Source organism: Drosophila tropicalis, unplaced genomic scaffold (assembly GCF_018151085.1).
Source record: "Drosophila tropicalis isolate 14030-0801.00 unplaced genomic scaffold, ASM1815108v1 contig_1002, whole genome shotgun sequence".
NCBI classification, from domain to species: Eukaryota; Metazoa; Arthropoda; class Insecta; order Diptera; family Drosophilidae; genus Drosophila; species Drosophila tropicalis.
In genome coordinates this window covers 2465120-2882173 of record NW_027172360.1, presented here as the reverse complement: position 1 = coordinate 2882173, position 417054 = coordinate 2465120, and the positions used below count along the sequence as shown (strand labels likewise).

The window sequence follows — 417054 nt, the reverse complement described above, 5'->3', positions numbered from 1 at the left end:
CCCCAATTGTTTGCGTTTTTTCTGTAGGAGTACCAGGCCTCTCAATTATTGTTGAAATGAAGCAAGTAAGTCGACTCGTCGACTTGGGTATACCATACACCTGGTGAAACAAATATTTCAAATTTCGAAGACCAAATGTATGTCTATTAAATTGTTTTTACATGTCTTATACTATGTGCTATCTCGCTCACTCTACAAACACACGAGCACTCTAGCGCCGCTACTAGCCAACGTCCAATTCTGGCCTTGTGGACCGCGTAGTAAAATACGTTCATACGCATATTTTACATGTTTCTAGTCCGATTTCAATAAAATTTGGTAGTTTTGTAGAAATAGATAAGATAAATTAGTTTGCCAAATTTAAATGCGATAGTCAAAAAACTAAAGGAGGAAATCGTTTTTTTCTTAATTATGGAGGCGGAAGTAGGCGTGTCAAAATGTGAAAATATCTAAATTCTCCGCGCATACTATGCCAGTATACATACTAAATTTGGTGACTTTAGCTTTGTTAGTTTTGTTTAATTTGCGGGGGCGGCAGTGGGCGTGGCAAAATGTTTAAATAGCCAATATCTGCGCGTCTATTATACATACATATACATATACATATATCAGCTGTATATTTATACATATATGTATATATACATATACATATATCATATACATATACATATACATATACATATACATATACATATACATATACATATACATATACATATACATATACATATACATATACATATACATATACATATACATATACATATACATATACATATACATATACATATACATATACATATACATATACATATACATATACATATACATATACATATACATATACATATACATATACATATACATATACATATACATATACATATACATATACATATACATATACATATACATATACATATACATATACATATACATATACATATACATACATATACATATACATATACATATACATATACATATACATATACATATACATATACATATACATATACATATACATATACATATACATATACATATACATATACATATACATATACATATACATATACATATACATATACATATACATATACATATACATATACATATACATATACATATACATATACATATACATATACATATACATATACATATACATATACATATACATATACATATACATATACATATACATATACATATACATATACATATACATATACATATACATATACATATACATATACATATACATATACATATACATATACATATACATATACATATACATATACATATACATATACATATACATATACATATACATATACATATACATATACATATACATATACATATACATATACATATACATATACATATACATATACATATACATATACATATACATATACATATACATATACATATACATATACATATACATATACATATACATATACATATACATATACATATACATATACATATACATATACATATACATATACATATACATATACATATACATATACATATACATATACATATACATATACATATACATATACATATACATATACATATACATATACATATACATATACATATACATATACATATACATATACATATACATATACATATACATATACATTTTTGTTGATTTTTATTGATTTTCAGAGATTCACATGAAGTGTTTCACATTTTAAATTTATACGAGTTTATAATTTTATCTAATTGTATTATAGCAGACCTTATTTGAAGCTTCTGATCGTCGAAAATTCAGCACTAAAATATTATCTTATATGTATGTATGTAGTTTAAAACGTTCGAGTCTAAAGAAACTAATCGATGCACATACAAAACAATCACTCTATGTCACAAAATCAGCCTGCCTGAGTTTTATTATATGCGCATGCGGTCTAGTGCCGGTATGTACACAAATACAATGAAAGCGTAGACAGCCTGAAATTTGTAGACATTGCTAAATTAAAATCATTTAAGTTTTATCTTACTGTAAAGATCTTTTTCCTGCAAAGCTAAAGTCATCTAAAATTAAACTTCTTGTTAAATATAATATATTTTAAAGTAGTTTATATAGAATAAAATTGACTGGGTTTGAAGCGCAAAGTAGAAAAGCTAGACGACTGTAAAAAAAACTGTCACTAAAGCGAAAACTGATATCAGAAATTTCATCAAAACAAATTTAAGGCTTTATGCTTGTAGTGTTATGGCTACGGTGTAATTTTTACTCGTTTATAAAGTCACATGTTTCCCCAATTGTTTGCGTTTTTTCTGTAGGAGTACCAGGCCTCTCAATTATTGTTGAAATGAAGCAAGTAAGTCGACTCGTCGACTTGGGTATACCATACACCTGGTGAAACAAATATTTCAAATTTCGAAGACCAAATGTATGTCTATTAAATTGTTTTTACATGTCTTATACTATGTGCTATCTCGCTCACTCTACAAACACACGAGCACTCTAGCGCCGCTACTAGCCAACGTCCAATTCTGGCCTTGTGGACCGCGTAGTAAAATACGTTCATACGCATATTTTACATGTTTCTAGTCCGATTTCAATAAAATTTGGTAGTTTTGTAGAAATAGATAAGATAAATTAGTTTGCCAAATTTGCGATAGTCAAAAAACTAAAGGAGGAAATCGTTTTTTTCTTAATTATGGAGGCGGAAGTAGGCGTGGCAAAATGTGAAAATATCTAAATTCTCCGCGCATACTATGCCAGTATACATACTAAATTTGGTGACTTTAGCTTTGTTAGTTTTTGATAAAATCAGTTTTGTTTAATTTGCGGGGGCGGCAGTGGGCGTGGCAAAATGTTTAAATAGCCAATATCTGCGCGTCTATTAAGCTAGTCTACATACTAAATTTGATGTCGGTAGCTGTCATAGTTTTTAAGGAAATCACTTTTATGTAAATTCCGGGGGCGGAAGGGGGCGTGGCAAAAAGTTTAAGCAATTAGTTTCTGCGCGCTAACTAACCGAGCATATAAACCAAATTTGATGTCTCTAGCTATTATACTTTTTAAGAAAAACAGTTTTGTGTGATTCCTGGGGGCGTAAGGGGGCGTGGCAAAAAGTTTGAGCAGTTAATTTCTGCGCACTAACTAATCGGGTATACAAACTAAATTTGATGTCTCTAGCTGTCATACTTTTAAAGAAAAACAGTTTTATGTGATTCCTGGGGGCGTAAGGGGGCGTGGCCGAAATCCAATTAACTCTGAACATGTGCATACTACACGAGTATACATACCAAATTTGGTGGCTCTAGCTCTTATAGTCTCCGAGATCTGCGTGTTCATACGGACGGACGGACGGACGGACGGACGGACAGACGGACATGGATAGATCGACTCGGCTGTTGATCCTGATCAAGAATATATATACTTTATAGGGTCGGAGAAGCTTCCTTCTGCCTGTTACATACATTTTGGCGACTTTAATATACCATTTCACCCTATGGGTGTATGGTATAAAAATAGAAAATAAAGTTTAATGTATGTCAAACAGTGCATTGTAAGTGCTAGCTCAGCCTTCACACGCTGGCTTAGTCCTGGCTTATGTTACGGATGTACTTGGTTTTTTTTTCAACATTTTTTTATAACAAAGATATATATAATAGTGGGGAAGAAATAGTAGTAGGAAAGGAGCAGTGTGGAGATATAAATTGTTGTGCCAGATTGGCTTTCGGGACTTGTTTCGCAGGCCAGACGAAGAGTGCCCAACACGTCCTTCGAACTCTTTTAGTCGCGGGCATCGAAAAAACATATCAGCGTCCACTATTGTGCCCAAATGCCCAAGTTGGTGCAGGTAGGAATTGAAGCACCCACGGTTACTTAGGAGTTGTGTTAACTCAAAATTTACTTCGCGGCGTCTCTTCGAGAGCTAGGACTCCAGACTCCAGCCCGAATAACCCTGCTTTTTCTCTTTTGTAGGTAAACTCGGCTTCCTACGCCAGAACGTCAATAGGGGTCAGATTAGATTTAACCAACGGAGCCTCGAAAATTGTTTTGAAAACTGGACACACTCTTATGGCTCCCAGTCTGCGCGTGGTTTCAAGCCCACGACGATATGTTGAGTTCTATTGTTTTTCAAGTCCGAAAAGTTTTGAATTTCGAAATGTTGAGTTATACCAGACAAGCATTTAACGTTAGATTCAGTAGAGATCATAATAAAAATGGAATTTTATAATTAAATGTAGAGATTTAGCAAACAACCCCCACCCCGCAACAGCTACGGAGATCGGTCAATTTTTCGTCCCGGTGATAGGAAGGTTACACGCATATATATTTATTAAATTTTTTGCAGTTAAAACTGCTTCGCACCAAACATTTTTTTTATTTTTTATTTAGCTTCATTAAGCATGGGACGAGCCTTTTCCGTACACTTTTCAGAAACACTATTGAGCTGTAAAGTCTGAAGAACAGTTAAATTATAGCTGATACCTTTTACGGACAAATATTCCCTTGCATAATCAATATATAATTTCACCACTGTTAAATAAAAATGGCTTTCTCCTTTGGCAACAATATTTTTAAAGATCGAAAATAAATCATATTTATCGTTTTTAAATACGTCACACAATACTGTGTAACTTAAAATATTGGGTCCGTCCACTGGTTCCCGTCAGGGTTGAAAAAAAAACCAACTTAAATGGATGAATTAGGTAGACTAGGGTGAGATACGGTTAAGTATCTAGATAACTGTCCTTCTGGCTCTTCAAAGATAATAAAATGTAATTACAGCCAAGTGCCGGAGCAACATATCTTTATTGTTTATAGATTGTAGATTGTCATTCGCTGTAGCAAGGGTAGACTTAACACATGATCGTGTCCCGTAATATGCAGCAAAGGGGAAGCCGGAATCAAGGAACCTTGTTTACGACCTTGTTGCTGTTAAGGTAAGATGAGTTCCGTTGATGTGTAACATGGTGCCGTCATCTACGCTAATGCTCGCAAACTTATTGACAATAATTATCCCCTCGTCAACCCTTGTAATGGCTTCAATTTATTTATTTTCTTACATAAAATATATGTGGATGGTGCTATCAAACTGAAATATTTTAATGTTAGACACTGTCATTAAACTGACTATGGTGATGATGTAAACTGTTCGGTAAAAATAGATTTTAAATCTTCTAGATCGACTAGCGTTTACTATGTGTATTTCGAATTGATTTTTCAACGTCGAAGTAATCGTCTCTGAATTAAACGATGCTTCGTTTGCACAATAAATTGTCTTTATTTGTGGAAAAATGTTGACTATTGAATATATCAATATGCAACATTTCGCCGGGATAAGACGGAATGGGCGTTTCCCCAAGTTCTTGTTTTTTTGGGTGGCGGTCGTACTTGCCTGTAGTGCAGTCTTTGCAGTTTAAGACGATTTCATTGGTTAATTTTGCCATTTTTGGCAAGTAATACTCCCGAAGTATTTGGAGATCGTTCGTTCAGGCCTGTCCGTTGTCTCGATTGTGTAGATCAAGGAAAGCTCACTGTGGACCGTGGCAGCACATGATTGCATTTCATCTTTTACGACATTAACAAAAAATCGTCTTTTCTTTTGACATTTTCATGTTGGAGCACAGTGTCAATGAGTTTGATATACTCGGCTTCGTTTTTAGAAAAACGTTAATTTGTATGCTTGTGTTTATTGTTCCCGTTCTTGATAAAATTTGACACAGTCGTTGTTTAAGAATAAACATCGTGTTCATCTGAAGCGGCTTCACCAAATCACTAATGAAATTATAATACAACTGTACTTTTGTCACAAACAACAAATATAGCATATGACTAAAATTACAATCAGCCACACATGTTGTGGAAAAACACTTGTAATTCTAAACTAACCCAAAAGATCACAACGGCAGGATGTCAAGTGGCCGACGCCGTGCCCAAAACAATAATAATTTTCAACCCTTGAAATCTTGGGTTTGAGTCTCATTAGAATAAGATATTTTAAAAACAATTATTACCTCCTAGAGCCTAAGATTCCCTATATAAACTGCATACTTTTGTTAATAAAATCAGTTCATATTTTGAATTCAACGAATGAAGATTGGGTATTTTTTCCTTCTCTCCGGGAATCCCTATTCAGTCGTTTATAGGTGTAATAAACTAACTAATATTAGATTTCAATAGTTTAGAAAATAAAGAAGTCACTCTTCGTGACTTTGTCGTTTGTATGGGAGATATATGATGTATTGGTCCGATCCGGCTGAATCCGAGATATACAACCTATGTAGTATAACAAGCCTACACGCAACATTACAGCTCATACGGTCTAGGAGGAGTTTACGCTGATCCAGACGGACGGACATGGCTATTTGAACTCATCTCGTCGTGCTGATTAAGAATATGTATCTATCCACGAGACGTGGGCAGAAATCCTGCAGTGCTTTATAATGCTTTATATTGAAAAAAAACTAGTGATACTGGGGATACTGCCTAGGCAGAGTGCTGCTCGTTTACAGCTTGCAAACAAATACAGAGGTTGTACTCTCAGTTTGGACTGAGTGGAAAATATTCTTTTTAGTAACCAAAAATTTTTAATTTAGATGAACCCAAAACAAGTCCATGTGTCTAGAAATTTGTATATGATTATATGGACAGAATTTCCGTTAAGTTAAAGGACTCTAAAGATGTTTTACTACGCATAAAATAAATGCACATAGTTATGTTAATTTTTACAAGATCGTTTTTGCTATATGCACACAAACATATAGCAAAACTCACAGAAGCTTATTGAAAAGTCTCTCAAATTCTTATTTCAGACTGCTCAATTTCAGACTACCCACGGAAAGCAATTGGGAAATTTAAAGGGCTTAAAAGAAGCCATTATTTAAGAATCGAACAAATTGACATCTAAACGCTACAAAACACGGTTAATTTAATGGCTGCTCGGATATTTAAACTGGTAAAAAGCAGAGGAAAGTGCTATTCAATAGTTTAAAGTTGTATTAGTTGGTTTTAATTTTTTATTTGCTATGCTAATATTGTGGGCCGTTCTTTCGCATTTCTTTTCCATTTTGATGTCTATGGGTAAGGAAAGAGTAACAAACAACTTGGTACCTTGCCGGCGGTCGAAGTTAGCCGTCGCCCTCTGGTTTTATTGTGCATATGTTTATTTGTGCATATGTTTATTTATATCTATTTGTGAAAACTATTCTGAATGCGTAGGCGGTGCCAAGCGCTAACTAAGTTGAATTTATATTTATTGATAATAATAATCACAAAATATAGTCAAATGTTTGGAAGGTACATAAATGTTTTACATTATATGGCTTACCTTGGGCATGTTCTGTTCAAATAAAGTGCCTTATTATACTTTTTTGTTTTTTTAAAAAACATAGCTGGATAAAATCTTAATTGCTTTTCAAAATAGACGAAACTGTAATAACGCAAGTCGCAAAATGCGAAACTAACATCTCAAGGGAAACGTTATGTTTTTTACTTTGCTTAAAAATTTAAGATTAGCAAAAAAAAAGTTTAAAAGTTTTGAAAAATAAATACTGTACTGGATCATACATAAGCATTTTTTGAATCAAGTCTACACCGTTGGCATCAAGATTCTTGAGCTGGTTGGGATTGACCAACGAGTAAAAGTATTCTTATAGTCGGGAAGTGAAGTAACATCTCTTTTTAATACTATTATTTATACCTTTACAGACCCCATAAGTATATAGTTTTTAATCAGCATGAGTTCTAATCAGCATTGTCCGTCCGTCCATCCATCCGTCGGTGCGAATGCGTACTCCGCCAATTTAAAAGCTATTCGAAACAAACATTTTTTATTAAAATCAAAACATTAACAAACGTACTTAACATCGCGTTTGTGACAAGTGTTTGTTGTTGTGTAAAAATTATATATTTTGCGCTTTTTATACATATTGATTAATCAATTGTATAATGTATATATCTGCTGCAATATAATTGCAATAATCCCAGCAAGATCGGTGATTTTTTTTTACCGTTGGCTGTGTGGCAATGTAATGTACTTGAAATGTGCCGCTTATATAGTCAAAGTGCGGGATATTTTTGCACTGGGTGCTGCGCTGCCCTTAAATGGGGCTGCGATTTGATCGTGGATTTCAGCTCGAGATGCAAAGACTGGAGGTTAAAGTCAGAAGTTTTAAACTTTTGATTGAATCTGCGACGTGAAAGGAGGCAAGACTGCAGGGCGCGTCTCGCTTCTTACCAGTTCCGTCTTCCGATAATGACCAGATTTCACCAAATGCACAGCAGCTGATATGTGGAGTCTCTTCTTATTTGGCTGCCTCAATTGCTGCTGCTGCTACTGTTGTGTCTTGCACTTCTAGTTCCCTGGTTGTATCCCCACTCAAAAAGCAAATTTTTCCGTTACTTACTCGTTGTCAAGTCAAAAAACCAATTTCGTCCCTAACTCGGTCCATCAGAACGGACCAAAATCTAAACTCTCTGTGCTCTATATAGATAGCTTATCTTTTGACTTTCAAATTCCTGTCTTTGAGTGAGCGAAATAGCATATGGTATGAGGGCATGTTAAAACAATTTAATAGACATACATTTGGTTTTCGAAATTTAAAATATTTGTTTCACATGGTGTATGGTATACACAAGTCGGCGAGTCGACTTACTTACTTTATTTTTAACAGAACATTGATCATTTATTTTCAAATTTTTTTTATCATTAGCTGGTCACATTTGCAAGGCAAAAGTTATTTTTCTGCGGGAAAAATTTGAAAGTCATTAAACAAAAAAAAAAAACATTTTATTTTAATTTTTTCAATGTTACTTTTCTGGACACCAAAACATTGTGATATATTTATTAAATACTGAACAATTTCTTCGTATAGTAGTTTAAATACAATCCGCCCAATGGCCCCAGAGAAATGATGACAGGCAAAATAAGAGAATATAGAGATCAAGAAATGACTCTACAAATAAAAAACGAATACATCAATCAGTCGGAAAAGACGATATGGAATCAACATTTCAGGATAAAAATAAATTGGAAGCGGATCAAATAAAAAGAACAAGGAATGCAAACTTGGAACAAAAGGCATACAAATTCAGTAGAAAAGCTATTAATTTATTAAACCTCAGTGCTACTATTTTTAAACAAAAAATTAAGAATATATAATATATATAAAGATACAGGATATAAGCCGAAAAATCTGAAACATTTTATTTACAAAACGTGTTTTAAGTTCCAAATTCCAGTAAGGTTCTTTGACTATATTTACCTATTGAAATACATGAGATTATACAACCCCTGCAGTATATACAAGCCTACATGCAAAATTTCAGCTATGTACGGTCTAGGAGGAGTTTGCGTTGATTTGTGCTGATCAGGAATATATGTATATACTTTTTATGGTCGGAAATGCTTCCTTCTATGCGTTGCACACTTCTGATCACAATTAATATACCCTTTTTGCAAGGGTATAAAAGTACCAGTTTTTAAACTTAACATTTGTGTCTGATGAATCATAAATTAACTTTGCTGGTTCGATTAATTATAAAATAACCTTTATTTTTCGGTTGGCCAATAAGCAATTAACTGAACTCAACACACATTCTCGTTTTTCACCAGACGCTTGATATTGCATCAGCCAAAGAAAGTGTGACTATGCAAATTAAAGTTCAGAATAACAAAAAAAGATCGTTTACATTTAAATTTAAATTTAGGTTTAAGAATTCAGCAACCGTTCCTCAACATACCGCCGGGCCCTGAAACAATGTTTCTGAACCTGGCAGGGGAGCCACCTTGGTTATGGGACGGGTCATCTCTCCTGTAGCTGTTCTTAACTTAAGGGCTCGTACTAGACCGTCTGGGCCAGGAATCGTCTCGATAATGCGAGCCAGGATCCATGAAGCCGCAGGAGTATGAGAATCCTTTACTAATACGAGGTCATCAGGCTTCAGGTTTGTCGATATCATTAACCATTTTGGCCTCTGCTGCAACGACGTAAGGTACTCAAGATGCCACCTTTTCCAAAAGCCTTGCAACATGGCCTGAGATTGCTGCCAGTAATCCAATCGGTTTGTCGGCACTTGGTCCAAATCTCCATCTGGCACTGTGGTGTAAGGACGACCGATGAGCATGTGAGCGGGCGAAAGATATCCAATGTCTGTATCGGAAGTGGCACAAAGAGGCCGTGAGTTGATCACAGCTGCCACCTGTGTTAACAACGTATGCATTTGTTCGAATGTAAGAGCGGCGTGGCCGATTACTCGGTGTAAATGAAGCTTCACAGAGCGCACAGCCGATTCCCATTTGCCTCCCCAGTGAGGCGCATGTGGCGGTATGAACTTCCAGTTGATGCCTTTGATCGATTACGCCTCTGCTATCTTGTTATTGTGCAGCTGGGATTGAACTGGGATTATTCCATTTCGTTAAGACTTATTTTGGCTCCCACGAAATTTCGTCCATTACCGCTGAACATCGTCACACATTTGCCTCGCCGTGAAATGAAACGTCCAAGAGCAGCCAAAAAGGTATCAGTACTAAGGTCTGTAGCCAGCTCCAAATGTAAAGCGTAGGTTGCCATGCATACGAAAAAACATATGTATCCTTTTTCCTTTCGAGCGTTCCTTCCTTTATGTGTCTTTATCATGATTGGGCCAGCATAATCACAGCCAGTATTTTCGAACGGAAATGTTTGCCGAACACTCACTGCCGGTAGTGCGGCCATTAGTTGGTTGCTGTTATGTGCTCGCTGTCTGAAGCACTTGAGACAGTGGTGAGTAACTTTAAGAATCAGATTTCTGGCTCCCATTATCCATGCTCGTGTTCCAAAATCAGGTGAGATACGCGATGCTTCCTCGGCAAGATGAGCGGATGCTTGGCTGAATATGATAACTTTGAATTATTGAGGCGACCTCCTACACGTAGAAACCCAATGTCATCTAATATCGGCGTCAGGGTACACAGCTTTGAGCCTTTTGGTACGCATCCTTCATTTCGTAGCGATTTTCGTTCTTCACGCCATTCGTCTTGAGCTTGCTGCAAACATAGGTTCCTGGCTGCCTTATACTCGTCATAAATTACCGCGAAAGTGTCTGACCTCTCTAGGAGGTTTTTCATGTGTCGGATGAATCGTAAAATGTATGCCACAATGCGCACAAGTCTCGGCCAGGAAGAAATACCACCAATGAGTTCTTCGAGGGGAGTAACTAATACTGTAGCCTTCAACTTTTTTCGGTACTCGTCATCTGAAATTACGTTAGAGATTTGTCTATCATCTTCGTTACCTAAATTAAGATGTGTCTCAGCCAGCCAGTCAGGACACTTCCACCAGAGAGTAAACGGGAGTAAGTCCTCAGCCAGCATTCCTCTAGAAGCGCAGTCTGCGGGGTTCTGCTTGGTATTAACATGGCGCCACGAGTCCCTTGGTATTACTTCCAATATTTCGGCAGTACGATTGCCAATAAATGTCTTCAAACTAGCTGGCAAATGGTTCAGCCATGGCAACACAATTGTCGAATCACACCAAGCATATACGGTGCTTTCTACATCCTTCCAAGCTAACTTGATTGATGGGATCAGCCGACTTAGCAGAAGTGCGCCGCATAATTCCAAACGAGGGAGCGATTCCTGCTTAAGTCGAGCGACCCGTGTTTTCGCCGCGATTAGTGAAATCTCTATGCTGCCATTCTGGTTCACGATCCGAGAGTATACGACTGCTGCGTATGCTTTTACTGAGGCGTCTGAGAAGGCGTGTAACTCTATTCGTTTGCCGACATACCCAATATGACGCCGTATCTTCAACTGCCTTATGTTGTTAATGTCTTCGTGATACTTACGCCATCGGTCTGGCAGTTTAGTTGGAAGCGGTGAATCCCAATCTAGGTTAAGAAGCCAGAGCTCTTGGAAAAGGATGAACGATGACCGGCGCCAGTAGACCAAGCGGGTCAAATATGCGAGATACGTCTGATAATACTTCTCTTTTTGAACTTTCTGTGCATTCGCTCAACTTTATACCATATGTGAAGATGTCAGACTTTGGTTCCCAATGTATTCCTTATACTTTGACGGAGGAGGCATCTCCAGTCACACTTGTTGCTGCTGCTTCTTCTAAAGAACCGATTCCGTAGGTATTGGATACCCGGTCAGGACATCGTCCACATAGAAATCTTTCAATAGAATCTTGGCAGCTGTTGGATATTTATGCTTTAGATGTATGGCAAGTTGTTCTAACACACGTACGGCTAAGAACGGTGCACAGGCTGTTCCATAGGTTACCGTACAAAGCTGGTAATGTTGCAGCTCTTCAGTTGGGTTTTCTCTCCATACAATTCGTTGATAATTTCGGTGATTTTCAGAAATCCATATTTGCCTAAACATTTTAATGATGTCTGCGCAAAAAACAAACTTATAAAGTCGAAAGCGTAAACACACATCCATTAGGTTACGCTGAATACTTGGGCCCACTAGTAACTCATCGTTTAGTGATCTGCCACTCTTATCTTTATAAGATCCATCAAATACAATTCTCAATTTCGTACCAATAACCGGATGGTAAGGGATATAAAACATGTGTTCTTTAGGTGCACTCGTCTTCTCTGTTTCATCAAGGATGCGCATGTGTCCCAAAGCGATGTATTCGCGCATGAACTTGTTATACTCTTCCTTTAACCTTTTATCTAAAATCGTTATGTTGCTCCCTGAAGAGTACCTGCAAACTTAACATCCGAGTTCTTAAATGGAAGCTCAACGCTATACCTTCCATTTGAGTCTCGAAAGTGTGTAGAGCGAAAATGATTCTCGACCTTCAAATCATCAGCAGTGGGCGGTAAACTGCCACTTAATTCTTCCAATTCCCAAAATCTTTGGAGCGATGTATTTATTTCGATCGTTGATAACAGAGATGCTGTATTTGATCCTTGTTTAGCTGCAATTGAGGTGACCACCCACCCGAATATTGTGGATATTGCAATTATGTTTCCATGTTTATCTAATACCTTCTCTCCTGTGAATGCGGACCACACGTAGTCGCTACCCAACAAAATGTCCACATGCTTAGCACTGGTTTCCGGTGTATCAGCCAGTTTTAACCCATCGAAAATTTTCAAAACGGCCGGGTCGACTTCATCCTTTGGGAATAGAGTAATTATCTTACCTAAGACATGAGCTGTAATATCTAGTGTATGATTCGAAAACCTTGATTTCAAATGTACTGCGCTGACCCCTTTTGTAGTATCGGCCTTGATTGACGAAATTCCTGCGACAAGTATTCGAGATGATGCGCGTAAGAAGCCCAGTGATTGTATGCAATGCTCCGAAATGTATGATAGTTTTGATCCACTATCAAAGAGAACACGACAAGTGGTGTATGATCCCTTTGAATTTAATTCCAACACTAGAGCTGTGGGCAATACACTCCTTGGTTTTCCTCGCGGCTGTAGATTTGCCGCAGAACGTGCTAAATAACTCTGTGATTCTATAGATTGGACTTCCATTACTTGCTTAGCAATCATGGCTACTGTGGGATTAATGCTCTTCTCTTCGACTTGGCGATGTAGCAGCGTGTGGTGTTTGTCCTGACAATGCTTGCATCTATACTTGGATTCACATCTTGAAATACCATGGTCAGGCCTTAGACAACTTTTTTTTTTTTTTTTTTTTTTTTTTAACGTTTAATATATATTTGTTGAATCTACTCTTAAATTAGAGCCTAACAACAAGTTTGAGATATTTTTCTTAATCTAGTACTTAATATAAATCCTGGGGATATTGCAGGCGGCCCGAATCACTTGTTATTGGGTTGGTCTGTCATTTCTTTTAAGACGAGTTCTATTATTAGTTCGCGTAAGGGAATTGGCAAGAACATTTGGGTGTGCATCCAGTTTCGCAGAATACTTTAGTTGTTGACTACCTATTTCAGATTTTACGCTAGGTATATTTAAATCATTTTGAATGTTGTCGTTCCGTATGTACCACGGGGCCCCCGTGATTGATCTTAAAATTTTTGACTGCGCTCTTTGTATAATATCGACATTGCTGGTACTTGCCTTCCCCCATAGTACGGCTCCGTAAGTCCAGATGGGTTTCAGTACGGAGTTGTATAGGAGGACTTTATATTCCAGACGTAGAGGGGACCGAGCATTGATGATCCAATGTAGGCTACTTGCTTTCAGTTTAAGCTGTGACTTTTTTGCCTCGATGTGCTTGCGCCAAGTTAGTCTTCTGTCTAGGTGGATGCCAAGGTAAGTGACATCCTCGGCTTGAGGAACTGGTACGTTGTTTAGCATTAGAGCTGGACAGTTTCTTCTGTTAAGCGTAAATGTAACATGTTTGCATTTCTGCTCGTTGACCCGGATACGCCAGGTTGCTAGCCATTCCTCTACCACCTTGAGGTGTTCCTCTAATTTTGCAGAGGCTTGTATTGGGCATTTGGATCTGCTGAGGATTGCCATGTCATCGGCAAAAGTGGACGTTGTAAGTCCTAAACTCGTTGGTAAGTCTGCAGTGTACAGTAGGTAGAGCAATGGGCCGAGTACACTGCCTTGCGGTACACCAGCTTTGATTTCAAAATCAGCAGAGACGGAGCCATTACATCTTACAGCGAATTGCCTATTGTAAAGGTAAGATTCCATGAGTTTGTGGGTGTACTGTGGCAGTTTTTGCCGGATTTTGAACATCAGACCCTCCAGCCAAACTCTATCGAAAGCCTGGGCAACGTCGAGAAAGACAGCCGCACAGTATTCTTTTAGTTCGAATGCTGTTCGTATTTCGGATGTTATGCGATTGACTTGTTCAATTGTACCATGTTTTTCGCGGAAGCCGAACTGGTGTGAAGGGATTGTGTTCTCCGATGCCAGAAATGAGTTTAGTCGGATCTGCAGGACCTTTTCAAAAAGCTTCGAAAGACATGGCAGCAAACTAATTGGCCTATAGGATGATGGCTGGGTTTTGTCCTTTCCCACTTTAGGAATCATGATGATAGTGGACCTTTTCCATGTTCTTGGGAAGTAGCCAATTCTTATTATAGCGTTGAACAGTTTGCAGATGTATTGTATGGCAATGATAGGGAGTTCCAGGATCATTTTCGGTGTGATTAGGTCATGGCCAGGGGCTTTTTTGGCTTTATGTGGTTTTTAATAACTGCAGTGATCTCGTCCGATTGGAGTTCCGAGTACTCACTATCCGTTAGTGTGCTCGAAGGGGGAAGTACAGATGAGTTTGATGTTGGATTTGGCTGGAAAACCATTTTAAGATGTGTGGCAAATACGGATGCCCTCTCTTCGTCACTGCGGGCCCATCCACCGGTTGGACTCCTTATCGGTGAAATTGTCTCTGCAGGAGCGCTTAAAGTTTGGTGGGCTTTCCACAGAGGATGTTTAGTGCTGGTTGGGCTGAGCTTTTCTATGTATTTTCTTTGAGCCCAGCTTTCCTCTTGTCTTAACGCCTTGGAGAGGTTGCGATTAGCATGCCTTAGGCGAAGTTTTGCTGCTGGTGAGCGAGTAATCTGCCATTCTCTTCTTAGACGTCGTTTTTCCGTTACTAATTGTTCTATCCGCCGGTTCGTAGGCCTGTCAACAGGTTTAGTGTAAGAAGAGGCAGGTGGAGTAGATACTTTTGCTGCAGCTGCCATCATAGACTCAAGTGCAGAGACGCACATATCAATGTCCTCTGCAGCATCCAGTTTCGGCGAACAGTCAATGTGGGCACTCATGTACATTTTAAATTTAAGCCAATTTGTTTTGTTGTTTGTAAGCCTATATGGGCGATCAAGTACTTGAGGTCTTGTTAATAGTGTGAATAATACTGGAGAGTGATCGGAATTTAAATCTAGCAGTGTATCCGCAGTGATCCGATTACGTGGAATCCTCTTGGTTACTGCGAAATCAATCAAGTCAGGCACTTTCTGTGGATCTGTAGGCCAATAAGTAGGCCTACCCGGTGAGTCGCAATCCATCTTATTGAGAGGGTTGACTATTGTGTTGTACAACTGCTTGCCTTTAGGATTTACCAGGCGAGATCCCCAGTGCGTATGTTTGGCGTTATAGTCCCCTGCTGCAATGAAGCGATCTCCGAGTGTGTTAAAGAAATCGGTAAATTCCTTTTCAGAGATTGAGAAGCGTGGTGGGCAGTACAGGGCAACCAATGTAGTGTTGCCGCAGCTGGTTTGAACGGTTATAGCAGTTGCTGTGTTTCAAATCTGTTGAGGAACGAGTGTTTTATACGGTTTTTGATTAGGATACCAGTCCCGCCATGAGCTTTTCCGTCTGGATGGTTTGTTGCATAGAAGGTATATTTTGGTATTTGAAAATTATTTTTTGATGTTAAATGTGTTTCCGAAATCAGCAAAACGTCGATTTCACTTGAGTCTAGGAATAGTTGCAGTTCATTTTTGTGCTTGGAGATGCCGTTAGCATTCCAAAGACATAGACGTAGGGAAGCCATTATTTATTCTCGATAAGCTTCTGAATAAGCAGGTTTTGATTCCGCATCAGTTCTTGCATACAGTTTTGCATGAACGTCATAAAAGTGGTCATGTTTTGATTGAGTGAGATCAATAGGGCTTCTAAGCCACTTGGAGTTTGCTGGCCAAGCTCTGGTGCGCTAGGTTGCGGATTCTGTAGATGGTGAAGTGACGGGGTCTCTTTTGCGGGCTCCGTCTGTCCAGTTCGGAGCACACTAGCGAAGGATACACTAGGACTGTATGTAGCAGGCAAGTTAGATGATCTAACAGCCTTGGCGAAGAATACCTCGGGTGTAGTTTTAGAGGCGTTGACGGTGATTTTTGGTCCAGCTGGGGGTTTGCGCCCGTTTAGGTGAGATTTAAGATCCTTGAAGACAGGACATCCTCTGTAGTTGGCCGTGTGGTTCCCTCCACAGTTACTGCATAATCTTAAAGCGACATTGTTTCTGTCCTTGGTGCAAATGCCATCTTTATGATGTTCGCCACAGCCAACACACACTGACCTGAGATTGCAGTTGTTAGAGGTGTGGTTGTATTCCTGGCAGTTTTTACACTGCGGTGGTTGGTGTCTCTTATGGGGCTCCTCTACGGTGATTCTTCTGTGCAATAGGAGCTGTAGGTTGTAGATTGGGTGCACTTCATTTGGCTTCGACCGCTTTGCATCTGGTTGGAGCTCGATTTTAAAGAGCGGCTGTGCGACTTTGTTCCTGTTGATGATGTTGACAACGGATTTGACCGCAAACCCTTTTTCGACCAACGCGTCTGCTATTTCTTGAGTAGGGACCGATGGCTCAATCCCCTTCAACACAACCTGGAGCCCTTTACTGCTTTTTAGTTGGTAGGTATAGAAGTTGATGTTAGCATTACGGAGGTACTTTTCAATGATGCGGAAATTGTCCTCAGTTTGGGTTTGACATTTAATTTCTTTAATGTTACCCCTATTGAGAGGGGTTACAACAAAGTTATTTGCCCCTACTGTTTCTACTAGCTTCGAAATCAGGGCGCTGCAGTTGGCTCCACGGATGTATAAGGGGGGTGGTCTAGCCGATTTAACTTTATCTACAGCGCCGGCTTGATCATCTTGCTGATCGGCAAGAATTTTAAAACGATTCCCGCTAAGGAGTGCTACTCGTTCATTTGGTTTGGTTATTTTCGGCGTGTTGCCACTTTTTTTCTTTTGCGGGCTTAGCTTCCGCTTAGTTATTTTAATATATCTATCCATTCCAGTTTGGACAGAAGTCGTTGGGTTTACTATTGTGGCTGACTCACGGCGACTTGTCGTTGACGGCTTGAGGCAGGTCAATACTTCGGCAGACGCTGCAGTAGTTGCTGTCAACGAGCTGACGGTGCTGGTCGGTGCAATCGGTGACCCAGTTATCGTTATTGATGGAGAAGCACACTGCTCTCTCCACGGTAAGTTGCTTTTGATTGCTGAGTGGCTGGCACTTTCGGTGTTATTGCTTACGTTAGCATTCAGTGGGGTCGGCGACACCACCGAAAAGTATGCGTTGTTGCGTTGGACCGAGAGTCGACGCTCACGTTGTTGTTGTACAATTAGTTCTTGTAGCTGTTACAACAACAAAGTTGGGGATCGAGAGAGCTTGGGCCCGAATTGGTGGATATGGCTTTTGTAAAAAATTACGCACTTTGTTGTTGCAACTTAGTATTTATTGCTATTAGAGCAATCTAATAGCAATATGATTGTAAATAGGCGTCTCTGGGGCGACTGAGAGCCTTACACAAATTTTTGCAAACGCGGTCTTTTTTTTTACACTCAATTTTTGCGGAGTGCATTAAAAAAACACGTCTGTACACGGCGGCAGTTAAATTGACAATGCCTTAGACAACTGAAACACAAACGTTTCTCCTTAGCAAATGAGTAGCGCCTCTCCACGGAGAAGGCCAAGAACTGGTCACAGTTGTATACATTATGCTCCTTAGACTCACATTTAAGACACCCTCTTGAGTCTGTGGAAATCAGTATCCGAGTATATTTCTTAACGTTTGATTGTGCAGCTTGTTCGCAGCGGCTTAATTCGAACTCATCACAACGTTCTCCGAGAAAACTAAGAAAATCCTTAATGGTTGGAGATGTCCCCTCACGGCTGTAGGACACCCATTTGCATTGCGACTCTGCATCAATTTTATCCAGTAGAAAATGGATCACTCAGCAGTCGCGATTAGTTTGACCAAGTGCATCTAGGCCACGTACAACTTCACTTGCCCCATCGGCAATCTTTCGTAGAACGGATACATCTGTCACTCTTGTTGATGGTAGACGTCTAAAATTATCCAATAGCGAGTTAACGACATGACGAGGTCGATCATAACGTTCCATTAGCCCTGCCCAAGCAGTCTCGTATGCCGCTCGAGAAAAGAGCTGAGCTTTATCCAGATTCACCCTGTTGTGAATGGTACTCTCGTATAAATCCTTAAAGGCTGGCCACTCCAGGTAGTCGCCACCAAAAGGCTTGATGTGTAATTTGGGCAGCTGGACCTGTCCCCCTAACGCCGAACAGGCAGCTCCACTTACTGTCATGCGTTCATAAAACTTGCGTTGAAGTTCCATCTGCTTGTGTAGTATCTGCGACACTACTTCGTTGACTCCCTCACTGGAGTCCACGACCTTAGTTGCTTTTACTGGGTTAACCAATGTTCCCAGTTCCTTTAAATGCAGCTGTTTAGTTAAGTACTTCATCTCATAGTCTCCGTAGTCACCCATGGGGTCGACGTACCCTTGCGATTCTTGAAATTCAAACATATCATCAGTGGACCGATCCTTCCACACGGTGTCGAGTCTGGTCATCATAGTATCCACCACATCCGCTGTGCAGTTCTCAGGGGGATTCTCCGAAAGTTTCAGCAGCCGCGAGAGACTTTAACTTGGTGCGTGTTGCCTTTAGTTTTTCCATCTTCACCTTGAGTAGAATTGCCTATCCCAACAGAATCCAAATCCGGCTCGAAGGACCAAATTTATGATGAATCATAAATTAACTTCGCTGGTTCATTTAATTATAAAATAACCTTTATTTCACTCCATGTGATGGTTTCGGTTGGCCAATAAGCAATTAACTGAACTCAACATACATTATCGTTTTTCACCAGACGCTTGATATTGCATCAGCCAAAAAAAGCGTGACCATGCAACTTAAAGTTCAGAATAACAAAAAAAAATCGTTAACATTCAAATTTAAATTTAAGTTTAAGAATTCAGCAACCGTTCCTCAACAGTGTCCTTTTTGACACTTTATTAAAACTAAACAAATCCGCTGAAAACCAATCAAAATTGACCTGTTTCTAATAATGAAAGCTTCAAAAGTTGTAATTAGAACCAAAAAGTGTTAAAAACCCAATGGTTTAATAAAGCCAACTTGGAACAATTTTTTTAAGCCAAAAACTGTGATCTTTATCCATTTAAGCAGGTTGGCAGGTGCAGTTATAGTTGTTTTGGGCAAAAGCGCCCTGGGTTTAATTTTTTCAATGGGGTTTTCGTAAAACAATAAATTAAATATTATTGTTGGTGTTTAGATTATATAAAATAATATAATACTAAGACAATTATATTTAATATAGAACAAATGGAAATGTATGTCAAAATAAGTATGTAACCCGATTATAGATAGCGATGGCTCATCAGTCATAAGTAGATCTGATATGGTCAGCAGTAACAACAAAGACCTAGTTAATTAAGCTGTTATGGTTAGCGATTATCAATAAAGACGTATTTTGCTGACCTAGCACTATGTCGAACTATGCACTGGTGAGCTCTCTATTTTTACTATAAAAGAAATGCATTATTCTAAGTAAGATCAGATACCAAGTGTAGTTACATCGGGTGTACATCGCTGTGTCTTTGGCCCCCATCTCTACCTTTGTAATCTCACTCCGAAGTCCACCCAATTTATGTGTTGGTTGCGACAACCTTGAGTCACTGGTTTATGTGCTAGTGCCTATTTATATATAAATAAATAAACATTTAATTAATTCAAGAAATACTAACCTCTTTCATTGAACAGAGGCTATCAAGAAAAACATGTTGAGACTGTAAACTCTCTATTATATCATTAATTAATCCCTTAGGATTGTCTTATTATTTTCGGATTTTGTTATCTGTTTTTATTGCCTATATTTTTGAGAGAGTGTGCCCGTACCCCGCCTTAGTGTATTATACCCTTTTAGTGTGACCAAATTCGGTTATCGGGAATATTCACTTAGACGAAGAGCGGGCTTATTTTATATATTCTTAATGTTTACAAGACAAACGAATTTAGAATAAGAGATTATCATCAACCAGCCAAGAAATATTACGCAAGTTAAAATAACCTAAGACTTAAAGGAAATCACAATCTTTACGATGACTAAAAATGATTTGCAGATCATCAGAATGGGGAATGTCATGATATCAGAAGATGGAGGAATATATGGACGAGAAATATAAAAGCTGAAGTTGAAACATCTAACTTCAACGCAAATAAACCCAACATCTAAGGGCAGATCAATCGGGTCAACACGCAAGTTGACAGGAATGAGTACTCTACCACGACGACCAACACGATCAAGCCTATAAGAAATAAAGTTATAAGAAAGAATTTTATTATCCAAAACAGAGGAGTTGAGCCAAGTTTTAGAAAAAGCTAATATGTCAGCCGAAAAGGTTTGGCTCTCACGGAACAGTTTCGAGAGCTTGGTAAGAAGTCCTCTTACATTTTCATAATTAATGCAACAGCAAGATGTTATTAGTTTTTTGAAGCAGACCATGAATAAGATAAATTAGGAAGGGGAACAGGCAACGTACGGGAGCGCTTATTAGGAGCAAACTCGTGTACAACTAGGCCCTCTGACAAAAATAAGGGTCTACCATAACTGAGAAATACTCATTTGGTACAGTAATTTTAAAAGAGGATATTTCGCGAGGCATAGAAAACTTAAACTTTTGAATAAAGATCTTAGCAGGTCATATATAACCGTTGTAAGCTACCGCAGATGTCTCAGAAGCATCGGAGCAAGCCTAGAGATAAATAATTGTTTGCGATGAGGCACTACAGTTACTGAAGGCGGAGGAGCATTGGAATCAACAAGTGATTGGGAGCCAGCATGATCTTGTTATTGATCAGAGTTCCTGTGAGGGAAAGATTGAGGTACACTAGGTAAAGAGGGTCAAGATGATGGTGTAGGCGAAAGTAAAATGGGAGAAGATGTAATAGAGTGGGCTAGAGACTGCTTATGAGTTAACTCAAGGGCATACTTCTTGGGAATTTTATGAGAAGGTGGAACGAACTTGAATTGCGGCAATAAATGTGCGTTAGAGTCACACTCATTGGACAGCTGTTTGGCCAGTTTGTTTAATGAAAAAAACTTTAATCGAAGAACCCTGCACATACGGCAAATAATTACAAATAAAATAAAGAGACAGCTAGAGTGCAAAGCACAAGAAAGAGTGGAAGAACAGTTATAAGCCAAGCTTTGAGATGTGGCGTTACAAAACTGATTAAGCAGGAGAGAAGCTTCTCTCAGCTGAGCACAAGCAATGACGAGAGAGAAAAAAATAAAAAACAGAAACAGAAAAAAAAAACTATAACATAACAAAATCAGGTGTTCAATTATCCTCAAACTATTCACTATTCATCTATTCATTCTTTGATTTATTTTGTTTATTGATTCTTTTCACATCTTTTAGTTTATTCTTATTTTTTTTTATTCATGATTATAATTAAAACAACATTAGAAGAATATAAAACATATAATTTATTTTGTTTTTATCACTTTTATTTTTGTTATCATTTTTTGTGAACCACAGAAATTTGTTGTTTTGTTTATTCGTGTTAAATTTCTGTTAATTTATTTGATGTATTAATTTTTTTCTTTAAATTTTTAGTGTGTGTTACCACGCGGCTTGACCCAAAAAGGTTGTTTTTGCACAATGTGGATCAAAATTATACTTTTCGTTTTTTTCTCATTTTCTTTACTATTCCTTTTTTTTATTACAAAGACTTGTAAAAAACCCTTTTAAATAAAACTTGTTCTAGAACCTAATTCAAATCTAATTTCAAATTTTTTTCTGACTTAAATGCAAAATTTTATTAGCGATATTACTAAAATTTAATTAGCCGAAATAGAGAACACTCATATATTTCGTTTAATCATATTGCCGATAGAAGTCCAAGATGGACAACAAAAATAAAAAGTTAGTTTATTAACTTCCTGAAAAGTGCTGTTCCACTCGGTTGCCAATTTGAAAAGAATTTATGTAGAAATGCCTATGCTCTAGGCCTCGCTTTGATCAATTGTCAAAGTAACATTAACCGCTATTGGCATAATGGAAATAAAAGGAATGTATCACTGTGGTAATATTTATTTCTGCAATCAAGCACTGCATAAGGGGTCTTTTAAATTCAACCGTCGTTTCTTTTTTGACTTCTTCAAGTTTTACTCAGGGCACAGGTTCCATTTCCCACAAAAGTGAAAAATTTGGTTATATTTTTGCAATCTTTAAAAGCGGTATTACACCTGCAAAAGCTTAGCCTTATTGGACCCGGCGGAGGTGGTTTATTTTTACAAGGTGCCAGCTGTGCCCCGATTCACGGTCAATGTGGTCAGATAAGAGTTGCAAGTAATGCGATGTCCAAAATTTATTGAGCGGTTCCATTGTAGATTATTGAAGAGTATAGAGCAAAGAGAAGTGACAGAAAGATAAGGAGAAATAAGGTGAGAAAGGTTGTTAAAAGATTGGCAAAGAGCACGAAATCCAAGAATACTGCATGCTCTATTAACGATTGAAGATATATGAAAAATAAATGAAAGTTTTGGTTCAAAAATAACGCATATCTCTTTAAATGATGATACACAGTCTAACAGATTAGACTTAATAGAGTATTGAGCTAGAAACGGAGAGAAACGACTGAATATCATAAAAGAACACTTTGAGGCATTAAGGTGTAATTTATTAACGTGCCCCCAATCATAAAATGCATCGAGATCCGATTGCAAGTACTGTGGGAGAGAAGGATCATTATAGGAATAACAAATCTTGAAATCATGGGCACGCGTTAATGAACCAGGGCCAACGGCAAATTTTTTATAAACTGGGTAAATAACAGGTGGCCCAGATGACTGCTTTGGGGGACACCTGAGGTAACTCAAACAGTTTTAGATATTGAGGAACGAAAAGACCTTTTGGGTCCTACTAATAAGATACGATTTTAACCAAGCCAATAGTATCGTGGAAAAGCCCATAATGTTAAACGGAAAAAGAAAACACTTTTTTCAAACATCAGGAAACGTACAAGTGTCACTCGATATAAAGAATAACCGAGATAAAAGCTTAGATAGGGAAATCATACACATTTTAAGGTATATTGTAGGTATATTATCAGGCCTAGGTACGAGGGAAGACGTCATAGATGATAAGCTTGAGATAATCCAGTCTTAAGTAATTCTACGAAAAAAAACACAATTAAAATGTGGAATTGAGAAGAGATAGGATGTGGGAGGTGAAGCAGTAGTAGAATAAGTCGACTGAAAGAATTCATTTAACAGATCTGCAATATCTGAATCATTGTTAGCTCACTGGTCATTAATTCTGAAGGTGTAAGGTAGTAAATTAGAGCGTCGTTTAGAACTAACAGCGGACGATATAATTATTGGTTTTCATTTTACGGAAATTAGATAGCCTCTTCTGGACCAGACCAGCGTATTGGAACGCATTTATCAAATAGAGAATTCAGAAAAAATTTACTGCAGAATTTATGTCACAGCACTCAAATAGAAATTACCAATCAAAAGAGGAAATAAGGTTCTTAAGAAGACTGAAACTTGTTTTACGAAAACATCTACGACGTGAAACTAAGGCAGTTGGTGTTTAGATTATATAAAATAATATAACATCAAGACAATTATATTTAATATAGAACAAATGAAAATGTATGTCAAAATAAGTATGTAACCCGATTATAGATAGCGATGGCTCATCAGTCATAAGTAGATCTGATATGGTCAGCAGTAACAATAAAGACCTAGTTAATTAAGCTGTTATGGTGAGCGATTATCAATAAAGACGTATTTTTCTGACCTAACGCTATGTCGAACTATGCACTGGTGAGCTCTCTATTTTTACTATAAAAGAAATGCATTATTCTAAGTAAGATCAGATACCAAGTGTAGTTGCATCGGGTGTACATCGCTGTGTCTTTGGCCCCCATCTCTACCTTTGTAATCTCACTCCAAAGTCCACCCAAATTATTTGTTGGTTGCGACAACCTTGAGTCACTGGTTTATGTGCTAGTGCCTATTTATATATAAATAAATAAACATTTAATTAATTCAAGAAATACTAACGTCTTTTATTGAACATTTTGGTGACCCCGACATAGGCGGCTCCCAGCTGAAAGAGTAACAGACTTGCTGAAACCGTCATCAAGGAGAATAATTGGTCAACTCAGGCGACCAAACTCTCAACAAAAAGGAAACTGGTCGACTACTTTCTTTGCACGCTTTGGACACAGAACAGTCCTAAGCGAGGGCACAAATCGATGAACATTTCAATCTGGGGTCCCGACTAAAAACATCGCGATTGATTAACTTGGCAATCATTGCGTAGCCAACTTGGCGACTAAAAACAATTCATTGGAAAACTAGGAGTTGGTTTTCCGCAATAGGGTAGCAATGCATACCCATTGAATAAAAATTGATCAACTAGGCGATCACTTTGTCCAAAACCATTTATCAACGATTTGTGACAACAAGGCGAACAAATCATAAATTTATTTTTATATAAAATAAAGTTTGTTCAACCCTGTTGCACTCCCTTAAAAAATTTAACGTCAGCAATGTCTGACCTAGTGCACTCGGTCAGTATCCCAGGTAGTAGGCACGAGTTTGGCATCAGTCAGCAGTTTTTGAATATAACAAATAAAAGAAACTGAAATAAAATTGTTTTCACTGTTGTAGCGCTTATCAGTGTAAAAGATTAAGTATATTGGAAATAAAAATCAACTATTGTTAAACACTAAAAAAAAGGCGACTTCTATTTTCTTTCTTATTCTTTTTAGTGCTAGACTTGACCAATTGTAGGAACGAGACGGAGCGTTCCCTGTCTTTGACAAAATAAATAAACTCCCATGGGGTCAAGTAATGGTACAAATAAGCAAGTACATAAGAACAAAAAAGAACATGGAGGAGTTTTATAAGCAGCAGACAGAAAGCGAAGAGGCGGAAGCCATCTTATTTCGAGGAGAAACTTGAGCTCCTGGAATACATGTGGGAGAACTTCGAGAAAAGTTATCCGGAGCTAATGGACAAATTAAATAATGTACCAACAGAAGATGACTACTTTGTAACGGACTATTTCAACAAAATGAATTCGGTTGTAACTAATATATTGGAAGATTGGAAGGACCATTTGGCAAAGATACAACTAGAGAGGCAAGCTCGCCAACGAGAAGAAGAGCGAGTCATAATCAAACCACTGATTCGCAAGCAAACTGCGCTACTGGATTCATTGTCCAGGACATTAAGACAAATAGTGCCTAAAGAAAAGATGAATTATGGACGCAAATTGAAGAAATTCATTATGAGATTCATCGGCTACCTAAAAATCCAGCCGAAGCCGGATATAATATAAATGCGTTTGTGGCCGCAGAAAATACAATGCTCAAATTCTGTGTGGCAAGCCTTAAAAAACGTAGGCGTTAATATGGAATCATCAGATGCTGTCATAATGTTTCATATGACAAGAAAATTGGATAGATTCAACCACGCACTATATGAGCAATCTCTATCCAACACAAGGGATCTGCAAGAAGTAAAAGATTTCCTATCATTCTTGCAACAGCTCTTCCTAACATTGTAGGCGATCGGGAAACCAAGAAACGAAAATCGCAGCATTGAAAAACTAAACCCAAAGAAGACATGCGCAACAGCATCTGGGACAAACAGTTCATTGTGAGCTTTCTGCGAAAAAGCAAAGCATGAACTCTTTCAATGTGAAAAGTTTAAATCAAATCCGCAGCTGAGCGGATGTGTGTCAATTGCTTCAAGCCGGACCATATGGCAAAAATTGCTCTTGAAGGGTATGCTTTAAATGCGATAAAAAACATAACACAATGTTGCAATTAGAAACACGCAACCAAGTTGCTTCCTCCGCTTCTGCAGCTTCTGCGTATGGAATTGGCAGATAATACCCCCTGTTGGCAACGGCCAAGGTAGTGGTAAAAGGGATCAATGAAAGGAGAGGAGAATTTCGAGCACTCCTGGATAGCGGCTCTCAAGTAAATCTCGTTTCAGAGAGACTGGTAAAAAAGTTATCGTTAAAAATTAACGAGACTCATGTGCACATAAATAAAGTGGGTGGTCAACCACAGATAAGCAAGGCGCGAGTAAGCTTGGTTGTAAGGTCAAGATACAACAAGTTCGCAATGCTAGTTAAGGCATTTGTATTGCCACATATAATAGGTGACCAACCCACAGAACAAATAACGCAGAAAGTCACATTAACAGACAACATTCACTTAGCGGACCCAACATTTGATAAACCACGAAAAATTTATATGCTGTTGGGAGCTGATGATCACTATGCTATACTGTTACCAGAAAGAAGACGGGGCAATTGAAACCGTCCAACATTACAAAAATTCAGAGTTGGGATGGATTGTTGCTGGCAGAATTAATATGTCAACGTCAGCTGCAATTACATGTATGGTTGGCATTACGAATCCAGAGAAATCTCTAGAAAGATTCTGGCAGCTAGGCACACTAGAGCCAATGAAAACGTACAGGAGTCCGGAGGAAGAGTATTGTGAAAAATTCTTCCTTGATAACCTACACACGGCGGGGAACAATCAACTAATTGTATAACTTCCATTTGCTGAAGAGGCTTCATCTCTTGGAGAATCTTGGGAAGTAGCCATAAGAAGATTAAGCCCTGACATAAAAATGGGGTATGTAAAATTTATGTCAGAATATGAACAGCTTGGACATATGAAGCAGGTAATGGTAGAACAAATTCCCAAGAACCATTACTTTATACCGCATCACTGTGTACTAAAGCCAGAAAGTACCACAACCAAGCTAAGAGTGGTGTTTGATGCATCATGCAAAACGTCATCAGGAAAATCACTGAATGACATTTGATATCCTAGACTAGTTGTACAGAGTCCACTTTTCTCAATTCTTCTGCGGTTCAGGACACACAAATATGTGTTCACTGCGGATATTGAAAAAATGTATCGACAAGTTTGGATAAACCCTGCCGTTCAATTTAATCAGATTTAGCGACGAAGTGTCTGGAATATTTGGCACTAAAAAACATGGAAAAATTGTCGGCTGATGATTGTCTCATAGGAGCAGACAGTTTACCAGAAGCCCTGCAAATAAGACAAGAGCTTCTAAAAATACTTAGGCCTAAGTGTTTTAACTTACGAAATTGGTGTTCGAATAGCAGTCAAATTCTTAAGGAAATCCCAAAGGAAGACACGATTGCTGATATCAACTGGCACACTGGAACAAACAAGTGTGAAAACATTGGAAATCGCATGGGCACCCAAAGAAGATCAATTATGTGGAAAGGCTCAAAAGCATACAAAAGGAATAACCAGACGAGTGGTGCTATCTGAAGTCGGTCAAATCTTCGATCCTCTAGGGCTGTTCGCACCGGTAGTAGTAGGAGCGAAAATGTTTCTTCAACATGTGGCTACCGAACGAATTGAGATGGATGATGACCTGCCGCCGTATTTGCAAAAGCAATAGGAAGCCTACAGAGAGGATGTACAGGCATTAAACCACATGAAAATTCCAAGGCATATTTTTGATGGCAAGGTCCCCACTACAAAAGAATAAAGGCGTATGCAGCGGCAGTTTATGTAAGATTAACCTATAAAAATAGCCAAATTTTGGTCAGATTGTTGTGCGCCAAGTCGAGAGTGGCTCCCCTTGAAAAGCACACACTACCCCGGCTGGAACTATGTGCAGCTGTGCTTGAAAATGAACTCACAAATAGAGTTCGACAGGATCTCCAATTAAGATCAGAAAGTGTTGAATCATTTCTCTGGTCAGACTCAACAGTATTACTGTCTTTATGGCTAATCGGTTGACCAAAATTCATGCAGTATCACATCCAAGGCAATGGCGTCATGTGTCATCAGCGCTCAACGCAGCTGATCAGCACCCCAGCTTAGCACACATCCATTATGGTTGTATGGACCTCAATTTTTGCATGGACCACAACGTGGCTGGCCAGCACCATTTGAGCCTACAGAGCACACGATGGACCCCGCTGAGAAAAAAACCAAGATATTCAGCATGGTGGCTGCCACTGCAAACAACACGAGTGAATGGATATACATATACGGTAAATCACAGAAAATCAGAGAATAGTGGCTACAGCGAATAGTGGCGTATGTGCGACGCTTTTGTCACAAGCAGAATAGAAAACCAACAACTCAGTTAGAGTTGGAAGAATTGGAGCAAGCACGAAGAATAATCATCAAGAAAATTCAAGAAACAGGATTTGCATATGAATTACGACACTTAAAGAAACGACCTGATCAACTGCTGGATCGCAAAAGCACGGTGGCATCATTGCCACTAATTGTGGATGAACATTCAAACATACGAGTAGCAACTCGGCTACAACAAGCACCAGTATCAACGGAAACAAGGAATCCATATCTCTTGCCGTATAATGATCCGGTGGTGAAAATGATACTGCAGAAACTTCATAAAGAGAATCTTCATTGCGGACATGAGGCACTACGCGGGATATCTCAGCAACAGTACCACATCATTAAGATAAAACCGATGATTCGAAGTGTGATCCAGGGCTGCGTAGCATGCATGAAGTACCGGCCTCAGTTCTTTAAACAAGGCATGGGTTACTTACCTGAGCACCGGGTATCTCAAATTCTGGATCCATCATAAAGTTCGAGGAAAACGTCCCGACAAAGCTTACAAAGGCAGTGCACTTGGACTTGGTCGGAGACCTGTCCACCTCATCATTTGTGGGTGCGCTTCAGAGCTTCATTGGGCGCGGAGGAAGGTGCCAGACATTTTACTGCGATAATGCAACAAACTATGTTGGAGCAAACATTCAACTAAAGAAACTAACAGATACAATACCCTCAGAAAAGGCAGCAGGTACTATCAGTGAATTTTGCAACCAAAAAGGATTGCAATTTAAGTACATACCACTACGGTCTCCACATTTCGGAGAATTATGGAAAACTGCGGTAAAGTCCGCTAAGCATTTACTGTTGAAAAACATATCGACAGCAAACTTCGATCATTGTCAATGTTGAAGCAGTGCTGAACTCTCGTCCATTAACGCCAAACTCAGACGATCCCAACGACTTCACAGCTTTAACCCCAGGCCATCTATTAATTGGAGAACCATTAGTAGCCCAACCACATGCAGAGCCAGTAATACAACGATCGATTCCAGAGCAATGGGAATTAGTGCAACGACTTAGGCGTACATTCTGGACACAGTGGTCTCAGGAGTACCTACAGGAATTGCAGGGTACATCTAAATGGAAAAATCCATATAACAACGTCGAAGAGTCGCGATCTACCTTCTGAGAAGAACGGACGTGCCTTTGCACCGACAGTCTCGAGTACATACAAACCAACAAATCAAAACTGCTGTGAAGAACTACCGCTAACCGCGAGCAATTGCCTCCCACGCTCGTTCTTACGAGTGAATGCCTACTTGAGCGCATTCAGCACTCAAGTTACTTAGGCAAAAAAAAAAAAAAGCAATAAAAAAAAAAACTAAGCCCGCATTGGCGGTGCCCCGCCTAGCGGTACAATTAAAGGTATAATCAAATAAAAATAAGCAGCAAACGAAAAAAAAAAAATGAGTACCAGTAAAACATATAAACAAATTTACGATAATATGTTTCCTCCCATGGATGAAGATGCAACACCCATATTTTGCAACCCTCAACTTCTAAGAGTGGATACTAATGAAAAATCTAGCAGCATTCTACAAGCTTGCACTATAACTCTGAATGATTTTATAACTATCCCCCACAAACGTTCACAAAAAAAACGTAAAAACTTATACAGCCCACTGCTGACCCCCAAAGTTGTCAGAACAAACTCCCCACAATCAATTCAACAACAAAATAATAGGTTCGGAGAGTTATCCACTGACTCATCTGACGATGAAGATCCAGAAGAAAACGAAGTTGATGTAAGTCCCTCAACAAGTAAGGCGGCCTTACACAACATTCAAAAATTAGTGCAAACTACTGGCAGACAAAACAATAGCAATAAGGAAAGCAACAAGCATAAAAAAATTCCTCCAATTGTTATTCGAAACAACATAGGAAACATTGTGAATTTTCAAATATTGTTGGATAGCTCGGCCAACGATAGATATTCTTCGAAATCCTCGGCAAACGGCGTCAGAGTCCATTGCGTCGATAGTGATTCCTACCGGAAAATAATTGACAAGCTAGAATTAATTTCTTGCGAATTCCACTCTTACCAATTCAATGAAGATAAACCATTTACGCTTGTGTTCAGGGGCCTTCATTCTTCGACACCAGTAAATGATATACGCGGTCAACTTCACGAACTTGGCCATGAGCCAAAAACATTTATAATCCTAAAAGTAAAGTGGACAAAACTCCGTTAAACCTATTCTTTGTAGACCTTGAGCTCAAAGCAAATAATAAGGAGGCAATGCTAATAAGAGTACTCTGTAGGCAGCGCATCACTGTTGAACTACGTAGACGCTTCAACGACCTTGTCCAGTGCCACCGATGTCAGGACTTTAAGCATACTGCGAACAACTGTAATGGCAAGTTCAAATGTGTAAAATGTGGCGGAAGGCATCCGTCTACAGAATGCCCAAAAAAGAAAAAGGAAACTCCAAAATGCGCTAACTGCAAGGGCAACCATACGGCTAACTACAAAGGCTGTGAGAGATATCAACTGCTCTATAAGTCCAGTATCCCGCAAAAACCAAAACCAACTTTCATACCAGTTGGCCAGAACAGCTGGAACACAGGACTCTCGTACTCTCAAGTCACTAGTGGAGTCACCCAAAATCAGTCTCATCATTCGGAACAACCGAATGATCAAAAAAACGCCCAAAGCTAAGTTATTAAGCAACTCCTTGCCGTACAGCAGCAGCAAAGAAATGATATGATGGAATTTATGAGAGAAATGCGTAATAGCTTCAATATGATGCTACAGCTGCTTCAACAGCAGCAGCAATTGATGATCCATAAATAATGTTTAAAATTGTTTTTTGGAACGCCAATGGCCTGCTTAGCAAACATCAAGAGCTGGCGGAGGTCCTTCAATGAAGAGACATTGACATAATGATATCTGAAACATTTTCGTGCCCAAACTTAAAATTTCCGGAATACACACACTATAATGCTCATAACAACCAATCCAATAGAAATGGCGGGGCTTCCATAATTAATTCCGAAATGCAGCTATCCCTTATTCGCGTAAATACATCAAGAGGTAATTTGGAGGTTGGTGCAATATACTGCCCACCTCACTCTTCTATTAACGAGGCTCAATTTACAAGTCTTTTAGCTAAAATGAGTCACAAATTCATTCTCGCAGGAGACTGGAACGCTAAGCACTACTACTGGGGCAACAAAAGCTGCGATCGCCACGGAATAGAACTGTACAAATCCCATTACTTTGGTCGCTATGAAATCCTCTGTTCTGGAGCTCCGACTCACTTCCCTAGGATTATATCGCATAGCCCATATGCCATTGATTTCTGCATTTACAAGGGCATCTTGCCAGAAAGACTAAACATCACTGAAGTTAATGACTTAGTTTCTGATCATTTGGCACTTATGGTTCAACTCCACGAGGAACCAGTTATGGAAGCACCAAGATTTCAACTATTGCCTATTGGAATATTTAAAAGAGTGCTGAGTGACACAGTTCATCCTGAAATAGAAATTACCAGTAAAGAGGATATCGAATTTGCGACTGAGAAATTGGTTGAAATGATCAATAATGCTGCATCACAGGCAAGACCCCGCACACAAACCTTATCAAGGAGAGGAACTCATTTTGCAGTTTCTATAGAGGTACGTGATCTCATAAGAACCAGAAGAAAACTGTACAAGCACGCAAGACGATACAAAAGGCCAGAAGACTTAATACTACTGAAAGAAGCCTCCAGGCTCCTAAAGAAAATTCTATGTGAAGCTAGAGCTGAACACTTTGAAAAACTTCTTCAAGACGCAGATGTTATGGCGCGTCCTACTGCATTTAGAGAGCCACGAAAGCTCTCAAAAGACAAGCTCCACCATAACACCCTATAAAGGGAGCGGATGGCCGTTGTGTCTCCTCCAGGTAGGAAAATGCCGAAGCCTTTTCTCTTCATCTGGATCAGAGATTTCGGCCTCTTAACACAGTACCTCTCTCTGTCGCGGAAAACAGAACTGGATCTACAAGTGCACCTACATCAACTAGAGAAACTAACATCAAAGAAGTCACAGCAACTATCAAAGCCTTAAAGCTTAAGAAATCCCCGGGATTGGACAAAATCGACAGCAAGAATATAAGGGCACTTCCAGAAAACTGAATAGAGTTTTAGTTAAGCTCTACAATGCCATGCTAAATCTCTCATATTTCCCAAAATCCTGGAAACATGCTGAAATCAAAATGATCCCAAAACCAGGTTGTGACGAGTCACATTTCCATTGCGGCTTAAACTACGCCCATGTGGGGACCCTCTGTATTATTACTATTATTCTTCATACGCCCATGGAGGGCACATTAAATACGTCAACATAAAAAATTAACTGTAGTACTTTTTTCTAATAGCCAATACTTGCGATCGACGCCTCCCTCTCTTTGTAGCTACCGTCTTGATGCGGCTGCAGCGTCGACGCGTTGCGGGGAGAACAACTTCCCGACAGCGGACGCTGCGCTGCATGCCGACGCCAAAGAGCCCATGACAAAATTGAAAGTGAGAGAGAGAGACGGCGATCGTGACGCGTGCCAAAGCACAAGACGCACCGAATGTTTTCACCGTTGGGACATAAGTAGGCAGAGCAAGGGTGGATTTCGACAGCGAACTAGAATGAGTTGAAATTCACTTCGCCAGTAGCCACGGGAGTAATCAGTCACATTGTGAAGAAGTGAGTGCAAATCAACAAGTGTAACAAAGTATAACCAAGACTAGAGACCGAGTACCAGAGAGAGATCCTTCAGGAATGGCAGGTGAGCTCATGACCAAAGTTCCCCTTTATTTTTACTTGAGTGCGGTAGGGACCCAGATTTCCAAATATGTTTAGGATTAATTAATTGTTAATAAACATTACAACATGATCATTTAACCTAACCCGGCATTATTTCTTTATTCGCCACCGAATTTTTGTATACCATTTCCCTTCTCTTCTCCTTGTCCACTTAACCATTTGAGTGGAGCCGAAGGACCAGCGGAATTCGGCAGGATGAGTTATTCTCCTGCAGACGAAGTCAGTCGCTGGTCCCTAGGCTCGGTCACTCAAGGTGAGGAGGAAACGGATCTTGGGCAAGCGGGCTTCGCTTGGCAGACGAGATCAGTCGTTGCAGTTCCTCTTCACCATCCCTTTCCCCTAACCACACTAACATTTCCTTTCCCGCTTCCCTTTCCCGTCCAAGAGGCAACGGATCTTTGTCAAGCGGGCTTCGCTTGGCAGACGGGATCATTCGTTGCTACTCCTCTTGGACTATCCTTCTACTCCCTTCCCTTCCCTTTTCCCCCTTTTCATGTGGTCTCAGTCCCCAATCCTAATACTCGTCAAGGTCTCCAGATCAAATAAATGTTCTGTAGACTGGACCCTGGGAGTGAGAGATGGCGCCCGAGCAGGGACCTTGACGAGTATTATGGGGGAAATGTTAAATTATATATATACATATATGTATGCACATTCATAGATATATATATATATATACATATATGAGTCCACACAAGGGTGAAAATTTTATATGTATGTCTATTCATTAATATATATATATATCGGCGTCAACACAGAGGCAAAAATTATTTTTATATATATATATATATATATGTGTATATTTGTGGTTAGGGTATTTAAAAGTCGCATATACGTTGTCGATGTGCCACGTGCTTTTAGTTTTCTTTGCAAGCAACAGTTACATGCGAGAGAGAGACAGGGACACGCGAGTGGCCAGTAAGAATGAGAGCAGACAATTCACCGTTTGATTCGGGTCGTGTGTCAGTCACAGCGGCGGTAACAGCAGGGGAGCAAAAGAGACAGAAGAGTGACGCACAAGGGACTATTTAAAACCAAGCCTATGCACTGGCAAAGGCAGTCAGTGTTTGGAACTCAACAAGGATACATCGAAATAATAGCTTCAATCCGGAAGGATAGCAACTGGACAAGGATCATTATCAGGACTACTCACCAATACAAGGATTAACAACTGGACAAGGATCAAGCAACCGGACAAGGACATTCATCGCCAAGCTGAACTAAGCTTCAAGGACCCAACGGAGATTAATGCAAAGGACATCAGAAAATTCGGCAGCAAGGACCACTGCAAAGATTTTGTTCAAAATATTTAAACCAAAAACCACCTCGAATGTTGCCCGGCGGCGATAATTCTCCTTTACGCGTCACCGTTTCTTACTCTTCTTTGAACAAACATATATACATTTTTTATATTTTCTGACCCCTCCCTTGCAGAATTTATTAAAAATTAAATAAAATATATATGTATATACGCATTGGTCAAATTGCATGTCCACATCATAGTCTATCGGTTTACCGTAGCCATCCTCAACCAGTATCGCGTAACCTACTGCGCAAACTTCGAGATCCTGAGATAGCTGGTTATCACCGGTGCCACAAGACACCAACTATCCTTCTGAATCGCATTCTGGTTCTCGTTCCGGTTCTCCGACACCTTTCGGCATGGCTGGCTCAAAGATTTACATCGAGCCCAGTGAGCGGAGTCGAGTCCATGAATCTATGGTAGGCCGTACTACTGGGAGCTATGCCTCGATCGTGGAACGTATAACTAAGTGGGGAATTGCCTTTAGCGGATCTACCGACCCTATCTATTTCATAGAGCATATAGAGGCTCGAGCCGCGACTTACCGTTTGAGTTTGAAGACGCTGCCTCCGATGATAGCCATCCTATTGACCGGGCGGGCCGAGAGCTGGTGGCAAACCAGCGGCTATCCGGAGATGACATGGGTCGACTTCAAGTCCGAATTCTTAGAGTTCTTTCTACCCCCACGCTATTTTGAGAAACTAGAGGATAGTATACGCGCTCGAAAGCAACGCCATCAGGAACCATACAAGGAGTATCTAGTAGACCTTCGTTTGATGATGAAGAGAGCCCATTACTCTTTTACCAGACTACAAGCTGTATACCCGACGAAATGATTTCCAAACGTTACCCGGCCTAACCAAGTTGGTGGTAAATTATGAGACTATTCGGTTGGAGCAAGGCAGTGAGGACTCAGCGAATGTTTGGAAAAGAAGCAACACCGTTCAGAGTAAGCCCGTGGATCGTACGCCTTCCAGCCTAAGCGGGACTGCTATATGTCAACTCTCCGAAGCACTAGTAGATACCAGTACCGCTTGCCGCAAATGTGCGGGAGCTGGTCACTTCGCACGAGAATGCACGAAGCCCCGTGTTTTGTCCTGTTGGCAATGTGGACTAAGGGGGGTACGTAACATCGAATGTTGCCGTCGTTCGGGAAACGGGCCAAACCTCCGTCTCAATCTGGGCCAGACGAAGGGACCAGACCAGGACCTCAGCCCAGTAGCCCACTCCTCCTAAAGAAAGACCGCATCCAACTCCATGTCTTCTTCAATAGAAAACCAATGGTAGCTACCTTGGATTCAGGAGCGAACAAGAGTTTCATAAACGAGGAAGTGGCTCTTCAACACTTCGCTCCGGTCCTTCTGCGAGACATTCATACTAATATTAACCTTGCCGATAATACTCGAGCAGCAATCAAAAGCTCTCTTAGGGCAACCATCAGCCTCGGGGCACAGACCGTGCATATGACCTTGTTAGCGATGCCATCGATGATGGATCCCCTTATTCTAGGAGTGGATTTCCTTCGGAACATAGGAACTTCTATACGTTGTGGAGGTTATCTATTACAATTGCCTCGTTTCGATAAGACCCACAGCCCAGTCAATTCTACAATTCAGCCATCCTTAGTGGCGGATGACCACACGCAGCCGGATGCTCATATAGATCAACTGGATCCTGCAGAAACGTCCACTATGTCCAAGGATACCTCTGACTCTCAGCAGTCTCAGTTTTGCCGCCTCCAACACCTGACGCTGTCCGTAAAAACCCATTTCGCCAGCCCGGCGGCAAAAACGAACCGGTAACCGAGGTGGACGCCCGATTAGCCTCAGTAGAAGCTGAGACCCGTGACGAGGAATTAAAGCCAGAGCAACCATCCAGTATGGAACAGGAGACACTAGAGCCGGAACTTCAAGCGGTTCTTGACGCGGAAATCACTAAGTTCGACGGGCTCAACGGCGTTACCCAAATAGCACAACATGTCATTGTATTGAAGCACGACCGACCCATGAAGCAGAGGTATTATCCCCGTAATCCGGCCCAACAACAAATTATCAATGAAACCGTAGACGCACTGCTGAAGGAGGACCGTATTGAACCATCCAAAAGCCCTCACAGCGCACCAATCGTGTTGGTAGGTAAGAAAACCGGTGACACTCGCATGTGTATAGACTTTCGACACCTGAACTCTCAGTCAGTACGTGATGCATACCCTTTGCCCCATATACACCATATCCTAGAGAAATTGAGGAACGCGAAGTAAATTTCTACTCTAGATTTAAAGAGCGGATATTGGCAAATACCCTTAGAGGTCAAAAGTAAAGAGTGTACAGCCTTCACAGTGCCCGGACGCGGGTTATTCCATTGGAAAGTCATGCCCTTCGGTTTACATTCCGCATCCGCCACGTTCCAGAGGGCTTTGGATAGTGTGATTGGACCCGAAATGGAACCACATGCTTTCGCGTACCTAGACGATATTATCGTAATCTGAAAGACGCTCGAGGAACATCTCTCACACTTGCTTGAAGTCTTCCGACGTCTACGAGAAGCAAATTTAAGGATCAACCGAGACAAATGTCGTTTCTTCAAGAAGCGGATTCAATTTCTAGGTCATGTCGTCAGTGAGGATGGTATCCATACCGACCCCGAAAAGGTAGCAGCTATCCGCAACCTTCAGCCCCCAACCAATGTCAAGGAGTTACGACGATGTCTCGGCATCGCCTCTTGGTATCGTCAGTTCGTACCCAATTTCTCCGACACGGTACAACCTCTCACAAGTTTGTTAAAGAAAGGTTTGAGTTGGTTTTGGAACGTAAAGCAACAACAGGCATTCGATGCACTCAAGACACGTCTCACCACTGCCCCTGTCCTAGCTTGTCCAGATTTCGCTGTAAAGTTTTGCTTACAGACTGATGCCAGCGATGTTGGCCTCGGCGCAATGCTCACTCAGAGTATCGACGGTACAGAAAGAGTCATTGCGTACGCTAGTCGACGTCTCTTGAAGGCGGAAGAAAACTACTCGACTACTGAGAAAGAATGCCTAGCGATAGTCTGGGCCATCAGGAAATATCGTTGCTATTTGGAAGGCTATTGCTTCGACGTGATCACGGACCATTTAGCTCTCAAATGGCTAAACTCGATAGAAAATCCCACAAGGCGTGTGGCCAGATGGGCGCTGGAGTTGCAACAATACGAGTTCGAGGTACATTATAGACGAGGTAAGCTGAACGTGATTGCCGATGCCTTATCGCGTCAACCTTTCTTTCCAGCAACGTCGTTAGACTACAAGAAACGCAGGGGAGTGAACGATGTACCGCCGGTCTGGCTGACTTAAAGGTCTTCAATAGTGACGACAGCGAACCACCAGAATTTGGTCCTTCGACGACATCGGCCTCGGGACACCGCGTTCCCGCGGCCCGCACGAGGCCACTGATTAAAGATCTTTCACGGGGGACCACTTGTTAGTGGGTGCGCCTGCCCAACGTCCCCCTCCCTTCTAAAGAGGGGTTCTTCGCACCAATGCTAGGCAAGAATTATCTAAAACCATTGTATCTTAGTTTTAATTTTAAAACTTTTGTAAACCGCACTTTTAGAGTTCAGGGTAGTTTTAACGCACTTTATATTTCACAGTATGTCACAGCAAGGAGAATACGACGGCGATCGCGCGGCAGATATAGCCCGGATCGTCGAAGAGATGATAGCCGTATGGGAAAGGGAACACGGCCCTGTCATGCCCGTCCCCCTCACGGGCGACAGTGCACCGGAAGACCCTTTCCGGCTTTGCCGCGTAGTGTTGGACCCGACAGAAACCCTATCAAGCGACCATCAGGGAGCAAGGGCCACCAGGGCGACCGAAAACCACCCGACGAGGCTCAACGAGCTGCAGATTCTGCCCGACCGGAGCGCGCCGTGATCCTGTCGGTGGTCAACCTCCCCTCCTTGGCACAAGATATTGGACCCTCGGAGTCTGCCGGCCCCATTCATATAAAGGAACCGACGATATCCACCGACCCGGTGGGGAAAGCCTGCCCGGAAGAGACGATCGTCTCGGCCGCAGCTACGTTCTTTGGGTCAGTCCCGGTGCCCGTGTGTCCCCCAGATATGGCACTCGGACAATATCGACAAAATATGGTCACACCCCCCGCTTCCCCAAACGGAGCCCCTCGTCTGGCCGGCAGAGCGCGTTTTCCGGGAGGAGATGTTCGTCCTGCCGTACCCAGGGCCGGACCCTGGTGAAGTACTCGCCGTCCCGATGGAGGACTACAGAGTCCCAGCCGTCGATGACCAGGGATCCAAGTCCCAGTCTCCGTCCCACCGTGTATCGGACACCCCTCCGCGGCCTGTACATGAGTCCTCCAAAGCCCGCGCAGACCCAGCTCCACTCACAACGGACACCCCTCCGCGGCCCGTTTGTGAGTGTCTGGAGAGACGTCCATCTCTGGCAGTCGTAGAAGTAGCCATGCCGGACACCCCTCCGCGGCCCGCGTATAAGCCGATAAGTCCCCCAACCGTCAGGGTCCGTAAGTGTCCACCTGTCAACGAGGAGATGCCTCTGGATCTCTCTGGGCCCCGCCCCCGACCAGCGCTCGCCCCAGCAAACGAGACCGCTACCACACCAACTCACGCCAGCCTTGGGCTAAGGCCACCACGGCAGCTTCAATGGATCGTCAACACCTCGGATAGGGGAGTGCCCGCTGAGGTCCGAGATCGGGTGGCGATAATCCATCAAGAAGGACCCCGCCGAAACCACCGCTTCCTCATGTGGGCGGAAGAGCATCTGTTCCGCATCGAGATCAAGCTACATGGGCGAGTCACGATCCGTTTCGTCCGGTCGTAGTAGGGTCACCGTGTGACGAGTCACACTGCTTAAACTACGCCCATGTGGGGCCCCTCTGTATTATTACTATTATTCTTCATACGCCCATGGAGGGCACATTAAATACCTCAACATAAAAAATTAACTGTAGTACTTTTTTCTAATAGCCAATACTTGCGATCGACGCCTCTCTCTTTCTAGCTACCGTCTTGATGCGGCTGCAGCGTCGACGCGTTGCGGGGAGAACAACTTCCCGACAGTGGACGCTGCGCTGCATGCCGACGCCAAAGAGCCCATGACAAAATTGAAAGTGAGAGAGAGAGACGGCGATTGTGACGCGTGCCAAAGCACAAGACGCACCGAATGTTTTCACCGTTAGGACATAAGTAGGCAGAGCAAAGGTGGGTTTCGACAGCGAATTAGAATGAGTTGAAATTCACTTCGCCAGTAGCCACGGGAGTAATCAGTCACATTGTGAAAAGTGAGTGCAAGTCAACAAGTGTAACAAAGTATAACCAAGACTAGAGACCGAGTACCAGAGAAAGATCCTTCAGGGATAGCAGGTGAGCCCATGACCAAAGTTCCCCTTTATTTTTACTTGAGTGCGGTAGGGACCCAGATTTCCAAATATGTTTAGGATTAATTAATTGTTAATAAACATTACAACATAATCATTTAGCCTAACCCGGCATTATTTCTGAATTTTTGTATACTCTTTCCCTTCCCTTCTCCTTGGCCACTTAACCATTTGAGTGGAGCCGAAGGACCAGCGGAATTCGGCAGGATGAGTTATTCTCCTGCAGACGAAGTCAGTCGCTGGTCCCTAGGCTCAGTCACTCAAGGTGAGGAGGCAACGGATCTTGGCCAAGCGGGCTTCGCTTGGCAGACGAGATCAGTCGTTGCAGTTCCTCTTCACCATCCCTTTCCCCTAACCACACTAACATTTCCTTTCCCGCTTCCCTTTCTCGTCCAAGAGGCAACGGATCTTCGTCAAGCGGGCTTCGCTTGGCAGACGGGATCAGTCGTTGCTACTCCTCTTGGACTCCTAAAATATTCGAAAGAATACTTTTAACGAGGATATTGGCGGAGCTCGATAACCAAGATATATTACCAAACCATCAATTCGGTTTTAGAGGTCAGCACGGTACTCCTGAGCAGATTCACCGAGTCGTCCAACATATTGTGGAAGCTTATGAAAAAAAACATTACTGCCTAGCTGTGTTTTAGGATGTGAAACAGGCGTTCGACCGCGTGTGGCGTACGGGCCTCCTTACAAAACTTCAGTCAATTCTCTCCCAGCCGCTCTTCAAAACTATTGAATCCTTTCTAGATAAGCGAACTATCCAGGTGTCCATTGAAGATACATTTTCATTGACACGCAGTGTGAATGCCGGTGTTCCGCAGGGCAGTGTTCTTGGCCCGGTCTTATACACCATCTACACAGCTGACATTCCCAAGCCCAACGATGAACTGAGTACAGTCGAAACAGACATGATATTGGCAACATTTGCCGACGACACTGCTGTGTTGGTAAGATCGCAGTGCCCATATTACTGCACTGCCAAGATTTAGGATAATCTAAATAAATTCCAAGAATAGGCCAGACATTGTGGATTCGGAATTAACACAAATAAATCTCAAAGCGTTACATTTACGCTACGTAGAGAAAATTGCCCCGAAAATTGCCCACAAACAAGGCAAGCGACATACCTGGGAATGACCCTTGATAGAAGGCTAACCTGGAAACCCCACATATGTGCACTAGTAAAGAAACACAACTATAGCATGAGCAAACTAAACTGGTGTCTGCATTACAAAATTGGACTAAGCCTGAGATGCAAATTAGCCCTGTATAAAGCAGTAATTGTACCCACATGGCATACAAATTTGGGGGGACAGAATCACACAGCCAGATAAAACGCCTACAAGTTAAGCAAAATATGGCCCTGCGCACCATGACAAGCGCCGCATGGTTCGTACGAGGAAGCACATCACACTGCGATCTTGACATTCCCTACATTGCTTCGATCGCCAGCAAAATGGCAGAGAGGCACAATCACAAGTTACTGCAACACCCTAACAATCTGGCAAACGAGCTTGCCAATGACAAAGCAAGAAGACGATTAAAAAGACTCCATCCATCGGACATTTAAAAAAGACAATGGAACCGTATGCACCATCCCCCGTGAAGTAGCTGTTTTTAATTAGACCTACGTATGTGTAATTATTTCAATACCATTATAAATATCATCTTTTTTTATTTTTGATACGCCCATGGAGGGCACATTAAATACTTCAATACTGAAACTAACTGCAGTTCTTTTTTTCTGATAGGCAATACTTACGATCGCCGCCTCTCTCTCTTTCTAACTACCGTCTTGATGCGGCTGCAGCGTCGACGCGTCGCGGAGAGAACAACCTCCCGACTGCGGATGCTGCGCTGCATGGCGACGCTAAAGAGACCATGAGAAACTGAAAGTGAAAGAGAGAGACGGCGATCGTGACGCGTGCCAAAGCACAAGACGCATCGAATGTTTTCACCGTTAGGACATAAGTAGGCAGAGCAAGGGTGGGTTTGAACAGAGAGCTAGAATTGGGGAAAAATCACTTCGCCAGTAGCCACGTGAGTGATCAGTCGGATTGCGCAACAGTGAGAAAACCAACAAGTGCCACCAAGGGGAAAAAAACTAAGAATAGAGAGAGATCCTTCAGGAATAACAGGTGAACCCGTGACCAAAGTCCCCCCCTTATTTCCACTTGAGTGCGGTAGGGACCCAGATTTTCAAAATGTTTAGGATTAATTAATTATTAATAAATATTACAACATGATTACTTAATCTAACCCGGCATTATTTCTTCATTCGGCACTGTACTTTCGTATACCCTTTCCCTTCCCTTTTCCTTGTCTACCTAATTATTTGATTGAGCCAAAGGATCAGCGGACATCGGCAGGATGAGTTATTCTCCTGCAGTCGAAGTCAGTCGCTGGTCCCTAGGCTCAGTCACTCAAGGTGAGGAGGCAACGGATCTCGGCCGAGCGGGCTTCGCTTGGCAGACGAGATCAGTCGTTGCAGTTCCTCGTCACCATCCCCGTCTAGTAACCCCACTAACATTTCCTTTCCCTCTTCCCTTTTCCCAGTTCAAGAGGCAACGGATCTCGGCCAAGCGGGCTTCGCTTGGCAGACGAGATCAGTCGTTGCTACTCCTTTTGGACTCTCCTTCTACTCCTTTCCCTTCCCCATCCCCCCTTCAGGTGGTCTCGGCCCTTTATCCTAATACTCGTCAAGGTCTCCAGATCAAATAAATGTTCTGTAGACTGGACTCTGGGACTGAGAATTGTACCCCAGCCAGAGCTTCCTTACAGATGGCGCCCGAGCAGGGACCTTGACGAGTATTATTGGGAAATGTTAAATTATATATATATATATATGCACATTCATAGATATATATATACATATATGTATATATATACATGAGTCCACCCAAGGGTGAATTTTTTTTTTTGTATGTCTATTCATTAATATATATATATATATATCGGGGTCCAAACAGATGGCAAAATACACAGAGGCAAAAATTATTTTTTTTATATGTATATATATGTGTATATTTGTGGGTAGGGTATTTAAAATTCGCATATACGTTGTCAATGTGCCACGTGCTTTTAGTTTTCTTCGCAAGCAACAGTTACGTGCGAGAAAGAGACAGGGACAATTCACCGTTTGACTCGGGGCGTGTGTGTAAGCTTCGAGCATTCTCTCGCCATTTCTCTCTCACTCTTACACATAGCTTTGATTCAACCGTTCTTTTTGTCTTTCCTTCATTCACACTGACTTGCAAGTACAATCGTGCGCAGAATTTCGAGTGAGTTTTTTTTATCGAGCGGAAAGAAAAGAGTTTTCAAAATGCGAGTGTGAAAAGCTTTGATTCAACCGTTTTTTTTTTGTCTTTCCTTCATTCACACTGATTTGCAAGTACAGTCGTGCGTAGAGTTTCGAGTGAGTTTTTTTGAGCGGAAAGAAAAGAGTTTTCAAAATGCGAGTGTGAAAAAAAAAAACTGTTATGTTCGTGTGCATTGGCTCTCACACGTGTGATGCTACATTCGATCGTGTGAGTGTGTATGAGTGTCGCTGACTCTCTTGTATGTGTGCGCTCACGACACGAATCGCAGAGATTGGCCTGAAAGTGTCGGTGTGTGACAATTACGTCACACACTTCTTTCAAGGCATAAAAATCTCTGGTTCACTCGTGACGTAAATATGCCTGAAGAGGCGACTCATAGGCATTGACACAATCGTATGGGTATTCGTATGAAAGGGTGTACACAGGTATATCGCCTAACACACACATGAGCAAAAGAAAACCATTTGTTTTATGCGGACTTGCATGATTGTTTTTTTTTTGTTGTTGTTTCATTGAGAACAGTGGAACAAAAGCAACATTTATTTAAAAAAAAAAAAAAAAAAAAAAAAAATCTATATTTACATACGACACGTACACCTTCATGCCATGCTAGGTGAGAAAATCGGCAGAGTCTCCGGCAGGGTTTCGACAGAATCATCAGCAGAGTCATCACCAGAGTTTTCGACAGGATTAATAGCATCTTCAACAGCATAGTTCGGAGGGAATTATTAATGAAGTCAACTGAGCTACCGACAGAGCTAACGATAGAGTCATCAAACGAGCCATCGACAGAGTCACACATGGAAGTCAATTTCAAAAAAAATATAATATATATATATTTATAACACGCTCAAAGCCAGGTCATGCTAAGGAAGAATATCGGCACAGTCTCCGGCAGGGTTGCTACCGAATTATCAGCAGAGTCATCAACAGAGTTTTCCACAGGATTAATAATCTCATCAACTGCATATTTCGGAGAGAATTATTAATGTAGTCAGCTATTAAGTTACCGACAGAGCTAGCAATAGGGTCATCAACGGAGCCATCGACAGAGTCGCATATAAAGATTAGTCTTATTAAAATAAAATAAAAAAAAAAAATTCGTTTTTTTTACAACAGAAGAGAAAAATAGCTAAAGTTACCAGAAGCAGACAGAACGAGTCTAGGAGTCTCTCTCAGAGAGCCATTAGTGAGGTTGTAACCTACCGCATTACGAGGCGAACGGGACCTGGGCATGGGTAACCTAAAAATCCACCACTCTCACCCAAAACAGCAGCAGAAGTCACAGCAGCAGAGGGAAAGAGACAGAGGAGTGACGCACAAGGGACTATTTAAAACCAAGCCTATGCACTGGCAAAGGCAGTCAGTGTTTGGAACTCAACAAGGAAACATCAAAAAAAATTGCTTCAATCCGGAAGGATAACAACTGGACAAGGATCATTATCAGGACTACTCACCAATACAAGGACAAGGATCGGCACCCGGACAAGGATCAACAAGGACATAGGACAAGGACATTCATTGCCAAACTGAACTAAGCTTCAAGGACCCAACGGAGATTAAAGCAAAGGACCACTATTTTCTCAAGGATATTCGAAACAGTAATCGGAGTAAACTTTTATTTTTTTTTGGACAACATCGAGGGAGAATCAATCACATCCCCAATAACTATATTCTACGTTCAAGGATTTACCTATTTCAAATAAACAAACTGGATCGAATTTTACCAACAGGCAAGATCTTTCTTATATACATTTGAGCCATTGCAAAGATTTTGTTCAGACTATTTAAACTACCTCGAAAGTTCTCCGGTGGCGATAATTCTCCTTTACGCGTCACCGTCTCTTATTCTTCTTTGAACAAACATATATACATTTTTATATTTTCTGACCCCTCCCTTGCAGAATTTATTAAAAATTAAATAAAATATATATGTATATACGCATTGGTCAAATTGCATGTCCACATCATAGTCTATCGGTTTACCGTAGCCATCCTCAACCAGTATCGCGTAACCTACTGCGCAAACTCCGAGATCCTTAAGCTGGTTATCACTTATACTACGACTCCGAGTCCTTACTAACATACTAGCAATGGGCGTTCATTGGATAAATCATCGTCGCAAAGCCGAATTGGAAGTCCTTTGTGACGAATTCGGATTAGATACCGGTGGAATAGTGGAAGAACTAAGAAATCGGTTCCGTGAGTTCGCCTCAAGGGAGGATCATCATCCTGAGGTATTGAGTCGCCTCGCAGAAATCGAAGCCCAATTTAGTGCCGGGGACAAGAAATTAGATGTAAAGCCGCAATCCAGAGCACCGTCGCCTACCCACGAAGGAATCATTTCTCAACTACCGGTGCCACAAGACCCCAACTATCGTTCGGAATCGCATTCTGGTTCTCGTTCCGGTTCTCCGACACCTTTCGGCCCATGGCTGGCTCAAAGATTAACTTCGAGCCCAGTGAGCGGAGTCGAGTCCATGAATCTATGGTAGGCCGTACTACTGGGAGCTATGCCTCGATCGTGGAACGTATAACTAAGTGGGGAATTGCCTTTAGCGGATCTACCGACCCTATCTATTTCATAGAGCAAATAGAGGCTCGAGCCCCGACTTACCGTTTGAGTTTGGAGACGCTGCCTCCGATGATAGCCATCCTATTGACCGGGCGGGCCGAGAGCTGGTGGCAAACCAGCGGCTATCCGGAGATGACATGGGTCGACTTCAAGTCCGAATTCTTAGAGTTCTTTCTACCCCCACGCTATTTTGAGAAACTAGAGGATAGTATACGCGCTCGAAAGCAACGCCATCAGGAACCATACAAGGAGTATCTAGTAGACCTTCGTTTGATGATGAAGAGAGCCCATTACTCGACGTTACAAGAACTCGACCGGATCTACGAAAATCTTTTACCAGACTACAAGCTGTATACCCGACGAAATGATTTCCAAACGTTACCCGGCCTAACCAAGTTGGTGGTAAATTATGAGACTATTCGGTTGGAGCAAGGCAGTGAGGACTCAGCGAATGTTTGGAAAAGAAGCAACACCGTTCAGAGTAAGCCCGTGGATCGTACGCCTTCCAGCCTAAGCGGGACTGCTATATGTCAACTCTCCGAAGCACTAGTAGATACCAGTACCGCTTGCCGCAAATGTGCGGGAGCTGGTCACTTCGCACGAGAATGCACGAAGCCCCGTGTTTTGTCCTGTTGGCAATGTGGACTAAGGGGGGGTACGTAACATCGAATGTTGCCGTCGTTCGGGAAACGGGCCAAACCTCCGTCTCAATCTGGGCCAGACGAATTGACCAGACCAGGACCTCAGCCCAGTAGCCCACTCCTCCTAAAGAAAGACCGCATCCAACTCCATGTCTTCCTCAATAGAAAACCAATGGTAGCTACCTTGGATTCAGGAGCGAACAAGAGTTTCATAAACGAGGAAGTGGCTCTTCAACACTTCGCTCCGTTCCTTCTGCGAGACATTCATACTAATATTAACCTTTCCGATAATACTCGAGCAGCAATCAAAAGCTCTCTTAGTGCAACCATCAGCCTCGGGGCACAGACCGTGCATATGACCTTGTTAGCGATGCCATCGATGATGGATCCCCTTATTCTAGGAGTGGATTTCCTTCGGAACATAGGAACTTCTATACGTTGTGGAGGTTATCTATTACAATTGCCTCCTTTCGATAAGACCCACAGCCCAGTCAATTCTACAATTCAGCCATCCTTAGTGGCGGATGACCACACGCAGCCGGATGCTCATATAGATCAACTGGATCCTGCAGAAACGTCCACTATGTCCAAGGATACCTCTGACTCTCAGCAGTCTCAGTTTTGCCGCCTCCAACACCTGACGCTGTCCGTAAAAACCCATTTCGCCAGCCCGGCGGCAAAAACGAACCGGTAACCGAGGTGGACGCCCGACTAGCCTCAGTAGAAGCTGAGACCCGTGACGAGGAATTAAAGCCAGAGCAACCATCCAGTATGGAACAGGAGACACTAGAGCCGGAACTTCAAGCGGTTCTTGACGCGGAAATCACTAAGTTCGACGGGCTCAACGGCGTTACCCAAATAGCACAACATGTCATTGTATTGAAGCACGACCGACCCATGAAGCAGAGGTATTATCCCCGTAATCCGGCCCAACAACAAATTATCAATGAAACCGTAGACGCACTGCTGAAGGAGGACCGTATTGAACCATCCAAAAGCCCTCACAGCGCACCAATCGTGTTGGTAGGTAAGAAAACCGGTGACACTCGCATGTGTATAGACTTTCGACACCTGAACTCTCAGTCAGTACGTGATGCATACCCTTTGCCCCACATACACCATATCCTAGAGAAATTGAGGAACGCGAAGTACATTTCTACTCTAGATTTAAAGAGCGGATATTGGCAAATACCCTTAGAGGTCAAAAGTAAAGAGTGTACAGCCTTCACAGTGCCCGGACGCGGGTTATTCCATTGGAAAGTCATGCCCTTCGGTTTACATTCCGCATCCGCCACGTTCCAGAGGGCTTTGGATAGTGTGATTGGACCCGAAATGGAACCACATGCTTTCGCGTACCTAGACGATATTATCGTAATCTGAAAGACGCTCGAGGAACATCTCTCACACTTGCTTGAAGTCTTCCGACGTCTACGAGAAGCAAATTTAAGGATCAACCGAGACAAATGTCGTTTCTTCAAGAAGCGGATTCAATTTCTAGGTCATGTCGTCAGTGAGGATGGTATCCATACCGACCCCGAAAAGGTAGCAGCTATCCGCAACCTTCAGCCCCCAACCAATGTCAAGGAGTTACGACGATGTCTCGGCATCGCCTCTTGGTATCGTCGGTTCGTACCCAATTTCTCCGACACGGTACAACCTCTCACAAGTTTGTTAAAGAAAGGTTTGAGTTGGTTTTGGAACGTAAAGCAACAACAGGCATTCGATGCACTCAAGACACGTCTCACCACTGCCCCTGTCCTAGCTTGTCCAGATTTCGCTGTAAAGTTTTGCTTACAGACTGATGCCAGCGATGTTGGCCTCGGCGCAATGCTCACTCAGAGTATCGACGGTACAGAAAGAGTCATTGCGTACGCTAGTCGACGTCTCTTGAAGGCGGAAGAAAACTACTCGACTACTGAGAAAGAATGCCTAGCGATAGTCTGGGCCATCAGGAAATATCGTTGCTATTTGGAAGGCTATTGCTTCGACGTGATCACGGACCATTTAGCTCTCAAATGGCTAAACTCGATAGAAAATCCCACAAGGCGTGTGGCCAGATGGGCGCTGGAGTTGCAACAATACGAGTTCGAGGTACATTATAGACGAGGTAAGCTGAACGTGATTGCCGATGCCTTATCGCGTCAACCTTTCTTTCCAGCAACGTCGTTAGACTACAAGAAACCCAGGGGCGTGAACGACGTACCGCCGGTCTGGCTGACTTAAAGGTCTTCAATAGTGACGACGGCGAACCACCAGAACTTGGTCCTTCTGACGACGTCGGCCTCGGGACACCGCGTTCCCACGGCCCGCACGAGGCCACTGATTAAAGATCTTTCAAGAGGGACCACTTGTTGGTAGGTGCGCCTGCCCAACATCCCCCTCCCTTCTAAAGAGGGGTTCTTCGCGCCGATGCTAGGCGAGAATTGTCTAAAACCATTGTATCTTAGCTTTAATCATAGCATTTTTGTAAACCGCACTCATAGGGCCCCGTTAGTACACTCAGAAGGCAGGGTAGTTTTAACACACTTTGTATTTCACAGTATGTTACAGCAAGGCGAAGACGACGGCGATCGCGCGGCAGATATAGCCCGGATCGTCGAAGAAATGATAGCCGTATGGGAAAGAGAACATGGCCCTGTCATGCCCGTCCCTCCTACAGGCGATAGTGCACCGGAAGAACCTGTCCGACTTTGCCGCGTAGAGTTGGCCCCGACAGACATCCCTATGGAGCGTCCATCAGGAAGCAAGGGTCACCAGGGCGACCGAAAACCACCCGACGAGGCTCAACGAGTTGCAGATTCTGCGCGACCGGAGCGCGCCGTGATCCTGTCGGTGGTCAACCTCCCCTCCTTGGCACAAGATATCGGACCCTCGGAGTCCGCCGGCCCCATTCATACAGAGGAAGAGACGATCGTCTCCGCTGCCGCTACATTCCTTGGATCAGTCCCGGTGCCCGTGTGCCCCCCCGATATGGCTCTCGGACAATATCGACAAAACATGGTCACACCCCCCGCTTCCCCAAACGGAGCCCCTCGTCTGGCCGGCCGTGCGCGTTTTCCGGGAGGAGATGTTCGTCCTGCCGTACCCCGGGCCGTACCCCGAGGAAGTACTCGCCGTCCCAATGGAGGATTACAGAGTCCCAGCCGCCGATGACCAGGGATCCAAGTCCCATTCTCCGTCCCACCGTGTATCGGACACCCCTCCGCGGCCCGTACATGAGTTTTCCAAAGCCCGAGCAGACTCAGTTCCACTCACAACGGACACCCCTCCGCGGCCCGTTTGTGAGTGTCTGGAGAGACGTCCATCTCTGGCAGTCGTAGAAGTAGCCATGCCGGACACCCCTCCGCGGCCCGTGTATGAGCCGATAAGTCCCCCAGCCGTCAGGGTCCGTGAGTGTCCACCTGTCAACGAGTAGATGCCTCTGGATCTCTCTGGGCCCCGCTCTCGACCACCGCTCGCCCCAGCCAAAGACACCGCTACCCCGCCGACCCACGCCAGCCGAATACCAACGTCGCGAGGTCCTTTGCGCCGATCTATGGCAGTTTATGTGCCGGAGGCCACCCCCGCGGCTTCCGATTGGGTCCTCACACCACCGGAATGGCTCGTCGACACCCCCCGATAGACGAGTACCCGCCGAAGTCCGAGATCGGGTGGCGGTACTACGTCAGGATGGACCCCGCAGAAACCACCGTTTCCTCATGTGGGCAGACGACCGGCTATTCCGCATCGAGGTCAAGATGCACGGGCGAGTCACGGTCCATTTCGTCCGGTCAAAATAAGGACACCGTGTGACGAATCACATTTCTTCTGCTGCAATCCCAAACTACGCCCCTGTGGGGCCCCTTTTTATTGCTCGTTTATTTTTGATACGCCCATGGAGGGCACATTAAATACTTCAATACTGAAACTAACTGTAGTTCTTTTTTTCTGATAGGCAATACTTACGATCGCCGCCTCTCTCTCTTTCTAACTACCGTCTTGATGCGGCTGCAGCGTCGACGCGTCGCGGAGAGAACAACCTCCCGACTGCGGACGCTGCGCTGCATGGCGACGCTAAAGAGACCATGAGAAACTGAAAGTGAAAGAGAGAGACGGCGATCGTGACGCGTGCCAAAGCACAAGACGCATCGAATGTTTTCACCGTTAGGACATAAGTAGGCAGAGCAAGGGTGGGTTTGAACAGAGAGCTAGAATTAGGGAAAAATCACTTCGCCAGTAGCCACGTGAGTGATCAGATTGCGGATTGCGCAACAGTGAGAAAACCAACAAGTGCCACCAAGGGGAAAAAACTAAGAATAGAGAGAGATCCTTCAGGAATAACAGGTGAGCCCGTGACCAAAGTCCCCCCCTTATTTCCACTTGAGTGCGGTAGGGACCCAGATTTTCAAAATGTTTAGGATTAATTAATTATTAATAAATATTACAACATGATTACTTAATCTAACCCGGCATTATTTCTTCATTCGGCACTGTACTTTCGTATACCCTTTCCCTTCCCTTTTCCTTGTCCACCTAATTATTTGATTGAACCAAAGGATCAGCGGACTTCGGCAGGATGAGTTATTCTCCTGCAGTCGAAGTCAGTCGCTGGTCCCTAGGCTCAGTCACTCAAGGTGAGGAGGCAACGGATCTCGGCCGAGCGGGCTTCGCTTGGCAGACGAGATCAAACGTTGCAGTTCCTCTTCACCATCCCCGTCTAGTAACCCCACTAACATTTCCTTTCCCTCTTCCCTTTTCCCAGTTCAAGAGGCAACGGATCTCGGCCAAGCGGGCTTCGCTTGGCAGACGAGATCAGTCGTTGCTACTCCTCTTGGACTCTCCTTCTACTTCTTTCCCTTCCCCATCCCCCCTTCAGGTGGTCTCGGTCCTTTATCCTAATACTCGTCAAGGTCTCCAGATCAAATAAATGTTCTGTAGACTGGACTCTGGGACTGAGAATTGTACCCCAGCCAGAGCTTCCTTACACAATTATACGGCTTAATGAAGGCACAAAGCACAATCGCAAACAACCATTTGATATTTAAAGTCACGTTTCCATTAGTGGCTACGCAGGCAGTGCAACTGTATAACCTGATACCCATTTCAGCAATTGGAACTCATGGAATTGTAATCATGAACATTAAAATTCCCATTATTGCTGCCAACAAAGAGCAGAATCAATACATTGGGCTCTCAAGAGCAGATTTGGAACAATGCCATCAGCTCAACAGCAAGCAATATATTTTTTTGATAAACAAACGACGCTTACGGCTATTAGGAACTGTGAGTTCCAGCTGTCAGATACAACACACAAACAGGTCTTTCGTGTAATACGACATGTATCACAAAAATCAGTGGATTTTTGTCAAGATGTCACTGTCAAGAAAACTGGATTGTTAACCCTATACCCGACGTGTACAGCAAGGAGTACTGCGATCTGAATAACAGGTCCCCGTATAGCTACGTCAGACACAATGAAATTGTCATATGTCCGATTTGGCAACTTCACCATTGGCCCAACAAAAGCAGCGCCAACAACAACACAATTTACGAAGATGCAGCTAATCTACGACGAACTAAGCAACATTCAAGGAAAACTGGAAACTTAGCTAAACTGGAAATTACCAGAAGACCCCAGCCAGCCGACACACCATGTTATCGTCTCCTACGTAGCGCTTACAATACCATTGGTTCTCGTGATGGTATACGGAATAAGGAGATGCTCTCAACCCCCAAGGCATAATGGTCCAGAGCAAACAGCCGTGAGGATCGTCAATCCTATACCGACTCCTTCTGCAGAAAACCCAGCCCCCAGCAATTTTGCAGTCAACGTTGGATAACGTTGAACAGGTGTTTAACGGCCGGGAGTATGTTGGTGTTTAGATTATATAAAATAATATAACACTAAGACAATTGTATTTAATATAGAACAAATGGAAATGTATGTCAAAAAAAGTATGTAACCCGATTATAGATATCGATGGCTCATCAGTCATAAGTAGATCTGATATGGTCAGCAGTAACAATAAAGACCTAGTTAATTAAGCTGTTACGGTTAGCGAGAAATGCATTATTCTTAGTAAGATAAGATACCAATTGTAGTTACATCGGGTGTGCATGGCTGTGTCTTTGGCCCCCATCTCTACCTAATTTATGTGTTGGTCGCGACAACCTTGAATCACTGGTTTATGTGCTAGTGCCTATTTATATATAAATAAATAAACATTTAATTAATTTAAGAAATACTAACGTCTTTCATTGAACACCCACATTTAGCGATCGATAAATTTCACATCTTTGCAAAAATTATTAAAGTTTATTTCAGCAATGATTTATTTTATATCAATGTCGCAATAACTGCAATATTAACCAAATATTGGAGAAAAAGCTGGGAGATTTAAAATTTGGCACGCGACATTTTTGCCACACCCACAGTTGCTTTTGGGTTAGTTTTAAGTTGTTATCGATTTCTGTGACAAACTTGTATTTGACAACCAGTAGACATTTTTGACAATGATGCTTTTTCTGCTACTCAAAACCACTGCAAAACGGGGGCAGAAAATACTCATAGATTAAGTCAAATAACAAGGTTGTACGCAACAGTTTCGACCAAATCAGGGAAAGAAAAACGCACAACATACCATGGACATATGGAAAGATGTTCTTAAAAAACATGGATACAACCTGAATCAAAAACATGTGCCTTCTCGAAACTTCCAAGAGCCAAGTCAACGCTAACATCCAGTGGAAAAATCAGTTTAAGAAATAGCTAAAATAAGTCTAAACGAAATTTCGTCAAACACATCATAGTGCCTTATTAACAATAACTCCAGTTTAACATCAAATATCAGCTGATTTCTACAAACTATTAGATCTAATATATCATCATCAAATACTATGATTAACACAAGGAAGTTCTATACTTTAATCTAACATCTCATATTAATCCAAGTAAAACATCATTTATAAAAGTCCAGTGCTTAAGGAGTTACAACTTTACCTTATGTAAGGGAAAAAATAAAATTTAAAGTCTGCTATAGCAACTCCTAGTTCGAATCAAATGGCATCACAACTAATAATCTGAAAAAAAACTCAAAGTCTTTAGCAATTATTAATTTTCCAATTTAATGGACAGTCTTTCTTGGGCATTTCTTCTCATGATATGAAAGGTCTTATTTTGGAGCAGCTGTTGGCTTTAGACTTTCAATGCGTTAACGATGGCAATGATATGATCGTACAACAAAATGGATCTATCAAAGCACCATGCAAAATTAGTGAATCCAGTGAGACGAAGACATGGAGGAAGACGCAAATGTTAGTGGAAGCCTTTCGGAGACGATTTATTAGGGAATATATCCCAAGTCTAATTAACAGATCCAAAAGGGAAATGAACTGCGACAACCAAAAAGAGGGTGAACTCGTCGTAGTAAAATGCATGACACCAAGAGGTGAATGGGCAATTGGAATGGTACTCGAAACACACCTAGGAGAAGATGGAATAGTGAGAGTAGCAGACATAAAAACTTCAAAAAACACTTATCGTCGAACAGTAAGAAACCAATGCAGCTTAGGACTGCAATCGCGCGACATAAAGGATGGTGCGGAAGACTTGGTTTAGCACTAGGGGTCGAAATTATGTCGCAGAAAATATCATTTTTTCTGTTCTTGAATCTAGTAAATAAATCAGTTTATCGTTTTGTTTAAAGAAAGAGATATTCAAACTCTTGGAAAAAACGATGGCGAAGAAACACGTGCCTATAAGAATTGAAAAATAAAGCTCTTGTAATATGTCTTCATTAATTATATTGGTAATTTTTAAATGAGAGACACAAGCAGGTCTTTCGCTATTGGGTTTATTGAATAATTCTTAATTCGCTAATAATGGTCAAGTATAGATAAGACGACGTAGCTCCGCTGCCAGTCACGCCGCTTATGTATAAATGTTTGAATTTATATAAGTATGCATGCTTGCATAAAAGTGTGTATATACATAAATACTTGTATGTACTGCAGGGGTCGTATATCTTGGTTTGGCTGGATCGGACCACTATATCATATAGCTCCCATACAAACCCCAAAGTGACGAACAGTGACTTTTCTCAATAACTTCGTTATTTTTTATTGTCGTGAAACTTTATTACGCCTATAAACTACTGTGCCAAATTTGATCAAGATCGGGTGACTATATCATATAGCTCCCATAGGAACGATCGGTCGAAAACAGTGACTTTTGTAAATACCTTCGTTACTTTTACCGCGATTGCTTTCAAATTAAATAAATTAAAAATTAAATTTAATACTTGTATGTACTGCAGGGGTTGTATATCTCGGTTTCAACAGGATCGGACCACTATATCATATAGCTCCCATACAAACCCCAAAGTCACGAATAGTGACTTTCTCAATAACTTCGTTGAGCTATTGTCGTGAAATTTAATATTAGAGAGTTTATTACGATTAAAAACGACTGTGCCGAATATGATAAAGATCGAGTGACTATATTAAATAGCTCCCATAGGAACGATCGGTGGAAAGCAGTAACAATATCTTCGTTATTTCATATGATTGTAGGCCATTCTTTCGCAAACATACGCGTTTATGGATAAAACGTTCTTTCACATTGATGGCTAATAGGTAAGGAAAGAGTTACCAAAATAGATGCAAGGGTATACAAACTTTAACGCGGTCGAAGTCAGCCCCGGCCCTCTGGTTTTAATTAAATTATATCTTGTTGTATGGATTCAGCATCAGCTGGTCGTCGCCGGTTGGCACACTGATGCTCCATCGATGGCGTAAAAGGCGGCCTACCTATCACACTTGTAGTCTCGACTGCTGATGTCCGGGTACTATGGGCTCAGGCGGTACTGGTGCCGGTCATCGCACCAGTTTTCTTCAGCGGCAACTGTATTCACAATATTGTGAATACAGCGGTCTAGGGACACTTCTTTTCTTCTTTGGGCATTGGCTTTTCCTTTGGAGGAGTTTTCTTATAAACGTTTGTTTTTTGAATAGGTATTTCTGAGTGAGGTTGAGATTCTGGCTTTTTGTTTTTGTGTGACTTTAAAAAGTTAAATTCTTGCTATAGCTTTTGTGCTACTGCCCATGGAGGTGGTGCTTGATTAGAATATAATAGCCACTTAATGTGTGCTATTCTTTTATTTTATTTTGCACTCCACTCCTTTTTGCTATCTCACACTCTACTCACTCAGAATTATTCATTGGTTTTGTTTTTTTTATTTTTTTGAACATCCTTCGCTCCTCCAAAGCAGATTTTATTTTGGGTCGCCACTTCTTTTGTTAATTTGCCTCCAGCTGCAGGTTTTTTTTTTTTTTGTTTGCTAGTGCTAGTGCCTATTTATATATAAATAAATAAACATTTAATTAATTTAAGAAATACTAACGTCTTTCATTGAACACCCACATTTAGCGATCGATAAATTTCACATCTTTGCAAAAATTATTAAAGTTTATTTTAGCAATGATTTATTTTATATCAATGTCGCAATAACTGCAATATTAACCAAATATTGGAGAAAAAGCTGGGAGATTTAAAATTTGGCACGCGACATTTTTGCCACACCCACAGTTGCTTTTGGGTTAGTTATAAGTTGTTATCGATTTCTGTGACAAACTTGTATTTGACAACCAGTAGACATTTTTGACAATGATGCTTTTTCTGCTACTCAAAACCACTGCAAAACGGGGGGCAGAAAATACTCATAGATTAAGTCAAATAACAAGGTTGTACGCAACAGTTTCGACCAAATCAGGGAAAGAAAAACGCACAACATACCATGGACATATGGAAAGATGTTCTTAAAAAACATGGATACAACCTGAATCAAAAACATGTGCCTTCTCGAAACTTCCAAGAGCCAAGTTAACGCTAACATACAGTGGAAAAATCAGTTTAAGAAATAGCTAAAATAAGTCTAAACGAAATTTCGTCAAACACATCATAGTGCCTTATTAACAATAACTCCAGTTTAACATCAAATATCAGCTGATTTCTACAAACTATTAGATCTAATATATCATCATCAAATACTATGATTAACACAAGGAAGTTCTATACTTTAATCTAACATCTCATATTAATCCAAGTAAAACATCATTTATAAAAGTCCAGTGCTTAAGGAGTTACAACTTTACCTTATGTAAGGGAAAAAATAAAATTTAAAGTCTGCTATAGCAACTCCTACTTCGAATCAAATGGCATCACAACTAATAATCTGAAAAAAAAACTCAAAGTCTTTAGCAATTATTAATTTTCCAATTTAATGGACAGTCTTTCTTGGGCATTTCTTCTCATGATATGAAAGGTCTTATTTTGGAGCAGCTGTTGGCTTTAGACTTTCAATGCGTTAACGATGGCAATGATATGATCGTACAACAAAATGGATCTATCAAAGCACCATGCAAAATTAGTGAATCCAGTGAGACGAAGACATGGAGGAAGACGCAAATGTTAGTGGAAGCCTTTCGGAGACGATTTATTAGGGAATATATCCCAAGTCTAATTAACAGATCCAAAAGGGAAATGAACTGCGACAACCAAAAAGAGGGTGAACTCGTCGTAGTAAAATGCATGACACCAAGAGGTGAATGGGCAATTGGAATGGTACTCAAAACACACCTAGGAGAAGATGGAATAGTGAGAGTAGCAGACATAAAAACTTCAAAAAACACTTATCGTCGAACAGTAAGAAACCAATGCAGCTTAGGACTGCAATCGCGCGACATAAAGGATGGTGCGGAAGACTTGGTTTAGCACTAGGGGTCGAAATTATGTCGCAGAAAATATCATTTTTTCTGTTCTTGAATCTAGTAAATAAATCAGTTTATCGTTTTGTTTAAAGAAAGAGATATTCAAACTCTTGGAAAAAACGATGGCGAAGAAACACGTGCCTATAAGAATTGAAAAATAAAGCTCTTGTAATATGTCTTCATTAATTATATTGGTAATTTTTAAATGAGAGACACAAGCAGGTCTTTCGCTATTGGGTTTATTGAATAATTCTTAATTCGCTAATAATGGTCAAGTATAGATAAGACGACGTAGCTCCGCTGCCAGTCACGCCGCTTATGTATAAATGTTTGAATTTATATAAGTATGCATGCTTGCATAAAAGTGTGTATATACATAAATACTTGTATGTACTGCAGGGGTCGTATATCTTGGTTTGGCTGGATCGGACCACTATATCATATAGCTCCCATACAAACCCCAAAGTGACGAACAGTGACTTTTCTCAATAACTTCGTTATTTTTTATTGTCGTGAAACTTTATTACGCCTATAAACTACTGTGCCAAATTTGATCAAGATCGGGTGACTATATCATATAGCTCCCATAGGAACGATCGGTCGAAAACAGTGACTTTTGTAAATACCTTCGTTACTTTTACCGCGATTGCTTTCAAATTAAATAAATTAAAAATTAAATTTAATACTTGTATGTACTGCAGGGGTTGTATATCTCGGTTTCAACCGGATCGGACCACTATATCATATAGCTCCCATACAAACCCCAAAGTCACGAATAGTGACTTTCTCAATAACTTCGTTGAGCTATTGTCGTGAAATTTAATATTAGAGAGTTTATTACGATTAAAAACGACTGTGCCGAATATGATAAAGATCGAGTGACTATATTAAATAGCTCCCATAGGAACGATCGGTGGAAAGCAGTAACAATATCTTCGTTATTTCATATGATTGTAGGCCATTCTTTCGCAAACATACGCGTTTATAGATAAAACGTTCTTCCACATTGATGGCTAATAGGTAAGGAAAGAGTTACCAAAATAGATGCAAGGGTATACAAACTTTAACGCGGTCGAAGTCAGCCCCGGCCCTCTGGTTTTAATTAAATTATATCTTGTTGTATGGATTCAGCATCAGCTGGTCGTCGCCGGTTGGCACACTGATGCTCCATCGATGGCGTAAAAGGCGGCCTACCTATCACACTTGTAGTCTCGACTGCTGATGTCCGGGTACTATGGGCTCAGGCGGTACTGGTGCCGGTCATCGCACCAGTTTTCTTCAGCGGCAACTGTATTCACAATATTGTGAATACAGCGGTCTAGGGACACTTCTTTTCTTCTTTGGGCATTGGCTTTTCCTTTGGAGGAGTTTTCTTATAAACGTTTGTTTTTTGAATAGGTGTTTCTGAGTGAGGTTGAGATTCTGGCTTTTTGTTTTTGTGTGACTTTAAAAAGTTAAATTCTTGCTATAGCTTTTGTGCTACTGCCCATGGAGGTGGTGCTTGATTAGAATATAATAGCCACTTAATGTGTGCTATTCTTTTATTTTATTTTGCACTCCACTCCTTTTTGCTATCTCACACTCTACTCACTCAGAATTATTCATTGGTTTTGTTTTTTTTATTTTTTTGAACATCCTTCGCTCCTCCAAAGCAGATTTTATTTTGGGTCGCCACTTCTTTTGTTAATTTGCCTCCAGCTGCAGGTTTTTTTTTTTTTTTGTTTGGCTCCAGGTCACATTTATTAGATTGCCACGGTTGCCATGTAGTATGTCTTCATTAATTATATTGGTAATTTTTAAATGAGAGACACGAGCAGGTCTTTTGCTCTTGAATTGGGTTTATTAAATAATTCCTAATTCGCTAACAATGGTAAAGTATAGCTAAGACCGCGTAGCTGCGCTGAAAGTGACGCCGGCAGAAAAGCGGTCTGCTTATGTATAAATGTATGAATGTATATAAGTATGCATGCTTGCATAAAAGTATGTACATATGTATGTATATAAGTGTATACATAAATACGTATGCCGCCGCAATGGATGGGTGAGGATGTATCATGTCGCATATTGGGGACAGAGTGGTCGCGCGTGTTAGACTCGCCGACTCAGCTATGTCCAGCACCATGCTATGGGGACATGACACTTGACGGTTGATTTTAGATTAGATTTTTTAGATTTTTGCATTGCTTTATTTCCATATTATTATATATAGCTTAAAGCTAGCTTATTGATTTATTTACAGAGTTTAGACTTACTTTTTGTCTGATCAGCTGAGATATTTTATTTACATGTTTAGAAATAAGTTGTTAATAAATTTAGAATATAAAGGAAAATGGATGAAAAAAAAAAACCTTTAAATGCAACTTAGTTACTATCTTAAAACTGCAAAAAAAGGCACTTAAGGCATTGACTATATATAAATACTAAGGCAAAGGCCCTATTAGCTCAAAACCTGAGCTATCTGAGATTTTTTAATTGTAAATTTGGTTTTAGAGTGACTGATGCGCTCATCAATCATTTTAATAACAGCTATTTTATGTAGAGATGTGGTTCTGTGAAATCGTGGTAGGTTGAGGATCATTTTTAAAATTTTATTTTGGGCAACTTGGAGTTTTTTCAAATGAGTTACTGCCGAGCAGTTCCATATTTCAGATCCGTACATTATAAAGAATACGAACAGTTTTGTTAATTTTATCTATGGTGTTACTTATTGGGCTACTAAATAACAATTTTTTGTCTAAAGTAATTCCTAAATATTTAACATATTCCTCCCATGAGATTTTAATTCCATTCAGTTCAAGATCTGAAGTGGGTAGCGAACAAGGCTTACGTTTTTTGCTAAAAAATAGTGGTTTGGTTTTGTTGGCATTCAGCTTAATTTTCCAACTATAAAAGTATTCATATATGGAGTTTAGAGTGTTTTGTAAACTATTGTGAATATCCGAGTAACATGTACCAGAAGAAAATAGTATGGTGTCGTCTGCAAAGATTAAGGCCTTGCAACTTGAAGTCCTAGGAAAGTCAAAGGTGTAAATGTTGTATAAACTAGGGCCGAGAACAAAGCCTTGTGGGACTCCGGCACAGATGAATTTTTGGCTGAAAAAGTTTCGTTCAAATATACGCAGAAGTGTCTATTAAACCGTCGTGCCATACAGTGTCGAAAGCAGTTTCAACATCCATGGTTACCAAGCCAACAGATTGCTTTTAAACGAACTTAGTTTTGACAAAGTTAGTCAATTTATCCAAAGGGAAGATACAGCTATAGTGCTCTCTAAATACATATTGCATTGATGGTAAAATATTGTTTTCTTCAAGGTGGGTGTTGAGTCTGATCTTGATGATCCGTTCAAATATTTTAGATAAACCACACAGAAGGCTAATCGGACGATAACTCAAAGGAGAATTTGGAGGTTTACCTGGTTTTCCAATTGGAATAATCTTAGCAGTTTTCCATTCATGAGGAAAATAACCAATTTTCAGACAACTATTAAAGATCAGTGTAACAAATTCAACTGCACCTGCTGGTAAGTTTTTAAGACAAATATTAGGTATTTTGTCTATCCCAGGTGATTTTTTGTTTTTGAGTGACTTTATTATGGATTTTACATCTGTAGTTGAAATAACGCAGTCACATGTGATATTGGTCTAAATAGCGAGTTCAATGAGAGAGTTATGCACTAGCTTAGAGGTAGCACTATTAGAGAAGGTTTCTGTAATGTGGTGTTTGGACTAAAATATTTCACTAAGAGAGTTTGCCTTTTCTAAGTTTGTAGTGTAGATCTTGTCATCATGGTTGAAGCAGGGAATAAACGGCTTTTTGTTTTTTATTATTTTTGTAAGTTTCCAGAAAGGGTTGGAGCTATAAACCAGTTTAGACAGCTTTTCTCCCCAAATAGTATTATTATGATTAAATAATTCCTGCTTTATGATTCTATTTAAGTGGCTCAATCTAGCTTTGCAGATTGGCAGTCTCGTTCTGATCCATTGTCTCTGAACAGCATTTCTGGTAGCAATAATGTCTGTTATTCTGGCTGGAAGTTTTCGGGCTTGTAACTTAACTTGTATTCTTGGGGTGCAGTGTTCAATTGCCTGTGTTATTTTTTCTGTAATGGTCTTGGTCATACAGTCAACTAATACTTTATCTGGGACGCAGTCTTTGAAGGCATTTAGGTCAGGCTGGATTGATTGATTGCAAGTGTACGTCTAAACTTTTCCCAATTGGACCTAGAATATTGCAGATAAGTTTCAACAAAGTTTCAGTTAGTATCAGTAGCAAGTTTGCAGGTAAATGGCAGATGATCAGAAGAGAGATCATTGTCTACTTTGGGATGAGAGAGCTTTCTGGGTTCATTTGTTAGAAAAAGATCAAGAGTTGATGGCTTTCCTTTGTAGTTAGGAGGTATGTATGTAGTATCATTGGGGTGGAATAAAGTGAATTTTCCCATAGAAGAAAGGTCATTAAGGGTATTGCCAAAAGTGTTTGCTCGAGAGCAGTTCCAGACTCTGCTTCTGCAATTTAAGTCCCCTCCTACAATATAGTGGTCTTTGATTCGAGAAATCTTAAAAAGATCGGCTTTAAACATATCTTTTATGTGAATTGACATTTAGCTGAGATGCCAGGGAAGTAGGCTGCAATAACAAGAAGACATGTTTGAGCATCTAAACAAACTTTTATTGCAACATTTTCAATAAGGTGAGTGTCAATGCTCTGGATCTGAGAGTTTTTAATGGATTTCTTAACAATTATTGCAACACCCCCTCCTCTAAAGGCAGAGCGATCGTTTCTATAGACTGAATAATTAGGGATGAAGAATCTGTTTGTTTGCGTCAGCCAAGTTTCGCTGACAAGACATATATGTATTTGGTTATCGTTCAAAAAGTTAATAAGTTCTAGATGTTTATAGAAAACGGCACGTGAGTTCCATGCCATGATATTAAGAGCGTTTGGTTGACTATTTGTAAACATATTTAAGAGCTAGTTCAGTAATAATATTAGATTGATCGCTTTTAGTTTTACAAAGACTAAGTTTGTTTATCAATTCCCTAGTAAGAGTAGTAATTTCCTCAAATGTGAAAAGATATCGACGTGAACGTATATATTAAATTGGGTGGGGTATTTCACAATGGTTTAGAAATTTTATAATTAAGGTAGTATTTGCAGTAGTTGGTTCGTTAAGCAGTGTTGAAGGTGGTGAGAAACCGAAGAGCCTTATCCTCTCCCGTTGAAAGCTTGGACATTGATCCAGAATGTGGTGAACTGTTTTGCGTGTGTTGTTATTGTCACAGCTGCAGAGGGTGGGAGCTGAACCTGTGAGTAGGTGGTCGTGTGAGAACTTGGTATGTCCAATTCGAAAACGAATAAAAGTAGACCACCCCTGTTTACTTGCATTAGGAGGATAAATGCAGCCCAATCCAGTAGGGTTGTCATAGTCATTGGGAAGCAGGCCGTTGGCTATAATTGCATTCCTGCTACAGACTACTGCGAAGGATGTAAAGTCCCTGGACTTCGATGCGTCTGTAAAAGGCCAGATCCGATTTGGGTATTTATCTCTTTCTGATCTAAACAGTTACTTAAATTGGTCTTTGCTAGTGTCACTCTTCCTACCAACATCAATGCCGAGATTAATATTAGAGTTTTGCAGTAGCCAGGGAGCCTTGCACGGAAGTCTCTTAGAATGACTAGGTATGTGGATATTCCAAAGACCTTGCATGGTTGCTCATCTCCTGTTAGCAGACATTATTTATTAGTTCTCCTTGGATGCTATCGCGCTCTTTAAGCATTTAGATAGTAATGAGTTTGGGGTGGAGCCAAGTTTAGCAATAAGTCTTGTTGTTGATGCCACCAGTCCATCTTTGGTGGAACACCTTCCCGCAAAGCCTGAAAAGGAGGACGACGTGTTCTGCGAGGGAAACTTCCAGGAGGCTACCCGAAGAAGGAAGGATGGCCGATATGTTGATCATGATCAATTTCGGTGCGGCGCATTTATAAAAAAACCAGAGGGCAGGGGCTAACTTCCACCGCGTCAAAGTTTGTATACCCTTGCAACTTTTTTGGTAACTCTTTCCTTACCTATTAGCCATCAATGGCTAATGTTTGAAAAAGAATGGCCTACAATCATAGGAAATAACGAAGATATTGATATAAGTCACTGTTTTCCACCGATCGTTCCTATGGGAGCTATATGATATAGTCACCTGATCTTTATCAAATTCGGCACAGTCATTAACAGATATATTAAATAAAGAAATGTTTAATTTGACAGCAATCGCGTTAAAAGTAACGGAGTTTTTCAAAAAGTCACTGTTTTCGACCGATCGTTCCTATGGGATCTATATGATGTAGTCGCCCGATCTTGATCAAATAGCACAGAAAATAACGAAGTTATTGAGAAAAGTCACTGTTCGTGACTTTGTAGTTTGTATGGGAGCTATATGATATAGTGGTCCGATCCGGCTGAATCCGAGATATACAACCCCTGCAGTATATACAAGCCTACGTGCAAAATTCAGCTCTGTAGCTCTTACGGTCTAGTGTAATGTACACAACCGGAAATAATTCCAGATCATGTACATCCCCTCTTAGTCAAAAAAAAAATAAATCTATCTTGATCAAAGAGGAGGTCGGGTTCGGCCTAAATAGGTGGCCTCTCTCTTGCAGTCCCTGTACATCAGATGTTACGATAGGCAAGAGCACCACAAATCAGGCCGAAGCCAACACATACGGGCTTAATGTATTGAGAAGTTTGGATCCGGTTGGGACTTCTGGCTGTCGGCTAGCAAACAGTCTTTGGGGGGGTTCTTTGGACCAACATGTTCTCAACACACCCGTATTACATAAAATAAAACAAAGTCCCTGTTGCACTAATATTACACAATTACTCAATTGAAAGAAATGAACTAAGAGATAGAGAAAAAAGGGATATTAGTATCGCACGAATAGGGAAGCTACTAAGATGTTATTGTAGCTTCGCGTCTTAACCCACCCAACCAATGATTTTCCCATCGCAAGATTCTGGAAAATCCCAATATAATCAGCTCACCGCTCACATTTCGCCACAAGGAAGATTACGCACTCTTTACTCAAACATTATAAACGATATTTATTCACGAGGGTTACGGAATACTAAAATACTTCGATAAGTCGGAAACATAATCCGAGTGAACTAAACTAAAATGATGATTATTATAATAAACGATACTCAAATTAAATATTTGGATCATTTCAGGCATCCAAAAGCCAAATTGGGAATAATATGTTTTGTTTTGTTGAATCTTAATTGTAAGGTGGATATATGTATATAAAATTATAGATATTCAAAATAAAAATGACAATTGAAATTTGTAAATATTCAATTTAAATTATGATTTCAAATATAAATGGCGACTCTGCTCACACAGTCAAAGGCGATTATCGATAGCGATTTAAGTTTAACACATGGATTGACAATTTCCTTTTCTTTTCAATACTTCCAATACTTTTTAACTTTACCGTACTCGAGATGGTTTTTCTTATTTGCAGATTAATTGACAATGAACTCTCTTTCTTTTTGCATAAAAAAAACAGGGAAATACCAGATCGATCATGATTTATGGTTTAGAACTTAGGACTTACCCATCCGTCCGGTCCGTCGAAGGCCTTCGTCGTCCGCTGGATGATGCTTAGGAATAAAATATTAGGTTAAATCAAGCGACTGGCATTCCTTTGCAACAAATTCGGTCCACGGGACTCTCAATCCGCAACGAAAAAACTTTCTCTGCCCGTATCCGATTCGGGCGGCTATTCCAAGCTAGTCAACTTCCTCGAAAAGTCTCTGTGCCCTTCACGGTGTGCAGCTTTTGAGCGGTGTCTCAACAGAAAAATATCTTTTGCAAATTTACAGAATTCCAACTGTGATTCCTTTTTCCAGGTTTCCAAAATACAAATCAATTATGGCTAATTTTTAAACGAACTTGTTAGAAATTTACAATGATTCAAATATCCACAAAAAATATAACTTACGATAATAAGATTCACAAAACTCTAAATTAATAGTTGTCCTTGATGCTCCAAATTAGTATAAAGTTCATCATTAGGCTTGATGGCCGAGAAAATTTCAGATTTAATTTTATATATTTTTTCTTGAGGAGCGGCGTGGTTAAGGCGTCTAGCCAGAGCGGAAGTTCGTCAGAAAAGAGTGTGACCAATGCATGCGATCGCGCATGATACCTATTCGCTAGGGTTGCACTAGTAGAACTATCGAACTTCTAAGCTCAGCTGATCATTATTATCGACGCACTTACCCAACCCTTACTGAAATTCAAATTAACGCCTTAATTTTTAAAAATAAAACTAACGGCAGAAACTGGGCACTACAACCACAGGATAATACTAGAGCTTGCTTCGGAGTATTAACCTGAAAAAAGACAGTTACTGCCTAATGTCCTTAGCATGATAAGTTCCTAACAGTTTGCCATTCAAATCTTCCAACACGTAATAACAGTTTCCTAATCTCTCTCTTATTCGGGACTTTAACCATAGCAAGTTCAATTTGGCATTAACACATTTTTGAAAGTTGCTTTGACCAAAATTACGTCTAAAGACTTCTTGTCCAACCTTGAAATTAACCTCCTTGGTTCTCAGGTTATACACCTTTGCATTGTGCTCCGCTGTTTTTGCTATTTTTTTCTTGAGTAAATTACGGTGTAATGCTAACTGATCGTCCTTTCGCATTACGTTATTCGGTTCATTTAGCATATTTATTCTTTCGAGAAGAGTGTATTGGGAACCATGTGTGGCCATGTCAAAGCCAAACAAAGCATGGAAAGGAGAGCATCCTATACTCTGATGATACGAATTCCTTAGTGCACAGCTTATAGCGGGTATATGTAGATCCCATTCGCGCTGGTCCTCTTTGAGGTAGGCGCGGATTGCTGCAATGATAGATCTGTTCACTCTCTCAGTGGCATTCGACTGTGGGGAATAAATTGCTGTATACACATGTTTTATGCCCAATGTCGTTAACCATGCATTAAATTCGCTTGCCTTGAATTGTGAACCATTGTCGCTAACCAATATCTCGGGAACTCCATATCGAAAGAATATATTATCTTGCAGATACTCTTGAATCACATTGCTCTTAAATACTTTAAGGGGTTGAAGCCAATGATACTTAGATAAATGATCAACCACTATCAGAAGTCCGATGTGGCCACGTTTGCTTCTCGGATATGGTCCCAAAAGATCAATATATAATCGTTGAAAAGGTCTCTCTGATACTACAGCTTTACCCATCGGTGGCTTTAAGATTTGGTTGGGAGCTTTCGTTGACTTGCACGTCTCGCAATTCCGGATATAATCGCGCAATTGTATCACCATGCCGGGCCAATAGAATGTACGACGTATGAGCTCCAAAGTTTTTGCCATCCCGCCATGTGCAGATATTTTATGTTCATGCGCTCTTTTGATAACTTCCTTTGATAAACTTTGTGGAATCCATAGTTTCCAAATATTGATTTGGCTGAACTCTGTTCCATCATCATGTTCCGTGCGTATATATACAAACTGATCCATTATTTTCAAATCCGGATATCTGTTTTGTTCTTTTTCAATTTTCTCTCTCAGTTGTTGATATTCGTCGTCATTGAAACTAGGTGAGTTCAAATCGACTAAGGGGCGGAGTTCCTCCAAAGCACACAAATCTTCCGAAAACATTCTGGACAATGCGTCTGGTACTACATTATCTTGACCTCTTCGGTGACTTACTTCAAACTTGTACCCTTGCAGTTTCATCGCCCATCTCGCAAGTCTTCCTTTCAAATCCGATTGTCGCATTAACCAAACTAAACTGGCGTGATCGGTTATAACTTCGAATTCTTGTAGTTCAAGATAACAGCGGAATTTTTCTATTGCCTCCAAAGCAGCCAAGCACTCGCGTTCTGTCACGCTATAATTTCGTTGAGCTGTCGTTAACTTCTTCGACATAAACGCTATAGGTTTCTCAGCTCCTTCTTCGTCCAATTGTACCAACAGTGCGCCAATGGCGTAGTTGCTTGCATCACAATGCACGTAGAATTTCTTGTTAAAGTCTGGATTGATCAAGATCGGTGCCGAGGTTAACTTTTCCTTAAGTTCTTCGAAGGCAACTTGAGCTTCCTGTGTCCATAAAAATTTCTTTTTCTTGGTTAGCAATTGGGTAATCGGAAATGTAATGTCAGAAAAATTATCAATGAATCTACGATACCAACCAACAACACCCAAGAAACCTCTGGTCTGTTTTATAGTTTTCGGAACCGGCCAATTTTTTATTGCTTCTATTTTGGCAGGGTCTGTTGAAATTCCTACTCTTCCTATAATATAGCCCAGATATGGTACTTCTGTAACACAAAACTTGGTCTTTTCTATATTTAACGTTAGATTTGCCTTTCTAAATTGCTGAGACATACGAATCAGAATCTCCAAGTGAGTATCAAAGTCTTCTGAAACAACGCAGAGATCGTCTAGGTATCCGAACACACAATATTTCAGATCTGCTGGGATTAGAACGTCTATCAAACGCGCCATGGTTTGCGAAGCGTTGCATAATCCGAACGGCATTACGGTGAATTGGTAAAGGGGGCGGCCGGGTATCGTGAAAGCTGTTATGGGTTTGGATTTTTCTGAAAGAGCAATTTGCCAGTAGGCATCTTTCAAATCGATTTTTGTTATAAAATTGGCCTTTGGCAGTCGCGCGAAAATTCCATCTATGCTTTGCAGAGGGTATGCATCCTTTTTTGTGACTTCATTTATTTTGCGTGCATCCAAACATAATCGTACTTTTCCGGGTTTTACCACCATACGCATAGGAGAACTCCAAGGACTATTGGCTCTCTCGATCACTCCCATTTCTAACATTCGGTCGATTTCTTTATACATCAACTTTTCAACCGCTGGCGACACAGGATAGAAGCGTTGCTTGATTGGAGTTGCTTCTTTGATCTCTATGTCATGAACAATAAGTGGAGTTCGACCTAATCCTTGTTGTTTAAAATCCGGAAACAATTGAATAACATCACTTAATCTTTTCTCCTGCTCTGGTGTTAATACACATTTCTTTTCGTCATCAACCGAGTGAATATTTTTGTCTAAAGTGGGAGTCTTACAACGAAATGAAAATTCTGGACATAACTCAAAAGATTTCCAGAAATCGATTCCCAAAATAAGTCGTTTTGCTAATGACGGGATAATAAAAAGAGAAAGAGGTTTTTGCTTGCTTTCGTATTGCACCTCTGTTCTTACTATTCCGGTAACTGGATGTCTTTTCCCATCAGCTGTGGCCACACTTGATATAATAGTTGAAAATCCAGGGTATTTCGTCCAGTCTTTTGCTGCTAAATCTGATCCGATGCAACTGATATTGGCTCCAGTATCTAATAGACCAAGCTCAGAAAATTCGAGAAATTTAACTGGAGCGTAGAAACGGCCATCTGCGGCTTCATTGATCATAGACGATATTATTAGTTTTTGGGCATCTTTTACTTTCTTCCAAAAGCGACGCATACGTTCGCTCGAGCGACTTCTACTGAACTGGGAAGTTGCAACTTCCTGTGCAAAGATTTTGTCTCGAATCGCTAAATAGTTTTGCAGACGTTGATGGTATGGTAGTCTGGGATATGGCTGTATTTTATTTTCTCGCCGATTCGTTTCGTTATTATCTGTCAACTCTGGTGTTTTTTTGTTCGTCGCTGCATTACTGCTAACATCTACTGAGGGTCCACTCGATTGCGACGGAATGATGGGCCCTGATTGGAGTTTTTCGAACGAGCTAGACATACATCGCATTGTGGTTTGTAAACATTTTTCTTTCCACATCCGTAGCAGAAAATGCGGCGCTCTTCTAAGCACATGTCCCATCTGTGTCCTTCGATGTCACAATTCCAACAAATGTATTTCTTTTCCTTGACGTGAATTGCATTTAGCTCAGGTTGAATATCTTCCTCCTCGGGCTCTTCATCTGTCTCTTCAAGTAAAGCGATATTCTTTCTAACGTTTGTATATTTTGTGATGCGTTTTCCTGATTCTTCACGGAGAAATTGCTCTCGGCGGTGCACCAATTGGCGAAGTTTAGATACCGATTCTATGGGAACGTATAATAACGCTTCTCGTACTTCAGAAATAAGGTTTCTTTGTAGCTGATGAACGAGTCGTTTTTCCTCCATAGGTATTGTCAATCTCGATACCAAAATCATTACGTCTTCGTAGTAAACATCAAATGCTTCACCAATCCTCTGTTTTCGGTTGCGGATTTCTTCAAGAATCAAATCATCATCCTTAAAATCGTCATATTCCTGTTTCAAATCCAGACAGAATTCTTCCCAAATAACTTCGTCATGGTCTTTTCGATAGCGCCAATACCATTCCTTGGTTCTTCCGGTTAATAATAGGTGCAAATTTCTGCACACGGGTGTAAAATCACTCTGAAAGTTATCTACAGTTAACGCTTTTATTCTGTAAAGAAATTCTGAAACTGTAGGACCTTTAGGAGACGCATCAAATTTAATACCCCAACTTTGTACTAGTTGGGCAGCTTTTCCAGGATTAATGTAATGGTGAGATGTTGAATTCGATATTGGCGTCGGAGCGCGATGCTGATCGTGGTTACTAGATTGTCCAACTGAATTATTTAAATTCAAATTTCCTAGTCTCTGATCAATTAAATATTCCATTCTCTCAAAAATTGCATTCACATTTACCTCAGCTGCTCTGCCTAAAGTTGATTGTTGCTGCGACCGAGCTGAACGCTGGTTGTGTTGATTCGTGTTCTCCTGTTTACGTGCCGTTGAAGCTTTTGGTTTTCTTCCCCTAGCTCCTGATTTTAATGGACAAGCCGGAGATGGTACATTATTTGACTGTAAGTGAGCTCTAGTATTATGGGTCTTCTTGTTTCTATTATCTATGTGACCCTCCGCTTGCTCAGACATTATGAACTGGACTAAATCTTTCTGGTGGCATACTTTCTTACAGCAATGACATTCCTGATGTTCTTGTATATAACTTTCTATACACTCTTGGTGAAAAATATGATTACATTTAGTAATCCTAAGCTCTTCTGTTTCAAAAATTACTTTCGAACAAATTGTGCATTCTGCTTCTGGTAGCACACTCAATTCTTCATTACTTCGAATTACTGGCATTTTGATTATTTTTCCACAAAAAAATTACTTTAGATAGTTTATTTAATTTGTTTTTAATATATTTAAACATATAATTATTATCTTCCTTGTTTTGAAAGTGAGGGTGAGCAAAATTATAGGTGCTGTACTAATATCGAGGGAGAAATGAACTAATCGATAGTTCAATCTCAAGAAATTTTTTTGTGAAGGGATAGAAAAATCTTGTCGTCCTAGACCTAATCATCTATATCAAATCCAAAACGAAAAGACTGATCTCAACAAACTCCTAAACTGAACTAGCTTTGTTTCATCGGTCAGAATTCGGACCTCGCCAAATATCTGCAGTTCCAGATGATTAAGCAGTCACTTCAATAGTATATGCTGAAATATTTGTTCTATTGTTATTAAAAGAAATGGACAAAATCAATAAACTACAATGCCAACGCCGACATCACAAGCTTAATATGCCTTACTGGTCGTAAATTCGAAATAATCAAATTGACGAATTCCAATAAAAACCACAGCCTATAATATACGTCTGTCATTATATTGTAGAGTTTGTATATGTTTCTAAATATATTCACCAATTCATGTTAAAGCTCCTCATCACTGGTCAGAACTCGGATTCTCCAAATATCTGCATTCCTAATAAATAAGTTACTCAAACAACCATCAATGAATACAAAAAGAAAGCGAAATGAAAAGAAAATAAAAAATTTGATAGCAAAGGAATAGATAAAAAGACTAGGGATTTCATTAAGAGATAGAATAAGAAGTAGGAGAAGGAAAAAAGGAACCTGAAATTCTTGAACAACTCAGCTCAGCCTGAATCCTATAGAGAAACACGGTTGAACCGAAATACTGTAACAAGTCTAACAAGCCTCTTAGTTGGGCGCCAAAATTATGTAATGTACACAACCGGAAATAATTCCAGATCATGTACATCCCCTCTTAGTCAAAAAAAAAATAAATCTATCTTGATCAAAGAGGAGGTCGGGTTCGGCCTAAATAGGTGGCCTCTCTCTTGCAGTCCCTGTACATCAGATGTTACGATAGGCAAGAGCACCACAAATCAGGCCGAAGCCAACACATACGGGCTTAATGTATTGAGAAGTTTGGATCCGGTTGGGACTTCTGGCTGTCGGCTAGCAAACAGTCTTTGGGGGGGTTCTTTGGACCAACATGTTCTCAACACACCCGTATTACATAAAATAAAACAAAGTCCCTGTTGCACTAATATTACACAATTACTCAATTGAAAGAAATGAACTAAGAGATAGAGAAAAAAGGGATATTAGTATCGCACGAATAGGGAAGCTACTAAGATGTTATTGTAGCTTCGCGTCTTAACCCACCCAACCAATGATTTTCCCATCGCAAGATTCTGGAAAATCCCAATATAATCAGCTCACCGCTCACATTTCGCCACAAGGAAGATTACGCACTCTTTACTCAAACATTATAAACGATATTTATTCACGAGGGTTACGGAATACTAAAATACTTCGATAAGTCGGAAACATAATCCGAGTGAACTAAACTAAAATGATGATTATTATAATAAACGATACTCAAATTAAATATTTGGATCATTTCAGGCATCCAAAAGCCAAATTGGGAATAATATGTTTTGTTTTGTTGAATCTTAATTGTAAGGTGGATATATATAAAATTATAGATATTCAAAATAAAAATGACAATTGAAATTTGTAAATATTCAATTTAAATTATGATTTCAAATATAAATGGCGACTCTGCTCACACAGTCAAAGGCGATTATCGATAGCGATTTAAGTTTAACACATGGATTGACAATTTCCTTTTCTTTTCAATACTTCCAATACTTTTTAACTTTACCGTACTCGAGATGGTTTTTCTTATTTGCAGATTAATTGACAATGAACTCTCTTTCTTTTTGCATAAAAAAACAGGGAAATACCAGATCGATCATGATTTATGGTTTAGAACTTAGGACTTACCCATCCGTCCGGTCCGTCGAAGGCCTTCGTCGTCCGCTGGATGATGCTTAGGAATAAAATATTAGGTTAAATCAAGCGACTGGCATTCCTTTGCAACAAATTCGGTCCACGGGACTCTCAATCCGCAACGAAAAAACTTTCTCTGCCCGTATCCGATTCGGGCGGCTATTCCAAGCTAGTCAACTTCCTCGAAAAGTCTCTGTGCCCTTCACGGTGTGCAGCTTTTGAGCGGTGTCTCAACAGAAAAATATCTTTTGCAAATTTACAGAATTCCAACTGTGATTCCTTTTTCCAGGTTTCCAAAATACAAATCAATTATGGCTAATTTTAAAACGAACTTGTTAGAAATTTACAATGATTCAAATATCCACAAAAAATATAACTTACGATAATAAGATTCACAAAACTCTAAATTAATAGTTGTCCTTGATGCTCCAAATTAGTATAAAGTTCATCATTAGGCTTGATGGCCGAGAAAATTTCAGATTTAATTTTATATATTTTTTTCTTGAGGAGCGGCGTGGTTAAGGCGTCTAGCCAGAGCGGAAGTTCGTCAGAAAAGAGTGTGACCAATGCATGCGATCGCGCATGATACCTATTCGCTAGGGTTGCACTAGTAGAACTATCGAACTTCTAAGCTCAGCTGATCATTATTATCGACGCACTTACCCAACCCTTACTGAAATTCAAATTAACGCCTTAATTTTTAAAAATAAAACTAACGGCAGAAACTGGGCACTACACTAGGAGGAGTTTGCGTTGATCCAGACGGACGGACGGACGGACGGATATGGCTATTTGAACTCGTCTCGTCGTGCTGATTAAGAATATATATGTGACGAATTCCACATAAGCATAAATACGCTGACACAGCGTCTGACCAAGAGCTCATAGCAGGACCATACGCCTTACATATTTACTTATTATGTATTTAGCTTTAGATTCTTATTACCACTTATGTATTTAGCTTTAGATTTATATTCCCATTTATGTACTTAGGTTTAGTTCTCTTTTATTTCCTCCAACTGATTCAGTTTTGTATAATCAATTAAACAATAAAGACGCATAACTCCGACACTTGGCCTTAACACGATTTATAAAATCTAATATATTGCTGATCGACAAGGACGGTGATTTAGATACTTAGTCGTATCTCATCCTAATCAACCTAAATCATCTCATAAGGTCGGATCCTATCAACAGTAACCCTCAGGAACCAGTGGATGGACCCAACATCCTAATTGGCGCCCAACCGGAATTGGATTACCCCCTAAGAATCCACACCCTACCAACATGTAAGTGACTGTTCGGAAAAAATAAAGAAAAAAAAAATATAATATATAAAATTTAAAACCAAACAAATATAAAAATAATAATAAAAAAATAAAAGTGGCAGCGTAAAGTAATCTTGTGAGTAATTTCCATTGCATTGAATTGAATTGTGAGTTTAGATTTATTTCGCTAAGACACTGTGTTAGACAACTGCCAATGAGTTGGTCCTATAGAGTCATTAAAAAAAAGCATCTGATAGCGACGAAGATATTATAGTACAATCTAGGCCACAGAAATGGATCCACCAATGTTAAAAGCTATAATAAAGAGCGCAGTCAGCACCGCGCTTAACGCACAAGAACAACGCATAAGGGCGAGATTCACGCCGAACTCGAACATTTGAGAAACCAACTAAGCTCACTTAGAATTGAAGCTCCCCAAGTACAGGTGTACCACAGCATTGACCCCAGCATTAGATGTGAGGTTAGATTAGACGCTGCGAAATCGGTGCTGAATTTTAATGGTAACCATGAAGAATATGTGTCTTAGAGACAATCAGCCATAGAAGCATATCAGGCCTACAAGTGATAGTATGAGAGTGAAACACATTACCAGGAAGTGATCATTTTAAAAAATAAAATGTGTGGTACCTCACATAACAATGTGCTAAATTTCGATGCAATCATTGCTAGACTTGATTGCACATACGCCGATAAAACGTCTTTGCGCGTTCTCAGGTATCAATTAGAAATGGTCAGGCAAGGCGACCGAGACTTAATGCAGTACTATGATGAGGTTGGGAAAAAACTCACTCTTATCACGAATAAAATTGCCATGACGCATGAGGAACAAGGCCTGAGGAGGCCTATTAAGGCACTGGTTATACCAGCACAGCCCAAATATTTGCCGTCGGCTTTAGCACTGGCTAGCGAGGATGAGAACAGCATAGAAAGGAACATATTCGCTGCTACGTATGCTAAAGCTATTGACGATTGGAGCCATCCAGGAGAAAATAATAGACAAGGAAATCGCTCAATGCCCAGACAGGGAAAACATTTTGAGAAAAACCCAGACAGAGTCGCCAGAAAGTTAACAATATTTCTCAAAAAGACTTGACCCAAGACCAACAATACGCGCGTATAGCAGAGTCCGCAGACGCAGATGCTAGCGATGAGAACGACTCTATACCGGACAATGATTTGTTAAATTTTTTAGGGAACGCTCCCAACCCGTAAAGTAGTTAAGAAACATAACACTTGTGGACACCCCATTTACTGTGAACTCTATACATGGGTCCGGTAAAATTATAGAAAAATGCATCATGAGAATTTTCGGAAAGAATGCCCCGTTTTTTATTTTAGACACCCTTGATAGTTTTGCCATAATAGGCTTCGATCTGCTAACGCGGGCAGGGGTAACCCTAAGCTTTCACAGCGGTAGTATTACATATGGCAATATGACAGAAGCATTACAACACCATACTTGCGATAGCGTTAATTTCACACGCATTGATGACATAACAGTTCCTGATAGCGTAAGAAAGGAATTTAGAAGGGTAATACTGAACAGGATCGTCTTCATTCATTGCCACAAATTACACGATAGACAACCAAGAAGTGTACTCCAAGCTTTACCCATATCCTATGGGTGTAGCCGATGTCGTTAATAACGAAATCTCAGCTGTTGAAAGACGGTATTATAAGACCATCGCGGTCTGCGTAGAATAGTCCTGCATGGGTTGTTACCATTTGACTCAAATGGTAATAAAAACAAACGACTCGTCATTGACTTTCGAAAGTTAAACGAGCGGACCATTGCCGACCAGTTTCCAATTCCAATGATTCTAGCGAATCATAGAAAGGCAAAATTTTCACGTCATTGGACTTCAAATCCGGGTACCACCAGATTTATCTAGCTGAAAAGGATCGCGCGAAAAAGGCGTTGTCAATAAACAGCGGGAAATACGAATTCTTACCCTTTGGGTTGAAAAATGCATGAAGCATATTTCAGACAGCAATCGATGATGTTCTAAGGGAACAAATCGGTAAAATATGCTACGTCTAAGTAGATGACGTGCTAATATTTTCTGAAAATGAAGCTCCAATTGCTTTATAACGTCGAAAGAAAAGAAAAAATTTTTAAAGAAAGCGTCGAATATTTGGGTTTCATAGTTAATTAAGGATTTCGCATCAATCGCCAGACCTTAACCGACATACTGAATGGTGAAAATGGAAAAATAGGCAAGCACATGTCCAAAAAGGTGCCAATCGACTTTGATGAATCGCAACGTCACGGGTTTGACCGCTTAAGAAACATTCTGGCATCAGAGGATGTCATACTCATGTACCCGAACTTTCAAAAAATTTCGACCACCCAGCCGACGCTTCTGCCGACGGGATTGGAGCAGTGTTGTCCCAGGGCGGAAGGCCAAAAACAATGATATCCCGAATATTAAAGCAAAGTGAATCACTTTACGTCACTAATGAAAGGGAGTTGTTGGCAATCGTGTGGGCTGTTGGAAAATTATAGAACTACCTGTATGGAACCAGAGAATTGTACATTTTCACCACACATCTGCGTCAGAAAAAAACACAAATGCGAGAATTAAAAAGTGGATGGCATTTATTGAAGAACGTAACGCTTAAATTCATTACAAGCCAGGGAAAGAAAACCTAGAGTCAGATGCCTTATCAAGGCAAAATGTGAATGGCCTACAAGATGAAATTCAATCATGTGCTGCCACCGTCCACAGTGAGCTTTCCTTGGCCTACACAATCGAGACAACGGACAAGCCTGTTAATCTTTTTAGGAACCAAGTAATCATAGAAGAGGCGCTCTACAACTTGCATCGGAGACTAATTCTATTCGGCAGCAAAACTCGACAAGTGATACAATTCACAGACAAGAACGATCTCCTTGAATCCTTAAAGCTTGTAGTGAACCGTGATGTTGTAAATGCATTATATTGCGATCTTCCTACATTAGACGCCTTTCAACATAGTGCGACTTTTCCCCACAACAAAGTTTTGGCATTGCAAGAACATGGTTACTGATATAACCAACAAAGATTATCAGATTCAGATAGTTAATACCGAACATAATCGCGCACATAGAGCAGCGCAAGAAAATATAAAACAAATACTTCAGGAGTATTACTTCCCAAAAATAGCAAAATTAACCAATGAAATCGTCTTAAAGTGCACTACGTCTGCACTACGACCAAGTACGACCGTCACCCAACAAAACGAAACGCCCATTCCATCTTATCCCGGCGAAATGTTGCATATTGATATATTCAATAGTCAATATTTTTTTCCATAAATAAAGACAATTTATTGTGACAACGAAGCATCGTTTAATTCAGAGACGATTACTTCGATGTTAAAAAATAAATTTGAAATAGACATAGTACACGCACATCATTGTATAACTGCTCGAATAGACAAGTGGAACGATTCCACAGTACATTGCAAAAAGGGTATATTAATTTTGGTCAGAAGGGTGCAACGCAAAGAAGGAGGCATTTCCGACCAAATAAAGTATATACATATATTCTTGGTCAGCACGACGAGACGAGTTCAAATAGCCATATCCATCCATCCGCCTGGATCAGCGCAATTTGCATGTAGGCTTGTATATACTGCACAGGTTGTGTATCTCGGATTCAGCGGACCACCATATTATATAGCTCTCATACAAACGGTAAAGTCTCAAACAGTGACTTTTCTCAAAAAAGTCGCTATTTTCTTAGCTATTTCCGTGAAATTGATTATTGGTTAGTTTATTACACCTTTGTACATATGGGCGACTTTTGCCCAATTTGACAAAGATCGGATGACTATATCATATAGTTCCCATAATAACAATGAGTATAAAACACTGACTTTTATGAATTACGTCGTTACTTTTGATACTATTGCTTTAAAATTAAATATTTTTTAGTTGATCATAGATATTAATGACTGTGCTAAATTTTATAAAGATCTGGTGACTATATCATATAACTCCTAAGGAACGATTGGTGGAAAACAGTGACTTTGATCAATAAATTCGTTATTTTGCCTACTAGGATTGTAGGCCGTTCCTTCGCAAACGTTAGACTTTTTAGATAAAAAGTTTATCCACTTTGACGGCAATAGGTAAGGGAAGATTAACAAAATAAACTAGCAAGGGTATATTTAGTATTATTTGTCTTGAATTCCATGGCGTCCTTCATGCCGAGTCTTTTTATGTAATGCATCCATAGGGTGAAATAATATATTTTAAAAGTGCATGGTATACTAAAGTCGGCGAAACAAGTTACTTACATTATTTTTAATATTTTCACAATAAACTTGCGCAATCCGTACAAACGGGAGTTTAAAGATGAGCATATTGGTCTAAGAGGTACACTCTCTTTATGAATTTTGGCTGTAACGAAGTAATTGTAGTTAACTTATTTATTTCGATCCCTAAAATAATTCCCGTTCCAATAAATAGTAATTTAAAAATACGTCTAATATATTGGGCTATTTTTACTTCATCTTTATTGTAACATGGAAATTGTGATAATCATTCAAAAAACTGGGGGACATACGGGACGGATATAAATTTAAAGCTGTATTATCGATTGTGGAAATGGATGGTGCTTATACACCTATATTTCTGCGCATGTCAGCAAAAATTATGAAGAGTGTGTATACCTCAACTTAACTTGGCCCAATAACAATGCACGTTTTTCTTTATATATGTAAATTGTGCATTTAAAGAGATTAAAAAAAAGTATAAAATGCTTTATTTTTGGAAAGTGCGAATAGTGATATATATTTGTAAGTTATATGAACTTTTATGCCTCTTATTAATGTCAATTAGTTTCATTAATAGGTATAGATATCCAAATATTGCCATTTTTTTAAGTTAACTAGTAGCACTTGGTTTAGTAACATTATAAATATTTTCAAAGTACTTTCTAGAGAAATTGTTGGTCTACATTCGTATTTGGAGCAAAAGATAAATATTACGAGCACTTATGAAGTCCACGGTGAAGATGCAGAAAAATTAAAAAAACCCTTTGATAGAGGCCCATACTTTGATACATCTGCAACAAAAAATGTCACATCGCTAGTTGGCAAAACCGGACACCTCAATTGTCGAATAAAAAATTTGGGCAACAAAACAGTAAATAAAAGTCTAAACTGGCTTCTATAATATTAAATGATTCTATTTTAAGGTATCGTGGATACGTCATAGAGACTTACATCTTTTAACAGTGTCGGAAAGTACATACACATCAGATCAGCGTTTTTCATCCATTTACAACAAAAAAACTGGCGACTGGTCGCTGCAAGTATGTACTAAATTTATTGTAATAAAAACGTACATAGTAGCAAGTCAAATGTTAACTGAACCGAATTTGGTACAGATTTCCAATAACTAAAAATGTTTTTATTTAAAGGTTTTTGTACAGATATTTATAACTTCTTCTAACATCTGCAACCGCTTATTGATAAACACTCAAGAAACTTAACCTAGAGGTTTAATAGAACAGCTATTGTCAAGTTTTTGGAAATAGCAACATTAAGAATTTACTTCCCCAAAGAAAAGCATAATCAAGCCCAACCGCAAGTGATAAATTCTTGTCAGCTTCTGAAACTCTACTTCCTTGTTTAGAGTCATAAATAATCAAGCATGTCGCTGTCTCCTCTCCTGTCTTCAATTCGAATGGAAAATCTTTAGATCTTTTATTTGGAGTGGATTCCTCCAATTATTATATTAGGTCGGAATCATTAGTTCTTTATGAATACAAATTTCATCCTACATTATATTTAAAGCCGATAAGCCATTACTTGGTTCTAATGAGGTACCCTTAACTCGGTGCTTTCGTAAGACTGACTTTGACAGGGTACAATTGTAGAGATACGAACTCAGCTGTTCCCTTGTTGATACTTATTATACGTGAGCGGTTTAACAAACCTTGACTATTAAAAGAAGTTTCAAAGAACACGACGTTGGTTTAAAATTCATGGTGCTTACTACACAATGCAATAAGAATTATTTTCAGCGTTGAAAGCTTCAGTTTCTTTTGACCCAAAACAAATTTATAATTTTGTTAATTCTAAGCGTAATTTATTACTGTTGTTTCATAGATGGTCTGCTTGAGTTGTCCCTAACTCAAGTAAATCCTTTCCGAAATAAGATCCCTAGATCCTGTATTTGTGTTGGATTTTTACAACTGCGATGTTTCCAGGACTGTTCCCTTAGTTATCCCTAAAGACAATGTCTATCCAATTCTGGATGCAACCATTGACCATCCTCTTGAGGTTATGGCTAACGATACTAACTTTAACCCCACGTTTTCACAAGACAAACTTTATTTAACCTAAAAAACTTTTTTAATTTATGATTGGTTATAACTGTATTCTTGCACGGATGTGGACTCTACCATTTTTGTCTTGTATAAAACAATTGAGTATCATAACTATCATTGTGAAATATACTAAGTTGCGAGAAAATAAGACTCGCCTCCACCTCTTACACACTTTTTCCCACCTTATATATATTAATTTGCTCAGACATGTGCAACGCTCACAAGGAAGCATTTCTGACCATATGTATATATTCTTGATCAGCACGACGAGACGAGTTCAAATAGACATGTCAGTCCGTTTGTATGTCCGTCCGTCCCTCTGCACAGGTTATACATCTCGGATTCAGCTGGATCGGACTACTGTATCATATAGCTCTAATACAAACTGCAAAGTCAAAAATATTTACTGAATAGGATTTCAGCACCGCAAACTAAAACACCATCTTTATCTGTTGAATTCAAAATATGAACTGATTTTATTAAGAAAAGTATGCAGTTTATATAGGGAATCTTAGGCTCTAGGAGGTAACAATTGTTCTTAAAATATCTTATTCTAGTGAGACTCAAACCCAAGATTTCGGGGGTTGAAAATTATTATTATTTTGGGCACGGCTTCGGCCACTTGTCATCCTGCCGTTGTGATCTTTTGGGTAAGTTTAGAATTACAAGTGTTTTTGTACAATGTGTGTGGCTGATTGTAATTCTAGTCATATGCTAGATTAGTTGTTTTTGACAAAATTACAGTTGTATTATATTTTCTTTAGTGCATCTGATTTGGTGAAGCCGCTTCAGATGAACACGATGTTTATTCTTTAACATTGACTTTTCTCAATTTCGTTCTTTTCTGAGCTATTCTCGTGAAATTTTATATTGGTGAGTGTGTATTGAATCGGGTGACTTTACCTTATAGCTCCCAAAGGAGCGATTGGTGAAAACTGTCACTTTTATTAAAAACTTCGTTACTTTTGGTGAAAAATTAAACATTTGTCTGTTCTAAATGTCAGTTAACGACTATGCCAAATTTGATCAAGATCGGTCGACTATAGATTTAAAAGGAACTATCGGTGGAAAACAGTGACTTTGGTCAATAACTTCGCTATTTTGCATTCAGAATAGTAGACCGTTCTTTCGCAATTATTAGACTTTTTAGATAAAAGGGGTTTTTACTTTGTTGGCCATAAGTAAGAAAAAAGTAACAAAAAACTTGCAAGAGTATACAAACTTTCACGCGGTCGAAGTGGTTTTTTCCAGTTTCCACTTTGAAGCGTGATATAATAGATAATACCTTATTTACCCCACGCCAACTTCGATTAAGGGTTCATCCGAAGCGTTGTGGATGAGTGTAATGGTGTAGGTAGATTTTGCATGTACTGTGTTAATAGCTGTGATTTTTCTTACTTACTTTTTGTTTTTATAAAATATCAAAAACTGTTCTGGGACGTTGGTACCTCATTTATATTACTGGGTATATAAACTCTTTTTTTTTTTTGTTTTTTTATTTAAATAATGTTGCGACCATGCTTTTAATCGTTCAATATCTATCAATATCATTCACTCCGACTCTTGGAAAGTAGATTCGGACGAAGAAAGCTCTTATAGAATCGTTAACGAGCTTAGGCAAAACTTGATTGTGGCTCAACTAAAGTTTTTAACTTTGATATGTCGTGCCTATACAGACTTTTTTTGCATTTTTCTTTGTCGTCTCCATTGCATGGGATTTGGTATAGTGCGTTGCTCTTATTTATATGATTATGAAATATATTTAACATCTGTATATCGAGTGTCGTATAATAAGCACCATGTCTTGCTTCTGTTTTCATTACTTCTTATCTATGTTTTATATATATTGTCCATAGTTGAAAATCTAAGTCTATAACACCTATTTCGATTCATATGATTAAAGTAAAAATTCATTTTGAACAGTTTTCAAAGGATTCGAACTTGTACCAAAGAATAATAAAAATAGTTGTTTTTTTCTTTTGTCTAAGCCGCGTTATTTCAAAAGATATTAAGAAAAATCAAAATATTTCTATGTTCTGAATGTGATTATAAAAATATTTTACCTTATATAAATCTTTGATTCATAACGCATCGAATACGACAGTGCGGCGAGATCGGACGGCACGATCGTGTGGAGAAATGCAAATTAAACGGACAAACAATTAAAATATGATTAACTACAGCTAATAACAAGCTAAGTGTGTTAAAATAGAGCTTTTCACAAGAGAAATAGAGCACTTAAGATTCTTCAGTTTTGACAGCCCAGGCGTAAACCATGGTGATTTTTGCGTCACCATAGGAGATACTAGGGGTATACAGTCATTAAAGATTGAGTCAGCAATGGTATAAAATACAGAAATGGCGGAATTCATATCCGTACAAGTGTATAAATTAGTCCAATCGGTGTTAAGAAAGGCATTGCTTAGTGCGAAAAAGTCAATCAGTCAGCCGTAGAATCACACTCTGAGATGGGCTCGCGGCTGGGAAACTCAATAGATAACTCTCACATCCAGAAATCTGCCAGACGTATTTGAAATCGAATTTAGCTGGGTCAACGAAAGCGCAAGCATTAAGTGTTGACCAAGTTATAGTGGGCAGGTTCTAGTCCCCAAGGACAATTAAAGAGTCTCTGTCAGAAAATAGTTCAAGTAAAATAAATATGAAATTAATAGATTCTAAGTGTAGTAAGTATGTAGGTTGGCCATTCCGATTGGGGCGGAATGTAAGAACAGGTAACAAAAATGGAAAAACGGGTAAAAGACTATTTAACGCATATAAATTCGATACTACTTGAGATAGGTTTTTTTATCAGACCCGATGATTGCGCGGCATCTACAGCAATAAGAACTGGCCCCGTGTCTTCCTTTTTCTAAATATAAACACCTTTACAATTAAGCTTTTCCTCCAGAAGCTAGAACTGCTGGTACTGTCAAAGAACTCAATTGGAACACTGTTTTTAAAAGATGAAATTTCTATAGCATATGAAAATTTAAACTTTTCTACCGATATATTACAGACATTTAAAGTAGCCGGAATATGGGCCATGGCCATGGGCCAAAACAAAAATGTGTTTTTTAGGTGGCACTCCCACCAATGGTTTTGGCATTCCAGGTATTGGTACAGACAAAATGGACACTACAGACATTTGCATTGGAGTTTGCATTGGTTGAGAAAGGGTCGGAACATACACTACAGACATTTGCATTGGAGTTTGCATTGGTTGAGAAAGGGTCAGAACAGATATAGATGTGGAGACCGTACAACGCAAGGACAAATCAGAAGTGTGTTCTCCCGCCTTCTTTCGCTTTCGAGACTCAGTTAGTAGCGTTAAACTACTAAACTAAGACTCGACAGCTTTAAACTCTTGCGACAGTTTAAGAAAACTGGCGGACAGACTCATCAGGTTATCCTTTGTTTGCCACTTTAAAAGTTCCATTTCATCTTCCACGATCCAGCAAGACTCACATTCCTATTCAAGACCCTTTTTTGATCTAAAAGATTCTTTACCTTGCATGTAAAGCCGGCGCACTTAAAATGTACTTGTAGTTCTACACAACCAACAATAAATAAAACTATTTAAGGATGGGGCGGGCTGAAAACAATTTTTAACCGAACAGACAGGCATTATGGGGTAATAAGAAGAATGAGTAACCCAACAAATAAAAATGAGAAATGTTTTGGTATTAAAATATAAAACTCACTCTGAGGTCCAGAAATAATAAGAAAGAGAGATAGTCTATATTATAGACACGCAACAGACTACAATATGAGCGCTAATAACGGCGACGAGTGAAAAAAAACGGGGAAAAAAAGTTAAAGATCGCGAGCGCAGGAGCTACAACAACAAATTATCGCTGCTTGTGATTTACAAGAAAGAAAAAAATGAGTTTAAGGTGGGAAAGAGAGTAAGAAAAGAAAAATAAACCAACAAAGGTTTTTAGAAAAGCAATAAACAGAAATTCAACTTGTTAAAATTATTAACACAAACACACAAAAACGCAACGAGCGGTACGGAGCAAGTTAGATTTAATAATATAATATAAATTGCGATCGCGATGCCGATGAAACAAGAGAAAAAAAATTTTAAATCAGTTAAAAACGCGGGAGCTTAAAAAAGACGTCCGTCTTTGCCGAGTAGTTAGGGGGCTGTGCACAGCTGTGGTCTGTTTTGCTGTGGGTTAGTGGCGGATGAGGGGGTGGAGCCCCAAACAGCTGTGCTTCTTATAATTGAGTATATTTTTATTGTTCTGCCGGTTAAATCAATAATCAAAATTTTCACGTTATTCTCTTGATTTTGTGATCCATTAATTCATTATTTTAATTTTGGACTTAGTCTTGTTAAATATTTGGGTTATTGTTCAGTCAGGTCTATGAGGTTTTTTTACTTCATCTTTATTGAAACATATGGATTGTAATAATCTTTCTGATAATTGGCGGAAATACGTGACAGACATTAACTTCTTTTGTTTGTCATTAATTTCTGGCTTTTGTCCCTTGATTAGTTTTCAGCAGACTAATTAATCTTATCTATTTCTACCAAACTACCAAATTTTATTGAAGTCGGACTAGAAACATGCAAAATATGCGTATGAACGTATTTTACTAAGCGGTCCACAAGGCCAGAATTGAACGTTGGCTAGTGGCGGCGCTAGAGTGCTCGTGTGTTTGTAGAGTGAGCGAGATAGCACATAGTATAAGACATGTAAAAACAATTTAATAGTCATACATACATTTGGTTTTCGAAATTTGAAATATTTGTTTCACCTGGTGTATGGTATACCCAAGTCGACGAGTCGACTTACTTGCTTCATTTATTATAAATTTAAAATATTTGTTTTACTGGTGTATGGTATACCTAAATCTACTAGACGACTTATTTACTTCATTTATTAATAAATTTAATATTTTGGTTAGGAAAAAGTGTATCTGTCACGTTGTTTGGTAATGTCTGGGTGTAAGTCATTGTCACAGCAAAAAATTTGCCGCATTTTGTAGTTGCATTGATGAAGTTCGGAACTAAATTTGAATGTCTGCATTTTAGGAGGAAACTAATACTCGTTCTTAATTTGACTAATTTTTTTAATTTTGCCTTCCATTGGTATCTTTGTGTTTTGTTTAGCGACTTTGTGAAAATGTTGTAAAAATAAATGCAGTTTCGAAATCAATTTTTTTGGTTATTGATAAAAAATAAATACAGTTAAATTTCGGGTGTTTTCCCTCATCTTTTGGGCGCATTATTAATTTTAAATCGAGACCCCTTATAACAATGATTTGAAATACTGCATACAGTTGTATACGTCGGATGCTTAATACTTCTGACGCATCAAGAAATAAAAATGGAGATAACCATGTAATTAAAAAACTAATCAAGGGACAAAAGCCAGAAAATAACTAATCGGGTATACAAACTAAATTTGATGTCTCTAGCTGTCATACTTTTTAAGAAAAACAGTTTTATGTGATTCCTGGGGGCGTAAGGGTGCGTGGCCGAAATTCCAATTAAGTCTGTACATTTACATACTACACGAGTATACATACCAAATTTGGTGGCTCTAGCTCTTATACTCTCCGAGATCTGCATGTTCATACAGACGGACGGACGGACGGACGGACGGACGGACAAACGGACATGGCTAGATCGATTCGGCTGTTGATCCTGATCAAGAATATATATACTTTATAGTGTCGGAGAAGCTTCCTTCTGCCTGTTACATACATTTTGGCGACTTTAATATTCCATTTCACCCTATGGGTGTATGGTATAAAAATATCAAAAAAGCTAACTTCGGCTATGCCGATGTTATATACACTTGCAGTTCTTTATTATATTTAATCCGATAACAAAGGTGAAATTTCATACATCAACAGAATTAGTTGTCGTATTATTAAAATGTTCAAATATGTTTTAAACTACTGAATTCAAAACAAATTTAATGATTAAACAAATTAAAACTTTATATGAAATTATAAATTATTCAGACGTTTCCTTGGCCCAAAGAAATATTGCTGGTTATGCGGTGTGCGAAAGCGAATAAAGGGTTAAAGAAAGTTTATAATACTAGATTAGGTTTAGACTTTCCTTAGAGCGATATAAATATTTTCTATTCAAAAGATTGGTACATTTCTCTTGTTCTGTAGGCAAAGTTGAAAAGAATAAATTTATACCATTCTTAGCCCAGACAAAAATAACTTTTAACATCGGGTGTTTCGCTTGGTTCTGAAAATACTATTTGAAAAAGTTAAAGAGAGGGAAAATAATAGTTTTAAGATTATAAGTATACTTTCCTTAACCCAGACCAATATTCCTTTTTAATTAGATCGGGAAGACTCGATCTGCTCTGAAAATAATAACAAAAAGAGTTAAAGAGTGGGAAAATAATATTTTAAGAGATTATATGTATACTCTCCTTAACCCAGACCAATATTCCTTTTTAATGCGATCGGGATGCCTCGACCTGTTTTGAAAATGATAACTTAGAGAGTTAAAGAGAGGGAAAATAATAATTTAAGTGATTATATGTATACTTTACTTAGACCAGACAAATATTCCTTTTTAATACGATCGATCCTGAAAATACTATTTGAGAGAGTTAGCGAAAAGGAAAATGATTGATTATGAGACTTATACTTTCGTTGGGCCAGAGAAATATTTCGTTTTATTCGTTTTAATAAGTTAAGGATGCTTCGCTACGTTGTGAAAATGTCATCATGCTCTGTCGAACGATGATCAGGATCTTGGCTAGCAACGAAGTGGGCTTCTGCATCCCGCTCGCGCTGCCTGCACGCGTTATCCTGTCTTTGAGCACTATGCTGAGCAGTGTTGTCCTCTTGCTCCATTGAAGCATAAACAGGATCTTGGCGAGCAACAAAGTGGGTTTCCGCATCCCGTTCGCGCTTTCGCTGCCTGTACGCGTCATCCTGTCTTCGAGCTGAGCAGTGTTGGCCTCCTGCTCCATCGAAGCATAAACAGGATCTTGGCGAGCTACAAAGTGGGCTTCCGCATCCCGTTCGCGCTCTTGCTGCCTGTACGCGTCATCCTGTCTTCGAGCACTATGCTGAGCAGTGTTGGTCTCCTGCTCCATCGTTCGATAATCAGGATCTTGTTGTGTAATACGACGGGTCCGTGTTTTTCTGGCCTGCTCCTGCAGCCTGTGGACTCTATCGGCTCGTCGTCCAGCACGTGCCAATGTGTCTTGCCTATGATCTCGTTTGATGTGGGGTTCGCGGATACTTGAAAATGCCCAGTCTACTTCGGTCAATTGTTTTGTTGGGATTTTATCGAGAACACCTTATAATCCCAGGCCATTCAGCGTGGACTCTAATTGATCCTGGCCTGTTGAGCGACATATGTTAAAGTCGCACAAAACAACTATTTTATTTAAGCGTACTTGCAATTCTTCTATCAATGTCGTTGTTGCCGAAATTCGGGCCTGCGAATAAACTTTGTACCACTGTAACACAAAACGGAACTCTGTCCGAACAAACAGAATGATGCTCTTTAAAAGAACTCAGAACTTTCACTCGTTGCAGAGGACGGACGTGTTTTTTTTGCGCTTATCAATTTTTATTTTTTTTTTATGATTAAATACTTTTACAAATTTCTTAAATTCATTATCGGTTTAATTAATAATAATTTCAACATCCGAATTTTATTTTCATTTCGCGAATTCTTGCTGTCGCTTTTGTTTAAATTTAAATAAAATCAAAACTTACAACAATACTTGCATTAGCGGTGTTGTTGTTTTGCTTATCTCTTTTGCGTTTGTGTCTTTACCGTTTTAACTAACTCTCGCGCTCTTGCGTACAAATTGTTGTTACATGTGTTCAATTTGACGCGCTCTCCCGCTCTTTCCTATTCTTGATTGATTTGCGCTCTCGTCTTTTGCCTACCCGCGACTTTGTGATACGTGTTTTTGTTTTTGTGCTTTCATCTCTTTTTATTCTCTAGTTGTGAAGGCTTACTCTGCACATTAACCCTTGTGTCAGAACTGGTCAGTATATTCTTATACACAGAATTTTAACCCTTAGAATTTTTATTTTTTATTTTTTGTATTTCCTTTTTTTAATTAAATTAAACTTTTTGATAAAATGGTTGTCTGCTCAAAAAATAATTGCATAGTTGCCACTAATGCGGTTGACTCCCATGATTATATTCTGTGTTGGTTGTGTGACAATGCGGTTCACGTTAAGTGTGCAGGTTACACAGGCAGAATCAAGGAGTCTATTGCTAAAGGTGGTGGCTTAAAATATGGATGTGATGCTTGCCGAGAGGTCGAGAATGAGATGCGCTCTTTCATGAGGCGGACTAGAGATAGTTTTGACACTTTAAGGGCAGGTTTTAATAAACTCCAAGCGGAGTTTACTGCGGTGGAGACTCAGTTCAGAAGTTTATCGCTTATGAATGAGTCTCCGAAACGTAAAAGGACCAGTCCTTGGGGTGTTTCTGCATCTGTAGACCCGCCAGCGTCTCTTATCGTCCCCGACCGGTCTCATGCACCGTCCACTCCTAATGTACAGCAATTGATTTCGTTTAAGAGCCCGGTTGTGAATGCTATTAGTAAGGAATTACCGGTATCACCTGGGAATGATCTCTTAAAAACGATGCCTATTGTAGTGTCCGATGTGTCCGGGCAATTACCCATTCCAATGGAAATTGCCGTTAGTTCTAAAAGTATCGAGGGCCCCGTAAACAAGTTGACTGCTGCAGTGGGTGACTTGTCCAACGTTACTGCTGCGGCTGACGCTTCGGGACCGCGGCCTCTCGTTGGCATACCACCAAAGAAACATATATTTGTTTCTAGGCTAGACCCTGTTGTCACATCTGATGATGTAATAGCCTATATTCGGAAGAAAGTTAACGTCTCGAATATTGCGGTGGAGAAGTTTAAATTTTCTTACTCTCGGGACATTTCGTCCTTTAAAATTAGTGTTTCTGCCAATATCTTCGACACTATATGTCGAGAAGATTTTTGGCCAAAACATATACTAGTTAAGGAATATACTGTGAAAAAGAAAAATCGGAAACCGATTCGCTTGCCAACAACAACAACTAATACCATTCCTGCCACATCAGCATCTGCTGGTGTGTCAAAAAACTAGCTTCGTCCCTTAACCTGGGTTACCAGAACGTTAGAGGGCTGAAATCTAAACTTTCTAATCTCTATGTAGATAGTCTTTCTTTTGAACATATATTCTATATTCCACCATTGTCAGACATGGTGGTATATTTAAATCATTTAGAGGCAATTCAGTTTGTCTCCTCTTTAGTTTCCAGTCAAGACTTGCTCATAGTTGTAGGTGATTTTAATTTACCCGCTTTAGCATGGTCACTAACAGATGAATCTACCACGTTGCTGCCCTCTTTGTCACATGACTTTATTGACGGCCTTCTAGGCTTATCTTTATCCCAAGTCAATCCCGTCTTAAATTCTAATAGAAAATCGTTAGATCTTATTTTTGTATTGGATTCTTCTTATTGTGAGGTTTCTAGGATCGAACCATTTGTTCTTCCAGAAGACAAATTTCATCCTACATTAAATTTAAAAATTGATTTGCCCTTGCTTTCACCATTACTTGGTTTAAATAAGTTACCTCTAACTAGGTGCTTTCGTAAGACTGACTTTGCCAGCCTTAATGAAAACATTGCTACTACCGATTGGTCTTATCTGTACAATTGTAGAGATATGAACTCAGCTGTTCGTTTTTTTCTATGATACTCTGAATTCACTCTTTGATATTTGTGTGCCTCTTGGTAGGCTGGAGCGGCTTAACAAACCTCCCTGGTTCTCTCGTGAGTTATCCAATTTGAAAAATGTGAAGACACGATATTATAAGAAGTTTCAAAAAACACGTCGTTCATCAGATTATGCTCTGTATACAGTCGCTCGTTCAAAATTCATGATGCTTAATACACAATGCTATAAGAATTATCTTCAGCGGTGTAAGCTTCTGTTTTCTTCTGACCCTAAACAATTTTATAACTTTGTTAATTCTAAACGTAAGACCTCTGTGCACCCATCTTTTTTGTCTTTTCAAAATAAAAAAGCAAGCACTGATCAGGCAATTGCCGATATGTTTGCGAGTTTTTTCAAAACAACTTATTCCTCAACGGAATATCGAGCAAGTCCGTATCCTTATCATTTAAAAAAGCCTAATTGCATTTTCAATCCAGTGATTGATGAAAGTTCTATTCTTAGCGAACTTAAATTAGTTAAACCTGTTTATTCTCCGGGGCCAGATGGTCTTCCTGGATGCGTACTCAGGTTCTGTGCAAACGCATTATGTAAACCCATTTTAAAATTATTTCTATTGTCTGTCGAATCTTTCTCTTTTCCATCTATTTGGAAGGAGTCGTATATCATTCCTCTGCATAAAAATGGCAAAAAGTCCGAAGCCTCTAACTATAGGGGTATCTCAAAATTGTCCGCTATTCCGAAAGCTTTTGAGAAAATTATAACTTCTCAATTGCAACATTTTTGCAGCTCTATTATTTCGCCATCCCAACATGGGTTTGTGAAACGTAGATCTACAACCACTAACCTTTTAGAATTTACATCAGTAATTATCAAGGGGTTTTTAAAATGGTAAACAAACTGATGTAATATATACTGACTTTAGCAAAGCCTTTGATTCCGTTAATCATACCCTATTACTTTCTAAGCTGAGCAACATTGGGTTTCCACCCCTTTTCCTTTCTTGGGTTCGTGAATATTTAACAAATAGAAAACAGAAGGTACTTTTTAAGTCTTCTTTTTCCGCTTCCATTCCTGTGACTTCTGGTGTACCTCAAGGTAGTCATCTTGGCCCTCTGCTCTTCACACTATTCATTAACGATCTTCCATCAGTCATTGTTCATTCGCGTGTGCTTATGTATGCTGACGATGTCAAGATTTGTCTTACTCATAAAGATACAGATTCATTTAGTCGGCTACAAGCTGATCTTAAAAACTTTCAATCCTGGTGCCAGTTTAATCTACTAAATCTTAACACTACCAAATGTAAGGTAATGACTTTTTTCCGTAACTCTCCCCAACTGGTCACTTATTTTCTAAACAATAGCCCTTTAGAACGTTTAAATAATATAAATGATTTGGGCGTACTTATGGACCATAAGTTAAATTTTAACACCCACATTTCCACCACGGTCGCAAAGGCCATGAGTGTCCTGGGTTTCATTAAAAGATGGTCAAAAGAATTTGATGACCCCTATACAACTAAAGTTCTTTTTACTTCGCTTGTCCGTCCTATTTTAGAGTATGGATCTTGCATTTGGTCACCTCAATATGAGTCGCACCAGATTAGACTTGAATCCGTTCAAAAGCAGTTTTTGCTATTTGCTCTTCGTGGCTTAAGCTGGGATCGCAATGTCAATTTGCCTTCGTATTCTAGTAGACTTCTCTTGATTAACCTTTCGTCCCTAACTAACCGTAGAATTATGCTTGGTGTCATTTTTATGCACAAGCTCCTAATTGGTGATATCGACTCGCCTGAGTTATTAGCTCAGGTGAATCTGTCGGTACCATGTAGACGGAGTAGACATCCTTTGATACCTTTATCCCTTAGTCGTTGTTCTTCTAACTATGCTATGCATGAACCTTTTAGGGTCCTCTGCTCTGATTACAACCTTCTATTCCCTGTAATCAGCTCAGAGTTTTCTATTAATATGCTTAAAACATCTATCCTATCCCATTTAGTTAATAGATAGCTATAGTATTATTTGTTTGTCTGTTTTTTCTATTGTGTATTTGTCCACGCGATTCGTGCCGTGCGTTATACGGCTGCACCCCTCGGTCGGTCGGGTGGGAGGTGGGCAGTTATCTGCTTGGGCTCGCGCGTAAAAAAAAAAAAAAAAAAAAAAAAAAAAAAAAACTTTAAAACTCTCTCTCTCATTCTACTCTTGCGGTACTTTATTATACATAAGTAGACACATAAGCGCGAAAGAAACATACATAAGAACCGCGTGTTCAGTAGTTTTTTCGTAGCCAAGAGGCCAAGACTAGAGTAAGTGGAATGAGATTGTATAATTATTAGTTATAAGAAATTTGTAAAATAACCTGAAATTACTTGCAGAATTAAAAAGCTTACGCTGACCTAACTTGAGGATTAAATGGATTAAATTTATTTCAAAGGCACTGGCGGAGCTAGATTAACTAGTCGAACGAGCAACAATTCTTTTTAATTTCTATGTGAAATTCTTTTAATTTCTACGTGAAATTAAATGTTCTCTTTCGTAAAGAATTTTGAGCAAATTCTTTAATTCCTACGGTGTAGTAGAGCTACGGAGACCTAAAGAGGAGGGACTAATACAAATCCCAAGGAAAGAACAAATTTTAATTTTACCACGCCACTATGGGCGATTAGTTGATTAAAGTCCACACACAGAGCTAGGCGCTTAATTTTTTTTTTTTAATTGTTACTAATATTTTAGTTTGATTTCGGATTTTTTTTTAGTCAATTTGACCACGCCTTTATTTTCCGCCCCTTTATAACCCCGGCACCTGTACAAAAATTTCAATTTTTATTATAAAGCAAAGCATAAAAATAGAAAAAATAATATTTTACAATGTTTTAACAATATTCCAAACTCAAAAAATCAAAAAGTTAATAATCTTCTTCATCAAAAACAAAAGAATTCTCATGTTTGTCATCGTTTTCGTTGTCTGATTCGGTGTCTTCATCATTTCCAAAACTGTATGAACTCAGCTCTGATGTTGGATACTCTAAAAGGTTTATAACTTCTATTGGAAGCGGTTTCTTTTTCAAATTTTGCAGCCTCTTATTTATATAGTAGCTTGATATTAATGGATCAGATGAGTCCATGGCTCTATTAAAAACGTCAGCCATATTACTTAATCTAGAATTTTTTCTGGCATGAGAACGTCGGTCCATTTTATAATGTTTGTTACGAGCTTCTGATGCATTTTCACCCAAACATCCAACTGGAACTATACACAAATTTATAATGTCTGCTCCGTGAACTAATATTTTATGTACAGTTTGAGACATTGGGTACCACGGATATGTTTTCATATATAGATTAAAAGTGTCATTACAAAATTGTCGGTACTTTTTTTGGGCTGATTGAGAATTCACACGGTATTGCTATTAATATATAGTAAAAATTATTCAAAATGACCTCATCAAACAGTGTTATGGATGCAAACAGTTTTGTATTTGCAAAGATTCGTCTCGCCGTGCTACCATCATTGCTGTTACCACTTTCGTTCTGTTTTGGTATGCTAATATGCAAATTCATTACCTTCCATACTGTTTACTGAATTTCCTTCTTTTGTATTATCATTTTATTTTTATCATTTTCCTCAGTCATTACATTTCGCATATTTATTTCCATACATTTTGCAAACCATTGTGTGTAAATTGACTTGAATCGCTCAAGATTTCGATTGTATTTGCGCAGGTATCGTTTTATATAATATTCAAAATTAGTCACTTTTGCCTTAATTTGCTGTATGTTTGATTTGTTCAAATTATCTTCATTTATTTCTTCCATTATGTACGCTGCGACAGCATCAGCATTGCGATTGTAGTTGTTCCAAATATCAACAAGCGTGTTGTTGTTGAACGTAAATGAAAACTTCAAGTGCAATTTTTTTTAAAAGGAACAAAAATGAGCACAAAAAATGATTACTACAATAAACTAGACTCATTCGTTAGTAACTTGCAATTTTTAGTCGCATGTTTTGATATGCAATTTTCAATAAATACTCCACGGAACACAATTAAAATTGTTAGATTTTTGCTAAAAATACAATCAACAATAACACTGGACATTAAAAACACCACGAACATTTATACACATTTAGCGTAAATAAAAGATTCTAAATACCTTAAGCTTTGCTATCCATATTACACTTATTTATTTAAACGAAACCAATAATAATTTAAGCACTTTCAACAGCATGAAATTTTTAGCGCGAATTTAAATAATTGCGAGCTTCAACAGATCTGCTGGTTTGAAGGGCTGCCACAAAAAGAGAGTTGCCACCCGAAAAAAAAAAATTGTTTTTCAGCTAACTGAAGTGTTTACTATTAATAAAAAATAACATTTTCTTAATATTTCACCATAAATTTGATGACTTTATGCCGCCCATTATGAAAAATCGCCCATAGTGCACGCGTAAAATTACGTACATATAGATATGGCAACGACTGGAAACTGTGGTCTGTGCCAGGAGCCGGCCAACCAGAAAATGCTCACATGCTCCAAGTGTGCATCTCAATTCCACTGCACCTGCTGCGGATCGAAAAACAGTGCCACCTCGAGTTCCTGGATGTGCGAGACATGTCGCCACGTGTCTGATGAAGGTGAACATAACCTCGAAACTGAATCACATTTCAAGGTTAACCACCCAGGCAACAAAGATCAGCACGTGGATGATGAAGCAATGCCGGAAGACCAGCAAATACTTTTGCAACAATTAGAGGACGAAATGTGCCTCGAAAGAGAATATCTGCGCCGTAGGTACGCCCTACTCAACCCGAGAGTACAATCAAACGGAGAAGCGAAGGATCATCCACAACATGCTGCTGGAATACATCGATAAATAATGATGACGAATGATAGTGCCACCAATACTCCACAGGCGACGAGTACCAGAGCGCAGAGCATGCCGTGCAAAACCAACGGCATAACACCACAACAAGTAGCTGTTTGACAATCAATGCCGAGGGAATTACCAGTTTTCAAAGGAGATCCAAGAGAATGGCCACTTTTTATAAGCACCTATGAAACTAGCACCCGGATCGGTGGATACAGCAACGAGGAGAACGCTATGCGTCTGCAGAGATGTCTGAAAGGTAGGGCCCTTGAATCCGTGCGAGACAGCCTACTGTTCCCAGAAATGCTGCCGAGCGTTATAAGTATTTTGAGAATGTACTTTGGACGCCCGGAACACATAATAAAACTGTTGATGGAGAATGTGCGAAATTTGTCTCCTCCAAAGGGCAAGCTAGAACCGTTGATCGAGTTTGCATTTGCGGTGGAAAATATGTGCGCTACCATTAGGGCAAGCAAGCTAGATGCGCACCTGAACAACCCTACGTTATTACAAGAGCTTATCGAGAAGACGGGACCTGATATGATGCTTAACTGGGCCCTACATTCAAAATCCATACCCTACCCGAACATACAGCACCTAGCGGACTGGTTGTTTGAATTGGCGGAAACGGCGAGTCGCGTATCTACGCCCAACATATTACTAGAAAGCGACAAGAAGAGAATCAACAGAGGAGTGATGCATACACTTACCGCAGCGCCTACAGATAACCCTAAAAACACAGTCTGTGCGATATGCAAAGGACACCACAAACCAATGTCTTGCGAAAAGTTGTTGCGGATGTCAGTCGAAGCCAGGTGGAACGCGATAAATAACCATCACCTATGTGCTCAGTGCCTCAAAAACCACAAGGGATCCTGCTGGAGTCGCGTAGCTTGCGACATAAATGGCTGCAAAGCAAAACATCACCGTCTCCTTCATAAGGATGTGACGGAAAGCGTTCTGCACAATCATCGTGGGTCACTAACCAACCAGCCAGAATGCTATGTTCGAATCGTTCCAGTCACTTTGCACTCCAATTCGAAATCCGTCGATATCTACGCATTTATGGACGACGGATCGACTCTAACACTTGTAGAAGAAAAATTGGCTGATGCGCTCGAAGTGAAAGGTTTCGCCAATCCACTATGCATTAGATGGACCGGCGATGTTAGTCGGCAGGAGCCGGAATCCAAGCAGCTGAACTTAATAATCTCAAAACAAGGACTGGGCAATAAATTGTTTAAAGTAAATGAAGTCTGTACGGTTAAGTCCATTGGTCTTTCATCCGAGACGATGATAGCAGATAGGATAAAACAGAGATATCCGCATTTAAAAAACCTGCCTATCCCGAGCTTCATTAACGCAATGCCTCAAATGATAATCGGCAGTAATAATCCGAATCTCATAGCTTTGCTAAAGGTGCGCGAAGGAAAATGGCAGCAACCAATAGCTACAAGAACGAGACTAGGATGGACTATATATGGCGGATCGGGACGATCTCGGGGAGGACTCAACCTGCATCGGTGTCAATGCGATCTGGATTTGCATGAGATGGTTAAAAAACATTTGCTAACGGAGGAAAAATCACCGCCGATATTTACCAAGTCCCCTGATGAAGAGCGATCTCTACAGATTCTGGAGGACACTGTTAGTTACAGCTCGCGGACGTACACCACGGGATTGCTTTGGAAAGATGGCCCCCGTGTATTTCCAAATAGCCTGCCGGTAGCAAAACGACGCATGCAAAAGAAAATGGCAGCAGACCCTCCTTTTGCAAATGAGGTACATAATCAAATACAAAACTTGATAGCCAAAGGCTAGGCCAGAAAGTTGCCAGAGGAAGAAATCAGGGAGAAACCCGAAAACGCATGGTACTTGCCCATTTTTACTGTACGAAATCCACATAAACCTGACAGGGTCAGATTGGTGTGGAACGCGGCAGCTCGATCATCAGGAGTAGCCCTAAATGACTTTCTTCTAAAGGGACACGATTTGCTCGTGCCCTTGCTGCAGATTATGTACAACTTTAGAATGAGAGCAATCGGCGTGAGCGGTGATATCCCCGAAATGTTCCATCGAATAGCAGTACGAGAAGAAGACGCTGAAGCGCAACGATTCCTATGGCAAAATCAAACAACCGGAGTCGTAGAAACTTTCCAATTAAATGTGTTGACATTTGGAGCCACGTGCTCACCCTGTATAGCGCACTATGTGCGCGACCTGAACGCTAAAAAACACGCGGAAGAGTTTCCTGCGGCAGCTAAAGCTATTCAGTCAAGTCACTACGTAGACGACTACATTGATTCATGCCATTTAGAAGAAGAAGCCATTACATTAGCAAAGGAAGTTAGAGAAGTTCACGCAGGCGGGGGCTTCCATATGCCCAAGTGGTGTTCGAACTCCAAACGGGTACTCGCTGCACTTTGCGACACAACAACCTACGACGAAAAACAGTTCTTTAACAGTGAAGAGATACACTCTTATGAGAAAATATTGGGTATGCGGTGGAGCCCACATCAAGATGCCTTCACCTATGCACTAAAGTTTGTACGCCTGAAGCGCAACATAATATCGACAAAAGTCGCACCAACCAAAAGGGAAATTTTACAAGTTTGGATGTCAGTTTTTGACCCCATGGGTTTTGTATCCTGTATAATGATGTATTTCAAAATACTGCTTCAACAAGTTTGGCGATCGAAGATTGATTGGGATGAGGAAATACCACCCAATCTGCAGGATATGTGGCAATCATGGCTGTCCTTCTTACCCTTGATAGAGAACGTGCGAATTCCGAAATGCTATTTTAAAAATTGGCATGCAAAAGACTGCCGAGTTCAAATTCACGTATTTGTGGATGTGGGAGAAGACGCCTATTCTGCCGTTGCGTATTTCCGTATCGAACAAAATAACCAAATACTTTTGAGTCTCGTTTCTCTCCTCGACTTTGAGGAATGTTACTTATGGACCGACTATAAAACGGTACTAGCGTGGCTCGATGGAGATCCACGACGATATCAACAATATGTAATGTTTAGGATAGCCGAGATATGTGAGCTCACAGATGCCAGAAACTGGAGATGGGTACCAAGCAAACTAAACGACAACATAGGCTTGAAACATATACACAATGGTTCGAAGGACCCAAATTCCTAAAACTACCGCCGGCAGATTGCCCGACGGAAACTACCAATGAAAGGACAGTCACTGAGGAACTGCGTCCTCGTTTCCTTCACATGCGAACGGAATCAGTAAGAATCAATTACGGTACTTTTCAAAATGGAATCGATTGACAAGGGCAATAAGAGGAAATTGATCAAGAAAATACGTAAATCAAATGAGAATACAAACCGACCGGCATCCCAAATTAATGAAGCCAGAATGTTTCTTTACCGGAACATACAACAAGAATGTTACAACGAAGAGTACACAGCCATCGAAAACGGCCACCACGTTTGCCGGAGCAGTCTACTATGGAGGTTACAACTCTTTCTAAATGACCATGGGGTATTGTGTGTACGCGATAGAGCCAGTCGCTTCGCTGGCATCCCTGAAGGACGAATCGCTCTACCCACCCAACACTGGGTTACAAAGCTGATAGTCCGGCACTACCATGAAAAGTATTATCACATGAATCATGAGACAACAGTAAATGAGGTGAGGCAAAAAAATTTATTCCAAAACTAAGACCTCTCCTTAAAGGGATTCGTCAAAATTGCCAGCAATGTAAGCTGAGTAGTGCTCGACCCATGGCATTCTTAATGGCGCCCCTCCCGAGGGCTAGACTGGGTGCATTCATGCCAGCGTTTACGTATGTAGGAGTTGATTATTTTGGGCCGCTAGCAGTTATCGATGGAAGAAAATCATTGAAAAGATGGGGCATGCTGATAACCTGCCTTACAATGCGAGCAATAAGCATTGAGATCGTGCATAGTCTAACCACAAACTCATTCCTAATGGGCTTAAGACGCCATATATCGCGCCGAGGCACACAAGGAAATATATAGCGATAACGGGACTAATTTTCGAGGGACCGATGCTTTTCTTAGAGACAAACTTCAACTGGATGATGCGAAAATGCACCGAGAATTGTCGCAGGAGGAAATATCGTGATACTTTAACCCACCGTCAGCTCCTCACATAGGAGGAGCCTGGGAGCGCTTAGTGCGTTCCGTTAAAACCGTGTTATACCGTATAACACCAAATCAAAAATTCTCAGATGAAAGTCTTCTTACCGCAATGGCAGAGGTGGAAATGACGGTCAACTCCAGGCCACTGACATACGTGTCCCTGGACGACGAAGATCAAGAAGCTCTTACGCCAAATCACCTGTTGCTTGGCTCATCAAATGGAGAAAAACCGATTTGCGATCCGGAACAAATCGACTATAAATGGTCGCTCCGCCAGAGTGAGATGTTCGCCAACCTATTTTGGAATCGCTGGGTCAAAGAGATGCTACCAAACATAACACAAAGGTCCAGGTGGCATAAAAAAGTAAAGCCAATTGGTGTAGGCGACATCGTACTTATAGTGGACGAAAATCAGCGTCGTAATACCTGGACAAAGGGTCGAGTGGTCGAAGTGACCACCGCAGAAGATGGTCAAGTCCGTCAGGCGAAGGTACAGACACAACTAGGTGTCCTCTCCAGACCAGCAGTAAAGTTAGCAGGCCTCGATGTCGGGAAAAATGAAGCAAGCACCAGTGGCTCGCTTGCTGGAAGGGGAATGTTGCCGAAATTCGGGCCTGCGAATAAACTATGTACCACTGTAACACAAAACGGAACTCTGTCCGAACAAACAGAATGACGCTCTTTTAAAACTTTAAAACTCTCTCTCTCATTCTACTCTTGCGGTACTTTATTATACATAAGTAGACACATAAGCTCGAAAAATACGCAGCTGCATTGATCAAAGTACATACATAATGAACCGCGTGTTCAGTTGTTTTTTCGTAGCCAAGAGGCCAAGACTAGAGTGAGTGGAATCAGATTGTATAATTATTAGTTATAAAAAATTTGTAAAATAACCTGAAATTACTTGCAGAATTAAAAAGCTTACGATGACCTAACTTGAGGATTAAATGGATTAAATTTATTTCAAAGGCACTGGCGGAGCTAGATTAACTAGTCGAACGAGCAACAGTCGTAATTGTAGTTCTATATTGCGTTACAGGAAACGATGGATTTCTGTACGTGACAATATAAGCAGTTTCCATGTGCTTGAATACTACAAGTTGGCATATCTGACTCGGAGTTTCCGTTTCCAGGATTCTCTGTTCAAAAACAAGCAGGTTTTGTATACTTTCCGTCTTCGCGTACACAATAATTCCATTATGGGATCTTTTGTTGTCCACTCGGACGGATCCATTTATCCTTGCAATTACATCATATCCATTTAGGCCACATTTATCTTCCTCTTTAGTCCAGCTTTCCACAAACATAGGATATCTGCAGAGTTTACATATATATCTGTCAACATATCGGCACTTCGCAGATGCACACCTTGTATATTGTGATAATATACCAGACATTTTCTGATGGTTTATTGAGAATCCAATTGTTGCAAGGAGAAAAAAAGTTTCGCGGTTCTGAAACTGTGTAGCTCAATGTAGACTGGGTCAGATTCTTAAATTTGCCTCGGTGGAGAAAATTTTCCAATAATGTATAATCCCGATGCATTGGTTGCTCTACTGCAAGCTACATAAATGGCTGATCGGCTCATGCCATAATGCAAGGGCACTGCTACTTTGTTATAAGTGGCACCTTGGCTTTTATGTATTATTATCGCTTCAGCAGGCACAACAGGAAACTGGCTGCGTTCTATTGATACCTTTTCATTCTTTCGATATTGGAAAGCGCTTAGAAAAGCTTCAATAAGGGTCCAATCAGAATGGGCCGCATTTCTTTTTTCGGACCTGGCTTCAGCTCAAACTGACTCCTCAACAAACTTAACCCAAAATGTCGATATCTTTCCACTTGGTAAGCAGTCAACTCCCATAAATTGTCCACTTGCTCCATTCACTAATCCGTCACTTGTGTTGATATTCACTATTGTGAGGATGAGCGTATATGGGAGGTCTTGGGTATCCGAGGTTTTGAATCTTTTAACGTTTTCCAAGATGCAGGTCTTATTGTATCCTTATGTTATAACTGTCTCTGCATTTAAATAGAATAGTCGTATCGCTTCATCAGGGATTGTGCTCAACACTCCAGTATTGATTTTCCTTCCTTTTCTTAAACCAATATCGCTATCGGTCATTCAACTTTCTGACATATTATTCAACGCTACTGCAAAAGCACAATCTTTGCGTTGTCGCATGATTTCTCTGAGTTCATAAAACTTAAACAGATCCCAAAGTGCAGTCCCTTCAATAACGACGTAGTTGTCTCTTGGGTTATAATGGAGTATCCATCTATCACCCACTGGAGAAAGTTGTTTTAAGTCTCTCACCATTGATATCTCATCAATTATTATTAGCTTTAGGTCCATAAGCTTCGATCAAATGGTGTTGAGAACATCGTTGTTTAAAGGCCGGAGTCCAACTGAATACTGGTTCACAGGTAATGAAAAAGCGAATGCAATGTGACACCTCCGATTCCAATGGCGGCTTTTCCTGTTGGAGCACAAAGCATTATTTTAGTCACTTCTGGGTTGCTACCCGCCACGGTGGTAGACCTCAACATAAGCGACTGATAAATTGTAGAAATAAGTCTACAAATTTCCCACACCTGCACCGCCGCCCACATAAAAGGCGTTTTTCGCGTTGACTCTCTGCATTACGTGGGCATAATATTGACGCTGCTTTCTGTTGAGTGACCGAACCAGCTCAAACAAATCGTTTTCAGGTATCAGCGGTAGCAGTTTTATAACTCTGGGTCCATTTTCATCAGAGTTATGATTGGTTTCGCTTTCTTAAAAAACATTTTGGTCTCTTGCTACTTCTGGGATGCAAATCCTCCGAATTCTTCATCGAAAAGTTGCGAAGCTGAAGATTCCTGGTTTCATTATCTTCAGTATTTTCCCTTTGAACATCCTGTAATTCAAATAATTCTTCTCTCATTGTATCATTTCCTGTTGGCCTTAATTATGATTTTGTTATTATTACTTGTAATTTCGTTGTCCTGGTTTACAATGTCAATATCTTCGCTGCTCCAGGGAAAAAAGAGCGTCACGAGTTCTGTTCTGGATAAATTTTTGATGAACCTTCTCCATCTCAGAACATATGGATGCTTTCGTTTCCTCATGTATCCCGATGCATTTTGCAGTTGATATTCGTCAGGCGCTCCAATGATGTTGCTATCTTATTCAATAGTCCAATTATTTCCTTCTGCAGGATTTCCTTCTTCGATGTTATCATCATCCTTCATGACAGTCTTATCAGACACTTGGTTTCTATGAGACAACTTACGTTCACGTTGATGAACTTGCTACCAAGATGCTGCAGTTTTTCTTTAATCGATCGATCTCGATTACCACCTGCAGTAATTTCATCCATTGCTTCGCTTAGCAGTTTTGATACTCCTCTATTTGATTTATTTATATAATTTTTAATATAACTACAGCAACCATATGCATTCAATATGAATTGAATATACATATTTGCTCTGTGTAGTTTTAAAATATTTTCATTTTATACGTTTAGCATAATATCAGTGAACTATCCTCGAAAGAATATTTGAGGCTTTTTTAAGCTTGTTCGTATGGCTTGGATATAATCCGCATATTCAAGGTTCAAACGACTAAGGAAATTTTCAAAATTATTTAATTCCATTTGTTCATTATTTGATGCGTTCAGCGTTCCCAGTATTGTTTTACTGTTCTTGGACAGTTTCCTCCTCACCAAAGGGATTTAAAATTCTAGTTTCTGGCATTGGCGGGTAGGGAATGTAAAACCGACATTTGCTTTCTCTACGAATTTCTCTTTTGCATGTGGCACTATGTTTATGTATTTGTCGCCGGCAGATCGTGCTGTCTATGAGTGTGAGGCATTTCGCAGGAATGTTATTTCAGTTATTTCTTCATAATGTGAAGATTTCATCAGCCTTTAATTGAGTTGCGATTGGCTGATGGCATTTTGTAGTTTTGGAAAGTACCGTTTTAGCGCGGCGACAGCGCCACGACGCTGTCGCCAAGCGTGGTTCGATGGTAGGCACAAAAGAATAAGTGTGCGACCCAAGTCAGTTCTATGCTGGACTTCGGCCACCGAAACTCGCTGCGCGATTAGAAAATGGAACAGTTTAATGACGCGTTTATATCAGAAGTGGGATCGGGCTCGGGCTTGCAAAATAAAAACTTAACAGAACTCGTTAAAACATTTCAAGCAACGATTTCCGAAAAAACAAATAAAATCGCGGTTGTGCTGCCAAAATTCAATGCAGACCTTGTTGGCGCCGATGCGTCGGCATGGTGCTCTACTGCGAACATTATTTTGGCAGAAAATGATATAAAAGGTAGTGCCCTTGTGACGGTGTTAAGTGCAGCGATGGAAGGTAGTGCCTCACAATGGCTTGCGCGGACTTGTTATCCAGAAATGAATTGGCCTGAGTTCAAGCAACTATTCATTCAACAGTTCACTAATGTTGAAACACCAGCGGCTATGTTTCTGACAATGCTAACTAACAGTCCGAGCGACGGTGAATGCCTTTCGAATTATGCTGGTCGTATGATGACGTCGCTTATTGTGAAATGGCGTGAAATGGAGTAGAGGAGATTGTAGCTTCCGTAACGCTTGCAAGGCTGGCTCAAGTTGATAGCAGATTGCAGCGCATGACCTTCACCTCAAATGTGCGCACCAGATGTGATTTGCAAACCGAGTTAAAAGCATTCACATTCAACAAAAGGAAGATGACGTCGCGGGAAGAAATGTCTTTGCTCGACATCAAGAGGCAAAAACTTTCAACAGTTAAGTGCCACTTCTGTGGAAAGACAGGCCACAAGATCAACGAATGCAGAGCTAGACAGCAGCAAAATCTTTCGTCTCCTGTTATGGACCGTAATGGCAGCAGCGCATGCGGTCACCGTCAAAAATCTGATGTAACCTGCTTCAAGTGTGGAGAGCGTGGCCATATTTCTTCACAATGCAGTAAACCCAAAACGGACAACAGCAAGGATACACATTCTGAAAAGGGAGTGCAACTGTGCGAAGTTGTTGAGCCTAAAGGAGAGATGGTTCATCAAGGAATGACATTTGCTACAACGTATAAGTGCTAAGCTAGCTGGTAAAAGATTAAATAATGTTGTGAGGTTAGAAGGCATTGGCAATGGCGGCGTTTGCAGCACATTGCAAATACTTACCAACGTAAATATTAATAATTATCAAATTAAGATTTTGTTTCATGTTTTAGACAATAATTATATGAAAAATCAAAGAAGCTAACATCGGCTATGCCGAAGTTTGTATACCCTTGCAGTCCTTGGTAATAATAATTTACATGTTCAAAATTTGTTTTTTGCAACTCAATTCATCAATATACAAACAAAACAATTTTAGTCTCATATATGTAAATTTCATAGCATACTCGATTATTATGAAAATGTTTCTTCTAGTTCTTCTATTATATAGTGGTCTGATCCTTATGGTTTTCATACTTTATTTTTGCCGGGTAATAAAAACCCACGAAAAAAAATTTCAGCCCGATAGCTCTTAAGACGGCTGAGTAAAACGCGTACGCACAGACGGACGGACAGACGGACATGCAAGCACCAAAAGAATTTCGTGAGCGAGAGAAAACAAAAGTGAGGGCCAAGCAAGCCCGAAAGACGGGTGCGGGGAATGCTTGGTACCGAAATGAAACCAAGTGAGGGATGTGCTTATGAAACGGGGAGTAGGGGGGAGAGCAAAGAAATTGTAAAACGAAAATGTTTTGTGGATTTGTGAGGGGAATATGCAAGCCGAAGGGGGAGGGATGAGCCATGGGGAAGCCCTCTATCTAATAGATACGAGATGCACATGAAAGCGTTTTGCGTGGGGAATTAAACAATGTTATATTTTAAAGTAATCAAGCTAATTATCTTTAAACATTAATTTAGTTAATACAATTAGCATATATGTATGTAGATGATAATATTGAGTAAATGTGGGTGAATTTGGGTATGACGAGTGGATCAAAGGGAGCGACGGGCGACGGCAGCGTTGGCAGAGAAAGCAGAGAGAGCCAACGGGATACGGAGGGCGGCCAATAGAAAGGCGACGCCAATGCGAGAAAGTGATGCAAGTCAAGATGTACAAACAAGAAAGACAAGGACAAGGCGTAAATGGGCGCTCAGCCACAAAGAAAGTAGTTATATGCGCCAAGGATTTACGGGACTTTCACCACGCATAGCAACAAATGGATGCGTGGGTGAAAGCAGAGGGCCGATGGAAATGTACCAGCTGTATAGCGGTACCACACCAATGTGTTCCTGAGGCCATGGGATCTGCCTATATAAAGACAACGGCTGTCAATCAAATCATCAAGTCGACAAGTCGTGATCAAGTAATAAGTAATTAAGGCCTTACGAGTAACCTTAAGAAACTTATCAAGGAAACACAAGAAACAACAGCAAAATTAAGAACTATACAGGCCTTACGAGTAACCTGTACAGCTTCATTCAAGTATAACAAGTCCTTAGACAAGGATACCAAGCACCGTACCCAAGCCAAAGTAAAGTTGAGAGAAACAAAGGAATCTCAACAAATTTAGCGGAAGGGGTGCAGAGGTGTATCGCAAATCAAGCACATTGTACGGATCGAGGCAGTAGCCAGCAACGGCTACAGAAACAAGAGGAAGACACAGACAGGACAACGAGGGACTCAAAGTAACTCACCAACGCTATCCGAGCCCAGCACTACCATCGAGAAACCGTCATATCCAACCAACTCCATTAACGATTTGAATAAACGTACAATTAACATCGGCACTTGAAATCGAGTGTGTTTTAATTTCACCGGGGCACAAAATAAATTTGTTGTGCCGAACCTAGCCCAAGAGATATTGTAGATATCCCGAAGGACGAAAAAGGATCGTTACACGATCATTCCTATGGGAGCTATATGATATAGTCACCCGATCTTGATCAAATTTGGCACAGTAGTTTATACGCGTAACAAGCTGTATAATATTAAGACTCACGACAATAGCACCGAAAATAACGAAGTTGTTGAAAAAAGTCACAGTTCGTGACTTTGGGGTTTGTATGGGAGCTATATGATATAGTGGTCCGATCCGGCTGAATCCGAGATATACAACCCCTGCAGTATATACAAGCCTACGTGCAAAATCAGATCTGTAGCTCTTACGGTCTAGGAGGAGTTTGCGTTGATCCAGACGGACGGACGGACATGACTATTTGAACTCGTCTTGTGGTGCTGATCAAGAATATATATACTTTGTATGGTCGGAGATGCTTCGTTCTATGCATTGCACACTTCTGACCAAAATTAATATACCCTTTTTGCAAGGGTATAAAAACACAAATTTAAATCAATTTTGGCCAGAATTTTTGTTGCAGAGTTTTAATTTGTCAAAGATCGATTTTGTTTGACAGCATCGAACTTTCGAACATAAAAATATTTGCATTCGTTTTATGTATTGATATTTTCTTTTTTTAATTTTTCCAAAAATTAAATTTTACATTTGGAATTATAAGATATTTAATACCTGATTTCCTTGTACTTGTAATTTGTTTCTCCTGAGTGTATCTAAAAATTAAGAAAAGATTTGTATATATCTAAATATTTTGTTTCTACCCTATCCAGTTCTTGCACTTGTTTTAGCCGGGTGTTTACTCTGCCACGTTTTCCTTTGGGGACTGCTCATCACCTCTACTCACTCAGTACGTTTGTGTTTCTATCCCAGACAAGTCCGCAACTTGCAAGTTTAGATCAGCTATCACCTAAATATTTTACTTGTTGGCCACTAATTTAACTTTATCGCTTTCGGCCTAGTCGGCCTCCCCCTCGTATGTATTACTCCCTTCTCTTCAAGAAATGGTCTGTTCCATCGAGATTTAATCGATAACGACTCTTGTCGACGGCATCATGAAAACCACACTATCTCCGAGTCAGTTCATCAATGGGAGCTGGAAATTGGTATACAATTATCTAATTGGTATACTTGTATCTATTACAAGTTTAAGTAACAGGCTAAGTAAAAGAGCGGCGTTGAGTTCGAGACGGGAAATAGAGATTGGCTTAAGCGGTGCTACTCCAGTTTTGGCACCCACCAACCTACTCTGGTAACCATTTGATGTAAGAACACTTAGTTGCAATAGATGTATTAACAAATCGCTCCTCTCGACCAGGATTCCAAGGAATGCCCAATACTTTGACGATCTCATCGATCGTCGCATGTCCATGTAAACAATTTTTTTTTTGCTATCGATTTCGAGAAACTCCAACTATTTGAACCCTATTTTCGCAACTTAAAGTTTTCCTCATGTAATAAAGAAATCAATTGCTGTTTTAATTCCATAAGTTCGCAAACTAAATTACATCCATACCCATCGCACACTAGGTATCGCGCGGCTAGTTGATTTTTCGCTTCATAGTCAAAACCCGTACCGCCAAGAAGGATGAAGGCGCCAATCTGAAGCTAACAGTGCTCAATCGAAAATGCCATACAGGGTCTATGGTGAAACTGCGCCAGATGATTCCTTGACGGCGTGATCTTTAGCGGGCGTTGACGATACTATGCGCGATACTACGACACCAGATAACTGCCCACCTCCCACCCGACCGACCGAGGGGTGCAGCCGTATATCGCACGGCACGAATCGCGTGGACAAATACACAATAGGAAAAACAGACAAACAAATAATACTATAGCTATCTATTAACTAAATGGGATAGGACAGATGTTTTAAGTATATTAATAGAAAACTCTGAGCCGATTACCGGGAATAGAAGGCAGAGGACCCTAAAAGGTTCATGCATGGCACAATTAGAAGAACAACGACTAAGGGATAAAGGTATTCAAGGATGTCTACTCCGTCTACATAGTATCGACAGATTTACCTGAGCTAATAGCTCAGGCGAGTCGATATCACCAATTAGGAGCTTGTGCATAAAAATAACACCAAGCATAATTCTACGGTTAGTTAGGGACGGAAGGTTAATCAAGAGAAGTCTGCTTTTGAACGGATTCAAGTCTAATCTGGTGCGACTCATATTGAGGTGACCAAATGCAAGATCCATACTCTAAAATAGGACGAACAAGCGAAGTAAAAAGAACTTTAGTGTATAGGGGTCATCAAATTCTTTTGACCATCTTTTAATGAAAATCAGAACACTCATGGCCTTTGCGACCGTGGTGGAAATATGGGTGTTTAAATTTAACTTATGGTCCATAAGTATGTCCAAATTATTCATATAATTTAGGAGTTCTAAAGGACTATTAAAAAAAAAAATCAAATCATCAAAACTTACAACAATACTTGCATTAGCGGTGTTGTTGTTTTGCTTATCTCTTTTGCTTTTGTGTCTTTACCGTTTTAACTAACGCTCATGCGTACAAATTGTTGTTGCATGTGTTCAATTTGACGCGTTCTCCCGCTCTTTCCTATTCCTTTTTGATTTGCGCTCTCGTCTTTTGCCTACCCGCGACTCTGTGATACGTGTTTTTTGTTTTTGTGCATTCTTGTTCTTTTAAATCTTTAGTTGTGAAGGCTTACTCTGCACATTAACCCTTGTGTAAGAACTGGTCGGTATATACTGATACACAGATTTTTTACCTTTAGAATTTGTATTTTTTTGTATTTTTTTTTTAATTAAGTTAAACTTATTGATAAAATGGTTGTCTGCTCAAAAAATAATTGCTTAGTTGCCACTAATGCGGTTGACTCCAATGATTATATTCTTTGTTGATTGTGTGACAAAGCGGTTCATGTTTAGTGTGCAGGTTACACAGGCAGAATCAAGGAGTCTATTGCTAAAGGTGGTGTCTTAAAATATGGATGTGATGCTTGCTGAGAGGTCGAGAATGAGATGCGCTCTTTCATGAGGCGGACTAGAGATAGTTTTGACACTTTAAGGGCAGGTTTTAATAAACTCCAAGCGGAGTTTACTGCGGTGGAGACTCAGTTCAGAAGTTTATCGCTTATGAAAGAGTCTCCGAAACGTAAAAGGACCAGTCCTTGGGGTGTTTCTGCATCTGTAGACCCGCCAGCGTCTCTTATCGTCCTCGACCGGTCTCATGCACCGTCCACTCCTAATGTACAGCAATTGATTTCGTTTAAGAGCCCGGTTGTGAATGCTATTAGTAAGGAATTAGCGGTATCACCTGGGAATGATCTCTTAAAAACGATGCCTATTGTAGTGTCCGATGTGTCCGGGCAATTACCCATTCCAATGGAAATTGCCGATAGTTCTAAAAGTATCGAGGGCCCCGTAAACAAGTTGACTGCTGCAGTGGGTGACTTGTCCAACGTTACTGCTGCGGCTGACGCTTCGGGACCGCGGCCTCTGGTTGGCATACCACCAAAGAAACATATATTTGTTTCTAGGCTAGACCCTGTTGTCACATCTGATGATGTAATAGCCTATAGAAGAAAGTTAACGTCTCGAATATTGCGGTGGAGAAGTTTAAATTTTTTTATTCTCGGGACATTTCGTCATTTAAAATTAGTGTTTCTGCCAATATCTTCAATAATATGTAGCCGAAACATTTATGCAGATAGTCTTTCTTTTGAACATAACATTCTAGCTTTTACAGAAACGTGGCTAAAACCTGACATTTCTAATGCATCGGTTTTTTCCACAAACTTTTCTATATTCAGACGTGACCGGATTTCTCGCATAGGCGGTGGCGTTCTGATAGCTGTTGATGCTGCTTTATCATCTGAAATGTCGGTGTTAAAGTAAATTTTAAATCTTTTAATGCCTTTATAACTTGTTACTATATTCCACCATTGGCATTAATTGTCCCTGAAGAGATAGAAGCCTGAAATTTTTTATGTATATTAGTATGAGTTTTTAGTAATTTCGGATTTTGAAATTGGCCACGCCCACACCTCCGCCCTTTTTTAAAAATTTATTTTAATATTAAAATTAATATTGTTGCTTACATATTCGTTGTGTATATGCTATGTTAATTATATTATAACCTATATATATATTATATATATATTTTATTAAACATTAAATATATTTATGTACTTAGATGTCTACATTAAGGCTAGTTTTGATTCATTTAGATTGCTAGAAAAAACAAAATAGATTAGCAGAGGTCAATGAAATATTTTTTCAATCTGCTTTTCTTACCTGGGCAAATGCTTCAACTTATTCATTATCTTCTTCTTCTGATTCTTCTTCTTCCAACTCAATACAATTAACTTCAATGTCTTCATCATCCTGGGAATCATATTCCTCTTCTTGGCTTTCTGTTGAAACAGCATTCTTTCCAAGTGTCTTAGAAGATTCGTAAGAATGTTCCTCTAAAAGTTCAAGAACTTCTGCGGGTATTTTCTTCTTCCTATTTGCTTTAGCTCGTGCTTTTAAATTAAGGCTTGAAATAAGTGGGTCAGATGAGTCAAGTGCTCTGTTGAATACATCACTTATATTTTCCAACCGGCTGTACTTTCTAGCATGTGATTTTCGATCGTTTTTATAAATTTTATTTCGAGCTTCAGAAGCGTTTTCTTCCAAAACTCCAACCGGAAGTATACAGGTGTCCATTATTTGATGACCATGCACCAAAATTTTGTGTATAGTTGGAGGCATTGGATACCAAAAATATTTGCCTAAATACATGTTAAATGTCTTCTCACATAGATCCTTAAACTTTCTGGAGTTCACTTTATACTCGCAAGAGATAGCAATTAATATTATATAAAAGTTTTTAAGAATTTCCTTATCAAAACTTAAAATGCTTGAGAAAGTATTAACATTTTCAAAAGCTCTTCGTGCTGTATTGCCATCATTTGTATTCCCACTTCCATTTTGTTTGGGACTGTCCACATTAAGACCCATTTCATTCCAAAGCCTTTTTTGGATGTACTGTTTTCGTTGACTTATTTCTTCCTTTTCACGCCATTTTTTTATTTCTAATCGGTATGATATTTTCAATACAAACTCCAGAAATCTAATCCATGCATGTAGAGGGCTAATTCCATATTGCAGACTTTTGGAATTAACAGCAAATATTCCTGATTTGAAGTCAAAGGTCTTTAGCACTTGACTTGGCTTTGCTCCACATAATGGGCATACTTGGCATGAATTCGTACCAGTTAACACGTTTAAAACTTTTCCGTCAATTAACGTCATGTGGGGTTTATAATCAACGAGGATCCTTTTTTCTTTGAAAATATACAAATGACTTTGAAGATTTTTTATCTGTTCATCCAAATTAGATTTTTCTTGTAGTATGAGTTCGGTTGTTTCCTTAATAAACTGAAGTTTTAATGGCCGACAAAATCTTACAGATTGTGGAGTAGAATTACGCCAAATGACTTCATTGAACTTATCAACCAATTGTAATGGGATCATCGTTGTAACAAATAGTGAATGGTCTAATCCGATAAGGTCATTTTCCTGAAATTTCTGTTTGTAAATGCCTTGTCCAGTAGAACCATCGAAGCCGTAGCTTAACATCAATGTACAACGTGAAGAATTGGATAATCAAGAACGTCTTGCTGCATCTCCAGAATACGATCCACTGTGTGGTTTAATAAATTTTGAAACGGGACTTCCACTTTAGTTTCTGAGTACATGATTTCTTCAGGTCTACATTTCAGCTTACTTTCTCTCACTTTTGCGTAAAGTGGATAAATGTCACATCCTTGCTGTTTGTTAAGGGCCTTGATGCTCAGGTATTGCTGTTTAGTCAATCCGTTTTCAATCAGAAAAGCTAATGCTTTATCAACACTTAGTGGCAATGGGTCACGTTTCTCCAGTTTTTTTTTAATCTCACTTAAATTCTCGTTGCTTATGGCTTTTTTCAGAACAAAGGATGTATCTGTCTCTTTTATTTTTTTTGACGAAAGCAATGCGGCATGTATTAAAAGAGGATTCGAGTTGTCGTTCTGTGAAGCAAGTTCAGATGCTAATTTCCGTTTTAAACGAGGACCTGCATCGTTATAGTTTAAATGCTTTCGACCTGCTCTTTCAAGTTTTCTATCACTCGAAGTAACTTTGATACTTGACTCCAGCCAACGTGTGTGCTTTGTTTTAAAGCGTTCCACCATCCGATTGCATTTTGGCAAATTAAATTTGATGAATTTGACGAATTGTTTTACTTTAAGCTTAATTACATTTTGTTGATCCACCGATAGATTTTCCTGACCTATTTGCTGCACAATATAGTTTTGAACAGCGTTTTCTTCGCGACTGTTGCTGTTCCACACTTCCAACAAAATGGAATGGCAGAACTCGTGTGTAACTGCAACATGTCGATTATTTCGAAAAGGGGCAAATATGAGAAGAATTGTCTTTTCAGTATTGGATTAGTCGAAGATTAGTGTACAACCTGTTATTTATACATTTTCTAACCTTTTCTCGCTTCAAAAGTTAGGTCTGACGAAACACACAAACAAGTTTTAGTTTTGATCTATAAATACACATAGCAACACATTGGACAATTGGACAATAAATAACAAAAACTACAAAATCTACACAAACATCTCATTTTACATACCTTCGTTGATTTTTTCCATGATAAAACTTTTTCACAAATGCAAATACTTTTGTTTTGTTTACTTTGAAAGTCAAAGAAGCTTTCCCGCGTTTTTTTCGATAACCAATGCAACCCTGAAACAGCTGACTTTGAATAAGCGTAAAACATTAAGGGCACTCCCTAAAAATTTTTAAAAATAATTTGTACACTTATTGGAATGTTTTTAATTAGAAACAAATAAAAAAATCAGATTTTCCAAAAAAAATTTTTTTAATTTATGCCAAAATTTTGGGAATTTTACCCAATGTGCATCGTTAAACATGGTGGTATATTTAAATCATTTAGAGGCAATTCAGTTTGTCTCCTCTTTAGTTTCCAGTCAAGACATGCTCATAGTTTAAGGTAATTTTAATTTCTAGGATCGAACCGTTTGTTCTCCCCGAAGACAAATTTCATCCTACATTAAATTTAAAAATTGATCTGCCCTTGCTATCACCATTACTTGGTTCAAATGAGTTACCTCTAACTAGGTGCTTTCGTATGAAATATAGTTCAATAATTCTTATATGAAACACTGGTCTATCAGTAAAAGTTTTTTTGTTTTAAACATCTGTCATTTTTGACATCTACATGCGTACTCTCTTATTGCCCAAGTGTTTAATGGTATCTATTGAAGTTGATTCAACCACATTTCTGCTTGGTGCCACTTTGATCTGGATGATTTTGAATATACCGGCTTCTTTTTTGAGCCTTTTGAAAAACCAATCGAGAATTAGTATATATGTACATACATGGCTAACTTTAATTCTTGCGATTACTTTGTTTTCACGTATAAATAAGCATTTAGATTGTGTTATTCGCAAGGCAACTATTTCCAAACTCCATCATTTGTAATGACTTGACGTACGTTGGCCTTAGATACATTTTGATGACCTTGCCTTGTTAAAAGTATCATTATTTCTTGTACAGATTTTTTCTTGTCTACTTTGTCGCCTGGTAGTGAATTAGGACTTTATTTTAAATGTCTTTCAGTTCTTTTATAGTAATAAGCGAAAGTGCGTCTGTGAGTCTGTGGGTCTCGGGTTGTTGGTCTTCCTTTGCTACGAAGGCTGGCTTAAGTCGGCGACGTCGGTGTCGAAGCTGACGAGGCGATGCTTTTTCAGTTTTTTGGTTGAAGGTATAAACAAGCGGCTTATGATCAGTCCTGATGATAAAGGTTCGTTCCTCTACGAGGTGTTCAAAGTATTTAATGCATCGAAGACTGCTAAGAGTTCTCTATCGTACATGCTGTAATTTCGTTCCGTGTTGCTCAGTTTTTTGGTTGAAAAAACCTAGTGGCTTCAGATGTCATCTATCTGTTGTTCGAGGGCCGCGCCAAAACTGAGATAAAAGCGTTGCGTTAGCCATGCTCTGCTTACAATTTTCAAAGGCAGCAATAAGTATCGGTGTCCGTACCATCCTTCGTTGGTCGTTCTTCTTCACATCTCTGAGCAATTTAGTCAATGGCGCTTCTATACCTGACGCATGTTGAAGACATTTCCGATATTAGTTGATCACACCCAAAAACCGACCAAGTGGGCATATTGCTTCAGGTTTTGGATAGTTAAGGGTAGCGTTTATCCGATCAGTTGGTGGCTTAATTCCACACTCGTTGATTGTGTATCCAAGAAAGGTGATGTCTCGTTTTTCAAATTGACATTTACTAACATATGCTCTGTATAATATATGAAGTAGAACCGCTGGGCGTCACAGAGCAAATGGCACTAGTTGTGTTTCCCACGGCTTCGATCATTTTGTCTGCTATTTTGGCAAGCTTATCTTAGTCGGTGTCGTCCCACACTGCCAGCATTGGACGTATACTTTCACTTGCCGGATCGGGGAGGCACCCCATGTTTTCCAGAATTTCGGATGGTTTTAAACCAGATATTCCGTGAAGTAGGCGTCGTAGTTTGGATTCGGAAGATTCGGCGAATTTTTTAAGAGGACGATTCTTGATAGCGAGTTATTTGTCTGTCGCCGGTGGTCGTAAAACCACGTCGTCGTCAATGTCGTGCAAGAAAAATAAGCGCTCGATTTGAGCGAACCACATATGGGGGTTGTTTCTTGCGAATCGTGGCAAGCGGACTTACAAATCGTAGCGTCGCTGTGTCATAAACCCGCCAAACAAATTGGTGGCAAGTTTGACTTCGGATCACGGAAAAATTTGCTAGTAGAGCGGAACCTATTCCAAGGAACGTTTTGGAATACTGAACATCACGTCGGGGTCTATGGCTGCTGGTGATTTAATAAGACAGCCAAATATAATTAAAATCGAAACGTTTATTAGGAACGCGGTCTAAGCGTCTTCGCAAGTTTTACAAGAGAGAGGTAGTGTTGACTAAGATTAATAATACTAGTAATTCCGTTTAGAATTGGGAAACGATGAACAGACCCAGTATTTTCGGTGTCGCCACAACACGCTTTAGTGTGTCATTTTGTCGGTGCACGCATAAAAAATTAGAACACAACAAAGCATAACTTTTAAATACATTAAACTCTGTAATACTTGAAGCTATACAATATTTTTTGTTTTTCTATTCCCCGCGTAAATATAAAGGCTATCTGGTTTACCGATACTGGAACAAGCAACATACAATTATCCATATGAAAAGCAATCCACATGTAAATCTAAAGCACATAATTTCAGAGATTGACCTAAAGCCAATCGAATGGGAATCTGCAATGATTTATATTCCGGAGCATGATTTTAGATACATCTATTTTTAATTTCAATACGTGTGGTGGGATTCCAAGCAGATCAAGTGAGTTCAAAACTAACGTTGGATAATTAACCCCTTCTGTGTCTATCGACTAATATGTAATTTCCTCTGTTTGTGACCTGGATTGGATGACATGATTAAGTTAATAGACATCTTCATGATTGACAGCAAGGATCGCTTGTTCACCGAGCCAATCTTGATTAAAATAATTCATTTGAATATCAGTGAATACTAATTCGATCAGTTCTTCCTTCGATGCAACTAAATTACAAAAACTTTCGGCTAATGATATTGTCTGAGGAGACGTCATCGTTAACTTAGATTTGTATATATTAAAATTTCTTATATTATTTGTTTAAGATTATTGGAATTTCTACCACTGTATTTACATTAACATGTTCTAAAAGCTTCTGTTACATGGCTCATGAAGAGCTTCAAACTCATGAACACGAAATATAAAAATGACTTCTTTCTGGAATTCGAAGAGGAGAAGACTTATTTTTCCTTACTCCATTCCACATACTATTGAGCATTGGAGTTTTGTACCATCTGCAACTGGGCAGATCAAACATTGGCGACCGTGACAGGATCTTGCACTTCGCAAGTCCCAACGTAAAAACTTAAAAACTATATAAAGTCGTTTATTCGTTCATTATATTGCATTCATCGTTACATCTTCTTGAACAGTCATCATTGGACTTCTCAGCTTACATCATCATCTTGGACATTCATCACTGGACTTCTTCATCATTACATAATCATCTTGGATAGTCGTCATCGGACTTCTTCATCATTGGCCTTTGCGAGAAATATCATCGTGGGACATTTACATTGGAGCCCTGTCATAACCTATCATAGTCAACTTGAATGTGTAAATTTACATTATCAATTTTCACTCATTAGCGATCGTAAAGCTTTCACATGCTTTACACTCACATGTAAAACACTCGTAAGCTTTAACACGTAATAAGTATTAAGCACAGCGGAGTAAGTACTCAAACTGTCATATAGTGAAACGATCTACATATTAAAGCGTACCTACTTATTAAGCTCTTGAGCGAAACTTAATGCATTTGAGTGTTTTTTTAAAAACTAGAACTCGTTTAGCTCACGTTTAATTCATTTCTAACTTTCTACATTTCTTTCGTTAAGGGCCCAAAATGTCTCCACCAATTGAAACGCAGCCTTCTACCTCTTAGACAACAACGTTATCAACTGCAATGTAATATTCAAAGTTTAAGAGCTATAATCGATCTTGAAAATGACCCTATTATATTAGATTGTCAGTCTCAAATTGTTGAGTCGTATTTTAAACAGTCATTACAAGTTCTAACCAATATTGAGAAGCTAGATCCAGCAGACGCGAATCGGGCAGAGATAGAAAATGTTTTTATCGAAACAATAGCAATCATATTACGGCGCATCGGCGCAAGTAAAAAGGAAAAACCAAAAAAACTTAGTTTCTTTAATTCATCTACTTATCATGGGGGACATCATAATCGGCTTCCATCCCTCGAGTTACCTAAATTCGACAGCAAATATGGGGAATTCAAAAAATTTATTACTTCATTTACAAATATGGTACATGAAGACAACTCATTGTCCTGTAGTATATTACTACAAATAATCATTCAATACAATGAGCTCAACTTGTAACACTTTGTTGCAAGTATAAACAATTAAACATATACGCATTAAAATATAATTAATATATATATGTTTATATATATTCATTGATGTATGTACATAAACATATTCTCATAAATCTACAGCTAAGCATGATCATATATGTATGTACATTTGTATATGCACATACATATATTCACATAAGCAATGTATGCACAAGCGTAACATGAGCTAGAGCCAGGCCAGCGTGTGAACGCTGACCAAGCACTTTGATGCAAACGCTCCAACAATATGTATGTATGTACTGACACTCTCCCTCTCTTTTGTAGCTGTCGGATAAGTCGCAGCATAAGAATATATATGTAAACTTAGCTTAAGCAAAAGAATAATTTGGAATAAAGAAACAATCTGAAAACTACAATGAATGGACACTGACGTGTCTGTCTTAACAATTAATTCATCCTAAAAGAACCCGGTCCTTGCTCTTATCACATTGCGACCGTGACATGGTCCTAAAGGACCTACAAGGACTCTGCAAGGAAAAACTATTCTCTAATGGAATTATATATATATATACAAGTATATAAATACTTGCTATAATTATTCTGCATTGGAGAGAAACTTGAAGCTGCTAATCAACAACAAAAAAAAAAAAAAGCGTTTCCTTTTTTTTGACTATGCAAATATTATTCAGCAAAACTAGAAAGCAAACAAATTATGATATAAAATTCAAAAAAAAAAAGGAATAAATTTTTTTTCCAAGTCGATAATACAACAACAACAACATCAAAAATAAAAGAAAAACAAAACCAACAAGAAATACGTATGAACAACAGTGAAGATATTCCCTTTGCGGAATCTGCTCCTATCGAGCAAAGGGATGCACCGACGCTAGAAGAAGCGTTAGAGCTTTTTTTTTTTAGTTATTTATTTAAGCGTTGAATCCATACATACAAAAATAGTATCATAACAACAGAAGTAGATGATATAAAAAGGACCAAACCTCATTGGTGTACCCAAGAGGACTATATATATTATTGTTAATGTTGGTTAGCTAATATTTTTGGCGAAGCCCTTTTTTTAGCCGTCTAAGAGGCCTGGCAGGTAGTAACCGTCTTGCGAGGATACTGCGGTGTTTATTAAGCCGGTCGCTATATCTGCTGGTGTGTCCCCCGATCTGTTCTTCCACTGTGTGCAGGTTGAGGTCACGGTGTAATGTGGATCCACGCACATACCACGGACAGTTCGTTATTTGGCGCGCAGCGCGATTTTGGAGTACCTGTATGCGTTTGTAGTTGGATTTAGACGCCATTCCCCAGATCTGCACGCCATACAGCCAGATTGAAGCAATGCAGTGCACGTATACTGCTCTTTTGGCCCTGAGCGACATAGTGCTTTTCCTTTTTATCAGCCACCTTAATTGTTGCATTCTTTGGCCACATTTTTTTGCTGTAGCTTTGAGATTTTGGCCAAAGGTAAGGCGTTTATCGAGCGTGATGCCAAGATACCTAGCTTGCGAGGGCTGTTCGAGAGTTACGCCTTCTAGTTGTATAGCCGGTGTGTTATTTCTGAGCGTTTTTAGTGTGTAGCAGGGATTTATAGTCTACTGTGCGTTGATTTTTAAGTTCCATCGCTTACACCAAGCTGAGAACGTGTTGAGATACTCCTGCATACCAGAAGCTGCCTCAGAGCGATATTTTGAGCTGTATAGAAGGGCGATATCGTCCGCATAAGTGGCAAGGAGAGCTTTGCTAGGGGAAACCATATGATTTTCGTTAGGACTCGGTATGTCTGCAGTATACACTGAGTAGAGTAGTGGCCCCATTACGCCCTGTAGGACTCCAGCTCTCATAAAGTAAGCATTGGAGTATGTGTTCCTGACCTTAATCATATACTGCCGGCCTTCTAAGTAAGATCGAAGGACACTATAGTGTGGTGCTGGGAATAATTTCTTTATTTTGCTCAGCAAACCCATATGCCAAACTCTATCAAAAGCTTGCTGCATATCAATGAAGACTGCGTTGCAATATTCCTTGTCATCAAAGGCTTGTAGTATGTGTTTCGCCAATCTATGAACATGTTCCACAGTGCCTCGCGAAAGCCAAACTGGTGATCCGGCAAGATATGGCGTTCATTAATGATATATTTATGATATATTTAGAGAGTGAGGGCAGGAGACTTATTGGCCGATACGATTCAGGATCGTTTTCTGATTTACCAGGCTTATGGATCATTATGATTGCAGCCATTTTCCACTGCTTAGGAAAGTGCTGCACTCTTAAAATAGCGTTAAATATTAGTGCTATGTAGATAAGAGCCCGTGTTGGCAGGGCTTTTAGAGTGGCATTGCACATCCGGTCTATGCCAGGAGCTTTATTTCTCGGAAGGTCCTTGATGACTTCAGCAATCTCTTCCGTTCTTGCAGGCTTGATGGGTAAAGACATTTGCAGTGCTGTCTGCAGGCTTTCACTAGTCTCGCTAAACTGGTCGTCTGTGGTATATTGGTAGTGCGTGAACCGAGCTTCTAAATGTTGCGCAAACGAATTGGCCTGCTCATCTTCGCTTTTAGCAAGCTCAGGGTCTTGGGTTTTAATTGCGCGCCTTCTAACCTCCTTTTCTGCACCAGAAGCTCTGGCTTCTCTTGTTAGTGCAACACCATATTTATTGCCTCTAACATTAGTCTCAATAGGCGTTGAAGCGGCAGCAGCCCTGTGTATACACTTTGTTATGTGATCTACAGCCATATCTTCCCCAGAATTAAATGTAGTGTTTAGCTGGATTGAGTTTTCCAAATGCTGTCCAAGGGCTCGCAAGTCGGTGGTTTTGGTAAAAGGGCGAGGGCTTACATTGGCATTATAGCAGTGTGTGTGTATACTGCCGATTAGAGCCAGATGGTCCGATTCCAGATTCCAACTCTGGGTTATGTTTACCTGACAGTACGGTATTCCGTGGTAGACTGCAAAGTCAATACAGGAGGGCGTATGATGCGGCACATTTGGGTACCTGGTTGGTGACCCAGTAGCAAGGATCTTGGCCTAGTTGCAGATATGGCCTCTGCTAGTTCACGACCCCTGGGTGAGTTGTATGTGTCTCCCCACAACCAATGTCTTTCGCCACCGGCTCTTAGTATGTTAAGAAAGTGCTGTTCCAGAATCCTAATGTTTGGGGTGCAGTAGATAGCACTGAATTCTATGTCACCCATCTCTGTGGCCACTTCAACTGAGGACACTTGTATGCTACGTGTCTCAATAACTTTTTAGGGAAATGGCGAAGAGAATTCTTCACCAGTACTGCTGCCCCTCCAACGCTGTTATTGTTCCGCGATGGTTTGTAAGCAGGGTAGAAGGCGTAGCCAAATATTTTTTCGATGTTATTAAGCCTGAATGGAGGGGCAGAAATCATCTGGGTACCTAACGAAGCTTGACCCAGCCTGTTTGGGTTATTCTTCTTATTTTTTGTGGATCCGGTTGATCTGCGAAGAAATTCCTGATACCTCTGACAACCTTTGTAGCTTGCCATGTGGGCTCCAGAGCAGTGGTAGCAGGTTGGTTGTGCATCAGGGGGCAGCATACACTGTGAGGTGAAATGATCTTCACCACATCTTGCACAATTGGGATGTCGGTGGCAGTACTTAGCTGTGTGACAGTGGTCTTGGCATCGCCGGCATTGGGCGATTTCAGTGGCTTTCCGCATCCTTTCAATCTAACTTTTTGACCGCAAAGGTATTTAACTTGATAGATGTCATTTATTTTGGCACTCGGCTTTAATAAAAAATAAATGTTGATAAAAAATAAATTAAGTTTTTCATCTTTATATCAATAAAATCATCTAGAACTTGGGCAATGTATGTGGAGAACCTCAAAACCTAGTCTTTTAAGATCAGCAGTAATGTTATGATTCAGTGTGCTATGGTTTAAATTTTTTACAACAATTCTATGTTGCTTTTCAGTTACCATTTGATAAGTGTGAAATTCAAGTCCAATATTGTCCATATGGCTGACAATGGCTCTGTAAGTTTCGCTGTCTTTGGGGAAAATTCGGATCGTTTCCCCTTAGTTGCATTGAACAGTGACTTTGTTCACATCTGCTACTTCCTTGATTACTTCAAATAGGTCATTTATATTGCTGGCTGTGACGACAATTTGCGGTGGTTTTGGAAGGCCCTTAAGCGGATTACTAGGGTTTGCTGTCTCATTTTGCGACTTCTGGCCACTAATAGTTCCTTCGTCGATGGGGTTGTTTTCATCGTCGTCTTCTGTATTCATCGGGCTGTCTTCCTCAGCGCTGTCAATATCTGTGTCAAGAATGGCATATCTGTTAGCGGAGTTTGCTTCTTGACTTGTAGTAGCGGTGGAGACCATAAGCCGTCCACTCGCCCTCTTCGATTTGGAAATGGGTGAAAGAGTTTTATCATTTTTTCTCTTAGCCCCTCTCTGTTTTTGGGCATCGAGCAATTTTCCCGCAGCTTCGCTAAGAGTTCCACCTTTTTACCATTGGGTAAACAATCTTGTCGATCAGTGCTAGTTGTTGTTTTTGTACAGATGGTTGTCGTGTTGATTTGGCTAGCTTCTTGCAATTGTGAGCGGCACTCAGCCCGAATATCAGCTAGAGTTTTTCCTGATATTGAGAACATTTTGTTATGATCAATCAGCTTATTTCTAAGCGGAGGGTCATATTCATAGTTCTCTGACATAGTATAATTATATATATTTTACACTCTACGGTAAAAAAAATATATAAAGAGAAAAAAGAAAAAAGAAACATACAGAGCAAAAAGAGTTTTATTGCCCTTCTTGTGTGCCCACGCACAGAATGTCTTGCCCAACGGGCAGTTGATGATAACAAACAGTACTACTATCAGTGCTTTTGTTTTTGTATAAGTTGCCGACACTGCACCGAAAGTACCGGTGCGGGCTATGTTGTTTAGCACAAAAGCGAGTACACGCGTAAAGCGGAGTTTACAAAATAACTTTAATCAAGCGCGACACGACCGTTCTCTTTGAAGGTAGATAAGAAACTAATCAGCGTTAGAGCTGTATCCCAACTATGGACCGCGCCCGCTGAGTACCGGGCCCGCAACACAACATCTACAAAGCCAAAGAAGACCAAAAGAGGAGGCCAAGTACGTAAGCTACTCCGGCAGAAGAAGCTGGAAGTAGACTTACTGGCCATTCTGAAGACAGAGGAAGACCGACAACGCTGCATATTGACATCCTAAAAGCTGATCTTCGCCTAAGAGCAAAGAAACGCAAGGGGGCCGCAGAAATGCGCAAGCCTTAACTTGCCTTTAATTTAATAATTATAATTATAACCTTAATAGCAAGTTGAAGCACGAAAGTGCAACTTGCGAAATACTAACTGTCTGCTTTTACTAACAATGTGGTTGGAGATTTTTTTTTAAAACAATAAAACAAATGAAATGTATACCTGAATTGTGAGCCAACCACATTTTCTATAATTTTTCCACATCTCTGGCACGCTGTGCAAGACACAGTTGAGATAAATTTTATTTCTCTCTTACTTTTTTCTTCACGAATAATTTAATTAAAAATAATATTCATGAATCCATAACAATTTAATTTTAATATTTCAAATAATATTCAAATTCAAGCAAATATGTACCGGTCAAAACATAATTATGAAAAAAAAAATTGAAGTAACAAAAGGTTTTAGCCTGTCTTTATGAACTTTATTCCGTATTTTTGCATACTTGTAATAAATAAAAACAAAAATCCCATACGTAAATTCGATAAGAGCATAAGTAAATGTGATGATATATCTCTTATACCGACAATGGGGTTAATAGAAACAAAATCAGTGGAGTCCACTTGGAATGTATAAACAAAAACGAATCATCAAATACTAACATGAGATTAACGAACATATTGTTATTAATAATTGTCGTAATAATGTGCGCATATGTATTATATAAGGCTTACCTGTTACACAATAAATGTGTAACAAAAAGAGCTCTAAGCCAAGCTAATGATCTAGATAAGATCTAAAAATACATATGCACACAAGCAACTATAAATCAAGACAATTTTTAACAAAAGAATAAATATATATGTAAAAAAAAAAATGACTCATGTTGACAGGTACTTTGGAAAAATAAACAACAGGCACCCTACCATGGTCCAAGACTTAATTGAGGTTTTTAGGAACGAGGGAAGTAACTCACCTCAACGCTCCATAAACTTGGTACAAATTTGGTTAGCTTACCTTGACATAACGGGCGAAGATTTCCCAGTCACAGGAGGCACTATGGTACAGATGAGTTTCATTTTCACGGTACAATATGTATGCTGTTTTTCAAACGCAGCAGGCACACTGTGTTTCTACCTAATGGAGGAACCACAGCAGTAAAAAAAAAAAAACAACCACAAAATATATATTTTTTTCTTCTCAAAGAACTAAACACATCCATTATCAGTTTAATAGGCTTAGGCAGTTAGTGTAGAATATGTATAAAACAGAAACAGAAAAGCTACAAAAATATTTACCTTTCCTTGATTTCCTGATACAATCAGGTGAAACAAATCACAAATACAAGGAAATAAGGTATTGGATAGCCCACATTCACAAATTTAAAAAAAATATTGTAGATCTTATGGAAAAATCCATTAAAGTAGCTTATAGTAGATTGTTAGCTAGAACTCCTTTAAGAAAAGACGTGCCCGGATGGGTCCACGAACTTTTCAAGGACTCAATCGCATTGATAGATATAGCAGAATCAAGTTTAGAAACAATAGATTTAACAGACTCATTGTCAGATGTAGAAATAATAGATATACAGTAGTAAAACCATAAATATTTTCAAAATTTTTCTTAAATTAAGAACAGGTCTGAACGACCAATTTTTTTTTTTTAAGTAAAATGTGTTCTCAAGAATCCAAAATAGAAATAGAAATTAATCTTAGTAGCCATAAATCTGGCTTCGAAAAATAGAATTCTACCCGCCTGGGTACAGGAACTATTCGACCAACCCATAGAGACAACTCTTCTGGGAATTAAAACAAAAAGTAGATATTTTTTTCTTTTTTTTTTTAACAAACTATGGTTACTTGGGATGATATAATAGGAAAAGCTAGAATACACGCACAAGAAATAACTTAATCTTGTAAGTGCCTCTCGCAGAATAGAGAAACATCCCAAGACACAGTAACCAAACACACGAAAATAATAACCGAGAATCTCCGAGCTATTAGAGCAGTATTAACTGAACACTATAGCAAACTAAAGATATGGCGAAGAACAGCCGCAAGTGCGTTCTACAGTGATTACCAACAAAAAGCAATAACTGTGTTTAACAGACACAATATTGAATTTAAACAAACATCTGATTTGGAAACTTCAATAGTACTGGAAGAAAAAACACAACTAATGGCTGATGAAGAAATAGGTCAAGAAGAACCAACAGTGAGCTCTGATCAATCAATCATAAGCCTGAACAAACCAGCAATTCCAAAAGAAAACAACAAAATGACACAAACAGTGGTAGAATTCATAAACACAGCCACCAGGCTGCTACTATACTTCGATGGTGATATTAAAAATCTACCGGGTTTCCTTGGAGCGCTTCGCATACTTAACACCATAAAAAAAACGCACGAAGCAGTAGCCAGAGGAGATTACTGAGTTGACCGACGCCCTTAAAGGCGCATATATTTCGGATGGTCTTCCAACTGGACAAGCAATAAAATACACTACCAAAGTGGCAGTAAATGCTATGGTAAGTCATACCAAAAGTCAAAGAGTCCAGATATTAATGGAATCAGAAAACTTTGATTCAGCTAAAGAAGCCATCACTAGATTTGCCACTCTTTCAGTAGAGTCGGGCTCCACAGAAAGTTTCCAAAATAATACCATTTTTTATGCCCAGCATAATGACCGCGGTAGACGCCGCTATAACAATAATGGTAACTGGAGAAACAAGTCGAATTGGAACAATAACAACTCGAATTGGAGCAATAACGATGCCCACAGAGCCCAACGAGGCCGAAATTATTCACGCTACCGAAGAGGCGGCCGTGGAGGTGCACACAATAATAATAGACAAAAAACAAAACCAACAGAATGGTAACAACAACACAAATGTCCGAATTACCCAAAGCGACCAGGGAAACGGACAAGCTCCTCCTCGGTCATTGCCTCTACAAGCCCCCTCCAAATGCTCAAAATTAAAAAATAAAGTCTATTCTATTAACCTAAGTTTTAATAATTTCGTATCATTTAAGAATGTTAAAACAAGTAAGTAAATAACATTCTTAATTGATACCGGTGCAGACATTTCAATAATAAAAGAAAATTCTGATGTATTTCACGACATCCAAGTAAATATAACTGTAGACATTCGAGGCATAGGAGAAGGAGTAATAAACTCCAAAGGCCTAGGCTCAATAGAATTGCAGCAGATAAATATATTATTCCATACGAATTTCATCTGCTTCATTCAGATTTCGCAATCCCATGCGATGGAATAATAGGATTAGATTTCATAAAAACTTTTAATTGCAAATTAGATTACAGCGATTCAGAAGATTGGTTTATACTTAAACGAAAATTAACGTACCCAATTTATGTTCCAATATCATTCAGTTCTGGTAATAACTCAACACTTCTACCAGCGATATCCCAAGTGGTACGCAAAATAGAACTATCTTCAGCAGAAGATAACATTTTAATTCCGCATTAGGAAATTAAACCGGGCGTTTATGTTGCAAACACTATTGCAACAGCCCAAAGTACTTTTGTCTGATTCTTAAATACCACAGATAAATGCCAAAAAGAAGGCTTTAACAATTTAAAATTTGGATCACTTTCGAACTACGATATAGTTAAAAATACAAAAGATATAAGAATAAGATATAATTCATAAGTTGAAGAAAAATTTCCCAATACTATTCAAAGACAAACTCGAAAAGTTATGCACTGAGTATAGTGATGTGTTCGGACTTGACACCGAACCGATCACAACAAATAATTTTTATACTCAAAAATTAAGTCTCAAGGATGATGAATCGGTATATGTGAAAAATTACCGGAGTCTCTTAATAGTCCCAAAGAAAACACTTTCGGGATCTAAAGAAAAAACTGGCGATTAGTAATTGACTATCGTCAAATAAACACAAAATTGCTGTCAGATAAGTTTCCGCTTCCCAGAATTGATGATATTCTTGATCAATTGGGAAGAGCAAAATATTTTTCTTGCCTTGACTTAATGTCAGGTTTTCATCAAATTGAACTAGAAGAAAAATCAAGAGATATAACGTCTTTGTCAACGAGCAATGGCTCATATCGTTTCACACGATTACCTTTCGGTCTAAAAATAGCACCTAATTCATTTCAGAGAATGATGACAATAGCATTCTCGGGGCTTGAGCCAAGTCAAGCTTTCCTCTATATGGATGATTTAATCGTTATTGGCTGTTCTGAACAACATATGATTAAAAATTTAGTAGATGTTTTTAGACTTTGCAGAAAAAACAATCTAAAACTGCATCCAGAAAAATTCTCATTTTTCATGCATGAGGTGACATTCCTAGGTCACAAATGCACAGACAAAGGAATCTTGCCAGACGACACAAAATTTGACGTCATCAAGAATTATCCAGTCCCACATGACGCAGATAGTGCTAGACGTTGTTACATTTTGCAATTACTACAGAAGTTTCATAAAAAATTTCGAATGTTCCATTCGAATGGACAGCAGAATGCGAAAATGCACTCCAATACTTAAAAGAAAAGCTCTTTCAACCTAATCTATTGCAGTACCCGGATTTTAGCAAAGAATTTTGCATAATCACAGATGCAAGCAAACAAGCATGTGGAGCAGTTTTAACACAAAACTATAATGGACTCCAGCTTCCAGTTTCATATGCATCAAGAGCATTCACTAAAGGTGAAAGCAACAAGAGTACTACAGAACAAGAGCTAGCAGCAATACACTGGGCAATAACATATTTTCGACCATATATATATGGAAAACATTTCACAGTGCGAACAGACCATAGACCATTAACATATTTGTTCTTCATGGTCAAGCCGAGTTCAAAACTAACACGCATGCGGCTAGAATTGGAAGAGTACGACTTTACAGTAGAGTATTTGAGAGGTAAAGATAACTTTGTGGCAGACGCCCTATCAAGGATAACAATATCCGATCTAATTGACATGAACAAAAAAGTCCTGAAAGTCACTACCAGGTACCAAAGTAGACAAAACAATTTCTGCGCAGAAAATAAACAAGAACTATTGCCAAGGCAAAGTCTTGAAAAAGCTTCCAAGCCCGTTATTGTAAATGACGTTATTGTAAATGACGAAGTAAGAAAAGTAGTGACCTTGCGAATAACTGATTCCTCGAACACATTCTCAATGGAATTCTCGACTTAGGTCAGTTTTTTCAAGGGCTCGAAAAAGAAGCCGGTATACTTGGGATCAGCAATGTCAAATTGGCACCGAGCGAAAAGATCTTTGAAACTATTTCAATAGAATCTTTCAAAAATTTGGGCAATAAAATTTTATAATTTTTAAGAGTAGCGCTACTCAAGCCGGTGACCCAAGTAAATAATGAAAAAGAAAAAGAAGCTATATTGTCTACATTCCATGACGATCCAATTCAAGGAGGTCATACAGGCATAAATAAAACAATTACAAAAATAAAGAGACGATATTATTGGAAAATCGCGTATTGTTTTAACACAACACCATCAGTAACACATAATAATTGTCCATATGAACAAGTAATTGGTAGACAAAGTAACCTATCAATTCAATTTAATAGCGTTAATACTATAGATCCAATATATAATATAGAAGACTATTCTAAGGAAGTTAAGTTTAGATTAAAAAAACGCGTATAAAAGAGCTAGAATACTTTTAGAAAACAATAAAATTAAGCAAAAGGAAATAAATGATAAAAAAGTATCAGATTTTAAAATAGAAATAGGAGACAAGGTTTTCTTAAAAAACGAAACTGGTCATAAGCTTGATTCAGTGTATTTAGGACCCTTCGATGTTGTAGAAATAGGTAAAAATAACAATACAAAAAGTACATAAAGATAGATTAAAAAAAAAAAAAAAAAAAGAAATATATAATATCAAGTATTTACAAAAGTAACTTGTTTTCGACGGATGGTTCCTATGGGAGCTATGTGACATAGTCACCCGATCCTTATCAAATTTGGCACAGTCATTAACAGATATATTAAATTAAGAAATGTAAAAATTTTGATCAGGCTTTAGGTCATTTTTTTTCCAAATAAAAATGAAACATTGTTTTTAAGTTTATTTTTATTTATTTTCCGATATATTTCGGTTGCGCAGCGGCAACTGTCTTCAGGGCAACTACAATAAAATACAAGAACATTTAACAATTATGTGACATTTAACAAAATTTTCTTTATACCCTTGCAAAAAGGGTATATTAATTTTGGTCTGAAGTGTGCAATGCATAGAACGAAGCATCTCCGAACCATCCACGATCGGTGGAAAACAGTGACTTTGATCAATATCTTCGTTATTTGCTATGATTGTAGGCCATTCTTTTGCAAACATAAGCCTTTTTAGATAAAAACGTTCTTCCACATTGATGGCTAATAGGTAAGGAAAGAGTTACCAAAAAAGTTGCAAGGGTATACAAAATTTGACGCGGTCGAAGTTAGCCCCGGCCCTCTGGTTTTTTTTTTTTGTAACATACATTATTTAACACGTCAGCACCGTTTGACGTGGAGTTACGAACTAATTCTTGTCAAGTAAATGTCTGTATATGTGAGCACAGTTGTCAGTATCTGCTTAAAGTTAGTCGTGTGGCGCTCGGTGTATTGATGATATGTAGCATCTCCATGGTGAACCTTTTGTTGTAGTGCCGCTCTTCAATTGTTGTAGTGCCGCATCTAATATTGTCGTCTCTTCGAAATTCGGTGCATGGCCACTAGTTGCACAGTGTGTCATTAGTGCTGTTTTTGGTGTGTCTGTGTAATGCCTCATTTTATAGTCCGATTTTTGTTGGGAAATCCTAGTTTTTAATTTTGATTTTGTCGTCCCTATGTATATCTTATTGCACGGTATGTTTCCTTGTCCATTGCATGGGATTTTGTATATCACATTGCTTCTATTACACATCTTGGATTTTGTTTTGTTGAATACATGTTTGAGGGTATTGTCCGGTTTATGTGCTATTTTTATTCCATCTTTGTCATAACAATCCGAATGTGATAGTCTTTCCGATAATTTGGGTACATAAGTGACCGATATATATGTTTTTTCATTCTTAGTTTTGTCAATGGTGGATTTATGTTTTTTAAATAATGTCCTGATTACGTTATCCGGAAAATCGTTGTCCTTTAAAATATTTATTATTTCCATCTTCGTTTCTTCATGGTATATTTTATCCGAACTGTTCAGCATCCGTTGGATACAGCTCCTTGCTGTATTTATTATCATCGTCTTGGGGTGTTTTGAGTTGAAATTGATGATTCGTCCTGATGCTGTTGGCTTCCTGTACCATTTTAGTTTTAATTCGTTTCCTCGTCTGATGACCAAAGAGTCCAAATACGCCAGTTTTCCATTGTCTTCCAGCTCCATAGTGAATTTTATATTCCTGTCAAATGAATTTAGGGTGTCCAGTGTTTTATCAATGTCATCTTGGTGTATAATTGAAAAAATATCGTCTATATATTTCGTCAATAATTTTGGTGGTCTGGTTAGTTTATTCATTGTAGTGTCCAGAAGATTTTCCATTACGATGTCCGCGATCACAGGTGAGGCCGGAGATCCCATCGGCATTCCATTTAATTGTATAAATGTTTGGTCCTTTTAGGTAAAATATTTATTCTCCTGGATGCAGAATTGTACTATTTCCATAAATAAAGCTTTTGGTATCTTTGTGTATTCCTGTATTTTAGTCCATTTGTTCCTGATTGTGTCTAATGCTAAATCCGTTGGTATGCTTGCAAATAATGATACCACGTCAAACGAAATTAATTGTTCATCGTCACAAATGTATGTGTTATTTATGCGTTGTTTAAATTCAGTTGCGTTTTTAATGTTATATTTCGAGTCCAATGTTATATTCCTTAAAATTTGTATAATGTATTTACAAAGTCCATAGGATGGTGAGCCAATTGATGAACAAATTGGTCTCAATGGTGTTCCTTCTTTGGTTATTTTTGGTAGTCCATATATTCTTGGAGAGATCGCCGTAGTTGTCGTCATTCTGTTCTTTTCAATCTTTGAGATAACCCCCATCTTATGTAGTTTGTCCACCAGATTGTTGTTCTTTGTCTGTAATCGTGTTGTTGAGTCTTTCCTGAGGATTCTATAGGTGTTTGGATCCGACAAAATGTCCATCATTCTATGGTCATAATTAATCTTTTTCATTGCTACCGTTTTATTTCCTTTGTCAGATGTTAGTATCAAAATATCGTCATGTTGTTTAAGAAATTTGTATGTCCGTTGAGTTATATTTAATATTGCACGATCTGTTGCATTTATGTATTTCATCGCTCTATGCTCTTTCACCATTAAAGAGAATGCAGTACGCGCTGCCTCTTGTTTCTCTTTTTCCTTAATTGTCTGAACTATTTCTTCTCCATCGGCAATGTATTTAATGAAAGGGAGCTTCTCGTGTTCTATAGAAAGAGCAAACTTTGGACTTTGAGAGTAATGATTTTATATCCGGCGGGAATTCCAATTCTGTCTCATTTACAAACCAATCGTCAGTTCTGTTGTTGTTCAAGAGAGCAAAGTTCCGTTTGTTGTTTAGTTTCTCATGTTTCATTTCATGATGTTCCCGCAATGTTTTTGTTAGTCTTTTTACTGCGTTTTGTTCTCTCTCCAAAAATGCGCGGATCGTGCAATATTAAATATAACTCAACGGACATACAAATTTCTTAAACAACATGACGATATTTTGATACTAACATCTGACAAAGGAAATAAAACGGTAGCAATGAAAAAGATTAATTATGACCATAGAATGATGGACATTTTGTCGGATCCAAACACCTATAGAATCCTCAGGAAAGACCCAACAACACGATTACAGACAAAGAACAACAATCTGGTGGACAAACTACATAAGATGGGGGTTATCTCAAAGATTGAAAAGAACAGAATGACGACAACTACGGCGATCTCTCCAAGAATATATGGACTACCAAAAATACACAAAGAAGGAACACCATTGAGACCAATTTGTTCATCAATTGGCTCACCATCCTATGGACTTTGTAGATACGTTATACAAATTATAAGGAATACAACATTGGACTCAAAATATAACATTAAAAACGCAACTGAATTCAAACAACGCATAAATAACACATACATTTGTGACGATGAACAATTAATTTCGTTTGACGTGGTATCATTATTTCCAAGCATACCAACGGATTTAGCATTAGACACAATCAGGAACAAATGGACTAAAATACAGGAATACACAAAGATATCAAAAGCTTTATTTATGGAAATAGTAAAATTCTGCATCCAGGAGAATAGATATTTTACCTACAAGGACCAAACATTTATACAATTAAAAGGAATGCCGATGGGATCTCCGGCCTCACCTGTGATCGCGGACATCGTTATGGAAAATCTTCTGGACACTACAATGAATAAACTAACCAGACCACCAAAATTATTGACAAAATATATAGACGATATTTTTTCAATTATACACCAAGATGACATCGATAAAACACTGGACACCCTAAATTCATTTGACAGGAATATAAAATTCACTATGGAGCTGGAAGACAATGGAAAACTGGTGTATTTGGACTCTTTGGTCATCAGACGAGGAAACGAATTAAAACTAAAATGGTACAGGAAGCCAACAGCATCAGGACGAATCATCAATTTCAACTCAAAACACCCCAAGACAGCAAGGAGCTGTATCCAACGGATGCTGAACAGTTCGGATTAAATATACCATGAAGAAACGAAGATGGAAATAATAAATATTTTAAAGGACAACGATTTTCCGGATAACGTAATCAGGACATTATTTAAAAAACATAAATCCACCATTGACAAAACTAAGAATGAAAAAACATATATATCGGTCACTTATGTACCCAAATTATCGGAAAGACTATCACATTCGGATTGTTATGACAAAGATGGAATAAAAATAGCACATAAACCGGACAATACCCTTAAACATGTATTCAACAAAACAAAATCCAAGATAGAGATGACTAATAGAAGCAATGTGATATACAAAATCCCATGCAATGGACAAGGAAACATACCGTGCAATAAGATATACATGGGGACGACAAAATCAAAATTAAAAACTAGGATTTCCCAACACAAATCGGACTATAAAATGAGGCATTACACAGACACACCAAAAACAGCACCAATGACACACTGTGCAACTAGTGGCCATGCACCGAATTTCGAAGAGACGACAATATTAGATGAAGAGCGGCACCAAAGGTTCACCCTGGAGATGCTACATATCATCAATACACCGAGCGCCACACGACTTAACTTTAAGACTGATACTGACAACTGCGCTCACATATACAGACATTTACTTGACAAGAATTAGTTCGTAACTCCACGTCAAACGGTGCTGACGTGTTAAATAATGTATGTTACAAAAAAAAAAAAAAAAATTTTTGTTAAATATCACATAATTGTTAAATGTTCTTGTATTTTATTGTAGTTGCCCTGAGGACGGTTGCCGCTGCGCAACCGAAATATATCGGAAAATAAATAAAAATAAACTTAAAAACAATGTTTCATTTTTATTTGGAAAAAAAAATGACCTAAAGCCTGATCAAAATTTTTATATAACAACACAAAGGTCGCAAAAACTACCACAAATTAAGAAATGTTTAATTTGAAAGCAATCGCGTTATAAGTAACGAAGTTATTTACAAAAGTTACTGTTTTCGACCGATCGTTCCTATGGGAGCTATATGATATAGTCGCCCGATCTTGATCAAATTTGGCACAGTAGTTTATAGGCGTAATAATCTCTCTAATATTAAGTTTCACGATAATAGCGCAGAAAATAACGAAGTTATTGAGAAAAGTCACTGTTCGTGACTTTGGGGTTTGTATGGGAGCTATATGATATAGTGGTCCGATCCGGCTGAATCCGAGATATACAACGCCTGCAGTATATACAAGCCTATGTGCAAAATTTCAGCTCTGTAGCTCTTACCATTAACCATAGAACACATAGATGGGACAAACTCATGTTTTTTTGATTGCAAACGCTAGCCTAGTCATGGAACCCCAGAGAACTTCGGGAAAACCCGAACGCTCGTACTCTCAATGAGAGCGTAAAGTGGATAGAGGGCCAAGCAGCTACGAAAATAATTTAGTGTAGCACAAACTACAGAACGACGAAGGCAGGCCTATGTCGCTTGTGATTTCGTTCTGTCTATGTATGTGTACACTCGTCGGTACATGCTCAGGCTTCGTAGTGTGTGTGTGACGTGAAGTTGTACAACATCGCATTTCAATAGCTCGCTCGACCAAAATTTTTAATTTTCGACAAAACAGCGACAATGCCCCTGCGGCGGATATGCCCCTGTCGAAAGAATATCAAGAAATATTGGCATCAGCTTTGTATGTATTCCGGTGGCTGTGCCGATTGAGTGTTCGCTTGGCGATCGGAATATCCCTGGTTCGAATCCCAAGTCGATTATCGTTAACGAAGGTTTTTTGTCTATTTTTATTTATTTATATAAAAAGAAAAATAAAAAAAAAAAAAAGAACAACAAAAACCAACAAGAAAAAAACAAAACAAAGAAACATTATTTATATTATTATTAGGATAACCCCTTAAGACTTCAACAAAATAAAAATAAACAAAAAGAAAAAAAAAAAAAAAATAGAAATAAATAAAAAAAAAAAAAAATAAACAAAAAAACCTTCGTTTTCGACGGATGGTTCCTATGGGAGCTATGTGACATAGTCACCCGATCCTTATCAAATTTGGCACAGTCATTAACAGATATATTAAATTAAGAAATGTAAAAATTTTGATCAGGCTTTAGGTAATTTTTTTTCCAAATAAAAATGAAACATTGTTTTTAAGTTTGTTTTTATTTATTTTCCGATATATTTCGGTTGCGCAGCGGCAACTGTCTTCAGGGCAACTACAATAAAATACAAGAACATTTAACAATTATGTGACATTTAACAAAATTTTTTTTATACCCTTGCAAAAAGGGTATATTAATTTTGGTCTGAAGTGTGCAACGCATAGAACGAAGCATCTCCGAGCATACAAAGTATATATATTCTTGATCAGCACGACGAGACGAGATCAACTAGCATGTCCGTCCGTCCGTCTGGATCAACGCAAACTCCTCCTAGACCGAAAGAGCTACAGAGCTGAAATTTTGCACGTAGGCTTGTATATACTGCAGGCGTTGTATATCTCGGATATCTCAGCCGGATCGGACCACTATATCATATAGCTCCCATACAAACCCCAAAGTCACGAACAGTGACTTTTCTCAATAACTTTGTTATTTTCTATGTTATTATCGTCAAACTTAATATTAAAGAGTTTATTACGCTTATAAACGACTGTGCCAAATTTGATCAAAATCGGATGACTATATCATATAGCTCCCATAGGAACGATCGGTCGAAAACAGTGACTTTTGTAAATAAGTTCGTTACTTTTAACGTGATTGTTTTCAAATTAAACATTTCTTAATTTAATATATCTGTTAATGACTGTGTCGAATTTGATAAAGATCGGGTGACAATATCATATAGCTCCCATAGGAACTATCGGTGGAAAACAGTGACTTTGATCAATATCTTCGTTTTTTGCTATGATTGTAGGCCATTCTTTTGCAAACATAAGCCTTTTTAGATAAAACGTTCTTCCACATTGATGGCTAATAGGTAAGGAAAGAGTTACCAAAAAAGTTGCAAGGGTATACAAAATTTGACGCGGTCGAAGTTAGCCCCGACCCTCTGGTTTTTTTTGTAACATACATTATTTAACACGTCAGCACCGTTTGACGTGAAGTTACGAACTAATTCTTGTCAAGTAAATGTCTGTATATGTGAGCGCAGTTGTCAGTATCAGTCTTAAAGTTAAGTCGTGTGGCGCTCGGTGTATTGATGATATGTAGCATCTCCATGGTGAACCTTTTGTTGTAGTGCCGCTCTTCATCTAATATTGTCGTCTCTTCGAAATTCGGTGCATGGCCACTAGTTGCACAGTGTGTCATTAGTGCTGTTTTTGGTGTGTCTGTGTAATGCCTCATTTTATAGTCCGATTTGTGTTGGGAAATCCTAGTTTTTAATTTTGATTTTGTCGTCCCTATGTATATCATATTGCACGGTATGTTTCCTTGTCCATTGCATGGGATTTTGTATATCACATTGCTTCTATCTTGGATTTTGTTTTGTTGAATACATGTTTGAGGGTATTGTCCGGTTTCTGTGCTATTTTTATTCCATCTTTGTCATAACAATCCGAATGTGATAGTCTTTCCGATAATTTGGGTACATAAGTGACCGATATATATGTTTTTTCATTCTTAGTTTTGTCAATAGTGGATTTATGTTTTTTAAATAATGTCCTGATTACGTTATCCGGAAAATCGTTGTCCTTTAAAATATTTATTATTTCCATCTTCGTTTCTTCATGGTATATTTTATCCGAACTGTTCAGCATCCGTTGGATACAGCTCCTTGCTGTATTTATTATCATCGTCTTGGGGTGTTTTGAGTTGAAATTGATGATTCGTCCTGATGCTGTTGGCTTCCTGTACCATTTTAGTTTTAATTCGTTTCCTCGTCTGATGACCAAAGAGTCCAAATACGCCAGTTTTCCATTGTCTTCCAGCTCCATAGTGAATTTTATATTCCTGTCAAATGAATTTAGGGTGTCCAGTGTTTTATCAATGTCATCTTGGTGTATAATTGAAAAAATATCGTCTACATATTTCGTCAATAATCTTGGTGGTCTGGTTAGTTTATTCATTGTAGTGTCCAGAAGATTTTCCATTACGATGTCCGCGATCACAGGTGAGGCCGGAGATCCCATCGGCATTCCATTTAATTGTATAAATGTTTGGTCCTTTTAGGTAAAATATCTATTCTCCTGGATGCAGAATCGTACTATTTCCATAAATAAAGCTTTTGGTATCTTTGTGTATTCCTGTATTTTAGTCCATTTGTTCCTGATTGTGTCTAATGCTAAATCCGTTGGTATGCTTGGAAATAATGATACCACGTCAAACGAAATTATTTGTTCATCGTCACAAATGTATGTGTTATTTATGCGTTGTTTGAATTCAGTTGCGTTTTTAATGTTATATTTCGAGTCCAATGTTATATTCCTTAAAATTTGTATAATGTATTTACAAAGTCTATAGGATGGTGAGCCAATTGATGAACAAATTGGTCTCAATGGTGTTCCTTCTTTGTGTATTTTTGGTAGTCCATATATTCTTGGAGAGATCGCCGTAGTTGTCGTCATTCTGTTCTTTTCAATCTTTGAGATAACCCCCATCTTATGTAGTTTGTCCACCAGATTGTTGTTCTTTGTCTGTAATCGTGTTGTTGGGTCTTTCCTGAGGATTCTATAGGTGTTTGGATCCGACAAAATGTCCATCATTCATGTTTTTGTTAGTCTTTTTACTGCGTTTTGTTCTCTCTCCAAAAATGCGCAGATCGTGCAATATTAAATATAACTCAACGGACATACAAATTTCTTAAACAACATGACGATATTTTGATACTAACATCTGACAAAAGAAATAAAACGGTAGCAATGAAAAAGATTGATTATGACCATAGAATGATGGACATTTTGTCGGATCCAAACACCTATAGAATCCTCAGGAAAGACTCAACAACACGATTACAGACAAAGAACAACAATCTGGTGGACAAACTACATAAGATGGGGGTTATCTCAAAGATTGAAAAGAACAGAATGACGACAACTACGGCGATCTCTCCAAGAATATATGGACTACCAAAAATACACAAAGAAGGAACACCATTGAGACCAATTTGTTCATCAATTGGCTCACCATCCTATGGACTTTGTAAATACATTATACAAATTTTAAGGAATATAACATTGGACTCGAAATATAACATTAAAAACGCAACTGAATTCAAACAACGCATAAATAACACATACATTTGTGACGATGAACAAATAATTTCGTTTGACGTGGTATCATTATTTTCAAGCATACCAACGGATTTAGCATTAGACACAATCAGGAACAAATGGACTAAAATACAGGAATACACAAAGATACCAAAAGCTTTATTTATGGAAATAGTAAAATTCTGCATCCAGGAGAATAGATATTTTACCTACAAGGACCAAACATTTATACAATTAAAAGGAATGCCGATGGGATCTCCGGCCTCACCTGTGATCGCGGACATCGTTATGGAAAATCTTCTGGACACTACAATGAATAAACTAACCAGACCACCAAGATTATTGACGAAATATGTAGACGATATTTTTTCAATTATACACCAAGATGACATCGATAAAACACTGGACACCCTAAATTCATTTGACAGGAATATAAAATTCACTATGGAGCTGGAAGACAATGGAAAACTGGTGTATTTGGACTCTTTGGTCATCAGACGAGGAAACGAATTAAAACTAAAATGGTACAGGAAGCCAACAGCATCAGGACGAATCATCAATTTCAACTCAAAACACCCCAAGACAGCAAGGAGCTGTATCCAACGGATGCTGAACAGTTCGGATAAAATATACCATGAAGAAACGAAGATGGAAATAATAAATATTTTAAAGGACAACGATTTTCCGGATAACGTAATCAGGACATTATTTAAAAAACATAAATCCACTATTGACAAACTAAGAATGAAAAAACATATATATCGGTCACTTATGTACCCAAATTATCGGAAAGACTATCACATTCGGATTGTTATGACAAAGATGGAATAAAAATAGCACATAAACCGGACAATACCCTTAAACATGTATTCAACAAAACAAAATCCAAGATAGAGATGACTAATAGAAGCAATGTGATATACAAAATCCCATGCAATGGACAAGGAAACATACCGTGCAATATGATATACATAGGGACGACAAAATCAAAATTAAAAACTAGGATTTCCCAACACAAATCGGACTATAAAATGAGGCATTACACAGACACACCAAAAACAGCACCAATGACACACTGTGCAACTAGTGGCCATGCACCGAATTTCGAAGAGACGACAATATTAGATGAAGAGCGGCACTACAACAAAAGGTTCACCATGGAGCATCTCCATATCATCAATACACCGAGCGCCACACGACTTAACTTTAAGACTGATACTGACAACTGCGCTCACATATACAGACATTTACTTGACAAGAATTAGTTCGTAACTCCACGTCAAACGGTGCTGACGTGTTAAATAATGTATGTTACAAAAAAAAAAAAAAAAAAATTTTTGTTAAATATCACATAATTGTTAAATGTTCTTGTATTTTATTGTAGTTGCCCTGAGGACGGTTGCCGCTGCGCAACCGAAATATATCGGAAAATAAATAAAAATAAACTTAAAAACAATGTTTAATTTTTATTTGGAAAAAAAATGACCTAAAGCCTGATCAAAATTTTTATATAACAACACAAAGGTCGCAAAAACTACCACAAATTAAGAAATGTTTAATTTGAAAGCAATCGCGTTAAACAAAAAAACCTTCGTTAACGATAATCGACTTGGGATTAGAACCAGAGATATTACGATCGCAAAGCGAACACTCAATCGGCACAGCCACCGGGATACATACAAAGCTGATGCCAATATTTCTTTCGACATGGAAATATCCTATTCGCATTGTCGCTGTTTTGTCGAAAATTAAAAATTTTGGTCGAGCGAGCTATTGAAATGCGATGTTGTACAACTTCACGTTACACACACACTACGAAGCCTGAGCATGTACCGACGAGTGTACACATACATAGACAGAACGAAATCACAAGCGACATAGGCCTGCCTTCGTCGTTCTGTAGTTTGTGCTACACTAAATTATTTTCGTAGCTGCTTGGCCCTCTATCCACTTTACGCTCTCATTGAGAGTACGAGCGTTCGGGTTTTCCCGAAGTTCTCTGGGGTTCCATGACTAGGCTAGCGTTTGCAATCAAAAAAACATGAGTTTGTCCCATCTATGTGTTCTATGGTTAGTGCTCTTACGGTCTAGGAGGAGTTTGCGTTGATCCAGACGGACGGACGGACGGACATGGCTATTTGAACTCGTCTCGTCGTGCAGATCAAGAATATATATACTTTGTATGGTCGGAGATGCTTCGTTCTATGAGTTGCACACTTCTGACCAAAATTAATATACCCTTTTTGCAAGGGTATACAAAATTTTTCCTTATATACACATTTACCTTACCTTTATTTTACCTTTACTTAATTATCTAATGATTATTAATAACTCCATAATATTACGTTATTCTCTAAAAAGGGGAGGTGTAGTATATTCATACAAATAATCATTTAATACAATGAGCTGAACTTGTAACACTTTGTTGCAAGTATAAGCAATTAAACATATACGCATTAAAATATAATTAAGCACTTGAATATGTTTATATATATACAAGTTACGAGTTTCCATTTCCCTTATGAGGGAATTCTTACCATTTCCATCCTTAGGAACAAGGATCGGACTGGAGAAACTCGGGTTTTTATACTGAGGCACAACACAACACTCGATTTACAACGTTATAAGATTTTATTTGGTTTGTGATTGGTTTAGTTAGTTCTACGTCTAGACTAAGACTGCCCGCTCTGTCGAGCGTGGTCCCTTAAATATAAGCTGAGATGCCCTAAAGGTGCTGGCCGCGGCGTCAGCCCGCTGGCAGCGGCGTTGGGGTCGTCTCCCAAGTGGGTCGCCTCTTCCGGCGAATTCCACTTATCGGCAATATCCAAAGAACGGCTAGGCTAGATGATACAAAAGTGATTATGCTAAGAATGGGAAGTGAAGTGTCTAGTGTGACCCAACATGGGTCGTCTCGGTCACATATCTGCTTGGGTCGTACTAGGAAAACTGCTTACTTGGCTAAGCGTGTTAGAGTTTACAGGAAATAAAAGATGTGGGCTGCTTAGTGGACTAAAGTGAGGAGTGATATAGGTCGCGATGCACTTAGGTCATGCGCGTGTGTGTGGTCTGTTAGTGTACCTAGAATGTGTAGGGGTGTGTGTGTGGTCAAGGGCTAGTGTTACTTAGATTGAGGGAGGGTATTTTACCCGATACTCGTTCAGGCGTTTATGGTAAAGTGTGCCGATCGAGTCCCTTTGTAATGTGAGAAGCCGGGGTGCGGGGCATGGTTTGTCCAATGAAGGGAAAGGCGACCCAGGGGCGCTAGTTGTGTGAGAGGAGGGGAAGGAAGCCTCATGTGAGGATGGGTGTGCTAACTCCTCCCCCCTCAAAAATCGACGTCTCGGAGATCCTTTGTACTTATGGGCGGTGATCCTGGGGGGTGGTGTTTCTGGTTTTTGGAGCACCTTCTTCAGAATCCAACCTATGGAGATGGCGAGGAGTACAAAGATTAGCGTCGCACAACTGGCTGTGATGGTGGTCCCTTTCGTTAGAGTGTCGAGGCGGCGTAAATTGTTTATGTGTAAATTGTAAATGTATTCCACATTTAACCTGTGCCCTTCGTTTATGACTTCTGACAAGGTAGAAGGAATTGCTACCATTCTTGTAATCGTCTGGCTTTTGAAGGTTTTATTACCAATTGTCACTGATTCGTTTAAGAATTGAATAACAAAGGTATGTCAAGTTGCTGATTGTTTGTTACGGTTGGCCTGATGGTCCGCACTGAATATTCCTGTTGTAGTACCTGCGGCATTGCTATGTTGTAAAGGAGCAAGGTGCCGTTCACGAAGATGGTTGGTTGAGCGAATTCAATGGCCTCTATGATGTTGTTGTAAGGCAGGCTTGGTGTAGTGTTGATGATATCCTGCAACTCCTCTAAGTCCAGGTTTGAATTTATTACGCCGACTTTAGCGAGTTGGCATACTCGCACAATTTCGTCCAGCTTCCGTTCAAGCAATAAGATTTTGTTTAGTAGGATGTATAATTCCGAGTCGTTATCCTTGCTGATCGTATTCAAGGCTCCTGCCAATTCGTTTATTTTGTCGAATGTTTCTTGGATGCCGGGCAAGAATTGTTTATTTATGGTGAACTGTTGGTTATTCTCTCTAATTAGAGAATCATGGGATTGTACAATCTGGTCCCAGTCAGCTGCGTCTGGTGATCCTGCTATCCATTTCCAAGCTGAGCCTAACCATCTGATTGATCGTCTAGCCCTCTTGTTGGAGACCGTGAGTTCCTCGATTTTAGTTTTTAAATCTTTAATTTTGAGAGAGGCCAGTGTTTTCAGGTCACCTGAAGGGTATTGGTCCAGGGCTAATGACAGGTTCTCAGCAAGGCCAGCGAATGAGTCAAGAGGAATTACATGTACCAAGTTTGAGTGTCCTTCTATTCTCCATCCTTTTCCTTGCTGTAACATCACGATTGGGGACTCATATTTAAAGACCTTGTAGCTCTCTACCGATGAGAGACACAAAATGAGGGGGCTTGTATTGGAAGTAGAAGGGTGTTTTTAGTGTGATATTAATTTTAACTTAGCATCTAGTTGCTTAAATGCTATGTGTATGAGTGTTTTTTTTTTACTTAATGTGTGACTTGTGTAGCTTCTTCCCTGTCTGTGTGATTACCGTAACTCTTTTGTCTTGAGCGACTCTTTCCTGAAAAAATCTTTTTGCGTGTTTCCCTTTGATTTGTTTGTTGGCCACGAGAATTTCTTGGTCAACCTCATATGACAAAGGGTTGTCCCTTTTCAAGTTTTTGGCCCTATTTGTGACTGATTGTTGATGTTCGAGCAATCCTCTAACATTCTCCAGGAGTTTTTCTTTGGGATTGGTGTTTTCGCCCACTCCCTGAGCCGATGTTCGATTAAAGAAAAGGTCGACAGGTTGCTGTTTGGTTACAGAGTGTATGGATTGGTTGTACCTTGCGACCGTCAACTTTGCCAATTGAGCAGCGCTCAACTTTGGGTGCTCCATGCGTAGACATCGGTATATTTCCAGGAATGTTTAGTGGAACCGTTCTACCTGTCCATTCACCTCACTTTTTTGCGAAGGGGTACGGTAAATTTCAATTTGTAGCTCGTGCAGATAGTTGACGATGATGGGACATAACAATCTTCGCTCGTTGTCCATGACTATTAATTTGGGTAATGAGAAATATGCTAAAACGTCTATAAGTTTTTCTTTGAGGTGTATAGACGATCTGTTCTCGATAGGGAACAGCATTGCGTACTTAGAGAATTTGTCAATGCAGGACAAAAACCATAGTTTCTCAATTACGAAGAGATCGATGTGTAGAATTTCGCATGGCATACGAGGCATTGGTGTCGGCTGCAGGTGTGGCTTTTTTGGTCGTCGGTTGTATTTTTGAGTCCCACATATAGTGCATTTTGACACATAACTTTTGATTTTGGCCGCCATTTTTGGTAAATAGTACTTTAAGAGAATTTTTTGCTTGTTCTCCAAGTAATTCCTATGGGCTCTTCGGTGTTCCATTTGGATTATGTCTTGGATTTGATCCTCTGAAGTTACATCTTCCACGATTCCTTGTGCTAGGCGGATTTTATAGTCGTTAAAATATTCCCAGATTATGGGTTGTATTTCAGAAACGGCGATTTCCGGGATCTTGATTCCAATTATAAGAGTTTTGCAGCTCTAGATAAGGCAATGTCTTCGGTCAAATTTATGTATACAATATGTCGTTGGAATCCAGGGTATGGTTTGGTGGAGGTGTCCATACCTGTCCCTATGATGACGATTTTCTGATTTCGGAAAGAGTTGAGTGGGGTGTCGACCCTGTGCAATGGAAGGCGGAGTGTTTGTCCCGTCGATTGTGTAAGCCTGAGAGGGTTTAGGTGTGAGGTAATGCGTGACAAGGCATCGGCCACTACATTAGCTTTTCCAGGCTTATAAAACAACTTGCAATTATACTCCTCAATCCTCAATTGACATTTGAGTTGCGGTTACCCAGGGCAAAAGTCAATGGTTGGTGATCGGTGTATACCCTGATTTCCTCTGCTCCGTACAAATATGAGCGCAAGGTCCCCATAGTATTGCTAGCATTTCTTTTTCGTTCGTTGCATAATTTTCTTCTGTTCGTGATAGTCCCCTAAGAGATCGGCCGATCCTTCTCATCCTGTAACTGGGACAGGACACCACCTAGTGCCTCGTTGGATGCGTCGGTCGTAAGGTTGAACGGTTTGTTGAAATCAGGAAAAGCTAGGACTTCGGATGAAACTAGCAGTGCCTTAAGATCTTCGAAGACCTTTAATTCGTTTTCCCCCAAAGTGATTTGTACCTTCCTTCATTGACTTGCTCTAACTTGCCCCAGGTCTCCCCTCGTGAGGTTAGTGAGGGGTTTGGCTACCTTGGCGTAGTCTCGGATGAATTTCCTGTATTACGACGTCATTCCCAAGAAGCTCTTGAGTTCCTTTAGGTTTGTTGGGGGCTTCATTGCGGCGACGGCTGCCACTTTCTTCTCATCAGTGCGTATTCCCTCGCTTGACACCGTATATCCTACGAAATTTACCTCGGTTTTCATGAAGGTTGTTTTCTCCAAGTTAACCCGAAGGTTGGCCCCTGAAACCTTTTTGAAGACCTTTTGAATGTCGATCATATGTTCTTCTTCGCTCCTGCTGAATATTATAATATTATGTCCCGAAGGACATCGTCTATCATACGTTGAAAAATGGCAGGGGCGTTTTTCAGTCCAAATGGGAGTCTTAGGAATTCGTATTTCCCGTTTAAGACGGAGAAGGCGGTTTTCGGTATGTCCTTCTCGCGCATCCGAACCTGATGAAATCCCGAAGTCAAATCCAGAGTGGTGAAGAATTTGGCCTTACCCAGGCTGGCCAGCGTAGAGTTAATGTCAGGAATGGGGTACCGGTCGGCGATGGTAACGGTGTTCAATTTCTTGAAATCGATTACCAGCCTATATTGTTTCTCGCCGTTTGGTTTTGGCTTCTTGGGTACCACCCATATGGGAGAGTTATACGGACTTTTTGAAGGCCTGATTATTTTTTTGTCTCTTTTACCTCGACCGTCTGACTAGGCATATTCTCATTTGTGTTTCTAGTGGTCAAAGCTGGTGTAATGTTTAATTTAGTATCAGCCAAGAACATGGATCGATTGGACGAAAATTTCAACCCAACTACGCAAACGGAAATAATTTATTGCGACTCCTCTTCTGATGACGAGAGCATGGAGGTGGAAATCATGGAGGTAGATTCAAGTTCTGAATCTGATGGGGATTCAGACTCAAGTTCCGAATTATTCCCTCGAGTCATCAGAGGTGGGTCACCAATTACTGTGCCTGTTCCGGATGAAGATGAGGAAACAATTCCCTTCCCGTTTCCTATGCTGATTAACGTTCCTGAGTTGGTCATACACGAATATCTGGATTATCCCCCACCATTGGAGGAGTCGCTTTCCACTATTCCTAGATTGAAGAGACGATCTCTGGAGTCAGTTTTCCGTTACGAGGAAAATAGAAGGCCAGCTGGGTGTCCCAACTTAAGGGGTATACTCAAGTGGAGGCATCCCACTCCTGCCCGCAGGAGGCCAAGATAACCTGATTAATAAAGTAAATCAAAGAGCAAGAATTTGGTTGATTTTTATTTTTTCTAATTAAGGTACTAGCTTCGTATTTTTGCAGCTCCTTATGAGGGCTTGGGTTTTCAACCAAAAATGAACTTTTTCCACCACTCCCTGAAGGAGGGCTTGGCCTTTCAACCATTCATTTGCTGTACCAGGGCTTGGTCTTTAAACCAAAAAATGAACTTTTTCCGCCGCTCCTTGAAGGAGAGCTTGGCTTTTCAACCATTCACTAAAAATGAACTTTTTCCGCAGCTCCTTGAAGGAGAGCTTGGCTTTTCAACCATTCATCAGATGTTGCAAGACACCGGAAGGGGGAGTTTAAATGGCATATTCGCCCATGGGGTTAATTCGATCTTGCCACTGCATGTGGCTAGATTTTCGTTCTTTTTTTATTGTTTTTCTTTTCTTTCTTTTGTTCTAGGGCCCAACGCTCCCCTTCCGGTTTCTTCAATTTGAATTAACACCCAAAAATGCAAGAGGCGCAAAAATTTTCCCTTCGTTTTTGCTAATTCCACTTTGCCTCACACTGCTGGCGTGGGAAATGCAGTGGTTAGCAAAATGCGTTCGGGATTGTTACCTGAAGAGTCAGCAGTTTTATGCAAGCCAAGGCACGAGTTGGTTTCAAGTGTCACCATAATTAGGTGAAGCATTTCCGTTGGCCTGGTAGCCTATATTATATTCTTTTTTATTTTAAAAAAAATTTTGGGATAGGTCAGGTTTGTACCTGAACAATTAATTGTTTTACTTTAATTTTCGTTTCTGCTGGCATGGCTTGCATTTAACCGTGGAGCTCTTCCTAATATTGTCTTGACCCGTAATGTTTCTAGGTTCTCCCTGAAGGGTGGTTAGCACTATTATGGCTTCTAGAAGAATTACGGGTTCCTGCTCGGGCGCCAGTGAGGAGTTTCCATTTCCCTTATGAGGGAATTCTTACCATTTCATTCCTTAGGAACAAGGATCGGACTGGAGAAACTCGGGTTTTTATACTGAGGCACAACACAACACTCGATTTACAACGTTATAAGATTTTATTTGGTTTGTGATTGGTTTAGTTAGTTCTACGTCTAGACTAAGACTGTCCGCTCTGTCGAGCGTGGTCCCTTAAATATAAGCTGAGATGCCCTAAAGGCGCTGTCCGCGGCGACAGGCCTCTATGTGTCTAGTGTGACCCAACATGGGTCGTCTCGGTCACATATCTGCTTGGGTCGTACTAGGAAAACTGCTTACTTGGCTAAGCGTGTTAGAGTTTACAGGAAATAAAAGATGTGGGCTGCTTAGTGGACTAAAGTGTGGAGTGATATAGGTCGCGATGCACTTAGGTCATGCGCGTGTGTGTGGTCTGTTAGTGTACCTAGAATGTGTAGGGGTGTGTGTGGTCAAGGGCTAGTGTTACTTAGATTGAGGGAGGGTATTTTACCCGATACTCGTTCAGGCGTTTATGGTAAAGTGTGCCGATCGAGTCCCTTTGTAATGTGAGAAGCCGGGGTGCGGGGCATGGTTTGTCCAATGAAGGGAAAGGCGACCCAGGGGCGCTAGTTATGTGAGAGGAGGGGAAAGAGGCCTCATGTGAGGATGGGTGTGCTAACTTACATACATTGATGTATGTACATAAACATATTCACATAAATCTACAGCTAAGCATGATCATATATCACAAGCGTAACATGAGCTAGAGCCAGGCCAGCGTGTGAACGCTGACCAAGCACTTTGATGCAAGCGCTCCAACAATATGTATGTATGTACTGACACTCCCCCTCTCTTTTGTAGCTGTCGCAAGAATATGTATATATGTAAACTTAGCTTAAGCAAAAGAATAATTTGGAATAAAGAATCAATTTGAAAATTACAATGAATGGACACTGACGCGTCTGTCTTAACAATTAATTCATCCTAAAAGAACCCGTTCCGCATTCGAAGCAAACTTCCTTACAAAACATATTTGGTCATATTTGTTTGCTTTTATTCAAAAGCTATTCATACAGCTGGATTACTGGTCGTGTGGTCGAAGCCATACTTGGTGCAGATGGAAGGGTCAGAGTAGCCTATGTTCGCACCAAGAAAAGAATTATTCGCCGCCCAATCTGCAAACTTACTCCATTGCATTTGAAAGATGACGTTTATGTAAATTGAAGGAGTCATACTTCATCCTTCAATGGGGGAGTGTGTTGGAGGAAACGTCATCGTTAACTAAGATTTGTATATGTATATTAAAATTTCTTATGTTATTTGTTTAAGATTATTGGAATTTCTACCACTGTAATTACATTAACATGTTCTAAAAGCTTCTGTTACATGGCTCATGAAGAGCTTCTAACTCATGAACACGAAATATAAAAATGACTTCTTTCTGGAATTCGAAAAGGAGAAGACCTTTTTTTCCGTACTCCACTCCACATGCTATTGAGCATTGGAGTTTTGTACCATCTGCAACTGGGCAGATCAAACAGATATTTTTCTTGACGTCTCATCGGCTGGCCGCTTCCCGTTCCCAATGTCCAGTTACTGTTGTGAGAATACCTTAGCTGATTAATCGTTCTACAACTCGACACGCATATGTACGCAATGTACGTACGTGTCGCCACAATGTTGAATATTTCAGGCAAGAATTTATTTCGTTCGCTGGTGTCGATCGAGAAATTACAGGCAACGTTAAGCTGTCTTGAGGTCAATAAATCTTACTAATTTATAAAATTTTAAAACGCAAGTAGCACAAAAGGTGAGCAGGTCTGAATAGTCAAGTTCTATCATCAGCAGATTTCGACAATATAGTCTTACCCAATTTAATAATCGCATCAACACAATTTGATTAATATTTACTTTCGCTCTGTAAAGATAATATTTATTAACGTAAACTTCCAGCTCACCACAATGTTGCCTTCTCTCTCTCTCTCTCTTATTGCCTCGCCAGCGCCGTTTAGTCGCCAGTGCCGACGCCGCCAAACTCGTGCCTCTAATGCTTTCTCGCTCTTTCCGCCAATTTCTAAATTTTAATGACTTTTTGTTTTAATTTTGAGTGTTCTTTATTTGACCACATTTTTTCACCGCACGCAAATTCATCCAATGCACAATGTTAATGCATTCCACTTCTGACACCAAATTTGTAGGATTCTTATTATAATCCCACTTTTTCCTTACCTATTAGCCATCAATGTGGAAGAACGTTTTATCTAAAAAGGCTTATGTTTGCGAAAGAATGGCCTACAATCATAGGAAATAACGAAGATATTGATCATAGTCACTGTTTTCCACCGATCGTTCCTATGGGAGCTATATGATATAGTCACCCGATCTTTATCAAATTCGGCACTGTCATTAACAGATATATTAAATTAAGAAATGTTTAATTTGAAAGCAATCGCGTTAAAAGTAACGAAGTTATTTACAAAAGTCACTGTTTTCGACCGATCGTTCCTATGGGAGCTATACAATATAGTCATCCGATCTTGATCAAATTTGGCACAGTCATTAACAGATATATTAAATTAATAAATGTTTAATTTGAAAGCAATCGCGTTAAAAGTAACGAAGTTATTTACAAAAGTCACTGTTTTCGACCGATCGTTCCTATGGGAGCTATACGATATAGTCATCCGATCTTGATCAAATTTGGCACAGTCGTTTATAGGCGTAATAAACTCTCTTGGGGTTTGTATGGGAGCTATATGATATAGTGGTCCGATCCGGCTGAATCCGAGATATACAACCCCTGCAGTATATACAAGCCTATGTGCAAAATTTCAGCTCTGTTGCTCTTACGGTCTAGGAGGAGTTTGCGTTGATCCAGACGGATCGTCTCGTCGTGCTGATCAAGAATATATATACTTTGTATGGTCGGAGATGCTTCGTTCTATGCGTTGCACACTTCTGACCAAAATTAATATACCCTTTTTGCAAGGGTATAACAACAAAGCCTTTTTTTCGAGCAGCTATGAGAAACACACACCCGTCACGACTTTTCTGAACTATGTCTTGTCGATGATATCGATTGTTTGTAATCGATATCATTGCTAACTTTTTTTCTTATGCACCTTAGAGCTGGTTAAATACAATCGAATGCTTCTTGCATTTGGTTCTATTCCCGCATTCGGCCTGGCTAATACATTATTCGTCTCGAATGATGCGTCGCAAAGTTGGGCCTCTGCTCGGATAGCGTTGCAAAAATACGTTTTTTCATGATCGCGTTTGGCAAAAATGATATACGCAATCGATAGGAAATACTTCAGAGATTATGAATCCGAAAAATTTTTGAAATCGGTTGAGATTCATGGGTGCTAGAGGCGCCCAAAGTTGGGACATTTTTAGTGAAAAGGAAAAAATGATAATTTTTAAAAAAAAATCGCAACTTTAAAACTGAATATTGGGCGATTTCAACAATCGATCTTGGATATTTTGGTTTTATCTGAAAAGTATGTTCTTTATTAATAGCATGTTTCATAAATTTTAATAATTACTTAAATAGTTATTGAACTAGAAGCGTTTAAAAAATGTACTAAATATTGACATTTTTTGAACTTTGATGGAATAAAACTAGCAAGACTCAACGAGTATCAATACCGGACTACATACACTAGGTAGGTGAAATATTTACCTATCAGATGTATATAGTCCCAATATGCGGAGACGTGCGACAGCGATGCGTAAGCCATAAAACTAAGGCAACCTCGCCTAAAAAATGCGCTGCAGGTATAAGGAAGAAGAAGAGCGCATGCGTATTGGCCTGTAGCTTCTTTGTATTTAAATGATAACATTGCGTAATGCTGTTTTGCAAATACTACCTGTTTACCTTTCTACAATGATAAATTGTTAATTAATTAATTCCTCGGTCAGGAGAAACAAAAACGGATAAAACATCTCGTGAGGATATTCAGAGCAGGAAGGAGATTATACAAGCTGAATTCTCTCGCAAGCTGGGACTGAAAGTTGACTGCCCAAAGTACGGATACGGAAATACGAATGTTGGAAATACTTCAAGAAGATTTTTTTGAAAATGATGAAGTGACATCTTTTATAACAGGTGTTAGTCAAGGGATCATTAAAAGGTTGGCTGTTATCTTGAATGTTATAAATTGCAAGGAAACGGTAAATGGTGAAAAATTTGCCGAATATACTTCAAAGACTGCTCATCTTTTGAGTAAATTGTATCCGCAAAAAAAGCTTACCCCAACGGTACATAGGATTTTGGCTCACGGAAAGGATTTAATAGAATATCAGTGTTTACCACTTGGAGAGCTATCCGAAGAAGCACAGGAATGTAAAAACAAGGACTACAAAAGGTTCAGATATACTAATACATTAAAAACTTCTCGTGTTAGACAAAATGAAGACTTTTTTAACATGCTAGCAGCCTCTTCGGACCCACTTATTGCATCACTGAGACACGTGCGATCACGAAAGTATTTGGAAAATAGCAACTATAGTCCCGAAATGTTGAGTTTATTAGATATTGATGTAAATATTGAAAATTATTTTGAAGAAAATCAGCCATCAATAGCAAATTTTCAAAATTAACCTAAAAAAAAATAAAAAAAAATTTTTTTTTCTTTTTGTAATTATGTTAAAAAATCAAATTAAAACATAAAAAAATGTTACACAGTCGTCTAAAACAATGAAAAAATCCATTTGTGATTGAAAAAAACCGGGTTTCGATCCATTTTTAAAGGAAAAACATGCTTGGAAATATTTTCTGACTTTGACCTTGAATATTACACCACGAACACCTAGCACTTTTGACAAACATTCATTTTGAAGCTTAAGGTATTCTTTATTATCTGCTTTTTAAATTGTTGGAATCGCTTAATTGGTTTAGACGCTATGATTTTTGCAATGCTAAATGCCAGAAGGCCCCACTGTGCGTCGTCTGAAGAATCCACTTGACCATTCCACAGATTCATATTCTCTAAGCAACTGTGCTAAATTTAATCAAGATAGTGTGACTATATCATGGCATTTAAAAGACTTAATCTTCAGTCACTCCCTCGACAAATGTGATACTTCGCCACAGATGAAACATTTTCTCGTCTGTTTAGATATTTATACTTTTCTATCATCCTTCTCATTCTGATTTCGTTTTATATTTACCACTTGAGGCCGACCAAAGTAAACCTTTTCGTAAATTGTAATCTGTTCCTTAAGCTGAATGACTGTCTTTGCCTGAAACAAGTTACTTTTGTTAGCTTTTGAATCGGGTATTCCTTTTATGAAATATTCTATAAGAGTAACTTCATCCAAATTTATGGAACTGCATCTCATTTGGGTGTTTGCGCCTGTTACGCAACAATTTATGTACTTTAATTGATGATATTTCTGAGCCGATTTTGCTTAACAAAATTCTTTTTAATGATATCTTCAAAATCCCGTAACCAATTCTCTATTGACGGTTGACCTGATCTACTGAACGAAGAAAGAGAATCCTTAATGTCGCGCAAAGTAAAATTATTTTTAACTAGAATATAATCTTACACTATTGTTAGTAATTTAATTTTCGCTCTGTTCAGCAATTACAAAATATAATTGTTTCTTTTCCATATATATGTAGTTATAAATCCAATTCTTTTATTAATTAAAAAAAAATGGATTGGTGAGACTCAAAAACGATCTTTATTGAAACAAAGCGTCTTTAGAACTAACTTATGATTATTCATACAGATATAATTAAAGTTCGGTTAAAAAGCTTTTGATATTAGTATTGGGAGCTTTTGATCTGGTGACAAGGGATCTGGATTTTGATTGGCTTATTGATTTTTGCCTACTACGCGCTCTCACGCTTGAAAGATTTGTGGACATTTGTTTATAGGATTTTTGTTTAGTCTCGGTTGCAGTAAACACCCGCTGTTTTCTAGACTAAAGGGGGTTAAGTTATGTGGGTGATTGAAGTGGGAAATTGAGTGGTGTGAGTGGATCGAGTGGCGGATATATTACTCCCCCAACACGTAGAAAATAGACTGTGCTCAAGCGGGAAATTCAGGGTATAGAGTTGGAAGTGCTTGCTGTGTTTCAAGTGAAATTTCTTGGGATGGGGACAATTCATGTAAAACGGGATTGTCAAAAGCTGAGTCACTTGATTGTACAAAAGTTTCATTCTTAATTTGTGTAATAATTATTTTTTTTGATATTGACTTAAATTTATAGATAAGATATAGGGTTAAACGTATTAGTGTAATTATAAATGTTGTGGTAGTTATGATGTTAAATATTTTGTTATATGCAGTTTTTTCGGAAATGATTTGTTTAGCTTGGATATAAGAGTTTGGTTCTAGTTTGGTTTGGTTCTAGATAAGATATAGGGTTAAACGTATTAGTGTAATTATAAATGTTGTGGTAGTTATGATGTTAAATATTTTGTTATATGCAGTTTTTTCGGAAATGATTTGTTTAGCTGGGATATAAGAGTTTGGTTCTAGTTTTGTTAAATTGTTGGTTACACAAATATTTTGGGTATAATCTTGTAATGTATTTACCATTGATATTTCATTTAACTGCATAGCACAGTCGTATACTTTTATGATATTGTTTCCTTCTATGAATATCTTATTCTGGTTACAATTGTGTTTTAAATTTGTCTTGGGCAAGTTCCAAGTTACGATAATATTGGGTTCTACATAACTAATTGAATTTGTTTTGAACATCTTTGTGTATTTGCATTCAGCTGGTTTTTGTGTAATAATGCCAACTATACACTCATTTATTTCTTGTTATACCCTTGCAAAAAGAGTATATTCATTTTGGTCAGAAGTGTGCAACGCATAGAACGAAGCATCTCCGACCATACAAAGTATATATATTCTTGATCAGCACGACGAGACGATCCGTCTGGATCAACGCAAACTCCTCCTAGACCGTAAGAGCTACAGAGCTGAAATTTTGCACATAGGCTTGTATATACTGCAGGGGTTGTATATCTCGGATTCATCCGGATCGGACCACTATATCATATAGCTCCCATACAAACCCCAAGAGAGTTTATTACGCCTATAAACGACTGTGCCAAATTTGATCAAGATCGGATGACTATATCGTATAGCTCCCATAGGAACGATCGGTCGAAAACAGTGACTTTTGTAAATAACTTCGTTACTTTTAACGCGATTGCTTTCAAATTAAACATTTATCAATTTAATATATCTGTTAATGACTTTGCCAAATTTGATAAGGATCGGGTGACTATATCATATAGCTCCCATAGGAACGATCCGTCGAAAACAGTGACTTTTGTAAATAACTTCGTTACTTTTAACGCGATTGCTTTCAAATTAAACATTTGTTAGTTTAATATATCTGTTAATGACTGTGCCAAATTTGATCAAGATCGGGCGACTATATCATATAGCTCCCATAGGAACGATCGGTCGAAAACAGTGACTTTTGTAAATAACTTCGTTACTTTTAACGCGATTGCTTTCAAATTAAACATTTCTTAATTTAATATATCTGATAATGACTGTGCCGAATTTGATAAAGATCGGGTGACTATATCATATAGCTCCCATAGGAAAACAGTCACTATGATCAATATCTTCGTTATTTCCTATGATTGTAGGCCATTCTTTCGCAAGCATAACCCTTTTTATATAAAACGTTCTTCCACATTGATGGCTAATAGGTAAGGAAATAGTTACCAAAAAAGTTTTAAGGTTGGTTGATTTTGCATAAATTTTATTATTTTGAATATAGCAAGTTTCTTGAATGATTTCTGTTAAAGTGTTTTTATTTTCATCTGGATAGGATATAATTTTGAATAGTGATGTTTTAGATATTTGTCTAGGTATATGCGAAATTATTAATATTTCATTTGTGTCTGATTTTAGCCAAGTAGATGTTTTTATGTTTAAACGTTTTTCTGAATTTATGTTAAATTTTTCTTGATGGTTTAAAAGTTTTGGATTAAATATTCCTAGTCTTGTTAACTGCATTCCTAACTCTATGTCTTCTATGTATTCTGTGAAATGCTCTAAGTTGAACATTAGTATATTTAATTTTTTGCCTGCATTCTGTTGAATAGTAAGGTTATTTAGGAGTTCTATATTTTTGTTGACTGCTTCAATGATATGATTAAGTTCATTATTTTGGGCGCTACTTGCTGATAGACTATCAATTTTTTGTTCAGTAACATACAAAGTTCTTATTTTATTAACATTAGATGTAAACTTATTATAGTACAACACTGTACGGCCCTCCTGACCATCACACGTCCTCGTGTGTTACATTAATAACGTTACGACATGCATTGTTCAGTCTGAAATGACAATTTGATTCAATCTTATTATAAAGGATGTTAAAATAAAGCTTAGTTTTTATTGTTCTATGGGTTGTACCAGTGGCAGAACACAGGATATAGATCTGGCTATTACTCTATGCACCCGGCGTTCAGTGATTTCCCACTAGTTTTTGAGTCTCTCGTGAAGTAATATATGTCCCGGACACCAACCATATTGGGCTCCTATCGCCTCACCTCTCCAAATTGATACTGAACAAGAAAACACAGTAACTCGTGCTCTTGCCACCCGCAAAGTAGTGCTTCAGGTAACCACCAATGTCTCTCTCTCGTTAGAATCGACTAACGCATCACCAGAGTCTCTTTCAAATCTGTTATTCTTGACGTCTCTTTTAACGCCGTCTTTCTTGACGTCTCTTTTAACGCCGTTTTACTTGACGTCTTTTTCAACGTCGTGACCCGTATTAGAATCCACTAATACATCACTATCAACACACATGTCCAACTCAGTGGGAATCCCTTCCGCCGGCATACCTCTCAACGATTCGTGCGAATATTTATAAGTTCGCTTATTAGCCATGAATTTTAAAACATTTCTGTCGCCGTCGAGTATCTCCGCCACTTGGAATGGTCCCCAGAACTTTGGGTCTTGCTTTGTCTTTAGCACGCTCATACCGCGCTCTACCTGACCGTTCGCGCGACTAGCACCCGTTGCAATCAAGTGTAAACCTATCTTTTGCATGGTGCAGAACTTGCTAAAATCCTTTCCAGTAAAACATCTGCCCTGGTCAGCAATGATTCTATTCCGTACGCCGAAAAGTGATATCGATGACTATAAAGCATTGACGCAACTTTCAGTATTTATATTTTCAGATACAAATAAACAAACTTGGTAAACGCATCGATTTGTACTATAAGGTACTCCTTTTTACCGCTTTTTCCACTCAGCTTGCCAGTTATATCTATGTGCACCGTGTGCCATGGTGTATCTACTTTAGGAATGGGATGGAGCTCTACTTGTATTTTGCCCGACGGCGGCTTAGTGAGTCTGCAGGTAATACAATTATCTACAAATTTACGGCATTTTGAAGTCTAGAAATGATCGAAGAAGTTTCAGAATCTCTTTGTTGCTCAGCAAGAAGCTGATATCTCAGTTAAAAGCACACGTTTAATGGGAGCCTGAGCAGACAATTTAATAGGTAATAGATTACGAGAAAAGAAATTCACATGGGCCATCTTTACACCAGGTCTATACTGAATTTCAAAGTCAAATGACTGCATATAAGCCCACCATCGATGGACTTTCGGCGTCAGGACGACTTTACTGCGTGAAGCCTTTAACGAATTACAGTCGGTGTAAACAACAAAATGTAGGCCCTGCAGGTAGTGACGAAAATGCTTCATGGAATTGAACAATGCCAGCGTCTCTAGTTCGTATGAATGATAACGAGATTCTGGAGGTGAGGTTCGTTTGCTGTAATATTCAACATTAGGTTTATTATCGATTTTATGTAATAAGATCGCTCCGTAGCCATCCATACTACCATCTGTGTGTAATTCGATAGGGTGTTTAGGATCAAATATAGTGAGCACAGGCTCATCTGTTAATGTTTTTATTACACTCTGTCGAATTTGCTCGTGTTCCAATTTCCACTCGAATGTCTTATTCTTGCATGTGAGACAATACAACGGCTTCATTGTTTGTGAAATTCCTGGCATAAACTGCCTAAAATATGACGCCAGGCCAATGAACTGTCTAACTTGAGTAACAGACTGTGGAGGCGGTAAGTCTATTAAAGCTTGTTTCTTGCGAGGATTGGGTCGAATTTCTCCTTCCCTGACCTCAAAACCTAGGTATTCTACACTCGACTTCAGAAAAGAGCACTTTGAAACATTAAAGGAGAACCCGGATCGTGACAAAACCTTCAAAACAGTTTCTAGTCTTTGAAACGCCTCTTCCTTTGTTTGAGAAACAATCATTATGTCATCCGTGTAAACTATGACAAACGAGTGGGCAAGGTCACCCAATGCATACATTACAGCGCGCTGGAACACAGACGGCGCATTTTTAAGACCGAAAGGCATCGTCAAAAACTCACATTGTCCCTTTGGTGTAACGAAAGCTGTACGCTCAATTGAATTTGGGCGAATAGGAATCTGATGGAAACCACTTGCCATGTTCAGACAGGAAAAATATCTTGCCCCACCCAGGCTAGAGATTTGATCATTAATTAAAGGCAACGGATACTTGTCGGCCACAGTATTTAAATTCAACGCGCGATAGTCAACGCAAAGCCGGTCAGAGCCGTTTTTCTTTTTGACAAGCAGTATAGGGCTGGCAAATGGCGAACAGCTAGGCCGAATAATTTTTGACTCTATTAACTCCTCAATCCTACCCCGGTATGGTCGTCTCTGAACAGTTTTTTTGGATCAATCAAACGAATTTCCAATTGGCCGGTTGTAACTCGACTCTTTGGAATTCCGTCAATAAAAAAACTTGAATATTCACTTAGAATGTTCAGTAAACAAGACTTATCAACGCCACACAACTCAGTATCGATATTAGCCGGATTTGAAGAGGTATCAGAGACAGAGACATACCGATATTGTTTTCAGAAATTCGACCTTTTCAGATGATATTATGACCTTAAAATTATGATAAAGAATTTCACGACCTATTATAATGTCATAATTTAAGATATCGCTTAGAACAACATGAAACAGAACTTCAAGGAAATTACTTATGTTTACATTTGACAAAATTTGTAAAGTACTAGTTACTGTATGGTTTCCAATGCCCTTCAAGAGGACTAAATTGTTAATTCGTTTTCCTGAAAGCTTATGGGATATTGCTTCCTTTACAAGAGAACATTCAGCTCCGGAATCAAAGTAAAATGGGTACGACTCAATGGATTGGGTTAGGGTACCAATGGGTTCTTTACCTTGGCACAAATTTACACGTCTTTCTTCAATTCTTTTCGGTATCAATGATGACGATCCTTCAGGGCAAGCAGACTTCATGTGTCCAGCAACTCCGCATTTGAAACAAATAATTGGTCCTCTCTTCATCTCTGGTGGACAGGCAGTGTGCTGAGAAAATCTCTGGTTTCCTTGTTTTCTTAAACGGCAATCCGCTATTTTTTCCGCAAAGGTGACATTTCACAGCAGGTTGTAGTTGTAGTCGCATTCGCATGTTCTCAGCGTCTACTGGAACGGAATGGTCTTTCCTTTTACCAACAGCAAAGGCTTTTAACTCATTTAGCATCTCGTTGCACGTCTAGGTGTTGGTTGTAAAAACTGTTCGTTGCAGCTTCGGCTCGACCTGAGCAACTTGCTCTATAGTCATCCCTTTCCATTTTGACAGCAGTGACGTGAGTAGTCGGCTTCCGTACAATGACTAGCACTCTCCTTCGTTTGGACGGCCATTGAGAATGTTGAAAATTGTGGCAGCAGGGGTCTCAGTGCCTTCAAAGTGCTGCAGAAACAATTCCTTAAATTGGATCCACGTCATACCAGCAAAAGAAATTTGGGGTAGCCAATTGGACGCACTCCCTTCCAGCGATTTGCTTAGGACCATGAGAAGTGCGTTTCCATCCAACGAATTCTCCGCCAGTATTAGGTCCACAGTCGAGCACCATGCAGCAGCACTTGATCCCAAAGAGTCAGGGTCAAACTTTGGCAAGACAACTGATTTTGTACGACCTTGCTCCAGTCGTCCACTTTTTACTGCACTGATCACCTCGATTAAACTACGGTGTTGCGCTTCCAAAATCATGCAGAAGCGGTCGTCAGGATTAATGTGCGGTTGAGACAATCTCACTTCTGATGTCGGGGCGTAACCTGTTTTATTTAAATCACTCATTGTCTGTTTACCTTTTTTTTTTACCTTGCACTACTTGCACTAGTTCTCGGGGAGGTTGTACACTGAGCTCTCTAGCCCGAGGACCCCCTTTATATAGGACCTAACCTGAAGACAGCTCTCAACATTAGTTGCTAAGGTTGCTTAGATGCTCAACCAGGGATACAAATGACGCACCTGTCAATATATTGGAACTAACTAGTAGGCTTTGACTTATTAGTCAGGTGTCAGTCTGCAAACGCTGCACGGCAGTGTTGTAAACTACACAATGCACTGACACCTGACAATTCTCAAAGCACCATAGTACGCTTTGATTCATTGACACCTGATAAAACAACATAGTATGCTTCGATTCATTCTCCGACAAGCATAAATATTCCTTAATAATTTGTTTAGCAAACTGATTGGTCATTTCTACATATGATATTTCTATCTTTGTTTTGTGAAAATAGTGAGTAACGTTGATTTTTTTTTCGTAGCATTTATTGAATTCTATTTGACGATTGTAGAAATTCAGAGGTTTTTCTGAAATGGCTATTAGGTTTTCGTTATATTCTTTAGCACTATGTACTGTAGCTTTGGAACTACTTATTTCTTCACGTAAAAGATTTTCATCTATTTTTATTCCGGAGAGGGCGTCTGCCACATAATTCTCTTTTCCTGGTAAGTATTTTATTTTGTAATCAAATTCGTTCAATTTTATTTTTCATCTCTGTAATTTCATGTTAGGTTCTTTGATATAGTCCAACCAGACAAGAGGTTTATGATCACTTAGGATCTCAAAATGTTTACCGAAGAGGTATGGCCTGAAACATTTGGTTGCCCATACGATAGATAGTAGTTCCTTTTCTATGGCTGAATAATTATGTTCATGATCGTTTAGTGTTCTACTGGCATATGATATAGGTCTATGTTTCCTGTGAGATGAACGCACCTAAAGCTATATTGCTAGCATCAGTGGTTAGAAAAAATGTTTTTTTAAATCGGGATATGCAAGTATGGTATCGTTCATAAGAAGGCATTCTAATTTTTCAAAGGATGATATGTAATGTGGGTCGTTTATGTTAATCTTAGCTCCTTTCTTAAATCCAATTCTGTTTGCTTTTTCTAGAACTCGCATTTATTTATTTGCATTTATCTAATTGTAGTTTTAGATTAGCATTGCGCAATTTAGCAAAGACCTTTTTTAGTGATGCCAAAGGTTCTTCTAATGATTCTAAACAAAAATATCGTCTAATATTTCATCCCGACAGTAATCTAATTTAGACTACGATAGTCGATTAGTAGGCGGAACTTTTGTTCCTTGGATACGTCCTCTTTTTTAGGTACGATCCAGATTGGTGAACAATAGGGCGATTTCGATTTTTGAATGATTCTCTGTTCTATCATTTCATTAATTTGTTTATTGACTTCTTGGTCAAAGATTTGTGGGTATTTGTATGGGTGTTTGTAAATTGGGTCTTCGTGCTTACTTCTGATGTTATGTTTTATTGTACTGGTAAAGGTCAAATTTTTACCTTTTCTATACTGGATATCGCTAAATTCATGCAATATTTTCTTTAACCTTTCTATTTCTTCTGAATTTAAATGATCAAGTCTAAATTTTCTTTAACCTTTCTATTTCTTCTGAATTTAAATGATCAAGTCTAAATTCGTTTTTTCCTCGATACCGTTATTTATTTCATGTGCGAATGCTTCATATTCGAACTCTGGGGGAGGATAAGGTATTGATTCTTCTTTTTCTTCTTTATTGGTGTATTTGAAATAGAATTTGTGATTTGATAATGATACACTATTTTCTTCGTAATTAATAACGCTTTTATTAAGCTCAATTATTCCTTTTATTGGTTGAACATTTGAATTTTCTATTGTTTCTGGAAAATTGAAATAATTTTCTTTGATAATATTTATTGAAGAGCCTGTGTCTATAACGCACTTAAACGTAATGTTATTGACTTTTAGGGATTTGATTGGAGGTATTCGGTTGATCTATTTGATCCAACTGTGCTGTCTGAGCTATCTGATCCGATCCTGATTAATGAAATTTTTCGGACCATTCCATTTTACTCTGACCACTGGTACTCTCTCTTTGCCTTTTAGTGGGTTGATTTACCACAGGGTTTTGATTCTAAATCTGATTATTAAGGCATTTTCTTGTCTGCCCTGATTAAGATTTTGTAGAAATTCTTCTCGAAGATGTTGGTTATTTTGGGAATTGGTATGATTTGAATTATTGTATTGGTGGTTTTGCTTATAATACTGCCCTGAATTGTTTTGGTTTGATTTGTAATTCGAATTTCCTGAATTACTTTGATTTTTAGTTTTGGGTTTCTCTGTGGAGCTGTTTTCATATTGACCCTCTCTTTGGGTTACTTGTTGCAAATTAGACACTGTTGAAATATCAAACTTCGCTAATGTCACATAAAGCTTGTCTGGTAATCTTTTAATAATGACTTCTATGACTGTGTTATTCATGGCATTTGTGTATAAAATGGTATTGGCGGCATCGCCTTATAATTCTAACTTATTAATTATAATAAAAGACTTATGTTCTAAAACTTACAAAGGTTTCCTCCAAAGGAAGTATGGTATAGCCGTCATAGTAACTCCTCATAAGGCGTTTGCACCTTATATTCGCTGATGAAGGCGGCCCGCAACTCGCTCCAATTGTTGGCGTGCGCTAGTTGTGATGTCCGCTGTGCTTATCCAGCGCATCTCTATAGTGCCGTACAACATAGAATTCTAGAATATAGTCAACTGTCCGTATGAACGTGCTCAGGGTCAAAGCGTTACCATCGAAATTGGGAAACTGTCTAAGCATGGTAAATGCCTGGTTCAGATGTGTTTCTGATAGTTCCAGTGTCATATTGGATTAGAATATATTTAGAATTTCAAGATTCGATGTCGCGCTTTTGACTGCACGAAAGGTTCTTTTTGCGGATAAAACGAACAAAAATATTTTCGGGGGCTTTGGGCCTTAGTTTCTTACAGCTCGTTATATTTTTTTTTCGAGGGCTTTGGGCTTTATTTGCTTACAGCTCCTTTACTTGTTTTTAGCACAAAAAGTCTTGACCACGGGCCAAGCTTAGATTTGATATCTGTAGCGGTGGCTTGACACAGGTTTCGCACATTTATTTATTTAATGATACAAAAAAAGTTTTGCTTATTACGCAACCTTAGATTCGATATCCGTAACGCTCGCTTATACACAAAGTTTTGCATGCACTAAATTATTTCGTTTTATCGTACCGACTGCGACAGTTATAAATCCAATTCTTTTATTAATAAAAAAAAAATGGATTGATGAGACTCAAAAACGATCTTTATTGAAACAAAGCGTCTTTAGAACTAACTTATGATTATTCATACAGATATAATTAAAGTTCGGTTAAAAAGCTTTTGATATTAGTATTGGGAGCTTTTGATCTGGTGACAAGGGATCTGGATTTTAATTCGCTTATTGATTTTTGCCTACTACGCGCTCTCACGCTTGAAAGATTCGTGGACATTTGTTTATAGGATTTTTGTTTAGTCTCGGTTGCAGTAAACACCCGCTGTTTTCTAGACTAAAGGGGGGTCAAGTTATGTGGGTGAATGGAGTGAGAAGTGGGAGTGGATGGAGTGGCGGATTTATTTCTATATATATATTTCATTTCCAATATTACCATTTACCTTTCTTTTAATTCCAACTTTTTGGAATTTACATTCAATTCACATTAACTTACTTTACTTTTGAACTAACATTAATTTACTTTACTTTCATTCAAGCCAATCTGTAAATTAGTTATAATTTTGACATAAATTTGTATTGATTTAATTTTATGATTGCATCAACCCAATTTGAACTATAACTTCTTTTGATCTGTAAACATAATGTTAATTAATATAAATATTTAGCTCACCACTATGTTGCCTTCTCGCTCTCTCGTGTTGTCTCACTAACGCCGTTTAGTTCCCGCCACTCATGCTGATATGTCGATCTTGCACAAATGCTCGCAATAAAGCTGTCTCGCTTGTGTCGCCAATGCTGATATATCTTTCTTGAACAAATTTTTCGCACTGACGCCGCCAAACTCCTGCCTCTGATGTTTTCTCGATATGATGCCAATTGTTGTAGCTTCTTTTGCCACCAAATGTTAGCTTCTCTCTCTGACAATTTCACAAGCTTCGCTTGCCGCCAAGTTCTCAAGACTTGTCCACTCCAATACAGCTGTTTAACACAAAGATTCTATAATCCGGGCCATTTACCACTTAATCCACCATCTCAGTGAATATTTCCGACGACGATACTCCAACGCATTTACAAAAATTACGCTACACCAGGCTCATTGCCACGTACATTTTTGCAAAATTAAAAAGATCGTCAATCTCTTTGCGCTTCCAGCCTTTTTGCCGCGAAAAGTTCAGGGTTCTCTCTATACAGCTCGCACCTCCACAATTCTCACTCTCACTTAAACTTGTACGTTTCGCTGTCTCTCTCCAATTGGTGGTTTTTTGCCGCTCTTTGTAACGTTGAGGTTAAATCAAACACACATCTTTTTTCTCGAACTTTCTCCGTCTTTGGCGACTCAATTTTAATGAAGTTTTTGACACTTCGAACTTTTCATTTTTATACCCTTGCAAAAAGGGTACATTAATTTTGGTCAGAAGTGTGCAACGCATAGAACGAAGCATCTCCGACCATACAAAGTATATTTATTCTTGATCAGCACGACGAGAGGAGTTCAAATAGCCATGTCCGTCCGTCAGTCCGTCCGTCTGGATCAACGCAAACTCCTCCTAGATCTACAGAGCTGAAATTTTGCACATAGGCTTGTATATACTGCGGGGTTGTATATCTCGGATTCAGCCGGATCACACCACTATATCATATAGCTCCCATACAAACCCCAAAGTCACGAACAGTGACTTTTCTCAATAACTTCGTTATTTTCTGCGCTATTATCGTGAAACTTAATATTAGAGAGATTATTACGACTATAAACTACTGTGCCAAATTTGATCAAGATCGGGTGACTATATCATATAGCTCCCATAGGAACGATCGGTCGCAGTGACTTTTGTAAATAACTTCGTTACTTTTAACGCGATTGTTTTCAAATTAAACATTTCTTAATTTAATATATCTTTTAATGACTGTGCCGAATTTGATCAAGATCGGGCGACTATATCATATAGCTCCCATAGGAACGATCGGTCGCAAACAGTGATTTTTATACCATACACCCATAGTGTGAAATGGTATATTAAAGTCGCCAAAATGTATGTAACAGGCAGAAGGAAGCTTCTCCGACCCTATAAAGTATATATATTCTTGATCAGGATCAACAGCCGAGTCGATCTATCCATGTCCGTCTGTCCGTCCGTCCGTCCGTCCGTATGAACACGCAGATCTCGGAGACTATAAGAGCTAGAGCCACCAAATTTGGTATGTATACTCGTGTATTATGCACATGTACAGAGTAAATTGGAATTTCGGCCACGCCCCCTACGACCCCAGGAATCACATAAAACTGTTTTTCTTAAAAAGTATGACAGCTAGAGACATCAAATTTAGTTTGTATACCCGATTAGTTAGCGCGCAGAAATTCATTGTTCAAACTTTTTGCCACGCCCCCTTACGCCCCCTGGAATCACATAAAACTGTTTTTCTTAAAAAGTATAATAGCTAAAAACATCAAATTTGGTATGCAGACTATTTTAATAGACGCGCAGAAACTGGCTATTTAAAAACTTTGCCACGCCCACTTCCGCCCCCGCAAATTAAACAAAACTGATTTTATCAAAAACTAACAAAGCTAAAGTCACCAAATTTAGTATGTATACTGGCATAGTATGCGCGGAGAATTTATATATTTTCACATTTTGCCACGCCCACTTCCGCCTCCATAATTTAGAAAAAACCGATTTCCTCCTGTATTTTTTTGAGTATCGCAATCAAATTCGGCAGACTAATTATTCTTATCTATTTCTATCAAACTACCAAATTTTATTGAAATCGGACTAGAAACATGCAAAATATGAGTATGAACGTATTTTACTAGGCGGTCCACAAGGCCAGAATTGGCCGTTGGCTAGTGGCGGCGCTAGAGTGCTCGTGTGTTCGTAGAGTGAGCGAGATAGCACATAGTATAAGACATGTAAAAACAATTTAATAGACAAACATTTGGTTTTCGAAATTTAAAATATATGTTTCACCTGGTGTATGGTATACCCAAGTCGACGAGTCGACTTACTTGTTTCATTGTAAATAACTTCGTTACTTTTACCGCGATTGCTGTCAAATTAAACATTTGTTAGTTTAATATATCTGTTAATGACTGTGCCGAATTTGATAAAGATCGGGCGACTATATCATATAGCTCCCATAGGAACGATCGGTGGAAAACAGTGACTTTGATCAATATCTTCGTTATTTCCTATGATTGTAGGCCATTCTTTCGCAAACATAAGCCCTTTTATATAAAACTTTCTTCCACATTGATGGCTAATAGGTAAGGAAAGAGTTACCAAAAAAGTTGCAAGGGTATACAAACTTTGACGCGGTCGAAGTTAGCCCCGGCCCTCTTGTTTTTATTTTATTTTCAGACAAAAATGTATTTTTTTGTCTTAGCCTGTGTGTATATTATATTAGATCTTATCCAGTTCTTTAGCTTGGCTTAAGGCCCTCTTTGTTACACAATTATTATGACAGTTATCAATAAAAATATTTGGGTTTGTCAATTTTAGATCAATATTTGATTTGATTTTATGTATCGAATTACCCCATTGTGGTTGTGTTATATGTATCATCAAATTTACTTTTACTGATATTAAACATATGTCTTCAAATTTAAAAAAAATTTGACATATGTATTACAGTATCTATCTGTTCGAATAGCTTTATGCCCTATACAGACATTGGCCAAATAAAATTCCGCTTAATTTAACAATATTTTTCTTATATATATATAGTTAAAAAAATGTTTTTTTTCTTTTCTAGCAATATGTTTTACAATTAGTACTAAGTATATCTTACTCTTACATTCGTTATGCAGTGGTACAGTGCGAGGAAAAGTGTTGTCTCACTTATTACAAAAAAAAAAAAAAAACAGGGAATCAAATAAAATAATGAGAGCGGAACAGTTTTGGCAGTTTGGCCGTTGGCTAGTGGCGGCGCTAGAAAAAAAAAAAAAAAAAAAAAAATTATTCGCACAATCGTTTCCATTATCCCCGACGGAACTACCTTTCAGTATTGCTTCATCGGGGGGGAAACTCCACCTATGTCGGGGTTCGAACTCGAGCACAACAGAATTGTAGTTTTAGTAGGTCTCCATTGAGAGTGGCGGCGCTAGAGTGCTCGTGTGTTTGTAAAGTGAGCGAGATAGCATATGGTATGAGGCATGTTAAAACGATTTAATAGACATACATTTAGGGTAAATGTTTACTATTACTACTCGAGATTTTAGTGTTGGAAAATAAAAAACGGCTAAAAAATTCGATAAATTGAATTTTAGTGTGGGTTAACGCAGTTATTCTAGGTTTTGGCGTTGCCAGACTGTCTTGATTTTTGGCGCGTATTTTGAACAGTGCTTTTTTTGGCGGGCAATTTAAACCGTATTGTTAATTTTAATTTTTTTCCCCCCAACTCAGTACTGCTAGAAAAAAAATGAAAAAAATATTACTTAAAAATAAGACTTAAAATACTGATTAAAATTAGATCTTAAAATATTAATAAAAAAATTATAAAATTTCAAAATAAAATTAAAAATGAAAACAAAACCAAAAATAGGAAAATTCAAAAAAAAAAAAAATCATCAACAATGACGGATGATGTGTTGCTCGAATTTTTGTTTGGTCATGGAGTACCAAGGAGGACAGTAAAATGTACCTCCTGTGGTAATCCAGCGACATTGAGCAAGGAATTTAATTTCCGATGTCAACGTCAACACCGATTCGTAGAGAATCGGCGGCAAATTATTAAAAGGTGTAAATTTTTTTAAAAGTATTAGGAAAGACACGATTTTTGAAAAATCGAATTTAAGTATGGGAAAGATCTGCTACCTTATAGCGCTTATGGTAATATGGAGCACATTTGCCCAATTGTAGTGAACACATGGTGTAACCGAGTAGTAATAGTAAACATTTACCACATTTAGTTTTCGAAATTCGAAATATTTGTTTCACCTGGTGTATGGTATACCCACGTCGGAGAGTCGACTTATTTACTTTATTTTTTAATAAAATCTGTTTTTATTGTCTTTATTACTGAGTGAGCGGGAATTATTCGCTTTTTTGTATAAGGCTTGACATTGCCATGCAAATTAACTGCGATTTAGTTGTTAATATAAAGTGGCCGCGGCAGAGAGGAAGTATTTGTTTTTGTTTTTTATATAACGAATTTTTTTTCAAGAATATTTAATTTATCCAATAATACTACATTTTCAATATCTTCCTTATCGCTCGCATACTATTCTCTCTGTTCTATTTTATTTAGACAGCTTGGCGGTAGCTGGTAATAAAAAAGGAAATTTTTTTTTTTCTGTGCAGTCCATCCCTAGCTGTTTGGGAATTAAACGACATTAAATAGTTTAAGTCAATATTCATGTACACGAACCACTGTATATTTTCTATTGTTCTTTACGTTAGCATTTGTTTGTGAACGCAACGTTGGTACATCCGTTATTCTCAATTTGCACAAACCACGCTGCTTAGCATCAAATGCATGCGTACGAAAAACACTTACATTTTGACATTGGTACAGACCAGTCGCGTTCATTGTTAACTATCGTTAATTACACTATAACCGAATAAAGATTAGTACAGTCCACACATTTCTAAACACTAACATTTTCGATAAGTTAATTTCTAATTTAATGAAGTAAGTAAGTCGACATGGGTATACCATACACCAGGTGAAACCAATTTTTTTAAATTTCGAAAACTAAATGTACATATGTCTATTAAATTGTTTTTACATGCTTCATACTATGTGCTATCTTGCTCACTCTACAAACACACGAGCACTCTAGCGCCGCCACTAGTCAACGGCCAGTTCTGGCCTTGTGGACCGCTTAGTAAAATACGTTCATACGCATATTTTGCATGTTTCTAGTCCGATTTCAATAAAATTTGGTAGTTTGGTAGAAATAGATAAGATTAATTAGTCTGCCGAATTTGAATGCGATAGTCAAAAAACTACAGGAGGAAATTATTGAGGCGGAAGTGGGCGTAGCAAAATATGAAAAGATGTATGCTCTGCTCGCATACTAAGCCAGTGTACACGCTAAATTTGGTGACTTTAGCTTTATTAGTTTTTGATAAAATCAGTTTTGTTTAATTTGTGGGCGTGGCAAAAAGTTTGAACAATTACTTTCTGCCGCTAACTGAACGGGTCTACAAACCAAATTTGATGTTTCTAGCTGCTATACTTTTTAAGAAAAACAGTTTTATGTGATTCCTGTGGGCGTAAGAGGGCGTGGCCAAAATTCCAATTAACTTTATACATTTACATACAACTACACGAGTATTTTTACCAAATTTGGTGGCTCTAGCTCTTATAGCCTCCGAGATCTGCGTGTTCATACAGACGGACGGACGGACAGACGGAAATGGCTAGATCGACTCGGCTGTTGATCCTGATCAAGAATATATTATATACTTTATGGGGTCAGAGAAGCTTCCTTCTGCCTGTTACATACATTTTGGCGACTTTAATATACCATTTCACCCTATGGGTGTACGGTATAAAAATATATATAAATATAAATCTTATGCTTAATACAGCGTTTAACGTATCAACGCTCATCCTATTTCGGATTTTGGATTTAACCAAATTCACTTGGCTAAAAACCCATTCCACTTCGGCATTCGACCAAGGCAGTAACAATATTTGAAGAGCAACTAAAGCCAATTCATGAAATCTGCAGTTTCCACAAGAATCCCGGTATTTTATTACTTCATTCCAGAACTTAACCGTGTCGTCGACATTTTCCTATTGTACTTGCCTAACTTCATAGTACTGACGTTCAATTTGGTCAATATTCGGAGTATTAAAATACTTCAGGATCGGAGGGATGCTTTTGTTTTTCATATTCAAGATGATTTCAACAGAAAAAGCATCAATCTGTTTTAATATATTAAAGTTGTCCGGCAATCTAAAATTGACAAAATTGTATTTATAACAATTAAATAAAAATATTTAAATATTTACCTTTGCTTCAACTGTTTGACCAGCTCCACTACAAAACCCGTGCAGCTTCTTCTAAGGATTTTATCCTCAATGCGTTGATTTCTTTCTCGAGATATAAATCGGTTTGTACGTGTTTCTCAAATTGATCGTCATTAATAATGCCTATTTCACTATCAGGAGTAATTTTTTTTTTTGTTTTAATGAGCTAATTGCTAATATGAGATCATTTAACAGCTTCGTGGCATTAGTTGAACTGCTTTAAAAGCATTTATTTATTTTTTGCATGTCTTGCAATATTAACTTTAAAAATAGCAAGTACAAATGTTTGTTTGTTTGTTATAAGTATAGGATATATGTAGTTGTAAACTATCAACCTAACTACATATATTTTACAAGCACTGGCAGCTAAGGCCTTCGGCTTACAATTAGACGAAAACTACATCCATACACTAGCCTGGGATTCGAACCCGGGTCCTCGTTGTTCAGTTGCCCAAATATGTAACTGGGTCACTTAGACAACTCATCTACCGAGGACTGCAAGTACAAATGTATTTTGTTGTCACAAAACGATTCATACAAAATTTTAGATGTTTTGCATTTTTCCTGCAGAGCAGCTATTCCAAAATGCGTTTTTAGGTCATGCCACTGATCCAAAATTCTTGTAACTGCCATTTCAATGGATAACCATCTAGTGTCACAAACCCTTGGAATTTTCAGGGGAGCCTTTTGGTGAAAAATATACTAATTAATTTTATTTCATATTAATCAATGTTTAGGACAATCACTTGTACATTAGACACTTGCTATGGGAAAACATCCACTTGGCATTAGCAGAAACCAAATATTTGGAACGATTTAAAAATATTGGTACATACAACGATTAACTACATATAACAGACATACTTATGTATGTATTCATTTGTACCAAATATACCTTTTCGTCATTAATACACTCATACATTTTTTAATATATGGACTGCCGGATCGAGGAAAACCAGTTATAGGTTTCGTAAATTAAAAATTCCAAATCGTCTGGAAAGAAGCGCTTACAAGCGTAGTTGACAGCCAATTGCACCCAATCACAAACGCATTTAATCAATATAAGAGATGGTGCATCCTTCTTTAATTGAACGTATACGCTATTCTTATTGCCAATCATGACACTTGCGTTATCTGTGCCAATGCCGATTAATTTTTTGATGTCGAGTTTCAATCGCTCATCGAACTAATGTTCTTTTTTGTAGCACCATGTGAACGAAAATTACATAATTTTGCAGTTATGCTGCACTTACAGTAGCTACAATACGCCCGTGTTAAGTCTGTGCAATCCTTCATCAGCCACTCCTTAAATTCTTTGCTCTGGAGCCACACATCTCGCAATTTTTGGCTATAAATTTCTTTCGGCATCGCTAACATTTATGTTGTGTGGCAAACGAATTTCACACTTTTAGCGATGGAAGACGCACATATTTACATAGGTGGGAATTTTTCCGATAGAAGTAAATATCGATAATTTACTGATAGATTTACATTTTTAACATTTCAATCGTCAAATGCGATAGAAACAACTTACCAAATTGAGAAAAAGTAAAATTAAAAAATATACATTATTTCAATTTGCTAAAAAAGCTAGAATTCCTGCCGACCGCTGTTTTCAAATTTTTCCCGCAATCTCAATTCCACAACAGCCAGATTTGACTGGAAAAAAAGCTAAAATGGCATTCAAAATTCAATTTTTTTTTTTTTAAATTTAACAAATCCGAAAATTGTATAAGGTTAATGAAAGACATGTCGTGTCCCCCACCGAAATGGCTCTTTTTATCGCCTCTACTACACCAGCAACTAACAAGCCCGTATTCAGGTGAAAATTATATTCACCACCTCAAAAGACTTTTAAAGACTTTGAATCAAAATCCATGTTGTTTCACTGGCATTAAAATTAAGAATCCTGTGTAATATTAAGTTAGAAGCTTGCAAACATGTGCTCACTTATGCACGCTACTGTATGTATATGGCGATACACATTAGAGTTGCTAGACCGCGTTCTTCTTGCTGTTCCCTCGGCGGCATAATCAAATGTGACATACGTATATAAACACTGTAATAGTTAAAAAAAAAAAAAACATAAATATATACCTACATGGCAAAACTCGATGGTTTTACCCAATTTCGGGTCCTGCGAATCGAGTTTAGTTAGTTTTTTTTTATGCCATACCCATTGGGTGAAATGGTATATTAAAGTCGCCAAAATGTATGTAACAGGCAGAAGAAGCTTTTCCGACCCCATAAATCATATATATTCGTGAACAGCATCAGCAGCCGTGTCGATTTTTTTTTTTTTTTTGATTCATTTATTTGGGAATAAACATACAGAATAAGTTAACAAAAAAGAGAAAAAACAGGGGGCAACAAATAAAAGAGAGTTTTGATCAAAGAACGACAGTGAAATATTGTAGGTCAGGTAGACTGCGGGACCGCCTGGGGGTATTGCAGCGCAGGATATGTGGGTGGGGGGCTGTGGACTTCGCAGACCCCGCCTGTATTAAGCTGCCTTTCACGCGCGCGAAGCTTGGATATCACCTGAGCCGCAAAGGTGCAAATAGCTGACCAATTTGGCCGGCTTACTGTCATCAGTGCAACGAGATTCCCCGCTGAAAGTGTAAAATAGGCGAAGGCAAGGTTTGACTTAAAGTGATTTATTGGGGCCGCATGCCTGGACCCTTCAGCTCAGCAGGACTCGGCGCTGACTCCGTCTTGATGTCGTAGATTCGATGTGCTTCATATGCTAGCAGGTCGATGGGCGTCATACCTGCTCTAGGCGTCTCCTGTATGTTTTTAGTGTCATAGCTTGAGCCCAGGCTGATGCCCCATAGAGCATAGTGGACTTCATAACGTTTATTAATAACAGGCGCCGTCACTGTTTGGGGCCTCTGCTGTTGAGCATGATGCGACTAAGGGATCGTTCCAGCTCAGTTGCTCTGGCTCCAACAAGCTCCAAATGCTCCTTGAATAATAGGCGCGTGTCCAGATATATGCCAAGGTATCTGATGGCCCGTGTGGAGTGATTGTAGCAACCTCTACCGTTTTGCGACTGCTTATTAGCATCGCGTCAGTTTTTCGCACTGCAATTTCAAGACCTGAAGAAGCGAGCCAGTCCTGAGCTAGTCCGATGGATTGCTCCGTTATTTCCTCGGCGTTTGCCAAATATTTTGCCACCACTACTATGGCAACATCATCAGCAAACCCTACCAGTCGCGCGCTGCTCGGGAGTTGGATGCGCAGGATGCAGTCATACATGGCACTCCATAATAGAGGGCCTAGAACAGAGCCTTGAGGTATGACTCCTTTAACACTATGTGCATGCGTTCCGCCATGCGATCTGTAGAACAGCACTCTGTTCTTAGGAACAGAGTAGTCCTCCATGACTCTTAAGAGATAGGCCGGGACTCTTAAGTTGCGCAATGATGCTAGAATGTTGTCCAATTTGCTGTATTAAAAGCGTTTTTTTTTTTTTTGGTGACGAGGCAGTACTACTTATGCTCTCCTTTCCAACGTTGCCCCTCTATAGCCTTGGCAGCAGTGTCGACGACAGATTTAATGGCATCAACAGTGGACATGGCTCTGCGGAACCCATATTGCATAGGCGAGAGGTCACCAGCCGCCTTAATTGCTGTCTCTATTCTGGTGCTGAGTTGTTTTTCAAATAGTTTGCCTGCGGCATCAAGAAGACAAATTGGCCCATTTGCAGAGGGATCTTCTGCCGGTTTGTTTGGCTTAGAAATCAGGTCCAGATTCTGACTTTTCCATCTATCCGGAAATGTGCCTTTTCCACGTAAGCGTTAATAACTTCAGCAAATCTTCCTGGTTGTAGGTCAATGGCAAGTTTTAGGGCCTTGTTGGCGCACTATTCGGGCCAGGAGCCTTGTGGTTTTGCAGTCTCGCTGCCGCCAGTATCACCTCTTCTCCAGTGATGGGTTAATCAACTGGCAATGCAGTAAGCAGCATCTATTTTGGGCCTTTTGATGATTTGGCAGGAAACAGAGTTCCTACAATCGTAGCTATGCGCCTTTCATCTGGAGCCGCCGGCCTAACATCCCTTAGCTTTTTCATGGCTATTTTGTAGGCCAAGCCACAGGGGTCATTTTCTGCTGAATCGCAAAGCTCGATGAAACAGTTATTTTTCTGACTTAATACGCTCTTTAAGCTCCCTTCTTCTAGCTGCTATTTCCACTTGCATCAACAGGAACTCCGATTTGGTAGAGCCTTCTGGCTCTTTGCATTGATGCATTGCTACTGGTGCAAATAATGACCGGTGTAAGAATCGCATGTGGCACTTGTGAATGTAATATCGATTACAGAGCCACATCCCGTTTTGCCAAACGTATACTTGGAGCCAGTGTTTAGCACAGCAATATCAAGTATCGCCCAGGCCTCAAGAAGTGTTCTGCCCCTAGCATTTTATGAGCTGCTGTTCCATTCTTCGGACCAAGCGTTAAAATCACCTGCGATTGTAACATATTGCTGTCCACATGCGTCAGTGGCGATGGAGTCAACAATCCCCTCGAATTTAGTGAGGCTTAGGCCAGGGGTTAGGTAGCAGCTATAATACCACATTTCCCGGACTTTCTCGCGAACGTAGCTCGCTCAGAATCGCTATATCGGCGAATACTTCCCGCCCTGATTGCGCCAACAGATCCTGTGCAACTGCACAATGGTTGAGATTAAGTTGAATAAACTTCATCCTGATTTGTTTGTTGATAGAGCTCCAGATCTTGTTAACGGGCAATCTTTGCTGCCGGCAAAATGCTTCCTGTCGACGCGGTTTGCTTCAGCGCAGTTGTAGCAGTTTGCGTCGTTATCGCAGGCCGCAGCTTTGTGTCCAGGTTGCCCACATCAAAAGCACCAGCTAGTACGGTCAACTGTGCTCTTGCAGTTGAAGGCCACATGCCCAAAGTTGAAACATTTGTAGCATCACTGCTGGGCCACTCTTTGCCTGATCTGGCAGCTGAAGCATCCCACCACCATGGCTCTCTTTCTCACTAGAGAAGCCGCAGACGTATGTGGCAAACATACAACTGCCATTTAGGCAGTTAGCCTTTGTAATGGCCACTACGATGTCGGTTGCCGTTACCAGGCAATCTAGCTTCCGCAGTTCGATGTGCGACTCGTCGGTTAGTGTTCGGAATTCACAAATGGAATTTTTCATTGTTTTAAAGGACTATGTAACATTTTTTAATGTTTTAATTTGATTTTTTAACATAATTACAACAAAAAAAATTTTTTTTGAAATTGTTTTTAGGTTAATTTTGAAAATTTGCTATTGATGGCTGATTTTCTTCAAAATAATTTTCAATATTTACATCAATATCTAATAAACTTAACATTTCGGGACTATAGTTGCTATTTTCCAAATCCTTTTGTGATCGCACGTGTCTCAGTGATGCAATAAGTGGGTCCGAAGTGGCTGGTAGCTTGTTAAAAAGTTCTTCATTTTGTTTAACACGAAAAGTTTTTAATGTATTAGTATATCTAAACCTTTTGTAGTCCTTATTTTTACATTCCTGTGCTTCTTCGGATAGATCTCCAATTGGTAAACACTGATATTCTATTAAATCCTTTCCGTGAGCCAAAATCCTATGTACCAAAAGTTGAGCAGTCCTTGAAGTATATTCGGAAAATTTTTCACCATTTACAATTTCCTTGCAATTTATAACATTCAAGATAACAGCCAACCTTTTAATGATCTCTTGACTAACACCTGTTATAAAAGATGTCATTTCATCAATTTCAAAAAATCTCCTTGAAGTATTTCCATCATTGGTGTTTCCGTATCCGTAATTTGGGCAGTCAACTTTCAGTCCCAGCTTCCGAGAGAATTCAGCTTGTATAATCTCCTTCCTGCTCTGAATATCCTCACAAGATGTTTTATCCATTTTTGTTTCTCCTGGCCGAGAAAGTGTGTAAGCTAGCTTCAAAGTAAAATCCATACACTTTATTCTGCAATGCAACGGAGAAATTTCATATTCGTAGCAGTTCTCCCCACTCGTTGAATCGTTTAAGTCCTGAAATTCTTTCTTGAACATATTTTCATCAGAAATAGCTTCGTCTTCTGTGTGTATAATCTGTTTGTAGGCGCTTTGTCCAGATGATCCATCACATCCCCCTTTGTTGAGTATTGCCAAATTTTCGGGAAGAAGATCCAAATCTCCATCATGCATACTTTCAACAAGACGCCTCGCAGTGTGATCCATTAAATCCTCCTTCAGCAATCCGATTTCAAAATCACTTAATTATTCACACTCGTGGAAAATTTTCCAAATTCTTTCATTCATTAACAACATTTTTGCACAAACAAATAAAACTGTCTTGAATTATATTGACAAATACTATTCAGATCGGATCTAAGGTGTTTCCACTTATGGAGTTAAAAATAAATTGTCGCAAACGAGAGGAACAATTAGCTCTTTATGTTTTATTTTCTTATTTAACTAGGTAGAAGGACAAATCGGTATTACCTTTTTATATTAATTAGGTAAAAACCAACTTAACTTAATATTTACATCCAATTAGGTAAACGGATATAAAAACGACCAACCTGCAAGTAGGATAAATTTTTCATCAACTTAAATAACATTTACCTGCCTTGTCAGTTTTTCCAAACATTTCCAAACATCTAACATTGTAGAAAGGCATATATATCAACAGGTATTATTTGCAAAACAGCATTACGCAATGTTATCAATTAATAACAAACAAGCTCCAGTCCAATACGCATGCGATCTTCTTCTTGCTTGTACCTGCAGCGAATATTTTAGGCGAGGTTGCCTTAGTTTTATGGCTTACGCATCGGTGTCGCAGTTCTTCGCATATTGGGACCATATACATCTGATATGTAAATATTTCACCTACCTAGTGTATGTAGTCCGGTAGTGATACTAGATGATCCTTGTTAGTTGTATTCCACCAAAGTTCAAAAATGCCAATATTTAGTACATTTTTTAAACGCTTTTAGTTAAATAACGTGCTGTTAATAAAGAACATACTTTTCAGATAAAACCAGAAAAAAATCCAAGATCGATTGTTGAAATCGCCCAATATTCAGTTTTAAAGTTGCGTTTTTGTTTTTAAATTATCATTTTATCCTATTTACTAAAAATGTCTCAACTTTGGGCGCCTTTAGCACCCACGAATCTCAACCGATTTCCAAAATTTTTTGGATTAATAATCTCTGAAATATTCCCTATCGATTGCATATATCATTTTTGCCAAACGCGACTATGAAAAAACTGATTTTTGCAACGCTGTCCGAGCAGAGGCCCAACTGGCTCATATGCTTGAGTGAGCGAGATACTGAGTTATGCTTGTAAAAATCATTTGAGCAGATTTTTTTTTTTATTTTTACATAAATGCATTTCTTATTATACATAAATTTAAGGTGTATTTCTTTTACTGGTGCATAGTATACCAAATAATTTTCCTTTGCTTCAAACTTCTTATATGTATATTCGTTTTTCTAAAAAAAAAAATTTCGAAAACGTCTTTTAGGATTGAATGGGCTACAATTGTTGTTCAGCTTATGTAAAAGTAAAGCAGTTTGCCTTTGTTTTTTAAAACCTTGAATTGGAAAGTAAATAAAAAAGTATAAGGCTGGGTGTGGTAGATTTGTTCTTCACAAACCCATGCCGGTATGTCAAAAAATAGATTTACAGAAATGCTGTATTTGAGAACTCATAATTTTCTCAAAGAGTTAAGGTATCGCTGCGAATTTTGAAACTGCTCTATAATTACTGACGTTAAAATTATTGCATCCTTTGTGAAGAGGAACAATAAGCGGATCTTAGAAACATTATTAAAACCTGCACACAATGGAAGACTCATAGAATTTCGTTTTGAGTTAACGAAACTACAAAAGAATTCTTAGACTCTAGGAGGCGACAATTGTTCTTAAAAATATCTTATTCTAATGACCCACGTTTTTAGGGGGTTGAAAATAGTTTATATTTCATGCTCAGCGTCGGTTCTTGATACCGCGCCGCTGTCACAATCTTAAGTGTTTTCCACAGAGTGTGTGGATGCATGTTTTGTTTGGTTTTTGAGCCATACTTGAAATATGAATTTGTATCAGCTATTTTTGTTTTTGGAATTAAGCAATAATTCTCAAAGGAATCTTTATGACTTATTTTTCTTGTATGTTTTGTATATTTCTTTGTTCAATCTGATTTGGTGAAGCCATTTCAGATGAACACGATGTTTATTCTTAAACAGAAACTATGGTACTCCTTTGGATTTTCGGAGAATCGCTACCTGCAACGTTGTAAGAAATTTTTATAGTATTCACTTTATACTTTTTGTAATACCTAGATGTCAGAATCTTCAGTTTTTCAAGATACCCTAGGGTACACAGTCAATTCATATTGGAATTCATATCCGCCATTCATTATTCATATTCATATTCCCATGAATTAGTTAAATGGGTGTAAAGAATGACATTGTGCAGTGTGACAAAGTCAGTCTTGGCTGGAAAACCCAATAGATAACTCCAAAGTTGGATGGAAACTCTCCTCTGTTAATACCATTTGACTTGTTCTTGATACTTCACAAAAATTGAGAATAGAAAAAAATCAGATGCAGAAGTCTGCCAGACTGGGATCCCTGCCGGCAATACCCATGGATGTAGATTTTTGCCCAGACAAGTCGGACACTACAGACATCGTCTGCGGAATAGAAGTTTGCATTGGTTGAGAAAGGATCGGAACCGATTTAGTAGGGAAGACCGACAATCGCAAGAACATATCAGAAGTCTGTTCTTCCTCCTTCTTAAGCATTCGAGACTTACACAGTAGCATTAAACTACTAGACTAACACTCACATCCCGACTCACATCCCCATTTGAGACCCTTTTTCTGATCTAAAAGATCTTTTATACTGCATGTAAAGCCTGCACACCTTACATGTACTGCAGTTTGACACAGCCAACAGTATAAAAACTACTCAGTGATGGGGCGACCTTTTTTTTTTGTTAACAGGTTGGACAGGCGTTATAATGTAATAATATTTTTACATGGTTCAAACTTTGTGTCCTGATCCTAGAGATTTTCATACTTTATCTGCTCCATATAATGAAAACCACAAAATTTCAACCCGATAGCTCTTAAGCTTTCAAGCTTTGTGCTCTCTGACGTGACGGTCGTGTTTTTGCATAGCTCCTGAGATTTTATTAATATTTATTGTTTTTTCTCAATTTTTAAATGTGCTTAGTTTGTTTACACTTTCGCTGTTGTTGTTCGCTTGACTCCTTTGTGTTTTATTTCCATAATTCGCCAAATTAATCAGTTTAAACAGTTTTTTCTTTTTCGTGATTAGCGTTGTGCGCATTTACATATTTTTTTATTTTTTTGAAGTGAAAACTTCTTTAGAATCGTTGGGAGTGATTTCAGACTCGATGAAACGAAAAAGCGACACTAAAAAGAGACACATATAGATCATATAGTATTTAGCCTGCGAGAGAATGAGATGCAAATATATAAAAAGCATTATGAATAAATAGCGACAATGCGAAAATGAGATGCGTGCTTAACTACAGAACTCGACGGCAATTTACAAAGTGTCGACGTGGCTCTGTTGTTAGTGTGCTCGCTTGGCGATCGGGCGGTCGGGTTTCGACTCCCAGCTTGGTCAAAGTTTTTCATAATGCTTTTTATATATTTATATATTTTTTTATTTACTTTTTATACCCTTGCAGAGGGTATTGTAAAATTGGTCAGATGCTCGTAACGCACAGAATGAGGCGTTTACGACCCCATAAAGTATATAAATTTTTGATCAGCATGAGAAGCTGAGTTGATATAGCCATGTCCGCAAAATAATGAATGAATGCACAGCAACTAGAATCACTGTCTGTTCAGCTCTCTAAAGTGAGAGAAATATGTGCATGCGAAACCAGATTGAGCAATGGAAAAACAGTTTTAATTGTGGCAATTTATATTTCACCGAATCAATCAATAAATAGCATCACGGAATTCATTCATGAAAATTTAATAAAGTATACACCAGAAGTATTGCGGATACTTAGAAAAGATTACGATAAAGTTCCAATGATTTTAAGTGGCGATTTTAAATGGCGATTTTAACGTAAATTTTGCATTGGACACAGCGGTTCCTTTAATTGACTTTCTCAATACAACATTCAGTTTAAAAATTTGTAACAATCGCACTGAATCAACAACACGATCAAAAACAACAATTGACGCGGTATTTCAAAGATATGTTGACAACATCGAAACCAAAGCATTTGTATCATATTTTAGCTATCATAAGCCACTCGTATCATTTGTTGAAATTGAAAACATTGAGGATTAATAATAATAAAATGAAGAAAATAAAATATGACCTTTATAGCAATATTATAATGAACCTATAATTATCCCGCTCCTAATGCTGCTTTCGTCTCATTCTCTCTCAGTTTGTTTTACGGAAGGTTTCACTTCTATCGTGTCTAACCGTTAGACGCCCTCTTTTTTTCTTTCGTCATTGCTTCTGCAGTTGCTCCCCTCATCGCCCCCATCATACCATCAGTGCTAGTGGCTTTGTTGTTCTCTCTGCTTTGTGCTTGTGCTCAGCTTCTCTCCCGCGTAATCACTTTTGTAAGGCCGCCACTCAAAGCTCGGCTTATAACTGTTCTTGCACTCTCTGCTGTGCTGTGCACTCTAGCTGTCTCTTTGTTTTATTTGTAATTATTGATTATTTATCAATAATTATCTTTGTGCTGTGAATTTAATTTTTCTATACATTCTTATATCTATATAATTTTTTTTGCCTTTCTTTCGACTTTTCAATGGCTTGTTGTCTACCTAATTGCAAATATTCTGATCGTTTTGATGATCAGTATTACAGCAATATCTTGTTGTTCACTTAAAATGTGCTGGCCTCAATGGCCGCGACTACGACAAATTTTCTGGTTTGTCTCTGTCTAAGCCTGAGCTTGGCTTAATGCGCTGGACTTGCCCATCTTGTGCCAGCCAGCAGCTTGATTTTAGCCGTATGTATAAGGATCTTCGTTTAAGGTTTCTTTCTTTAAACAAACTGGCCAAACAGCTGTCAAACGAGTGTGACTATAGCGTTCAATTATTGTCGCAATTCAAATTTGTTCCACCTTCTGAGAAATTGCACAAGAAATGTACCCTTGAGTTGCCTCGTAAGCAATCGCCAGCTCTCTCTATTACTTCCTCTCCGATTTTACTTTCGCCTACACCATCTTCTTGTCCCTCTTTATGCTCTTCTTTTCAGATTGAAGTACCCATTACAAGCCCTGGTGTACCTCAATCTATCCCTCGCGGAAACTCTGATCAATCACAGGATCATGCCGGCTCTCAATCACTTGCGGATCCCAATGCTCCTCCGCCTCCACTAACTGTAGTGCCTCATCGCAAACAATTATTTATCTCTAGGCTTGCTCCAGATACTTCTGAGTCGTCTGTGGCAGCTTACATTGGTAATATTTGCCCTGCTAAGGTTTTAATTCAAAAGTTTAAGTTTTCTAAGCCTCATGAAATCTCCTCTTTTAAAATTACAGAACCAAATGAGTACTTCTCAGCTATGGTTGACCCTAATTTTTGGCCAGAGGGCCTAGTTGTACACGAGTTTGCTCCCAATAAGCGCTCTCGTCCGTTGCCTGTCCACCTTCCTACTTTATCTTCTGCTTCAAAAAACTAATAACGTCTAGTCTTTGCATTCATTATCAAAATGTAAGAGGACTTCTTACCAAGCTGTCGAACCTGTTCTGTGATAGCCAAACCTTTTCGGCTGACATATTAGCTTTCTCTGAAACTTGGCTTAACTCCTCTGTTTTAGATAATGAAATTCTTTCTAATAACTTTATGTCTTATAGGCTTGATCGTGTTGGTCGTCGTGGCGGTGGAGTACTCATTGCTGTAAACTCGAATCTGTCTTCAAGTGTGGTGCCGATTGATCTCCCCTTAGGTGTTGAGTTTATTTGCGTCGAAGTTACATGTTCTAACTGTAGCCTATATATCTCTTGTTCATATATTCCTCCAGCTTCTGATATCATGATCTACGTGCTGAGGCGTTACGAACTATTTTTGGTCGTCTTAAAGATCGTGATGTTCTTATAGTTTTAGGTGATTTTAACTTGCCTAATATTTCTTGGCTTGTTGATGATAATCTATCTTTCTTAATTCCTTCATCTCAACATGTTTTTCTTGATAGCCTACTTGAATGTCCACTATATCAGTTGAATTCTTTCCTTAACTGTTCTAAAAGAATCCTTGATCTTGTTTTTGTCTCTGATCCCACTGTTAGTGCTGTATCGCAAACACAGCCACTAGTGAAACCTGAAGATCCTTATCATCCTACCATTGAAGTTACTATTTCTTATAATTCCGTCACTAATTTATTTAAAAACATCTCAAATTCTTGTCGTAGATGTTTTCGTAAAACAAATTTCAATCTTCTTAACAGCCTTATTTTCTCTTTTGATTGGTCGTTTCTATTTGAGTGCTGCGATATAGATTGTGCAGTGAAGTTTTTCTACTCTGCTCTTAATTCTCTAATTGATAAATGCGTTCCTTATGTGAATGTCTCGACCGTCTCCAGCTCGCCAGTCTGGTTCACACGTAGGCTCTCTAATCTTCGTAACATTAAATCGAGATATTTTAAAAGATTTAAAAAAACTGGTTTGCGACTTGACTATGCAAATTATTGTATAGCCAAATCTCAATTTTGTCTTTAAATACTCAATGCTACAACAATTATCTCGTTCGTAAGGTTGAATTTTATAAGAACCCCAAAAGATTTTACAACTTTGTCAATTCCAAAAGACGCTCTAATGTACTACCTTCCACCTTCAGACTTAACGACCAGTGTGCTAATAATGATTTAGATATTGCAGATCTGTTTGCTAAATTTTTTCAGTCGACATATTCTACTACTGTTTCGGATCCCACACCCTATCCCTTTTCAATCCCACATTTAAATTGTATGTTTTTTCCCAGTATTACTGAAGACTGTATTCTCTCTAGCTTGTCATGTATGAAGTCTTCCTTCGTTCCCGGGCCTGATAATATACCTAGTTGCATCCTTAAAATGTGTTCGATTTCCCTATCTAAGCCTTTAGCTCGGTTATTCTTTATATCGAGTGAGACTTGTAGATTTCCTGATATTTGGAAGTAGTCTTTTATTATTCCGCTTTTTAAAAAGGGTAGCAAATCGGATGTTTCCAACTACCGTGGCATTGCCAAACTTTCGGCAATACCTAAACTGTTTGAGAAAATTATTACGTCTTCCCTTCAACATCTATCCAGATCCACTATTTCTCCTTGTCAGCATGGTTTCATGAAAGGTCGTTCGTCGCTTACCAACCTTTTAGAATTGACTACCCTTGTTCACCATGGCTTCCATAAAAAGTGTCAAACTGATGTTATTTATACTGACTTCAGTAAGGCTTTTGATACGGTTGATCATTCTATGCTTCTCGCGAAACTTAACATCATGGGTTTTTCACCAAAACTATTGGGTTGGTTAAAGTCGTATCTTATTGGCAGAACCCAAAAGGTGTCTTTTCGTTCATCGACATCTAAAACTTTTCGAGTTACGTCAGGTGTACCACAAGGCAGTCATCTGGGCCCACTATTATTGACATTGTTTATAAATAATTTGCCTTTGGCCTTGGCTCATTCACGCGTGCTCATGTTTGCGGATGACGTCAAGATTTGTTATTCCTATAATGATCCTTCTTTCCAACAGTACTTGCAATCAGATCTCGATGCGTTCTGTGATTGGTGCCACGTTAATAAATTACACCTTAATGCCTCTAAGTGTTCTTTTATGACTTTCAGTCGTTTGTCTCCGCTCCTAGCTCATTACTCTATTAAGTCTGTTCTGTTAGATTGTGTTCCATCATTCAAAGACTTAGGCGTTATGTTTGACCCTAAACTTTCATTTAATGTTTATATTTCTTCAATTGTCAACAGAGCAAGCAGCCTTCTCGGCTTCATTAAACGTTGGGCCAAAGAATTTGATGATCCCTATGTAACAAAGGTTTTATACACTTCGTTAGTTCGCCCTACTCTAGAATATTGCTCGCCAGTATGGAACCCGCAATATGATGTTCACCAGCGTAGTATTGAATCGGTACAGAAGCAATTCCTTAAGTTTGCGCTACGCGGTCTAAATTGGGACCCGGGTCTTCGCCTACCTTCTTATTCTGACAGACTTCTTCTTATTAATCTTTTTTCACTTTATAACCGTAGGCTTGTTTTTGGTATTCTCTTTCTCCATAAACTAGTCAATGGCGAAGTCATTTCTACCAATTTACTAGATATGCTGTATTTTTGTGTTCCCTCACGTCGGACCAGAAACTTTTTTCCTATTCACCTTAGTAGATGTCTGACTAACTACTCTCTTCACGAACCTCTTCGTGTTCTTTGGCAATCTTTTAACAACCTTTCTCACCTTATCTCTCCTCATCTTTCTGTCACTTCCCTTCGCGCTATACTTTTTAATCATCTACAACGAAACCAATGAAAATATTCTGGACTTGGATTGGCTGCAACTCATCCCTGGCCACATTGGCTGTGAATTGGGGCATAGCTGGCACCTTGTGCAAATAAAACACCTCCACCGGGTCGGGGATGTTTAGTTGTGTATAAAGCTAAGCTACCTTCTTCATTTAATTACTACCTGTCTTTAGCTTAAGCTTTTTCGTCGACTGCTGTGTTAGTTGACGTAAATAAATAAATAAATAAATAAAAAGACGGCTGAGTAAAACGCATACGCACCAACGGACGGACATACGGACATGGCTATATCGACTCAGCTTCTCATGCTGATCAAGAACATATGTATATACTTTATGGGGTCGGAAAAGTCTCTTTCTGTGCGTTACACACATCTAACCAACTTTATAATACCCTCTAAAAGGGTATAAAAATGTATTTAATAACCAAGAACACTTCACATAATAACGTAGTATTTTTTCTCTCCGTCGTACAATGTTTTTACAGCTTTATTTTGCACACATGTGTCTGACAAGACCCATACATGCTACAGACTTATTTACACCCTTGCAAAAAAGGTATATTAATTTGGGTCAGAACATTGAAACGCATAGAAGGAAGTATATATATTAATGATAAGACGAGTCGAGTTCAAATAGCGAAAAGTTCTAGGACGTAAAAGCTACAGAGCTGAAATTTTGCATATACGTGTGTGAATACTGAACAGATTGTATACATCGATTCAGCCCTCGCGGGCTACAATGTCATATATCTCATATACAAAATGCAAATTTACGAACAGTGAATTTTATCAATAACTTGGTAGTTTTCTAAGTCATTGTCATAAAAATTAATTTGTTAGTTTTGTATAACAGTGTACCAAGTTTGATCAAGATCGGATGCTATATAAGTTAACAAACAATCTAGCGAACTGCCCCTGCACTAAGTCTTAGAAGAATCTGTGCAGCTGCAACGTCGACGTGACGAATTCCACATAAGCATAAATACGCTGACACAGCGTCTGACCAAGAGCTCATAGCATGACCATACGCCTTACATATTTACTTCTTATGTATTTAGCTTTAGAATCATATTCCCACTTATGTATTTAGCTTTAGGTTCATATTTCAATTTATGTACTTAGGTTTAGTTCTCTTTTATTTCCTTCAATATATTCAGTTTTGATATAACCCTTTAACAATAAATCTCTAATATATTGCTGATCCACAAGGACGGTGATTTAGATACCTAATCGTATCTCATCCTAATCAACATAAATCAATACATAAGCTGGATCCCACCAACGGCAACCCCTAACAGGAACCAGTGGACATATTCAACATCATAACTTATATATGAAATAGCTCTCATAAGAGCATTTGGTAAAAAACAGTGACTTATAAATAACTTCGCCGCGATTGTCATAGAAAATAATGTTTGTCAGTCCAGTAATCATTTTAATGACTGCTTCAAATTCTATCTGAATCGGATGACTTTATGATATAGCTCAAATAGAAACGATTATTCGAAAACAAAAACTTTTATTAATAACTTCGTTATTTATTATACTTCAGTGTATTGAAGCTGGTAATGATCAAATTTAATATTATTTTTATTATATAAATAGCTTCCACATAAATATATAGGCTGTTCTTTTACGAACTTTCGACTTTTTATGCAAAAACTTTTTCTCGTTGACGTATAGAGTAGGAAGTAAAACAAAACAAGCTTGCAAGGGCGCAATCGAAGTTAGCACCGGCCCTCTCTTTGGTAATTTATGGTAAATGTGGAGTCATTTAATTAATTTACTTTGTTTTCTTCTGTAAGGCCGCTCTAGCTGGGGTACAACTCTCAGTCTCCAGAGTCCCGTCTACATAAAATTTATTTGATCTAAAGACCTTGAGAGTATTATGAATGAAACGGAGGCTACCTGAAGGGATGAAAAAGAGAAAGGAAAGGCCAAGATCCGTTGCCTTTTGGACTGGGAAAGGGAGAGGAGGGGGAGACGTGGGAATAACTGTTAGCGTGATTAAGAGATGGGGGTGGTGAAGAGAAACTACAACGACTGATCTTGCCGGCCCAGCGAAATCCCGCTGACCAAGATCCGTTGTCTCTTCACGTTGGAGCGACTGAGCCTTGAGACCAGTGACTGCCTTTGATTGCGGAAGAATAACACATCCCGACGAAATCCACTGATCCTTCGGCTCCACTCCAGAATGTTACAGGACAAAGGTAAAGTGGAGAGGATAGGGTAGACGTAGTTTTTGTAAAAAAAAGCAAAGCGTGCCAATTAACAGTAACAAATCAGATTTTATTTGTAGTTGACTAATTTCTAAACATTCATTATTCATGGGGCAAAAGGGGTCCCTACCGTACCCAAAATTAAAAGGACAGTCTGAGTAATAAGCTCACCTGGTGTAATCCTTGTTTAAAAAGAATGTTCTCTTATTTTGCTGCTGCTGGTTTTATCCCTTGGTCATTGCACTACGATGGTCACTTGCTAAGTGATTTTTGTCTAATTCGATGTCTCTGTTCAAACCCACGCTTGCACTGCCTAATTGTTTCCTAACGGTGAAAACACACGACCCGTCTTACGCTTTGGCACGCGTCACGATCTCCGTCCCTTTCTTTCACTTTCCAGTTCTTTGCTTTTCCATTTGGCGTCGGCATGCGGCGTATCGGTTAATGCTGAGAGATTGCCCTCTCAGCGACGCGTCGACGCCGACAGTTAATTTTATATTGGAATATTTTAATATGCCCTCCATGGGCGTAACGAAGATAATCAGCAGAGCGGTCCTGCATGGGCGGAGTTTAACTTAAATATATATATCAGGAGGGGAACGGTAATGAGGTGTCAGACGCTGCCAAGTATAGTGACTTGTCACACTTCTTACATAAAAAAAGAATTCAAAATATACACCTGGTATGCATAAAAATTATTGTGAAGTTGCAATATATGCAAATGCAAACGCTTGAAAATGCAGTGGTCTGGCCAGACCATAGGAGTGCAAAGTAGGGTGTTCATTTTCAAATCACGAATTCTATCATGGGTAAAGCTTCCCCTTGGGCGATTTAAACGAGGCGGTTAATTAAAAAGTATTAGATAAATTGGTAATTTTATTCGTATATTGGTGTATAAAATTTAGGTGTTTCAGCGACGCTTTTATTAAAGCTTCTTTGTTGCTGGTTCAAGCCGCATGAGTGAGAACACAAGGTTGCTTTTCATGCTTTTTTACAGGTAGTCTGCAAAAAAAAAAAAAAAAAAATAAATAAAAATATGGCGTGTAAAAAGATAGGTTCGTGGTGCCGTTTCGTGCAACCCAGCGTCATTACGGTAAGAACATAAAAACTAAGACACAAACCTTACCAGAAATTGTAATAGTTCTGTGTAATTTTCCACGTCGGCCAAAACAGACGTCAAACGTGTAAAATCCAAAGCCTCAGTCTGCGTCTTTTCGATTTACGTCGCATTTCTAAATTACTATTATTTCGGTCTGTGTCGATGAGAAATCGATTTGCGTCGTGATTCGATTGGCGTTTGCAATGAGGTTTGTTGACTTAGCTGCTGCAGTTGAATATGATTAAATAGGAGAAGAAGACATTATTGTTGTTTTAAAACGAAGAAGAACTATACAACAAGCTTTGCTTGCCATTGCGGCGGGCAATGAATTATAGTATAATGTTGAAACAAGTGATTTCATACCAGAAGAAACAAAATTAATATCTGCAAATATTTCTGGTGCAATGCAAATTATTGCCCAAGCCATGGATATTTTGGTCATGGGTCATGCCGATATAAAAAAAATTCGTCTTGGGCCGTTTTGGATTCCTTATAAAAAAATTGGCATGTTTTACGCTGACAAAGTCTATATGACAGTAGTCACGGCTGCCAAGAAAAGCACGGTACGGAAAGAGCGACTGTCAAGATTTTGAACTTAAATATGTATACTTAGCTTTATCGCTTGTTTGTCATCTTGAGCTGTAATTTATAAACGCTTACAGCTGTGTTCACAAAACTAGCAGTGTAGTAGATGCTAACCAAGATACCAACATTTTTCACATATTCCTTTTTATAGATTCAGTTTTTGAAGTGAAAACTTCTTTAGAATCGTTGGGAGTGATTTCAGACTCGATGAAACGAAAAAGCGACACTAAAAAGAGACACATATAGATCTTATAGTATTTAGCCTGCGAGAGAATGAGATGCAAATATATAAAAAGCATTATGAATAAATAGCGACAATGCGAAAATGAGATGCGTGCTTAACTACAGAACTCGACGGCAATTTACAAAGTGTCGACGTGGCTCTGTTGTTAGTGTGCTCGCTTGGCGATCGGGCGGTCGGGTTTCGACTCCCAGCTTGGTCGAAGTTTTTCATAATGCTTTTTATTCATAATGCTTTTTATATATTTATATATTTTTTATTTACTTTTTATACCCTTGCAGAGGGTATTGTAAAATTGGTCAGATGTTCGTAACACACAGAAGGAGGCGTTTACGACCCCATAAAGTATATAAATTCTTGATCAGCATGAGAAGCTGAGTTGATATAGCCATGTCCGCAAAATAATGAATGAATGCACAGCAACTAGAATCACTGTCTGTTCAGCTCTCTAAAGTGAGAGAAATATGTGCATGCGAAACCAGATTGAGCAATGGAAAAACAGTTTTAATTGTGGCAATTTATATTTCACCGAATCAATCAATAAATAGCATCACGGAATTCATTCATGAAAATTTAATAAAGTATACACCAGAAGTATTGCGGATACTTAGAAAAGATTACGATAAAGTTCCAATGATTTTAAGTGGCGATTTTAACGATTTTAAAATTATCCAAATAATTTAAAGGTACAGTCCACTGTTAGACCAAATCATATTTGGTCATTCGAGCCGAATAGGGGAATCGGTTTTCGGTCGAATAAGGTGCTTTTCGTTTGGATCTATTGGAAAGTTTGGTGGGTTATTACTCTGGAATAGTTCTTTGCAATGGAAGAACTAAAGGCATTGGTGGGTCGACGGAGCCGACTCAAGGCCAGCATCACAAGAATTCTGGATTGGTCGGAAAGAACCCAAACTACATCAACTACTGAGGTAGCCGCTCGGATGGATCAACTCCAGTCCGTGTGGAAGGAATTTAATGGAATAGGGGATTCCATAGCCCTACTGGAAGATGTGGACGGCTATGTGGATCCAGAGGTCGATCACGTGACCTACGAAGAGAAGTACTCGAAGGCATATTCTTTACTTCTGGGAAAACAACGGCTAGTACAGCAACAAGCATCATTGTCTGGCAACAGCAATGGCGCCATGAGTCTGCACGCATATAACGACGACATCGTTCATTTGCTGCAGCAACAACAACAACTCTTTGAACAGCTAGCTACAAACCAGAGCAGTTCAAACTTGTCGATGCCCGCTCGCAATGAGGTGGCTGCTTCGGGTTCAACTTCGGGAAACAACACGACGGCATTCCTACATGGCAGCGAATTGCCGAAGATTCAAATAAAAGGGTTGGCTGGACTCTACACAGAGTGGCCAGCTTTTCAAGATATCTATGAGAGCATGATACATAAGAAAAGGGAGTTAACTACACTCAAAAGTTTCATCACTTGAAAACACTGCTTGTCGATGATGCTGCCAACTTGGTGCGGCACCTGGCGATAACTGACACGGCTTACAACACAGCTTGGGAACGCTTAAAGGAAAGGTACAATAGGCCACGCCATATTGTAAACTCGTTTTTGGAACAATTTATGGGTCTACCAACGACAAAAAAATTGATGTATCCATCTTACGCAAGGTATCAGATGGTACAAATGAGATTATTCGCGGTCTGGATGCGGTCAATCAAACAGGGCGGGACTGCTGGATACAATATCTGGTATTGGAAAAGCTTGACGCTGATACACGGCGCAGGTGAATTGAGCGCAGCATGGGCAACGAGGCGCCCACAATGGAGGAATTCTTCAAGTTTCTAGATGATCATTGTGAGGAATTAGAGCTCAGCAAACGGGAGATTGCGTCTGGAGGCAAAACGCCGGCGCAAATCATACATACAAAAAGGGTCACACATTCGATGGTTGCAGTTCAAGCTGGCAGCTGCACCAAATGTCAGGCGAAGGATCATAAGTTGTATGGCTGTCAACAATTCATGGATTTAACATGTGCAGAACGTCGTATGTTTATCAGGGAAAAGGCTTTATATTATAACTGCCTGAAATCAGGGCATATGGTCAAAAACTGTCCATCATCATTCTCATGCAAATATTGTAGAGGTAAGCACCATTCGCTGGTCCATGATCCAGGTAACTCAATGGCTTTAAGGAACTTGCAACAAGGTAAAAGGGAGAAACAGCGGAGTCCAAACGCTTCTCATCACAATTTGTCTACAAAAAGTCTAGTGGCTCATAATGGGAGTGCACCAGCAACGGTTTGTTCACAAAGCACTGCGAAATCGAAAACAGGACAAGGTTTAAATCGAAGCATATTGCCTACTGCAACGGTTTATGTTCAAAAGGTAAATGGAAACTACATCACATGTCGTATCTTACTAGATACTGGTTCGGAACTTTCATATGTATCAGAACGATGCATACAAGCACTTGGACTGCCACGGTCGGCATCATCCATTTTGGTCACAGAAATCACTTCTGTTCAGGCTGACACCACAAGGGGAAGCAGCATGCTTCAGATCAAGTCAAAGTATTCAAACAATCACTTAACTGTACAGGCTCATGTTCTTGGCAAAATTACATCAACACTAGAAAGGCAGAACATTGACGCATTGGCACTTGATGTCTTTAGCGATCTTCAACTCGCCGACTCGGAATTCACCACAAACGCTCCAATCTTTACCGATCTTCAACTCGCCGACTCGGAATTCACCACAAACGCTCCAATTGACGTTCTTTTGGGTGGTGAACACGCGAAATCTAGGTTGGCTTCGCTAAAGTAGCAATCTCTGCCTCGCCTAGAGCTTTGCGCGGCATTGCTCCTAAGTCAACTCATACGTTCGATAAAGGCGGCACCTCCACATCAAAAGGTCACGGTTTTTGCATGGTGCGATCCCACAATCGTATTCTATTGGCTATCATACGCACCCTCTCGACTAAAGACATTTGTTGGGAACAGAACTTTCGAAATTCGTGACACCATTCCAAGGCATAATTGGCGTCATGTGGACCCCAAATCAAATCCAGCTGATTGTGCATTCAGAGGTCTCATGGCTGCAGACCTAAAGGACTTTCAGTTATGGTGGAATGGCCCGTCATGGATACGTGACGCGGATCAGTTTATGGTAAGGTTAAACAACTCACAAGTCTGTTTGGATATTTCAGAAAAGAACATACAAAAGGAAGTCAAAATCAATTGCCTGACTGCATTAGTAAATGCAGCTCCTGATCATCCACTCGATCATCTTGTTCAACGAGTATCTTCATGGTTGACGCTCGTTCATACGGTTGGCTATGTCATACGCTTTCTACGGCGCACTAAGGGTCTATTTGGAGACAAGTGCTCAAGTAGTCTTACGTTTGAGGAAATCACCGCGGCACGCATTGTATGCTTGCGCCACGCGCAAACCTGCTTTCAGGATGACTACAAATTGCTACTTGCGAATAAACCATTGCGAAGTCGATCTCGGCTGGCTAAACTCTCGCCAATGATAGACAAGGACGGACTACTCAGGGTTGGAGGACGCTTGCACCACTCGCAATTGTCCACAGAGGCGAAACATCCAGTTTTGCTACCGAAATCTCATCGCGTCACCAAGCTGGTACTTGAATACGAACACAGGGTTTACCTGCACCCTGGTGTCTCATCACTTTTTGTTATGGTACGCCAAAGATTCTGGATATTTGGCGCAAGGAACTTGATAAGGAAAGTCACACACGACTGTTTGGCTTGTTTTCGACAACGGCATCATACATCACAACAAAGGATGGCTGATCTACCCATCATTCGTGTCACTCAGGCACTTCCATTTGTAAACACTGGATGTGACTATGCTGGTCCAATCCTTCTTAAGGATGGAAAGGGGCGCAAATCGCGCATTGGTTAGGGCTACATATGCCTATTTGTTTGTCTGGTCACATCGGCAATCCATCTGGAACTTGTAACGGATTTGAGCACCGACTCATTCTTGGCCGCGCTAAGACGTTTCGTCTCTTTGCGTGGCAAGTGCAACAAAATCTATAGCGACAACGGAACGAATTTCATTGCAGTTAAACGCGCTCTTGATGAAATGCAGAAGCTGCTGGCATCTCAACCACACATCGAAAAGGTTACGAACACTCTGGCGAATGATGGCATTCAATGGGTATTCATTCCGCCACATGCTCCTCATTGGGGAGGAAAATGGGAATCTGCAGTCAGATGCGTAAAGCTGCATATTCGCCGAGTCATTGGGAAATCTATTCTCACGTACGAGCAGATACGAACTCTACTTGCACAAGTCAGTGCAGTGGTCAACTCACGACCCTTGTGCTACAACTCGGACACAGATGTCAATTATTTGTCACCAGCACATTTCTTGATCGGCAGGCCTCTCACAACCATACCAGAGGCAGACTTAGGCCACATCCCCGTGGGCCGACATGGGTACTGGCAAAGTATCCAATCTATGATGCAAGGCTTCTGGAAGTAATGGCACCAGGAATATCTTACCACATTGCAACAGCGTCCAAAGTGGACCACTACAGCACCAAATATATCCGTCGAAGATGTGGTACTCGTAAAGGAATCTAACACCCCACCAGCTCACTGGCATCTGGCGCTGGTTTTCGAAGCCTACCCAGGCAAGGATCAATTGGTTCGAGCGGTCAGACTCAAGACCTCTTCAGGAGAATTAACTCGGCCAATCACCAAGGTTGCGGTATTGCCCCGTTCAGAAACTTTGTTTCAGGGCGGGCCGGTATGTTCATGAACGGATTGCGTTTATCGATAGATCACATGTACTTATAAGAATCGACACATATAGAAGCATTGTACACACACACATATCTGTGCGCTGCTGCGTCAGCACTTTTTTGCTCTTTTCGTTCAGTAATAAATTGGCACTCAACTGATTCAGTAGCAAAGAATCACAAGGTAAAATTATCCAAATAATTTAAAGGGACAGTCCACTGTTAGACCAAATCACTTTGGTTGGGTGTTCTGCATAGATGGTCTCTGCTGCAAGATTTCCAAAAAAAAAAAAAAAAAAAAAAACCCTAAAAACATGATTGATCTAATACTATAAGTAAGAAATGTCACTTATCTGCTAAACGTGCGAAGTACAAAGAATGTCCCACTCTAAGCTCCAAAAACAAAGACAAAACTCCAAATGAATCTTGTCACTGCAAAGTGCATGGTCTAAAATATACAGAATACTACCAAAACCACACTCAAACAACGGTTAGGCAATGGGGAATGGTTTAGGCTTGTTTCTCATATATTGGACTTGGTCTAATTCATAAGATTGGTGGGTATGTGAAACGAAATGTCTACGTAACCATCATGAAGAAGGTTATGCTCTCGTTTATCATATGGATCATGGCCATTAAATGGACTTATCACCAGTGCATCACCAACACATAGGAGCACCTCGAAAAAGTTGTTTTTAATTTAAAAGAATCGATGTTATATCAGGGCCAGCTCAGCGTCACAAAAAAAAAAAACCGCCCAATACAGCTTAACATTGGGAAGTTATCCAAGAAACATGACAACATATTACAGTTCAGCATTGCTGAAGTCGGTGCGGAGCAGGTGCTAACTGAGTATCACTAAGTATTAAGTCCTAAGAACCAAAGATGATCTGAATTTAAAGTTTCAAATAATTTGGAATCGACAGATTTTCATTCTTAGTTTTCACTGCTATTTTTATGAACAGCTCAAAATGTCTTTTTTAAGGTTAAAAACCATTTTTTTTTTTAATCTTTAGCAGTGTGAAAATTTGGAGGAATTCGACCAAGATATAGCGCTTCAACTGAGTGGCCTTAAGTGAAGCTGTTCGAGTAAAAAACATTAAAACAAATTTTGAACAGCGTGTTTCATGTGGAATAAATAAAAGCATATAAAACCAAAAGTCTCAGATTGAACATATGTATCGTCTCAAAAAATGTTTGAAAATGTGTTTTTTTTTTGGGCTACCTTTAGCTGGTCTTAGCATTTACACTTGCATAAGAATTTAGATTTTAAGAACTAAGGGTTCCAGGGAGAAGGAAACTTACGCGATCTTCATTTGTTAAATTCAAAATATAAACTGATTTTATTTACCAATGTGTTGTGTACTTATTCAGTTAAATAATTATTGTAATGCACCTTACATAAGGAGGTAAAAATGACTATATTTCAATCGTAACGTTGGCTACTTGATATACTGCCGTTACTAAGTACTAAAAAGTTTACGTGCAGATTCGTTTTGTTTAAAATATTTTTACATGTTATCAACTCTTTTTCTGTAAGTCAATTCAAAAATTCACAGACAAATCCTTCCAAATATCATTTCCATTTCTTGTTATTTTTCTCCATTCCATTTTACATGCCGCGATTCGCACGCATACACATTTTTTTGTGTTTATTTCTTTAGAAAATTACAACATTAATTACAAAAATTACAATGAACAGGGAACACAAGCGACAACAAAAATATAGAATAACGGTTACTGAGTGACGACTTGTCGGTATTGCATCGCAGACCGTTGACTTATTTATTGCGCATTCCTTTCCCTCGCTAGCTTCCTAAGATTTTCATTATATGCACGGCGAAGGCATATAATGTCTCCTCGGTCTCCTCCGACACGTCTGAATCTGCAATCATCATCAAGGTCAGATTACTCGCCGTCACCAGGTCACCCATAACGCTCCGCAATCGGTTCTTTTCTATGTCGAAACGTGGGCAGTGCTGAAGCACATGGCTGGCAACCTTTACCATGCCAGCTCCGCACCATGTGCATTAATCTTGCACGTCGTAGTTGAATTTCTTCAAGTAGCTTCTGAAGCACCGGGCACTCAGGGACTGTGTGAGGGAATACAAAAATTAAGTAAAATATTTCGAAACAAAAATGTATGTCTTTTAAATTATTTTATAATGTATAAAATCTCGCTCACACTACAAACACACGAGCACTATAATTATAATAATATACTATAATTTGAAATAATAGAAATATATAAGAATTTGGTTGCGATAGTCAAAAAATTGCAGCTGGCAATCGATTTTTATACCATACACCCATAGGGTGAAATGGTATATTAAAGTCGCCAAAATGTATGTAACAGGCAGAAGGAAGCTTCTGCGACCCTATAAAGTATATATATTCTTGATCAGGATGAACAGCCGAGTCGATCTAGCCATGTCCGTCTGTCCGTCCGTCCGTCCGTATGAACACGCAGATCTCGAAGACTATAAGAGCTAGAGCCACCAAATTTGGTATGTATACTCGTGTATTATGCACATGTACAGAGTTAATTGGAATTTCGGCCACGCCCCCTTACGCCCCCAGGAATCACATAAAACTATTTTCTTAAAAAGTATAACAGCTAGAGACATCAAATTTAGTTTGTATACCCGATTAGTTAGCGCGCAGAAATTCATTGTTCAAACTTTTTGCCACGCCCCCTTACGCCCCCAGGAATCACATAAAACTGTTTTTCTTAAAAAGTATAATAGCTAAAAACATCAAATTTGGTATGCAGACTAGTTTAATAGACGCGCAGAAACTGGCTATTTAAAAATTTTGCCACGCCCACTTCCGCCCCCGCAAATTAAACAAAACTGATTTTATCAAAAACAAACAAAGCTAAAGTCATCAAATTTAGTATGTATACTGGCTTAGTATGCGCGCAGAGTATATATATTTTCATATTTTGCCACGCCCACTTCCGCCTCCATAATTAAGAAAAAAACGATTTCCTCCTGTATTTTTTTGACTATCGCATTCAAATTCGGCAGACTAATTAATCTTATCTATTTCTACAAAACTACAAAATTTTATTGAAATCGGACAAGAAATATGCAAAATATGCGTATGAACGTATTTTACTACGCGGTCCACAAGGCCAGAATTGGACGTTGGCTAGTAGCGGCGCTAGAGTGCTCGTGTGTTCGTAGAGTGAGCGAGATAGCACATACTATGAAACATGTAAAAACAATTTAATAGACATACATTTGGTTTTCGAAATTTGAAATATTTGTTTCACCTGGTGTATGGTATACCCAAGTCGACGAGTCGACTTACTTGCTTCATTTTATTTCTAAATTATGGAGGCTAAAATGGGTGTGGTGACTTTTTGTTAGCTTTCGAGAAAATCAGTTTTATTTCATTTTTGGGGGCGAAAGTGGGCGTGTCAAAATTTTTAAATAGTCAATATTTGCGCGTCTATTACGCTAGTTTACATACCAAATTTAATGTCGATAGCTATCATAGTTTTTAAGAAAATCAGTTTTATGTAAATTCCGGGGCCGAAGTGGACGCGGCAAAAAGCTTGAACAATAAGTTTCTGCGCGCTAACTAAACAAGTATATAAACAAAATTTGATGTGTCTAGCTGTCATACTTTTTAAGAAAAACAGTTTTATGTGATTCCTGGCGGCGTAAGGGGTCGTGGCCAAAATTCCAATTACCTCTGTACATTTACATAATACACGAGTTTACAAGTTAACAAACAATCCAACAAACTGCCTTCGCACTAAGTCTTAGAACAATCTGTGCAGCTGCAACGTCGATGTGACGAATTCCATATAAACATAAATATGCTGACACAGCGTCTGACCAAGAGCCCATAGCATGACCATACGCCTTACATATTTACTTCTTATGTATTTAGCTTTAGATTCATATTCCCATTTATGTACTTAAGTTTAGTTCTCTTTTATTTTCTTTAACATATTCAGTTTTTGGATAACCCCAAACTTTCACAGCGGTAGTATATGGCAGTACGGCGAAAGCACTGCAACACCATACTTGCGATAGCGGTAATTTCACACGCATTAATGACATAATAGTTCCTGATGGCGTAAGAGAGGAATTTAAAAAAGTAATACTGAACAGGATCGGCGCATTTTCGACCTCTAACGTGGCATTGCCATATAACACTTCAGTTATTGCCACAATTCACACAGTAGACAACCAAGAAGTGTACTCCAAGTCTTACCCATATCCTACGGGTGTATTTTGTTAATAACGAAATCGCTCAATTGTTGAAAGACGGCATTAGAAGACCATCTCGGTCAGCGTACAACAGTCCTGCATGAGTTGTTGACAAAAAAGGCTTGGACTCAAACGGTAACAAAAACAAACGACTTGTTATTGACTTTCGAAAGTTAAACGATCGAACCATTGCCGACCGGTACCCAATGCCAAGCATTCCAATGATTCTAGCGAATCTTGGAAAGGCAAAATTTTTCACGACTTTGGACTTAAAATCTGGGTACCACCAAATTTATCTAGCCGAAAAGGATCGCGTCGAATATTTGGGTTTCATCGTCTCTAGTGACGGAACAAAAACTGACCCCGAAAAGGTCAAGGCAATTCAGGAGTACCCCGAGCCAAAGAGCCTCTATTCACTAAGATCGTTTTTGGGCCTTGCTAGTTATTACAGGGCGTTTATTAAGGATTTTGCATCAATCGCAAGACCTTTAATCGACATACTGAAAGGCGAAAATGGAAAACTAAGCAAGCAGATGTCCAAAAAGGTCCCAATCGACTTTGATGAATCGCGGGAGGGGCGGGAGGCCATTAACAATGATATCCCGAATATTAAAGCAAAGTGAATCACTTTACGCCACTAATGAAAGGGAGTTGTTGGCAATCGTGTGGGCTCTTGGAAAACTACAGAACTACCTGTATGGAACCAGAGAGTTGCACATTTTTACAGATCACCAACCGCTCACATTTTCCGTGTCACAAAAAAAACGCAAATGCGAGAATTAAAAAGTGGATGGCATTTATTGAAGAACGTAACGCTTAAATTCATTACAAGCCAGGGAAAGAAAACCTAGTGGCAGATGCCTTATCAAGGCAAAATGTGAATGCCCTATAAGATGAAATTCAATCATGTGCTGTCACCGTCCACAGTGAGCTTTCCTTGACCTACACAATCGAGACAATGGACAAGCCTGTTAATCTTTTTAGGAACCAAGTAATCATAGAAGAGGCGCGCTACAACTTGCATCGGAGACTAATTCTATTCGGCAGCAAAACTCGCCATGTGATACAATTCACAGACAAGAACGATCTCCTTGAATTCTTAAAGCTTGTGATGTTGTAAATGCTTTCCATTGTGATCTTCATAAGTAGCTGCCTTTCAACATGAATTGGTGCGACTTTTCCCCACAACATTGTTTTGGCATTGCAAGAACATGGTTACTGATATAACCAACAAGGATGATCAGATTCAGATAGTTAATACCGAACATAATCGCGCACATAGAGCAGCACAAGAAAATATCAAACAAATACTTCGGGAGTATTACTTCCCAAAAATAGCAAAATTAACCAATTAAATCGTCTTAAAATGCAAAGTCTGCACTACAGCTAAGTACGACCGTCACCAAAAAAAAAAAAACAAGAACTTGGGCAAACACCTATTCCGTCTTATCCCGGCGGAATGCTGCATATCGATATATTCTCCACTGACCACAAGCTATTCCTGACCTGCGTGGACAAGTTTTCCAAATTTGCTGTTGTACAACCCTTGTTATCCCGAACAATAACGGATGTTACTATCCCCATATTGCAATTACTCAATATTTTTCCAAAAAAAAAAGACAATTTATTGTGACAACGAAGCATCGTTTAATTCAGAGATGATTACTTCGATGTTAAAAAATCAATTCGAAATAGACGAAGTAAACGCAACTCCATTGCATAGCTGCTCGAATAGACAAGTGGAACGACTCCACAGTACATTGCTAGAGATAGCTAGATGCATGAAAATTGATAAACAACTCAATGATACGACTCAAATCATAGTAATAGCAGCAATAGAATATAATAAAACAATTACACAATTACAGTTACAGAAGAAAAGCCAAGTGACGGTATCCATGCACAACACACCGATTTGCGGGAAAATATAAAAAACAAAATAAACAAAGTACAACAAGATCAACTCAACAGATGCAACCCAGATAGGCAAAATAGGGTATTTGACGTAGGCGATAAGGTATTTATTAAGAACAATAAAAGGTTTGGAAACAAATTATCCCGGTTGTGTTCTGACGGACTCGTACAAGCTGACCTGGGAGCTTCTGTACTCATTAAGGGGAGGGTGGTCCATAAGGACAATTTGAAGTAATTTTGATCAAGTTCTTTATTTGCTACATCAAACCACAAAGTCACTATAGTCATTGTTTACATTCCCCACAGGTTAATCACCATAATACTGTCAGTCCTAGCCGCAGCAGGGGCACGCATTACCGACTACTCCAATGCAAATTACATTCCCGTGCTAGACGGCAATGTTTTAATATGGGAGCAACGCAGCCACCTAAGACATTCGACGAACCTGACTGAATTCACGAAAATCATAGACGATACGATAAAACTGGCTGAGTTATTTCCCTTGACGAACATGCGAAAACTTATAGAAGTAGACATAAAACATGTTAAAAATCTTTTGTCCGCGTTAATGATACACCACAGGATAGCAAGAAGTCTAGATTTTTCGGGCACAGCGCTAAAGGTTGTGGCAGGAACGCCTGATGCGGCAAATTTGGAAAGAGTTAAAATAACAGAAGCACAGTTAATTCAATCTAACAAGAGACAAATAATAATTAACACAGAAACTCAAAGACAAATTAATTTACTTACAAATACTGTTAATAAAATAATTCAGTCCCATATCGCACACTTATACGAAACTTTACTAACAAGAAATAGAATGCTAATTATCAGCGTAGATGATGGCCCTACTTTACACGCCAACGGAACCCGTCTTATAACGTTTGACAAAAGCGCTACGATACACGGGACCATGTACCTCAACGACAACAAGGTCGTAAGCAAGGTTCCTGGCATACCGGATTCCCCTTTGCTGCATATAACGGGACACGATCATGTGTTAAGTCTACCTCTGCTACAGCGAATGAATGAACTCAACCTAAACGCCATCCGGGAGTTGAATGATGATATGATATCCAACGGATCGCCCAAGGTTTGGTTCGCGATCGGAGTACTTGTAAGCTTCTTGCTCTGTAGCCTCGTCGTAGCTGGTCACTTCAGGTACCAGAGGAAGTCAGCTGCTAAACTGCAAAGATTCGTCCAAAAGTCATGCATCACCGAGGACGGCAATGAACTTAGAAGGGGAGAAGTTAACAAACAATCCAACGAACTGCCTTCGCACTAAGTCTTAGAACAATCTGTGCAGCTGAACGTCGATGAGACGAATTCCATATAAACATAAATATGCTGACACAGCGTCTGACCAAGAGCCCATAGCATGACCATACGCCCTTACATATTTACTTCTTATGTATTTAGCTTTAGATTCATATTCCCATTTATGTACTTAGGTTTAGTTCTCTTTTATTTTCTTCAACATATTCAGTTTTCAGTTAACCCTTTAACAACAAAGACACATCACTCCGGCACTTGGCCGTAACACAATTTATAATCGCAAATATATTGCTGATCCACAAGGACGGTGATTCAGATACCTAATCGTATCTCATCCTAATCAACATAAATCAACCCATAAGTTGGATCCCACCAACGGCAACCCCTCACAGAAACCAGCTCTTATAGCCTCCGAGATCTGCTGGTTCATACAAACGGACGGACGGACAGACGGACATGGCTAGATCGACTCGGCTGTTGATCCTGATCAAGAATATATATACTTTATAAGGTCGGAGAAGCCTAATTCTGCCTGTTACATACATTTTGGCGACTTTAATATACCATTTCACCCTATGGTATAAAAACAAAACGAAAATCTTTTTTTCCTCAAAGAACTAAACAGATCCATAATCAGTTTAATAGGCTTAGCTAGTTAGAAAACTGCAAAAATATTTACCTTTCCTTGATTTCCTGATACACTCAGGTGAAAAAAATTACAAATACAAAGAAATTAGGTACTGTATGGAACAAACCATTAAAGAAAAGACGTGCCTGGATGGGTTCACAAACATTTCATGGACTCAATCCCATTGATAGACATAGCAGAATATAGTTTAGAAATATTAGATTTAACATATTCAGATGTAAACATAATAGATCTAGAAACGTAGAAAAGTAAAATACAATAAAAAACAATAATACAAACCGGGCTTAACTTCGACCGTGTCAAAGTTTGTATACCCTTGCAACTTTTTTTTGTACCTAATTTTCGACCGATCTTTCCAATGGGAGCTATATGATATAGTCACCCGATCTTGATTAAATTTGACACAGTCGTTTATAGGCATAATAAATGTTCGATATTAGCGCCAGCTGTTTATTTCAAAGTGGCAATCTGGCATCCCTAGTATTATTAAGGAGATCTGGCGGCGCTTAACAGAGAAAGAGAGTTGTCTTCTGTTAACTTCTAATAAAGTTACATATGTATATTCGCAAATAAGTGTATTGACCTATCACTTATACATAGCTGCGCGATCAATATCGCGGGGACTCTCGGAAACATATTTTCCAACAAGTTATTGGCCCAGACTCATATGTGTAATTGAAAAGACAATAAGTGAATGCAAAAGCTGTGCAAAATGGCAAGTGCACTCATAAAGATAGAACCGCTCAACGCGGAAAACTATAACACGTGGAAATTGCGAATGCGTGCCATTCTCGTGAAAAACGGATTATGGCAATATGTGAACGGCTCCACGGTATGCCCAGCGGCAGCGGATCGAGCGGCGTGGCAAACACAGGATAAAAAAGCTCGAGCAGACATTTTGCTGCCCATCAGTACAGCAGAACTGGAACTAATTGAAAGCTGTGGATCAGCAAGAGATTATTGGTTGAAATTAGAGGAAACATTTCAATCCCAGGGGCCGGCGAAAGGCCAGTTTACTCAAACGAGTGGCGCTATCCCGGATGTGTGACGGTGGTGATGCGCGTCATCATATAAATGACTATAGGCGACGACTTACTCGCCATTCTATTATTGTATAGTTTACCGGATACCTATGAGACTTTCCGATGCGCAATAGAAACACGTGACGAATTGCCCAGCCCTGATATTTTGCGTGTGAAGATATTGGAAGAGTCAGAAGCGCGACAAGCCAAAAAAGCGCGCGAAGAGCAGAGTGCGCTATTCGTAAACCGCCGCAAAGGCAGCGACAGAGAGGGAAGCACGAAAAAAGAAAAGACACGAAAATGTTTTGCGTGTGATAAGATCGGACATTTCGCTCGTAACCGTCTAAACTAAAGCGAGACCGCATGCAAAAAAAGAGAGAGAAGAGCCAAAAGAGAACAAAAGGCAAATGTAGAACGAAGCAATCAACATTGCAGAATGTGCGTACAATGCGAAGAGAAAAAGAAACTTCTGGTGTCTAGACAGTGGCTGTACCGCACACATGAGTTCAAACAAAAATGCATTTGATCAAGTACAAGGTATTGATAAGACATTGCACTTGGCCAACAACAACACCGGAGAGGTGAAAGGCAAAAACTATCGCAGTGTGAGATTTGCATAAGCGAAAAGCAGGCGGCAAATGCCTACAAGAGGTCGACGGTGAAAAGGTCAAAGCAGACACTGGAGATTGTGCTCAGCGACCTGTGTGGACCAATGCGTATCCAGTCAATGAGTGGATATAAGTATTTTATCACATTCACAGATGATTTTTCCAGATATTGTTCAGTTTATTTTCTCAAGCGAAAATCGGAAGTTTTCGAAGTATTTAAATCATATAAATCTTTCGTTGAGAATGTCACAGGTCACAAGATAGAAATGTTACAGACTGACAATGGGACGGCATATCGAAACAATGGATTCGATGAGTACTTGAACAAGCATGGAATTGGCCGACGACTCACTGTGCCCCACACACCCCAAGAGGGAATGGTATAGCTGAAAGACAAAATCGTACACTGGTAGAGATGGCCAGGTGTATGATGACACAAGCGGGCGCTCCACCATCATTTTGGGCAGAGGAAATTAACACGGCGTGCTATATCAGGAATAGATGTCCCACAAAAGGATTATTTGGAGAGTTGCCATACAAGTATTGGACTGCAAAAGTTCCTAGTGTGAGACACATGCGTACTTTTGGCACAAAAACGTATGCACTATGGAAGGGCAAAAACAAGGCCAAGTTCGAGTCACGATCGGAGGAATGTATATTATTGGGATATTCATCAGATAAGCAATGATGTTAAATTTATGAAGAGCCAGACAGATTGGGATGGCAATTTAACGGACCGCCGCTCCTAGTCTTGGCAAGCGTTTATATTGGCTGGTGCCGCCATTAGCTGGGAGGCACGAAGGCAACGTACTGCTGCATTGTCTAGTACGGAACCAGAATACTTGGCAATGTCGGAGGCAGTAAAGGAGGCTCTATACCTGAAGGCCCTACTAAACAGAATCGTTATAAAATGTGGATCTGTGCGTATTTTTAACGATAATCAAAGCGCACAATATATGTCCAAATTTTGGATTCCATCCACGCCCAAAACATATTTACGTGCTTAACCACTTCATTCAAGCGATGTATAAGAGTGGTGATATTTCCGTGGAGTATATGCCTACGGATTTAATGGCGGCGGACGTCCTAGGGTTTAAACGGCAAGAAACATAATGAATGTATCATTTCGTTAGGTCTTAGCTGTATTTAAGATTGCAATTTTGTGGGGGTGTGTTCGATATTAGCGCCAGCTGTTTATATCAAAGTGGCAATCTGGCATCCCTAGTATTATTAAGGAGATCTGGCGGCGCTTAACAGAGAAAGGGAGTTGGCTTCTGTTCTTGGCACTGTACAGACGTGTAGTTAAGTTCTAATAAAGTTACATTTGTATATTCGCAAATAAGTGTATTGACCTTTCACTTATACATAGCTGCGCGATCAATATCGCGGGGTCTCCCGGAAACATATTTTCCAACAATAAACTATATAATATTAAGTTTAACGACAATAGCTCTGAAAATAACGAAGTTATTGTATGGGAGCTATATGATATGGTATTCCGATTCGGCTAAATCCGAGATATACAAACTGTGCAGCAAATACAAGCCTACATGCAAAATTTCAGCTCTGTAGCTCTTACGGTCTAGGTCTTGCGTTGATCCAGACGGACGGGCGGACAGACATGGCTCTTTGAACTCAAACCGTCGTGCTGATTAAGAATATTTATTATTTGTATGGTCGGAGATGCTTCGTTCTATGCGTTGCACACTTCTGACCAAAATTAATATACCCTTTTTGCAAGGGTATAAAAATATAAATATAAGTTAATAATTAATATACTCAGACTGTTTACTTGTGATCTCTGCACGAAGTTAAATCAGAGAGATAGAATTATACTTGTTCGTTTATTGGTCAAATCCGTACTGAAATATGAATGACAAAATATTCTTAACATAAGCTAGCCCTGACCTATAATCGCTGTGTCAGCGATTATGCTGAATGGATTATGTTTCAACGTCGCGACGGCGCATGGAATGTTGACGGCAACGTATTGTGCAGTTTGGCATAGTTGGCATTAAGCATTGTTGCGGCTTTGCTGATCGTGCAGAACTGCAGTCGTTGACTTTGTTTGACCGGACGTGTTAACTCCTCCCTCACTAGTTTGAAGGCCGTCCTCGGTTTTCCTCAAAGTGTCGATGACAGCTCGTATCGAGATTTGTTGTTTATTCTCTTTGCATTTTTGATGAACCTTGAAGACGACGAGACCGATGATCAGAGTGACAAGGAATGCTGCAAACATCATAGGCCATATTGCCAGTTTTTTTTCGATGTTTCCAATATATTGAAGATTCTCAAGGTTCAGCCTCTGAAGATAGGGCATGCTTAAAATTTCTCGGTGGCCAGTTATGTTTAGGGTTGTCGATACTGCTGGGCCTGGGTGACGCCTGAGTATGTTTTTGGTATTTTCAAAGAGAGACCCACTCACGTAGATTTCCTCATCAAACGTCAGCAGGTGTGTGCCGTGAATGACTCTATCAGTGTTGTTATTCATCTGTATTGTAGCTGTAGCTTCGTTGATAACGATGATACCATCGTCAATTATCATCAGCGGCTGCAGATGGCTGGGACGAGTCCTACAGTGTGCTATACCTCCAGAATGTAGTTGTTGCGCGCAAGTTGCTGATTTCAGCTGCTTGCAGAATGTAGAGGTGAGAGTAGCGGTGCAGTTTCCGATTGCTAAGATATTGTTTCCACAATCTGCGACGTTGTTATTTTCTTCGAGGTCAAGTATCGTTCCATTATGTTGGACGGGGAATATGGTTATTTTCTTACATATTACGCTAGGATTTGGGTACTTGATAAGAAAGTGTACAAAATTATGATCTAAAAAGACTTTTACATAGGCTATTTCAATTAAATCTGTTATAGTTAAATTTGTAGAGTGCTCATTTAAAATTTGACTTAGGTCATTAGAGTCAAGAATTGTTGGGTTTATAATTTGAATCTTTGCGAGCGTAATAGACAATATTAATGTTTCGAGTTCGGAGATTATAATTCTATTTCTTGTGAGTAATACTTGATAGAGGTTTTGTATCGATCTGTGTCTCTTTTGCAAATCTAATTATTTTATTTACGGATTCTGTTAAGTTATTAATTTTTTCTTGTACTTTTGTATTTATAACTGCCTGCTGTTCAATTGAGTCAGTTAGTTTTTGCTGGTGAAATTTCAGATTTTCGAAGTCATCAAAGTCAGGAGTTCCTGCTACTATCTTTAAAGCTGTTCCTAAAATATTTATACTCCTAGCTTGCCTATGGTGAGTGTTAACTGTTTCTAGCAGTGTCCTAATATGACCTAAATCTGATTCAAGAATTTGTCTCATATGAGACTGTGGGAATTGTGAATTCATAAGTGAATTAGTTTCCTCGGCAATTTCCGAGTACATTGTGAGATTAGAAGAGTGTCTTAAAATTTTAAAATTTTCCCAAATAACTACGTTTCCGTCCATGATGGGAATATAGTCCGAGTTCGAGTAATTAATAATCTCTCCAGCTGCTGTTGCTACTAGGAGTAGAAAGCGAAGAATCCAAGCCCTAGTAAAGATAGGATACAAAGCAGAATAAGTACTGGAAGGATAATTATTTTTTCTTATCTTATGTTATCCTTGTGTACCTCCCTCCCCTTTATAAGAACCGTTGACCCCAAATCGGCTTCCACAATGACTTCCTCAAACAAAGGTGTTAGCTTGTTACCAAGTCTTTTATTTAATTTCATAAGTACCTTGTCGCCTACTTGAAAAGTTCTATTTCTTCTGTCCGCGTTTTGTCTTTTCAGTAGCAGATCTTGCGCTTTAGATATTTTTCCTCTTATTTCTGCTTCAAATTCTGGTGGGGATGCATGAATTATATCGATTGGTTTTTTATTAACGACTGAGTGAATTGATTTATTGTATTCTATTGTTGCCTGAAGTATAATATCGGTAGTGTCATTTAATTGTTTTTCTAATTTCAAGCACCTGGCAATTTCTGCAAGAGTACTGTGAAATCTTTCTACCTGTCCATTTGAAGTACTATGTAATGGTGGCGAATTTACAATATCAACATTAAACCGGTTTTTTAAAAGAGACCTTATTGTTTCTGAATTCAGTGATGGTTCGTTATCGCAGTAGATAATTTTAGTATTAGGGTAGAAATTCATGAGCTGTAAGATGGGGGACTCGATATCTATTATCGTTCTGGAAGCTATGGGCTGAACAATGGCAAATTTAGAAAATTTATCAATACAGGTTAGAAAATACTTTTTATCTGTAGAAAAAATGTCAATATGGAGAATTTCCCCTACTTGATTAGGTACTGGCGTTTCGCCAATGTACTGTTTTTGTGGGTGTCGGTCATATTTTCCTTTGCTACAAGTCTTACAATTTGCAACTACTTCGTTTGCAAGACGGGTCATTTTTGGGAAAAAATAGTCTTGGAGAATTTGTTTTACATTCTCTTGCGCTGCTCTATGTGCTCTGCCATGTTCTGTGACTATGATTTCTTTTTGCTCATTCCTATCATGAACATCGATGACCAATTTATTTGAATGACAAAATTTGGTTGAAGGGAAAGTCTCAACTAGCTTGTTTTGTATGAATGCTAGTATCGGCAGGTCGCATTTGATTGCATTCACTACTTCTTTTTTAACCGCATCACACACTTTTTCTATTAAGTTTTCTCTATTCGAAAAATGTATGATATGTCTTGTTTTTTGTCCGAACATAATAATAATTTTTTCGGAAGCTATAGTGCTTTCTTCAATAATTATTTGGTTCCTGAAACAATTAATCGGTTTTTCAGTAGACTCTATAGTGTATGTCAATGATAACTCACTATGTATAGTGGCTAAGTCTGATGGAGCATCTTCTTCAAGAGCGTAAAGGTTTTGTCTTGATAAAGCATCGGCGACAAAATTTTCTTTACCGGGCTTGTAGAAAATTTGAGCATTGTGTTCATCGATAAAGGATTTCCATCTCTTAATTTTTGCATTAGTGTTTTTGTCTGAGACTGCAAATGTTAGTGGCTGGTGATCGGTATAAATACTTAAATTTTTTACACCGTACAAATAGTTTCTTAGGGATTTTAGGGCCCACACTATTGCCAGTAGCTCACGTTCATTTGTGGCGAAATTTAATTCGTTGTCTTTTAAAGTCCTGGAAATCATGGTTATCGGCTTCTTGTTTTGTGACAAAACAGCGCCTAAGCCAGAGGACGAAGCATCTGTCGTCAAATCGAATGGCTTCTGATAATCAGGGTATAGGAGCATTACATCTTCGGAGCTTAAGATATTCTTTAATTTCTCGAAGCTGGCTATCTGCTCTTTATCAAGGGTAACAGGAATTTTTTTTTGATTGTCCTGCACTTGTTTTACCATTATCACCCTTTAGTATATCTGTCAGTGGTTTGGCTATAGATGCAAAATTTTTTATAAAGCATCTGTAATAGCTCGCTAGACCAAGGAATGATCTAACTTGGAACAAATTGGAAGGCTGTTGAAATTTGCTAAGTGCTTCAACTTTGCTGGGATTAGTTGTTATACCGCCACGGGAGACCACAAATCCAAGATACTCGACCTTTTCTTTAAAAAAATAAGATTTTTCCCGTGATACCCTCATGTTAGCGTTATACAATTTATCTAGTACCCAGGCGATGTGGTGAACATGACTTTGCATATTTTCAGAGAATATGATCACGTCATCCACGTAGACGTAGCATGACTTCCCAATCTGTTCTCTAAGTACGTCGTCAATTGCTCGTTGGAAAATTCCGGGGGCATTCTTCAAACCAAAGGGAAGTCTGCAAAATTCATTCTTCCCATTTCCTACAGAAAATGCAGTTTTTTCTCTATCTTTTTCTGCAAGAAGTATTTGATGAAATCCTGATTTCAGATCGAGCGTCGTGAAATATTTGGCTTTACCAAGGTTTGAGAGAATAGCTACAATGTTCGGTATAGGGTATTTGTCATCAACAGTTTTTGAATTAAGCTTCCTAAAGTCAATTACAAGGCGTTTTTTTCTATTTCCTTGTTCGTCTAGACCCTTTTTATCTACTACCCACACCGGATTATTATACGGTGAATTAGATGGTCTGATAATATTGTTTCTCAGCATGTCATTAGTTTCGTTATTGACAAACTCTGACACTCCTAATGGGTATGGGTAAAGTCTAGAGAACACTGCTTTTTCGTCTTCTGTTCGAATTGTAGCGGCAATATTTGTGTTGTAGGGAAGAGATTCGTTAGGGTCAGCAAAAACGTTTATTTTTTCTTGTAACATTTTCTTAAATTCTTTTTCAATTTCTTGCGGAACTTTAATATTTTCTACTTCGGTAAAGTTAACATTTGGGCTTTTTTTATATTGAATTATTTCAGATCCATTTTTTGTTTTTAAGACGTTATTTTTCAAATCTAGATTTGCGTTAATTTTTTTTAAAAAATCAAGTCCTATTATTCCATCAAAGCTTGACAAGCTAGGAAGTAAAAAAAAATGTGGTTGTTGTATTAAAAATGTGCATAAGACATTTCTCTTGGACGGCATTAAAGCCATGAAGTGACTTAACTAAAAATTTTTCTTTAACTTTAGTTACATTTTTAAGTTCCGGGCTTGGTTTTATATAGTTTTTTGAAGCGCCTGTGTCTATAAGTAATTTAATCTGTCTACCTGCTATCGTTCGCTCTACAAACGGTAACAGGGAACAATTTCTAAAAAATTGACCTCTTGAATCTGATCCTCATCTTCTAAATCTGATACCTCAGCCTCCGCTACTGCTTGATACTCCTGCTCCGATTGACCTTCAGAATTTTCATCTTGTGAGAGATGATTAATTCTCTGTTGTTTGGGACCTGTAGTTCTAGCTGTTCCACTACTTGCTCTTTTTGGCACCTGATTTTGGTAGGAACCACCTTGGTTTGGGTATTGAGTTGTTTGCTTAAACCGAGATGAAGTGTCAACGTCCATAGGTTGTGGTGGTTCTTGTTTTATATTCGGGCTATTGTTTTGGGTTTTTTGTTTGTAAAATTGAGTTTTTACTTGGTTTGGGGTATTTTCTACAGTGGGCTGCCTTTGCTGTCTCTGTTCCTGACGCTGAGCTCTTTCTTCATTATTCCTAGCAAAACAACTAGCGAATTGGAAGCGTTCATGATTAGATTCAACTTCCTGTGCAAGTGCCAGTGCTGATGGCAAATCTTTTGGCCTTGCTGAAAATAGAATGTCACTGAGAGATTTCTTTGTGCCTGAAATGAAGACTCTCAATGCATCTGCTCTGTATTTTTCGTTTAAAGAAGCAGCTAAAGTAGAATCGTAAGTCATAATTGTTTTGTTTATGAGTAGTGTTAATTTCTTTTCAATTTCCTCATAATATTGGGTTATTGTCAGGGTTCCCTGACGTAGAACGGACAACTCTTGCTCGATTATATAGATGGGACGTTTATCGGCATATGTAAAGTCAAGTCTATTGATAATTGCTTTAAAATTTAATGGAGTGTCGTATGACGACAATACCATATCAGCGGGGCCTTTGATTTTATTCCTGATTATACCCAGCGCCTGATAATGCTTTGAGCTTCCTACATAATTTTCAAAGATTTTATATGCAGTGTGTGCGGCTTTCCGCCACGAAACATAAGTCTCGATTTTTCCCTCAAAGTCTGGTACTGATTTAATTATGTCCAGTGTTTCGTCACATTTAATACCTACAATAATTTCTGCATCTTTAAATACTTCAACCTCGGGTACGGACACTTTTGTATTTCTAAACTGGTTTCTCATTTCCTCCATTTTTCTTTCAAATAATTGCGCTTGATTTTCTAATGCACTGTTTACTGCATACTCGAGCAGCGCTTTCAAATTTTCTTCACTCATTGCCATTTTATTTTTTGTTTGTTCCGACACTAGTTTGTTTTTTATATCTTTTATTAGTTCTTCTAGTTCTAAGTCATATACTTCTTTTTTACTCATAAGATTTTCAATTTAATTCAAAAATTTTCTGTCGCAAAGACTCTTTACAAACACTTTTTGTTTAAATTTTTGTATTTATTTACTTTAAATAAGCACTCTACTCACATTTCTTTTAAAACTATGGTTTTTATATGTTATTGTAAATCTCCTTTTTCGTCTGTTTATCCCGTCTGCAAGTCCAACGATGTCGATCCAACGATGTTGCCTCCTTGCTTGAGATTTCTTTGGTGAGCAGGTTCTGCCAGTTGGGCGCCAGTTAATAATTAATATACTCAGACTGTTTACTTGTGATCTCTGCACGAAGTTAAATCAGAGAGATAGAATTATACTTGTTCGTTTATTGGTCAAATCCGTACTGAAATATGAATGACAAAATATTCTTAACATAAGCTAGCCCTGACCTATAATCGCTGTGTCAGCGATTATGCTGAATGGATTATGTTTCAACGTCGCGACGGCGCATGGAATGTTGACGGCAACGTATTGTGCAGTTTGGCATAGTTGGCATTAAGCATTGTTGCGGCTTTGCTGATCGTGCAGAACTGCAGTCGTTGACTTTGTTTGACCGGACGTGTTAACTTATATATAAAACAAAAAATTCGCATTTATAAAAAACATACTTTTGCCCCTGCATTATGATAAAGTTATATCCTGAGAGCATGATCAAAAGTAAAATATCACTTAATAAGAACCTTTAAGGATGAATAGAGAAGAATTAAATCTCAAACTCCGTGAAATTACGGAATCTTTTCAAAATCCAAAATGAAACTTTGAAAAAACATTCATTGCGCTTTATAATTATTATAGACGTTTTATAAAAAACATTGCCGAATAGTCACGGCACATAACGAGATTATGTAAAAAGAATGTCCCATTTGAATGGACAACAGAGTGTGAAAAAGTAATCCAGTATCTAAAAAAGAAACTTGTTGGACCAAATTTATTACTGATTTTAGCAAAGAATTTTCATAATCACGGATGCAAGCAAACACGCATGTGGAGCAGTTTTAACTCAAAACTATAATGGACTCCAACTCCCAGTTGCATATTCATCACGAGAATTCACTAAGGGTAAAGCAATAAGAGTACTACAAAACAAGAATTAGCAGCGATGCATTGGGCAAAAATACAATTTCGACCATATATATATGGCAAACACTTTACAGTTAAAACTGTTCACAGACCTTTAACATACATATTTATTTTCTATCGATAATTCTAAAAAGAAGGGTATGATTTTACGATAGAGTATCTGAGAGGTAAAGATAATTTTGTGGCAGACGCCCTGTCAAGGATAACAATTTCCGATCTAATTGACATAAACAAAATATTCCCGAAAGTCACTACCAGGCACCAAAATAGACAACACAATTTCTGCGCAGAAAATAAGCAAGAACTATTGTCAAGGCAAAGTCTTGAAAAAGATTCCAAGACCAATGTATACGAAGTCATCACAAATGACGAGGTACGAAAAGTAGTGACCTTGCGAATAACAGATTCCACATGTTTATTGAAACATGGCAAAACAGTTGTAGCAACAATTAATGTCAGCAATTTATTTTCCAATGGAATTCTCTACTTAGGTCAGTTTTTCCAAAGGCTTGAATGGCAAGCCGGTGTATCTAAAATCAGCCAACTAACAGTCGCACCTAGCGAAAAGATTTTTGAATTAATTTCAATAGATACTTTTAAAAAATATGGGCAATAAAAATTTAGAAGTATTAAGAGTAGCGCTACTCAAGCCGGTGACTCTCATACAAAACGATGAAGAAAAAGAAGCTGTATTGTCTACATTCCATGACGATACAATTTAAGGAGGTCATAAAAGTATAAATAAAACGATTGCAAAAATAAAGAGACAATATTATTAAAAAAACATGACTAAATATGTAAAAAAGTACATTAATAAATGTCCAAAATGCCTGACGTCGAAAACGACGTCACCTTAATATATAATTTGACAAAGTATTTAGTAGCAATTCCCGTTGCAAATAAAAGTGCAAAAACTGTCGTAAAAGCCATATTCGAATCCTTTATTCTGAAGTCATTTGGATAACTATTTTAAAAAAGTTTAAAAAGTAAATAATATAATTGAGGTGTTTCAAAGTGAGCAAAGCCAAGTGCAAATAAGAAATGCCTATTTCGATATAACTGGAGACGAATATCCAGCAGGAGGAAATACAAGAGTACAAATGTGCTTCTTGTTAACTGTACCAAATATCCATTTTTATTTATTGGATTAAAAAAACACACACATACACACACACAAAAGAAAAACCAGAGGGCCGGTGCTAACTTTGACCGCGTCAAAGTTTGTATACCCTTGCAACTTTTTGGTAACTCTTTCCTTACCTATTAGCCATCAATGTGGAAGAACGTTTTATCTAAAAAGGCTTAAGCTTGAGAAAGAAAGGCCTACAATCATAGGAAATAACGAAGATATTGATCAAAGTCACAGTTTTCCACCGATCGTTCCTATGGGAGCTATATGATATAGTCACCCGATCTTTATCAAATTCGACACAGTCATTAACATATATATTAAATTAAGAAATGTTTAATTTAAAAGCAATCGCGTTAAAAGTAACGAAGTTATTTACAAAAGTCACTGTTTTCGACCAATCGTTCCTATGGGAGCTATATGATATAGTCACCTGATCTTGATCAAATTTGGCATAGTCGCTTATAGGCGTAGTAAACTCTCTAATATTAAGTTTCACAATAGCTCAGAAAATAACGAAGGTATTGAGAAAGTCACTGTTCGTGACTTGGCCGTTTGTATGGGAGCTATATTATATAGTCACCCGATCTTGATCAAATTTGGCATAGTCGCTTATAGGCGTAGTAAACTCTCTAATATTAAGTTTCACGACAATAGCTCAGAAAATAACGAAGTTATTGAGAAAAGTCACTGTTCGTGACTTTGGGGTTTGTATGGGAGCTATATGATATAGTGGTCCGATCCGGCTGCATCCGAGATATACAACGCCTGCAGTATATACAAGCCTACGTGCAAAATTTCAGCTCTGTAGCTCTTACGGTCTAGGAGGAGTTTGCGTTGATCCAGACGGACGGACGGACGGACGGACGGACGGACGGACGGACGGACGGACATGGCTAGTTGAACTCGTCTCGTCGTGCTGATCAAGAATATATATACTTTGTATGGTCAGAGATGCTTCGTTCTATGCGTTGCACACTTCTGACCAAAATTAATATACCCTTTTTGCAAGGGTATAAAAAGGGCAGCAAAATAATTAAATCAAAACGAAGAAAGCTCGTGCTGAGAACCAACACCAACCCGTCTCATCAGGAGGACTTGGATTTCCTGACGGCTGTACCTACCGTACAAAGGGACGCACACCTCCTAGAAGAGGTATTAGAGGTATGTCCAAACGAGGGACCACTCCCACTCATGATAGCTGAGTACCGCTAGGAAGAACCGAAGGAAGAGACCAAAAAGAAATACAGAGGAGGAAAATACGCCAGGCTAAGGCGTTAAAGGAAGTTACTACAGGACCTCCTCCATACAGGATTGGAGGACAAGGACCTACAGCACTACACAGTGTGCCGTTAAAGGAAGTTACTACAGGACCTCCTCCATACAGGATTGGAGGACAAGGACCGACAGCACTACACAGTGTGCCTTATGAAGAAACGCAATGAGAAAATAATTCTCTTGCCCTTAATTATAATTGAAATTTTTCTTAACATTAAGATAATATAAATACGTACGTGTTTGCACTTGTTGCTCAGTACACCCACTAACACATTTTGGTCAGGCTATACTAAAAAACATGCGTAGGCATAGATTTAATTAAACATTGTTCAAGCTGTAAGCCTACGCATGTCTACTCTTCTATCTTTCCACGTCTCTGGCTTACTGTCCAAGACATAGTTGAGATAATTTTACTCTCTTCAAAAATTTTATTCCATAAACATTTTTCAAAAATTTTCTTAATAATTGAAAACAGGTGTAAACGACCAAAAAGCAAGAATCCAAAATAGATAATCCAACAGCTTAATTACATACAGCGGGAAAATAATAAATCATAGGTATAATTTAGAAGATATAGGAATACTATTGTTAGCTATATTAATTTAAGTGACCATAAATCTGGCTTTGAGGTTATATGTAATGCATAATAAGGTTATCAAGAAATAAAATCAGAGTAGAGCAGACGGCCAAACAAATAGGTTCCATTTCTAAACTTACTCATTATCAGAAGTGAATCCAATCCAAAGTATAAAGATATCAAATTTTGGATGGTGCATAATAGAAAATTTGAATCAAGAATAGCCAACTTCATAGAAAAGTCAATGGAAGAAACTTATAACCGCCTAAAGTGGCAAAATAGAATTCCACCCGCCTGGGTACACAACGTATTCGACCAACCCATAGAGACAATTGATCTCTCAAGGAATAGAAACAAAGCAATTTTTTTAACATACTATGTTTACTTGGAATGAAATAATAGAATAAGGTGAAAAAAGAGCCTCTATAATATTAGAACAGTATTAACCGAAGACTATAGTAAGCTATAGTGACTGCAAACAAATGGCAATATCTGTGCTATAAAGACACAATATTGAATATAAACAAACTGACTTGGAAATTTCACCATTACTGGGAGACTCCACCCAGTTAACGGCTGAAGAAGAAATGAATCAAGAAGAACCATCAGTGTATTCAGATCACACCAAAATAACTTTTAATAAATCAGCCATTTCAAAAGAAAATACAAAAATGACTCAAGAAGTCACTGATTTTTTGAAAATGGCCTCAAACCTAGTTCCAGAGATTCATGGATGCATTGAGATTGATAAATTCACTAAAAGGAAACCATTGTAGTATACTTTTAGGGATAGGATTAGGCCACATGCTTTTAGGGATAGATTATAAGTAATTAGAACTTAAGCATAATGTTTAGCTTTAAGTACCGTTAAGGACACTAGCCATAAGACCAATGTAAATGCTCCCCTATAAATACCGGGCTTGCGGCCCCAATAAATAACTTCAAGTCAAACCTTTCCTTCGCCTATTACACCATGAAGAAACAGCAGTGTGCCTAATAAAAACAGAATTTAAAGGCTACACTAAGAAATTTAATCACCTCTTAACAGACAATGGAAGCAATAATTAACCGTATTGGTACTAATGTAAAAACAGAATCAGTAGCGTCAAAAACTCAAAAACCTACCACAGAGGAACAAAACAGCAAGCCAGTACGCCCAAGATGTTGAAAAGGTTACTGAAGCTCTGGAAGGAGCCTTTATACACCATGGTACACCAGTCGAACTAGCTAAGAAGTATACATTTTCAATCGCTGGAGAGGCTCTAACAAAGAATTGCATAAACAATCAGGTACGTAAAGTACTAAAAGCAGGCATATTCCGTGAAATGAACGAACTAACAACAAAGTTCGTAAACAGTTGCACTTTGAAAAGACAGTTGCAGACGAACTCAGTCCTGCACTATACAACAGAAATGGACAAAATAATTACCGAGGCAGAGGTAATTATCAAAATAACGGTTATAGAAGTAACAATAATACAGGTGGATGGTAGCTCACGATACAATAACCGAGGAAGAAACAATTTCCAATTACCTAAAGTAATTTGGAAAACCAAAAAGTCCCTACAGATATTCAGGAGCAACTGAGCTAGTCAAAGACAAATATTTTTCATGTCTACATTTAATGTCCGGATTTCACCAAATAGAACTAGGAGACAAATCGCGAATCATTACATATGGTGTGAAAATAGCACCACATTTCTTTCAAAGAATGATGACATGATGATGATAAAGGATATTTTTGACATATCACTATGGTCTGGATGTCGATTTTTTTGGCATAAGCTACAGTTTGAATGCTAAAGAGTTGAAATTTTGCAAGCATGCTGGAAATACTAAAAGAAAATTTCAATTTTTTTTTTTTTTGGAATTGCACCATATCTTTACCGCGATTTGTCGAAAACAATAAAATTTGACCCGATTGCATACTTTCAGGCTGCAAATATTCGGGTCTGTTTTGACCAATTAATAATTATAAACATGCACAAAATAGATAGTTTTTGGTAGTGTAGAAAAGTGGTATGAAGGAAATAGATTACAAAAATTTTTGTTGTGTTTAATTGGTATCGTCTTCTTCTTCTAGCTCTATGTCGTGAATGTCCTCCTCAGAATTAGAATCACAATCAGATTGTAAGTCCGATTCATTTCCAGATAAATCTTTATCTTCAGTAGATGGCAACTCCAGAAGACTTAAAACTTCTTTGGGAAGATGTTTTTTCGGGGTTTTCCTTTCCCTCTCCTTCAAACAGACACTCGATAGTAATGGATCCGAGGAATCCATGGCTCTATGAAAAATGTCACTCATTGTATTGACTCGACTATCTTTCCTTCAATGTGATCGCTGTCTTTTTTGTAGATTTTATTCCAGGCTTCCAAACCATTTTCGCCCAAGCATCCAAGTGGAATTAACGTCGAATTGTTTATTTGAAAACCGTGAACTAACACTTTATGAATCGTTGGTGATATTGGATACCACGGATAAATATGCATATATAAGCAAAAAGTTCTCTCACAAAAGGAACAAAATTTATCCGAACTTAAATAAAAATTACATGAAATTGCTATTAAAATAATGTTAAAATTTTTTAAAAGGGCCTCGCTAAAACTGGTTATGGATGATAGTATATTTTCAATCAGCTTGTTAGTTCTATTCCCCAAAACACAGAGAACGCAAAACAATTTTTTAAAAAAATACACATTTTTTGGACATTACACAACACTTAAATCCTAAGGCTACACATAAAATAAATATATACATTAAAAACTACATACCTTGACGTATATTTTCCATATTTTAAATTATTTTTATGTGCAAAATTCCACAAATGGTGGCACTTTAAACTTTAGGTTTTTTTTTTCACTTTCCAAATGTCGATTACGTACAAAGCACATGTCTGACTTTGAGACCCTGGTACGAACCCACTGATGCCATTAAAAAATTTTTTTTATCGATATTTTGTGCTCAGGGTATCTACTTTCATAATCAATTACCAAAACCACCGAATCTTTTCATGAAAATTTGGAATTTATGCCAAAAAAAACGACATCCAGACCATAGTGCATATGCAGAAAACACAGCCTAAAACTACGTTCAGAAAAGTGTTCATTGGTCACAAGTGTGCCGACAAAGGAATATTGCCAGATGACACCAAATACGATGTCATTGAAAAATTCCCAGTACCAAATGATGCAACTACTATGTAAGAAAACCGTAGATTTTGCTTGGTCTGAATAATGCCAAAAAGAATTTGAGTACCTGAAAAAAGGTTTAATAGAACCAACACTGCTGCAGTATCCAGATTTTAGCAAAGAATTTTCTATAATGCTAGCAAATATGCATGTGGAGCAGCTTTGACTCAAACTTATGGTGATAAGCAGTTACCAGTAGCATACGCTTCCCGTTCATTCACTAATGGTGAATGTAATAAAGGCACCACTGAACAAGAACTAGCTGCGATACACTGGGCTATTACACACTTCCGCCCATACATATATGACAAACACTTCAGAGTCAAAACAGACCATAGACCACTAACGGATTTATTCGCTATGGTAAATCTAAGTTCAAAATTAACAGGAATGAGACATGAGCTAGAAGAATACGAGTTCACAGTAGAATATCTAAAGGGAACAGATAATTTTGTTGCGGATGCATTATTCCGCATTACAATACAGGATCTAAAAAATACAAAAGCAAATATCCTGAAAGTCACTACCAGGCAGCAAAGTAGACAAAATAATATTTGGCCAGAAAATAAATATGAAAATACAATTCTAAGCCCAAAGTACATGAAGTACAATGCATTGATAAAGTACGAAAAGTAGTGACCTTGCGTATATTACATAATTTATGTTTCCTCAAACATGGGAAAAAAGTTATAGCAAGAATTGAGATTGGAAATCTGTACACCAATAGAAATCTCGACTTAGGGCAGTTTTTTTTAAGGCTTGAAAAACAAGCCGGTCTACTTGATATCAAACAACTAAATTGTCATCGAGTGAAAAAACCTTTGAAACCTTTTCAATAGAATCTTTTAAAGAAATGGGCAATAAAATATTGAACATACAGGCATAACAAAAACTTTGGCCAAAGTTAGAAGACACTATTATTGGAAAAACACGACAAGTCATGTAAAAGACTACATTAACAAATGTGAAAAATGCATAAGTAAAAAACGACATTACCGAAACCCCCATGCATGCTTTTAATAGGGTAATAGTGGACACCATTTTTCCACTACTAAAGTATGAAGATGGTAATGAAAACTTAGTAGCAATACCAGTTCCAAAGAAAAACGCTACAACAATTGCAAAAGCTATATTCGAATTCTTTATTCTAAAGCACGGTCCGATGAAGCCGTTCATTACGGACTTGTGAACGGATTACAAAATATCAGTAATAAATGAGCAAATATTTTAAAATTCACAACATTACGTCTACTCCACACCACCACCAGACCTTAGGTTACAATATTTTGTGTACTGTTTTAACAGTAACACATAAATATTGTCCCTAAGAACGGTTGAAAGAAGTCATAACACATTCAATGAGTACATTCGTTCATATATGTATATCAGTAGATAAAACTGATTGGGATGTATGGTTACAATATTTGGTGTACTTTTTTAACACAACTATGTATATCATTAACACAAATACTGTCCCTATGAACTTGTATTTGGTAAACAATATAATTTACCAATCCATTTTAATGGCATAAATAGAATAGAACCTTTATATAACATAGACGATTATGCTAAAAAAGTTAACTGGGTGGAGTCTCCAGTAATGTTGAAATTTCCAAATCAGTTTGTTTATATTCAATATTGTGTCTTTATAGCACAGTTATTGCAGTCACTATAGCTTACTATAGTGTTAGGTTAATACTGCTCTAATATTATGGAGACTCTCAATTATTATTTTCGAGTGTTTGGCTACTGTATGGGACTGACTTGGGATGTTTCTCTATTTTGCGAGAGGCACTTACAAGTTTTATTTAATTCTTGTGCGAATTTTCCACCTTTTGCTATTATTTCATTCCAAGTAAACATAGTATGATAAAAAAATTCCTTTTTTTTTTTAAATCCTTGAGATATCAATTGTCTCTATGGGTTGGTCGAATACGTTGTGTACCCAAAAGGGGAGAATTCTATTTTAAGCTTCTACCATAAACCTTTCCATCAAGTTGGCTATTATTGATTCAAATTTTCTATTATGCACAATCCAATATTAGATTTCTTTATACTTTGGATTGGTTTCACTTCTGATAATGAGTAAGTTTAGTAATGAGGCAAGGATCGGGTTTCTTTGGTCGATAAAGAATGTTTAAGACGGACACGTCAGTGTCCATTGATTGTAGTTTTTGGATTGATTCTTTATTTTTTTTTTTTTAACGTTTAATGTTATTTTTAAATAAGAGCCTAGCAACAAGTTTGAGGCCCTAATCAATTATTATTGGGTTGGTCTGTCATTTCTTTTAAGACGAGTTCTATTATTAGTTCGCGTAAGGGAATCGGACTTCAGTTGTTGACTACCTATTTCAGATTTTACGCCCCCGTGATTGATTAGCCGTAAATGTAGTATGTTTGTATTTCTGCTCGTTGACCCGGATACGCCAGGTTTCTAGCCATTCCTATACCACCTTGATGGTTTTCCTGTAATTTTGCAGAGACTTGTATTGGGCATTTGGATCTGCTGAGGATTGCCGTGTCATCGGCAAAAATGGACGTTGTAAGTCCTTAACTCGTTGGTAAGTCTGTAGTGCACAGCAGGTGGAGCAATGGGCCGAGTACACTGCCTTGCGGTACACCAGCTTTGATTTCAAAGTCAACCTAGACGGAGCCATTTCATCTTACAGCGAATTTTCTATAGTAAAGGTAAAATTTCATGAGTTTGTGGGTGTACTGTGAGAATTTTTGCCGAATTTAAACATCAGACCTTCCCGCTACACTCTATCGATAGCCTGGGCAACATCGAGAAAGACAGCCGCACAGTATTCTTTTAGTTTGCTGTTCATTTTTTTTTATGTTTTTCGCGGAAGCCGAACTGGTGTGAAGGAATTGAGTTTAGTCGGATCTGCAGGGCCTTTCAAAAAGCTTCGAAAGATATGGCAGCAAACTAATTGCCCTATATGGCGGGGTTTTGTCCTTTCCCACTTTAGGAATTATGATGATAGAGGTCCTTTTCCATGCTCTTGGGAAGTAGCCAATTCTTATTATAGCATTGAACAGTTTGCAGATGTATTGTATAGCGATGATAGAGAGTTCTAGGATCATTTTCGGTGTGATTAGGTCATGGCCAGGGGCTTTGTTCGGCTCTATATGGTTTTTAATAACTGCACTGACCTCATCCGATTGGAGTTCCGAGTACTCACTATTCGTTAATGTGCTCGAAGGAAGAAGTACAAATGAGTTTGATTTGTTGGATTTGGCTGGAAAACCATTTTAAGATGTGTGTGGCAAATACGGATGCCCTCTCTTCGTCACTGCGAGCTCATCCACCGGTTGGACTCCTTATCGGTGAAACTGCTTCTTAGCCGAAGTTTTGCTGCTGGTGATCGAGTTATCTGCCATTCTCTTCTTAGGCGCCGTTTTTTCGTTACTAATTGTTCTATCCGCCGGTTTGTAGGCCTGTCAACAGGTTTAGTGTAAGTGAGGCAGGTGGAGTAGATACTCTTGCTGCAACTCCCAGCATTGACTCTAGTGCAGTTTGATTAGGATACCAGTCCCGCCATGAGCTTGTCCGTCTGGATGGTTTGTTGCGTATAAGGTATATTTTAGTATTTGAAAATTTTTTTTTGATGTTAAATGGGCTTCCGATATCAAGTTTCACTTGAGTCTAGGAATGGTAGCAGTTCATTTTTGTGCTTGGAAATGCCGTTATTTACCACTATTTATTATCGATGAGCTTCTGGATAAGTATTGTTTAAGTGAGATCAATAGGTGCTCAAAACCACTTGGAGTTTGTTGGCCAAGTTCTGCTGCGTCAGGTGGCGTATTCTATATATATGGTGAAGCGACGGGGTTTATTTCGCGGGCTCTTTCTGTCCAGTTAGAAGCACGCTGGCAAAGGACCTAACAGCCTTGGCGAAAAATACCCCCGGGTGTAGTTTGTGCTGTAGGTCCAACTGGTGTATTGCGCCCGTATAGGTGTCATTTAAGATCCTTGAAGACAGGACATCCTCTGTAGTTGGCCGTATGGCTCCACAGTTTTCTGTCCTTGTTGCAAATGTCATCTTTTTAATGTTCGCCACAGCCAACACACAATGACCTAAGATTACATTTGTTAGAGGTGTGGTTGTGTTCTCGATTTTAAAGAGAGGCTATGCGACTTTATTTCTGTTGATGATGCTGACAACGGACGTATCCGCAAACCTTTTTTCGGCTCAAATTGCTGTTGGTTGCTGAGTGGGCTGCATTTCGGGATCGGGCCCGAATTGGTCAACATGGCTTTTCCAAAATTACGCAGTTTGTTATAGCTATAAGATCAACCTAATAGCAATATGATTGTAATTCCAAATAATACCTTATCTTTTGGATGGCTATTATAACTGCTATACATTCGCGTTCAGTTAAACTATAATTGAGTTGTGCACGACTCAAAAACAATTTTCAGCCTGAGTCTGATATTTGGACAAGTACAGCGCCGACACTGTAATCGCTGGCATCACAGTTTAAAAAAAAACTTCCTATTAAAGTCTAACTTTTGTAAAATGCGAAAAAAAAAGATCCTTCAACAACGGAGTCGAAACAAAATGTTCTTTTTGTTGACAAAAGTTTCGCTATAGGATAAGTGAGGTCCTCGAAATTTGGTATGAAACGGCGATACCAACCGCATACTCCAAGGAATCCTCCAGTTTGTTTCAAATGTCTAGATGGTGATCAATTTTTTATACATATATGACGGATCGGTGCAGATGCCCCTACGGTCTATCACGTATCTTGAATAACTAATACTTGCTACACAAAATGTCTTTTCTCTAAGTTAGTGGACAAATTGGCTTTCTGAAATTGCTCCGAGATTCTTGGTGTCGGTGTGGCAAATGCGCCAATATATATTTTCTCTTCCACATAAGCCCTAAGAAAGCACTCATAAGTGGTCTGGTTGTAAGCTGTTGCCGAGCATGCCAAGTCGGGCTAGAAAGCTCTCTACCTCTCTACTCGGGAGTCAATCTTTCGGCGTTCAAATGCTGCATACTTTCAGGTGGCGAGTTTAACCACTTCACCCCTGCCCAACACTATATTGCAGTACCAGCCTGACAACAGGCAACGTGAGCGGTGGCAGCGTGGCAGTCTCCAACCATAAAGGGCCCTGGTTCAGATCCGATGAGTGTATAGAAAGAATCCAATTTGAAATATAATATTTTTATTTATATATTAATTTTATATTTTTATTTTTATATCGAAGAGATCGCTGATCAAACCAGAGAACGAAGGTGGCAGCGGGCAATCATGGATAGGCGGAAGGAGCTCTAGTTAGAAATAAGCTCCTTGCTTAGCGGAAAAGTGGTCCAGCCAGTGGTTCCTAACATTTGGCAAAACTGTGCAAAAGGGTAGCAGGACGAGGCATAACCTCCGGCAAATAAGGTCGAACAAGACCGCACGCGATCTTAATCGAGGGTAGCGGCAGTGGTGACCAAGTGCACGAATAGCAAGCTGCTACACGAGCTTGACGTACTGCAAACGACGCGCTGCTTCTGGAGCTTCAATAAGTCCGAGCAACGGACATCAAGTCACTCAGAGAGAAAACGCGCTTACCGTAAAGAGCCAGGCCAGGCTTTCGGAAATACCAGAAGGCAATATTGAGGACTACAGAGGCGGTAATCCGGAATTTCACAGATCTGGATACTGCCCCATTAAAGTACTGAAAGAAAGGCCACTGCGGTGTTTTAAGTGTCTTGCCGTCGGCCATGAAGGACAGGTCACGGTGCGGCTTCAAATGCGTCGAAGCAGTCCATATAGCAGCCCATCGCTGCATCATTTGTGCTAGACTAGAGATGTCAAAGAACTGATGCACGGGGTCGTATCCTGTTGGAGGCTTTTGCATCCGGTTAACCTGGTGACACGAAATACAGGGCGCAAGAATACCTTCTGCAGACCGGGAACTAGTTCCATAATAGACCTGACATTCGCAAGCGAGACCATTGCCAGGTTGTCATTAAGGGGTATTGGTGATATCTACACAGCGAGCTATCACGAGGCCCTACTGCTTACCTTGGTAGGAGGTCCTAGAGTTTTGCAAAAAACCTTCCGCTCTGTCACTCTAAACGTACCAACTTTTCGAGCCAAGCTGGTGGGTCTGCAAGTATGCTTGAACGCAGAAGACTGCGGAATCCATGTCCACAATAAGAGCAGCCAGCGAATGCAGCTTGGCACGTCGTACGTCGTACGGCAGAGTGTAGGTAAGTGTGCTGGTATAGGCAAGTGTGCTGGTAGAGCAGAGCCATTGATGATGCCAGGCTGAACTGCCTTAGAGCGAGAAGGTCAACGTTCCAGAGGAACCGCTCAGCTTGAGACTCTAAAAAGTCAATACCAGCTCCGAAGGAGACTTCTGAAGAAGGAAATCCGCTCAAGCAAGAGAGAAGCATTCCTAGCACTATGCGATACGAAACCATAGAACGAATAGTGGCGACACTGTTTCCCAACTGCGAGGATATAGCGCTTTGCCAGAGAATGGTAACTGACAGCACCAGCGGCCACGTAGCATTCCTTTACCGCGCTACGTTGAAGCGCGATGGAGCTTGTGCGAAGAGAGAGTCATGAAGGACCCGAGTTACTCGCCGGCTGTTCTCCTACCTAATCCAGTTTAAATCAGAAACGTTTATGCATATCTCTATCTTTGCGGTAAATTTAATAAGCGAGATAAAAATAAAAAAACGCAATGTTTTTTCTCACCGAGTAGGGTCGCGTAGTCCAAGTCGTTCCGAAATTTCGTCAAAATAAAGAAGCTTCCTGTGACTTAAGAATATTAGCACTTGTTCTTAAAGTACCTGCCTACTGAGTCGGGACCATAGCTCCACCAGTTTCATCTTCACTGCCGGCGCCCTACACAGTAGCGGCCAGACAGAGGGTTGAGATTTTTTTGCCGCCTTTCACTTGCATCTTTCGTGGATTTTGGTGAGAAAGTTTTAACTTCTCCCGCTCCTTCGCCAATTTTACTTTGCACTCGATAACATCAGATGTTTAGCAGTGTTGGTGAACGTATACGGACACAGATGATACGTGTAACAGACACTGCACACTGGTCCAGATATCAAAAATTTTGGCATAAACTACAATTTTAATGCTAGCGTATTGAAACTTCCCTGGCAGGTTAATAAAACTAAAAAATAATTTACATTTTTTTTTTTGCAATTTAATCATTTATATCTTGTAATTTGCAGAAAAATGTATTTTTTGGTAAAATTGCATTTTTTTTTATTGTTTAATATATTATATAATTACGATCCATTAAATTGATAACTAAAACTATAAACATATTGGACAAATTTGATCCAAAACTCGAGCATTTTAGCATGATTTTCATCGATGTTCCCTGAATATAGTGGACTTTCACAAAATCGTGAAAAAGGCCAACAAAAATTATTATTATCGCTTAATATACATGTAGGAAATGAAGTGTCAGGCAGGCATAATCATGGCAATCGTTTGGTACCGAGTGAGCGAGACAGAACGACACGCAGCGGCCGTACCTATCTGGTCGACTCACTCATGAAAATAAAGCAGAAGCGTCGATCGAAAAGCACTCGCAATCGTACTCTCGCCTCGATCACATCGCACACCCAAATTTGTCGCTAAGGCCATTATAATAATTAATAAAATAAGGAAATCACATCCTGTGAGACGGTGAGCGGTCGGACGACGCAAGAAGAGCGTCACCCAGAATTTTGGCGCCGTTTCGGCAAAAGTCGGCAGCTGAAGTTGAGAGCAGCTCGAGAAGGGTGGTGACTCGAGAGGAAAAGAGAAAGCAGACAGCGGACACGAAATTGATGAAAATTAGTGTTCACTGTGGAAGCAGACAGACGGAGATAGCAGACAGAGGGCACGAAGTTGATGATAACCAGTGTTCACTGTGGAAGCAGACAGACGGAGATAGCAGACAGAGGGCTCGAAGTTGATGATAACCAGTGTTCACTGTGGAAGCAGACAGACGGAGAGAGCAGACAGAGGGCACGAAGTTGATGAAAATTAGTGGTCACTGTGGAAGCAGACAGACGGAGAGAGCAGACATAGGGCACGAAGTTGATGATAACCAGTGTTCACTGTGGAAGCAGACAGACGGAGAGAGCAGACAGAGGGCACGAAGTTGATGATAACCAGTGTTCACTGTGGAAGCAGACAGACGGAGAGAGCAGACAGAGAGCACGAAGTTGGTGATAACTAGTGTTCACTGTGGAAACAGAAAACCAAAGGAGAACAGAAAGCGGAGAACAGAAACCGTTACAAAAGCAGACGACGCCGACAAGACCAAACGAGAAGGCAGCAGACACGAAGTTGAGACAATTGGTGTGGAAGCAGACAAAGAGAGATCACGAAAACGAGTGGAAAACAGCCGAGTGAGTAACGACAACAGAGTGAGTGGCAACAGAGAGCGAACCGAACAGTTGCTACAGAGATATTGAGTGGCCCCATAGAGCAGGACGACTATAGTTGGGTGAGCTGTTTAATTATTGTCTTGAGTGTGAGTTACTTTGCTTGCACAGCGAAACCAGACTGGTGGCAAAAATATCGACGAAATTGATGCGAGCTGCAGAGAGCACATTTCTAAGAATCGTCTGAATTAAACCATAACTTAACACAATTTGACCTACATTAACATAGTGTGTAAATCTTGTTAAGTCGTAACAAATTTGATTGATTAATACTACCTATATATTACTATACCAATCTTGTTAAGCAATATAACTGTAATTGAGTGAAATGGATCGAGGTGAGATTCTAACGTTGCGTATTGAGGAGTTGCGCACTAAATTGAGAGAGTTAGGGCTAGAGACTACAGGCCTTAAAGCTGAGCTGCAAACGCGTCTACTCGCTCACTACGATCTAATAGAAATTGAGAATGACGGGCAGGAGGCAGATTTCGCCTCGGCTAGAACAATTCGAGAAGTCCCGAACACAGATGGGCAAAGGTCATGGTTCACACTAAAAGATGTGGAGGGAAGCGTTTCAGAGTTTTGCGGTTTAGGTTCGATTGATGTTGTACAATGGATTAGGGAGCTAGAAGAATGCGCTTTAACCGTACAGTGGAGTCAGTTACAGCTTTTTGTGTATGCAAAACAATTGTTAAAGGGAGCTGCATTATCGTTTATACGTAGTAAGAGAGATATTTGTAGTTGGGAGTCCCTGAAAGTAGCTTTGAAAAACGAATTTAGAGTAAAGGTTTCATCAGCAGAAGTTCATAGAAGACTGAGCAATCGACAGTTAAAGAGAGGTGAGAACTTGTATGAGTTTTTGTATTCGTTAATGGAAATCGCTAAGCCAATCGATTTGGATGACGAAAGTTTAATCGAGTATTTCGTAGAAGGTATACCAGACATGAGAGCAAATAAGGCATTATTGTATCAGGCGAGAACAGTGGATGCGTTAAAAGTTCAAATAGAGACCTACTTAAAATCCTATGATCCTAGAAAGTCGTCAAAGAAAACAACATTCGAGTCATCTGTTCACAAGCAAGGTAGAGATAATAGAGAGAAAAATTCGACAACAAAAGATGATCGCAAATGTTTTAAGTGTGGTGATCCTTCACACATGATGAGAGACTGTAACAAGAAAACGTTTACTTGTTTTAAATGTGGCAAAACAGGCCATCGTTCGTTTGAATGTAAAGATAAAGATACCACCAAAGTTGAAAGCACCAATGTTGTAGAGGATAAATTAATAAAAGCATCAGGTAAATTTACTGATTCGGGTTTGGAGTTGAAAGAAGTAACTTATAAATCGATTAAGTTCAACGGTCTAATTGATAGCAAATTTAAGTCTCATACGTAAAAGCGTGTTTGTTAAACTCGGAATTAAGTCACTAACTGGATATTCGAAGACCCTTACAGGCATTGGTGGAAGTCATGTGATGACCTTCGGTAGTTTTAGCATAACTGTCAAGTTAGATGGCATTGAGATGGAAGTCGAGTTTCATATCGTTCCTGATGAAGACATGGCATATGAGGCAATTTTGGGTAGAACCATATTAGATCACGTCGATTTGGTTGTTACCAAGAAAGGTACAAAATTTGTGAGCATCAACAGAAAAGAATCACTGTGTAATGCGAATAAATCTTGTGCTGAGTTGTTTGAGGAATTTGAAGGTATGTGTATGCACAGTGCAGAACAGAATAAATTGGAAATCAAGAGTGAATTGTCACATATCAGTGCAGAAATCGGTAGTGAAGTCAAGAAGTTGATTAATAGTTACAAACCTATTAGAAATACAAACACTCCTATAGAAATGAAGATTGTACTAACGGATGAGTTGCCAGTTTATCAGCATCCAAGGCGTCTAGCAGAGTCTGATCAGAAAATCGTTGATAGTATAGTACAAGAATGGTTAGAGGAGAAGATAATAAGGCCAAGTTTTTCCGAATATGCTTCGCCTGTTGTACTTGTAACAAAGAAGAATGGGAAAAAGCGTCTGTGCTGCGATTACAGAAAGCTAAATGAGAAAGTGGTCCGAGATAATTTTCCTATGCCACAAATGGACACCGTATTAGAAAAACTTCAAAGTGCGTTGGTTTACACTACTTTAGATCTAACAAACGGGTTTTTCCATGTTCCTGTTGAGGAAAAATCTCAGAAGTACACTGCATTCGTAACTCAGAATGGTCAGTATGAATTCCTGTACGTACCATTCGGAATTTCCAACTCTCCAGCAGTTTTTACCAGATTTATAATGGCAGTAATGAGAGAATTAGTAAAGAATGGAGATGCAGTGGTGTATATGGACGATATAATTATACCAAGTGTTAGCGTGAATGATGGTCTAATTAAACTTAAAAGGGTGTTGAAGATAGCTGCGGAAAATGGGTTAAGAATAAATTGGGAGAAATGTCAGATACTGCAGAGTAAAGTAAATTTTTTGGGCTATATAGTTGAAAATGGAAGTATTAAGCCAAGTAAGGAGAAGACTGATGCCGTTTCAAGATTCCCGATCCCACATGATAAGAAGTCAGTTCAACGATTTTTAGGGTTAACATCGTATTTCCGTAAATTTATCGAAGGATACGCAGTAACAGCTAAGCCCTTGACTGACATTTTGCGAAAGGACAACAAGTTTGAGTTTAAAGAATTGCAAATGGTAGCGTTTGAGCAATTGAAATTAGCATTGATCAAAGGTCCTGTTTTAAAGCTATACAATCCTAAGCTAGAGACTGAAATTCACACTGATGCCTCGAAACACGGTTTCGGAGCTGCGCTTTTACAGAAAGATTCAGAAGATGGTTTATTCCATCCGGTACAATATATGAGTCGGAAAACTAAACCTTGCGAAGAGAAGTATGATTCATATGAACTTGAGGTTTTAGCAGTTATTGGAGCATTAATAAAGTGGCGTATATATGTGTTAGGATTGAGATTTAAGATTGTCACAGATTGTAATGCGATCACGATGACAATGAAAAAGAAAGAGGTTCCGTTGCGTGTAGCACGTTGGGCAATGTACCTACAAGATTTCGATTATCAGATCGAACATCGTTCAGGTTCAAAGATGCGGCATGTGGATGCTTTGAGCCGTTTATCTTGTTTTCTGCTAACTGACACTATAACCCATAAATTAAGGGAAGCACAGTTGTCAGATGATTGGACCAAATTGATTAGGAGCTTAGTTCAACATGCAGGATATGAAGATTTTTACATTGAAAACGAAATATTGTTAAAGGACCCTAATCGAGAACTTATTGTCGTTCCCTCGCAGATGGAAAAGGAAATAATACAGATTGCACATAAACAAGGACATTTTGGAGCTAGAAAGACTCAGAATATCGTAGAAAAATCGTATTATATTCCAAAATTAAAAGAGAAGGTAGTCCGTGTTATTGAGTGTTGCGTGGAATGTCTTATTGTTAATGCCAAGACCGGCAAAAGGGAAGGATATTTGATGCCAATAAGTAAAGGAGATCAGCTATTGATGACAGATCACATTGATCACGTTGGCCCGATGGAGGTCACAACAAAGCGTTACAATCATATACTTGTTATTGTTGATGGGTTCTCTAAGTTTGTATGGTTGTATCCGACTCGTGGAACAGGAGTCGAGGAAGTACTTAGTTCTCTTGAAAGGCAGGGCAGAATTTTTGGTAACCCGATGAGAATAATTTCTGACAGGAGAGCAGCATTCACGTCCAATGCGTTTAAGGAAAATTGTAACAGACAGGATATACAGCATTTACTGATAGCAACAGGTGTACCCCGTGGCAACGGCCAAGTAGAAAGGATGCATAAGATAATAGTTCCAATGATTTCAAAGTTAAGTCAAAAGAATGAGGGAAACTGGTACAAGTATTTAGGTCGTGTGCAACAATTTATTAATAATACTGCTCCAAGAAGTACAAGAGTTACACCTTTTAAGATTTTGACAGGAATAGAGATGCGTAGTCCTGATGATCCCAAAATGAGAAAGCTGATAACCGATTCGTTAATAGAAGAATTAGACTGTGGTCGTGATGAGATTAGAGCGGAGGCTCGAAAGAATATCGATGAAATACAGCAGGAAATGAAAAGAACGTTCGACAAAAACAGGAAATGTGAAAGAAAATACAATTTAAACGAGTTAGTGGCGATTAAACGTACGCAGTATGGAACAGGTCTAAAGTTGAGAGGCAAATACTTAGGACCATATAAAGTTACGAAGGTGAATAGGCACAGTCGATACGACGTCGAGAAGGTTGGCGACGGTGAAGGACCTTGTAAGACCTCAACAGTGGCTGAGTTCATGAAACCTGGGCTAGGATCATTCGGGTCGAATGACTTGTCAGGACAGCCGATTGTAGGAAATGAAGTGTCAGGCAGGCATAATCATGGCAATCGTTTGGTACCGAGTGAGCGAGACAGAACGACACGCAGCGGCCGTACCTATCTGGTCGACTCACTCATGAAAATAAAGCAGAAGCGTCGATCGAAAAGCACTCGCAATCGTACTCTCGCCTCGATCACATCGCACACCCAAATTTGTCGCTAAGGCCATTATAATAATTAATAAATATATGTATTCTTAACACAAAGAAACATTGTTAATAAATAAAAAAGTTTAAATAAGGAAATCACATCCTTAAATAATATTGAATTAAATAACCAGAATAATTCCAATTCTACATACATGTTGGAACCGGTGATAAGGAACCGATATACAATGAGAGAACAAGAAGCGGTCATCGTTTCTTCGTAGTGTTAAGCCATCATAAAATAATAAAAGACGGTCACACTTGACGACATCAAGCACATGATTGGAACAGACCTGCAGTCAGTTTGATCATTTTTGTTAAAGTGATAATATTAAAATTGTAACACTAACATCATTGCCAATAAAGGAACATACATATTGGCTGCGCAATTTTTTACAACAAACCCATCTTACTATTACTCCAAGAAACTTGAGAGCAGCAAGACAAACTTTGCAGACCGAAAAGCTTCTTCTTCATAGCACTGAAGGGGTCTCGTATAGCGACATGCTTTAAATGGTAAACAGAAGCCAAAATAAGAGAATGAAAGCCGTGGGAGGCAATGTTAAGAAGCTTAAACAAGCTTAAAGAGGATATTGGCAATGTGCTGCAGGGCAATGGGCGACTAGTTCGAAGCTCGGGATTTCAAAGACATCACAAGGCTGGAAATACTGCACCTAGATAAGGAGACAACCGTAGAAGAGATAGTGACAGCCTTATCTACAGAGTTGAAAATTGATCTGAAGACTGTCAAAAGTGTCCGTGCATCATTGGTTTCGCGGTATGATGCACGGACACGCGTGGTCAGTGTGCCAACTTAGAGTAAATGCCTTAATGGGGTCCGAAAACGTGCGGTCATCCAGCGACCCAATAATGATGATTAAGTTAAACCAGCTCAATCCTCATCACTGCTGGATACTACTATCACAGACGGGGAGTGAGTTTAGTAATGACATAGCCATTACAAGCGAACCATTCAAGGCGACAACTGGTCCTGCAGTATTTCAGGGAAGACAGCGATCTGGGCTTGCGAAACGTCATCCCTATTATAGCTGGGATTTTAACATCTATGCTTTTGAATGGGGCAGCAATGCCAAAGAGCGCTTTTAAAAGGCATTCGCAACGCTCTACATAGCTCTGCTTAACGTAGGAAAATACCATCACTAGAACGGGCCTTGGTTCTATAATAGACCTGACTTTCGTCGGTGATTGTCTGTATAGGTCAACTAGCAGGGCAATAGGTAATGCATATACTGATTGCGATCCCGAAGCCATAACCTTTTCGGTCCGGGAAGCACAGCTTGCACCCGCAAGACTTTCTTGTATCGAAAAGGCTTTCAAAAGGGGACGCGTTTTTGAGACTTTGCGACACAGCAGAACGTGACCACTGGGGACTGGCAAATAAAATTGTTGTCAAGCGCATATACAGTAACAAGAAGATTGCACCGCTTGAACTCGACGACACCTAAGGTAGAAACAGCAAAACCTAGTGCTAAGCCCAAAGCCCGGAAAACCTATTCGGGAAGCATAATCCTATAGACCGATTTGTCTAGTCGATTCTATGGGAAAGTTGTTAGAGAAACTTATAGATAATAGACTGAATGACGCGATTCGTGCTGGACACCTCTGTCTTCAAATCAATTTGGTTTATAGAATACTCTGCACGACTGACATGTAATGCTCAGCATGCCACAAGGATAGAAGACTGGCTGTGCTCAGTAGGTTTGGCGCTGGCTGCCCACAAGACCAAAGCGGTGCTTGACCAGGTAGCATGAACTATTATTGAATCAAAAGAGCCATTCGATACCTCGGCGTATAGATAGACACACGACTATAATTTGGTGAACACCTCATGCCCCCTCTGCTTACATTGTGCTAAATACGAGGTGACCCAAACAAGAGAGACGTATATTTTTGATGAGCATGACCAGATCGATAATTCTATATGCAGCACCAATATGACTATTGCGAGATATAACAGAGGCATCTACCTATCGCCTTTGCCTTCTTCGAGTATGCAGTGCATTCCGCACAGTCATGGCAGCAATGGTGCCAATTGATCTGTTTGTGAAGGAAGAAGCATTCGTCGCAAATGAAGTGACCAGAGCAGAAGGAAAAAAGGAGACTCGGGTGGCGTAAAAGTTAAGATGGACACATCGCCTTATTCCCAACCATAGTCGATGGACAGCAAGAAAGTATGCGAAGTCAACTACTACTTGACACAAGCCCTTAGTGGTCACGGATCTTTCTGACAATACCTACACAGGTTTGGTTAAGACGCGGAGCATTCATGCCCTTGCGCAAAGGGATTAACCGAGGATGCAGAGCATATACTGTTTACCTGCAGCCGCAACTGGAATGCCGTCAACGCTTTTGTAGGCATAGTTATGCGCAGCCTGCATGAAGCTGAACGCCAAAGATCGGGCGCACTTTAAATTCCGCTAACGCCTTCGTTCCACAAAGGACAGCTGTTATAAAGCCCATCCCAATTATATGTTTCTTGTTAATGTTTTTTAAACGATGTAATGTATATATAGTTGGATTTTTAAATTGAAATAAAATAATAAACAATACAGACGCAATGCTACATAAACTCTATGAGTATGCGTGCCGTGGCTTGCTTTGGGAATAGGGGAAGAAGAAGAAAAATTGAAGTAAAAAGAGTAATAGACTTTTCTTTTTATATAAATTAAGTTGCAGAAAATAAATTTTAAACATGTAAAAATATAATTGCCAAGGACTGCAAAGGTATATAAATTGCGACATACCCGAAGCTAGCTTCTTTGATATTTATACCCTTGCAGAGGGTATTATAAAATTGGTCAGATGTTTGTAACGCACAGAAGGCGACGTTTCCGGGTCCATAAAGTATATATATTCTTGATTAAAATGAGAATATATATAGCCGATATATAGTCCGTTTGTCCGTCAGTCTGTCGGTGAGCAAGAGATTTACTCAGCCTTCTTAAGAGCTTTTTTTAAATTTAGTATTTGAGCTACTTATAACCGGGGTAAGATAAAGTATGACAACCACCTGAATCGGTCCACTATATCATACATATAGTTCTAGAACAACATAGTTAAAGAAATTGAAGAATCCCTATGAATTTTATTAATATGATAGTTTTTTATATGCAACATCAGATACCAAATTAAAAGAGCACACGCATACGCACACTGTATGTGAATGCGTGCCAATCGCGGCATTCATGTAAAACGCGATGGGGAAGAGGAAGATATGAAAATTATATATGGAAGATTTTGTCTGTGCATTGATGAATTGAGTTACAAAAAAGAGTTTGGAACATGTAAGGATACATAAACTTCGGCACAGCCGAAGAAGGCTTGTTTGATATTTTCATTAAATTTAAAGAGCTCAAGCATGATAACACGCATTAATGAATTATTGAAAAGAGGTTTTAATCCTGTTGGTGTTTAGATTATATAAAATAATATAACATTAAGAAAATTATATTTAATTTAAACAAATAAAAATGTATGGCAAAATAAGTATGTAACCCGATTATAGATATATAGATAATATGATCAGCAGTAACAACAAAGACCTAGTTAATTAAGCTTCTATGGTTAGGGATTATCAATAAAGACGTATTTTGCTCACCTAACACTATGTCGAACTATGCACTGGTGAGCTCTCTATTTTTACTATAAAAGAAATGCATTACCAATTGTAGTTACATCGGGTGTACATAACTGTGTCTTTAGCCCCCATCTCTACCTTTGTAATCTCACTCCGAAGTCCACCCAATTGATGTGTTTGTTTGCGACAACCTTGGTTCACTCAGGCGACTAATCTCCCAACAACAAGGAAACAGGTCAGCTAGGCGACTACTTTATTTGCACGCTTTGGACACAGAACAATCCTAAGTGAGGGCACAAATCGATGAACATTTCACATCAATCTGGGTTCCCGACTAAAAACATCGCAATTGATTAACTTGGCAATCATTGCGTAGCCAGCTTGGCGACTAAAAACAATTTATTGGAAAACTAGGAATTGGTTTTCCACAACGGGGTAGCAGTGCATACCCATTGAATAAAAATTGATCAACTAGGCGATCAATTTGTCAAAAACATTTAACAACGATTTGTGTCAACAAGGCGACCAAATCATAAAAAATTATTTTTATATAAAATAAAGTTTGTTCAACTCTGTTGCACTCCCTTAAAAACTTTGGCGTCAGCAATCTCTACAAGAAAGCAAATACATAAGAACATAAAAGAACATGGAGGAGTTTTATAAGCAGCAGACAGGAAGAGGAGAGGCAATTCAGGCCTTTATTCGGAGTAGCAAAAAGGATTCTATCGCTAGGAAAACGAAGCCATCTTATTTCGAGAAGAAACTTGAGCTCCTGGAATACATGTGCTAGAACTTCGAGAAAAGTCATCAGGAGCTAATGGACAAATTAAATAACGTGCCAACAGAATATGACTACTTTGTAACGGACTATTTTAACATAATAAAGGCGGTTGTAACTAATACAATGGAAGATTGGAAGGACCATTTGGCAAAGATACAACTAGAGAGGCAAGCTCGCCAACGAGAGGAAGAGCGAGTCATGATCAAACCACCGATTCGCAAGCACACTGCGCTGCTGGATTCATTGTCTATTACATTAATACAAATAGTGCCTAAAGAAAAAATGAATTACAAATCGGTAGTCGACAAACTATGGATGCAAATTGAAGAAATCTATTATGAGATTAATCGGCTAGCTGAAAATCCAGCCGAAGCCGGATATAATATAACTACGTTTGTGGCCGCAGAAAATACAATGCTGAAATTGTGTAGGCGTTAATATGGAATCATCAAATGAGCAATCTCTTTCCAACACAAGGGATCTGCAGGAAGTAAAGGATTTCCTATCATTCGAGGAACAGCGCTTCCTAACATTGGAGGCGATCGGGAAACCAAGAAATGAAAATCGCAGCATTGAAAAACTAAACCCAAGGAAGACATGCGCAACAGCATCTGGGTCAAGCAGTACCTTTTGTGCTTTTTGCGAAAAAGCAAAGCACAAATTCTTCCAATGTGGAAAGTTCAAAAGCAAATCCGCAGCAGAGCGGGATTTTGCTGCAGAGACACAAATTTGTGTGCCGGCTTCAAGCCGGACCATAAGTCAAAAACTGCTCTTGAAGGGGATGCTTTAAATGCGATAAAAAACATAACACAATGTTGCATTTAAAAACAGGCACCAAGTTGCTACCTCTGCTTCTGCAGCTTGTGCGTATGGAATTGGCAGAAAATACACCCTGTTGGCAACGGCCAAGGTAGTGGTAAAAGGGATCAATGAAAGGAGAGGAGAATTTCGAGCACTCCAGGATAGCGGCTCACAAGTAAATCTCATCTCAGAGAAGTTATCGTTAAAAATTAACGAGACTCATGTGCACATAATTGGAGTGGGTGGTCAACCACAGATAAGCAAGGCGCGAGTAAGCTTGGTTGTAAGGTCAAGATACAACAAGTTCGCAATGCTAGTTAAGGCATTTGTATTGCCACACATAATAGGTGACCAACCCACAGAACAAATAACGCAGAAAGTCACATTACCAGACAACATTCACTTAGCGGACCCAACATTTGAGAAACCATGAAAAATTTATATGCTGTTGGGGGCTGATGATCACTATGCTTTACTGCTACCAGAAAGAAGACGGGGAAATCGAAACCGTCCAACATTACAAAATTCGGAGTCTGGATTGTTTGTTGCTGGCAAAATTAATATGTCAACATCAGCCGCAATCACATGTATGGTAGGCATGACGAATCCAGAGGAATCTCTAGAAAGATTCTGGCAGCTAGACTCTCTCCTTACCTATACGCCATCAATGTGGAAGAACGTTTTATCTAAAAAGGCTTATTTTTGCAAAAGAATGGTCTACAATCATAGGAAATAACGAAGATATTGATCAAAGTTACTGTTTTCCACCGATCGTTCCTATGGGAGCTATATGATATAGTCACCCGATCTTTATCAAACTTGGCACAGTCATTAACAGATATACTTAACTAACAAATGTTTAATTTGAAAGCAATCGCGGTAAAAGTAACGAAGTTATTTACAAAAGTCACTGTTTTCGACCGATCGTTTACATGGGAGCTATTTGATATAGTCATCCGATTTTGATCAAATTCGGCACAGTCGTTTATAAGCGTAATATTAAGTTTGACGATATTAACATAGAAAATAACAAAGTTATTGAGAAAAGTCACTATTCGTGACTTTGGGGTTTGTATGGGAGCTATATGATATAGTGGTCCGATCCGGCTGAATCCGAGATATACAACGCCTGCAGTATATACAAGCCTACGTGCAAAATTTCAGCTCTGTAGCTCTAACGGTCTAGGAGGAGTTTGCGTTGATCCAGACGGACGGACGGACATGGCTAGTTGAACTCGTCTCGTCGTGCTGATCAAGAATATATATACTTTGTATGGTCGGAGATGCTTCGTTCTATGCGTTGCACACTTCTGACCAAAATTAATATACCCTTTTTGCAAGGGTATAAAATAAATTATTCGTTATCCACAATCGTTTCCATTATCCCTTACGGAACTACCTTTCAGTATTGCTTCATCGGGGGGAAACTCCACCTATGTCGGGGTTCGAACTCGAGCACAACAGAATTGTAGTTTTAGTAGGTCTCCATTGAGCCACCGACTCAGTTGAACCAACTTAAGAGACATCTTCCGTTTGGTTTGGATTTGCCAGTTCCAGATAACGACGTCTTGCAATTATATGGCCTAATGAAGGTGTTCAATGAAAGACGTTAGTGTTTCTTGAAGTTATTAAATGTTTTTTTATTTATATATATATCTAGGCACTAGCACATAAACCAGTGACTAAAGGTTGTCGCAACCAACACATAAATTGGGTGGACCTCGGAGTGAGATTACAAAGGTAGAGATGGGGGCCAAAGACACAGCGATGCACACCCGATGTAGCTACAATTGGTATCTGATCTTACTAAGAATAATGCATTTCTTTTATAGTACAAAATAGCGAGCTCACCAGTGCATAGTTCGACATAGTGTTAGGTCAGCAAAATACGTTTTTATTGATTAACTAGGTCTTTATTGTTTACTGCTGACCATATCAGACCTACTTATGACTGATGAGCCATCGATATCTATAATCGGGTTACATACTTAATTGACATACATTTCTATTTGTTCTATATTATAATTGTCTTAATGTTAGCTTATTTTATATAATCAAAACACCAACATACTCCCGGCCGTTGAACACCTGTTCAACGTTATCCAACGTTGACCGCAAAATTGCTGGGGGCTGGGCTTACTGCAGCAGGAGTCGGTATGGGATTGACGATCCTCACGGTTGTCTGCTTGGGGGTCGTGAGCATCTTTTTATTCCATATACCATCACAAGAACCAATGGTATTGTTAGCGCTACGTAGGAGACTATAACATGATGAGCCGGCTGGCTGGAGTCTTCTGGCAATTTCCAGTTTTGCTTAGTTTCCAGTTTTCCTTGAATGTTGCTTAGTTCATCGTAGCTTAGCTGCATCTTTGTGAATTGTGTTGTTGTTGGCGCTACTTTTGTTGGGCCAATGCTGAAGTTGCCAAATCGGACATATGACAATTTCATTGTGTCTGTCGTAGTTATACGGTGACCTGTTATTCGTATACCAGAACTCCTAGCTGTACACGTCGGGTCTAGAGTTAACAATCCAGTCTTCCTAAAAGTGACACCTTTTATATTATCGTCACAGGTCACTGCGAGTTCAATTGGTCTAGTGGTGGCAAAAATCAACTGATTTTTGTGATACATGTCGTACCACACGAATGATCTGTTTGTGTGTTGTATTGGGCAAGTTGATGATTTTGTGTTTTTGAATAGCTGGAACTCACAGTTGCTATTAGCCGAAAGCGTCGCTTGTTTATCAAAACAAATATATTGCTCGTTGTTGAGCTGATGGCATTGTTCCAAATCGGCTCTTGAGAGCCCAATGTATTGATTCTGTTCCTTGTTGACAGCAATGATGGGAATTTTAATGTTCATGATTACAATCCCATGAGTTCCAATTGCTGGAATGGGTACCAGGTTATACAGTTGCACTGCCTGCGTTGCCACTAATGGAAATGTGACCTTAAATATCACATGATTGTTTGCGATTGTTCCTTGTGCCATATAGTTGCAAGACGTCGTTATCTGGAACTGGCAAATCCAAAACAAACGGAAGATGTCTCTTCAGTTGGTTCAGATGTTCCCGAAGCTGGCCTGGTGATAGTAGTCACGGGTTTATTTTGCTATGGTGGGCATCTGTAAATACTCGGGAAATTTCGGTTTGAATTCGTTGCAAATTCCCTGCAATAACTGGCATCTGAGTAGTTAGCGTGATATACCATTGCAACGCCTTTACCGCATTGTCCTGGACCTTGGTCATGTCGTTCATTTGTTGTTCCATTAGTTTCATCTGATTTTCAATTGTGGCTTCATCTCGCTTAATGATATTTATCGTTGAATCAATTACAGATGTCTGATTTTGCAGCAAGTTCAATAAGTAATCTTCATTTGATTTAACCTTTCTTATGGTGCCTGACATCTCTGTTGCATACTTTGAGTCCAGCACACCAAATAAGCCGTTCGCAATGTTCCCAATTATATCTAAAGGCGATCGTCGTTGGCGTTCTATGTGAAGAAGATAATTTCCTGTCCGTAGCTCTGAGTTGACATGCTCGAAGTGCCTCTGCATTGCGGTGCAAGCCTCTGGAACCTTCATTAACACGCATATTTCTCCAACCTTTACTACTCCGTCTGAAAATGTCTTCAGGTCGGCCCAATATGGTTCGAGATCGTAGAATGCCACAATAGTGCAGTCAGACGTTGCCATCCTTCCTGTGCCAATACTTTCATAGTATATGCCTGGTTTGGGGTTGAATCGAGTTATATTAGTTCTTTGAGCAAATGCTATAGGCAATAACAACAGCATTAGGCAGATCGTCATTGCCAACGGTGGCAGACCGATCGATAAGCGTCTTTTTGTTTTTGGTTCTGCGTTGTCCTCGATACCAGGGTCTTTTTGGGAAAAGCAAGGGGGCCAATTTATGGATAGCCCGCTTGTAGGTGCCTCTGGCTGTTTTAACGTCTACCACGCGGACGTATCCATCCAAGCCTGGATATAATTTAACAATTCGTCCAATTTGCCACTGCAAAATTGGCACATTATCCTCCTTTAGAATTCCCATTGCTCTGGAATCGATCGCTGTGTTATTGGTTCTGCATCTGGTTGGGCTACTAATGGTTCTCCGATCAATAGGTGGCCTGGGGTTAGAGCTGTTAAGTCGTTGGGATCGTCTGAGTTTGGCGTTAACGGACGAGAGTTCAGCACTGCTTCAACATTGACAATGATGGTAGACAGTTGTTCGAATGTTAAGTTTGCTGTCGATACGTTTTTCAACAGTAAATGCTTAGCTGACTTTACCGCAGCTTCCCATAATCCTCCGAAATGTGGAGACCGTGGTGGTATGAACTTAAATTGCACTCCTTTTTGATTGCAAAATTCCTTGATACTACCTGCTGCCGTTTTTGAGTGTATTGTATCGGTCAGTTCCTTAAGTTGGTTGTTTGCTCCAACAAAGTTTGTTGCATTATCGCAGTATAATGTCTGGGATCTTCCTCTGCGCCCAATAAAGCGCTGAAGCGCGCCCACAAATGAGGAGGTGGACAGGTCTCCGACCAACTCCAAGTGTACTGCCTTGGTTGCAAAGCATACAAATACTGCAATGTAGGCTTTGTCGGGACGTTTTTCTCGAACCTTATGGTGGATCCAGAATGGTCCACAATAGTCTACTCCGGCATTGAGAAAGGGTCTATTCTGAGATACCCGATGCTCAGGTAAGTCGCCCCATGACTTGTTTAAAGAACTGAGGCCGGTACTTGGTGCGTACTACGCAGCCCTGGATCACATTCCGGACCATCGGTTTCACCTTAATGATGTGGTACTGTTGCCGAGCTATTCCGCGTAGTGCCTCATGTCCACAATGAAGATTATCTTCATGAAGTTTCCGTAGCATCATTTTTACCACCGGATCATTATACGGCAAGAGATATGGATTCCTTGTTTCCGTTGATACTGGTGCTTGTTGTAGCCTAGTTGCTACTCGTATCATTGAATCTTCATCCAGTATTAGTGGCAATGTTGCCACCGTGCTTTTGCGATCTAGCGGTTGATCAGGTCGTTTCTTTAAGTGCCGTAATTCATATGCAAATCCTGTTTCTTGAAATTGCTTAATGATCACTCTCCGTGCTTGGTCTAACTCTTCTAACTCTAACTGAGCCGTTGGTTTCCTGTTCTGCTTGTGACAAAAGCGTAGCACATACGCCACTATTCGCTGTAGCCGGTAAAACGAATTTCTGTGATTTACCGTATATATCCATTCACTCTTGTTGTTTGCCGTGGCAGTCACCATGCTGAATACCTTGGTTTTCCTCTCAGCGGTATCCATCGTGTGCTCTGTAGGCTTAAATGGTGCTGGCCAGCCACGTTGTGGTCCATGCAGAAATAGTGGTCCATACAACCATAATGTATGTGTGCTAAGCTGAACTGCTGATATGCCTCGAGACAGAACATCAGCTGCCTTGAGCGCTGATGACACATGCCGCCATTGCCTTGGATGTGATACTGCGTGTATTTTTGTCAACCGATTAGCCACAAACGTGTGCAAATGTGATGCCCGTGAATTAATCCACGAGAGTACTACTGTTGAGTCTGACCAGAGGAATGATTCCACACTTTCTGATCCGAATTGGAGATCCTGTCGAACTCTATCCGTGAGTTCAGCTCCAAGTACAGCTGCACATAGTTCCAGCCGGGGCAGTGTCTGTTTTTCCAGGGGAGCCACTCTCGACTTGGCGCACAACAATCTGACTGAAATTTGTCCATTTTTATAGGTTGATCGGACATAAACTGCCGCACCATACGCCTTTTCTGATGCATCAACAAATGTATGCAATTCCTTTGTAGTGGGGACCTTGCCATCAAAAATATGCCTTGGAATTTTCATGTGGTTTAGTGCCTGTACATCCTCTCGGTAAGCTTCCCATTGCTTCTCCAAATACGGCGGTAGGTCACCATCCATCTCAATTCGTTCGGTAGCAACATGTTGAAGAAACATTTTCGCTCTTACCACTACCGGTGCGAACAGTCCTAGAGGATCAAAGATTTGACCGATTTCAGATAGCACCACTCGTCTGGTTATTCCTTTTGTATGTCTTTGAGCCTTTCCATATAATTGGTCTTCTTTGGGTGCCCATATGATTCCCAATGTTTTGACACTTGTTTGTTCCAGTGTGTCACCGAGATTGATGTCAGCAATCGTATCTTCCTTTGGAATTTCCTTTAGAAGTTGACTGCTATTTGAACACCATTTTCGTAAGTTGAAACCCTTAGGTTTCAAGATTTCTAGAAGCTCTTGTCTTATTTGCAGGGCTTCTGGTAAACTGTCTGCTCCTGTGAGACAATCATCAACATAAAAGTAATTTTTTAATGCTGATGCTCCAGACGACAATTTTTCAATGGTTTTCAGTGCCAAATATTCCAGACACTTCGTCGCTAAATATGGGTCTGACGTGGTTCCTTAAGTTACCGTTTTTAAACGATAAAACTTTAGTTCTTGACTTGGATCCTCTCTCCACACAATCATCTGATTGAATTGATCGGCAGGGTTTATCCAAACTTGACGATACATTTTTTCAATATCTGCCGTGAACACATATTTGTGTGTCCTGAACCGCAGAAGAATTGAGAAGAGTTGACTCTGTACAACTGGTCCAGGATATAAAATGTCGTTCAGTGATTTTCCTGATGACGTTTTGCATGAAGCATCAAATACCACTCTTAGCTTGGTGGTGGTACTTTCTGGTTTTAGTACACAATGATGCGGTATAAAGTAATGGTTCTTGGGAATTTGTTCTACCATTACTTGCTTCATATATCCAAGCTGTTCATATTCTGACATAAATTTTACATACTCCTTTTTTATGTCAGGGTTCATTCGCCTCTCTAACGACATGAATCTTCTTATGGCTACTTCCCGAGATTCTCCAAGAGATGACGCCTCTTCAGCAAATGGAAGCTTTACAATTAGTCGATTGTCCTACGCCGTGTGTAGGTTATCGAGGAAGAATTTTTCACAATACTCTTCCTCCGGACTCCTGTACCTTTTTATTGGCTCTAGTGTGTCTAGCTGCCAGAATCTTTCCAGTGATTCCTCTGGATTCGTCATGCCTACCATGCATGTGATTAAAGCTGACGTTGACATATTAATTCTGCCAGCAACAATCCATCCAAACTCTGAGTTTTGTAATGTTGGACGGTTTCGATTGCCCCGTCTCCTCTCTGGTAGCTGTATAGCATAGTGATCATCAGCTCCCAACAGCATATCAATTTTTCCGGGTTTATCAAATGTTGGGTCCGCTAATTGAATGTTGTCTGGTAATGTGACTTTCTGCGTTATTTGTTCTGTGGGTTGGTCACCTATTATGTGTGGCAATACAAATGCCTCAACTAGCATTGCGAACTTGTTGTATCTTGACCTTACAACCAAGCTTACTTGCGCCTTGCTTATCTGTGGTTGACCACCCACTCCATTTATATGCACATTACTCTCGGTAATTTTTAACGAACTTCTTTACATGTCTCTCTGAGACGAGATTTACTTGAGAGCCGCTATCCAGGAGTGCTCGAAATTCTCCTTTCCTTTCATTGATCCCCTTTACCACTACCTTGGCCGTTGCCAACAGGGTGTATTTTCTGCCAATTCCATACGCAGAAGCTGCAGAAGCAGATGTAGCAATTTGGTTGCCTGTTTCTAAATGCAACATTATGTTATGTTTTTTATCGCATTTAAAGCATCCCCTCCAAGAGCAATTTTTTGCCATATGGTCCGGCTTGAAGCAATTGACACACAATTTGTGTCTCTGCACCCAATCTGCTGCGGATTTGATTTTGAACTTTTCACATTGGAAGAGTTTGTGCTTTGCTCTTTCGTAGAAAGCACACAGGGTACTGTTTGTCCCAGATGCTGTTGCGCATGTCTTCCTTGGACTTTGTTTCTCAATGCTGCGATTTTCGTTTCTCGCTTTCCCAATCGCCTCTAATGTTAGGAAGCGCTGTTCCAAGAAGGATAAGAAGTCCTTTACTTCCTGCAGATCCCTTGTGTTGGAAAGAGATTGCTCATATAGTGCGTGGTTGAATCTATCCAATTTTCTTGTCATATGAAACATTATGACAGCATCTGACGATTCCATATTGACGCCGACATTTTTTAAGGCTTGCAATGATTCAAAAATGTTATCATGCAAATTCTTTATAGAAGCTGCGTCATTTCCCACATTTGGGTGATCAAACAGCTTAAGCAGTATGGCTGTTGCTACTCGTTTGTTATTAAAACGTTCCTGCAACACTGACCAAGCAGTGTTGTAATTGGCTTCTGTTAATTCCAGGTGCCGTATCAATCTCTCTGCTTCTCCAGAAAGGTTTGATTTTAGGTACCACATTTTCTCTATCGTGGATACATTTGACTCATGAACCACCTTTTTATAGATGTCATGAAATTGTTGCCATTTCAGATAATCCCCATCAAATTTTGGAATGGGAATTTTGGGTAGTTGCAATGATTGTATCGATTGCAATACAGGTGGTGATTGTATTACTACATTTTCTGCTGGTGCCACACAGAATTTCAGCATTGTATTTTCTGCGGCCACAACGTAGCTTTATTATATCCGGCTTCGGCTGGATTTTCAGCTAGCCGATGAATCTCATGGATTTCTTCAATTTGCACCCATAATTTGTCGACTACCGATTTGTAAGTCATTTTTTCTTCAGGCACAATTTGTCTTAATGTCCTGGACAATGACTCCAGCAGAGCACTTTGCTTACGAACCAGTGGTTTGACCATGACTCGCTCTTCCTCTCGTTGGCGAGCTTGTCTCTATAGCTTTATTTTTGCCAAATGGTCCTTCCATTCTTCCACTATATTAAATCTTCCATGTTCTTTTATATTCTTATGTAATTGCTTATCTGTACTAGTACTTGACCCGATGGGAGTTTATTTATTTTATCAAAGACAGGGAACGCTCCGACTCGTTCCTAAAATTGGTCAAGTGTAGCACAAATAAGAATAAGAAATAAATCGAAGTTGCCTTTTGATTAGTGTTTTAACAATAGTTTTATTTTTATTTCCAATATACCTATTCTTTTACACTGATAACTGTCACGACAGTGAAACCAATTTTTTGAGTTTCTTTTCTTTGTTTAAAAAATTGCTGATCAATGGCAAAATCTATACTCGTGCGTACTACCTGGGTTACTGACCGAGTTAACTAGGTCAGATATTGCTGACGCCAGGGAATGCAACAGAGTTGAGTTGATCAAACTTTATTTTATACAAAAATAACTTTTTATGATTTGGTCGCCTCGTTGACACAAATCGTTGTTAAATGTTTTTTATAAGGTGATCGCCTAGTTGATCAACTTTTATTCAATGGGCATGCACTGCTACCCCGTTGCGGAAAACTACTCCTAGTTTTCCAGTAAATCTTTTTTATTCGCCAAGCTGGCTAGGCAATGATTGCCAAGTTAATCAATTGCGATGTTTTAGTCGGGGCCCCAGATTGATGTGAGATGTTCATCAATTTGTGCCCTCGCTTAGGATTGTCGTGTCCAAAGCGTGCAAAGAAAGTAGTCGCCTAGTTGACCAGTTTCCTTTTTTTGAGAGATTGGTCGCCTGAGTTGACCAAATGTTCTCGCTTGATGACGGTTTCACCAAGTCTGTTATTCTTTTAACTTGGAGCCGCCAATGTCGGGCTCATCAAAATGTTCAATGAAAGACGTTAGTGTTTCTTGAAGTTATTAAATGTTTATTTATTTATATATATATCTAGGCACTAGCACATAAACCAGTGACTAAAGGTTGTCGCAACCAACACATAAATTGGGTGGACCTCGGAGTGAGATTACAAAGGTAGAGATGGGGGCCAAAGACACAGCGATGCACACCCGATGTAGCTACAATTGGTATCTGATCTTACTAAGAATAATGCATTTCTTTTATAGTACAAAATAGCGAGCTCACCAGTGCATAGTTCGACATAGTGTTAGGTCAGCAAAATACGTTTTTATTGATTAACTAGGTCTTTATTGTTTACTGCTGACCATATCAGACCTACTTATGACTGATGAGCCATCGATATCTATAATCGGGTTACATACTTAATTGACATACATTTCTATTTGTTCTATATTATAATTGTCTTAATGTTAGCTTATTTTATATAATCAAAACACCAACAGAAGGCACAAGGCACAATCGCAAACTATCATGTAATATTTAAAGTCACGTTTCCATTGGTGTCAACGCAGGCAGTGCAACTGTATAACCTGATACCCATTCCAGCAATTGGAAGATGCCAATTCATGATTATTAAATCATAATTACTAAAATTCCCATTATTGCTGTCAACAAAGAACAGAATCAATACATTGGGCTCTCAATAGCAGATTTGGAACAATGCCATCAGCTCAACAACGAGCAATATATTTGTTTTGATAAACAAACGACGTTTACGGCTAATAGCAACTGTGAGTTCCAGCTATTTAAAAACACAAAATCATCAAGTTGTCAGATACAACACACAAACAGATCATTCGTGTGGTACGACATGTATCACAAAAATCAGTTGATTTTTGCCACCACTAGACCAATTGAACTCGCAGTGACCTGTGACGATAATATAAAAGGTGTCACTTTTAGGAAGACTGGATTGTTAACTCTAGACCCGTTGTGTACAGCAAGGAGTTTGGCGATCCGAATAACAGGTCACCGTATAGCTACGTCAGACACAATGAAATTCACCATTGGCCCAACAAAAGAAGCGCCAACAACAACACAATTCACGAAGATGCAGCTAATCTACGACGAACTAAGCAACATTCAAGGAAACTGGAAACTAAGCAAAAATCGGAAAGTTACCAGAAGAGCCCAGCCAGTCGGCACACCATGTTATCGTCTCCTACGTAGCGCTAACAATACCATTGATTCTTGTGATGTTATACGAAATAAGGAGATGCTCCCAACCCCCAAGGCACAATATTTCAGCTCAGACAACCGGGAGGATACCGACTCCTGCTGCAACAACCCCAGCCCCCAGCAATTTTGCGGTCAACGATGGATAACGTTGAACAAGTGTTCAAGGGCCGGGAGTATGTTGGTGTTTAGATTATATAAAATAATATAACATTAAAACAATTATAATATAGAACAACTGAAAATGTATGTCAAAATAAGTATGTAACACGATTACAGATATCGATGGCTCATCAGTCACAAGTAGATCTGATATGGTCAGCAGTAACAATAAAGACCTAGTTAATTAAGCTGCTATGGTTAGCTTATCAATAAAGACGTATTTTGCTGACCTAACACTATGTCGAACTATGCACTGGTGAGCTCTCTATTTTTACTATAAAAGAAATGCATTATTCCTAGTAAGATCAGATACCAATTGTAGTTACATCGGGTGTGCATCGCTGTGTCTTTGGCCCCCATCTCTACCTTTGTAATCTCACTCCGAAGTCCACCCAATTTATGTCTTGGTTGTGACAACCTTGAGCCACTGGTTTATGTGCTAGTGCTTATTTATATATAAATAAATAAACATTTAATTAATTCAAGAAATACTAACGTCGTTCATTGAACAAATCCTTTTCTAACAATCGCAAAGTCAAAGACTTTATAATGTCTCTTTTTTTTATTTTAGATCAAATTTCCCCAAATAAGAGACACAGGGGTTTATGAATGTCAAGTGTCGACTACACCACCAGTTGGGTATACCATGATATTTTCTGTTGTAGGTACGTAAAATTCTTATTTTAGTTTTACCTCTAATGTGATAATGATTAACTTATAAGTTTAACAATCGACTTTGAAATTATTTGTCCCATTTACAATTTGAAATTAAATACCAACAAACTCCATCATAAAAAAACTAAAAATTTTCATCTATGCACCTCTATGGTAAATTGGTATTTAAAAGTAGACAAATGTGTGCAACATCCGTAAAGCTTTTTCTATCCGATATATGTATGTATGTGTATATGTGATGTGGTGTAGTCCAGATCTGTATTCTTATTCCGATGATTGGTATTTAAAAACGTGTTGTTTCAGAAGAATACAAAGATAATGTGGGTTCAGTAATCAAGTAATCAAAGAAGTCAGTTTTAAAGATGACTATATCAGTTGTAATCTTTATTATATGCCAATTAACGATAGTGCTGTTATCGATGGTGCTGACTCCTTTGCTAGTTTCTAACAGGAAATTTGGCAAAAAATAATACCCGGAATAATTCGGAGAGCGATTCCGGTCCCGAAGAAAATTTTGAATATTAGGATATCTAAAATTTTTTTTTGGAAAAATAGGAAGAAAAAAAGCTTCTACAGTGAAGGTGACAGAAACAAAACAAAGAGACTAAAAAGTTCGTGTGACAAATTAAGAGAAAACATCTCCACCCACTTGAGAGTCCAGGATTCCGCAGCAGATATGTAGCATGCGCTAGTTTAAACTTTCAAATTTTTAAACTAAACGACTTTACGCGCCACTTTGCCAATATCGATCAATCAAAAAATAAAAATATTGGTATCGATCAATCGATAAACGCATAATATGGGGATAGTGATAAGTGATCTATCGTTTTTCTTCAGGTGGCAACGCACTTTGTTTTTTTTTTTTTTGCTAGGCTTGATTTCATTTTAATACTGAGAAGAAAAGTTGTGGAAAAAAAAACTGTGTCCCAAATCTTTGGTTATAAATTATAGCAGGTACGTAGGTTATTTAAAAATTTTACCCCGCCTTCCGTTTTCTGACCAATATTGCTGATACATAGCTTTTGTTTGTGAGGATTATTTTCTGGAAAACCGGCGAGTTTTCAAATATTTCTAGTGCCGGAGCACGTGTAGCCGAATTTCGGGTTGTTGTAGCATTCTGGAATTGGCATTTGGACATTGGAAAGACACCGCCAACTAACCACCGGCAGTGCCACAACGTTTTTGTGTTAAGGCTTACGGTGCGGTCAAAAGTGTCTCATTTTCCTTCGGTGAACCGGATTTTTTTGTACGGCAAGGCTTTAAAGGCGAGTGGCCTATCCAACCTTTTGCCGCTGCTGAGCCAAATAAAGCTTGGTTTTTATCCCTTTTCCCTTATCCCTTATCACCATCAATTCAGCGATGATCATTATAATTTAACTGCCGCCGTGTACAGACGTGTTTTTTAATGCACTCCGCAAAAATTGAGTGTAAAAAAAAAGACAGCGTTTGCAAAAATTTGTGTAGGGCTCTCAGTCGCCTCAGAGACGCCTATTTACAATCATATTGCTATTAGATTGCTCTAATAGCAATAAATACGAAGTTGCAACAACAAATTGCGTAATTTTTACAAAAGCCATGTCCACCAATTCGGGCCCAAGCTCTCTCGATCCCCAACAGCAACAGCTACAAGAACTAATTGTACAACAACAACGTGAGCGTCGACTCTCGGTCCAACGCAACAACTCGTACTTTTCGGTGGTGTCGCCGACCCCACTGAATGCTAACGTAAGCAATAACACCGAAAGTGCCAGCCACTCAGCAATCAAAAGCAACTTACCGTGGAGAGAGCAGTGTGCTTCTCCATCAATAACGATAACTGGGACACCGATTGCACCGACCAGCACCGTCAGCTCGTTGACAGCAACTACTGCAACGTCTGCCGAAGTATTGACCTGCCTCAAGCCGTCAATGACAAGTCGCCCTGAGTCAGCCACAATAGTAAACCCAACGACTTCTGTCCAAACTGGAATGGATAGATATATTGAAAGAACTAAGCGGAAGCTAAGCCCGCAAAACAAAAAAAGTGGCAATACGCCGAAAATAACCAAACCAAATGAACAAGTAGCACCCCTTAGCGGGAATCGTTTTAAAATTCTTGCCGATCAGCAAGATGATCAAGCCGGCGCTGTAGATAAAGTCAAATCGGCTTGACCACCCCCTTTATACATCCGTGGAGCCAACTGCAGCGCCCTGATTTCGAAGCTAGTAGAAACAGTAGGGGCAAATAACTTTGTTGTAACCCCTCTCAATAGGGGTAACATTAAAGAAATTAAATGTCAAACCCAAACTGAGGACAATTTCCGCATCATCGAAAAGTACCTCCGTAATGCTAACATCAACTTCTATACCTACCAACTAAAAAGCAGTAAAAGGCTCCAGGTTGTGTTGACGGGGATTCAGCCATCAGTCCCTACTCAAGAAATAGCAGACGCGTTGGTCGAAAAAGGGTTTGCGGTCAAATCCGTTGTCAACATCATCAACAGGAACAAAGTCGCACAGCCGCTCTTTAAAATCGAGCTCCAACCAGATGCAAAGTGGTCGAAGCTAAATAAGTGCACCCAATCTACAACCTACAGCTCCTATTGCACAGAAGAATCACCGTAGAGGAGCCCCATAAGAGACACCAACCACCGCAGTGTAAAAACTGCAAGGAATACAACCACACCTCTAACAACTGAAATCTCAGGTCAGTGTGTGTTGGCTGTGGCGAACATCATAAAAATGGCATTTGCACCAAGGACAGAAAGAATGTCGCACTAAGACTATGCAGTAACTGTGGAGGGAACCACACGGCCAACTACAGAGGATGTCCTGTCTTTAAGGATCTTAAATCTCACCTAAACGGGCGAAAACCCCCAGCTGGACCAAAAGTCACCGTCAACGCCTCTAAAACTACACCGGAGGTATTCTTCGCCAAGGCTGTTAGATCAGAAACCGTATAAAACACTCGTTCCTCAACAGATTTGAAACACAGCACCTACAAGCAACTGCTATAACCGTCCAAATCAGCTGCGGCAAGGAATTTACCGATTTCTTTAACACACTCGGAGATCGCTTCATTGCAGCAGGGGACTATAACGCCAAACATACGCACTGGGGATCTCGCGTGGTAAATCCTAAAGGCAAGCAGTTGAACAACACAATAGTCAACCCTCTCAATAAGATGGATTGCGTCTCACCGGGTAGGCCTACTTATTGGCCCACAGATCCACAGAAAGTGCCTGACTTGATGATTTCGCAGTAACCACGAGGATACCACGTAATCGGATTACTGTGGATACACTGCTAGATTTAACTTCCGATCACTCTCCAGTGCTATTCACACTATTAACAAGACCTCAAGTACTTGATCGCCCATATAGGCTTACAAACAACAAAACAAATTGGTTTAAATTTAAAATGTACATGGGTGCCCACATTGACTGTTCGCCGAAACTGGATGCTGCAGAGGACATTGATATGTGCGTCTCTGCACTTGAGTCTATGATGGCAGCTGCAGCAAGAGCATCTACTCCACCTGCCTCTTCTTACACTAAACCTGTTGACAGGCCTACGAACCGGCGGATAGAACAATTAGTAACGGAAAAACGACGTCTAAGAAGAGAATGGCAGATTACTCGCTCACCAGCAGCAAAACTTCGTCTAAGGCATGCTAATCGAAAAAGAAAATACATAGAAAAGCTCAGCCCAACCAGCACCAAACATCCTCTGTGGAAAGCCCACCCAACTTTAAGCGCTCCTACAGAGACAATTTCACCGATAAGGAGTCCAACCGGTGGATGGGCCCGCAGTGACGAAGAGAGGGCATCCGTATTTGCCACACATCTTAAAATGGTTTTCCAGCCAAATCCAACATCAAACTCATCTGTACTTCCCCCTTCGAGCACGCTAACGGATAGTGAGTACTCGGAACTCCAAACTCGATAGAGTTTGGCTGGAGGGTCTGATGTTCAAAATCCGGCAAAAACTGCGACAGTACACCCACAAACTCATGGAATCTTACCTTTACAATAGGCAATTCGCTGTAAGATGTGATGGCTCCGTTTCGGCTGATTTTGAAATCAAAGCTGGTGTACCGCAAGGCAGTGTACTCGGCCCATTGCTCTACCTACTGTACACTGCAGACTTACCAACGAGTCTAGGACTTACAACGTCCACTTTTGCCGATGACACGGCAATCCTCAGCAGATCCAAATGCCCAATACAAGCCTCTGCAAAATTAGAGGAACACCTCAAGGTGGTAGAGGAATGGCTAGCAACCTGGCGTATCCGGGTCAACAAGCAGAAATGCAAACAGAAGAAACTGTCCAGCTCTAATGCTAAACAACGTACCAGTTCCTCAAGCCGTGGATGTCACTTACCTTGGCATTCACCTAGACCGAAGACTAACTTGGCGCAAGCACTTAGAAGCAAAAAAGTCACAGCTTAAACTGAAAGCGAGTAGTCTACATTGGATCATCAACGCTCGGTCCCCCTTACGTCTGGAATATAAAGTCCTCCTATACAACTCCGTACTGAAACCCATCTGGACTTACGGAGCCGTACTATGGGGGAAGGCAAGTACCAGCAATGTCGATATTATACAAAGAGCGCAGTCAAAAATTTTAAGATCAATCACGGGGGCCCCGTGGTACATACGGAACGACAACATTCAAAATGATTTAAATATACCTAGCGTAAAATCTGAAATAGGTAGTCAACAACTAAAGTATTCTGCGAAACTGGATGCACACCCAAATGTTCTTGCCAATTTCCTTACGCGAACTAATAATAGAACTCGTCTTAAAAGAAATGACAGACCAACCCAATAACAAGTGATTCGGGCCGCCTGCAATATCCCCAGGATTTATCTTAAGTACTAGATTAAGAAAAATATCTCAAACTTGTTGTTAGGCTCTTATTTAAGAGTAGATTCAACAAATATATATTAAAAGTTAACAAAAAAAAAAAAAATTCAGCGACTTTTAACCAAGTTTTTGCGAACTATGGGGTGATGGTAGTCAATTGATACTCTGATTTCTTGATGTAATTTCTGTTTCAGCGTTTTGTGATCAACCAAATAATAAAATAAAAAAAAAAATAGATTTCCGTAAATAATGTTTGACTTGAATATGATTGTAAATAGGCGTCTCTGAGGCGACTGCGAGCCCTACACAATTTTTGCAAACAAGGTCTCTTTTTTAGACCAAATTTTTTTGAAATATTTTTTTTTTTTAAATTTAAATATGATTATGTATGTCGGGGCGTAGACTGTTTTATTTAAATCACTCATTGTCTTTTTACGGTTTTTTTTTACTTTGCACTACTTTCACTTTTTCACTTGTATTTTTGAACTGTACGGCTATTTCCCGGGGAGTTTGTACACTGAGCTCTCTATCCCGAGGCCCCCCTTTATATAGGACCTGACCTGAAGACAGCTCTCAACATTAGTTGCTAAGGTTGCTTAGATGCTCAACCAAGGCTACATTTGACGCACCTGTCAATACATTGGAACTAACTAGTAGGCTTTGACTTATTAGTCAGGTTTCAGTCTGTAAACGCTGCATGGCAGTGTTCTAAACTACACAATGCACTGACACCTGACAATTCTCAAAGCACCATAGTAGGCTTGATTCTGTAAAAATAAAACAATTAATCGTTGTGTTTATTCTTGACGGTAAAAACCGAATGAATTTTATTTAAAAAATGTTCTTGTGCTTAGCCTAAGAATTCTTAAGTATATAAGTTCTGCTATCTATGTATGTATGTATATATGTATGTATATGTATATGGCATATATATTTGGCAGGCGCATAAGGCTTAGAGAATATGCTGACGGTTCAGATCCCACGCTGGTGGTCAGCCACACATAAGTGGGGTCGCATTACATTTGTATATATGTATTATGCGCTCGCCTTGTTTATGCATAGCGACAAAGTGTCACTATGTGAACATGTAGTATCCCATATCATTTCTTCAGCATATGACGCTTTTATATGTAGAATACTCTACATTGCGTCGGGTATTATTATTTCATTACTGAACATACTACGGCACCCTCGTTTTAAAATTATCGTAGCATTTATACGTAGTTATTTAATTAAATTAAATGTCTTCTTTTAATTTTTTGTGTTTCCTTTTTTTTTTTGTAAAATTACTTAATTATAATGAAAATTATAAAATATATATATGTAAACTCTCTACTTTTTAAAGTAATTAATCCCTTGGGATTGATTTTATATTTCCGGATTTTATTTATTTTCAAATTAAGTGCACATGCGGTCTTATTCACTATATTCAAGAGAGTGTGCCCGTACCCCGCCTTAGCGTATTATACCCTTTTAGTGTGCCCAAATTCGGTTATCGGGGAAATTCACTGAGACGAGGAGCGGGCTTATTTAAAATACTCCTAATGTTTACATTCTGCCAATCCTGACATTTGATCGACCTCGATCATACAATTCAACAAACATAAAACATACAATATACATATATACAATACATACAATATACATATAAATACTGCTTATCAGATACATATTACAAACAGAAACTCACAGTTTTATCACACGCATGCATCCACGGCTTGAGTCGGGCTGATTCTAAGATACCTTTGTAGGGCAATTGAGTAAGTTGACAATCGTCAATATCAGAGACTTCGTAACGGTCATTTGGAAGAACTCGATTTATTTTATAAGGACCACGGTATTTAGGAGCGAACTTTTTGCACGACCCGGGAGTGACATCTACATTGCGAATGGCAACAAAATCATTGACTCTATAGGATAATGGTGCCCTATGCCTTAAGGCGTACCGCTTTTCATTGCGCTCCTGCGATAATTGAATTTTCGTACTTGCCTCTTGCCTAGTGGCCTCAAGGTTACAGGGGTTTTCTGAACTAAATTTCTCGTCAAGATACTCGGTTAATTCGTCTACTAAGGGGCCTCGCTGATCGCAACCAAACAACAACATTGACGGAGTTTTACCGGTACTACACTGCACTGAGTTATTAATAGCGAACTCGACACGATTAACTAATTTATACCAATCGGCTTGGGCTAAAGGTTCTGACAGCTTTCCCAACATTGGGGTCAACACACGGTTCACACGTTCGACCTGCCCATTGGCTTGAGGGGCAGCAGTCGCTACTTTAATGTGGTCAATATTTCGATTTTCTACAAACTCAGCAAACTCAAACGACGTAAAACACGTACCTCTGTCGGATATAACTCTTCTTGGTCGGCTATAATAATCAAAATATTTTTCTAACGCGGCGGTTACTTCTTTGGTACTAGTGGAATTTACGGGATACAATTTGACAAACTTTATAAATGCGTCAATCACTACCAAAAGGTGCTTTCTTTTTGATGTAACACTCGGTAAGGGACCTAAGTGGTCAACATGGATAGTATCAAATGGAATCGGACTTTTCGGAATACTATGCAAGGTTCTATTATGTATAGTTCTTGGAACACTATGTAGAATACACGGCAGACAATCTTTTATAAACGACTCAACCTTTGGATTCATTAATGGGAACCAGTACTTTTCTTTCAAATTGTTTACACATTTCTCAACGCCTAAATGACCTAGTTTCTCGTGACACCTTCTTATTAATTCCCCTTGCATGCGAGCCGGTGCATACAAACACAGTCTTTCCTTAGCATTTCTTTTGTACACTATACCATCTATTAACTCAAATCCAACATCATTGGATTTTTCTAACTTTTCTCTTAGTTTACGGATATCCGGATCTCTTATTTGTTCTGACTGCAATAATAAATCAACATCTTGCGGAGACGCACCCACTACACCAACCAGGTTTGTCGACTCATTTCGATCGAGCTGGTCACTTCTTTCGATTTGGTTACTCAATCTCGGATCAACAGAACTTTCATTTAAAGAAACGCAAGGTTTATTCTTAACCAGTTTTAGCCGACTTCTTTCTAAACATAGCTCACACGGTCTGAAACAACTCTTCGCTAAATGAACACACGGGTTTGTCCCGAACGGTCCTAAATAATTCTTCCCTAAAGGAGCACATGGTTCTATTTTACACGGGTTTATCTCACACGGGTCTATCTTACACGGGTTTTTCTCAAACGGGTCTATCTTACACGGGTTTTTCTCAAACGGGTCTATCTTACACGGGTTTTTCTCACACGGGTTTTTCTCACACAGGTCTATCTCACACGGTTTTGTCTCAAACGGTTTTATCTCACACGGGTCTATCTCACACGGTTTTACGCAACTTTCCTCAAAAGTAATATGCGGTTCACAAGGTTCAATTGGGGCATTCTGGTCTCTCTTCACTAATAAATCGCAAGGATCAAAATCACCTTCTACAATATTCTCTAACAACTCGGTTTGCCGACTTAATGCATCTACATGGCCCATGTTTGAACCGGGTCTGTGAGCAATGGTATAATCAAAGTTTTCCAATTCCAACGACCACCGCGCAATGCGGGGATTTATTGATTTTTTACTCAAGGTTTGGACCAATGAATTACAATCGGTAACGATCAAAAATGGTCTGTGTTCTAAATAAACGCGAAATCGGCGCACGGCATATATTATGGCCAAAGTTTCAAGCTCAAAACTGTGATAACGGGACTCGGCGGCTGTCGCCTTTCGGGAATAATAAGAGACTGGATGCATTTTGCCATCAGTCTGTCTTTGCATCAAAGAGGCACCGAAACCATTTGAACTGGCGTCAGTATGCAACTCAGTTTCGTAGTTAGGGTTAAAGATAGCTAATATGGGCGGACTGGATAAGGCGGATCTTAATGTAAGAAATACATTTTTAGCGGTTTTGTTCATCGGAAATGGACCACCTTGTTTAAGCAACTCAGTTAACGGTTTAGCTATGCTGGAGAAATTCGGAACAAATTTGCGAAAATAAGAGAATAAGCCTAAGCACGAGTGTAACGCTTTGCTGTTAAGTGGTTCTGGGTATTCTTGAATAGCTTTTAAATGTGTATTATTTGGTAAAATTCCCTTTTCACTGACTTCATATCCTAAATAATCTATGCTCTTCTGTAGGAAAATGCTTTTCTTCAAATTGAGCTCTAAATTGTACTGAATAAAACGATCTAACAGTTTTGCTAACAACTTAAGATGCTGATCTACGGTGCGGGTGGCAAGAATAATGTCGTCCATATATACTACAAGTTCTCGATCTCTAATCATATCACTAAGTATGTTCGATATAAATCTCTGAAATACAGCTGGTCCGTTCTTTAGACCAAAAGGCATTCTCAGATATTCGAACTGCCCATCGGGTGTAACGAATGCTGTGTATTTAATTGAATCCTCTTCCATGCCTACATGGTAAAAGCCACTTTTCAAATCTATGACGGAGAAAACGGTCTTGCTCTCCAGGTATTCTAGGCAATCTTCTATCAAAGGCAACGGAAAATTATCCCTCACAGTCTTCTTATTTAAACCTCGATAATCAACGCACATTCGTATATTGCCATCCTTTTTTCGCACTAGGACGATGGCGGACGCATAGGGGGAGTTGCTTGGTCGGATTACATTATTGGCTAACAACTCACTAACCGTTTTAGAAACGATTCCTCTTTCATAATATGATAACCTTCTAGGACTACTATGAAATGGTGTTGTATCTGTCAGACATATTCTCATCATATATTTAGGCAACCCGTAATTAATTGAAAATCGGTCAATGTAATGCTCATGCACAATGTCTCGGCACTCACGCATCGCGCCTAATCCAAATTCACTGCCAACAGTAGTATTCCCGGTATCTGACAGCGTTGCACAAACAGTTTGCAACTCTGTTAGCCATTCTCGAAACGGGGATGCATTCGTGTTTACATTAGGGTTATTACAATTACTATCTAGATCAGTGGTGTTATTACTAATGGTATTATGCTTAGGATATTTAGTAAACAGGGATGCACAGAAGGATTTGTAAACAAAAGCAATGGTACTCTTTAATGATGCAGAATTCTTTTCATACTTTCTTACATTTTCAATCAATGAGAACTTAAGACCTATTTTATTCAAGGCGTCTCTACCAAGAAGTAGTTGCGTCGGCATAATATTATCGGGAATAACTAAAAATTGAATTTCATAATATTTTTTGCAAAACAGAACTAAACATTTGACTGTTCCAAAAGTCAGAATAGAGCCACCGCTCAGTCCATGAAAAGAACTTTTAACTAATTTATCGCAATCTAAATGCGGCATCAACGCTCTACTGGCAAAACTTACTGGGCTTCCGGAATCTAATAGGGCAAAAATATTATTAACATCAGTGCATCCCTCTTTACAAGATATTCTTAAACTTACTAATTGAATAAATGACTTATCATCAATGGTGTCCGGGTCTTCACTAGAGCTCATAGCGGCGATCTGGGTTCGCATTGGACAACTCCGGTACTGATGGCCCACTTTGAAGCACCGATAGCAACTTCCTTTTGGTCTCTCCGGGCGTGGACAGTCAAACATTAGGTGACCAATCTGGCGGCAATTGAAACATCTCTTATCCTTTGCAGCAGGCGTAATGGCCTGCAAACGGTCTGAAGTCTGACGAGCCTGAGGAACGTAGTTTTTGGCTGGTGGCTGAACTGATTGAAAACGCATCATCTTCTCTCGCAATTCATTCAGAGAAGTACAATAATACAAAGGAGCTGACAATCCGGTTCGATCTTGTAGTCCGTCAACAATGTATTTGACCACATCGGTGTCTTCAAAATTGCCCTGCTGAGCAATATTTCGCATAATGATGAAATACTGCAAGAGTGACTCTCCTTTGCCAATTGAGCGCTTCCTCATCTGGTTAGCAATCTCGTAGTTTGTCATTTGTAGGCCAAATACCTTCACAAGGGCATCCTTCAGCTCGTTCCAGGTTGTAGTCTTTTCATATGTCATGTATGCTTTAGCAGATCCCTCCAGCAGTCGGTTGCCCAACGACCAACATTGGGCATCACTCAGTACATACACTCTTGCTGCTTTCTCCAGCTCACGAATCCATACGTGAATGGACAGATCACCATCACCAGAGAATTTAGGTACAGTAGTTTCGACATCTTTCAAGTTCATGCGGCAATTATATTGCGGTCCGCCTAAGTTCTCCTCCAGCTCCATAACACGTGTTTTTAGCTCCGCCAGGTTTTTACGTGCTGTATACAATTCGATGCTACTAAGAATCGAAGACAATTCGTCGGTTTCGCTCGCTTGTGCGCTTTCACGAACATGCACGTTCGCGTCTGGTCCTACAGAGGTCTCACGAGACATCGTCGGCGACTGGTTAGCACCCACTTGATCCGGTGTACCGGCGTACTACGGTGTACGCTGCTCAATAAGAGGCTCCGGACCAACATCCACAAGTTGTCCGGCAAGCACATTTGCAGACACTGCTGGGCTGACTGCCTGCTCTTCGGGTACATCACTCTCTCCAGACTGATTCTGTGCCATGACTTGTTTTACCAATGCTCGCAATTGGTAAATTGACGCTTCTTTGTCGCAAGGTACTTCCTTGGCCGCTAGCAACTCAAACAATGCGGTTTTGTTTAATTTAATATTCTCGGTGTATTTCATGAAAATACGTTTTTTAGGGCAAACTCCACACCTGATTTGTAAACTCTCTACTTTTTAAAGTAATTAATCCCTTGGGATTGATTTTATATTTCCGGATTTTAGCCTTAGCGTATTATACCCTTTTAGTGTGCCCAAATTCGGTTATCGGGGAAATTCACTGAGACGAGGAGCGGGCTTATTTAAAATACTCCTAATGTTTACATATATATTTTTTTTTTTAAATTTTTTTTTTTAAATTGTAGAGATAAAAAAAACCGTTATTATATATATTTTTTTTTTAATTGTTATTATTATTACGGTTGATCATTCCGATTTTTATTTTATAAATTGTTTTAACCTGTTTTTATGAACTTTCTGGTTTTTATTTTTATCATTTGCAATTATTATATTATCATTTTCTTCTATACTCACTATCTTATAAGGCCCTATATATTAAGCATCTAGTTTATGACCTATTTCTTTTCTTAAAAAGACTTTATCTCCTATTTGTAATCTGAAGTATTTTTGTCGTAGTATTTCTTATTCTTTAAATTATGGTTTTCTAACATTATTCTAGCTCTTTTATATGCTATTTCTATTCTAAATTTTATTTCCTTAGAGTAGTCGTCGAAATTGTAAATTGGATCTATTTTACCTATTTTGTTAAAATCTATGAACTGATTTGGTAGTCTTCCAAACTAGTTGGTATGGACAATATTCATGCACTACCGAGGGTGTTGTGTTCTAACAATAAGTGAAATATTGTATCCAAACATCCCAATCGGACTTATCTGCTGATATGTAGTAACACGAATATATTCGTTGAATGTTCTATGACTTCGTTCTATTGTCCCTATTGTCTGGTGGTGGTATGCTGTAGATGTTAGATTTTTAATCTTCATGTACTTGCATATATCTGTTATAATCTGATTTTTATACTCAGTTCCCATGTCATTGGACCGTACTGTAATATAAGATTTTCGAAAATAGCTTTAGCTACATTACTTGCACTATTGGCAGCAACTGGAATGGCTTTTAAGTATTTTGTCAGATCGCATATCAATGTGACAATATACTCATTTTCATTATCTCATTTTGGTAGCGGACCTATTGTGTCCACTATCACTTTGTCAAAAGCCTTTGCTGGTGTTTCTGTTATTATCATGGAGGTCTTCGTATGTGTCGTCGTTTTTGATACCCGGCATTTATGACATCTACTTATGTACTCTTTGATATGGCGTCCCATATTTTTCCAATAGTAGCGTCTTTTGATTTTTGCCAGCGTTCTAGTAATACCAGTATGACCTCCTTGAATTGGACCATCATGGTATGTAGACAGTATTGCTTCTTTTTCATTTTCTATTAGGGTCACCGGCTGAAGTAGCGCTACTCTTAATGTGTTCAATATAGAATTGCCCATATTTTTAAAAGAATTTATTGAAATAATTTCAAAGATCTTTTCGCTCGGTGCCACTTTTAGTTGGCTGATTTCAAGGATACCGGCTTTCATTTCAAGCCTTTGGAAGAACTGACCTAAGTCGAGAATTACATTGGTATACATATCGCGAATGTCAATTCTTGCTATAACTTTCTTGCCATGTTTGAATGTGTTCGAGGAATCAGTTATTCGCAAGGTCACTACTTTTCGTACCTCGTCATTTGTGATGACTTCGTATACATTGGGCTTGGAAGCTTTTTCAAGACTTTGCCTTGGCAATAGTTCTTGCTTATTTTCTGCGCAGAAATTGTTTTGTCTACTTTGGTACCTGGTAGTGACTTTCAGGACTTTTTTTCATGTCAATTAGATCGGATATTGTTATCCTTGATAGGGCGTCTGGCACAAAGTTATCTTTACTTCTCAAATACTCTACTGTAAAGTCGTACTCTTCCAATTCTAGCCGCATGCGTGTTAGTTTTGAACTCGGGTTGACCATGAAGAACAAATATGTTAATGGTCTATAGTCTGTTCGCACTGTGAAATGTTTTCGATATATATATAGGCGAAAATATGTTATTGCCCAGTGTATTGCTGCTAGCTCTTGTTCTGTAGTACTCTTGTTGCTTTCAACTTTAGTGAATGCTCTTGATGCATATGAAACTGGAAGCTGGAGTCCATTATCGTTTTGTGTAAAATCTGCTCCACATGCTTGTTTGCTTGCATCTGTGATTATGCAAAATTCTTTGCTAAAATCTGGGTACTGCAATAGATTAGGTTGAACGAGCTTTTCTTTTAAGTATTGGAATGCATTTTCGCATTCTGCTGTTCATTCGAATGGAACATTCTTTTTACATAATCTTGTTATGTGCCGGAAATATTCGGCGTAATTTTTTATGAAACGTTTGTAGTAATTGCAAAATGCAACGAAACGTCTAGCACTATCTGCATCATGTGGGACTGGATAATTCTTGATGACGTCAAATTTTGTGTCGTCTGGCAAGATTCCTTTATCTGTGCATTTGTGACCTAGGAATGTCACCTCATGCATAAAAACTGAGAATTTTTCTGGATGCAGTTATAGATTGTTTTTTCTGCAAAGTTCAAAAACGTCTATTAAATTTTTAATCATATGTTGTTCAGAACAACCAATAACAAGGCTAGGCTCAAGCCTTCCAACTGCTATTGTCATCATTCTCTGAAATTAGGTAATCGCGTGAAACGATATGACCCATTGCTCGTTGAAAAAGACGTTATATCTCTTGATTTTTCTTCTAGTTCAATTTGATGAAAACCTGACATTAAGTCAAGGCAAGAAAAATATTTTGCTCTTCCCAATTGATCAAGAATATCATCAATTCTGGGGAGCGAAAACTTATCTGACAGCAATTTTTTGTTTATTTGACGATAGTCAATTACTCGACATTACTAATCGACAGTTTTTTTCTTTAGATCCCGAAAGTGTTTTCTTTGGGACTAGTAAGAGTGGGCTATTATAAGGCGAAACAGACGGTTCAACAATACCTTGTTCGATTAACTTTCCAACTTGTCGCTGGATTTCTTTTATTTGGCTAAGCGGATTCCGGTAATTTTTTACATATACCGGTTCATCATCCTTAAGTCTTAATTTTTGTTTATAAAAATTATTTGTTGTGATTGGTTCTGTGTCAAGCCGAACATGAATTACAGATCCTTTTCTTATATCTTTGTTATTTTGAACTATATTGTAGTTCGCAAGTGATTCAAATTTTATATTGTTAAAGCCTACCATTTGGCATTTATCTGTGGTATCTAAGAATCGGACAAAAGTACTTTGGGCTGTTGCAATAGTGTTTGCAACATAAACACCCGGTTTAATTTTCTGATTGGGAATTAATATTTTATCTTCTGTTAAGGATAGATTTATTTTGCGTACCACTTGGGATCTTGGTGGTAGAAGTGTTGAGTTATTACCAGAATTGAATGTTATTGGAACATAAATTGGGTACGTTAATTTTCGTGGTCTGAGTATAAACCAATCTTCTGAATTGCTGTAATCTAATTTGCAATTAAAAGTTTTTATGAAATCTAATCCTATTATTCCATCGCATGGGATTGCGAAATCTGAATGAAGCAGATGAAATTCGTATGGAATAATATATTTATCAGTCTGCAATTCAATTGAGACTAGACCTTTGAAGTTTTTCACTCCTTCTCTTATGCCTCGAATGTCTATTTTATTTTTTTTTATTTACTTGTATGTCATGGAATACATCAGAATTTTTTTTTATTATTGAAATGTCTGCACCGGTATCAATTAGGAATGTTATTTTCTTATTTGTTTTAACATTCTTATATGATACGAAATTATTTAAACTTAGGTTAATAGAATAGACTTTATTTTTTAATTTTGAGCATTTGGAGGGGCTTGTCCGTTTCCCTGGTCGATTTGGGTAATTCGGTCATTTTTGCTACTGTCACTATTATAGCCGTTCCTATTCTGCTTGTTGTTTCGGTTTGAGTTATAACTACCTCAGCTATAACCTCGTCCTCCTCTATTGTTTCTTCTATCATTGAAGTAATTGTTATTACTATAGGAGTTGTAGCTACCTCGGCCATTGCCTCTACCTCTTTGAGTGTACTAACTACCTCCTCTATTACTTCGTCCGCGCTGAAATTGTACTGTGCTAGCACTTCCAGTCATTTCAGTGGTGCAATGGGTAAATATATCCATAGAAGAATATGGATATATCAATATTCTTGATCAATTGGGAAGACCAAAATATTTTTCTTGCCTTGACTTAATGTCAGGTTTTCATCAAATTGAACTAGAAGAAAAATCAAGAGATATAACGTCTTTTTCAACGAGCAATGGGTCATATCGTTTCACGCGATTACCTAATTTCAGAGAATGATGACAATAGCAGTTGGAAGGCTTGAGCCTAGCCAAGCATTTCTCTATATGGATGATTTAATTGTTATTGGTTGTTCTGAACAACATATGATTAAAAATTTAATAGACGTTTTTGATGTTTGCAGAAAAAACAATCTAAAACTGCATCCAGAAAAATTCTCAGTTTTTATGCATGAGGTGACATTCCTAGGTCACAAATGCACAGATAAAGGAATCTTGCCAGACGACACAAAATTTGACGTCATCAAGAATTATCCAGTCCCACATGATGCAGATAGTGCTAGACGTTTCGTTGCATTTTGCAATTACTACAAACGTTTCATAAAAAATTACGCCGAATATTCCCGGCACATAACAAGATTATGTAAAAAGAATGTTCCATTCGAATGAACAGCAGAATGCGAAAATGCATTCCAATACTTAAAAGAAAAGCTCGTTCATCCTAATCTATTGCAGTACCCAGATTTTAGCAAAGAATTTTGCATAATCACAGATGCAAGCAAACAAGCATGTGGAGCAGATTTAATACAAAACTATAATGGACTCCAGCTTCCAGTTTCATATGCATCAAGAGCATTCACTAAAGTTGAAAGCAACAAGAGTACTACAGAACAAGAGCTAGCAGCAATACACTGGGCAATAACATATTTTCGACCATATATATATGGAAAACATTTCACAGTGCGAACAGACCATAGACCATTAACATATTTGTTCTTCATGGTCAACCCGAGTTCAAAACTAACACGCATGCGGCTAGAATTGGAAGAGTACGACTTTACAGTAGAGTATTTGAGAGGTAAAGATAACTTTGTGGCAGACGCCCTATCAAGGATAACAATATCCGATCTAATTGACATGAAAAAAAAGTCCTGAAAGTCACTACCAGGTACCAAAGTAGACACAACAATTTCTGCGCAGAAAATAAGCAAGAACTATTGCCAAGGCAAAGTCTTGAAAAAGCTTCCAAGCCCAATGTATACGAATTCATCACAAATGACGAGGTACGAAAAGTAGTGACCTTGCGAATAACTGATTCCTCGAACACATTCAAACATGGCAAGAAAGTTATAGCAAGAATTGACATTCGCGATATGTATACCAATGTAATTCTCGACTTAGGTCAGTTCTTCCAAAGGCTTGAAATGAAAGCCGGTATCCTTGAAATCAGCCAACTAAAAGTGGCACCGAGCGAAAAGATCTTTGAAATTATTTCAATAAATTCTTTTTAAAAATATGGGCAATTCTATATTGAACACATTAAGAGTAGCGCTACTTCAGCCGGTGACCCTAATAGAAAATGAAAAAGAAGCAATACTGTCTACATACCATGATGGTCCAATTCAAGGAGGTCATACTGGTATTACTAGAACGCTGGCAAAAATCAAAAGACGCTACTATTGGAAAAATATGGGACGCCATATCAAAGAGTACATAAGTAGATGTCATAAATGCCGGGTATCAAAAACGACGACACATACGAAGACCTCCATGATAATAACAGAAACACCAGCAAAGGCTTTTGACAAAGTGATAGTGGACACAATAGGTCCGCTACCAAAATGAGATAATGAAAATGAGTATATTGTCACATTGATATGCGATCTGACAAAATACTTAAAAGCCATTCCAGTTGCTGCCAATAGTGCAAGTAATGTAGCTAAAGCTATTTTCGAAAATCTTATATTACAGTACGGTCCAATGACATGGGAACTGAGTATAAAAATCAGATTATAACAGATATATGCAAGTACATGAAGATTAAAAATCTAACATCTACAGCATACCACCACCAGACAATAGGGACAATAGAACGAAGTCATAGAACATTCAACGAATATATTCGTGTTACTACATATCAGCAGATAAGTCCGATTGGGATGTTTGGATACAATATTTCACTTATTGTTAGAACACAACACCCTCGGTAGTGCATGAATATTGTCCATACCAACTAGTTTGGAAGACTACCAAATCAGTTCATAGATTTTAACAAAATAGGTAAAATAGATCCAATTTACAATTTCGACGACTACTCTAAGGAAATAAAATTTAGAATAGAAATAGCATATAAAAGAGCTAGGATAATGTTAGAAAACCATAATTTAAAGAATAAGAAATACTACGACAAAAATACTTCAGATTACAAATAGGAGATAAAGTCTTTTTAAGAAAAGAAATAGGTCATAAACTAGATGCTTAATATATAGGGCCTTATAATTGCTACTGTCACTATTATAGCCGTTCCTATTCTGGTTGTTGTTTCGGTTTGAGTTATAACTACCTCAGCTATAACCTCGTCCTCCTCTATTGTTTCTTCTATCATTGAAGTAATTGTTATTATTATAGGAGTTGTAACTACCTCGGCCATTGCCTCTACCTCTTTGAGTGTACTAACTACCTCCTCTATTACTTCGTCCGCGCTGAAATTGTACTGTGCTAGCACTTCCAGTCATTTCAGTGCTGCAATGGGTAAATATATCCATAGAAGAAACAATAGAGGAGGACGAGGTTATAGCTGAGGTAGTTATAACTCAAACCGAAACAACAAGCAGAATAGGAACGGCTATAATAGTGACAGTAGCAAAAATGACCGAATTACCCAAATCGACCAGGGAAACGGACAAGCCCCCTCCAAATGCTCAAAATTAAAAAATAAAGTCTATTCTATTAACCTAAGTTTAAATAATTTCGTATCATATAAGAATGTTAAAACAAATAAGAAAATAACATTCCTAATTGATACCGGTGCAGACATTTCAATAATAAAAAAAAATTCTGATGTATCCATGACATACAAGTAAATAAAAAAAATAAAATAGACATTCGAGGCATAAGAGAAGAAGTGATAAACTCCAAAGGTCTAGTCTCAATTGAATCGCAGACAGATAAATATATTATTCCATACGAATTTCATCTGCTTCATTCAGATTTCGCAATCCCATGCGATGGAATAATAGGATTAGATTTCATAAAAACTTTTAATTGCAAATTAGATTACAGCAATTCAGAAGATTGGTTTATACTTAGACCACGAAAATTAACGTACCCAATTTATGTTCCAATAACATTCAATTCTGGTAATAACTCAACACTTCTACCACCAAGATCCCAAGTGGTACGCAAAATAAATCTATCCTTAACAGAAGATAAAATATTAATTCCCAATCAGAAAATTAAACCGGGTGTTTATGTTGCAAACACTATTGCAACAGCCCAAAGTACTTTTGTCCGATTCTTAGATACCACAGATAAATGCCAAATGGTAGGCTTTAACAATATAAAATTTGAATCACTTGCGAACTACAATATAGTTCAAAATAACAAAGATATAAGAAAAGGATCTGTAATTCATGTTCGGCTTGACACAGAACCAATCACAACAAATAATTTTTATAAACAAAAATTAAGACTTAAGGATGATGAACCGGTATATGTAAAAAATTACCGGAATCCGCTTAGCCAAATAAAAGAAATCCAGCGACAAGTTGGAAAGTTAATCGAACAAGGTATTGTTGAACCGTCTGTTTCGCCTTATAATAGCCCACTCTTACTAGTCCCAAAGAAAACACTTTCGGGATCTAAAGAAAAAAACTGTCGATTAGTAATTGACTATCGTCAAATAAACAAAAAATTGCTGTCAGATAAGTTTCCGCTCCCCAGAATTGATGATATTCTTGATCAATTGGGAAGAGCAAAATATTTTTCTTGCCTTGACTTAATGTCAGGTTTTCATCAAATTGAACTAGAAGAAAAATCAAGAGATATAACGTCTTTTTCAACGAGCAATGGGTCATATCGTTTCACGCGATTACCTAATTTCAGAGAATGATGACAATAGCAGTTGGAAGGCTTGAGCCTAGCCAAGCATTTCTCTATATGGATGATTTAATTGTTATTGGTTGTTCTGAACAACATATGATTAAAAATTTAATAGACGTTTTTGAACTTTGCAGAAAAAACAATCTAAAACTGCATCCAGAAAAATTCTCAGTTTTTATGCATGAGGTGACATTCCTAGGTCACAAATGCACAGATAAAAGGAATCTTGCCAGACGACACAAAATTTGACGTCATCAAGAATTATCCAGTCCCACATGATGCAGATAGTGCTAGACGTTTCGTTGCATTTTGCAATTACTACAAACGTTTCATAAAAAATTACGCCGAATATTCCCGGCACATAACAAGATTATGTAAAAAGAATGTTCCATTCGAATGAACAGCAGAATGCGAAAATGCATTCCAATACTTAAAAGAAAAGCTCGTTCAACCTAATCTATTGCAGTACCCAGATTTTAGCAAAGAATTTTGCATAATCACAGATGCAAGCAAACAAGCATGTGGAGCAGATTTAATACAAAACTATAATGGACTCCAGCTTCCAGTTTCATATGCATCAAGAGCATTCACTAAAGTTGAAAGCAACAAGAGTACTACAGAACAAGAGCTAGCAGCAATACACTGGGCAATAACATATTTTCGACCATATATATATGGAAAACATTTCACAGTGCGAACAGACCATAGACCATTAACATATTTGTTCTTGGGCAATAACATATTTTCGACCATATATATATGGAAAACATTTCACAGTGCGAACAGACCATAGACCATTAACATATTTGTTCTTCATGGTCAACCCGAGTTCAAAACTAACACGCATGCGGCTAGAATTGGAAGAGTACGACTTTACAGTAGAGTATTTGAGAGGTAAAGATAACTTTGTGGCAGACGCCCTATCAAGGATAACAATATCCGATCTAATTGACATGAAAAAAAAGTCCTGAAAGTCACTACCAGGTACCAAAGTAGACACAACAATTTCTGCGCAGAAAATAAGCAAGAACTATTGCCAAGGCAAAGTCTTGAAAAAGATTCCAAGCCCAATGTATACGAAGTCATCACAAATGACGAGGTACGAAAAGTAGTGACCTTGCGAATAACTGATTCCTCGAACACATTCAAACATGGCAAGAAAGTTATAGCAAGAATTGACATTCGCGATATGTATACCAATGTAATTCTCGACTTAGGTCAGTTCTTCCAAAGGCTTGAAATGAAAGCCGGTATCCTTGAAATCAGCCAACTAAAAGTGGCACCGAGCGAAAAGATCTTTGAAATTATTTCAATAAATTCTTTTAAAAATATGGGCAATTCTATATTGAACACATTAAGAGTAGCGCTACTTCAGCCGGTGACCCTAATAGAAAATGAAAAAGAAGCAATACTGTCTACATACCATGATGGTCCAATTCAAGGAGGTCATACTGGTATTACCAGAACGCTGGCAAAAATCAAAAGACGCTACTATTGGAAAAATATGGGACGCCATATCAAAGAGTACATAAGTAGATGTCATAAATGCCGGGTATCAAAAACGACGACACATACGAAGACCTCCATGATAATAACAGAAACACCAGCAAAGGCTTTTGACAAAGTGATAGTGGACACAATAGGTCCGCTACCAAAATGAGATAATGAAAATGAGTATATTGTCACATTGATATGCGATCTGACAAAATACTTAAAAGCCATTCCAGTTGCTGCCAATAGTGCAAGTAATGTAGCTAAAGCTATTTTCGAAAATCTTATATTACAGTACGGTCCAATGACATGGGAACTGAGTATAAAAATCAGATTATAACAGATATATGCAAGTACATGAAGATTAAAAATCTAACATCTACAGCATACCACCACCAGACAATAGGGACACTAGAACGAAGTCATAGAACATTCAACGAATATATTCGTGTTACTACATATCAGCAGATAAGTCCGATTGGGATGTTTGGATACAATATTTCACTTATTGTTAGAACACAACACCCTCGGTAGTGCATGAATATTGTCCATACCAACTAGTTTGGAAGACTACCAAATTAGTTCATAGATTTTAACGAAATAGATAAAATAGATCCAATTTACAATTTCGACGACTACTCTAAGGAAATAAAATTTAGAATAGAAATAGCATATAAAAGAGCTAGGATAATGTTAGAAAACCATAATTTAAAGAATAAGAAATACTACGACAAAAATATTTCAGATTACAAATAGGAGATAAAGTCTTTTTAAGAAAAGAAATAGGTCATAAACTAGATGCTTAATATATAGGGCCTTATAAGATAGTGAGTATAGAAGAAAATGATAATATAATAATTGCAAATGATAAAAATAAAAACCAGAAAGTTCATAAAAACAGGTTAAAACCATTTATAAAATAAAAATCGGAATGATCAACCGTAATAATAATAACAATTTAAAAAAAATATATATAATAACGGTTTTTTTTTATCTCTACAATTTAAAAAAAAAAATTTTAAAAAAAATATATATATATTTTATAATTTTCATTATAATTAAGTAATTTTACAAAAAAAAAAAAAAAGGAAACACAAAAAAATAAAAGAAGACATTAAATTTTATTAAATCACTACGTATAAATGCTACGATATTTTTAAAACGAGGGTGCCGTAGTATGTTCAGTAATGAAATAATAATACCCGACGCAATGTAGAGTATTCTACATATAAAAGCGTCATATGCTGAAGAAATGATATGGGATACTACATGTTCACATAGTGACACTTTGTCGCTATGCATAAACAAGGCGAGCGCATAATATATACAAATGTAATGCGACCCCACTTATGTGTGGCTGACCACCAGCGTGGGATCTGAACCATCAGCATATTCTCTAAGCCTTATGCGCCTGCCAAATATATATGCCATATACATATACATACATATATACATACATACATAGATAGCAGAACTTATATACTTAAGAATTCTTAGGCTAAGCACAAGAACATTTTTTAAATAAAATTCATTCGGTTTTTACCGTCAAGAATAAACACAACGATTAATTGTTTTATTTTTACAGAATCAAGCCTACTATGGTGCTTTGAGAATTGTCAGGTGTCAGTGCATTGTGTAGTTTAGAACACTGCCATGCAGCGTTTACAGACTGAAACCTGACTAATAAGTCAAAGCCTACTAGTTAGTTCCAATGTATTGACAGGTGCGTCAAATGTAGCCTTGGTTGAGCATCTAAGCAACCTTAGCAACTAATGTTGAGAGCTGTCTTCAGGTCAGGTCCTATATAAAGGGGGGCCTCGGGATAGAGAGCTCAGTGTACAACCTCCCCGGGAAATAGCCGTACAGTTCAAAAATACAAGTGAAAAAGTGAAAGTAGTGCAAAGTAAAGAAAAACCGTAAAAAGACAATGAGTGATTTAAATAAAACAGTCTACGCCCCGACATACATAATCATAATTAAATTTAAAAAAAAAATATTTCAAAAAAATTTGGTCTAAAAAAGAGACCTTGTTTGCAAAAATTGTGTAGGGCTCGCAGTCGCCTCAGAGACGCCTATTCACAATCATATTGCTATTAGTTTGTTCTAATAGCAATAAATACTAAGTTGCAACAACAAAGCGCGTAATTTCTGGAAAAGACATGTCCACCATTTCGGGCCCAAGATCTCTCGATCCCCAACAGCAACAGCTACAAGAACTAATTGTACAACAACAAGGTGAGCGTCGACTCTCGTTCCAACCCAACAACTCGTAATTTTCAGTGGTCTCGCCGACGCCACTGAATGCTAACGTAAGCAATAACACCGAAAGTGCAAGACACTCAGCAATCAAAAACAACTTACCGTGGAGAGAGCAGTGTGCTTCTCCATCAATAACGATAACTGGGTCACCGATTGCACCGACCAGCACCGTCAGCTCGTTGACAGCAACTACTGCAACGTCTGCCGAAGTATTGACCTGCCTCAAGTTGTCAGAGTCAGGCACAACAATAAGCCCAGCTCCTTCTGTCCAAACTGTAATGGATAGACATATTTAAATAACTAAGCAAAAACTAAGCCCGCAAAAGAAAAAAAGCGGCAATACGCAGAAAATAAACAAACCAAATGAACGACTAACACTCCTAAGCAAGAATTGTTTTAAAAGCAAGACGAATAACCCGGAGCTGTAGATAAGGTTAAGTCGGCTAGACCACCCCCTTTATACATCCGTGGAGCCAACTGCAGCGCCCTGATTTCGAAGCTAGTAGAAACAGTAGGGGCAAATAACTTTGTTGTAACCCCTCTTAATAGGGGGTAAGCAGTAAAGCAGTAAAGGGCTCCAGGTTGTGTTAAAGGGGATTGAGCCATCGGTCCCAACTCAAGAAATAGCAGACGCATTGGCCGAAAAAAACTTTGCGGTTAAGTCTGTTGTCAACATCATCAACAGGAACAAAGTCGCACAGCTCTTTAAAATCGAGCTCCAACCAGATGCAAAGCGGTCGAAGCCAAATGAACTGCACCCAATCTACAACCTTCAGCTCCTATTGCACAGAAGCCCCATAAGAAATACCAACCACCGCAGTGTAAAAACTGCCAGGAATGAAACCACACCTCTAACAATTGCAATTTTAAGTCAGTGTGTGTTGGCTGCGGCGAACATCATAAAGATGGCATTTGCACCAAGGACAGAAACAACGTCGCACTAAGACTATGCAGTAACTGTGGAGGCAACCACACGGCCAACTACAGAGGATGTCCTATCTTCAAGGATCTTAAGTCACACCTAAACGGGCGCAAACCCCCAACTGGACCAAAAATCACCTTTAACGCCTCTAAAACTACACCGAAGGTATTCTTTGCCAAGGCTGTTAGATCATCTAACATGCCATGCATCCGAACTGGACAGACGGAGCCCGCGAAGGAGACCCAGTCACTCCACCATCTACAGAATCCGCAACTTAGCGCACCAGAACTTGGCCAGCAAACTAAAAGTGGCTTGGAGGCCCTATTGATCACACTGAATCAAAACATGACTGCTAACGGCATCTGCAAGCACAAAAACGAACTGCAACTATTCCTAGACTCAAGTGAAATCGACGTTTTGCTGATATCGGAAACACATTTAACATGAAAAAATAATTTTTAAATACCAAAATACACCTTCTACGCAACAAACCATCCAGAAGGAAAAGCTCTTGGCGGGACTCAAACTTGTTGTTAGGCTCTAATTTCAGAATAGATTGAACAAATATATTAAACGTTAAAAAAAAATAAATATTTATATAGATATAGATATATGTGTATAATATATAAATATTACACAAATTCTATTATGATTCAAAAAAACAGGTAGGCATTTAACCCCAATTTGAAAATTCCAACTAACTAATAAAAGAAAAAAAAAAAATTATTAAAAGAAAACAATTTGTTCACCATGATCAGACCATATATGTATACATACAAATATTCCCAGAAATCATTTCTTTTACTTAGCATTTTCGTTAATTCTTTTTTATGTTTTCTTAATTGTGCAATCCGTTGCTTTACAACTCACAAATACAAGGATCAATATTTAATTCTAAGATAAATTATAAATATTAACGGGTAGTGTTTAAATTAAATTAAATTAAACCAAAGAGCAACGTTAAAATTATAGATCACAAAGCCCATACAGTTCACCAATAGTAATGGTAAAGAAAAAGCAAAATGGAGATTATGCGTGGATTTTAGACAAATCAACGCAAAGTCTATAAAGGATGCATATCTGATGCCACGTATCGACTATATACTAAATCAATTGCGTGAGGCAAGGTTCATAAGCAGTTTGGACTTAAAAGACGGGTATTGGCAGATACCACTGGAGGAGGGAAGCAGGCCAATGACAACATTTACAGTCCCACGGAAAGGACTATTCCAATGGAAGGTAATGCCTTTCGGTCTACACTCAGCTTCAGCAACGTTTCAATGAGCACTAGACCAAGTGATTGGCCCAGAGATGATGCCGAACGCATTTGCATACCAAGACGACATAATAATCGTGGGCAAAACAAATGAAGATCACAAACAACACCTGCAAGAAGTATTCAGAAGACTAAAAGAAGCAAACCTAAGAATTAACTCAGAGAAGTGCTAGTTCTTCAGAAAGGAATTAAAGTTTCTGGGGCATGTAGTGACAGAAAAGGGTATAGCCACGGACCCGGACAAAGTAGCAGCAATAGACCAGCTAAAACCGCCAACATGTGGGAAAGAACTACGCCGGGATTTGCAACTCTAACGCACCCTCTAAACGCACTACTGAAGAAAAAAACAAGGTGGCACTGGAATGAAGACCATCAGGAAGCATTCAACGCAGTGAAAGAAAAGCTAACAAATGGACCAGTGTTAGCATGCCCTGACTTCACGAAACTGTTTGTTCTACAGACAGACGCAAGCAACATGGGACTAAGAGCAATCCTCATACAGAACTCCGAAGAAGGCGAGAGGGTCCTATCATATCTGTCTAGAGAATTAAATTCGTCGGTAAAAAATTATTCGGCGACTGAAAACAATGTGTGGCGATAGTATGGGCCATACCTGGAAGGATACCATTTTAAAGTAGTGACCGATCACATGGCACTAAAATGGCTGAACAGCATAGATAGTCCCACAGGCAGAATAGCAAGATGGGCGTTGGAACTACAGCAGTAGATATCATTTCGGAAAGGCAAACTGAATATAGTAGCAGACGCCCTATCGAGGCAACCAATGGAGAGATGCAACCGCATAACAGACAACGGCGCTAGACTACGACAAGCCAGTAAGGAGTGTGAATGGATCCAGGATATGATGGAAAAAATCAAGCAACAGCCACAGAAATATCCAGACTATGTGATGGAAAACAGCCAACTATACAGGAACATACCACACAGAGCAGGACAAGAGAAAGTAGTGGCATGGAAAATGTGTGTGCCAAAGAGTCTACGACAACAAATAACGGAGGAAAACCACACGTCAGCGACGGCCGGGCATACGGGCTGTCGGCGAACAATTGCTAGGACCGCCGCAAGATACTACTGGCCGGGAATGCAAAGAGACATCAGAATCTTCGTCGGGAAATGCACGACATGTCTACAATTCAAACCTAATCAACAACAAGCGGCTGGAAAATTGCTAACACAAGTACCGGAGGAACCATGGGCAACAATATGTGCGGACTATGTTGGGCCGTTGCCCAGATCAAAACATGGAAATTCAATGCTGCTGGTAATTATGGACTGTTTCTCGAAATGGACAGAGATCATACCCATGCGCAAGGCAACTGCAGAGAACTTGGTAAAGGCCTTCAGAGAAAGGATTTTGTCAAGATTCGGGACACCAAAAGTAGTCATAACGGATAATAGAGTCCAATTCACGAGCAGGATCTTCAAGAAGATGCTAGAAGGATGGGGAAGCAGCCACCAATTAACAGAGCCATATACGCCTCAGGAAAACCCAATCGAACGAGTAAATAGAACTGTCAAAACAATGATTGCCCAATATGCAGGAGACAACGAACGGATTTGGGACGAGTGCGGGCCGGAAATTACATTGGCGATAAACACAAGCCAATCTCAAGCAACTGGATTCATGCCAGCATATGTGGTGCAAGGCCGAGAACCAAGGATGCCTGGAGCCATATAAGACAGCGTCACAAATGGCACAGGAAAAGAGCAAGCAACAACAGAGGAAAAGTCCAACCAGATGAAGGAACTTTTCGAACTCATCAGAAGTAACATGGAGACGGCGGCACAAGATCAGGCACGTCATTATAATTTGAGACGGCGCGAATGGAGACCGGCGATTGGATCTACGGTATGGGAAAGGAACATCACCTGTCAAACGCAGCAGAAGGCTTTGCTGCAAAATAAGCACCCAAATTTGGAGGACCATACACGGTACAAGGTTCATATCTCCAGTCATATGCAAGCTACGACATGAAGTTACGGGAAAAAGTAGACAAGCACACATTAGCCAGCTAAAACAACAACCAGAGGATGTGGATACAGAACAGCATACAACTTCACTAAGCAACAAAAACAAATCAATGTAAAATAATATGAATAGCCAGCTAAAACAGAAACCAGAGGATTTGCATACAGAACAACATACAGCATCATTAAGCAACAACAACAGATCAACGTAAAATAATACAAAGCATACAACAGGTGTCCAACAACGAGAAATATATACAAGCAACAATAAATAAAAAAAAAAAAAACAATACTCGGTGAACAAAATCTGGGATGTCGTAAAGAGAAATAAGGAAAAGTAACGGGACCAAGCCGATCCCAACACAAATGAATTGCTAGGCGCACTGTGATGATAGTAGTGAGAGAAACACCAATACAATGTGAGGAACATATATTTGACAATAATGTTCCACACAACAACATGAAAATAACCAAAGAGAACGCGATGTAAAACCCAGAATACGTGATGCCCGGCAACATGTTGCCAAAGATCATGTTTCGCAACATGTTGCTGCAATTAAAACACGCAACATTTCGTTACGACGCAACATGTTCGATCGGACCACATACGACCAACAGCAATTTCGTCACAGCGGGAAGATGCGTGGGAGGCGGAGAACAAAAAATCAACGGCTGGAGAGCATACGCACAAAAGAGAGGGCTGCGATGCTCCAATCATAAGAGGGCATGGACCGATTAAGTGAGCCGATTGAGGGCGGGTACCGGTGGATGGAGCGCGCTACGAGGCTGAACGAGCAGAGAGTCACAAAGGGCCAAAGTGAGGGCGAACCATGTCCAACGGGGGGTAGTGGGGGGCTGTGTGCATATCAAGTAAAGCCAATATCGTCGATCAAGCCCGATGGGCAAAGGGGGGTATGTGCAAGCCGAAGAAAGGGGGAATTGGGTATTGGGGAAGCCCTGTCTACAAGGCAAATAACGTATTGATGACGTAGGCAAATGATTTTAGTTAATGTTGACATAAATTAACTAAAAATCAAATAACGAATATCAATATGTTGCTCACATAAAGTAAACGGACATATAGGAAAATAACCATGCCTAAAAAGTGAAACAAACAGAGCAAAGAAGGACATTGAAGAGAGCAGCGTCGCCTAGCAACGAGAGAGGATATGCGACCACTGGGATAAAGCAAAGATTGGAGAGAAAATGATGGAGGCCTGCATAGCAACAGAGCCGCTATGTGGGCAAAGCGGAGCAACAAGGACAAGAGTCAATGGGCGCACAGCAGTCAAGAAAGTGGATGCGGCTGCGCCAAGGACTATTACGGGACTTTCACCACGCATGGCATCAGCATGGATGAGCAGATGGGCCGATGGAAAGTTACCGGCGGTATAGCGGTATCACACCAAGTGATTCTGGAGGCCCAGGATGCCTATATAAGGCGAGCAGCGAGTCAGGACATCATCAAGTCGTCGAGTCAAGATCATGCTATCAAGTCATCGAGTCCTGATCAATAACAAGCGAAGCCACAAATCTCTTTTGGCCTTACGAGTAACCTTAAAAGTATTTGGAGCCCAACAATTTACAAGTACGAGCAAATCATCGAGTTATAGGGCCTTACGAGTAACCTTATAGACTCCACAAGCAGCAACAAAACGAATATATAACCAAAAATCACGCAGCCAGTATAGACGGCAACCTAAATCAGTGTAAAACATTACATAAACATTCCACCAAAACCCAAAGTATACAAATAAATACCAACTTACATTTATACATTGTGTTATAATTTCACCGGGGCACACGCCCCACGTTGGGCGCCAGTTGTAACGATCCTTTTTCGTCCTTTAGGATAATTTTAATCTTTTAGAGCGAGGTTCGGCACAACAAATTTTATTTTGTGCCCCAATGAAATCACGACACAATAATTTATGTATATATATATGTATGTATGTTGGAGTTTATTTCGATGTTTCGGGTTTTTTCGTTAAATGTTTATATAAATTACGACACAATAACTTATGCATATAGCTGCTTTAGACTTTTGGTTGAATATTTAGATATGATTTTGCTCTGATTCGGAATTGATGTTTTTTTTTGTATTGTCTGTGCACTTGTAATTATATTTGTGGTTGTTAAATGAGTCTATAAGGTTACTCGTAAGGCCTTATAACTCGATGACTTGCTCACGCTTGTAGATTGCTAGGCGCCAAATATTCTTAAGGTTACTCGTAAGGCCAAAAGAGATTTGTTGCTTCGCTTGTTGTTGATCAGGACTCGATGACTTAATTGCTTGATCTTGACTCGACGACTTGATAAATGTCCTGACTTGCTGCTCGCCTTATATAGGCCTCCTGGGCCTCCAGAATCACTTGGTGTGATACCGCTATACAGCCGGTGAATTTCCATCGGCCCATCTTTTTCATCCACGCTGTTGCTATGCGTGGTGAAAGTCCCGTACAAATCCTTTGCGCAGCCGCATCCACTTTCCAATAAATTCCTGTGCTTGTTCCTCCGCTCTGCCCAAATAGCGCCTCTGTTGCTATGCGGGCTTCCATCCTTTTCTAGTTTATTGCTCTGGTCGCATGTCCTCTCTCGTTGCTAGGCGACGCTGTATTCTCCGATGTCCTTCTCCTTGTGTGCTCGTTCTCTCAATTTTTGGGCATGGTTGCTCTTCTATATGGCCGTTTACTTTATGTGAACAACATATTGATTTTCGTTTATTTGGTTTTATTTAATTTATTTCAACATTAACTAAAAACATTTGCCTACGTCATCAATACGTTATTTGCCTTGTAGACAGGGCTTCCCCAATACCCAATTCCCCCTTTCTTCGGCTTGCACATACCCCCCTTTGCCCATCGGGCTTGATCGACGATATTGGCTTTACTTGATATGCACACAGCCCCCCACTACCCCCCCGTTGGACATGGTTCGCCCTCACTTTGGCCCTTTGTGACTCTCTGCTCTTTCAGCCTCGTAGCGCGCTCCATCCACCGGTACCCGCCCTCAATCGGCTCACTTAATCGGTCCATGCCCTCTTCTGATTGGAGCATCGCAGCCCTCTCTTTTGTGCGTATGCTCTGCAGCCGTTGATTTTTTGTTCACCGCCTCACGCATCTTCCCGCTTTGACGAAATTGCTGTTGGTCGTATGTGGTTCGATCGAACATGTTGCATCTTAACGAAATGTTGCGTGTTTTAATTGCAGCAACATGTTGCGAAATTTGTATGTATTTTTGGCGGATTAGGGCATCTTTTCCTCAATGATTTTTTTCTTTTTTTTTTGTTTTTGTTTTCGTGGGCCCGTTCCGCATCTTATTTTTTTACCTCGTATTTTCTGCTTCTTTTTCTTTTAATTCTGGTCACACCGCATCTGCTCCTCTATCTCGCGGTGGTACCCCGCCGCCCAGTTCTGTTGTTGCTCCTGGTCCTCTGGTTTTTTTGGCCTGCCGCTGCACTTCCATATCATTGGCCACTGCCCTTGCCAGCCTCATCCCTCCAGCCATACCGTGCCTCTCGCTCCGCCTGCTCGATGACCTCATCCACCTCCCGCCACAGCAACTCGTCGAGTGCCCCCTGCTCTCGGTTTTCTATGACCGAGTCAGTGGCACTCTCCTCGCTGCTGTGGCCGCTGTCTTCCATATTCCACTTGCCCTCATCCTCATCTTCAACCGAAGAGATGACGATAACCGGGTCCAGCACAACCGGCCTCTCTTCACCGGACTCCTCCTCAGACTCGTAGTTTTTTTAGAGCAAAGCTCTCTTAGGCACGTCGTAATAAAACGACTTCTACATGCCAATGTAGTTCTGAAGGTGTGTGTTGGCCTCCCCTGCACCTGGCCCGTGGTTCAAATGATGTAGAGGTCGTCGAATATTTTATTTTTTTTTATTTTTTAATTTATATGCTTTTATTATATTTAAATATGTACATACATATGCATATATACATTGTACATAAATATTTCATCTGTACTTATATATGTACATATATTTTGTATAATAATTATGTTAACAAATTTTTTAGAATATATGTATGTATGTACATGTGTATATATATGTATGTACGTACATATATGAACGTGAAACTTTAATTATATGTATATGTATGTATGTATGTAACGTACATTTTTCTCATTTAGCTTTGAAAACGCATGTTTGTATGTACATATATACAACCATAAATGCATTCATATGTATGTACATATTTATGTATGTTATCATTACTATTGAATACGTATGCGTACATACATATTCAAATGTTTGTACCCACTTGGCCTTAAAACCCATGCGTACACACATCTATGTATGTATGTACATACATATGTATGTATGTATGTATGTATGTAAGTATACATTTTCGGCAGGCAAGTGTGCATGCATATAAGTATGTTTTTTTTTTGTTTTTAATTCGTTTATTTAAAATGTGAAGATGTAGTGTAATAAGTAATACAAGTTTTAACAATGAATAGGACAGGTGATAACATAGGTTAAATAAGTAGAAATAAGAGTACAGAGATAAGGAGAGAGAAAATGCTGCCATGCGAACCCCGCGGAACTGCCTTGCGGTATTGCGTCGCAGGGATAATGGCGGGCATCAGTTATGCCTCTCCAGCGTGACGTTCTCGTTCAAGGAGCCTCAGCTTGCTCATAGTTACTAATGCATAGTTGCACACTGCTGACCATGACCGTTTTGTTCTCATCATGTTTTTTGTCAAATTGGCGACTGTGGGTGTTTCTCCCATTTCCACCGCCAGATTCCGTCGCTCTTCCTGGAACCTTGGGCACTCGAATATGATGTGTTCCGGTGATTCCGCCACATCTTCTTGGCACCATGTGCATTCATTACTGGTTTCGTGTCCAAAACGGTGCAGATATGTCCTAAAACAGCCATGACCACTAAGGAACTGCGTAAGCTCAAAGGTGACTTCGCCATGACGCCTATTTATCCAAGCATTTATATTGGGTATCAGCTTGTGGGTCCACGGACCTTTTGTTGAGCCTGCCCATCGATGCTTCCATTCTGCCAGGCTGGCTTCTTTCGCCATTTTGATAATTGTTCGCCTGGTCGTGGGGGTCCATACTTGTCCCTGCCGTTGCTGGAAGATCATTTGAGCCTCTTTCGCCAGTATGTCAAGCGGTGTCATCCCTGCAATGACTAGCGCCGCGTCATCGGAAATGGTCCGGAAGCCACGGCAAACACGCAGAGCGCCAAGACGGTATATAGAGTCAAGTCCTCTTCTCTACGTTTTCCGCTGCATCGCTTCTGCCCATACCGGTGCACCATAAAGTATGGTCGATTTGACAACGTTTATAAGCAACATTCTCTGTGCTTGCCGTGGGCCCCTTGCATTCATCATTATTCGACTCAATGCTCTACATGTTTCTGCTGCCTTTGTATTGACATGTTGCAGGTGCTCCTTAAAAGAAAGTCTTGTGTCCAGTAAGACACCAAGGTAACTTATCGATCTGCTAGATTGTATGGTACACGTTTCCAGTTCGATTTTGGCAACTTCCACAGTCTTTCGGCTGCTTACAAGGACAGCCTCTGTTTTGTGGTCCGCTAGTGTCAGCCCCGCATCAGAAAGCCACTGTTTTGCTGCGCCCATGGACACCACCGTTTTCTCCTCCGCCTCACGTAAATGTTTTGCGACGACCACTAGCGCTACATCGTCAGCAAATCCTACGATGTGGCATTCTGGGGGCAAATTTTTGCGCAGTATGCCATCATACATGGCGTTCCACAGGAGCGGGCCAAGTACTGAGCCCTGCGGTACGCCTCCCTGATTTCATACGATCGTACTCCATTTCGAGTGTCGTAATTTAATACGCGATTCCGGAAGTAATCCTCTATGGTGAATATGAGGTTCTCCGGTACTTGGAATCTGCCAAGTGCATCAATTATTTTTGTCCAGTTGGCCGTATTAAAAGCGTTTTTAACGTCGAGTGTGGTTATAAGGCAGTATTTTTTCCCGCCACCTTTTCACCGTTGCCCTTCAATCGCCTTCTTCGCTATGTCGACTGCTGTCGATAGTGCATCCAGCGTGGATTTGGCCTTTCTGAATCCAAATTGCATGGGCGAAAGGTCTCCAGCCTGTGAGATGGCGGCTTCCAGCCTTGTGCAGATGATTTTCTCTAGCATTTTCGCCGCAGCGTCAAGCATGCAGAGTGGTCGGTAGCCAGAAGGATCTTCAAGCGGCTTGTTCGGCTTCGGAATAAGCACCAGATTTTGCTTTTTCCAAATTTCGGGAAACGTACACTCTTTGAGACATTTGGAAAATACATTTGCAAATTTTTCCGGCTGCAAGCGGGCAGCTAGCTTAATTGCTTTGTTAGGAATTGCATCGGGGCCAGGGGCTTTGTTGTCTTGCAGGTGCCCTGCTGCCAATAGCACCTCCTCTGTAGTTACCGGGCTGTATTCGCTTAATGTGGGACTGTCGTTCCTTGGCAATACCGTTGATGTACTTGGGAACAGCGTCTTAACGAAATGCTCCATATGTTGTTCTAACGGAGCTGCTGGCTTTATCGCCTCAAGCTTTTTCATGGCTAGCTTGTATGCCATACCCCAGATGTCAGTTTCAGCCTCGTTGCACAGGTCCAAAAAGCACTTACGCTTGCTATCCTTGATTAGCCTGTTGAGTGATCTGCGGCGATCAGCATATTCTTGCTGCAAGCTGGTGCAGTTTCCTTGTCCTCGGGCTCTCTGGTAACATCGCCTCGCCCTCAGGCATCTATTCCTGGCCTCAGCAATTCCAGCATTCCACCAGTAAACAGACTTTTTGTGCCTGCTATGGCTCCAGCGTACGGCCATGCTGCTGTCGCATGCTGCAGTGATGGCGGCCATTAATTTCCTAGATAGATCATTAGCATCTTTCCGGATTAAGTGTGTCCACCCTGTACATTTGTGGTTTGTCCGGTGTAACTGCAGCTGCTGCTGGACTGTCGCCAATAGTGCACATGATTGCTGTATGGTCGCTTTCTGTATAATGGCTGCAAAGCTCCCACTTAGCTGTGTTAAAAATTTGCCTGCTGGTGAAGGTCACGTCGATGACAGAGCCGTATCCCGCTCTGTTAAATGTGAACTCGCTGCCTGTATTCAACACTACCAGATCTGAGGTGGCGAATGCTTCGAGTACAGTGCGGCCTTTCACGTTTGTTGAGCTGCTGCCCCATTCCTCAGACCAAGCATTAAAATCGCCGGCAACAACTACTTTGGTCTTTTCACGCACGTCTACAGAAAGTTGATCGAGCACAGCCTCAAATTCACGTATGTTTAGGCTTGGTGCCAAATAACAACTGTAGAGCCATACATTATCTATTTTTGCCCACACAAAACAGTTGTTTCGTTGCACAGACTGGATGAGCAGTGGGTTTATTGCCACAGGTCCAAATAGCCGCTTTGCCAGTTCTATCCGCTGCCCACAGGCTGCTAGCTCCTACTCTATATGGCTCACTAAGAATAGCGACATCTACATCCAATTCCCTCACCATTTGCGCGAGCAAGCTTTGCGCAGCTGCACAATGATTAAGATTCAACTGCATGAACTTAACCATTATAGACAGGTTGGTTGCTCTCCTGTTTTGCCCAGGGGGGCACTCTTTGCTACCAGCAATATGGTTTCTGGGGTTGCGATCTATCGCTGCGCAGTTAAAACAATTTGGGGCTTCGTTGCATGTCGCTGACTTATGGCCTGTCTGTCCACACTTAAAACACCAGTTTGTCCGATCTATGCTGCTGTTGCATGTAGCGGCAACGTGTCCAAAGCTTAGGCACTTGTAACACCTTTGTGTGGCTGTTCTCTGTTTAACTTGGCATTTAAACAGGCCAGCGACAAAGTCCTTTATCTTCAGGAGAATTGCCGCACTATTCTGTGGCAAGCAAACAATTGCCATCTGGGTTTCGTTGAATGTGGGTCTCAACGCCTTCACCATTATTTGGCTTGAGCCGGTGCCAGTTGCCCTGGTTATAGCAGCAATAATATCTGCTTTTATTACGAGGCAGTCCAGTTTGCGAAACTCGAGATGTGTCACATCAGTTACTTTGCGAATTTTGGCGCTTGTTCCCAGTACACTGCTCAGTTCTTCTTGTAGCTTGTTGCCTCCATCCTTAGATATTAACTTTAACAACAGGTCGCCATTCTGAGTCTTTCTGGCCCTTGCAACGCTATCTTTAACGCAGCTTAGCCGCCCATCTTCACGCCTGGTGACTATCCTGAGCATGTCCGCATAAGGAGTCCCCTCGTCCGCCTTAATTATTATGGCATCAAGCCTGCCTCTGCGCATAGTTGACTTGCGCTTTGCGCATACCATTTGCCATTCTGCGCCAGAGTCATCTTTTCCTGCAGATTCTTGCACTGGTGCTATCGCATACTCTGTGATATTATTCCTCGCTGTGTTTGGCGGAGTCGCGCCTCCTCTTAGTTTGGATGCATACGTCTGCCCGCTGCTACGTTGCTTTTTTGGCGGAGTATTTCTCTGCGCCACTGCATCTTCTCTTCCGCTTTGGGCTGTCAGGATGGCTTACTGTGGCTCCAACGTACTGAGCATTGGCGGTGACCGGCAAAGTTTGCGTGGCCATCTCAACCTTACATGCTGCTTGGCTTTTGTCACCGAGTAGTTTGTGGCAGATGACAATTTGCAGCTCTCTCATCCGCCGTATGTCCTGCATTGTGTTCTGATTTACATGCCGGACCTGCGGCTTACCATCATCCTTCATCTTGAAGGTATTCTCCAACTGGCAGAGGAGGCTGCCAAGATCATGTAACTCCGGTATGCCCGATATCACAGTGGGACTTTTCGCCAGAGCCGCGCTGTTTTGGCTGCCAGGCACCTGCAACGGGCGACCAGCTGGCGATGACACTGGTGACCGCCACATCCTGTTGGACTTTCCGAAAATTGCCTCCTCGCCTACTGGGTCACTAGATGCACAGTCCCAGCGTGCTTGATCCATAGACGCTGCAATTTTGTCCATTTATTTTGGCGTTGATATTTAGTAACCCGGCTTGGATTTAAAATCTAACGGCCAAGCAAGAAAGACACTTGAGCGCCACCTGGCGGATGCAGCCCTGGGCACCGCCCAAAGCCTTTCTGCGTTATGCAACACTGGCCGCACAGCTGATCAGTGGCGCTTTACGGGGCAACTCTATTGTTTTTATTCGCTGCAACAAGTGGTAATGTGTCCAGGACAGAGAGGGCGCTGGATAATAGAGAGGATTTCTACGCACCAATACAATGAAGGAGTCAGTGGTGGGCAGACAAAAGGCGCCAAATCCCCCCCGGTGGCACCACCAAGATGAAACCTGGTTGAAACAGTCACAAGGCCTATACGCTAGTGGCCCTGGCTATGGCAAGTCGCCGCCACAAGAAAACTGCTTCGGGTGAGTAGTGTGGCACAGAGTCTCTCCCTTGGATAATATAAACTTGGATTTGTAGGCACTGTCGCGATCAAACTACGGAGCACTTGAAAAACACAACCTGCACCTTCCTCTTACACATATGTATGTATATCTGCATATAAGTATGTATGTATGTAAGTACATTTGTCAATGCTGGCCGAGGAAACTAAAAAAATTTGCAGAGTTCTTGCAAAACTTTGGAATGGCGTGTTTGCTAAATTGTTGAATAAATTACTAATCAACTTTTTTTCACGGGTTCTACCTGTAGCAGCGGCTGCCAAGTATGTTTTTTTTTTTTTTTTTCTTTAAATTACTTACATATGTATGTATATTATTTTTCATACATACATATTTAATCTTATATAAATATGTACATACACATGTTTTGTGTTATGTACATATTCATTTACCTGTAAAACCTATACATATACTTAATAGGGAATTCCGGAGAGAAGGAAAATAACCCAATCTTCATTCGTTGAATTCAAAATATGAACTGATTTTATTAACAAAAGTATGGAGTTTATAAAGGGAATCTTAGGCTCTAGGAGGTAACAATTGTTCTTAAAATATCTTATTCTAATGAGACTCAAACCCAAGATTTCGGGGGTTGAAAATTATTATTATTTTGGGCACGGCTTCGGCCACTTGACATCCTGCCGTTGTGATCTTTTGGGTTAGTTTAGAATTACAAGTGTTTTTGTACAATGTGTGTGGCTGATTGTAATTCCAGTCATATGCTAGATTACTTGTTTGTGACAAAAGTATGTTTTCTTTAGTGCATCTGATTTGGTGAAGCCGCTTCAGATGAACACGATGTTTATTCTTAAACATATACAGTGGCTCACAGCTTATTTCGTGCAGGGGTGCAGTAAAACTTTAACAGCGTGTACCTCTTAAACTATTGAAGATATCAAAAAAATTTAAATGCAGTTTTATTTAGAGATCATTTATACCATATTTAGGTACTTTATTGTTTTTCTTACTTATAAAAAAACTTTTAAAAATTAAAAAAATGAATTGGTGTTTTTTTCTATGTCACAGCTTATTTCGTGCACTGCACTTAACCTTAAAAATTATTTTAAACAAATTAATATAGTATTTGGTTGGACCCCCATTTTGTTTAATGACCTCTTTAATGCATGTTTCCATCAAGGAAACCAACTTTTTTGTGTGAGCCACTGTACATATACATGTGTAAATGTACATATATCTATGTATGTCAGTACATACATACATACATACATATGTACATATCAGATTTAGTCTTGTAAACGTATGCATACGTATACAGAACTACATATATGGAAATACGTATGTAGATATGTATGAACATACATACATATGTATGTATGTATGTATAAGAGTTACTCTTAAACCAGAGGGCCGGGGCTAACTTTCACCGCGTCAAAGTTTGTATACCCTTGCAACATTTTTGGTAACTCTTTCCTTACCTATAGCCATCAAAGTGGAAAAACGTTTAAGCCAAGAAGGCTAATGTTTCCGAAAAAACGGCGTACAATCTTAGCATAGGAAATAACGAAGTTATTGACAAAAGTCACTGTTTTCGAAAGATCGTTCCTATAGGAGCTATATGATATAGTCACCCGATCTTGATCAAATTTGGCACAGTCGTTTATATGTGTAATTAACTCACCAATATTAAATTTCACGGCAATAGCTAGAAAATAAGAAAATAACGAAGTTATTAAGAAAAGTCACTGTTCGTGACTTTGTCATTTGTATGGGAGCTATATGATATAGTGATCCGATCCGGCTGAATCCGAGATATACAAGCATAAGTAACCTTAAGAATATTTGCCGCTAGCAATCTACAAGCGTGAGCAAGTCATCGAGTTATAAGGCCTTACGAGTAACCTTATAGACTCATTTAACAACCACAAATATAATTACAAGTGCACAGACAATACAAAAAAAAACATCAATTCCGAATCAGAGCAAAATCATATCTAAATATTCAACCAAAAGTCTAAAGCAGCTATATGCATAAGTTATTGTGTCGTAATTTATATAAACATTTAACGAAAAAACCCGAAACATCGAAATAAACTCCAACATACATACATATATATATACATAAATTATTGTGTCGTGATTTCATTGGGGCACAAACTAAAATTTGTTGTGCCGAACCTCGCCCTAAAGATTAAAATTATCCTGAAGGACGAAAAAGGATCGATACAACACAATGAACAGACCATTCCATTTGTCCATACTTTATTGCTTGAATGGTTCAAGCATCTTGTGCAAATGTGTACTTTTTTGGCCATTTCATACCTTTCCATAGGTGTCAAGCCTTTAAATTTATAGCACTTATACGCCTTATGCCCTGCAACTTTGCAATTATTACAATTATCTTCGAACACCGAAACCGACTTTTTTGTAACGGTTTTTTCTCTTCTTTGCTCATGGCACTTAGCGAATAATATCTTTGCTCCAAGTATTCCATGACATCAGATAGCAATTGTATCTGCCTTGTTTTTCTAATTTGACTCTCATTTAATTGTAGAGTCTCTTTGTCAAATTTCCTTAGTAGTATTTGTGCAAATATTATGTCCACTTCATCGGACAAATTTGTTTTAATTTTAATTAAGTGCAGTGACTCATTAACTATGTCAATCACTCCCTTTATACTTTTTGCGGATTCATTGTTGATCATCGGTAAATCAACGATCCTATTTAATTGCTCGAAAAATACCCTCCGATTATTTTCATACCGCTTGGTTTTAAGTTCCCAAGCGGCACTATAATTGTCAGCTGAACCAGACAATAGATGAGCTACCATGCTCCTAGCTTCGTCCTTTAATGCGGATTTTAAATAATTGAACTTAAGAGCAAGACTTAAATCTTCTCTTCTTTGAGTTATTTCCGTAAATAATTCTACAAACAAGTCCCATTCTCTAGGGTCTCCAGAAAATGTGGGTACCTGTATTTTTGGCAACACCGGTAGTTCGCCTCTCGCGGTCACATTCTCAAATTTCAAATTTTTCTGATCGTTTAATTTTTCTTCTAACGCTATACGTATAAACGTATCATAACCTATAAACTCAACTGTATAAGCCTTTACCTTCCTGAACAAGAATTTCATTTTTTTAACGTACATTTCGCCTGTTCTATTGTCTATCGTGCGCAAATCTTTGCTCACCATGTCCAAATATTGATGGAGCTGACGAACCTTTTCTTGAAATTTCTCCTGTCTAACATAAGCGTTCTCATTACTGGAGGTCGCGTTTCCCCGCGACTCTCCGTTGCTGTCATCAAAATATTCTAACAGCGTTGCATCAGCTTCAATGTTTTCCGAATCAACCGTACCCTGCCTGATTGCCTCTCTTGGCTATTAATCTAGCTATCATATCTAAACATTCCTCATATTTTCCATCTACAAAATAGATGTGTTCGGTTACTCCATTTTGTATCATTTGGTTATTGTAACTAATCCATTGATTCTGTATGTCCCTTACTTCATTAAGAATTTTGCTAGTAAATTACTAGCATCTATCTCTTCTATCTTCTTCAACTTTTTATGCAGCTCGTACTGCTTCGCTAACAATTTTCCAGTTTTGGTAGGGAAAATGTTATATGGTGTATGTATGTGACAATATATTTTTTTTTAATATGTATTTACTTATTTGGAAAATTTGTACTTTTTTGTATATATGTTTTTTTTGTTTACTTATTTTTCCTTTTTCTTTTTTAATTTTCCCTACTCGATCATCGCAGTCATCTTCCTACCTTATGTTTTGAAGAGCATTACAGGCTATGCTGCTATCGGGCAGATAAGGTTCCGCTCAATTTCACAATATTTGTATCTTAGAATATATGTATGTATGTATATTATTTCTTATTTATATTCTGCACCTTTTTTTTCTTCCGCGTGAGCTGGTCGTCGCCGTTTGGCTCGCTAATGCTCCGTCGAAAGCGTAAAAGATGGCCTGCCTTTTACGCTCGTTGTCAGCTGCTGATGTCCAGGGCCTATGGTCTCTGGCGGTACCGGTGCCGGTCATCGCACCAGATTTCCTTGCACACGTGTGTGTTCTGCAGTCGCCTTTTCCTTGCAACTATCTTGTTGCCTTGCAACTGCGTCGTTGATCTGCTTCTTGTTGCCGACTTGCAACTTTTTATACTTTCGATATTAGAGCTTCGAAAACGCCACACACAAACAACACGCCGAAATTACTGCAGTTGCTCCGCTGGCCAAACTGCCTTTAAATTCGAACGCAGCAATAATATTTTGCTTTTATTTTATACTCTGTCTCTTACCACTGGTGGGGAAAACAAGAGTTAATTTATTTTGCAACCTTTAGCTGATCTTAGCAATTATACTTGCATAAGACTTCAGACTTTAAGGAGCTGATTCACTCTCTGAGTCTCTTAGCACTGGTGGGGGAAAACTACAGAGTTCCTTTTTTATCGAAGGACCAAAAAGGACCAAAAATGAAGAGGATTTCATCACCGCAAACTAAAACACCATCTTCATCTGTTGAATTCAAAATATGAACTGATTTTATTAACAAACGTCTTGTGTATATAAAAGAATTCTTAGACTCTAGAAGGAGACAATTGTTTTAAAAAATGCTTATTCTAATGTTTATATTTCATGAACAGCGTTGGCGACTTTTTATTGCGCCGTTGTTATAATTTTAAGTGCTTTTCCACAGAGTGTGGTTTTGTTTGGTTTTTGAGCCATACTTGATATATGAATCTGTATCAGCTATTTATACCATACACCCATAGGGTAAAATGGTATATTAAAGTCGCCAAAATGTATGTAACAGGCAGAAGGAAGCTTCTCCGACCCTATAAAGTATATATATTCTTGATCAGGATCAACAGCCGAGTCGATCTAGCCATGTCCGTCTGTCCGTCCGTCCGTCCGTCCGTCTGTATGAACACGCAGATCTCGGAGACTATAAGAGCTAGAGCCACCAAATTTGGTATGTAAGTTATTTAAATTGGATATTTAATTATTGTTCTCTTTATTAGCGGCTAACTTGCCGACTCGAAATATATTTAGAAACTAAACTTATAATATCTTATAAAGACCCAAAGAAGCCCACAGCCAACCAAGAATTGCTGAATCAGCGCCTCGTGCCTCGCTAGTGGCCGCGGTCAATGCGCCTCAGCTGGAGGATCATATTTCGGACGACCGTGAGACCGACTAAATAGCTGACACAGCTACTGTGACTATGTTGCAATTGCTTCCGCTCACTATTTTGCTTGGCTCGTCATAACTCCTCCCTCAGCTAAGTGATGGACGTCCTCGGACTTCTTCAAAGCGGTCTTAAGGTTTGTAATCAGCTGGGCTTGATGTTTTAATTTCCAACGGCGACGAACCTCGTAGATGATGAAGATTGCCACCGCACTTATGGCCAAAGTAGCACCACTACTGATGATGGAACCAGATACCAGGTTGGAGCGAAGTTGACCTATGTTTTGTAGGTTGGTCAAGCTTAGCTCATGTAGAAGTGGCAGACTTAGTTTCTCCCGATGGCTTGTTATGTTGATTTGGGAGATAGCTGCAACCATTGGTTTCTTCTTCAATGCCCCATAGTTGTTAATGAACAGGGTGCCGTTAATGGTTACCTCATCATCGAATGTTGCTAGGTATGTGCCAGCAACCACTTGTGTTTGATTGACCCTGTTGGTGATGGTTGCGGTGACATCATTGATGATTATTATTCCATCATCTACCACTGTCAGTGGATCCAGATGACTGGAACGAGTGCCGCATCTCGCCGGTGTCCCAGATATGAGGTTCTGCGCGCAATTTGGTGTTGGTGATCTTCTGCAGAATGTTGTGCTCACCGCCACATCACACCCAGTAACCGCATACGACTCTGTACCACAGTCCGCAACTATGCTACCCTTTTCAAAATCTAAAACTATATTTTTCTTTTGAACGGGATAAACATTAATTTTCTTACATGCTAATTTTGGATTAGGATATTTAATTAGAAAGTGTAGGATTTCGTTATTTTGGAAAGCCTTAATGCTAGCCACCTCTAGGATATCAGTTACACTAATGTTAGTGAGATGTTTGTTTTTGATTTCCTCAATATCAAGGTCATTAAGAATTACGGGGCTGATTAAATTTGCTTTAGCAAGTGTAATAGTTAATATCAAATTTTGAAGGTCTGAAATTACCATTCTATTTTTTGCCAGGACAGTTTCAAATAAGTGTTCAATATTTAATTCATCAATTTTGCTTATTTCGTTTAAAGAGTTAGTGAGCTTATTTAATCTATCTTGGAGTTTGCTATTTATTTCAATCTGTCTATTTCCTTGTTCGCTTAACTGATTTTGTCTAAATTTTACTTGTTCCCAATCATCAAAATCGGGTGTACCTGCAACTACTTTAAGAGCAGTGCCTAATATGTTTAGGCTCCTAGCATACCTATGATGAACTCTTAATGTCCCTATTAGTGTACTAATTCTATCGATATCTGCTAGTATTACTTTCCTTACATGTTCTTGTTTGAACGACTCCACCAACACTCTCGTTTCTTCGGCGTAGGTTTGGTATGACGTCACGTTTGTTGTATGTCCAAGGTACGCGTAGTCATCCCAAATAGTTACATCTCCGTCCATTACAGGTATGTAATTGGACATCGAGTAATCCGTCAATTTCACCGAAGCCACCAATAAAGCCGTTAGTATCGGCAACAAAAGTTTAATCCTAAATGAAATATTAAAAATTAGAAAATAATGAAAAATATTTTATCGAAGGTTGTCCTTATGGACCACCCTCCCTTTTATGAGAACAGACGTTCCCAGGTCTGCCTCAACCGTACCCTCTGTATAGAGTGGGGTCAGTTTGTTACCTAATCGTTTGTTAGATTTCACCCATACCTTGTCTCCTACTCGATATCTTTTTTCAGCCCTTTTTTTTATTCCCCTGTTCCAATTGTTTGATCTGCGTCTTTTCGAGTTTTTTTCGAATAGTCGCCTCCATTTCTGCGGTTGATGTATGGACTATTTCTATCGGTTGCTTGTTTGTCACCGAATGGATGGTTCTGTTATATTCTATTGTTGCCATCAGTATAACATCAACTGTCTCGTTGGTTTGAGAACTAAGTTTTTTGCATCTTGCGATCTCCGTCAGGGTGCTATGGAATCTCTCCACCTGCCCATTCGAAGTGCTATGCAATGGAGGTGCATTTGCAATATGAATATCAAAATTATTTGACAACAATGATTTTATTGTCTCAGAATTTAGTGACCGTTCGTTGTCACAATAAATAGTTTTAATTTTCGGAAAGAGGTTAATTAGCTGGAGTAATGGAGCTTTTATGTCGACAATAGCTCGGGAAGCAATGGGCTGTACTACAGCGAACTTGGAAAATTTGTCAAGACATGTAAGAAAGAGCTTCTTGTCTGTTGAAAAGACGTCGACATGTAGAATTTCTCCTGCAAAAGAAGGAATGGGTGTGACACCTAATATGTGTTTCTTAGGGTGTCTGTCATATTTTGCAACTGAACAAATTTTGCAATTTGCAGCAATCTCTGTTGCTAGCCTGTTCATATTTGGAAAAAAATAATCGCGAAGTACTTGCTTAACATTTTCCTGAGCTGCTCGATGAGCTCTGTTATGCTCAGTGGTTAATATTTCCCTTTGCTCCGCTCGGTCAGGAATATCGCTGACTAGGTACTTCGAATACCTAAAAGTTGTAGTTGGGAACATTTCTACGAGACTATGCTGAATGAAGGCAAGCATTGGAAGTTCGCAGTGAATTGCATTGACTACATCCGCATTTACCACATCTTGCAACGTTTGCATTAATGTGCTCCTATCAGACACTTGAATAACATGTCTTGTTTTTGTCTGAAAAAGTAAGAATGTTCTTACCGAAGGGAAATCTGCTTCTTCAATGATAATTTGATTCCTAAAGCAATTGACCGGTTTGTCCGTTGAGTCAATGGTGTAGGTCAGTGATTCTTCGCTATGTATTGTAGCGATGTCCGATTCTTGAGACTGTAAAGCATTTATATTTTGCCTCGACAGCGCGTCGGCGACTTTATTTTCTTTCCCTGGCTTATAAATAAGCTTCGCGTTGTGATCATCTATAATAGATTTCCATCGTTTTATTTTTGCGTTTGTATTTCGATCGGACACTGCGAAGGTGAGGGGTTGATGATCGGTATAAATGTTTAAGTCCCTAACTCCGTAAATGTAATTTCGAAGTGTTTTCAAAGCCCAAACAATTGCCAAGAGTTCCCTTTCATTAGTCGCCAGGTCAGGTTCGTTGTCCCGCAATGTTCTCGAGATCATTGTTATGGGTCTTCCATCCTGCGACAATACTGCTCCCAGGCCGTGCCCCGAGGCATCTGTAGTTAGGTCAAATGGCTTTTTGTAATCCGGGTATCTTAACATGACATCTTCAGAGGCTAAGATATTTTTAAGTCTATCGAATGTTTGCAGCTGTGTAGCTGTAAGTTCGACTTTGACTTTTCTGGAGTGGTTGGTGCTAACCTTCCCATTGTCTCCTTTAAGAATTTCCGTAAGTGGTCTAGCAATTGCGGCATAGTTTTTTATAAAACACCTGTAATAGCTGGATAGGCCTAAAAATGACCTTAGCTCGTATAAAGATGTTGGTGGTTTAATAGACTGTATAGCCTGAACCTTTTCTAGTGAAGTTTTTATACCTCCCCTAGTAACAACAAACCCGAGGTATTCGACGCTTTTTTTGAAAAACTTCGATTTTTCCTGGGAAACTCTCATGCCCGCATCACCAAGACACTGAAGAATTATGTCAATGTGTTTAACATGATCTTCTTTTGTTTCGGAAAATATAATGACATCGTCCACGTAGACGTGACATATTTTACCGATGTGTTCTCGTAGAACATCATCAATGGCCCTCTGAAAAATACTTGGGGCGTTTTTTAGTCCAAATGGGAGTCGACAAAATTCGTACTTCCCACTGTTGACAGAGAAGGCGGTTTTCTCCCTATCCCCCTCTGCCAGCTCGATCTGGTGGAATCCCGACTTTAGGTCCAAAGTCGAGAAATACTGTGATTTTCCCATGTTCGACAGTTTTGTCGTAATAGAGGGAATCGGATATTTGTCCGACACAGTTACCTGGTTTAGTTTTCGAAAATCAATGACCATTCTTTTCTTTTTTATGGCCGAGTTCATCAACGCCTTTTTTATCTACAACCCAAATGGGATTATTATATGGCGATTTCGATGGTCGTATAATTTTATCTTTTAGAAGTTGCTTTATTTCCGTGTTAACGAAATCAGATACCCCCAATGGGTATGGGTATGGTCTTGAGAATACAGGTTCTCCCTGTGTTCGAATGGTTGCCACTGTGTTTATATTAAAAGGTAAAGCTATTTTGGGGTCCGCGAAGGAAGAAGCTCTTAGCTTAATCATTTTTTTAAATTTTTCTTTTATAGCAAGAGGAACATCTTCATCATTTATTTCAATGAAGTTTACGTCAGCACATTTGTGCAACATAATATCCTCAGAGCCCCCATTAAAAAAAAATTTTACTTTTCGTAAAATTGATAGTGGCGTTTACTTTTCTTAAAAGATCTAACCCTATAATAGCGTCAAAGTCAGCTAAAGTGGATAAAATGAAGAAAAAAGATTTTTCTCCGAAGAGGCTGATTTTACATTTTTTGGTAACAGAAGAGGAGCCATGGATAGATTTAACTTGAAACGGGCTCTGCACTGGGACTATGTGTTCTAATTCGGACAATGGTTTAATGTAATTTTTTGATGCCCCAGTGTCTACTAGAATTTTTATTGTTCTCCCGTGCAATTGTTTAATGATGTACGGGAGGAAGGATGCAGGCCTAAAAAATTACAGGCTTCAATGTCGGATTGCTCATCCTCGAAATGTGTTACAGCATCTTCTGCTTTTGATTCATAATCTTCGTCACCGTCTGGCACAACTTGATTATGATTCACATTTTGACGGCTTTGCGTCGAATTTGCGAAAGGCTTTCTTTGTTGATATGCAGTTGGCTGTTTAAAGCGCGATGTAGATGGATCAACATCCATTGGCTCAACAGGCTGAATTGGATTTCTGCCTTGAAACTTGGACTTTGAGCTATTATATTGTCTGGCACTTTGATTCCCTTTGCCATGGTAGTTCTGTTTTTTAGTGAAATGTGGGTTTTTGTTATGACCCGAATTTGAGTTACCATCTTGATGGTACTGTGATTTTTTTGATTGTTCTTGGTTGTTAACCGAATTTTTGTTTTTGTCGTCTGCAACCTTTGCAAAGGTTGCAGCGAAATTTGCGTATTCGTTACTGGCTTCAGCCTCTTGTGCCATTGCAAGTGCAATTGGCAGAGTCTTGGGCCTTGCCGGTAGGACATGTGCTTTGAGGGACTTTCCCAGTCCCGAAACAAAAGAATGTAACGCATCCTCGCGATGTTGTTCATTAAGGGTTAAAGCCGTCGATGTATCGTACGTCATTAACGTTTTGTTTGTCAAGAGAGTTAAGGTCTTTTCGATTTCGTCGTAATACTCCAAAAGAGATAGTTCTCCCTGTCTAAGTATACCCAATTTCTGTTTTATAACACGAGCTGGAGTTTTGTCTGCATATGTAAAGTCTAATCTTGAAATTATGGCGTCAAAGTTTAACGCGGTGTTGTAAGAGGAAAGAGTCGAACTTGCTGTACCCCTAATTTTGTTTCTGATTATTCCCACTGCCTGGTAGTGTGTCGAACTCCCATTGTATGGGCGGAACAAATCATAAGCAAATGTTGCTGCTGACCGCCATGCAACATACTCTGCTTGACTACCACTAAATTCAGGGACTGATCTCACTATGTCAAGTGGTTCTTTGCACTCAACTCCTGGTACTATTTTTACTGTTTCAAACACTTCCACTTCCGGTGTGGACATTTTTAACTCATTCACTTGTCTGGTTAAATCTCCTATTTTTTCTTCTAAATGTGTTGAAAATTGTTGAGACTGAGCATTTAAAGCAGATTTCACTGCTTCTTGCATTAAATTAAATACTTCTTGGGCATTCATTTTTGTTTTATTCCCTTCACTTTCAGCACTCGATTTTATTCCTTTACACAGCTCTACCAACTCTTCGTCACTGCAATCACTTATCATAAGGAATTTTTTTCCTATTACACTTTATTAGAGCAAATTTTGTTTTATAACTAAAATTTTAATATATTTTTTTATTTATTATTTATTCCTTTTTTTATTAAAAAAAAAAGGGAAAGGGGAAAAAAATGGAAATCAAGAACAAAAATCTCACTTACATGAAATACATTGACTGCAATTTAAGATATTTCCTCCTTATTTTAGTTATAACAAATTCCCCAAGTGTCAGTCAGATGTCGGTGTGACGGGCGGTGATGACGTTGTTCGATGTTTGGATTTGTAGTTTTTCGCCTTTAGCTCTCCTAATGGTTTTATGTTTCCACAAAAAATTTTTTGAATTGTTGTTATTCACACGCGTTGTGTTTCGTGGATTCGCGTTTGGTTTACGTAGACTTTCACCCACGGAGTTTCGATTATTTATTTTAATATATTTATTTTAAATATTAAATATTTTTCTTATGCCGTTGGGCGCCAGTTATTTAAATTGGATATTTAATTATTGTTCTCTTTATTAGCGGCTAACTTGCCGACTCGAAATATATTTAGAAACTAAACTTATAATATCTTATAAAGACCCAAAGAAGCCCACAGCCAACCAAGAATTGCTGAATCAGCGCCTCGTGCCTCGCTAGTGGCCGCGGTCAATGCGCCTCAGCTGGAGGATCATATTTCGGACGACCGTGAGACCGACTAAATAGCTGACACAGCTACTGTGACTATGTTGCAATTGCTTCCGCTCACTATTTTGCTTGGCTCGTCATAACTTGTATACTCGTGTAGTATGCACATGTTCAGAGTTAATTGGAATTTCGGCCACGCCCCCTTACGCCCCCAGGAATCACATAAAACTGTTTTTCTTAAAAAGTATGACAGCTAGAGACATCAAATTTAGTTTGTATACCCGATTTGTTAGTGCGCAGAAATTAACTGTTCAAACTTTTTGCCACGCCCCCTTACGCCCCCAGGAATCACACAAAACTGTTTTTCTTAAAAAGTATAATAGCTAGAGACATCAAATTTAGTTTGTATACCCGATTAGTGAGTGCGCAGAAATTAACTGTTCAAACTTTTTGCCACGCCCCCTTACGCCCCCAGGAATCACACAAAACTGTTTTTCTTAAAAAGTATAATAGCTAGAGACATCAAATTTGGTTTATATGCTCGTTTAGTTAGCGCGCAGAAACTAATTGTTTAAACTTTTTGCCACGCCCCCTTCCACCACCGGAATTTACATAAAAGTGATTTCCTTAAAAACTATGATAGCTACCGACATCAAATTTGGTATGTAGACTAGCTTAATAGACACGCAGATATTGGCTATTTAAAAATTTTGCCACGCCCACTTCCGCCCCCGCAAATTAAACAAAACTGATTTAATCAAAAACTAACTAAGCTAAAGTCACCAAATTTAGTATGTATACTGGTATACATATACGGCTTACATAAGAAAAAACGAAGTTATTAATCATGGTCACTGTTTTCCACCGATTGTTCCTATGGAAGCTATATGATATAGTCGCCCGATCTTGATCGAAATCAACAAAAGATTAATTTCAAAGCAATCGCATAAAAGTGACGAAGTTATTCGTAAAAGTCACGGTTTTCGACCGATCGTTCCCATATGATAAAGTTACCCGATCAAATTTGGCACAGTCGTTTAAAACTGTAATAGACTCACCAATATTAAATAAATTGCAGGACAATAGCTTAGAAAAGTTATTAAGAAAAGTCACTGTTCGTGACTTTGCCGTTTGTTTGGGAGCTATATGATTTAGTGGTCCGATCTGGCTGAATCCGAGATGAACAAATTGTGAAATATATACAAGCATACATGCAAAATTTCTGTCGCTGTAACGGTCTAGGAGGAATTCGCGTCTATCCAGAAGGAGCTTCGGACGGACAGCGGACATGGCTATTTGACCTTGTCTTATCGTACTAACTAAGAATATATATACTTTATAAGGTCGGAGATGCTTCGTTCTATGCGTTGCACACTTCTGACCAAAATTAATATACCCTTTTTGTAAGGGTATAAAAATGCCATTAATAAAGGATTTGCAGAAGAATTTAGCTGTCTCAATAACCTACACTTTCCACAATCGAGAGAAAATTTTGACCAACAAAGAATACAACCAGAACAATGTCGGACAGACACAACCTACATATTTTTGCGCCAAGCGCATTAAATAAAGATTCTAAATTTGACAAGTCAATTTTATCCAGCTCAGATAAAACTCAACAAATGAGCGAAGAATTTGCCATCGAAAATAAACATATGACATGGCTGATTTTTAGCTGATTGTCTGAGAAACTGGCTGAGACTTCTCTCCTGCAATTGCCTCCATCTCCTTCACCTCCTGCCCTGCAACAACCAAAAATTTTTAACAACAAAAGTACTACTACAAGAAGAACTTCTCTCTCCATCATCATTCAAACAACAAGAACAGGCAACTGTACCACAATTTGAAATTTTTTTGCATTCGAGAAAGAAAATCAAGCGGTTATATTATATTTAAATAAATATTATATTTAATTACGAATAGCAAAAAACAAAATGAAAAACTGAAAAAAAAAAACGAAAGAAACTAAACTTCATAAACCCAACCTCATTAAAATCCAAATTGAAACTCAAATGGAAACAAGAAATCAATTATATAAAGATAAATTTTATTTTTAACACTATAAAACAAAACAAGAAAAAAAAAAATCCAACAGCAGCAACCACGCACTGTAATTTTAAGTACAAAACAGAGAATAAATGAAATATTTAATGAAAAAGTAATATACATAAAACCTAGTAAAAAAAAAAGAAGAATGTAAGGGAAAAGTAAAAAGTAAAGTATCCCTAGATAGTTCTCGCTTTCATTCAAAGTTAATTGTTTTAAAACTATTATGGCGGACCTTGTTCCAAACCTCACCATTGTGGATACCAATACTTTGGAACTGTGCGTCGTCGGATGGAATATAAATACATCTGTACATTTTTCCAACATCCGCCACAATTACCCATTTTAGTCCTCGCCAATTTAGAATAATTTCTTGAGGATGTATCTTCGTAGTTAATGACGATTTCTTTATGACTGTGTGATGCGGTAGGTAACAATGATTGACTCCACCTACTGCAGGTTTGACAATCTTACTAGTCCGTGACGATACACGTTCCATCTGTGCCAGATCCATATATTATTTAACCGTGACAAGATATGCGTTCTTCAAACTCTCATCTGTACGTAACCGTCTGTCCAGAGTATGTAATCGTTTTAACGTGCCCTTGTATAATTCTTCAATCACCATTAATTCGTCCAAGTAAGTAAGAAAAGTAAGACAGACGAAGAAATTTTCGCACCAGCTATCCTTTACTGAAAGCCCACAACAACTGTTAAAGTATAGCTTATATATAGCTATATAGTTGTAGATTGGTCTTATGATCAATCAATCTGCTGCGTCATCTGTGGTTTTAGTATCTGCTAACCCAGTAATCTTGATGTGGGCCTGTTTCCGCCGTAAGCGTAGCTGCATTGAGCTGCATTGTCTGAAAAAAACGAACTTTCTGAACCTTGATCCAAAAACGCTCTAAACAGCGAGGGATAGCCTTCTACCCTCACCATTGCTTCGGAAAATCCTCATCTCATACTCTTTTCATTTAAAGCATTCACAGATGCTGTTGTGATGTCTCCCTTTCTTGGTCCGCCAAGCAACCTCTCGTGGTCTGACTTGTCTACATGAAGTATGTATGATGACATTTTTCACAATTTACAGCACTGTTACATGCATCTATTTAAAGGTTTGACTTAAGGCTGCGCTACCAACAGAGAGAAAAATAATGTCGGTCATGGCCAGGCTCTATGATCTACTGTGATTATTACCGCCACTCGTAGTACACTACAAAATCCTGATCCAAGACTTGTGGATCGAGCGCTTGGACTGGGACGACCCGTTGCCAGAGATCTTACAGACTAGATGGCAATAAATTGAAGCTTGTGTTAATTTCCATCTCTGCAGAACATATTTTTGGACAGATTCAACTGTCGTTGTTCATTGGATTAAAATGCACCCCTCAACTCTAAAATGTTTATTGCCAAACTAGTATCAACTATACAAACTCAATCGCAGGATATCATTTGGAGTCACATGCCTGGAAAGGATAATCCAGCCGAAATTGTTTCACGTGGCTGTGCAGCCCGATTTGATGCAGACAATTTGGTTTCATGGACCAAAGTTCTTAGCACTTGATGCATTGTATTTGCCGAAATCTGAAAGAAAGACAGACTTCGAGCATAAAGAGTTAGATTGCGAAACCACCTTGTATTGAAGTGTAGCACTAGTCATAAAGAAAATAGCATAGTTGGGCAGATCATTAGTAGACTATCATCGGTTTGTATGATTGTAAGAGTCTTAGCATCTGTTTTACGAGTTTTCAACCGAATTTCTACTAACCGCCATATTACGATAAGTGCTACGAAAAGCATTTCAGTACAAGAGCTAAAATTAGCTTTTAATCATATAATCATATAATCTCTTGCCAATGAACTAAAAGACTTACAAGCAGGACGAAGTCTAAAGCCGGATTTGTATATATTTAGATTTTTTATATTATTTGTCTAAAATTATTGCAATTTCTACCACTGTATTTACTTTAACATGTTCTAAAAGCTTCTGTCACATAGCTCACGAAGAGCTTCTAACTCATGAAAAAGAAGAAGAAGAGAAGAAGAAGAGCTTCTTACTCCACTCCATATGCTATTGAGCATTGGAGTTGTAACGATCCTTTTTCGTCCTTCGGGATATTTACAATTATCTCTTGGGCTAGGTTCGGCACAACAAAATTTATTTTGTGACCCGGTGAAATTAGAATAGGTTTGTTTAATGATTTGTCTTGGTGGTATGTTTATTTACGATTGTTTATGGGCTTGGTTGGATATGACAAGTTTCTTTTAGAGGAGTCCCGAGCTCTTTCCTGGAATTTCGGTAACAGGATATATCCTTGTACCTTCCAATATGCTGGGGATCGTCCTGGAGCAGTTTGTCCTTACTCGATTCTTGCCTAAACACGGTGTTTTAGTCCTATTCCAAGGACTTGCTGGTTATAGGATAATTTGAGAGGTTACTTGTAAGGCCGTCTCGAATTATTCTGACTTTTCTTGATCCTTTCACTTGATTTGTTTCACTAGTCTAAGCCTTTAAGGTTACTCGTAAGGCCTTAAAAACTCCCTTGGTTGATCATGACTTGTATACTTGAGTCAATTAGTTCCACGTCTAAACTAAGACTGCCGGCTCTGTCGAGCGTGGTCCCTTAAATATATCCCGAGATGCCCATAGGGCGCTGGCTGCGGCGTCGAGCTGTTGGCAGCGGCGTTGGGATCGTGTCAGAAGTGGGTCGCCTCTTCCAGCGAATTCGGCTTACCGGCAATATTCAAAGAATGGCTAGGCTAAAAAGTGCTTATGCTAGAAAAGGGAAGTGAAGTACCTAGTGTGTCTTGGGTCACATATTTTGCTAGGGTCGCATAAACATAAGTTGCTTACATGGCTAAGTGTGTTTACAGGAAATAAAAGACGTATGTAGCTTAGCTTAGTAGCTAACAGTGATATGGGTCGCGATGCACGCGTGCTGTGTGCACTCGTTTAATTTCCCCCTGCAATGCACTTTCATACGTATATCGTATCTATCAGATAGAGGGCTTCCCCATCGTTCATCCCTCCCCCTTCGGTTCGCATATTCCCCTATGCAATGCACAAACCATTATCGTTTCATATAATGCATGCATGCCCCCCCCACGTATCTTCCCGCTTGTACGAAATCGCCAGCGGTCGGATGTGATTCGATCGGTCTTGTTTGATCGTAAATCATGGGATCGAGCCATATTGGACTTGGTTGCCCATCGCATGTGTGTGCATATCGGTTTTTTGCATTATGCTTCCCACGCATCTTCCCGCTTGTACGAAATCGCCGACGGTTGCGTGTGGTTAGACTGGCCACGTTTGATCGTATGCCACTTATATCGAATCGGTTCGATCCATCAGCAGCGGATTCGGTCGTATATCGTACGTTTGGTTTGTGTCTCGGCTATATCTTGTATCTGGTGCATCCTTTGCACCGCTTGATTGTGTTGTTGCTGGCTTGTTGTTTGGGATATTATAGTTAATTATAATGTTCCTCACACTCCCCCCTTCTTCGGGAGTGATTTGCCCTCCCCCTGTCCCTTGTGTTTGTTTTCTGTATGTGTATTTCTTTCTCGCTGCCATGTCATCAGAGTCGTCCTTCTCACTGTTCATCTAGTTTCTTGCCATCTGTTTGTTCATATATTTGTTGTTTCATCTGGCTGATATGTGCTTGCCTGGTTTTTCCTGTTTCTTTGTGCCGTAATTTACATATAACTGGAGACAAAAACCCTGTCACTTCATAGGGGCCTCCAAATCTTGGTGCCAACTTTGCTGCGAATCCTTCGGCCGCATTCGAGAGATGGTGTTCTTTTGCCCATACTGTGGTTCCAATTGTTGGTCTCTACTCTCTTCTCCTTAGGTTATAGTGACGTGCCTGATCTTGTGCCGCCGTCTCCAGATTACGTCTTATTAGCTCGAACAGCTCTTGTACTTGTTTTGCCTTCGCCTCTGGTGGTGGTACGCTTTGCTTTCCTGTGCCTGTCGTGACACTATCGTATATCGCGCCTGGCATTCTAGGTTCACGTCCTTGTATCACATATGCTGGCGTAAATGCAGTTGACTCTGATTGACTAGTATTTACAGCCAGTGTTATTTCCGGCCAGCTCTCATCCCAATTCCGTTGATTTTCACCGGTAAACTGAGCAAATCATTGTTTTCACTGTTCTGTTTGCCCTTTCGGTTGGGTTTTCTTGTGGTGTGTATGGTGCTGTTAATTGGTGGTGGCATCCCCATTCCTCTATCATTTTCTTAAATGTTCTGCTAGTAAATTGGACCCCATTGTCCGTTATTACCACTTTAGGAACTCCAAATCTCGACAGAATCCTTTCCCTAAAGGCCTTGATTAGATTCTCCGCAGTTGCCTTTCGCATGGGTATCAGTTCTGTCCATTTTGAAAATCGGTCAATGATTACTAGTAACATTGAGTTTCCATGTTTCGACCGTGGTAAGGGTCCGACGAAATCAGCGCAGACGGTGGCCCATGGTTCATCCGGTATTTGCGTCAGCATTTTCCCTGCTGCTTGCTGTTGGTTGGGTTTGTATTGTTGACACGTTGTACACTTTCCCACGAATTTCTTGATATCTCGTTGCATTCCTGGCCAATAATATCTTGACGCAGTTCTAGCAATCGTTCGCCTGTTTCCTGTATGCCCTGCCGTTATGGAAGTGTGGTTTTCTTCCATCACTTGGTTCCGTAGCGTCTTGGGCACACACAATTTCCATGATATTACTTCTTCTTGGCCTGCTCTATGCGGAATATTCCTGTACACCTGGCTGTTTTCTACTATGTAATCTGGATATTTCTGTGGTTGTTGTTGTATTTTCTGTATTATATCTTGAATCCACTCACATTCTTTGTTTGCTTGTCGTAATCGGGCGCCATTGTCTACTATTCTTTTGCACCCTTCCATCGGTTGTCTTGATAGTGCATCGGCGACAATGTTTAATTTGCCCTTTCGATATGCTATTTCGAAATCGTATTGTTGTAATTCCAGTGCCCATCGAGCTATGCGGCCCGTGGGGCTCTCTATACTATTCAACCACTTCAACGCCATGTGGTCTGTCACCACCTTAAATCGGTATCCCTCGAGATATGGTCTCAGCTTGCGTACTGCCCACACTATTGCTAGGCATTCCTTTTCTGTTGCCGAATAGTTCTTCTCCGCTTGATTCAACTCTCTCGAAAGATATGAAATCACTCTTTCCCCCTCCTCGGTGTTTTGTACTAGTATGGCCCCTAATCCTATGTTGCTTGCATCTGTCTGGAGTACGAACATTTTTGTGAAGTCTGGGCATGCCAATATTGAGTTACTCATGAGTTTTTCTTTTACCGATTCGAATGCTGCCTGATGCTCTTCGCTCCAATGCCATTTGGTTTTTTTCTTGAGCAGTGCGTTTAACGGGTGTGTTATCATAGCAAAATTTGGTACGAATCGTCTGTACCACGAAGCCACTCCTAGATATTGCCGTAATTCTTTTGTGCACGTGGGCGGCTTCAATTGAGCTATTGCTGCCACCTTGTCTGGGTCCGTTGCAATACCGTTTTCTGTTACCAAGTGGCCTAGAAACTTTAGCTCTTTTCTAAAGAATTGGCACTTTTCAGCATTTATTCTTAAGTTTGCTTCTTTCAATCTCCTGAACACTTCTTGCAGGTGGTCCATGTGTTCTTTGATTGTTTTGCTTACTACCACTATGTCATCTTGGTAGGCGAACGCGTTTGGTATCATTTCTGGGCCAATGACTTGGTCCAGTGCCCGTTGGAACGTTGCTGATGCGGAGTGTAACCCGAATGGCATCACTTTCCTTTGGAATAAACCTTTCCCTGGGACTGTGAACGCTGTCATTGGTCTGCTGTTTTCTTCCAACGGAATTTGCCAATAGCCGTCCTTCAGGTCTAGGCTGCTTATAAATTTCGCTTCACGTAGTTGGTTTAAGATGTAATCGATGCGGGGCATTGGGTATGCATCTTTTATAGATTTTGCGTTAATCTGTCTAAAATCTACGCATAATCTCCATTTGCCCGTCTGCTTCTTTCTCACCATCACTATGGGTGAGCTATATGGGCTTTGTGATGGTTCGATGCATCCCGTTGTCAACAGTTCATCGACCTTTGTGTTGATTTCTCCCTGTATTTTTGGATTTTTTGGGTAATACCTTTGTTTTATTGGTATATCATCCTTCATTGTGATCCTGTGTATCCCTACTTTTGATGATCCCTTGATTTTCCCCAATTCCATCAGTTCGTGTTCTAGAAACCTTTGTATTTCTGTTTGCTCTTCCTTCTGTGTCACCACGATCGATATGCGTTCGGTTATCCTGTCCTGCATCCTCTTCACCGTTGGAATTTTTATCCTGTGGCCTCCGCATGCTATTTCGGTATTCATCAGCCTTAGGAAATTCCATCCTAAGATTATAGCATCTATTCCGTCTGGCAGGATGAGAAATGTTATGTTCATTTCTTTGTTTCCGAATCGAACGTATCCTGTCCATTGCTCGTTGATGTCTCTCACCTTCCCGTCCGCCATGTATACTTGCTTGTTCGTGGTCTCTCGGTCTCCTTTCTTTTGCACCGTTTCCAACATTTGTTTGCTGATAAAACTGCTAGTTGCTCCGGAGTCAATTGTCGCTTTTATGTGGACTCCTGCTACTTCGATAATTGCTGACAATTGATCCTCTTCCTCTATTAGTTGGCCTATCAGTGGTGAGGAGCTTGTTGACTGGGTCCCTGCTCGCCCCTGATAGGCTGGAACCGCCTTTCGTTTCCCGAACTCCAACAACACTCTTTTGTTCTTTTCCCAATCCTTCCACACTGCCAACAGAAATTGAGTCTCTGATTGTTGCACTCCCTTGCCCAGTGTCCGGCTCCCCCCGCATCTGCGGCATGCCTGGTTTGGGTTCAAGACTCTTCCCTCTTGGATGTTTTTATTCTCTTGGGTTGGTCTTGAATTGTTCTCCATGCTGTTGTTTTGGCATCTTCGGCGCTGTGTGACTGGTGGCCCGTAATTATTTCCTCCTCTATGGCTTGATTGGTTGTTGTGTGTTCTTTGAGCATTGTTTGGGCGATGGAAATCTGATCGTTCTTGTTCAAGCATCTCATGTTCTTCCGCCAACTGCATCAGCTCATCTAGGTTTCTGACTCTGTGCGGCCGAACGAATATCCTCAAATCTGGAGTGCAATTTTCTAATATAACCTCCAATTGCTCGTACTCTGGTATTTTAAGGGGTCTCATCATTGTTTGCATGTCGACCATATAGTCCTTGAAATACTCGTTTCTGTTTTGTTTGCGATTTTTTACTTGATCAGCCAATTTGTTGAAGAATCCTCTTGGCAGGAAGTATTTCTTGAAGCCCTCAACGAATTCCTTCCACGATCGCCACTGCTTATTTTTTACGAGGTACCATTTGAGTGCTTTGTCTTTCAGTAGTTCTGGCATTGCTCTTGGGATCATGTCCAGCTCGATGCCATACATGTCTGCTGACCACTCGATTTGTTCTATAAATTCTAGCGGTCTGGAATTGCCATCGAATCTGAAAGTCCACTCCCTCACTTGTTTTGCCACCTTGGCGTATTCGGTGGTCCTGTTTGTTGTGTGTGGTGCTGCGTTCTTGGGGTCTATCGTTTGTCTCCTTAAGTCCCTCTTTGTGTCGGTGCCGTCTAATGCTCCTTCGCTTCCCCATCTTGGTGGTGCAAATGGAGGAATCGCTAGCGTAGCGATATTTATTTTTTTGAACTCCTCGGCCTCCTTGTTCTCACCATTCTCGCCTGACTGTGCTGCGCTTGTTTCTGGTTTTTGCTTGGACATTTTTGTGACCTTGAGTTCTAATCTTCTTATCTCCTCTCCCCACTCTGGATCAGACTCGTGGTTGCCTATCCATTCGCCGAGTTGTTTTCTTATCTCCTCTACCGTGCCGTTCATGTTGACTCCGATCCTTTGGCCTGTTTGTAGCAGATCCTCCTTCTTCATGTGGTACATCCATCCTTTCCCTATTTTGATGTTTTCTTTTCAATTTTCAAACTTTTGTCTTGTTTAAAATTTCACCAGCATAGCACGTTGGGCGCCAGTTGTAACGATCCTTTTTCGTCCTTCGGGATATTTACAATTATCTCTTGGGCTAGTTTCGGCACAACAAAATTTATTTTGTGCCCCGGTGAAATTAGAATAGGTTTGTTTAATGATTTGTCTTGGTGGTATGTTTATTTACGATTGTTTATGGGCTTGGTTGGATATGACAAGTTTCTTTTAGAGGAGTCCCGAGCTCTTTCCTGGAATTTCGGTAACAGGATATATCCTTGTACCTTCCAATATGCTGGGGATCGTCCTGGAGCAGTTTGTCCTTACTCGATTCTTGCCTAAACACGGTGTTTTAGTCCTATTCCAAGGACTTGCTGGTTATAGGATAATTTGAGAGGTTACTTGTAAGGCCGTCTCGAATTATTCTGACTTTTCTTGATCCTTTCACTTGTTTTGTTTCACTAGTCTGAGCCTTTAAGGTTACTCGTAAGGCCTTAAAAACTCCCTTGGTTGATCATGACTTGTATACTTGAGTCAATTAGTTCCACGTCTAAACTAAGACTGCCGGCTCTGTCGAGCGTGGTCCCTTAAATATATCCCGAGATGCCCATAGGGCGCTGGCTGCGGCGTCGAGCTGTTGGCAGCGGCGTTGGGATCGTGTCAGAAGTGGGTCGCCTCTTCCGGCGAATTCTGCTTACCGGCAATATTCAAAGAATGGCTAGGCTAAAAAGTGCTTATGCTAGAAAAGGGAAGTGAAGTACCTAGTGTGTCTTGGGTCACATATTTTGCTAGGGTCGCATAAACATAAGTTGCTTACATGGCTAAGTGTGTTTACAGGAAATAAAAGACGTATGTAGCTTAGTTGACTAACAGTGATATGGGTCGCGATGCACGCGTGCTGTGTGCACTCGTTTAATTTCCCCTGCAATGCACTTTCATACGTATATCGTATCTATCAGATAGAGGGCTTCCCCATCGTTCATCCCTCCCCCTTCGGTTCGCATATTCCCCTATGCAATGCACAAACCATTATCGTTTCATATAATGCATGCATGCCCCCCCACGTATCTTCCCGCTTGTACGAAATCGCCAGCGGTCGGATGTGATTCGATCGGTCTTGTTTGATCGTAAATCATGGGATCGAGCCATATTGGACTTGGTTGCCCATCGCATGTGTGTGCATATCGGTTTTTTGCATTATGCTTCCCACGCATCTTCCCGCTTGTACGAAATCGCCGACGGTTGCGTGTGGTTAGACTGGCCACGTTCGATCGTATGCCACTTATATCGAATCGGTTCGATCCATCAGCAGCGGATTCGGTCGTATATCGTACGTTTGGTTTGTGTCTCGGATATATCTTGTATCTGGTGCATCCTTTGCACCGCTTGATTGTGTTGTTGCTGGCTTGTTGTGTGGGATATTATAGTTAATTATAACGTTCCTCACAGAGTCTTGTACCATCCGCAACTGGGCAGACCAAACAGTGATTTTAGATTGAATTGTCTTTGAGCTTGCGTTGTATTTAAGCTATTAATTTAACAGAATAACAAAATCGCTTTTATCAGTAGATGGACGATTTTGTTTGCAATTTTCCCGCTTTCTAGCCTGGTCAATTGAAGGTAACATGTGGGATAAGTTTATATCCGTTTCAAGTAGTTTTTTCTATTAATACACTTGAGGACAAAATTGAGGAGACTGGCATCAACATCATCGCAAAATTGCACTTTGTTTCATTGAAATTGGTTCAGAATTACTAGTTGTATCTTTGCCTAAGTCCAATGCCGTAACTTTATTCTCAATTTTTTAAAGAATTATTTAAGCTTCAAAAACCATTGAAACAAATTTTTTCCAACATCCTTAAGTGTACCAAGGAGTCCTAGCAAAAACTTGAAACAAATTTCATTTGATTTCTATCAATTTGATTTCGTAAGTATCAAAAGAATACATATGGGTACTATATGTAGTTGAAAAAAGGTTTCAGCGCTTAAGAATTTTTTGGCGACTCTATGCATGGCATAATTGTGTAGTAAACAATATATCATATGGTTTCCATAGAACCGGTAAATTCATGAACAGTGACTTTTCTCAATAACTTCGTTTTTTCTAAGATATAGTCGTACAATTTATTATTGGAGAGTTTATTACAACTATAAACGACTCTGCTACATTAAAAAATGCTACAATATGTGGAAAACAGTGACTTTCGTCAAAAACTTCGTTATTTTGTACGCAATTGTCATTGTAATATATTTCTCAGTTTAACATCGCTATTAATGACTGTGATAATTTTGATCAAGATCGGGTGACTATATCAGAAAGCTTCAATAGTAATGATCGGTCAAAAATAGTGACTTATATGAATAACTTTGTTACTTTTAACGCGATTCAAATTAAACATTTGTTAGTTTAGTATATCTGTTAATGAATGTGCCAAATTTGATCAATATCGGGCGACTATGATATAGCTTCCATAGGAACAATCGGTGGTAAACAGTGGCTGTTGTCAATAACTTCGTTATTTGGTATATTAAGATTGTATGCCGTTCTTTCGCAAATATTACATTTTTTAGGCAGGTAAGGAAGGAGTATTAAAAAACTGGCAAGGGGATACAAACTTTGACGCTCTATTTATTTTGTTTGTTAAACCGAACCATTGTTTGATTTTTGTTATTTGTATTACCAGTCACTCACACATTGAAGCGTACATGTGAATATATTATTATCGTTAGTTACACTTACTTAAACTTATGTTAATTTTTCTGTGTTACAGAACCAATCACTACTATTCCTGGAGGTCCAGAGCTTTATATTGATTTGGGATCAACAGTTAACTTAACCTGCATAGTAAAGCATCTCCCTGATCCACCAATAACAGTGCACTGGACACACAACAATCAGGTAAAATACATATATAAAACATACAGCGTTAAGTTAAAAATTGTGGGTAGTTCAGTGTATGTGGGTAGTTCGGATAATGTCGGATGTCGGATAAGATGGGAAATAATTTTATTTCTAAAGTCTGATCAGAAGTGCATAGTTTATATTGTAATAGTTCCCAATTGATCCAGCCTGGTATTGGAAAATTTCATCGACAACCTGTAGAGCATTTCTGTCGCTATTTCCTGCTTGAACACCAAACACTACCATATCGCTGCCTTTATTCACGTACTTGCAGATGTATTTAATCAATCTCACTGTTACAATACTCTACGTTTATGTGCGCTTTGAATGTTTTTGGCGAATATGGAACCACCCAATGATTGTCTACCTCAATATCACCATTTCGATTGTCTAAAGTTGCAGAAGTCCCGCCATCTTCAGTTGAACCTCGTCTTTACAAAGGTTATCCATCATCTACTGTTACTGTATTGGCTGCAAATGCTCGCTTGGAACAATACATGGTGAATTCGGATTGAGCGTACCGCATGGTCCATGGATCATGTGCTTGATGACGACTTCATGCAAATCTTTATCAACGTCGGCCAGTGGAATCTCAGCGCAAATCACATGGTCGATTTCGTCTGAAGTGATTTTATCAAAGAGACAGATTAGTATGTGCGCATGTGGCATTCCTCTCTTCAACCATTCTACTGAACAGCACCGCACCGAACCAAATACTTCATATTTCACCATAAAATCCATTAGTGACTTCAGTTTTTGTTTGAAAACGCGGGCTGTGATGTCATGCCTATCTGCGGACGATTGCTCAGAAAATAACAGCTGCATTATTTCGTCACAATCTGAATTGCACCTAAACGTGATAAATAAATCTGGACGGCCATACCGAACATATGCCATAGCATCTTGAGCATATTCCTGCATGTAGCGTGGACTACCTATATATGAAGACGGTCATTCACAACGGCATCTCGCAAATGAACATATTCCTCGGAGCGAAGTTTCGTCTGATTCAATCTGAGAAACATCAAACGTTCTTCTGCAAACATTCTTCTGCAAACGTTCTGCTTTTGAGTACATATCCACAATGTACTGATGAAACAACTGAAGACATTTCAATGTATGGTTGTCATCGTTATTCTGAACCATTAAACAAAACGCGTAAAAGTTCATTGCACTGCACTTCTTATTGGTTTCTACACCTTTCACTGGATCAACCATCTTCACATTGAAGTGATTTCCATCGGCACCATGCCAAAAGATAATTGGATACTGCAAAGCATCGTAACTACGGTGAGTTTCAGCCACGTTTGTCAAATGATTGTTTCGTCGATGGAGAATAATATCTCAAGGTTGGAACTGGCTGCACGGCTTTCGACTGGTTCCTTAAGAATCCTCTGCCTTTGCTTTAGCCGCTCCGTCTCCCGTACCAATTCCCGCTTTTCTTCAGTCCTGTTCGAAACTTTGCTTCTGATTCTTTCTGCATTTTTAGAGCGAAGCTCTCTTAGGCGCGTCGCGGTAGGAAATTATTTTTAAAAATCCTCAGACGTCAGATCTGCAGCGCGTCAGATCTGCACCACGTCAGATTTTCGTTTCTCTTCACTGTTCGTGTGAGACAAGGACCGACGACATTGAAACACCCGTGATTGGTCCGCCTATGTCTCTCTGTCTAGTTAGAGAGAATATTCTATCTAAATCAGGGCCCGGCACAAACAGAGCGCTAAAAAAGTTTAGTTGTATGTGTGCATTTGCTTGTGTGCGTATGTTGCTTTACACTGCGCAAAATGAAACTTCATCAAATTCTGCCTCAAATCAAGAAAACGAGTGCAGCAAATAATCTTATTGAAGAAAAAGATAGAGAAAACAAAGCAGCGATCAATTTTTTCATGTGTCTTCTCTCAACAAAGCGACATAGATCTGCTTCCTCCTACCTCCCCCACCCTCTTGCTCATGATTTTTATGTGTGAGGTCTTCGGCAGCCGTTCGGCTTAAACGCATAAGAGGTGCCGAACGAGTTCGTCCCCCGTGGGATATGAATGCCGGGATCTGATCTAACATAAATAGTCATTCAGTGAAGTAAACAATCAAGCGTGCAGTGTGAAAATTAAACCGTATGGCTTAAAATAAACGATCTTTCGAGGAAGATGATTCCAAACCATGAAAAAAGTCAACGACAACGTAAGTATATTGAAATTTGTCCGACCGCACAACCGCTTACCATAAAAATAAAATTAACATAAAATTAAACATAACTTTAGCTTTTTTACATACTATATAATTTGCTTGCACCTTTCTCAGCTGATGTCAATCGATTGTTCAATATCTTTATCGATTATCGATACATTATACAAAACTTGAGTCGAATACAAAAGATCCCGTTTTTAAGTTATTCGATAAGTTTTGTATTATGTATTTCCCGAATTAGAACTTTTCCTATTTGTTTTTTCATAGGTTCCTCTTCTCGTAAATTCAAATTTTCGAAAATAAAAAATTTCTGATTTTAAAAATTTCTGTGTTTTCTGATTTTAAAGTGAGTAAGGACTGATTTCATCGTATTCAATTGCAAAGTTTTAAATTTTTGTGAATTTCCAGAATGAAATGGCGGGAATTCAAATTTTCAGAATTTCCAAATTATGATGTTGACAAATTTGGATTTTTAAAAATATAAGAGCTAATAATGACAGATTTGATAAATTTCAATTGCAAAATCCGACTAAAATTGGAATTTAAAAACTGGACTGGGCGCAAAATTTGATCTTTCAGAATTTTAAAATTAGAATTTTAAAATTAGAATTTTTAAAAATTTTGATTTTTCAAAATCTGTAAGTTGACAATCACTAATCGCTAATCGCTAATTCAATTGTATTGATTCTCATATAAAATTTGGAATTTTTAAAATTTTCAAAAGAAAAATTGGGAAAAAATTCAAATCTTCCAAATTTTAATTGATTTACGTGTGAAAGTTGAGGACCACTTTTATTGGAAGTGCAAGGTTTTGAATTTTTTTACATTGTGAACGAAATTTTCAGGAAATTGAAATTTTCAGAATTTTAAAATTATGATTTTGAAAAATTTTGTTTTAAATTTAACAATGAGCAGTAATCCTGAAGAATCTACAACAAGATATAACACAACCATAGATGCTGTTTTTTTATGGTTTTTAACCCACATCCAATCACAAACATACATTTCATATTTCAGTTCCCATAAACCAATCATTTCCGTGATAGAGGTTGGGAACAATTAGGTTCAACAAAAATATTCGGGAAAATATCTTTGTAAAAAACTGTCACTGTTAGAAAAAAATTGAATACTCGACGAATTCCTAGAGAGCTTCGCTCTACCCAGGTGTCCTGTGACACCTCATTGCTTTTTTTTTTTTAGTTTCGTTGTTTTTGACGTCTGGCATTTTGGACATTTACTAATGTACTCTTTTACATGTTTAGTTATGTTTTTCCAATAATATTGTCTTTTTATACCCCTGCAGAGGGTATTATAAAATTGGTCAGATGTTTGTATTGCACAGAAGAAGACGTTTCCGACCCCATAAAGTATATATATTCTTGAAGCTGAGTCGATATAGCCATGTCCGTCTGTCCGTCCGTGCGTATGCGTTTTACTCAGCCATCTTAAGAGCTATCGGAAATTTTTTTTGTGTGCTTTTTATTAACTTTAGCAGATTAAGTGTGAAAATTGTCAGGATCGGACTACTATACCATATAGCTCTAGAGTAAACATTTTCAAAAAAAATTTCATTAAAATTGGAGTATCCCCATGAAATGTGATAGGATTGGATATAAAACATGAGATCCCAAAATTTCAATCCGATCGGATAAATAGAACACAAGTTACAGTCAATATAAATCGGTTCAATCGCTGCCGGCAGCGCTGCTTGCTGCCTACTATGTCATACGTCATCAACAGAGCTTGCTGCCTACTATGTCATACGTCATCAACAGAGCACATGAATAAACTGTATGTGTACGCGTGCGTTGCTTTGCTTAGGGAATGAGGGAAGAAGAAGAACAAATTGTAAAATAGAGAGTAAAATTGTTTTGTTTGTATATTGATGAATTGAGTTGCGGAAAACAAATTTTGAACATGTAGAATTATTATTGTCAAGGACTGCAAGGGTATACATATAAACTTCGGCATAGATATCAGCTTCTTTGATATTTATTTTTCATGTTGTTTTATTAAAGCCTGTATGACCTCCTTGATTTGGATCGTCAGGGAATGTAGACAATATGGCTTCCTTTTCTTTTTTATTATATTTTATGTTACCTGCTTTAGTAGCGCTACTCTTATGATGATTTTAAATTTTGAATGTCCATATTTTTGAAAGTATCTTTTGAAATTGATTCAAAGATCTTTTCGCTTGGTGCCACTTTTAGTTAGCTGATTTTAGATACACCGGATTGCCATTCAAGCCTTTGAAAAACTGACCTAAGTCGACAATTCCACTGGAGTATGTGTGGGGTGTGACACCCCCCCCAAGTTTTTAGAGTCGGCAATTTGTTTAAAACTAATCGGCTAATCAACAACTTTTGATTCTCAAAATCGAAAAATATATTTTTATTTTATAATTGTCGACATGCATTCGGTAATCAGAATATTGTATGATTGATTAACCCAATTACGTTTATTGATTTATTTGTAGATTCAAAGTTATAATTTTTTTTTAATTTGCGTTTGGATATAATTGTATAATAATTAAGTGCTCTTGTAACATTTGAATTTGATTTGAAAAATCGGCGCATACAGTGTCTGCGCATGTTCATATCGATAATTCGTGAGATATCGATTTTTCGACATTCGATAATAATCGTTACGATCAGTACTATTGGAGTAATCTATTTTATTTTATTTTCGGTGGAGAAAAAATCCTTTAGTGTATTGTCGGAGCCACACAGCAATAAACGAGTGATATAATTTATTCTGATGATAGTATTTCGAAGGTAAGTTCTAAGTCCCGCAATCGCAAATATTACCATGCTTCATGAATCCTAACCTCAATGTTTACGAGCAAACAATCAAAACAAAATGTTCCGGAACTTGCTCAAGATTTCCTAATCCAATTATCCAAGAATTGCTTAAATTGACAGTTCAAAAGGTTATGCTTATTTGTAGGTTCAAGGGATATGTCTAAGCCGTCACGAAAAAGAATTAAATTGGAATGTGAAGAATGTGGGAGTCAATTTGACGATGATTATAAGTGAAGAATTGAAAAGTATTGAAAATTCATTGCAATTGAAAAATTTGTCGAAAACTCGATGGACTGCTAGAGCTGAGTCAGTCAAAGCCATGTGGATTTCTTTTGAAGGAATTGTGGACGTTTTGAAAAATATGATAAACGATCCAGAATTTTTCGATTCTCGTACACGTACGTCCGCTTCTGGTTTGCTCAAAAAAATTCTGGATTTTGATTTTACCAGCTCGTTATTTTTTTGCAAAAATGTCATGTTCAAAGTCAAACATTTGACGGAAAATTTGGAGGCAGTAGAATTGAACGTCATTGATGCTTCTTTATTGATTCAAAGTACAAGCGCATCATTTGAACAAATGGACGATGACGACCAGATCAATGCATTGATAAATAGCTCGGCTGTATTTGCTGAAAAATTAAAGATTAATCCTCGAGACGATTTTTCGAAACGTCACAGAACGCGTCGTGTACCAAAAAAGTATGATGCAAATCCGGAAACAGCTCACAATTTTGATTTCTTGACATTTTATCGAAAAGAATTCAGGACTGTGCTTCAAGTTTTCAACAATTGCATTCAAGAAAACTTGAAAGACACTTTTTCAACATTTGCGTGTGTCCAGAAAGTTTTCCGAATTCCAATTGACAGAAAAAATGTCACAATGAATTCAATCGAATCCATTGTGCAATTAGAACCCTTTTATTTTAGCGAGGAACCAGAATGTTTGCTTGCTGAGTAGCAAATTCTTTTCGATTCATGTAAAGAGTGTACGAATTTCAAAGATATTTCGGAAGTTGTGTTTAGGTTGAAACATGTGATTCCCTTAACCTACAAACTCGTTTGTTTTATTTTGACTGCTCCTGTAACATCAGCTTCTTGTGAACGATCATTTAGTAAATTGAAATTGGTTTTCAATCATTTGCGAACAACGATGGGAGATTATCGGTTGAATGCATTGATGCTACTTTATTCTTCAAACGATAAGGTAGACGACATAAACATTCACGAACTCGTAGAAAAATGGTCGTTATTGAAACACCGCAGAGTGAAAATTTAAATAGAATTGATCAACGAATAAAAAGGAATTTGGCAAAAATTATAATTACAGCATTTGGTACGTACATGAATGTGTAACTAAAACTAACATTGCCCAGAAATGGACGACAAATATTTCTAACGAATAAAAGGAACTTAGAAATATTTGTCGTCCATTTCTGGGCAATGTTAGTTTTAGTTACACATTCATGTACGTACCAAATGCTGTAATTATAATTTTTGCCAAATTATCTTCAAAGAATAAATTCCTTATATACTGACCTTGTTTTATCGAAGTAAATTTATTTCTACCGCAAATCTACATGCTGTTGGCAAATACACGAGGTAAGTCGGCAATTCAATGAGAATCACCCCCCCATTATCGACAACCTCGCTACGCCCCTGCTTGCATCTGTGATTATGCAAAATTCTTTTCTAAAATCTAGGTAGTGTAATAAATTTGGTTTAACAAGTTTTTATTTTAGATACTGGAATGCTTTCTCAAACTCTGTTGTCCATTCAAATGGGACATTCTTTTTACATACGTGTTTTATAAAACTTTTAAAATAATTGTAAAATGCAACGAACCTTTAGCGCTGTCTGTGTCTGTAGGGACTTTATAATTATTGATGACGTCAAATTTCTTGTCATCTGTTAAGATTCCTTTAACGTCTCTATAAACGTCACCTCGTGCATAAAAAAAATTAACATTTTTCTGGTTGTAGTTTCAAATTAATCATATGCTGTTCAGAACAACCAATAACGATTAAATCATCCATACAAAGCAAATATTGCGAACGCACAGAAGGCCTGAGAATGCTATTGCCATCTTTCTCTGAAATGAATTAGGCGCTATTTTTAAACCAAATAGTAATCGTGTAAATCGTTATGAACTATTACTTGTTAAAAAAGAAGTTACATTTCTTGAGTTTTCCTCAAGTTCAATTTGGTGGAAACCTGACATTAAATCAAGGCATGAAAAAATATTTAGCTAGACGCAATTGATCAAGAATATCGTCAATTCTGGGATTGGAAATTTTTCTGACAGCAATTTTTTATTTATATGGCGATAGTAGACAGATAGATAGACAGTATTACTACAAATACTGGTTCATCATCCGCGATATCGTTTTTAGTTTGCCATGCTCCCAATTTTTAACCATTGTGTTGATGGATTCTTTAGTGCTAAATATATCACCATGTTCAGCTGACAGGCCCTCGTCAATATACGAAGCTTTTAGGAGCTTGTTTAAATTGTCAACTTCCGAAGTAAATTTATCTGTTTTTTCCCCCTTTTTTGGGTTACCCTTGACAGTTTTGCTATAACTACACCGGATAATTCACCGACTATAGTTTCTTTAAATTTCTTTATGATTGCGTCAATGGTGGTTTTATCTTGGACTTTATATAGCGTTGAGGCAACAATTTTTGACTTTATGACATCAACAGCTATCTGTTCGAATATGCCTTTTGTTAAGTTTACCAACTTCAAAGCTCTTATGATTCCTTCAAGTTGTAACTTTTGTCCATTGAATTCTGGAATGGTATTCGCAATGTCCTCAATGTAGGCCCCTTGGGCAAGGTCAGCCATCATATGTTTGCTTCAATAATGCTTTGGTTTGAGTACAGTTCTTCTTCCTGTTCTATTTCATTATCTTTTTCCGACAATGTTAATAGTGCAGGGATGGATTAGATCATTTAGATCACCATTTTTTTATGTCTGAAGCCTTATCTGATTCAAAGTCTTCATCATCCTCTAAATTATTGTCTTGTTCGTTTATCGCTTCCTGTTCTTCCCTTGGGTCTATTATTAGGGATGTAAATATATCCAATTGATACTTTGTTTTGATTGTTACCAAATTTGAACATAACTTGATCAATAGTTTTAATATTCTCGACCAGTTCGTTTTGTCTATTTGTTCCTTAATATCATGCACTAGTTGCGTTGCCATTAAAAGAATCAACTATAATTTTTGCATGTTTTTTCAGAATATCATTTTTGATAAAGGATTTCTTAATTTGAGAATTAATTTTTCTCTATCTATTCTTAGGGGTTCATATTAAGGTATATTTAACTCTTGATCACGCACTCGTGATATATCAATATCATTATGCGGATGCAAAAGTATGCTTTTGTAAATGCGACTTTTTTGGCTTTTTTTTTCTTGTATATACTACATATATGTTTATGTATAAATATTTTTATTATATGTATTAAAGAACAAGTTGTTATATATGTATATATATTTCTTCTTTACTTTTCTAAATCTATTATCTCTACATCTAAATAGGCTAAATCTATTATTTTTCATTTGATTCTGTTATGTCTTGATTCCTTGAAAAGTTTGTGAACCCATCCAGGCACGTCTTTCTTAGCTAGCAATCTACTATAAACTACTTTTATGGATTTTCCCATAAGATATACAATATTTCTTTAAAATTTGTGGTTGTTGGATATCCAATACCTAATTTCCTTGGGTTTTAAATTAGTTTCACCTGAGAGTATCAGGATATCAAGGAATGGGATGTACATTTGTAGATGTTTTGTTTCTATCTCATCCATACTTTACACTAGGTAGTTAAGTGTAGTGAAGAGGATTTTAGCACCGCAAACTAAAACACCATCTTCATCTCTTGAATTCAAAATATGAACTGATTTTATTAACAAACGTCTTGTGTATATAAATGAAATCTTAAAATCTAGGAGGCGACAATTGTTCTTAAAAATACTTATTCTAATGACCACGTTTTTCGGGGGTTGAAAATTGTTTATATTATGCACAGCGTTGGCGACTTGATATTGCGCCGTTGTTATAATCTTAAGTGCTTTTCCACAGAGTGTGGACGCATGTTTTGTTTAGTTTTTGAGCCATACTTGATATATAAATCTGTATCAGCTATTTTTGTTTTATGTTTTGTATATTTCTTTGTTCAATCTGATTTGGTGAAGCCATTTCAGATGAACACGATGTTTATTCTTAAACATTCTGCCAAGGGCCGCCAAATGTGACGTTTTGGTTTTTGATTTTAATAGTTAGTTGTCTTATACAAATTAATATTAATATTGTCATTAGTAAGATAACTGTTGTTAAAGAAGCATGACGAGCTACATGAGAGAAGTTTACCCTAGCAAATCAATGTTATCCTTCTTATAAACTGACTTCCTATTATTTTGTATTTTTTACCAAATCGTCTTATTAATATCGCCCAATGCTTAACAATTTTTGTTTCGGGATATCTACCCACTCCTGATGTGTATTACTGTGTTGACTCCTAGCCTTTTTATATGGTGGTGACTTTGAAGACCAACTACTTCTACCTCTCGGCTTTTGCTCCACTGTTTTGAAATTTCGCTGGTAACTGACATTTGCTCGGTTTTTCTGTTTAAATGTGGCCCCTTTATGAACATTTTGCAATATCTGGCTTTTTTTGTGCTATAGACTCGGACAAGTTGTTACCGGAATCTATTTTGACACTATTTTTTAAATGATCATTATTTAATTTAACGTTTGCCATCTGAGTATTCTCATTTTGTACTGGCTCTGGGATATATACTTTTTCTTCCCCAGATTTTACTTTATCTCCAAGCTCAGGTCCTGCCGGGGGACACAAACTTATTTATTTTTTACTTTCAAAAATGATTTCTTTTACCTCAGTTTTTATCTTACCTCTAAGGTGAGGTCCTGCCGGGGGAGCCAAATGCTGATCTTGAGTTTTGTGGTTAAGTTTGTGTTGAATTGTATTGTATTTATTCTCACTATTACCATTCTTCTTCTTTTCCTAACGCTTTTTTAAACCTGTGACATCTATTGTTGTTGCCACTATAGATTTTTTACTTTTTGGTTTGTTGCATCCCAAAACGATGTTGCATCCCAAAACGATCCAACCAAATTGAGTATTTTGACCTAGTAGGCCATCATTGTAACTTCTTCTTTTATGGTTTGGGTATATACGTCTGCACCCATTATTATATCAACCTTACCAGGTTTTATAAAGGTAAGATCAGCAAGTACGTAGGATCGCAATTTTGACATATTCACGCTTACCCTCTATTTTTACCTTATAGGCATATTTTACCCTTTATCCTTTTTGCGGATTCATTGTTGATCATCGGTAAATCAACGATCCGATTTAATTGCTCGGAAAATACCCTCCGATTATTTTCATACCGCTTGGTTAACAGTTCCCAAGCGGCACTATAATTGTCAGCTGAACCTGACAAAAGATGAGCTACCATGCTCCTTGCTTCGAATTTTAACGCGGATTTTAAATAATTGAACTTGAGAGCAAGACTTAAATCTTCGCCTTTTTCAATTAATTCTGCAAATAACTCTACAAACAGATCCCATTCTCTAGGCTCTCCAGAAAATGTGGGTACCTGTATTTTTGGCAAAACCGGTAATTCGCCTCTCAGGGATACTTTCTCAGTCTCATTTTTCTTATTGCTCATTTTCATTTCTAGCATTGACAATGAATTTCGGACATCAAATTGTAAATCATCCATAATATTCTTAAATTTTGCATCACTTGTTAATACTTGACTTGCCTGTACCTTCTCTTATAAATAATTAATTTTATTAATATATTTTATCCCATTGCCTGTTGACTATAACTCTACTACTTCCAAATATTCCTAGAGCTGTCGGACTCTATCCATAAATATCTCCTGGTTAACCTTAGCGTTTTCATTACTGGAGGTCGTATTCCCGCGCGACTCTCCTTTGCTATCATCAACTATCTCTGACATGTTTTCCTCTGCTTCAACGCACACCGACTTACTAGTGCCTGGTTTTTCTGACTCTCCTATGGCTATAATTTTGGCAACTATCGTTAAAGCTTCTTCATGTATTTTATTTCTGAAATAATCATGATCGAAATTTGGAGCAGATTGGATCAATTTTTTGTTATTAGGTATCCAGTGATTTCTTATCTCTTTTACTTCCTCTACAACTTTGCTAGTTATGTTTGTAGGATCTAGTGCTTCTAACTGCCTTAACCTGGTATGTAACTCTGCCTGCTTCTTCAACACTTTTGCGGCCTTATTAGTATGGTTTATGTATGTATGTATGTGTATATAAATTTTATATATTTTTTTTTTTTTTGAAGATGTATTTACTTATTTGTAAAATTGTTACTTTTATGTATAAATTATTTTGTTTATCTATTTTTCACTTTTCATTTTTAATTTTCGCTACTCGATCATCGCAGTGATCTTCCTACCTAATGTTTCGCATAGCTATACAGGCTATACTCGTTCCGCTCAATTTCACAATATTTGTATCTTAGATTATATGTATATTATTTCTTATTTATAATCTGCAACTGTAACTTTTTTCTTCCGCATCAGCTGGTCGTCGCTGTTTGGCTCGCTAATGCTCCGTCGAAAGCGTAAAAGACGGCCTGCCTTTTTCGCTCGTTGTCAGCTGCTGATCTCCAGGGCCTATGGTCTCTGGCGGTACCGGTGCCGGTCATCGCACCAGATTTCCTTGTACACGTATATGTTCTTCAGTCGCCTCTTCCTTGCAACTATCTTGTTGCCTTGCAACTGCGTCGTTGATCTACTTCTTGTTGCCGACTTGCAACTGCCTCGTTGATTTACTTTTTGTTGCCGACTTGCAACAGCCTCGTTGATCTGCTTCTTTTTGCCGACTTGCAACCGCCTATAGTGTATATATAGGCGGAAATATATATTTTTTTTTTACTTTCGATATTAGGGCTTCGAATACGCGACACACAAACAACACTCCGCCGCCGAAATTACTACAGTTGCTCCGATAGCCAAACTTTCTTTAAATTCGAACGCACGCACTTTTTATTTATTAAGCAATAATATTTTGCTTTTATTTTATACTCTGTCTCTTACCACTGGTGAAGGAAAACAAGAGTTAATTTATTTTGCAACCTTTAGCTGATCTTAGCATTTATACTTGCATAAGACTTCAGACTTTAAGGAGCTGATTCACTCTCTGAGTCTCTTACCACTGGTGGGGGAAAACTACAGAGTTCCTTTTTTCTCGAAGGACCAAAAAGGACCAAAAATGAAGAGGATTTCAGCACCGCAAACTAAAACACCATCTTCATCTGTTGAATTCAAAATATGAACTGATTTTATTAACAAGCGTCTTGTGTATATAAATGAAATCTTAAAATCTATGAGACGACAATTGTTCTTAAAAATACTTATTCTAATGACCACGTTTTTCGGGGGTTGAAAATTGTTTATATTTCATGCACGTTGGCGACTTGATATTGCGCCGTTGTTATAATCTTAAGTGCTTTTCCACAGGATGTGGACGCATGTTTTGTTTAGTTTTTGAGCCATATCTGTATCAGCTATTCTTGTTTTTTGTTTTGTATATTTCTTTGTTTAATCTGATTTGATGAAGCCATTTCAGATGAACACGATGTTTATTCTTAAACTTGTAGTAATCTGATTATTATGGAAGTAGTTATTTTTATATCTTTTGTTTTAATTGCCGGGTTTCTCCATTAGGTAGAAACAAAGCGTGCCTGCTGCGTTTAAGTAACAGCATACATACAGTACCCTAGAGCTTCCTAGATCAAAGTGCAAACCTAAGATGCACCAAGTTTATCTTGCATTTAGGGTAGTGGCTTTGTTCACTTCTAGAAACTTCAATTAAGTCTTGGACTATACACGGGTGCCTGTCGTTTATTTTTCCAAAATACCTGTAAATAGTGGTCATTCTTTCATGAATAATGTATAATCGCTTTTGTCTTAAGAATCATTTAATTTTTCTCCCTTTTTTTTTTTTTTTTTTTTTGTTATTATGATTGCTTGTGTGCATATGTATTTCTAGAATTTGTCTAGATCATTAGCTTGGCTTAGCGCTCTTTTTGTTACACATTGATTGTGTAATAGGTAAGCTTTATACAATTCATATGCGCATAATATTATACCAATTTTCAGTAGCAATATGTTTGTTAATTTTAGATCAACATTCGATGATTCGATTTTATTTATTACAATTGCAGTGGAGTCCACTGATTTTGTTTCAACCCCATTGTAGGTATAATATATATATAAAGTTTACTTATGCTATTATCGAACATACGTATGTTGTAAGTTTTTATACCCTTGCAAAAAGGGTATATTAATTTTGGTCAGAAGTGTGAAACGCATAGAACGACGCATCTCCGACCATATAAAGTATATATATTCTTGATCAGCACGACGAGACGAGTTCAACTAGCCATGTCCGTCCGTCCGTCTGGATCAACGCAAACTCCTCCTAGACCGTTAGAGCTACAGAGCTGAAATTTTGCACGTGTATATACTGCAGGCGTTGTATATCTCGGATTCAGCCGGATCGGACCACTATATCATATATCTCCCATACAAACCACAAAGTCACGAACAGTGACTTTTCTCAATAACTTCGTTATTTTCTGTGCTATTGTCGTGCAACTTAATATTATACAGTCTATTACGCTTATAAACGACTGTGCCAAATTTAATCAAGATCGGATGACTAAATCATATAGCTCCCATAGGAACGATCGGTCCAAAACAGTGACTTTTGTAAATAACTTTGTTACTTTTAACGCGATTCAAATTAAACATTTGTTAGTTTAGTATATCTCTTAATGACTGTGCCAAGTGTGATCAAGATCGGGTGACTATATCATATAGCTCTTATAGGAACGATCGGGCGAAAACAGTGACTTTAATCAATATCTTCGTTATTTCCTATGATTGTAGGCCATTCTTTCGCAAACATTACCCATTGATGGCTAATAGGTAAGGAAATAGTTACCAAAAAAGTTGCAAGGGTATATAAACTTTGACGCGGTCGAAGTTAGCCCTGGCCCTTTGTTTTTTAAATTTCGATTTATTTTTTAAATATTTTTTGTTGTTGTTGACTCTTCAGACTTACAGACTTGAAAAATAAAGGATTCAAAATAAAAAATTGAAGTATAGCACTCACTCCCAGATTGAAAACCATTATTCATAAGAACGAAAAGCATGCAATAATGCGTTAATATCACGACAATCCCATTTGGGGTGGCCACCAATGAATATCGCGATTTTCAGCAAAATTAGAAAATCATGCCCGATGGAAAAATATGCGCAAAGATATTGTTCAGATGCGATCACAGCCATCTGCGATTTAGTAAGCATTTCTGTACAAACTAAAAGTGCCAAAGACATAGCCAAAGCAATTTCGAAAAGGTTATCTTGACGTATGGCCATATCAAGAAAATAATTACTGACTTGGGCACAGAATATAAAAATCAGGTAGCTTCAGAACTATATCAGCCTCTATGAATTGAACACTTCCCTTAAGCATATCACCATCAAAGTTTAGAAACTATCGAACGAAATAATAGAACATTCAATGAATATCTTAGAACGTATGTATGTATATTTCTTCAGAAAAAACGGATTGGGATACATGGCTTAGATATTATACTTATTGCTACAATACCACGCCATCAACAGTGCATGAGCACTGTCCCTACGAATTAAATTTTCGGAAAAATTCCCATCCCCTATAGATCCAATGAGATAGATCCAGTCTACATTAAAGCTTACGACAAAGAAGTTAAATATAGATTAAATGTGCACGTAGAAGAGCTCAAATATTAGTAGGAAAATACAAGGTAGTAAATCAAAATATCTACAATTAGAAAGTAAATACTATTGAAATATCAATAGGAGATCTAGTACTTTGAAGGAATAAATCAGGATATAAGCTAAATAGTAGATACACAGGGACCTTTATGATAGTTAGTATAGATAAAATACGATCCCGCATAAAACGAAAAAAAAAACATTTTTTAATATATTGAATTCATGCGAAATATACACTTATAAATATGCCGTTAATCAAAATCTTTATTTTATCCATAAATTTGTTTCCAAAAAAAGGCAGGTGTAATATACATATAGCAACGGTGTAGTGTTTTTTTGATAGAGCCTTCATTGTATGGTGCTGTACACCATCGAGGCATATTCAAATTTATACAGAAGTACACACACGTGCAGTGTAGGCCATTACCATATTCATTGCAAGCACTGCTTAAGCTTAAATTGCAATGTATGCATAACCTTGGCCGAAATAAATCCCCAAACTCATTAATGAGGAATTTATTATCAGCCTGACCAATGGCTTAAAACAGACCTCTTGCCTTTTTATTACAAAAGAAATAAAATGGATATAAATATATATGGGGCAAAAAGATTAAATATAAAAATTTATGTAGATTTATAAATATGGATGGAAATATACATAAATGTAAGATAGGACACTTAGCATGGAGCATCATTCCCCATACAAACAGGGTCCTGCCCCGCACACCGACTGTTCATTTTACAGAAAGATCCAATAGACGCACTTTACCAGTATTTCCCTTTTAGCTAATCTTTGTATTGCACAGCTAATCATAATTCTCCTGAAGGGTGACCTGATCGTGGCGCTGCAGCCAGCGGCCATGAACCATCTTGGGTATATTTAAGTCACCACGCTCCAGAGTTAGGGCAGGGCCCTTAAGCTAGACACAGAACTTAGTAACTGGCGCCCGAGCAACGACCCACAATTCTTCTTGGAGAGTTAAAAATAATATATCACCTAACGAATGGAAATCTTGAAGAGTTGTGGGTCTGGATAAGTGACAGAAATTAAAAAAAAAAAAAAAAAAACAACAAAATTAGTGATTTTGGGAAATTGCCCCCCAACCAAGACGAAACGACACCGGGAAAAATTCATTTTTACCTCCTTTCCCTAGTTCTGCAAGTCATAACGTTAATGTCAATAAAAGTAAACTAACCTATGTCAAAGGCACAATAAAACGAGAAACTTGAAAACATTTGGGCACTGGGCCAAGCGGGAACGCCGGACCGAAATTTGAAATTGCCCCCCGTGCCTCGATTTGTAGAATCGCTGAAGACACTTTGCAGAAGCGCTAAGTGCAAGAACTCACCAATAGGCAAAAACGACAGCAAGGTTGAGGATTGCATTAAAAGCAATGAAAGAGTATGAAAAAAATCCGGAACCCGGTACCACGCTTCCGGAACCCAATACCTGAAAGGGTGTTGCCACAAATAAATGGTTATTATTCCAAGGCCCCCCTCCATGGAAAAAATCGAAGTCAACTTCGACACAAATATTCTCGTCTGCGGAAAATAGTATATTTCACTTGAAGAACGTAAGATCGAGATGCACTAAACGATTTAAAAAATCGGGTGAAGCATCGAATTTTTCCCTTTATGTAGTTGCTCGATCAAATTGTATGGTGATGAATTCACAATGCTACAAGAATTATCATCAGCGATGTAGGCTCAGGTTTTCTCGCGATCTTAAGCAATTTTATAGCTTTGTCAACGCAAAACGTAAAACATCAGAGCACCCGTCTTTCTTGTCTTTCGACAAGTTCCGTCAAATCAGTATATGCACCTGGCCGTGACAGAATACCAGGCTGCGTATTGAGGTTTTGTGCAGAGGCTCTATGTAAGCCAATACTTAAGTTTTTTACACTGTCCGTCACATCTTCCGCTTTCCCGTCTATCTGGAAGGAATCATATATTATTCCTCTTCATAAAAGGGAAAAAGTCCGAAGCTTCTAATTATATTGATATTCCCAAATTGTCTGCCATACCTAAAGCATGTAAGAAAATAATAACATCTCAATTGCAGAATTTTTGTAGCTAAATTATTCCGTCATCCCAACGTAGATCGACAACTACTAACCTATTAGAATTTACATCTCACTCGATCAAGGGATTCCAGACTGCTGTGCAAACTGACGTCATTTATACTGACTTCAGAAAGGCGTCAAAAGACTCTGTTTATCATACTCGGTTTTTATATGAGTTGAACGCACTTCAAAATCTTTCCAAGCGTATAAGAAAGATCCTCTTTAAATCTTAGTTTTATAAAACCATCCAAATGACCTCTGTAGTACCTCAGGGTAGTCACTTGGGTCTATTTCTATTTACTTTTTTTTTTAATGATCTTCCATTGGCAGTGACTCATACTCGTGTGCTTACGTAGGCGGAACATGTTAAGCTTTACCTCAGTTTTAAAGACATATCGTCTTCTTGTCTGCTTCAATCTGATCTCAATGATCTTCAGAGTTGGTGTGAAATCAACCTATTAAACCTAAATGGCTCTAAATGTAAAGTTATGTCTTTTTACAGATGCACTCCATACTTAAAAACTTATTATATTAACGACACTTAGGTGTAATAATGGACCAAAAGGAATATAAGCTTTAATTCCAATCTCGTAGTGGACAATCCCATAATCATCACTGATCGTGGGTCAAAATTTAGAAAAAATACATTGCGTTAATCATCTCCACAACAACGCTGTTGAAAAAGGTATTAAAAATCTGGAATAAATTCTTCATTGGGATTTTCGCTCACAAGCTTTTGTACGACACGTTGGAATACTGTTTACTTCCTGCTAAAATCAGTTGAATTAATTTGGATTGAAGTTTCAACAATCTTAAAAGATAAAAATCAGATGTATAGAATTGAAGGTACAAACCACTTAGTATCCGTCGTTCGAACGTTTGTAAAACTGTGTCACGCGTCCCACTATTCATTTGGTAATTCTGAATTTGAATAAACTAAAAAAAAAACTCAAATAAAGACCAGGTAGGGCAGGAAATAAAAAGGATACTCGAACATTAATGAGCCATACAGCACTAATTTTGATTAACTTGGTTGGTGGGACATGCAACAAAAAAATTATTTATTTTTATAAAACTGGGTTTTAGCGGTGATTCAGGTCAATAAATCTTAATAGTTTATAAGATTTAAAATCATAGGCAGCACAAAAGGTGAGCAGGTTGTCTGTATACCTATTTCAAGATCCCCCAAGTTCTATCATCAGCAGACTTCGCTAAAGAATCCACAGTTGTAATGGTTATCCCATATCTTCAACGATAAAAGTAGTTGGGAATTCAAACTATACGAATCGAAAAAAGAACGGCAAAGCTTGCAACTGCAGATTTCACCTTTTTTGTGTCCATACCCATGGGCGCCATTTGAATTAGTGTTAAGGGCATCGCCTTAACCAACTAACCGTCGCGCCCAAATATTTTGTAAAAGTATATTGTACTATATGCAAAAAAGAGGGTTTACGGCAAGTGTAAAAACAACATGTGTAGAACGGCGATAATAATTTTACATGTTCAAAATTTGTTTTCTGCAAATCAATTCATCAATATACATACAAACAAAACAATTTTACTCTCTCTTTTACAATTTGTTCTTCTTCTTCCCTCATTCCCGAAGCAAAGCAACGCACGCATACACATACACTTTATGTAGCGTTGCGTCATACACACACGCGTGTATGCATGTACTTTGTTGATGACGAAAGGCGTAGTAGACAGCAAGCAGCGCTGCTGGCAGAGCTGGGAGCAGAGCCGATTATTATATTGACTGTAAGTTGAGTTATATTTATCCGATCACATTCAAATTTTGGGATCTGGTCTTTTATATCCAATATTATCACATATGTAAATTTCATAACATACTCGATTTTTATGAAAATGTTTCTTCTAGTTCTTCTAGAGCTATATGATATAGTGGTCCGATCCTGATGGTTTTCATACTTTATTTTTGCCGGATATTAAAACCCACCGAAAAAATTTCAGCCCGATAGCTCTTAAGACGGCTGAGTAAAACGCATACGCACAGACTGACGGACAGACGGACATGGCTATATCAACTCAACTTCTCATGCTGATCAAGAATATATATACTTTATGGGGTCGGAAACGTCTCCTTCTGTGCGTTACAAACATCTGATCAATTTTATAATACCCTCTGCAAGGTTATAATGAAGTATGTAAGTCGACTCGCCGACTTGGGTATACCATACACCAGGTCACACAAATATTTCAAATTTCGAAAACCAAATACATATATGTATGTCTATTTAATTGTTTTTACATGCTTCATACTATGTGCTATCTCGCTCACTCTACACGAGCACTCTAGCGCCGCCACTAGCCAACGGCCAATTCTGGCCTTATGGACCGCTTAGTAAAATTCGTTCATACGCATATTTTGCATGTTTCTAGTCCGATTTCAATTAAATTTGGTGATTTGGTAGAAATTTCTAAGATTAATTAGACTGCCGAATTTGAATGCGATAGTCAAAAAACTACAGGAGGCCATTACCATTGTTATATATATACCAAGACCGGGTTCCTTTGATAAAAATAGTATATCCAAGATGAACACGTCAGTGTCCATGCATAGTCGTTTTCAGAATGATTCTTTATTCCAAATTATTATTTTGCTCAAGCTAAGTTTACATACATATTCTTATGCTGCGACTTATGCGACAGCTACAAAAGAGAGGGAGAGTGTCAGTACATACATACATATTGTTGGAGCGCTTGCATCAAAGTGCTTGGTCAGCGTTCACACGCTGGCCTGGCTCTAGCTCATGTTACGCTTGTGCATACATTGCTTATGTGAATATATGTATGTGCATATACAAATGTACATACGTATATGATCATGCTTAGCTGTAGATATATGTGAATATGTTTATGTACATACATCAATGTATATATATAAACATATTCAAGTGCACAATTATATTTTAATGCGTATATGTTTAATTGTTTATACTTGCAACAGAGTGTTACAAGTTGAGTTCATGGTAATGAATGATTATTTGTATGAATATACTACACCTCCCCTTTTTAGAGAATAACGTAATATTATGGAGTTATTAATAATCATTAGTTAATTAATTAAAGGTAAAATAAGGGTAAGGTAAATGTGTATATTAGAAAAAAAAAGAATTTTTTTTTTGTGTTTTAGTTTGTGTCTGCTTAGACAAATTTTCTTTCTCTTTTTTCTTTTCGAAATCATATGAATATATTTTCGATAATAGATGAATCCATAAAAAATTTATATATATATATATATATATATATATTTTTTTTTAATTACCTTTTGATATTATATATTTATTTTATTATTTTTTTTTTTTTAATCTATCTTTATGTACTTTTTGTATCCTACCTTTATTGTTTCTAATTTTTATATTGTTATTTTTACCTATTTCTACAACATCGAAGAGTCCTAAATACTCTGAATCAAGCTTATGACCAGTTTCGTTTTTTAAGAAAACCTTGTCTCCTATTTCTATTTTAAAATCTGATACTTTTTTATCATTTATTTCTTTTTGCTTAATTTTATTGTTTTCTAAAAGTATTCTAGCTCTTTTATACGCGTTTTCTAATCTAAACTTAACTTCCTTAGAATAGTCTTCTATATTATATATTGGATCTATAGTATTAACGCTATTAAATTGAATTGGTAGGTTACTTCGTCTACCAATTACAAGTTCATATGGACAATAATCATGTGTTACTGATGGTGTTGTGTTAAAACAATACACGAAATACTGTAACCATATGTCCCAAGTTTTATCTACTGAAATATATGAACGAATGTACTCGTTGAAGGTCCTATGACTTCTTTCAACGGTACCTAATGTCTGGTGATGGTGTGCTGTAGATGTTATGTTATCTATTTTCAAATATTTGCACAGCTCAGTAATAATGGAATTTTTATATTCTGTTCCCATGTCCGTAATGAACGTCTTCATTGGACCGTACTTCAGAATAAAAGATTCGAATATGGCTTTTGCTTTAGTTGTTGTACTTTTGTTTGCAACAGGAACTGCTACTAAATACTTTGTCAGGTCACATATTAATGTGATTGCGTATTCATTCCCATTTTCCGACTGTGGTAGTGGACCGATCGTGTCTACTATCACTCTGTCAAAAGCATATAGTGGTGTTTCGGTTATAATCAGAGGTGATCTTGTATGTTTTGTCGTTTTCGACGTCAGGCATTTTGGACATTTATTAATGTACTTTTTTACACATTTAGTCATGTTTTTCCAATAATATCGTCTCTTTATTTTTGTAATTGTTTTATTTATACCTGTATGACCTCCTTGAATTGGATCGTCATGGAATATAGACAATATAGCTTCTTTTTCTTTCTTATTATTTACTTGGGTCACCGGCTTGAGTAGCGCTACTCTTAAAAAAAAATTGTAAAATTCTATTGCCCATATTTTTGAAAGATTCTATTGAAATAGTTTCAAAGATCTTTTCGCTCGGTGCCACTTTGACTTTGGTGATACTAAGTATACCGGCTTCTTTTTCGAGCCTTTAAAAAAACTGACCTAAGTCGAGAATTCCATTGGTACCTATACATATCGCAAATGTCAATTCTTGCTATAACTTTCTTGCCATGTTTGAATGTGGTCGAGGAATCAGTTATTCGCAAGGTCACTACTTTTCGTACTTCGTCATTTACAATAACGTCATATACGTTGGGCTCGGAAGCTTTTTCAAGATTTTGCCTTGGCAATAGTTCTTGTTTATTTTCTGCGCAGAAATTGTTTTGTCTACTTTGGTACCTGGTAGTGACTTTCAGGATTTTTTTGTTCATGTCAATTAGATCGGATATTGTTATCCTTGATAGTGCGTCTGCCACAAAGTTATCTTTACCTCTTAAATACTCTACTGTAAAGTCGTACTCTTCCAATTCTAGCCGCATGCGTATCAGTTTTGACTCGGGTTGACCATGGAGAACAAATATGTTAATGGTCTATGGTCTGTTCGCACTGTGAAATGTTTTCCATATATATATGGTCGAAAATATGTTATTGCCCAGTGTATTGCTGCTAGCTCTTGTTCTGTAGTACTCTTGTTGCTTTCACCTTTAGTGAATGCTTTTGATGCATATGAAACTGGAAGCTGGAGTCCAATATAGTTTTGTGTTAAAACTGCTCCACATGCTTGTTTGCTTGCATCTGTGATTATGCAAAATTCTTTGCTAAAATCCGGGTACTGCAATAGATTAGGTTGAAAGAGCTTTTCTTTTAAGTATTGGAATGCATTTTCGCATTCTGCTGTCCATTCAAATGGAACATTCTTTTTACATAATCTTGTTATGTGCCGGGAATATTCGGCGAAATTTTTTATGAAACGTCTATAGTAATTGCAAAATGCAACGAAACGTCTAGCACTATCTGCGTCATGTGGGACTGGATAATTCTTGATGACGTCAAATTTTGTGTTGTCTGGCAAGATTCCTTTATCTGTGCATTTGTGACCTAGGAATGTCACCTCATGCATAAAGAATGAGCATTTTTCTAGATGCAGTTTTAGATTATTTTTTCTGCATAGTTTAAAAACATCAAATAAATTTTTAATCATATGTTGTTCAGAACAACCAATAACGATTAAATCATCCATATAGAGGAAAGCTTGACTTGGCTCAAGCCCCGAGAATGCTATTGTCATCATTCTCTGAAATGAATTAGGTGCTATTTTTAGACCGAAAGGTAATCGTGTAAAACGATATGAGCCATTGCTCGTTGAAAAAGACGTTATATCTCTTGATTTTTCTTCTAGTTCAATTTGATGAAAACCTGACATTAAGTCAAGGCAAGAAAAATATTTTGCTCTTCCCAATTGATCAAGAATATCATGAATTCTGGGGAGCGGAAACTTATCTGACAGCAATTTTTTGTTTATTTGACGATAGTCAATTACTAATCGACAGTTTTTTTCTTTAGATCCCGAAAGTGTTTTCTTTGGGACTAGCAAGAGTGGGCTATTATAAGGCGAAACAGATGGTTCAACAATACCCTGTTCGATTAACTTTCCAACTTGTCGCTGGATCTCGTTTATTTGGCTATGCGGACTCCGGTAATTTTTCACATATACCGGTTCATCATCATTAAGTCTTAATTTTTGTTTATAAAAATTATTTGTTGTGATCGGTTCGGTGTCAAGTCCGAACACATCACTATATTCAGTGCATAACTTTTCGAGTTTGTCTTTGAATAGTATTGGGAAATTTTTCTTCAATTTATGAATTACAGATTCTTTTCTTATATCTTTGGTATTTTGAACTATATCGTAGTTCGAAAGTGATTCAAATTTTATATTGTTAACGCCTACTATTTGGCATTTATCTGTGGTATTTAAGAATCGGACAAAAGTACGCCCGGCTTAAATTCCTGATTCGGAATTAAAATGTTATCTTTTGCTGAAGATAGTTCTATTTTGCGTACCACTTGGGATCTTGCTGGTAGAAGTGTTGAGTTATTAACAGAATTGAATGTTATTGGAACATAAATTGGGTACGTTAATTTTTGTGGTCTAAGTATAAACCAATCTTCTGAATTGCTGTAATCTAATTTGCAATTAAAAGTTTTTATGAAATCTAATCCTATTATTCCATCGCATGGGATTGCGAAATCTGAATGAAGCATGTGAAATTCGTATGGAATAATATATTTATCTGTCTGCAATTCTATTGAGACTAGGCCTTTGGAGTTTATTACTCCTTCTCCTATGCCTCGAATGTCTACAGTTTTGTTTACTTGGATGTCGTGAAATACATCAGAATTTTCTTTTATTCTTAAAATGTCTGCACCGGTATCAATTAAGAATGTTATTTTCTTATTTGTTTTAACATTCTTAAATGATACGAAATTATTAAGGCTTAGGTTAATGGAATAGACTTTATTTTTTTAATTTTGAGCATTTGGAGGATCTTGTCCGTTTCCCTGGTCGCTTTGGGTAATTCGGACATTTGTGTTGTTGTAACCATTCTGTTGGTTATTTGTAATTAATATTAATATTTGTAAGTGTAAGACTTAATTGTCAATTAAGTCTTGGACTATGCTAGGGTGCCTGTTGTTTATTTTTTCAAAGTACCTGTCACAATGGGTCATTTTTTATTTATTTTTTTTTTTGTATATATATATATTTTATCTTTTGTTAAAAAGGTTTTGATTTATAATTGCTTGTGTGCATATGTATTTTAGATCTTATCTACATCATTAGCTTGGCTTAGAGCTCTTTTTTGTTACACATTTATTGTGTAATAGGTAAGCCTTATATAATACATATGCGCACAATATTATGACAATTATTAAAAGTAGTATGTTCGTTAATCTCATATCAGCATTTGATGATTTAATTTTATTTATGACATTTGCAGTGGAGTCCACTGATTTTGTTTCGATTAACCCCATTGTGGGTATAACGGATATATCATCAAATTTACTTATGCTATTATCGAACATACGTATGGGATTTTTGTTTTTATTTATTACAAGTATACAAGAATATGAAATAAAGTTCATAAAGACAGGTTAAAAACTTTTGTTTAGCAATTACCTAAAATTTTTTTTTTCATAAATATGTTTTGGCCGGTACATATTTGTCTGAATTTGATTTCTATTTGAAATATTAAAATAAAATTGTTATGGATTCATGCATATTTTTTTTATTTTTTATTTAAATTATTTGTGAAGAGAAAAAAAAGTAAGAGAGAAATAAAATTTATCTCAACTGTGTCTTGCACAGCGAGCCAGAGACGTGGAAAAATTATAGAAAATGTGGTTGGCTCACAATTCAGGTATACATTTCATTTGTTTTATTGTTAAAAAAAAAAAAAAAATCTCCAACCACATTGTTAGTAAAAGCCTATCAGACAGTTAGTATGTCGCAAGTTGCACTTCCGTGCTTCAACTTGCTAATAAGGTTATTATTACAATTATTAAATTAAAGGCAAGTTAAGGCTTGCGCATTTCTGCGGCCCCCTTGCGTTTCTTCGCTCTTTGGCGAAGTTCAGCTTTCAGTATGTCAATACGCTCTATGCAGAGTTGTCGGTCTTCCTCCGTCTTCAGAGTGGCCAGTAGGTTGCGGGCCCGGTACTCAGCTATTGTGAGTGGACGCGGTCCATCGTTGGGATACAACTCTAACGCTTCTTCTAGCGTCGGCGCATCCCTTTGCTCGATAGGAGCAGATTCCGCAAAGGGAATATCTTCACTGTTCATTCGTGTTCCTTGTTGGTTGATTGGTTGATTTTCTTTTGGTTCGCTTGATTTATCAGATGGTTCCAACCGATGCTTGTGCTTTCTTCTGGGCATTTATTCTAATTGATTTAAAATAAAATTTTCATTTAAATAAATAAAATGTTCATGTTTTGTGTTGTGGTTAATATTTGCAGTTGTTGTTCTTCTGTCATTAACGTTGATTGATGGTTTGATTTTTGCATTTGGTTTGCAGATTGCAGTTGTTGTTTTTGTTAGCAGATTGCGGGTCCCCGGTCCTGTCACGGTCGCCATGTTATATATATACCAAGACCGGGTTCCTTTGATAAAAATAGTATATCCAAGATGAACACGTCAGTGTCCATGCATAGTCGTTTTCAGAATGATTCTTTATTCCAAATTATTATTTTGCTTAAGCTAAGTTTACATACATATTCTTATGCTGCGACTTATGCGACAGCTACAAAAGAGAGGGAGAGTGTCAGTACATACATACATATTGTTGGAGCGCTTGCATCAAAGTGCTTGGTCAGCGTTCACACGCTGGCCTGGCTCTAGCTCATGTTACGCTTGTGCATACATTGCTTATGTGAATATATGTATGTGCATATACAAATGTACATACATATATGATCATGCTTAGCTGTAGATTTATGTGAATATGTTTATGTACATACATCAATGTATATATATAAACATATTCAAGTGCACAATTATATTTTAATGCGTATATGTTTAATTGTTTATACTTGCAACATAGTGTTACAAGTTAAGCTCATTGTACTGAATGATTAGTTTGTATAAATATACTACACCATATTCATTGCAAGCACAGCATAAGCTAAGATTGCAATGTATGCATAACCTTGGCCCAAATAAATCCCCAAACTCATTAATGAGGAATTTATTATCAGCCTGACCAATGGCTTAAAACAAACCTCTCGCCTTTTTATTACAAAAGAAATAAAATGGATATAAATATATATGGGGAAAAAAGATTTAATATAAAAATTCATGTAGATTTATAAATATGGATGGAAATATACATATAAGATAGGTACCTGATCGTGGCGCTGCAGCCAGCGGCCATGAACCATCTTGGGTATATTTAAGTCACCACGCTCCAGAGTTAGGGCAGGGCCCTTAAGCTAGACACAGAACTTAGTAACTGGCGCCCGAGCAACGACCCACAATTCTTCTTGGAGAGTTAAAATAATATATTACCTAACGAATGGAAATCTTGAAGATTTGTGGGTCTGGATAAGTGGCAGAAATTAAAAAAAAAAAAAACCAACAAAATTAGTGATTTTGGGAAATTGCCCCCCAACCAAGACGAAACGACACCGGGAAAACTTCATTTTTACCTCCTTTCCCTAGTTCTGCAAGTCATAACATTAATGTCAATAAAAGTAAACTAACCTATGTCAAAGGCACAATAAAACGAGAAACTTGAAAACATTTGGGCACTGGGCCAAGCGGGAACGCCGGACCGAAATTTGAAATTGCCCCCCGTGCCTCGATTTGTAGAATCGCTGAAGACACTTTGCAGAAGCGCTAAGTGCAAGAACTCACCAATAGGCAAAAACGACAGCAAGGTTGAGGATTGCATTAAAAGCAATGAAAGAGTATGAAAAAATCCGGAACCCGGTACCACGCTTCCGGAACCCAATACCTGAAAGGGTGTTGCCACAAATAAATGGTTATTATTCCAAGGCCCCCCTCCATGGAAAAAATCGAAGTCAACTTCGACACAAATATTCTCGTCTGCGGAAAATAGTAAGTATATTTCATTTGAAGAACGTAAGATCGAGATGCACTAAACGATTTAAAAAATCGGGTGAAGCATCGAATTTTTCCCTTTATGTAGTTGCTCGATCAAATTGTATGGTGATGAATTCACAATGCTACAAGAATTATCATCAGCGATGTAGGCTCAGGTTTTCTCGCGATCTTAAGCAATTTTATAGCTTTGTCAACGCAAAACGTAAAACATCAGAGCACCCGTCTTTCTTGTCTTTCGACAAGTTCCGTCAAATCAGTATATGCACCTGGCCGTGACAGAATACCAGGCTGCGTATTGAGGTTTTGTGCAGAGGCTCTATGTAAGCCAATACTTAAGTTTTTTACACTGTCCGTCACATCTTCCGCTTTCCCGTCTATCTGGAAGGAATCATATATTATTCCTCTTCATAAAAGGGAAAAAGTCCGAAGCTTCTAATTATATTGATATTCCCAAATTGTCTGCCATACCTAAAGCATGTAAGAAAATAATAACATCTCAATTGCAGAATTTTTGTATCTAAATTATTCCGTCATCCCAACGTAGATCGACAACTACTAACCTATTAGAATTTACATCTCACTCGATCAAAGGATTCCAGACTGCTGTGCAAACTGACGTCATTTATACTGACTTCAGAAAGGCGTCAAAAGACTCTGTTTATCATACTCGGTTTTTATATGAGTTGAACGCACTTCAAAATCTTTCCAAGCGTATAAGAAAGATCCTCTTTAAATCTTAGTTTTATAAAACCATCCAAATGACCTCTGTAGTACCTCAGGGTAGTCACTTGGGTCTATTTCTATTTACTTTTTTTTTTTAATGATCTTCCATTGGCAGTGACTCATACTCGTGTGCTTACGTAGGCGGAACATGTTAAGCTTTACCTCAGTTTTAAAGACATATCGTCTTCTTGTCTGCTTCAATCTGATCTCAATGATCTTCAGAGTTGGTGTGAAATCAACCTATTAAACCTAAATGGCTCTAAATGTAAAGTTATGTCTTTTTACAGATGCACTCCATACTTAAAAACTTATTATATTAACGACACTTAGGTGTAATAATGGACCAAAAGGAATATAAGCTTTAATTCCAATCTCGTAGTGGACAATCACATAATCATCACTGATCGTGGGTCAAAATTTAGAAAAAATACATTGCGTTAATCATCTCCACAACAACGCTGTTGAAAAAGGTATTAAAAATCTGGAATAAATTCTTCATTGGGATTTTCGCTCACAAGCTTTTGTACGACACGTTGGAATACTGTTTACTTCCTGCTAAAATCAGTTGAATTAATTTGGATTGAAGTTTCAACAATCTTAAAAGATAAAAATCAGATGTATAGAATTGAAGGTGCAAACCACTTAGTATCCGTCGTTCGACTTTTAGAAGTTTGTAAAACTGTGTCAAAAAACTGGAGGCAGTCACGCGTCCCACTATTCATTTGGTAATTCTGAATTTGAATAAACTAAAAAAAAACTCAAATAAAGACCAGGTAGGGCAGGAAATAAAAGGATACTCGAACATTAATGAGCCATACAGCACTAATTTTGATTAACTTGGTTGGTGGGACATGCAACAAAAAAATTATTTATTTTTATAAAACTGGGTTTTAGCGGTGATTCAGGTCAATAAATCTTAATAGTTTATAAGATTTAAAATCATAGGCAGCACAAAAGGTGAGCAGTTGTCTGTATACCTATTTCAAGATCCCCCAAGTTCTATCATCAGCAGACTTCGCTAAAGAATCCACAGTTGTAATGGTTATCCCATATCTTCAACGATAAAAGTAGTTGGGAATTCAAACTATACGAATCGAAAAAAGAACGGCAAAGCTTGCAACTGCAGATTTCACCTTTTTTGTGTCCATACCCATGGGCGCCATTTGAATTAGTGTTAAGGGCATCGCCTTAACCAACTAACCGTCGCGCCCAAATATTTTGTAAAAGTATATTGTACTATATGCAAAAAAGAGGGTTTACGGCAAGTGTAAAAACAACATGTGTAGAACGGCGATAATAATTTTACATGTTCAAAATTTGTTTTCTGCAAATCAATTCATCAATATACATACAAACAAAACAATTTTACTCTCTCTTTTACAATTTGTTCTTCTTCTTCCCTCATTCCCGAAGCAAAGCAACGCACGCATACACATACACTTTATGTAGCGTTGCGTCATACACACACGCGTGTATGCATGTACTTTGTTGATGACGAAAGGCGTAGTAGACAGCAAGCAGCGCTGCTGGCAGAGCTGGGAGCAGAGCCGATTATTATATTGACTGTAAGTTGAGTTATATTTATCCGATCACATTCAAATTTTGGGATCTGGTCTTTTATATCCAATATTATCACATATGTAAATTTCATAACATACTCGATTTTTATGAAAATGTTTCTTCTAGTTCTTCTAGAGCTATATGATATAGTGGTCCGATCCTGATGGTTTTCATACTTTATTTTTGCCGGATATTAAAACCCACCGAAAATATTTCAGCCCGATAGCTCTTAAGACGGCTGAGTAAAACGCATACGCACAGACTGACGGACAGACGGACATGGCTATATCAACTCAACTTCTCATGCTGATCAAGAATATATATACTTTATGGGGTCGGAAACGTCTCCTTCTGTGCGTTACAAACATCTGATCAATTTTATAATATCCTCTGCAAGGTTATAATGAAGTATGTAAGTCGACTCGCCGACTTGGGTATACCATACACCAGGTGACACAAATATTTCAAATTTCGAAAACCAAATACATATATGTCTATTTAATTGTTTTTACATGCTTCATACTATGTGCTATCTCGCTCACTCTACACGAGCACTCTAGCGCCGCCACTAGCCAACGGCCAATTCTGGCCTTATGGACCGCTTAGTAAAATTCGTTCATACGCATATTTTGCATGTTTCTAGTCCGATTTCAATTAAATTTGGTGATTTGGTAGAAATTTCTAAGATTAATTAGACTGCCGAATTTGAATGCGATAATCAAAAAACTACCAAAACTGCGCGCACCAAGCCAGTCTACATACTAAATTTGGTGACTTTAGCTTTGCCAATTTTTGATGAAATCAGTTTTTTTAATTGTCGGGGGCAGAAGTGTGCGTGGCAAAATTTTTAAGCAGCCAATATCTGCGCGTCTATTAAGCTAGTCTACATACCAAATTTAATGTCGGTAGCTATCATAGTTTTTAAGAAAATCAGTTTTATGTAAATTCCGGGAGCGGAAGTGGGCGTGGCAAAAAGTTTGAACAATGTTTCTGCGAGCTAACTAAACAAGTACATATACCAAATAGTTATAGTTATAGTGTTATAGTTTTTAAGAAAAACAGTTTTATGTGATTCATATGTATGGTATAAAAACTGGGTTTTAGCGGGGCTTCAGGTCAATAATTTAATAATTTTAATAATTTATAAGATTTAAAATCATAGGCAGCACAAAAGGTGAGCAGGTTGTCTGTATAGCTATTTCAAGAACCACCAAGTTCTATCGTCAGCAGACTGCGCTAAAGAATCCACAGTTGTAATGGCAATCTTATATCTTCAACGCTAAAAGTAGTTGGGAATTCAAACTACATGAAGCGAAAAAAGAACGGCAAAGATTGCAACCGCAGATTCCACCTTTTTTGTGTGCATACCCTTGGTCGCCATCTGAATTAGTGTTAAGGGCATCGCCTTAATCAACTAACCGTCGCGCATAAATATTTTGTAAAAGTGTATTGTACTATATGCAAATGAAGTGAGTAAGTCAAGTCGCCGACTTGGGTATATTTCGAAAACCGTAGCTGAATAAGGCATTTTGGATTACATAATATTCATAAAATTAATTTATTTGACCATTAACATTATTTCCACAACAAATGGATTAAGTTCGAATGCATGAAAATGGAATCGTTATCTAAGTCATATTTAGCTCATATGACAAACTAAAATATAACCTCAAAATGGAAAAAAAAAAAACGAGATAACTTTGAAAAACGCAAAAAGGGGTTTGCTAGTCAATAAATGTACTTTCAGAAAAAAATGGTCCGGTGCGGTTTGATTTTTGGTGTTGCACAGTGTTATTTATTTTTTTAATTTAAAAATTCTGTTGGATAATTGACAACATCATCATCATTAATAACGGAATAAACTGATTTGTAGTTCTTCAATTCGCCAGCTATTATCTCTTGAATCTGAAAATTCAATTCGTTTACATCAACATTTTTTGCGGTCAATATAACACGTTCGCTTAACCAATCGAGATTTACGTAATTTTGAGCTATGTTTGGGAAAACCATCTCCATGAGTTCGGTGTTTGATTCACAAAATTTACATAAAATGGTTGGGAATGTAATGTATCCCGATGATGTATCAACAGCAATATTACCTTTACCAATATCTAGCAGTTGTTTGGAAAATACTTCTCCAGACTGGTCTTCCTGCAATCCGACTCTCATGTTTATACTCAATTTAAGTGTTTTAATGTATTTCCAGCTGGCGTTGAGCGTGGGCAATATTTGTCGAAAATCACCCAATTCATCCCAAATGATCAATCTGGTTTGCTGCAACACTTTGCCCATGGCAGAATTCCTCGAAAGGTTGCAAATTGGAGTTTCATTTATTTGAAGGTTCAACGGCAACTTGAGAGCTGAATGAGCTGTTCGACCGCCTTCCAACAACGTAGCTGCAATATCTGATGAAGCTAGGGCTAGTGCAATTCCATTTTGCAATCGAATCGTGGCCAAAATCAATGATAACAGAAACGTTTTCTCAGCTCCATCGTTCACTACTTTCATGAGCGCAAAAGGGGTACTGTTCTGTTAACCATTTTTCTTAATGTTTCGGAATCGTATTGGGCTTCGCGTCTCAATTCTTAATCAAAAGAGTTGTGCATTGGACGATTGGGTGCTATCATTCCTAATGCTTCATTGTGAATTTCTTCATTCATTTGTAAATCCGTATTCAATCTTCTACGCATCTGATGCAATATATCTTCCGCCATATGATCTTTGTATTTATGCCATAAATCAATCGGTGTTGATGGGAAGCATGTAGACAAAATTATAGAAAATAATGTTCGTATTTGTTTAGGATTTGAATAAATCACAGAATCTTCGAGAGTGTGGTCCCAATGAGTGTCATTCTCTAGCAATCCCAAATGTTGACAGGCTTCTTTGTATGTGCAACACAATACACCATTAACTGTTCGAACATTCACTAACAGTAAACGCAAATAGAAACATTCGTCTTGCCTGGGATGGGCTGTATGTATAAAGACGGCCCAGGGCATCGGTGAAAAATACTTGTGGATAACTGGTTGTCCTCTTTTTCGTCGTTGGAGTTTTTTTGATGATTGATTCCAGGTATAATATCTTGGTATTTCTGAATAAAGAAGCGTTCTGGCAAAATCATCATTCTGGCACATTTCAAAGAAGCTGGTTAATGTTGTCGATGGTGGCCTGTCAACTCGTTGTAATACGTTTGCATCTGTAAAATACACCCGTTGACCATTTTCCAAATGTACGGCTAAGTGAAAAACAGCAGGGTGTCGTTCATATATAGGAAATGAAAATATACGCCACATGCCTTCGTTACTACTAACATAGCGGCTTTTTTGATATTGAGCTACTTTATCATTTGAATTTCGGCAGCAACTCCGAAGACAGCCATATCACTACCTTTGTTCACATACTTGCAAACGATAAAGTGGATATCCATAATTTCTAGTAATAGTTTCTGCTATTAATTGTCTTGGGTAGCGTTTTGAACGTTTTCCTTCAAACACACACGGAGAAATGGGATTTAATATTCGGTCTTATCTTCTCAACCAACCAAATGAGGATATGTGCATGGGGTAATCCGCGTTTTTGCCACTCAACTGAGTACATCCAACAGCGCGTCTCGCCGAACACGCGATGATTAACAATAAAATCCATGAGTGATTTTAATTTCATTTTGAACACCCTTGCGGTGATATCGTGGCTATCAATGGGTGATTGGCTAGTAAATAATTCTTGTTGAATTTCTGGCCACTTTGGATTGCATGTGAATGTGATAAGCAAATCTGGTGTGCCTGATGTCGTACATAGCACATAGCATCTTGAGAATATTCATGCATATGACACGGACTTCCAACTTATGTTGCTGGGATTTGTTCTGCCAACATTCTGTGCATTTCCATCAGCATTAATGGCATCCCGAAGATGAATGTATTCCTCGGTACGGAGTGGCGGTACCAATGGCGTCAATTTGACTTGGCCGCTGGCGCAACACAATCCAGGGGCTACATTTTTGAATTTCAATGCCTTGCAATGTGGACACACAATACTCATTTGTCCAATAGCAACAATTTGATTGCAATAGCAACAGTTTGATTTGCACTTATATTTCTTTGACTTGCCGTATTTCGAGTTCTGGTACGTCTGGTTGGTGACATTGCTAAAAACGAAAATCCAACATCAACTGCAACTGCAATCGTTCCAATAAGAATCCTCTGCTTTGCCTTAGCCGAAATTCGCTTTTTTAGGAGGTATTATTTCGTTAGTAAGGAACGAATGAATTTCCTACAACATGGTTGACATGTAGTGAAATCGGTCCTGACACTCACGCGTGATGTCGTGACCAAGGAAAACTGGTTTAATTTTTATATACATATATAGATTATACGTCAACTATCACAGCAACTTATACACAACTAAACATCCCCATACCGGTGGATTTGTTTTATTTGCACAAGGTGCCAGCTATGCCCCGCTTTACAGCCAATGTGGTCAGAGATGAGTTGAAAGCAATGAAAATTTCAAAATATAAAAGTATAGCACGAAGAGAGAAAACAGAAAGATGAGAGAAATTAGGTAAAAAAGGTTGTTAATACAATGGCGAAAAACACGAAAAGGTTCGTGAAGAGAGTAGTTAGTCTGACATCTTCTAAGACGAATGGGAAAAGACTTCTTGTTGGACGTGAAGGAACACAAATTAATAGAGTTGATTAGTTTATGGAGAACGAGAATGCAACATACGAGCCTACGTTAGTAAAGTGAAGGAAGATAAAGAAGAAAGATTCTGTCAGAATAAGAAGGTAGGCGAAGATTCGGGTCTCAATTTAGTCGAGTAACGCAACTTGAAAGAATTGCTTCTGTACCAAGAAGACTGCACGCTCTATTGACAATTGAAGAAACGTATAAATTAAATGAAAGTTTTGGGTCGAAATTAAGGCCTAAGTCTTTGAATGATGGTACACAATTCAACAGAACAGGCTTAATTGAGTAATAAGCTAGGAACGGAGGCAAACGACTGAATGTCATAAAAGAGCACTTAGAGGCATTAAGTTGTAATTTATTAACGTGGCACCAATCCCAGAACGCATCGAGATCTGATTGCAAGTTCTGTTGGAAAGAAGGATCATTATAGGAATAACAAATTTTGACATCATCCGCAAACATGAGCAGATATCTTTTGCGTTCTACCAATAAGATACGATTTTAAGCAAGGAAATAGTTTCGGAGAAGTTTCGTAAGAAGCATAAAATGATCAACCGTATCGAAAGCCTTACTAAAGTCAGTATAAATAACATCATAACATAAATAACATGCCGAAGGTTTGGCTATGCCACGGTGGTTAGAAACATCCGATTTGTTGCCCTTTTAAAAAAGCGGAATAATAAAAGACTTCTTCAAAACATCAGAAAAAATACAAGTATCACTCGATATAACAAATAACCAAGAAAAAGGCTAAGATAGGGAAATCGAACCCTTTTTAAGGATGCAACTAGGAATATTATCAGGACCGGATACGATGAAAAGCTGAAGCTGTCTTAGATGAAAAGCTGAAGATAATACAGTCTTCAGTAATACAGGAAAAAATGGGATTGAGAAGGGATAGGATGTGTGATGTGAAACAGTAGTGGAATAAGTCAACAGAAAGAATTAAGCAAACAGATCTGCAATATCTGAATCAAGCTGTCTGACAATTAAGTTTGAAGGTGGAAGGTAGTAAATTAGAGCATCATTAAGAATTAACAAAGTAGTAAAATCTTTTAGAGATCTTCTAGAATTCAACCCCACAGCGCACGATGTTATTGTTGCTGCATGGAGGATTTTAGAGACAAAATTGAGTTTTCGCTACACAATAATTTGCATGGTCAAGTCCGGCGGCCTTGAAACTTTCACATAAGGAACGCATTTATCAATTAGAGAATTAAGAGCAGAGTAGAAAAACTTCACTGCACAATCTATATCGCAGAACTCAAATAGAAATGACCAATCAAAAGAGAAAATAAGGCTGTTAAGAAGATTAAAATTTGTTATACAAAAACATCTACGACGAGAAACTTAGATGTTATTAAATAAATTAGTAACGGAATTGTAAGAAATAGTAACTTCAATGGTAGGGTGATAAGGATCTTCAGGCTTCACAAGAGGCTGTCTTTGAGATACAGAACTAACGGTGGGATCCGAGACAAATACAAGATCGAGGATTCTTTTAGAAGAGTGAAGTAAAGTATTCAACTGATATAGCGGGAATTTAAGTAGGCTATCAAGAAAAACATGTTGAGATTATCATCAAACAGCCCAGAAATAGTAAGCAAGTTAAAATCACCTAAAAGTATAAGGCAATCACGATCTTTAAGACGACCCAAAATAGTTTGCAAAGCATCAGCATGGTGCATGTAGGTCATGACATCAGAAGCTGGAGTAATATATGAAATAGAAATATATAAGCTGAAGTTGGGACATGTAACTTCAAAGCAAATATACTCAACACCTAAGGGTAGATGAATCGGCACAACACTTAAGCACAGATTCAAGTTGCAGCAATGATTACTCCACCGCCACGAGGACCAAGACGATCAAGCCTGTAAGAAATAAAATTATTAGAATGAATTTCGTTATCCAAAACAAAAGCGTTGAGCCAAGTTTCAGAAAAAGCTAATATGTCAGCCGAAAAGGTTCGGCTATCGCAGAACAGTTTCGAGAGCTTTGTGATAAGTCCCCTTACATTTTGATAATGAATGCAAAGACTAGATGCTATTAGTTTTTTGAAGCAGAAGATAAATTAGGAAGGTGGACAGGCAACGGACAGGAGCGCTTATTGGGCGCAAACTCGTGCACGACTAGGCCCTCAGGCTAAAATACTCATTTGGTACTGCAATTTTAAAAGAGGAGTTTTCACGAGGCCCACAAAACTTAAACTTATAAGTTGAAACCTTAGCAGGGCATATATTACGAATGTAGCCTGCCTAGGACGTCTCAGAAGTATCTGGAGCAAGCCTAAAGTTAAATAATTGTTTGCGATGAGGCACTACAGTTAGTGGAGGAGGAGGAGCATTGGGATCCGCAATTGATTGAGAGCCAGCATGATCCTGTGATTGATCAGAGGTATAGATTGAGGTACACCAGGGCTCGTACTGTGTAATTCAATCTGAAAAGAAGAGCATAAAAAGGGACAAGACGATGGTGTAGGCGAAAGTAAAATGGGAGAAGATGTAATAGAGAGGGCTGGCGACTGCTTATGAGGCAACTCAAGGTGGAACAAACTTGAATTGCGACAATAAATGTACGCTACAGCTGTTTGGTCAGTTTGTTAAAAGAAGGAAACTTTAAACGAAGATCCCTGTACATACGGCTAAAATCTAACTCTTGAATGGCACAAGATGGGCAAGTCCAGCGCATTAAGCCAAGCTCAGGCTTAGACACAGAAAATATTGATAAAAACTCAGAAGCTATGAAAATCACGACCGTTACGTCAGAGAGCAGAAGCTTTTTTTGATATAAATATGTTTCCTTTGTTGCACAAAACAAGTTGTTAAACTTTTTGTATACGGGCAAGCAGCGCGGCTTCCGAAAGAACTTTTTCAAACGCAAGAAATTTGATAACGGAACGACGCACAGTGGGGCCTTTTGTCATTTTACATTGCAAAAATCATATCTTCTATACCGATAAAGCGATTTTAAAAATTTAAAACGCTTATGATAAAGAATACCTTAAGCTTCAAGGTAAATGTTTGTCAAAAGTGCTGGGTGTTCGTGGTGCTGTAGTATTCAAGGTCAAGGTCAGAAAATATTTCCAAGGCTGCTTGCATTTTTAAAAGGTCTTCATATTGTCTAACACGAGAAGTTTTTAATGTATTAGTATATCTAAACCTATTGTAGTCCTTGTTTTTACATTCCTGTGCTTCTTCGGATAGATCTCCAATTGGTAAACACTGATATTCTATTAAATCCTTTCCGTGAGCCAAAATCCTATGTACCGTTGGGGTAAGTTTTTTTTACGGATACAATTCAGTCAAAAGTTGAAGAGTCTTTGAAGTATATTTGGCAATTTTTCACCATTTACCATTTCCTTGCAATTTATAACATTCAAGATAACATCCAACCTTTTAGTGATCTCTAGACTAATAACACCTGTTATAAAAGATGTCATTTCATCATATTCAAAAAATCTCCTTGAAGTATTTCCATCATTCGTGTTTCCGAATCCGTATTATGGGCAGTCGATTTTCAGTCCCAGCTTCCGAGAGAATTCAGCTTGTATAATCTTCTTCCTGCTCTGAATATCCTCACGAGATGTTTTATCCGGAAATAAAAACGACTAACTTACAACTAGGACAAATTTTTGATCAACTTCAAGTAACATATTGTCACTCATCGAAGTCGGTCGTGTTTTTTTTTGCGCTCTCGCTTAATTTTTGTTTTTCATTCTATCGCGAAGCTAATTTATAATATTCAATTTAAATTCATTGCCTTACTAATTCTTAATAAATCGCTATACTCATCGCGAAGTTTGCGTTAAATTAACAAACATTTATATAAATTTATAATCAAAACTTTAACAAACGCAAATATAATTTTGTTGTTGCGCTGCTTAGTTTTTGATTTCGTTCTATTTTTTGCTCTCACCCGCGCTCTCAATTTACAGTTCATAGTTTGTTTTTGTTTGTGTGGTGTTGATGCTCTCCATTCTTTTGTTTTCTCTTTCGATCGCGCTCGCGGCCGATAACTTCGCGCTTGTGACAAGTTTTTGTTGTTGTGTGTTTTAATACAGATAAGTACAAATATTCTCTCTTTTTTGTTTTCTCTTTCTAATTTGCATATTGCAGTTAGCTTTTGCCTTGGTTTGTATACGTCTCTCTTAACATATATACATATACATTTTTCTTTTTATTTACATATTGACTTATAATTTGTTTTTGTATAAATCAATTATTTAATAATGTCTGTCTGTTGCAAATATAATTGCAATAATCCCAGCAAGACCAGTGAAGACTTTCTTTACTGTTGGCTGTGTGACAATGTAATGCACTTTAAATGTGCTGGTTACACAGTCAAGGTGCGGGATAGTATTGCACAGGGTGGCGGCCTTAAATGGGGCTGTGATTCGTGTCGTGGTTTGGAGCTCAAGATGCGAAATTTTATGAAACGGACTGGGGAAGCATTAAAAACCCTGTCAGCTGGCGTTCATAAGCTCCCACCTACTAACACGATATTGGTTGTAGTTTCCGAACCGTCCGGGCAAACATCCGTTTCCAGGAATATTGCCAATAAAGTAGTTAGAAGAGAAGCTAGAAATGTGCTGGCTGCTTCAGCTGCTGCTGCGTCTGCTGTAGCCGCTACAGCTGTGCCTAGTATTCCTAGTTCCCTTGTTGTAGTTCCACCCAAAAAGCAAATTTTTATTTCGAGGCTTGATCCCAATACTACTTCTGAAGAAGTCATAGCCTACATCCAGGGCAAAGTTCAAGCACCAAACATTGCTGTGGAAAAGTTCCGTTTTTCATATACTCGGGACATTTCGTCCTTTAAAATAGGTGTCTCCCCAGATCTTTTTGGCCAAATATGTCATAAAGATTTTTGGCCGGAACACCTTGTTGTAAAAGAGTATACAATAAAAAAGAAGAATCGGCCTCCGATTAGTTTGCTACCTGCCTCTGTGAACAACGTTCCCTCCGGCTCGTCTGCACCTGTTGGCGAGTCGAAAAACTAATTTCGTCCCTAACTCTGGCCTATCAGAACGTACGGGGACTAAAGACTAAACTGTCTAGACTCTATGTAGATAGTATAGCCTTTGACTTTCATATTCTTGCCTTTACTGAGACTTGGCTGAAGCCTGATATTGCAGATGCTTCAATTTTCCCCTCAAAATATTTAATATATAGACATGATCGGACTATCCGTAATGGTGGTGGTGTTTTGGAGTTGGAGTTTTGGTGGAGTTGTCCCTAACTCAAATAAATCCTGTCCGGAATAGTCGTAACAGATCACTAGATCTGTCTTACGTCCTGTCCGGAATAGTCGTAACAGATCACTAGATCTGGTATTTGTGTTGGATTCTTCCAACTGCGATATTTCCAGGACTGATCCCTTAGTTATCCCCGAAGACAACTTTCATCCAACTCTGGATATAACCATTGACCTTCCTTTTGGTGTTATGTCTCGACAAAATAACTCGATGCCTCCAACCCGATGTTTTCGAAAGACAAACTTTACTAAACTTAAAAAACTTTTGTTAACTAATGATTGGACATATCTGTATACTTGCACGGATATGGACTCTGCCATTTCTGTCTTCTATAAAACTCTTGAGTCGTTCTTTGATGTTTGTGTCCCGCGTGTGACTCTAGGATGGTCTGATAGACCTCCTTGGTTCTCACGTGAGTTATGTAACTTGAAGAACGTAAAATCGAGATGTTATAAAAGATTTAAAAAATCCGGTAAAGCATCGGATTTTTCCCTATATGTAGTTGCTCGATCAAATTTTATGGTGCTGAATTCACAGTGCTATAAGGATTATCTTCAGCGATGTAAACTCAGGTTTTCTCGCGATCCTAAGCAATTTTATAAATTTGTAAATGTTAAACGTAAGACATCGGTGCACCCGTCTTACTTGTCTTTCGAAAACAATAAAGCTGACAATGATCAGGCAATTGCCGACATGTTTGCTGATTTTTTCAAAACAACTTATTGCTCTTCGATTTATCAAGCAAATCCTCCTTATCCTCATCACTTGCAATCGTCTAATTGAATTTTAGACCCTGTGTTTGATGAAAGTTCGGTTCTTAGCGTGCTCAGTTCCGTCAAACCAATATATGCACCTGGCCCTGATGGAATACCAGGCTGCGTATTAAGGTTTTGCGCGGAGGCCCTATGTAAGCCAATACTTAAGTTGTTTACACTGTCCATCACATCTTCCGCCTTCCCGCCTATCTGGAAGGAATCATATATTATTCCTCTTCATAAAAAGGGGAAGAATTCCGAAGCCTCCAATTATAGGGGTATTTCTAAATTGTCTGCCATACCCAAAGCACTTGAGAAAATAATAACATCTCAATCGCAGCATTTTTGTAGCTCTATCATTTCGTCATCCCAACATGGGTTTAAAAAACGTAGATCGACAACTACTAACCTATTAGAATTTACATCTCACTCAATCAAAGGGTTCAAGACTGCCGTGCAAACTGACGTCATTTATACTGACTTCAGCAAGGCCTTTGACTCCGTTAATCATACTCTGCTTCTATATAAATTAAACGCACTTGGCATCCCCAGCCTTTTGCTAGATTGGATTCTTCAATATCTTTCTAAGCGTACACAAAAGGTCCTCTTTAAGTCTTCATTTTCTAAGACCATCCAAGTGACCTCTGGAGTACCTCAAGGTAGTCATTTGGGTCCATTGCTATTCACTCTTTTTATAAATGATCTTCCATTGGTAGTGTCACATTCTCGGGTGCTTATGTACGCGGATGATGTCAAGCTTTACCTCAGTTTTAAAGACATATCATCTTCTTGCCTACTTCAATCGGATCTTAATGATCTTCAGAGTTGGTGTGAAACAAACCTATTAAACCTTAACGGCTCTAAATGTAAAGTTATGTCTTTTTATAGATGCACTCCATACTTAGCAACTTATTATCTTAACGACACTGCCTAAGAGCGGTTAGATATTATCAATGACTTAGGTGTTCTTATGGACCATAAATTAACTTTTAATCCTCATATTTCTGCAACAGTTAGTAAAGCTATGAATGTTCTTGGGTTTGTGAAACGATGGTCAAAAGAGTTTGACGATCCGTACACAACCAAAATTCTGTATACTTCTTTAATCCGTCCTATCTTAGAGTACGGATTTTGCATATGGTCACCTCAATATGAGACGCACCAAAGTAAAATTGAATCTGTTCAAAAGCAATTTCTGCTTGTTTTTAGCTCTTCGCGGTCTAAATTGGGATCGCAATGTCAATTTGCCATCATACTCCAGTAGGCCTCTTTTAATCAATCTTCCTTCTTTAATTAATCGTAGAGTAATGCTTGGTGCTATCTTTATTCATAAACTTTTAATAGGTGAAATAGACTCTCCTGAGCTATTGAACCAGTTAAACCTATCTGTACCCCGTAGACCTACTAGAAATTTTATTCCTCTATCCTTAAAACACTGTAGTTCTAACTATTCTTTGCATGAACCTTTTCGAGTCCTATGTTCTGATTACAATCTTCTGTATCCCGTAATTAGATCAGAAGCCTCTCTTTCCCTTGTGAAACCTTCTATTTTAGCACATTTAGCTCGTAATTAGCTGTAGTTAATCATATTTTTAATTGTTTGTCCGTTTTATTTGTTGTTGTCCACGCGATCGTGCCGTCCGATTTGCGGCTGCGCCCCACGGTCGGTCGGGCGGGAGGTGGACAGCGCTCTGCTTGGGCTCGCGCGAAACAGGCTATGTCCTGGTGTCGTATGGGCCACTTGAACGTACTTCGCATTGTACGCGTCAACGTCCAGACAATATAAAAAAAAAAAAAAAAAAAACTTAAATAACATTCACCTGTCTTGTCAGTTCTTCCAAAGCAGGTAATTAGCAATTTAACATTGTAGCAAGGCATATAAATAAACAGATAGTATTTGCAAAACAGCATTACGTATTGTTATTATTTAAATACAAAGAAGCTATAGGCAAATACGCATGCACTCTTCTTCTTCCTTATACCTGCAGCGTATTTTTTAGGCGAGGTTGCCTTAGTTTTATGGCTTACGCATCGCTGTCGCAGGTCTCCGCATATTGGGACCATATACATCTGATAAGTGAATATTTCGCCTACCTAGTGTATTTAGTCCGGTATTGATCCTAGTTGATCCCTGTTAGTTGTATTCCACCAAAGTTTAAAAAACGCCAATACATAGTGCATTTTTTAAACGCTTCTAGTTCAATAACGATTTAAGTAATTATTAAAATTTTTGAAACTTGCTACTAATAAAAAACATACTTTTTAGTTAAGCCAATATATCCAAGATCGATTGTTGTAATCGCCCAATATTCAGTTTTAAAATTGCCATTTTTTTGTAAAAATTATAATTTATTCCCATTTACTAAAAATGTCTCAATTTTGGGCGCCTCCAGCACCCATGAATTTCAACCGATTTCACAAATTTTTCGGATTCATAATTTCTGAAGTATTCCCTATCCATTGTATATATCATTTTTGCCAAACGCGATCATGAAAAACTTATTTTTGCAACGCTATCCGAGCAGAGGACAAACTGTGCGACGTTGTTTAATTGCTACAAATTCAGAAAATATTAATAGAATAATGTAAACTATACTGTAATCTATAAACTTGCATCCTTATTTGTTTTTTTTTTTTTGTAAGGGCAACGAAAAAAGAAATAAATATCAAAGAAACTAACTTCTGCTATGCCGAAGTTTTTATACCCTTGCAGTCCTTGGTAATAACATTTTTACTATTTGAAATTTCTATCCCTGCAACTCAATTCAGCAATACACAAACAAAACATTATTACTCTTTTTACTTCAATTTTTTCTTTTTCTTCTATCATTTCCTCTGAACGTCGACGGTAAGTCGGCAGGTCTTCTTTGCGTTCTTGTCAGAGGACGTTTCATCGACATTTGCTTTGAATGTCGACTGTTGATCGACGGATCTTCTTTGCATGCGCGTCAGAGGACGTTCCATCGACAATTACATTGAATGTCGATAGTGTTGTCCCATACAAAAATAAAATACAAAATACAAAATTTTCTTTTAATTAATTTATTCATTTATTAAATTTTTATTTCACAGCAAGGGTATAACAATAAATATAAACAATAAATTATGTATCTTCTAATGCCTTCGAACGGCGATTCTTCATTTTGTTGACTGTATTTTAGGCGCAGCCGATGGCATTTCGGAGCACCTTCTCCGCAAGCTGTCCTCCTTCAGACATCTGCAACATAAAAAATTAAAATTTGTCACTTCTATTTTCAAAATTTATTTTCATGAAACTTTATTTGATTTATTTTGAATTGCATGCAAACTTACCTTTATATATTTTTAATAATTTGAATATTTTCACTGTAATCTTTCACAAATTTCGAACTCCTCACTTTTGTGACAACTGTCTTGTACGCAATTCTAAATCAAATGGAAAGAGAAACAAAAAGCGACGCGTGCCGAAATGGTAAATAAAAACAACAATGCAATGTCCCGTTTTAATTTTGTTCTTTTTGTCTTCCTTTTTGTCGCGTGCCGAAAACACAGAGTATGCTTGGCCATAACCGGCGATGCATGTAAAATTATGTTTAATTTACATACATATGTTTCACATCAAAAGAACATGCTTATTTACTGATCAATTTAAAAGTAACAAGTGTTTGACAAAATATGTATATATAAAAATAATATGAATATGGTAATAATGTTCAAATTTTTCCCTCATCCATAAGTAACAAGGGTATGGAAAAGCCGTCATGAAAATAAATATTATTTGATGCTGCATTTTTCCTATTCTTGCCTTTTTTTTTGTCAATTTTTTTCAAGAAATTGTGTTTGCTCAATTCTTTTCGGTAGCCGAAGTGTTTCGACGACGACATTGGATAGTTCGGGCACCGTCGGCTGGTCTTTGCATGTCGACGCCAGCAGAATTTAATTCTGCCGACTTCGGTATAGTCGACGATGCGGCGACATTGTCGACTGGGGACATTTGGTACTGGAGGGTCCCTAAGCAAAGCACCGCATGCATACACATACAGTTCATGTAGCGTTGCGTCTGTGTGTGTATGCATGTGCTCTGTTGATGACGTTTGACTTAGACAGCAAGCAGCGCTGCCGGCAGAGCTGGGAGCAGAGCAGAGATTATTATATTGACTGTAACTTGTGTTCTTTTTATCCGATCAAATTTTGGAATCTGAGTTTTTATATCCAATACTATCATCGTAGTAAATTTCATGGGAATACTCCAATTTTTATGAAAATGATGTAGTAGTCCCATCCTGACAATTTTATCTCACCCGGGTAATAAAATCCCACAAAAAAATTTTCATTGCGATAGCTCTTAAGATGGCTGAGTAAAACGCATACGCACCGACAGACGGACATGGCTATATCAACTCAGCTTCTCATGCTGATTTGGAATAAACAAAACTGATTTTATCAAAAACAAACAAAGCTAACGTCAACAAATTTAGTATGTATACTGGCTTAGTATGCCCGCAGAGTATATATATATTTTGCCACGCCCACTTCCGCCTCCATAATTAAGAAAAAACCAATTTCCTCCTGTAGTTTTTTGACTATCGCAATCAAATTCGGCAGTCTAATTAATCCTATCTATTTCTACCAAACTACCAAATTTTATTGAAATCGGACTTCTTTTACTAAGCGGTCCAGAATTGGCCGTTGACTAGTGAGAGTGAGCGAGATAGCACATACTATGAAACATGTAAAAACAATTTAATAGACATACATTGTAACGATCCTTTTTCGTCCTTCAGGATAATTTCAATCTTTAGGGCGAGGTTCGGCACAACAAATTTTAATTTGTGCCCCAGTGAAATCACGACACAATAATTAATGTATGTATAAATGTATGGTGGAGTTTATTTCTGTGTTTCTGGGTTTCTTTTGGTTAAATGTTTATATAAATCATGACACATATATCATATACATATAATATACTGCTTCAGACTTATTTCACCCTGATTCGGGTTGATACTCGTATTGACTGTGTATTTGTTGTAATTGTATTTAGATTTTGTTGTTGTTTTAAAGAGTCCATAAGGTTACTCGTAAGGCCTTACAACTCGATGACTTGCTCGTACTTGTTGTTTGCTAGGCGTCAAATATTCTTAAGGTTACTCGTAAGGCCAAAAGATATTTGTTGCTTCGCTCGCTGATCAGGACTCGATGACTTGATTGTTTGATCTTGACTCGACGACTTGATGATGTCCTGACTCGCTGCTCGCCTTATATAGGCAACCTGGGCCTCTAGAATCACTTGGTGTGATACCGCTATACAGCCGGTAAATTTCCATCGGCCCATCCTTTCATCCATGCTGTTGCCATGCGTGGTGAAAGTCCCGTAATAGTCCTTGGCGCAGCCGCATCCACTTTCTTGACTGCTGTGCGCCCATTGACTCTTGTCCTTGTTGCTCTGCTTTGCCCACATAGCGTCTCTGTTGCTATGCAGGCCTCCATCCTTTTCTAGTTTCTGCTCTGGTCGCATGTCCTTCTCCTTATGGGCTTGTTCTCTCGAATTTGTTTGCATGTTTGCTCTTCTATATGGCCGTTCACTTTATTTGGCCGTTTACTTCATGTGAGCATCATATGGAATTTTGTTAATTTGGATTTAGTTAATTTACTTCGATATTAACTTAAATCATTTGTCTACGTCATCCATATGTTATTCGCCTCGTAGACAGGGCTTCCCCAATACCCCATTCCCCCTTTCTTCGGCTTGCACATACCCCCCTTTGCCCATCGAACTTGATCGACGATATTGGCTTTGCTTTGATATGCACACAGCCCCCCCCCATTATCCCCCGTTGAACATGCTTTGCCCTCACTTTGGCTGTTCTTTGTCTCTCTTGTTCAGCCTCATAGAGCGCGCTCCATCCACCGGTACCTGCTCTCAATTATCACACGCATAGTGTCGGTGTGCTGCGACTGTATTGCTGCATTCTCAGCTCTCCATGCATGCCCTCTCTTAATCGGTCCCTGCCCTCTTGTGATTGGAGCATTGAGGCCCGCTCTCTTGTGCCTATGCTCTCCCGCCGTTGGTTTTTGTGCTTTCTGGCTCCCATGCATCTTCCCGCTGTGACCAAATTGCTGTTGGTCGTATGTGGTCCGATCGAACATGTTGCGTCGTATCGAAATGTTGCGTGTTTTAATTGCAGCAACATGTTGCTAAACATGATCTTTGGCAACATGTTGCCGGGCATCATGCATCCTTCTTTTTACATTGTATTGGTTTTACATGTTGTTGTGTGGGACATAATTGTCAAATATATGTTCCCCACAACATATGTACATTGGATTTTCGAAATTTGAAATATTTGTTTCACCTGGTGTATGGTATACCCAAGTCGACGAGTCGACAATAGAATAGAAAATGTGCTTTATTTTTTAGGCAGGTTAAAAATAGAATAAAGCGGAAATTCCGTGTACATTTCCATTCTTCATCCCTGATATTGAAGGAAATGCTCAAGTATGCTTGGTTCCCTTCAAAGTTGACCGATGAGAGAGTGGTTTTCCAAATTGTTATTTGGTTTGCTTCTTTCAAATTAATTTAAAGTTGGTATGACCTTTTTTTTTCTCATGGAAAAAAAAATAATTAAAATTGCAAAAAAAAAAAAAATAAAAAAGCAAAACTAACTTTAACTAGTTTTAAGCGGGGGTTGAACCAGGATTTCCTCACTTTTAGGCAGGACCTCTATCCTTTACACCGTCGAGCTGGTTGAAGTCCACTCGGCGTATTACCTATAAGTCATTGAAGCTATATCTTGAAACGCGATTTATTAGGAAACTATAGAATATTGCGAAGAAATATTTCACACAGCTGCAAATGACGGGGTATTCTAGAACATATCAAAATTCATCCAAATCGGTTATTCGCATATCTGAAGTTCCGCTTGTCAGCTTCAGACAGCTTTTACAACGAATTTGAGCTTTATAATTCGAGTCAATGTTATCGAGCAAGCGATGTTGGTCGTCTGTTCAAAGAATGCAGACGCTTTAGCCTGCGCCTAGAGGTGCTGACGGCCAAATCATTGGCTAAGGGACTCGCATGAGTTTCGAGGCAGTCTCTGTAGCGCATGCTGTGTCGGCCTATTAGTTCAGCTATCGTGGGTAGGCCCATGTCGTGGCGGAAAATTAAGTTTCGCACGTAAATTCTGCTCCAGTAATTCGACGAAGCGCTTTGTTTTGCGTGACTTGGACCTTTTTTACAGTAGTGTAGTATATTCATACAAATAATCATTCAATGCAATTAGCTCAACTTGTAACACTCTGTTGCAAGTATAAACAATTAAACATATACGCATTAAAATATAATTGTGCACTTGAATATGTTTATATATATTCATTGATGTATGTACATAAACATATTCTCATAAATCTACAGCTAAGTATGATCATATATGTATGTACATTTGTATATGCACATACATATATTCACATAAGCAATGTATGCACAAGCGTAACATGAGCTAGAGCCAGGCCAGCGTGTAAACGCTCATATATGTATATACATTTGTATGGGAACATACATATATTCACATAAGCAATGTATGCACAAGCGTAACATGAGCTAGAGCCAGGCCAGCGTGTAAACGCTCATATATGTATATACATTTGTATGGGAACATACATATATTCACATAAGCAATGTATGCACAAGCGTAACATGAGCTAGAGCCAGGCCAGCGTGTGAACGCTGAACATGCACTTTAATGCAAGCGCTTTGATGCAATATGTATGTATGTACTGACACTCTCCCTCTCTTTTGTAGCTGTCGCATAAGTCGCAGCATAAGAATATATATGTAAACTTAGCTTAAACAAGAGAATAATTTGGAATATAGAATCAATCAGAAAACTACAATAAATGGACACTGACATGTCTGTCCTAACAATCAATTCATCCTAAAGGAACCCGGTCCTTGCTCTTATCACATGGCGACCGTGACATGGTCCTAAAGGACCTACACAAAAATAAATAATAACATAAAAACGAAAAAAAAAATTTGAAAAAAAATAATTATTAAAAACGAGAAAGCAGCAAGGAGACCGACCAAGGCCTAAAACTCTTACAACTGCAGGGCGAAAAGAGACGGAAAGCTGTTGCACACATTTAACAACAAAAAAAAAATCACCTTTGCTTACTCCCACAACAAAAACAACAATCAGGCACGCGATAGGAAGTTCTAGCGAGCAGCAGCAGAAAACGAAAAAAAAAACAACAAATACGAATGAACAGTGAAGATATTCCCTTTGCGCAATCTGCGCCAATCGAGCAAAGGGATGCACCGACGCTAGAAGAAGCGTTAGAGTTGTATCCCAACGATGGACCGCGCCCACTCACAATAACTGAGTACCGGGCCCGCAACACCAAATCAACATAGCCAAAGAGGAGGCCAAGTACGCAAGCTACTCCAGCAGAAGAGGCTGGAAGTAGACTTACTGGCCACTCTGAAGACGGAGGAAGACCGACAACGCTGCATAGAGCGTATTGACATCCTAAAAGCTAAACTTCGGCAAAGAGCGAAGAAACGCAGGGCGGCCGCAGAAATGCGCAAGCCTTAACTTGCCTTTAATTTAATAATTCTAATTATAAGCTTAATAGCAAGTTGAAGCACGAAAGTGCAACTTGCGAAATACTAACTTTCTGCTAGGCTATTACTAACAATGTGGTTGGAGAATTTTTTTTTTTTTGAGTAATTTCTAACGTCTCTGGCTCGCTGTGCAAGACACAGTTGAGATAAATTTTTAAATTTTTAATTTTTAAATAAAAAAAAAAATATACATAATTATGCAAGAATCCATAACAAATTTTGTTTTCATATATCAAATAATTATTCGTAATCAAGCAAATAAGACCAAAGCTTGAAATACTTATATAAAAAAAATTTTATTTTTTAAGCAATTTCTAAAAAAAAGGTTTTTAGCTGTCTTTATGGGCTTTTGTTCCCTATTTTTTTCCCCCGTATTTGATATATTCATATTGTTAAATTTAATTCGTCTTATATAAGATCATTAGTCAGTGAGTTCATTATTAGAATTATAAAAACAATTTTTTTTATATTATTTAAAAATAAACTACGTATGTTCGATAATACCATAAGTAAATTTGATGATATATCTCTTATACCCACAATGGGGTTAATAGAAACAAAATCAGTGGGCTCCACTGCGAATGTTATAAATAAAATCGAATCATCAAATACTGACATGAGATTAACGAACATATTGTTATTAATAATTGTCGTAATAATGTGCGCATATGTATTATATAAGGCTTACCTATTACACAATAAATGTGTAACAAAAAGAGCTCTAAGCCAAGCTAATGATCTAGATAAGATCTAAAAATACATATGCACACAAGCAACTATAAATCAAGACAATTTTTAACAAAAGAATAAATATATATGTAAAAAAAAAATGACTCATGTTGACAGGTACTTTGGTAAAATAAACAACAGGCACCCTACCATGGTCCAAGACTTAATTGAGGTTTTTAGGAACGAGGGAAGTAACTCATCTCAACGCTCCATAAACTTGGTACAAATTTGGTTAGCTTACCTTGACATAACGGGCGAAGATTTCCCAGTCACAGGAGGCACTATGGTACAGATGAGTTTCATTCTCACGGTACAATATGTATGCTGTTTTTCAAACGCAGCAGGCACACTGCGTTTCTACCTAATGGAGGAACCACAGCAGTAAAAAAAAAAAAATCGAAAATATATATTTTCTTTTTTTTATTCTCAAAGAACTAAACACATCCATAATCAGTTTAATAGGCTTAGGCAGTTAGTGTAGAATATGAATAAAACAGAAGCAAAAAAGCTACAAAAATATTTACCTTTCCTTGATTTCCTGATACACTCAGGTGAAACAAGTTACAAATACAAGGAGATAAGGTATTGGATAGCCAACAACTACAAATTTCAAAAAAATATTGTAGATCTTATGGAAAAATCCATAAAGGTAGCTTATAGTAGATTGTTAACTAAGACTCCTTTAAGAAAAGACGTGCCTGGATGGGTCCACGAACTTTTCAAGGACTCAATCGCATTGATAGATATAGCAGAATCAAGTTTAGAAACAATAGATTTAACAGACTCATTGTCAGATGTAGAAATAATAGATATACAGTAGTAAAACCATAAATATTTTCAAAAATTTTATTACATTAAAATCAGGTCTAAACGACCAAATTTTTTTTTTTTTTAAGTAAAATGGGTTCTCAAGAATCTAAAATAGAAATTAAAATAAATCTGGCTTTGAAAAATAGAATTCTACCCGCCTGGGTACAGGAACTATTCGACCAACCCATAGAGACAACTTCTCTGGGAATTAAAACAATTTTTTTTTTAACAAACTATGGTTACTTGCGATGATATAATAGGAAAAGCTAGAATACACGCACAAGAATTAACTAAATCTTGTAAGTGCCTCTCGCAGAATAGAGAAACATCCCAAGACACAGTAGCCAAACACACGAAAATAATAACCGAGAACGTCCAAACTATTATAGCAGTATTAACTGAACACTATAGCAAACTAAAGATATGGCGAAAAACAGCCGCAAGTGCGTTTTACAGTGATTACCAACAAAAAGCAATAACTATGTTTAACAGACACAATATTGAATTTAAACAAACATCTGATTTGGAAACTTCAATAGTACTGGAAGAAAAAACACAACTAATGGCTGATGAAGAAATAGGTCAAGAAGAACCAACAGTGAGCTCTGATCAATCAATCATAAGCCTTAACAAACCAGCAATTCGAAAAGAAAACAACAAAATGACACAAACAGTGGTAGAATTCATAAAAACAGCCACCAGGCTGCTACCATACTTCGATGGTGATATTAAAAATCTACCGGGTTTTCTTGGAGCGCTTCGCGTACTTAACACCAAAAAAGAAACGCACGAAGCAGTAGCCATCGAAATCATAAAATCAAAATTAAAAGGTCAAGCGGGTAATACCCTAAGTTCTGAAACAACGATTGATGAAGTAATACGAAAACTATCAACAATCTTCAAGGGTGAATCAGTGGATCTTTTAACAGCAAAAATTAAAAATCTGCAAAGAAACCCCAATAAGTGTGTTTCATACACAAAAGAGATTACTGAGTTGACCGACGCCCTTAAAGGCGCATATATTTCGGATGGTCTTCCAACTGAACACCACCAAAGTGGCAGTAAATGCTATGGTAAGCCATACCAAAAGTCAAAGAGTCCAGATATTAATGGAATCAGGAAACTTTGATTCAGCCAAAGAAGCCATCACTAGATTTACCACTCTTTCAGTAGAATAATACCATTTTATATGCCCAGCATAATGACCGCGGTAGACGCCGCTATAACAATAATGGTAACTGGAGAAACAACTCGAATTGGAACAATAACAACTCGAATTGGAGCAATAACGATGCCCACAGAGCCCAACGAGGCCGAAATTATTCACGCTACCGAAGAGGCGGCCGTGGAGGTGGACACAATAATAATAGACAAAACACAAATAACCAATAGAATGGTTACAACAACACAAATGTCCGAATTACTCAAAGCGACCAGGGAAACGTTCAAGCTCCTCCAAATGATCAAAATTAAAAAATAAAGTCTATTCTATTAACCTAAGTTTTAATAATTTCGTATCATTTAAGAATGTTAAAACAAGTAAGAAAATAACATTCTTAATTGATACCGGTGCAGACATTTCAATAATAAAAGAAAATTCTGATGTATTTCACGACATCCAAGTAAATATAACTGTAGACATTCGAGGCATAGGAGAAGGAGTAATAAACTCCAAAGGCCTAGTCTCAATAGAATTGCAGCAGATAAATATATTATTCCATACGAATTTCATCTGCTTCATTCAGATTTCGCAATCCCATGCGATGGAATAATAAGATTAGATTTCATAAAAACTTTTAATTGCAAATTAGATTACAGCGTTTCAGAAGATTGGTTTATACTTAAACGAAAATTAACGTACCCAATTTATGTTCCAATAACATTCAATTCTGGTAATAACTCAACACTTCTACCAGCAAGATCCCAAGTGGTACGCAAAATAGAACTATCTTCAGCAAAAGATAACATTTTAATTCCGAATCAGGAATTTAAGCCGGGCGTACTTTTGTCCGATTCTTAAATACCACAGATAAATGCCAAATAGTAGGCTTTAACAATATAAAATTTGAATCACTTTCGAACTACGATATAGTTCAAAATACCAAAGATATAAGAAAAGAATCTGTAATTCATAAATTGAAGAAAAATTTCCCAATACTATTCAAAGACAAACTCGAAAAGTTATGCACTGAGTATAGTGATGTGTTCGGACTTGACAACGAACCGATCACAACAAATAATTTTTATAAACAAAAATTAAGACTTAAGGATGATGAATCGTTATATGTGAAAAATACCGGAGTCCGCATAGCCAAATAGACGAGATCCAGCGACAAGTTGGAAAGTTGATGATGATTGATGATATTCTTGATCAATTGGGAAGAGCAAAATATTTTTCTTGCCTTGACTTAATGTCAGGTTTTCATCAAATTGAACTAGAAGAAAAATTAAGAGATATAACGTCTTTTTCAACGAGCAATGGCTCATTTCGTTTCACATGATTACCTTTCAGTCTAAAAATAGCACCTAATTCATTTCAGAGAATGATGACAATAGCATTCTCGGGGCTTGAGCCAAGTCAGGCTTTCCTCTATATGGATGATTTAATCATTATTGGCTGTTCTGAACAACATATGATTAAAAATTTAGTAGATGTTTTAAGACTTTGCAGAAAAAACAATCTAAAACTGCATCCAGAAAAATGCTCACTTTTTATGCATGAGGTGACATTCCTAGGTCACAAATGCACAGACAAAGGAATCTTGCCAGACGACACAAAATATGACGTCATCAAGAATTATCCAGTCCCACATGATGCAGATAGTGCTAGACGTTTCGTTGCATTTTGCAATTACTACAGACGTTTCATAAAAAAGATTATGTAAAAAGAATGTTCCATTCGAATCGACAGCAGAATGCGAAAATGCATTCCAATACTTAAAAGAAAAGCTCGTTCAACCTAATCTATTGCAGTACCCAGATTTTAGCAAACAATTTTGCATAATCACAGATGCAAGCAAACAAGCATGTGGAACAGTTTTAACACAAAACTATAATGGACTCCAGCTTCCAGTTTCATATGCATCACGAGCATTCACTTAAGGTGAAAGCAACAAGAGTACTACAGAACAAGAGCTAGCAGCAATACACTGGGCAATAACATATTTTCGACCATATATATATGGAAAACATTTCACAGTGCGAACAGACCATAGACCATTAACATATTTGTTCTTCATGGTCAAGCCGAGTTCAAAACTAACACGCATGCGGCTAGAATTGGAAGAGTACGACTTTACAGTAGAGTATTTGAGAGGTAAAGATAACTTTACTCCGATCTAATTGACATGAACAAAAAAGTCCTGAAAGTCACTACCAGGTACCAAAGTAGACAAAACAATTTCTGCGCAGAAAATAAGCAAGAACTATTGCCAAGGCAAAGTCTTGGAAAAGCTTTCAAGCCCAACGTATATGACGTTATTATAAATGACGAAGTACAAAAAGTAGTGACCTTGCGAATAACTGATTCCTCGAACCCATTCAAACATGGCAAGAAAGTTATAGCAAGAATTGACATTCGCGATATGTATACCAATGGAATATCAGCAATGTCAAATTGGCACCGAGCGAAAAGATCTTTGAAACTATTTCAATAGAATCTTTCAAAAATTTGGGCAATAAAATTTTACAATTTTTAAGAGTAGCGCTACTCAAGCCGGTGACCCAAGTAAATAATGAAAAAGAAAAAGAAGCTATATTGTCTACATTCCATGACGATACTGTAGCAAAAGCCATATTCGAATCTTTTATTCTGAAGTACGGTCCAATGAAGACGTTCATTACGGACATGGGAACAGAATATAAAAATTCCATTATTACTGACCTGTGCAAATATTTGAAAATAATTAAGTATTTCGTGCATTGTTTTAACACAACACCATCAGTAACACATAATTATCGTCCATATGAACTAGTATTTGGTAGACAAAGTAACCTACCAATTCAATTTAATAGCGTTAATACTATAGATCCAATATATAATATAGAAGACTATTCTAAGGAAGTTAAGTTTAGATTAGAAGACGCGTATAAAAGAGCTAGAATACTTTTAGAAAACAATAAAATTAAGCAAAAAGAAATAGATGATAAAAAAGTATCAGATTTTAAAATAGAAATAGGAGACAAGGTTTTCTTAAAAAACGAAACTGGTCATAAGCTTGATTCAGAGTATTTAGGACCCTTCGGTGTTGTAGAAATAGGTAAAAATAACAATATAAAAATTAGATTCAAAAAGTACATAAAGATAAATTAAAAAAAAAAAGAAAAGATATATATATATTTTCAAAAAGTAATTTAAAAAAATGTATATATATATACATATATAAAATTTTTTTATGGATTCATGTATTATTGAAAATATATTCACATGATTTCGAAAAAAAAAGAATTTGTCTGACCAGACACAAACTAAAACAAAAAAATTTTTTTTCCTAACATACACATTTTCCTTACCTTTTACCTATACTCAATTATCTAATGATTATTAATAACTCCATAATATTACGTTATTCTCTAAGAAGGGGAGGTGTAGTATATTCATAAAAATAACTATTCAATACAATGAGCTCAACTTGTAAAACTCTGTTGCAAGTATAAATAATTAAACATATACGCATTAAAATATAATTGTGCACTTGAATATGTTTATATATATACATTGATGTATGTACATAAACATATTCACATAAATCTACAGCTAAGCATGATCATATATGTATGTACATTTGTATATGCACCTACATATATTCACATAAGCAATGTATGCACAAGCGTAACATGTTCATATATGTATGTACATTTATATATGCACATATGTACATACATATATTCATATGAGCAGCAATGCACAGGCGTAACATGAGCTGAGGCCAAGCCAGCGTGTGAACGCTGACCAAGCACTTTGATGCAAGCGCTCCAACAATATGTATGTATGTACTGACACTCTCCCTCTCTTTTGTAGCTGTCGCATAAGTCCCAGCATAAGAATATGTATGCAAACTTAGCTTAAGCAAAAGAATAATTTGGAATAAAGAATCAATCTGAAAACTACAACGACCGACTGGATGCTCAGAGGGTCCAGCACTTTGAGTTTTCTGGTACATTTGCTTATTGTTTTTTGAACATGTTTTTTCCAATTTAATCTTCTGTCTATCGTGACGCCGAAATATGTGCCATTGCTGGCAGTCGAAATTGTTTCATTGTTGAATGTTAGTGCAGGGCAGGTTAGTCTTCGGAGGGCAAATGTGGTTTGAATTGACTTGGTCGTATTTACAAGGTGGCGCAAAAGAAGTCATCCGATGTTGTTTGGCTCTTTTTTTTCTAAATGAAAAATTTCGATTCTGTTTTTTGATTATGTTTATTTATAAAGAATATATATGTATATATATATATTAATCAGAATCGAAGTTTTTCATTTAGAAAAAACATAAGAGCCAAACAACATCGGATGTCTTCTTTTGCGCCGGATGACTTCTTTTTGCGCCACCTGTTATATAGATGCACCATCGTTTGGTCAATGCATGGAAGTCGTGTCGATATGTTTGAAGGGCTTCGGTTGCATCTTGTATGTCGTATGCACTGCCGTTGTTTGTGGACTCGGTAGGTTTTGGCATATCGCCTTTGAAGTGTGTGTATAAAACAGGGCCGAGTACGCTACCTTGTGGAACTCCTGCTCAGATCGGTTATAAGGATGAGCATGCTTCTCTAGTAACCGCATTAAATCTTCTTTCTTGGAGACATGGTGCAAAAAGATCATAAAACGGTGGTGGTAAAATTTTTCGTATTTTTTGAAGTAGTCCAGAGTGCCATACTCGGTCAAAGGCTTCTTTATCGTCTAAAAAGACAGCAGAGCAATATTTCTTTCGAAAGCACTTACGATACGATAAACAAACCTTTGTACTTGTTCAGGCGTACCACGCTGACCCCTGAAGCCAAATAAGTGATTCGGTGTGCCAGCATTCTACCAAGAAGTATTCCTTCGAATACTTTGGAGAGCACAGGCAGCAGGCTAATTGGCCGGTAGAAATCAACTTCGTCCTCAGAACCCTGGCAACCGCCAGGTTTAGGAATCATTACATTCACCGCACGCTTCCAGACCGCTGGAAACCACCAGAAAGTTGATATGGATGGATGGCGACGCTGAGGTTGCATACGTAGTTAACGGGTAAACCGCCAGAGTTGTTAATTCGATCTGACTGCCGAATCCGCGAGTTCCAGTATAGCATCAATTCGCTGTTGACGCATCTCTGCCAATTGTTCCTTTAAGCGTCTGCCTACAGCATTAAGCATTTGCTTGTGGACGGGAATCCTTAGTCTTATCCAGCGTTTTCGAATTCCAATCACCTCCAATTAAGGTTTCCTGTTTTTAAAATATTAAATTGAGCCTATGTTGGAGTTTACAGCAATGCTTGCAAGCTGCACGTCACGACATTGTAATGCTCGTAGCCAAATGTTTTTAGCTGAGCGCAATCAAATTGTCTCTGATATTAGCATTATATTTACATCTCGTAGTTTAAGGACAGAGTTAACTCTGGGGCCTTGTTACGAAGGTCATTTACGTTCCAAATACACATTCTAAAAGACATTATATTTTATAAAATGAAATGGTATCTACCAGGACTGTTATCTTGTGGGATTGTTTTTTTACCAGAGCACTGTAGACATTCAGCTGCATTTGCTGGTTTTCGATCTGTTTTTGCTGATTATGTAGCATAGTTTCCCACCAGTTGCTCGGATTACTGGGCGGTTCCCTAGGTGGTATGCCTCTTGTTGCCTGGGCACATGTTATTTGATTATTTCCTTGAACAGCGGTAGGGTTGGAAATTGGAATTAAGGAAAGCAAATTTGAAATTTTCTACTTTACTAAAGTAAGCAACTAATTTTCTAAGCTCATCACTGTTGTTAGTGTACACTCGAACAGTGTTTCTATTGTTTTTCAGAGTGAAGGAACTTTCTGAGAGGACTTTTAATACTACTTGCTGCAGCTTTCTAATTTATGAGATTCCAGTGCACACAATCGGTGGTGGTTGATTGTTCCTTTCAGGCGTAGATTGAGTCTTGATCTGGGATATGCGCTGTTCCAGTGGAGCAGGCTCGTTTACTTTAACGTACCGTTCAATGTTGTCAGTGTCAACACTATCTACGTCAGAATCAGCAATGTTATTGTCATCTTGTAGTTCGGCAAACCTATTTTTATTAGCTCCTTGAAGTAATGGGGATGTCATCCGAGTGTACAAGCTTTTTGGCTTGTCGAAGGTCGGAGCTTGGTGTCTTGTGTAGATAATTCCAGGCGTTAGAGGGCACTTGGAAAGACGAGACATCATATATGGTGTCCTTTGACATGTTGTCCAAATCTGCATCATTCATATTAATACGTCACGGCTGGGCTGGGTATAAGTATGCAACAACAGCTGCCGTTGTCAGCATAAATTGTTTCAGAACTCGCGTCTGTAGACTGCTTAGCACAGTAGTTAGGCACAATGGAGCACAAGAATGAAGCTTGTTGATACATAAGTTTTCGTATTCCGTTTTGAGAAAATACGATTTTTTATTTTCTTTTTATTGTTTTTTTTTTTTTTTTTTTTTGATATAGATTTCAAAGTGAACTCCACGAGAGACTATATCCTAAAAATTAATTAATCGTAGAGTAATGCTTGGTGCTATCTGTATCCACAATTTTATAATAGGTTAAATAGACTCTCCTGCGTTTTATTCAAATACGAATCCCCATTACTAACGCTTCAACAGGGGAAAGAACGTAGGATAAAGGGACACACAAACTTGGTCACGTGATCCCCCTCGACTTTTTTGTTTTGCCGAGAATTTATCCTTCGCTCTTGAGTGCACTATCAAAAACCAATTCCTAACCGACATTCCTTCCGGCAATGATGAAGTATCATGCTTAATTATCAAGATTAATTAAAGGAAGGATTGCGAAATTCTATTCAATAACCAACACAGAGAGTACCATCGAGTTATTAGAGGACGGCACTATCTACACAACCATCCTTAAAGGAAGAATAACAAACGGAATTTCGGAGTCCGACTTGAACGGGACTTTTGTCATCCAGTTCTCAAATGAGGATTGGCAGTAAAGCTTTTAAAAGCCAGACAATCAGGTGAATGGTGGCAATACCATCAACGCCATCGAAAGCCATTAAGGAAGGACACAAGTTGAATGTAGAGTACTGTAAAGAACGGGTTCCATTTGACAAAAAATTATATTAAAGACGGACACGTCAGTGTCAGTTTATTTTAGTTTTCCAATTGATTTTTATTCAGAAAAATATTCTTTGCTTAAGGGGTTACGCCACCCTTGAGTTCCAAAAAACAGATGAAAAAAAGAATTTTTGCTGTGTGGCCAGTATACAATGTAGGAAAAAACTGTTATTATACACAGATTGAGGGTTCTTTCACGAATATTATAAGCTTTTTTTTTAATAACAAATTGGCGGAGATATGGGCCAGGTGGGGTGTCAAATTTCTCGGCTAGGAATCACTTAAAAAATCAAAAAAAAAATCTTGTTGTTCAGGAAGGCTATGGCTATCCGCCTACGTAGGATTTTTTTTTAAATTTTTTTTGGCAAAATGGCGGCTGTTTGAAAAAAACGCTCTTTTTCGGGGAAAACTTTTTGCTAAAAAATTTCATAACTTCCAAACAAAAAGTTAAATCAAAAACTGTAAGGAAAATGTGGTAAAATATTTAAATAAAATCAAAACTTACAACAATACTTGCATTAGCAGTGTTGTCACTTTTGCTTTTGTGTCTTAACCGTTTTAACTATTTCTCGCGCTCTTGCGTACAAATTGTTCTTGCATGTGTTCAATTCGACGCGCTCTCCCGCTCTTTCCTATTCTTTTATTGATTTGCGCTCTCGTCTTTTGCCTACCCGCGACTCTGTGATACGTGTTTTTATACCCTTGCAAAAAGGGTATATTAATTTTGGTCAAAAGTGTGCAACGCATAGAACGGGCCGGGGCTAACTTCGACCGCGTCAAAGTTTGTATACCCTTGCAACTTTTTCGGTAACTCTTTCCTTACCTATTAGCCATCAATGTGGAAGAACGTTTTATCTAAAACGGCTTATGTTTGCGAAAGAATGTCCTACAATCATAGGAAATAACGAAGATATCATAGTCACTGTTTTCCACCGATCGTTCCTATGGGAGCTATATGATATAGTCATCCAATCTTGTTCAAATTTGGCACAGTCATTAACAGACATATTAAACTAACAAATGTTCAATTTGAAAGCAATCGCGTTAAAAGTAACGAAGTTATTTACAAAAGTCACTGTTTTCGACCGATCGTTCCTGTGGGAGCTATATCATATAGTCACCCGATCTTGATCAAATTTGGCACAGTAGTTTATAGGCATAATAATCTTTCTAATATTAAGTTTCACAAGTTATTGAGAAAAGTCACTGTTCGTGACTTTGGGGTTTGTATGGGAGCTATATGATATAGTGGTCCGATCCGGCTAAATCCGAGATATACAACCCCTGCAGTATATTCAAGTCTATGTGCAAAATTTCAGCACTGTAGCTCTTACGGAGGAGTTTGCGTTGATCCAGACGGACGGACGGACGGACGGACATGGCTAGTTGAACTCGTCTCGTCGTGCTGATCAAGAATATATATGCTTTGTATGGTCGGAGATGCTTCGTTCTATGCGTTGCACACTTCTGACCAAAATTAATGTACCCTTTTTGCAAGGGTATAAAAATGAAAAGTTCGAAGTGTCAAAAAATTCATTAAAATTGAGTCGCCAAAGACGGAGAAAGTTCGAGAAAAAAAATGTGTGTTTGATTTAACCTCAACGTTACAAAGAGCGGCAAAAAACCACCCCAATTGGAGAGAGACAGCAAAATGTACAAGTTCAAGTGAGAGTGAGAATTGTGGAGGTGCGAGCAGTATAGAGAGAACCCTGAACTTTTCGCGGCAAAAAGGCTGGAAGCGCAAAGAGATTGACGATCTTTATAATTTTGCAAAAATGTACGTGGCAATGAGCCTGGTGTAGCGTAATTTTTGTAAATGCGTTGGAGTATCGTCGTCGAAAATATTCACTGAGATGGTGGATTAAGTGGTAAATGGCCCGGATTATAGACTCTTTGTGTTAAACAGCTGTATTGGAGTGGACAAGTCTTGAGAACTTGGCGGCAAGCGAAGCTTGTGAAATTGTCAGAGAGAGAAGCTAACATTTGGTGGCAAAAGAAGCTACAACAATTGGCGTCATATCGAGAAAACATCAGAGGCAGGAGTTTGGCGGCGTCAGTGGGAAAAATTTGTTCAAGAATGATATATCAACATTGGCGACACGAGCGAGACAGCGTTACTGCGAGCATTTGTGCAAGATCGACATATCAGCATGAGAGGCGGGAACTAAACGGCGTTAGTGAGACAACACGAGAGAGCGAGAAGGCAACATAGTGGTGAGCTAAATATTTATATTAATTAACATTATGTTTACAGATCAAAAGTCAAAAGATCAAAAATTAAATCAATACAAATTTATGTCAAAATTATAACTAATTTACAGATTGGCTTGAATGAAAGTAAAGTAAATTAATGTTAATTCAAAAGTAAAGTAAGTTAATGTGAATTGAATGTAAATTCCAAAAAGTTGGAATTAAAAGAAAGGTAAATGGTAATATTGGAAATGAAATATATATATAGAAATAAATCCGCCACTCCATCCACTCCCACTTCTCACTCCATTCACCCACATAACTTGACCCCCCTTTAGTCTAGAAAACAGCGGGTGTTTACTGCAACCGAGACTAAACAAAAATCCTATAAACAAATGTCCACGAATCTTTCAAGCGTGAGAGCGCGTTGTAGGCAAAAATCAATAAGCCAATCAAAATCCAGATCCCTTGTCACTAGATCAAAAGCTCCCAATACTAATATCAAAAGCTTTTTAACCGAACTTTAATTATATCTGTATGAATAATCATAAGTTAGTTCTAAAGACGCTTTGTTTCAATAAAGATCGTTTTTGAGTCTCATCAATCCATATTTTTTTTAATTAATGAAAGAATTGGAAGAATAAGAAGAAAACGAAATAGTTTAGTGCATGCAAAACTTTGTGTATAAGCGAGCGTTACGGATATCGAATCTAAGGTTGCGTAATAAGCAAAACTTTTTTTTGTATCATTAAATAAATAAATGTGCGAAACTTGTGTCAAGCCACCGCTACAGATATCAAATCTAAGCTTGGCCCGTGGTCAAGACTTTTTGTGCTAAAAACAAGTAAAGGAGCTGTAAGCAAATAAAGCCCAAAGCCCTCGAAAAAAAAAAATAACGAGCTGTAAGCAACTAAGGCCCAAAGCCCCCCGAAAATATTTTTGTTCGTTTTATCCGCAAAAGAACCTTTCGTGCAGTCAAAAGCGCGACATCGAATCTTGAAATTCTAAATATATTCTAATCCAATATGACACTGGAACTATCAGAAACACATCTGAACCAGGCATTTACCATGCTTAGACAGTTGCCCAATTTCGATGGTAACGCTTTGACCCTGAGCACGTCCATACGGAGAGTTGACTATATTCTACAATTCTATGATGTACGGCACTATAGAGATGCGCTGGAGAAGCACAGCGGACATCACAACTAGCGCACGCCAACAATTGGAGCGAGTTGCGGGCCGCCTTCATCAGCGAATATAAGGTGCAAACGCCTTATGAGGAGTTACTATGACGGCTATACCATACTTCCTTTGGAGGAAACCTTTGTAAGTTTTAGAACAGTCTTTTATTATAATTAATAAGTTAGAATTATAAGGCGATGCCGCCAATACCATTTTATACACAAATGCCATGAATAACACAGTCATAGAAGTCATTATTAAAAGATTACCAGACAAGCTTTATGTGACATTAGCGAAGTTTGATATTTCAACAGTGTCTAATTTGCAACAAGAGAGGGTCAATATGAAAACAGCTCCACAGAGAAACCCAAAACTAAAAATCAAAGTAATTCAGGAAATTCGAATTACAAATCAAACCAAAACAATTCAGTGCAGAACTAAGTATTATAAGCAAAACCACCAAGAAGAATTTCAACAAAATCTTCATCAGGGCAGACAAGAAAATGCCTTAATTATCAGATTTAGAATCAACCTCAGAATCAAAACCCTTTGGTAAATCAACCCACTAAAGGGCAAAGAGAGAGTACCAGTGGTCAGAGTAAAATGGAATGGTCCGGAAATTTTCATCAATCAGCCTCGGATCAGATAGCTCAGACAGAACAGTTGGATCAAATAGATCAACCGAATACCTTGTAGCGTGCGCTAGTTTAAACTTTCAAATTTTTAAACTTAACGACTTTACGCGCCACTTTGCCAATAGCGATTAATCAATAAATAAAAATATTGGTATCGATCGATCGATAAACGCATAATACGGGGATAGCGATAAATGATCTATCGTTTTTCTGGAGGTGACAACGCGCTTCATTTTTTTGCTAGGCTTCATTTTCATTTTTAATTCTGAGGAGAAAAATGTGTACAAAAAAAAAAAAAGCTGTAGTCCAAATCTTTGGTTATAAATCATAGCAGGTATGTAGGTTAATTAGAATTTTTACCCCGCCGCCATCTGCATCTTACTCTATATCCTAGATTGGAAACCTTACTTTTTCTGGCCAATATTGCTGATAGCTTTCGTTTGGGAAGATTATTTTCTGGAAAACCGGCGAGTTTTCAAATACCCATTTCTGGTGCCGGAGCACGTGCATCCGAATTTTCGGTTGTCGTTGCCTTCTGGAATTGGCATTCGGACATTGAAAAGACACCGCCAACTAAACACCGGCAGTGCCACAACGTTTCTAAGTTAAGGCTTACGGTGCGACCAAAGTGTCTCATTTCCCGAAAGGTGTCCTAACCTTCGGTGAACCGGATTTTTTGTACGGCAAGGTTTTAAAGGCAGTTTTAACCTTCTGTCGCTGCTGACCCAGACAAAGTTTGTCTTTTAGCCAAATTCTGGATACTGCTTGCCTATTTAGCGCATTCCATGTGACCACCTCGAAAGCTCCTACAAATTTTTTTTAAATTAACCTCGTTTTGAACGAAATCTTTAAGTCCTGATATTTTCATTTCTGATCTTATTATTAAATTTTAATTCCTAATCAAGTTAAACGAAAAAAAAAAAAAAAAGAAAGAATGTAAATAAGTCAAATATTGAATCAATTAAAGTCTCGTTAAGGTTATATTAAATAATTCAAGTCGAGAGTAACGTAAAATAGCGTAAATGTAAAAGCAAAGTAAGTGAACGGAGTTTAATGGTGGTCATAAAGCGCGAAGGAGAAATCATCATATAAACACCCTCCCACAGTGCATCGATGGAAGGCCTTTCAGCGAATAAACTATGGGGTAAGTGCCTAGTGTATTAAGCAGCATCAATTCGGCGACTTTCAACCAAGTTTTTGCGAACTATGGAGGATGGTAGTCAATTGATACTCCGATTTGTTGATGTAATTTCTGTTTCAGCGTTTTGTGATCAACCAGATAGTTAAATAAAAAAAAAAAAAAAAAAAATGATTTTCGTAATGTTTGGCTTGAAGAGAAATTAAAGCAATGAGTGAATTTGTGCGACTTGAAAATTTAAAATAACTTTAAAGAATTTAAAAACAAAAAAAAAAAAAAAAAAAGATAAAAGAGAACTTGAAATAAGATGAATAATTACAAGAAAAAATGTTAACTGTATTCATTTAATATTCCTTCTATATTTTTTTCTATTCTATAATCTTCTACAATAATTAACAATGTGTAACTAGTAAGCTCTCTTTTATACTGCTAGTTTTAGTCCCTCTTATTCAATAGTTTAATTAACTTTGCGTTCCATTGTTTTGCAAGTCGGAAAGTTCGGAATCTCAAAATGTTGAGTCATACCAGACCAGCTGTTTAAAATTAGTCTGTAAATATTTCTTTCAAATTTATTGTGTACAACAAGAAATGCTTCTATCTGAAATTATAATGAATTTGAATATGATTGCTTAAGCTTTCTAATTAATTTTCCTAGTGATATGGGTACATGAGTTGATATCGATCAGGTTTTTGGGAATCTTTACAAATGCCAATAAAGATTCATGGTTGGGAGGGTATAGAACTGATAAGGTCCATCTACATCTTGACCTCAGTAACCGCTAGCTGGTGAACAAAAGGATACACCTTCATTTCTTTCGTTTTTTATTAACATGAATTCCCTACTGTTTTCGTAAGTATTTTCTGCCAGTCTTTCTATTTTCATTTAAAGTTAGTTTCAGTAGAGATCCTAATAAAATTAAATTTTATAATTAAAGGTAGAGATTCAGCAAACAACCCCCCCCACCCCCGCAAGAGCTACGGAACCAGAGGATCTCGAATCTGCTGCAATTCACCTACCGCCTTCTTTTTGGTTATCGATAGCTTTATCGTCGCTGTGATAGGAGAACCGATTACATAAAAATTTATGGCGCGCAACGAGAAACCGAATAGGTAGGTTACATAAAATTTTTGGCGCCCAACGTGGGGCAGGATAAAAGCATACTCAACTTCTTGACAATATTAGATATAGACAAGAAGTTTATTTAAGTTACGGCATGTGGTTATTTTGACAGCAGACCACCTTAGAAGTATGTAGTTCTACCCTAAGTGATATAAAGTGTTGGGTTCAAGTATATCAGGAAAGTCTTAAGATCAAAACATGAGGTTTCAAATTTTTCGTCGATTTTGTTAGACTATATTATGGTTTAACTTACGCGGATAAATGAACCTGCACGGCTTAAGTCTGCTTGGCGAAGCCGATGTTTCTGTTAGGAATATTCAGCCGCAAAGTTAAAAGCAAAAATGAATGTAAACAAGAATTGCAATACTCTGTATCACAAATTGCTCGTTTAGTTAAGGTCCTCGATAATTTAGCACTCGTTTAGTAAAGTCGTTCAAACTTTTCTTAACAATTTAGATTATTGTATATTGGATGTTTCGATATCAGTACTGATTGGATTTTAGATCATGTTACGACAGCTGAACGTCTAAAGAAATCGAAGAGAACACGAACAAATTGTTTTATAGTAAGACTTGGATGATTTAATGTTCTGGTGTCTGGATCTTGGTAATACAGATAGTATAGCCTTGCCGATCAGAAAATTCAAAAGGCCAAAGCCTGACTAAAAGAAACAATTTTGTAGATGCAATAGCCCAAAACAAAAATAATAAAGTTACCAATATTCTTTAGGTTCATTTAGTCAGTCATGTCACTTTTAGGAAAATAATTAAAAAAAAAAAAAAAAAAAAGAATGTCTCCAGTTCATCATAGTCCCGAAAATACGGACACTCCAGCAGAAGACATATGCAAAATTTGTTCCTTGGTTTTGGACAACACGCAAACATGTTTCTGTACTCCCTGTAAACACATTTTTCATAAATCCTGTTTGGAAGCTCTACTAGAAAAGGAAAAGCATTGCCCAATTTGTGAGAGTGAGATAAATGTGTCTAGTATAAAGCTCGTAGTAGGCAACTGTTCACCAAAAGCGAAGGAAAAACATTTGTCATTGGCACCCAGCACTTCTCGAGCATGGACTCGTAATTTTACAAAACAGCTAAGTCAAGTCCCAAGAGACAGAGCAGAACAGCTCAACGAACCAGCTATATCAGTTAGCGAAGCACCAGCATCATGCTTAGATGCCAGTCACAGTAGTAATCAACCAGAACCGCAACTACCTAGAACCATGCCTAATCAGCGAAGAGCAAGACCAAATCGTGGTAATAATACTCGTCCTAATCGAGAGATCGATTATACGGTTATACAAAATATGATAGAACAAACAGTTTCTCGTGTAGTATCGTCGTTACCTATGAATTTAGGCCAGCGAGAAGTTCCATTAGACACGGTCCAAACCCGATCTCTGATAAGTTCGCCCTGCCCTACATCTGTTCAAAATGCAAAAATTGCAAATGTAATGCAGAAATGGAATCTACGTTTTGACGGATCTACGGAAGGTCTAGGAGTAGAAGAATTTATTTATAGAGTAAAAGCCCTAACGGAGGAAACTCTTGATAGTGATTTTATTGGGGTGTGTAAACATATTCAAATATTATTTGGAGGAAAAGCCCGCGAGTGGTATTGGAGATATCATAAGCAAGTCCCTCGAATAGTATGGAGCGAGTTTTGTTCAGCTATTCGTCAGCAATATAAAGACTATCGATCAGATTTTATGAGCAAATAAATGATTCGTGCTAGAAAGCAAAAAGCTGGAGAATCTTTTGTTTGTTTTTACGATGAGGTAGCTTCTTTGATTGACAAGTTCGGTATAAAGTTTGAGGAAGAGGAGCTGATGGAAATTTTACAAAATAACCTGTTGCCAGAGATACGACAAAAGTTACTATATCAATCCATCGCATCAATAGGTCACCTTCGTAGATTAGTACAGATGCAAGAAAATCTAACACAGGAGCTCAGCCCTCAAGTAAAAGTAATTTCTAACACCAAAGCGAATGGACGCAGACAAATTTTTGAAATTCAAGAAGGGGAACCCGAAGATAATAAAATAGTTCCAGACCCAGACGAGGAATATGAAGTTTCCGCTGTGCAAGGGAAGTTCGTTTGTTGGAATTGTCGCGAAGCCGGTCACACCTGGCAAAACTGTCTAGAGGAACGCACAATTTTTTGTTACGGTTGCGGCACGGCCAATGTTTACAAGCCTCAATGTCAAGATTGTATAAAAAGGCTAGCGGAAAACCGACCGAAGGGTGCATCCAGACAACGTCAGATGCTCCCGCAATAGTTACATCAAACTCGGAAAACGTTCAACAAAGTATCAACATTGTGAATCACAAAGTAAACGTACGAAAGTCTCAAAAACTCCCACTAAGATTTTTGTCATATCCTGAGCGTTTACAACATTACCTTACTGTTAAAGACAGAATTTTCAGATCTGACCAACCCTTGTCTAAACGCACGTTAAGACTAAGGAAATATTATGATCACGCAAGACAAACCAAGAAACTTTTTGTTGCAACAATTTTTAGAAACGACAACGATAATAGGAGCTATGCCGAAGTCTCATTTCTTACGTTCACAGAATTAGGTTTATTGGATACCGGTGCCAGCATTAGTTGTATAGGCTCGGATTTAGCACAAACAGATTTTTCACATTTTCCCCAATTTGTAAAAACTAAAGGTCAAGTGCGCACAGCGGACGGAAACGGCCAAAATGTGATTGGTATGTTAGAAGTAATAGTACGATACGGTAGATTGGAAAGAATGTTGAAATTATTTGTAATTCCTACGTTGAAGAAAAGATTAATATTAGGTCATGATTTTTGGAGAATTTTCGAACTTGCCCCGTCTATAATTAGTTCGATCGAGATTGGTTCTGAAAAAAAGTTAGAGACTGACCCTAGTTCTTATTCTCTCACGTATTCCCAAATTAGACAGCTTGAAGCCGTCAAGCAAATGTTTCCCAATGCAAGTCATCATCTCGGACGTACGTCCTTAATAAAACATCATATCGAGATTGGCGAAGCCAAACCGGTAAAACAACGTTTTTACGCTATTAGTCCCGCTGTTGAAAAATTAGTATACACAGAAATTGATCGTATGATTCAACTAGGAGTTATCGAACCAGCTGTTAGCGCCTGGAGCTCTCCTATTCGACCAGTAATAAAGCCCAATAAAGTGCGACTGTGCTTAGACGCTCGCAAGTTAAATGCAGTCACAATTAAGGATGCTTATCCTTTGCCCAGCATTGACAGTATTTTTTCAAGATTACCCAAGGCAAATATTATTTCCAAAATCGATTTAAAGGATGCCTATTGGCAAATAGAATTAACGGAAGCATCCAAACCTCTTACTGCATTTACAGTACCAGGAAGACCGTTATATCAATTCACAGTTATGCCTTTCGGCCTTTGTAATGCCACATCTACTATGAGTCGTCTAATGGATGAAGTAGTCCCTGCTGACCTTCGCCATTGTGTATTTTGCTATTTAGATGATCTGTGCATAATTTCAGAGGATTTCTCATCTCATCTTTCGGTGTTAGCAAGAATTTCGGAGCAATTTCGGAAAGCTAATCTGTCCATTAACATAGAGAAAAGTCAGTTTTGTGTCGCAAGCATTAGTTATTTAGGATATGTAATAGACAGTAAAGGTATCTGCACCGATCCGTCAAAGATTGAATGTATTAAAAATTGGCCACCACCTAGGAATTTGAAACAAACTAGAGGATTTCTTGGAGTTTGCGGTTGGTATCGCCGTTTTATACCGAATTTTGCCGATCTCACTTATCCTATAACGGAACTGTTGTCAACAAAAATAAATTTTGTTTGGACTCCGGAAGCTCAAGCTTCTATGAATAAGTTGAAGGATCTATTAGCTTCTGCCCCTATTCTACAAAACCCGGACTTTAATAAGAAATTTTTCTTACATTGTGATGCCAGCGATTATGGTATTGGCGCTGTACTTGTACAATTATCAGACGCAGAGGAAGAGAAGCCTATTGCTTTCATGTCTAAAAAGTTAAGTCGTGCCCAACGCAATTATAGTGTTACTGAACGCGAATGTTTAGCCGTTATACTGGCTATAGAAAAATTTAGGTGTTATTTGGAATTGCAAGAATTTGAAGTAGTTACTGATCACTCTAGTTTATTGTGGCTAATGCGTCAACAAAATGTTTCTGGGAGATTAGCTCGATGGATTTTTCGCTTACAACAATTTAAGTTTAATATGTCGCATAGAAAAGGAAAAGAACACTTGATTCCTGACGCGTTATCAAGATTGCCCAACCTTTCGATAGAGGCGATAGAAATGGGTCCGATTATAGATCTTGACTCTGAAGCATTTTTGGACGATAGTTATATGTATCTGAAGAAGAAAATCACTGAAAATCCAGACAAATTCCCAGATATCAAAATTGTAAATAAACATTTGTATATTCGAACCGAACATGCCAATGGAGATTCTTATCAAGAGAAGCTTTCTTGGAAACTATGGGTGCCGGATAAACTCAGAGTTGATGTTCTAAAACAAGCTCACGATAGCCACACCTCTTCACATTCAGGTATGCAGAAAACTGTTGACAAGATACGTAGAACTCTTTTTTGGCCTGGTATGGTAAAGGATGTGCGGGACTATATTCGTCAATGTGACACTTGTAAGGAGTCCAAAGCCCCAAATTATACGCTTAGACCACCTATGGGACAGCATATTCCAACTTGTAGACCTTTTCAACGTCTGTATATCGATTTACTTGGTCCTTACCTTCGTAGCAAAAATGGATTTGTCGGTTTATTAATTGTTCTTGACCATTTCAGTAAATATCATTGGTTACAACCTCTGAAAAAGTTTCGCACGGAGGATTTACAAGAATTTTTGTTAAAACAGATATTTCATTGTTTTGGAGTACCGGAAATCATCGTTAGTGATAATGGTGTTCAATTTAAGGCAAATTCGTTCAATTCTTTTCTTACTGAACTAGGCATAAAACATCAGTATACCGCTTTATATTCTCCGCAAAGCAACGCAGCTGAGCGTGTTAATCGTTCTCTGTTAGCTGCGATCCGTTCGTATTTAAAAAATCAGGATCAAACGCTTTGGGATCAACATTTAACGAGTATATCTTGTGCATTGCGATCCTCGTTGCATCAATCTTTAGGTTGCTCACCCTTTAAAGCTTTGTTCGGACTGGACATGGTTACTCATGGATCAGATTATAAACTTTTAAAGGAATTAAAGTTGTTACAAGAGCCCATAACACCGCTCAATCAGACTGACCAGTTAAACCTTTTGCGACAGGATATAAGAGAAAACATTAAGAAAGCATATGATCGAAATGTAGCACAGTATAATCTTCGCAGTAAGTCTGTCTCTTTTAAAGAAGGCCAAGAAGTTTTTCGCAGAAATTTCGCGTTAAGCAAATTCTCTCAAAACTTCAATGCTAAATTAGCCCCTAAATTCATAAAAAGTCGAATCAAAAAGAAGCTCGGAAACTGCTTTTATTTGTTAGAAAATATACAAGGTAGAGAAGTAGGAACATTTCACGCCAAGGATATACGGAACTAATTCCCACTAATATGCTGCTTAACGTTGCATATTATCGGGTGGTGTAGCGTGCGCTAGTTTAAACTTTCAAATTTTTAAACTTAACGACTTTACGCGCCACTTTGCCAATAGCGATTAATCAATAAATAAAAATATTGGTATCGATCGATCGATAAACGCATAATATGGGGATAGCGATAAATGATCTATCGTTTTTCTGGAGGTGACAACGCGCTTCATTTTTTTGCTAGGCTTCATTTTCATTTTTAATTCTGAGGAGAAAAAGTGTGTACAAAAAAAAAAAAAGCTGTAGTCCAAATCTTTGGTTATAAATCATAGCAGGTATGTAGGTTAATTAGAATTTTTACCCCGCCGCCATCTGCATCTTACTCTATATCCTAGATTGGAAACCTTACTTTTTCTGGCCAATATTGCTGATAGCTTTCGTTTGGGAAGATTATTTTCTGGAAAACCGGCGAGTTTTCAAATACCCATTTCTGGTGCCGGAGCACGTGCATCCGAATTTTCGGTTGTCGTTGCCTTCTGGAATTGGCATTCGGACATTGAAAAGACACCGCCAACTAAACACCGGCAGTGCCACAACGTTTCTAAGTTAAGGCTTACGGTGCGACCAAAGTGTCTCATTTCCCGAAAGGTGTCCTAACCTTCGGTGAACCGGATTTTTTTGTACGGCAAGGTTTTAAAGGCAGTTTTAACCTTCTGTCGCTGCTGACCCAGACAAAGTTTGTCTTTTAGCCAAATTCTGGATACTGCTTGCCTATTTAGCGCATTCCATGTGACCACCTCGAAAGCTCCTACAAATTTTTTTTTAAATTAACCTCGTTTTGAACGAAATCTTTAAGTCCTGATATTTTCATTTCTGATCTTATTATTAAATTTTAATTCCTAATCAAGTTAAACGAAAAAAAAAAAAAAAAAAAAAAGAATGTAAATAAGTCAAATATTGAATCAATTAAAGTCTCGTTAAGGTTATATTAAATAATTCAAGTCGAGAGTAACGTAAAATAGCGTAAATGTAAAAGCAAAGTAAGTGAACGGAGTTTAATGGTGGTCATAAAGCGCGAAGGAGAAATCATCATATAAACACCCTCCCACAGTGCATCGATGGAAGGCCTTTCAGCGAATAAACTATGGGGTAAGTGCCTAGTGTATTAAGCAGCATCAATTCGGCGACTTTCAACCAAGTTTTTGCGAACTATGGAGGATGGTAGTCAATTGATACTCCGATTTGTTGATGTAATTTCTGTTTCAGCGTTTTGTGATCAACCAGATAGTTAAATAAAAAAAAAAAAAAAAAAAAATTGATTTTCGTAATGTTTGGCTTGAAGAGAAATTAAAGCAATGAGTGAATTTGTGCGACTTGAAAATTTAAAATAACTTTAAAGAATTTAAAAACAAAAAAAAAAAAAAAAGATAAAAGAGAACTTGAAATAAGATGAATAATTACAAGAAAAAATGTTAACTGTATTCATTTAATATTCCTTCTATATTTTTTTTCTATTCTATAATCTTCTACAATAATTAACAATGTGTAACTAGTAAGCTCTCTTTTATACTGCTAGTTTTAGTCCCTCTTATTCAATAGTTTAATTAACTTTGCGTTCCATTGTTTTGCAAGTCGGAAAGTTCGGAATCTCAAAATGTTGAGTCATACCAGACCAGCTGTTTAAAATTAGTCTGTAAATATTTCTTTCAAATTTATTGTGTACAACAAGAAATGCTTCTATCTGAAATTATAATGAATTTGAATATGATTGCTTAAGCTTTCTAATTAATTTTCCTAGTGATATGGGTACATGAGTTGATATCGATCAGTTTTTTGGGAATCTTTACAAATGCCAATAAAGATTCATGGTTGGGAGGGTATAGAACTGATAAGGTCCATCTACATCTTGACCTCAGTAACCGCTAGCTGGTGAACAAAAGGATACACCTTCATTTCTTTCGTTTTTTATTAACATGAATTCCCTACTGTTTTCGTAAGTATTTTCTGCCAGTCTTTCTATTTTCATTTAAAGTTAGTTTCAGTAGAGATCCTAATAAAATTAAATTTTATAATTAAAGGTAGAGATTCAGCAAACAACCCCCCACCCCGCAAGAGCTACGGAACCAGAGGATCTCGAATCTGCTGCAATTCACCTACCGCCTTCTTTTTTGGTTATCGATAGCTTTATCGTCGCTGTGATAGGAGAACCGATTACATAAAAATTTATGGCGCGCAACGAGAAACCGAATAGGAAGGTTACAACCTCCAATCAAATCCCTATGTCCAACTAAAAATCAATAAGATTCCTTTAAAGTGCGTTATAGACACAGGCTCTTAAATAAATATTATCAACGAAAATTATTTCAACTTTCCAGAAACATCAGAAAATGTAAATGTTCAAACAATAATAGGAATAATTGAGCTTAATAAAAGCGTATCTTTCGCACCAAGCAAACTTTGCCCCAACCATCAAAAATTTTATTGCCATAAATTTTCATCAACATATGACATAGTGTTAGGTAGAAAATATCTCAAAGTCAGGCCGTTATTAATTACGAAGAAAATAGTGTAACATTATCAAATCACAAATTCTATTTCAAATACACCAATAAAGAAGAACAAGAAGAATCAATACCTTATCCTCCCCCAGAGTTCGAATATGAAGCATTCGCACATGAAATAAATAACGGTATCGAGGAAAGAAACGAATTTAGACTTGATCATTTAAATTCAGAAGAAATAGAAATGTTAAAGAAAATATTGCATGAGTTTAGCGATATCCGGTATAGGATAGGTGATAATTTGACCTTTACCAGTACAATAAAACATAACATCAGAACTAAGCACGAAGACCCAATTTACAAACACCCATACAAATACCCACAAATCTTTGACCAAGAAGTCAATAAACAAATTAATGAAATGATAGAACAGAGAATCATTCAAAAATCGAAATCGCCCTATTGTTCACCAATCTGGATCTTACCTAAAAAAGAGGACGTATCCAAGGAACAAAAGTTCCGCCTACTAATCGACTATCGTAGTCTAAATTAGATTACTGTCGATGACAAGTTCCCAATACCAGTAATGGATGAAATATTAGACAAACTTGGAAAATGTCAATATTTTACAACCAGGAGATTCCATCAAATCCAAATTGGTCATTACGAGTACACACGAATGCCATTTGGGCTAAAAAATGCACCAGCAACGTTTCAAAGATGTATAAACAATTTATTAGAAGATTTAATCGATAAAGATTGTTTAGTCTACTTAGACGATATTATTGTTTAGAATCATTAGAAGAATCTTTGGCATCACTAAAAAAGGTATTTGCTAAATTGTGCAATGCTAATCTAAAAATACAATTAGATAAATGCAAATAAATAAATGCGAGTTCTAGAAAAAGCAAACAGAATTGGATTAAAGAAAGGAGCTAAGATTAACATAAACGACCCACATCCTTTGAAAAATTAGAATGCCTTCTTATGAACGATACCATACTTGCATATCCCGATTTAAAAAAACCATTTTTTCTAACCACTGATGCTAGCAATATAGCTTTTGGTGCGTTCACCATGAAATTACACAGATGGAAAATAAAATTGAACGAATTTAATTACAAAATAAAATACTTACCAGGAAAAGAGAATTATGTGGCAGACGCCTTTACCAGAATAAAAATAGATGAAAATCTTTTAGGTGAAGAAATAAGTAGTTCTAGAGCTACAGTACATAGTGCTCAAGAAGATAACGAAAACCTAATAGCCAAAAAAACCTCTGAAATTCTACAATCGTCAAATAGAATTCAATAAATGCAACGAAAAAAAAAAATCAACGTTACTCACTATTTTCACAAAACGAGGAAAGAAATATCATATGTAGAAATGACCAATCAGTTTGCTAAAAAAATTATTAAGGAATATTTACGCTCAAAAAATAACTCACTTTATATTCAAAACGACACAGATTTTCAAATACTCCAAGAAGCCTATCTTGAAATAATTAGTCCAGACAGCCAAACAAAAACATTAAGAGCCACTTATAAATTAAAAGACGTTCCCACCTATGAAGAATTCAAAGAAATTATTCTTAAACACCATAAATCACTACAACTGGTTTAAATAAAAATACTATTATCCAGACTATCAAAAATTAGTTTAAAACTTCATTAATGAATGCCATATATGCAATTTATCATAATCAGAAAACCGAAATACCAAATTATCTTTTGAAACGCTAGAGAAAAATACGTGATGGATTTCTATTTAATCGACAATCAACAATTTTTATTTTGTATAGAAATTTATTCAACGTACGCGACTTTAGTTGAAGTTAAAAGTCGAGATTGGCTTGAAACAAAAAGGGCAATCACAAAAATCTTTAATGATATGGGTAAACCCATAGAAAACAAAGCAGATAAGAACTCAGCTTTCAGTTGCATAGTACTTCCAAATTGGCTACAATCGGAAAACGTTAATATAAGTATAACATCGAGGAAAAATGGTGTTTCAGACGTGGAAAGATTCTACAGGACTGTAAACGAAAAGCTAAGAGTTATTAATGCAGAATCTAGTACAGAGGACAAACAAACTAAATTTGAAACTATCCTTTACACATATAATCATAAAACTAAACATCTAACGACAAACAGAACACCAGCGGATATCTTTATTTACGCAGGCATAACCTTTTAATACACAAGCTAACAAAGCAAAACAAATTGATAAATTAAATGAAAATAGGAAAGATTTTGAAATAAATACACAGTATAAACAAGCACCTTAAGATAGATTGAAAACGACAGCACCCTTTAAGAAAACAAGTGAAATTACCCAAGTTGACGACAAACATTATATTGAAACAAACCGAGGTAGACAAACAACACACTACAAATCGAAATTCAAAAAGAAAAAGAAAACTCATCAAAGTAAATATACTAATTAATTTCAGAGATACTAACATTACTATATCTACTCTTATCAATGGTGCACTCGACGCATAATCAAAGCATTGAAATTAATCCCATAAAGGCACCTAATGGATATCTTGTATTCAAAACAGGAACCATGGATTTACCCTCAGATTTCGAATATCATTATTTAACTGTAAATTTAACCAACTTACAAACCACCTACAACAACTTGGTTGAGTAGTCAGAACCATATAATAACATACATAGTCCACATTCAGTATTTAGTCGAAAAATTAATTCGCGAAATGAACGGCATAAAAATAATATAGAGAAATAAGCGAGGTCTTATTTAACATAATAGGCACAGCACATAAATATCTTTTCGGCACCTTAGACCAATACGATAAAGAAGAACTTGAACAAAAAATTGATAGTCTATCAGCAAATAGCGCCCAAAATAATGAACTTAATCATATCATTGAATCAGTCAACAAAAATATAGAACTCCTAAATAACCTTACTATGCAACAGGATGCAGACAAAAAATAAAATATACTAATGTTTAACTTAGAGCATTTTACAGAATACATAGAAGACATAGAGTTAGGAATGCAGTTGACAAGGCTAGGAATATTTAATCCAAAACTTTTAAGCCATCAAGAAATATTTAACATAAATACAGAAAAACTAAACATAAAAACATCTACTTGGTTAAAATAAGACACAAATAAAATATTAATAATTTGGCTTTAATATACCTATATATTTGTTGAATCTACTCTCTAATTAGATCATAGCAACAAGTTTGAGATTTTTCTTAATCTAGTACTTAAGATAAATCCTGGGGATATTGCAGGCGGCCCTAATCACTTATTATTGGGTTGGTCTGTCTTTTCTTTTAAGACGAGTAGTTGCTAGTCAACGAGCTGACGGTGCTGGTCGGTGCAATCGGTGACCCAGTTATCGATATTGATGGAGAAGCACACTGCTCTGTCCACGGTAAATTGCTGTTGATTGCTGAGTGTCTTGCACTTTCGGTGCTATTGCTTACGGTAGCATTCAGTGGGGTCGGCGACACCACCGAAAAGTATGCGTTGTTGCGTTGGACCGAAAGTCGACGCTCACGTTGTTGTTGTACAATTAGTTCTTGTAGCTGTTGCTGGTGGGGATCGAAAGAGCTTGGGCCCGAATTGGTGGACATGGATTTTCCAAAAAAAATTACGCACTTTGTTGTTGCAACTTAGTATTTATTGCTATTAGAACAAACTAACAGCAATAAGATTGTAAATAGGCGTCCCTGAGGCGACTGAGAGCCCTACACAACTTTTGCAAACTCGGCCTTTTTTATTGTTACACTAAATTTTGCGGAGTGCATTAAAAAAACACGTCTGCACACGGCGGCGGTGCAAATGGATGTTGATATTAAAGTGTCGCGTTATTCTTTTTATATATTTTTTTTTTTGTGTTGATACATAAATATACACACAAAAAAAAAATATATATACATACATTTATACATAAAGTAAATTATTTATTATTTGATTGCGTCGCATCGGAGTGCAATTAAAGCCAATAAATAAATTTCCACATCTTCCGTGAAAAAAATTGTCTTATCTAAAGCTGTTCATATCCTTGTTTAATTGGACGAAAGATTCGATGTCGAACAAGGAGATAAGGAAAGTTGATTCCAAACCGGAGATAAAGTCCCAGGTAAAGTGCTAAAAATTGAAAGAGCCCAAATCGAGAAATTGGTAATTTTGCTGACCATCTTAAGCACATGCTTTCAATTTCTAGCACAGAAAATACATATGTACATATGTACATAAATGCATTACAATAACAAATGCATGCATATTTACGTATAAATAATTACTAACAACTGAACCGCTTTACCTAATTTGTGGTCGACTTTACCTTTGCATTGTTAAGAAACTAATTTTCGAATCGTTAAATTCAATTTTTTTTTGGTTAAGATGCGACTTTAAAAATTATTCGTCGGTGTTTGCACCAAAATTTCTTTCTTGTTGCTAAGCACAAAAAATTCGCTTTTGTCGCCCCGATCTCCCCTCGCTAGCAATCTGGTACATGCGTACCGTTTAGTTGGTTCGGCATTGCACATGCACACACACATTCATACATTCATACTTACATTTGATGCTCCGTTTCTTTTCGTCGTTGTGTTGTTGTGCTTGCATCGTTGGCGCGCTTACAGCTGGTGACGCACTACCCTAGGAACCAACAAATAATAATAATAAGGTATATACTTTTTTACGTTTGATCGAACACCTAGACTGGTATACACATTGGTAGGGTATACACATTTTTCGTTTCGTTTCAATAAAATGCCCTAGAGTACGCCCAAATTGGTAGGGATATACATTTTTGGTTTTACTGATCATTAATACCCTAAATATCTTCTCGGTTGACATCATAGTTGCTGATTGTCAACAAAAATTCGTTCGCTGTAAAATATATTTTTATTAAATTTTTTGTTTTAAATATTTTTTCAATATTTGAGCAATATATTTTATTTAAATAAAAATAAATATAATATTGCATAAATATAATATTGATAGAAGCACTTAATAAAACAAATAATTGCTGTATAAAAAAATTTCAAATTGGAACCAGATCTCAATTTTAAAAAAAAGGCATGACACCTAACAAAAAAAAAAAAAAAAAAAAAATCGTTAGCAATAAAATTCGATTCGGCTCATAGTTGCTCAGCAAGTTTGTTTTGTTCTGTATAAGTAAATAAATTTAAAATCGGTTCGAGTTCGTCCTATTAAATTATTCATCTTGCAACAATGGCTCCTCCATCTGGGACAATTCCCAAAGATTACGATGATGCAAAGAAACGACAAACTAAATGCGTAAAAAGTATTAAACGCGTTTGTGGCCAATTAAAAGATAGAAGTATTTCGTTTCAAGCAATAGACTTGGAATGTAGATTGGAAATGTTAAATACCAATATCGAGTCTGCGCTGTGATATCAAACTCGAGTGGAGACATTTGACTCCGACGATAAGTATAGGTTAGAGTTAGAAGAGTTGTGTATTTCGGCGAAATCACAACTTAGGTCCGCGTTAAACAAGTCGTCCGATACCAAAGGGCATAAGGAACATACGTCCGAACCGCCGGCTTCATCTCGTCTTCCGAATTCACAACTGCTAAAGTTTAGTGGGAAGTACTCAGAGTTTAAAAATTTTATCTCGTTGTTCGAAACCCTTGTCCATAATGACAGGTCAATTCTCAAGATAGAGAAATTATTATCGTGTCTCTCCGGTGAAGCTCTAGTCACCGAAAACAATTAAGATAAGGCGATCTCAAGTTTATGACAACGACTGCCTCATTTTCATGGAAAATATTTCTCCATAAGATGGTACATCCATCAGCTGCAGCGTTGAGGGTTCTAGTTGACTCTGTCTCTGCCATTTATGGCCTTTTGTCAATTGGAGACAAAAAAGTAATTTTAAATGCAATTTTAATTCACTTAGTTATGAACAAGGTTAATTCACAAACAAAGTGTAAGTGGGAAGAGCAGCTCAATTATGCGACAATCCCATCGTGGACACACGATATCGTCGTCATCAACACAAGTTGGCTGAAGAATCAGCAAAGCAGTCGGTAGACTTTGTTAAGTTTGATCACAGATCAGTCTCCACGAGGCATACTCGTAGCACCTTTTCGTGTTTTGTGGCAAATAAGAAAGTCGCACCATACGTTGCTGCACATATACACAGTCAACAGTGGTTTAGCGTTACCACCACGTTCACAAGACGAACAACATTCCATCCACATGTTATGCATGTGGCGTTTCCGAGTGTTACTGCGCTCGTTGGCGTTAGAACAAAAGCTGTTGATTTCGTGCTGGCCAGACATTGCTCGATAGTTGTTCCATGACCAACTTGATAACCGAAGAAATGGCCCAACAATTGCAGTTACCTAGAGAAGATGTCCAATATACTTGCTTAAAATTACTGATTCCAGTGCACAACTCAATAAATTGTTACACACGGTGGTGACGTCGCGAGTAAATCGCAGTGACGTATCCTTGGGTTTTTGAATTCTGAAGTCCATTTCGTCATATCAGCCACCTGAAAGCGTTAATATCACTGGATGGAAAATACCTAATAATCTGCAATTAGCTGAGCCGTTTCATTTGACCGCCGTTTAGCCGGTTTTTGTTGCTCGAAAGAAGGTTGTCGAAAAATGTGGAATTAAGAACTATGTATGTGGAATTTATGGAAGAATATCTTTCATTGGGACACATGTCAGAAACCGATAAAAATTCCCACTCATCCACACTATTTCATTCCACATCAGGTAGTATTAAGACTTCAAAGCACGTCGACTTCGTGTTGTATTTGATGCATCATACAAAACTTCGCCACAAACATCGTTGAATGACATCTTGATGGTCGGTCCCACCATTCAAGAGTAGCTGCACTCGACTTTGCTTCAATTTCGTGTGCATTAGTATGCCTTGACCGCTGACGTCAAGAAAATGTATCGTCAAATAATAATAAAGCAGATCGAGATTTTCAGCTCATATTGTGGAGAAAAAACCCAGATGATTTTTTCCAAAGTGTTCAGGTTAAACACTGTTACGTGTGGTACGGCGCCAGCTCCGTTTCTGGCAATACGGTGTTTGACAAAGCTGGGTGAGATGATTGAACTGTCACTTCCAAAAGCTGTTAAAGTTATCAGGCACGATTTTTATGTTAATGACATGTTGACTGTTGCTGGTTGCGTTGAGAACCTTCTAACAATCAAGTCTGAAGTGTCACAGGCATTGTGTAAAGCAGGCTTTAATTTAACCAAATGGTTCTCAAACAGATCAACAGCCTCCGCTGTCCTTAGCACAGCAACGCCGATAACAATTTCAGAATCAGATTCGACCAAGGCATTTGGTGTTGTTTGGTTACCTGGGGAAGACGTATTCCGATTCCAAATCGATGACTCGTTTATGAGCCTCCGAGCGACAAAACGGAACATTCTCTCGGTGACATCTCGTTTATTTGATCCGTTAGGTCTTTTTAGTCCCCTAATTGTTAGAGGAAAAATCTTAATGCATGTTAATGCCACCGGGTGAACAGCAGAGAGTGAGGGGTAGGGTTTTTCCCAAAACCGAATGCGGTCATACTGAGGAGGGTGACGAAGGGTTCTTCTGTAAATCGCCATATTCAATCTAATCCGAGTTTCTCACCCAAACACCCGTTCCTTCTCTTCAGAATTTTCTATCTCGAAATTTGTATACTTTTAACCCGAAACATTTCGTGTGTGTCGGCCACCTGTGCATTTAATAAAGCATAAGTTTTTTAACCGAAGTTATCGCGCGTTATTAATTCATCCCTAGCTCACCCAGAAGAAATTGGCACCAGCCAACCACTTGTAATTTATTGGGATCCTTCCGCCCCTCCACGAACATTGGTCCTTCGAGCCGGATATCCTTCCGCTATTCCAGCTTGCATCGGCGGAATTCCTGATAAGTACAACATTTCTTATTAAAAATCTCATTCACATTATATTCCATTACAAACTTATAAAAGTGTGAGGTTTCCCGCTCTTCCATAGCGACCTACACACTTTTGTATACTTGTATGTACATACCTGACCTGTTCCAAGGGTTACATGGTATTTCCCGATCATTTTTGTGTTTATGAAGTGCATTTTTTTTTTCCATTCTTCGAAATTCGGATTGTCCAAAAGTCCAATTGCATAGCAATACATACATACATATGTATGTATATACACACATATACATTCCTACATGTAAAAACAGCTGTTTTCTAACCTGCAAGTAGAGGTGCTTAATAATCGAGAATTTATAAAGTACCACTTACCTTTACTTAAAGTGTACAGCACACTCCACGGGCTGATCATTAGTCCATCGGCATAAATTATTTATGTCAAATAATTTTTACATCCATACATATATATGTATGTACATACATAGGTACATACACATGTAATACTTTTGCCGCGTTAAGCACACATTTACACACATACATATGTCCACATACAATTTGAATTCACCCACACAAAATTAATTGCAGCCACTCCGATTGGCTTTCCGCAATTTAATAATTCGAAACCTACATAATTAAAGTAGGAAATCGTGATCCTCGTTAAACAATTTACAATTAATTAAACTCACAAAACATAAACAACGGCAGAACAGCTGACTCTCGATCAGTGCTGACACTCAAGTCTCATCAGTGCTGACACTTGAGCCAAGCCGTGACTCGGTCACGACATCCATTTTTTCCTTCGTGATTTTCTTCTTGTGCAAACATATTTCAATCGACTGATTGAATTTAATTCGCAAAATATTTTCTAAAGAAAAATAAGTACAACTTTATTTATATGGAATTAATATTTTGGCTTGTCTTGGTGCATTTTGATCTTTTCCTCAGGGATCCATGAAATTGATCTTGTCCGTTTAATGAAAACTAATTCCGAGTTTTTTTTTTTTTTCCTTATTGAAAAGTTATCGGCACTCCCAATCCTACTGGTCTCAATTTTTCCATACTTTTAAATACTCTTATAAATTTAAAAATTTTTCCACATTGTATAAATTTTAATATCCAAGTGATTATATATCCTTATAATTATTCAGACAACTGCGAGGAAAATTATAAATCTTTATAATTTTATTTATGCTATCTATGCTTATTCATTGTGTTCATTAAAAAGAGGAGACATTTCTTCTTCTCACTCCTCCTCTATACTTATACTTATACTTATACAGTCCACTTACGGCTTCGTTTCGATATCCTCGCTTGAGAGCTCTAATTCCACGAAGTTATTTGTTTCCATTCGATTCGTAATAGCTCAGAGAACACTCTACGATGTCTCTTTCCGACTTTGTTGCCGTGTGCGAGGCATTAACGGCGTTCGAGACTCGCGAGTCCCAGGCTTTAGCTGACGATGTGCCACTCGTCTCCGTTAAAATACACTTAGACCAGCTTAAGTCACTTTGGACAAAAGTCGAGGCAGAGTTTTCACGATGCTATAAAGCCTTGACGGCTCAAAAGAACGAAGATAGTCCGAAGCACATCGCTACAATTAAAGCTAAACATGAATATTGTTATATGGTATATGTGCGAGGCGGGACTTTGTTTGGAGAGCGAATCGAGCAGTTGTCCGCGAAAATAGCTTCCCCACCAGTCAGGCTCTCCGTCGATTCCACCCACCAAAGCCACACAGTTCCCCCGTGCGAAGTCGAAATCTTCAACGGAGACAGCCTGGCTTGGCCTACATTCCGTGATTTGTTTACCGCGATTTTTATCCATAATCCAAGCCTAACACAAGTGGAGAAACTTTACCACTTAAGTTGCAAAAGTCGCGGTGAAGCCAGAGCCATTGTTTCTAGGTCACCCTTGACCAATGAAGGGTTCCAGTCCGCGTGGGATAACCTCACTGCGCGATACGAAAATAATCGATTATTGATTATGACCCAAGCCAAGCAGCTTCTACAGATCCCAGCTGTAACACAAGAGTCTGGCAAAGCGTTGAGAGAACTGCAGACGTCAATTCAAGGTTGCTTAACCGGTCTTGAGCTTTCCGGGGCTTGTACAGACAATTGGGACATCCTTCTCATAGCAATCTGTACGAGCAAAATGCCCAAATCCACCCTTCTGTTGTGGGAACAGTCCGTTCCAACTAAGACCGCCGTCTCATCCTGGGACGACCTGAATCGATTCCTAACTGATCGCCACCGTGTACTAGAGGCCACAGATGTCCTTCAACCAAACTCTAGCGGTCAGACCTTTCCATCCGTAAGCCGAAAACCTACGGCACGAGCTCAGGCCTTTTCCGCTCAAGTGCAAGAGAGCTCAGCACCTGATGCTTGTATAATTCCGATTCCTGCGTCCTCCGATTCTTCCAGCAGCCCTCATGTAAACGTGGGAAGTTACTTCGCCTCCACTCGCGAGCCTCCTGGGTACTGCAAGGGTAACTATTCATCATCGTGGCAAGCAGTTTCAAATCCGCGCTTTGATTGATATGGGATCCGAAGCGTCCTTTATTTCCCAAAGAATGTTTGAATTGATTAATCCTCCAAGCTGTAAAGTATCAACTAGCATTCGCGGCATTGGGCAATGCGATGCTGGTAGCGGCGACAAAGTGTGCCGCCTACAGATTTCTCCTCCTGACGAACCGCTGCGACAGTTCCAAGCAGTCGCCGTGGTGCTGCCTAGTGTAGCTGAAGCACTTCCGTCCCGCGCCGTCCCGAACAAGGTGAAGCAGGATTCGCTTGACCTTCCGCTCGCTGATCCGCAATTTCACCAAAGAGCTCCTGTGGATTTGGTGCTTGGCATCCTGCTGTTCTCCTGTAAATCGCCATATTCAATCTTATCCGAGTTTCTCACCCGAACACCCGTTCCTTCTCTTCAGAATTTTCTATCTCGAAATTTGTATACTTTTAACCCGAAACATTTCGTGCGTGTCGGCCACCTGTGTATTTAATAAAGCATAAGTTTTTTAACCGAAGTTATCGCGCGTTATTAATTCATCCCTCGCTCACCCAGAAGAAATTGGCACCAGCCAACCATTTGTAATTTATTGGGATCCTTCCGCCCCTCCACGAACAATGCAAGAACTGTGGATCAAGGAATTTGAATGGAACAAATCAATTCCAATGAATTTAGAGACAGCATGGAACGAATTAAAATCATCTATAGTAAATATAAAGAAAATAAAAATTTCACGATTCGTCCATACAGAACCTTAATCACCGATAGACATTCATGGATTTGCTGATGCCTCAATGAGAGCATATAGATGTTGGAACTACGTTCGAGTCAAAACTGCGCAAGGTTTCGGCACTTCATTGCTAACGTCGAAATCTAAAGTAGCGCCCCTCAAGACAAAAACATTGCCTAGACTTGAGCTGTGTGCCGCTCACCTTCTCGCAGATCTCTGTCAACGAATCAGTATTATCATAAAGGCACCAATTAAGCGGACATTCCTTTGGTCGGATTCGGAAATGACCTTACATTAGATACAGTCACACCCATCGACAGTGGCTACGTTCGTTTCGAACAAAGTGGCTGAAATTCAAGAATGGTCAGAGAACGTAGTTTGGCGTCATGTGCCAACAAAACAAAACCCAGATGACTTAGTATCACTAGGTTTTGATGTTGATAAATTAATTGACTCGATTTGGTTAAAAGTTACATTGTTTCATAATAAATCTCAATGTGTGTGGCCTACCAACCAGCATGTACAACACTCGTACAAAGAGTGCAGTTTGTAGGTGAAAAAATCAGCTGTCATGCTGACTCTTAGGGTTGACGAGAACCCTCTAGTTGAGATCATTGAGTACTATTCGTCACATGCTAAATTGATAGGGATGTTTTGTTATGTTTTCCGTTTCATCCGTATATGTACAAACAAATCGACCGCGTTTGATAATGTGATGATGATGGCATCTGAGTGAAAAGAGGCATTTCATAAAATTATTGAAATATTGAAAAAAATGAATTTCGAGAATACATTTAAAGGGTTCGTAAGAGCGCCAAAGTAGGTGAGAAACTTCAAGGTTTAAATCCCTTTGAACACTTTCGTTGTTGAGAAATTTCCGCTCATTTTATCAAAACACTGGCAATTTGCTCGAATCTATGTCCGTCATTTCCTTTTTTTGAATTGTCACGTTGGCCAAAAAGCTTTAGTGAGCACTCTGGGTGAACAGCTATAGGTTGTGAACGCTTTAAAAGTCTGCCGTCAGACAGTGAGGTCTTGCTTACTCTGTTTTAAATACAAACCACGTCTTAAGACGCAAATAATGGGAAATTTTCCGGCAGACAGAGTTAGAGAGCTCCGCCCGTTCAGAATTTGTGGTCCAGTACACATAACATTGAGATTTCGTGGAAGGCCTCTATACAAAGCTTATATTGCACTGTTCGTTTGCTTTTCTTCTAAAGCGGTTTATTTGGAATTGGTGTCTGATTTAAGTACTAGTACCCCGAGTGGTCTACTACGACAATGCGACGAACTTTGTCGGAGCGAGCAGCGAGCTGCTGGATCTTCGTCGCAAGATCAAAGGCGGGATGGACGCAGTTCGAGAATTCACATCAAGAAGCGGATGCGAATTTGCGTTCATATAGCCAAGAGCGTAGCACTTCGGCGATCTATGGGAGGCAGGTGTCAAATCTGCAAAGAACCTACTCCTACGGACGGTAGCCAACGCCAGCCGAACAGCAGAGGAGATGGAGACGGTGCTTGTGGCAATCGAGGACACATTAACGTCCAGGCCACTCGGGCCAATCAGCAATCTGGCAGCGTTAAAACGTCAGAAGGGTCAATCTACAAAAGGGCGATCCACAAATTGGCACCCTTGCCGATTTTCTGAAGGCCGGTGTTAGCGCAGATGAGCGCTAATGTATTGTTCGTGTCGTCATTTAATGTTTGATGTTGGAGTTGGGGGGTGAGCCGAGAGTCGCATGAAACGATTTCACCCGCTCCGCCTCGTTAGTAAAAAGAAGGATACGAAGAATATAGACGAAAGTAATCTATGAAAGCGAGCGCACTTGTTCTTTTTATTTATTCCAAAACTTCACATCAGTTAACGGTCCAGTTATCGACATATGTATACTTAAATTATCTAATTATATAAACTCGTATGTTTTTTCAGAGATTTTCACACATATATAGAAATAAAATGGATATAAATATATGTATATTTGGAAAAAATAAAAAAATCCGGATATCCGTAAACTAAGAGAAAAGTTAGAAAAAGGCAATGATGTTGGATTTAAGTTAATAGATGGTATAGTGTACAAAAGAAATGCTAAGGAAAGACTGTGTTTGTATGCACCGGCTCGCATGCAACTAGGTCACTTAGGCGTTGAGAAATGTGTAAACAATTTGAAAGAAAAGTACTGGTTCCCATTAATGAATCCAAAGGTTGAGTCGTTTATAAAAGATTGTCTGCCGTGTATTCTACATAGTGTTCCAAGAACTATACATAATAGAACCTTGCATAGTATTCCGAAAAGTCCGATTCCATTTGATACTATCCATGTTGACCACTTAGGTCCCTTACCGAGTGTTACATTAAAAAGAAAGCACCTTTTGGTAGTGATTGACGCATTTATAAAGTTTGTCAAATTGTATCCCGTAAATTCCACTAGTACCAAAGAAGTAACCGCCGCGTTAGAAAAATATTTTGATTATTATAGCCGACCAAGAAGAGTTATATCCGACAGAGGTACGTGTTTTACGTCGTTTGAGTTTGCTGAGTTTGTAGAAAATCGAAATATTGACCACATTAAAGTAGCGACTGCTGCCCCTCAAGCCAATGGGCAGGTCGAACGTTTGAACCGTGTGTTGACCCCAATGTTGGGAAAGCTGTCAGAACCTTTAGCCCAAGCCGATTGGTATAAATTAGTTAATCGTGTCGAGTTCGCTATTAATAACTCAGTGCAGTGTAGTACCGGTAAAACTCCGTCAATGTTGTTGTTTGGTTGCGATCAGCGAGGCCCCTTAGTAGACGAATTAACCGAGTATCTTGACGAGAAATTTAGTTCAGAAAACCCCTGTAACCTTGAGGCCACTAGGCAAGAGGCAAGTACGAAAATTCAATTATCGCAGGAGCGCAATGAAAAGCGGTACGCCTTAAGGCATAGGGCACCATTATCCTATAGAGTCAATGATTTTGTTGCCATTCGCAATGTAGATGTCACTCCCGGGTCGTGCAAAAAGTTCGCTCCTAAATACCGTGGTCCTTATAAAATAAATCGAGTTCTTCCAAATGACCGTTACGAAGTCTCTGATATTGACGATTGTCAACTTACTCAATTGCCCTACAAAGGTATCTTAGAATCAGCCCGACTCAAGCCGTGGATGCATGCGTGTGATAAAACTGTGAGTTTCTGTTTGTAATATGTATCTGATAAGCAGTATTTATATGTATATTGTATATATGTATATTGTATGTTGTATGTTTGTTGAATTGTATGATCGAGGTCGATCAAATGTCAGGATTGGCCGAATGTAAACATTAGGAATATTTTAAATAAGCCCGCTCCTCGTCTCAGTAAATTTCCCCGATAACCGAATTTGGGCACACTAAAAGGGTATAATACGCTAAGGCGGGGTACGGGCACACTCTCTTGAATATAGTCAATAAGACCGCATGTGCACTTAATTTGAAAATAAATAAAATCCGGAAATATAAAGACAATCCCAAGGGATTAATTACTTTAAAAAGTAGAGAGCTTACAATATAAAAATTTATATGAATTTATAAATTAGGATGAACAAATGTATATATAGAAAAAAAAATCCATACCAAATTGGTACTAGAAACTGCAGCAAAAGATGTTTTGAATGGGAAAAATGTAGTTTTTTGCAGAAATGCAAAATTCTTTCACGAAATTGAAGTTTGAAAGATTTGACTCGGGAAAAATAAGACGATGGAGATCAGTCGTATCGGGGTACCCAAAAAAAATAATCTCTTCCGGCATTTCATGACTTAAACCGATTCTTCAAACAAGTAGACCAAGTTGCTAAATAAAGATGTCAAGTTTATTTTGAATCAAAGCGAACTTCAAGCGTTGCAGCAACTAAAGACGGCGATAATAAGTGAACCACTTTTACACCTCTATTCTTCCGAGGCACCGAGCTGCATAGCCACATTCTCGAATTCAAGTCAGCATATATGGTGTTAAAAAACTGTAGACATTATGACAGACTGTTTTGCATTTTACATAGCTGGACATCCCGAGGAAAGTAGCACAATGGATATTGTATTTACAAGATTTTAGTCTGAAAGTGGAGTACCAGCTCCGCAGTTAAGATGCAGCACGTGAACTGTTTAAGCCTTTACCCGCAGTCGCGCTTAGTAATAAAAGATGAAATATCAGCGCGATTAAAGATGGCACAGCAGACAAATGATCATATTATCTCAATTTTAGAGATACTAAAGCAGCAACAATATAAGAACTTAAACGTGAAAGGTGGTTTGTTGTTCAAAGAAGTTTAAGGTAAGGAGTAAATGGTATTCTCAAAACTATAGGAACGTGAAAAAATACAACGATCTCACAAGGTTAGACATTTTTCGGCGTGCAAGACAATGCACACTGTTCAAGAACAGTACTGGATACCGCATTTAAAGTAAAGTATCGAGATTGATTGTGAACTGCATAAAATGTATAGTTCATAATAAACAGCTGGGTAAATAAAAGGACATTTGCATTGTGTAATCAAATGGTACACACCGCTGCATATTTTACATATTGGTCATTCTGGACCTATGGGCAGTACATAGAGGGGTGGCCTTCACATCAAACGCTTTTGAAGAATTCCTTTAATCCAATGACGTAGACCACGTACTGGCAACCACAAGAGAATCAAGGAAAAATATCAGCAGAAGAGCCCACGAAAAGGGTAAAAGGGTGTTTCACAAGTACAGAAGGCCATTAACTCAACGCATTCATCAACAAAAATGTCACCTTTTGAAGTCCTTTTTGGAATCAGAATGCGTTCCTAATGCATTACTTTTATAATGCATTGGTCATTTTATTAGCATTAGAAAATTTTATTGCTAATGAAAATTTAATTACTTAAAAAAAAATTAAAAAATTTTTATGAAAACTTTTTCATTGATATTGAAAATGAAAAGTAATGAACAATTTTCGTTTGGCTTTGAATAATGCCAATGAAATTAGCATTATAATTAAAAAATTTGAAATCAAGAAAAAATAAAATTTTTGTATTAAATTTTTTTTTTTAATATGACAAATTTTGTAATCATTAGTAAAAAATTAAAAACAAATTAAGAAAAATTTAGCAAAGAATTAGGAAAAATTGGAAAAATTTAGGAAAAATTAAGAAAAAATTATTAATATTAACAAAAAAAATAGGAAAAGCTTAAGAAAAAAATTAGGAAAATGTACAAAGAATTAACCAAAAATTAGGAAAAACTAGGAAAAATTATGCAAATTAAGAAAAAAAAATTAAGAAAATTTAGGTTAATTTAATAAAAAATTAACAAAAAATCCTGTTGCAAACATTTCAAAGCCGGTGCGCTCAAAACAAAGAATAATTTTGTTTATATAAATGATTTTTATTTTGTAACATATGTATATATATTATTGGCTTTTAAAATTACAAGTTATTCAACATGGTCATCGGTTAGATTTTGCCTTTTTTTCGCGTCGACCATTCAGGCATAACTAAATAATTGTTCAAATGGAGCTGACTACGGTATTAAATTTAAAAAATGTGCCCTTTATGGCCGGATATTTGTTGAGACATTCTAAAGACTCATCAAAGTCTATTAAATATCTGAAAAGTTCTTAAAAACTGATGTTTCTTCAGGCAATTTTTATTTTAAAGAAAAGATAACATAAACAATAAATATACCTTGAAAATTTGCATATCATTATGTTATCTTTATACCCTTGCAGAGTGTATTATAAAATTGATCAGATGTTTGTAGCGCACAGAAGGAGACGTTTCCGACCCCATAAAGTATATATATTCTTGATCAGCATGAGAAGCTGAGTTGATATAGCCATGTCCGTCTGTCCGTCCGTCTGTGCGTACGCGTTTTACTCAGCCGTCTTAAGAGCAAGGGTATACAAACTTCGGCATAGCCGATGTTAGCTTCTTTGATTTTTTTATCGTAATGTTAAAGTAACATATCGAGAAATGTTACTCTTTTTAAATTTTTCTTCATGTTAACATAAAAAGAACTTTTTCTTAAGAATAACATATTTTTTATTTTTTCATATTTTAAAAAAATTCTAATTTTTTCTTAATTTTCTCTAATGTTTTCCTAATTTTTTGTTAATTATACCATACACCCATAGGGTGAAATGGTATAATAAAGTCGCCAAAATATATGTAACAGGCAGAAAAAAGCTTCTCCGAACCTATAAAGTATATATATTCTTGATCAGGGTCAACAGCCGAGTCGATCTAACCATGTCCGTCTGTCCGTCCGTCCGTCCGTATGAACACGCAGATCTCACCAAATTTGGTATGTATACTCGTGTATTATGTAAATATATAGAGTTAATTGGAATTTTGGCCACGCCCCCTAACGCCCCCAGGAATCACATAGAACTTTGGTATGTAGACTAGCTTAATAGACGCGCAGATATTGGCTATTTAAAAATTTTGCAACGCCCACTTCCGCCCCCGCAAATTAAACAAAACTGATTTTATCAAAAACAAACAAAGCTAAAGTCACCAAATTTAGTATGTATGCGCGCAGAGTATATACATTTTCATATTTTGCCAAGCCCATCGCATTTAAATTCGGCAGACTAATTATTCTTATCTATTTCTACCAAACTACCAAATTTTATTGAAATCGGATTAGAAACATGCAAAATATGCGTATGAACGTATTTTACTAAGCGGTCCACAAGGCCAGAATTGGCCGCTGGCTAGTGGCGGTGCCAGAGTGCTCGTGTGTTTGTAGAGTGAGCGAGATAGCACATAGTATGAAGCATGTAAAAACAATAGACATACATTTGGTTTTCGAAATTAAAAATAATTCGTTTCACCTGGTGTATGGTATACCCAAGTCGACGAGACGACTTACTTACTTCATTTTTCAAAGCGTCTAAGGGCATCCACAAAAAGGTGGACTTTCAGGTATTGTTGGCTTCCCCCAATCTTTTTGATTATTGATTATTGAAATGATAAAACTAAATATTTTTTTTAAAAAGTTAATCTTTAAAATAATCTTCTTTTTGAAGATTGACCTGTCTACCAATTGAAAGGGAAATTAGCACCACAACTATAAACACGATTTTCATTTCTTGAATTCAAAATATGACCTGATTTTATTTAGGGCCGCCAAATGCGACGTTTTGGTTTTTATTTTTATAGTAGTTAGTTGTTGATTTAAGCAACCCATAAATTGTTAGAAAACCATGCTTCGCCTCCTTTCGCGAAGTCGTTTGGACTTCGCTCGCCTCTCCGATCTGCTCCTGCGGCCACCCGGCACCACCCTTTTCGTCACTGCAACTATGTTGTTGCTCTGCTGCTTACCTGCTGCCTGTTTGCAACTGTTTAATTGCTCTGCTGCTGATCTTTGTTGCCTACTTGCAACTGTTTCATTGCTCTGCTGCTGATCTTTGTTGCCTACTTGCAACTTCATACAGCGTTTGCAACGACATTAGTGTATATATACACTAGTTATTTTTATTATACTTTCGATATTACGGCTTCGAAAACGCCAAACACCAAAACACTCCGACTGAAGAAGTTACCACAGTTGCTCCAAGAGCCAAACTGCATTTAAAATCGGATAAAACTCTCCCGCCGCCGAAATTGTTACAGTTGCTCTACTAGCCAAACCGCCTTTAAATTCGGACGCACGCATTTTTTATTTATTAAGTAATAATAATTTGCTTTAATTTTATACTCTGTCTCTTACCACTGGTGGGTGAAACCAAGAGTTATTTATTTTGCTACCTTTAGCTGGTCTTAGCATTTACACTTGCATAAGATCTCAGACTTTAAGGAGCTGATCGAACCTCTGAGTCTATTACCACTGGTAGGGGAAAACTACAGAGTTCCTTTTTATCGAAGGAACAAGCATGATCCATCCGGAAGGACCAAAAATGAAGGGGAATTTAGCACCACAACTAAAAACACGATCTTCATTCCTTGAATTCAAAATATGAACTGATTTTATTTACAAATGTGGTGTATATATAAATGAAATCTTAAAATGAAAGAGACAACAATTGTTGTTTAAAGTACATATTTTAATGATTCACGTTTTTGGGGGTTGAAGATTGTTTATATTTCATACTTGGCGTCGGCTACTTGATACCGCGCCGCTGCACAGTGGTCGGTACTGTATGAAATTAGCGGCCAAAAATGTTTCCACTGACTATATCAAAGTGAAATCATAATATAATAGCTTTATAAAATTATAATAAGTGGTAAACAATTGTATTGTCATAAATAAACCACTTCAAACCCCTCTCATTGCACTTCTAGGCTATCAAAAAATAATTTTTAGAAAGTGTCTTTTTTATACCCTTGCGAGGGTATTATAAAATTGATCAGATGTTTGTAACGCACAGAAGGAGACATTTCCGACCCCATAAAGTTTATATATTCTTGATCAGCATGAGAAGCTGAGTTGATATAGCCATGTCCGTCTGTCCGTCCGTCTGTGCGTACGCGTTTTATTCAGCCGTCTTAAGAGCTATCGGGCTGAAATTTTTTCGGTGTTTTTTAATATCCGGCAAAAATAAAGTATGAAAACCATAAGGTTCGGACCACTATATCATATAGCTCTAGAAGAACTAGAAGAAACATTTTCATAAAAATCGAGTATATGTGATATATTGGATATAAAACCCCAGATCCCAAAATTTTAATCGGATAAATATAACACAAGTTACAGTCAATATAATAATCGGCTCTGCTCCCAGCTCTGCCGGCAGCGCTGCTTGCTGTCTACTACGTCTTTCGTCATCAACAGAGTAAAGTACATAAAGTGTATGTGTATGTGTATGCGTGCGTTGCTTTGCTTTGGGAATGAGGGAAGAAGAAGAACAAATTGTAAAATAGAGAGTAAAATTGTTTTGTTTGTATATTGATGAATTGAGTTGCAGAAAACAAATTTTGAACTTATAAAATTATTATTACCAAGGACTGCAAGGGTATATAAGCCGATGTTAGCTTCTTTGATTTTTTTATTTTTCATATATTTATTAAAGCATCAAAACTAAATAGAAAAATATAATAGTTTAATAATAATTAATTTAATTACGAAATTACAAAAATAGTAAATAAAAGAATAATGAATTAAGCCAAAAAATTTATTGCGGACTATTCGAGTAAATCAAACACTGATTTTGGTAAAAATAAGTTTTTTTTGCTTGGTAATTTTCTTTGACCAGAAATCAGAGGATCAGAGGTCAAAAGCAACCTATTTATTAAGTCCTGATTTGTGGCTACCCGTGAAATTATTCTTGTATGGTTTAGTCGATACTTCTTAACGTGCTTATTTCTTGCCTCAGCAGCTTCTTCTGAGAGCTCTCCAATAGATACTAATGCGTGCTTAATAATATCTGGCGCATGAATTAATATTTTGTGAACCGAGGGAGGAATATAGTACGAGTAATACTTAGTTGTTAGTTCTCGAGCAGTAGCTAGAGCCAATTCTCGAAATTTTTCTACATTAATTTTATAACCTGATGATAAGGTTTGTAGTAAAATTGCACAATTTTCAATGAGGTTTTTTTATGCCATTTATTTCAGCAGACACTTGGGCTTCATTGCAAAATCTTCTTGCAGTGTTCCCATCATTTGAGGATCCACTTCCACCTGTTCTTGGTTTGTCGACAATTAAATTCATTGTGTTACGAAATTCGCACTGAATAATTTGTTTCCTTCGTAGAAATTGTTGTTTATTTTCTGCGCCCCTTACTTGCCACTATTTTATTTCGAGTCTATATGAAACGTGAAGCATATATTTAAAAAATCGAATGTAGGCATGTAATGGAGACAATCCAAATTCGTAGCGATCTGTTTGAACTGGTTTTTTGTAAGCAGTTGTCGATATCATTCATCTCTGTCGGCTTAGCTTGGCATATGTAGCATTTTGCAGATGAGGTTTCAGTAAGGGCATTGCACACTTTGCCATCTACCATAGTTAGCATAAGAATGTGATCGACAACAAATTTGCGGTTGGTAACTGTTTGGAATTCCGTAGGAGCCAGTTCGTGAATTTTGTTTTTAATGTAAAGTTCTTCATTTTTTGTTAAAAGAACTGATTCCTTTTGAAATTGAATCCGTATAGGGCGGCAATAGCGGGTGGAGGAAGGTCGAGGGTTTTTCCAAATTATTTTGTGCTCCTCATCATCCTTTGATTCGGTAATTAATTGAAGAGGGACATATGATGTGATAAACAAATTGCTGTCTTCTGCATTATTATTTTCGAATGTTTGTTTATATTCGCTCTGCCCAGAGCTGCCTATTAATTTAAGGTTATTTGAGCAATCACTGAGTTCATTAATAACCTCACTCTGCAATTCTAAAATCCGCGATGCAGTGTGGTCCAATAATTTTTGCAATTCAACTTCAGCAACAGATTCTGAAACTGTTATTTCCTCCGGATAGCTTTTCTGTTTTTCCTTCAAAATACTATCATAACAGGGTAAGAAGTTAATATCCAGTTCATTATTAACAAAGCTTCTAATAAGCAGATACTGATGTTTTGTTAAATTTGCATCAGTTATAAGTGATATTGCTTCACACGTCTTTGCAGGAAAGATCGATAAATTCGGTTGTCTACAAGCATTTCGCAAATCATCAGCTTCGGATTCATCAAATTCTGCTATATATATATCTGCTATCCATCGCCGCTTAGTTCTTTCTGATCACTCAAAAAGACTTAAGATATAATCCAGTCTTGACACCACACTATTGAATTCATAACCATCAGATTCAAATGTATGTAGGAAATGAAGTGTCAGGCAGGCATAATCATTGCAATCGTTCGGTACCTGGTGAGCGAGACAGAACGACACGCAGCGGCCGTACCTATCTGTTCGACTCACTCATTGAAAAATAAAGCAGAAGCGTCGATCAAAAAGTACTCGCAATCGTACTCTCGCCTCGATCACATCGCACACCTAAATTTACCACTAAGGCCATTATAATAATAAATAAATATACGTATGTGTTCTCAGCACAAAGAAACATTGTTAATAAAATAAGTTTAAATAAGGAAATCACATCCTTAAATAATATTGAAATAAATAACTAGAATATTCCAATCCTACATGTACATATGTATGGTTTCCATTTGCTTTATCAGCAAATGAATATTTTCCAAACACCACATATCAAAAATATACATACATATGTATGTATATGCGTGGGAGCTGACATTGATAAGATGTTCCTGTATATACATACATATGTATGTATAAATTAAACGAATGCTTGATTAAAATTAAGAAAATAAAAATATTGAAACCAAAAAACAATTAAATATGACGATAAAAATAAAAACAAAATACACACTTAAGAAAGTGCAGTGTGAATACGAAGACAACACAAGAGAATAACACAGATAACAACAACTCAGTAGTGTACGCGTACAGAGACAACACAATAGAATAACACGAATAACACAGAAAATTGGAAAAAGTAGCAGCTGAAAAAAAGAACATAAACTAAGAAAATAATGAATAAAAAAAGCAAATAAGATTTATTTAATTAAAGTCACAAAACATAGTAAAATACACCTTTCACACAGGTCACTTATAAAACGTTAGTTATAAAACATTTGGTCAAAATAATTTTACACAAATATCTTTAAATATATACTATTAACCTTTTTTTCAATATTCATTATTAAATTTTGCGATTTAGCGCTATTATATATTAAATATTAATTTTTTCCCTCAGATCTAATTTTTAATCTCCGTTTACTGCACAGCTTGCGTGTTTTTCCTCTCTTTTCAAGCTGTTCTTAGCGCGTACCATGGAAATAACGGAAAAACTAATTCTCCAATTGGTTTGTTGTTTTATTTTGAATTAGTTTTCATAACCAGAGTTGCAAATTTCAGTTTTTTTTTTTTTTTTTTTTTTTTTGCCTATGAAACCGACCACTGTGCTGATACAATCTTAAGTGTTTTCCACAGAGTGTGGATGTATGTTTGGAATTAAGAAATAATTGCCAAATGAATCTTTATGACATTTTTTTTGTTTTTATGTTTTTCTTTCGTCTTGCATAATTTTTTGGTCAATCTGATTTGGTGAAGCCATTTCAGATGAACACGATCTTTATTTTTAAACACCATTTGGAGCTATGTACATCTCTGTGCCTTATCTGCAATTTCTAAAGCCTTTGAAGTATTAATAGCTTCTCAATTGTAAAATTTTTGTAGCAAACTCTACCGTCTTAGAATTTACTTCTCACTCGATCATTGGCGTTCGAGAAAGTTTGGCTGGAGTGTTTAATGTCCAAATTAAAAAAAAATTTAAAAAAAATCCTTACAATTTGCTGATAGATGTAATGACTCTATCTCAGCTCACTTCGAAATCACAGCTGGTGTACTCGGTCCATGGTCTCTACATACTGTAAACTGCAAACTTTACAACGGCAATCCTCAGCAGATCCAAATACCCAATACATGCCTCTAAAAATTAGAGGAACACCTAAAGGTAATAGAAAAACGAAAACATATATCACGATAAACAAGGTACCAGTTCCTCAAACGCACGTCGTCTTATATCTTGGCGCAAGCACATCGAAGCAAAGAAATCACAGCGAGTAGCTTTCATTGGATCATCAATGCTCGCTCTTCTCTACGACTGGAGTACAAGATTGTAAAAATGATCACTGAAGCTGCGTGGAACGACAACATTCAAAATGATCTGAATATACCTAGCCTTAAATTTGAAGTAGGCACTCAGCAGCTAAAGCATTCTGCAAAACAAGAACATTCAAATTCTCTTGCCAATTCCCTTACGCGAACTAAGAAAAAAATCGTTTTAAAATAAATGGTAGACCAATCCAATAATAAGGGGTTAAGAAAAATATCTCAAACTCGTTGTTAGACTCTAAGTTAAGAAAAGTTTCAACAAATACGTATTTAAAGCGTTAAAAAATAAGTTTTTTCTAAAGACAGTTAACAAACGAGGATTTTTCGAGATAACGTCATAAAAGAACTTTTGACTAAATTTTACTTACTACTGGGGAACGAAACAGCAGATTCGGACACCACTCTAAATATGTTAATAAATCATCATAAATAAATCAAACATATACATATATTAAAATCAAAGAAGCTAACAGCGGGTATGCCGAAGCTTATATACCCTTGCAGTCCTTGGTAATAATAATTTTATAAGTTCAAAATTTGTTTTCTGCAACTCAATTCATCAATATACAAACAAAACAATTTTACTCTCTATTTTACAATTTGTTCTTCTTCTTCCCTCATTCCCAAAGCAAAGCAACGCACGCATACACATACACATACACTTTATGTACTTTACTCTGTTGATGACGAAAGACGTAGTAGACAGCAAGCAGCGCTGCCGGCAGAGCTGGGAGCAGAGCCGATTATTATATTGACTGTAACTTGTGTTATATTTATCCGATCTCATTCAAATTTTGGGATCTGGGGTTTTATATCCAATTTTTATCACATATGTAAATTTCATAGCATACTCGATTTTTATGAAAATGTTTCTAGTTCTTCTAGAGCTATATGATATAGTGGTCCGATCCTTATGGTTTTCATACTTTATTTTTGCCGGATATTTAAAAACACCGAAAAAATTTCAGCCCGATAGCTCTTAAGACGGCTGAGTAAAACGCGTACGCACAGACGGACGGACAGACGGACATGGCTATATCAACTCAGCTTCTCATGCTGATCAAGAATATATAAACTTTATGGGGTCGGAAACGTCTCCTTCTGTGCGTTACAAACATCTGATCAATTTTATAATACCCTCGCAAGGGTATAAAAAAGACACTTTCTAAAAATTATTTTTTGATAGCCTAGAAGTGCAATGAGAGGGGTTTGAAGTGGTTTATTTATGACAATACAATTGTTTACCACTTATTATAATTTTATAAAGCTATTATATTATGATTTCACTTTGATATAGTCAGTGGAAACATTTTTGGCCGCTAATTTCATACAGTACCGACCACTGTGCAGCGGCGCGGTATCAAGTAGCCGACGCCAAGTATGAAATATAAACAATCTTCAACCCCCGTGAATTATTAAAATATGTACTTTAAAGAACAATTGTTGTCTCTTACATTTTAAGATTTCATTTATATATACACCACATTTGTAAATAAAATCAGTTCATATTTTGAATTCAAGGAATGAAGATGCTAAATTCCCCTTCATTTTTGGTCCTTCCGGATGGATCATGCTTGTTCCTTCGATAAAAAGGAACTCTGTAGTTTTCCCCTACCAGTGGTAATAGACTCAGAGGTTCGATCAGCTCCTGAAAGTCTGAGATCTTATGCAAGTGTAAATGCTAAGACCAGCTAAAGGTAGCAAAATAAATAACTCTTGGTTTCACCCACCAGTGGTAAGAGACAGAGTATAAAATTAAAGCAAATTGTTATTACTTAATAAATAAAACATGCGTGCGTCTGAATTTAAAGGCGGTTTGGCTAGTAGAGCAACTGTAACAATTTCGGCGGCGGGAGAGTTTTATCCGATTTTAAATGCAGTTTGGCTCTTGGAGCAACTGTGGTAACTTCTTCAGTCGGAGTGTTTTGGTGTTTGGCGTTTTCGAAGCCGTAATATCGAAAGTATAATAAAAATAACTAGTGTATATATACACTAATGTCGTTGCAAACGCTGTATGAAGTTGCAAGTAGGCAACAAAGATCAGCAGCAGAGCAATGAAACAGTTGCAAGTAGGCAACAAAGATCAGCAGCAGAGCAATTAAACAGTTGCAAGTAGGCAACAAAGATCAGCAGAAGAGCAATTAAACAGTTGCAAACAGGCAGCAGGTAAGCAGCAGAGCAACAACATAGTTGCAGAGACGAAATATTGATTTGTTAATTGAATTGATAATAATTGAAAGTTTCGTTTTTTTTCGAAAAAAAAAAACATCTGACTTAGGCTGCGGCCAGGCATTAAGCGACTAAGCGACTGAGCGACGTAAAATATTAAAGCTTATGAGAAAGCGTTGGAGTGGCCACAGCTGCTGAGCGACGAGCGAATTTTGTGAGCGTCTGAGCGACGTCGCTCAGCGCTAGAATTGATTCTAATTTTTAGCGCATCGCTGAGCGACGAATTGCAGACAATGCAAAAAATCTGCGCAGAATCATTAATTTCGGAACCACACTCATAAAGAGTATAAAAAAAGAATTATAACTGATAATGGTTAGAATGAAGTTGGAGTTATTTGTAACTGTTTTAATAAACTTCAAGCGGAGTTTACTGCGGTGGAGACTCAGTTCAGAAGTTTATCGCTTATGAATGAGTCTCCGAAACGTAATCGGACCAGTACCTGGGGTGTTTCTGTATCTGTAGATCCGCCAGCGTCTCTTATCGTCCCCGACCGGTCTCATGCACCGTCCACTTCTAATGTACAGAAATTGATCACGTTTAAGAGCCCGGTTGTGAATGCTATTAGTAAGGAATTACCGGTATCACCTGGGAATGATCTCTTAAAAACGATGCCTATTGTAGTGTCCGATGTGTCCGGGCAATTACCCATTCCAATGGATATTGCCGATAGTTCTAAAAGTATCGATGGCCCCGTAAACAAGTTGACTGCTGCAGTGGGTGACTTGTCCAACGTTACTGCTGCGGCTGACGCTTCGGGACCGCGGCCTCTCGTTGGCATACCACCAAAGAAACATATATTTGTTTCTAGGCTAGACCCTGTTGTCACATCTGATGATGTAATAGCCTATATTCGGAAGAAAGCTAACATCTCGAATATTGCGGTAGAGAAGTTTAAATTTTCTTATTCTCGGGACATTTCGTCCTTTAAAATTAGTGTTTCTGAACTTTCTTATCTCTATGTAGATAGTCTTTCTTTTAAGCATAACATTCTAGCTTTTACAGAGACGTGGCTAAAACCTGATATTGCTGATGCATCGGTTTTTTCCACAAACTTTTCTATATTCAGACGTGACCGTATTTCTCGCATAGGTGGTGGCGTTCTGATAGCTGTTGATGCTGCTTTATCATCTGAAATGATTCAATTTTCTAGTACCCAGGAGATTGAGTTTGTCGGTGTTTAATTAAATTTTAAATTTTTTAATGCTTTTATTACTTGTTCCTATATTTCACCATTGTCAGACATGGTGGTATATTTAAATCATTTAGAGGCAATTCAGTTTGTCTCCTCTTTAGTTTCCAGTCAAGACATGCTCAAAGTTGTAGGTGATTTTAATTTACTCGCTTTAGCATGGTCACTAACAGATGAATCTACCATGTTGCTGCCCTCTTTGTCACATGACTTTATTGATGGCCTTCTAGACTTATCTTTATCCCAAGTCAATCCTGTCTTAAATTCTAATAGAAAATCGTTAGATCTTATTTTTGTATTGGATTCATCTTATTGTAATGTTTCTAGGATTGAACCATTTGTTCTTCCCGAAGACAAATTTAATTCACCATTACTTGGTTCAAATAAATTACCTCTAACTAGGTGCTTTCGTAAGACTGACTTTGCCAGCCTTAATAAAAACATTGCTACTACCGATTGGTGTTATCTGTACAATTGTAGAGATATGAACTCAGCTGTTCGTTTTTTCTATGATACTCTAAATTCACTCTTTGAAATTTGTGTGCCTCTTGGTAGGCTGGAGCGGCTTAACAAACCTCCCTGGTTCTCTCGTGAGTTATCCAATTTGAAAAATGTGAAGACACGATGTTATAAGAAGTTTCAAAAAAGTTTCATAAGAATTATCTTCGGCGGTGTAAGCTTCAGTTTTCTTCTGACCCTAAACAATTTTATAACTTTGTTAATTCTAAACGTAAGACCTCTGTGCACCCACATTTTTGTCTTTTCAAAATAAAAAAGCGAGCACTGATCAGGCAATTGCCGATATGTTTGCGAATTTTTTCAAAACAACCTATTCCTCAACGGAATATCGAGCAAGTCCGTATCCTTATCATTTAGAAAAAGCTAATTGCATTTTCAATCCAGTGATTGATGAAAGTTCTCTTCTAAACGAACTTAAACTAGTTAAACCTAATTATTCTCCGGGGCCAGATGGTCTTCCTGGATGTGTACTCAGGTTCTGTGCAAACGCATTATGTAAACCCATTTTAAAATTGTTTCTATTGTCTGTCGAATCTTTCTCTTTTCCACCTATTTGGAAGGAGTCGTATATCATTCCTCTGCATAAAAATGGCAAAAAGTCCGAAGCCTCTAACTATAGAGGTATCTCAAAATTGTCCGCTATTCCGAAAGCTTTTGAGAAAATTATAACTTCTCAACTAATTATCAAGGGGTTCAAAAATGGTAATCAAACTGATGTAATATATACTGACTTTAGCAAAGCCTTTGATTCCGTTAATCATACCCTATTACTTTCTAAGCTGAGCGACATTGGGTTTCCACCCCTTTTCCTTTCTTGGGTTCGAGAATATTTAACAAATAGAAAACAGAAGGTACTTTTTAAGTCTTCTTTTTCCGTTTCCATTCCTGTGACTTCTGGTGTATCTCAAGGTAGTCATCTTGGCCCTCTGCTCTTCACGCTATTTATTAACGATCTTCCATCAGTCATTGTTCATTCGCGTGTGCTTATGTATGCTGACGATGTCAAGCTTTGTCTTACTCATAAAGATACAGATTCATTTAGTCGGCTACAAACTGATCTTAAAAACTGTCAATCCTGGTGCCAATTTAATCTACTAAATCTTAACACTACCAAATGTAAGGTAATGATTTTTTCCGTAACTCTCCTCAACTGGTCACCTATTTTTTAAACAATAGCCCTCTAGAACGTCTAAATAATATGAATGATTTGGGCGTACTTATGGACCATAAGTTAAATTTTAACACCCATACTTCCACCACGGTAGCAAAGGTCATGAGTGTTCTGGGTTTCATTAAAAGATGGTCAAAAGAATTTGACGACCCCTATACAACTAAAGTTCCTTTTACTTCGCTTGTCCGTCCTATTTTAGAGTATGGATCTTGCATTTGGTCACCTCAATATGAGTCGCACCAGATTAGACTTGAATCCGTTCAAAAGCAGTTCTTGCTATTTGCTCTTCGTGGCTTAAGCTGGGATCGCAATGTCAATTTGCCTTCGTATTCTAGTAGACTTCTCTTGATTAACCTTCCGTCCCTAACTAACCGTAGAATTATGCTTGGTGTCATTTTTATGCACAAGCTCCTAATTGGTGATATCGACTCGCCTGAGTTATTAACACAGGTGAATCTGTCGGTACCATGTAGACGGCGTAGACATTTTATGATACCTTTATCCCTTAGTCGTTGTTCTTCTAACTATGCTATGCATGAACCTTTTAGGGTCTTTTGCTCTGATTACAACCTTCTAGTTTTCAGAGTTTTCTATTAATATGCTTAAAACATCTATCCTATCACATTTAGTTAATAGATAGCTATAGTATTATTTGTTTGTCTGTTTCATCTATTGTGTATTCGTCCACGCGATTCGTGCCGTGTGATATACGACTGCACCCCACGGTCGGTCGGGTGGGAGGTGGGCACTTATCCGCTTGGGCTCGTCGTCAACGTCCGCTAAATAAATCTGCGGTTAATTATGGAAGGAAGGTTAAGCAGGTTACTTTGAGTTGCAAGTTTTACTCAAGGCACCTCCGCACTTTATACATAAGCAGACCGCCCTTCTGCCGGCGTCATTGGCAGCGTAGCTAAGCTGTCTTAGCTGTACAATGTATGTATAGAACCAAGAATCATTCAATAAAGAAAAGTCAAAAGTAAAAGGCATGTTTTTTGTGTTGTTTGAAAACACCAAATAAACACCAAACGGTTGCACCAGATCCTGCTGAGGCAATTTGCAGGAGGACGATGAAGGCATGAACGACATGCTTGCAGATCTGTTTGATGAAGATAACAGCAATATGTCTGTTATGTCAACACCGTCTACAAGTATAGACGGAAACCTACTTCTAAAAAAGAGAAAATAAATATGGAAACCGAATTCTTAGAAATAGAAAAAGAGCGACTGGATATGTTAAAAAACCAAATCGGAAAAGACAAGAAAACAGACGAAGAAAACAAAAACCAAGATTTATTGTTTTTTAAATCACTTTTGCCTTTTTTTGAAATCAGAAACAAAATACAAAATATAATTATATATATATATATTATTATATAATTATAGCTTAAAAATAAGGAACATCTACAACTTTAAACTACTTCTTCTGTTATATACTTACTTAATTTACTTACTTACATAATTTACACTTACCTTAATAACAAAACCAATCGTTCTTCAGCAGAAATTGTTGATCTCGGTTTATTTATTTTGTTATTAATTTTACTTAACAGCAAATCAAATGAATCGATTGACATGCGTTAATATTGCCAAAACCGATCTGGGTGGTCTCGAAGGCTACTGTATAGGTGATGAAACTCGCCATACTCTTTTCTCACCCGATTTATGGGATGAACGACAAACCTACGCCTTTGAATTCTCTTTAATTGCCTATATTTGCTATAGCGGCTTTCAAAGAGATTTCGGAGAACTTCTCTAGAATAAGTAATTTTTGCAACTAATCAACTCGAGCGGTGTCGTTTAGTGCGTGGACACCTCACTCAACGCGATCGCTCATTAACGTTGCTCGAAAGCGCGTCGCTCAGTCGCTTAGTCGCTCATCGCTTAATGCGTGGCCGAAGCCTAAACCTAACTGTTTAGAAGTGCGCCTAATTTTCTGGGAAATCATATTATTAAAATGATATCTTAACAATACTCTATTCAAACAAGATAATTTATTAACATATTTTTCGAATTTATGCCACAAAATCTGAAATTTAGACAAGAAAGGTTTTCTCAAGTATAGGTATGCTTAAAACTCTTTTAAATGCCAATATTTAACAACCATTTCCTTGTCTTGTGTATTTTTTCACTTTTTTTGCAGGAAATTAACTATGATTCACCACGAGGAGGGGTTTCAGTGATAACCGAAAAAGGAGATATAACCACATCGTATTTGCTAATACAAAGAGCCCAAATTTCAGATTCTGGAACATATTCCTGCTCACCGTCAAATGCGAATTCTAAGTCTGTTGCCGTTCATATCTTAAATGGTAAATAATTTTCTTACGCTCCAAAAAAAAAAAAAAATAAATAAAACTATATTTTTTGTATTTAGGAGATCATCCTGCTGCTGTTCAAAAAGCGTCAACATTAGTGGCTTTTACATTTCGTATGTTCATTTTAGGTGTTACTTTCAAACATTTACTAGTTTAATTATGTTACAACTAAAATATATTAAAAAAATATTAATCAAATCATGTAAATAATTTTTATGAAATAACTAAAAAATATAAAATAATTAAGCATGTTCCGAATTATTTCATTTGCAAATATTGAAACTCATTTAAGAATTGATTGATTTCTTGATAGCGACGAAATGCAGTTGGGAACACCTAAGGGATGTTTTGGGTACTGCAGTCGTCAGAGCTGATGAAGACGTTTGCTTACAAACTGTTATCTTTCCTTCCTGCATAGAATCACATAGCGTCCTGCTCTTTTGTTAAATCTGTTTGATTGATTTATTCATTCCAAATAGCACTTCCAAAGCCTTACTAAGCGTACTTCTGAGGGCTCCTGTTTTGATAGGTAGACTACTCCACAACTGACCACCAGACTAACGCTTCATGGAAGACTATAAACAGCACAACTTAAATGAGAATCTAATTTGTTTGTTAGGGTGAGAAGCGTCAAATGCCATCGATTACTTCGACGTTTCTTCCACATTGGCCACCATCGATCACATTGACTAGATTCTATCCAGTGAATCATTGAAATACCCAACTATTACACTTGGAATCAACAAGAATCAATCAGATTGGCAACAGATGGTTACACTGTGAATCCTAGAAATAATGAAATTTTTAATTGGGACTGCTTTTGGTTACATATCGAGAAGCTTGACAACTATTGGTTTTCTTCCACATTGGCCACCATCGATCACATTGACTAGATTCTATCCAGTGAATCATTGAAATACCCAACTATTACACTTGGAATCAACAAGAATCAATCAGATTGGCAACAGATGGTTACACTGTGAATCCTAGAAATAATGAAATTTTTAATTGGGACTGCTTTTGGTTACATATCGAGAAGCTTGTCAACTATTGGTTTTGCTGAAGAACGATTCTCACTAGGATTTAACACATGCGATCTTAGTTGTTTAAAAGCGGACATTGACAATACGATGCGCAGTCGTAGTCGGAGTCCGTCTCCTTCTGCGTGGTGACTGTCTGGGGAGCTACTGGTGTCGGTAAATGATTGGTTCATTTTTGGGCGCGGTGGAGTGTCCGGTCTGCCCTCGAACCCATTTCTGGTGTGCGCGGGTTCACGTCTGCGTAGGTCCTGGGTTCCATTCGTACGCGGGCCGCCGAAGGGTATCCTATACGATCGGATCTGTAATCTTTCATCAGGACAGCGAGTAAGCCCGGAGTGTGGTAAGACGAACATTTCTATTTGAAATACTCGCTCTGCCAATCAGGTGAGGGGTTCTGGTTGGAGAAGTGGAGGCGTTACAATGCCTTCGTGGTATTCATTAAGCTGCATCGACGGAGGGCACACGGGAACCAGGCACTGAGCGACGTATAGAGCCGTGTACTTTCGAAAGGTGCAGTATTTCGTTCAGAGGAAGGGACAGGTGCCGGTGGCAGGACCGCGACCACGGATAGTGTGACTGCATGCTCCAGACAGGTCATACCCGAAGTATAGCTTCCCGAGGTTTTCTCGTCCAGAATTCCAGGGGTAGTCACCTCCATCCAGCAGAGATAGATCGGGTCGTCAGGTTGATTTATTTCCTGCTGTGTACTGGGTACAGGGGGTACTGCTGCCCCGTGTTCCCTCTCCCATACGGAGACCATCTTTTCAACAATCCGGGCTATATCTGCATCTGCTACTCTAAATTTCCCTAAAGAGGCCCTACGAATGCGGTTTACAAACAAATTATTATTAAGACTGAGATGCAATATTCAGATTTGTTAGATTAGCTACACCGTGTAGAAGGGAGAGAGGGAAGGGGACGTTGGGCAGGCGCAACCACTATCAAGTGGTCCCTCTTGAAATGTCCCTAGGCCATCGACACTGATGTCTTCAGAAGACCTGAGTTCTTTGAGTTCGTCGTCTTCTTCGTTGAAGGCCTTTAAGTCAGTAATACCTGCGGTGCGTCGCTCACGCCCGTAGACTTTTTTTAGTCTGACGACAATGCTGGAAAGAAAATTGATTATTAAATCGTCGTTGGCATTAGACAATACATGTTGTCTGAGCATGACCATGCTACCGATGTTACGACGCCTGTCCTGTCGCCCTAAGTTGACTTATTTCTTCTGATCCTGAGAGGTATTTCGTTGGTTCTCATGTTCCAGCTTAAATACATCCTTTTGATACGCTCATCGGGACTAGACGGTCCGTCACCGGAGCCATCTGTTACATGGTCAAAATAGAGCGCCAGACATGCGGGGTTCTCGCTTCAATTTGAGGTAGGTTGGACTGGATCCGGTGGTCTTGTTGACACTTAAGTTGATGGCTAGCGCCATTTCGAACAGACTATCGCTCTCTCAGTAGCCGAATAATTTTCCTCTGCTTTCAAAAGGCGTCGATTAGAAATGACTTTTTATGTACCTTCTATATTCTGAGTAAGCATCGCGCCCAGGCCAACGTCGCACAGTGGGGGCTTTTAGCATTATACATTGCAAAAATCATAGCTTCTAAACCAATAAAACGATTTTAAAAATTTAAAAAGTATATGATAAAGAATACCTTAAGCTTCAAAATGAATGTTTGTCAAAAGTGCTGGGTGTTCGTGGTGCCGTAATATTCAAGGTCAGGTCAAAGTCAGAAATTATTTCCAAGCATGTTTTTCCTTTAAAAATGGAGCGAAACCCGGTTTTTTTTTCAATCACTAAGGGAACTTTGCATTGTTTTAAACAACTATGTAACATTTTTTAATGTTTTAATTTGATTTTTTAACATAATTACAAAAAAAATTAAAAAAAAAATTTTTAATTTTTTTTAGGTTAATTTTGAAAATTTGCTATTGATGGCTGATTTTCTTCAAAATAATTTTCAATATTCACATCAATATCTAATAAACTCAACATTTCGGGACTATAGTTGCTATTTTCCAAATCCTTTCGTGATCGCACGTGTCTCAGTGAAGCAATAAGTGGGTCCAAAGAGGCTGATAGCATATTTAAAAGGTCTTCATACTGTCTTATACGAGAAGTTTTTAATGTATTAGTATATTTAAACCTTTTGTAGTCCTTATTTTTACATTCCTGTGCTTCTTCGGATTGCTCTCGAATTGGTAAACATTAAATCCTTTCCGTGAGCCAAAATCCTATGTACCCTTGGGGTAAGTATTTTTTGCGGATACAGTTCAGTCAAAAGTTTAGCAGTCTTTGAAACATATTCGGAAAATTGTTCATCATTTACCATTTCTTTGCAATTTATAACATTCAAGATAGCAGCCAGCCTTTTAATGATCTCTTGACTGTAACCTGTCATTTCATCATTTCCAAAAAATCTCCTTGAAGTATTTCCATCATACGTGATTCCGTATCCGTACTTTGGTCAACTTTTAGTCCCAGCTTCTGCGAGAATTCAGCTTGTATAATCTCCTTCCTGCTCTGAATACCTGTTTTGTAATTTCGTTTCACACTTTTGCATCAATCATTGCCAGGAAAAATCAAACTTAACCGTAAATGTTTTTCCACTTTTGGTTTGGAAAACAGCAGGTTTCCGTTGGCTTATTTGATTTTTTACGTCGCCAACAGTTGACTCCTTTGCATATTTGAATAACAAAGGCCGACAATAGTGGGTCGATGCCGGTCGAAGATTTCTCCAATGTTCAGAACTTTCACTTCTTAGGCAAAGGAACTACAGAAGCCATGAACATATTTTTATCAGAAATAGCTTCGTCTTCTGTGTGTTTAATCTGCTTGTAGGCGCTTTGTCCAGATCCATCACATCCCCATATGTTTGAGTAATGTCAAACTTTCGGGAAGAAGATCCACCTCTCCATCAGGCATACTTTCAACAAGACGCCTCGCATTGTGATCCATTAAATCCTAGAGTTTTATTCCTACATATACCTCTGTTATAATTTTATTTGCCGGTACTGCTTCCTTCTTGGCAAATCCAATTTTTTATTGTATCTGGGAAGAACATCTACGTGATGACTTTTTAAGGAACTCCTTAAAATTTGGTACTTCTTCTTCGTCAATCCCAGGTCCATAAATAAGGAAAACGCTTCTTCCTCAGTGTACTTAGTGGCAACTAAGTTTGGTCTGCACAGCTTTCGTAATGGTCGCCTTTGCCCTCTCTTGTTCCTTCGTAAACTTTAAAGAAAGTGCTTCTGAAAAATGCTCCGAAGTAAAATGCTACTAGGTAGAACGAAAAATCGGTTTTACCCTTTTTGTATTAATTTGGTAAAAAACGTAATATTTACATCCAATTAGGTAAGCGGAAATAAAAATGGCCAACCTACAACTGGGACAAATTTTTCATCAACTTAAATAACGTTTACCTGTCTTGTCAGTTTTTCCAAAGCAGGTGAATACAAAGAAGCTATAGGCAAATACGCATGCGCTCTTTTCTTCCTTATACCTGTGGCGCATTTTTCAGGCAAAGTTGCCTTAGTTTTATGGCTTACGCATAGATGCGTTTTTTTTTAAATTATAATTTTTTCCTATTTGCTAAAAAAGTCTCAACTTTGGGCTCCACTAGCACCCATGAATCTCAACCGATTTTTAAAATTGTTTGGATTCATAATCTCTGAAGAATTCCCTATCGATTGCATATATCATTTTTGGCAAACGCGATCACGAAAAAACTGATTTTTGCAACGCTATCCGAGCAGAGGCCCAGCTGTGCGTCGCTGGCATCGGTCTGCAATTGGAAAAATCAGGGCTTGATAAAACGGGGGCGCTGATGAGACGAATTTTAAGTGCGTCGAACACCTGTTGTCGTTCCGGACCCCAAAGCCATCTCAATCTTTTTTTTAAAAGGCTAGCCAGAGGTTGCACCGTGTCTGACAAGTTTGATACAAACCGTCAATACCAAGAATCGGTTCCCAAGCATCGACGTGATTCACGAACATCACAGCAGAAGGGTACGGATGCGCACTACCATTTTTGGAACCGTCCGGATGCCACCCTCGCTGACAACGTGACCTACAAATTGGAAACGTTTTTTCGGGCAACGACATTTTTCTCGATTGATTAAGTCAGAAAAATACGTCTTTATTGATAAGAGCTAACCATAGCAGCTTAATTAACTAGGTTTTTATTGTTATCTGCTGACCATCTCAGGTCTACGGCTCTGATGAGCCATCGATATCTATAATCGGGTTACATACTATGTTCATCTAATTTTGACATATATTTCTATTTGTTCAATAATATGATTGTCTTATTGTTATAATATTTTAAATGAGCTAAACACCAACATACTCCCGGCCTTTAAACACCTGTTTAACGTTATCCAACATTTGCCGCCAAATTGCTGGGGGCTGGGTTCACTGCAATGCGAGTTGGCATAGGGTTGACGGTTCTCACGGTTGTCTGTTCGGGACCATTGGACCTTGGAATTTGGACGCATCTCCTTATTTCATATACCATCCAAAGAACCAATGGTATTGT

The 417054-nt window shown here is 38.4% G+C and overlaps 1 protein-coding gene and 1 long non-coding RNA gene across 2 annotated transcripts; one reads left to right on the top strand and one right to left on the bottom strand.

The window, feature by feature from the left end:
* The first annotated feature begins 78716 nt into the window (after window positions 1–78716).
* Window positions 78717–411726, top strand: dpr21 (defective proboscis extension response 21). The gene is made up of 7 exons (XM_068285717.1): window positions 78717–78848; window positions 78983–79197; window positions 79250–79366; window positions 245940–246033; window positions 307593–307720; window positions 411303–411471; window positions 411537–411726. The coding sequence occupies exons 1-7, from the start codon at window positions 78809–78811 to the stop codon at window positions 411632–411634; spliced, it is 861 nt and encodes a 286-aa protein (XP_068141818.1). The 5' UTR covers window positions 78717–78808; the 3' UTR covers window positions 411635–411726.
* LOC137574702 (uncharacterized) lies at window positions 387825–388487 on the bottom strand. Its single transcript, XR_011032045.1, has 3 exons — window positions 388344–388487; window positions 388095–388215; window positions 387825–388024 (listed from the first exon to the last, which is right to left on the bottom strand). It is a non-coding gene; the product is annotated as an uncharacterized lncRNA (long non-coding RNA).
* Window positions 411727–417054: the final 5328 nt, after the last annotated feature.

Excerpts from the sequence above, each read along its gene's own strand:
- dpr21 (XM_068285717.1), top strand. The coding sequence starts at position 78,809 with ATGCTTTATTTTTGGAAAGTGCGAATAGTGATATATATTT. Across the intron at positions 307,721-411,302 it reads ACTGGACACACAACAATCAG|GAAATTAACTATGATTCACC; the intron begins GTAAAATACATA and ends CTTTTTTTGCAG. Across the intron at positions 411,472-411,536 it reads TGCCGTTCATATCTTAAATG|GAGATCATCCTGCTGCTGTT; the intron begins GTAAATAATTTT and ends TTTTGTATTTAG.